General features: G+C 45.9%; 7 protein-coding genes and 1 long non-coding RNA gene across 8 annotated transcripts; 1 reads left to right on the forward strand and 7 right to left on the reverse strand.

Annotated features, from left to right (window-relative positions):
* Window positions 1–694: 694 nt before the first annotated feature.
* LOC135913078 (techylectin-5A-like) lies at window positions 695–50966 on the reverse strand. The gene is made up of 6 exons (XM_065445745.2): window positions 50789–50966; window positions 20750–20956; window positions 19257–19399; window positions 16004–16109; window positions 2768–2935; window positions 695–1053 (listed from the first exon to the last, which is right to left on the reverse strand). The coding sequence occupies exons 2-6, from the start codon at window positions 20931–20933 to the stop codon at window positions 743–745; spliced, it is 912 nt and encodes a 303-aa protein (XP_065301817.1). The 5' UTR covers window positions 20934–20956; window positions 50789–50966; the 3' UTR covers window positions 695–742.
* On the reverse strand, window positions 31750–43469 carry LOC139055721 (uncharacterized). The gene is made up of 2 exons (XM_070533256.1): window positions 42220–43469; window positions 31750–31876 (listed from the first exon to the last, which is right to left on the reverse strand). Exons 1-2 carry the CDS (start codon window positions 43467–43469, stop codon window positions 31750–31752), a joined length of 1377 nt encoding a protein of 458 aa, XP_070389357.1.
* An 80293-nt stretch (window positions 50967–131259) lies between the features above and the next one.
* On the reverse strand, window positions 131260–151545 carry LOC135913103 (techylectin-5A-like). Its single transcript, XM_065445764.2, has 6 exons — window positions 151481–151545; window positions 144176–144345; window positions 143306–143448; window positions 142254–142359; window positions 137655–137822; window positions 131260–133835 (listed from the first exon to the last, which is right to left on the reverse strand). The coding sequence occupies exons 2-6, from the start codon at window positions 144315–144317 to the stop codon at window positions 133768–133770; spliced, it is 627 nt and encodes a 208-aa protein (XP_065301836.1). The 5' UTR covers window positions 144318–144345; window positions 151481–151545; the 3' UTR covers window positions 131260–133767.
* A 22314-nt stretch (window positions 151546–173859) lies between these two features.
* Window positions 173860–188225, reverse strand: LOC135913102 (techylectin-5A-like). The gene is made up of 6 exons (XM_065445763.2): window positions 188026–188225; window positions 183867–184036; window positions 183086–183228; window positions 182013–182118; window positions 179290–179457; window positions 173860–176915 (listed from the first exon to the last, which is right to left on the reverse strand). Exons 2-6 carry the CDS (start codon window positions 184006–184008, stop codon window positions 176728–176730), a joined length of 747 nt encoding a protein of 248 aa, XP_065301835.1. The 5' UTR covers window positions 184009–184036; window positions 188026–188225; the 3' UTR covers window positions 173860–176727.
* A 15597-nt stretch (window positions 188226–203822) lies between these two features.
* LOC135913077 (techylectin-5A-like) lies at window positions 203823–215529 on the reverse strand. The gene is made up of 6 exons (XM_065445744.2): window positions 215267–215529; window positions 212508–212709; window positions 211691–211833; window positions 210898–211003; window positions 208935–209102; window positions 203823–204842 (listed from the first exon to the last, which is right to left on the reverse strand). Exons 2-6 carry the CDS (start codon window positions 212656–212658, stop codon window positions 204526–204528), a joined length of 885 nt encoding a protein of 294 aa, XP_065301816.1. The 5' UTR covers window positions 212659–212709; window positions 215267–215529; the 3' UTR covers window positions 203823–204525.
* A 14226-nt stretch (window positions 215530–229755) lies between these two features.
* LOC135913076 (mucin-5AC-like) lies at window positions 229756–266411 on the forward strand. The gene is made up of 9 exons (XM_070532934.1): window positions 229756–229863; window positions 233285–233337; window positions 237068–237188; window positions 238224–238279; window positions 243837–243929; window positions 246960–247053; window positions 259756–259811; window positions 263001–263090; window positions 264171–266411. Exons 1-9 carry the CDS (start codon window positions 229794–229796, stop codon window positions 265815–265817), a joined length of 2280 nt encoding a protein of 759 aa, XP_070389035.1. The 5' UTR covers window positions 229756–229793; the 3' UTR covers window positions 265818–266411.
* A 2554-nt stretch (window positions 266412–268965) lies between these two features.
* LOC135913075 (sodium-coupled monocarboxylate transporter 2-like) lies at window positions 268966–406537 on the reverse strand. The gene is made up of 17 exons (XM_070533257.1): window positions 406478–406537; window positions 398446–398590; window positions 373550–373810; window positions 373099–373164; window positions 371739–371790; window positions 351249–351316; window positions 327517–327674; window positions 325710–325850; window positions 325490–325619; window positions 323591–323679; window positions 322882–322991; window positions 295038–295105; window positions 294867–294953; window positions 287473–287654; window positions 284664–284764; window positions 270802–270896; window positions 268966–269358 (listed from the first exon to the last, which is right to left on the reverse strand). The coding sequence occupies exons 2-17, from the start codon at window positions 398554–398556 to the stop codon at window positions 269236–269238; spliced, it is 1842 nt and encodes a 613-aa protein (XP_070389358.1). The 5' UTR covers window positions 398557–398590; window positions 406478–406537; the 3' UTR covers window positions 268966–269235.
* Window positions 406538–421481: 14944 nt separating this feature from the next.
* On the reverse strand, window positions 421482–432139 carry LOC135918796 (uncharacterized). Its single transcript, XR_010569771.1, has 4 exons — window positions 432006–432139; window positions 423926–424037; window positions 423301–423395; window positions 421482–421780 (listed from the first exon to the last, which is right to left on the reverse strand). It is a non-coding gene; the product is annotated as an uncharacterized lncRNA (long non-coding RNA).
* Between the last annotated feature and the right edge of the window lie 144577 nt (window positions 432140–576716).

Here is a 576716-nt window from a genome sequence, read left to right on the forward strand (position 1 = left end):
CTATGGCTTCCTGTCATGGCAGTTTTGCCAAATTAAGCTACCAGCCCCTTTCTGACAATCAGCCTAATGAGCTACTCATAATATCTTACATGTGTGGGTTCACAAAATGCATGAGAATACAGAAAAGAGGAGTACTGTGGTAGCTGTTTCGCTAGGTTTATTGCAGGCAGCTTGTAGGCTCCGTGGAATAGCTGGGCTGTCAAAAATACCTGTAGCACACTGGCTTCTCTTACCTACAACAATATAGAATCTGAGTGAGTTGAAAAAGATTCATAATTTGAAATGTTAGGCCTAAATACAATGGACAAGGTGGCTTTTTTGCGTCCGTGTGTAAAACAGCTTAACGACTCAATTTAAATATTTCTTTACCGACTGGTGGTCTAATCAGAGCGTACTCGATCATGCGGCGCTACGCCACTCTTTCACAGAGAAAAAGGGATTGTTTAGTGTTAACGAAAGTATCGCTTTGCAGAATTGTTTTTTTTTTGTTGTAATCAGCGCTTTGATCGTGCAGCAGGTATATCACAAAAATTGTGTGTCCTTCAGCATGCAGCGCCCATTCCGAGAGGGCTTGTTTACATGGCTTACCTATAGGATTGCCTCTACATCCCAAAAGTGAACAATTTATCGCAACCTTTTGAAGAATCACAAGTTAAAGTACATTTCTCTATCTGCCGGAAGAATCGCGCGAACGAACCTTGGCCACATATTATTTTATTTTTTTTGCACTTTTTTTCCAACATTACGACGGTGGGAAAAATTGCAGCTCACTCTCCTTGCCCTGCATCAACCGAGCTGGCCTGATCATCATCACCATAGCGGGGAAGGAATAGTGGTATAAGCGGCCTTCGTGGTTTCGCACGCTCCAGTCGATGCCGTCGGCGTAGCTCTCGTGAAGTCCGTTGAGGTTGAGACCGTTCGGGTTGCACGCGTGGCAGTTGCCGTACCACCATCCTCCTCGGTATGCAGCCGCGCAGTTGTTGTTCCCCGCATCGTTGTCGCGGTCAAAGGTGGAGAATTTTTGACCATCGCTGTGCCTCATTGCGTCCCAACCTGTGATGAAATGATGCCTTTAGGAATTTTTAAAGGAATTCACCGCGCAATCACAGAAAATGTAATACGAAACAGGGCCATTAACATACAAGAGAACATTACCTGTTCCTGATTGAAACGTACAAATTGCAATCTTCTGCATTTACGAACGATAACTCGCATCTTGTACGTTACGCGCGGTTATTATTAAGCCCAAGCGTGGGCTGCCATTTCTTGTAAGTTTCTTGTGTACTTGTCTATGTCTATACACCAATTGCCCTGAGAGTGTTATATCAAATATTCTTTGGAGAAGTATAATGGTAACCGAAGGGATCGACCTTTTGCTTGTTAGAACGATGTGCGGAGAATGCCATGGAAAGCATAGCAGTAAATGTCAGCTGCTGAGTTTTTCTACTACGCGAAGCGTACGGACAAAACGGTGGTCGTCATATGAAGTCTTAGACATGTGGGGCACTGGCAAACACTACCCAGGCTATATTTGCGCAAATACGCAAATACCCGAGAGTGATGGTGGAAGGACGACGGCCGCATTGAGAAATTGCAGAGCAGCGCAGGCGTAATGCGGAAGATGTGAATTTGGCCTCCCAAGTGCCTCACATTATATTTGGTCCACTTTCACCCTTTTATTTCCGCAGTTCAATTATAACTATTTTCTACGTTTCTTTTTTACTTCATTGACTGATGAGTGCATATTGTTTTAAGAAAAGAAAATCGAGTCTTTCGCTTCCCGTTTTTATTCCTGCTAAACTGACAATACAGAAGTCGTCACATTACAGTTGATTGTCATGTGAAACTGCGTCACGGGAAGATCACGTGTTCCTGTCGGAAAACTATGTCCAGAAGTCAGTCACTACATTCATGATATTGACGTTGAAATGAAAACGCAGTAGCTGTTCCAGTATGGGGTAAATAGACAGTAGCAAGGCTTTTGTTTCTTTGTAGTTCCCCTTTTCATTTGGAGACATGTTCCTAATTGTAAAAATCAAACATCTGTTTTAGTCAGCGAACATAATAAAGGTAATAAAGCTGCTCTTGCCTCTTGTGTGGCCTGCTCTTGCACAATTATCACAGCATACACAGATAACTTCTACTTCCGTTCATATTGATTAACTGATAAACCTTTACATAGAAAAACAGTGGCTCAAAGGGCTTTGATTCATATCAGACTAGGCCTTTATTGAGAAACTTACTTCTGCGTGGCCACTACAGTTGTTTGTCTCTGAATCCCTGAATCCTACCTTGTTTTAATGAGATTTTTAATTACTTTAACGAAAGTTTTAATGATAGATCTGTTTTTTCATCATTTATTGAAAGAAAACGAACACATTCTTGTCCCCATTTGATATGGAGAGCATAGACACTGAAATGAATGTATCTGATGCGCGGTATTTATGTGTAATAAACATCTTAATAAATCTGTTCACCCAGAACTAATTTTTTATATCCGGGCATGCAGCGTCTAGTATTGCGACGCGACCATGGCCATTCTTACAAATCTCAAGTAATTTGGATCTCTTATATTCTATTTTACGCTTTCGTGATTACAACACTTCACTTTTTTTCTTCGAGTTATTGTGCACATCCTGCAATTTAGTAAATAGACAAGTGCGGGAGAGGTCAATCTTAGTCGGAACCACATTTTTCGGAGAATACAGGGCTTACACAGAAGTCTGAAGTAGAAATAGAAGAGGCAAATGCCACAATAAATACTAACCTAGTGGACCTATCAAGCCTCCCAGTTTTAGCATGAACAAATTCTCTTCATTCGCCACATGAAAATTGTTGTAGTAGATAAAGGCGCTGTCAGTTGTGGTGTTCTTCAGCACTATGCGAAGAGTCACGTTTTCTTCGCCGGACGTCAGGGCATGCAGGGCGTTGTTTCCTGGACAGAGATGGACGGGTGCAGTTCTGGTTATCTGTTGTAGTGGCTCCGGTGGTATATTCGAATACAAATATATGACGTCATCATTTGAAGCACTGCCAATAGAAATGAGTGCCCAAAGATGGCATAGAGCATGCAGTCCATGTTCTTGTACATAGATGAGTCCTTACCTGTTTGCTCGAGCGTGCTCGTTAATAGTATAAGCTGATTCGAAATTATTTCCAAAAAGCGATAAATGAGCACATTGATTTATCAATGAAACTACTTCAAAAACTAGAGCCTGAATATTCTAGTGCGCAATCAGGCTTGCTCCTGCTCCTCCAACATTTTCCCTGGCAGTATTTATGTTCTGTCCCATACGTAAGGTTTATATGTATAAATATTGGGCACCACGAAATTGGGGCATGGTAACTCAACTCACAGACATTTCTGTTTAAATCTCTCCGTAAGAAAGTTGTGTCTTTTCATCATTTGAAGATACTGTTCAACGAAGAAACACAGCTTTCAGATAGAGAAATGGCGGATATCGAATAAAATTGTTGCTCATTTGCAGTGTTTTCGTTCTTGATGTTGAGTGATATTGAAACCACCATCAGCAAAAAGAGAATGCTGAAGCGTAAATTTGCTATCCTGAGATAACAATTGGTGATGATCGCCTCTGAATTTGTTTGCACGTTTTATTTATACACCTGGTGTGCAAGGTAAATTCGCCTATGGAGCCGCCAAAAAAGGTACTCGGCTGATCCTTTTCTGACATTGTTGCGCTTTTTCAATCGGCTTCATGCTCAGTCAAGTATATCCGGTAGTTTTTTTCTGAAATGTGTTCCTTCGCGGGAATAACGTTGCATGAAGGAAAGTAATAGTCATCGGCAAGTCCCAGCCGTGAATAGAAAAAGAAATTATTAGCTTGTAACGAAAGGCGAAGAAGATTAGCAAGAGGTATGGGCAGCACCTTTGCGATGATAACATGCACAAGCTTTCACCTGCGCACCCTTCTTAGCCATAGCACAGAAAAATCAAGACTGGTATCCCAGTCTTACTACGAAACGATTTCTCTCTTTGGACCCGTCAACATTTCGGTGGCATTTCGCTCGTAGTAGAAAAACCATGCCCCGCCTTTGCATTACTGGTCAAACAGTGTCTCAGAAGTTATCATTTGAAGAATAACTTTAAGGACTTTTTCTGACCACTGTTAACAGATAAAAACGATAAGAAGTGCAATTATGTGCGCGGAATGCTATTTTGCTAAGCGGTGAATTTAACAAAACAGAGCAAGGTGTTCTATCACTCAACATTATTACCACCAAATAAGCTGGCGTTGATGGCATATCCAAGACATTCCCTGTCCGGTAGGGCGAATTGCTCTAATTTTTTGTGCACAAATATTAATAATATTTTATACTTATATGTGTTGCCCAATGAATCGAAATTTCGAAAGATTATTCGAATGCATACCGTAGGAGGCGCATAATTGCTTTATTCTTACAGACCCGTCTAAAGTTCTTGCCCGCATTAACGTTAAACATGTAACCACTTTTCTAGAGTCTCACGGTTTTCTAGACTCCAGGCCGCGCGGCAATCTCAAAGGACTTTCTCCCTCTATTTGAACATTAGAAGCTGTTCATGACTTTGCGGCGACTGTTTCGGGTGAGGAAGAGAAAGTAATATTATTTCTTAGATTTCGAGAAAGCGCTTGACGGCGTATTACGAACGAAACTACGATTAAAACAACAGTCTAACATAAAAAACAATTGTGTCCTATTTTAGAATCAATTATGCCTTTCTTCAAGAGAGCAAAATGCAAACATAGGTAATACATATTGACGCTCAAAACCAGCGGTATCTTGAATTTCTCAAGGATGTGTATGGGAACACTACATTTTCCTAATTTTTACAATATATTGGGCACGAAGAGCCAGTTGAAATAAATGTATTTACTTTGGACTGCGTTTTATATCAACAAATCCGTAGTACTGAGGACCTTTCGCTTTTAAATCTCTCTCTATCTACCAGTCCCCACGTTGGAGCGGCCCGCAGCTCTGCCCTAGGGCAAAGCTTCTCAGGACCTTGCCATTAAAGTTCTTTGTCTGTCTGTCTGTCTATCTACCGTGCACTCATGGTGCTGTGATAGGAAAAATGAAAATGAATGCGTGACTGTTGCAATGACCGTGACGAGCGAACGACATCGTTTGTATTATCAGTATTGAGTAGGTGGGCAAATTTTAGATTTGGTGGCAGGCTACAAGTCCTTGGGCGTAGTTACCAGGTCGGACCGAAAGTGGAACGAGCACCTGTCGTTCGTAGGAAAGAAAGCCATGCAGAAGTTTGGTCTCCTGAGGAGATGCTTGCGGAATTCACCGCGTCAGGCGAACGAGCAAACTTACTAAACTTTTGTCTGCCCTATTCTGATGTACGCATTGGTCGTTACGGACAAACGTAGATCATGTAAGAAGAAGAGTTTAGAAACAAATTCAAAGAAAGGCGATAAGATTTGTGCTTAATTCTTTTAGTCGGTAAGCATCACCGAGTGTGATGCTGGAAATAGCAGAATGACATACCCTACAGAAAAAAAAACAATATTAAGTACGAATAAAGTATGTGTATCCCATTTCATATAAAATGCTAGGCATAAATAAGAAAACCTACACTGAGCCTCTCACATGTCGATCTAGCTACTCCAGCCCTGCTAGACAGCTTACACAAAACCACTGCGAAACTGACGCATGTAGACAGTCACTCTTTCCTCGAGCTATTACGAAATCAAATCCGCTGCCAACCATGGCGGTTGCCTGTGCCATTTCAGATGTCCCCTTAACCACTTTAACCCGAGTATTAAATTCACTGCTAACCCCCACTCTTGTCAAATCAAATTCCTCAACAGGACGGTCTACATATAAAATGAGAAACTGAGAACGAAGCCTTATCGGAAGCCCACGGGCAGCTCGCAATATTTAGACTACAACAATCATCATCCGCGACAGTGCAAGAAAGGAATTTTTCTCGGATAAGCAAAACGAATACCGAAAATCTGAAGTGAGCACAACGATTATAGCCACCACCCGAATGGCCTTAAAGCAATGCTAGCACAAATAAACTATTCACGAGTTCTCGACACAGCTTATCACGTCTGAAGCTTTAAGCAACGTCAATCTGAAGCTGTAAGAAGCAGCACTTAATTATTTTCCTTCGGTTCCTTGGTGGTCTTTTCTTTCATACACTTTAGTTGCTATTAATTTATCGTTTCTGTATTTCATTTATTAAGCACAAGTAATTTCCCCTATGTTGTCCATGGTGTCAGTGTTTGTTGGCTTCTTATGATATGACTAATAAAAATCGGAACCCTCGGTTAACCCCCACTCTTCTCATTTCTCGTAATCTATGAAAGCCATAGAGAAAGGTATGCTGTACTTTGCACGTTTCTCGAGAACCTAATTAATGGCATGGATGTGATCCATTCTAGAGAATCCCTTCCTGTATTAAGCCTGCTCTCTTGGTTAAGTAAAGTGCAGTGTTGCCCTTATTCTATTGGATATTATTGCGTTAAGTATGTTAGGAAATACTGGGAGTAACCTAATGGGCCTATAATTTTATCATTCTTTAACGCCTCCCTTTTTGTGATTTATTATAACGTTTGCGTTGTTCCAGCTTTCCGGGACCCTTGCAGTCAATAGACACTTCGTATAAAGAGCCGCCAGTTTTCCAAGCCTTATGTGTCCTCCATCTTTGATCAATTCGAATGTTATTGCATCTTCTCCCGCGGCTCTTCCTCGTTTCATAACTTGCAAGGCCCATCTGTTCTCATCGCTAGTTATAGGAGTTTCTGTATCCTCTTCATTACTATTCCTAATTTAGGTATTCTGAATCCTCTGGGTACTCTATAGGTCAGTGTAGAATTCTTCCACCTAATTTACTATATCTTCGAGATTGCTGATGACATTACCCTGCCTATATTTCAGTGCATACATCTTGGCTTGTCCTATGCCAAGTTTTCTTGTCACTAACTTTAGGCTGCGTCCACTTTACCGGCTTCTTCAGTTTTTCTAACGTTATAATTTTGAATATCACTAATTTTTCCCTTAATGATCAGTTTTGACAGCTCCGTGTATTCTTTCTGATGTCTTGGGTTCGACAGTTACATTCTTTGTCGTTTCATTATTAGGTCCTTAGTTACTTGGGAGATCTGGTTGGACGAAGTGTGTTGTGTGGAACGCTGCTTTTCTGTCTCTGCTAATTTCAAGCTACCTTGTGGGAGACGCCGCTCCCTTCACTACGGCGATGGACGTGGAGTCACCTGGAGGGGTGCCGGGTCCTTCCACGTCAACAGCGGCACCTCCGAGAAAGCGGTCTAGTGGTCAGAGTGAAACCGACAGCGAGGACACTGTGATCTATTAAACGACCAGTGATGAAACCTCGGATGACAGTGACTTCGTGCCCGTAGCAAAACGCAAAGCAAAGAGGAGACTCGTCAGGACATCTCCTTCCACAAGTAAGACAACTGTGGTCCCGAGGCGAAAGTCATCGGACCACACAATTTTGTTCGTGCCTGTGGCTCCTAGCGACAATCTAAATCGGCTCAACCGCCAAGCTACGTCTGTATCGCTCGAGGCGCTTGTTCCGGGTCAGATCAAAGATATAAGGATCAACGCCCGAAAGAACATTCTCGCTATGGATGTCACAAACCGCAGCGCACTAGACGTTCTGAGTAACGTTGAGGTGCTGGATAGCGTCAACGTACGCTGCTACAAACAAGACGATCGTGACTCTACGGCCGGTGTGGTGTATGACGTCGACAATTCCATTAGCGATGCTGACCTGCATATACTCATTAAGCCAGCGACAGAGGGAATTGCCATATTGCAAGCCCGTCGCCTGGGGAGTTCGCACTGTGTGAAGCTAACATTTAAAGGAGACAGCCTACCGTTACATGTCAAGGTCGGGCACTTCAGACACGTAGTACGGCCTTTTATTCCAAAGCCGCTTCAGTGCCGGAAGTGTCAAAAGATAGGGCACGTTAGTGCTGTTTTCACAAATGGTGCCGTGTGCTCACGATGCTCTGGGTCGCACAGCTCTGATGCATGTCGTGCAGAAAACCAAAAGTGCGCCAATTGTCAAGGCTCTCGTGACGCATCTTCAAAGATTTGCCCACGCGTTAAAAAATGAGCTTAAAATCTTGAGGCAAATGGTCAGAGATGGCTCGTCGCACAGGGAGGCTGCCGCTAAAGTTCGACGTCGGCGTTCACATCGCCGGAGATCTAGGAAACCCACTGCTATTGCTAAGGATGCACCGCATCCACTGACAGTCCACAAACTTCCACATGAAACTAGCGATACTAGCAACGAGGTTCCTAAACAGAAAGTCCCGAACGACATTGCCTCATGCGAGGAGTGGCGGCCGTTGCCAAGGCTAGACAAACCAGCGGAGCAGCAAGATGTAGCACGCTCGCCGAATTATGCTTCAGCTTCTGGCAGCAGCCCAGATGACGACAAACAAGTCGTCACCATGATACGGGCCCTCATGAACACGCTACGAGTACAGCTGACTGCCATACATATTCCGGCGGCTCGAGGTGCACTTGAAATACTGAATGCTCTGAATCCGGTACTGCCCGGTCTTGAGAAGCACCATGGCTGCTCCTCAGCACTACTTCCTTAAAGAAGTCAAGGAAGCGTTCCTCTTCCAGTGGAATGCCAGAGGCCTTAAATCCCGCATTTCGGACTTTCGTCCGTTTGTTTTCAAGCACAAATTTCCAATCATTGTCATTTGTGAGCCAAACATTGAGAGCGCCTTCCGCCTATCAGGATATGAAGCTTTCATGTCTGCCAACTATACCGACCGTAGCAAAGTCATCGTCTACGTTAGATGCGATTTCACTTATCTTTTACACCCAGTGGCACCTGATGACGACAATCAGTACGTATGTTTGACTATGAATTCAAGAACGCTTCACTCACGCTGGTAGGTGCCTACATTTCACCTTCGAGTCAATTTGACAACGCAAGACTAAGTACAATTTTAGCAGCGACACCTGGACCATGGATTCTTACCGGCGATTTCAATGCGCATCACCCGCTATGGGGAAGCTTGAAGATGGATTGTCGAGTAAGACGTGTACTATCCTTCGCGTCGGACCATGAACTCTGCTGCCTAAATGATGGCAGTCCCACTTTTCTGCGGGAATTGACATACAGTAGCTGCCTGGACTTAACTTTTGTTTCAAGATGCCTCAGTGCCAATGTGAAATGGTTTCCGGACAACGAAACACATGGTAGTGACCCCGTTCCAGCGTCGCAAGTCGCACTCTACCACAGTTCTTCAACACATCGACTGGCCTAAATACAAGTTACTCATGGAGAAGAGTTGCCAAAATATCCAACAATGTCCACCTGGCAACATCGAGGAGCTCATTAACGACGCTGCTCGAGAAGCCACAAGAGTTTTTAGGCCTATTCCTAAATTTTCTGAATTCGAAGCAGAATTGGAGCGGCATCGAGCAATTCGCCGTCGCGCGGAACGGAGGTACAGGCGCACCAAGTCCATCTACGACCAAAGGGAGGCGAGACGCATACAGAAGAAGATTCAACGTCGGATCAACTCCCTGCAGTCTGTAAGATGGAAGAGATTTTGTGATTCCCTTGATCCACATAAACTCCCATCACATATATGGAGAACGGTGCGCGGTCTTCGAGCATCACCACAACAACGCCACCCCTTAAAATGCCTGGCTCTCAGTCAAGGTCGCCGAGAGATCGACGTAGCGGAGGATTTCTGTCTAAGGATTGCTTGTCTACCATCTTTGTTCCCCGTACATGACCCCCTTGACGTTCCAATCTCGCGGGATTCTCGTATGGACAATCTGTTTTCCATGGAAGAGTTACAAGCGGCGTTTGCAGCGTGTAGATGTTCCTCATCGCCTGGGCCTGACGGGGTGACTTACGCAGCTCTTGGCAACCTCGGTCAAGCAGCCCGGCATGCTCTTCTAGAGGTGTACAACAATTCATGGTGGGAAGGAGTGGTGCCAGCTGCATGGAAGTCCAGCCGCCTTGTGCCTCTGCTCAAACCAGGTAAATCACCCCTAGATGTGGCGTCTTACCGTCCTATTGCTCTGGTCAGTTGTCTAGGAAAAGTGATGGAGAGGATGGTGCTGACACGTCTAGAGTGGTATCTAGAACACTACATGATATACCCTGACGCTATGGCAGGCTTCCGACGCGGACGCTCTTCGGTAGACAACGTCATAGATCGTGTCTCGTCTGTTCAACACGAAAAAAGCCTAAGGAGACTGTCAGCGGCGATGTTCCTAGCCGTTAAAGGCGCTTATGACAACGTAAGACATCGAGCCATCCTGGACGCCTTGGGCGACGTCGGCCTAGGGGGACTTGTGTTTCGATGGATATTCAGCTACTTGACAGGCAGGTCATTCTTTGTGCAAACAGAGGATGGTGCGTCATCTCAGCATAACACCTACCGCGGAGTACCACAAGGCGGAGTCTTGAGTCCCACTCTATTTAACCTCGTGCTCATCGACCTGGTTCACACCGTTCCACCATCCATCCATGTGTCGATCTATGCAGACGATATATGCATTTGGTCATCAGGAGTGACGCGTCCACAGGTGCGCGCCAGACTGCAAAAAGCGGCCACATTAACATCCAGCTATCTTCGAGCACGAGGTTTGGAGGTGTCCTCCCAGAAGTGCTCTGTGGTCGCTTTCACACTCAAAGCAATGAGACAATACGTTGCTAGAATTAATGGACAGCCAATTGCCTACGAGAAGATGGACCGTTTTCTAGGAGTAATAATAGATCGAGACCTCTCCTTGGGTCATCACGTCTCTTACCTTAAGAGGAAACTAGTGATGATAACAGACGTGCTCAGATTTCTTGCAGGAAAGTCATGGGGTGCGTCTGTGAGTGCAATGCTCCAACTCTATAACGCACTGTTCATGGGCCTCCTACGCTACAGCTTACCTGTACTAGGTGGGACCAGTAAGACCAACCTCCGAGCCCTCCAATCTGTACAAGCTCAAGCTCTGAGAATTTGTCTTGACCTTCCGAGGTGTGCATCAACGGCAGCAACAATAGCCATCACGCATGACCACCCTATCAATACGTATATTCACGTCGACTCCTTACGGGTGCACATCAGGCACTTTGCGCGACTTCCATCGCATCATCTCGCCTCCCTTCCTGCCGCTCGACCTCGTTCAGCGTTTAGCAGAATTATTGCCGCCAACCACGGAGGTTTACCATCAAACTTCACACCTGCAGCACGGCCATCTCTACCGCTGTGGTGCCTGCATCCACTCCAGGCCCTTCTTGTTATTCCCAGCATCAAAAAGAAAACGTAAATGTCATCTATCGCCCTCAAACAAACCGTCCTTTCATTCTTACATGAAAAACACAACGACCGCACTCACGTTTACACGGACGGTTCTGTCTCCTGTAACAGTTCAGCTAGAGCAGTGGTACTTCCTGCTCAATCTGTCACTATCAAATTCAAGACGTCTCACGTTACATCATCGACAGCTGCAGAACTCGAAGCTATTTGTGCTGCTTTGGAGCTTATAGGTCCCAATTCACCACATTCCTAGTCCATCTTTTGTGATTCAAAGGCAGCTCTCCAGTGTCTGCTGTCCCCTTTCAACCACGGACCAAATGTACAATTAGTCGCAGACATCCGACTACTCCACCATTACGCAATCGACAAGGGACACAACATCATCTACCAGTGGATACCGGGTCACTGCGGAATTACGGGAAATGACAGTGTGGATGACGCTGCCCGGTCAGCCCATGATGGTGCCCGGATTGTGCCCATACCACTGTGAAGAACAGATGCAGCCGCAAGTCTTCGCTCCCTCGCATGCGAGCTTACGCTAACTCTGTGGAACACCAGCGAATTCACGAACACACGTCTTCACAGATTCGATCCAAGTTTGCAACTCCGTCTTCCACCAGGGTTGCCCCGAGCGGAAGCAACACTTCTGTGCCGCCTATGGCTTGGCGTGGCGTTCACAAACTCTTATTCCTTCCGCATTGGAATGGCCGACAGCCCTGCTTGCGACACTTGCGGCTGCGAAGAGACGATCGCGCACCACCTCTGTGATTGTCCACGTTACAATGTGCAAAGAAAAGTGCTCATGACCGTGCTCGAAAAACTGGACGATCGCCCCTTCACAGAAGAGAAAGTTCTAGGACACTGGTCCAGACGGGTTTCAGCACTCAAGGCCTAAAGGGCTTTGCTCAAGATCTTAAGGACATGTAAATTGTGCGAACGCCTTTGACTATTGTTGCGCACAACACCGCGTTACTGTGTGCATTTTTGTTTCTCTCTTTTTTTTCTTCTCTCTTCCTTCTCCTTTTATTCCCTTCACCTCTTTCCCCAGCACAGGGTAGCCAGCCGGTATTTACAGTGGCTAACCTCCCTGTCTTTCCTTCCCTTTTGTCTCTCTCTCTCTCTCTTGCCTAGTGGTTGCGTTGGCGCCTTGCCTCCCGGTTCAATTGCTGCCTCTGAACACAGTCTAGTTACGGTTTCATTCATTATATCTATGTGATTTTCATCTCTCTGTTCTAAGGCTGCACATTTGTTTCCAAGTACCAGCCTGAATTTGTCTTCATTTACGTTTACTGCCTCTAGGTTGACCTATTTCTTCTTGACCTATTTTACCCTTTTCCTCTTGAAATTGAGGTGAATATTGGCCCTCACTAACGTATGGTGACTGCCCTTTACCCTGCCTAACACTTCTAGTTCCTGCGCTATGCTGGGATCAGCAGAAATTATGAAATCAATTTCATTTCTCGTCTCACCATTAAGGCTTTTCCACGTCCACTATCGGTAGCTACGCTTCCTGGAAAAAGGTGTTCATTATTCGAAGTTTATTCCTTTCTGCGAATGCTACCAGCATCTCTCCTCTAGCGCTCCTAGAATCATAGCCGTAGTTGCCAACTGCTTGTTCACCAGCCTGCTTTTCCCCCACTTTCGCATTGATGTTGCCCATTACTACAGTATACTGAGTTGGTATTATTCTCATCACTAATTCAACATCTTCATAAAACTGATCTACTTCATAATCATCGTGAGTGGATGCGGGAGCGGGGCCTGTGCTATATTATATATATTCCTCGTATTAAGTTTGATTACGAACACTGCTACCCTCTGACTAATGGCGTAAAATTCGTGATTGTTGCCGGCTGGGTCCATATGGATTAGGAGTCCTGCCGCGTATTGCTACTTAACTGGGGGATCTCTATAGCAGAGGACATGTCCGTTATTCAGCAATGTATGAGCCTCACCAGTTATTCTAATCTAACTTAGACCGATGATCTTCCAAACAGTGTCTACTAGCTCCTGAAATAGCCCTCCTAAGCTAGCCTGTTCGTTGTTAAAGGTGGACAGGGTCAGTTTCCATAGCCGGTAGCACCCTCTTAGCACCCTCTGCTGCGTTACAGGTCTGACCGCCGTGTTGGTCGGGTGCTCCGCAGCTGCTGGGGACTGGGGGCCCTGGGTTAATTGCAGGAATCATTGCGGAGGTAATGGCCCAATAATGCACCAGGGAGGCTGATTCCTTTTCTGGTGAGGGACTGTCTTTGGTGAAGCTTAGTCATCATCATCATCATCATCATCATCATCATCAGCCTGGTTACGCCCACTGCAGGGCAAAGGCCTCTCCCATACTTCTCCAACAACCCCGGTCATGTACTAATTGTGGCATTGCCGTCCCTGCAAACTTCTTAATCTCATCCGCCCACCTAACTTTCTGCCGCCCCCTGCTACGCTTCCCTTCCCTTGGGATCCAGTCCGTAACCCTTAATGACCACCGGTTATCCTCCCTCCTCATTACATGTCCTGCCCATGCCCATTTCTTTTTCTTGATTTCAACTAAGATGTCATTAACTCGCGTTTGTTCCCTCACCCAATCTGCTCTTTTCTTATCCCTTACCGTTACACCTATCATTCTTCTTTCCATAGCTTGTTGCGTCGTCCTCAATTTGAGTAGAACCCTTTTCGTAAGCCTCCAGGTTTCTGCCCCGTAGGTGAGTACTGGTAAGACGCAGCTATTATACACTTCCCTCTTGAGGGATAGTGGCAACCTGCTGTTCATGATCTGAGAATGCCTGCCAAACGCACCCCAGCCCATTTTTATTCTTCTGATTATTTCTGGCTCATGATCCGGATCTGCCGTCACTACCTGCCCTGAGTAGATGTATTCCCTTACGACTTCCAGTGCCTCGCTGCCTATTGTAAATTGCTGTTTTCTTCCGAGACTGTTAAACATTACTTTAGTTTTCTGTAGATTAATTTTTAAACCCACTCTTCTGCTTTGCCTCTCCAGGTCAGTGAGCATGCATTGCAATTGGTCCCCTGAGTTACTAAGCAAGGCAATATCATCAGCGAATCGCAAGTTACTAAGGTATTCTCCATTAACTTTTATCCCCAATTCTTCCCAATCCAGGTCTCTGAATACCCCCTGTAAACACGCGGTGAATAGCATTACAGAGATCGTATCGTGTCTGACGCCTTTCTTTATTGGGATTTTGTAGCTTTCTTTATGGAGGACTACGGTGGCTGTGGAGCCGCTGTAGATATCTTTCAGTATTTTTACATACGGCTCGTCTACACCCTGATTCCGTAATGTCTCCATGACTGCTATGGTTTCGACAGAATCAAACGCTTTCTCGTAATCAATGAAAGCTATATATAAGGGTTAGTTATATTCCGCACATTTCTCTATCACCTGATCGATAGTGTGAATATGATCTATTGTTGAGTAGCCTTTACGGAATCCTGCCTGGTCCTTTACTTGACAGAAGTCCAAGGTGTTCCTGATTCTATTTGCGATTACCTTAGTGAATAGTTTGTAGGCAACGGACAGTAAGCTGATCGGTCTATAATTTTTCAAGCCTTTGGCGTCCCCTTTCTTATGGATTAGGATTATGTTAGCGTTCTTCCAAGATTCCGGTACGCTCGAGGTCATGAGGCATTGCGTATACAGGGTGGCCAGTTTCTCTAGAACAATCTGCCCACCATCCTTCAACAAATCTGCTGTTACCTGATCCTCCCCAGCTGCCTTCCCCCTTTGCATATCTCCTAAGGCTTTCTTTACTTCTTCCGGCGTTACCTTTGGGATTTCGAATTCCTCTAGACTATTTTCTCTTCCATTATCGTCGTGGGTGCCACTTAGTGGACCTTGCTAATTGCTTGTACCTGGACTAGTATAGCCCCACTCGCTCTCGGCATCTTTTCCGGCTGTCAGGCGTCACTCTAAGGCTGCAGATGTTCCGCCATATATGTGTGCGTGCGTGCGTCCGTGCGCGCGCGTGTGTGTGTTTGTGTGTGTGTGTGCGTGTGCGCGCGTGTGTGTGTGTGTGTGTGTGTGTGCGTGTGTGTGTGCGCGTATACAAAATCACAAACATACCTGACCAGAAACGGTCAACCCATCAGAAAAGAGCGAAGTGGCATGAAAAGCCCAATAAATTTAACAGAGCATAAATTATGATGGGACTGCCTAAGTTATAAATGTGTTTCTCTCATATAAGGTTCGTCCTTTTTGCTGATCATGTAAGTTCCCGTACCATGAATAGGGCAGTCGCTGAGGATGTGCGACATTAGCCCTGTAATATTTATTGTACCACTAATCGACCGCTATCAGTACAGCTTACCGTCAACGCCAGACATGATCTCGCACCCGTGGCTTTCATGAGATGGTTATTGCATGTTGTAATTTTGAAGATTTATAATACGAAAAAAAATCTTTTTTTCTTTTCTAGTAGGAGAGATAGCACCTGTATGAAATATTTTAAAAAAGCAGACAGTCGAAGGAGTAGGCACCACAACTGAAGGTAGCTGACCATAAATATCTTACATAAAACCTCAGCCCGGCTACGCCTCAAGAATAGATGGCGGTTGTCCTGGGGCAATAATGAAAATCTATGTCTTGGATATGGACAAGATAGTGAACATCGGCCTATGGTATTGGGGTTGCCATTTGGAAGTTCCGCCTTATACACAATTGTTGGTTCAAGAGTTCCTCATTTTGTTTTATTAGGACATGGGTACAGCCAACTCACCAATCCAGTACTCCTCACTAGCACTGCCGAAGCCTTGCGCGTATTCTGTCCAATTCCGGTAGAAATGGAAAACCCTGTTTCCGTACTGTCCGCGTGTTTGGATTACCTGTCAAAAAAAAAAATGACCGCACTGAAAAATAAATAACAGAATAAGTGTTGACTGTGCTGGTTTAGGGAAGCTTATACAAGGTACTTGGAGTTCTTTTCGAGTGCCGAATTCCCATAAAAAATGCGCGAGATGAAATCAAATGCAGAGAAGTTCTCGAAGAGCAGCGTCCTCAAATATAATGAAATTAATAATGAAATTATAATGAAGATTTAATGAAAACCACCATTATTTGATCCATTGAACCAATGTTTGTCTATTTTAAATCGTTTATGCTCTTTCTTGTCAGGTCTGCTGCCGATGCTTTCTGGCGATGTGGAAAGCGATCCAGGTCTTATGAGCAAGGCGGAGGCAGGTGGTTTTGCATCAACCATGGAAAAAATTTCTAAAGCTGAGGAGGGGCAGGATAATTTACTTGCCGAATTCACACTAAGCTAGGAAAGGTGTGCCACCGCCGAGAATGAAATTTAGCTCCTAAATGCCAGAATTGCAGCTTTGGAAATATGCAACATATCCGAACAGCAAACATCCGCTGCATTAACCTGCTGTTTTTTGGAATTGATGAAGCCGCTAATGAAGATTGGGCTGCATCCGAACAAAAACTAATGAAGTTCTGCTCAGAGAAGCTTCAAATTACTGTAACAAATAACCCATTTGAACGCGTTCACAGAATAGGCAGGCACAGCGACAATAAACGCAGGCCTATAATAGCAATATCAAGTTTTTTCAAGGACAAATAAAATACTCTGATGTCAGCACGTAAACTCATAGGATCGTCATTTGCTATCAGTGAGGACTTTTCCCCAGCTACACGGCAGGCGAGACGACAGCTCATTGCGTTCGTGAAGACAGAAAAAACAAGTCAAACTAACAGTTGACAAGCTGCGCATAGACAACAAAACATACATATTTTATATCGCTACTAACTCTGTTATTTATCCAATAGATGGCTCAGGGCTAGCACGTGTCCCAAGCGCTATAATCGGCCTAACTCTAATCATGCGTTTACTACGGTATCATTATCGTTCACTAACATTTCAAGCCATGTGGGTAAACGCGACCAGGTTTCCTCTTTCCTTGAAGATAGAAACTGTAACATACTAGAATTAACTGAAACTTGGATGTATCCGGATACACCTGATGAAATCTTTGAATGTGTTCGCGACTACAACTTTCACAGATATGACCGAAAAGATAAAAGAGGCCGCGGGGTATTTCTAGGAATGAGAAAACACTTCCATCTTATGTAATTAACTCATTCTCTAACCTAGAAAATATCTGGGCTGCATGCATGTTCTCATCCTCGCGAGTGCTTACAGGTGTACGTTACCAACCTCCAAATTCTACTAATTCATTTTTAATGATTTGCGCAGCTACATAGAACCAGTGGCGAAGCTTCACTCGTTTGATGCCATCTATCTACTAGGTGACTTCATGTTTCCTCTTGATCGACTGGGTTAACTTATCTTCATATTGTAATACTCCGACAGACTTTATCAATTTAACCTTAGATTTGACGCTGTTTCAGGTTGTTACACAGCCCATACATGGCAATAATATCTTAGATTTAATCCTCACAACAGCTTCTGAGACGGTTCATCACAATTTGCCGATTTATGGTTTTAGCGATCATTCCTTACTACAAGCAACTGTGAACGTACCTTGATCTTTTGCAGGTTTCGCTACTAAAAATACGCGGTTGTAACAAAGCCAATTTCAACGTTATGAATTCGGAATTAGATATAATATTTTCCCACATGCTGTTACTTTCATTGCACATTCTATCGGTGGAGGAGAATTGGATACTGTTCAGGAATAAGATTTCTGCCTTGGTTAACAAGTACGTCCCTCTCACTAAGATAACCAATCATATTTAAAACAGCGCCAAAAAACACGGACAAGCGAGGACACAGGACGGGCGCCAATGATAACCTATGATAACTCTAACCCATGCTTCAACAGATCCCTGCGCTTACTGCGAAACAGGAAGAAGTGCTATTACGAAAATGCTAAGCACTTGCGCTCGCAAGCAGCTTGGGACACGTAAAAGGAAAGCTTTAAAATCTACTGTTCTGTCCTGTGTTCATCTAAAGATAAATACTTCACTCATGACCTGCCATCTCCTTTAAAATTTAATCCCAGAAAGTTCTGGCACATTATAAGCCGAGATAAGGACAACACTCAAATTTATTTACACAGCAATAACACTCCCATTCCAGATAATCAGTGCGCTTCTGCTTTAAATACTCATTTTCGGTTATATACACCACAGAAGACCAGGCTTATCTGCAAGATGCATCGGAGCTGATCTACCAATAGATGTCCTAATTGAAATAACAGTTGAACATGTGATAAATAACCTCAAGCTAACCACATCCTGTGGCGTTGACGAGATTATTTCTAAAATTCTGAAAAACACCTTCATAGCATCTAGTAAAATTCTGTCTCACATCTTCAGGCAATCTTTAGAGACTGGACTGCTGCCTTCAGATTGGAAGATAGCAAAGGTCATACCCATATTTAAGTCAGGTAATAAACACATCAAATGTCTACAGTCACCTGGAAGCCAACAAATTTTTTTTCTAACCAACACAGATTTCGGAGGAACTTCTCTTGTGAAACGCAATTACTAGAATTGACAACTGACTTGCATACTAACATGGAAGAGGATCTCCAAACTGATTGTTCTTTTCTAGACTTCTCAAAAGCGTTTGACCCCGTAGCACATTGCCGTTTGATTTTGAAATTATCTGCTTTTAATTAGATTCTCTTACATTAACATCGATTCGCAATTTTTTTTCTAATCGTCAGCCATCCAACGCAGTTAATATGTATGCAGCTTAAACAACTTCACTGGTAATCCCTCCCCATACGAATGTTGTGGCCCCACAAATTTTTCACGGCACATATGTTATAAATTATTCCGTGCTGTCCGTATGCTGATATTATAAAGTGCAGCCAAGAACTAGCGGATGAGCCGAGGCAATGTGCCCTACCGCTTTCTTTTTGCTTATTTTACTTTCAGTGCGCCAATTCGCCACATAATACGCCAGAACTTTCCTCGCACTACTTCGGCAGTCCAGCGTTCAGTATATGACCTTTCAACGCTACACAAGAATAGCGCATAGCAATACAAAGTGTTCTCACCGTCCAGCCACCACCGTCAGTTGTGAGGTCACAGTAGACGTCCTGTCCTGATTCAGCAGCTGCCTTGTGGTATATTGTGTACACGCCATCATGTCGCTGACCAGCTTGCAAGAGATCGCTGCAATGTCGAGGGCGCCTTCTTTCTGCGAAAAAAATATATCTTTATTGTCTGCATTCTGCAGATCTCCCGAAGACTTGGAAGAAGTTATCAGTATAAGCAAATAGTAAGACACAAATTAGAATGCATGCGCCATAACGGTACCCCGCTTTGAGCTTGCATAATAAATAAGCGGCTGATCGTGTTTCAATCTAGCAATGCTGTACTTCGAAACAAAACATTTACCGACGATTACGATACTCCCCAATGCGAAATGCTAGCACCGCTCTGCACGTGTTTTCATATCGCGATATGTTGGCTGGCACGGACAAGCTGTCTCCTCATATACGTGTGGTACGACTACATCTCTTGTCAGGTGATCGCGAGATGCAGAGTATGGTTGACGCGTGGTTGCGATACACCGCAGCCGCCGCAGAGGTACCACCGTTCATGCAGCGCTGTTACGCGCCATTCTCTGGCGCCTTCTCGCACCCATGGTCACCGCAGAGCCCGTCTTGCACGGCACTTCGCTTATCGTCTCTCGCTTTCGCCGTACTCTCCTGCTACGCTTTCCGTCTCGTAGTTCCGCTGCACCCCCATCCTTCACTTCCCTTCTCGCGCTCTCTTAGCTATCGCCATATTTGATCACTAGCTGCACACTGCGCTCGCTCTTTCATTCTTTGCTGTGCTTGTTGTCTCGGTTACGAGGGACGCCGAGGCACGCCGATGAGCTAAGACGCTCGTCGCAGGAACCGGCGTCTCAGATCTGCGCTGTGAAAAGGAAAGAGTGCTCATTTCCTTTGGTAGAGCTCTGCCTTGCATTGAGTTCTTGCGAAGCTCACGAAAAAGAAACGATGACTTTAACTTTGGCACGCGGCGCAGCGGCACGCAAAAGTGCAGCAACATTGCTCAATGGTCGCATACCCGGCATCATTCATCGCGCGTTGCATTTCACTCGTGCGCTCCCGCATTGAACGCTGAATTGGGCATGTTTTATTGTGGCCATGTATTGATAATTGCTCAAGAAAAACTCTAATGGTTCTGATGTGAACGAAAAGTGATCCTGCTCTACGGACACTCCAGGCCTCGACCTTTTTCTACGAAAATAACATTTATATCAGTATATATATCGCAGCGAGCTTCACAAGGCATAGCTTAGATTGGAGGAAACACCTTAGAGCAAGATACATGTCAAAATTTTAACCCAAAGTTACTTGTATTTCAATATAAACTGCGGGAATGTGGCCGCTGCCGCGAGTAAGAATTGGATAACGCTAACGCAGCTCATCCACAAACGCCATTTTCATTAGCAGAGAGACCTAGAGCCAATAAAACCGGTAAAATAGATTTAAGATCTGCACATCTGAAGGCAGGTATACTGGAATACTACGCTCACCTCTAATATAATGTAGTAAATTCTCCAGCTCTCGTACTTTTTCCGTTGCCTCGACGATATGGTTCTCTGGCCCATCTAGGTTGGTGGGTGACGGAGGTTGGGGTGATACAGCCACTTCCTGAGGGTGCACGGCGACGACCCAGGTGGTTAGGATGACACAGAAAATGATAAATTGGCTTGCCATTTTAACGCCCCACCAACTTGACACTGAAAGAAAAGGCGCTGTTTGCATGCCGTTTTCACGAGGTCCATAACGGCATAATGTGACAATTTGTTCTATGAATATCAGTTTACCTGACGTGGAGGCTTCTTTCTGAGAACTGCCGCACTAGTCATGTTGTGCGGCACATTAGTTCTGCATGAGTATTTAAGTTGAAAGCTTGTATATAGACTGCTTGTCACGTTTAGTTTGTGGAGCTGATCGCAGATATTCATATATGCTGTTTCGAGGTTACGTCCAGTTGGGGTTTGGCATTCTCCGTGAGAGGTTTCCATGTGAAGCATTTACATCTCTATCCGACAGCATAAACCCTGGCTTTTAACAAAACATACTTAGGTAAAAACACAACCTCCCTGTTTCAGAACTCAGAAAGAACAGAAGGGCGTACGCAAGGACAAAACTTGCTTGTATTCGTTGTTGAGAGGCCTCGGCGGTGTGAACACTTTTCGCCGTTTAGTGCCAGATACTCTCATTCAAAAGCTAGGGCAGCAGTGTGCTTTTAAAAAAAGCTTAAGCCTGTATAATAGTATAGTTGTATGCTTCTGAGAGAACGGGCGAGTGGACTGAGAGAAGGTATGTGACCATTTTACGCGCTTGCAATGTTTATACATTTGCGCATATAACTTGCATTTGTTACATTTATGCCGAAGGAAAAAAATATGAATATACTCCACTGGATTTGTCTAAGTTTGTGAAAGCGTGCCGCCAATTTCGCTTCACCCAATTTTAAATTGAATTTGCCCCACCCCCAAATTTAGGTGGGGCCACACACAAGCTTCAGTTGGCTCACCCCAAAACCAAAATTGAGCACGTCCAAATGTTAGCTCGACCGCACCCTAACTTAATGTTGACCCTCCCCCAAGTTTCATCTGGCCCACCCCCAGATTTCAAGTTGGCCCACCCCCATATTTAATTTGGCCGACCCCCAAATTTCAAGAGGGTCATCCCCAAATGAAATTTCGGCCATCGTCAAGTTTTATGTAGCTTACCCCCAAATTTGAGTTGATCCACGCTAAAATTTCAGTTGGCCCACCACGAATATACAGTTCGGTCGAAATTTAGGTCGACACACGTTAGAATTTCAAGTAGGCTACCGGCGAACTTACCTTCGCCCGTGCCCAAATTTCAAGTTGGCTCACCCAACATTTCAAGTTGGCCCATCCCCAAATTTCAAGTCGGCTCACCCCCAAATATAAAGCTGGCTCACGCCCCAAATTTAGGCTCGGCCACCTCGAAATTTCAAGTCTACCTAAACAAAAATTTAATGGAACTACCCCAAATTCCAGTTGGCCAAATCGTAATATGAGCTTCTCCATGCATCCCATCTCTTGTGATCATAGGACGCAGGTTGCTTTTCAAGCTACACTTGCAGCTTTTCCTCCCTGTCTCGCCGAATCGTTTGGGAATAAATATATGTTCATATTGATATCTTCTATGGAGCCCTGTTCTCTTTTTAATTTATTCTTTTGGTTTAAATTGTTTTCGTCGCTTATAAGGCTACAATTATTCATTTACGCCATCATAACGACTAAATATCATAACTTTGCAAATTACACATTTTTGTTCGGAAACAAGGCATTGCACTACTCGCGAAACGGCGCTGTAGTACTCGCCAATAAATATTTGCACGTTGAGAAATCAAACGCCTATCACTGTAGGCCTCCTTGCATCGTAGAGAAGCTTAGGGTGCAGACATCGCAACACTGGCAAGGCTAGTATACATTCCAGTAAGGGCGCCATAAGCACGGTGCGCAAGAACTTGTAATCTCGCTCATGTCCGAGGTTTGCTACAAAGCACACACCACTGGATACAAAATACATTCCGGTAAAATTATTTTTACATAGTGCAATTGAACTACGGCTCAGGAAGCGAGAGAGGGCATGCAGAAACTTGTCACTATGCTTAACATTGAATCATTCCTTCAGTTGTTAACCTATTACTTCTGAATGTCGTCCTTATAGCAGTCGTTCGGGCTATTGCGCTGAAACAAGGCGTAGTTATGCATATGTACAATTTGCATCACGTGTACTTCCGTAAACCAAAATATGCGGTTCACAGGGTCCCCCCCAAAAAAGCTGGGTGCATTTGATTTACTTTCTTTTATTCCATTTATTTCATCTTCAATTACCGTATACATTAAATACTGGGGGACTAGTTGAGGAATTGAAATCGATTGTTATAACAAAAAAACGCAAAAATCGGAAACATACGGAGAACGAGAGAACAAGATTTTACAGTAAGGAAAAAGTCTTACGGTAGACATCAATTGTAAGATGAAAACAGTATAATTATGCAGTTGTAAACGCAATAAACTCCGCAAATAAACAGAATACGCTGTACGTGAGGTGTGCTCAATGCGCTAAGCACCTATGTTTAACGAGTGTTAGGGAGGTGATCTTTAAGCTTTGCTCGAAATTTTTTGCGGTGAGTGTATGAGAAATGGTGTCGGGTAGTTTCTTCCCGAGTACAATAGCCTAGGGGAAGAAAGCGAAAATAAACGCTTATAGGTGGCCATCAATGCTTGAAATGGCATGGCTATGACACACGCTTGAGGACGTCTGGTGCGGCGTTTTTAGGATTACGCGTCTTGATCTCAGGTGGTTGTAGAAGGAATGTAGAACAGCAATACACGATTTGGTGTCGCAAGACTTTAGGGTAGGGAGTGAGGGCGTCCATTTTAACTCGGTGACGTTGGTTTTTTGCGATTAGTCCGAGGCAATAAAGCAAGCGGTGCCATCTTGAACAGCTTATAAGCTTTAGGTAAATATGCCGGTAATGGATGTAAAATGCAGGAAGCATGCTCAAATTCCTGTCTCACGTACGTCTGATTGGACAGTCTTTAATTATCGAATGTATCGCGTCTTAAGGTGCGTTGCAAGCAGTCTAGTGCAAGTAACAATTATGCCTAAATAGCTTAAATCTCTGTGACCCAAGTAAGCTAGGGCGTGACATGCAGGCCAAGGTAATTTTATGAAGTGGTGTTGCTGATGAGTGATGGATCTATACCGTACACGTGGCTGATAGTGGTATGTTTTGTGGTGAGTGACATTAATTTCCATTTAATGAGACATAGAGGCTAATGCTGCTTTTTTCACCATGTTGCGATAGTGTTCATATCTTCTTGAAACGTGATAAAATCATGTGACGTGTGAATTGTCTTGTAACTGACGCTGTCATTTGCAAAAGCCATCAGCATGGTTTTCATGCTGATGGACATGTGCTTGATCTAGACTACGAATGAAAGAAGTGACAGGCTGGCACTTTGAGGGACACCTAAAATTACTCTGGTGAGAAAAGAATGCTGATTATTGGCCGCGGTAAACTGTATTCTTACTTTGAGGAAATGCTCACTCCAGTATGCCAATGCACCTGGAGATCCAAGTGATCTTGGTTTTAGAAGGAGGGGGTCAAGTTATAGGCGGTCGTGAAACTTCAAAAAATCGAGAAGCATGGCTTCACGGTGGAGATTTGCATCCCTGTAATGTAGCATCTTGTACGTGAATTCTGCAAGATTCCTTTCCCATAATAGATCTGTCCGAAATGCGTGTTGTTGAGCGTAAAAAGAGTCTTTGTTTGGAGATAGGTCACGACATTGGTTTATGTGATGGGTTATGAAAGTTTCGAAGGGATGCCTTTTAGTGGTATGAGACGACAGTTAGCTGCGACGGGCTTATTGCCCGCTTTGCATACGGGGGTAAGTTATGCTTCATCATGGTGCATCATCGGTTTCTCCTGATTGTTTGAAAACGAAACATAAGATTCAACTCGAAAGTGTTAGTGATCTTTTAGTTATTTTTAATAGATTGCCGGTGGCGTGGCCGCAACCAGCCGATGTTGATAATTCAAGAGAATCGTTTAGGTGAGTAATTTGCTCAGCATTGGCTTCGACATTGGGTGGTTTTGCTTGAGATACAATAGTCAAAAAGTCTGTATCTGGTGGTTTAAAAACTGTTGTGAAGTGATAATTCAGTGTTCTTGCGCATTCATCATCAAAACTTGGCCACCAAATGAGTCTAGCAGTTCCATTTGGTTAGGTGCATACCGTGTGGAGAAGATGCACCCAAATTTCTCGGGATTATATTTCAGTATTGTTAGTAAATAGAGAAATATATTCCTTTTCTGAGTAAGTGTCTTTACATAATCTATCACACTGAAGTCAAATTTTCTGAGTACTGTGGGGATGAATTGGTTCGTCATGCCAATTAAGCAGGTCTTCATTAGCTCCCAGTTTCTGTTTGCAGAGCGAAGGTGGTAAGAAGCATGGAAGTGTTCTAGAACGTCCACCAAGTTGTTGTTGTAAAGGTTAAGTCAGCTCTGGTATAGTAAATAATTCAGTTGTTGTTTAGGTAATCATTTATTTTCAGAGGCAACGCTGTGGCGGTATACATGTCGTCGTTAAAGCTGAGACCATGTAGGGGAATCACGGCTTTAATATCATCTGGACGGAACATAATAAGTATATGATGTTGTCGCCTGTTGTTGCGCACGTTATCAAACACTTATTTATATTTTGATTGAGCATACAAGGAAGAAATTCTTTAGATTTGTTAGATGGCAGCTCCAACGGTACCAAAGTCAGCTCTGGTATAGTAAATAATTCAGTTGTTGTTTAGGTAATCATTTATTTTCAGAGGCAAAGCTGTGGCGGTATACATGACGTCGTTAAAGCTGAGACCATGTAGGGGAATCACGGCTTTAATATCATCTGGACGGAACATAATAAGTATATGATGTTGTCGCCTGTTGCACACGTTATCAAACACTTATTTATATTTTGATTGAGCATACAAGGAAGAAATTCTTTAGATTTGTTAGATGGCAGCTCCAACGGTACCGTTAGTAGCGGCCGCTGTATATGCGGGTAATTAACATCTCTGATAAGGAACATAGGTGTATTAGACAATCTATATTCTATGGCACTTTTAGCATGGAACAAAATGTTAGAGAAGAGGGAGTTGTAATCGGGAGGCCTGCAACAGGTTCCCAAAACAGAATTCTTTGCAGTGTTGTGCACGGGAACCCACGTTAGCTCACTCAAGGTTTGCACCATGACCGACGAGTGAAGATAATAGCGTGTTCTTCACCGCGATAAGTACTCCTCCTCATCGTTGTTCAATACGGTCGCGGTGGTTAAGCTTGAAGCAAAGAGGAGAAATTTCAGTGTTTGTAATATCTACTTTTAGCCACGTTTCTGTAAGCAAGATGATGTCGGTGTTATCGTTAACACTCAGACTCTGAAGTTGATCACGTTTTGGAAATGTGCTACGCGCGACCACAAAGGTGATATTAAAAGGCTGATACTAATCTTGCGGGTGGGTTCACAGGAATTTGGTTATGCCTGACATACTGTCACTTATCACACCACCACACAGGATGTGTGGAGCTTTCGGATGATCCGGACATGCTTTCCATAAAATTTCAACATGGTTTCCCAGCGTCGCTATCAGCATCGTATTAACCGCATTTATTGCCCTTGTGGGCTTATCGATCAAAACCTGTACGCACATCGTCGCGGTCGTGCGAGCTGAGCACCCTTGACTACGTATTGCGCGTTGCAGAAGTAATATCATCGCTTCTCACGACAGCAGTATATTTGAGCTTAGGTTCCCATTTCAATGCGCTTTCCCTAATTTTGAAATTTGTGAATTTGATAACTATTGGTTATTTTTCGTTTCAAGCAAATCTCCACAGTGCGAGTGCAAACAATGCCGTCAGAATCTAGCCTTATGTCTATTGTTTAGCGGGATGATTGAGCGCTCGAATTCTTGCCACGATTCTGCTTCGGAATTCTGTATTTCTGGGAGCGAAAGCTTACTGCGGCGCATAGGGTTAATAATATTGATGGTCGCAGCCTGCAGAGCTGTGATCCCGTGTTTGATGGGTTCAGCCTCGGTTTGAACTTTACCACTTCGTTTAATTCATTCTTCATTCGTACTTGAAAATTGCAATTGGTGTGCGCACTGGTTAGTTTGCAAAGTCAAAATTCAAAGGCAGTCCTCCGTTTCAACGTAAACTGATAGGTGTGAAAAAAAATAGGATTTCTTGCGGTATAAGTCGCGCTTTTTGCGAATGTTTGTATTTGATTCAGTTGGGAAATTTTAATATTTATAAGCCCTAAAGTATTATTTATTTTTTATTTATTTATTTATTTAGAAATACTGTCAACTCTCAGTTGAGGGTCAAAACAGGGAGGGATGTTACATATACGTTCATACAAAACAGCCAGATACAAAAGAAATATGCACATACACTACAGTGTCCTACGCATACAATACAAGATACTATATACAGACTGTAAGGCATGTATTCAAATGTTCAACCAGCTGCCGCACGCACAAAAACAGAAAAAAAGGAAAAAGAGAAAAAAAAGAAAAGAAAAACACTTTACAATATCCACATACACTAATGGAAGATTTTTAACTTGATATTGGCAAGACTCCAACGAGACAGCCTTACAGAATCGTATGGGGCATAAATTAAGATGTTTGCAGCTAGGCAAATATGGTGTCTTTATTTTGGGGGGCTGCGCGAGAAAACTCGCATATTAAAAAAAGAATACCATGTGACTGCGCGCGTAAGCGCACAGAATACCCACGCTGTAAAACAATTTCAGAGGGAAAACAGGCTCTTCGTTTCAGGCTCGCCGCTCGAGCAGTACGCTTCAGAAGCGCAGCTCTTAATGGCCGACTGCAACGAAATATCACTTGAGCTAAATTGGCTACAAATGCCTAGTGTATGCTATCAAAGTAACCTTGGCAACGACGCAGTGTTGGCAATTGCGTAATTTCCTTTTCAGCAATTAATAAAGAGTGCATATTCAGATGACGCGTGCACATAGTGGCAAAGCGGTAGCAATGCGGATAAGGCGAATATTGAAGAACCGTACGCAACTACAGTTGCGTACGGTTCGTAATTCTCAGTTGCTCCATGTCACGCCTGTGCAGCCAGGCGCATTGCTCTGTCATGGTTTACGAGCTGACGGGTGCCTCTCTCAGCTTGCGCTCTCCCTATGGCGCTCGTGATTTGAGCAGAGAGGAAGGCCGAGCACATCCTGCCTGTCCCAGCTTTCGGAGCGAAAGCGTGCACCGAGGGGCAGCAGGCGAGTACGACGCGGATAAGCCAGCGCGCACAAAGCATGTAAACTGTAGTTGATGAAACTTCACAAGCTACATTTCAACAGCACAGTCACTTACCAACCAAGATTTCCTTGGCAAACGTCTTCTCGGGGCGACTATAAGTGCTACATGCCGCGATGGCATATGAAAGCCCAAAGGTAACGTTCAAAGGTAAGTTGTAATCAAGGGCGATATTCTCGAGCGATAATTTCCGGTAGTGCATCATCTTCAAGACATTTCGTGCGTGTCTGCATCGGACCCGTCGAAATAGGCGATCGAAATACTTTCTGACACAGCGCCAGAAACGAGCAGAACCGCATGCTGCGTTTGTCACGAAGGAGAACGCGACGCGGCAGCCATAGTATAGAGCGGCGGCAAGCCATGTGTGAATTCAAAGCCGCCAGAGCGAAATAGGCGAAGCGTTATCACAACCGCCGTTTAGCCTGTCTGGCTGTGAGCATGCCGTTAGTTTACACACCCTTAGCACCGAGCCCCTCTAGCGCGGCCTAGTGTCCCTGTATATGATCCCACAGGGAGCGTATACAGGAACACTAGCATGGCCATGCCAAGCCTGAGCTACGTATTATTCTGTAATACAGATGGCGGTAGTTTGATCAGTCTGATCTGTCGATGAGTTTGGTGCTTCCAGCATGCCAGGAAGCGGCCGGTGAAATCAGATAGGTCAAAGGATACTTCATGTCGGAGACTCTCAGATTGCCAAAATTTTACCCTGTGCTTTAAAACTGACCCGCAGCAGCTTTGTCGAAGGCGTAAACGCAACACACTCGGTTCAGTGAAACCGAACAGCATGCTGGGGTTCAGCCAAGCTAGTACATGATGCACCCTGTTCCATCTGGTCCGGCGTGTGATAGGACAGGTTTCATTCACACGTCGCACTCCAGCCACACTAGAGTGGAAAGCATCCAATTTTCTCCGACGTAGCATAACTGCGCAACGCGTGGATTGCGTCCGCGTTATGCCGCACTATACCGCACCTTTAGCTTGGCCACCGGAATGCGCTATTCTTTGAGCGGGCGCAGAACGCATCGAGGCCCTGCTTTTGAACGTAGACTAGAACTAGATAGAGAAAACCGGCTGGTCTACTTCAAATTAAAACAACATCGCGGGCGCGCAACAGCGCTGTCAGTACACACGAAGCAGCTGACAAGGTATACTAACTCTGTGGCGAGCAGACGTGCGGGACCTGTTGGCTGAGACAAGGGGACGGAATACCATAAAATAAAGAGCCAAGTTTAGAGAAGCAAAACTGTACCTTACGCAGTGGCACGAAAATATTCAGCTGCAGCGCATGGAACTTACCTAGGTGGACGCCAGATGGCGCCGATCAACCAGGAAGCGGAAGTGCATTTTTTTAGCAAAATCTAATATGGCCGTTTCTCACCGGTACCGTACGCTGATACTGGCCGTGCTTGCCCTGCCGGCTATGCAGCATGCCTCACTGTCTTGGCTGCCGCGTAGCCGGTAGGTTCTAATTGCCAGGAGACCATAGAGCCTCTACTGACACCCATACAAACGAGCCACAAGTGAGTGAACAGAACGTGCGACTTTATTGGCATAAGACACGCAGTGTACATTCTCCTGCAAGAGCGAAAATAAAATTTGCATGTCGAGATACACTGGAATCATTGACGCCAGCTCGTAAACAGCTCACCGTCGTTGTCGCAAATGACAGTCTGGTAACGAGCGACAACCAGCGGCGCAAGCAGATAGGACAGAGTGTCCCACCTGTTTGCAGCGACAGTCTCCGTTAAAGATGAAAAACTTGCATTGAAAAGGAATGGGGTGATGCAGGCATCTGCTGCCGCAGCCAACACAGCGACATGGACTACCTGGCATTTTAGCGTTAACTCCTTTCCCAATTGCACGTTTCTTTTCTCTCGGGGGCCGCTAATGTGTGGCTCACACTTGGTGTCCCACTTTGTCTCAATGCGAACAAGTCACTTTCGTGGGTATCACCTTCGGCTGCCACTTTTGCGGGCTTTCCACACACACGGCTATCAACTTCATGCACTTCGAACCGTGTGCGCACGTTTTCTGGTCTCCGTTCATGCCTAATCACCGCCCAGAAAGGCCACAGGCAAAATTTCCCATGGCTGCAGCAGGAAAGGGCAAATGGGGAGCACTAATCACGGTGTGCTTAAATTGGGAGTCTATGTCGCTGTGGAGACTGCAGGAGCAAATGCTTACTTCGAGAGACTGCTTCCCAATGCAAGTGAACAGGCCGCCACAACCGAGAAGCATAACACGGCGACTGTAGCGAAATTAAACAGTAATCAATCACCTGATAGGGCTCAGACAATACATTAAACATTGGCTACGAACCACATGGCAATATTGAGCATTCACATACACGGGTCTCTTACGATACATTCAGCCGACTTCTTACAGGCATAGCGCTTGCCTTCGTCGCACGTGGTTGTCTTGTAACGAGCAACAACCTGCAGTGCAAAAAAAGTGGACAGAGCTTCACACCTGTTTGAACCGACAGGTGCCATTGATGAGCAACTTACATTGTGAGGCACTGAGGTGACGCAGACATCTGCTGCCGCAACCAACACAGCGACATGGACACCCGGTATTTTAGCGTTAACTCCTTTCCAAGCTGCACGTTTCTTTTCTTTCTGGGGCCACTAACGTGGGGCCCCCGAAAAAATTAATTGGTTCCGTGGGCATCACCTTCAGCAGCCACTTTTGCGAGCCTTTGCACGCATGTGGCTAGCAACGTCATAAACTTCGGACCATGTAAGCACATATGCTGGTCTCCGTTCTCAGCAAATCCCGGCCGAGGAAGGCCACAAGCACAATTTGCCTATGGCTTCAGCAGGAAAGAACGAACAGGGAGCTCCAATTACGGTGCGTGTATACTGGGAGTCTATGTCTTTGTGCGAACTGCAGGAACAAATTCTTACGTCGAGAGACTGCTTACCAAGCAACTGACCAGGCCCCCACATCCGAGAAACGTAACACGGCGACCATAACCAAGTGGGGCAGCAAAACCAGATTGAGCTCACTTCAGTGTAGCTTGCTCGAAAACAGGGCTATCGAGGAAGAAGAGCAATCATTAACGAGACTAAGAATATAGAAAATGAGAAAGCTTGCATCCAAGAAGGACCACACTCTGCTCTGCAAGCATTGAGGCCTAAACACATCCAGAAAAGTAAAATGGTGCATAGTACACGCTGCGTAGGTTAAAGCAAGACAAATGCCGATGCTGCATCAGCTATTTTAGGAGAGGAAATGCGCATGACAACATACACTAGAACATACTGCTGCAGATATGTTACGCTACTATACAGTGACTCGTATTAAGTATCAGCGAAGAATCAGTTGAACTTTATGCTTGGGTGAGGATGAATTATCTTTAACGAGAATGGCCTATGAAAAAGCTTGCATTTATAGAAAAAAATACACTTTGCATAAATGGAATTGGCATGGCCAGGAAACTGATTAAGGGCAATCTGACAGAACTCTTTTGGCCAGCATCGTCCATGCTTGGTCAGAAGTTGCAGATTCGTCTGAAAACGAAGAATTTCTAGAAAGTCCTTTCTGAGTTGGCTGGATGAATCGACCAAATGTACGTGCTGGTGGAATGGTGGCTGATGCTCTTTTCAGTCTTGACACAATCCTCTGCAGATTTGATTTCTCATTTAAATTCTTCTGTATGCGCTTCTTTTGTCGTGATGTGAAAGCCTTGCAAATTCGGCTCAAGCCCCTTCCTGTTGGTGTAGATGGGAGCTCCTGTGATGACTAAGATGTGCTTGGCACAGGCCCTGTTGGGGCAGAGCAGTGACACATGAGATACAACACAGATTAGCCAAACTCATGTAGTGTTTTCTTTTATACTCGAACCAATTGTAGTGCACCATAAATATGAACAAAGATTCATATCTGTTGCGAACGAATTATATGTATCTCGAGACTAGCAATTCAATATAGCATATAGCAAGCATATTTATTTCTGAACCAGGTGTTGTTTACCTTGTAGTAGCAGCCAAAGTCCACACAATGGCCTTGTTGTAGCAAGCAGCAGCTTCTTTTTAGTGCATGGAGTGCGTTGCTCAGTACTGGTGCCGTCCTCATTATTGCATGTCTGGAACAAAAATTTTGACTGCATCAGAAATTGCAGAAGCACAATTTTGCAATATGAAATGCTAAAAGGTGGGACATATATATTTTATTTGTTCGCAACTACAGAACCCATGCAAATGTACACTGTCTGTTCTAGGGTGCTTAAGGCGCATGTTAAATATATATTGCTACGGTCCAAAAAATTGATGTCTGCCTAACTACAATGCATACCAGCAGCTTAAGTATTATTACGATCACAATTGAGAGCATTTCTGCGCTCATTTATACACTAGAAGCAATCACACTACTGGTTCCACAGGCGAATGCATGAAAATCATAAAGCTATTAGAACTGATGCATTATTTTTCTGCACGAACGTGATGCACCGTTGTACTACTGCGAATATAAATGCCCTACTGTAAAACAAACTGAACAGCAAGAATATTTGGCACCAGCAAGTAAGAAATATGGTGAATTATAATGCTTGCAGCTGTTTACTCAATTCAATTCGGCACAGTCACTTCATTTGAGTATGGTTATTCGGTTTTGTGGACGAAAGAAGTTGCCCGCGGACTCGAAAGTAAGTTATATATATATTTATATATATATATATACACCAGAAAAAAAGCAGTTCTGGGTCCGGGGAAATATTCATAGTGAAGTAGACGCGCGTATGAAGCGGTTTATTGACGTTTTGGCCGGGGTCCGGCCTTCATCAGAATGTTTCTGATGAAGGCCGGACCCCGGCCGAAACGTCAATAAACTGCTTCATACGCGCGTCTACTTCACTGTATATATATATATATATATATTGATAAGGCTACTCAGTCACCTATGGCCACGGTTACAATAAGATGACAAATGTGACGCGCGTTCTGATGTCGCTCGCTCTTTCTTTCATGATTGTATGTATAACGACGGCCTTGCAACTAAACGTTTATTTAAGAAACGGCAACAGAGGGTCATGACTGCCCATATGTAATGCAAGATCTACTTCGTTAACTTGTCTCCGCTTGTAAGGTACTGAAATCAATATTTTATAACAATTCAAGTAGCGGTGTTAAACGACTCACCATTATTGTCATTGTCAGCCGCAGCAGAATCCAGCTCACAGTTCCGATGCAGACGTGTTCCGTATGGCTCACGACCGAAACGTAGCCTTCGGGCTTAATGTCCGCTTGCAAACTGGTCACTTCACAAGTTTAACAAACGCGAGACATCGAAGCGCAATAAACTTATTTTAGCAACAGAAGAAACCAGCCTAAGTGTACGAACGAATGAATCCCTCCCGCGGTGCACTCGATAATCCTGGTAAAAATTTTAAGTTTAGGCCAGAGCTCATGTGGAAGATCAATGATGCTGAACACTATTAACGTTTATAATGAAAAAGAAGACCCAAAAGCTTACTAATAAATAATACAATATCAAATTAGAATAATAACTTTGCTTTCTTTAATGTAATAAAAATGCTTCGATAATTGAAGGAGAAAGGTTTTAAGTTAATATTGCGCTTATTACGGCACCTCTAGCGGCTGATATTGAAACTAACAAAGGCATTCCTAAGTGTTTCTAGTCTGCAGGTTTTATTAGAAGCTGCGCGTGGTTGACTTTTTCACCCTCTGTGGCCATTTCTTGAACTTGAGAGTGTGGTACCCGTGGGAATACAAGCAAGGACAGCAGACAGCGCTTGCTCTGATTCCCCACATTCTTCACTGTACGTCACTTTTTTTTCAGTTTCGGTATGAAAAACACAGATTTCTCGAGCTCTTTGTGATAGATGGGCCTCTATTTTAAGCGTAATATTTTCCGCAGTGGCTATTGCATGTCTAAATTATCTTAAACTAGGCTTATCACGCCGGCGAAAATTTTGTTGGAGTTCTCCTCTCCCGTTCCTTCGGCGAGCGTCTGCAGCGTCGGCGGCTTAACTGAGTGAACGAGCACAACAGTGAAAGATGAAAGAGCGAACGCAGAGCGGCAGATGCAAGACGCGAGCCGCGAACGGCGGAGACCAATGAGAGTCGTTCCTTCAGTTAGAGGCCCGCGGGAAACTGGTTTCATGCGGACACGCCCGACCACTCATTTCCTACTGTCTCCTCGCGTTAGCTCTTGCTCGCGCTTGTTTGGTTTGGTTGGTTCGGTCTCGTTCAGGCTTGCTTCGATTGTCTTTGTTTGCGACTGTTTTGTAATCTTATTGTATGCGCGGCTCGAATAGCGGAGTACTTTTTTGGAAGCTCAGAGGCACCGGCGATTATACTGGAACCTTCGATGAGTCATGTATAAAAGCCGACGCACTTGACCTCTGCTACATGTCTCCCTTGAATTCTTTGCCTCTATATATGTAAAATGAAAACGCGTATACAGCTGCGCTCATATTTAGCATTAGGGAGTATCGTGATTGCAGCAAAATTTTTTTCTTGATAATTATGCGCAATAATTGTCGTAGTGTACAAAGAACACGCCTGCTGTTATCGTTGCCACATGACTCAGCAAAAGAATAAAAAGTTGACTTTCCCACAGGCACTTTCTAAGGGCGCTATGGTGCTGTGCGCGAGGGTGCGCATTTACTTCCTACATAACGTATTTCGCTTGCTTTCTCTTTTCGGGTATTAGATCTCCACCCAGCCAAAAATATCTCATTATCAGGTCTCATTCAATTATCCACAACTCTCCTATTTACGTATTAAATCTACACAGAATCAATTAGCAAATTATGTCATATAACTTTTTTGATGTAAGCGACTAAAATTTTGATAGCGATTTTAAACTAGGCTCCGAAAAACAACCACGTAATTTTATTCGCCCATAATTATCCGCTTTTTTCTAACGCTGTGACAAGGGTACCTGAGACACCTTGTATATGAGTGGTGTAATTTGGGGCACAACTTCAAAAATTTCGGCTTTCTTGATAGGTTGTAGCTAAAGGATGCACAATTAAACTTTTTCACAAGTGCGTTGGACGGATCCGGCAGATTTCATGTTAATACGATAGCAATAAGTGTCTCAAAGTGCAAAAAAGTGCATGTGTGCGAAGTGTAGGAAAGCTGTCACGTGGTAGAGGTAGCCAGGGGTTGGGAGGGTTTAGGAGATCGCGTATGTGTATTTGTATATGTAGTTGCATATAGCAATGTATAGTGTGAGTGACGGTGGTCTGCTGCAGACCTCCGTAGGTTGCTCTTTGCTCTGAGGCAAGACACGTGTCGACTCAGTTCCTGAAAATCATTTTGGATTGCGGTTAACGCGATGTGTCTGATCTGGTACATCAAAGAATTGTAATGTAATGCTAGCGCATTTCTTTCGTAGTTACTGCTAAATCGCGATTAATTTTTTTTTTGCGGAAGTGCATTTGACGTATGTGTTGCTTCCCCATATTTTACTTTGGGACGCGTCATGCATAGGCACATGAAGCACCTAAAAGAACGCTTGTGTCGTGTCAACGCTCCTGCTTTGTAGGTTGCGGCGTGGCACTCCTAGTGAGCGAATATCGGCGTACTCATCAGTGCTGAAACAGCTACCACATCGAGTTTAAGAACGTTGATGCCATATTTCACAGAAAGTAAAATGGTCAAGGTCAAGGCCAGCCTGGCGACCATGCTTGCCAAGGAGAAGTAATCTAAATATTTAGTCTCTTTCAGTGATAGCATAAAACATGTATTTTAACAAATTCATCTATTGTATCGTGCAACAAAAACAGTTAATCATTGCTCGTGCATCTGTTTCCTTTTTTGCACGGCATGATTCAGCACTTTAATTCTGTCTGTTTATGCAATATATATGAGCGTACAGGTAGTTCAGGAGCATTATTTATCTACTAGCGTTAATGCATAAGTGCAGATGAAAAGCAACAAGTGCACATGCATAAATACATTTAATTTTTTTTGCTGCCGCATGTAAACAAAAATGTAAACTAACTTGGAGATAGCAGATAGCTATAAACTTATCGCCTTATACACGCTTTGTAGACTTGTCTGTAAAATATCTGTGTCTATACACTGTCTATATAGATCAATCAAAACTGATGTTTGTTGACAAATGTCTGCAGAATGTCATAGAAAAATAGTGCATAGGAATGTGTAGTTCAGTTTTTGTACACTGAAGTCTGTAGAATGTCTATAGACAAATAAATGTCTGTATGCAGTCTATATACATTTGCTTATAGACATTTTATGAACTTCAGTGTACAAAAACAGAACTGTATATAGTTCTATTTTTGTAGAATAAAGCCTATGGATTATCCATAGACAAATGTGTATAGACTATCTATAGACATTTGTCTATAGACATGCTGGAGACTTCAGTCTACAAATATGAACTGTATATCCCTATACACTTTTGTCTATAACATTCTGCGGGCATTTGTCTACAAACGTTAATTTTCATTAATCTATAGACAGTCTATAGACTCAGACTTTTTATAGACTAGTCTATAAAAAGTGTACGGCCAAAGTCTATAGACTCTCTATAGACTTGTCCATAGGAATAGTCTATAGATAGTCTATAGACATTCTATAAACTTCAGTCGACAAATGTAGAACTATAAGCCTATACACTTGTCTTAAGACATCCTGCAGACAATTGTCAAAACATCAATTTTCATTACTCTGAAGACAGTCTATAGCCTCAGCCTTTTGATAGACTAGTCTATGAAAAGTGTATGGCCATATGTCATAGACTGTCTATAGACTATTCTAAAGAAATGTCTATTGAGTCTACAGGCTTCATGGACAAATGTCTATAGAACGTCTATAGACTTTCTATAAATAATTTTGTAAGGGGTCATGCTAAGTCTTTATTAGGACAGTGCCACCAAATATTTAAGCTTAAGTTGTGCATCGCATGTTGAACCGTACGCATCATGCAGCCAGCTGGCAAAGTTTGAGTGCATTTGGCGCACTAAAGAAATGTATTTGAATTTTTAAGTTTTGTAATTTAACCGTAATTTACATTTTAAGTGTCGTAATTGAACTGTAAGGCGTCTGGCGACACTGAGTGGTAAGGATGTGAATAGGCGCCATTGAAAAGGCTTGCTCAGGTAATAGAAGCCATTATCAAAGGTTATGCTGCTTTGTACTGTTTGTACTGCAGTTTTGTACTGCTTTTCTTGCGCAAGTGAAGAAATTGCGGGAAAATTTAGCGGTGCCGCCCTTGCTACGCCATTATGACTAGAGCGTACAGAAATGTCTTATGTGTTATCGAACAGTTTGACAGCAGAAGACACGGAGGTGGCCCTTCCGTTCCTGACGTCACACAGCATTGCCAAATTGGCGGTCCGTGTCGGTGGGAGGAGTTAAGACGCAGTGATTTCGTAATGAATTTCCCGTTAAAATGTGCGTGGAGAGCGCTGATTTCTTTTTTGTTTAACAATATCTGGCACTCGATTTCGAATTACCAATACAAACTAAGAACCGTTAAACGACCGTGTCGTGGTCAGTTTAAACGTTCTCCAAATTGCCGCTGGTGATCTCCATAGCGGTACTATTAAAGCGTTCTTTTTGGATAAACGTAGAAAATTAATTTCTGGAAACTCTACAAGGGTCCCTAACGCCTCTTAGCAGATGAAAACTGAATGGGTTTTAAGTACCGGTCAACGGAGATAACTATTTTGTGAAGAGTTGCGATTCGCGGTTTCTGGTGAGCTAAAGTGTGCAACGCAACTTCGGCTTCACCAGGTTCGTAACTTAGACATGTGCGTAGATTACGGGAATCACAGGCGCACACGTCATCATGTTACCGCGTCGTGAGGCAACGAATGTAACGCGTATTCTTTTTCTGGGAATGCGTGCATCAGCTCCATAAAAGATGGTGTAGCGGTTGTTGAAGCATTGATGAGCTTGCCGATTCTCGCTCACTCAGACGTGCCCCACCACAGCACACAGCGCTGGAATGTTGATGCGAGAAAAGACCACAAAATCACGAGTAGAGAAATGACTGCAAGTTGCCCGTTCTTTGCCGCACGTTAAATGTCCGATTGTTACGTCAGAGGGTACGGGTCTGATTCAATACCAACTCACTAGATATTTTTGTTTGTTTCTTTATGTTTATTTTCTGCAGCAGTCTTCATGACACAGCGAAAATCTTTTGGTCCCTTACATCTCACAAGGGCAACATGACAGCAAGGAAGGCATCCGGGATGCTTTCTGTCAAGCAGTATGCGTCCATCGGGTCACACGTTCAAGGAAGCCTGTTTAGCTGTTTTTGCACGTGCATGTAAATTGAGGAATAAACATAATTTACCAACGCGGAATAAACGTGCTCAAACGAATTACCCGATTGCCCGGTACATGTAGCTCTGGAGTGGCAACGAGGACCCTGTGCTTGCGGTCACCATTCAGTTGTCCAATATTATTTTACCAATAAGGTTTTACGCACGGCAAAGTGTCGCAGGGCAAAGAAAAAAAAGAAAAAGAATAAAGAAAACAAAGAAAAGTGTCATGAAGGATTGAACCCAGTCACTCCGCGTAGAGACCGATATTGAAACCCAACCGCACCAGTGAGCTGCGCTTGGGCACTTCCGCGCTTGGAATCTTAGCAACTGAACGCAACGTTGAGACGTTTCTATCGCATAAATTAAGTTTATTTCTGCGTTTTCTAACATCAATTCTTCTGCACGTTACTAAGTTCTACTCTAATATTATCACTTATTTAGCGCCTACAGCCCTTTCTAGACACTTCTTCTATTTGAAAAGCCAGTGCTCAGCTGCGCTAACACTGATTGTCATTACCGTCCTCGGTGTACGCACAGGCAGAGGTGACCGTAATGACAACCAGTGTTAGCGGAGCTGAGCACTGAGCAGGGGAGGCCCGCAGGGGAGGGGAGGCCCCCACCAGCTTCGTCCTAACGCCTCTATTTTTATGTTCACTCAAATTAGTGACTACAAACTTGATGCGAAGCCTGATTGTGGCTTCATGGATGATATTTGTGAATGGTTATCATCAGAGTGTTGAACTTGCTTTCGCCTTTGCGCATCTCTCTTGCTATGTCATCATCATCCCTCATCACATCTTTATGTCCCCGTTCCCCCTCCCCCTGCGCAGAGTAGCAGGCTAGAGCACCTTAGCTCAGGCCGACCTCTCTGCCTTCTTTCAATTAAATTATCTCTCTCTCTATCTGATTGTCATCGAATTCAGCTACTTCACATAGGTTCTTCCCCTTGTACTCGTAAAATCGGAAGTAGCAGATGTGATGATGGCAACGTAAGTGTGTGTGTTGCACAGCTCGGTATGTATTGTAAACATTCCAGCATTGCAGAAAGAGTTACTCCTTATGCATCAACCATCACTTTTACTAATATGATATTGGGCAACAAAAAACGACATGGACGTAAGAGAAGACGACACACCAAGCGCAAATATTCTCTTCTCTTACGTCCCTGTCGTTTTTTGTTGCGCAATATCATTTGAGTAATGGATTACCAACTTTCCCGGAATGCTGCTCTCATTACGTCACTTGAGCATTGAATCAACTGGATAGGCCGCATGTACCTTTAGAAATGCTTTCAACACTTTGTTCTTGGTTAGCTACCATATTATTACGATTAAGGCGTGCAAGTAGGACGGAAAAAGTAACACAGAATTAGACAGAAACTATACACAAAAAGCTTGAAAGAGAGTGAGTGAGTGAGTGAAGTAACTTTTTTTTTGGTCCAGAGAAGACGCAGGGGAGACCTCGCGCCACCCGGCTAGTCCCACATAGGGACCGCCAGGCCGAGCTTGACGGCCCGATCGTGGGCACTCTGGACGGCCAGGGTTTGGTCGTTGAGTTCGGGGCTGCCCAAGAGCGCAGCCCACCTATCCTCGCTGAAGGAGGAGCCGATGGCTTCACGCCCCCACAACACATGGTCCAATGTTGCCCTTAGTCCACAGGCAGGGCAGTCCGCACTGGGGTATCTTTCGGGGTATATGGCATGAAAAACTGCGAGGTTAGGGTACGCACGGGCTTGTAAAAGTCGAAGGGTAACCGCCCGCGCCCTACATAAGGCGGGGTGCGGGAGGGGGAAGACCCGTCTTGACAGATAGTAGTGCGTGGTGATCTCATTAAACGTAAGCAAGGGTTCCCCGCGGGGCTGAGGGACTGCTGAGGCGGCGCGGTCAGTGAGTCCTCGCGCGGCCTCGTGTGCGCCCTCGTTAGGGTTAGAGGGAGAACCCTCAATCGACCCCAAGTGAGCGGGAAACCAAAATAAAGAATGCGGAGAGATACTTTTGGCGCTTTGGAGAATGCAGAGGGCCTGGGGGGAGGCCATACCGGTTTGGTAGGCCTTAATGGCTGCCTTGGAATCACTATATATTGACTCTCTGCGACCATCGAGCACAGCCAGCGTGATTGCCACCTGTTCGGCTACCACGGGCCTTGAAGTGCGTACCGTAGCGCAGCAAGTGAGCCTAGAATTGGAGTCTACGATGGAGACGGCGAATGCCTCTTGTTAGACATATGCCGCGGCATCCACGAAGCTTGCCTCAATGTGGTTATTGCTCGTTGAGTTATTGCTCGTTAATGTGGACATGCTCGAGTAGAACTCTACCCCTGGCCCGACGTCTGCCGACGTTGTTTGCGGGGTGCATATTGCGGGGCAGGGGCGCGATGTGCAGTTGAGACCTGATGTCGCTGGGAATCCGCATGGCGTCAGGGCACTGGTCGACAGGATTGAGGCCCATCTCGTCGAGTATCTTGCGGCCCGTCGGGGTGCCGGATAGCCTGAGCAGCTGTGAGTGCTCTTGTGCCTCGATAATCTCTTCGAACGTGTTGTGCACTCCGAGCTTCAACAGGTTTTCGGTTTGTGTGCTTGCGGGCAAGCCGAGGGCAAGCTTAAAAACCTTTCTGATGAGTGAATTGAGCTTGTTCCTCTCAGCCACATGCCAATTATGCATGGCCGCCGAGTATGAAAGGTGGCAGAGAACAAAAGCATGTATAATGCGGATGAGATTTTCTTCCTTCATTCCCCGGTGCCTGTTGGGGATCCTCCGAATGAGGCCGAGAGCACTCTCCGTCTTGGCGGTGATCTTTCTGAGTGCGGTTCCATTGGAACCGTTAGACTCGATATACATCCCCAATATTCGGAGTGAGTCCACTCTAGGCACCGGAGACCCGTCACCAGTGAAAAGCCGTATTTCGCTTTCGGACGCCGGTTTCCAATCACGATGGCCGCCACCTCTGGGTCTTTTCTTGTAGAGAAGTAGCACAGATTTTGATGGAGAACATCTGAGCCCAGTGGGGCGGAGGAAGTGCTCTGTCGCATCGATGGCGCTCTGCATGGCGGCTTCAACTTGGCCGTCGCTCCCGCCGACGCACCAGATGGTGATGTCATCTGCGTAGATAGTGTGGTTCATTCCTTGAATCTTCGCGAGCTCCTTAGAAAGCCCGATCATTGCGATGTTAAATAATGTTGGCGAGATGACTGAGCCCTGAGGCGTGCCGCATGAACCGAGGGTGATCTCTTGCGAAAGGTATCCTTCGATCTTGAGCTTGGCAGTTCTCTGGCTAAGGAAGGATCGGACGAAGTCGTAGGCCCTCTTCCCGAGCCCGAGGCCGGCAATAGACTGGAGAATGAACTAGTGTGAAATATTGTCGAATGCCTTCTGCAGGTCTAGTCCACGGATGGCTCTGGTATCTCCCGTGCTCCGGTCGATGATCAGATGCTTTATCAGCTTCATAGCGTCCTGTGTCGAGAGGCCGGCTCTGAAACCAATCATATTGTGGGTGTACATGTCATTGGCCTCGATGTGCACCTTGAGCCGGTTGAGCAGGGCATGCTCTGCAACCTTACCAACGCAGGACGTCAGGGAAATTGGTCTTAGATTCTCTATTCCTGGTGCTTTACCGGGTTTGGGGATGAGTACCGTGCAGGCCGCCTTCCACTGTGTGGGGACCTGTTCACTGCGCCAGACTTCATTAATCCTTTCAGTGAGGAAGTCGATCGACTCATCATCGAGATTCCTCAGCATCTTGTTAGTGACGCCATCTGGACCAGGGGCAGATTTGACGTTGAGTGAGAAGAGGACATCTCGGATCTCGGCCACGGTAAAGTCCTGGTCCAACTCCGGCACCGCACACCCCGCGTAGTCCGGGAACTGGGTAGGGGCAGAGCTATCCGCGACCGGCAGGTACTTGTCTATGAGCCTGTAGACAATCGACACGTCCGGGGTAGAGTCCGTAGCGAGGTGGATGGCTCGCGCGAGGGATCGTCTCTGGCTGGATCTGGTGCTGCCCTCATCGAGAAGGTGTTTGAGCAGACCCCAGCTCTTGCCTGATCTGAGCTGACCCTCGACGGATTCGCAGAGCTCAGCCCATTGTTGCTTACACAGGTTCTTGCAGTGATGTTCGATCTCCCTGTTAACTTCCGAAACCTTCTTGCGGAGTCGCCTGTTATGCCTCTGCCCCTTCCATCTCGTGAGGAGGGCTTGCTTGGCTTCCAGCAGGTGCGCCAATTTGCTATCCATCTTGTCAATGTCGAGCTCAGTGACGACCTCCTTCGTTGCCGCCGCGGCGTCATCCCTTATCCCTTTGCACCAACCTTCAAAATCTGTCTCCGCCATCGGTGCGCGCTCGGCTCTGATCTTGCGGAAAACGTCCCAGTCGATCAGCTTGAATTTCCTCGTGTTATAGCGGGCTATCGGGAGGGAGACTTCGATGACGTAGTGGTCACTTCCGAGGTCTAGAGCCGTGTTGACCCACTTGACCTCCCCTACGTTCTTGACAAAAGAGAGGTCTGGGGTAGTGTCCCGGCATGCGGAGTTGCCTCTCCTAGTGGGGAAGTCCTTATCGGTGATAAGGGTCAAGTCCAGTTCCATCGCAGTCTGCCACAGTTCGCGTCCCTTGGGCGTGTCATGGGTGTACCCCCACACCCTATGTGGAGCCTTGAAATCCCCGACGATGACAAGGGGGTGCGCACCGGCCAGGCTGACGGCCCTCTTGAGGAGAGAGTTCGCCCTCGCCCTGCGGTAGCTGGGGCTGCAGAATACGTTGAGGATATAAAGGCTGTTTCTTCTGAGGCCCTTTCTGGGTGGGTTCATGAGGATTTCAGTCATGGCGTACTCGATGCCATCACCAACTGGGCCGAGGTCGCGAGAGAGGCAATTGTACCTTTTGCTGACAAGGGTAGCAACTCCCCTGCCTCCTGAATGTGAGGATACTACCAGATAACCTGCGAGTTTGAGAGGAGTACTAGTTGCAACTTCCTGAATAGCGATGATTTGGGGCTTAACCGTGAGAGTTCTTAAATATTGCTGCAGAAGCGGCTTCTTGTTGGGAAACCCTCCGCAGTTCCATTGCCAATTACTAAAGTTCTGGTCCGCACTATCCATGGCTAGGCTGAGAGGAGGCTTGAACGGCCCTGAGAATCGCACCCTCCATCGGTGGTGCTAGTACATGACGTCGTGTTGCGACTTGCGAAGGAGCAGGGCTGGGTTCTCTCCTGGCATCGACCTCCTCTAATTTGCTTATCCGTTCACTGAGTGCACCTAAGCCCATTTTGGGTGCGATATAGCTTCCTGGACCTTAGCTAAGCTAGCCTGCATGCTGGTGAGAGCATTCTTGAGTTCTGAGAGCAATTTTATAGTCTCGTCTTCCTCTCTGTTCTCTACCGCTAGACGCTTGGGCGCGCGCGCCGCATGGGATGTCTCGGATGTATCCATGGCGACCGGCGCCAAAGGGGGTTGCGACGAGGAGGGTGAAAGCGCGAGTTTCCTAATCTCCGCCATATCCGCAGCTAGCCTGCACATTGCTTGTCTAACCTGCGCGTTTTCTTTCCTCAACTGCTCGTTAACTCGTCGCAACTCCTCGAGCTCGTGTGCGTGGTGCGAATCGCGAGGCGGGTCGTCACCTCTTGGACCCTCACGTCCCCCTCGAACCTTGTCGGCCCAGGAGAGCGTAAACTTGCTTCTAAGGGCGGTGGGCGTGCGGGAGCGGGACCTGGTCCGCCTCGACGTGTCGCGCCCCGGCCTGGAGCTGGAGCGAGGCCGAGAACCGGAGCGTGCCCGGGAACAGGCCCGTCCTCTGGACCCACGGCGGGAGCGGGAACGTGCCCTGGAGGCTGAGTGGCCCCTGGATACGGAACGGACTCTCGAGCGGCCCCTGGCACGGGAGCGTCCTCTGCGCTGAGCACCCGGAGTGGATGAAGCCTGGACGAGTTCCGCAGTGTCCGAGCGCTGATGAGGGGACTGTGACACGGCACCGGCCATCTTGGCGCGCTCACTGCGACGACGACGATGTATGGGATCTTGAATCTTTGAGCACAGTCCTTATTAGCCGTGAGATGCTGGCCACCACAGAGCTTACACTTGGGGGTGCACTGATGCTGCTCATCGGGACTAGGAGCACCACAGCCACGGCAAATAGCGTCAGCTGGATTGGGACACACGTCGGCGCGATGACCGAGGCGGCCGCACGTATAGCACACGTCGAGTTGCTTGCGGTAGAGTGAGCACTGCATGAGCAACGGTCCATACCTGACAAAGTTCGGTACACGATGCCCGTCGAACGCGACGATGACCGTGCCGGTTTGAGCTATTCTCTTCGCTGCAAAGGCGAGTGGATTATTGGTGTTGACAATCTTGGCATCGGTGATGTCAGGGCCGTCTTGAAGAGGGATGTTGCGGATCACTCGGAGTGATCGGAGTGACGGCCCCGCACGTGGAGTGCGGGGCCGTCTCGCAGGCACTGAGCTCATATACCTTGCCCGAGATGAGCATCTGCTTCATCCGGACGTAGCGGTTCGCATTCTCGCGCTTGGGAGTACTAGCAACAATAATATTTTGCTGTAGATTCGGGCATAGAGTATCTTGGCATAGATCTTCCTGACTGATGCCAGCGGCGGCGAGTATTGCGTCAGCCACCGTAACAACGCCAATCTTGGAGATATTGAGTCCACCTCGCGGCCTGATCACAGTCTTGATATCATCTCGAGGAAGTGAGGGCATTCGTCCCGCTCGTATCACTCTGGATTTTAGCGCAGCACCGCCTGATTTGCCACGTCGCGCTCCCGGCTGGGGCGATAGCGCATTAGTGTCAGCCGTGCGTGTTTTGGCGCCAACTCTTCTGGCCCCCACAGACTGCCAGCCTTGATCTTGGGTAACCTCTGCCGGGGAGATATCCTCCCCCGCCACTTGATACTCCATCTTGAGTATGAAGCGTACCCCGCCTTCAAAGGGCCAGCACGCGACAGGCAGATGATTCACGAAGCGAAAAGCTCGGTCTCAAAGCTCGGGCACGGGCAGGAGGCTCGTGGCCGAGGCGCGAGGCGCGTGGCCTCGGCGAGCAAAGCTTGGCAATCGTCCGTAGGCTTAGCTTGGCGGCCACCGCCTTGCTGCTGTCAAAGCCTGTAAATATGTGAAAAAGAAACTCACAGCGCTGCGGATGGTCTCTCTGAATGCTGCTTTTCGAGCTGCGTCGAATAATGCAGACGGTCTGGCGCTTCCGGGTTGCAGTCCGCAGGAAGTACGCGTTGAATCGGGAGCTCATGTGGAACAAGTCCGCTGAGTTGGCCCCCTTGCGGAGGAACCAGCTTGAAATAGAGGTCAAGAGTTAAAACGTTTGATGCCTTATCGCACGTGAACAAGAGCCTACGGCGCAAGCTTTGGGTTAATATGTCTGCTGAAAGAGATCAATATAATGAGCAAAAAAGCATCAGTTTCCGCACCTGTACTAAATTATGTGAACGAAGACTTCGAAGGGACATAATACTTACGACGACACATAGCAAGCACTGTCCGAAAATATGCCAACCTAAAAGCAAAATGTTCAGTGACTAAATTCTTTACCTAATCGACTAATCTGCCATCTAAACAGTCGACGTCGATTTCGTGGCGCTTCTTACACACGCTGTTCATTTTGTGACTGTTTCATCGTCATGCGGGTGGCTTTATCATGGCTCTTGACTGTATGCTCACGCTATCCAATATGGAAGCACAGACATCGCTGCGCTCAAGTAGCCTCCATATCGTCTAAAATGAGGTGGTGCAAGTTAACATAAGCTGGGTGCCTTGTGAAGACCGGGAAGCGCAGAGGGAAATTATATTAGAACAAAGACTGTAGAAAGTACATTGGATTACACTAATATTTATAGATCAAAAGTGTTGACGTCAAATGAAGAAAGTGGAGAAAACAGTTGGCAACCAAGTACACAGTAAGTGAAATTGGCAAAAAATAAGCTGTAGTCAATAAAAATAGAAAGACACAGATATGGTAGGTGGCATGCAAAGCTGAAAAGAAAAAAATGGTGCATAAATATGTTCAAAAATGGTAAGAAAATCTTAAGGGAAAAATTGTGCAACAACACAAAGCGCAGCATATTGATATTGTAAGCCCGAGTGGACAGCCCAAGGACGAAAACCTACAAGAAAATATATTCGCGACCGGATGGGGTATTTGTCTACCCAAGCAAATTACCGGGAACGTCTCACCGCATCGTAACGACAAGCAAGAAACTCAACAAAAACTACCCACAAGGAACTTATATCTTCCTGAAGCGGTGTGACATTCTGTGACTAGGTAATTCTGCAGCAAGTTTACTGGCACCAAATTATTTTTTAATTAAAGGCATAATAAAAACACAAAGCGATAAAACTGAAACTCACTGTTAGCCTTTTCTAATTTACATCATATAAAAAATTTTTCAGTTCGAAATTGCGGGGTCCTTCCCCTAAGATGAGCGAATAAAGGCTAGATTACGTTGCTTTGTAATTATTTACTTTATACAATGACGTGGTTGAACGAATAGTGTATTCGTATATTTACTGAGAGACTGAAGTGTTCATGAAGAGAAAATGTGGCAATTTTGGTAATTTGGCTTTATAGGACGCCATTATTTTACTTTTTATAATATAACCCTGTAAAGATAGTTTAAAGAGACTTCGGACCACTTTTTATCCCAGTGCAGAAAGGCATTTGAAATGAAAATAGGCTATTTCAGAAATGCCTTGCCGCAAAATGCACTTGAAGGCACTCAGCAAAAGCCGAGCCATTTGCAAACACGGCTTGCACTGTGCTCCCGTTCTTTCTTCAATCCCCTGCACTGTGAAGACAATAACGCAGTAGGGCGTGTCCACAACGCTCCACTTTCTAAATGTCAGCGTGGCGCGCAGTTCAAATGTTATTTCGGATGACCATGACTTGCGCCTTTGGTACCTACGACGCGCTAAACGTGCGCCAAACGCGGTTCTTCTCAGCGCACCGCAGTGCGCTTAGCCAATGGACTCACGGCGGCACCCCGCTGCTGCTGCGGTACCTGCGCCATCTAGCCGAGCGCTGCTTGATGTCAGCTATCGGCCAATAGCATCCGTCTAACGGAATGACTAAACAGTCTGTTCGATGACGAAACATCGCGTCTAGAAGAGAGTGAGAAGAGGGGCCTTCTGTTCAAAAGAGACCGTCTGAGATGAAGGTGACTTCGCGATCCGCTTGCGAGCTCCACGCACCGCGTGCGACAGCAAAACTTCGTTGAGCTTTCCAGACCAGCATGTGCTACCCGCGGACTGTGTTATTTCACAAAGCCTGAGGGGTGGTTCAGAGCACTTTTAAGAGTCATGTAAACTTAAAGCCATGCATTGCAATTGGTCCCCTGAGCTACTAAGATATTGCCTTGCTTAGCAACTAAGGGGACCAATTGCAATGCATGCTCACTGACCTGGAGAGGCAAAGCAGAAGAGTGGGTCTAAAAATTAATCTGCAGAAAACTAAAGTAATTTTTAACGGTCTCGGAAGAGAACAGCAATTTACAATAGGCAGCGACACACGGGAAGTAGTAAGGGAATACATCTACTTAGGGCAGGTAGTGACGGCGGATCCGGATCATGAGACGAAAATAATCAGAAGAAGAAGAATGGGCTGGGGTGCGTTTGGCAGGCATTCTCAGATCATGAACAGCAGGTTGCAATTATCCCTCAAGAGGAAAGTGTATAATAGCTGTGTCTTACCAGTACTCACCTACGGGGCAGAAACCTGGAGGCTTACGAAAAGGGTTCTACTCAAATTGAGGACAACGCAACGAGCTATGGAAAGAAGAATGATAGGTGTAACGTTAAGGGATAAGAAAAGAGCAGATTGAGTGAGGGAACAAACGCGAGGTAATGACATCTTAGATGAAATAAAGAAAAAGAAATGGGCATGGGCAGGACATGTAATGAGGAGGGAGGATAACCGATGGTCATTAAGGGTTACGGACTGGATCCCAAGGGAAGGGAAGCGTAGCAGGGGCCGGCAGAAAGTTAGGTGGGCGGATGCGATTAAGAAGTTTGCAGGGACGGCATGGCCGCAGTTAGTACACGACCAGGGTTGTTGGAGAAGTATGGGAGAGGCCTTTGCCCTGCAGTGGACGTAACCAGGCTGATGATGATGATGAAACTTAAAGGGACACTAAAGGTTAATATTTAGTCAACTTGGACTGTTGAAATACCATCTCAGAAACCTCGAAACGCTTGTTGCATACGAAGAAGAGACTTATTTTAAGAGACAATGCGTTCTGAAGCGTCCGAATAACTCTAGCGCAGTTCAAGTCGCCCGCCCTCCAGCCGAGGAGTGGTGACATCATGGTCTCATAGTGATGTGGTCGCCGTCGTTGAGTAAACGCTGAGTAAAAGGGCGCCCGCAGATGGTGCTACGGCTTTTCTGCGCAAAACGCAAACGCGCGGCCAGAAACAGAGCCAAGACAGAGCCGACAGCGACGCGAAAGCGGAACTATGATGGCTAGCGGAAGGGAAAGCGTGCGACGATATGCTGGTTCTTGATTTCATGATGCTAACGTTGACGCTCGTTGCAATGGATGACCCTGACAACGACACATTGACTCGCGATGCTGGGCTCGACTTCAGAGATTTAAGCACTAATGAACGTGACCTGCTGCTGAGGGCTCGCGCTGCCGGTGTCGTTGCGTACTACTACGACGGCAACTGTATGTCATGGCTCTACATATTAGCACATTTGTAGCTTTTCCTTCATGAAAACCAAATGTCGCACTTACCGCCCCGTCTTCCACCTGCAGTTGTTTTTGCGCATCCGAGAATGCTGACAAGACCGACGGAACAGCACTACGGGAAAGCATTGCTTCCAAAGGTACTCCACACGACTTCAGTAAGTCGGCGTTGAGCTCGTAATGCGCTGGACGAAAGTGCAGCGAGCATACTATGCGATTTTTCGGCTCTTTGCCAACGCGATGTGGCAGAGGTACGGCACTTCACCACTTCGAAGGGAGAGGTTCACTCGTTGGCACACAGTGATAAGTAACGTTGAATTCGCTGGTGCAACTGCCCTTGGGCAAGTTCCGCGGACCGTTCGCGCATCCCACGACCTCACATGGACGTGGCATTCTCGCTGCTTGTTCCACATTCTAGTTTCGCGAGCCAGCAGAACCAGCGCAGCACGACGCGATAACGAAGCAACTGAAACTTCAAAGCGCGCGCGGCGCAGAGTCGAGCGCGCAGAGTCGAGTGAAAACGCAACCTTTCGACCACCTACTGAACCTACCTACCTACCATACTACTCAAGGGTAAGGTCAAAATTTTATTCTTTCTTAAATCGAACAGAAGTAAAGTAGCATTTTCATCCGTCTTATATCCTAATGAAATTACTTTTTAATACGAGTAGCTGAGTACTAGTGAAATACATTGTGATCAGGGGTGCCTTCGTCATAAGGCTAGTACCGGAATGTCGCTGGGGGGTCTCAATCGTGTCATGCATTTACCTCAATTTCTCGCTTACTAAAGCTGATCGCGATTACACTGACGCCTTAGACGTTCTAGAGCATTGCTTCATCACTTTAACTTGACTTGATAGTAACGTTTGGTGTCCCTTAAAGGTACTCACAAGGGACAGCGAATATGCCACTCATTAAATAGGCTTGACTCGTGGATTGCTATATCTGACACAAATTTATGAGCAAAAGCTGTGCAATATAGACCATTCAATACGTCTTAAGATTATACACAGGAAGGAGCCTTCAATATTTTTGGATCAGAATTTGGAGAAGAATATGTCTTGGAAGCTCACACGACAAAAATACGTTCGCCCCGTTTGATTTCAAGCTTTGTAGCGGCTCATTGTCGGTGCATTTATATGTCAGTTTTAGTTGGTGTAATGTAAGAATTCATTTCGTTCGATTCTGTAGCTTCCTTATCATCCATCGTCCACGGCTGTCCTATCCCTTTCATAAGGTTCGTTGAGCGCCATTAGGTTAGCTGACGACGGGGAAAATTGAATATAATTAAAATGAAACGGTTACGTTGAGGATCAAATGGTACCCTATACCAGTGCTATTGAGACCAGCAAACACGTAAGCAAAATACGCGGTGCATTTCGCGTTTATATAGAAATAATATCGGCTCCTAAAGAAGTATAGCCAAGACCGATTGAGCCACTTTTAGAATGTCGGTATGAACAGAAGTGATTTCAATTTTATTATTTTGAGTTTGAACACATTAAACAAAACATTCATACATTCAGCTACTTGTAATTGTGAGTCTGTGTGCTCGCCTAGCGGCGTTGATTTAACACCAGAGTTGTTTGAAACAAGAGTTATCAGGTCATTGCTGCAACGACATACACTGTTTTTAAGACTGTATTTGCGTAATATTTTCTCGAACGGACGGAATGCACATAACGCTACGACTAAATAAGATGGAATTATTCTTACATTACGAAGATCGCTGTCTGCTTCCACTGAACTTGCTTTGGCCAATCCAAATGACTATCACGAAGTCGGCTTCAAGAGTGCTTCTATTCTATAACTTCGGATATATCTAACGCAGAAAGAATGTTTTGAGACAATAAACGAGCACCTGCACTAGGTATCCGTGCAGCGCGCTGCACTGATTGTCTCTACGCCACTGTCTTTTGTCTTTATTCAGGCCTGTACATGCCATGTACACTCGTACTAAATTCATATTTTTGTAGAGCGGCTTTGTGTTACAGTGTGACCTTGTTCCTACCTCTAGGATTGTATCTCTCAATTTCCGTAGCGTTACAGCAATCTTTATAATGTTATTTTAGTTCGGTTGAAAGTACCGTTGCTTCCATGTAAAAAAAGAACTCAAGTCTTGCTACGCGTATAGCAGCTGGGTTCGAAAAGAAAAATGCGCGGTACGCATAAGGAAAGACAGCCTTCAGCTTTAGACCTTACCGGAAAACAATACAGTGACGTATACATTTCCAGTGCCGGATTTCTAGTTGCATTGCATACAGTCCTGACCACGTGGAACTCAGCAGAACTAGCTCACTTACAACGTACCGATATCGGGTGTGAAGCACAGTTTTTCCCAATAATTTTGTTTGCGTGCAAATGTCATGTAGGTCTCAGGAAAGAAATAATTATTCGTTGTTCAGACATATCTAGTCTTTCATTAGGTAAGAGACGTTTTCCAAGCTAATGGTAGCTTACATATTATGACTCTTCAAGAACACTTGTCGTCTGCGATATCGCACTGACGTAGGCGCGATGATGTAATGGCGCCCAGCAAGTCTAGACACATCAATGCTGCATTTCCAAACCATTTGAAAAAAAAATAAACGTGAAACTGCAGCAGCTACTACTCTTCAGGTCACGAAATCCCCCCAAAAGGAACTTTTCTCACTTGGTATATAGGCGTCAGCAAATACATCACAAAAATGTAGAAGAAAGCCTGTATAGTTTTCAACATTACAGTTAATTTTGTTTCTCTTTTGTGGGTAACACGCCAGCACGCGTGAGTTCGATGTAGTAAAATCTGCAAATTTTAAAGCAGACAATTTTAATGCCGCGTGCGAACAGTCTGGCGTTTATTATCGCAGAAAGTATTTTTGTACTCTGGATCCTTCGAAGACAGCAATAAACAATATAGACGCTTTCGTTAGCGACAGGAAAAAGTAAGCACTTCATGTTCATTAATAAGATTGTTATTCGAGCCTATGTGCCCTTTACATCTATCGCCATCACAGTGAGAAAAGTCGTCTACCAGTTTGTGCCACTAGATATGTGCTCACAGTCGTTCTGTCGACGCCATCCCCTCTTTATTATCTCACTCTTGTCACCCCTACAGCGGCGACCCAGTTGGCCAAGTTGTCTCATAACTTCGACCATTAGATAAGTGCTCGCGGTCGTGATGCCAGTATCCTTGTTACATCCTTGACATTTCAGCATTTTCACAATTCTCGTTTTATGCCGTCGTCGTCACGCCTTCTGCGCCGATGCAGTGGGCCAAGTTGTTTATAAGCCTGTCCCACTATAGGTATGTGCTTGTGGTTGTGATAACGTCGTGTTTATTGTCACATCGCCATTCCAGCTTCGTCAATCACCTCTCGTAATGCAATCTTCATCACCCTATGGTCGTCATACAGGCTTCGTGGTGCAGTCGTCATTGCGCAATTGACATCCACTCGCCATCATCCGGTTGTCCAGATACTGTTGTAGTGCTATCGTTGTCACTGTGTCGTCGTCGTACCATGGTCGTGATGGCCTCACGGTCGTTCTATCTTCGTCATTCTTTCCTCGTCATCTTTCTCTCGGCATGCCGTCATCCTGTGGTAGGACGACGACACAGTCATCCTGTGGAAGACTGTGGTAGGACGACGACACACTCGTCGTCCTACCACAGTCTTCACGCTGTCGGTTTACCGTTGTCATCACTCGAGTAACGTCATCCCATTGTCGTCCTGCCCTTGTCGTCAGAATGCATCCGTCGTGCCAGTGGCGTCATTCATTCGTCATTCTATCGTAATCATGCAGTCGTCCTTCAGTCGAGATTATGCCACCGTTGGCATGCCATCGTCGTCATGGCGCTGTGTTCCGACAGTGACTATCGTGTACTCATTACCATACCGCCGTCACCGTGCCGTGCTTGCCATATCATCGTCGTCTTTTGAATTGCATCATCTGTTTGGCGTCATGTCGTCATCGTAACGCCAACGTCGCCAAACGCTAGTCACAACCCAATTGACTTTTTGCTGGCGTCCTCGTGTTTTCGTGGTTGTGCCAACGTCATCATTTAATAATTTTCAACGCATTGCAATCATGTCGTTGGTGTCATACCGCCTTTGTCGTTCCATCGGCTTGATTCCTTCTTTTTTTAATTTATGAGCATCGGTGCGTCGGTGTCATAGAGTCTTAGTCATGCCGCCATACTCGAGCGTCACAATGGAAAGCGAGTGTCGTAGCAAAATGAGAGCATGAGATTATGCCACATCAAAGCAAAGGAACGGAAGTGTCAGATTGACAACCACACCTTTTAAGCATATTCGACTTAAGAAATGCGCTCAATTGCTGATCACATCACTATCGGTAGCCATGGTGAGAAGATTTCTGCCATATCTTTAGAAGCATGATCTCAATCATAAAGGCATAAATAGTTGCTATGTTCGGAGAGCCGTCTTGCAAAGGGACAAGAAAGCAAATTATCACTTGGTAAACAATAAGGTGATCTTCGAATTGCTTCTAGAAGCCAGCATATTTCTACTCCCTAAAGTTCATTACAGAAAAAGTAGTATATTAGATACAAAAAAAAACGAAAAATGCATATCTGCTATTAAAAATGTCACTGATAAATTTTGTCACTGATGGCTCTCGTAAACATTTAGCCATTTTTACATTCGATCCCATGGGTTTACAAGACATACCTACTGCGACAAAATTCTCAGGGTGTCAGCAGCTCCGATATGCGCGTGCATATGTTGTCCTAACAAGGCATCGAAGTTGCAGGTAAATTTAGGCTTCATTTTCTCTGAAGGTTTGTTTTTAAATGCAATAGTGCTACGCGTGTGGGCGCCATCACTCGAGAAAAGAAAAAGAAGAACGAATTGGGCTCGCGCTGTGAATCTAACCGGTCAGCGCTAAAACCGCTCTTGTAGATATAACCTGCAAATAGTTGCTCGTCTTATTGACTCATCCGTCGCGTAACATTGTGGTGGAGGTGGAACGTTCCCGTCCTCACCACGGCGCTCCGAAGCGGCTGCATCGTCGTCTTCTCAGTCATGGCTTCCGATGCAACCACCCCGTCACCACCTACTCCTGCGGCGCCAACCACAACGTACGTTACGGTTGCTAGTATCCATGGTCCTGGGACTTTCTCTGCCCAAAATCACGTGGACGTCGGCGACTGGCTCAGCATGTATGAGCGTGTTAGCCAAAGCCACCACTGGAACCCTACCATAATGCTTGCCAATGTCATCTTTTATCTGGAGAGGACACCGCGTGTCGGGCTTCGCACCCATGAGATCGTGTTCTCCAGCTGGGACGTTTCCAAATAGCGGCGTCGCGACCTATTTGACAACCCGTCAGGTCGCCAACAGGCTGCGCGAAAAGAGCTTGGAGCTCGTGTCCAGTCGTCGACCGAATCGTTTGTCTCCAACATACAGGAAGTCCTTGCGCTTTGCTGAAAAATCGACGAGCACATGACCGAGGTTGACAAGGTGGGCCATGTCCTAAAAGGCATGGCGGACGACACCTTCAATGTGCTCGTCTATAACGACGTTTCTACCGTCGACGACATCGTCAAAAAATGCCGCCGCTTCCAGGTAGCCAAAAGCCACCGCGTCGTCCCACAGTTTTCCCGGTTCCCTAACACCCCTGCCACGTCCTCTTGCTCCGTTCTTACCGCCACACGACCATTTCAAGATAACGCAACACGTATCGTTCGCCGTGAGATTGAAGCGGCGAGTCCGGCCCCACTTCAACCACGACCACCTGACGGTACTTTTGAGCAAGTGGTCCCCACTATTTCTATTATTGAAGCAGTTGTGCGGCAAGAAATTGCAAAAACTTTGGCATCCCTACCGGCTGCTGTGTCTCCCGACCTGGGGCCGTATAACGCAAAGCTATTCCAATATGTTTTATTCCAATCTCCTGACGTCAAATTTGCGTAAGCGCCCACGCAAGCATGGGGCCGTCACCCGCAGGGTTGTCTGAACAAACCAATCAAATGCTCCCCTCGTTCATAGGAGGTCACTTTTGTTTGCTTGAAAAACGAATAACATTGCCTGCACTGTGCGACTTGTCTTATCTAACTGGCTCACAAAAGGCGAAGAGCATGCTCAAGTGGACAGGGATACGATGGGGTCGAGCCGCTGCACTGAATATCGATAACCAGATGAGGAGGCCGGTGCCGGCGTCTCTGATTAGTCCGCTTTCTCTTGTTTAGCTTGCGCTGGCTCGTCAAAAATCGCCGCGGCATGCAACGGAATCTTAAGAATGGCGCTAAAAGGGATCCTCAGTAAAGGAGGGTTGGCAGAACCAGGTCTTAAACGTGCCGAAACTAACTTCTCAAAAATGTTACACGGCCACGCAAAATGTTTTATTACACGCAAATAAACCCATGCTCTCCGGCAGGGACGAGTAGCCAGTGCCGGAGCTATCGCTGGCAGCCATGCTTTATTCCTTTTGGAACGGAGCAGCCTGCAGCTATTCAGAAGAAAATTCACGTTTGTTCGGCATATTAACGCATCTTTAACGCGTACGCGTGACATTGACGCGGTTAGATTTTGCGGTTTTGTGACGTCGTGTGAGAGGCAGGTGAAGAGGGTGCAGCCCGAAATCTTTTCACCAATAGCCGCGGGCTAATGGCGAAAAGGCGTCGAATCAGAAATAACTATTTTTGTTTTTTTTCGGTCAAGGTATGCCTAATCACTGTGTACATGTCATATCAGATGTTGAGCTATCGCGGTTTTCGTGACGTCACGTGACAGACAGGTGAAGTGGGGGGGTCAAAAACGTTTTTGACCAATCGCGATGGGCTGTTTCCAGAATTGGAATAGAAAAGTTTGGAATAGTTTTATGGTATAGCACCCCTGATTGGGCACCCATTCTCATGTCCACAACCTGTAATGACCAGTATTTCCCTCCCACACCACGCAATCCTGTTGAATGGCGAACCCCAGACTACAAACCGATCTGCTTTCGCTGCCACCGCGGTGGTCATGTATCTTGCCACGGCCGCACCACCTGGATACCGGGGTACTGGAGCTCATACTCTGCTCCTCGTCCATACGCCGACGCTCGCCGTTAGTCACCTCACCGTCTCTAACCTAGTCTGACGACCCTGACAGCCACTCCTCCGTGCGCTCGCCGTCGCCTCAACGCGGTCGCTCCCCGTCGCCCCAACCTCGCCACTTTTCCTCGCCAATCCGACGAATGGAAAACTAGGTCATGCAGCTCTTGGAGGTAATGCGGCATCACGTTCGTCCTGTCCAAATCCTCCGTTGACGCTTCTTACTAACACGAACCTATTTGAAGTAGACGCAGATGGTGTTCCGCTGACGGCATTAATTGATACTGGAACCCAAGTATCAATAACGAGCGCTAACCTATGTCGTCCATTCAAAAAAGTTCTTACGCCTGCCATCACTCGAGCCGTACGCGTCGCCAATGGCGCCACTGTTGCCGTCGAGAGTATGTGCATTGCTCGCATAGGAATTGCTGGCCGCCAGGTTCCAGTCCTGTTCACCGTGTTGACCAGTTTGCCCTCATGACCTAATCTTCAGGCTCGACTTTCTGACGACGCATTCTTCCCTCATCCACTGTTCTACCGGTACGCTGTGTCTCGAGCTTCCTCTTCTTTCAGACGTTCGCCCCGAACAACCGAACTCCCTCTGCACTACAGCATTTGTTTGCTTAACTCCAAAATCCCTAACTTTTGTCGAATTGGCCTCAACGGCAACCGTACCTGATGGCGACTATGTCGCCACACCTATTCGTGATGTCCTTCTGGCGCGCGACATCCCTGTGCCTCACTCCGTCGTAACTCTTGCCGCTAATCGGATGTGCCTCCCGTTATCAATTTTGGCTTGACGAAGCAAGTGTTACCTGAAGGCATACAGGTGACCACGCCCCGGTCAGGGACAGACAGCCACGTCACTGCTTTTGCAGCTGACGCGTCTCCAGATCCTCCTGATTATCTCTAGGATGCATTGAACCTCGATGGCCCATTACGTCCCATGGTCGCCGCGGACCTCGCACCTGACCGAGCAGCCGCCCTATATTGCCTTTTGTTTTCCTACCGTGACATATTTGACACAGACAAGCGACCACTTGGTAGACGTCCCTTGTTAAGCATCGGACACGCAATGGTGATGCTGTTCCCATTCACCGCCGACCACGGCAGAGCCGCAAGTTATTCAGCAGGAAGCAAACAAGATGCTCGCCGTAGGCATTGTTGAGCCCTCGTCAAGTCATTTGGCGTGGCTGGTCGTGCTCGTCGAAAAGAAAGATGGCACTTCTGCGTTCATTACCGCCACCTAAACATAATTACTAAATAGGATGTTTACCCTTTACCACGAACCGACGAAGCATTTGTCTTCACGGTGCCGAATACTTTTCGTTTATTGACATTCGATCTTCTTATTGGCAGATTTCCGTCGATGAGCAAGACCAAGAAAAGACCGCTTTCGTCACTCCACATGGCCTCTACCAATTCAAGGTTATGCCGTTTGGTTTATGCAATGCTTCCGCCACGTTCGAACAGATGATCGACTCTCTGCTTCAAGGTTTCAAGCGGTCAACTTGCCTTTGTTACTTAGACGACGTTCCTTGCGTTTGTTCCTCCATTTTAGACTCACCTTAAGCGCGTCGCAGCTATCCTTGACGTCTACCGCAAGGCTGGGCTGCAATTAAACTCATCGAAATGGCATTTCGGGCGCCGACAGATTACAGTGCTAGGCCATCTAAAGCGTGGCAGTTTGGGCGAGTTGGTATGTCATAACCACCGTAACCACCGCAGCAAGCATCGGGTGATCACCCTGCGTGTGACCACTTCACCCTGCTGCACTTCATCCAGGTCCATGTGACTTAGCCTGAGAAATTCGCAATGACATTTGCCGCACGTTCGCTGAATTTGTACGAAGTGGCATTAGCAGTTACGTACGCCAGAACAGTGGGAGAAATTTCGCGCGGCTTGGGCCATCTCGTCGATAATTCCGCAGTACAACCGGACCCGGGGAAGTTTCGAGCAGTAACGGCTTTTCCTGTGCCTCCTCAGTCTGTCAAAGACGTCTGGAGTTCTGTGGTGCTCTGTTCCTATTTACGACTGTTTGTGAAAGATTTCGCACCAATCGTTTGACCACTCACTGAACTTCTGAAGAAAGACGTGCCTTTTACGTGGGGTTCCCCTCAGGCTGCCGCATTTTCACGCCTTATCACGATGCTCACTAGTTCACCGGTCTTGGCCCACTTTGACCCGTCCCCACCTACAGAGATCCGAACCGATGCCAGTCGTTATGGGATCGGCGCCGACACAGAAACGAGCGCGTTATAGCCTACGCTAGCCGCCTCTTGCCAACTGCACAGCACAACTAATCGATTACCGAGTGCGAATGTCTTACTCTCGTCTAGGCTGTTTCAAAGTTCCGCCCATATTTATATGGCAAGACCTTCTCAGTAATCATAGATCATCATGCACTCTGCTGGCTTTCATCGTTCAAGGATCCTACTGCGCGGCTTGGTCGTTGAGCCCTCCGACTACAAGAATGTCCCTACACAGTCACTTACAAGTCGGGACGTCAACACCAGGACGCAGATTGTCTCTCTCACTACCCAGTCGTAGACGCGACTTCTGCGTCTGATACTGACTCCGACGCCTGTTTTCTCTCTCTTTTTCCAATGCTTCATGTCGCCGACGAACAGCGCCGTGACCCGTCCTTGCGTATCATCATTGAAATCCTGGAATCGTCACTTGCCGGCAGTTCTCTTCGCTTACCCACACTTCACACTGGAACTTGATGCAATGCCCACCAATCATAGCCTTGTGGTGAAGATAAGCAATGTCGAATGCTGCAGGTTTGTTATTACAACGCTTGTGCCTGTTCCACATTCTTTGTAGGGCTGCTTTTGAATCCGTAAAAATCACCCTTGTCTTAGGCGGCTGCTGTCGAAGTACATACACAAGGGCCTCCTTACGTAACACTGTTCCAAACTTTTCTATTCCAGTTCTGCAATCAGCCTTCCGCGATTGGTCAAAAATGTTTTTGTACCACCCTCACTTCACCTGTCTGTCACGCGTCGTCACGAAATCCACGATAGCTCCCCATATGATATGACCTGTATACACTCATTATGCATGATTTGACCGAACAAAAAAAAAAGTGGTTATTTCTGATTCGACGCCGTTTTGCCATTAGCCCTCGGGTACTGGTCAAAAGATTTCGGGCTGCACCCACATCACTTGCCTGTCAGGCAACTTCACGAAACCGCAAAAACTCACCGCGTCAAAGTGACGAGTACGCGTTAAAGATGCATTAACTTTTCCGAAGAAAACTTATTTTCCTCTTAATAGTAGCAGGCTGCCGCGTTCCGAAATGAATAAAAAATGGCTGCCGCCGATCGCTCAGGCACTGGCTACACTCATCTGCCAGGGAGCAATGCTTTATTTGCACATATGAAGTTTATTGCGTCGTTGTGTAACGTTTTCGAGCACTTTCGGCACGTTTTTGACCTCGTTCTGCTCACTCTTTTTTTGCTGAGCATCTGTTTTATCGCACTTCTTAAGCTTCCGTTGCATGCCACCGCGATTTTCGACAAGCCACCGAGAGCTAAGTAAAGGAAAGCGGACCTATCGGAGAAGCCAGCACCACCCTCTTCATCCGGTTATCAATTTTTAGTGAAGTCGCTCGGCCCCATAGAATCCCTCTCCACTTGAGCATGCTCCTCGCCTCTTGTCAGCCAATTAGATAAGACAAACCGCTCACTGCACGCAATGTTATTTGTTCTTCAAGCAAACAAATGTAACCTCCCATGAGCGATGAGTGCGTTTGATTGGTCCGTTCAGACAACCCTGCGGCTGACCGCGCGATGCTTGCGCAGGCGGTTACGCAAATCTCACGTCAGGAGATTAGAATAAAAACATAGCTAAATAGTTTTACGTTATAGGGCCCAATTTCAAGTACGCTTTGAAGCATTTATTAAAAGAATTTTTCCGAAAAGCTGCACATTATCCAGATCCATGTGACTTCGCCGTAGGAATTCGCAATGACATTTACGGCACGTTCGCTCAATTTGTACAAGTGGCATTAGCAGTTACGTACACCAGAACAGTGGGGGAAATTTCCTGCCGCTTCTGAAGCACTCATACAGTTCTCAAACACATGAATACATAATTTATTGCAAAGGCCGCAATTCGTCCACAAACTTCGAATAATGCGTACACAATAGCCATAATCTGCCTCTAAAATCACCACATATAAAAACGGAGCCTTCTTTACTTCACTGAGGAAGTCATGGAAACAAACGAAAAATATAGCATTAAACAAAAGATGAGAGATAATCAAGAGTTCAGTAGGTATAAGCAACGCTTGTACTTAATCTAAAAACGTGATAGTTTCGCCACACATTACATTTGCCGCCCCCCTATTTTACCGAAATTCGAAGCTCGCGTTTCCTACCGTTGTTTGAGGAGTCAGGGAAACAGCGCCAGTAACGACAGCACGACCCTCTGTAATGAGTGAAGGAGTAATTTCCTGCAAATGCTGTCATTTACCTACAACAGCAAGCGGTTATCGTTTGCCGCCAACTTGTTACCTGCTTTAATAAACAAGAAACAACCTAATTTGCATAGCTAACCCTGGAGACCGGGGTAGTGCAGCTACACACCTAGAACAACGCCAGAAAAAAATGGGAGCAGACTAGAATACCACAACTATTTTCAAAGCACATATCTTAACTAAACACTTTGAAATTTCATTGCACGTTCAACTTAGAGTGGCCTTCATTAGGTCTAAATATGAATTTTCTGCTGTCTGTAGTTCTCGCAGCGAGGAGGCGGAACTTTCTAGGCATTTTGGGACACCCGTCTAAACAGGCAAAAAGAAGGGTTTAGCAAAGTTCGTGGAGTTTTCAAATGATACATATGTTTTATTATTTTCTTACGTGATCTGCCTCACGTTCTCCGCCGTATTTCTCCAAATTGTACACGTCGTCATTAAGCTCGGCATTTCCAAAGAATCCCGAAAGCAGTTACATAAAATTTTTGGGTGCTTTATTGCGCATTGCCAGTTTCCCTATAGGGAACAAACTATTGGCTATAAGGGTTGCTTTCTAAAAGGATACACGCATGTGGAACTAAGGGAATATATTAGATCAAGTTAGGGTCAATATAACATTAATCTAGAAACCTATTATGGCTTTCTGTATGCTAGTATATGACTTCGTTTCTTGTAATATTACCGCTGAACGTTCAGCTTGTTCTCCTCGTAAACAGACGAGCTGAAGTACGCAATTCCCGGGTCACCTCCCTATCTGCCACTCTCTGTAAATCACCCAGTGCTGGCATAACATGGCAAGTGCCGTAGTCCAGAATAAGTTGCACTACTCTGAGGTTTCTTATCTTTTAATTCGACGGCAATTATATAAAGACTGCAGGCGCATTTCTGTCATAGGCGTGTCCGTCGTCGCGAGGTTCCGCTATAAGTCCAAGTTCAATAAAATCGTCAGCGTGCGCCGTATGTTGTATGTGCGAGTGAAAGCATGCGAGGGTGAGCCGGTGATCACGGCTCACTCTGGCGTAGGCAGGAGAGAAATGCCGGGAGGTAGCGTGCCGTCTTCAGTCGCGCCCAAGGCTCTGGGGGCAAGGTAAGGAGGTGAGGCTTTCATCGGACGCCCCGTCAGCTCATACGCGCCCACCTGCCCACCTGGGCCGCTGTACCTTGAAAGCCATCTGCAACGGGGGCAGAGTGCGCTGTGCACTGTGTTTCGCGGCATAGTTCGCGTTGAAGCGAGACGCAGCAAGGAGGCCAATTCTCTCACTGCTGCTGCCGTGCTTCCTCACTCCAGCGTTTCTACAGTGACTTTATGCCATCATTGAGTGATATTTGTTCAAGTTTCCTTGTGCGCGCGTGACACCACGCCTGTTAATTTATTTAGTATGGCTATGCTTACAAGTTTACAGGGCTGATAAAACTACTATCCTTACATCGTATACACTCTAAAAACTAAGAGAGTGCCGGGCACTCCCTTTGAGGGAGTAGCGGCTTGTCCCATATTTCACTCTCTTTTCGAGAGTAGATCGACCCTCTTTGAGAGAGAGTAGGTCAACTCCTGTTGACAGAGTTTTGTTACTCCGCCGCAAGGGATTGCTAGTACTCTTCTGCAGAGTGACAATACTCTTCCCACAGGGAGTGCTAGTACTCTTCCGCAGAGTGGTAATACTCTCACCGTAGGGGTAATGGCACTCCACCAGACCGAGTACTTCTACTCCCCCAAACAGAGTGCAACTACTCTTCCCAATACCCTCTTAGCGAAGTCCTGGCCACGCATGCAGGCGGGAAATCAGATCAAATTAGGGTCGCTGATACACCGTTCTCTAGGCGGCTCCTCAGACTCAGTGGCCCGATTCCAAGCGGCCTTCTGAATAGGCGTGAGCAATGTTATGCAGGATTTTAAAGTCATTTTTCCTGGCTATTTGCTGCCTACCATGAGTCGTGACGGCTCGTAATCGGCCTATGCGTACGTGTCCCGAACGCCACTGCGAAGAAAAAAAAGCTAATTCACATTTAATCCGCAAATATCTTCGCATATTTCTCAATCAGGAGACACATAATCTAATTAGAACACAATAGTCGAGGGAATCACACACTTATGGAGAACCACATTGCTCTATACATGACGTGGATTCGAACCCGCGTACACTCGCATCTATACAATTCAAAGCACACATCCTAACCATTACACCACAAAGCCACCACGCTCAGTCGTGTTGTTTTAGAGCTTATATACATACCAAATGTATTTGAGGAATCGGCTGCGGTGGTTGGAGTTTCTCTGCAGTGTGCTGTGCTGTTGTGTACTGGAATACGTTTGCGTTTGCATCATTTCCATTCCTTGCTACGACTAACGGAGGAATACAACGTAGACGACGACGTGAGAACTATTCACGGCTTGTCGTCACCTTAGGAAAATGACAAATGTGCCGTTCAGCTCACGATCGAGTGCTTTTCCAGTCCATGCATTATATGTTCTCCGAAAATACGCGGATACAAAGTATCGTGCCAACCATCCACGTATGTGAATTTAAGTCGCGCGTATACTGGTGAGCATTTCTGTTTATTTTTTCCGCCAGTTCCATTCGTATGTGGTCAACTGCGATGCCAGTACCAGGCATTTCGACGTGCCTCACGCTGCCGTGTAGGCGTTCTTTTCAAGTGCATTAGTTTAGAGTTTGGTTCAGTCCGCTGTGAGCTGTTGTCCTGCATTAGCAGCGGATCGTTAGCGTTTTGAAAAGCACGCATTCCAGCATTTGGAGACTGCTTATGCCGATAGCCGCGTCACATGCATTGGCACGCATGTTTAAATGAGTAATGTGTCCACTTGTTACGCGTGCACTGCTCGTATCCTGTGGCAGTGCTCGTTCTAAAAGCTTCGAAGACCATCTACATTCATACGTGTGTTCAATATATATGCACAGGATAGACTTGCCGGCTAGTTGGTTGAGCATTTTAGAAGAAACAGCGCAACACAAGGACGACGCAAAAACATGGACAACACCACGAAGCGCTGGTGTGGTCGATTCTTTTTTTCGTCCTGGTGTTAGCGCTGTTTCTTCTTCCACGATACACGCGCACCACAGGTACGCGAAAGTTTAGGAGTATAGGGCGTTAACTTTGTTTTCCCTGTTTCCTCTCAGTGTCAATGGCACAATGCGTTGCCCGAAATAGCGCACGCTTACCCCCATATTCAGAAATGCATCATAACTTGAAGCCCATGCTTGACTTGATCTAAATGACGCAAGTCGTGAACGCACCAAAAGAAAGGCAGTGAGCGTCTGGGGGACGTTCGCACCAGGCGTCGTTTATATAAAGTCAAGCATGGGCTTTGTATTAATATACATTTCTGAATACGGGGGTTAGTCATCTACTTCTCACAGAAAATGTCGAAGAAACGCCCACCAAAACCAGGCACATTCGTAAACCTAACTAGGCAATACGAAACTCCATAGAAAAAGAGTGGTATTAAAAGCTTTCAGTATTTTTCTTTACTCCAAAATGGTTGCGCTCTCGTGGTTTCAATGTACAGAGATGATGCAGCGTTAGCTAAAAAGCATGAATTTCCGAACTCCATGCCAAAATAAGCTTGTAAAATTATTTAGGTGCTAGAAACCAGGGTTTGTAGCGATCCTTGAAAACCCTTTATTTCTAAAATGCCATTTTCAAGGCATTGAAAAGCCTGGAATGTTTAGAAGTACTGGAAAGTCCTTAAATTTGTACACTTGGCTAGACATAGCAGACATTGACAAGTGTTTTTTTTTCCCTTCTGTGACATTCTTCGCATGTCACAGAGAATTGTCTGTGGAGGTAATAGAAGGAAAGCGACATCCTTAAAGTTCAAATTACAAAGGAGCTGCAAATACCAGTTTTAGGCACATGGAACCGGCGACAAATGTACTTGGAGGAGCAGAAGCAGGAAGCTCAACGGTTGAGGCATTCAAAGAAAAGCCGTGATGAGTAAATTGAGAGCTACAGACACAATAAAAGATCACCTTTCTCCGGTGCTGTGTTGTTCCGCGATCTTGAGCGCGCGCGCGCGCGGTGGAGAACTCCGAGTGAAAAAGTAGAGCGCTCGCTACGCATTCCTTTGAACTGCGGCGGCCTGTTCTCTTAGAAGCAAAACGATGTGTTCTTTGCTCAGCGTGTATGAATGATACATTGCCATATTCGAGGCCAGCCACCTACAGTTGAAGCAGAAGATCACGCTACGTTTTGTTCTCTATTGCCGCAAGAGTAGAACTACTCTCTCTCTCTGAAGGGGGAGAGTGAAAAGCACATTTCACTCTCTCCTTGGTGAGAGAGTGAACAATGCATTTCACTCTCCTCGACATTTTGCGAGAGTAAAACGACGCTTTGAAGAGTGAACCGGCCGCTTCACTCCTGCGATACCCTTCCTAGTTTTTAGAGTGTAGCTGTCCAATCATTTGTTATTGCATTAGATGGTTCGCCTTCCAGGCACAGCTGTGACTTCTTTCTTCATCGATTTCATTTGCTCGCTTAGAAAACCTCCGTGCTTACTACCAATGACAAATTGGTCATACAGAAATCCAGCTTTTCAATCTAGTTTTAACTAATCTGATCTTGCATGCCTCCAATGTTTGAGCTGAATATCTCAGCTGCATTAATGAGGTAGTTTAGCAAAATTTTTACTGTAGTTTGATGCGTCATGGAACTTCGACAAGCAAAAGAAGACATTATTTGATATAAAAATATACACTACGCGAGTTGAGTACTTCGTATTTGGAAACGTCAAAAGACATGCTTCAATATTCGAAGGGTGGAATGGGTTCCTAAATTCTGTCGTTCAGACTGGCTTAATAATAAACAGCTCCTATCGACTTTGCATCTATCATGGCAGCAGGTAAACTACGTAAGTGTTTTAGATGACATCTCTAAGCATAAAAAAAGTTCAAGGTTAGCAATTTTACCTTAACCCCTAATTCACCCATGCCGTCCAAAATATTTCCGCACTTTTGTTTCAACTTGCCGCTTATTCCTCCTAAATACCACCTCCTTCAGCTGTGTAGTTCTCCCTGCACGGTGTTAAAACCTGCATATAACATTTTAGACTACTTCTTGTAATGACTGTGTTGCTGTAAAAAAAAAATTGCACCCTTTACCCAAATATACAATCAGTAGTGGTTAAGCAGCATATGCTTGTCGTTTGAACGCATGGTTTGCAAGATTGAACGGCACAATCAATATTTGGGGGGTGCTGCAGACCAGATTTTTCAAAAATACTCTCCTTAGAAAGGGATTTCGCTAATAATTGGTGCTACGGGGAAAACTAATGAGATATTCAGTTGTGACTTTTGCGTTCACAGATAGACGTTGCTGTCATGGATTGCTGCTACTGGTACATACAAGGTGAGAATGGCTGCAGTGTTGACCACTTAGACAGGAAGTTCTGTCCTGTGAGTAAACCTGTATGTGACGCACAATGTTTAGCTTAAAGGAGCCCTGGAATGCTATTTGAACATACTAATAAAACGTTGCCGATCTGCCGTAGAGGCTGCTATGAGCTAAAAGAGAGTCGAATAACACTGCACTGCACGCGGCAGGAAATTGACAATATCAAGCTGGAAACGCAAAATAATCGCTTGCTTTCGCTTGCTTTCACTTGCTTTCTCTTCCTCAATGTCATCTTGCAGCGTCATCGCAAGCAGCTGGACCACCTCCTCTATTGGCTAACTTCGTGATCGGGAGGGCATTCTCAGTAACGCATTCTTGCTAATTTTGAGTTAAATAAAAGAAGAGCATGTAAATGTGTGATCTAAAAAAAAGAACAGATAAATCATGTTGTCGTTTCCCTGCCAGTATACAGACGGCAATTGCGCATTGGTGCATCTGCTGTGGGTGGTCTCCGGGATAGTGGCGTCCGGTTGCGCAGCCTAGTCTACCGCGGCCGTCAAAGGACGCCGCGACGAGTCCTTTCACCGCCACGACAATTAATATTTGGCCGAACTTTGCTATCTTGGCTTTTCCGCTGTGTAGATTCGAGCGCGCTAGCAGAGACAATCGCAAAGAGAAATCCTGCGTAACTGTGGTATAACTTCACCTATAGTTGAAGGAGTCGAAAAATGTTTGGTGGCATGAGATTGGTGAGTGGACGTAATTTAACAACGAGGCGATTCTATGATAACAAAACATTTCAGGGGCCGTACGAACCATACCCGAACCATACCGTCAGAAAAACATATTTCCCCTCGGAGCCAGTTTTGCGTGTTGGTGCTAAGCGCAATAACGTTATCACAACAGTAATAAGCATGGAACACAAAGAGAGCGCTTTTCTTTTGAAAGACCCTTTATTGTGCAAGTACTAATCATCGCTTGTATCATAAAGTGCTGTCTAATCCATGAAACATGGGGGCTTCTTCAACCTGGTCGTCCGGCACGGAATTTAGGTCGCAACTGCATCGAGGAGACCTGGGGAAAGTACATACAAAGAGACGCGAATAGGGTTGTATCTGATTAATACAAAAGATGAGAAAATTTCAAAACTAATAACTCCCTAGAATTTATTATGTGCAATGCAAAAAAGTTCACCGACTATTGCAACACTACCCAATGCAATATTTGAGCGCAGCTGTATGCGTATTTTATTTCGCGCTCTATTGGCTGGTGCGGGCGATCTGTCTGGTGCGGCACGTTGCGAACGGAGCGATCTGTGGGGCGGCGGAGTTGCTAATCGAGATATCGCGAGAGACGGCGTATGGGTGACGCATGGGTGCAATTGAAAGCAGCCGACACAGGTCGATTTCCACTCATGCACCGCTTTGTTTCCATACAGTAGACGCACGCTACTCTGGCGCCATCTCATAGCCAGTGTCGCCCCAAAGCCTGTCGCAAGCAGTACTACGGTTTTCTTATCACACTTTCACCATATCCTCTTCCTCCGCTTACCACGTGTGATGTGTGATGCCCGACATGGTGCGGCGATCGGGACGGTCAGGAGTAGACAAGGAGTGCGCGCGCCGAGGCAAATTCCGTGCTGGAAGGAGAAAAACGACAACGCCGAAGAGCGTCCGGCACGTGAGCGCGCCGCGCAAGAAAAACAACTTAAAGAAAAAAAGCAAACCAATTAGGAAAGACCACGGGGCGTCAGGCAGCCAATCGTAGAATGCCTAATCGGCCAGAGAGAAGAAAAAAATGGCTGTGGCTTAGCTAAGGTTAAGCCCAGGATACGAAGCATACTAGCCTTTATTTTAGTTGTTGAACCACTGTTTAACCTGGTGAACTACTGTTGCTTGGCAATATTTGGTTCGGCTAGACGAAGAAACAACTCATGCGTTACTCTGCTTCGCCTTCAAGAGTGGAACGCGACAGCGTTCCCGTCGACCCGCCAAGGGGTGTAAGACAATGGGCCACGGCACAGCGACTACGCGCCCCGCATTGGACGCGGTGAGCGTCGAGCAACGCAGCGTTCGGCGCAGCAACGAAATGTGCGCCTGAACAAGCGACGCACGCCTGAGCCTTAGAAACAGCTCGTTTCTAAGGCAGCACCGCATTCACTAGAGGCGCTTTTGTACCGCTTTGAAGCATCGTACTCGTGGCTCAGTGGTAGCGTCTCCATCTCACACTCCGGAGAGAGAGAGGTTCTTGTTTGGGAAGGAAATAATTGGGTTAATGTGCAGTGCAGTAACTGTCTCTCGGATGAGGACACCTCAACCGCACTGCACAAGAGGGATAGGGAATGGAAAGAAGGGTGAGATAGACGCGGCGGCGACTGCCCTGACAGCGCGCGGGCAGGTTGTTTGCATTCGCTTGTAAGGCGCGGTGACGCTCCTAGTCGCGGTGAAGCAGCAAAGCTTCCTGTGCCGCAATAGCCGCGTCGCACATCTGTCGGATGTTGCTGTCGATGGCTGGGCACTGGTCTAGTACGGCACGGAGTGCAGCCGCGAGGGCGGCTATGAGTGCGTCCCTGGGGTCGTTGCTTGGTGCGGTTTGAGGGCCGCGTGACGACTCGGGAGCGGCCGTCTGGGTGTTGCGGCCACGCAGGGCGTCACTGTAGGATCGGCCCTGCGGGGCGCGAGCATCCTTCGAAGGTGTGGCTAGATGCGGCTCGTGTGATGTGGCGCCGGCCAGCTGAAGCGCCTTCTTCCTCGAGAGGGGCCGCTCGGACGAAGACAACAGCACGGCCGCCTTCCTTTCGCGTTGCCACTCCGGACAGCTCGGCTCTGTCGAGGGATGTCGACCACCGCAATTCACGCAGCGTGCCTTCTCCGCGGGGCAGCCTCCTGTGGGATGCGACTCACCGCAGCGGAGGCAGCGGGCGTCGCGGATACAGGTGGCGCCGGCGTGTCCGAAAACGCCGCAGCGGTCGCACTGTAACGGTCGAGGAAGTCGGGCACGAACGGCACGCAGCTGCTTGAAAAGCCGCACGCTTGGAGGCACCACACTCCCGACGAAAGTGACGGTGACGCACGCGCCACTCCGCGAGCATGCCAGCACCGCGACGGGCGCTTCCAGGTTCTCGCGAACTGTGCGGGCGTCGAAGGAAGGGTCGACCCCATGGATGACACCCACACAGGAGTTGTTGTGGAGAGCCTTGGGGCGCACCGTCACGCCGCCGAGGTCGCACACGTCGAGGAGGGGCGCCAAGTCGGCGCCGCGCATCACGTCTGCAGCCACCACATTCCGGCGGAAGTTGACGCGAACGCGTCTCACGCCTGGCACACAGGAGAGCTGGGCAGCGATACCGTCCCGTGTGAGTGCGAGGAAACTCGCCTTGCGCCCGGTGGGACGGTAGAGTACCGTGACGTCGGTATCGCGGGCGACGCCATCGTCAACGGGTGGGGCGAGCGGCTCAAAGTCGACGAGCCGTCGGCGACGGCGTCTCCTTCGTGCGGCTTGTTTTTGCTGCGCCGCTGCCGGCTGGCAGGCTTGGGCATCCTCGGCGGCCGCAGGCAGCAGCGGAGGATTTTCCTGATTGAGCTCCCTTGATCCCCCGGCAGCTGGAGCAGGGGTGGGTGCACTCGGCCGGCTCTCGTTGGGCGAGGGGCCGTCAGCTGGTCTGTCGTCGTCGACGGGAGCAGCCACCGCCGCCACGCGCGAGCCCTCCCCCGCCGCAGGAGCGGTGGGCTCGATGTTGGAGAGTGGGGGCGACGCGCAGGCCGCCGGCGACGACAGTGATGGGGTATCCGGCCGGACAGGACTTGCCTCGGGCGAGGCCGTCGCGTCCATACAGGAGGACGAAGTGTCGGCACCAATCATACTTGCGGTTGGCAAGAAGAAGCTGCCGGCACTCTCGTCGGTGTCGCCCATCGACGCGCAGCTAGCACCGTCGTCGGTGGAGGCAGCCGAAGTGGGGGCCTCTGTGGTGGTATCCGTTGAGGCGGACGGTGCGGCGTCGTGGCCGCTGGGACTCGTCTTCTTCTGCACATCAAACGGAAAAGCGCGGAAGGGAGCGTCCGTGGATGATGGGGCGCGCGCGGTCGGCGTCCCACTCTCGCGCGAAGGCGGGCATGACGGCGAGGAGTCCGTCGAATCAGCCGACAGCGCACGCAGCGCGCGAGCCTTCAGCCCGCGCTTCCAACGTAACGCGGGAGGCGATGCGCCGGTGCGTGGTTGTTGTCCACGCGGCTGGTGCTGCCGGGCCCGTCGGTGCTCCGAGTCGTTGAGGCCAGGAGTTGTCTTGTTCGGCCTCTTCCGTTGCTGCTGCTTCGGAGCGTCACCCATGAGGTGGGGCCTCCGTGTAGCAGCGCGGCTCAGGTAATCGAGCCGGCTGCCGTGCGAGCCCTGAAAAGGGCTGCGCTCGTAAGCGCGGTCGAAGGAGGAGACGCACGCGCGCAAGTAGTGGCGGGCGAGCCGTAGTCGTCGGAGCGAGGGGCGATGCGACCGCTCGCTTCGAAGGTCCGGGAGCGTCCCACACTCCGGAGACCCTGGTTCGATTCCCACCCAGCCCATCTTGCGAGAGTTGAGCCAAAGCCACCTAGAAAATCAGTCTCTGTAGCACGCCGCACCCTTCGCTTCTCATTTCAACGAGCAGCTCTGTCTCCAGGAGGCATCTCACCTCGTGAGTGTCTAGCAGAGGCAAGCGCAGCTGCTTGTATTGGCGGCGAGGAGTCACGGAGTCGCCATCTAGCGGAAGCGCCTCGCTGGCGTAGTATGAGGGATCAGGCGGCGCGCTCCTCATAGGTTTTGCTGTCAGCGCTCACTGAAAACACCACGCGCGAGCTCTCCCGGACATTTCTGTAAGTACTTTCGAAACGAGAGAAGTTTTTTACTGTCTACATAATAATCTTGGGCAAACTGAAAGCACACAATCGTTTACAGACGCTATCTCTTTACCGAATACGTACAGTGAACGCCACTGCGCGCGGTCGCCGCGATGGAGTCTCCCGAACCGGCTTCTTGCGTGAAAGGTAGGTAAACGCTGTGAGAGCAAGCTATGTGAAATATGTTCTTATAGTGTTTTTATAACTAAATGGAGCGTAATAGAATGAAGCCTCAATGCAGCGATCGCAGATTCCCAGCGACCGGCGCGTCTAGATGCTTGTCCGCGCACTGTTTCGCTTTATCCGCGCGCGCGTTTGCGCACCGTGCCATGACCTTTATGCCGCACAATATGAGCATTTGACAGTATACAAGCAACCATTCTTGCGTGGGTGTTATCAGAGCTGTTTAAAAATAATTTCATTGTAGAGACTTCGACGCCTACGGGGACTGTGATGTGCCGTCGCGACGATTCAATCTTATTTATTTCTTCTAAATTCTTTGAGCCTTCAATATTATTTGTCGAGTTGCGTCGCACTGTATGTTTATCGGTGTTCTCTGCGTGCAATTTCCCGCTGCTCTTTTTTTGTAATCCACTGCATGCATTAATTCATAACACAAACATGACCATATGGCATGCTTTTTTTTAAATGTGCTTCTTACCGCTGCCTTTCCACTCCACTGAACTTGCCAGTATTTATACGATCGACAAGTTCATAGACCAAACCGTCATGACATTAGTCGGGCAGCGGACTCGGGCGAGCGTCTCCATGCGCGTTTTCAGTGCATCGCAGACCGGGCGCCGTAGCGGAAATCTTCCTCGCGTCTGTGCTTGCTGCATACCCGAGTCGTAGCCGATGTTTGCCGCTTTTATGTTTCGCGAGCCAAACTTCACGCAGCTTGTCCTGCGGCTACGTGTGAATAAGGCTGACTGCGGGCTCCGTTGCGCACATCCGGCATTGTGGCACCGAGTAGCAGCCTACCACGTTGCGCGCCTTCAAAGGCAGCCACTACCTATTGTAGTGCTTTTAAGCGTTGTAAAGGAGACACTCGAAGCGGGAAAATTTCGCCACTAAATAAGGACCGCAGCGTACGCGGGAATTGCAGCTCTGGTTTTCAGCTCGCTTCGGCGCTCCCGAAGCAGCCGACGCGGCCGCTATGTCCACGTGATCCTTCCTAGCACGTCACGCCGACGGTGGCGCCAACTTTTCCAGTGGTGGAGCTCGAGGCCACTACCGCCGCGACGCCGTGAGCGACGTTGCGAGTTGGAGCCCCGTTTCTCCTCTGTCGTGACGTCACGGTGTCACGTGGTATTGAAGGCGACACCGCTGCGCCTGAGGAGCTGGGTTGAGCTCTCGTAATATGCTTCGCATAAAAGCGTGGTGCGCTGGCAGAAGGGGGAGACGCCGGGAGGCGGTCAACCACAGGACCGGGATTTGAAGACGGACCACTGGGTTTCGGACCCGAGCCACCAGGACTTCACCCCACCGGGGCCTCCTGCCAGCTCGTTCCTGTGCGTCGTCCGTCTACCCGAGCGTACCGCCAGCTGCTCAAGGCCGGTGAGCGTCTGCGCCCGTGGGCAGGGCGAGACCAGTCGGGCTACGGGCCCGAGTCCTACGCCAGCTGCCCAGCCAGAACGCCGCCCCCGTCTGTCGTGCCGCCTGCCTCCCGAGGCCGGCGTTCGAGCTTCTGTGCCCGTGGGCAAGAGAAGGCAGTCGGGCTACGGGCCCGTGCTCTACACCCAGCTGCCCGGCCAGAACGCCGCCGCCGTCTGCTCGTGCCGCCAAGCCGCCTTCTTTACCTCTCCAAGCCAAAGCTGGCGCGCTCCGGTTGCCCGGTCAGCCAACTTACACCATGACCTTTGGTGAGACCGGCGCAACCCCTCTCGCCAACTTGTCGCCGCGTCTCCGCATCGAGACTGCTATGCGTCCCTGCCGTCGTGGCAAGCCCGGACTCGCGCACTAGTTAGCTTGACACTAGCCCCAAATGTGTCTTACCACCGTGATGTCTGTTTGAGTGTTTATTTTATTTTTTCTATTTCTTTCTATCATTTATTTAAAGCATTTTTAGTTCCATTAAAAGTTTGTGTGTGTGTTCGAAACCAACGGCTTTGTCCCCAATTGGGTTCTCGGAGGCTTCGCCTAAGAGAACCGTTCAAACCTTTGAGTGCACGAACCTTTGTCCATATTTGGGCATCACACTACGTCATAGTTCCTGCGCAGCCTCCTCCTGCGCTTTCCTCCGCGCGCTCTCTTCGATATCGACGTCTTCCATCTCGCGTTGCGCTCCGCGTTTTCTTTCATCCTTCGCTGTGTTCGGTTGCTTCATTACGAGGGACAACGCCAACGCTCGCTGCAGGAACCGCCCCTAAGAGGTGCGCTCTAAAAGTAAGATCAAATACACATGCACTGTAAGCAAAAGTTAGCCGACATAGGGGTTTTTGCGGCTCATGAGCTTTGAAGACTACGTTGCACCAGAAAATTACTCTGGCATGAGGCAGTAAAATGCGTCACATTACATCGTTTTACTACCATCTCTGAGAAACGTAGTAAAAGGATGTCATGAGCCGGCTTTACGACGTGCAGAGTTTTAGATCACGTGACCAAAAACCATCTATTGAGAGTTTAAAACCACGTGATCTGGAACCAACTTGAAGATCACGTGATTAAATACTACCACTTTACTCCCCAAGGTTGCAAGCTCCGCCCAATCCAGTTAAGCCTATACGCTCGGCGACAGGCACGGGCGCGGCAGGAATGGCAAAGATCGATGCCGTGGCGGTGCATCCACCAGCGGAACGGCAGAACGTTGGAAACTTGGAACGTATGTACTACATACGTCGCGTAAGAGGTGTCTCAAGTGGACGCGGCTTCCTGCCGGCGCGCCGCCCGTTGCACGACCGACGAGCCAATCGACTGCATTGCGTCAGTGCGAACACATCGAAAAATAATGTTCCGATTCCGCTCTGCACGGCGAACCGGCGTGGCCATGCTCGCATTCAGCGACAAAAATCGCCTCAAGAATCGTTCCTGGACCGATCCTTTCTACGGCAGGTAAATATCTTGCCGTTCGCGAGGGATACCGCCATCGGCCGGCAGCCTACAAACGGCGAGTTGTCGCGTCTGCTGCTCCGGCCGGAAGCAAGCCTGTCGGTCAAAGTTCATTGCCAAGCACAAGCCCACTTTTTCATGCTTCTACGAGCGATAAAACGATTGTCTCTTGTCCACTTTGAAGCTGTGAACGGAATCGTCACGACCCACTGTAGCACAAAATAAACGAAACGTTGGTTAGTTGTAGTGACAGTCAATGGAAAGCCTCACGCACTAGAAAAAGATGCGATCATGTCGAGCGGTCTCACCAATTCAAGGTGAGGGCACATAATCTCGTAAACACGACAGCTAGCGCTGTAGGAAGCTTGTATACGAGCGGTGATCATGAATTTGTGCTCAGTAAACGTCAAAGAAGCCCGTAGGCCATCCACCATTGCAAGCAGACGGAACTGCACGGACGGCGCGCTGATGGGCTCGTGTTCGCCGACTAAAGCGGGAGACACACGGTCCGATTCGGTGTCCGATCCGGCGTCCGACGCGCCTGAACGGCAGCCGGAATCGAGGTGTTTTGCCGTGCCGAAGCGCCGGATCGGACGTCCGCCGTGCGACAAACGGGGCAAATTTTCATCGTCCGATGTGACCGACAACCGCACTTTCCGCACCGTCGTTTGGCCGCAGCTGATGTGACGTTCTCTGACGTTCCCTCCACGGAGGCGGCGCTCGCAGGCCGGTTTCTCGCCGTCTTTTTTTTTTTTTCCCCCTTGCCTGCTGCAGTTTGTTGCTAACACGAAATAGTTACCAGTTCAATAAAGTTATCTCGAACATGTGCTTATTATGCAAAACAGCGCCTAGTATGTACACTAGCACTAAGCTACCGTCGAAATCGGGAGCCGCGACGCGAGGGCCTTTCCGCGAACAAACAGCACACACCGATCTCTATGCACCGACCATCCGAGCGAGGCTGCTCGCTTCGCTTGCACGTTTGCCCTTCGCAACGACTGCGTCGAGTAAACCACTTGTATTTGATTACGGGCTACCTAAGTGCACAGCGTTAATTGTTTTGGCAAAAATAAGCCCTCTTCATCGAGCTCGGGCTGAATCAAGTGCCGTCGGCCGCAGCGTCCGCCTAGCTATGCCTGCCGGCCGTATCGCTGGCTGTTACCGGAGCCGTCAGTGGACAACGCGCCGTCGTGAAGTGTTCTGTCACTTGCAGGGGCATAATTTTATTGACAGTGTTCACGTAAAGCGAAGCAGTGTTGTGCAGAGTTTTTATATTGCGTTTCTCGACGTGAATCTGAACTCAAGCTGGGGGCGGGGGGGAGGGGGCCTGGATCTGGGCGGAGCTTACGCACCGCTCGACCGTTCGGATACACGCACGTTGCATCGGACGCCGAATCGTACCGTGTGTCCCCTGCTTAAAGCTCGTTCATGGTTCGGCGTTAGTCCCTGTATATTCTTTATAAATAAGGAAGCCAACCTAGGCACTGTAAACCCAACAATTGGGGCCTAAATGCCTGCCCTCCTCCCAGCTACAGTTTCGTTTGACGACAAAGTCTGATTTCGAAGGCCGTGCTTTTGCATACTGCATGCGACTGAAGCGGTTGCGAATCTTGAAGGCGACATCCGCTTCGTTTTTTTTATACATATACAGTACATTTTCCTAAACTTCGTATAAAAAAGTGCATATTTATACAAAGTTACCACTTTTGGACCCAAGAAATTTGTTAAAGTGTCCCTACCGATTGTTGTTAGGAAAAAACACGCAATTTTCTCATTTACGACACATTTTTCTAAAAACCGCAGAGTGGCGCCACTGCAGTATTTGTTTGGTCGACATACCACGTTGGTCGTAGTAAATGCACAATGCAGTAAGGCGGTATTTGAGTTATATTTTAGAAGTGCCTAGAGAAAATGTGCTCCTCGTCGTGTGCAGTAACCATCGCAAACCCTCCGGACTCGTGTAACGCCGTTAGTTCGCCGTGTGTTTCGTGCGATCTACCAGTGTCGACAGTGAGTGTCTTACTACAGCGACCGTCCGAGCTGCCTTTGTTCTGCCGAGCTGCCTGCCCGCGCTCTCGTGAAAAGTCTGGTACTGGAACTTCGAATCGTAGTGTATGGAAGGCTGTTGAAGGTTGTGCTTTTGTGGAGCTGGAGTTCATCGGAAGTTCTACAGTGCTTGCGCCAGAAAGACGTCGGTGCCTCGGTACTTTTGAAACGAAGGAGCGTTGGTCAAGTCTTTTTGAAAGGTAAGTAAGTTTGGCCCTTGCGCGCATTCTTGAACTTATGATTTACGTAATGAACGTTGTGTAACTAGCTAGAGCAAAGCGCTTTCTGATCGTAGGTTAGCCGTCTTGCTGTGCACATTTAGCAAGCAATTTCACGAAGGCTTCCTCTGATGTTACAGCGTACTTGCATTCTGCTGTAAAATATATGCTACCCGCCTTGATTGCTATGCCTGAATGGGTACACAATTATGAAAACACTGAAAGCTGCTGTTCGTTCGGTAGTTTTCTGGCACGAAGTTATTCGTTATATATGCATTCCCGCAAGTACAGTACATGTGTAATGTATCCGTCGATGTATCATGGGCTTCGCGCGTTGGCACACGATTCCTATGTTTGACGCTTAAGCGGATAGAAGCTTGTATGAAGATTTTTGTATGTATACAGTTTGGTTTGGAGGACCACGTCGCGAGAACCTGTGTATTGTTTATGTTCTTGAGTGTCTTCGCGTATTTGTCTTCTATGTTGCAAACCCGACATAGGCCGATATTACAGTAACGAAGTTTATTTTTAATCCAGACATTTCAGACACCGGCCTTTAAGAAAGACATAGACCAACCAATTCTTACGAACGGGATGCCAGCTCTTGCAATCGTAGGTTATACGGCAGTGCGTAATAAAGTAAGGACTGCGATTTTGTAGCGATACTTACCCCTCGATTCTATACCAATATTGTCGCCCACCGCAAACGGCCGGCTGTTCGAGTACGTAGCACGGGCCGGGGCGGCGGTCAGACCACTAACGAATAACGAAAAGGAATAGCATCGCTACAAAATCGCGATCTAGCTTTCAGAATGCTTTTCATGTGCTCAATATTTTTGTTTAATCCAATGCGCCACGTTTTACTGCATATATGAGTTTTGTTTTTGATTGTCCTGGTAGCCTGTTGCTGATTTCGTTCCTTCCTGAAACTTCACTTGTTACAAAATATCAGTGTAACTTCCTTAGATATAACAAAGAGACATTTGTGCAACCAGGCGCAAATTCATGCAGCTGGCTGTGTGAGGCTCTCTTTGCAATTCCACATCACACTGGTAAATCACAAATTCCCAGGTTCACAGCACAATAAATTAAACATTTCTTACTTTTGAAGGCTATGCGGATTCTGGAGGCATCCCTGCATCGAGCAGGAACCTGCTGCACTGCTGGAAGCTGGACAGCACGACAATAAAGCACGTGATCTGTGCGCTTTCTCAAAGGTGCGTACAAAACTGGTGCTGCCTTTCGAGTTGTAGGATACATATGTGTTATGTGCAATCATTTTACTGTATTGCCATTTTCAGGATTTCTAGTGGCTGACCACGAATTTTATGTTTTGGTGGAGTGCCCTCAGTTTAATGAATTTACCTAAAGTAGCCTCCTCTGAGTTAAATATAATTGGGCACTTGAGTAATTATGCCTTATATACTCCATATAGACTATATTAATCTAGCCAAAATGCCTTTTTAAGAACCATGAATTCAGGTTTCGTGCCTTGAATAATGTGCTCTAGAGTGTCTAGAAAAATGCGTTGTACCACCTAAAGACATGGTTTACGCAAAAGTGCCTTAAGCAGTGCTTTCGCACAAAAGTTGTATCATCAAGAGTTTCAGAGAAGCCTGTGTGGCCGGTATGAAACATGACAAAGACAGACATAGACCAACCATATACAACATTAAAAGCAATACATTTTGGCTTCCATATGGAAGCCTTGTTCACAATAAGGCTAAAAAAAAGTGGAAGTGCATATTTAATTAGGTAAGTTTTAGCATAAGATGGGCATGGGCTCCTTGGTTTCACATAAACGTGTGTCCTGTTGATTGCATCTCCAGGGAATGCGGGTACAGGCATGGCTTCCAATTTCTTTCCTGGCCGATTATGCTAGACTCTATCCAGTCACTATTGTGTTTAGTCATTGCTGCATGCTCTGCCAAAGCATTTGATGCCACTCTTTTCTCATCCACATCGTTCTGATGTTGGCGTAGCCATTGCCTAAAGTTTCCCATTGCTCTATTGTAGATAGTATTCATATACACACGTTATGTTTCAAAGGTCAGAATTCATGTCAGTAAAATTTTTGATACGGTTTGTCACTGGGATTGCTCTCTTGTTTGTTAGCTTCCTGTCGGGTTCTTATGGATTTGATTTTGTGCACAATGAGATGTTACACACACACCTTGCATATACATGAAAAAAAGGTTTACAACAGAGATAACATATATGCATGGGCATATATATGTGTCAATAAAATACTCGAGCCTCATTTCGCCTACAGAAAAAGAAGTTATTTTTCCTAGAGGGCATGACTGCTTGCAATAATGAACCTCCAAGAAAAGGTTTTCTCTAATCCGTATTTTTGATATCTAAATGCTTATGTGGCATGTACAAACTGCTTGCATCAATCTCTCATTGGGATGAGTGGTCTAAATTTTAAATTTGAGTAATAATTGCAATAACTCATTTCACCTGTCTTCTAATGACTCTAAAATTCTATGCTTCTACCTTGCCAAACCTTTTATAAAATTAGTTTTATGAGGCCCAATATACAGGGCTTTCTAAATTGAAGGTATCAGTACCTATTAAAGACTGTGCTAACTAAGAAAATGCTGCTTGTGTATGTGGTTTATTCATTTCTCAGGCAAAAGCTTTACACCCAAGTGCAGTCAGTAAATCGAAAACAATTGCGTCTTGTTCAATAGTTCTCGAGCACTTGTGTGTCACTATATTCGGATACAAATTTAGAAAAAAGGGGAGGCCCCGCCCAGATGAATGAAGCGCGACGTCCGATCTCCTCCGCGACTAAAATAATCCCGCTAAAAAAATCGTGCTTAAGAAACGCGCAATTCTCAGTATAAATAAAGACTTTGATGTCTGGTTTAGTAGAGCTCTCATGTGCTACGGCACATGCCAGATCGCAACAGAAAAATAACCCCGTGCCTTCCACAACGCCGCCCGTCGTCTGCTCTTTAGCTTCATTGCAAGTGGCAAAAGTGGAAAGAGCAACTCTGCATGGCATTTGTGCTTGTTTACATGTACACGGCACATTTACTACTCCTGTTGCGAGCTTCAAATGAATCAGTTGCTACTGAACAAGTACTTATATAAAACAATGCATTTGTCACAACCATTACAAACCCAAGATGCTGAGTGTCAGCGAAAGCACCGTGTTAAAGGTGAGGAGGGAGGTCAAAGCTTCGCATATTTTGGGTGGCAAACTGTCGACGCCCTCACGAAAACGCCCACAAAATGTGAAGAAAAGAAGAAGCAGCACGAAGTAGGACACGTGTGCGCTGAGGTCGTGTGCACGATTTCTTTCACCACAACGAGATACCGACGATCGAGAAGATCACTAACGAGCTCTCGAAGCGTATATTGTGTTATATTTGTGCCCTGGGATTTGCCTGAAGGAAGGCCAGTGCTATGGTTTGTCGACCGTCGAGGCAGCATTCATCCCCGCATGGTGCCTGCCTGCTTCAGACACGACTACGTGCACGGCTCGAGTTTCCTCGCGGCTACACGGCGTCCACGATGGAAGCAGCCACCGGATCACGGGCTGCTATTCAGCCCCTCCCCGTCCCGGCAGCAATGCAACCCCCCACCCTCGTTTCTCCGGCGGCGCCCGCACCACAAACGACTCCCGCTGTGTTTGGGACAGTTTCCAAAGGAGGGCTGTGTTTCGACCCGGTGCCTTGCAGTTGGTTCCCTTTGTCCTATGTGGGCCATAAAACTTGCCCGGCGCACCATTCTGACCGACTGCCAAATCGTCCTGACGCCGCAGCGCGGTTCAAGGAAGCGCCGGCCACCGAGAGCGGCGTTAGGACCCCGGAGGCTGCCCGGACCCTCTCTCTCACGACCTTGTTTTGTCCTTGGGGACTGTCTGGGGGATCTTTGGACTGAGGGGTGTTATTTAAGCAGCTTGCAGCTGCTCTGTTGGTCTCTGTCATGATAACGACGACAGCATATAAACATTGTATGAAGAATTATTCGCAGAGAACTCTCCTCGTCTCCGACTCTGCGTGAAGCGAGGTCCAGACCTCCTGCCAGCCACACATACCTCGGCAAACGCAACAATGGATTTCCCATCACTCAAGTGGTGTACTGTGTGTCAAGCACAGCAGCCAAGCATTCTCCCGTGACCTCTCAAATAAATAAGCGGTTCATTTGATGACATATTCCTACTAATGGAAGCCCAATTCTGAAAATGCAACGTCCTGCACAGATCATGCTCAATATAAGCGTTGGCATGGAAACGTGCTGAAATGCCGGAAAATCTGAATGCAAATGCAGTTATTAACTCTGAATAACTATGTGGGGCCCGAAATGCTCATTCGGGCAGCCACTGTCCAGCTTCACACAAAAAAGCAGTAGTCAACGTGAATGAAATTGACAACCACTCTTAGCAGCCTGCACGCCAAAGCACATTGTGCTTTGCGTGCAGTTGTGCTGCCCCTACTGTTTTTTCCAGCCCGTTAAGATGAATAATGCCAATGTCAGAAGGCCCAAAATACTCTAGTGGGCAGCCACCTATGAGCATGACGGGCCCTGTGATGAAATAATAGTCATCATGGCACGCTTCAAAGGCACTTTTAGCAGTCTGCACGTCAAAGCCCAGTCAAGCCGTCACCACTGTTGTTGAAACGGCAACAATCAATGCGAGAATGACGGCCACTGTTGGCAGCTTGCATGCAAACACACATTCATGTGGTGGCATTGTTTATTTTGGTTACCTGGCCTAGGCAATTAATGCGAATAAGAGAACAATTATCAAACATCATTAGCTTAGTTAGGCCCAATATACTCAGTCGGGTAGCTATTAATAGCAGTAGACGAGGGCACGCTTGAAAGGCACCATTAGCAGTCTGCACGTCAAATCACAGTCATACCGCAGCCATTGTTGTATTTATTTATCTGACCGGGCAAGTAACACCAATGTAAGCACAATTATTCACCCTGAATAGCTCTGCTAGCATTGTGCTAAAAAATGCTGAGTGAAGTTGAATGTGTTTTATTGAGGCAATTATTTAATTTACAAGCCATCGGCATGTCGATCAACGGCCAGGTTCAGACAATGTCACTTGTGAAGTAATAAATGGTGAAAGTTGCAAAAGCTCTCAGTGCACTGCTTTGCTGGGCTCCATTCACTCAAGAATGTCTTTGCAACGGCGAAAGCGTCAGACAGAAATCACACACCGCTGCACATTGTTATTCGTGCTGAAAATTTTCGCCATCATATGTGATAGGCAGCGAAACCGTTTCTTTACTAAGACTGAATGCATGAAAAATGCAACAGCATAGCAAGGTGTTTCACAATATGCAGCCTTTCATGTGCACTTCTGGCTAGCTGCCACATGCACTGATGCATAAACATGAGCAGAGGTAAGAGGCAAAGTTACTGTGCAACCCACATGACGCTTTTAAGAAAATGTATCTCTAAACCTTTCTGTTTTGATAGGCGATCAAAATTTGTTTTGAGCAAGTTGGTTAATCACATTGCAGCAACAACACAAGAAACAAGGACAGAAAACGCAGCGAGTAGGCAGATTGAGAAGACAAGGTAGACCAGTGAGAAAGGTTTTAATGAGATGGAAGAGGCCAGTCCTGCAGTGTACAGGAGTTAGTGCTTTGAATGAGATTGGCTAATGAAAATGTGTAAGGACTTTGCTGAAAGAATACTATCAAAAACTAATGCTAATATAAAATAAAAGGACAAATATGAGTAAGTGCAAACACGCATGGAAGCAGGAACGCTGGCAACACAACTTATGCGTGACTGTGCCACAGCACGCATTCTACAGCTTGCGTGCGCGGTGAGCACTGGTGGAAAGAAATCAATCGACGGTGCTATACACAACGCTCGAACACCGCCATTAGACGCTCGGCTATCTCACTGTTGACAACGATCACTCACGCTAAGTTGACGGCGACAAATCTTTGCATTGGAGGCTTCTTTGTCAAATATTTTCTGTTGAGACACTCGTAGGTTTGTTTCACGCGCGCACGCGTTTCTAATTTCTCCTCAGAATGGTTTTGCTCCATCACTTTACCCCGTCCGACGAAAAATGCAGCGACACGGTACACGAACTCACCCGCCGCTGACAGTAGGCACGAGACTTTGGCAAACTTTTCTTGTCCTAACTTCACTCAGGAGCGAAATAAAAAAGACATGAAACAAACAGGCAGGATGTGTGTTTGCAGCAATCACCGAGGCATCCTATTTTCAGGCAAAGCGTAGCGCAGCATCAGCGATGCTCGCTGCAATGCCTCTTCGCCGGATCACGGCTTAGAATAAACACACGCGGCACAGATGCCGCATTGTAAGTTGCAGTAATATTTCCGGCATGATAGACAATGACAAACAGTTTGGGAATTCACTGTGACGAGGCATTGACACGCACAGCTGACGCGACTTGGCCCAGTTCGAAGCCCGGGCGGCCATCTTCGACGGCGGGCCACCGGCCGTCTGGCGCATGACGTCAGTCCAGAGTGCGCACCCATTAGTGGATGCTCATGTGCATCCGCCTCGGAGGAGTAAACGCCCCTGTTTTTCTAAAGTTGTATCCAACTATAATCGAGCACAGCTTGACCCTTGGCCTAATACTAAATCAGGCTTGAAGCTTTCAATGTGTGCTAACCGCTAGAACAGCACCAGATTTCATTCTGTGCCAAGGGGTGGAACGCATTTGCTTAGAGCTAGACAGATGAATGTCTTTCTTTTGCATTGAAGTTCCCAATACTTTCTAGTCTTAGGTGAAAGTACACAGCTCAGCACAACGCATGTATGGTATACGTAAGGGTACTTTGTTCTTTAAACCGTATCAAGAAGCAGCTACATCCAATTTTGCAAACCTTACCTTATTTCCTAACCTTTCCTTGATCAAAAGTGTAGAAAATTAATCTGTGCTTGTTCTGTTGTTTCACAGGTAGACATCGGCGACGGTGTATATATTGAAAAGGGCCTGCTGAAGAGGCTGCGCCTGGATGCTAACAACTCGGGCTTTCAGTTCGCGGGGGGCCTCCTTAAGGCTCCTTTTACAAAAGAAGAGGTTGAAGGGAGGCGCTACACATGGATGCGCAGCGATTGTTTGTGACAGCGTCACTGCTGGCAGGCCTGGCCTGCCTTTTCGCTTTGTTCTGGGTCTTCCACGTTATCTACTCGAAAAAGGCCCACAGGATTTTGACATTTATTGAGCACTGCTTTCTGGATTTTTGCTACACAATGCCACAGGTGAAAGCATTGGATTTAGTCAATTTTTACAAGAACTATTGCTAGGCAAAAAAATTTTGAGATGCATATCGTCAAGAACGTTCTCTGTCAAAATTATTTTGCCTAACAAAAGCACTTGTGGGTTCTGTGGCTGGCAGGTTGCCCAAGCCATGTGGCACAGTGCTTTCTTTAAAGGGACACGAAAAAGAAAATTTATTTCAGCTTTATTGAATCATTCTTCTACAACACCGAAAAAACAACTCCCACCATGAGAATTGGCTTGATAAACCAGATAACTTGCAAAAACGAAAACTGGTGTCGCCACCATCACCTTATAGTTCCTGCACCAGCTCGCTGTGATATGGAATTTGACGGTGTCTGTTCGGGTCTAGATAATGTTCTACTGGCCAATATTGATGAATTCTGTTGTAAAGGTGTCAAAGAATATACTGAGTTGAAGTATGACTCCACACTGATGTGCGGGCACTGCATAAAACTTGAAAAATGGAAGTTAAATCTTCATTTTCTCATCTATTAATCCGCTTATTGCCACAATGTTCATGAATACAGTTCTGAAAGATTGTTTTATCAGTCTAAAATGATTTACTGTTTCTCTTTAGTATCTCTGTAATGGACCTTCAGCAACAAAATGTGTGTTAGTATGCCACAGGTATTCTCAGCGGGGGCAAAAGCACCAGCAGCATGCTGAATGATTCTGTACCAACTGATAACTTGAAGGATGTCCTGTGCCACTAGGGTTAGGCCAGCGTGGCTCTGTGTTAATCACCACAAGTATATTATGCAAAACTTAATGGCCTAGAAATTGGTAATTCAGGGGGGAGTTGAATTAGCTATTTCTTTTCTTTATCATGGACTTCTCACATTACACTTTGTCACAACGCATTCACTTTAAAGTAACTGTGGAGGATAAGGTGGTTTGGTATTCAGACATGCCTTCTGTGTGTAAACAGTGTTAGATGAGCAATACAAAGATACACCATAGATGCTGACTGGCAACATGAAGAGGTTTGAGGGCAGCTACAAATATACATCCTTGTAGTCGTACCTATAGCACTATGTTCAATTTGTCACACAAGCATATGGCATCCATCACAACTGCATGCCTAGAAACGGACAAGGGCAACACACTCAATTCCCGTTTAGTCTATCTAAGAAGCACTACAATTTTTATGCAACAAAATTGAAATCTGGCTTGTACCCATAAGTACTGCAGTACAGTTGTGCAACATGTTCCTCTTGTGTGGAAAAAGGGCTGCATATGTTTTCTTTGAGCACAAGGGGGAGTGGTATCAGTTAGAGCCCCTCCATCCACGCGCCACTGCCGCTTTCTTAAGTATAGCGACAACCTTTGTTGTGCGCCGCCTTTTCCCCTCACACCAAATCCGGTTCCAGCATTTCCGGTTTAAAAGTTTCCTGTTCCGGCGTTACCGCTTCCTGGAGTTGTGCTGCGGGAATTTCCGCTTTGACTGCCGATGGTGAGACGCCCACGCGTGCTTAGCAGAGCTGTGAGAGTCACCATGAGAAGAATGCAAAGGCGACAAGCTGTTGTATTCCGCTGAAGTAGTAATTCGTGGTCGCTGTTTTCTAAATGCACGAAAAACGGCAGTGGTCTCCAAGCGCCCAGGCACTACATTCCACTGTACGCTGTCTCTCGTGGCACAACCCGTCGCAGGTTGACACGAAACAGCGAACACGATCAGATCGCTGATTGCAATAGGCGGTGGTACTTGGATGGAATCGCATTCACAGTTTAAACCGCAGCTGGTGCAATTAAAGCCTCTCCATCGACGCGAAAGTAAACAACGTTAAGAAAAACATAGCGTTACTTCCACTCGGAACAGGAAGCTGCAGCTACGGAAATTCCGCTTGACACCGGAAGCTAAGGGGGTGAGTGGCAGAGGAGCGTGGAGGAAGAGGGTAGGTTGGCGGTACTTAACCTGGTCGGCGGAAACGTGTATGGAGGGGCTTTAGTATCAGTTCATGGCTGTTCTCACATATATGTTTTGTCGTGTGTATTAGCAATCACCATTTTCCTTATCCGAGTGAGGTCATTTTTTAGAAAGTTTGAAAGTTTTTAGAACATGTTGCTCATGGTTGTTGCAGTTTTCTTCCTAACTATCCATTCATTGCACTGTGCACCCATGTCTTGGGCAACTAGCTGTTTGAAGGTCAGTATGCTATCGATGGGTCTAATGATAATCTCTAGTGCCCTCTCATTTGCTTGTTGCAATACTGAAGAGTTTTTTATATTGTGTCACTTGTTTATTTTCACTGTACTTTAGTTTCACTACATCTTGAATGTGTTGTGATAGTTTTTCTTTTGCCATGAAAGATATGGTGGACAGTTGCCAACACTAATGTGATAGTATGAATGCTTGCTGTGTTTATCATGATTGTTTCATTTCGCTGCGGCACTAATGGTCATTAGCAGCAGATGCTAGCTGCCCTTAAGTGCAATGTTTTTATGTTGCATAGTATTGTTCATGATCCATTGAATGCACTGCACGCGCATGTTGTGGACAACTGCCTGTTTGAAGAAATTGTCTGCATATTCAGTGGGTCTAATGTGAACATCTCTACTACTGACTTAGCTTCACTACATCTTGAATATGTTGTGATAGTTTTTATTTTGCCGTGACAGATGTGGTGGGCAGTTGCCGGCACTAATGTGATAGTACGAATGCTTGCTGTATTTACCACATGGTTGTTTCATTTCGTCTGAGGCACTAGTGGCCGTTAGCAGCAGATGTCATTTGGCCTTATGTGCAATATTTTTATGTTGCATAGTTTTGTCCATAATCATCCATTGAATGCACTGCAGACCTATGTTCTCGACAACTGCCTGTTTGAAGGGATGATCTGCATATTCAGTGTGTCTAATGTGAACATCTCTAGTACTGCCTCTGTATTTGTGAGTTAGATTTTGTATTGTGTCTCATTTTGTTTTCGCTGTGCTTTAGTTTCACTACATCGTGAATGCGTTGATAGTTTTCCTTTTGCAGTGAGAGATATGGTGGCCAGTGGCCGGCACTAATGTGATAGTACGAATGCTTGCTGTATTTACCACATGGTTGTTTCATTTTGTCTAGCGCAGTAATGGCCATTAGCAGCAGGTGCCATTTGGCCTTAAGTGCAATGTTTTTATGTTGCATAGTTATGTTCATACTAATCCATTGAATGCACTGCACACCCATGTTCTGGACAACTGCCTGTTTGAAGGAATGACCTGCATATTCAGTGGGTTTAATGTGAACGTCTCTAGTACTGACTGTATATTTATCAGTTAGATTTTATATTGTATGTTGCTTGTTTTCACTGTACTTTATTGGGATTGCACATTGAATGTGTTGTGATGTATTTTATTTTGCTATGAGAGATCTAATGGGCAGTTACCAGCCCCCAGTCCGTGTGTTAGTACAAATATTTATTATGCTTATCACAGCATTTTATAAGGCTATAGTTTTGTGATGATTAACTCATGCCTGACTTTTTTATGAGAAACATGTCAGAACTAATAAACAATCACTCATGCTTGGGATCCATGAAATCATCTTTGTAATCTTTCAATTGTCTTCGAAATATTTCCACATCAGGCCCAAGAAACTCCAGAACGGGCTTGAAAAATTACTCTCGGAAAGAACAGAGAAAACCTGATGAACGAGGTAAAAAATTACTCCGAGATCAGCTCCAACAAACCACAGAATGGGCTTGAAAAATTACTCTCAGGTAGAGCTACGAAACCTTGATAACGAGGTAAGAAATACCCCGACATCAGTACCAACAAACTCGAGAATAGGCCTAAAAATAACTCCCAGGAATAGCCTAGAAAACTGGATGAATGAGGTAAAAAAATACTCCCACATCAGACCCAAGAAACTCGCGAATGGGCTTGAAAAATAACTCTCAGGAATAGCCGCTAGAACTTCGTGATGGCAGTAAAAATATAGTCCCACTATCATCCCTAAAAACCTTCCCACAGATTAAAAAATTACTCTCGTTTCTACATACAAAAACCTTGGTCAGCATGGTAGTAAATTTTTACCTCGACTGGTACGTAGTAAAAAAAACCCAGAAACGGGAATGCGATACAGGACGAGCGGTTTACTCCCGTTTCGCGTTATTTTTGTTTAGTGTGTGGCAGGAACGGAAAACATCCCTTGTACATAAATGTAAAATCCAGAATGTGTCAACGATATATAGAGTATATGCAGTGCTACTCCAATTATTTCAAAAGCAGGGTTTGCAAGTACAAGAGCAAAATGTGAAAAACAAACAATAATTTCTCTCTAGCGTGTCATACACCCACCACGCAAAACACGAGCGCGAGCTTAGGAGTCATTTGTCTCTTAAATGCAAGTAAGAAATCTGGTGTGTCACTTTAGCAGGAACCATGCATCTTGCGCCAATGAAGAAAAAATGCTGAAAATCGACCGAAGTACCCTGCCAGCTGTGATGTCGTGCTGCTGGGCTCCATGTTGCGACGTCGTTCCCGGCATTGCTATAGAGGGGAAAAGGGAAAAAGAACTCTGGTACCGCACATTTGGTGCACGTTAAAGGGCCCCATGTGACTGAAATAACTTGGAAGCCACAATTTGGCGTACCTCATAAATAGAACGCGGTATTGTCCAGTAAAGCTCCCGAATTCATTTAATAAGAAAATGTGTTCTTTTACACACGCGTTTCCGTTATAGTCAATGCAGCGATTACACCCAGTCTTCAAATCAGCAGCCGACCTTGTCCTAATAGAAAAAAAATAGTCAGATAATTGTAGAGAGCAAGCACTCAATATTATAGCTTTATTAAAAACATGGGGAGCAACCTGATAGACCAGTTCTATTTAGCATAAAGTGATTTTATGTAAGATATCTTATAGACTCCTAGGTGTTGTTAGCGACATTCACGTTTTTTGAAGCACTAACCTTTGGTACTTCAAGAAGACGCTCGCGTCTATCACCCAGCTAGTAACGTTTGTCTCCAGCAAAGCGTGGGGCACATCAGTAACGTTTATTACTCAACTGTACTCAACGCTCTTCCTATGATACTTGCGCTAAAGCACACCAGTACCAAAACTAACAACCGCATCCTACAAATCACCCAAGGTCAAGCCATTCCAACCCGTCTGGGGCTACTTCAGTTTGTTTTAACTGTAGCAACGATCGCTATCTCCAGCGATCACCCATAACCACATATATGCCTGTCGGCGCACTCCGTGCCCATATTCGCCATAGATCTCGAGTCCCAGACCACCATCTTGCTCGCTTGACAGAGAGGAGAACCAAGAAAGCACATTCCAGAGCAGCTGCGACTAAGCAGCACTCTGTGTTATTGAAATCTCATCACCAACAAAAACGCCATCTTCTCCGTGGCGGCTTGCAAAGCACTGGGTATACTTTACAGTTCAAGGGATTGTAAAGAAAGCTAACTTACCCTCTGCAGCTCTCTAGCAGATCAATTTGGCACTTATACAGACTGTGTATAAAACCGAGCTACCTTAACACGAGTGAATCAGTTTCAGAAAGTTCGATGGGAACCTTTACTATCTCATCTCAATACGTCGTCAATGAGTTCAAGGCTTTACATTTCACGTCTACGTGTTCTACACTCGCCAATTTCATACCGCGGTTGAATATGTTGAGCATAAAAAGTACCGCAGTGCTAACGGGCCATATTCTGCTATATTGAAGCACCTCTTCAAAGTGTGCCACGTTTGAGACTTCAAGACGAAGGCCTCTTCCCTGCGATCGCCAATTAACGATGTCCTGCACCGATAGATTCCAAGTATCACCTGCAAATATCCTAATTTCCTCGCACCACCTAGTCTTCTGCCGTTCTCTACTGCGTTTCCCTTCTCTTGGTAACCATTCTCTAACCCTAATGGTACAACGGTTACCTAACATGATCTTCCCAGAGCTTTTTTTTTCTTAATAGAATATTGGCTATACCCGTCTGCTTTCTGATAAAAAAGGCTCTCTCTCTCTGCGTTAATGTAATGCCTATTATTCTTCATTCCATCGCTCTTTCAGGGCTCCTTAACTTGTTCTCAAGCTTCTTTGTAAGTCTGCAAGTTTCTGCCCCATGTATCAGTACCGCTAAAATGCACTGATTATACACCTTCCAGTTCAATGATAATGGTAAACTTCCAGGCGAGAGCTGACAATGTCTGCCGTATGCGATCCAACTCATTCTTTTTCCTCTAGGAGTTTCCTTCTAAAAGCCAGGGTTCGCTGCGAGAAAATGACCTAGGTAAACGTGCTCCTTCACAGACTCTAAAGGCTGACTGGCGATCCTGAACACTTGTTCACTTGCCCGGTTATTCATCATTAGCTTTGTCTTGTGCATATTATTCTTCAAGCCTACTCTTATACTCTGTCTGTTAAGGTCCTCAGTCATTTGTTGTAACTCGTCTGCAGTGTTTCTGAATAGAACAATGTCATCGGCAAACGGAAGGTTGCTGAGGTATTCGCCGTTGATTCTTACTCCTAAGCCTTCACAGTTTAACAGCTTGAACACTTTTTCCAAGCACGCAGTGAATAGCATCGCAGAGATTGTGCCACCTTGTGTGACGCCTTCCTTTATAAGCATCTGCCCATTTATCTTGTGTAGAATTAGGTTAGCTGTGGAATATCTGTAGATATTTTCAAAGATATTTACGTAAGCAATTTGTACTCCTTGATTACGTAATGATTCTATAACTGCTGGTATCGCTACTGAATCAAATACCTTTTCGTAATCTACGAAAGCCATATGAAGAGGCCGATCGTGCACTGCAGATTTCTCTATTACCTCATTGATGACATGGATGTGATCAATTGTAGAGTATCCCATCCGGAAACCTACCTGTTCCCTTGGTTGACTAAAGTCCAGTATTGCCGTGATTCTATTGTAGATTATCTTGGGTAATATTTTATGTGATACTGGGAGTAAGCTAATGGGCCTTTAATTTTTCTATTGTTTCGCGTTCTTCATTTTTTGTGTGAATTAGTGTAATGTTTGCATTCTTCCAGTTTTCTGGTACCCTTGCAGTCGTTAGGCACTTCGTATAGAGAGCCGCCAGTTTTCCAAACAATATGTCGCCTCCATCTTTGGTTAAACTGACTGTTTGTCCATCTTCTCCTACCGCTCTTCCCGCTCTCGCGTCTTGCAAGGCCCTTCTGACCTCATCGCTAGTTATAGAAGTTTCTGTATCCTTTTCATTATTGTTTCGAATGGAGTTGTCCTGAGTCCTCTGGGTACTGTACAAGTCGGTATAGAATTCTTCCGCTGTTTTAGTACACCTTCGAGATTGTTGATGGTATTCTTCTTCTTATCCTTGAGTGCATACATCTAGGTTTGTCCTATGTCAAGTTTCTTTCTCACTGATCTCAGGCTATGTGCATTTTTTGCGGCTTCTTCAGTCTTTGTCACGTTATAATTTCGAATATCATTTCTTTTCACCTTGTTGATCAGTTTCGACAGCTCCGCGAATTCTATCTCTTCAGTTGCACCTTTTCTTTCTTTGTCGTTTCTTTAACAAGTCCTTCGTCACTAGGGAGAGCTCCCCTACTGGTTGCCTTGGTGCCTTGCCTCCCACTTCAATTGCCGCCTCTGAAGCCAGCCTACTTAAGGTTTCATTCATTATCTCTGTGTCATCTTCATCTCTCTGTTCTAATGCTGCACATTTGTTCGCAAGTACTCGCATCAATTTTTCTGCTTTTACCCTACTGCCCCTAAGTTGGCCTCTTTCTTCTTGACCAATTTTACTCTTTATCTCGTCAAATTGTGATGACTCCTAGCCGTCACTAACTTATGATTACTGCACTTTACGCTACCTATCACTTCTACCTCCTGCACTATGCCGGAGTCGGCAGAAGGTACGAAATAAATTTCATTTCTTGTTTCACCGTTAGGGATTTTTCAGGTCTACTTTCTGTTGCTACGCTTCCTGAAGAAGGTGTTTGTTATCCTCAGATTATTTCTTTCTGCGAATTTTACCGGCATCTCTCCTTTAGCGTTCCTAGAATCGCCGCCGTAGTTGCCAATTGCTTGTTCACCAGCCAGCTCTTTCGCAAGTTTTGCACTGAAGTCGTCCATTGCTACAGCGTACCGAACGTGCACTTTTCTCATCGCTAATTGAACATCTTCATGAAACTGATCTGCTTTATCGTCATCGTGACTGTAACTTGCGCATGGGCTTCTCCTTCCTCTAATCTATGCCTCTTATTAAGCTTGATTACGACTACTGCTACCCTCTCATTATTGTTGTTGAATTCGTCAATATTGCCCGCTCTATCCGTATGAATTATGAATCTTACCTTTATCGCTTCTTACCTGGTAGGCCTTTATAGCAGAGGGCATGACCACTAGTCAGCACTGTGTAGGCCTCGCCAGTTTTAATCTCGCTGAGGTCAATGATATCCCAAACAATAGCCGATATTTCCTCAAAGAGTCCTGCCAAGCTGGCCTCACTAGACAGAATTCCGCTGGTAAGGTTGTCAGGGTCAGTTTCTATTGGCAAACTGACTGCGTGGAGAGATCCTTAGCACCCTCTGCTGCGCTACAGGTCTGGCCGCCGCCTTGCCCAGGTGCTTCGCCGCTGCTTGGGACTGAGGGTCATGGGATAATTGTAGGAATCATATGGGAGGGGTTGCCCGAATACCCGCTCATTGTCGAGTTTGCGTGTCTCTTCGCAGGGAGCTTCACGAGGCCCGCAGCCCCCCCTTACAGAATATTCGGCAACAGCATACATGTAAACACACACACACACACACACACACACACACACACACACACACACACACACACACATATATATATATATATATATATATATATATATATATATATATATATATATATATATATATACTCTCATGAACCCACATACTCGCATATGCACATACACACCCATATCCATACAGAGCCACGGGTCACTAAATCAAAAATACTTAGGGTAGCTTGTGTGGTTCTCGTGGTGAATACAAATGAAACATAAGACGCCGCTGACCATTAAATACACACATATATATATACACACACATTCATATACCCGCATATGCATACACACTCGTATGCATACCTACATATATACATACACATAACAGAAGCATATATACACACTACACGCCGAGAGGTATATATATATACATACATATATATATATATATATATATATATATATATATATATATACATATATATATATATATATATATATATATATATATATATATATATATATATATATATATATATATATATATATATAAAGTTCCTCCAGTGTGTTCATGTATGTACCTTCTTTTTTTGCGCCACATATTTTAGTCCTGTCCACTATAGAGTTAAGATAAGTTGCCGCATAAGCGATCGCGCTCCTTAAGCTGTGGAGCGAACCTAGGTCTTGTTCGAAAATTGTGCCACATCTTTCTCGTCAGCTCATCAAGTAGGAATATTATCAATATTCTGAACTCGAAACTTCAAATCTTTTGCATCTACATGTTTTTGGACAATAAGCTTTGCTGCCCCTACATTATCTGTATTTGCAATGCTCTCAAGCTAAGTTCGTCAAGTAGGGAAGCACCGGGTTACGAACGTTTAAGGTCTGCACTAGATGTTGGAAGCTCACAAGCAGAAAAGCACGCGCCCACAACCAACTCGTCTCATTGTTTCGGGGGTTACCATTTTACCGGGAACTTTACCCCTGGTAAAGATGGCCACGGAGTGTTGGATCCAGAACGTATAATGTGGAGAAGTAATGCACAGCGCAACATAAAAATCGTACATCCCCTTTTTCACTACCAGGGGCATATAGGCAAGCCATCTAAAGGGTCAGTCTGACTGCGCGGAAGGAACTATGGGCTTTACACATTAGGCGCACAAAAGTGTAAAATATAACAGAAATGCAGTTTGAGAGGCATTTTGTCGGCAGTGCTCGCCAAAAAAAAAGCGAAAGTTACAGGCATTTTTATAGCTGCAAAGGTATTAAATGCAGAGCATTGTTCATGTTTAGTTTGAAAGCATATATTTCAATATCCTTAACGAATATGACATTGAGTTCTATATGAACTAGGCTACCATGTAGCGATGCTTTTCGCTCGAAACTATGCCACTCTTATCATCTGCTGTTCCCTGTCACATGATCCCTTTTATAACGTGGGCCGAGCGTCTCTCTGACCACTGACGAAATGCGAAAAGGAATATAATCACCGAAATAGTTGTTGTAAATGTATGCCAGTGCTTACCTCCTCCTTGAAACACGCTAAAAACGGGATTTAAAGGTGGGAAGTTGGGAAGAAAGGTAAAGTTTTGAACGACCACATCTGTGTGATGAGACAGAATATTCTTATGTATATCGCGGTAGCGACTGTTTTACTGGGAAGAAAGCGAGGTTTAAAGATGCGATTAGGCAAAGCACGAGGTAGCAAGACGGCATCGAATATGCAAGCTGTTGACAAATCGAAAACTGTTCCGTCTGTCAATTGTTGGCATAATTCTATATAGATTTAATGTCAACTAAAAATTTGGAATGAGCAAATGCGTGTGCAATGTGGAACATTTAATACGTCTTAAGATTATACACAGGAAGGAGCCTTCAAGATTTGTGTGAACAAAATTAGGAAAAGAAGAATGTTTGTTGGAGGCTCGCACGACAAAAATCTGTTCGCAAAATGTCGCTGCATTCATGTGTAAGCTTGGAAGGGTGTAATGTAAGAATTCATTACGTTCGATTCTATAGCTTCCTTATCTCCATCGTTCACAGCTGGCATATCCCTGTGATAAGTTTGCTCGAGCACCAGTCGGTTAGCTGACGACGGGCGAAATTGAATATCATTAAAATTAAATGGTTACGTTGAGGATCAAACGGTGCCCAATACCAGTGCTATTGTGACGAGCAAGCACGTACAGCAACACATACGGTGCATTTAGCGTTTAAATAAAAATAATATCGGCTCTTAAAGAAGGATAGCCAAATTCGATTGAACCAATTTTAGGACATCAGTATGAACAGAAGTGGTTTCACATTTTACCAATTTGAATTTGAACACATTAAACAAAACATTCATGCATTCAGCTACTTATAATAGCAAGTACGTGTGCTCGCCTAGCAGCGTTGATTTAAGACCGCGCTTACCTAAAAAAATAATTATCAAGTTATTGCAGCAACGGCATACAGTGTTTTTATGGATGTATTTGCATAATAGTTTCTCGAGCGGAGGAATGCAGATAAGGCTATGACTAAATAGGACGGAATTATTCTTACATTACGAATATCGCTCAGTTTTCTTCAGTGAACTTGCATAGACCAAGCCAAAAGACTACCGTGAAGTCGACCAAAATAGTGCTTCTATATATTCGGATATATCTAACAAAGAAAGGACGATTTGGGACAATGAACGAGATCCTGCAACAAGCATCCGTGCAGCGCGCTAACTGATTGTCCCTATGCCGCTCTCTTTTTTCTTTATTCAGGCGTGAACATGTAGTGCACAGTCGCGCTAAATTCATGTTTTTGTTGAGTGACCTTGCCTCCAAGTACGACCTCGTTCCTACTTCTGACATTGTACCTCTCAATTTCCGCAGCATTACAGCAGTATTTCAATGTCATTTTGGTGCTGTTGAAAGCAGCGTTGCTTCTGTCTAAAAAAAGAACTCAAGGTGTTGTTACGCATATAGATTCCGGGTTCGAAACAAAATATGCGCGGCACATGTAAGAAAAGACAGCCTTCAGCTTTAGACTTTACTGGAAAAACATTAAGCGAACCGCACTTCTACGCGTATGGCACACAGTCCTAACCACTTGAAAGTCAGCAGAACGAGCTCACTTACATTGTACCCATATCAGCTTTGGTGCACCATCTTTGTCTGTGATTTTATTTACGTTCAAAAAATCACGTAGTTATTAGGAAAGGGATACTTTTTCATTGTTCGGACACGTCTAACTCATTTATTTAAATTTAAGAAACGTTTTTCAAGGTAATGGTAACTGACGTATTGTTACTCCTCAATAACACTTTCCGCCTGCGGAAGCGAACTGACATAGGCACAATTATGTAATTGCGCTCAGCAGGAATGGCCGCGTCAATGCTACATTTTCAAACCAACTTGAAAACAACAAACGCCAAACTGCAGTAGCTACTACTCTTCATGTCACCAAGTAGCCCAAAAAGGAACTGTTCTCACTTGCATTAGAGGCGTCAGCAAAGACATCAAAAGAATATTCAAGAAAGCCTGTATAGTTCTTAACAATAGAGTAAACCTGGTTCCTCTTTCGCGAATAACTCGCCAGCACGAGTGAGTTCTATGCAGCTGAAGTAAAATCTGCAAATTTCAAAACAGACACGTAGGGAATAGGTGCCGCATGCGTAGTGCCTGGTGTTTATAATCGCAGAAAGTACTTTCTTACACTGGATGCTTCGATGACAGCAATAAATAATATACAGGTTTTGTTAGCGACAGGGATACGAATAAGCACTTCATTATCATTATAGATAATGTCATTCGAGCCTGTGTACCATATACATCTATCGCCGGGCCAGTGGCAAAAGTTGTCTACCAGCTTCTGCCATTAGATGTGTGCTCACGGTCATGACGTCATACTCGTTCGGTTGTAATCATCCCATGTTTATCATCTGACACTCGTCACCCCTACTGCAGCGACCCAGAGGACAACTTGTCTCATGGCTTCGACCGTTAGATTAGTGCTCGCTGATCGTTGTCATTTTAGCTCTTTCACATGTCTCCCTTTATGCCGTCGTCGTGATACTTTCTACGACGCAGGGGGCCAAGTTGAGTGCAAGCTTGTGCCACAAAGTATGTGCTCGCGGAGGTGATACCGTCGTGTTCGTTGTCACATCGCCACTCCAGCTTCATCAATCACATCTAGTCATGCAGTGTTCATCACCCTATCCTCGTCGAGCCATCTTCGTTATACAGGCTTCGCGTTACAGTCGTCATTACGCTGTTGTCATACACTCGTCATCATCTAGTTGTCCAGATACTGTTGTAATGCTATCGTCGTCATTGTGTCGTCGTCATACAATGGCCGCGATGGCATCGCGTTCATTCTATCTTCGTCGTTGTATTTTCGTCATCCTACTCTCGACATGCCGTCATCGCCACACACTCGTCATCCTACCACAGCCATGGGAAACAGCCTCACCGTTGTCATCACTCGGGTAACGTTATCCCGTTGTGTCCAGCCCTCGTCGCCGTAATGCATTCGTCTTGTCATTGACGTCATTCCTTCGTCAATCCATCGTAACTATGCAGTCGTGATTCTTTCGACATTATGCCACCATTGGCATGCCGTCGTCGTCATGGCGCTGTGTTCCGACTGTCACTGTCATGTACTCGCTATACTGTCGTCGTCGTGCCGTCCTTGCCATACCATCCTGGTCTTTTCAGTTTCATCATCTGTTTGGCCTCATAATGTCATCGCCACGCCAACGTCACCAAACACTAGTCACAACCCAATTGTCATTATGCTGGCGTCGTCTTGTTTTCGTCGTCATGCCAACGTCATCATTTATGAATGGTCACCACATTGCAGTCGTGTCGTTGGCGTCATACCGCTTTTGTCGTACCAACTGCGTGATTCCTTCTGTACCATTTTATAAGCGACGGAGCGTCGGCGTCATATTCTTCGTCATGCCGCCATACTCAAGCGTTACTATGGAAAGCGAGTGCCATAGCAAAATGGAACGATGCCAGATTATGCCACATCAAACCAAAGGAACGGAAATGTCAGAATGACAACCACTTCCTTTAAACAAATTTGACCTAACAAATACGGTGTGTCGCTGCATTGCTCAAATGCTAACCGCGTCACCATCGATACTCATGATGAGATTATTTTTGTCATATTTTTAAAGCAAGACCTCAATCACAAAAACACAAACAGTTGCTATACATGGAGAGCCGTCATGCAAAAGGGCACCAAATGAAATTGTCACTTAGTATAAGCAATGAGGCGTTCATTGAATTGCTTCTAGCAGCCAGCAGATTTCTGCTCCCTGAAGTACATTCGATACAAAAATAAGAAAAATGCATATCAACTAAGAAAAATATTCACAGATAAATTGTTGATCTGGTTGCTCTAGTAAACATTGAGCAATTTACGCATTCGATCCCATGTGTTGGCAAGATACATATACCGGGCCAAAATTCTGAGGAAGGCAGCGGCTTCGATATGTCCATCCATATTGTCACGTGGTAATGACGTATAAAGAACACAGCAGCAATAATGTGAAAGATGAACCTAACTTTGTTGGGCGAACCTGTGCCCTTAAAAACAGCCTACGCTTAAAGAAGGGTGACAGCGGCGAACACAGTCGCCGATGGTCAAAATTTAATCAGCGGGTCACGCGCGTCGGCTTTTATACATCAGTCGCTGAATGTTGCAGAGTAATTGCTGGGACCCGCGTGCCTTCCAGAAAGTTCTACCGTATTTGCGTCGCGCACACATAAAATGAGATTACAGAAGGTTCGGTCACAGACAGCGGATGGAAGCATCGATAACATTCCAAGAAATTCAGATGCATGCAGGCGCTTCCTGCGCTGTGCGATAACATTTGTTAGGCGGTGAATCGTGGTCGCCCGTTAAAGATAAACAACATGACGTGTCATGTCGTGTCAACATGTTTATATGTTGAGCGTCGAAATGCATCGAAGGTCCTGGTAAATTTAGCCTTCATTTCCTCGGAAGCTGTGTTTTTAAATACCATATGCTAAGGGAGCAACAATAAATTTTACGGCAATTTCGATGGTGTGTTTCCCTACCTTGGTTCTACTTTCAAGCTTCGATCAAAGTGTGCGCGCGCTAAACGCTCACTAGCTTCAGTTCACCAATTTCCACATGTGCTCGTAATGTCAGTATATAAAAGAGGCAATAATTTACTCAATAATTTTATATTTCTTTCAATTTATCGTGCGAATTATGTCAATTTCCTCGATCAATATACCTATAGGAATAGAAAAGTGCGATCTATGACAGGCGACTCATAAGCATTTTTCGTAAGTTTAAAAAAAACGAACAAATTGATATAGGGCTCTGACGTAGGGCGATGCGAACACTTAACAATTAAAACGATAATTTGCTTGAATGTTAGCTGAGCACGCGGACATAAACCAAAAATAATATGCTGTGGTTTCTTAGCGGCTTTTCAGTTGCTCTGCTCAGCACAAGTCGAGGGCCCAATGCTTCCGCGGTGGCCAAATTTCGACGGGCGCGAAATGCAAGAATACCCATATGCCGTGCGTTAGGTACATGATAAAGAACGCCCGGAAAGGTCCAAAATAAATCGGCCACTACCATTTCGGCGTTCTTCAAAATGAGATTGTAGTTCTAGCAAATATAACCCCACAATTTATTCTGATGTACTGGTAAATAAAGCACTGTGAATACTCATTTCACACGACATCAATGGTTCAAACCGCGTTGAGTCAGAGACTTGATGATATGCATCGAACGTACAATATAAAGAAATGCACAGAAGAAAAGTCCCGCTGGAATGGTTCGAAGAAGCCTCGCAGGCAAACAAAAAAGCAACCGCATTAGTGTATTGTAGTGCAGGAAATAAATATAAAGCTTCCTTTTTTCAAGGAAAACGCCATAGCACAGTTCGTAACTATACACTGCTCAAAATATACTCTTCCGCGGCAAAAGAAACCGATAGAGGTAAAAAAAAAATCAAGCCACTTGGCTGAACAGACCAATCGTTACGTGAGCCTAGAAGAAATATTGGTGTAGTTGGAACCTAAACGGTGATTAGCATAACAATAATAACAATAAAAGACGTGCAAGTGAAACTCGGCTACATAAAGTTTTACTTGCCGTTATATAGTTTGCCTCGTTTTCGCCTTTGCCTCACAGTACTTGCCGTAAAACCAAAACAAAATTACTAAGTTCCCGTATGTACCTCATATAAGAATATGAAAATATGAACAGAATTTTCTGAGTGTCCCAGTTAACCAAGCTTCCTATGCGCTTTTAATTAATGTGAGTAATCTTCTCCTGTAACCTTCAGTGGATAAACTGAGGCTTCAAAACGGTCCCTTTGGGCAATTCCACGCATCGGAATTGATGACCGAGAAATGGGACGTCGCACTTATGCATATACGCGGAACAGGCATTCTGATCAGTTACATTCTTTTTCGCATTTCAGTTTGTGCTGTCAGTAGGCCACTAATAAAATTCGAGCACGTGTCCAAGAGCCATTTTCTCTCCTTAGGGCAAACGTTCTCGTGCTTCGCGTGCCAAAACTAGTAGTGTGATTATGATGGACACCATAGTGAACGACTCCGGTATAATTTTGACTACCTCGGGTTCCTTACCTTGCACCAACTGCTTGGTACCCGGGCGCTTTCTTTTTTCGAGTTTTCGCCGCACAAAAATCACGGCCTCTGTGTTGGCAACACGACCTCGTGTTTGGCAGAGGAACTATGCACGCTTTCCCTGTCTCCAGAGGGCCATAAGCCCTCAGTTGCCTTCATCCGTGCACGGCCGCGCGTTTCGTCTCTGCTCGAGTAGTACTACAAGGCCGCAAAGCAGAGTTGATCTCTGTGCGGGAAGGACGAGACAAGTAAAGGGTAGACAACTCAACGGCTAAGGAAGCAAGAATGTCCTCATGCCTAAGCGCCAAGCTGCCTCATAATGCCAAAGAAAAAAAAAAAACAAGTGCAATGCCATTTCCTGTGTGTGCGGCTTGTGCGAGCGTTTGGCCAGAGTGTTTACTGACTGCGGCGTTGGTTGGAACATGCCTTTTACAGCAGGTTACGGGGTTCACTTGTGCGCTTAAATAACCCATTGGAAAGATCGCACAAGCCTTTTGTTCTGTATGAAGTCCCATTTGAAGGATGTGGCGAAGCCTATGTTGGCGAATCAGGATATTTCAAAGGACACCCAAATCAGCATCAATATGACGTCGCCGAAGGCAAATTTGTTTCTAACGCGTTAACTGACTACAATGAGAAGACGACATTACATAGACGGGGACTTGCATACAATGTCCTTTATCGCCTCGTAGAAGCTATGGCCTTCGTGATTACAGTTACCATCACTACACATTCTGACGACCAACCAAGCGATTAACAAAACCCGCGGATAGCTGCCCAAAATATATTCACGAGCACTGCGCCATCTCCCCTAGAGTTAAACAACAATCATAGCTTTTGCTACCACTGTGAACAAGGGACCCTTACGGGCCCTCAAATGCCGTTTCTGTCTTTTTGTTATGCCCTTCTGGGTGTTTGCATTAGTTTCACCAGGCGCCACGTTACAACCACATAGCCACCTTAGCGGACTCTACTTGCAGTGAGCTATATATTTAACTAAGCGGTGCAATAACTCAACTCAAGCGCAGAAATGTTAGAAGGGATCAAACAGCAAACAAAGAATTGATCATATTTGTCTAGCTGGTTTATGTATGGTACCGTGAGCAACAATGGCGAATGTACAGGAACAAAAAACAGCGAACAAATACGCCGGCAATAAACTAATAAAAAGTCTATTTAAGTTGTCGATGACGATGTTCAAATCTTTCAAGCTCAAGCGTCGATCCCTCTGCGTTTTTGGATCTTCCACACTACAAGACAGAGTCCGCTAAAACTCCCGTCGTTGTCTTTCTCGCCTACATAGAGCGTAGGAGCAATATTAAGGAGATTCTTCAATTTAGTTTATTTTCTTTTAATGTGCGTGTGCGCCTTTTCATGGCCTATCCTCTAGAATCGGCATGTGCCACAGTAGGACACAAGGTACAGATTCCTGAAATGCTACTAAATATTTGTCCAACTCAATCAATCAACGAATCAATCAATTAATCGATCAATCGATCGATCGATCGATCGATTTTATTTTCAGCATGATTGGTGGGGGTCGCCCCTAGCTAATAGCGGCCAAATGCAGCTAGGTGTCTGGGGGCCCGTGCTCAAGGCAGCACACACAGAATATTATAGATAACATGCTTTAGGATAGCATACATAAACAAAAATGTTTAAACTGGTATAGAAAAAGTAATAACATAAAATAGCGATAAAGACAACCGGTACATACATTTAGGATGTGTGGGTATTACTAGAAATAACAAATTTAATAATAACGTCAGGTTAGAGAGTTTTAGACTAGGGGCCCCAAACAGCTTTGCGGGTTTTAGCGTTGAGGCATGCAGGACTGAAGAGATTTAGAATAGGGCTTTGCGTTTGCGGATAGCATTTAGCGCTTGCAGCGCCACTACAACGTGAAAAGTGTTACAAATAATTAAGCATAATATACCATTTCGCGATAACAAGATTGCTTTTGACGTTCGTGTTTCCTCGTTTAATCACTACTCAGAGGTTTTTCTATTAGCAGCAAACAATTAGTTGCGCTTAGTTTTGAGCGACCAACTTTACGTGCCGTCATCAGTTAAGCTAAGCCGTGGAAGGCCTAGGATCAACGAAATCGACGATCGTATTCGGAATCAGTGTTGACTAATGAATCAATCTTCATAACACACGCTAGCTCAGAGAAAGCCATAACCTCAGTCACTTCTCCTAGCTTGCGAACTTCATGTGTTACCACGAATCAAGCCCAGCTTGGTGCTAAGTTAGAAGCGCCACTCCAATGGGTGCCGCCATGTTTGTTGACGCAAAGCTTTTGGGGCAGTTTTTGGGGCTCTCGCTAAATCAGTGAAACAGGATGCCCAGTGAAAACCCAAACGCAGTTTGCTTCTCGCGCAAGCTCAGTGGCTTCGACTCTATTTCTTTGGCGCCCCAAACGTTTCTGGCCCCTATTCTAAAACTTTCTTTTGTTACACCAAAGTATATTGTATTAAAAACAAATAATAATAGTACTAATAAAGTCAAAAACACACATGGTACCTAAACATGACATTCAGGTACAACGAAATGCAATTGTAGGCTTAACGACACATGCGGAAGCTCAGTACTGTTCTGAAAGGAAGTATGCGCGCAACTGTTTTCCGTGCATGCACCTGCCATCACCATTGTTCTCTCGACGAGCATCATACGGCTTCGTGACATTGCTTCGTGGACATCTCCCATTGTGTACCCGCCGGATTTCAAGTTTGCATCTCCGCGTAGCTTGTTAGCGACGTATGCAGTAACAATTACATGATCGCAAAATCGTAGTCCTTGTGCGGAATAAACGCAAGCGTTGCCTCACATTAAAAGTTTTACAAGGTCGAAGTAAACGAAATTGGGCGCATCGGAGTTAGCTTAAAGCATTTAAATACCCACTTCACTAAAGCTTCACTTCACATAGATTCCAACATGTGGGTTTGAACCAGATAGCTTTTCTCGCCCCCACCCCTTTTTTTCATATAATTAAGTGATAACTAAGTGATAATTAAGTTGGTCGGTCGGTACATGTCCAAAAGAAAAGAAAAAATGACTAAGCCAGCGAAGAACGGGACGTGCATAATGCGGCAGACGAAGCGGTGGCTATCAACTGATATTTTATTGCGCACAAAGCAATATACATGGGAGCTTGAATAGGCGGGAGGGAGAGAACGTGCCAAAGTAGGAATACACCATCAGGACGATATCCATGATGGTAAATATAAATATACAACAGCTAGATGGTTGCCATCACCTAAGCAGAAGACGCGTGAGTTCCTTTGGTAAGGAGCAATATCGAAAGCGCACTAACGCACATATCAATTTTTTCGTAGATGCAGAGAGAGAGAGAGAGAAGTTTAATTATACGAAATGCCGAGAGGTCGGCCTGAGGTATATTCCTCTAGCCAGCTACTCGGCATTTGGGGAAGGGGAAGAGGGAAAGAAAGAGGGAAGAAAGAGGTGCATGATGAGTGACAATAACAACAGAAGGAAGATGTAGAACATATGGCAAGCAATTTGGCGTGCTCAAAGCATGCAATCCAGGTACGTAATTTTTAAAAAGTTCAGTAATGCCTGGATGGCCATGAAACTCGATTGAGCATCTGGCCAAGTGCCTGAAATAACGTCCTCCAAGAACGGCGTGCTGTCGAGACGCGTAAGGTAGTTGTCCAACCTTTCACGCTCTTCCACGTACTTAGGGCAGTCACAAAGCACATGACCTATAGTCTCAGTCACAGTGCACACCTTACAGTGCGGAGACTCGGTGCGTCGCATGATGTACACGTATTCGCGCGTAAACGCTAACCCCAGCCTTAGTATGTGTCGAAGACTGGCACGGCTGCGTTGAATTTTCGGTGGTAGCCTAAAATTCATGGTAGGGTCAAATCTCTGAAGTCGTCTGTGGCGATTATCCGGATTGTCCCAGTGCTTCGCTGTCAATTTTCGGATCACACTGGAGAGGAGACAGTTGGCGTCCGCTCTTGAAAAAGGAATTGAAAGCAGTGACTCTCGTTCCTCGAGTGCTTTCTTCGCTTCGGCGTTGGCCAGTTCGTATCCCTGTATACCACAGTGACTGGGAATCCACTGAAATGTGATGTGGTGGCCATTTTCTTGTGCTAAAGTGTAGAACTCGGCAGTTTGAAGAGCCAACACTCTGTAAGCGCTTTCTTTCAAAACTACTCTAAGTAGTTGAAGAGCCGATTTTGCGTCACTGAAGACTGCCCATATTTGAAGACGCTGTCGCTAAATATATTGAACACCCTCTGATTGCCACTAGTTCTGTTGATGTTGTAGTCGCCTTGTTATGCAGACGAAACCGTCGAATGCCTTGATGCGCACGCATGACGAAAACCGCACCAGACGCATACGACGAGACCGATCCGTCTGAATACACGCTCACCAAGGAGTCATATTCTTTCGACATACATTCAAGTGTTAAAGGCCGACGGTAGGTATTTGCGATTTATTAGAACTTCCGGGAATAGATAGATGTACTGGTATTTTGGACATTATCCATGGGGGCATACGTGGAAGGTCAGCCGGGGCAAGGTATGCTGGTATGGCAGATTCTTGGCATTTAACGACTCTTGAAAAAGTGAGTCCGGCCTTATATTAGGTAGTATCGATAAGGGATGGCGTCCATGATGGCACAGCAGTCGCAGGAACACTTGAAGAGGTTTGCATCGTAGATAGACAGGTAAAGGGGTGACGCGAGCCTCCTCAATTGTTCCGTGGGTTGAGGTGCAACGTGGAACACCTAGACATGTTTTGAGCATCTGTGCCTGGGGCCTTTCCAGCGTACGCAAACATGGCGGGCTCATACTTGGTAAAACTGGCAGGCTATAGCGAATGTATCCCACTGTAGAGAGCCTGGTACAGCCGGAGTAGCGAATGCTCAGAAGGACCCTACTTCATACCGGCCAGAAAGCGAACAACTTGAGCAAGCCCAGTTAATTTTTTCTTTAATATTGCCACATGTTTCGACCTTGAAACACCGCGGTCAATGACAACGCCGAGGTATTTGTGGTCGGTGACATATAGGATGGCATTTCCATTGATCATAATTGGATACCAACACATAAGCTTCCGTGTGAACGCTATCGGAGAGCACTTGTCTGGGGCCAGTTGCAGTCCTTGGCACTGCAGGTACTGAGACGTTAAAGAAACAGCTCGCTACAATCTGGCACGAATTTGCGGTCTCGTGACTGCGGATGCCCATACGCATAGGTCGTCTGCGTAGGTACTGATGCGTACTGTATCAGGAATTGTTTCTGCAAGGCCAATAAGGGCAACATTGAAAAGAGTCGGACTGAGAACTCCTCCTTGAGGCACTCCACGGATCACAGCGTGTCTTGTCATTTCCCAATCATTCGTGGACTTGAAGACTGTACGACCATCTAGGTAATTTTTAATCCACATCTAGAGACGGCCGCCGATGCCCAACTTACTGAGGGCATCAAGAATGGCTTCGTGCAGTACATTGTCATAAGCTCCTTTTATCTCTAAGAAAACTGCTCCTACAAGTCGGTGTCGCTTTTTTTCGTGTTCGGTCGTGGACACGAGATCAACGACCCCATCTATTACAGACCGGCCACGTCTAAATCCGGTCATCATTTCAGTATAAAGCTCATTCTTTTCCATGAACCATTCTAATGTAGTGAGCACCATCCATTCTATCACCTTACCGACACAGCTAGCTAGAGGTACAGGCCGGTAACATGACATTTCGTAAGGGGATTTTCCTCGCTTTAGGAGGGCCACCAAACGGCTGGTTTTCCACTGCTTCGGGACTGTACTGGATGACCACGTGACGTTATAGTATGACAGCAGGACTTTCCGACCTTCCATCCCAAGGTGGCACAGAGAAGTATATGAAATACCGTCAGGCCGAGGGGCAGTAGATCGTCTAGACGCAGCAAGTGCTTGGCTAGGTGGCTGCCAACACAACCTTTCATTAAATTCAAATATTCTCCAAGGCGCTCGTGTACAGAACCGCCATTTTGGTCGATGTGGCATTATCTGGAGCTATGCGCAGCCACCGACAACGGCTACAACACGGTTGCATGTACTATCGGGAGCAATATTACTTGTCAATCACGAGCTACGTGGAATTTTTAGTTCAGAGGGGCGGAGTTGAGGACACGGGACACGTTGACATGGAGCAACCCTGTTCTTCGAAGTTGAACCTCGCCGTACCGTGACCAAACTGACAGCGGCCTTGGGGCCGTTTCTATGGGGAAGGACAAAGGTGGCTGAAAGCAGCCGACTCAGGAGCTATGTCGTTAGTTAGGAGCTTATGCCACGATAAGGAATATAAAGAGTTCATTTTTTGTAAGTTCTGTTCTAAACGATCTCCGATTGTTTATGGTTTGCCTCAGAACTGCGTGAAATGCGTCTTCTTTGAGCCACGATAGAAATGAAATTCATCAAAACGTTAGTCACGCTACCATTTAAACTTTGTTTAGGGTCTGAAATAAAATTTCCTAATTAATTTGTTGATGTTTATTTTAGCAGTGCTTCTCTATGACTGCCCTTCTGGCGCTCGCTGGTTCTGACCTCGGGATTAATTAAGGGAGAGAGAGGATTACCTGGCATATCTCGGAGGGGGTTTGGGCACTTGATTTGTTGCTACTAGGGCACTGTGTGGACTTCGTCACCAAAATGATAGCTCCGAGCCTACTGCCTACAGCCAACGCTCCCTCCTAGATGGAAATCGCACATGATCATCCCTGCGAGCCCGGGACTTTGAGCCGGAGCTGAGCCTGCTAAGTGACCAAGGCTTTTTATAGGGGCACGGATGAGCTGACCCCTTGCGAGCCCTCTTCCTGGCGGTGGACGGGCTGTTGGGCTCGGCCGTTCACCCGGTGGCACCCCTCAGTTACGGCTCCCATGATTAAGGGGAACGGGCCGACAGTCTTCTCAAAATGGTTCTGGACACGGATGGATTATGACCAGCGCGGGAATACCTCCTTCAGGAGATGTTTCAGCAACTAGCGATGATACAGCTGCCACCTGTCAGCAGGACAAACTGGCGTGTCCAAGCCGGAGATGGGATCAGTGACAGGTGACCCGGCCACCACCTGTCAAAGTACGATCGGAGTCAGCGAAAAGGGCAACCTACCTCCGTATTGGTGGGACCTGATTTCATCGGTATCCTGACACCGGATTGCTGGGACCTGATGTCATCGGCCTCCTGACAGCGGATTGGGGGCAGTGAATAAACAGTGGTCACTCAAGGCATAAAGGAGCTACGGACGGCGGGATTGATCGGCGAATGATCGGCATTTTCTTCTACTTATGTGAAGGTTGTTACGAGGAGAAAGTATATGTATTTACAATATGTACAGTTATAAGGATGTAGCTCAGTAGTCAGGGAAACACCATCTACCAGTTGTCGAGACACTTCAGCCTTCTTTTCGCCTCCCGACGTCCTTTTCTCCACAGCGCCACAAACTCGTACGTGACAATAACATCCGGTGGCAGTTTTCGATGCTTCCTAGGGAGTCAAATCAGTAGGCAAATTATAGGGCTTTAGTCGCGAAACGTGCACGATATCAGTTAAGTCACAGGTGATATCTCATACGTGAGGCTGGTGACTTCGCGAAGAACGCGGTATATAAGGCCCGACGTATCGCGGCAACAGCTTTTCGCAAAGGTCGACGCGACGGCAGGGTAACCAAAGGAGGACAAATGACTCAGGGCTGAAATTATAGTCTCGACGACGACTGTCGTAACGGTGCTTTTGGATAGTCTGAGTCGCCAAAAGACGGTCACGGGCAATGCGACGTGCTGTGGCCGCGTGAACAATGGCGTCGTGACCATAGAACGTGGTAGTGGCGGCGGCAACGGAAGGGAGACGCGAGACAAGAGGCAGGAGTGGGTCACGGCCTCATTGTAGATAGAACGGAGAATAACCAGTAATTCCGTGACGCGACGAATTGTATGCAAACGTCGTGAAGGGTAAGGTGCAGTCCCAATTCCGGTGATCATCAGACACGTACATGGAGAGCATGTCAGTGAGTGTACGGTTTACACGCTCGGTAAGTCCGTTTGTCTATGGGTGGTAAGCCGCTGTGAACTTGTGGAACGTGGAGCAAGAGCGAAGAAGATCGCCGACAACCTAAGAACGAAAACAGTGGCCTCTATCAGTGAGTAGCTGACGTGGGGCACCATGAGGTAGGATCCCTTCATGAAGGAGAAAATCAGCCAAATCAGTTGCGCAGTTGGTAGCGTGGGCCCGGGTTATGGCATAACGCGTGGCATAGTCCATCGCAACGGCCACCCACTTGTTGCCCGAGGATGAAGTTGGAAATGGGCCAAGGAGGTCCAGGCCGACGCGGTAAAATGGCTCACTGGGGATATCTATAGGCTGAAGGTGCCCAACGGGAGACAATGGAGGCTTCTTGCGGCGTTGGCAATGTTCGAAGGCAGCGACATGACTTCGAACAGAGCGATATAACCTAGGACAAAAAATGGCCTGCGCACACGGTCGTATGCACGGGAGGCACCCAAATGAGCAGCGGTTGGCACATCGTGTAACTGCGAGGGAATTGTCGAGCGCAGATGCTAGGGAACAACGAGAAGCACTTCACTGCCATGTAGATTCATATTGAGGCGGCATAAGGTCCCGCCCTAAAGAACAAACATACGGAGGGAAACGTGATGTTGCTCCGAGGTAAGGCGTTCGATGATGGATTGCAAATATGGGTCACGAGGCTGCTCCTCTGCGGTGCGTGAGTAGTCAGAGATCGACAAAACATAGGTATCGCTGCTGATTTCGGTGCCATAGGGAGGGTGGACAGGAAAGCGGGAGAGGCAGTTGTCCTCCTTATGCAGCCGCCCGAATTTGTAGGATACGGAAAAGGTGTACTCTTGCAGGCGTAAAGCCCAGCGACCAAGACGGCCTGTTGGGTCTCTGAGTGAGGATAGCCAACATAAGGCGGGATGACCTGTCACGACGGTAAAATTCCGGCCGAAGAGGCAAGGGCGGAAGTTAGCAATGGAACAAACAAGGTGCAAGCATTCACGTTCTGTTATGGAGTGGTTGCGCTCTGGCACTTAAAGAAGAAGGCTAGCAAACGCGATCACGCGAATGGTGCCCCCCCCCCACTGTCTTTCGGACAAAATAGTGCCGATTCCATGGCGGCTGGCACAGTCCGAACTTCTGTGTTGGCATGCGGATCAAACTGAACCAACACGGCTGGATTGATAAGGCGACTAATAAGCGTTGAAAGTGCTGCAGCCTGGTCAGGTGCTCAACATAAAGTGGTGTCCTTGAGGTCTTTGAGAGGACGAGCGATTTCGGCAAAGTTCTGGATAAATCACTTAAAAAAGGGACACTGCCCTAGGAAACTTCGGACATCGGTAGAGGAAGGCGGAAGTGGAATCTCACCAACGGCACAAACTGTCAGGATCAATCTGGACGCCAGAAGCGTCAACCAAGTGACCAAGTACTCGTATTTGGTGGTGGCCGAAGTGGCATTTTCCAGAATTGAATTGTAGGCCAGTTTGGCGAAAAACAGCAAGGATAGCTGGCAGTCGATGGAGGTGGCCCTCAAACGTCGATGAAAAAAGAATGACGTCCTGAGGCATGCGGTCTATTTGAATCCGCGCGGATAAGAGTCAATCATGCGCTCGAATGTATCAGGGGCATTGCACAGTCCGAAAGGCATAAGTGTAAGTTGGTAGAGACCATCTCAAGTGACGAATGGGGTCTTTTCGCGATCTCGTTCATCCACTGCGATTTGCCAGTAGCCAGAACGCAAATCAAATGAGTAAAAATAACTGGCACCGTGTAAGCAGTCCAGCACTTCATCAATACGCGGAAGCGGATACACGTTATTTTTGGTAATCGCGTGGAGTTGACGTAATCGATAGAATATCTCCAGGTCTTGTCTTTCTTTTTAACCAGAACGACAGGTGACACCCATTCACTGCAGGAAGGCTCGATAATATCTTTGGAGAGCATTTTGTTCAGCTCCGTTTGGATCACCTGGCGTTCAGCCACAGACACACTGTAGGGCCGCCGGTGTATGAGGAGCGTCACCAGCGTGGACTGGATGGGTGACGATGCGGGTTCGACCTAGCGGGCGATCGCCATAATCAAAGTTGTCGGACAACAGAATGCGGCGAAGGGCGTCAGCATAAGCCGATCGTAAATCAGTAGCTATCATCGGTGTAAACTTGTCGTAGCCTGAAGTAGGAGGCGCAGAAGCTGCAGCAATTCCGAGCCGTGGTACGGGCGTAAGAGCAGCTGCTCCACAGTATTCGAGAGGGAAAGCACAGCGAGAAGCGTACACTCAGGAAGTACTTGCAGACACGAACCAGAGTTGAGAAGCGGAAGCCGCGCTTGATTGTTGACAAGAGTTACAATTGAGCTTTGTAGTGCTATTTGACGGGCTAGAAGGACGTGGGAAAGTGAGAAGACCACGTAAGGACCATATCGAAGTTGTAGAGAAGGCGGCATTAGGACGTCAGTCACGTCATCGTGTTGCAGTCGAACAATTTCAGTATCACGAAGTCGGGAATTGTGGTCGTCAGTCGGATCGGCAAAGTAATGGGGAGTTCAAGGCGAAGGATGCCTGATGCACGGTCAATAATTGCTGCATGGACAGTCAGAAAATAGATTCGAAGAATGACTCTGTGGGGACACTCGGCCAGTACAGTGAACAGGACTAACACTGGACGGCCGGCAGTGGTAACATGGAGGGCGAACATTCCCATCACGGCTGTTCTACTGCCATTAGATAGTTAGGCGGCAGGCAACTCGGCAGGTGTAAGGATTTTACGGAGACTGCCACAAAGATCTGATCGCATAACCGACACCTGAGCGCCAGTATCGATTAGGGCTTGAATGGGTAAATCAACAAAAATTTCAACAAGGTTCGGTCGATCAGCAGGGGTCAGCAGTTGTATTGCGGTCCGAGTCGTCAATCCAGCCTCACTTGCGGGGGCTGCATTGCTTAGTTTCCCGAGAAGCCGCCCGCGTAGGACGGGGACGAGGGACATCCAGGTGTAGGCAAACGGGACCGACGACGTTGCTGTGAGGGCGAGCGGCTAGTGGTGTTTCTTCGAGAAGGAAGGCCGGCATGGTATGGTTCAGAGAGGGGCGACAGAGGCCGAAGGTCTCGATCGAAGGGGCCATCAGCATATGGTGGAGGCGAGGAGCACCAGTGGCTACTACGGTAGCGGCAGGAGATGCGACCGACCCGGGAGCAAGCAAAGCAAATTGGCCTGCTATCCGGTGTTGGCGACTTAGAGGGGTTCCGATAGCGATTCGGGAAGGACTGTCGAGATGCAGCAGAGGCAGTGACAGGAATGGTAGGGGTGGGATGTGGGCAGATGGCAGACGCTGTTCATCTTTGCAATTTCTTGGCGGATAACAGCATGAATGAGCGAGATGGTCATGTTGTCATATGTATGGAGGCAGTGTAAAATTGAAGCCGTAGCATCAAGTTCGCGACGGATGAGCTGTTTCAAGCTTGGCGTTGTAGACGGATGTGAGGATGGATGGTCATTATGTGGCGCCGGAGAGTCGTTGCAGGAGGAAGTGGCAGCCGTATTCGGAAATCTGTCGAAGCATTGTACGATGTGTTTGCGCTTACCTTGCTCAAAATTCCGGCATTCCTTAATGATTGACCCACCCGTTGAGTAGTTCCTGCAAAGCAGGAGGTTTAACGCATCGTCCGCGATGCCCTACAAGATTGTGCCCAACCTTATCGGCCTCCAGCATGTCCACGTCCTCTTTACGGCAGAGACCCACAGCATCTTGAATGTACGAGACGCACGATTCAGTTCATGTCTGAGAACGAGACGCTAGCTCTTGCTTGGCCGTCCCACATGTCACAAGATGGCGTAGTTTTTCCTTGCAGGAGTCCCAACTTCTAACGTCGTCTTCATAAGCGTCTCGAACCATACCTTCACGGTTCCTCCCAAGTAAAAGATCACGTTGGCCAACGAAAGTGTGGCATCCCACTTATTGTGCTTACCGACGCGTTCATACGACGTCAGGCAGTCTTCGACGCTGACCTTGCCAGTGTCGATGAAGGTTCCTGGATGTCGTAGCTGGGTTAGCATTACTTACACTGGTGTCTGAGCTGTGGAGGCAGCATAAATAGCCGTAACAACGGAACCGATGTGACGCCCGCTGCGAAGATCCAGGGCCGGCTTGTGGCGAGGGTACCCCGCACGTCCACAAGAATGTTACAAGGAGAAAATATTGAAATACCACGGTTGGGACGACGCTTTATTCCAAGAAGGAAAAATGGCGCCGACGCAAAAACGAACACGAGCCGATGATTGGTGATGACTTTGTACAGATGAAGATGAAGTCCGCATAAATGCTTACACTAATTTCCCCCGTGGACGGAAGCGGCCAGCCTGGACGCACATTAGACAGTGGAACGGATATGAAAGGGCTTCAGGCGAGAAACGTGCACGATCTCTGTTCCGCGGCAGCGTCGGTCGGTTGGGGCCTCAACAGGTGTAACGGGATAGTTCACTGGCGAGGACTGCTCGATGACTGTGTAGGGGCCAAGATATCGAGGCTCAGCCTTCTCACATAAACCGGGTGTTCGCGCAGGTGTCCGTAGAAGCACATCGTCACCAGGGCGGTAGGAAACGGCGCGATGAGAGGCATCATACTGATGTTTGCGATCGTCTTGGCTGGCTGCAGTGTTCATAAGGGCGCGATGACGACATTGGGCAAGACGAGACACAAACTGGTCGCAAATTAATGGTGAAGCGTTGACGTGGCCAGAGAAGAAAGAAACGTCGAGTGATGAGGTTGGGTGGCGGCCGTATGCTAAGAAAAACGGAGAGTATCTGGTGGTCCGTTGAACAGACATGTTGTACGCAAATGTTACAAATGGGAGAATCGCATCCCAGTTACGATGATCAGGTTGAATATACATGGATAGCATGTCACACAGCGTGCGATGAAATCGCTCTGTTAGGCCATTGGTTTGAGGGTGGTAGCTAGACGTTGTCTTGTGCACGGTGTTGGACTCTTGCAGAACTTGATTAAAGTGCTTGAAAGAAATGTCTTGCCTCGGTCAGTCAAAAGCACGTGAGGCGCCCCATGACGTAAGTAGTCAGCCTGCAAGAAGAAGGCCGCTACTTCTGAGGCAGCTCCTGAGCGTATTGAGGCTGTTTCAGCGTACCGGGTCGAATGGTCAACAGCAGTGACGATCCATCGGTTGCCGTTTGGAGTAGGTGGGAGTGGCCCGAAAAGGTCAATGCCGACGACAGAGAAGGGTTGTGCTGGGCAAGGAAGTGGTTGTAGGGTCCCGACCGGAGCAGTAGTAGGTCGCTTACGGTGTTGGCAAAGCGTGCACGAGGCAACATATCTAGCTATGCTCGTGGAAAGGCCGGGCCAATAGAATCGGCTGCGTATGCGCTCGTGTGTTTTGGTGTAACCCAAGTGGCCTGACGTCGGGTCATCGTGTGAGGCCTGCAGAACTGCAGCGCGAAGAGAGCGCGGTAGAACGGGAACCCATCGATGGCCTTCTGGGTGAAAAATGTACCGGCCGCACGTCGTCTTCAAACTTGAACAGTTTGAGTTGTTTCCGTAGCCTGGCATTGGGTGGAGATGAAACACCACTAAGGCGATTCATGATACTATGGCAATAGGAATCGGCGCGCTGGTGAGTGGAAAGCACTGAAAGGCGGTTTGGTGAAGTCAAGGAAGAAATCGGTGTAAGAGACGAAGCGTCCTCCGTGCGGGCAATTTGACAAGGTGATGTGATGTGCTCCGATGATGGTGGTAATGGGCATCGTGAAAGAGCATCGGCATCTTGGTGCTTCCGTCCGGGCTTATATATGACACTGAAATCATATGCTTGCAATCGGAGTATCCAGCGGCCAAGGCGCCCGGACAAGTTTTTGATCGTTGACAACCAACATAGGGCATGGTGGTCGGTCACAACCGTGAAATGTCGACCGTGGAGGTATGGGCAAAATTTCTGAATGGACCAGACAACAGCCAAACACTCTTGTTCGGTTATCGAATTCTTCTTTTCCGCGGAAGTGAGAGTGCGGCTTGCATATGCAACAACCTTTTCGCAAAATTCGTGGTTGCGCTGCAGCAGTGCGGCACCAATACCGTGACCGCTGGCGTCAGTATGCACTAATGTGGGCGCCTTGTCATCAAAATGACAAAGAACAGTTGGGGATGTTAGTGCGCACTTGAGTTCTTGGAACGCGGCTTCACACTGATCGTTGCAATCGAAGGAACTGGAACTAGCAAGGAGCTTGTGGAGGGGCGAGGCAATGCTGGCAAAGTTCCGGATAAAACGTCGAAAGTATGAGGCGAGTCCAATGAAGCTGCGCAGTTCTTTTGCACGAAGTGGACGTGGAATGTTGAGCACCGCGGAAATTTTATCCGGATCGGGCTGGATGCCGTCTTTGCTAACGCGATGTCCCAGGACTTTAATCGCTGTGCTAGCGAAACGGCACTTCCTCGTGTTTAGTTGAAGTCCGGCATTAGAAAGGCATGTGAGCACTTCATCTAAGCGTTGCAGATGGTCAGTGAAAGTCGAGGAAAACACGACGATGTCGTCAAGGTAACATAGATAAGTTTTCCACTTGAGGCCGCGAAGAACCGTGTCGATCATTCTTTCAAATGTGGCGGGAGCATTGCATAGACCGAAAGGCATTACATTAAACTCATAAAGACCATCCGGAGTAGAAAAGGCGGTCTTTTCGTTGTCCGCTTCGTGCATTGGGATTTGCTAATATCCGGAGCGAAGATCAAGGCTGGAGAAATATTGCGCGCCTTGCGACGAATCAAGGGCGTCATCGATACGGGACATCGGATATACATCGTTACGGGAGAGCTTGTTTAGCGCACGGTAGTCAACACAAAATCGTACCGATCCATCCTTCTTCTGCACCAAAACGACGGGTGATGACCAAGCACTGGCGGAAGGACGTATGACGTTTCTTTTCAGCATATCGGGGACGTTCTCCTCGATGATTTTGCGTTCGGCCAAAGAGACTCGGTAGGGACGACGGCGTACAATAGTCTGGCCATCGGTGTGGATACGATGGAAGGAAACGGAAGTCTGTCCGAGGGACGAAGTATCCATATCGAAGGAGGCCTGGTGCTTCGTAAGCAATTTTAGCAATGCTTCATGTTGAACAGCAGCAAGGTCAGGGCTTATCACGGAAGTAAGGGCAGATGAAGCAGATTTGTCCTGTTGAGGAAGAGCTGCGAGGCGGCAAGAGGAAGCAGGGAGACAGCTTGGGTATCCACATAACAGGTCACTGCGGAGCCTTAAGGTAGGAGGATTGTCTCAGTGGTCGCATTTAAAGCGATGAATAATGCAGAGCTGTCTTTGAACCGCACCATGCAGGAAGCGAAGACAATCTCACGGGCAAGACAGCGACCGTAAGGAGTGATGAACACGTCGCCATTCGTGATGTCCGTAGAAGAGAGACTTATGACTTGCTCGTGGCCGGGAGGCAGTACAGAATCGGCAGCAGTGAGAAAACGCAGTCGTGGCTCATCGGTACTCCCGCCGCAATGAACTGTCTCGCTCATATGGACTACACGTTGACGGCAAGAGATTGAAGCGGACGCTGACGAGAGAAAGTCCCAACCGAAAATTAGTTCATGAGCGCACGGGAATAAAATCGCGAACTTAATGTGATGACAGATACCATCAATGAAGACGCGTGCTGTACATTGGGCTGATGGTCGAATGATTGCTCCATTAGCCCCAATATATGTATTTACTATATATACAGTTACAAGTTTGTAGCTCAGTAGCCAGGGTAACACCATCTACCAATCGTCAACACACTTCAACCTTCTCTTCGCCTCCCAACGTCATTTTTCCCACAGTGGCACAAACTCGTACGTGACAATATATACGCGTTTGTCCAACGCCCTGAATATCGGACCCAGCCTCACGTTCACTTACCACTCCACGTGGAAAGTGGATGCAACGTCTTCTAACCCCGACAAGCAACACCGTCAATCTCAAGTCCACAAAGCCAAGTTCTTTCAGAGAACAGACAAGGTGGCCCTAGCTGAACATTCTGGCATACCATTTGAAATCGTCTAGCTGTATGCAGAGCTCAACAAAATAGCTGCAGGAGTAAGCAAAACACAGCCTGTCGTAGGGGCAATAGATCAGTGCACTAGAGTAGTGGCTGCATGACCGCGAAGGGAACACGCAATTATTGTGATTGCCCTTTTGAGCCTGGAGATCTTTAAGAATACTAAAGCAGTAATAACAGAGAATGAACCATTAATTGTAAGCCAGCGTTCGCAAGACGCTGACATGGCTGAAACAATCATGAGACTTCAAACAGTTTATTTCCATATAACAAATTTCAAAGACGAATAAAGTGCTGCTAGGAGGCCGCTGTAGCTCATCGCAATTGGTCGCACACTGCGAGCATCGGCTGTAGCCAGCATTTCCCAGCATTTGTAAAGGCACCGGTGCTCTTATTGATCATCAGCGCGGTATTGCTGACCGCCTCAAATTGCGCCAGAAGTGGAAAACTGCCGAAGCATACCAGCGATAGTGCGAAGATATATAGAGATATTTCGACTGCCACCACAAAACAGGCATACCTCGCATGCAGCTGAACGATGTAGTACTCGTCATAAAAAGTATTCCGGGTACGAGGCAGGCGTAGATGGTACCGTATCGCGTGGTGCAAACTTCAGTGCAAAAAGGTGTTCTCAAGAGAGTTGGCTGCGTCAACGATGACGGTGTGCTCGAGTTTGCAGTCGTTGCGAACGTCTTTATGCGTCATCCCAGGAGTGATGAATCTTTAGATAAGGGGGAGTTTACGCAGACGTTGTGAAGAAGAACCTAGGGAGTGTCTGAATGAAGAAAACGACGTGCCAGGGCGTTCAGAATAAAGAAGATGGCGGACACCATAGCCTAGCCCTACTGTGTTTTCCTACATTTATTAAAATAAACACCATGCAAATTTGTCAACCTGGCGACTGACATAGGGCGTGCTGACACCAAGCCGTCTTAAAGTACCGCAGCGGGTATACGACACTGAGGTAGTGGCCACACATCGAATCAGAGCTTCCTTACCCGCCGCGGTAGCTTTGTGGTAAGTGAATTCCTCGAGGACAAAGGTTCGAACCTATGCGCAGCTGCCACATTTCGACGCGGACGAAATGCGAAAATGCTCGTGCACTCAGTTGCACGTTCAAGACACCCACGTGATCAAAATTAAAACGCAGTGCCTCACTGTCACGTGCCTTGTAATCAGATTGTCGGCTCAGCCCGTAAAGTCCCATGATTTAATTGAATTTTAACTCTTCTTCCAGGATGCATTACGCTTAGCGAGGCAATGGCAGTGCTAACCTACTCGAAAGTTAGTAACAATGACGCACGAAAATAATTGAAGCAATCCCATCACGCCATGCGATGTGTGTACTATACTACGTATGCAGACAAAAGTGGCTTACACCACTCGTGTTTAACATTCAGAGTTTAAGATAATCTCACCCCTTTAAAATTGCGCTAAACGCTGATGCCTTTAAAATTTGCCTTAACGATAACCGCCAATTATCATCAATCAACGTACACTGCACAAAAACTTCACTTCTATCGATTGCCACTGTGCTTGGGATCCGCATTTATTTTCTTTAAATTCTAGGCATGTTGTTCAGCACATAAATAAAAAATATTGCTAATGAAGTCTTGTCCTAAGTTTGCCATTCTTAAGTCATCATCATCATCATCAGCCTGGTTACGCCCACTGCAGGGCAAAGGCCTCTCCCATACTTCTCCAACTACCCCGGTCCTGTACTAATTGTGGCCATGTTGTTCCTGCAAACTTCTTAATCTCATCCACCCACCTAACTTTCTGCCGCCCTCTGCTACGCTTCCCTTCCCTTGGAATCCATACAGTAACTCTTAATGGCCATCGGTTGTCTTCCCTCCTCATTACGCGTCCTGCCCATGCGCATTTCTTTTTCTTGATTTCAACTAAGATATCATTAACTCGCGTTTGTTCCCTAACCCAATCAGCTCTTTTCTTATCACTTAACGTTACACCAATCATTCTTCTTTCCATAGCTCGTTGCGTCGTCCTCAATTTAAGTAGAACCCTTTTCGTAAGCCTCCAGGTTTCTGCCCCGGATGTGAGTACTGGTAAGACACAGCTGTTATAAACTTTTCTCTTAAGGGATAATGGCAACCTGCTGTTCATGATCTGAGAATGCCTGCCAAACGCACTCCAGCCCATTCTAACTCTTCTGATTATTTCAGTCTCATGATCCGGATCCGCAGGCACTACCTGTCCTAAGTAGATGTATTCCCTTACTACTTCCAGTGCATCATTACCTATCGTAAACTGCTGTTCTCTTCCGAGACTGGTAAACATAACTTTAGTTTTCTGCAAATTGATTTTTAGACCCACCCTTCGGCTTTGCCTCTCCAGGTCAGTGAGCATGCATTGCAGCTGGTCCCCTGAGTTACTAAGCAAGGCAATATCATCAGCAAATCTCAAGTTACTAAGGTATTCTCCATTAACTCTTATCCCCAATTCTTCCCAATCCAGGTCTCTGAATACCTCCTGTACACAGGCTGTGAATAGCATTGGAGAGATCGTATCTCCCTGCCTGACGCCTTTCTTTATTGGGATTTTTGTTGCTTTCCTTATGGATGACTACGGTGGCTGTGGAGCCAGTATAGATATCTTTCAGTATTCTTGAGTACGCGTTAATGGCCGATCATCATAATGTTTAAACATACACACCGTTCACCATCAAAATACGCAGGCATCGCGAGATGACGGAGAATTGAACGGTGGTTGAAGCCAAGATTTCGTCCTCGGGTGTTTTCTTCCGCTATTGGAAATGCAGGTGGCTCTTTTCAATGTCACAAATGCTAAGAATAGATAATTTTGCTGCTGCTCAGTTGGATACTTTCTTACCTCCAAAACTAAAATTCCAATGTCACCGTTTGCGCACAATAGAACAGCGGTGTGTGTTCATTCTCTTCGCAACTGTTTTATGCAATGAAAGCGCTGTCATGCAAACCGGCATGGCACAAGATAGCCCTTCCGGGAGCCTTTTCCAGCTCAGCTGTAGCAGTATTGAGAAATTCGCCTCATAAGACACGATATTTATTGTTAAAAATTTTTTTCGGAGGTGTTCCTTCAGTTATACAACCCCATGGCACCCACATTAGTGTGAGATTGTGTGGAGTATCTCACAGGGACGTAAATGCATTCCAGTAAAACGAATAAGTATTGGCGCTAAGGGAATCACATCACACTACTAAAAGAGCCGCTATATATTTTTATTTCACTCCAGGCCACGCTTATCGGATTAAGAAATGCGTGCAACTATTGTGGCTGAAAACTTTCTGTGCTTATCTGTCTAACATATTTAACAACGCATTACGCTTGCGTCCCTCGGCGTCTACGTACCTCGAGCGGCAAGTCGCGCAGCAATCTTGTGTATTCGCGGGCTTCTTTCACGCTGGGAGAAACACTTTCAAGTAGCACGTATTAAGCAACCCGAAAAGCTGTATCGGGAGTTTTTTGATGTTGCTCTGCGATTTTCCCATTGACACCTTTCCTATAAATTTATTTGAGAAGTTGAATAATTAAAATAAACTAGTTATGCGATTGGGCGGAAGGCAAGGAATACTTGGAGTATCTCCAAGTGACGGTAAACAACATTACCATGGTACTGTCCAGCTACGTGGCATTTGCATATTTTTAAATCTTAATGCATGACATTTGGGACATCTTCTATATTTGTAGGTCACATAGGCCCGTCTGCGCAGACCATTATTTTGATGATGTGTTGAGGATTTCCTTGGATCTGGGTGCTTGTTTTGCTGCCCGACTTGAAACTTTCGAGTGAGGCCGTCACCCGAGCATGAGGAGCCACTTCCTTCGCTAAGAGCGCGCGCTCCAGAATTGCAAAAGGATATCTATGGCACGAAGGTAGAGCACACGCAGAGAGCAGGTATATATGAACGCAGTACACAGATGGTATGACTCCTGGCCCCGCGCATACTCTATGCACTGTCTGCTATAATGTTTCTTCTTGGTTTGGACGTGTTCCTTCGCACATTTCAAGACTGCGTTAGCAAAAACCACATTGCCCGAATTCCCGATCTGCATTTCCTGAAGCAAATTCAAGGTTCATTTTATCGCTGGCCTTCGGACAAATTATTGCACCATTTGAGACAAAACAAAAAAAGATGACGTGCTTCTATAAAATGCAGATGTTTAAGTTTACAAACCTACAATTGTTCGTGAAACCAAGTTAAGCGCGCTTTTCGTGAAATACTTCAGTGATGCACACATGAGCCTAAGGGGAGTCAGTCGTTGGTGTGAAAATTCCAGCGCGTTGCTATTGCATACCTGCGTAACAGCGGCGAAAACGTCGAAACGTGTATAATCTGGGAAGCGCTTCGATCAACTTCTCGTTTGTCCACCTGAATGCACATGCATTTAAGTTTCGGTGCTTTCTTGGCTCCATACGCATAACATTTTTACCCAATTCCCTCAGTATTCTTTACTTACGACACACCGATTTATTTTTTGTAGCACTTCTCTGAAACAGAAGTAAAAGAAGTGCACACTACGTTTTGCTTTTTGAATAGCGATATTATAGCAGGCATCTTGATTAGGCAAGGTGATATGATGATATCTTCATTGCCAAACGTCACGACAGCCCTGCACAAATCTGAAATACACATGGCAAGAGTTGCCGAGCAAACCCGGCAAGGCTGCGTTGTGAACGCAGCGTGCGGCACTCACGATAGCGGACACCCGTCCCTTTTAGAGATAGCCGCAGATAGCAGTCGAGATAGGTCGCCCCGCGCCACTCCAGCAACCCGGTGACCCTCACCGTTACACACATTGCCATGGTGCGCTGTCAGCGAACCACTGAAGCACAATATTGGACTGAATAATACACTTTTTAGTGTGTTCGCTGTGGATGACCCGAACAAAGTGGTATTTGGCATACGGCAACGTCAATGTGTAAATGACTAGTCGAAAGCCTGTAAATCGTTTAGCTACTTACTCGCATCTTCGTCCAAAACTTGGGTCGCACACATTTTCGCGATATCCGTGGCATTAGTACAAGACCCATGTCTGAGTATCACGTAATGTTTTTTTTCTGTTTTTTTTTCACAGACGGAGCGCAATTTACGCCTATTATAACAATGTCAGACGTTACTGAACCTTGAGTAGATAACTACGCCGACATTTCTCGTATACTGTGAGCGGTTAAATGGAACCCTTATCTCGGGGTCCACTCTGCTTTCTCTATTCAAGAACATGTTATTTATGATGTGAGTGACTTGCAAAGTTGTGTAAAATATCAAAAATCCTGATGACTCACGTATCAAGCTTACAGCTGTTTATTTCGGGAATAAAAATAAGAAGTGATGCCACAATTCTGGAAACCGCATACATCTAAAGCAGCAATAACTGATGGGTTATACACTGCTTTGAAAAATACCAATAATGTTTAACATATTGGAAGAATTCTGTCACACGTGGTGACAAGTTAAATAAAAAAGCAAATTCCTAAATCAGATTGGTATTTACAGACCTACGATATGAATTTCAGTGCAGGCTTACGAATTTCTAAACTTAGGGCATCATTTTTGTTAATTTTACCAGTTTTACGGAAATGTAAAAAAATAACGATTCATGCCACAAATTATATTGCTGCTTACTTGAGTCACTAGTGTTGAGTCACCAGTAACCTTCGTTCTGAAATTCAGCATATTTCATTGAAATAGGTCAAGTGGCTTCTGTTTCTGTGTTTCAAATGACAGTATTCTTCTTCTTTTTGAAACGTAATTAAATATGAAATGCGGAGTTGGCCTGAGCTAAAGCTGCCCTACTAAAGGGCCTGAACAGGACCTTCGGTAGAGTGAAAATCACAATGCACGCATAGCATTGGCGGCTGTGAACAGCTCCGCCAAATTCTACAGACCTGCGTGCGCGGCACTTCTTTACAAGCAGAGCGCGAATCCGTCGTTTTCCCAAACGTTCTAATATCGCACCGATGTCCTTTTCTGGTCAGTTTCGATGACGTCAATGACTGCTATATTTAGCCATTTAAACTGTTTCCCTAGACAGCCGGTTTTGACCAATATGCGGCATCAATTAAGAAGGGTGTGTGAATTAGTTCGCTTCTTTCTGCTGTTACTATGTTTCTTTTTATTTAGTGATTTTATTTAGAAAGACCTCACAGGCTACCAAGAGGCATTGATAGGGTGACGGGGGCACATGGGACAATTTATCACAAGTACGGTGGGTAAGGGGATATCGATGCATAAAAGGATTTAAATCATGGTTCCAAAGGAAGAAATTTGGTATATTGAAGAAACTATAAAGGCGTTAAAAAAGAGAAAATGAAATCAAACAGATAACAATTGCTTTAGGATAGCCAGAAAAGCAATAAAAGCAAAACCGATTGCAATAATGAGCTAACTATTTCGCATTAGATTGGTATACATTGCGTAATGTTTAAAAAATAGCATCTCAAAACGCGTGAAAATGCATTCGAAACTTAAAACTTATGAGATTGACAAGCACCTATGTACTAACTCCACCCTACGTGCAGCGTCTTCTGATCGAAGCAATGCTATCCGGAATGCTGTTCCAGAGACGGATAGCGCGAGGCAGTGATAAGAAGTCAAGTGCTTGCGTCGTGACATATACGCGTGCATAGGTGGAACTATTTCGCAATCTGCGCGATGTGAAGGTGTGATGTTTCAAACGTGGTACGGATACTCCGTCAGAGTGAATGAATTTACGGTATATTGACAGCAGTGCAATATTACGGGGAGTACACAACGAATGAAACAATAGTTCGGCTTTGATCTGCGTTGTGCGAGACTGGGCTCTGTAATTATGAGTAATGAAACTACTTGCCCTGTTATGAATGACTTACAACGCTTCGATTACGTATTGCTGATGTTGAGGCCAATAGCAGACGCGCACTCAAGCTGGGGTCGCATGAACGTTAAGTATGCCACTTTACGCAAGGCAGATGGAACACTGCGCAAGTTCCGGCAAAAAAAACCCCTAACGATATAGATGCATTCACAGAGACACACGTAATGTGCTCAGAACATCATAGGTTTTGTGTAAGATGCATGCCTATACTTATAATGTGCAGTCGGGGATATAGTATTTTCGATAATACAATGGATCAACTGCGAAATAACAAATTTACGAGTGGAAGACATTGTTTTACACTTTGACACGTTTAGTGTCATCAGACACGTAGTACACCACTGGTTCACTATCTCTATGTCTCGTTGGAGCGCTATATGATCATCCCTGTTGATTATTGGATGGTAGATTATGCAATCATTGGCGAATATTCGAATGGAAGACGATATGTTGTTAGGCAGCTCATTTATACGGATTAAAGGCAACAGAGGCCTAAGGACGCTTCAGGGTGGTACACCAGAAGTAACGTTAGATTTGGGGAATTGAAGTCATCAACAGAGGGCAGCTGTTCTCGAGTGGACAGAAAGTTACGTAACCATGACAATGAACTGGGTTCTAATGTTAACGCGGGAGTTTTCGATATGAGGCGGCAATTCGCAACTCGATCAAACACTTTGGAAAAGTAAAGGAACAAGAAGTTGGGCTGTAAGCAGTGATTGATGTTACGGTTGATATCTGTTGTAAATTCGAGTAACAGTGCCTCGCACGAAAATCCTTTTCTGAAACCATCTTGTCTGCAGAAAAAGAAAGTGTTAAATTCCAAATGATTATGAATTATATGTTACCAAGCTATTTTACCACTATGTTAGCATGTGCAGGTTCCAGTGAGCCATGATCTCTGTTTCGAATTTCATTAATAATTACGCATTGCCGGAAGAAGCCGACTATCGTCTGCTCCCAGTCTGCCTTACTTGCCCACATAGGAAATAAACATTCACACACCGCTTATCGGGGCCGTAGCCATCGTGTCTCGCTATTTACGATCACTTGTGAAAACTGAATTAGCCTCGAACCACTCGAAACTGAAGTCAAGGCCGCACGTACGCTAACCCTGAAAAGGCTGTTAGCATCCCTAAAGGACGCGTACCCACGCGCGCTCACTCCCAGCTGAATGCTTTGGTGGATGTCATTTGGCATTGAGCTATAGACAGCGCTTCAAAATGCGCAATATGGATTTTGCTACTATGTCTGCAGGACAGCCTTTTTGTACCACGTGGCACCCCCAACTACAAGCACACGAGCGCGAGCACACAGTGCAGCTTTGTCGCGTACATAGGAAGCGTTGTGGAATGCAGTTGCGCGCAGCTGAGTCTGCTGCATAGCGTAGATGCCGCGTCCACCGCCGAGTGCCGCGAAGAGCCCTCTCGCCGTCGAGGCTGTCGGGAAACCTCGTGACGTGATTGGTCCGTGTGTTGGGCACGGCGCGGCGATGCGAACGACTCCGAGTGCCCACATGTGGCGGTAACAAATCCTTTGCTTCCGGAGCTGAACACCTGCTAGGTGCGATGCATTCATTGCCGCAGTTTGTTGCGTTAGGCATACTTTCGACGCGAGTCGGCTAAGGGTCCTCCATCATTGAGCCGACGTGCGCACTGATGACGTATTCGCACGAACGAGCTTAAACGCGACGTTTCATTTAACCTGTACACTGTGTGGTCACCAAAAAGATAAGTTTGAAAGGAAACGTGCCACCCATGCCTCTCCGTAAGAGAACATTTAGCCAGGCGCAGCCATATAGTACATTGTAGCAAAGGAAATCTATGAAACAAACGTTACTTGAGTAACAGAAGCTGGAATTATACGTGCCCACCGCGTCCGTCCATTCCCGCTGAAACAAGAAGGACGGTTAGGAAGAGCAGTAGTAGATTTTAATGAAAATAAAGGTGGTGGGGTCATCAAGGAGAGCGTGTCTCGAGCGTGCTACTCCCCACTGTGGTAAGGGGAAATGGGAGATACAGGAAAAGGCCTAGGTGGCAGGTGATTCTGTTATTGTATCGGTAGAATGAGCTACTACATACACATCGTGCAGTACACGAATGTGCTCTTTAGACACGCTCCACGCAGGAGTAATCATGTCCACGCAAAACGTCATCGTGCAATAATATTTCAGACTGTAGTCATATCATAGGTTCTATAGGGACGACCGTGTAAGCCAATCTCACGTAGAAAGTTCAAAACTGACGTTATGGTGCGTTGGTCATGGTGAACTCTTCCCGACGCGCCTAAAATTTTTTCTTCGGAAAAAGGGCGAGAATCCAGACAGTCAGCACTAAACGAGCTGAACGAAGAAACAAAACGTTGAAGCCAGGAGACGTAACGCCATAGGCGGTGCGCCGCTACGGGCGTCGCCACACTCCTTGGAAATGAGCAGCGTTGTAGACCGAGTATGAAAGTAAGTACTGCCCTCTTAGCGTCTGCACTCGTACTAGGTTTCTTTGAAAATTATTTTGGAGATATATTCCTGGGAGGCAGCAAACTTGTTCCAAAGCCTTTTGCACGTTTCAAAGATAGGTGGAAAAATAAAATTTACCTTGGGGACCACTCCAATTGCTCCTATCAGGGGTTATCCCAGGGCATAAGACGCTTCAGGAAGGCTATGCAGGACCGGCAGTCTGTACCGAAGGAGATAAAATGCTAAGTGTAGTAGCAGTAGAGACTCAGCGGACCATTATGGGTGACATTCCCAGAAGACTGTACGTATTGACGCGAAATAGGTTTGGACGTGTTGAAACGGGACCCTTAAGGCGAGAACGACGAAGTTCGTGGTTGCGCGCGGGCTCTCCGAGGACCAGCCATCGCTACAGGCAGACGTTTTTTTCCTAATATGTCGGTGCTAAACTGTTTTAGTTGTCATAGCTGGGTGACATTTCTGGTGGAGGTGCTGGGTACGGTCGATGTTAAGATCTCCGGAGCATACCCCAAACCTCAGCCCGGTGAGTAGTTCAACCGAGCTTACCCCTGTGCACGTACGTGCCAGCCGACGCCTCCAGGGACTCCAGCCACAGCACGGTCTGCTACCTGAACGAACAAGAATGACGACCCAACTACCTCCTGCCACTCCTGCAGCATCGCACGTTGTCGTCAATCACATCCGGACGCCGAATCTGTTCCACGGAAGTGCTTCAGCGGACGCCGATGACTGGCTTGACCATTTTGACCGGGTTGCCAACCTCAACGACCGGAACCACGAGCGTAAGCTACGTTACGTGTACTTGGCTCTTGAAGATTCCGCGAAAACATGGTTTGAGAACCACGAGGTGACACTGCCGTCATGGGAAGAATTTCGTAGGCAGTTCCTCAATGCCTTCGCCAGGGCGGACAGGAAGGAGAGAACGGAGTTAGCGTTGGAGGAAAGAATTCAAGGCCCGAATGAGCGAGTGACTGCGTACGTAGAAGACATGAATCGGCTTTTCAGACGTACGGACCCTTTGATGACTGAAACAACGAAGGTGCGCCATCTCATGCGCGGCGTCAAAGAGGAAATCTTTGCTGGCCTAATTCGAAATCCGCCGACGACACTTGCAGAGTTCCATGACGAAGCCAGTACTATGGAAAAGGCCCTTGAACAGCGGGCCAGGCAAAACAATCGCGACGCTGTCATTTCAAGGGAGCTCTCAGCCGTTACCCTCGCTAACGACGTTGGCGCCTTGCGAGAACTCATCAGGGCTGTCGTCAAGGAGGTACTGCAGAAGATGCAGACGACCACTGCCCCTGTGGGACAACTTTCCATTGCGGAAATGGTGCGCGCCGAGGTCCGACAGGCCCTCGGCGTTCCTGGACAGTACGAGGCACCACAGCAGGTACCGCACGCCGAAATGAGTTACGCTGAAGCAGTACGCCGTCCGCCACCCTCAAGTGCGAGCAGCATGGTACACCCCACTCAACAAATGGACGTAAGCTTCAGGCCGTCTCGCAGCCCACCGCACATCGCCGAAGCAAGGACTAGGAAGAGCGACGTCTGGCGCACCACGGACTACAAACCCCTTTGTTTCCATTGTGGCGAAGCCGGGAACATCAACAGAATGTGTCCTTATCGTCATCTGGGGCTTCGTGGATTCTCGCCGAATGCACCTCGTCCACGACCTGGTGAGCGGCCGCCGGAAATATAGAGTTTCGTCACAAATCGTCGCAATGATGATCAGCGATTGCCGGAGCACCGTTCGTCGTCTCCTGCTCGTTACAGGTCACCATCACCAAGCCAAGCTTTTACTCGCGGCGCTCTGAGACGCCGCTCGCCTAGCCCGGCGGCTCGGCAAAACTGAGTTCAGCGACCTCCGGAGGTGAGGCCGCTGACGACGACCGTACGCAATATCCTCCACTACGACGACAACGACGAAAACAGAACGACGCAGACGTACAGACGGAGTCGAACACCTTGCGAGAGGTAGTAACGTCGAACATTCCCGTCACCGTAGACGACGAAGAAATAACGGCGTTAATCGACACTGGAGTGGACACCTCAGTTATGAGCATGGACCTTGCCTGCAAGCTGAATAAAGTTTCTACCGAGTGGACAGGGTCGCAGATTCGAACTGCAGGAGGCCAGCTGCTAACCCCGGTAGAGAGATGCACAGCGCGAGTGAGCATTCGTGGTTTTACGTACCTCGGAGATTTTGTTATCCTCCCAAGCTGCTCGAGGGACCTAATTCTGGGAATGGACTTTCTGCAGGCTAATGGAGCTGTGATCAACTTACAAAAGTCGCGGGTAACGTTTTCGACGGCGCAGGCCTTAGCAGGTAGCAGCACTAACGACACGTATGTCAACGCCTTGAGGATTGTTGACGGGAACATCACGGTGCCACCAAGGAGCCGCGTATTGACCCTCGTCACCTGCGACGCATTCGACGGCTATGAGGGTATTGCCGAGGCAAATATCCCGCTGCTGCTTGAAAAACACATCTGCATCGTCCGGGGCCTTGTTCGAATACAGCATAAGTGCTCGCAAGTTTTGTTGACAAACTTCAGCCATGAGTATCAGCACGTCCCTCAAGGTACAGCTGTGGCATTCCTGAACGAAATTGCTGACTTCTCCGATATCAGCACGTTACAAGTGACTTCACCGGACGCAACAACTCACGCCAGCCTGAATACCCGCGTCCACATTAATGCTGACTTAGCAGATGTCCAGAAGGATCAGCTGCTGGGCCTACTGACTGAACTCTCCGGCTGTTTTTCCACGGAATCCAAAGTCCAGCGTACTTCCGTTATGCAACATCGGATAGTTACAGAGGAGTCGGCGCGGCCTGTTCATCAGCATCCGTATCGCGTGTCACCTATGGAGCGGGAGGCGATTAAGCGTCAAGTTCAAGAAATGCTAAAGGATGACGTCATCCAGCCGTCGACAAGTCCGTGGGCATCGCCTGTCGTACTAGTAAAAAAGAAAGACAACACACTCTGCTTCTACATTGACTACAGACGGCTTAACCGAGTCACCAAACGCGACGTTTATCCCCTGCCGCGGATCGATGACGCTTTGGACCGTCTGCGTCATGCTCAGTTCTTTACTTCGTTAGACCTAAAGTCAGGCTACTGGCAAATCGAAGTGGACGAGCGTGACCGTGAAAAAACCGCCTTCGTGACTCCCGATGGGCTGTACGAATTTAAAGTGCTGCCTTTCGGTCTCTGTTCCGCTCCTGCTACGTTCCAACGAATGATGGACACTGTACTCGTTGGACTAAAGTGGCAGACGTGTCTAGTGTACCTAGACGACGTTGTTGTGTTTTCCAGCACGTTCGATGAACATCTCACCCGGCTACGAAGTGTTCTTACCGCAATACGCAAGGCCAACCTCACCATCAAGCCTGAAAAATGTTACTTTGGCTTCCAGGAACTCAAGTTTCTAGGCCACGTGGTCAGCTCCCAAGGAGTACGACCAGACCCAGAAAAACTCGCGGCCGTTGCCGAGTTTCCTCGTCCTAAAGACAAAAAGTTTGTTCAGTGGTTCCTGGGCCTCTGCGCTTACTACCGTCGTTTCGTTGAAGGCTTCTCAAGGATTGCTGAACCGCTCACGAGACTGACGCGACAAGATGTGCCCTTTGCGTGGACGAATGAACAGAAGCAGGCCTTCGCCGAATTGCGTAAACGCCTTCAATCCGCTCCAGTGCTGGCGCATTTTGATGACACCGCCGCAACTGAAATACACACCGACGCCAGCAACGTAGGACTCGGGGCCATTCTGGTTCAATGGCAAGATGGCGCAGAACGTGTAATTGCGTATGCCAGTCGTAGTCTCACAAAAGCAGAAGCTAATTATTCAACGACCGAAAAAGAATGCTTAGCAGTCGTGTGGGCTATCAGCAAGTTCCGACCCTACTTATACGGCCGGCCATTTCGAGCGATCAGTGATCACCACTCGCTCTGCTGGCTTGCCAATCTACGAGACCCGTCAGGTCGCCTCGCTCGTTGGAGCCTCCGCCTCCAGGAATACGACATAACTGTTGTCTACAGATCCGGCCATAAGCATAGCGACGCTGACTGCTTGTCACGTTCTCTTATTCCTTTGACATCCTCCGAATTGGAGCTAGATTTGCCGTTTCTTGGTGTCGTCGACGTGGTGCGCATGGCTGACTATCAACGTGCAGACTCTGAGCTGCTTCCAGTCATCCGATATCTCGAGGGAGCTGACGTTGTTGTCCCACGCCCACTTTCACGAGGGTTGACGTCGTACTGCCTGCGAAACGATGTTTTGTATAAGAAAAATTTCGAGAACAGCCAGGAAACGTTCCTTCTCGTTGTTCCGGCGGCACTGCGCGAGGAAGTTTTACAGGCGTGTCACGACGATCCCTGTGCCGGCCACTTAGGCTTCGCGAGGACATTAGCGCGCATACGGCAAAAATACAATTGGCCACACCTATTTTCGTCGGTTCAGCGCTATGTGCGAACATGCCGTGACTGTCAGAGGCGTGAAGTTCCACCCGTCAAGCCTGCCGGCCTCCTTCAGCCTTTGGATCCGCCTCCGGCGCCGTTCCAGGACGTGGGAATGGACCTTCTTGGGCCGTTCCCCACGTCCTCCTGGCAAAATAAGTGGATAATCGTGGCAACTGACTATGTAACTCGCTATGCGGAGACGAAAGCTGTGCCGCGGGGAACTGCTGCTGAAGTCGCCAGCTTCTTCGTCCACAACATCGTGCTCCGCCACGGTGCACCCGCTGTACTCATTACTGACCGCGGTGCGGCGTTTACAGCGGAGTTATTGCAACACGTTGTCACACTGACGCACACCGACCACCGAAAGACCACAGCCTATCATCCCCAAACTAACGGCTTAACAGAGCGCCTAAGCAGAACATTAGTCCGACATGCTCTCCATGTACATTGATGTGGAACACAAAACATGGGATGAAATTTTGCCATACGTCACGTTTGCTTACAATACCGCTGTGCATGAAACCACCGAGTTTACACCATTCGAGCTTGTTTACGGACGTCGCGTTACAACTCCCTTAGACGCCATGCTCCCGGTAGACCACGGAACAACAAGGAATGGCAACACTGAAGATTTCGTCGAGAAAGCCGAGGAAGCTCGCCAGCTTGCTCGGAATCGCATCCGCACCCAGCAGAATACCGCCGCCTACCGTTACAACCAGACCCGACGGAATGTCCAGTACTTACCAGGCGACCGCGTGTGGGTGTGTACACCTATCCGACACCGCGGGCTCTCCGAGAAATTGTTGCGCCGCTACTTCGGCCCCTACGAAGTTGTACGCCGCCTCAGTTATGTGAACTACGAGGTGGTGCCTCAAACCTCTGATCCTGGCTCGAACCGACGCCGTCCCCGTGCTGAAGTCGTCCACGTAGTACGGATGAAGCCGTACTACGCACGCCAGGGCTAAGCAACCCTCACAAACTGCTTCAGCATTGTGCACATTCCTCTATGTTTTTTTTGTCTTTTCATGTTGGCACTCTTGCCCATAGTGCGCGCCCGCTGCCCTCGAAGCGACCGGGCCGGTCGCTTTTGAGAGCATAGCAATGACGCGAAATAGGTTTGCACGTGTTGAAACGGGACCCTGAAGGCCAGAACGACGAAGTTCGTGGTTGCGCGCGGGCTCTCCGAGGACCAGCCATCGCTACAGGCAGACGTTTTTTTCTTAACCTGTCGGTGCTAAACTGTTTTAGTTGTCATAGCTGGGTGACAGTATTACCTCCCGGAAACTTAGGAGCTGTGGCCGAAAATATGAGTGCCTGAAACCTTTAGCACTTACTGTGATACGTGGCCATCTACTATGGCAACCATAATTCCTGATTAAGCATGGTAAGAAAAGTACTAACCCAATTTAGCTATTTGGTGCCCTAGACATACGTAAGGACACTTGCGTCTCAGTTCATATGTTGAATTGGTTCAAATAAAGAAAGTACTTGTGTGTTTCATTATTGCCTTTGAGCTGTCAAGAGACAAAAAATATTGTTTAAATTAATTTTCCCGATCATGTTGTGTTCAATATAATAAGGTTTATTTCACCTTGTAGCTCACTTTGACGGGTGGTAAATCCTGAAAGCTACTGATTCAATATAAAAGGTGACCATTTCTACGTTTTCCGGAATGTTTAATTATTGCAGATGGCAGGCAGCATAATTCTTGTTCTTGAGCTGGATTATTCGAGGATGCAAGACATACCAGAACGACAAATGTAGCTTTGCGTTTATTATTGTCCTTCTCTCAGTCGCGCTGCATTTTTTTATACAAAAATGAACCAACTCCCCGTGTCAAAGTTTTACTGCCACATATTTACAGCACACATTTCAGCACACAATATTTGCAGCACATATTGCTATTTACGAGTTGTAGCCGGTGAACTTGCAAGACGTATACACTTGAAATTTATGTATGTACAGGATGGCATCAGTTTCGAGATATTATTTCCCAAAGCGTGGGCCGAAATACATGGATGTTGCAGTTACTTCTGTGCATCACTGCCTAAAATAGCTTTAAGAAAAACGTAAGTGGAACAACAGTACAATTATACTGCGAGTTTCGTGGCGCATATCTCTAAACTGGTGTCGTTCCGTAAATTCATCACAAATGGGATGCGCCTTGCATACTCACCATCTACATTTCTTAAATTGCAATAAGTGCTGTAAACTAATAATTAGGAAGGTAATCAGCGAATATGTTTTTATTTTCTTGGATATGTGTTTGGATTTCTCGTGCAAAGAATATCCGCCTTTCTCTTCCAGCCCAGGGTCAAGAATTCAATTATCTGCAACAGGAGGTTTTCTTTATTTCCGTAAGCATAAAAATGAAGACCCCGTGTAGCCCAGGCATGTGGCACCCATCAGCTTGTGCGAGTTGCGAACAGCGCACTAAATAAAATATCCACCTATCTCTTATGAATGTTGCAGCATAAAGGACACCCTTTAAGCAGCTACTTCGTATGTCGATCAGGTAGACCGACGCCTCATTTTTTTACTATTGAATTGCGAATGTCTGTGGTTCTGCAGAGATAGGAGTTATGGAGCTAGAATTGTTTTTGGGCAATGCAATTAGTCTGAACAACTTCCTTTGTGCGTTTACGAGCGTGAAATGAAAAAGTAACAAAATAAAGCACTCACTGGTCAGTATACTCTCCAGTAAAAATATTTGATTGCAGCGTAGCATGAATTCACTCATTTATTGCGATTATAAGTGCATCGGATACCGCCATAGAGAGATGGTAGGCCAACTAACACTGTCAAAATTTTTTCCGCCAAACATGAGTGCCATAAATTTTTGTCAAGACCAATATGCCAAGGCAGTTCAATCTTTCCTGTTATCGCAGGCATGTCAAGATCCCTCGAATACCGAAACAGCATGTATTAATTCTGACTTTTCCCAGCTTCCCGTTGTAATACTAAAGATAATATCATAACTGGCAGGAATATGCAAGGGAATTACGAAGCTTCGGAGCAAGTTCAAAACCATATTAACAAAGGATACTGGGTGAATTGGTAACTGAAGATGTTCCCAGTGGTGGGCAGCGCAGCTCGCACGAAGACAAAAGAAGCGGACGATACGAGGGCAGACTGATAACTGGTTGATTTATTTCAAACGAGGGATTAAATATACGCAGAATGGAATCATGGGATGCGTATCAGGGCTGGAATTGTGTCAGCCTATCTCAGTATCCAAAAAGTTGGTTTCTTCATCCAAACAATAAATACCGCGCAATCAGCGCTGAAACGAAAAAAAATCTTAGGAGTAACGTTGAGATACAGGAATAAAGCCGTGTGTAATAGAAACGAAAGGGGGTAGCAAATAGCATAGTTAAGTTTACCAGGAAGTAGCTTAGTTGCGCAGACAATATATTTTGCAGAACATACAACGAGATGACTTTATAGAGCATGAGAATTGGTAGCAAGGGATGGTAAATGGGTAGTGTGATCAGTGGCGTAGCTACGGGGTGGGCGGGGGCGGGGGGGGGGGGTGCAAGTCAGCGTCCACACCTTTCGACCTTCTCCTATAGTAGGCTTTAACGCTCTCTGATATCTTTTGCAAGCGTGTTATATCGCGGCTTAGGTTCGACGGCTGTTCATATTCATCTGACAAATTAACCTGACAGTCAATCCCCATCTGCTTCTTTACAAGTTGCCATTGGACCATAAAGCAACTTTGACGAACTAAAGACATTAAATTGATATGACAAACACTTTCGGTGTGCAGTTATGCACGATGGCACATTGCGTGAACCAACAAACTCACGTCAAGTCCATTCCCGCTAAGCTTACCTGCAGAACGTTTTCAAGAGCACCCTATTCAGTGTTGTGCCCAACACAGTGACAGTCGCACTGAAGCGTGTCGTAAGTAGTCGTCACGCTGTTTTAGGGACTGCTTACAACAGGTATGCAGGTGACTGAGTACAGCACAACGTCAGGCGTTTGTTCGCCGATCTGCGCCTTATAAATTTAAGATAACGGCATTGACAGCAGCTGGCGTGGGCGGTGAAGCAAGGACCCGTATGGCCGAATCATCATTTCAACAGCGGGATAAGAATAATAAATCAAATACACTGGTTCGCCTCTGAGGCTCCACTCGATACCGTCTCCGTAGCTGTCATGCGGTCCATTCAGGTTCAGCCCATTAAGGTTCGCCGTGTAGCAGTCGTTGTACCACCAACCTCCTCGGAACAAGGCCGCACAGTTGCGAGGACCAAAATCGTTGTCGCGGTCAAAGGTGGAGAAGTTGTGACCGTTGCCGTCCGCCATGGCATCCCAGCCAGGGAGGGAAGAAGAAGACTGGCGAATAAAACAGCTGGATTTCATGGCATGCTAACGAAAAGAAAGGTATATTTCGTTCCAAGCCATCATGGCCCCACGACCTATAATTGCCGCGAAATTATGCAGCGTAGGTGCAAGTTAAAGATGTTTAAGAACAGAGCTTTACTTCTGGGAAAAATGACGGCAACGCCATTCCGAGATTGATCTGTCCTGTAGCCAACCATCTTCCATTCCTATAAAGGACTTTACACATTGCTGTGATTTCGTGGATGGGTACAATTTCACTGGCAATATATGCTCAGCACCTTTAGGCACACTTGGTGCATTATTATAGTTTTATTTCTCTTGTTATCAGTTTTGTGTTGGCCTTTTCTCATAGAAACGCACAATGTTTGAAGTGCTAGCCTGCATATGCATGAATAATGATGGTTCTACCTTAAAATAATTTGCAGACGCTAATTTGAAAGGCTAAGGAAGTTTTCTTTAATTATGCTTAACATTGCAGCATGCGTTATGAACAGTATACCTTTTGCTCTTAGGCAGAAGTATTGACAAGTATTCTGAAGATACCGTGTATATTATGTTAATGTTGCAGAGTGTCCTGGCCAGAATGCATTGTTTACAGGGAAGGTGTTTATGTGTAGGATTCCGTATATTTTTTGTGCGCGTAAACGAAGAGCTATCATCACCACAGGCCCATACCTCTGTAAGCAATCAAGAATGCCATGGCTGATAACCCCGTAATACAGAGGCTTCCAGCAATCAGCAAAGTGAAGCGAACAGCGCTTACATTCTTTCTAGTCACGCATACAGAATACACATCATGTCGGACACTTTTATCATCAATGGCCCATAAGCGCGTAAGCAATGGCTCGTACACCTGCAAGGAATGGCTTATACCCCTGTGACACGGCCGCTGCGCCTCTGAGCAATGGATACCACCGCGCAACCTATTTCTTAGTGTTCCTGTATATGCTCCCGCAGGGAGCAGAGTTGCGCATAACTTTTCCGACGCCGCTCGCACCGCTATTGGCCGAGCGCGAAAAATGACGTCAAATGATCCGCGCCGCTGCGAAGCCAACTTTACGGGCGCATCGCCGACTCATACGAACTCGTCGTTTCCGTCAGTGTCACCGCCATTGCAATCAGAAGACCATCGATCGTGCGTTCAGAGGAGCAGCTGCGGGTTTCAGGTACGGTATTCGACGATGTGAAGTCAAGGACCTTGGTGAAGTGATACGAAACACATCGCACTGGCACTTGTATTCCAGTATGACGGGGTGCAGCGCACCATACTGCACAAACCGCACGGAAGGCGGTAAAGCGCTCTACGCGGTGCCAGTGGAACAAAACTTGTCGTCCAATTAAACATGCTGGAAATCTACGTTGTGCTTTGGTGAATGCTGTTTCCTGTGGGCGGGAGTGGAGTGAATGCACTGTTGAATGACGTAAAATTTCCTTGCCTCTGATGCGATAGGTCACACAGCTTTGTAACTGGGCTTTTTGGCCAAAGCCTGCTTCAGTGATTTCATTGACTTGATACAGTGCCTTCAACTACTGGCTCTTCTCTGAGTGGTGAGACATCAAGAAAAATGTGTTGTCATATTACAGTCTGCACTGTGTGAATAATTACTCTGCAAGTTTGCCATCTTGATGTGATTAGTGCAATAAAAATATCCTGTTGTTACTCTTAATAGCTTGTTGCCTTTCCAGTTTCTTTGAATTCTGCCCCCAAGGTTCCAAGAACCAGCACACTTGGCCTGCTGCCAGCAGCCGTTCATGCATTCCCTTCTATGAAATAAATTTGATCTAGAAGCTCTTGCATCTTGAATCTTTTTCTACTTGCAGATTTGCTGCTACTAAATAGCTGCTTAGTCTGTGTTATGAATTAATCGTAAAAGTAAGCTTTGCGAAAAATGTGCGCATGTGAACATTTGAAATGCGCTTAAATCTGTGTCTGCACCGCATGTATCGAAAACGTGCAGCTGTTCTGAACGATGGTTAGTGATAAATGACGCTCTGTTAACGGTCACTGACATAACTGCAGGCACGATAGCTCTCTTGGCGACGGTCATTTTTCGGCTGGTTTCGGCAGCCAAAATGCGCTACGTGTCCACCTTACATATATGAAGTTATCTTTAAGCACTGTTTAAAACATTTCTTGCCTTCTGACAATGATAAGGCAACTTCATGTGCATGCTGAAAGTCATTGCACCGCTTTTTGTAGCGACGTACTGCGCGTTTGCGAGCGAACTTTGGAGCTGTTCGAGCCACGGGAGTATATTATTTTGGGGAATCGAAGGCGGTCCTACCCCCTATTTGTACGTTCGTGCGTGTGTTTGTATATGCGTGTTTACATAGGTACATACAAAGTTTCGGTTGGTTGGAAGCCCACCCCCTCCGGCTGCACGAATGACTCGTTCAAGCGTAGCCTGTATGAAGAAGTGCCCTTTGCTAAGCGCCTGCGAACAATTGGCGCTTGTAGTTCGCGACCACTAGAGAAAAAGGCGGAACACCGCGCGGCATTTGGCTCCTGCGCGTGCGAGGAGTGGCTTCGCTGCAGAGCTGGAGCACGACGGCAGACCTATGCGCAACTCTGCTCCCTGTGGGAGCATATACAGGAACACTACTATTTCTATGCGCGCACTGCCCTCTCTTTGTACGCCCTCCCATCACGTTCATGATTAGTTTCTTACTGCTCCCCGAGGTGGCGGTGGTCGTCAGCGCTGAAGAACAAAATGTGATAAAACCGGCAGCTGCCGAGCTGTGCACTCCATTTGTTTTCTGCAGTAAGCGTAGGAGGGCCACGTGCAGTTAGGACTCTCGAAAAGCAACATCTTACGTGCCTTCGAGGAAGGACCAAGCACCAACGGGAATGCCAACGGCGCCGGCGGCCGGCAAACGCCACCCAAGATTGTGCAGAGAACGCCGAGCGTATGCGGCAAGGCACATAAGGCGATGCATGTCGCGAAGCTGAGAATGCGCAAGACTCAAGTATCATGCTACTACAATAAAAACTCCCAAAAGCAATAAATCTGTGTGCGTGCCTGTGTCACAGTAACCACCGAACAAGACAATGAATGTGATCGTGCAGTTCTTCAAAATTAAGTGTCATCTGTGTGTCGTGTGCTACAAGAGCTTCGCTGGTATCGTTACGGAGTTGAAAGGATCGGTATTTTTTTTTCTCCAAGCAAGACCTCCTTGCCGTTCTACTTCATGAATTCAGGCTTTTTTGTATGGAAAACTATGGCTATATACTGTACAACGCGTTTTTGTAATATAGCCATTGTTAAGAGTGAAAGCTGACCGTGCAATGAAAACACCTACTTCCAATTTAATTTCAGAGATTAAATTAGGGATAACAGACGCGCAGGGCGCGTATTGTTTTGATCAAAAGTACATAATCCGTAAGCTGTTAGGTTTATACCTCGAGTGCCAAGGAGAAATAAATGCTGTGGCGGGCTGAGTAGTATTTGGTGGGTTGAAATTGGCGGGCACTGAATGAAGTGCTTTGACGCAAGCAAGGGGTAATCGTAGATCTTCGCCAGTGGCCTTCGTCAGGCCGTGGAAAAGAATAGGCTGAATAAATAGATGACGAAAACATCGTGCGACTGCTGTATAAAAGTTGTGGCTGATATAGCAGTGTCTTTGCGGCGGGCCTCTGATAGCCCACCGAAGACAAACGTTTCTGAAAGCGATATAGTAAACGTTTAGGTAATATTCATCATCATTTATGCACCCTGGAGACTGCTGTCTGGCTCAATAATCCCAATAACCACCGCTACAAACACGGTCCGACTTATTGCTTGGAACAAGTGGTACATGACATCAACCTACCTTCTGGGCCTACCAGCTTTCCCAAGTGCAGCTTGTATAGGTCGTCTTCATTGCCGACGTGAATGCTTTCGTAGTCGGCAGAAACGCTGTATTCTGTGTTATTCTTCAGCACCACCCGAAGAGACATGTCTTCGTCGCCGGACGTCAGCGCGTGCAAAGCATTGTTTCCTGAAAACGAGACGTTTCGATATTCTGTGCGAAGGCCATCAAATCTCAGCGTGCACAAAATTTATAAGTAGAACAAAAATTTCGTTACTTGTCGTACAAAAAGGTGCGTATTATTGCAAATAATGCGTTTTTTTGTGTTTGCGAACTGGAACATGTATTTATAAGTACCTACATTAATTATTTTGGTATCTCTTTTTCTTTTGCCGTGAGAAGGCTACGCTATCAATTGCTATTTCACTCACACAACGCAAGCTATAGAGATATTTAATGTTAGCTATAAAGGAACAGAGCCAGAAACCACCTCTCTTGCGCTGACGACAGTGATTTTAGTGCGACAAAGATCAGCCATGTCTATAGCTATTGCCTGGCATTTTAGCGACTGCTGCATCTCGCCACTAGAAGGAAAGTAGTACTCATGATACCAGTGAAATTGAGACATGAGAGCGGTGTAGGTTAGCCAGCAGAATGTTTTTCTAGTTTACAAACATACCTTTCTTTCTTCCTGCTATGTCAAACATATACAATCTTCCACTCATGCTTTGATGGTTGCTTTCTCATCTGAGCAAGACAGAAACAAAAGAGCAATGGTTCCCAGTCAGGTAAGTTTATGCGCTAGCATTATGCATCTATAATTATCAATATATCAGTTCAAATTTACAGTGATTGAGGCTTAGGAAAAAAACAAAACATGATGTGCCTGTCAACGAAAACGAACTTCTCGCACTGAACTGTCGCACTGAACTGGCGTACTACGCGGGCCGATGAAGATTATTTGAACCACTAAAAACAAATGTCTTGCTTCGTTTGTTTCCATTAGAAAAAAATATCTAATATATTGATATTTCGCAATGAGGACATCTGCATTCGGCGTCAGCAACTTCGATTTATCATTTAGAGAAATGGATGCTGACTTACGCGGAAACAAAGCACGGTTTGAATGCGATTACCATTGGCGGGAAAACTCACTTTGTTTGCGGTATGTCAGTGACCGACTTGAGTCACTATCTGACACCAGGACTGGGACAGTGATCCTAGTTCACGCCTGCTTCGCTAATTGTTTTATGTGCCAATAGTTATGGGCCGCTATTAAATCATACCTACATCGTGCCAAGATGGGCGACTAGTTTTGTGCCACTCATCAAGGACGAAAAAGGATATCCCCTAAAATATCTGTTGCCGAGGGAAATCGAAAGTGCGTCATTTACATTGAGACACGCGTCAAGCGCAGCCTTACCGGCGACGCCGCTAGCTGACTTAGACAGTGCAGAGGGAAGTGCGAAAGAAAAATCAGGCAGCAGCAGACTCTCATACAAGAGGCCTTCCGGAGGAGACAAAACGGTATGTGTGGCTACATCCCTTAAAGGCTAATCACATTAACGGCGACTGTAATTTTGAGATTGTTTCTGCCGTAATTTCTTTTTTGCGGTGCCTGTATAAAATTGTGTCGTTTTCGCCAGCACACCTACAATAATTCCCATATATGACCACACTTCACAGTATGCTTGCACATTCCACTGCTTGGGCCATTTGGTTCAGGATGAGTTCCTCCCAGGACTTTCATCCACGCCGCTTTACTTTGAGCCTTTTTATTGGCACGAATACCACAAATGAATTTAACTTCGTTTACCGTCGTAAATGTGCACTCAACGCTGCGAATATTTCGGAAGGACCGCAGTTCGCTCCATCATCATGATTTCTTCATTGTGCGTAATCGTTTCGCTTAGACGCCCGGCTAGATCTGACACTGAGTTGACGTCACCGCGACTTGCACACCCAGAAATCTTGGACATTGCCCATGTGGCAATCGGGTGAGGAACTTCACCGCTACACGCCAATCTCACTCAATGGGCCGCACCTAAAAAAAATGGAATTTCAATATATTGGCCTCGTTTGAAAAGGTTTTCGGTACGCAATGTCGAAAGCGTACTTGCTTGCGGTTTGGCGATTCCATCCTGAGAGTCCATTCTCTGTCCATATGTCGTGCACGCTCATTAGTTAGAATACGTAGATAGAAATAAGTGCAGGAAATTAGCAATAAAGAAAAGCTTATGAGCGCAATAGTTTTAATTATTCAAATAAACTTTTTGACTTCTCGTAGAAGTAATGACCACCTCATCGAATAATTTAGATCAAGATTTTCAACTGTGCTGTTTGCCACAAGCCATTTTTTAAAAAAAAATGTAGGTAAATAAAAGCACTCAATATACGTAAAGAAGGTGTTGGTGAAAGGACGTTGTTTCAGAAAACATAAAGGTAATCACTAAAGCCACAGAATAATTAATCTTTATCTGGCTTAGTCCATGTTATGATGTAGTCCTATCTACATTTATGGGCACGCATTGCTTGCGAAGATTCTATTTTATATATGAAAACTGTAAAAGTTTCATTAGTACTATAGTACTATAGACCGTTCTGTCGGCGAGGAAAAACGTAGCCTCGAACCAGCGCGCCGGGCCGCTCTCCTCCTCGCACTGGTATGTGCGGATTCCGTTTTCTCCCAGCAGCAACTTGGATAGGTATAGCGGTTGAATCGCGAATCAGTGCGATTTTAACGCGTTCTCTCTGGGATTTCTGCTATACCAGATGACTCAAGGTCGATAAGCTACCACTCTGCTGTATTCGGTTGCAAAAATAACTTTCGGAAGCAAACGTGAAGCGCATCTTCAGCCGCGGCGACTTCGTGCACACCACCGCTGCGGTAGCAGAGAAGCGTCCGCTTTGTATTGCCAGCGTAAACAGAAAGGATTTGATGCCGTCGCGAGTATGTTCGGAAGGTTTTGTTCCCAGTGAGGGCTTGGCGACGAACTCGGAACTCGGCACCCATGATCAAACTGGAATATGAAAGAGAGGCGCGTATTCGAGTCAGTCAACTATTGCGAATGGATGAAGTTAACTACTTCTTCGTGCACCACAATAAACTTGTTCTGTTCAAACGTGTTCTAAGGTCATCATGCCTGGCAACCAATGTTCTGGAGCAAGTTGACCGAAGACGTATTATGAAAACAGTACTTGCCGGCGAAGAAATGCAAGTGTGTTGTTTTCCATTCTGCAAACAAAGCCATGCCTACCGTGTTGCCGGTCTGCCCTAGTTCACACGGGCTCTCCCATTCTTCCGAATCTCGCCGGCAGGCTGGCGACGCCACTCATCGCGGGCTGTATTACTGCAGAATATAAAGTTGCTTTTGCAAAGAGTATTTGTTCGTTTTCGGCTCACTCGAATAGACGGGTGCCCTTGCTTGGACAGGCACCATTCGAGACATAGGAGTGCGTATTATCTTTTAACGCGACGAGTGCGTCTGATTGATCGAGACATTTTCGTCACCATTATCATCAGCTCATTTTATTCATGTTAACAGCGGTTCTGATGGAGTTATTTTACAGTTCTTTATTTTGTAAAGTGTGATGCCCGGATGCCCGATAAACAGTGTTCAGAAAATCTTACAGCCATAAATTTTAGGAACACAAAAGCTAGCAAGACGTGTTTCCTCGGAGCTTCGCAGTTACATGGATGGGGATGTACGCTTATGCGGCACACCGCACGGCACATGGAGACACCTCTAACTGTTGTCAGCTGAATGATACCATAATAAAGTTCAAGGCTAGACGTACAATAGACAGTTTTAGTTACACGTACGTAGAGGCTTTGCGTACGTAGAGCTTCCACGTGTGAGCAGTGCGTATGCATACAACGTAGCGGGCGCGCGCGCGTCTCACGGACGTACGTTAGATTCAATTCTTTCCGTGCGTTTCTTGCGCACGTAGAAAGCTTCGCGCGGGAGTTCCGCAAGATCACGAACAAGCGATAGCGGCCTGCGCGCGCGCAGAAGGCTCGTTTCGAAACACGGCGACAGGATTGAATTGGCTACCGCCGTGTTCACATTTCCGGATAGATGGGGCTGCAGGGTCCCTCTTGGCGTGCGTCGCGTACGTGTAGCTAAAAGCGTTTCAGATGGCGTGCACGTAAGGTATGTAGGCTTTTCACGTTTGCGTACGTGAAGCCTCTACGTACGTGTAACTAAAACTGTCTAATAACAACACGTTCCATGTATACGTTCCGTATCGACTTGACTTGACCATCCTCCTATGTATATGGTGAGCAGAGTTGCGCGAGCGTCTCTAAGCCCGTCGCCATTCAATATTGCGACTATATCGAAGGTAAAAGCTTAGTGACGACACGCTAAGAAGTTTTAAAATATAAAGAGCTTGTTGACACCTCTCGGAAAAGCGCGAACTATTGCAACTCGGCATCAATAGCATGTTCGCCGTGCACCCTCCAGCGCGATCCCACATACCACCATGACCCCAGATGATAGACGGCGCTGTGGTCGCAAAATGGCGGTGCCCTCAATGAAACGGTCTATACAATGCCGTGATGACTGTTGTTAGAAGGTGAAGGTGAAATTTCCCAGGCGCTCAGGTGGGCCGACTTACCTATCCAGTACTCCTGAGCAGGATCACCGAAGCCATTGACATATTCTGTCCAGTTTCGATAGAAGTGGTAGGCGCTGTTTCCAAACTGTCCTCGCCTTTGGATCACCTGCGTTAAGACATTCCCTCATAGATGGGTGCAAGCTACATGCCACACCATAAACAATAGGTGATTCTCTCTTTATCATGTGCATTAAATTGAAAACAAATTCAAAGCAGCTAGTTGAACGAATTCATCAGAACCCCTTGCCATCTACATTACACGTCGACCTCAAATGGTGCACTTTTTAAAGAATTACGAATGGTTTTATACGAGCGATGTCTCATTCTAGCTTCATTACCAATAAGGCATTTAAATGAGAGTCGCCATACTTCCAGAGGACACATAACAACCAAATAGCGCTTGCCACGACGCCAGACGCAAGGAGATTGCGATAAAGCAGATAACACATTTGACGAGTGGCAGAATGAAATGTCTACAAGTGAATAGAAACAGCCACCGCTTTACCAATTGATATTTGCGGCGTAGCAAACAGAGTGTATGAATCGTTAGAGTGCAAAATATATCTTTGTATACCTTCTTGTTGTGAACGTTTGTGAGCGATTGTTATGTACACGTACTTGATTATGGGATATGGGATATATCCAATGGAGATATTTGCGAGGTGCACTTAATAATGTAATAAAATATCTGCGTGAAACACATGAAAACAGTAGGGAGGAACTTGCCATTGATAAGAGGAAAGCCAACTGTCTATATAATTCAAGGTGCGCAATTGCAAGAACTTCTCTTCACACATATTTATTGTAGAACCATCGAGTGCAATTTTCTTGTCGTGTGACACAGGGGTTTTCGTATTTGCACTTCCGTTGTAATATGCTATAATTTTCATATTGTATATCTGTATTGACACTGAAACACACTGCTTGCATAGCATGTGCAATGCGGGCTATATTTCCTTAAGACAAAAAAAAATAAAATAAAGAGACACTCCCTCAAGCTATGTAATTGGTATTGTGTGCGGAAAAATCTTATTAAGAGCAAGTGGCCTTACCGTCCAACCACCGCCGTCGGTTTTCATGTCACAGTAGACGCTTTGTCGCGACGGTCCCGCCGCCTGATGGAATATTGTGTAAACGCCACTGTTCCTCTGACCAGCACGCAAAAGATCGCTGCAATGCCGAGGCTCAATGGTATCTGAAGGAAACATATATTTTTGTCAATTACTTAGATAGAGAGAAACATTTTATTATGACTCACTATTTAAGGAGGAAAGTTGCTAAGTAGTACAGAAAATGAGAACTAGACGCAGTTGTTCCTAACAGTTTCGCAGATCGTCGGCTCAGTGTTGTTCGCCACACCAAATAAAGCAATCTAGTAATGAAACGACATGAAAACAGTTCTCTGGTGCTTGCCTAAAGCCCTGTGGAGTTGGACATTTTGGCTACCTAAGCTTTTTATTCTTTAGTGAGGAAATGAATTATTTTTTATATTCTTTTATGAAAGCACAGAAATGTTGCAGCTGCATTAAACTTAGCGGCACATTTAGTGTAAACAGTTCTGCCGGTTCACTCATAGTTACATGCGAGACCGCTGCCTTTAAATCTTGGCCCGTGTATTCAGGGTGGAGTCAAGTTTCGGTACATGCCCACTTTCTTCACATTTCTTGACTCTGTTTGTTTCCATAGCATGGCATAACACACTTGGTTGGCTTTGCCCAGGACGCGGACACGCAGCTACAATAAGTCAAGTCGCGGTGGTTTCCGTTTATTCGCTCTAGACGAAGTCAGCCAGCCTCATTAAATACACCTTAATAGTGATCACCTTTAGAGATAATGTGGCGATACAGTATAATTTCGCAGTCAACACCTCGATAATCTTCCACATTTGAGCGATGCTGCAAGAATAAAAAAATCACTCTTACTTTTAATGTCGTACAGGACCCGGCTGAGCTCCCATCCGGGTTCCTCCACTTGCTCGACGGTTAGCTTCACAAGTGCTGCTGACTGCACAGCGACGGCGGAAGCGGTGACAAGCACGAACAGAAAGGCAAAGTATCTTCCCATCTGGACTGATGCACGTGGCACTTTGAAACTGTCAAAGAAAGTATTGCAAGTATCAGGAGTTCACCAGTGTTACCCCCATTCAGGAAGCAACGGGTCAATGGATCTCCATGTGGTCTTTGTTTACGTAAATCTATCTTGGTTAGAAGAGACCAACTAACTAAAAAACAATGAATTTTAAGCGTATATTTTATTACCTACACACAAAATGAAAATATCATCTACCTTACCTACGAACAATTACATTAATTTCTTTGTTGCAGATGCAAGTGTGCTCATTCCACTAGCGCATTATGTGAAAGATTTAAAAGGCATTTTGAATGGTGAGATGTCATAGCATGGCAGAAGACGATGTAGGTAGCGCCGTGACATGCTGCCCGAGTTCAAGCCCGGGTTCGAGCTACCATCGGAGCATCTTTAGATCGGCGCACCGGGCTCATGGCCGCCTATATTCGGGCGACCACTCCAAAAATGTGTTGGAAAGATAGCACTTTACACTTTCCGACAAATGATGACCTCGGACGCTTCAATATAAGCAATGTCCCGAACCAAGCAACCCACAAGTGCCGACTTCCAGACGGCGAATGGCCACCCGACGCGTTCCTTCGCACGCTCTCCCCAGGCATTATCGGGCCTTCTTGTCGGCGGCAACCTCATCATGCCTCAAGGCCTACCCAGTCCTGAAAGACACAGAGACCGACCCCGACAGTTCCGCGATGCTGGACGCAACAGCAACCGAACTGTTCTCGCTGCTTTGAGGTTCCTAGGCTTCTGGCAGTTGGTTTCTAACTGTAGTTTCTCAGCGTCCAGCCGCTTTTCCGCCGACTCCGTCTGACGTAACAAACACCAAGATACGACCACCTCAACAACGCGCTGCATCTGCTGTCATTGCAACTGTTATGAATATTCTCCGCTCTCTGCCTGCATGGCCTTCATAAGCTGTAACTCGTACGCTGCACAACCGAGTCAGAACAGCATCGGTTTCAATAGCTGTTAACCGCGAATGAACTCGTTGACCGAAAACTAACGCATATCCGGCGTCGCATGATGCACGTAATCGGAGACTCTACTGTTTCCCTAGACACATCTATACCTTGCGGAATCTCCTGGCTGTCACTGCCGCAGCAGATGCGCATAATCCTGAGTGCGTCCTCCTCCGAATCCCTAGAGTAGTGAGATCAAATGGCCTACATTATCATGGACGTCAGTGCACTCATAGTCTCCGCCATCAAGTGACCATGTGAGTCTTCTTCATTCGTTTCACTGGAGCGCGGCGACCACTTGGAACGGCTCCTTGATACTAAAAAACTGATTACGCCCAAAGTCGACCAGCTGACCGCGGAGCGAAGCTCACTCAAAGCAGACGGACATGTACGCCATCACGACTTTAATATCACAGCCTCAGTCAACAAAGATCGGCACGTTTGTCTGGCGAAGTGTGCGAGTGCTACGACCGGTACGGTGAGCACGCTCAACAGTGCCTTCAGCGTTTTGCCCTTGCGGGAACCGCTCAGCTAATACACTGATAGCGGCCAGAGCCATAAACCCAACATGCGGCCGCCTTTCACAGGTCAAAGAATCCATGACCAAAGCCTTATACTTCATCAACACTGCTGCTGATACACGCGTCAACCTCCAACGTTAGATGCGTGCCCACTCCGGCACACCACGCCGCCTGCCAAGCTGCAGTCCGTGGTTTTGGCTGTGCCGTCTGCCGCATCGACGCTGAGGACATTCAACCGCATGCTGAAGGCGAGAGCGACACTTAGGCGAGAGCGACGGAGCTTCAGAAGCGTTCTCCGTCCCTCCCCTAGGATGCCAATCCTCTCCTTCAGTCGACTTGCCATCAAGCCCCTCTGGCGAGTGCATTGATAATTTGCGACTATCAACACCACTTACGCTGTACCTACAAAGAAGTTGGGCTGGCATCACAATCTCGAGACACAAGTTCTGATGGCCTCTCGCATCAGCCACATCCTTCGTGTCGCACCCCCATCAGAACTTCCAAGGTAGTATGAATCGATTGGGACGGCTACAACTTGCACCGCCTTTCAGGACTCCGCATCAGTGCCACAGAGGAGCGATGTCCGAAGACGCGTCACTCAGACTTTACTACCTCGCTGTCCCTAGCGCTACTCGCGTCATTGGGCCTTAATCATGGGACCACCGAAGCACCACACACTGCGCGTGAGACCCTCTTTTCGTCACACGTGCGATTTCACAAGCAGATGTCGGCAATTAACGACAGAGCTTTTACGGCGGACTAGATTTCTAATCAAGGGTGTGAACATGCCTCGTACATGAATTCTGACGCCCACACACAAAAGCGACGAACAAGCCTGACTCATGGCGTATCCACCGCAGGCGACTTCCTTACCTCCCTCTGTTCGCTGAACGTAAGGAACCTGGCACTTGCTTTCTCCCTGCTCTAAGCACAAAGAAACCATGCGCAACCAGACCGCGGCACTACTCCCAGCTTTCACCTTCCAAGCATCTTCAACAGTTCATTCTCTTCAACACACCCGGCACGGACTGCCTAAAGGTAAGACACACGATTGCCTCCCGATTTAAAATCGATGCACGAACAACAGGCATGTAAGCTTTTCCACAACAAAGTGGTCGCCTGCCCACTATATTTAGCGATAGCTTGTGCATCCTCTGGATTTCTCGGGAAAGAAGGGGCGCTATGGTGAGCACTGATATGTAAGTCAAAAGTGAGGAACCTGCGCCACGGCCTGCTCCCAGCACTCGAGCCAGGTGTCAGGCGAGGAGAACAACTAAGCACCCTGACATCAGTGAACCGGGCTCGCGTTCGCCTAGAATCGGGCCACCACCCATATAAAGATACTGGAGACAGATCAGATCACGACTTCCCACGCCGGGTTGTCCTAATTCATAAACAAAAACTTCCCCGTTTCCTTGGCCAACGAATATGCGCACCGTTCAACCCTGTCTTTATTGATCGTTAACTTAACGCATTACCTTGAAACATAAGAAAATTGATTTCTCTAGATATTTGCATTGCTAGAGCAATAAAGTATTACCCGCTAAAAAGGCTTTCCTATCGCATAAAATGCACATTTTCGTCGTGTAACATTTGCTACTGAAAATGGAAGGAATTTTGAAAGTTTACATGCTAAAACCACGATTTTATTATAAGACACACCGTAGTGGGGGACTCCGGATTGATCTTGACCGCCAGTGGGCCTTTAACGTTCCCCCAGCACACGGGACACTGGTGTTTTTACATTTAGACCCCATCGAAATGCGGCCGCTGCGGCCAGGATTTGATCCCGTGACCTGGTGCTTATATGCGCAACAGCACAGCATTTACGCCACCGCGGCACGTTCCTAGCGAAAAGTGATCGTACCTTGTGCACCATAACGATGACAGTTATGAAACAAAGAGCATGTCACAAGGTACACGTAATAGAGCGTTGTAATAAGTGCTGAGCAAAAGTTTGCCAGCGCGGTAAACCGTTTAAAGTGAACACAAATACGGTAAAATTGACCAAGTAATATATACCTAGCAATTGTACCCTACATAAAGTTAGACATGCTTTAGATATGCACAACCCGCCATGGTTTCTCAGTAGCAATGGCGTTGGGCTCCTGAGCATGAGGTCGCGGGATCGAATCCCGGCCATGGCGGCCGCATTTCGATGGGGGTGAAATGCGAAAACACCCGTGTACTTATATTTAGGCGGACGTTTAAGAACCCCAGGTGGTCGAAATTTCCGGAGTCCCCCACTACGCTGTGCCTCATAATAAGAAAGTGGTTTTGGCACATGAAACCTCGTAATCTAATCTAAGATATGCATATCTTAAAAGATATGCAGAAGTAAATTTTTCATCGCCACCTGTCAGGAACAGGCGCGCCCACATATTAGCGGCTTCACTGCAGTATGATTGTTAGGAAGAATCTCTTATCGCATCGGCCTTGCCCTTTGTACCCTGGATCAGCTATTATTACTTCTTGCATGGCTTTGTAACCTAGAAAACTTCTCTTCTTGCCTATACTTATCAAATGTCCGGGTTTTTTATCAGTTACATACAGTCTACAACTTTCCATAGTAAATTGTGGAATCTAATACAAATCAGAGAGTTTTTTTATTACATTTTTGAATGGTAAAGTGTCGTTTCATCATCATTATCGGCCTGGCTACGCCCACTGCAGGGCAAAGGCCTCTCCCATACTTCTCCTACTACCCCGGTAATGTGCTAATTATGGCAGTGTCGTCCCTGTAAACTTATTAATTTCATCCGCCCACCTAACTTTCTGCCGCCTCCTGCTTCGCAAGCCTGCCCTTGGAATCCAGTCCGTAACCCTCAATGACCATCGGTTATCTTCCCTCCTCAATACATGTCCTGCCCATGCCCATTTATTTTTCTTGATTTCAACGATGTGTTTACGTCGCGTTTGTTTCCTCACCCAATCTGCTCTTTTCATATCCCTTAACGTTACACCTATCATTCTTCTATCCATAGCTCGTTGCGTCGTCCTCAATTTAAGTGGAACCCTTTTCATAAACCTCCAGGTTTCTGCCCCGTATGTGAGTACTGGTAAGACACAGCTGTTATACACTTTTCTCTTCAAGGATAATGGCTACCTGCTGTTCATGATCTGCGAATGCCTGCCAAACGTACCCCAGCCAATATTTATTCTTCTGATTATTTCAGTCCCATGATACTGATCCGCGGTCACTACCTGTCCTAAGTAGAAGTAGATTACCACTTCCAGTGCCTCGCTACGTATTGTAAACCGATGTTCTATTCCGAGACTGTTAAATATAACTTTAGTTTTCTGCTGATTACTTTTTAAACCCACCCTTCTGCTTTGCCTCTCCAGGTCAGTGAGCATGCATTGCAATTGGTCGCTGGTGTAACTAAGCAAGGCAATATCATCAGCGAATCGCATGTTACTAAGGTATTCTCCATTAACTCTTATCCCATATTCTTGCCAATCCAGGTCTCTCAATACCTCTTTAAAGAAGCTGTGAATAGCATTAGAGACGTCGTATCTCCCTGCCTGACGCCTTTCTTATTATGATTTTATGGCTTTCTTTACTTCTTGCAGCGTTGCTTGTGGGACGCAAATTCCTCTAGACTATTCTCTCTTCCCTTATCGTCGTGGGCGCCACTGGAACTGTATAGGTCTCTGTAGAACTTCTCAGACACTTGAACTATTTCACCCATATTAGTAATGATATCGCCGGCTTTGTCTCTTAACGCATACATCTCATTGTTGCTTATTCCTAGTTTCTTCTTCACTGCTTTTAGGCTACCTCGGGTCCTGAGAGCACGCTCAATTCTATCCATATTATACTTCCTTATGTCAGCTGTTCTACGCTTGTTGATTACCTTGGAAAGTTGTGCCAGTTCTATTCTAGCTGTAGGGTTAGAGTCCTTCATACATTGGCGTTTCTTAATCAGATGTGTCGTCTATTTCGATAGCTTACCGGTATTCTGTCATACGAAGTTACCACCGATTTCTATTGCACACTCCTTAATGATGCCCATAAGATTGTCGTATTGCTTCCATATTAAGATCCTCTTCCTGAGTTAAAGCTGAATGCCTGTTCTGTAGCTTGATCCACAATTCCTCTATTTTCCCTCCTACTGCTAACTCATATATTTGCTTCTGATGTACCAGTTTCTTTCGTTCCCTCCTGAAGTCTCGGGTAATTGGAGTTCTGACCATCCTATGGCCACTGCAGTGCATCTTGCCGAGCACGTCCACATCTTGTATGATGCTAGTGTTTGCGCAGATTACGAGGTCTATTTCATTACTAGCCTCACAATTCGGGCTCCTCCACGTCCACTTTGGGCTATCCCGTTTGCGGAAGAATGTATTCATTATCTGCATATTATTCCGTTCTGCAAACTCTACGAATAACTGTCCCCTGCTATTCCTAGAACCTGTGCCATATTCTAGGTTCTATTCCTAGAACCTAGAACCACTGACTTGTCTCCAGCCTGCTTCGTGCCTAGTCGCGGGATCGAATCCCGGCCTCGGCGGCCGCATTTCGATGGGGGCGAAAAGCGAAAACACCCGTGTATTTAGATTTAGGTACACGTTGAAGAACCCCAGGTGGTCCAACTTTCCGGAGTCCCTCACTACGGCGTGCCTCATAATCAGAAAGTGGTTTTGGCACGTAAAACCCCATAATTTTTTGCTGCTTGCCTACCCTGGCATTGAAGCCGCCCATCAGAACAGCATATTTTGTTTTGAGTTTACCCATAACCGGTTCCTCGTCTACATAGAATCTTTCGACTTCCTCGTCATCATGACTGGATGAAGGGGCGTAGACTTGTTCGATCTTCATTTTGTATCTCTTATTATGTTTCACAACAAGACCTGCCACCCTCTGGTTAATGCTACAGAGTTCCTGCATGTTACCAGCTATATCCTTATGAATCAGGAATCCGACTTCTAGTACTCATCTCTCGTCAAGACGTCTCGTCAGGACGCGCCCGCTTTTTAGCACTCTATATGCTCCTTGTGTCCTCTTGACTTCACTGAGCCCTAATATATCCCATTTACTGCTCTCTAATTCCTCCAATGGCACTGCTAGGCTCGCCTCACTAGATAACGTTCTAGCGTTAAACGTTGTACGGTTCAGGTTCCAATGGCGGCCTGTCTGGACGCAGAGATTCTTAGCACCCTTTGCTGCGTCAGAGGTCTGACCGCTGCGGTGGTCAGTTGCTTCGCAGCTGCTAGGGACTTCGAGCGCGGGTTCGATCGTTGTATTCTTATAGGCGGTTGAGGCCAAGTACGACACCAAGGTGGCCAGGCGTCATTTACATCGCGTTATATCAGTATTTCATTGGGTCTGACTGTTTGAAGTTTCCGACACTGATCTGCAGCATCTTAGAACATTAGAACAGTAGAAATTTACCCATATATACTTCGTTTTTGACTGCTTAGGCTTGATGGGAAAGGGCCACTCAGTGCCAAATGATTACAAGCCAACTTATAGCAGCGTTGTAATCATAGAAATGTATCGCGTCAAGTTTACCTTTGTCCTATATGAGGAAAGCATTTTATCGCGACGTAAGAAAAAGAGTACCAGCGGGACAATTACCTAGAAGGACATGTGCTGGTTAAAATGCTCAAGCACATTTAGATTATGACAGCTAAGAAAGAGCAACTGCTATCTACTCACGGAATAATCTTCGCAATGTTGTACGAATCTGCTTTAACGTAGGGCGGCTGTCAGGCCAGCACCGCACAATTTAGCGCTGGAGAGGCGATGTGTGCTGATTTATATTCATGCGCACGTTGCTCCTAAGCATGGAAACATGAGAGTAGACCTGCGTGCGTTTCGCACTCCGCAGGAAAACACGAGTCTTCTCGTGTGTTAGGGAGCGACAATATAAACATTGCGCGTGCTTTCGGCAAGCAAAGAGAGACGAAAACGAGCACTGACAGCAAGTTGAAAGTGGATGCGGGAATGCGCGTTGCATGCCTGCGCCGCAACATTACGTTTCAAGTAACCGAGTTAAACAAGCCGAGTTAAACCTTGACAAGCAATATATGACTGCAGACGCTTGTCGGAAAAGTCCTGCCTCCTATATCTTTCCGCAACATTTTCTTGCTTCTTTTCGTTTCTTACACGCGCCGCACGATGGCAAATTGAGGTAGGCGCAACAGACAGACATGACATACTGGCAGTGCTCTTCACTCTTCTTGATTTCAGCTAGGCCAATCTCTAGAAGCTCGTGTTCATTGCTGACCATAGCATGTGGATTCTCGTTGCGTGATTTTGAACTCTCTAATCTTTGCGCAGATTTTGTGGTGCACCATTGGTGGGAAAACCACTCTTGGTTCGGATTCCAAAGGGTGTGTCAACCAAGGAGGTTTAAGAAAAACCGCTTTTTTTTTTAGCCTCCTTGGTGTCAACTCAGGTGACGTTTGGAGTGGTGCCACTGATATGTAAGGGCCGTTGGCCTAACGAGGAGGTTTTCTTCATGGAATATATTCATCGCATACACATTGTCTTATGCCATCACATGGTATCTCGGCGCCTGATGAATACAGAGAAATAGAGGGCGTTCTCACATTTTCATGGTCATTTGTGCTCATTTAACTCTTGTGTATCACGTTTATACCAAATTAACATGAATTTTCAATTGCTCTAAATGTTTGGCTACTGTAGCTCAGGTCGCCACTAATGCATGTACACTACATAGATTCGTATTTAATGGCTCATGGTTATCAAAAGGGACCGTTAATATGAATTCTCAATCTCCGTTCAGTTCACTTGAATTCCTTTTTGGGGGACTGCTGTGAAATGTGTATGTGGTGCCACCTAGCACATTGGAAAAAAAATGTGTGATGATCGTTTTCGCTTTATGTGCGTACAAAAAAAATGTCTTCAAGGAGCACTTTTTTTACTCATATCACTGCAGGTGAAGAATCAATACGGCGCCACATTTGCATTTCTCATAAGTTATACCTGTTCATGTACATTCGGGTGGTCATCCCTCCAATATCGGCGTGTTTGTGGTTTTGCGGTGCCTTCTGCAAAAATATTCACGCGCGACTTTCTACGTCATACCCAAAATCCGCAAGCGCCTAATGTCGGGGTCTAATCTCTCGAACAGGTAACCAAAGAACTGATTTTACATAAGAACTCTCGTGGTGCCGTGCGCAACAGCACCTTGGCATGGTTTTCAGCTACCGTGCTGGCGATGTAGCTCGCTGTGGGCAAGACGTAGTCTTCATGGAAAAGTTATTTGTTATCCTGATCAAGGCGATATAGATAGACTATTCGGTAGAAAAAGTTAATGATAATAGGGTTAGAGTTTCCCAAGAATCGCACTGCGACCACTCCATGAGTCCGATGTGCGAAAATCACCCCACTTTCTTTTTTGGTATCCGCAGATGGTTAGACTTTCTTATTTCGGTGGCAGTACTAGCGAGTGCTTAATTTTCTTCGGGCCATTTACGCCACACCTCGGAAGCGTTTCTTCAATGCGCTTAAGGGAAACAGGGGCGTTCAATCTACAAATCCAGCAGCATACATTAAGTCCGCTACAAATTTTCGAAAAGTGATCGTAGAAAATTGTGACGTAATGATGTAAGTCATAATTCACAACATGAAATATAAATCAAGTGTATTTCAATACGAACTACTGATTGATTTTCACGAAAACGTCGACGACATGGAAGCTCCCGGCTTTCCACATGAAAATGACGAGTAGGTGGCATTCCAGTGTGATAAGAAAAATAGTCTAGGTTGACATCGAAGTCTCCTTGGTGAACTTACCTTGTCCAATAATTACTAGGCCATAGTGAATTAGCCAACCAATATTTTTTTTAATCTGTGGTCCGCGTGAATGCTGCGTGAATAAACGTATTTGTGCCCTTTACGCTCGACATACCATTTAAATGGCATATGCCTTTCCACTCGCACCACTGCGCTGAGCAGTTCGCGAGAACCATTCGTTGTGTCAGCAAACCAAAGCACTATAGACTGCTTTCGATACAGTGACCGAACATCCCTTGAATGAACAGGACATTTTGTGCTGCGTTTTGGTTTATATCTGCACTATATGAGCATTCTATGAGAATTTCATTGCTTCACTTGCACTGCAGCGCGTTGAATTTGCTTCAGCAATTGAAGAATGCTGTATCTATAGCATTGAGTATTTACTATCTGCTTGTTCAGCTTTATGCAAAGTAGCAGCACCGTACGAGTACTGGGTGTTTATGGGAGCATGTGCGTATTTAGGACCTCTTCTTTCGAAGTAATATTTTGTCTTCGTGAAATCCCTGCATAGCGTATTGCCATTGCCTGATTTCACCTTAGTGGCCCAGGCTGAATGAGGATTTCACACGCTAAACTACCTCGGCGAAGAAAGGGCGAAGCAATCATGGCAAGAAAATATTGTAATCAATAGCGACCTTCTCGTGCAATAGAGTTGCTTAAGAAAAGGAAATAGTCAGGTGGCGGCCCAAAGTAAACAATTTACCTTTTTTTTCTGGTTAAAAAGTTCCAACTTTTTGACATCTCGATCATTATATTGCGCCCCCTGAAATTGTTGCGTGGGATAGAAAATCGAAGGTTTTTCTGGGACGAAAATAATGAACCACAGGACCCGTCCATCCCCCTGCAGTGCAAGGCGAATACTCTCTTTATTTGTATTTGTACAAGCACGGAGAAATTATTGAGAGAGAGAAACAATAACACACAGTAGGCAGCGTTTCGTTGACTTCCGTTCACAGCAGTTCAGCACACAACACATATCACCGCGATCGTGTTCACAGCTTAGAAACAGGGTAGTACCAAGTGTTTAAACACACCGGTATAGGGTCATCGACGTAGCGGCTCTTTATCTGAGCGTCTGCGTCATACCATGCGCAAGCACAAGCTAGGCGCCAATTCGACGATTCCGAGACACCCGACTCTCAACTGCGCGTCTGGTTGTGTTCAAGCGCAACAAATACACCTGATCTTCACGCAGCCTACATATTGTAGTTTTGTGAGACCGTACAAAGTCAGCGCTTACACTTCATGATGTTTTGTCGTTGTGCAGTAGCTCTCCGGAATATAAATATACACGTCTAACCTAAGTCTTATATCGAGAAAACTTGGGAAAACACGGGGAATGTGGGAGATGGAAATTCACGACAATGAACAAAACGTGAACAAGGTGAATGCATGAGCCAACGTTTCGACAAGTGGACTTGTCTTCTTCAAGTCTTGTCTGCTTTCACCTAGTTCACGTTTTGCTCATCATCGAGAGAACTGGTGTTTCCCAAATACTGTTCCCAACTGGTCAGCCTCGTATCCATTGTAGACAGGTAACATTGAGTGGCTCTGTTAGACGACGAGTTTCAAAGGAACGCGCCTCTTCCTGCTTAATAGATTTTTTTAGAAGTTCAACATCTCACAGCAAGTACCAACAGCATTAATTTGGAAAACATTGAAGCTTCCCAGTAGCCGCTAATTTATTTACTATTGTGGAGAAACATGACTGCGTGGCAGAGATGCCAGGAGTGCGCCTATTGTCTTCGGAAGCATCTGTTCTGAGTCCTGCGTAGCCTCATAAAATGTTTATTTTACCTGCGGCATCCGGCGGAATACCAGGGCCACTCGCGCGCTGAAAAAAACTTTGTGCTCTAGTAAACACTTACAAAATTGTTTATGAAGGAATCAAATAAACAGTAAATTGTGGCTTATACATGTGGAACACCTATGCTACGTATTCGGAAGGCTACTGCGGCTCTTCAAGAAGCGTATTCATAACGCCAAACTGACAGAGCAGCCTATATATATATATATATATATATATATATATATATATATATATATATATATATATATATATATATATATATATATATATATATATATATATATATATATATATATATACCAGAAAAAAAGCAGTTCTGGGTCCGGGTAAATATTCACAGTGAAGTAGACGCGCGTATGAAGCGGTTTATTCACGTTTCGGCCGGGGTCCGGCCTTCATCAGAATGCATTGCATGGTGTCAGTACAGTTAATATACATGTGCTTATCAACCAAATGAAGATACGTTAACATGAAAAACGAATAAAATGGGCGAACAAAATACAACCGAATCGTTCAAAGGATAGCTGACACGTGTATAGACCGATGGCGATTGCAAACATATAATCTAAGATACAAAGTATAAAAACGTACAGAAATGAATTGTAAAAACCAATCGCCACGTGACAACAAAACGTCGATATGCGCTCAATATGTGCTATGTTATCAAGCAAACACAGACACAGAAAAAAGGGAATAGCGACGTACTAGTAGAAGAAGGGACAAGTGACGGGCTACAAAGACAGGCAACTCAATTTTCCTACACATTCATTCATACCACACGCGACAGTATCAAACTTATAGATAAGGAAGGATTCGCGGACTTCTCTATCATAATTTGAGCGAAATCGAGATTCAAGCAACGTGACTTTCAGTTTATCAAATGAGTGGTCAGGAACATGTACGTGTTTTGAGATGGGCAGGTTGGGCAACGTGTTAGCGTGGGATTTATGATTGTTAAAGCGGAATCTGAAAGGCCCTTCTGTTTGTCCGATGTACCGTTTTTTGCCGAGCGTATATTCAAGCATATATATTACGTTTTTTGTGTCACAGTCGAAATCGCCGTTGATTTTTAAACAAAAGTTTGAAGACGTACTAGTAACCTGTTGCGATGTGGCCATGTAGGGACATACTTTACATCGCGGTTTTCGACAAGGATGGCATCCGATGGCCTCAGGGCAGTCAGTCTTAGATGATGATGCTAGTATATCTCGAATATTTCTAGCTTTACGGTATACTGCTTTAGGCGGATCAGAGAATATGTTTTTGAGGCGTTCACTTTGCATTAGAATATTGTGGTGTTTCTTTAATACATGCGAAACATTTGAGACTGACGCAGTGTGGGTTAGGACAAGATTTGCCTGGGGTGAGGGAGTCGGTTTGTTCTTAATGCAAAGAAGCGTCCTTCGGTCATGCACGTCTGCGCGTTTTATTGCATCGTCAATTAATTGTGGTGGGTAATTTTGTTTGGCTAAAGCGTTTTTTAGGGTACCACAATTCTTTTGAAACTCTGATTGCTCAGAACAAATTCTTTTAAAACGTAAGGGTTGGCTATAAGGAATGCTGGTCTTGCAATGTTTAACGTGACTGCTATCGAAGTGTAAATATTGACATCTATCTCTCGGCTTTTTGTATAAGGCAGTAGATAGTTTATCATTTAGCACTGAAACGCTGACGTCAAGCAAGTTAATAGTAGATGCAGAATACGTGTGAGAAAATGATATAGATGGATGGGCATTGTTAAAGTCAGATATGAAAGAAAGCAGTTCCTGTTCCCCATGAGGCCAAATCAGAAAAACATCGTCAATGTAACGTTTGTAGTAAAAAGGTTTTAAGGTCCTGGTTAGCAAAAATTTATCCTCTAGCTGACCCATAAATATATTGGCGTAGTTCGGGCCAATTCGCGTACCCATAGACGTCCCACTAATTTGCACATAGTGTTGTCCTTCAAATTCGAAGTTATTTAGTTCCAAAATAAGGGCTAGCAAACTTGCCAATGTGTCGCTGTCGATGAGTTTCTCGGTTGATACACATTCGTAGCAATTGACGACTGCCATGATGCCATCAGAATGTGGAATGTTAGTATACAAAGATGCTACATCAAGTGTGACCAAAAGAGAACCTTGAGGAATAATGAGATCGATTGTATCCGACAGGAAGTGGGTAGTGTCTCTTACGTAAGAGGAAAACGTAGCTGGGATATTACTAATCAGGGAATCTACGTAGCTGGACAAATTTTCTGTGACTGTACCTATACCAGAAATGATGGGACGACCTGGGTTGTTTATCTTATGTATCTTAGGTAAAAGGTAGAAACGACCAGCAACAGGACTTAGTGGACAGAATTAACCGCATTGTCAGGCACCTTTTTCTTCTTGACGAGATCTAGCACTGTGCTTTTGATCAGAGATTTATATTGCTCAGTGGGGTCATGATCAAGGCGTTTATAGAACGTCGCGTCTGCTAGCTGTCTGTGGGCCTCTGCGGCGTAATCGGACTTGTTCATTATGACAACGGCACCACCTTTGTCAGCAGGCTTAATGACGATGTCTTTGCGAGAGGAAAGGGTATCTAGTGCTTTCATTTCGCTGGCGGACAAATTACGGCGGAAGGGTGCTTGTTTTTGATACAATTGCAGAACGTCTCGTTGTACTGCTTTGATATACATGTCCAAAAATCTATCGCGCTGTGTGGGAGGGACCCAGTGCTTGCCAGAGGGTAACGCCTGTTTCGAATCGCTTGAATTGGAGCGGTCATGGAAGTATTCGCGCAAGCTTAAGTTACGGGCGAAATTATCCAAATCTTTCAGTAGTTTAAATTCATTATGTCCACCTGTTGCTGGACAAAAATGAAGACCACGACACAACGCCCATCCATCTATATCATTTACTCACACGTATTCTGCATCTACTATTAACTTCCTTGACGTCAGCGTTTCAGTGCTAAATGATAAACTATCTACTGCCTTATACAAAAAGCCGACAGATAGATGTCAATATTTACACTTCGATAGCAGTCACGTTAAACATTGCAAGACCAGCATTCCTTATAGCCAAGCCTTACGTTTTAAAAGAATTTGTTCTGAGCAATCAGAGTTTCAAAAGAATTGTGGTACCCTAAAAAACGCTTTAGCCAAACAAAATTACCCACCACAATTAATTGACGATGCAATAAAACGCGCAGACGTGCATGACCGAAGGACGCTTCTTTGCCTTAAGAACAAACCGACTCCCTCACCCCAGGCAAATCTTGTCCTAACCCACACTGCGTCAGTCTCAAATTTTTCGCATGTATTAAAGAAACACCACAATATTCTTATGCAAAGTGAACGCCTCAAAAACATATTCTCTGATCCGCCTAAAGCAGTATACCGTAAAGCTAGAAATATTCGAGATATACTAGCATCATCATCTAAGACTGACTGCCCTGAGGCCATCGGATGCCATCCTTGTCGAAAACCGCGATGTAAAGTATGTCCCTACATGGCCACATCGCAACAGGTTACTAGTACGTCTTCAAACTTTTGTTTAAAAATCAAAGGCGATTTCGACTGTGACACAAAAAACGTAATATATATGCTTGAATGTACGCTCTGCAAAAAACGGTACATCGGACAAACAGAAGGGCCTTTCAGATTCCGCTTTAACAATCATAAATCCCACGCTAACACGTTGCCCAACCTGCCCATCTCAAAACACGTACATGTTCCTGACCACTCATTTGATAAACTGAAAGTCACGTTGCTTGAATCTCGATTTCGCTCAAATTATGATAGAGAAGCCCGCGAATCCTTCCTTATCTATAAGTTTGATACTGTCGCGTGTGGTATGAATGAATGTGTAGGAAAATTGAGTTGCCTGTCTTTGTAGCCCGTCACTTGTCCCTTCTTCTACTAGTACGTCGCTATTCCCTTTTTTCTGTGTCTGTGTTTGCTTGATAACATAGCACATATTGAGCGCATATCGACGTTTTGTTGTCACGTGGCGATTGGTTTTTACAATTCATTTCTGTACGTTTTTATACTTTGTATCTTAGATTATATGTTTGCGATCGCCATCGGTCTATACACGTGTCAGCTATCCTTTGAACGATTCGGATGTATTTTGTACGCCCATTTTATTCGTTTTTCATGTTAACGTATCTTCATTTGGTTGATAAGCACATGTATATTAACTGTACTGACACCATGCAATGCATTCTGATGAAGGCCGGACCCCGGCCGAAACGTCAATAAACCGCTTCATACGCGCGTCTACTTCACTGTGATATATATATATATATATATATATATATATATATATATATATATATATATGTGTGTGTGTGTGTGTGTGTGTGTGTGTGTGTGTGTGTGTGTGTGTGTGTGTGTGTGTTGTGGGTGGGGGTGTGTCTATAACAAACTGGGAGCAATTACAGGCCAAGTGCGGTAGTTGGGAGCTCGGCTTGGTGGGGGCACGGAATACACGTTCTGAAATCTTGAGAACGGAGAGTTGACTGGCTTTATCCAAAGTAAAAGCAGGTGTGCCGAATAGCACTGCTGCCGCCCCAGTCGGGCAGCCGCTCTTCGGTTCTAAAAGAAGCCGGCGGCAATGGCCCCCATGGCGAGGACAGTGACGTGACGGACGGTGTCTAGAAGGATTAACCCCTCCCCCCCCCCCCCCTCCTAGAATGCCAAAGGATTAGGTATGAGTGGCGGAAAGAATTAATTGTTAAAGTTCAAGACAGGCTGGTTCTACGTTGACGCACGACACTGTCTCCTCTTCGTAGGGAACGACGACCTGCAAGGTTTTCTCTGAACGCGAAAGCACGTGAATGGGGCCTTCATAGGAAGGACTCAATGGTGGCTTGATAGGATCGCGCAGCAGAAATGCGCGAGTGGTTCTGTCCATTGTCAAGAAACTAAACACCGGCTGTATGTGGGCGATACGTGGGGGTGTAGGTCGAAGCTGGTCGAGCCAGGAATGTAGCCTAATTGCTGCGCGGCGGCTGAGGAAGTGCGTTTCTGGGTGCCGATAAACTGGCTAAGAACGCACATTGCTGAACCATAAAGCATCTCGGTAGCACTGACTACTAAGTCATCCTTGATTCTTGTTCGCAACCCCAGAAGTGCTAGAGGCCTTTCCACCCACTAATGTCTCTCGAGCGTGGTGGTCACAGACGTCTTCTGTTGTCGGCGAAGACGCTCGACCATACCTTTGCTTTGTGGGTGGTATGCCGCGGTGTTACGATGGCGCGTGCCGAGCAGTCTCGCCAGGGCAGGAAAAACGAGCTTTGGAGCTGTCGGCCTCACTCAGTAGCTATGCGCAAAGAGCAGCCGTACCGCCACACTCACGTAGCAACAAATGCTTTTTTTTATTTTTTATTTCGAATACTGTTACACCCTTTTCGAGCTGGTACAGGGTGAGAGGATTGACACATTTTGTCAACACATCAAGCAATGGAACAAAATAAATACTTCACCAGAGGTACATTTCCAGCTTCCATTCAAATGATTGACAGTCGTTCTGTCGTCAAAAATATGTACATCAAGGGCACTCCAGTCTTCAATTGTCTTAACAAGGGGAGAATATTGAAAAACACTAATTCTGGATTGTAAGGCATAAAAAACATAAGGGTGATTCACACGGGAAGAGACTCTGCCAGGACGTAAAAAATAGCGTGACTGATCTAAGCTAAATTTATTAGTAGAAATCTGGTACAAAAACTTCAGTCGTGCGAATTTTCTGCGTGTTGCCAGTGTCGATAAATTTGCCCTAGCGAGCAAAGTGGTTACGGATTGTGTTTTGCGAAACGCTGAAAATGTAAAGCGTACGGCAAGCCTCTGAATGCGTTCAAGTTGTTTCATCTGATATTGCTGGCGAGAATCCCATATAACACTGGCATATTCCAAAGAAGAGCGTGCAACGGCTGTATGCGCCTAAAGTTTACCTTTAGGCTTTGCATGCCTCAATTTTCTTATGAAAAATCCAACTTTTCGCTGAGCAGATCCAAATATGTTATTTACATCATCCTTCCAATTGAGGTTATTTGAGATGGTGACACCAAGATACTTTAGTTTTTTCATGTGGGCTAGTTGTTTGTTGCCTACAAAGTAATTAAAAGAGTGGCATTTTCTTGTTCGAGACAGTCATACACGCGGTCTTTTCAATGTAATTCCCATGTTCAATTTGGAGCACCAATGATGGATTCCTTCCAAGGATTTATTAAGTAATTTTTGATCATCTATTGATTTCCCTGGGCAATACAATGTACAATCGCGCGCAAATAAGCGAACCTCAACACTAGTAGCTATGTACCCGCCACATCAATAATATAAATCAAAAATAATATTGGCCCCAACACACACCCTTGCGGTACACCAGAAGAAATGGGTAAACTTTGGGAGTGTTTGTCATTATTTCAACAAATTGCAGCCCATTTTACAAGGACGCTTGAATCCAATTCATAATTTGTTGATTATAAAGCTTGCTCATCAGCTTGCTGTGACAGACCTCATCGAATGCCTTTGACATATCAATTGAAATTATGTCAACTTGCGCTTTCGAGTTGACTGCCTCAGCAAAGCTGTGGACAGTTTCATTAAGTTGGGTCACAGTTGATAGATTTCTTCGAAAGCCATGGTGCATAGTGTAGAAAAAATTATTATTTTCTATGTACTGAACTAACTCCTTAGCAATTATGTGTTCCAGGACCTTGCATATTGTGCACCAAATCGAAATCGGGCGATAATTCCCAATCGCAAGCTTGCTTCCAGATTTGACAATTGGTATTGCCCTTGTAATCAGCCAGTCAGTATGTATAATACCGCTATCACGTTATAACGAAGAAAAGATTTTCGAGAAAGCATGCCACCCACTCAGAATAACGTCTTAGAAAAGCGTTTGGAATCTTATCCGGGCCCGGTGACTTTTTGTCGCCTAGTTTTAGCAAGGCAGCAATTATGCCTTTTTTGATGATAACAATATCGTTGCTGGAAAGATTCATGTCCGAGTGTTTTACGACAGTACTATCATGATTTGAAGTGAATACAGAGCAGAAGTACTTGTTAAACGCTTCAGCAAGGAGGGAGGGTTCAGAACACGACATACCATCTACAAGAACGGCTTCGATTGTGTCTTTACTCTTTGACATGTACTTCCAAAATTTCTGCGGTGATTCTTGCATATATTTAGTCAACGTATTGGAAAGGAAAACGCTTTTAGCTTTTTTTATCTCGCTACGCATATGCGCACTGAGGTTACTGACAGCTGTCGCGTCTCTTTGAATTCTGTAACGTGCACAGCGCAGTCGCCGTTCAAGATGAATAATATCTCGTGTAATCCATGAGTTTGGCCTATCAGTCATTTTTGTTTTTTGGGAAACATGTTTGAGCAAGCAATCACTTCCGACTCCCAAGAAATGACGCCAGAGCCCACTTACGTCTTCATGATGTGGCATTTCATCGACACCGATTACCCTGCGGTCGAGAATTGATGTGTCGACGGCTCGAAAAAAATCAAATACTTTACTAGCCGATTTTTAATTAGGAGTTTATTGCTGAGTTAAGAGACACAATTACTGTTTTGTGGTCGGATATTCCTTCTTCCACATCAATTTCATAAGCGTACGTTCGCTCGGATAGAAACAATAAGTCCAACGTCGTCGAACTTGCCTCGCGTACTCGCGTTGGAGACGAGACCACCTGGATAAGACCAAGCTTACCCATTGTTTCTAACATACTCTCTGCATGAACCTATCAGTTGAACTTGGGATTCTTGCCTCCCAATCTACACCAGGCAAATTGACTTCACCAGTGTTTATTCTTCTCGCTTTCTTACTTAAATTTGTTAGGTAATTATCAAGGCTTCTAAAGAATCCCGCAGAGCTGCCAGGAGGCCTATAGATGACGCCCACTAACAATACGGTATTTCCAAGGAATAATCGACACGAAGCGTTTTCATGCCCTCTAAATGACGGTAAGGGCTCAGATTTTAGTGGTTTCTTTAACAATAGCGCAACGCCCCCGCCTCTAGTAAACCTGTCATTTGACAAGAAATTATAGGAAGACGGGAAAACTTCATCACTCGCGATATCAACTCTCAACTATGTTTCTGTAATAGCTATTATGTCAAGGTCATGCGTTAAAGCCAATCCCACAAGGAACTCAGTCTTATTCACAATGCTTTGGGCATTCAAATTCACGAGGCGTATGTCATGCTGCTTCTCTTGTCAATCACCGTTCAGCGAAGGGTTTCTTTTGCTTCCGCGAATCTTTACCCGCATGCCAGAATGTTTATCCCACTTGTAGGCTTCATCATCCACAAAACGTTTGTCATGCACGAGCTTAACTTTGGCTCATGAACTTTTGTCGCCCTTAGCCGTTTCCCAAAGGAGTGTTCGCTGTTTGAGTGTTTCCGGCGAGTAATCATCAGAAATGCTTATTTCTGAGCCTTTCAGTTTATGGCAATTCTTGAAAAGTGATACATTTTTGTTGAAGTTATGAAGCTTCATGTGACTGGCCGATCCCGTTCATCTTTCTTCTTCCCAATCCTGCGAATACGCTCTACTGACGACGCGTCAACCTCAAGGCGGTTCAAAAAAATGTCTTTTAACACTTTGCGTTCAGTATCGTCACCTGTTTCTTTCGAGTTTTCCTTGAAACCGTAAACTATGACGTTATTCCGCCTTGATCTGTCAGTTATCAGTTATCCTTTCAGTTATCCTTTCTTGTCGGTTTCTGATCCTCCGCTCAAGATCTCTAACCGTACTTACAAGTTCTTGTACCTTACTGCACACAACTTTGAGGCCATCGACCTTTTCTTCTAGGCTTATAAGCCTTGTTTTAGCCACTGTTTCGGCCATGATGTCTTGCAGAGGGAAAGTCTTGAGAGTCAGGTATTGAGAACGCCGGAGTCCCACCTTCAGTACCGATCAATAAACACACAAGGAGGTTCTCAAAACATTGGCAGGGCGGGAGATGCCCCACCAAGTCTAACTGCACGTTATCGAAACAGTCATCTGGTGGTAGAAACGGCTGCGCCGCAAAATGTCTGTACTGGGTCACTTTCGCGGCTTGACAGACTTGGAAGATTCTTGCCTAGGGACCCTATAACGTAAAACTATTCAATATGATTTTATTCCAATCTCCTGATGTCAAATGTTGCATCAACGCCGACGCAAGCATCGGGTGGTGACCCACAGGGTTGTCGGAAGAGACCAATGAAAAGCTCGCCTCTTTTACAGGAGGTCACTTTTGTTTAGTTTAAAAACAAGTAACATTGCCTACACTGAGCGGTTTGTAATATTTATTTGCTGAGAAGAGGCGAGGAGCGCGTTCAAGTGTAGAGGGGTTCGATGGGGGGAGCCAGGGCACCGAAAGTTGACAACCGGATAAAGAAGGTTGTGCCGGCATCTGCGATTGGTGTGCTTTCCCTTACTTAGCCTACGGTAAAGTAGCTGAATAATTTTAAATTGCGGAAAGGCTCTTTAATCCACCCGACAACGCCAGCGAAAGGCTGTTCGGTGACATGTGACCTTGCTCCGCCCTTTTGCTGCCAAGAAAGTCCCTGCGCGCAAGGTGAAGGGCGCGCGTTTCGCTTGTTGGGCTATGCACACTGCTGCGATAACTTCGTTACGGGAGGGCTGAAATGCCTTGTTGCTGTGCGGTTGGGTGACGAAACCGGACGGAGTTATTTTGAATCCCGCGCGGCAACCAGAACCTAGCCAGAAGAAAGGTATGGTTGCACAGAATTGGAGGGAAGGACTTTGAACCGTCAGTAACTGCACGACTATGCGAGGCAAGCAACGTAGAGCGTTACGAAGGTGCGATAGAAATTATACACGTGCGTGTGTCGAGCTGTGATAGTATTTCATCGGCGCGCATGCATGTTGATGGCCCAAGTTTGTGGAGATTATTTATTTTAGTTCATTATGAGCCCGCTGACTTAGCAAGTGCAGTATGTCCTATCATGCAAGTAAATAGCAGGGCAGAAGCGCATTAACTCGCTGACAAATATCGGCATTGCATTACGTGCAATAAAAAAATAGCAAATATCAGCAGCGAATTCTACCTTTACACTTACCTGGGTTTCTGCGCGCTTTGTTAACAGAGCGTTGCAATATGTCCACAGGGTCATTTCCTAGTCTTCATATGCTAATCGTATTTTGTGCATTGCAAATGGGAATTAACATATTCCTAAGTGCCTGCATTACTCTGCTTTTAAAAACAAATACTGCATAGCCACTGCTACTGGCCATCAAATAATAAAGTATAACACAATATATCCAAGTACGTTTCATACAGCTGCGAGCTCGTTTCTTCCAAGTTTCCCTTACACTAGGAAATGTTTCAGTAATCGGCGATGCCATTTTTCTGATGAAAAACACAGAACTGCAAATTAACATAAGAATAACGCCAGAAGCGATACGCGGATTGCGAGCAAAACACAGTGCAGTAATAGCTAGGCCAATGTGCGTGTGTTTTGTATAAGGGTCCCTAATTCTTAAGGGGCTTTAGCGGTGCACGGCGGGGAAAAGGCATAAAAACAACAATGCGCGTCATGATTCAAGTATACGTGGCAATGTCGCACGGTTCACGAGAACAGTCAACCGCATTCCCACTCGCGCACACTATACGCTCGATGTTGTTTTGCCGCTAGATTAGATCGCGCTGGCAGCCCGGACACGATCGAGGAGACTCACTGACACGATCCATAGTGCCAGTTTAGAATGTCACGACAGTTACTCTGACTCGTAGCACTGAACCACAAAACACAACAGTCGTCGTGCAATAGCTATACGACAGACGCACTCAGCGGCAAGAAGACTGTTGGCACACTCGTTTCCACACACACACAGGATGTTTTTTTAGTTACCGTGAGGGTCACATGTTCCAGCGACGTTATGTCGAAAGGTTTAGGTCCAAGCGACTGACATCCTTCTTTTTTACACGAATTCTTCGTTCAAAGTAACCGCTATGTGTACGCAGCACACTTCCAAGCAAAGAAATTAATTGAGCAAACGGAATTAAGCGCAAACAATCACCAAACCTCGCGTGCATAGACACGAAACACGTCTAGCGTTATCTTCGGCTCCGACTCCGTGTTGTTCACCCGTCAAGTGCTTGGACTCTATTGATGAAATGCAAGTAAATCAGCACTTCACGCTCTTCTTAATAATATGCCGATAATTTATGCTGTAAACACGTAATGTAATTTAATGCGAGCGCAAACGAACAAAATGTACGCATTCGGAATTGAGGCGATCAAGCACTCATTCCGCTCTCTTGAGCGTTTTTCTTTCAGCGCTCATTTGAAATTAAAGGACTAGTTTTAGCAGTTCCAGGCCCTTCTATCGTTTTCCACCAAAGTCAGGCACCAGTACGTTTTATTTCCGCGCGTGTTCAGATATGTTTCACCTCATGAATGCCGCCGCACTACGGCTTAACGTGAGTGCCGTCTGCTACAGGAAATGCCTAAGTGGATCGCGTGGCAGATGTCGCTACCTTCAAAATTATACGGGCACCTTAGCTTGCGGTGGTCGGTCGAAGATCGCGGCGGCGTGCAACGGAAGGTTAAGAATGCCGCTAAAACGAATCCTGAGCAAAGAAACATTGGCAGAGCGAGGTCGTAAACGTACCGAAAGCACACGAAAACGGTACATGGTCACGTAAAAAGCTTTATTGTGCGCAAATAAACCCATGCTCTCCGGCAGATGCGAGTAGCCAGTGCCTGAGCGATCGCTGGCCGCCATGTTTTATTCCTTTCGGAACGGGGCAGCCTGCGGCTATTTAGAAGAAAAAATTAGTTTATTTGGCATATTAATGCATCTTTAACGCATACGCTTCCCTCTGGCGCGGAGAGTTTTCTGCGGTTTTGTGACGTGGCGTCACAAAACCGCAGCGAGATACATTCCCAGGAAGTACTTTCAGACAGGAAGCAAAGTTCTGAAGAGGAAGCCACGCTTGATGTTTGAAAAGGGTTACAATTTAGCTTGGTAGTGCTATTTTACGGGCCAGGAGGACGTTGCGATATGGGGACACCACGTAAAGACAATCTCTAAGTGATGGAGAAGGGGACATGAGGACGTAAGTCACAGCATAATGTTGCAGTAGCACAAATTCAGTAGAACGAAGTCGGGACTTGTGGCCGTCGGTCGCGTCGGCAAAGTAATGGGGCAGTTCAAGGCGAAGGGGGCTGTTCCCACAGCCAATAAGTGCTCAATCTGCAGTTAGAAATTCAATTCCAAGAATGACTTCGTGGAGACGCTCGGCCAGTACACTGAACAGGACTAACAGTGGACGACCGGCAATGGTAACACGGGCGGCGCACAATGCCATCGCGGCTGTTGTACTGCCGTTAGCTACTCGGACGGCAGGTGACTCGGCAGGTTTCAGGACTTTACGGAAACGGCTAGGAAGATCTGATCACATAACCGATACCTGAGGGCCAGTATTGGTGAGGGCTTCAATGGGTACATCCTCGATACAAATTTCAACAAGGTTCCGTTGAGCAGCAGGGGTCAGCAGAGGTTTTGCGGTCCGATTTGTGAATGCAGCCTCTCCTCCGGGGGCTGCATTGCTTAGTTTCCCGAGAAGCGACCCACGTAGGACGGGGACAAGGGTTGTCGAGCTATAGGCAAACGGGACTGACGATGTTGCGGTGAGGGCGAGCGGCTAGTGGTGTTCCCCTAAGTGGGAAGGCCGACGTTGTATGATTGGGAGAGAGGTGACAGAGGCCGAGGGTCTCGGTCGAAGCGGCGATCAGCATATGGTCGAGGCGAGGAGTACAAGCGGCTAATACGGCCGGGAGCAAGGAAAACAATTTGGCCTGTCATCCGTGTTCGCCACTCAGAGGGGTTCCGATTGCGGTTCGGAACGACTGTCGAGGTTCTGCAGAGGAAATGACAGGAGCGATAGGGGTAGAACGTGGGCGGATGGCAGACGATGTTCATCTTCGCAATTTCTTGGCGGACAACAGCTTGAATGAGCGAGATGGTCATGCTGTGATGCGTATAGGGGCAGTGAGAACTTGGAGCCGTAGTCTCAACTTCACAGCGGATGACCTTTGTCAAGCTTGGCGTTGTAAGCGGATAACAGGCCGGGGGGTCGGTATGTGACGCCGGAGGGTCGCTGCAGGACGAAGTGGCAGCCGCATTCGGAAATTGGTCGAAGCGTTGTACGATGCGTTTGCGCTTCGCTTGCTCAAAATTCCAGCATTCCTTAATGATGGACTCAACCGTTGAGCCTTTCCTGCAAAGCAGGAGGTTTAACGCATCGTCCGCGATACCCTTCAAGATGTGTCCAGCCTTAGCGGTCTCCAGCATGTCCGCGTTCGCTTTATGGCAGAGAACCAGAACTTCTTGAATATATGCAGCGTACGATTCGGTTGATGTCTGCGCACGAGACGCTAGCTCCTGCTTGGCCTCCATTTGACGTTCCACAGGCCTTCCGAAGGGATTGCGTAGCTCTTCCTTGCAGGAGTCCCAGCTTCTAACGTCGGCTTCATACCTCTCGAACCATTCCTTCACGGTTCCTCCGAAGTAAAAGTTCACGTTGGCCAACAAAAGTGTGCCAGCGCACTTGTTGGGGTTATGGACGCCTTCATACGACGTCAGCCAGTATTCGACATCGAGCATGTCAGTGCCGGTTAAGATTCCCGGATGCCGTAGCTGGGTTTGCACTACCGCTGGTGTCTGAGCGGGGGAGGCAGCGTCAGCGGTTGAAGCAGCGTCAGTAGCCATAATAGCAAAACCGATGTGACGCCCGCTAAGAAGATCCAGGGGCGGCTTGTGGCGAAGGTACCCCGCACGTCCGCCAAAAGATAACGAGGAGAAAATATATGTATTTACAATATAATCAGTTACAACGTTGTAGCTCAGTAGACAGGGTAGCACATCTACCCATTTTCCTTTTGTCCTTTTGTCCACAGCGGCAGAAACTCGTCCGTGACAATATATGCTTTTTGTCCAACGTCCTGAATATTGGACCCAGCCTCACGTTCACTTACCCCTCCACGAGAAAAGTGAATACCACGTCTCCGAACCCCGAGTCGCCACACCATCAATGTCAAGTCCACAAATCCATGTACTTTCAGAGAACACACGAGATGGCCCTATCCTAACGTTCTGACATACCTTTTGAAATCGTCCAGGTATATTTTGCGGAGCTCAAGAAAAGGCTGCAGGAGTAACCAAAACACAGTGTTTCCTTGGGGTAATAGATCAGTGCACTAGCATAGTGGTTGCATGACCGGGAGGATGGACGGGTGGAAAACTTTATTTGGTCCTACATGTAGTGACAATTCACCACTAATAAGCGGGCCGCTCCAACGTTGGGACCGGAAGGCCAAGCCTCACGGCCACGTCGACAGCCTGCTGGACAGCCCAGAATTGTTCATCCATGTAGGGCTGCGAAGTGCAGTCCTTGGTCGGCAAGTCTTCAATTCTGCCCCAAAACCAGAGCAATCCACAAACCTGGCAATAAGGTTCTGTATATGTCTCAAGATAACACATGTTCAGCCTGCATGGGCAAGGATAAGAACCGGTATGTAATAAGCGTATAGTAAGTGCCTGAGCGCTGTTTAGTTTAGGATGCGGCAAACCGTAAACCCTGAGATTAAAAAGTTAGTATTTCGTGATCTCGTTTGATGGGGAAAGGGAGCCTTTGTTCTCGATGAGTACCGCCACTTCGTGGGAAGACGCAATGATTGTGTTTGCCCTTTTGAGCCAAGAAATGTTTAAGAATACTGAAGTAGTAATAACAGACAATGGACCAGAACTTGTAAGCCAGCGTTCGCATGAGTAGGCGAAAGAATGAGCAGTCGTCTTGCGGCGATGTGCACCCTACCATTCTTCAGGAAATGGCATAGCTGAAAGATTCATATGAGACTTGAAACAGTTTATTTCTAGATAACCAATTTCAAAGACGAATAGAAGTGCTGCTTGGAGGCCGCTGTAGCTCATCACAATCGGTCGCACACTGCGGCCATCGGCTGTTGCCTGTATTTCGCAGCGTCTGGAAAGGCACCGGTGCTCTTACTGATCAACAGCTCAGCATTGGTGACCGCCTGAAATTGCGCCAAAGCGGAAAACTGTTGAAGCATACCAGCGATATTGGGAAGATATCAAGATATATTTCGACCGCCACCACAACAAGCGGATACCTCGCGTGCAGCTGAACGATGTAGTACTCGCCAGAAAAAGTATTCCGTGTACGAAGTAGTCGTAGATGGGAACATATCGCGTGATGTACACTGTAGTGCAAAAAGATGTTCTCAATAAAGCTGGTTACGTCAACGATGACGGCGTGCTCGAGTTTGCTGCAATTGGAAACGTCTTTATGTGTAATTCCGGGAGCGATGAGTCTTCAAAGAAGGTGGAGTGTTCGCGGACGTTGTAAAGAAGATAGAGAGTTTCTGAACGAAGACAACGACGTGCCAGCAGGTTTAGAATAAATAAAATGACAGACGTCATAGCCTAGCCCTACTGTGTCTTACTAAATTTATGAAAAATAAACACCATGCAAATTCATCAACCGGGCGACTGACATAGAAGGTGCGGCTAAGCCGCATTTAGCTACCGTATTGTGTATATGACCCTAAGGGAGTGGCTGCACATGAAATCAGAGCTTGCGTACCCGCCACGGTAGCTTTGTGGCAAGTCAATACCTTGAGGTCACTGGTTCGATCGGCAACATTCGCCTTACATTCGGGAAACCTCGTGATGTTGCGTGATCCTGCAGATGGCGCGACAGTTACAGCGACTCGCAGCGCCCGCATCCGGCGGGAACAGGCCCTATGCTTCAGGAGTTGAACATCTTCGAAATGCGTCGCCGTCAGTGCCGAAACTCGTGTCGAAAGAATCCCTAAGGATTCTTTCGACACGAGTCGGCAAAGGGTCATTCATCGTTGAGCCGACGTGCCACTGATGACGTATTTGAACGAGCGAACTAACACAAAGGTGACGTTTCATTTTAGCCTGTACATTGTGTGGTTAACAAAGTGATAAGTTTGAAATGAAACGTGCCATCCATGCCTCTCGATAAGAGAAAATTTAGCCAGGCACAGCCATCTAGTACAGTGTAGCAAAGTACAGTGTAGCAAAGCAAAGCAATGAAACCAACGTTACTAGAGTAACAGCAGCTGGAATTATGCGTGGCCCACAGCGTCCGTCCATTCCGGCTGGAAGAAGAAGGAGGAGGAGGAAGAGGAGTAGTAGATTTAAGTGGAGAGAGGAAAAGACGGCCAGAAGAGCGTGTACCTAGCGTGCTAATCCCCATGCCATTAAGGGAAAGTAGGACATACAGGGATCGGTAGGTGGCAGGTGATTCTGTTATGGTATGGAATGAACTGCTACATACAGACTGTGCAATACACGGATGTGCGCTTTAGGCACACTACACGCAGGGGTAATCTTATCCACGCAAAACATCATTGCACAAAAATATTTCACACTGCATTCACGTCACAGGTTTCTTAGGGACGATCGTCTAAGGCAGTCTCACATAAAAAGTTCAAGAGTGATGTTAATGTGCGTTGGTGATGGTCAACTCTTCTCCACGTGCCTAAAATGTTTTCTTCAAAAGAAGGGTGAGAGTCCCAACGTACACGACTAAATTATCTGCATAAAGAAACACAACAGTGAAGCCAAGAAACGCAACGCCATAGGCGATGCGCCGCTACCGGCGTCGCCAGACTCCTTGGGAAAGAACAGCGTTGAGGACCGAATATGAAAGGTAATTAAATACTGCTGTCCTGGCGTCTACACTCGTACTAGGTCTTTTTGAAAATCCTTTTGTGATATATTCTTGGGAGGTACGAGACTTTTGCAAAGCCTTTTTGACGTTTCACAGATAGGCGGAAAAAGAAAACTTACCTTGAGGCCCACTTCAATTCCTCCTATGAGGGGTTATCCTAAGCTATAAGACGTTTCCTGAAGGCTATGCAGGACCGGCCACCTGTACCGAAGGAGATAAAACGCTAAGTGTAGCCGCAGTTGAGGCTCAGCGGAACATTATGTCCCTGTGTGACAAAGTACCAGAATTATGTTTGCAAAAGAATTGAACCCCTGCTTCAAGTGTAACGTCAGGGCGACGTTCCCAGCAGACGTGCTACCTCCCGGAAACTTGCGAGCTGTGACGCAAAATATGAGTGCCTGACATACATAACAGTGAGTGTGAGACGTCGTGTTTCACTAAGGTGATCATTATTCCTAATTAGGCATGGTAATAAAAAACATACACAATTTCTTTACTTGATAACCCAGACCTACGGAAGGACTCCTATCTCTCAGTTCGTAGGCTCATTTGGTTGAAATAAAGAACGCCCTTAAGTGCTTCATAATTGCCTTTGAGCTGTCAACAAACAAAAAATAATGTTGAAATAAATTTCCCCGATCATGCTGTGTTCAAAATAAGAAGGTTTATGTCAACTTGTGGCTTACTTCGACGGGAGATAAATCGTGAAAGCTACCGGTTCAACATACAAGGTAAACATTTCTAAGTTTTCGGGAACCTGTAATAACTGCGTGCGGCAGGTCGCATAATTCTGGTCCTTGAGCAGTATTATTCGAAACTAGATTGACAATCGTAGCTGTGCGTTTCTTCTTGTCCTTGTCTCAGTCGCGCTGCGTTCTTATGCAAGAATGCGCTATCTCCCTATGTCAAAGTTTTACGGCCACATATGTTCAGCTCATATTTCCACATTTGCGAATTCTAGCCGGTAAATTTGCAAGACGTACACACTTGAAATTTACCTACAGGTTGACACCAGTTTCGAGAAATTATTTCCCAAAGCGTGGGCCGAGAGACATGGGCGTTCCAGTTACTTCTGTGCATTAGTGCCTAAAATAGCATTAAGAAAAAAGTAAGTGGAACAATAGCACAATTTTGCTTTACTATGAGTTTACTGGCGTATGTCTCTAACCTGGTGTCATTTCGGAAATTCATTCAAAATAGGATACGCTTTGCATACTCACGGGCTACATTTCGTAAATTGCAATATGTGCTTTAAGCTAATTCAGAAAGTAATAGGAGGATATTTTTATCTACTAGAAGAGGTGTATTGATTTCTAGCGCAAAGAATATCCGTCTTTTTGGTTAATTCAGTTCAATGAGTACAAGAACAATTTCTCCATGGGTGGTTTTTAAAACTTCCTCAAAGCATAAACGTAAAGACCCCGTATAGCCCAGGCATGTGGTGCCAAGCAGCTAGTACCGATCGCAAAGAGCGCGCTAAAAGAAATCTCGGGCTGTCTCTTGTGGATGTTGCAGGATAGACACTCTACAGAGCAGTTGCATTTCGATCACGTAAACCGACGCCTGATTTTTTTTCACTCATGAATCGTGAAAGTATGTGCTTCTTGAGAGCTAGGCGTTACGGAGAGAGTTGTTTCTTAACAATGCAATTTGTCGGACCAAGTTACTTGTATGCGCTTACGAGCCTGAAATGTAGAAGTAACGGAAAAGAAAGCACTCACTACTTAGCAGTCGTCACTCCAAAAGTATTTATTTGCAGCGTACCTTCAATTCACAACTTTATTCAGGTTATAAATACATCGGATACCGCCATAGAAAGGTGGTAGGCCAAGTAACACTGTCCAAAATTTTTCAGGCGAAGATAAATACCCTAAACTTTAGTACGAAGTGCTACATACCGACGCAGTTCAATCTTTCTTGTTATTTCATGCATGTAAAGGTCCTTCGGATAGCGACGCACCATGTGTTAATTCTGATATTTCTCGGGTTCTCATAATCTTTGAAAGAAACGTGTACAAGCATAACATTCTAAAGTTAATATCCCAAGTGCCTGACATATGCAAGAGAATAAAGAAACTTCGGAGCAAGTTAAAAACATGAACAAAGCAAGCTGGGCGAATTGGTAGCTGCAGATGTTCCTACGGGCAGCGCAACTCGCGCGAACAAAGGAAGCGGACGATACGAGGGCAGACTGACAACTGGTTTATTTATTTCAATCAAGGGATCAAATATACGCGGAATGGAATCATGGGATGCGTATAAGTGGTGAAATGGTGTCAGCCTATCTCATCATCAGAAAACATGGTTACCTTATAGATAGAATTTTGGCTGAGATATGCGACTGGGTTCACAAATTGCAAATGGCATTGGACGCGCACCTAGGCCTGTTAACAATAGTGCATGTCTTGTATAACGAATTCTTAGCGAAAGCAACAACATCAACACCGTACATCATAGCTGTCTCTATTTAAACCTATTTGATGTACATAGGGAAAGAGCGAATACTTTCTTCCCGTTTCGATCTGCTGCTCGGCTGATCCCGCTTTTATATTTTCTTTACGATCGCTTCACAAATTGGCAAAACCTTGGGGTTTGGAAAGCCAGACTCCTTTAGAGTACTTAGCTGTTGCAAAACTTAAAAATCTCAGCTGAACATCTACTCATTGCGCGGCTCAAATATAGCCGCGCATTGCAGAATTGGCGCTTGAAGACCTTTGTTTCAAAAAACTGAAATACAGTAAAAAATAGAAACCAAATGAACCGGGAGATTGTAGAAGCTTGCTTTAGACATGTTAACTCCAGGCCCACGTGCCTGCCAGGCTTCAATCGCTCTGTATGATAAGGAAACCAAGTTTTTTGATGGCATGATAGGCTCTATATCCCCACTTGTACGCATCATATGATCGCCTTCTTTGTATACTTTAACAATAGTTTGAAAAAATAATTACCGCGCAATCTGCGGTGAAACAAAAAAATCTTAGGAGTAACGTTAACTTCCACGAATAGTGCCATGCCTATTAGAAAGCAAAAGGGGTAGCAGGTAGCATATTTAAGTTTAGAAGGAAGTACTGTAGTTGTGCAGACAATGTATTTCGGAGAACATACAACGAGATGATCTTTTAAATCGAGAGAAATGGTGACAAGGGATGGTAAATAGGTAGTGTGAATAAATTACAAATAATAATATCAGCGGAGCAAGCTGACCGAAGAGGGATTTAGTTGGAGATCACTTAGAGAGGCCTTCCTCGTATATGTATGTGCATACCTTAGGCTGATGATGTTGATGATCATGAGTGTGATTTGAAAGACAGTATAAATCGTAGTAATAAACGTAAAGAAATGAGCCCTGAAAACGAAGACAGGGAGCTCGTCAGTACGAGCTCTCCTCTTAATGTCTTTCTTGTCTTCTGGGCTTTTAATGGCTATTTTGTTTTTATTGATGAACATATGTTTCATCGCAATGGAAATTACAGGCTTTCTTACTAAGCAATAACACGCATTTAGCCGCATGATGGCTGTGTTGATATAGAAGACTGAGTAGCACAAAAAATCACTATGGCCTAGTGGGTGCTTCATCGCCTGAGAGCAGCGCACGCGTGACATACGCGACGCAGAAGTGCACTTGAGACAAACCTTGTCAGTTGGAACTTTATGCTTGTCCCTGTTGGACGCCCTTTGTCTTTCGTTGGATTTGTGTGCGTAAGTGATGTTTATTAATGAATACCAGTGCTCGTACGTGACAGGCCTTCCCTTCCTTGACAAATAAAGCTCGCTGTGGCTTAGCACCAGCATTGTCAAGGGTGGTATGAGAGATGTAGACGGCAAGAGGGCAACAAAGGCGACTTATATATCAGCGTTTTCATGCAAGCATGCTCGGGAGTTAAATGTAGTTCCAAGCAAGTGCATTGTGTCTTCCTTCACTGCATGGATAATTCTCGTGCGATAGGTTGCTCCATTACAAATTAACTACCCTATGGAAAGTGGAGCAAGTCAGCATCCACATGTTTCGACCTTGTCCTATAGTAGGTTTTATTGTTCTGTGATATCTTTGGAAGGGTGTTATATCATGGGTTACGTTCGATGTCTGTCCATATTTATCTGACAAACTAATCTCACAGTCATTGCCCATCTGCTGCAACATTGGTTGCAATTATGCCATAAAGCAACTTTCATGAACTAAAGACGGTAAAGTGTTATGAAGAACTTTTTCTGTGTGCAGTTATGCACAATGATACATCGCGTGAAAAAGAAAACTCACGTCAAGTGCATTCCCTTGAAGTTTACCTGCAGAACATATTCAGGAGCAACTTTAAGCTATTCAGTGCTGTGCCCATCACAGTGACAGTGGCCCTGACGCCGGTCGTAAGTATTCGTTACACTGTATCACGGACTGCTTATAACAGTTATACAGGTGACTGTGTCGGTGAGCTGCCGCACAACGTCAGGCGTTTGTTCGCCAATGTGCGCCATCTAAATTTAGGATAACGGGAGAGACAGGAGCTGGCTTCGGCGGTCAAGCAAGGACCCGGCAGGCCGAATCATGATTTCAACAGCGGGATAAGAATAATGGTACAGACGCCCTGGTTGGCCTCTCACGCTTTACTCGATTCCGTCTGCGTAGCTGTCATGCGGTCCATTCAGGTTGAGCCCGTTAAGGTTCGCCGCGTGGCACTGACTGTACCACCAACCACCTCGGTACATGACCGCACAGTTGGCAGGACCAGAATCGTTGTCGCGGTCAAAGGTGGAGAAGTGGTGACCGTTGGCGTGAACCATTGCGTCCCAGCCTGGGAGGGAGGAAGAAGATTGGTGAATAAAACAGTCAGATTTCAAGTCGTTCTAATGAAGCAAAAGATGTATTTCATTCCAAGCCATCATGACCGCCCGACCTATAATTGTGGCAAAATTATGCAGCGTACGAGCAAGAAAATATTTTTAAGAACATAGCTTTAGTACTGGGAAAATTGACGGCAACGTTATTCCAAGAATAATCGGTCCTGAAGTCATCTATCATGCATTCCTATAAGAAACAATACACATTGCTGTGATTTCGTAAATGGATACAATTTCACGGGCAGTGTATGCTCAGCACCTGGAGGCAGACTAAGTGCATTAATGAGGTTTTATTGCTGTTGGTATAGATTTTGGGTTGGCCTCGTTTGTCACAAAAGCGCGTTGTTTGAAGCGCTAACCTACATATTCATGAATACCGATGGTTCTACCTTAAAATATTTTGCAGACGCTAATTCGAAAGGCGGAGGAAGTTTTCTTTAATTATGCTTTAGCATTGCAGCATCTGTTATTAACAGTATGCTTTTTACTCAGAGGCATAAATAATAAGAAACATTCTACTGATTCCACGTATGCTGTGTTGATGTGGCGGATTGTCCTGAGGAGACTCCATTATTTACAGTGAAGCTGTATATGTTTAGGTTTCCGTATATTTTTTGTGTTCGTCAACAAAAAACCACCATCATCACTGACTCATACCCCTGTAAGCAATCAAAATTGAAACGCCAGATAAACACAGAGGCTACAAGCACTCAGCAAAGTGAAGCGCACAGTGCTTACATTCTTTCTAATCACGCATACAGCATACATAGGATCATGTCGGAAACTTTTATTATGAATGGCTCATATCCGCGCAAGCAATGGCTCATACATCTGTAAGCAATGGATACCGCCGCGGAGCGTATTTATTTTGTCTCCTGCAGTTGATATGGCAAGGCTACGCATAGCCAGACACCACATCTTCAGTTATTCCACACTATTACAATATAGTGGTGTAAGACTGGCCTCGGCCATGTCTAGGCGCGCACTGCCCTCTCTTTGTCCGCGCTCCCATCATGCTCATGACTAGTTCCCTCCTGTCAGTGGCGTAGCAACAGGGGGGGCCGGAGGGCCGTGGGCCCCGGGTGCAAGGGGCCAGCGGAGGGGGGGGGGGTGTCATATACGTCTGAAGACACCCCTCTTTCCGCCGGTTACACCCGGGGGGGGGGGGGGACAGAAGACCTATGGGCCCCGGGTGCCAGACGACCTAGCTACGCCACTGCCTCCTGCTCCCCGAGGTGGCCGTAGTCGTCAGCGCTGGAGAACAACATGTAATAAAACCGGCAGCTCCCGAGCAGTGCATTCCATTCGTTTTCCGCGGTAGGCTTTGGAGGGCGAGGATAGTTTGTACTCCCGAAGGGCAACGTCTTACGTGCCTTCGTGGAAGGACCACGAGGACAGCAATAGGATTGTCAACGGCGCCGGCAGCCGACAAACACCACCGAAGATTGTGGAGAAAACGCCGAGCGTATGCGGCACGCCATAGAAGACGACGCATTCCGAAGCTGAGAATGCGCAAGAACACTCGATTATCATGCTACTACAAGAGAAACCATTAAAGACAATGAAAGTGTTTGTACCTTTCTTCAACATTATGTGTCATCTCTGTCTTGTGTGCTAAAGAGCTTCGCTGGTAATCCTCTTTCATACAGCGGGATGGGTCAGTATTTTTTTTCTTGTGCAAGAACTTCTTGCTCTTCTACTTCAGCGCTCCTAGCTTTTTTTTTATTGAAAACTGTACCAATGTGCTGTAGAATGCTTTTCTGTAATATGGCCATTATTATGAGTGAAAGCTGACCGTGGGCTGAAAACACCTACTTTAAATTTAATTCCAGAGGTTAGAATAACGCTAACAGTCCCGCAGGGTGCGTAATGTGTTGATCAGAAGTATATAGTCCGTAAGCTGTGAGGCTTATACTGTGGGTTTCAAGGAGCAATAAATACTGTGGCGGGCCGAATTGTATTTGGCGGAATAAAATTGGCAGGCACTGAAGGAAGTGTTTTGACGCAAGCATGCGGTAATCGTAGATCTTCGCCAGTGGCCGCCGTCAAGCAGTGAGAAAGAATAGGCTAAGTAAATAGATGACGAAAACATGGAGCCACTGCTGTATAAAACTAATGGCTGATATAGCAGTGCCGTTGCGACGGGCCTTTGGCAGCCCACCAAAGACAAGGGTTTCTGAAAGGGGTAATGAAAATGTTTCGGTAATGTCTGTCATGGTTTATGCATCCTGGATACTCTGTGTATCTCGGTATTCCCAATAACCTCCGCTATTAGCATTTACGGTCCGACTTACAGCTTCGAACAAACGGCACATGAATTAGACCTACCTTCTGGGCCAAGCAGCTTTCCCATGTGCAGCCTGTATAGGTCGTCTTCATTGCCGACGCGAATGCTTTCGAAGTCGACGGAAACACTATCTTCTGTGTTATTCTTCAGCACCACCCGAAGAGACATGTCTTCATCGCCGGACGTCAACGCGTGCAAAGCATTGTTTCCTGCAAACACAACGTTTCGATGCTCTGTGCGAAGGCTATGAAATCTCAGGGTGCACAAAATTCAATAAACAGAACACAAATTTTGTGACTGGTTGTACAAATATATGTATATTACCGCAAATAATGCATTTTTGTGCGTTTGTGTTTGCGAACTGGAACATGTATCTATAAATATCTACATTGGTTCTTTAGGTATCACTGATTATTTTCTGAAATTTAACTAAAATTCTTGGCCTGGTAAAGCTACGCTGTCTACTGCAACTGCGCTCACGCAACACAAGCTAAAGACAAATTTTATGTTACCTATACAGGAATAGAGCCAGAAACCACTTCTTTTGCGCTGACGACAGCGATTTCCATGAGCCATAGATCATCCATAGCTATAGCCATTATATGGCATTTTGGTGACTACTGCATCTCAGCACGCAAAGGAAACTAATACTAAGGCAAGCTAAGAAATTGAGACATGAGGGCTTTGTAGGTTAACTGGCGGGATTATTTTCTAGTTTACAAATATACCTTTCTTTCTTTCTGCCATCTCCCGCAAAAGAATCTACATATACTCATGTTTTTATGGTTGCTTTCTCAGTTGAGCAAGACAAAAACAAAGGAACAAAGGTTGCTAGTCAGGTAAGTTTATTCTCAAGCGTTATGTGCACGCAGGTACATATATATCAGTTCATAATTGCCGTGATTAAGGCTTAGGGAACAAAAGATACAACCTGAGATGCCTGTTAACGAAAACGAACTTGTTGCGCTTTCTCTGCAGGTTGCAGGTGACCGGAGGCAGAAGAGTTGGCGTACTAAGCGTGCCGCTCAAGATCATTTGAAGCAATATAAACAATTATGTGGCTTCGGATATTTTCATTAAAAAGAAACGGTCTAATATATATATATATATATATATATATATATATATATATATATATGTATATATATATATATATATATTCTTTAATGAAGACATCTGCTTTCGGCGTCAGCAGCTTTGATTTCTCCTTTAGAGAAACGGAGGCTGACGTGCAGTTCAACCGAGCACGGCTTCAGTGCGATTACCACTGACTGGGAACCTCACTCAGTTTGCAGCATGTCAGTGACCCACAGAGGTCGCTGCATATCTGCCGCTGGGACTGTAAAAATAAGCCTGATTCACGCCCGATTCGGTAATTGTTTTATGATCCAATGTATATGGGCCACTATTAAATCATAATTATTTCGCGCCAAGATAGGTCATTGGTTATGTGCCGCTGATAAATCACAAAAAAAAGAATATTCCCCCAAATATATCTGTTGCTTAGCGAAATCGAAACTGCGTCGTTTAAATTGAGCCACGCATCAAACGCAGGCTTCCCGGTGGCGCCGCTAGTTGGCGCGGCCAGTGCAGAGGGAAGTGCGAAAAAAAAATCTGGCGGGAGTGCACTCTCATACAAGAGGCCTTTCGGAGGTGACAAAACGATGTGTGTGGTTACATCCCTTAAATGCTAATCGCATTAACCCCGAGAGTAATTTTGAGATTGTATATGCCGGATTTTTTTTTTGCTGTGCCTCTTTAAAATTGCGTCGTTTTCGTCAGCACACCTACAATTCATATATATGACATTTTATATATATGCCCGTTTGATTCGGGGTGAGTTCTTCCCAGTACATTCATCCGCGCCGCTTTGAGCTTTTTTTATGGCACGACTACTACAGTAAAATTTCGCTTCGTTTGCCACCCTAATTGCGCACTCTACTCTGCCAATATTTCGGAAGGAGCGCTGTTAGCTTTCTTACCATAAATTTATGACTGTGCGTAATCGTTTCGCTTAGACACCCGGCTAGATTTGACACTGAGGTGACGTCACCGCGACTTGCACACCCACAAACCTTGGAATTGCCCCTGCGGCTACCGGGTGATCAAGGGATCAACTTCACCGCAATATGCCAGCCTAACATAATGGGCTTCAGTTTAAAAAATTATGTTTCGGAAGAGTGACCTTGTTTGAAAAGGTTTTCGGTTTTAAAGATGACAGCGTACTTCCTCGTGTTTTGGCGGTTCCATCCTAAGAGTTCATTCTATGTCGATATGTCGTGCACGCTCACTAGCTGCAATACGCAGAGAAAAGTAAGTGCCGGGAAGTAGATATAAAAAAAGCTGATATGTGTGATTTGTTTATTTATTCTAACAAGCATTTCGATTACTCCTAATGAACTCCTCCTCGAGTAATTTAGTTCGAGATTTACACCTGTACTATTTGCCACAAGCAGTTGCTGAAAAATTGTTTTACGTAAAGAAAAGCACCCAATATACATAAAGTAGGTGTTGCTGAAAGCACATTGTTTCAGAAAGCCGAAAGGTAACCATTAAAGCTACAGAATAATTATTCTTTCTCTGTCTATGTGCAGGTTACAATGTAGTCCATAATAGCCCAGTTTATGAGGAAGCATCGCTTCAGGAGATGTTACTTTATATATGGAAACTGTAAAACATTTTCATCCTTACTACACAATACCGTGCTGAGTGATGTTAGGAAGTGAACGTCAGTTTTCCCAGGCGCTCATTTGGGCCGACTTACCTATCCAGTACTCCTGAGCAGGATCACCAAAGCCATTGGCATATTCTGTCCAGTTTCGATAGAAATGGTAGACGCTGTTTCCAAACTGTCCTCGCCTTTGTATCACCTGCGTTAAGAAATTCCCTCATAGATTGGCGCAAACTGCCACATTCCATGCCATGCCACACCATAAACGACAGGCGATTTTCTCTTTATGATGTGAGTTCAATTGAAAACAAATTCAAAGCTGCTGGTTGAACGAACTCATCAGGACCCTTTGCCATCTACATTACACGTCGACGTGAAATCGTGCACTTTTTAAAGAATTATGAATGGTTTTATACGTGCGATGTCTCATTCTAGCTCCATTACCAATAAGGCAGTTAAATAAGTGTCGTAATACTCCCACAGGACACGGAACCACCAAATAGCGCTTGCCACGACGCCAGCCGCACGGAGATTGCGAAAAAGCAGATGACACATTTGACGAGTTGTGGAACGAAATGTCTACAAGTGAATGGAAACAGCCAGCTCTTAACCAATTGATATTTGCGGCGTAGCAAACAGAGTATATGAATCGTTTGAGTGCGAAATATATCTTTGTATACCTTCTTGGTGTGAACGTTTGTGAGCGATTGTTATGTGCACGCACTTGGTTATGGGATACATTCAATGGAGATATTGCGAGGTGCACTAAACATTTTATTAAAATCCACGTCAGCATTTAGTTTTAGTAAACTAAATGCCTACGCATGACAAAAGTAGGGTGAAACTTGCCATGGGTAACAGTAACGCCAACTCTCTGTATAATTCAAGGTGCGCAGTTGCAGGGATTTCTCTTCACACATATTTATTGTATAATCAACGAGTGCAAGTTTCTTGTCGTGAGACACACGGGTTTTCGTATTTGCATTGGTGTTGTAATATGCGATAATTTTCATATTGTATACCAGTATTGACATTGAAACCCACTGCCTGCATAGCATATGTAGTGGGGCGTTATTTATTTAAGACAAAAAATAAAGAGACACACCCTCAAGCTGTGCAATTTGTATTTTGTGCGGAAAAACCCTATTAAGAGCAAGTCACCTCACCGTCCAACCACCGCCGTCTGTTTTCATTTCACAGTAGACGCTCTGCCCCGAAGGTCCCGCGGCCTTATGGAACACTGTGTAAACGCCACTCTTCGTTTGACCAGCATGCAAAAGATCGCTGCAATGCCGAGGCTGAATGGTATCTGAAGGAAAGATAAAATTTGTCAGAGACTTAGATAGAGAGAAACATTTTGTTATGACTAACTATTTAAGGAGGAAAGTTGCTAAGTAGTACAGAAAATGAGAACTAGATGCAATTATTCCAAACAGTTTCGCAGATCATCGGCTGAATTTTGTTCGCCACACACAAATAAAACAATCTAGTGATGAAACCACATGAAAACAGTTGTCTGCTGCTTTCTTAAAGTGCTGTGGAGTTGGACATGTTGCCCACTCAAGCTTTTTATTGTTTAGCGAAGAAATCAACAATTTTTTAAATTCTTTTATGAACGCAAGTAAATGTTGCACCTGCATTAAACTTAGCGGCACGTTTATCGTAACCACCGCTAACGGTGGTCTTAGAGTTGCATGCTAGACGACTGCGGTTTAATCTTGGCCCGTGTATTCAGGGTGTAGTGATGTTTCGGTACACAACTTTGTTCAGATTTCTTGTCTCTGTTCGTTTCCAAAGCATGGCAATATAGACTTGGTTGGCTGGGCCCAGGATGAGGACACGCAGAGATAATGGGGCGATACAGTACAATCTCATGATAAGGTCTTGATAGACTTCCATACGCGCAAATTTGAGCGATGCTGCAAGAAGGTAAAAAGTCATTCTTACTTTTAATGTCGTACAAGAGCCGGCTGAGCTCCTGTACGCGTTTCTCCGCTTGCTCGATGGATGGCTTCAGAACTTCTGCTGACTGCACGGTGACGGCGGAAGTGGTGACAAACACGAACAAAAAGGCAACGTATCTTTCCATCTTGACTGATGCACGTAGTACTTTGAAACTGTGAAAGAAAGTATTGCAAGTGTGAGGAGTTCACCAGTGTTACCACCATTCAGGAAGCAACAGGTCAACGGACCTCCATGCGGTATTTCTTTATGTACATCTATCTTGGTTAGACTAGACCAAAGAACTAAAAAACAGTGAATTTAAACTGTACATGTTATTACCTACACACACGATGAAACTATCATCTCCCTTAGCTAAAAATAATTACATTAATTTCTTTGTTGCAGATGCAAAGTTTACTCATTCTACTAACGCATTATGTGAAACATTTAAAAGGCATTCTGAAAGGGGAGCTGTCATAGCCAGGCAGAAGACGATGTAGCGGCGCCGTGACGTGCTTCCCTGTTATCAAGCGAGGTTAACAACGGTGCATCATAACATCGGCGAACCGGGTTCGCAGTGGGCTACATTCGGGCGACCACTCCAAAAATGCGTTGGAAAAATAGCACTTCACACTTTCCAACAAATGGTGAAGTCGGACGCTTCTATATATGCAACGTTCCGAACCAAGCACCCCACAAGTGCCGACTCCCAGACGCCGAATAGCAGCGCGCCGCGTTCCTGTGCGTGCTCACACCAGATATTCTCGGGTCTTCTGGTGGCCGGCAACCTGATCATGCATCGAGGCCTAAGCACTCCTGAAAACATGGAGACTGACACCGACAACGCTACAATGGAGGACGCCACAGCAACCGAGGCGGTCCTTGCTGCTCTTAAGTTACCAGTGTTCTGGCAGTCTGACTCTAACTGTAGTTTTACAGCGTCCAGCCGCTTTTCCGCCGACACCGTTTGATGTCAGAAACACCATGATACAACCACTTCATCGGCGAGCTGTCATCTGCTGTTATTGAAATTGTCAGGAATATTCTCCGCTCTCCGCCTGCATGGCCATCGTAAGCCGGAACGCATACACTGCACAACCGAAGTCATAACAGCGTCAGTTTCAGTAACTGTTAACCGCGAATGAAATCTGTGACTGAAAACCTATGGATCTTCTGCGTCGCATCATGGATCTAATCGGAGGCTCTACTGCTTCGCTGGACAGATCGATATCTTGCGAAATCTTCTTGCCGTCACTGCCGCAGCAGGTGAGCATGATCTTGAGTGTGTCCTCCTCCGAATCCTTAGACTCATGAGCGATTCGGAGCCTACATGATCATCGACGTCGGTGCGCTCATAGTGTCTGGTAATGCACTGAAGGTGGTCGGAGCCATAGATCCTGCGTCATGCCGCCTTTCGCACGTCGCGGACCGCATGACCAAGGAATGATACCTCCTCAACACTGGTGCCGAGGCACGGTCGACCTCCCAACACTAGATGAGTGCGTACTCCGGCACACCACGCCGCCTGCCAAGCTGCACTCCGCGGTTTGGGCTGTGCCGTCTGTCTCATGGACGCTGAGGGCATTCAAGTCCATGCCGCAGGCGAGAGCGACGGAGTTTCAGAAGCGTTCTCCGTTCCTTCCCTCGGCCTCCCATCCTCTCCTTCAGTCGACTTGCCATCAAGCCCCTCTGGCGACTGCATTTATAAATGCGATATTGGCGACTATCAACAGCACTCACGCTGTACCTGCAAAGAGATGGGCTGGCATCACAATCTCGAGGCACAAGTTTTGATAGTTTCTCGCATCAACCACGTTATCCTTCGTGTCGCACTCCCATCAGAGCTCACAGAGCAGCATGAATCGATTGCGATGGCTCCAACCTGCACCGCCTTTCAGAACCCCGTAGCAGTGCCACAGAGGAGCGATGTCCGAAGACGCATCACTCAGACTTTACTAACTCGCCGTCTGGAGCATTATTCGCGTCCATGGCATTTAATCATGGTAACACGAAAGCACCACTAAATGCGCATCAGCCCCTCTTTTCGTGACACGTGTGATGCCACACGCAAATGTCGGCAACTCATGGCAGTGCTTGCAAGGCAAACTAGAATTCTAATCAATAGTGTAAACATGCCTCATCCACGAAGGCTGATGCCGACACGCAAAAGCAACGAACAAGCCCGACTCATGGCGTATCCACCGCAGGTGACTTTCACACCTCCCTCTGTTCGCTTAACGTAACGAACCTGGTACAGACGTACTTGCTTTCTCCGTGCTCTTTGCGCAAAGAAGCCGTGCGCAACCAGAGCGCTACCCTACTCCCAGCTTTCACCTCCCGAGCATCTTTAACAGTTCATTCTCTTCAACAGACTCGACTCGGACTGCCTAAAGGTAACACACACGATTGCCCCCCGAATAAAATCGATGCACGAGCATGTCAGCTTTTCAAAAACAAAGTGCACACCTGCCCACTGCATCTAGCGATAGCTTGTGCACACTCCGGCTTTCTCGGGAAAGAAGGGGCCCTATGGCGAGTCGTCATATCCAGGCCCTAAAACGACGAACCCGCGCCGTGGCATGCTCTCAGCACTCTAGCCAGGTGTCAGGCAAAGAGAACAACTAAGCACCCTGACATCAGTGAGCCGGGCTCGCGTTCGCCTGGATTCGGCCCAACACCCCGATAAAGATACTGGAGACAGATCATGTCACGACTTCCCACACCTGGTTGTCCTAATTTACAAAGAAATATTTCCCAGTTTCCTCGGCCAACGAGTAAGCGCACCGTTCGACCCTGTCTTCATAGATTGTTAACATAACGCATTACCTTTAAAACAGAAGAAAACTTATTTCTCTAGACATGTGCGCTTTTAGAGCACAAAGGTCTTACCCGCTCAAAATATTTTGTTGACGCACAAATGTGCATTTCTGATCGTGTAACATTTGCTAATGAAAGTTGAAGAATTCTGAGGGTTTACATGCCAAAACTACGATTTCATTATGAGTCACGCCTTAGTGGGTAACTCCGGATTAACTTTGACGAGGTGTGGACCAATAATCTGCACCCAATAAACCGGACACTGCGTTTTTACATGTCGCCCCATCGAAATGCGGCCGCTGCAGCCGCGAGTTGATCCCGCGACCTCGTGATTAGCTGCGCAACACGACAGCCTTTACGCCACCGCGGCGTGTTGCTAATGAAAAGTTATTGTAGGTTGTTCACCATAACCATGACAGCCATGAAGCAAAGAGCATGTCCTCAGGTGCACCTAATAGAGCATTGTAATAAGTGCTGAGGAAAAGTTTACCTGCACGGTAAATCGTTGAAATTGAATACAAATATGGTAAAATTGACCAAGTAATACTTACCTGAAAATTGTAGGCCGCATAAAATGAAAGAGGCTTACTTAACGAGCGGGAAATATGATGCAGAAATAAATTTTTCTTCGCCATCTGCGATGAACTGGCGCGCCCGCACATTAGCGTCTTCACTGCAGTATAGCAGCGAAGAGGCTAATGTCTCTGCTCGCTTTGGTCTTGTCCTTTGTACACTGCATCAGCAATTCTTACTTCTTGCATGACCTTATAACATTGAAAACACATAGCAGATTTGTGATATACTTATCGAATGTCGGGATTTTTTATCATTTAGGATAGTCGACTACTTTCCATAATAAATCGTGGAATCAAATACAAGTCACACTCTCTTTCCATTTCATATATAGCGAAAAATTTTGGTATTCGCGCACACCCATATACGTTTTCAAATGGGAAAACCCGTTTTACATCACGTTATGTCAAATGTTAAAGTATTTCACTGGCTCGGACTGTTTGATGTTTCCGACACTGACCTGCAGCATCTTAGAACATTAGAACAGTAGAAATTTATCCATATATACTCCTTTCTTTTCATTGCTTAGGCTTGATGGGAAACGACCACTCAGCGCCAAACGATTATAAGGGAACTTATAGCAGAGTCATAGCCATATAAAGATTTCGCGTCGTTTATCTGTGCCCTATATTAGGAAAGCATTTTATCGCGACATAGGACGTTAACCAAACCGTGCGACCGCGAAAATGGCCTTAAAGTGCATATGCTGTTTGAAATTCTCAAGCACATTTCGGTTATGGCAATTGAAAAACAGCAAATGTTATCTACTCACGGATTAATCTTCCAAATGCTTAACGAATCCGCTATAACATAGGACGGCTGTCAGGGCAGCAACGCACACTTCTTTGCTGTGGGGGCAATGTGTGCAGATTTATCTTCATGCGCAGGTTGTTCCCAAGCTCGCAAATGCACCAATGAACCTGCGTATGTTTCGCAATCCGCAGGAAAACATGAGCCTTCTCGTGTGTCTGCCAACGACAAGAGAAACATTGCGCGTGCTTTCCGCAAGCAAAGAGAGACGGAAACGGACACTGAAAGCGCGTGGAAACTGGATGGAGGAAAGCACGTTGCACGCCTGCGCCGCAAGGTTACGTTTCAAGCCGGGTAAAACCTTCAGAAGCAAAAAATGACGGCAGACGCTGGTCATGCAAGTCCTGCCTCCTATCTTTCAGCCCCATTTTCTTGCTTATTTTCACTTCTTACACGCGCCGCACGTTGACGGATGGGTGTAGGCGCAACAGACAGACATGACGTACTGGCGGTGTTCTCCGCTCTTCTCCATTTCAGCTAGGCTATCTCTAGAAGCTCGTGTTCACTGCTGACGACAGCACGTGGATTCTCGTGGCGTGTCTTTGCACTCAGTAATCTTTGTGCACGTTTTGTTTTGGGCCGTTGCTGGGAAAGCCAGTCGTACTTCGGATGCCAACGTGTGTGTCAACTGAGGTCACGTTTGGCGTGCTGCCACTGATGTGTAAGGGGTGTTGGTCTAACGAGGCTGTCGTCTTTACGGGATCTATTCATCACGGACGCATTTGCTTATGCCATCGGATTGCTTTTCGGCGCCTAATGAATAAAAGGCGAATAGAGAGCGTTCGCACCTTGTCACGGTCATTTACGCTCATGTCACTCTTGTGTATAATGTTTATGCTGAATTAACATGAATTTTCAATTAGTCCAAATATTTGGTTAGTGTAGCTCAGGTCGTCATTAATGCATGCCGACTACATAGATTCGCATTTAATGGCTGATGGCCATCAAAAGGAACCGATAAACTGAATTTTCAATCTCCGTGCAGTTCACTTGAATTCCTTGGTCGGGGACTGCTGTGAAATTGAATCTGGTGTCATCCAGCACAGTGGAAAGAAATGTGCGATGATCGTTATCGTTTTATACACGGAAGAAAAAGTTGGTCTTGAAGGAGCACATTTTCTCTTACACAACTATACGTGAAGAAACGTCAAATTTGTATTTCCCATAAGCTATACTTGCTAATGTACATTCGGGTAGCCATCCCTCCAATAGCAGTGTGATTGTGGTTTGACGGTGTCTTCTGCAAAAAAGAAGCACGCGGGACTTTTTACGTCATGCCGAAAATCCGCATGCTCCTAATATAAGTGTCTAATCTCTCCAGTAGGTAACCAAAGAACTAATTTTACATAAGAACTCCCGTGATGCTGTTCTGAACTGCACCTTCGCATGGTTTTCAGCTACCGTGCTGGCGATTTACCTCGCTGTGGGCAAGGCGTAGTCTTTATGGAAAAATTATTCACAATAAGTGAATGATAGTATGGTTATTGTCTCCGAAGAATCGCGCTGCTAACACTCCATGAGTTATATGTGCGCAAGTCACCCTACTTTCTCTTTTGTTATCCGCAGATGAGAGACATTCTTATTTCGGCGGCTCTACAAGCGAGTGCCGAATTTCCTTCGGGACATTTTAGCTGAAGAAATCGCTATTGCACTAGTCGTGCTGGATAGCTCACGGGGTGTCATCTATAGTGATTCAAGGTCTGCGATCAGAGCATTTGAAAAAGGCACCATTTCCAAACAGGCCCTCATACCTCTTGGGGCCAAGGCAATCACGCACCACTTCATTTATTGGTTTCCCGCACATCGGGGTCATACCTCGAGTCAGGTCACAGGGCTGCGCGTGAACTTGCCCACGTCGCTACCCTCGACCAATCGGAAGCCGACTCCCCAGAGAACAGGGACACGCCCTCCACCTACAACGAGATTACTAAACACTACGATCTCAGCCGTAGAACCTACTTTGTTCCTCCTCTGCCGCTCAATAGAGCTCATGCATTAACGCTCCGTCAACTACAAACGAATACGTATCCGAATCCGTCGCTCTTATACATAAACTCTATCCGCACACTTACACTATGCTACCTGCCGCGATTGTGGAGAAATTGGCAAGTTAGACCACATGCTCTGGCGGTGTGGCCGGTTACGCTCTATCATCGATGAAAGCTCGGTCAGATAGGAGGCTGTTCTCCGCAGCGCTTTTCTGGCTGACCAACTCTCTGCTGCCGTGCAGGCCGACGATGCAGCCAAGAGGCTCGGCCTTCAGGTTCCCACGTGGGAGCGGCCCGCTTCATAAAGATTCACGATCTGCAGGACTTCATTAAAATTTTACCATACCATACTATACCATTTACGCCATGCCTCTGAAGCATTCCTTCAATGCACACAAAGGCAACGGGGGCTTTCAGTCTACAAATCCAGCAGCGCATTTTAAGTGCGCTACAAATTTCTGAAACGTGATTGTAGAAAATTTTGTTTTAATGATATAAGTGATGATTCACGATATGAATATAACTCTAGTGTACTTTTACAACAACTACTGATTGAATTTCATCAAAACGTCGATGACATAAAGTTACCTGCTTTCCACACGACAATGACGAGTAGGTGACATTTCAGTGCGATAAGTGAAATAGTGTAGGTGGACTTCAAAATCTCCTTAATGAGCTTACGTTGTCCAATAATAACTCCGCCATAGTGAATCTGCGAACCAGCATTTTTTAAATCTGTGCTTTTACACATGAAGTTTATATGCTTTGAGTGTTGCTGCTACGGGATTGAACACGTTTGTGCCCTTGTGGCTCGACATAACATTTAAATGGCATACGCCTTTCCACTCGTACGACTTCAATGAGCAGTTCGCGAGAACCCACAGAAATAGTTCGTGTGTACGTGCGTGTGTGTGCCTAGGTTTTTTTTTTCCTTTTTTTATCCTTCTTTCTTTCTCACCTATTGCATCCCCTTTCCCTTCCCCCAGAACAGGGTAGCCAACCGGAGATAATCTCTGGTTAACCTCTCTGTCTTTCCTTTGCCTTTCTCTCTCTCTCTCGCGAGAACCATTCCTTTTGTGAGCAAACAAAGCCATTATGGACTGCTTTAAATACATTGAATAAACACCCGTTGAAAGAGCTGGCAATTTTGTGCGGCGCTTTGGCTGATATCTGCACTAGATTATTCTATAAGCACTTCATTGCTTCACTTGTACTGTAGCGCGTTGAATTTGATTCAGCGATTGAATAATGCTGCATCTATAGCACTGTGTATTTACTATTCTGTTGGTTCAGCTTTTTGAAAAGTAGCAGCACCGCACGAGTACTGGGTGTTTATGGGAGCATGTGCGAATTTAGGACCTCTTTTTTCGAAGCAATATTTTGTCTTCGTGAAATCCCTGCATAGCGTATTGCCATTGCCTGCTTTCGCCTTAGTGGCCCAGGCTGAATGAGGATTTCACACGTTAAACTACATTGGCGCAAGAAGGGCGAAGCAATCATGGCAAGAAAATATTGTAATCAATAGCGACTTTCCTGTGCAGTAGAGTTGCTTAAGAAAAGGAAACAGTTAAGTTCCGCCCCAAGGTAAAGAACTTATATTTTCTTCTGGTTAGAAAGTTCTAAGTTTTTGACATGTTGGTCATTATATTGCGACACAGGAAGTTGTTGTGTAGGGTAGAAAATCGAGGTTTTCCTGTGACGGAAATAATGAACCACAAAAAAGGTCCGTCCCCCTTCAGCCGAAGACGAATTACCCTTACTTCTATTTCAGAAGCACGGAGAAATGAAGGAGAGAAATAATAACAAACAATAGGCAGCGTTTCATTTATTTCTGTTCACAGCAATTTAGCACATAACACGTATCAGCGCGATGGTCTTCACAGTTTGGGAGCAGGGTAGTACCGTGTGTAAACACACCAGTATAGTGTCATCGACATAGCGACTCTTCAACTGAGCGGCGGCGTCTTGCCGTGCGCCAGCAGAAGCTAGGCGGGATTTCGACGCTTGTGAGATACCCGACCCTCAATAGTGCGTCTGGTTGTGTTCAAGTACAATAACTATACCAGATCTTCACGCAGACTACATATTGAACTTTTGTGACAATGTGTAAACTCAGTGTTTATAGACTACATGATGCAGTAGTTCTTCTAAAAATGAATATACAAGTCTAAAATAAATGTTACATCGACCAAATTTGTGTTTCACAAATACTGTTCGCAATTGATCAGCCTCGTATTACATCGTAGACAGGTAACATTGAGAGGCTGCGTTAGATCAGGAGTTCCAGAGGAATGCGCTTTTTCCTGCTTTATAGATATTTTTAGGAAGTAAATGTTTCGAACCTTGTACCAGCAGCATTAAGCTGGGAAACATATTACCTTGCCAGTGGCCGCTTATTTTTTTACTATTGTGGAGAAACATGACTGTGTGGCAGAGACGCCAGGAGTGCGCCTGTCGTCCTCGGAAGCGTCTGTTCCGCGTCTTACGTAGCCTCATACAATGTTTATTTTACCTGCGCCCTCCGGTGGCATACTAGTGCCACTCGTGCTCTATCACATACTTACGAAATTGTTTTGAAATTGTTAAATAAATAAACATTAAATTGCGGCCTATACATTTTGAACACATATGCTACGTATTCGGAAGACGACTTTGACAATAAGCTTTCTTGAGTGAGAGCTAGAGTAAAACAAAAGCGCAACATTAATGGTGGCCAACAACCAATGCTTAAGTTTTCATTTTCTTCTCCTCGGGCGTCCGGGCCTTGCCTAATGTCTTTTCGTAGAATAGATCCCTACCAATTGCTTTGTTGTCTGCCATTCTAACCTTCTGTATTTAATGTGAACATGAGCTAACCTGCATCACATTCACGGTGCGGCAGAAATGGAAAATTTTCATGGTGAAATACAAAAGAAAGGTGGCTTTTTATAGTAACGGTAGCCTTCAAATTTATGCTTGGTGTTATGAATTGCTGAAATCTGACTAGTATATAATCTCGCGTGCTATATGTTCCTTCAAAACAAATTATGGTGTTTACGTGCCAGAACCGCGATTTTATTATGTGGAACGCTGCAGTGGGTAACTCCGAAACAATTTGGCCATCTAGGCTTCTTGAACGTGCACCTAATCCACGACAAGACGGCCTTTTTGCATTTAACCCCTGTCGAAACGCTATCACCGCGGCCGGGAGGATTTATTCCCGCACCCTCGACTTTAGAAGCCCAACGCCCAAGCAGCTACTCTACCACCGCGGGTAAACTTATCTTGAATATGGGATCAAGATTACTTGAGGAATTACCCCACTTTGTTGTCCACGTGAACAGTAGTTTACGGATTAAAATGGTGTTGCCATACGGTGGTAGCCATGCTAAACTGTAAAACATCGTAAGCAAACTGTCCAACAAATGTATTCATAACGCCCAGTTTACGAAGCAGCCAATATATACCCATTTATACCAGCTCATTGCATAGTATCTATGCAAAATCACTTAATTTATATTATTGTTTAAATAGATAGCGTGCCCAATTCGTTCCAATGGCCAAAAATGAAACAGGAAGCAATTATAGGCCGCGTGTGGTTGTTCGAAGCTTCTTTTGGTGGAGGCAAGGAGTACACGTTTTGAAACCTTGAGAAGAAAGAGTCCACTGGCTTTATTTAAAAGTAAAAGCACGTTTACAGAGTGGCAGTGCTGGCAACCCGGTCGGGCAGCCCCTCTTCGGTTGCAAGAGAAAGCAGGGGGAAATGACCTCCATGGCGGGGACAACGAAGTGACGGATGGTCGCTAGAAGGGCTACCCCCTCCCCCCCCCTCTGAGAATGCTGAAGGCTTAGCTAATAACGGCGGAAGTAATGAAGTGCTAATGTTAAGATAGGCTTTTATTACGTGGTAGCACTACACTGTCTCTCTTTGCAGCGAACGTCAATCTTCAAGGTTTTCGCTTGACGCCAAACCACACGAAAGCGGCCTTCATAGGAAGGAGTCAACGGTGGATTAGTGTCACGTAGCAGAAAGACGCGCGTGGTTGCATAAATTGTCGGCACACTAAACACAGGCTGCCCACGGGCGATACGTGGTGGTATAGCTCTAAGCTAGTCGAGCCAGTGCTTCGCGGCCGCTGGCGGAGTGCCTTGCTAGGTACCGAAAAACTGGCCTGGAACGCGGATTGCTGACACATAGAGCATCTCGCCTGTGGTGACTCCGAGGGCATCGTTGATTCTTGTTCGCAGCCCCAGAAGTACTATGTGTAGCCTTTCCTCCCAACGCTGTCTGTCGAGCGTTGGTCAATGACGTCTTGTGTTGTAAAAAGAGACACTCGACTAAGCCATTGCTCTGTGGGTGGTAAGCCGTGGTGTTATGAAGGCGCGTGCCGAGCAGTCTCACCAGGCAGAAAAAAAAAACGGGCTTTAGAACTGTCAGCCTCGGTCAGTAGTTATACGCAAAGGGCAACCGTACCGCCAAACCCAAGTAGCAAGAAATGCTTCCACCACTGTTTCGGCCGTGATGTCTTGTAGAGGCGCTGCATCGGGCCACCTTGAATACCGGTCGACACGCGTGAGGAGGTGCCTGAAACCTTGGCAGGGTGGGAGATGCCCCGCCAAGCCTAAATGTACGAGATCAAAACGCCCCTTTGGTGGTCGAAACGGCTGCATAGTTGAACACATTTGCCACAAACCGCTTCGTTTGGCCAGACGAAGCGGTTTGTGATGAGCCGCTGTGTCGCGCTGGTGCCGGGATGGCTGAAAGCTTGCACTCAATCCAATCTTGGCCGCTGAGAGTAATGGGGCATTAACGGGCGAGGAGCTGCCTGAGATCCTTCGTACACGACCAATGTTGCCGTGTAAACAGGTGGCACTCCCACAAACTGGAGCGACGACCGTTTCTGCCGCAATTGCTGCAGCTCGTGGTCGTTTTGCTGGGCGGTGGCTGGAGCTTTGAAGTCCACAGGGCCAGCAGGTACAGCACCTATCCGCGAAAGTGCGTCCGCTGTCTGTTTTTCGGTCCCAGAGATATGGCAGACGTCCGTTGAAAATTCGCAGATAAAGGAAAGTTGCCTAAGCTTATGTTTTGAGTAGCAGGGACTGTTCTTGAAAATGAAGTTTAGCGGCTTGTGGTCAGCCGGAATGTAAAAACTACAGCCTTCAAGAAAAAAAACAGAAATCCTTGACAGCGCACTAAATGGCCAACATCTATCTTCCTCCCAAAGGTTATGTAGCGAGCTTCTGTAGATTGTAGGCACTTTGAGAAGCCAAGCAGCCTTCAGTCTATGTCATCGTCCAGCTAGAGTACGGCACCCACTGCCGTGGTCGACGCGTCTACCATAAGGGGAGTCGGCGCGGCCACAACGGATGAATCTGCAACACCGCAGTCGCCAACCGCGTTTAGGCTTCCTGGAAGATGTGTTCGTGCTCCGAGGACCAATGGAGGGTAGGCGTTTGTTTTTCTTTTCTGTTGAGTCGCAGCACAGCAGGTCGGTAAGCAGCTGAAGAACTTGCGCACGTAATGGCATGAAGGGCCTGCGAAAATTTAGACGCCTCAGAAGCTCGCGCAACTTCCGCAAGGAGGTTGGAGAGAGGAAGTCCGAATTTCCGGAGCAAGGGGCAATGATCCTCATGGCGGGGACAAGGAAGTGACGGACGGTCGCAACATGGTCTTACCACAAAATTTTGATGTCGCTGCTTAGTCATTGCCCGACTTTTGTTAAGTTAAGCTGTAGCAGCCGGGAACAGAACTTAAAACTGAAAAAGCAAGGGTGGGCTTCCCTCCAATGTTGAGAACACTTCCCTTGTGTTGTAAACAGGAACATAACGGCGGTGTTTGCGTAGCGCATGAAAGTAGCAAAAGATGAACAGAAAGCCTGTACTTTCCAAACACGATACGAAAATCACCTTTGTACAATTTCAGAGCCTGGTTACTGATGTGCTTCCATCATCTGCTACGATTATTAAGTGCAGAAAGAAAAGTTTACCAGGCACTTGAAGCCTTGAATGACATCTAATTTCTTACTGCGCTTGACACAAAAAATGACAGCAAGCCCTATATGAATAGGTATAAAACACGTAACTTACCAGGTCTACAGTACAAAATGATTGTACACGAGATAGTATGTCTAATATACCGAACACCTTTAGCGATGCCTAGATAAAATGCAACTGAGGTCATGTTGGGCGGCACCACATAAATCACCTCCTTGTAACCCTCATACCCGATCCTTTATGCTGTATAGATATGTATAGAACTATATATATATATATATATATATATATATATATATATATATATATATATATATATATATATATATATATCCATAAAATTGTACAAATAGTACAAGATTCTTATTCCTAAGGAATTCCTAATTATTACATTGCACCCTTCGGTGCTTTGTTTTTTGTTTCATTAGAAAGGACGAATGACTGGAACCGCCTCCCTGCATCCATCACTGCCATTTCTGACACCACACACTTTAACAATATTGTTCACGAATCTCTTTGTAATAATCACTACTCCTATCTGTAATGCCCCCGGTCCTTGAAAGTATGACAATAACTAAACGCAAGGCACTGTTCAGCATCATCGACCACCAACGTCACCTCTGGCCTGGATTCAAATCTTTATATTAGCGTGCACTACAGGCGCGCATCTATTGCTTGGTGTTTAATTTGTGCTTAAACCAGTTTACTGTGCCTCGTTATCTCGCTTACTTTAACAAAAGCTGAAGTGATGTGCTCGTGAGCGGAGATATGTTTCGGCCGTCAACCGTGCAAAACACGCTTTCATCAAAATGGGCGCCAGTTTCTACTTTTTTTTTTCTGCTCGACAGCAATACCGGTGACTCGTTTGACATCGCTGCTTGAATCGTTGGATAACGTTTTTTAACAATGTTCGTCTCGTTGAATTTTTCTTGTTAACTTTAAGGCGGGGACACGCTGACGAACTAGATCCTGCTTTACACATGGACAGCCACGACCCTCCGTTGCTGTTTCCGAAATGAAGCTTTTGTTGAGACGCCATCCTAGTGCACATAATCACGAAATAGAGCTATATTGGAATGTGTAGCACACCTTCCATATCGTAGCTGTGGCCATGGGCGACTGAGTGACCTCGTCACTATATATAAACATGCTTTTCCGAGTCGGCCGCCAGCATTATTCCACAAAAACCGAATCAGCCTTTCGAAAATCACAGTAAAGGTACTTAATTAAATGTATTGATCAGTTGCACGCAAGGTGATTTACCCATATTTCTTGCTTGTTGGTTCCAAATGTTCTTGCTGTTCAGTTTAGTTATTAAGACATTTATTTTTCCAGTAGTGAAGTGGTGCATCACATTCCTGCAGAAAAAGAATGCATAATTTCTAAAAGCTTCGTCTCGTTTATGCATTTCCTTGTGGAAACGGCAGAGTGCTCTCTTCTAATGTATAAGTGAGCGCAAAAATGCCCTCATTTGTGAGCCTAATAATACCTAAGCTGTTGACAGTATTGTATAGTTAGGTCGACATGATTTTGATGGAAAGTTGCAATATTTATTTAATTAACAAGCTGCTTAAGCACCCTAGAACAAATACTGTAAACGTCTATGTGTTTTGCAATCACAAACCATTACAATATATATTTCACAGCTTTTTGCTTTATCACATTGCAAAATTGTACTTCTTTTCACTTTCTAATACAGTCAAAATTTCTGTTAAAGCAACACACACCGCACACTGAGCTACTGCCTGCTACAACAAACACATTCTGTGGATTTTTGCGGATCCAAGGTAAACAGCGAGTTCAGAAATAATTTTTCTTGATATATGCTGTGTTGCCTTGCTAGTCTTGAGATAAATGTCACTTATTTGCAGCAGACGATATGAATATTGTGTATATTTACGGCTCAGGGTAATTGGTTCAAACATAAAAGAAAATACCTAAAGAGTATGGCTATTCTGTGTAGTATCTCATGTGCTAGTGTTCTGCTCCAACAGGGTGTGCAACGAGCATATCTTGGTCCTCATCACAGGAGCCCCCATTTATAACAAATGGAAGGGGCTGGAGATGAATTCGCAAGACTTTGCACCACGAACACAGAAGCCGCTCCAGAAGTATTCGCATGAGATATCACGTCTACGGAGGACTGTCTCAAGATTGAAAAGAGCGCAGCCATCATTCCAGCCGCGCGAATATTTGCGAGTCATCGAGGTGCCTCAACTAAATAAATTTTTCATGTTCAGAAGCACCTGCAGCCTAAGAAGAAGCACGGACGACGCTGACTAAAATATTTCCGTCGGTTTGCCTCTCCATAATTAGCTTCCTGATCGTGTCAACGTCCATTTGTGCCGAGTATAAATTTTTCTATATGAGTGAAATATTTTTTCATTCCACATTCTTTTTAGGGATATTAAATTCATCTATCTCATCCAAACATAAAGGTCAATGAATTCGTTGCGCGTACTTTATACCGGTCACTGTCTAGCAGCGTAACATATGTGTATCAATATTTTCTTGTGTACGTTGCCATCTGCAATTCCTCTCCTGAAATAACTGATGCATCTGACATGTAACATGTGTGTTAAATTTACCATATTTGCACCGTGTGCTATGTAGCATTTGACTTTTCTTAATGTTTTTGGCCTTCATTGCTTGTAGAGTAGAGTGTTTTCTTTCTTGAGTGTAAGGTTCCTCATTCCCATATTTAATTTCTGGTCTGATTGAGGATTCCACTTCTTGCTCGATAGCCTGGGCTTCTGCGCAAGGTATACTGAAGTGACTGATTGCAGAATCTGGTTTTGCTGCTGTCGTATTTGGCTGTGATCGCCGCGTTACGCTGCTCGTATGTGGTGGCATGGTCTATTGCATTGGGCAACGGTCTCTCGAGGTAAGCACCTGCTCCTGCAGTCCGCACAGCGACATAAACTCCCTGTTTACACGCACCGTGATTAGTGCTCTGTGTTCGTGCTTTCTCGCTGTAGCCATGAGCAAAGTGTGCTTGTAGCCTTCCTCAGTCGTGACTTGGCGTGAACGGGGACCAGCATACAAGCTTACTGTCGAGACCGAAGTGTATGAAGTTGACAGCTACATGGGTGGTAAGGTCTGCAAAAGCGGCTGCGGAATGGTGATTCCGACAAAACCGACCACGTACATACATATTGAGAGCAAGTGGCCCACCAAGTGTGTGCGACACATTAGCAGCCCCAAAGGAACAAAAGGAAACGTGCAGGTTGGAATGGAGGTAATGCTAAAATGTTGGGTAGTCTATGTTTCTCTGTTGGGTGCGGCAGCAGATGCCGCGTCAACGCGTTGTTGCGCAATGCAAGTTCTCTTCAACGGCGACTGTTGGTGCAAACAGGCGAGACACTGTCCAATCTACTCGCGCCACTGGTTCTCGCTCGTTACCAAACCGCCGTGTGTAACGACGAAAGTGAGCAGTTTACGAGCTCGCGTAAATGGTTTCAGCGTATCGCAACATGCACATTTTATTTGTACTCTTGTACAAGAAGGTGCACTGCTTTTCTTCTGCCAATGCAGTCGCACGTCCTGTTCACTCACCTGTGGCATGTTTGTGTGGGCGTCAGAGTCTCTTTCGTCTCCTCGCAATTAGAACGCACATGCTACATGGCATCCAATGCCATGAGGCATGCCACACAGCCAGCAGGGCGAGCACAGCGCTCACCAGCGTACGCTACACCGGTAGAAAGCGTCCATTTTGGATATTACACAAAATTATACTTGCATTTCCGCTTCCTGTTTGAGCAGCACAATCTGTCGGGTACCCAGGTAAGTTTCATTTTCTTATTCTATGGTCCTACGCCGGCGCCGTATTTTTTGCGACACGGGACCCTTAACACTGTCGCGTTAAATAGCATCGCTGTGTATATATCAACAACCCCTGTCGTGCGTCCTATGAAGGGACCTGGAAGAAAAACAAATAAAAACAACACATTCCTGGTTTTCCCGTGTCAAAATAAAAAAAAATGGTTATGAGGCAAGCCGTAGTGGGGGACGCCAGATTAAATTCTACTACCTCAGTTTTTTTAACGAGCACCCAATGCACGGTACACAGGCGCTTTTGCTTTGCGCCCCAATCGTAATGCAGCCGCTGCGGCTGGGATTTGATCCGGCAGCCTGGGGCTTTACAGCGCAAAGCCACAGTCGCTAGGCCACCACGGCGGTACCAGGGAGATAGATTAGGTTTTGTACTTTCCCTCATCAGCGGGCCAACACTACTATGCAATGGTGTGTAGGATCTCAGTTATCTTAGTATACTTTGTTCTTTCGCACAGCAGTTGGGAACACTACATTACGAACTATAATGACTGTTTTAAAGAAACTGGCGCTACATTATGTCTAATGAGCCTGCCCACTTCTCTATAGTAGTTTGAAAATAGAGTAGCACTGGGATATGGCAGCTACTTGAAACCTGTTGGTTGACCTTCGTGTTGCAACTGTCCTTCACACGTCGGATTTCATCTCGTTTCGTTTAATTTGGCCTCGGCACAGTGAAGATACAAGTGAAACCACGGTCTCTTTCCGGCCTTTGCTTTACTGCCCTTTCACTTGGCTCCTTTCGTACAACATTATCATTGCATCGCTACAAATAATTTCAATTGTCAACATAACAAAACTACAACAGGCGCACACTGCTTCTAAGAGTGATGTTCAAGCAGAACGGTATCCATAATTTCGTTACTAATCAACCGTGAAATTGTGAATAGTTCTGATGCGAAACCGTCTAATGGTTCATTGAGCCAATAAGCCAGTGCCTGTAGGAGTGACACGGCACATAAATTCCCATTGGCTGCCATGCTACATCACGAGCGTGCTTCGAGAGAGTTCACTTTGCATCGAGGTAAAGAGAAAGGTAGGGGGGGGGGAGCATACCGCGGCGCGTTTAAAGACAACCTTTTGGCCCAACACCAGAGCGCACGCTAAACTGCGCGGTTGGTTTTAGTGCTCCCGCTATTCAAGCAGAACCATGGCAAGGGCAAGCGAACAAACGCGCACCGAATAAAAACTACTGGCATAGCTACTGGGAACCAAACGTCTCAGCAAATCTCGATGCTAGGGTGCTGTAACATAAAGCTATTCCGAACTTTTCTACTCAAAATCTGCAAACAACCCTCCACAACTGGTCAGGAAATGTTTGACCCACCCCAACTTTACTTCTCTGTCCCGCGACGTCACGAAAACCGCAGTAGCTCTCCATCTGATATGACGTGCGCACATTGATCAGGCATGAATGCACTGAACAGATGAGAAATAATTATTTCTGATTCGGCGCCTTTTCGCCATTAGCCCTCTGCTATTGGCCAAACCTCCCTGTTTTTCCGTTTGTTCCTGCTTCCTCCTCCTGCTATTGGAAGAAAGTATTCGGGCTGCGCCCACTTCGCCAGCTGTCACGCCACATCACAAAACCGCGAAATTTGAACGCCTAAAATAGGGTGTACGCATTAAAGATGCATAAATATGCCGAACAAAACTGATTTTCTTCCCCGAATATCCAAAGACTGCCCTGTTCTGAAGGGAATAGAAGATGGTTGCCGGTAGATTTATCAGGCACTGAATATTTGCACCTGCCGGATAGCATGGATTTATTTCTGCATAATAAAATGTTTTGAGTGGGAGTATAACGTAATCGGGCCAATTCCGCACGTATACTACACCACTATGTTAAATGTTCCTCGCTGAGAATCCATGTAAGCGGCATCTTTATCCTCTCATTGCAGGCCGCTGGGATTTTCCACCAGCCACCGCAATCTAAGTAAGGAAAAGCGGTCTGATTGCAGACGCCGGCACCGCCCTGCTCATCCGACTATTTATTTTCACTGCGCTGGCTCAGCCCCATCAAAACACCCTCCATTTCAGCGTGCTGCATGCCTCTTGTCAACCAGTTAGATAAGCAAAACCTTTCAATTTAGGCAATGTCATTCGTTTTGACAGCAAAAACAAGTGGCCTTCTATAAAAGAGGAGAGCGTTTGATAGAGCTGTTCAGACAACGCTTCGGGCCACCGCCCGATGTTCGCGTCAGCGGCTACGTATGTTTTACGCCAGAAAATTTGAATACAAACAGAATGGAATAGTTTTACATCATAGGGTCTGTTGTTCCGTGATCTCGACGCAAGCGTGTTGGGCCACAACTGTGTGTTCAGGGAACATTCGCTTGCCAAGACTGGCTGCATGAAGTAATGCTGCCTCCTATATTTGTCTTTCCTCCACGTCCAATTGGCTGAGGCACCACGGCACGAGGGTACCTCGATGAAACAGGGAGGAGGAAAGGGGGCACTTACTGCTGCAATAGCAAGCCAAGTGCTGCGTGACTGAATATCACATTGCCCTGAAGCCATGTCAACGTCACTCTCGAAAGCTTTGTTATCGGCACGTTCTTTGCCAGCGCAAGCTCTCGCTTACGCCCTAAATGCGCCTCGGCAAGGCCTAATCAGAACACGCCAAACGTCTCAACGGGCTCGCTTGCCCGCGAGGTGTATGTAACTCGAAGGACAACTCAGCGCCGTTCTATTGGACTATATACGATGCTTTCGCATTCACAACGTATAAGAAGGACTTGGTGTCCTCAGATTTTTTAAACGAAGCGTTCGCTCTCCGGTTCGCTTTTGACGCGTCATGCGTCGTAGCATTCTTAGAGCGCAGCAAATTGGCGCCCGTTCCTGCCTCTCGCATTGCCTTTGAGCCTCGCTGTCGGCCTCGCCGTAACCGCGGTCACGCGCTGTTGTAGCTGCTCGCGCTCCTGGTGCCATCTCTCGCGCGCGGTGCGAGCCTTGCTGCCTCGTTGTCCTCCAAAGCCAGATCACGTGTTCTCGCGTATCCTCTCGCCCCTTTCCTCAGCGCAGTGCCGTTGCGGTGACTCGCTGCTACCGTCCACTACGCCCTCGTCATCCCTTCACCCGCTGTCGCGGCGGCGAGCGCTCCTTGCCGCCTCGCGTATGACCCACGGCTCGCCGCTCCTCCATCTCCGCGTCGCGTGCTGCACGGCTGCACGGCTCTCACCTGTGTATCTCGCTTACCGCGTTTGCGGAGCGCATTCCTCAGTGGCATTTGTCGCCTCTGGCAGTGCTTGCGCCTGGCTATCCTTCTTCCACCTCCACTCTTGCCCTATGTCTCCTTTTACCTAGGCAGCGCCGTTGCGGTGACTCGAAAGACAGTTATAGCGTTACGTCCCCGTACTTCTACTTGCAACCCTAACCTTGTGCGGCCACATTGAGGCCTGTCTGTGAGTGAATGAGTGTGCGACCTCTAATCAATACCACTGTTCTCCACCAATTTCCTAATCCCACCCCAGAAGAAACATAAAATAATAATTGCTAATGTCCCTCCCCCCGCTCACCACCGCGGTGACCCACTATAAGATGACGCGATGGCGCGTCGCCGGAGCGCCGGCGCGATAGCGGGGGATCGCAGTGTGCGCTGCCCAAATCGAAACACAGAGCCGCCTCCGTTGGGCACTGCGTATTCTGCATGCGGTCGCCTGTTGTTGAAATGAGGCAGCAGCTGTGCTCAAAGATCGCATTACCAAGAAGCGTAATCGTCGGCCCATTTTGTTTCGCAGACGCACATTCTTCGGCAACAGCATAGTACCTGTGCAGACAAAGCCCGCACTGCAGCGCGAAGCCGAACGCTGCCCTCGCGCCCCAGTCGAGTCATTGTAGCTGAGTGTTACGGGGCGTCAGCTTGGTTTCCTTGTTGTTTTGCAACCAAGCTTACATTGCGCAGCTCCAGTTTCCGAGAAACAAAACGTGAAGCGAAGCTCGAGTCTGCGGTCACAGAAAACGTGAAAAAGAAGAAAATAAACTTTATTTATAAGAATGGACCGGCAGTTTTGTAGTCATACACACAGGTGGCGGCTCGAAGTCCTTAGTAAGACTTGATGAGGGCTAGTTGGTTCATACTTAGAACTGAGGTGAAACAGCACGAAAAAGACGATGACACAAGGAAACAAATACCATAGACAAGCGCTGTGTCTGTGGTATCAAACACCACAGACAAGTACCACAGACAAATACCACAGACAAGCGCTTATCAGCGCTTGTCTGTGGTATTTGCTTCCTGGAAGTCCTTAGACTCGGGCGGCATCTTCAGCTTGCCGGACGGCCTAGGGCTGCTCTTCCAGCTCTGAACTTTTGAGAGTCGCCTCCCAGCGGCGCCTAAATGAGCGCATTTATCTCTACCGCCGGATGGTGGTGGTGGTCAAAATTCTTTACTTTAGGAATGTTATCGCGCCTTCACAGAAGTCATACGGATGAAATGGAAAGGGGAAAGGGGCATAGGGGAACGGTAGATGAGGTAGGTGTCCGAGATAATTCTCCCGGGTATAGCTAGACATGCTGTCGAAAAACAGCATCAGTAGCACCTGATATGGCGAAGCCTAAGCGGAGTGGAGCGTAAACACTGCACAGCTATGTCGGTCTACTAGCTTGACGAGTCCAGCTGGCTGGCAGACGCGTCCGTGGGAATCCGCAATTTCTGCCAACAACACAGGCTAAACGTCTCCCTCATCTCTCTCAAGAACGTTGGTTCGCCTCTGTATTTGCGTTCCGGCGGGGCGTATCATCATCGTGACGCTCGGGTACGAGTAGTGGTAGAAATGACCGGGAGTTCCACGTAGACTCCACTCGATGCCATCGGCGAAGCTCTCGTGCCAGCCGTTCATGTTGAGCCCGTTCAGGTTGGCCGCGTGGCATTTGTTGTACCACCATGCGCCGCGGAATGTTTTGGCGCAGTTGTCCGGCGCGTTGTCGTGGTCCTGGTCGAAAGTGGTGAAAGCGCAGTTGTGGCCGTCCTTGAGAGAGTCCCAGCCTGCGTGTTGCAAAGTAAAGGTAGCAGTAAGCTGACGCGCTCAACTTGAGGGAAAGCTGCGTTACCAGTAAATGGTAACCTTGAGATTTAAGATTTTTCCAAAGCGTAGCTTTTTTTTTTCCAACCTTCTTGCAATTTCGCGTAGTTTTACCGCATGTCATACCCAAGAGCAATGCTCCAAGACAGCCAGTATAGTGAATCTAGCACACCTTCGTTGTGCATTTTAAAACAGTAAATCACTTAATAAACGTAGATATTATGCCAACACAAAAGCATCTGCAGATCACATGAACTTCATAATAAAATAGTGCATAAAATTCAGGTGTTTCTTTTATTTTTATAGCATTTCATGTTGCGTAGCATGAAAAATAAACACAATTGTATGAAATGCAATTAATTATATAGCATGCCGTATGTGGAGGTTACCTGCCGTTACAGTTTGTGGTTGGCCTAGTGGATAAGAAAGAAATGCATCACGTGGCGTTACATATTGCATAAAATAAAAGATAAATGAAAGCTCACTCATCGAAACATGTTATACGACACCTAGGGCCCTATAATGTAAAACTATTCCAATCTGTTTTTATTCTAATCTCCTGACGTCAAACTTACGTAACTGCCTGACGCAAGCACCGAGCAGTGACCCGCAGCTTTGTCTTACCAGCCCAATCAAACGCTGTCCTCTCTGTAGGAGGTCACTTGTGTTTGCTTTAAAAACGAATAACGTTGCTTGCATTGAGTGGTCTTTCTTTTTAATTGACTGACAAGAGGCGAAGACCCCGCTCAAGTGAAGAGGGTTTCTATGGGGCTCAAATCGCGGCGGCGTGCAGCGGACAGTTAAAAAATATCGCTAAAACAGATCCTCAGCAAAGAATAGTTGCAGAACGATGCCGCATACCTCCAGAAAGGGCATGATAACGTTACACGGCCACGCAAAAAGTTTTGTTATACGCAAATAAATCCAAGCTCTCAGGCAGGTGCGAGCAGCAGTGTCTGAGCGATCGGTGGGCATCTTCTATTCCGTTCGGAATGGGGCAGTCTCCGGCTATTCAGAAGAAAAATAATATTTGTTCGGCACAATAATGCATCTTTAATGCGTAGACGTCACTATGACGTGGTGAGTTTTTGCGGTTCTCTGACGTGCGTGATAGACAGACGAAGTGGGTGCTGCCCGATAACTTTTGATCAATAGCACTTGGCTAATGGCAAAAAAGCGTCAAATCAGAAATAATAATGTCTCTTTCGTTCGGCCTAACGAGGCGTAATCTTTGCACGTGTATCATTTTAGATGAGCATTTCCGCACTTTTCGGGACATCGCGTGACAGACAGGAGAAGTGGGGGTGGCCCAAAATTTTTTCCACCAATCATGAAGGGATGATTGCAGAATTGGAATAGCAAGGTTGGGAATGGCTTTAGGTTATAGCGGCCCTGCTTACTCCCTTAACCAAACTCAACTTGACATAGTTTGCAACTTGTGTGTTGAGTCTGCCTAATTGTACTTACTATACCGATAGTGTGCCTTCATCCTATCTTACTGCAGCGACAACAGGCAGCGGGAGATTTATGAAGCTGCTATGAAGCACCTCTTTTTGTTCATCCATGTATCGTGAGCTAGGGAATTGAAATCCAATTTAGAGCGCAGCCCAGTCAATTTATACTGTTGCCGTGCAATGATGCCATGTCTGTAGGGAGGGGGAAGGGAGAGGGGAAGGAAGAGGGAGCGTGCAGAATGGCCCAAGTACGCTGCATATTGGCATATTGTGGCAAAGCAAAGGCTACATAATCTAATTTTCCACAATTACATCCTCTACGATTCTCCATTAAATAATCAAGCTACAAAAATGTTGGAATAAAAGAAATATACAGAAAGTAGTGGCCATGATTGTCCTTGCAGGCGAATAGGCGAATGGCCTGAACGTTTGTGGAAAGTTACAGCGCTTACTAAAGCGATTACACGCTATAGGGAGAGTATTTGTTACATTAGGTATACCTGGGTGGCGCTTGCTGTTTCATTACGTAATTGCTAAGAAAACACTGCCGTTAACCAGCTCATCTCTCATGGCATTGGAGGTGGCTGTGCACATAGGGCCATTCCTCACATGTGTGTAGTATCCAGTGCTTATGGAGCGCCGCTGGCTACCTCCCGTGGTAGCAAACCCTGCTCGACTTTCTTGCAATCACAGTGCTTGGACAGCGTATATTGCTGGCCATAAAAAGGTGGAAATTGCATGCACCTATGCAGTTCTTGCAAATTAAGAGAAATGACCTCCCCCACACTGCGAACACAGATATGTTCAGTTGTAGTTAGTGTTTGACTCTTTTTTACAAGTGTGAAAAAATGTGTTTAATGCTTAATTAGCTTGGTTCACCACACAAAAAAAGAATGCCGCATCGTTAATATGATTCTAACGTACACTGTTTGCAACTTCAACGCCGCGAAACCGCGGTGCTGTGATATGTAAAATGCACTTCTCAGGTACGCACCAACTTCGTTCCAGGCCTCATATCAGCACGCCATTTTTTCAGAGCGTAGATTCGTTATGAAGGGTACTTTTTTTAATCATACAGAGTTTTTATACAAAGAAGTAGTAAGTACAGCGAACGTGTCGTTCTTGCAGTCGAGTTTCGCAACGAGAGATCTATACTTTGCCGCTAATAACGTGCGCTTCAGAAAAATAATAACGAACGCTAATTAATTAAGCTTTCACAAGTGCCTTGGGGGCAGATGTCAGACAGCAGATTTGGAGGCAGCGACATTTTCACGCACACCTATCTCGTGTAGCTTGAAAATCGCGCCTAATTCGAGATATTCGTCGTCAAATTGCAAAGCTGAAACCAGGCAATGTCAGCACCCCCCACTGCGCGTCAGACGTCAGCGCGCCGTAAGGAAGTGCGGCAGCAAAGTTTGAATGATAGCATGCCGCGGTGAGTCCTGACCCGACACGCAGCCGAACGTGCTTGGCAGGCAAAGCGTGCCGTAATCAGTAGCTGCCACGACTGATCCAGGCGCTCGGTTCGCAACTGCCACGCGCTTGCTGTCACTGGGCGGTGCAGTGTGATATGATAGCGGGGTCGAACTTATCGGCCCTCATGTGGCGCTCAGCTTTGATATCGCCTGGTTTTGTCGCTGAAATTCGATGATAAATATTTCGAATTTGGTGAGAATTTCAAGGTTTTGGAAAAAAAAGAGCATGCATTAAAATACGACTGCCATCGAGATCGTCTTTTAACTGCCCCTAAAGCACTAACAAAAATTTATGCGTTTTATTATTATTTTTTTAAGTAGCCCTCTGAAACAGGTGCAATGGGCGGCAAAGTATGTCCGCCTCACCTGGGAATACGTCTGCGAAAACGACATGTTCGACGTGCTGATAGCCTTTATACAGATAATCTGTATTTCATTTAAAAAAAAACACCCCGCATAGCCTATTGTTCGATCTCTGCAAGAGCACAATATTTCTGCCCTTGCTCCTGATATAATGATGCCTCACTTCTACATTCCTCAGAAATAAGGTCGTTACAGAGGTTAAGGGTGGAGCTTTCCCGTCATAGCAATAAATTGCTGGCTGCTAGTCTACAAGTTACATGCGCTGTCAGAATCTGGAGCGTTGGTTCTCAGAGGCTGTCATAACTCGTAGCCTTATAACTTTTGGGCTCAAATGTACCTGATCACAATAGTCATTCGTTGAAGCTCGCATATATATATATTTAAATAACAAGGAATGACTCTAAATCACGAAACACTTGTAACTTTCATTTATATATTCTCGGAATTTGATTAATTGGAACACCTGAAGAAGGTGGCAGCCCATAAGAAAGGTACCACTAGAAAGGCATATGTATAGGTTACTGAGTATATTTTGTTGGTATAAACGTTTCATGCATGACTTTAAATTGTGGTCATGATAATGAATTTATACATCAGCCTAATGGTCTTGTCCCTAAGCAGTTTTGAATATTTATCTAGGGGTGTTTAATGACAATTTCTATGGATAAGTTAAAAATAAGTTTTACACGTGTATACGGAACAACGCTACGCAACACTTTCCTTATACTAGAACTGTCTGCTCTACACAGAGTGTTATACATACCAGGTGGACCGAGGAGGTTTCCTAACTCCAGCTTGAAGTGCTCCTCCTCTGAACCGACCTGAAAACTGTCGTATTCGACCGAAACGCTTTCGCCCGTGTCGTTCCTCAGGACGACCCTCAATTCCATGTCGTCGCAATCGGCTGTCAGAGAGTGCAACGCCTTGTTACCTGTTAATGAGAATGTGGAAAATTGAAATGTTACTTCAATGCCTCTGTAAGCGATGTTGTCATCCCTGCAGAGAACATGGATCGTGACGTTGTTCTAGTAGCGTTTGTGAAAAATAATAAATCGAACAACAACAGGGAAGGTCAAACTGCAATACACACGAAAAAAGTGTGTTGCCTTTTTTATGGGTGTTACCAAAAGAAGGCTCTGGGCTTCATTTATAATACTGAAATACCCTGCGAAATTAATAGTGAGCGAAAGGTGGATGCAGTGGTTCAGCAAAGTGTGCTGCAAATTTTACGTACGGATAAAACATGTTTTAAGGAGACGTGCCATTGGATGAGTCGGTTCATGATGCCAAACAAATTAAAGTAGCGCGGACAAACCAGACAGGACAAAGAACAGCGCATGCGCTGACTATCAATGATTATTTTCCTTTCTCCTGAAACCCTGAAACCCAGTAGTTGGTCGCGACAGCTTTTGCTGTTCGCTCTCTTGTCCGTGGCTTTCACGCTCTCTTGCCTAATTATAAAAAAAAAACGTGTTTTCAAGGAATTTATTTTTCGTAATGCTTAACACGGTTTAACTCTTACTTTCATTTTCAGTCTTCAAGAATAGAAAATATGTTTACTTGCTGATACTGCAGTTATACTGACGAAGCACGATTCTACTTGTTTCGCTCTGCAGCTCCCACATTTGGCGACAGTGACTGTGCGCATCTTTTACGTCTACGTTTTTTTTTCATCCTTCCCTTATATATACTAATAAATAGCTGTTATCTGAGACTGGTGTATTGCGTGAATGTCGCTACTTAACCTATGTTTGTCAAGGAAGATCAGGTACATTTTTTTTTGCTTGCGTTCTTTACTCGTCATGAAGAGAATAAGTTGACCGAGAAGCGTCATGATGTTCATTCTGTAAACTTTCCTTTCCAACTGGATCATAATTTGTCCCCAAGACCATAACAATGTGTGTTTCTTGTTTCTCTAAATAGGGCCACATGCCTCCGCAGTGCCAACTAACTAATTTTTGGCCATGATTACCAGGGCCAATCCGTGAACATGGGCAGCAATCTTGGGAAAGACGATCAGAATAACGCTGGCAAACGTCCCGAATTTAGCCGGAGCGTACCGAAACTTGAGTGTATGTCCATTCTACCGATTTGACCTTGTCGAAAGGGGCAACCCTCCTGACGTTTGCTTTTTTTTTCGTCTGGATAACTTTATTTAAACCAGATTTCCTTTTTTTTGCAGTTATGAGAGCTCGTTCGCCCGTTCTTCTTTTTTGTGTTCTGTTACATTGTCAGAAACATATAGTGGTATGAATTTTCTTGTGGAACTGCTCGTGTTCTATACATCCGCAGTTCACTGTACTTCTATCCGTTTTGTTAGGAATGGTAGGGATACATATATATCTCTACATTTCTTATTGTAAATCACGACGCGGTTTCACTAAAAATACTCATATTTGTTGGGAGTACACGCTGGCGGCTCCTTGTTCTCAAAGGGTCGGTTGTCGCCAGCCCCCCTCCCCCTTCCCTCTACGTCACCGCGTTTTTATCCACTCGAGAGTTAGCAACTCTAGCTAAAACCCACCCCGTCAGCTTAAATTAAGCCATAATTAGATGTTTTATACCTAGAGCTCGAGATAAAGAAGAACATAGTAAATATTACGGATGGATGAGTTGTACACAAAGAAAGAGATATGGTAATAATAAGCAGAAATATACAATACAAAATAAAAAAAATCTAGCTATTTCCGACACATGTGGCGTAGTCAGCACTTGTGCGTCTTTACCGATCCAGTATTCTTTAGTTGGATCACCAAAGCCTGTGGCGTATTCCGTCCAGTTTCGATAGAAGTAGTAGGCGCCGTTTCCAAATTGCCCGCGCCGCTGTATCACCTGCGTAACGTGCAAAGTTAGCAAAAAATAGAAGTGCTGCTATAGTACAACTGGCCTATTTTTGCTTAATCACGGTATAATCTAAAAAAAATTGCTACTAACAGGAAGTGACGACTTTTTGAACATTGCTCAAGAAATGGAAAGAAGACATCAACCGAGATCTGTACGTTATCCTTGTTCGTTCAGTTTTACTCTCCCGCCAAATAGCAAAAATAAAAAAATAAAAAATATGCATCCTCAATAAAACCTCAAGCATACTTAGTTAATGGCTGACTATACCGATCTATTTCTACAGAGTCATAAACATGTGGAGCATGAAAATGACAGTATGATGAATGCGGTGCTTATTTTCTTCACGGTCCATAGGTTGGGACACGTAAGGGTACCTAATTGAAATCACTTGTGCATTTCCACTCTTTCGGCATGATGAACACTGCTTCACCCATATTGCTGCTGGAGGAGCGCGGATAGTCCTATTTCAGAGAAATTGTTACGATGGACAGAATAAGCAAAAGGCATAAACATTTGAGAGAAATTCAGGCACACGTGAAAATGTTAAAATGAACCACTTGACGGCTAAACATAGCCGAGGTATGCGGGATAAATTTAAAGAACAGCGTTCTGTTTTAATATTTTAACTTGAAGCAGCATTCTCCCACAAGAGAAAATAAATTGCCGTGCACACACCGTCCAACCACCTCCGTCTGTATCCATGTCACAGTAAACCACCTTCCCTGTGATGTCATCCGCACGAAGGAAGACGTTGTAGAGACCAGTCGTCGTCTGACCCCCGTGCAGGTGGTCGGCGCAATTCTGTGGCCGTATGCTTTCTGCGAAGAGAGTCAATATAGAAGCTGACAAACGAAGACGTGGCACGGAAGTTGTGGGCTGATGCCATAATTTGTCGTTTGTACCAAGTAAGCAGAGTTTCATATCGTTCCATATGAAATTCTCTTGTCGGATATTTCTGTCGGCTTAAGGCTGTCAGAATGATTGCATAGTTTTCAACTACGTCTTTTGCTATCGCAAGTCTGTTTAGAGCTCCGTTGTCGTCCTCTATAAATTTTTGTAAGGCGCTAACGGTAAGGGGGTTACAAGTGTGACAAGAAAACAAATTCAATTGTGTAAACATTTTTACAGTGTAGAGTTATTTAATGTTCACCCTGTGAATGGTAAACGAACGCTTTCGATTTCGCCGCCATCAAAATGTTTCACACTTACGGGTCGCGGTCCAAACTTTCGACCTCGTGCTTGCAAGCTCAATGTTAAAAGCCACTATAGCCAGAATGAAAGGTAAGGAAAAAAAACATAACCAGAACTGTTTGTTTCACTCATGGGAGATCCTGGAGCCTCAAGCCTATGTATCGCTTTGTCATGTACTTGTGCTGCACCACTGTGTGAGCGTTAAAGCTAGTGCATGAATTACGTTCGATGCTTCTCACATGAAGTTGGCGTCCATATTCGCAGAGTGTACCGTGCAAGACGAAATGAGCGCATTGCTTACTTTTGATGTCGGAGAGAATCTTGACGAGCTCGTTGACACGCTCCTCTGCTTGCACAATCGAAGACGGCAACGCAGCAGCGTCTGATGCACGCGTGGCGCATAAAACCACGTAGACGGAAGAGCAGGCAAGGCACAAAAATTTCCAGTTCATTCTTGCGGAACCTTTGCGTCCGAAAATCGGAAATCGTGAACTCGTTCGGCCCTGTAAAGCAGTGTAAATGACAATAACAATGTAAAGCCGACATAAGGAACATACAAATGAAGCTGGCAATCGTTCATTATAGCAGCTTACATATGCCTAGGCAATGCTAGAGAAGCGACACCGGCACTGCCCTAATGACAAAAATTTGGAATCGGCAATATCCTCGCCGATACAAATGTATCCACAACAAGTTCAGTAGCGGCTGCACCAACAATTCTGTGTACTATCACTTCGATAACAAGGTGGTGTGTATTGCGCATCGCAAGGAAAATTCTCAACCGCTGATGCTGCGTTTTATGAATGCTACAAGTAAATTCAAGCGTATGCCCGTGACTAAAAACAACAAACAATACTAGCGCATATTGAGTGGACTTAGCTGTTATTTCTCACGTGATAAAATAAATTTACTACGTGATGCAGCAAAGAAAATCAGACTTTCTGGAGCTGGCAACTCAGCACACAAAGTTAAGGTGGTGCTAAGCAACTTCAGAATCATCATCAACATAATTATCATCATGATTTATGTCCACGGTAGGATGAAGGTAACAGTAGCAATCTCCGATTAGCCCCGTCTTGTGTCTATCGGCTTCAAGTCATTCCTGCGAATTTCCTAATCTCATCAAACTACCTAAATCTTTGCCGTGAACTCCTCTGCGTGTCCCTTTCTTCTGGTGCCCATTCTCTTACGATAATCGATGAGAAACCAAGTTTACCTTATCTTTAGTGCATTTCCACAAGCTTGCTTGACAAGCTGTATAAAATGCCATATATACACATTAGAACCAGCGTACTGCATTTTCTCATTGCCATAATTTAAAATGTCTCTCAGTGAACATAATTTCATACGTAAAGAGCAAGTCCATATTTTTACACGCTTTTATTTTCTTCTGCCCTCTTTCTCTCTCTCTCTCCCTTTGCGCTTTGAATTCCTAATCCATTTTCCACACAGATTAGCATAGATACGAATATGTACACGCTGGAAGACTTATAAGTCTTTAATTAAATATATTTCCTTCTCTCTCTCTCTTTACTTTAAAAAACCAGAACATCCCACCCGAATACATGTCCCTCAACTCAATTCTCAACTCGAATATCAGCCGCACCCACTTTTCCCCGAATCTTAATACCTAAAATGAATGCTGTTTCTTAACATTTACATGGGATTTTTCTTTTACGGTCCTTATTTCCTGCTCATGTTTCTTTACACCCTTCCACTTTCCGCCCCTCAGGACAATCATAGTGGAAAGCACCGGCACGTGTCTGCAGGCACTTCGACATTATGATAATTAATTTTCGCTTGACCAGCGACCACCGCTTTCCGAGCCGAATACTGTGGGTTTGCCACACGTAATGTAGCCGCGTGACAATATAGTCACAAGAAAAAAGCAGCCCATAATCCGATACCGTTATCATATAGGATGAGACAAGAGTGGAAATCGAAATTTAAACACCTTTCCTGAAGCGCGTACGTTTATATGGGGCCAACGCACATAGCAGTCGTCGATCAAAAAAAAGAAATAAAGAATATTACGGTTTTCTTACTTATTTTCTGACATGCCGTATTACTGACAAAAAAAAACCAGGTGGACACTGCAAATTAACAACTTCAATATTTTTATTCACTAATCAATCGTGGTATTTCGCCTATTAAACAGTGAGAAATTGCCTCCGTTTTGTTAGCTCCAAAACGGAAAATATATTCGTGTACAGTATCTCGGAAGAGCTAACGTGATCTCCGCGATTGTTCTCAAGTTAAATTCATGTCTATGCAAGCATGCTTGCTAGCGATCACAGTTAGATAGTAGTGAGGCGCTCGAGATGCAGCTTCACATGAAGGACACACTTAGAGAAATGTTCTCGCAACTTGGTATGTGCTTTAATGTGTCATTTAGGCGAATTACTTGGTGCTCACAAGCTCCTATGACTGCTGTACTGGAGCACGTTAATTATAAATTTATTAGAAGCTGTTACGTGTTCTATTATTTGCGCTGTTATTTAAACAGTCTTTTCTTTCCTTTCACTTAATGTTACGTCTCTGCTCACAGATTTGTCTCAAATGATTTTAGTTTCCTAAGGAACCATGCCGCTTAGATAATGATCCTTGGTCTGAAGGCCAAGTTAAGAACGAATTGGCGTATAATATTGACAAGAGAGGTTTTTCAAGCCTTCCGCCGTGCACTTCCTTTCCTGCGGGACATTTCACTCCAGTTCAGTTTATTCTCCCTTCAATAACAATGAGTAAGTAACAGATAGTAGGAAGACGAGGGTACCAAAGTCAATGACTGCAACGGCACCCTCGGTTCTAAAAGGAAGAAAAATCTATGCAAAACGTGTAATAAAGCAGCAAAATAAAAAAAAGCTGCAGAAAGACAAATCAGCGCATTGGTAAGAGAAAACAAACGAAAAAGTAGATATATCAAAAAGTATATTTCTACAGAAGAACATGTTATAAGGCATGGAGAAATCAAATGCGCACTTAATATAAATAGTGCTCTTCTTCCGTCAGTTTTCTTGTTTTAGTAATTACTAGATCGCAATAAAAAACAGAAAGGCTTACCCGTGACAAATAGAAGAAGCTTGAGCCCGCGCCAGCACACCCGACTTGCAAATTGATGCTCCGAGGCCGCAGCAGACCGCTTCAGTCGCGAGCGTTATCCGGCACGTGTGAACGCCTTTCCCGCCAAAAGCGAGCGCTGCCCTTCGAAAGCGCGTGCAGTACTCTTGTCCAGCGCGAGGCGAGTTCGCGCATTCGCGGAAAACCCGCCCGCATCGGCACCGCCACTCACCGCAAGCCGACGCACACACGCATTCGCGTTGCGAAATTGAGGGGGAGAAGAGCAGGCAAAACACACACGCAGGCGTTCATACTCTCGCCGATCGCCCTGTTGACGCGCATCCGCACAACACGCGGGCATCGGCCGCCGGAGCGCGGCGCCCCCCGGGGGTTTCGCCGAGGGTTCGCAATGGCCGCGCAGACGTCGGACGACCGTGGAAAGGCCGGCAGATTGCGGGGTTACGTGGAAAGCAGAGGTCGTTAAGGCCGCAAGCGGAGTGTCCGTTGCAACCGTCTCTAGACAGAACGCAGCGGCGGAAGAGGGCGGCAGCAAATTTGAGCGGCTACGTGGCATATTGGCTGGTAAAGGAAGGAAACTTTTCGCAGAGTATACGCTTCAAGGAAATTCCACGGGAGACACAGATGGCTCATCATCAACAGATATTTTGTTTGAGTGAAAGTATACCGCGGTTGTCAGTAAGTACGAATTGCAAATATGTGAAATTTGAATGCAATCTTCGAAATAGATATACAAATAAAGGCACTCCGTCGTGTGTTTAAAGCTGTTTCTTGCACGGAAAGATGACAGACATAAGAATACGGACGAACGATGCCGCTAACTTCAACTGGACTGGCAAAATTATAGTAAGTACAGTGCCTTCGCTATGTCTGTTAGGTTATGGCCGCTAATATGACACAAGCATATGAACTTTTAAGAGCCATTTCTGTTTCAGTAGTCGCACTTCCGTGTGGTATGCTGACGAGGAGCCCGGGTCCGTGAAAATTTCGAAGCGCGTCTGCTTAACCTCCCTGCTTCTTGTGCAGCCCCCCTACTCGTTATCTCTTTCTTTCTATATCTCTGAAGTTCTAGTTTATCTTACCTGATACAGATATTAATTATGTAATTGGGAATTGAATACACATCGCCACCTCTACTAAATTCATCGTTTACTTTTGGAAGCTATTTTACGCAATATTCGTCCCATCTCGAACTGTATCGCTATTGGCTGTATGAAGGATACAACATCCCCCCTCGAATTCTAAAATAAAGACACATTGGTGCATTGAATACCATCTGCAATGACACTAATACCCTGTTAATAAAATAGCGGTTGTCATTTCGTGTCTTTAACATCAAATTTGCGAAACCAACAAGTGTAGAGTACTTTATTCTCTACTTAACCGAACAGATAATGATCGCACCGTGGACTTTCCCGCAAGGTCTCAACTGTGCAATACACAATATCCGCAATCAAGGAAAGTTATTTTTACTTCCCCAAATACCTTATCTTCAGTTCGTTTATCACCTCAACATAGAGATGGGACTTCTCATTTAATGCCTTGGCACGAAGCAAAGTGGCTTGCGTATACCCCAAATGCACCAATGCTTTCTTTAGAAACGTTGACTTCTTCGCCAGTTCGCGCATCATGTTGTGTAGGTAAGCATCTGTGCTGTCCACATTGTTTCTTTGTGCCCTTATTCCGCTCAACGACACAAGAGAACGCTTTTTTTGCCGTGAGACTACTGCACGGTGCACCAAACAAGTCGGAGATGAAGCAAACGCGTTTCTGATTGCGCATGACTGAAAGAGCTGTCGTAAAAGCGAGAATTCATGCAGGATGAAACGGTAGTGCAGTCCTCCGCAGACAATGCTTTAGTACTTAAGGTATTCAGCATTGTAAACTACTTCAACTACTTATTTAAAAAGCTAGGGAAGCTTCGCCCTCGCCGTGACCATACACACGCTTTCAATGGCACGTTGAGGAACTAGAGCTGGTCAAACAGAGTCCAGAGTCCCCCGGTACAGCGTGAAGTGTAATAAGGTCGTGGTTTTAGCAGGTAAAACAGCAGGATTGAATTGTATTGAGATATCTGTTTACGGCGATGACATTACTTAATTATTTATGTTCATAAATTGAACGACCTTTAAGGGTAGCTTTTCGTGCTGTATTTTCAATGAAAAGTACTTTCAAGATACGTTACAAAGAACCCAATAAAACAGAGAAATGGGGGAACGCAAGAAGGAAGCCATGTAGCAGGCAGCGCCGAATGGATCTCATTGCCATTAATGGGCATCAGCTTAACAGAAAAGCTATCGGAATGCTGCTTACGAAAAAAAAAAAACGAAATTGGTGTGGTAAGTAGACAGAAATGTCTGATCTTGCATTAATGATGTCATAATTATCTCGATGTGATTTTGAGGCGAATAACCAACGTCGCCCGGTGCGTCGTTTTGTAGCCTCGAAAATCGTTTCAAGTAGGTGTGCCTTGTGAACTCTTGGGTTGAAATTCGTGTATGCAAATATGTACTGTATGTATTGATCGCAAGTAGTTCCAAGGGTGATAAGTGGTTTCTTTTTGTAATTATTCGACTATGCATTCTGCTTTCTCGTGCATTAAACTCCGTCGCTTGGAGTTATCAAGCTCATTGACTAGGTTTATAATACTTGAAACAGTCCAGCATTAAAAATTCTGTAGTATTATGTAAAAGACTTAGGTCACAATCCCGGTCATAAATACATGTATATATATATATATATATATATATATATATATATATATATATATATATATATATATATATATATATATATATATATATATATCTGTGTGTGTGTGTGTAGATATCATAAACGTATTTTACATGAAAGTATAATTGTCGAGCTCTTCAAATCGGCGGTATCTGCCTGTAGCCGCGAAGCAAGCAAAAGAGATAGGCGCCTGGAGGTGAAGAAAACCGCGCATAGGGAAAGATACGGTAGACCGGGAGATACGCGCCGGATAAATAGCTCTGGCGGTTGCTGCAGGCATTGTTTTCAATACAAACGTACTGGGATAACATCGTCCTCGCTCGCCGTACGCTGTGTGGGCGAGTAAACGCAGGCGACGGTGAGCGGACGCTGGCGGCTCAATCTCGCGTGCGCAAGGGGAGAAGCGCGCCGTATTCCGTCGCGTTCATGGCAGCGGGGGAGGGAAGGGTGGCGGGGCGTTGTACCTCGACCGCGAGCGGTCACACGCGCTTTATCGTGAAAGCGGTATGCTTTGGGAACACAGTCTAGGTGGCTCGCAGGTTTAGGCGCGCAGTGTTTTTAAGCTTGCGTTGAAGTGTCACTTCGCTCGCGGTTGCTGCCGTGATTCCTTACGCACGCGTTTTGACAGCGAGTGTCCTTGGTCGCCGAGTTTTAAGTCTTCATGTTTGCCTGCGCGAGTTAAACCACGCTAGTTAATTTACTTAGTAAGTGAACCCTCACAAGGGGCCCGTCTACTCCAGCGGCTGCTGCGTATGGCACGGCCGCGCGACCCTATGTTCAATACGATCTGCGATGCGGGCAGTGGAGACGTTTAGGCGCACTGAGGGTCGATAATGTCGTGTGCGCTATAGCACTCATGTGACTGCGCGTCGCATGCGTTCAACAAGTGAAATTTCCCTGTAAATATTTTTGTCCACTGCAGGACGAAGGTCTCTCAAACCGATCTACAATTACCCTTGATTAAGCTAAATTATTCCAGCTCGCGCCTACGGTTTCTCTAATTTGAACACCCCACCTAATTTCCTACCGTCCTTGATTGTGCTTCCCTTCCCTTGACACCAATTCTGTAACTCTTATGGTCGACTGTTTATCTACCCTACGCGCTACACAGCCTGTCGAGCTCGATTTTTTTCTCTTAATGTCAGCTAGAATAATGGCTGTCGGCTTTTGCTGTCTGACTCACACTGTCCTATTCCTGTCTCTTAATATTACATCTACCATTTCTCGTTCCATCGCTCCTTGCGCGGCCCTGAACTTGTTCTCGAGCTTTATGTTAGCTTCTAAGTATCTGCCCCATACGCTTACAAGGATAGAATGCAATTATTGTCGCTTTTATTTTTAACGACAGCGATAAGATTGCAGTCAGGATTGTGTAATGCCGATCGTGTGCGCTCTAATCCATGTTCATTAGGCTCCAAATTTCCTTCTCATGCATATATATATATATATATATATATATATATATATATATATATATGTAAAGATACACACACTCATATACATATATATATATATATATATATATATATATATATATATATATAAATATATATATATATATATATGACTTGGAAAAGCATGACAAACAGTGATCGAAGCCTTCAGGCGCCACCAAGAACACTTGACTGAACACGGCCCCCCAACCTCAGCTAGTCTTCTCTGGCCGGAACTGAAGGATAAGGGCCCAGCAGCTATGGTCGCATCAAGAATGTGAATGCATGCTTCCCATTAAAATACATAAATACCTCAGTCCTCCTTAAAGCACATTACCGAGAATGTTAGTAGCTCTCTCTGCTCGGGTTAATGTCTTTGAAACAAATTTATATGTACCTGCATACGACGTCACAGAATAACGTATTTTTTCAGAAGGGTTACAGGGGTCAGGGGGGGGGGAGCCTTGGGCACACTGCTAAAAGGTGTCATGGAATGAAAAAGTTTGAGTAGCGCTGTCTTTATACAGTGAAATGGCCCTTTCGTATCTTTGATATAGCTCCAGAAAAGTGTGTGTTTTGTAGCGAAGCTGTGAAGGGGAGTTTCACAATCATTTACACGGTTTAAAATGCCATGTAATGAAGAGCCGGGAAAAAAGCCTGCATCGCAGGGCTTGATTTTCGCTTTGATTACTTATCAACAAATATGAAGTAAAAAGCTACATCTTGCATATACCACACCCGTATAGACAAATTTTATGCTTGGTTTCAATGGCAGGCAATCTGTGATTATTTCCTCATTTCCCATTTCATAGATCCCACGTTGGAGAGTCAGCTAGGAGTGTGGCTGTGGAAGTGAAAGACAGCGGGGTTCCTACTAAACGTCGACCATAGACCACCCAGCAAAGCAGCATGTGGGAGAAATACGAAGCGGCACTAGACCATTGCGTCAGTGAAAACGCGTACCCGGCGTCGGTGATTTTTTTTTATTGAAATGAAAATAAAAGAAACAGACTTAGTCACCTCATAATGGTGACGGCTACTCCTTTTCTCATAGCGGAAACAATCATATAAAAGATATCTAAGAAAATAAAAAGAAATCAATTCATCCGGTCAGAAATCCACGGCCCATAGTGCTATACAGCCATGGACATAACAATATAAAAGTCAAATACAAGTTGCATCACAATAAGTTCGTAAATAAAGTCACAAACACACACAAATGGCCTTGATGTAGACTGCAATGAGCATGCAAACAGCAGAGGAATGACATGGAATTAAAATAATGTACGCACAGAATGAAAAAAATCTATATATTTTAATATACAAGCACTAATAATTGCAAATAACAGAAGCAAGTTATACGAACATCGTGTGGCTACTCAGTGCAATATATGGTACTTGTTCGAGGTGGCTGTCTCTTCGTAAAAATGTTCAAGTGCGTTCAATGCTTTTCGCTGTGCTATTTTCGTAGACCATAGACCCAATCATCTTGCGAGTGAGAAAGGCCGGTGAGGATCAATGCAGTGTAGTTGTGGTTCTAGCTGCCGTCTTTGCATCACGTACATGGGGCATTCGAGGAGTAGATGGCGAACACCCTCATCATCGTGGCCACAGGAGTAAGCAGGGGAAGGAGCCCGTTTTATGCGATATAGAAAATGTTTGGTATATGCTGTCTCAAGGCGCAGTCGATGAATTAGTGTCTCGGTGCTTTTTGAAAGCTCTGCATCCAGCTGGTATTTGAGTTGAAGGTCCACTTCGTAAAGAATTGAGTCCTTAGTATTTTAATTAAATCAGGTTGACATACACATGTTCTTCTTTAGTACTCTCAATATGCGCTTCGTGTCCATTGGTAATAAAGGGGTGAGTGTAATTTCGGCTTCCTTATGAGCCGATTTGCCAACGAGTCCGCTAATTCGTTGCCTGCTATAAGCAGCATGTCCCGGAACCCACTGTAATATCACTTCATATTTTTTTTCTTTGGCCTGACTTAAACTGTTCAGTACTGCGTATGTTATTCGTGCGTGTGGTTGGCTGTCATCAACATTTTCAAGACATGCTAAAGCCAATAAGGAGGCCGTGCAAATTACCCACTTTGTTGGTGTCTCATATGTTTTGATAAATTAGGTGGCTTAGAAAATTGCCACTAATTCTACTATTTTTGGTGATGACGTGTGTCCAAGTCGACAAGCGTACTCTACATGTAAGAATGGTATGACATAAGCTGCACTCGCACTTTCTTTGATTACAGAACAATCTGTGCAGACGTGAATAAATTCGTGGTACTTGTCAAATAGGTGATGTAACGCTGATTGTTTTGCTGCTAATGTGGAAGTGTCGCTTTTGTTTTAAGCCCTTTGATTGACGTTTGTATTTTTGACGCCTTCTGAAGCCATGCTAGGTAGCAGAGGTCTGAGTGTCAAAAAGCTGTTCGCGGCAGTCGTGACGCATGCTCCTGAAACATGGCATGTATCTGTGCGCCCGGACTGTTCTCTATCAGAGGGATACGTGGGTGCGCAGAATGCTACGTAGAAATTCTGAAGAGATGTCGGCATGTTTCCAGGCTGCGAATCACGAAAAAATGCGGTTCCCGAGCTTCTGCAATAGTGAGGTGACAGGATGTAGCTTTCAGGACTCCTAGACACACTCATAAACTCCGAGCATGCAACAGCTGTAGCCGGTAGAGGGACGTCGCAGATAATTTGTGCAATACAGGGACAGAGTAAGCAATTTTCTGACGGTCAAGTGCTGAGTGGACGTAAAGCAGGAATACAGTTGTTCCACCCCACTTCATGCGTGTGATTCTGCGGAGAACGTTTATCCCACAACTAATTTGGTCCTCCAGGCCGGTCAAATGATGGGTCAATCGAAGCTGGTGGTCTAAAATCACGCCAAGGAAACAATATTTGAGAACCAGCTAAATCTCATGGTGGTCTCTTGCAATACCGACATTTCTAACCATTTCTCTTGTGAAAAGTAAGGCTGCTGATTTTGCATGAGATACCTGCGTGCCCCGTTGTCTTAAATAGTCACCTATTGCGTTCGAACCTTCCGGCAGGCGATGCTTGATAACTTCTAGAACTTGTTCGATGTCCGTATGCAAATGTCATAAGCATACAGAGATATGTTTGTGTCTGCTGGAAGTACTGCTGGTAAACCTGCTATTGCGTCATCGAAGAGGACCTAATACACTTCTTTGTGGAACTGCTTTGTTTATGGTGTATGCATCGCTTTGTCAGTCATTTGTATTTATATATATCTTTCTGCCTTTCAAAAAGTTAGCATCCATTTGAGAACCCGTCCATCCACTCTGAGAGTTGAGAGTCCAAGCAGAACGTGAAGGTGTCTGACCGAGTGAAAGGCCTTCTTAATATCAATAAACACAGCAACGGCAATGTTGCTGTGTCACCGTGGTGAAGGATCTGTCTTCGTTTTCATGTCCGCGGTTTCAACTATTGTGGCATCATTGTACGACTCATCATCGTCACTACGTGCCCTCTGGGGAGAGTTCGTCTCGAGGTCAGCATCCGTTGTCGCACTTGGGTTGAAGTGGTCACGGCCAGCCGGCTCCACAGCGGGCGCTTGTTCTGCAGTAGCATTCATCTCTACACTTGCATCAGGCAAGCGCTGGGAGGAGCGGAGTCCCTTTTTTGCCAGCTCCTTCGGTTGCCGTGGGAGCCGCTGGTACTGCTTGGAGGTCAAATAGTCCTCCCGCCTGGTGAGGCGGGAAGCCGTCAACTGAATTTTGGCTACTGAGTGATGTGGTAAAGCGAGGAAACTCGCAAATTAAGACGAAAAAGCGGGTCCCTGATGAGCTCACGTACGCTGGTGGCACACTTCGTCTGGCTTCGGTGACAATGAAGCTTCACTAAGCAAAAAGACCGCTAGTACTCCAGAATGGTACGTGTAGGTGTATTTTCGGTATCTGGCATGCACACGCGAAAAGTTTTATGCGAAACACTTTTTTGGCTGATTCCAGACACTTTGCCTCGGGTATGTTCCCGTCTCACATCGCATCAGACCCTTTAGAACGTGTGTGATGTTAGTATAGGACCTCGGCCACACAGCACAGCAGTGCTATATGCTGTAAACATTTGGACACACTCGAACTCACACACTTCTATCCTGCCTACTGAATACGACTAGCTATTTCAGACGGCTTGCGCACGCATCGCCTGGTGTAGTACGAACGAGACACCGCACACGCGCTTCAGTTTCCACGGGCCCACAAACTTAAAATTCTGGGATTTTACTTGCTAAACCATAGTTTGGTTATGAGGAACACCATAGTAAGAGACTCAGTATTTTTTTTCGGCCACCTGGGATTCTTTAGCGTGTGCGCAACGCACGGTACATGGCAGTTCTAGCATGTCGCCCCTATCGAAATGCAGCCGCCGCGGTCGGGCTTCCACCCCACGCCATCGGGCATAGCCGCGCAACAGCCAAGCCACTACGCCACCGCGGTGGGTGGGTGGGCCGCAGACTTAAAGCCAGGGCTTTGAGACGCTGTGCTTCATGCCATCGTTTTCGGGATTTCTCCATATTCCCCAGTATTTTTCTCGTAGCAGCTAACTATGTGGAAGCCCTATGCTATATTGTACCACCTTCGGCTTCAGCCAGGTTCGTAACGGAAGAGACCAAAATGTTCTATCGACAGTGTTAAAGAAAGACAGCCGTGTCGCGACGTCAAAATCACCACGGCTCACTCGGGAGCGGCCCCATTAGGTTCTATAGCAGTTGAGGAATCTAGCATGACGTCACGGATCGAAATGCACCGGCCTTGCGCTGTCTAGGAGGAGTTGGTGGAGCGTCTCAACCCGCTCGCTTGCTCGCGAGGAGTTCATAACTACAGGAACCACCCAGCGGCCTTAAACTTGACATTAATTTAGCATTCACAGCTCATAAGAAGTGCTCAGGTGTCCTCGAATTTTTCTTTGCGTTTCACGTAGCCAAAGTGAGCACATTCAACATGAAACTAATACTCTCATTACATCCGTTTCTAAGTGGCGGCTATTGCTTTCAGACTACTTGCGAGTGTGTCACGTCACACAACAATAGTTTACTCACAACACAAATACATCCCCGTTGCCATTTTGCTTCCCCCATGGCAGCTGGTACCGCTTGGAGAACCCATGCGGCAATGTATTATTTTCAGAGTCGGCCTTGTTTTACGTAGAATACCCTTCAGAATCGACACACGTTCTTGAACACGAGATAATGTCTCACTGCACTCGTCTGAGTGCAAAATGTCAGTCGTCGCGTAATTGTTGTCTTCATATTCGACATGGCATGTTCGTTGGCGTCGTCGTCCTGCCTTCTATTGGCGTTGGCATCACCCATGAGCTCACGTCACAGGAACAAATGAGATGTTATGCCCTATGGTAGCATTTTGCTCATCTAAAACGAGGCTAAACAGTCAGCTACCACCGAAGGGCATAACATTGATTGCTATAGTGAGTTGGATTTGCATAACGGATTTCTTGCTGATGCGATTTCGCAGCAGCTAGGGCCAACAAAACGAGGGACACGGCACCGCCAGTGATACGTAGTGATACGTAGGAGGCATAGATGAATGCCTGGACTAGGAAGAAGCATGGCGTAACATGAATGCGCACCAAGCGAGTAAGTCCAGCACGTGATCGCCACATCCCAGCGCGTAGTGAGTGCGTCTCAGTGCTACTAGTCTTCAGCCATGACCATGGCAGAGCAGTCGAACAAGTGTGCACCGTTCATCAATTACCGGAAAGTAAACATTATCGCCATATACGTTGAGTCTTAGAGGTCACGTGCTGGTCTGATCTTTGGAGCGCAAATGCGAAGGGAATGGTGTCACGGAGAGTTGGTTTGCCAGGTTTGGATCAGTCACGTGCACGAAACAGTAAACAACAGTAAAGCGTAAGGACTGCAGCACTGCGCTTGCACAGAATCAACGAAATCAATTTCGCCTCTATTGCACGTGAGGTACATACATGCAGCTCTTATTTGTGAACCAATAAAATTTAAAACTTCAAAATGCGGTTCTGTAACACTCATGTTGAAATACCATGCCGCCTGGGCCATTGCAGCATTCGTAACGTGTCATGGAGAAGTAGCGTGCTTGGCCTTGCTCGTAGGGGAGATATGTTTATCGGACACCTTTGTTGATTCCCACCAGTTATCTTCTTCTCCGAGAATGACTGACTTGGAGCTACCGTATCACCGACGGCATTGCAAGCTAGTACAGAATGTTCTTGCGGCGCATTGTTGTTGAAGTGAATTTGGGGGTTTTACGTGCGAAAACCACCATTTGAATATGAAGCACGTCGTAGTGGGAGACTCCGGAAAAATTTTTACCACCCGGGAATCTTTAACATGCCCTGAATCACATGGGATACGCGGGTTTTTGCGTCTGCAAATGCGGCAAATGCGGCTGCCGCGGCCGGAATTTGATCCTGTGACGTCGTGCTGAGCAGCGCAACACGGTATCCACTAAGCCACCGCGACGGGTATGCATGTTTTTAACAATTTAAAATCTTCCACTCGTTGTTAAGACGAAATAACGAATGATTGCAGCTGTAATATCAGGACAATTTCCATAAAGTTATAAGCTAGATTTAGTCGTAGTGCTAGTATGCGTCATCTTTTTGCTTGTGGGCCGTGTTCTGCAGATACAGTTAAATATAATAGGAAAAATATTGCTAAATATTTTCAATATTCAGAAGAGCGAATATGAAATATGAATACCCCAGGAATAAGCGGGTACAAGCGCCACATAGAAACTGACAGCAGAGAAAGAGAACTAAGTGCGTGAGAAGCTGAGATATGCAGCTATTCTTAATTCTAGGGCTTCGTCCGTGTGCCTTCCGTCCGGTGCACGGTCGCGGACTTCATGTGAAGCGTTCGATTATAGTTGCTTGCACTCCAGTATCTCTCTCGCGGAATTCCCACGCGGGCTTTCCCCTGCCGCAAGCAGGCGCGAGAACTAGGTTTTTCTTTTTTCTAATTCCTGGCTATAGCTGCTACGGACACCGGCCACCGGCGGTTAAGGCGGCGGTGGCCATCGCCAACCTAAACGGCTTTTGGAATGAGCTCACAACAGCTCACGCTGCAAAGCGCGCCCTTCCCGCGGGGACGCAACCTGGGGCAGCTAAGTGAGAGTCAGCGACTCTGCCACTGAGCCACGCCAGGGCTTGCTAACATGCAGCCAATAAATGGCCTTTAAATGCGTCCTAGCACGCGACTAGACACGTGATGTGACATGCACCCTGCGTAGGGTCGATACGTGCACCGTTTGCATTGCAGTTGCATATAAGTACATGTAGCAAATGCACAGATGACATTTAGAAGATGCACATCTATCGGTATAAGGCAGTTAAATGAGATTTGAGGAAGAAAAAGGAGTTTAAGGCGATGCAACCAAGGATTCCAGAAAAAAAAATACACGTTGTACACCTGAGTAAACTAAGCTGGCCAGTGACTTTGTCACCAGCGCGTATGAAAGTGGATGCCAATAAATCATCATGATTAGCATCTTACCTAGGCTTGTATGCAGATTCGCACCGCGTAATGTCTATGCTGGCGCCCTTTGCATTGCAGTTTCATATTATTACACCAGGTGGCACGTCATGTAGCAGCTGCATAATAATAATAATATTTGGGGTGTTACGTGCCAAAACCACTTTCTGATTATGAGGCACGCCGTAGTGGAGGACTCCGGAAATTTTGACCACCTGGCGTTCTTTAACGTGCACCTAAATCTAAGCACACGGGTGTTTTCGCATTTCGCCCCCATCGAAATGCGGCCGCCGTGGCCGGGATTCGATCCCGCGACCTCGTGCTCAGCAGCCCAACACCATAGCCACTGAGCAACCACGGCGGGTTAGCAGCTGCATAGGCAGCGGTGAAATGTATAAGAGAAGTCTTGAGAAGGAAAAGAAGGTAATGAAGATGTATAAATATTGATGTAATGTAAAACATGTATGGTATACCTGAATAATTGAAGCAGGCTAGGTGACTGTTTTTCACCGTCCCGTTTCAAATGGAACGCCATTAAATCATCATCGTCATCACCATCATTACCATCGTCTTGTGTCATTTGAAATGCGGTACGTACAAACTTTGCATTGCAGTTCCGTTATGTTTCACAAGGTGTGCCGTCATGTAGCAGGTGCATATAACAGTTGCATGCTGCATGTAGCTGACCTTGGATGCAGCAGGCTAGGCGACTATTTGCGATCAACCCGTTTCGAAGGAGGTGTCATCATTATAGTCACCATCAACAGCAAGGTACCGTGCCACGGGTCAAGAGATGTGACATGTGTGCCACGTATACTAGATACCTGTGCTTACTCTTCGGTATACGCCATGGCGTCTCCTTTGCAAGGGACGAACCTGCAGAAGCGATTCGTAGAGGTACGCGCGCGGCTGCAACCGGGCAGCATCGGGCTCAGCATACAGCTGTGCAGAGAGCCGGACAAGCCGTAGCTCGCCGTCTACGTTGGTCGGACAGTTTAGATCGTTCTCGTAAAAACGACGTGAAGACAGACACTTCGCCGCTAAGACCTGTAGTGGGTGCTGCCGAAAATGAAGCTCCTCTGTTGCCGCTTCTCCATCTTACGCTGTGACTGTGCTGCATCTGCCGCGCAGGTCTGTGACTGCTTGAGAGCCACGTGACCAATGGGTGTTGCGGGAAGAGCGGCATTGCATGTATCGGTGGAGTTTGGTGACTGGCTGTGTCTGCCTGAATTTGTCCTATACCCCAACAATTTTGCACCCTACACGTAAAGGGCGATACTTCACAATGCACCTTGTCTGAGAAAGGTGATCCGTTTAATACCTTGCGATGGCATTTTACCGCTTGGGCCAGTTCTTTGTAAATGAGCAGTTTGCGTTTCTTGTGGTAGTTTTATTCGCAAAGTGCCAAGTTCGTCATACAGCATGTTTCAACGAACACTTTCAAAAATTCTTAAAGGTTGCCTGTCGCAGATAGTACAATTCTCGTTCATGAGGTGGTAAACTCGAAACGGTGGACACTACTTGCACAAAAATTATCCAATTAAATTTTAAACGAATTATCTTGTGACCCATGTTTAATTTACACATTCTAGCTGTGTAGTTCGCAAGGCTCAGAGAATTCTCAGCATGACACCAGTTTCGAGATATTGGTTCCAGAACTTTGCCGAGAACTGGATTGCCGTTTAAGTTACTTTTGTGCTTGAATTCATAAAATGACGCTGTGTTAAGAAAGTAACTGAAACGCCAATATCCTTCTCCGCAAAGTTTGGGAATTAATATCTCGAAACTGGTTTATTCATGAGAATTCAGTACAAGTGGATCTGCGTTGCGAACTCTACGGCTATATTTTGTAAATTGCAATATGGGCCACAAGGTAACTGGCTCAAAAGTTAATTAGTGGACGTTTGTTAATGAGTCGATTATGCATTTCACTTTTTGTGCAAGTAGTGTCCGCCACTTCGAGCCGGCCATGGGAACAAGAGTTGAAGATCGCTAGTCAGCCTCTACAGTGTGTGAAGGAGTACGTGTATCTAGGTCCATTAATTGCAGCGAACCCTGATCATGAGAAGAAAATTCATAGAAAAAAAAAATGGGTTGGATCGCATACGGCAGACATTGTGAGTGCCTGACTGGATGCGTACCATTATAACTGAAAAAGAAGGTGCACAATCAGTGCATTTTACCAGTGCTGACATATGGGACAGAGACTTGGAGACTGACAATGAAGTTTGAGAACAAGGTAAGGACCACGCAAGGAGCGATGGACCAAAGATTGCTGGGCAAAATGTTAAAAGACATAAAGAGAGCGGTTTGGATCAGAGACCAAACGGCTACAGCCGATATTCTAATAGACATTAGGAGAAGCAAATGGAGCTGGGCAGGTCGTGTAATGCGCCGGTTAAATAACCGTTGGGCCATTAGGATTACAGAATGGGTACCAAGAGAAGAGAAACGAAGTTGAGCATGGCAGAAGACAAGGTCGAGCGATGAAATTTAGGAAATTCGCGGGCGCTGGTTAGAATCGGTTGGCGCAGGACAGGGGTAATTGAAGATCGCAGGGAGAGGCCTTCGTCCTGCATTATCCCCCATCGACCAGGATGCAATAAAGCGCTGAGTGTTTGCTCTCGCTTCCGCATATGGAAACTTATACACAGCAGATAACGCCGGTTAGTGGGTGTTATCAGCGCATAGATAATGGAGCGAAACTGTAAGCACATGTTGCCAGGGCAGCGCTTAATGACACTACATCCATAGCTTCGATCCGTTGAGACCTGAGATGCATAGTCGGAGACTGGGCTGTCTAAAGAGACTAGACAGTTGTAGCACAGCGCAGGCTGCATTGTTCCCCGGAGTTCATGCCCAACATGGCAGCAGCCAACACATTTCTCCTTCTAGCAACTGTTCAAGCGGTGGCCTTCGTCTCATGTAAGTAGTGCATCTTGAAAACAGGCTATGTTTACCATTTAGCAAACCCCAGCTACTACAGAAGCTTGAATATTCACCACATATACCAGAAATGATACTTCCTTTTTGATCTCGTTTTACGCTTCGACAGAGATGGATACGTTACTCGACCCGAACCCTAAACGCCTTCCTGTTGCCCCAATCCTTAGCGAAAATAACACTACGGGTCCCGGGAGGTGTTCACGTACAGTGTGATCAAAATAACACTACACCATTATGCCCATACCTATGAATGTTGTTGGCATGTATTTATGCTTTTTTAATGTGCTCATTTAACTTGTATTTCTGAAACTGTGTCGTGCTGATTTCCTCCATTTACTCTGATACGTTTGACATTATATGGTAGCGAGGTCTGTCGAGAGGCTCTGCGAAAGTGCATTTTTTGGTCGCTCCCACGTTCTCTTGTAACTGAAATAAAGAGTTTTATTCATTGATTTATTGATTGTATAACGTGATTACTGATTGACTGAAATGTGCGTTTTTTTATTTGAAGTTTGTTTTAAAGCTTGTATAGTTCGCAGTTCTCGTGTTCCCAGAGCTTTCATTACAAATAGGTGTATTTGCAACCATGAATTACGCAGATCTTATCTTCATGTCCATGGGTCTTGCTAATACCAAAGTGTAATAAGCGATTTCAGATTACTGTTCTATAATTAACGCTACTGTTTTCACAAAATGCAAGTTTTCAAAAAATACAAGCGAAAATTACGCAGACTTTTATTTTCATGGTCGTTGACCAACAGTCAGTGGTTCTTGCTAACAGACAGGAGAGATAAATGGCCCCATAATATTTGTTTCAAAATTTGTCCCGCTGTTTTCACAAAAGGCTTGTTAATTCAATTCGAGAAAGCAGTGGCAACAAGTGATTTCACTTAGCGCCACCCACGCACAAACACGGTCAACTTTTGTTGCGCAGTTCGCATTGCCCTAAAGCTTTGAAGAAAGGATCTGGTGCAATTAGTTATGTCCCGTTTAGTGCTGGACGCGTGATTTACAGCAGTGGGCAACAAAAATTTTATAGAATAGATGTGCTTCGCAATGCATTAGCTAAGTAGGTCTATGATCCGAATGGACGAAAACTTTATTTATGATTTCTTCCGAATAACAGCCTGTTTTGTTATAGCTGCTGTGGTTAATGTTATAGTTATGTGTACTTTTAAATTGAAAGGGAAAGAAATGTTATCCACTTGGGTGGACGCAAGTGCAATATTTATAACAATGTGTAGACTACTGCGAAGTCGTTAAGAGTAGGAAAGCCTAATAGGGTCTCTGCAGCGTTTCCAGATATAATTCTTGGCACAAATAAAAGGTTATGGTTAACACATTGTGAAAGAATGTTCCGGTATTTAGAAGAATTCATTCAGTTCTCTGTATTGTCGAAATTAGTGTGTATTGCATTCTTTTAGCCTGGCTGCACATAAATGTATTGTCGGGGCAGAAAAAAAAGCGATTTATCGGCTGCAAAATTTTCACTAAGCAGAAAGAACTAGCGTATGTCATGACTGATGCATATCATTCATCTACATTTTTAATAATGTGCTCAAGATGCGGAATTGGGCACAGTCATCAGTAACACAAGAAACACGGAAAGAACTTTCCAGAACTAACCACCGGAAATAGAATGGAACAGAACAACACTTTGGCGACGACTAAGTAAGGACACTGCACTTCTTGTACAGGGTTGTTCTTACTTCGCCTATATTAAAGCACCGTTCCATTTCTTTTTTAAGAATGCACCAACCAGCGCAGTTCCGCACAATATTGCTGCAAATATGCAGCCATAGTTTTTTTTTTTAATGATGACAAGAAAGCGGCCCGAGTTTTGGAAACATCGACACATGTGCCAGCCCTTCGTTACCTCGTCGGTAATTTCGCAAATAGCATTGTCTCGGATAAAGAAGAGTGGTCCCATTAACAAGAATCTGAAGACAAGTAATAGTTTCCCTGAGTTTGCATAAATTTAACAAGCCCTCTAACAAAATTTAGTTATGCGATGCTTATGAAACGTTATACTTAAGATTGTCGGCAAAAATATTGACTTGCGTTCCCAACGGAAATGTACATAACGGTTTCAGAATGATAGGAAGATTATGATGTCATGTCTTTCTTTTTCGTGAGGCCTAAACGTAGCGGAAGACAAACCGAAGAATATGTTATTCGACAGACATGAAAGCTGTGCACGGGCCTATCCTCCAAAAAAGGCAAGTGTCCGATATTTTCCAACAAGTTACTACACTTTATTTTTATGGGTACAGGAAGGTGCAACATACTAAAACAATAAATAAAACAGGTATATACCTATGAAATTTTTTATATCAAGAATTCCGAATATATATATTCCAGCTACACACCCTTGACGAGTTGGTCTGTTTAAATCGATGCAGCTTCAATAACGTGCAAGTCCACGGCAATGTCAATGTCGCCTGTGCTTCCCCACAGGAAGTACTATATTCCACCTGTAATTTCAGTACAATGTGGAAGCACATACTTATAAGAGTAATTGAGGAATGCAGCGCCAGACTGCAATTGCTGTTATTTACTTGTATTGCACGTTTGCTTGCTAGTGACGCAGACACATGACCTCGCATTTATAGATTAAGACCAGGAAAACAGTGATGATCCCACACGAAGAGAGGGCAGGAATAAACTGTCACCATTTTTCGTCCGGTTGTGTGCACCATTTGAATGACCAAGTAATAAACATCTGACCCACTGGTTTGTGTTGCTGGATCTTCCTATATGCGAAGCGTTTACTCAAAAATACAGAAAAAGAAAGAAAGAGGCGGACGTAAGCGGCATGGGAAGTAAGCAGATTGTTTACTCCAAAGGTAATTATACGGTTTGCCACCCTACACAAGGATAGGGGTGAGGTGGAAGGAAAGATAAAAGTGAATTGTGGATAAAGCTCTAACGCAACCGAATAACTTACCCAGAGCAGTGCTAATAATACTGCTTCTATGTATCCTCTAATTGTTTATGACCTAAATCATATCAAACGAAACAGTGCAATTAGCGCTAAGAAAAACATGAAGGCTGGACACCAGGACGAAAACAATACAATTAGTTGGCAGACTGGTACTAACCATAAAGAAGTACACAACACATTTTAAGTTCTGATTGGACTGGTATCAAGGGCGAGCTGTACCTGTAGGACTTAATAGGTAAGCATTGACGCTCGCTGCATTGGAGTTGCGTGCTGGTATTTATATATATGTTTTTTTACTTATCTCGTTTCTCTGCGCCTGGATAGTCACTGTTTTAAAGCCTAATCCTAGCGCCGGGAGCCAACTCACTAAAGCACTGCCTAAGCTCTTTGTGTGATTTATTTTCGTGTTTATTGTTGTAAGTAGCACTACTGACATCACCTGAATTTTTTTTTCAGACGAATGGAACGCTACTCTCATGCTGGTACTTGTGCAAAGGCTTACCAGTGAGGTACGATATAGAAGAAGATCGCTCTACCTGCTTTGTAAGTAAATTGGGCATATCTACGCACGCACACATGCACGCACAAACACTCGTGTATATCTATAACACAAAGTAATAGGCACGACGTACGTGAAAACGCTCTCTCTAAAAAAAAGAGACCGTGTTTTCACGTACGTCATGCTTATTCTTTGGTTCTGTACCAACGGAGCCATCGTGCTTGTTTTTGCCGCCACAACTATATATACATATATATAAGCACAACATACACCAATACACGTTACGCCACAACGTGTCTTCATTGAAGCATATTTAGCGACTAGAAAGAAGTAAAGCTTCGCCTATATATATATTTATCAATCGGGAGAAGACCACTTTTCTATCTACTTTCGCCAACCTTAAAAGGCGCCATGCAGACTGTAACACCTGCCACCAGCAGCAATGGCTTCAGCCCCATACGCGAACATATTGTCGAATACAAATGATCCGTCATTCACTTGCAAGCTTGCTGAACAATTTGGGTGGACAAAACATCAATGCTTATTAATTAGGTATCTCTGCTGTGCGTGCAAACTAAATGTTCAATTGATAAATACAGCCTTCCTGTGCTACCTTCTACTTGCCGTGGGGAACCTGATCTCGGTCAATAATTTTTCGTGTGTGCGTTTTCATATATTTTCTGAGCATGATCTCTGCAGAAACTATGATGGCAATATTGCTTGAGTGTATTTTTAAATATTTTTTACTCGTCTTTTAGCATACCTGGCTAATACACTTTTGTGTACTTGCTGGAGATGTCCCAATATCGGTCGTGTTTGTCGTTTTCTTCTTTAAGCTGAAATGCCTTCTGAGATTCTGGTTTGTTTCGGCCATTAGGACCAGTGAAGTAACCTTTTCTGGCGACATTAATTCTAACGCCATGAATCATGCACACTGTATTTAATAATAATATTCGTTCTTAAATTTACTTACGGTTCTCTCTACCTTTCTTTAATATATTCATTATTTTTTGTAAGCAAAACAGGATGTCGCTAATACAATTTATGCCATCACGCTGAATTTCCATAGTACGCGTGGTGCAGTAGCCCTCTGTGGTGGCTTTCAGTCATGCGTAAGCCGCGGCCATGTGATATCCAGGATTATGCGTTCGCAAAGTCAGAGGCAACTGGGGCTATACAGGGACGTGATGCGCATGCGAGTATTCAGTGAACCAAGTTCGGCCTTCTCGAAAAAAAAAAAAGTTGGCGACAGTACTGCAATTTTGTTGACCGTACGATTGAGCTTTTTTGGCTGAGGATCCTTTGCCTGCCTCCCCACCCCTTACGCACCCCACTTCCAAAAAAAAGAGAAAACGCAGTTACTGGCGACACCATCCGCACAGCAGCAGATGTCGTCCTTCTTGTCTACGTACGACATACTCTTAGATTCGGTCCAAAGGGTGCGGAAAGCCAGGTGCACTAATGAATTGGGATGCCAGTCATTGGCCTTGCTCCGGAGAGTGAGAAAGAACTATTGAGGTTGGCAGTGACATAGGCCCTTTTCGGGGAGCACTCTGCTCTAAACATTAGAGATGGCGCTTTGGGCGGCGCGCCTAGCTATGCCTCAAGTGAAAGCGAAACAATGCGAAACCACTACCCATTCTACCCTGCTACCGTGCGATCAGCTACCGGAAATGCAACCGCATGATCGCTAACAAATTGTGCTCCAATATTGCTGTATATTGAAGAACAACAGCAATATTACCTGTGATCTACGTAGTTTGCTGCGAATTTAGTTACTTTCATATTAACAAATGAGTTTTTTCTGCAAGGCCAAATTTGCGGGTTCTACTACGCAATCACATACTGTGTTGCCACTCCTTCGCTATGCTCGCCTTCACCCGAGAATAAAGAAAGTTTCACTCATGCGCCGACGTTGAATCGCTAAGCTCCTATGAAAGAATTTAAACTCTTGAACGTCGGCAAGAGTGGATACCGCATGTTAGTACAATTACTACAAATAGAGTAGCGCCGCTTCGCGGCATAGTATGTCTCTTGTAATATATCTGCATATATAAGTGTCATTAAATGTTACGCCCACTCTTTCACCCACGTATCAAGAACAAGTGAATGGAGGCACTCTTGAATTGATGCGCCGAGGCATGCGCCACCGGCTTTACCGAAAGAAGATGAATGATCGAAGCTGAATGTTTCGTGACGGTCCACATAGTAAGCGAATGACCAGCGGTAATGCGTCTTTCCTACAAGCAATTACAAAGTACAGAACATCTAAGTTCCAAGCCTTCTGGGCGACAATAACAAATCGTACGCAAGTTAGTGCACCCGCGATCAGGCCTAGTGATGAGATAATTAATGCACCGTGGAAAGTTACTGAGTGGGAAACATGATGAGCCTCATCTTAAAAGTGATTGGCAAATAACACAGGAAGAGCGAGAAGCATTGTTTCAGTTTATGTCAGAATTGGGGAGTTTGGGAATATTCGAATGCATTTCCATCGTTACCTCTATCACAATCTCGTACATTATACTGTGCACCCACTGTATTGACAAGTTTTAATGAGCTACGAACGCCCTTACATGTCTTCTGAAACCGCGTCGAAAGTATCTGTCGCACACCCAGTCACCTTACGATAACCACAAAATGGAGGTTTACTGAGCTACACAGGGGTTGATCATGTACAGGGTCGTTCAAAATATGTGCGAACATGGCGAAGCGTGGCCGCGCTCCGCGGAGCGTCAGCGCATCCGGAGCGGTCGTGCATCGAAACAATGTGGCGCAGGCGCACAGGAGTCTGCAGGCTGTGCTTCCTGTCGTCTGCTACAGCGCGGAAGCGCACCATGCTTGCTTTGCTGCGAAGCGCACCTGTGTGCTGGCAGCGCCCTGACATGCAGATGGCATTGTCGCATTTTACTGACTTCAGCGCGTTGTTGTTGGTTCCACATACGGCAACTCAGCAGCATGTGTTTGCAATGCAGCGTTCTCGGTTAAATGCAGGCGTTGTTTCAAATTTCTCAGCTCTAGTTTAGATCCGAGAATCATCCGAGAATCATTCGCTAGTACAGAGCAGTCGCTTAGCTTGGCACTTATTTGCAGCAGCTTATCAGCCGTGCCAGCGGATAAGAGATTGCCGTGCCCAAGCTAGCTCCCTCTGCCAGTTGATACCCTTGCATAGGACTGAACAACGCCCTGCAATCAGTAAAATGCGACAGTGCCATCTCGGCACCACGTCTGGACGCTGCCAGCGCAGAGTTAGGTGCGCTTCCCAGCAAAGCAAGCACGGTGCGCTTCCGCGCGGTAGCAGACGACACGAAGCACCGCCTCCAGTCTCCTGTGCGCCTGCGCCACATTGTTTCGATGCGCGACCGCGCCGGATGCGCTGACGCTCCGCGGAGCACGGCCACGCTTCGCCGCGTTCGCACATATTTTGAACGACCCTGTACATCCCTTTAAGCATGGGGCTACGGTGGCAGCTGAGGCTATCAATTAACGCGTCACCACGTGATGGAACAATGGCGGCTACGGGATAGCCATGAAATGCACATGTTATGCATATGCAATTGACTATGTAGTTATGAACTGTAATTACTATCAATGTTGAAGTACAGGAAGAGATAAGACGTTGGACATAGAAATTTAATAATTGTCGTGATGAAATCACAAGGAACACGAAAGCTATAGTCCAATTTCTGCTGTAGAGCGTGTTCGCCTTTTATAAGATGTTTAATTTGATGTTCTTCCAGACTGATTCATGGGAGATTGGTGAATGCAACTCCAGTAAATGCATCAAGACCCGGCCACTAACACTGACGTCGGTTGCAACAGAGACCACGATTACCAAGAGATCACTTCGGCCCAATAAAGGTAGCTTCGGCAATCGCTAATGAAACTGCACGAAGTCTGCATCCGAGCAACCAAACCCACTGCGCTGTTTGTGTGTTCAGAGTGCAGCAGTCAGGCGTCCATTCCAACATCGAGCGTCGGTGTGTTTCGGCATGTCTCGTAACGGAGCGAAGAAGCGCAGCGAATTATGAACGAGTAAACTCGGAGCGCCGCGGGGGACGAGAGGCAGTGATAGCGCAGAAAGCGCGAGGACGATAACGGAGGAGTAGGCTACAGCAAAAACATGAGGCGAAAAGAGGAGGAGGAGAATATGGTGAAAGGGTCAGAAGAGAGGCGTAGTGCCGCGCAAGACTGGCTCTGCGGCGACGTCGGCTACGAGATGGCGCCAGAGTAGCGTGCCGTCGTCTGTTCACCTATTGCATGCGGCGAGCACGTCAACCGATACCACGTATAGAAACAAAGCGCTGCGTGAGCGGAGGTCTCTCAGCGGCGGCTGCTGTGAATCGCGCCCACGTGTGACCATTGCGCTGCCTCTCGCGAACTCACGATTAGCGAGGCAGTCGCGTGACTCTCCGGTCCGCTTGAAATGTGCCGTACGAGACAGATTGTCAGCGCCAGCCAGTGTTTCGCTCAATGAAAAACACGTGTAGAGATGAGCTCTAATTTCGCATTAGGGAGTATCGTAGTCGTCGGTGATTTCGGAGCTACTCCCTTGCCCCATCCTTAGCGCTCTTTTTACTTAGGCTATGAAAGTTTGTTTGGCTATAGCAGACTGTAGAGGTGTCTGTTAAAGTAGATCTAGAATTATATAGCATAAAGGCTGAAATATCGTGCAAACGTGAGCATATCTGAAATCAATGTTAATCCTATATTTGACTCACTTCTGTGTTCTTCGTTTATTATTTTTGGAGTCCGAAATTACCACAATGCCCTCCAAACTTTTTCAGTACTTTTATTACAGGGAATTAATTAAATTTTTATTATATTTTGTCGCCTTTTCTTGATGGTTTGTACTGACAGATTTATTTACACGATGCCCATTTCTGTGGTTTCCAGGCCAGACTTCGCCCTCACGCGGTAGGAGAAAAGGAAAATGCACACGTGCCACCAAGGTATATTCGTAGATTTGCTGTAACATACTATTGTTCATTTATCATAAACAACCCGATTTTCCTTTTTATTTATTTATTTACTTATTTAGGTAGGTAGTACGAGCGTCAGGTTGGCATTATCGAAGGGAAGGTAGGGGATATCTACGAGTACAGGCAAAAATAGCCGATTAAACTTCATTGAATAGGGCACATATCATTTAGCCCACATACTCAATAAAGCACATAAAGCGTCAAACCCGCAGTAAAACACACTCGACAAAATTAAACCTTCACCAGAAGCTACAGGCAATAGAAAGAAAACTAAAACCAAGTATTATGTGCCATAAAAAAAGTGGAAAGTTGGGCGGGTTGGCCCGGTAACATATCTAATTTATAGCGCGAGGGACACAGACGAATTGTTTGTGTTGCCATAACCACTTGCTCCTCGAGCAAAAAGAAGATAAATTGTAGCATTACTAATTATATGCCACGTCACGCATGTGGAGCTAAATCAAGGCACGAACAAAGTCGTTTCTCAAAAGGTGTACGCAATCAAAAGCATGCTAATGTAACCACACATATCCTCATTCTTATCTCATAGCTCAAGTTCGTATGTTTAACGCATTCGTGACGCTCTAAAAAACCTAACGTTAGGAAACATTGAGGGTATGCTGCTGGTGAAGTTACGGAATTCCAGTGGTGGATAGCTTAAAAACTTAAGCTATGGCTAAAATTTCGGGCACTATAACCTAAACCTATTCCCAACTTTTCTATTCCAATTTTGCAGTCAACTCTCCGCCATTGGTCAAAAACTTTTTGAGCCATCTCACTTCGCGTGTCTATCACGTGACGTCACGAGAACCCCGATACCTCCCAGCCTGATATAACGCGTACATACTGATCATTCGTGATTGGACCGAACAATATAGTTATTTTTAATTCAATGCCTTTTCGCCATTAGCCCCGGATATTGCTCAAAAATACCCGCCGTGGTTGCTCAGTGGTTATGGTGTTGCGCTGCTGAGCGCGAGGTCGCGGGATCGAATCCCGGCCATGGCCGCCGCATTTCGATGGGGGCGAAATGCGGAAATATCCGTGTACTCAGATTTAGGCACACGTTAAAGAACCCCAGGTGGTCGAAATTTCCGGCGTCCTTCACTATGGCGTGCCTTATAATCAGAAAGTGGTTTTGGCACGTAGAAATCCATAATTTCTTATTGCTAAAAGTTTTCGTGCTGCAACCACTTCACCTGCCTGTCACGCGACATGACAAAACTATGGAAACTCATTACGACAAAGTGTCGTTTACGCGTTAAAGATGCATTAATGTTCAGAACAGAATTTTTTTCTTAATAGCCTCAGGCTGCCCCGTTCCGAAAGGAATAAAAATTGTCTACCGCCGGTCTCTCAGGCAGCGGCTACTCGCACCGGCAGGAAATCATGGGTTTATTTGCGTACAATAAAGCTTCTTACGTGGCCATGTAACTTTTTCGAGCACTTTCGGAACGTTTACGGGTTCGCTCTGTCAACCCTTCTCTGCTGAGGATCTGTTTTACCGGGATTCTTAACCTTCTGTTGCATGTTACCGTTATTTTTGACCGGCCACCTCAAGCTAAGTAAGGAAAAGCGGACCAATCGCAGACGCCAGCACCACCCTCTTTATGCGGTTATCTATTTTCAGTGTGCTGGCTCGGCCCCACCAAAACCCTCTCCACTTGAGCGTGCTCTTAACCTCTCGTCAGCCAATTAGATAAGACAAGCCGCTCAGTTTAGGCAATGTTATTCGTTTTGAAAGCGAACAAAAGTGACGTCCTATAAACGACGAAAGCGTTTGATTTGTCTGTTTAGACTACCCTGTGGGTCACCGCCTGATTCTTGCATGAGCGGTGACCCGCAGTTTGACGTCCGGATATAGGAATAAAACATATTGAAATAGTTCTACGTTATAGGGTTCTTGTAGCCCTACATTTTTTCTCATAATATTTGTGAATGGTAACACGCACACACATACATGAAGGACGAAATCAATGTACGTGACGCGAGTTTTCAACAAAGTTCAAACAAAGTGGAACAAATTCCTTATCCTCAGTCTATGACTTTAGGTTTCTTTTGTAGCAATTTGTTACGTTTAGGTGGATGTCTCATTGTCCCGTTAATAATTACTCTCTCCACCTTGCGGGTTTGCTCGGAACTATTACGTCAAACTCTTTCCTTTGCCTCGAGTTGATGAATTGGACTTCGCTCTGCCATCGACCAGCCGCCTGGTTAGCTCAGATGGTAGAGCGGTTGCCTCGGAAATGCGGTGGTCAGGGTCAGAGTCCCGAACCAAGACGAATTTTTCTGCAGCTGTGGGGTTTTTCTTTCGAGGAACAGTATGCGTTTCCTTTGTAGCAATTTGATACGTTGGGGTGTATGTCTAATTTTTCGTTTATGAACTACTTTCTACTTGCTTATTAACAACCCTGTGGAACAAAGTTTTACAAAGTGGGAGGGTTATGGTGTTAAAATTTATATTATGGTGTTAATCCTATTTAATAAACTGACATACTACGGAGTTCGTGGAGTGGCCCTGAAACTGATTCAAGATTACTTCACTACCAGACAGCAATACACGTCTTATAATTGGTTTTGTTCACACAAGAAAGAAATTGCACTCGGTGTCCCTCAAGGGTCAATTTTGGTTCCCTGTTCTTTATTCTATACGTAAACGATATTGTAAACATACCGCTTACTCCAGACATAGTCTTGTATGCTGACGACACAAGTTTGTTTTTCTCAGGTGACAGTCTACGAGTGCTAGAAATTACAGCTAATAATTGGTCAGATCAACTCTCAGTTTGGTTATCAGCAAACCACCTGCAGTTAAACGTCAATAAAACAAAACATATGGTTTTTAAGCCTAGAAATAGGCCTGATGACTGTGCTTTTTGTGTGAAGTTCAATAGTTGTGTAATCGAGCGGACTTCAGCTTTTAAATTTTTAGGTGTGCTTTTTGATGAGAACCTGAGTTTTACACCTCATGTAACGAGGATTCATTCTAGCCTTTGTAGGTCAGTAGGCATATTGTTTAAAATTAGATACCTTGTTCCTACTTGGTTGAAACGCCGTCTGTATTATGCTTTAATTCAGTCTCATCTTAGTTATTGCCTGTAGGTATGGAGGACTGCATTCCAATCACACTTGGATCGATTGATATGTCTCCAAAAACAAGCAGTTCGCTGCGTTGAGAACCTTGGACCCCGCGATCACACGGCACCTTTTTTTCATAAAGCATGCACTTTTAAAAATTAATCAACAGTGCGAACTTAAGCTCGCTATATACATACGAGGTGAACTCGTGAACAATTCACTCATTTTTTATCAAAATCGCCTCTCAAGTTACACCCATTACAATTTCAGACATGAACATATTAGAGTTCCACTGTGCAGGACGAACTACGGTAAAAAACAACTAGCACACTTAGTCCCATCCTTCATAAATGCACATCCTAACACGATCACTATCGCGCAAAATTTCAGATCATTAAACTGCTTTAAAAGTGCCATGAAAAAATATTTGCTTTCCTTTTCTGATTGACATTGTGCTAATTGGTTTTTTGTGTGTTTTATTCCAATTATTTTAAGTGCGTGGAATCTTGTGCTTGTATATATATATATATATATATATATATATATATATATATATATATATATATATATATATATATAAGTTTTTTTTTTCGTGTTCATATTACTCTGTTGACCCTAAACTGCTTCTACTTGCAAAGTTATATAGTGATTGTTGTATTTAATGCACGTATGTTTGCAATGTATGCTATGTACGTCTAATCCACGCCATTGATATGTGTGTGTACCATCTGTATGTTATATGCTACCGCACTGTTGCGCAATGTATGGGTGCCGGGGCATTAGTCAGGCAGACAATGTACTGCCTTTAGCCTTGCCATCCAAGACCTACACTGTGTCTAAGTCAATGCTGAATAAATAAAAAAAAATAAATAAAAATATAACAAATGTTATGCCCCAAGATACAATTTATTATATTGCGTCTTTTCATAATACCCACTTCAGGCGCTACGCCATTCCATTCGCAGAAATATTTTCTGTCACGAAGTTTCTTTCATCGCCAAAATACCTTAAAGAGACAGCCGCGGAACGAGTTGAGAATTTCCAAATATTCAGTGAATGTTGCGAACTTTAGAGAATGCGTGGACTTGGTAATAGACATCCACAGAAACTTCACTTTTGTGAAAACCAACTATTTTATCGTAACATTCGTGAAACGCACCTATAGCACCGAGAAAAAAAATGAAATAAATGAACTCGCCGCATAACGACATATTCACGCAGAAAGCGAACACCACGTCAACTACATCTTCCAACTCGTTTTGTTAAAACATTTTACACATAATATTCAAACTGGTAGATAAATTTTAAAAAATAATGGGTCCGAATGCACGAGACACATCTTAAATGCCCCTTTTTTCATCAGTTCTTTTGGTTTCGATTTACTATCATTCCGCGCATGATTGTCCAGATAGCCCTGGGCGGGGATGCATGACACCAATATGATAGCCCCTGTAGCTCTAAAGAGCGTTCTCTGTGTATCGTATCAAGCCATCCTGTTACCATCACATGTCACTTATCCTCCTGAAGTCATCATACTTCAGTTATCCACATTCTCTAACACCATGGTGGAAATTTTCTGAGTCATGTCGACAGTCCGTTTCCCAAAAAGCATCCTGCGTTCGACGGCAACTTGTGCCCGGGCATCCCCCATAGTTGCGCTTTACGCAAACAACCTGCAGTGTCTAATTGTATTACTTCGCGAAACGCTCGTGCTCACTGCCTTGAACATGAATTTTGTGCGGCGTCTTTTTTGAGGGAGCTTCGAGTGAGCGTAAAACGCTGTCCTCATGCTGTCGAGCCTTCGGGGCAAGCTTTCTGCAAGTGTAGGCGTTGTTCTGAGCACTGTTTCGCGAAGTCAACGATGACTCTACACATTATCTGTCCAACTCCTCAACTTTAACTGTTTAAGTCCTGTATAACTTCTCTGTTCCGCTAGTATAACTGGACGAATAGTGCTATTTGAAGAATTTGCCAATAAAGGAATCAATAAGTTATCTGAAATTCTTATTATCGCTGATGCGATGATTCTTTGGATATTCACAATGCCAAGTAACCTTTTTTCTGCAGGAGCAAGAAGCCATTTACTACGAATAATCGCTTCAATAAAAACACTATAGCGTCGTTCCCTGGCGCCCGCCGTTACGCAAAGTTACTTCATACGTCTTGGAAGAGCGTTTCAGCATCCAGAAACGTCTTGCCTTTAGCGTGACTTCTATAACACATTCTTTTTTTGTGACATGACCGAAAGAAAGTGAAGTATGCAACACCCAAGAACAATACAGGCAACTACTGCTTATAAGCTTAGTGCCCCTACATCGCTCTGGGCCATTGCCAGCGGTTAGAATTTTTTACTTTGAACAGCTTAGAAATATTAATTTATTTAAACTGGTGGGAAGCTACATACTTTACACATTTAGTATAGCGTTTATTTTTGGCATTTCATTCTCAGCGCACAGAGTCAGTCACAAGAAGCTGTCGCTACCGATGCCTCGGAAAACCACTGAAACTGGAGGTGGAACCAGACGGAACGCCCTGCCGACCTGTAAGTGAATGGCTTAAGTAATTTTCAAGATTACCTGCCACGGAAGATTCGTGGCCTTGCAGTGCGCTGCTGAGTACGAGGTCGCAGGCGTGATGCCGGCATCGGCGGCTCCATTCCAGTGCCGGTGGAACGCAAAAGCTGTTGCGCACCGTGTTTTGCGTTCACGTCAAGAACCACGCATGAAAATCTTTAAAAATTAGGCAGACGCCTTCACTTCGGCGTGCGTCATAATCTGACCGTGTTTTGACACGTCAACCCACAGAATTTGTTTCACATCGTTTTCAAGTTTTTTGTTTAAGTTTATTTCTGGTGATTTTAAAAGCGACAGGGAAACTGGTGCAACATAAAAACACCTGTGGCAAAACTGTAAAAAGTTGATCAGTTAAACACCTAAAGAAAAGGTTATCGAAAGTTATTTATTACCTGATAGAGTAGCTATTATTGGGCACAACGTGTCTTTTTTTCAGTTCTTGTTTACATGTATTGAAGATCCATTAACGCTAAGCGTGAAACTAGATCTGCATCAGGTATCATCATCATCATCATCAGCCTGGTTACGCCCACTGCAGGGCAAATGCCTCTCCCATATTTCTCCAACAACCCCGGTCATGTACTAATTGTGGCCATGCCGTCCCTGCAAACTTCTTAATCTCATCCACCCACCTAACTTTCTGCCGTCCCCTGCTACGCTTCCCTTCCATTGGAATCCAGTCCGTAACCCTTAATGACCATCGGTTATCTTCCCTCCTCATTACATGTCCTGCCCATGCCCATTTCTTCTTCTTCATTTCAACTAAGATGTCATCAACTCGCGTTTGTTCCCTCACCCAATCTGCTCTTTTCTTATCCCTTAACGTTACAGCTATCATTCTTCTTTCCATAGCTCATTGCGTCGTCCTCAATTTGAGTAGAACCCTTTTCGTAAGCCTCCAGGTTTCTGCCCCGTAGGTGAGTACAGGTAAGACACAGCTGTTATAAACTTTCCTCTTGAGGGATAATGGCAATCTGCTGTTCATGATCTGAGAATGCCTGCCAAACGCACCCCAGCCCATTCTTATTCTTCTGATTATTTCAGTCTCATGATCCGGATCCGCAGTCACTACCTGCCCTAAGTAGATGTATTCCCTTACCACTTCCAGTGCCTCACTACCTATCGTAAACTGCTGTTCTCTTCCGAGACTGTTAAACATTACTTTAGTTTTCTGCAGATTAATTTTTAGACCCACTCTTCTGCTTTGCCTTTCCAGGTCAGTGAGCATGCATTGCAGTTGGTCCCCTGAGTTACTAAGCAAGGCAATATCATCAGCGAATCGCAAGTTACTAAGGTATTCTCCCTTAACTCTTATCCCCATTTCTTCCCTATCCAGGTCTCTGAATACCTCCTGTAAACACGCTGTGAATAGCATTGGAGAGATCGTATCTCCCTGCCTGACGCCTTTCTTTATTGGGATTTTGTTGCTTTCTGTATGGAGGACTACGGTGGCTGTGGAGCCGCTATAGATATCTTTCAGTATTTTTACATACGGCTCGTGTACACCCTGATTCCGTAATACCTCCATGACTGCTGAGGTTTCGACAGAATCAAATGCTTTCTCGTAATCAATGAAAGCTATATATAAGGGTTGGTTATATTCCGCACATTTCTCTATCACCTGATTGATAGTGTGAATATGATCTATTGTTGAGTAGCCTTTACGGAATCCTGCCTGGTCCTTTATTTGACAGAAGTCTAAGGTGCTCCTGATTCTATTTGCGATTACCTTAGTAAATAGTTTCTAGGCAACGGACAGTAAGCTGATCGGTCTATAATTTTTCAAGTCTTTGGCGTCCCCTTTCTTATGGATTAGGATTATGTTAGCGTTCTTCCAAGATTCCGGTACGCTCGAGGTCAAAAGGCATTGCGTATACAAGGTGGCCAGTTTCTCTAGAACGATTTTCCACCATCCTTGAACAAATCTGCTGTTACCTGATCCTCCCCAGCTGCCTTTCCCCTTTGCATAGCTCCTAAGGCTTTCTTTACTTCTTCTGGCGTTACCTGCGGGATTTCGAATTCCTCTAGGCTATTCTCTCTTCCGCGATCGTCGTGGGTGCCACTGGTACTATACAGATCTCTGTAGAACTCCTCAGCCACTTGAACTATCTCATCCATGTTAGTAACGATATTGCCGGCTTTGTCTCTCAACGCACACATCTGATTCTTGCCTATTCCTAGTTTCTTCTTCACTGTTTTTAGGCTTCCTCTGTTCCTGAGAGCCTGTTCAATTCTATCCATATTATAGTTCCTGATGTCCGCTGTCTTACGCTTGTTGATTAACTTAGAAATTTCTGCCAGTTCTATTCTAGCTGTAGGGTTAGAGGCTTTCATACATTGGCGTTTCTTGATCAGATTTTTTGTCTCCTGCGATAGCTTACTGGTTTCCTGTCTAACGGCGTTACCACCGACTTCTATTGCGCACTCCTTAATGATGCCCATGAGATTGTCGTTCATTGCTTCAACACTAAGGTCCTGAGTTAAAGCTGATACCTGTTCTGTAGCTTGATCTGGAATTCCTCTATTTTCCCTCTTACCGCTAACTCATTGATCGGCTTCTTATGTATCTGTTTCTTCCGTTCCCTTCTCAGGTCTAGGCTAATTCTAGTTCTTACCATCATGTGGTCAGTGCAGCGCACCTTGCCGAGGACGTCCACATCTTTTATGATGCTAGTGTTAGCGCAGAGTATGAAGTCAATTTCATTTCTAGTCTCGCCGTTCGGGCTCCTCCATGTCCACTTTCGGCTATCCCGCTTGCGGAAGAAGGTATTCATGATCTTCATATTATTCTGTTCCGCAAACTCTACTAATAACTCCCCCCTGATATTCCTAGTGCCTGTGCCATAAGAATATCAGGGGGGAGTTATTTTGAAAATCAGGCAATACTGCGTTAAACGTTTGCCACTGCAATGCATCATGCTGTAAATGACTTACCGTGCGTCGTTTTACTGCCCCTGTATTTAGCATCGCTGTCTGATGATTTTCTTAATAACTTATAGTCGCCCAGGAGACGTGGTTTCTGCTTCCAAGGGCGCTGCCAAAAGAAGCACCCTGAAACTGAGACACCTGAGGAACCAAAGACCGTAACTCCTGGTAGGTGCGCATGTTTCGCCAAAGAAGCAGTGACAGATCACGCGTTTAAAAGAATTGAAGCTCTATCCCTTGCAATCAATCCCCAAGCTCACGCTCCTGAAGTTTAGCTGTCAACCGTTAGGGCAGTACTCACACTCGACCATTTCGAATTCGATTCCATTCACTGTCTGCAAACTTTCGGCACATGCATGGGAACACCATACGCTTCCACGTTTACTGACATTTTCGTGGGACTGCTTGAAACAGACCTGTTAAAATCCTGGCTTGTAATAGCCCACAGCTATCTGCGTTACACTGATGACATAATTGTAATATGGGAACACCGCAAAAGGCGTTAAACAACTTAATTAGCTCTTGCAATCGCTTTCACTCGAATATTAAATTCGCTGCTCACCACTCTCCTAGTCAAATCAAATTCCTCGACACGACAGTCTATATAGAAAAGGGAAAACTGAAAACGACACTTTAGCGGAATCCTACATATAGCCAGTAATATTTGGACTACAACAGCCATCACTCGTGGCACTGCAAGCAAGGCATTTTTGTTGGACAAGCGAAAGAATAAAACAAATCTGCAGTGAAGAAAAGGACTATGTCAACTACTTAAATGATCTTAAAGCAAAGCAAGCAGAAAGTACCTATCTACAAGTTGCTCTCGACAGAACATAGGACGTCGCGTCAAGATTAGAGAGGCAGTCGGAATTAGCTAAGAAACAGCCTACGCCAGAATATGACAGACCGCTAGCCTTATGACAAAATATTCTAATGCCCTCTTAAACAAACAACATTCTACGAAAATACCAAACAATCTTATCAATTAACGAGCGTCTGAGAAAATCGTTCCCGAATGTACCAAGGATTCCATATCGCCACAACAGAAAATTTAAAGACATGCTAGTGCACGCAGAAGTCAGGCCACATCATTCCCCCGTAATAAATACATGTTTCGCCTCAGTTTCAAAACCTACAAGCACTTTCAAGGTGAAAGATGAAATTGATATTAAAAGCAGCGTAAATAGTTAGACAGAGGACGTGAAAACTAGCTTTAGTTGTATAATTTCGGATGTGATTTATAAGCTTGAATGTTCCGTCTTTAAGAAACAACATACCGGTGAAACGGGACAACCAGTGAACGTCAGGTTAAACGGATATCGCGCGGACAGAGCTAAAAAGCTCCCCAGAGTCGTCGCCGAGTATTTCAACCCACCAGATCATAACTTTGATGAATATAAACTCTACATCTTACAGTTTGCAGAACGAGAAAGAAATACAGAGATTCATACCATATCCATAAGTTCAAGACATTGCAACCTATCGGCACACACGTTTCAAAGGGAGCTTTAGAATCTATTCACTATGTTAAATTTCAAGCTACAGAAAACTACACTCAGTTATTTGCATTTAGTTGCTTAGTGTTTTTCTCCTGCTTTTTTTTTTCATTTATATATTTATTCAATTGCAGTAATTTTTTTTCATGAGCACCGTTTTCTGCCACTCCTTTTATCATCTCTTTCAGAGACACGATAGTCGGTAGCCCTCCAATTGTTGTAGTGTGAACCTCTCTTCTTGTCCTTTGTGACTGGTCTTTTCCTTCAACACAGAGGTGCTGTGCACACGGTCGTTTACACACCGGCTGACGCACGACCGTGTCACCGACAGTGTGCATAGCACCCCTCTATTCTCAATTCTACACCCTCGTCGCTAACACACCTTCGGTGGTTGCTTCACCCACCCACCTTACCTCGTCTTCCCTTTAGAAGAACTCCGCCTATATATAGTGTGCTGAAGAAAGTATATGTAAGCTTTAAATATACAAGTCCACATGTCAAAACGTTGGCTCCCGCTTTTACCGTGTCCTCGTTTTGCCCATCATCTTGAATTTCCTTCTTTCGCATTCCCCATGACTTCCCTAGATTACGTGTATGCTATACACATGTGAGACCGAAATGCCGCTTTGTTTTGCATTCACTATTGGGCTCATAGAAAATGCAGTCGTTGTATGCGGAAAATAGAGTCAAAATGCATTTGTGCATATGACGAATGCATGTGCGAGAAATTTCTGTACCTGCTATGATGCCCTCAAAACGTGCATGGAAATATTTTTGACGTGTCTTGAGTTGTTTCCTGTAGTTTCAGGTTGTAAGAAAGGTTCAATGTTTATAAAACATCACGGGAATTTTTTATGTGTGTTACTTCAAGAAGTGCATTTTGTGTTGTTCTTTGTCCTTTCCCGACACCTTTCTATTCAAAAGCTGAGCAAATATTCTACGTGACATTTTTGGCGGACAAAGTTTCATAGTCCCCACGTGTGCTTTCTTCAGCGCGAGTCAAACCTAAAATATCGGCGCGTTTTGTGGTGTATACAGTGGCACGCGCTTGGAATGTAAGCTACTTGCCCTCAAGGAAAGCTATTTCGCTCCCGAATCTCGCGTCCATACTCTAAAACTATCTTTCACTGCATTGGAAAGCCCCAGACTTGTTTCATGCGCAAAAAAATACCGGTCGTAAGAAATCGAAGTTCCACTAGTAGTGCTGCTCGCCGAAAGTTATGTTCAAGCTACATGCACTATACTAGTGATTACTGCTGGGTCTCTATTCGCGTTAGATTCTCGATTCGAGTGTGCAAACTCATATTGTGTCAGTCAGGTCACACATGCAGGTCCTGTAGAAGCATAGGACAAACGTGATGGTCAAGACTACATTGCGCGCACTGCTTGTTTCCGTTCACCGCAGCACGCACCAAGCTTTGCATGGTAGGGACTTGCACTTGTTTTCGCTCACTCGCATTCTGTGCAGCGCTTAATTCTCGCACTGCTTTCCTGTCTGTAAGTTTAAAATTTCAGCATTCACAGATAGAGGTATTCTTGCTGCAAGCACGGAGCAATAACATGAGCAACCCTGCAATCCAGTGGCTAAGCTGACTGGCGCGGCGTCTCTATTCGAATGCCGCGAACAAAAAAGTACAAGCTGACAAGTATTAAAGTATGACAAACAAACGCAAATATCATTCCACAGCATACCGCACCATGAACCAGCAATAGCTTCTGTATAGAGCGCACGAGAATTGTCTTTTTTATAAATTTGGAGCACTTATGTGAAGAGGTGCAGTACGAATGCTACATTGCTCTGTAGCAAGTGAACCGTTGTAACCATTCCATGCTATTTTATGGAGTGGCCATACCTGCTTCGATGAAACTTGTTATCCTGTCCTGACTTCTAACTGAAGCAATTGCAGTAAGAAATATTTCAGTTACACGCCTATACTACCGGCAAATACCATTTTCTTTTTTAGGATACATTAAATTACAGCATTAGACAGCTTTTCGGAAACCTCACGTGGTGTTCTACGAAACTTTCTACATTCTTTTCGCTATGGAACGTATGTAGATCCAGACGTGACCTGCCACATTCCGCGAAATTAAACTTGATTTTGTCCTTGACGCGGTCCAACGGAAGCGGACGTTGGGAGATCAACTGCAACGCACACCCTATAATAGTATTCCATGCGAGCCATTTATTTATATGGCTCGCATGGAATACTAGTAATGCTATTATTAATGCTATTAATACTTAATGCTGTAGTTTCCGTCTGTTTATATGCTACTAACTGTATATAAATGTCAGGAAAGTTGGCTCATATATTCCGAAAAGAAGAGAGATAGGAGAAGGTTGTAGGACCAGCTTGCGCATGGTTGTCACGCAGAATTAAAGGAGCTGCAGTACAGACGACGGGCAGTTGCAGTAAAAGTAAAATATTGTTTACCTATCCAAAACAGATTTTAATGGAACAAGTCCACGAATCCACAGGCAATGTGCGCGCTCGATAAGGGTGTGTTGGTGAACACCTGAATGCGTGAGTTTTGTTTGGACCTGTGACCCATAATGAAATAATGCGAGAAACCCGCGCCTTTGTTTCCGGTCTGCAATGTGTAGCCTTTCCGTTCACCAATATTACGTTATTCTTGGTGCAGCCAATGATACTCTTCAGCTAATGCATTGCTGTAACGGCGCAACACGGTAACGGATTGGGTATCCGCTCTTTATTCATCTTCGAGAACTCCAGCATAAAATAGGTGCTTTCTTTTGAAGCCTGACCTGTAATTCAAAGAAAAAAAACTTTTATTGATACATCCTGTTACGTAAGCGTGACAAAACGCGGAAGCCATGGTGATATGCCATGTGTCTTCTAACATGGAAGATAACTATTCGTGCTGGCTGTAATGGAAGCCTGTGCAATATCCAACAAATTGCTTATGTTCTGCACCTACAGGAAGAAATGATCATGAACGTGCCATTACTCAGCTTATGTTGGCTTTTGGAGTTCATTAAGGTGCCTTTATGCACGACGGGGACTCGCAGAGAGTAAAAACAAAAACGCAATCAGCAGCTGGCCGCTACCACTGCTTCTTGAAGCACACGGCTGCACGTGAAATGCCGTGCTAAAGTTCATGTAGGCCCTTGTGCATACATTTATCATGAATGTTTGCAGCTCTACTACCCAGGATGCACAGATTTCTTCCGAATTCAAAGTCACAAAAATAATACCAGTGCATAAATTCTGTGACAAGACGATCCCATCAAACCACAGGCCCATTTCCTTGACGTGTAGCAGCTGTGAAATACTCGAGCATATTGTCCTCAAATTCATCACAAAGTTTGTCGAAGACAATAATCTGCTAGACCCCAACCGGCATGAATTTCGGAAAGACCTATCGACCGTAACCCAACTTGTCTAAATAATGCACGACCTGGCCCAAGGCATTACTGAACACTCCCAATTTACATAATTTTTATAGATTTCTCAAAGGTGTGTGATCGGGTTTCTCATCAAAAGATAGTTTTCCAGCTCGCCCGCAAACTTGGGGAATGGGCCAATGACTCGATGGATATAAAGCTATTTGTACGGGCGTCAAGAATTTGTACAATAGAATGAGCACGTTTCTGACACATTAAATTTCACATCTACACGGTGTGCTCCAGTGATCCGTCTTGGCAGATATTGTTTTTGTTGTTTATAAATGACCTGGCAGCCAACATTATTGCAAATATTAGGCTATTCGCAGACCATTGCATAGTGTATAAAGAGGATAAAAGCTACAGTGGCCGAATTGAGCTGAATATTGCCCTGAATGAAGTAGTAAGTTGTTGCTCTAACTAGCAAATGGGGATGAATTCAGACAAAGCAGTTGCTATGTCAGTAAAGAAAGAGAAAATAAGCTTAGAATTCCCTTATGGTTTTAATAACCTCACACACTGAAATGTAAGCCAGTACAAATATCTTGGTGTATTATTAACTTCTGCTCTCAGAGGGGCAGTTCACACTGAAGCTATAACCGCGAAAGCAATTAAAAAATTGTTTTTCTTTAAGCGGACGCAGTGGCACGCTGTCCGTGACACTAAGCTATTAGCGTACACCATACTTGTCCGACCAATTCTAGAAGACGCCAATATAATGTGGTTCCCCTTCACAAGTAGCAGTATCAATATGCTTGAAAAGGGGCAGCGCAAAGGGATTAGATTTATCTTAAACTGCTATCGACGCCTTGATTCTCCGACAGAATGGCTACGCCGTGCAGGTTTGACCTCACTCCAAAGTCGAGGTAAAATTCACTGCCTGAAGTTCCTATATATGCTACGGCAAAAATACTTTAAGATAGACCACACAAGATCCATTTAAACTAAACGAACCAGGCATATACGTCATACACATTATCTTACACTCCAACAATATTCGTGCAACAGCTATACATTCTTTATTCTCTTCTCCCTAGATGCATTCGGGGATGTAATTTCCTTGATGATTTCCTTGTGCTGTTACATAACTCACATAATACGTGCTCATCAGCCTGATGTCATAGTATGTGTTTGTATTCTCCATATGATTATACGTTTTTTTTCTATTGGCCTGCCAGTCAATACTCGCATTCATACTTACCGTTGTACGTATATATATATATATATATATATATATATATATATATATATTGCTACGGTGTAGTATTCCCCATGACGAAGAGCCGAGCAGGAAGAAGACGAAGACGACGATTGGAAGCTAGCGCGGGCTGTTGCCTCTTGGTCAACTGCGGCGTATTGCCTCGTAAATATACTTGTAAATAGCTTTTCGTCGGTGTCTTCTTACGTAACATATTTGGTGGAGGTGGACGTTCCCTGTACCTCGTCACGGAGCTTCGCAGTGGACGGTGCGTTGAGCCTACCTTCATGGCTCCCGGCGACGCCAACCCGACTCCACCGGCTCCGACACCTGCTGCCACTTCGACGACCTACATCACCCTCTCCGCTCCCCGTGATCCTGGCGTATTCTCGGCAAAAGATGGGGAAGACGTCGAGGACTGGATCAGCCTTTACGAACACGTCAGCCGCAATAACCGGTGGGACCCAACTATCATGCTCGCCAACGTCGTCTTTTACCTCGGTGGCACACCTCGAGTTTGGTATCGGACGCACGAAGATGAGCTGACCAGTTGGGATTCGCTTAAGCAAAAGCTTCGAGACTTGTTCGGCAACCCCTACGGTCACCAACTTGCCGCGCAGAAGGCGCTTTCCGGTCGTGTGCAGACGTCCACGGAGCCCTACGTCACGTACATTCAGGACGTCTTGGCTCTATGCCGCAAAGTTGACGCACACATGACTGAGTCCGACAAGGTCTCCCACATCCTCAAAGGCATTGCCGATAACGCCTTCAACTTGCTCGTATTTAACAACGTCGCGACGGTGGATGCAGTTCTAAAACAGTGCCGCCGCCTGGAATTCGCTAAAAGCCGACGTATCGACCAACAGTTTGCCCGTCTGCCCAACACCCCAGCGACATCTTCCTGTGCCGCCGCTCCTCGTCCCAACAACACTGGCGATGTTACCAGGATTGTCCGGCGTGAGATCGAGGCCGCCTATCCGGCTGCGTTCGACTCCAGCCCCTCCAATGCACCTGCAGTCACTGTTTCCCTGATCCAGGCAGTTGTCCGCCAGGAGTTCGCCAACATGGGTATTCACACCATCTGCTCGGCCCATCGCCCTGATCCCCACCCGGCATCTTCGATTCCACCCCGTCCCGCCCCTTCTTACCCACCACGTTTCCGCAACCCCTCTGAATGGCGCACTGCAGACGACAAGCCAATTTGTTTTCACTGCCATCGAATTGGGCACATTTCTCGGCACTGCCGCAGTCGCTGGAGTTCCCTGAACCAGTCTACATATGCTGCCTACTCTCGCCCCCCAGGTGGCCTTTCTCGTCCCTATGCTGGCCGCTCAGATAATGCCGCCACCGATTCTCCTGCGCCGAACCGCCCCTATTCTCGTTCGCCTTCGCCCCAACGGCGACAATCTCGCTCTCCCCAGCCCCGTCGTTCCTATTCGCCGACTCCCTTCGGACGCCGCTCCCAGCCGGAAAACTAGACGATGCAGCGTCTCGAGGTGACGCTGCATTGCTCCCTACGCCGCCAAATCCTCTCCTGACGTTGCCCACTCATCTGAACCTTCTTGACGTGCAAGTCGACGGTGTTCCTGTATCAGCTCTCATAGACACTGGGGCGCATTTGTCGGTAATGAGCGCAGATCTTCGTAACCGGCTGCGGAAAATAATCACGCCCGCCACGACGCCTGTTGTCCGTGTCGCCAATGGCGGAACAGCCCCCGTAATTGGTATGTGTGCCGCCCGCGTCTCCTTCGCCGATCGATCCACTACCGTGCTATTCACAGTCATCGCTCACTGTCCCCACGACATCATCCTCGGCCTCGACTTCCTCTCCGCACATTCTGCTCTCATCGATTGCTCCGCCAGTACTCTCCGCCTCGACCTGCCTGTACCGGATCCCGCTGAAGAACACCTTCCTCGCCTCAGTTCCGTCGACTTCGTTCGCTTGCCACCTTCGGCACTGACTTACGTTGACTTCGTGTCATCCCCACCAGTGCCCGACGGTCACTACATCGCGGCTCCTATGCAAGACGTCCTCCTTACCATCGCAGTCGGCAACTTGTACCATCGCCAACTTACAGAAAATGACTGCACCCGACATGCCGTCCGAGCACGCTCGTGCGCTCTACCGCGTTCTGATTTCCTACCAAGATATTTTTGACTTTAACGATCGTCCTTTGGCCCAAACAACAGCTGTTAAACATCGCATTAATACCGGAGATGCCCCTCCTATTCATCGCCGCCCGTATCGAGTATCACCGGCTGAGCGTCAAGTGATTCACGCCGAAGTTCGCAAAATGCTTGTCAAGAACATTATTGAACCGTCATGTAGTCCATGGGCGTCACCGGTTGTGCTGGTAAAAAAGAAGGATGGCTCATGGCGCTTTTGCGTGGATTATCGGCACCTTAACAGGGTTACCAAAAAGGACGTGTATCCCCTACCTCGGATTGATGACGCCCTTGACTGCCTCCACGGTGCTCGCTATTTCTCCTCTATCGACCTTCGCTCCGGCTATTGGCAGATTGCCGTGGACGATCTCGACCGCGAGAAGACTGCCTTTGTAACACCCGACGGTCTTTATCAATTCAAGGTCATGCCGTTCGGCCTATGTAACGCACCTGCCACTTTTGAACGCATGATGGACTCCCTTCTTCACGGTTTCAAATGGTCCACGTGCCTGTGCTACTTGGACGACGTTATAGTATTCTCCCCAACATTCGCTACGCACCTCGAGCGCCTCTCAGCAGTCCTGGACGTTTTTCGGCGAGCCGGTCTGCAACTCAACGCATCGTAGTGCCAATTGGGCCGTCGCCAGATTACCGTCCTTGGACATCTCGTTGACGCGGACGGAGTGCAACCGGACCCAGGCAAGATCCATGCTGTTACGCACTTCCCTGTTCCGAAGTGTGTCAAGGATGTGCGCAGCTTCATCGGCCTTTGCTCGTACTTCCGCCGTTTCGTCAAAAATTTCGCGGCCATAGCACGACCACTAACCGAGCTTTTGAAAAAAGACGCCCCTTTCCAGTGGGGCGATAACGAGGCCTCTGCATTCTCGCTTCTCATCGATCTTCTCACAACGCCTCCTGTACTGGCCCATTTCGATCCTTCTGCGCCTACCGAAGTCCGGACTGATGCCAGCGGTCACGGAATTGGCGCAGTACTGGCACAACGCCAGCGTGGCCACGACCGTGTTATCGCTTACGCCAGCAGGCTCCTCTCGCCCGCGGAGCGCAACTATTCCATCACTGAGCGTGAGTGTCTGGCCCTAGTTTGGGCGGTTGCGAAGTTCCGCCCATACTTATATGGCCGACCCTTTTCCGTTATCACAGATCATCACGCGCTTTGTTGGTTATGCTCATTGAAAGACCCTTCAGGAAGACTTGGTCGCTGGGCCTTACGCCTCCAAGAATATTCGTTCTCCGTCACCTACAAATCTGGCCGACTACACAAGGACGCTGACTGCCTGTCTCGCTACCCGGTAGACGAGCCTGACGACGCCGACAGTAGTACCGCCGACGGCATTTTCTCTGTGTCTGCCTTCGCTAACATCGCCGATGAGCAGTACCGAGACCTATCGCTGCGAGTACTCATCGAGCGTCTGCGCTCTACACCTACCGACGCATCCGTTCGCCGATATGTCCTCCAGGGCGGCATTCTGTACCGAAGGAGCTTCCTCCCTGATGGCCCTGATCTTCTTCTTGTCGTGCCAAAACATCTACGACAGACTGTGCTCTTTCAGATGCATGACGCACCCACTGCAGGAAATCTTGGCGTAACCCTCACGTACGACCGCGTCCGCCGCCGCTTCTATTGGCCTGGTCTTGCTCGCTCCGTCCGACGCTATGTTGCTGCCTGTGATCCCTGCCAGCGTCGGAAAACGCCTCAGGTGCTACCTTCCGGTCATCTCCAGCCGATCACCGTCCCTGTGGAACCGTTTTTTCGTGTTGGATTAGACCTCCTCGGTCCCTTTCCCACGTCATCCTCTGAGAACAAATGGGTAGCCGTCGCAACTGATTACGCCACCCGATACGCTATCACGCGGGCTCTACCTACCAGTTGCGCCACTGACGTCGCGGACTTTCTCTTGCGTGACATTATCTTAGTGCATGGCGCCCCGCGACAGCTGCTTACTGACCGTGGTCGTAACTTCCTCTCGAAAGTTATCGCCGACATTGTGCGTTCCTGCTCTATTCAACACAAGCTGACTACCTCTTACCATCCTCAAACCAATGGCCTGACAGAGCGCTTAAACCGTACTCTTACCGACATGCTGTCCAAGTACGTTTCGAAGGACCACCACGACTGGGACGTTGCCCTTCCTTACGTCACCTTTGCTTACAATTCTTCCCGGCACGACTCCGCCGGATTTTCTCCATTTTATCTACTCTACGGTCGCGAACCCACCTTGCCCCTTGACACGGTACTTCCTCCTGCTGCGACCTCAACAACCGAGTATGCGCGCGACGCCATCGCCCTCGCCGATCATGCACGCCAGCTTGCCCGTGCTCGACTGACGGACTCGCAAACCACGCAGCAGCGTCAGTACAACGCCCGCCACCGTGACGTACAGTTTTCGCCTGGTGCACTCGTGCTCCTGTGGTCGCCCTGTCGTCACGTTGGACTTTCCGAAAAGCTCCTTTCGCGATACACAGGGCCCTACCGCGTGCTGCGCCAGGTGACGCCTGTGACTTATGAAATTGCTCCTGTGAGCTCAACCGCGTCATCTACTCTGGCGTCTAGTGATGTCGTACACGTCAGTAGGCTCAAGAGCTACTACACTGCTTCAGAGTCCAGCCTTTAGTCGCTCCGGGACGGCGCTTTTGCCGCCGGGGGTAGTGCTACGGTGTAGTATTCCCCATGACGAAGAGCCGAGCAGGAAGAAGACGAAGACGACGATTGGAAGCTAGCGCGGGCTGTTGCCTCTTGGTCAACTGCGGCGTATTGCCTCGTAAATATACTTGTAAATAGCTTTTCGTCGGTGTCTTCTTACGTAACAATATATATTTCTTATTTGTACTGGTTTAGCATATCTGCCCCTGATAACAACTATTATTACTGCTTCTTTCCGTATTCCACTCCTGTAATAACCCTGTCAAAGGGCTGACAGTACGCTGAAATAAATAAATAAATAAGTAAACAAGTAAATGTAATCGTATCAAAAGTATCCAACAAGAAGCGACACCAAAGACAACATACGGGAATTTACTTTTACTTACTAATTGAAATAAAGAAATGAGAAATGAATGGGAATTCAGTGGATGAAAAAAACAACTTGCCAAAGGTGGAGAACACTCCCACGTGTTCGCATTACGCGTGGGTGTAATTCGAAGGCGCAACGACGGCATTTTCCCTACTACGTCGTGCGTCCTGATAAGATCGTAGTGTTGACATGTACAACAAAACAAAATAATCAACACGTCATTACACGTCCAACACGTTATACGTCCAAACTCATTAAACGCTGTGCGATTCTCCTCGTACTCTTTCTACACGAGGAGCGACGCGCGATAGAGGTTACGTGTGCAGTGACGCCGTCCCGTTGTAAACACCAACTCGCTCAGGAAGACTTTTGTCTTTCATTGACTTCAACTGATGGCGGAATCCCGTTCCTACTTTTTTCTTCTTTCGACATTATTGTAGCTCTCAGATAGGCTCCCCTCACGAACTAGTTGCTTAGTCCTCACTTTTCCTTGTTCCAAATCTTGGAGAGCATTCGTGCGCCAATGATGTGCCTGGTCAATCCCGTCAGTATTCGGGTTGGTGCCCATGTTTGAGAGAAAGCTCATTCCGGGGTAAATTTCTTTGTTTTCTCACCTGCCACCAAGTAACGTGCCTGGAATTCCGGCGATCAAGCAAAATCATTGTGCATCACCATGCAGACCAAATAATAAGCTAGAATTATGATTATGGAGCCGAGGTTAGGCATCTTTCACACCGATTCATATCGGGCCAGAAATACAAGTAGCGGGGCAGAAAATTCAGGGCATTTGCTCCTACCCCTTACTACAGCGAAGCTGTGTATGGCTCGGGTTCCGTATATTTTTGTTCCCCGTTAACGAAAACTATCATCATCAATTGCTTATACACCCGTAAGCAAGCCGAAAATGTAATAGCTCGTAGCCCCATAAGGCAGAGGCTACAAGCACTTAGCAAAGTGAAGCAAACAGTGCTTACATGTTTCTGGAAACAGGCGTACAACCGAAAGAACAGCATACGTTTATTTACATAATTTTTCCTCTCCCGTAATGGCCCTCAAGTGAGGGCTACAGTATTCCTAAATAAATAAATAAATAAATAAATAAATAAATAAATAAATAAATAAATAAATAAAAAAAAGCTGAAAAAGCACAAAAACACGTAAATAATGACAAGGCGCTCGTAATAGCAATGCGAAGTACGTAGAGCTTCCCGCAATCGTTTGGCGGTAAAGATTGCTGCTGCGCAAACTGCCGTGGCGACGCCAGCTTTCAATGGGGATTGTGACGTCTCTAGTCGTTCGCATATACAATAACCAGCCTAGCAACCGATTTTAATGTTGTTGCCGCATCGCTACAGGTGGCGGTGTGCTGTCATTTACTCTCATTTCTACCACTATTCTCACATAGCACTACTCCCGTTACTCTAAAGCCATAAAGCATTGCATACCATCCTCATCAGTCGTAGTGGTGCTTTTCAACAGCTTCACTGGTCATCCACCTTGACAAAGTGGAATGGCTCATTCATTTTGTTAAAAAAGTCTGATTTCGATAAAGTGAAACTTGTAATTTTTCAGATCAGCAACATTACCTGCGGCCTTTAAATTGTTCACACACCAAAAAGAAGACAACGGTGAGTCTCTCTATATTTCGTGTCCATCTTGCCTATCGTGTTTGTCCAGTTGAAATTAAATTTCGAATGGGTTACGCATTCACTGTTCACAACAGAGTAAAATGACAGTCAGGAGCAGACAAATAAATTAATTGACGAGAGCACCGAATGTTTCACGTTTCCCTTCCGTCTGAACTACGAAGACTCATTGTTCACTTTACTTCACTGCTGTGCAAACTGGGTAAATCTACCACGACTCCCTCTTTCAGGAATAGATAAAGTTTTAAGTAAATATAGCCGAGTTCAAAACTGTAGGTGGGCATCTGATTTTTCAATCTAATTTTGTTCCTATTGCAGTACGAAAGTATTCTATAAAAAATGAATGAAGTTTCTCTGGGTACCATGTTGCTAGCGTTATTTCTTGCTCCATTCAGATCTGGGAACTTGTCCTTATGACTCATTCCTAGGTCCGAGTTGACCTTATTGCCTCAGCCGTAGTTCGAAGCTAAGTGAGAAGCAATTTTTATTGTTAGCAGGTAGCAGGGAGGTGTTGCCTTATGAAGGCTCTCATTTTTTTGTCTCTTAAACAGCAATTTACGTTGGTAGACGGAACTAGTAGGCCATTCCAGTTTTGATATAGTAGGCATGTTTACAATATAGGCATATACGGTTCCTTCCGTAAAGGTAGCTTTTGTGTTGAGTATTCTTCAGCGTCACTCGCCTGACGTAGTGCCTTGACGCCATGTTTACGGCGAGGTTGCCTTTAAACATGAACGCACAAAACAGATATTTGCAGTAATGACAGCGTTACCTAATGAAAAAGAAAGTTTAGAATCTAGTTCGTGATTGTTAGTGTTAATATCTCGCAATCGCTATAATATTATTTGCATTTTAAAACGTTCTCCACGAAGGGATCTGGAGCAAATTCGCTGAGTATCTAAGACTATAAGGTACGACGTATAAGGTACGTATGAGGTACGTATAAGGTACGAAGTTTATAAGAGCTGTGTCTTCCCAGTACTCACGTATGGGGCAGAAACCTGTAGGCTTACGCAAAGGGTTCTACTTAAATTGAGGACGACGCAACTAGCTATGGAATGAAGAATGATAGGTGTAACGTTAAGGAATAAGAAAAGAGCAGATTGGGAGAGGGCACAAACGCGAGTTAATAATATCTTAGTTGAAATCAAGAAAAAGAAATGGCCATGGGCAGGACACGTAATGAGGAGGGAAGATAACTGATGGTCATTAAGAGTCACGGAATGGATTGCAAGGGAAGGGAAGCGTAGCAGAGGGTGGCAGAAAGTTAGGTGGGTGATGAGATTAAGAAGTTTGCAGGGACAACATGGTCACAATTAGTACTTGACCGAGGTAGTTGGAGAAGTATGGGAGAGGCCTTTGCCCTGCAGTGGGCGTAACCAGGCTGATGATGATCATGAATGAACAGGTTGATATACCTCATATTACCCATTTTCCTGAAAGAAATTCTGCAGGAGCCTTACATACTTTCTTTTACAATAATATTCCGTGCCAATCGAGAGACATTTCGATGAAGACGGGCACTGATGCCTTCACTGGTCTTCTAAAAAAAGGTTGTAAACATATAGCGGAAAAGAGTGTTTCATGTTTCCACTCGTTCGCTCTTTACAGATTGGTTAAACTGAACGAACGGTGCCCTTTTATTGTTTAATTATTATGTATCTCCGTAAATGAAAGCTAGGGTGCTACTCAAGAAAGGAATTAGAGAAGACGAACGTTTACTTTCCGAGTCCGAGAACCGACGATCAACCATCGATCTAACATCAAACAATTACCACCAAACAACCACAAAAAGGAATGAAAAAAAAAACGAATGATAGTTATTCGTCTTAAAACACCTGACCTTATGGTAATGCTTTGGTGTTATAACATCATTTCACTGTGACGGTATATGCAATGTTATATAATATACAAACTATGATGATAGCTTGAAACTATCGTTCTGCATGCTTATTCTGCCTCACTAATAAGTATAATGTAAGCATTGGAGCTTCCTCTACAAAAATCTTCAATGAACTGTTTAGTATAAATAGGTACGTTGCACAGATCATCCTTGCTTCTGGTCATATTCTAAAGCACATTGTCACTCTATGTGGCAGAGGGAAGTGATACTACCATTGTGTTATACGTGATTTGTGTCACAACGCGGAGCAAATACAACGTTCAATGGGGTCTGAATACCTTCGTTTTCTACCTTTAAATTACAGCGTTCTTATGCAGTGCAACACAACAAAAAATCTTTAAACGTTTTCAAACCCTAAAGGGTCACTCACATTTCTCTCCTTTATTGTATAGAGCACAAATAACATTCAAGTTGTGTATATTAGCGACATTATATGTTAGCCATAACTGTTTCGTAGAATCTCTAAAAAATAATCTGGAATTTTATTTCCCCGCGTCTTTATTTCGGTCATAAGTCACTCTACTATACGTTGGCCGGAAGGTGTCTTCAAGCTGTGTTTCAAAACAATAAAACTGCAATAATGCAGCGATATACTGCAGGATTTGTTATCAGTTACAACCTGGTGCCTCTTATTTGTGGCGGCGAATTTGGAAAAGCTAGGTTGTCTCGCATAGCAATAATATCGAACATATCTTTTCATTTCTTATGAAAATATTTATGCATAATGATGCAAATGCGCCTTATTGGCTACTGTTTACAGATTAGTATAAGGTAGTTAAATTGCATGAAAATGGGTAATCAATTTTGACGTGCTTGCTATAGAGAATATTTTGCTTCAGTCACGTTCGTTAGATTGGGCTGCATCTGTTCAATCTTTTTGTTTGATTTTAACAACTTCACTGCCGCAAAACCACACACAAGTAAATGCTAACAGATACTCAGGACGGGTGATTGAAAAGCAGAACTGCTGCTTTAGTAGTGGAACACATTGTGTCTGCTCTGCTTGCCGCGGTCGGCCACTACTTCTTGCGTGATATTTCAAAACTATGTAAGAATTCTTAAGGAGGAAAAAAGTACTTGATCAGGCCGTATCTGTGTAAAATAATCAAGGTCAATAGGTTACTCTTAAATGCTCTAAATAGTGACTGACTTGAAAATGCAAAAGTTTTATTTTCGCTCTCCTTGCGAATGATGGAGTTAACACAACAATGCTCACCATTCTGCAACTTGTTTGCTGACTGATTTGCTTATATCTTTTGCTATTTCAGAGTGACGGCGCTGTTAGAACATGTTCCTTCATATGCAAAACAGAAAAGGCCCGCTTCCTAGTCATCGAGGAAAAGGGGACGCCCTGTGTGGTAAGGCAACGCCTGTATGATTAAACTAGGTAATCTCTAAAAGATGACTGATCGTTCACTGCATGGAAGTTGTGCACGGCATCTATAATAGCATTATAAGACGATGGCCTAGCACTAAGAGTAGGGGAAGAGACTGTTCTTTCGCTTCATTGCACTACACACCTATCAAGAATCAAAGCTTTTTGTGCTAGAGAGTTTATATCCATAAAATGAAGACTCGATTTACTGACGTACTGCTTCTTTCAAAAGTAGTAAAAAATGATAGTTGTCCGCTTGGCAGCCTAAGCAGCTGTTGAGACCTAAATTGGCGAAGTTGTCGCTTTGGAAACGAACCAGAACATGGAAGGTCTGTTTAAAATGTACCTCGCCAGTACCGAAATATTTTTGTCGCTGTAGGGATATTTTTGTCATTCGGTGGAACTTGCAAGCTTCATCCTCAGGAAGCGCTTTAACGGTAGCAATGTTTTGGAGCTTTAATAACTGCGGACGTAAAAGCAAAAGAAATTGTGAAGCGATTGTGCGATGTGATTCCTAGACATATAAACATAAACCAGAGAACATTAACCATTACCTCGACCAGCATCCAAAGGGACGGTATGAGCCGTGGTTTTTCCATGTTGAAGCCAGAGGACCTGATCACGCTTATATCTTGAGCCCCGCTTCTATCACGTTCTTTTTCGGCTCTTCTGTGCGTTTCCAGTGGGAGCTTTTCATACTCTGGTTCCAGGGAAATTTCTGTGTTATTTGCATTGCTGTGGCTTTTTGAGCGGTACACGCTTGACCTCTTCCTTTTAAGGAGACCTGTGACGTCGGCATTGTTGGAAACGGGAGAGGCTGCAGTAGAGAATATTAGCACACGGGAAGAATTATTATTAATTTTAGGCCGCTTCGCTTCGGCTAGCTCCACTTTATAGAAGGCTGCCTTAATGACGTGATGCACCTACTTTCGCCCTGTTTTGAATCCGTTTGCACTCACTCTGTTTATGGAGCTTTCTAATCAGATTGCTCTGACTATTCGTCCATGCAGATTTCTGTATGCTGCCCCGTTGACAGAGGCTAATAGTATGTCTCTTTATGCAGGGCAGTCGGGGCAAACGAGGTGTTTGCATCGGCAGGATATGCCGAAGGCCACCACGGGTTACAACGTCGTCTGCAGCTCCGAGAAAAAGGAGCAAGACGCGCCAATCTCAGACAAAAACTACCCCAACGATCTTTTTAATTGCAAGTTCTTTGGCGCATAAGCCTAACGGTACGCCTTCCTTGTACGCCACGGAAGGGGGCAGTTCTGTCTATCGCAGCGGATACCCAACCAGGTTTGAAGGTAGTTCAGAAAGTCCCGCTGCATTAAGGAAAGTTAGCACTGACACCAAAACGCGCCTATATCCTACAGTCACTGCGAGCATATCTGCAGGTAGGTCATTCAACCCAGCTTCAGGGGTACATTTTACTACAAGAGAAAAGCTTTTCTTCGAACAGCAGGGCTCAGATACTAACGGTGGACATGCAGCAAGCTCTAAAAAATTCCCGCCTAAAATAGAGGCAAACAAAGAAGCATATTCACGCACGCAAGAACACGCAGAAAATACAACCATGGCACCAGCGACTAAGAATACTTCCCCACAAGGCACAATGAAATTTGAAGTCACATCGATAGAGCCTCACCTAGGTGAAGAATGGCTGATGGAGTCAAATGACTCATTCAAATCCATGCTTGGTACAATGCCTTCTATAAGGAAGCAGCCAGTGACGAAATCTGATACTGGAGACGAACAAGGAATAGATCAAAAAGCAGACCTTCGCTGTCATGAAACCAGCAGTGAAAACATTGTTCGGTCATTAACACCAAAAGGATATTACACGACTTCTACGGTCTGTCCTACCAGCGAATCGGCGAGTGCTTTATTCACTGTGTTATCAGAAGCCTCACAGTTTTCGAGAGCAGTCAATAACCACAGCAGCGCTACGGCTTCACGTCATATTGCGAAAGAAACTTCTGATGACGACATGGCTGGAACACTTACCACTGAAGTGTTAACTGTTCAGACCGCTTCTGTTGATGATCACGAGAAAACAAAAGCAGAGGAGCAGAAAACAACATCATCAGCTAGAAAAGCAGACGCTGTGATCAACTCAAAAGAAGGAAGTGATACCTTTATCGCGAAGTCCGCCACTCCAGTGTCGAGGACGGAAGAAAGGCATGAAATGTCGCCTGAAAATACCCTACTTATTAAGTCTACGTTAGCGTATCATACAGAAATCGTGTCTGCAGCGAGTACCCCAATGTTGATCACCCCACGCTTCGTTACGACATCGACTTCAGCATTTCGCGGAATTGACTTTGCACACAAGCATCGTGCTGAAACTGCGCATCAAAACGCTTCCCAAATTGCAGAGTGTGAACGCTTTCGCAGAATTTTGACTTTTCTTGTGGATCAAACACGGCCTATGGCGGATTTCAGAGCCACCACAGTCACCACAACGCTTGATGCTGAGGTCGATGCACCTTTCATACCAGACACCAAATTAGCTGCGACAGACATCTTCGTAGCGCCGTTTGCGCAGACAACCTCGGCCGATCGAAATCGCCTTGGTGCCTTAGAAGCACCCATGAAGGGCCGAGAACCCTTCATTGTTTTTACTGACTTTTTCCAGAAGTTCGCAACTCGATCAATGACTAATTCAACCACTCTGCCGACTCGGGATAACATACGTTCGCTCGGTAAGTGAGCTCCTGATTGGTTGATTGCAAATTGGTGGACGGCTTCATGGACAGCTGAATACACTATCGGATTCCACTTGTTCAGGGAACACGCATTAGAGGGCCAACGAGAGCAGCCTTAGCCTCGAGCCAATATTTCAAAATACGACCCTTTCTTCGTGTGAGCCCTTAGGCACAGGCGGTTGTAAAATGTTGTCTCGAAGCGGTTGCTTCCATTGATCGCCTACCGTTAATCGATTATCTTCCTGTGATGTCGTTGCCTTGTACGGTGTTGACAGATTTCGCATATCGAAAGAAAAAGAATATTGCATGAGGTTCTCGTCATGCCGATTGCATACGAAGCTGCAGATATCAACGAGTGGTGTATATTATCCGACAAAGTCATTGTAATAAAATATGCTCATATTTTTCAAAATTTTGTGACAGAAAGCAGTTCTTGTTCATCGTGACGCTTGTTTTAGCACGGCTAATTGTTATTACAGCACTATTTTAAGCAAAATTTTCCAGAAAAGGTGTGTCTTGTGCATCCGTCCATTCGTTTGTGCCATTAAACTAACGAAGACCTAATCAACGTGTTTTTGTTGTCGCCATGCCGCTTTGTCATCTCCATCTTCAGCATTGGCACAAGGCAACAGAAAGTAAATAAACATTTGTTCTCAGCCTGCACCACTTAGTTGGGAAGCGTCGTCATTAAACCAATGGGTATTATTTACTGTGGCGCCCTCACCAGCAAGTTATCGCGCAAGGTATGTTTTTATTATTGCATGTAGGACAAAAAATAATAATATTGTAGTGAAAACATGGCTACACAGTGACAAATGGCCGAGCAGAACATACAGATGCCTCCAACAAGTGCGTGAGCAGCTATCGAGTGGGAAGCTCGAGCGGCATTTAGAGTGTGGCCACTCATGTAGACAAGTAACGAGAAACAATCGCAGCATCCGAGATCAGCAGCGTATCCGAAACCAAGATATTGAAAGCCACGGTGCAGTCGCTAGTCTCAAAATGTTACTGCTGATGAATCTAGGCGGGTGCTTTGTAACGCTGTTTTATAAGCTTTCAACGCCCAGGGAATTACAGGACTATTTCAGGGAGGAGCTCTTTCGTGAGCTAGTGTGCTAGAAGGCTGCCTGTAATCTGTGCGAGTTGCCAATGCAGACTTGTCTGAGGACGTTACGTTCAGGGTTTCCTGTATGAACACTAGGTTGTCAGTTGGCTGGATGGTTATATAATGCGATTATATGTCGAGTGCGGCTTTGTAAGCACGCAGGTGAAAAAAAAAAAAGAAGCTATAGAAGTTCGAACAGGCGGATTTTATTATTTATTCTGCGTAATAAAAAACAGAGCGAACATATGGAAAACGAGGAGCAAGATGCATAACCAGAAGTCTTTTGTCTGTTCCTTTTCATACGCTCTCGCTTCTATGTGCAGTATTTCGCTCTATGCGTACATACACAACTAAGCAAGGTTCCCCGAAAAGTGATTCGTGCGTTTCCGTTCTGATTTCAGTCCATATGCGCTAATGCGCCTAAAGATGCTGGCGATTCAGATGGAAGTGTACGGGCACCTGTGTGGACGGACGGTAGTACTGTGTTTGTGCAAACGCCACCTTGAGGCTTCACATGGACTAAATGGACAAAAAATAGCTATTAAATATCAGGACCTAGCAAGTGCGCCAAAACTTAGGAATAAGGAGAGCGCTATACATCACGGGTGATAAAATAACGTAATATGGGGGCGCTACAGCGTAAAACTACTGCAAACTTTTCTGTTCGAATTCTGCAATCAGCCCTCCGCGATTGGTCAAAAACTTTTTTGAACCACCCCCACTTCACCTGTCTGTCACGCTACGTCACGAAAACCGCGATAGCTCCCTATCTGATGTGACATGTACACACTGATTATGCATAGTTTGACTGAACAAAAGAAAGGCAGTTATTTCTTATTCGACGCCTTTTCGCCATTAGCCTTCGGCTATTGGCCAGAAATTTTCGGGCTTCACCCACTTCACCTGCCTGTAACGCGATGTCACAAAACCGCAAAACCTTACCGCGGCAAAGTGGCGCGTATGCGTTAAAGATGCATTAATATGGCGAGAAAAACTGAATCTGAACAGCCGCAGGCTGCCTCGTTCCGAAAAAGAAAAAAATATGGCTGCCGCCGATCGCGCAGGCACTGGCTACTCGCACCTCCCGGCTAGCATGGGTTTATTTGCGTATATTAAATGCTTTTTCCGTCGCGCTGTAAAGTTTTCGAGCACTTTCGGCACGTTTGCGACCACGTTCTGCCAACTATTCCATGGTGAGGATAAGTTTTCGCATCATTCTTAAGCTTCCGTTGCACGCCGCCGCCATTCTTGGCCTGCCACCGCAAGCTAAGTAAGGAAAAGCGGACCAATCGCACATGCCAGCCCCACCCTCTTCATCCGGTTATCGATATTCAGTGCAGTGGCTAGGCCCCATCGAATCCCTCTCCACTTGAGCGTGCTCCTCTCCTCCCGTTAGCCAATTGGATAAGACAAGCTGCTAAGTGCCGGCAATGTTATTCGTTTTTCAAGCCAACAAAAGTTACTTCCTATGAACGAGGAGAGCGTTTTATTGGTCTGTTCAGACAGCCCTGCTGGTGGCCACCCGATGCTTGCGTTGGCAGTTACGCATGTCTCACGTCAGGAGATTTGAATAATAACTTATTGCAATAGTCTTACGTTATGGGGAACTAGGATCCGTAGTTTTTTCTGAGAAGGAAATGAATGCTAGCTCCCGAGGCAGGACCTACGGAATGTTTTTTGCCGCTATGCCAATAATATATGACGGAGCATATCTCTTTAATAAAAGAGAAAATTTTCCTTCACACTTCACAAAAGGTGATAATTTTTGTGGCGGTATGAACCAGCTCAAAATTATTCCCAGTTCACTTAAGTTGTTCAATACTTGCACTGTATCACATTATTTGCTTTTTTGGACTCTGCTGCTGAATGCATTATGAGCCCGAGGCTTTAACCTCATTGCACCAGAGAGTCACAATTGCAGCTTGTTAACCGCCATGCTCATGTAATCGCGTTTTTGTCGTTTCCGTTCGGCTGACAATGACGCAAATGCAAAGTTTCTTCAAAAATATTTTATTGATGCTGAAACCTGGAATCACTTGTTCTGTTCTCTGCCCTTGTTCTCAAAAAAGCGATTACACTAAAATTTTCATGGGTGAAAGTTTCAGCCAATGCTAATGCGGGACGTATCGCTAGCAAAGGCGGCACACCAATGGCAAAGTAGTCCTATGATTGAAAACTTTGTGCCTTTGGCCTCTGTTCCTTGGCCTTGCTCAGCAAAGTACAACAGCAGCGACGCTGAGTACACATGTTGTAAACAAAGTTGTCTTAGTTCTGTACGAGAAGAGAATCGTGGCTTTCACGCTGTTTAATCTGTATGTTTAACTTTTTTCTGTTGTTCTCCTTTCCTCTATTTTGAGAAGTTCGGTTTCAAACTCTACACAATCGTCTTCATCTTGATCACATGAGCTGAAGACGCCTGTCATCGGAACATTTTGGTCCAGCTGTTGAAAAAAGATAATGTTCGATACCAAAGTGTGAATCATGGGTAACAATACAGGCTTTCTTACGCGCGATATTAAGACTCGCTGCTGTGTCTGTAACGGCCGTGTTTTAATGCGGGATTATATTAAGCATACACGTTCCAGGCGTGATTATTTGATACTTTTCAAAGGTTACTTACACAGCTCCATACTTATGGTCTTAACTGCAACACTGAGCCTCTTGACAAGGGACATTATACTCAACGATACCCAGTAAGGCAGCATGAATGGCTCGTCCGGGGTGAGGCAGTTTAATGGCAAATATTCATTTGGCACAAGATTGTACATTGTTGTGTTGGTACACGTGGGATAGGCACACTTTTATTGCATAGAGCATAAAGCGTGTCAGTAATATCCTGAAATCTTGTTATCCACGATGACGGGTTTCAATATTTTATCGCGAATGAGACCTGAAGTGCTGGTAGATTTTGCTAAAGTAGGGTAGTACCAGCACAGATATGACAGAAAGGTCCATACTAGGCCAATGATTTTCTTGGTGGAAAAAGAGCGTTACAAGCGTGACTAGACTGCCTGGACAAGAGCAGGTGCGGAGAAAGTGGGATTACTTGGTAAGAACATTACACACGCTGAAGAAACTAAATCAATGCGCAAAAAAAGCAATGAAAAACTCTAGTGCGTCCTTACTAAAGGAAAGCTAAACAAGAGCGTGCTATGGCTAGGTCACCGAAATAGCCAATCAATTTGCTAGTCGAAGTGTCCTATGGTGAGCTTACATGCGAAGGTTTGTTACAATGCACAGTGAATTCCGCGTAAAATTTCCGAGTGCACATCTCGTGAACTTTTATGCACGCGCGGCACTGCTGGAACGTGCTTAAGGTACACACTGAAGGAAATACACTTCTAAAGATGTCTGTTACGAAGATGAGCTGAGATATACGCCAAAGTGTATATATAGCCTGCTGTTTCTGTCATTGTAAGCACTAAATCGTCACAGACAGGTAAGAACAACTTTTCTTTCAGCCCGTGGCATACAACAGCGACGACTCCCTTTTTTGTAGTTAGGGATAGCGCAGCTGTCTGCCTGAGGGAGATATCCTTGTTCGGCTGAAGAAACTACGTCACAGCATAACTTCAGATTACTTACGAGTAAACAACATGGCTCTATTTTCGTGCGCTAACACAGCCAAGAAAACGCATTTAAGCACCGTGACGCCGATCATATAAGGAAAGCGATGTAGTTCCTGAGAAAAACGCGACTTCTGAGCGCCATGTTTGAAGCGGACGTTCGTATTATGAATACGTGAGCCTGCAGTTGACTCCATATTCTGGTGGATGTCTCATGTCAATTTGTTTGTGTGTACGTGTGTGTGTGTGTAGGTCGCTTCTGCTTCATTGGTTGATAATATATAATTTTTCAGTAAAGGGGGGACGTAAAGTACTCACATTCAGCGCGCGCCGTATACATTTAAAGCGGCACCATATCTTCAAAAATACTGGGGAAGTGAGGTGGATATTTTTTTGTAGTTCAGTGTCTTTCCCTGCAAAAAAAAAAGAGACGGCATCATAATGACATAAAGACATACTATGGAAGGGAACACTTTGGACATAACAACAACGAAACAACAATTCCGCGCTGCGGCGGCAGTCAAGTTATGCAGGTTGTTTCGACGCCCGGAAAGAAATACCGGTCATTAATAGAACTAGCTAGATGATTAATCTTTTAAGAGAACGACATAATTACAAGGATACAGTGTAAGCCGTTTTGTACTGTTAAGGTTGGTCATTTGTCTCATCGCTAACACATTTACCCTTACGGCTGTAAAAGTGTTTTTGTACACAAATGTGAACTTAAAAACACCTGCGATGAAATGAACTTATTGAAAGTTTGTGTGACTTTTCTGAGCAGTTCGTGCGCACTGACATACATGAAACACGAGACGCCGAGCAATAGCTACTGCGATTTCAACACCTCGAATTGGGTGAGTTCATTCATCTTGACAGTCTTCTTATAACAGCACAAGAGAAGAAGACTAACTGCGCACACATGAGAGTATGGGCGGTGAAATTACCCCTTCGGTAGTTACAAGCGAGTGGCTATTTCAGCACACTGCGTCGGGCCTATAGAAGCATATATCAAGCAGAGGTGTGCATTATTTATTATATTCATGTGTCTACATACACCTGGAAGGAAACGACACCACTTTTTCATGTAGTGCCAAATGCAGCCACCATGCTTGTCACCTATTTTCCTTATACAAAACGCTTCGACTATTTCGCATCCTGTCTTACTTCTTTATCTTTGCATGAAAAAGCTTTTTGTTAGAAAACATAGATATGCGTGCATACTTTTCGTAGTGTTCACACAAATGGGTGTCATGTCCTCTTCCGACGTCATTATTGTGTTGTTCTGCCCTGTCGTTGAAGCTTTGACAGGTCTATCGAATATAAAAAACTCGTCCACAACTAAAGGTTCACAAAAACGCAGTACACTGTACTCACGTAGATATGGCGAATTTCGGGTTTGGTAATTAGTATCGAATTGCCGGAGTTTCGTGTTCTTCCCTGCGGTCCGCACTATTGATATATTATAAGGTGGAAAAAAAATCAATTTACACAGCGTCGGTTTGCGACATTTTTCAAAATATTGCGCGACCTTAAGGAGTGAAGGAATGAAATTCATAAGTTGTAAAAAACATAAAAGGTCCGCGTAATATGTAGCGTATAAGATAAATGTCTCTTTCATGATGTTTAAGAGAGTAGAATAATAGAAGTATTTTACAACGGATATCGAACATATGGCTAAATAGATTCACTATTAACGTGATAGCGTTAAGGGCCCCGTGTCGCAGAAAATCCGGCGTCGGACATTGTTTGGGCACAAATATTTTCGAGCTACCCATACCCAGGCCCTCCATGTGGCGCAAAGAAATAATGAACTAATTGAATTTATCAAGCTAAAATATGTAGAAAAATTGTAAAGTGCGACTTACACACAACCTATAGACATGATCGCGTTCGATTATAATTGGAATATACGACAAAACACAATTATGTTATGAAAAAACTCAAAGAAACACCTCTTCAAGCATTTCTAGCATACATTGACCGTCCACGGCGTCCGCCCCTTGCGCGAGCCGGCGGATGAGCATCTTGGAGGCCACGGACTAGCGTGCCCGGTTGCTTGGAATACCTCCAGATGGCGCTCGCCTCAACCTCCTCGCGACCCATGCAAGAGGCCGCGTTTCTACCAGAAAGCCCACCTTTGTGCATTGCGTTCGCAGCCAGTGTTTCCCGGTAAACATTGTCGTTACGCACGCTCCAGTTGCCGGGAAGCGTGAGAAGGAGTTAGGGATCTTTGAATGCTATGACGTTCCACTCTTAAAGGCGAAGCTTAGGCGTCCTTCATCTTTTTTAGCAAATATAACTGACTTCGGAATAATAATAAGACACATATAAAAAGCTGTACCAACCTACACCGGTTTACCCTGGTCTATGGATACCCATAGAAGGGCGCCTGCTCCAATTTTCACGAGAACAAATGTACATAAATAGAGCTTTTAAGCCAAGCTGTTAAGTGCTACTTTCCCCACCGTCGTGTCCGCGTGTAGAAAAAATGCCGAAGATAGTGAGCATGCCAGATCGGCCCGCGGCGGAGGTGACGCAGGCGTTAAGCACTCCTCGTACATGGGTCGCTCCACGGAATAGTACAACACCGGGCCGACTCCCGGTGACTCGCGGTGGAGGTGAAGCAGACGTTAAGCACTCCTCATACTTCGGCCGATCCCAAAGATAGTGAAATACCAGGTTGACCCGCGGTGGAAGTTTGGCAGTCGTTAAGTACTCTCCATGCGTGGACCGATCGCGGACGTAGCAAAATGCCGCGCCGACTCGCGGTGAGGGTACAGTTGGCTATAAACGGGCACACATGCACAGTTTCGCTCGTCATCCTTCTTCACAGAGTACAAGGGCACTGATTTATTGTCCTGAAACATTGTCAAACTAGAACACTCTATACGCCACTTGTATTCATAGAATTTCCTTTGTAACAGACATAACATAGTAGCAGACAGGACGAGCTTGAGGAGACGTCTTTGACATGAGTCAACCGCCACAGCCTACTAAGGGGAAGAGGTCAAGCTTCGCCTCGACGAGCAGACAGCGATTGCATCTTCCAGCATTTTATGTGACCAGCTAACTTTTAAGTGTAATCATGGCGGCAAACCGTAAGTGAATTAGAATCTGGCAGCTGAATTGTAGGGGATTCCAGCGCAACAGGAACGGACCTGGGTAGGGTTGACATCCTCTTAGCCACTATCTTGACGTGGAGAAGAAACGACTCAGAAAAATTTTAGTATCACAGATTGGGACCAGTTTTGCAAAATCAGGGAAGAGCGTAAGCAGTCCCGGGACCCGACCCCTACCCTGGTTCAATGGTCAGAGCAGTTGAAACGCGATGTCAGGGCGGCCGCCAAGTCGATTTGGACCGACCTCGAAGTCGACAGGATGGAGCATCGTGTGGCGCATCTTCTGGAAGCCAAGAAGATGCTCCTCGACAGACGGAAGGGATGCATGTTCAATCGCAAACTCTGTAATAAGATTGCAGAAGTGAATAGAACTATAGAAGAGAACTGTCAGGAGCTAGCTAAACAGCCGCGGGATGAAGTTTGCACTGAGGTGGATAGTCAAATGAGAGTAAGGGTAAGTGCAACCCACTCAAACACCTCTTAGATGACATGAACTCAAAATGTAATCAAAGGCAAGCGATTGAGAAGGTTCTCTACAAGGCGAGGCAATCGGAACCCGAAGATGCACACTTCAGATCGGCCGGCAAGCAGATATCTTCCGGTCGAAAACGCCAGTCCAATCGACCACCCTCCATACAAGGGCTAGCCAAATCCAAAGTTAGATGAAGTATTCATACCTAGTGAAGTTAAGGTGGTACTGCACAGTCTAAATGGCAAGTCTGTCCCTGATCCGACGGAATCTCTACTAGAGGTCTAAAGAACCACGACGATGACTCCCTGCATAGTGTAATCGGGTCTGGGAGCGGAGGTTGGTGCCCGAAATCTGGAAGTCGGCATCTGTTGTCCTCATTCCGAAGACGGGAAAGCACCCGGGCCTTGCAAATCTTCGGCTAATCTTTCTGAAGTCCTGCGTGGGTCAGATGGCCCAGGACGTCATTCACTATCGTATTTCGGAACACGTTGAGAAGCGCAATTTATTCCCATACAACATCAATGGCTTTCGTTCGGCTTTGTCCACACACGATGTGATGAAACTCATAAAATGCCAATTCACTGACAACGCAACCGGAGATGTGAAGGCTATCCTGGGTTTAGATCTAGAGAAGGCTTTCGGCAATGTGTCTCACCTTCAGATTCTCAATGCCATGTCGGAGCTCTATCTGGGTGCTGGCGTTCATATTTATATAAGCTCAAGACTCAAGGCGACGCTCAAGGCGACGCTCAAGACTGGTGATCTCAATACTGAGGCATTCCAGCTCGGATTTAGCGACACGCCCTAAGGGGCTGTGGTATCTTCACTTCTCTTCAACATAGCAAAGAGGGGTGTCAGAAAAGCTCTCTGTCATTAGTGAGGTCAGTCACACGCTTTATGCAGATGATATAACCATCTGGTGCACCAAAGGAAGCGGAGGGGAGTTTGAAACAGGCCTCCTCACGGCAGTAGATGACATCGAGTCAAATCTGGATAACACGGGACTGAGATGCTCGCCTAGTAAATCCGAGCTACTCCTTTACAGGCAAATCAGGAATGACCGCAAACCTAAGGGTTGGAAGCCGCTCTCGGATTTTAATATGAATCTAGTCACACGTGATGGAGGCCTCATTCGCAGACTGGACTCTATCCGTGTACTATGCATAGTTATTGAATCCAATGGGTCCCAAAACCTCACGTTGGCTCGAATCACCACGAAAACAGAAAATGTAATTAGGCTCAACAGAGTCTCAACAGAAGGGGAGGTTTGAAAGAAGACAATCTGCTCAGGTTTTCCGACGCCTTCCTTATGAGTCACATCATTTATGTAGCAGCTATGTCGAATCGGCATACTTCTCAGAAAAAGAAGTTGAAAATGCTCATTCGGAAAATCTTCAAAAGGGTTCCCGCCATCCCCAGGACTGCCAGTACAGAACGCCCCTATCAGCTGGGAGTACGCAATTTATTGGAGGAGATTATCGAGGCGTAGAAATCGGCCCAACTGGCTCGGATGTGCTGCTCTTCGGCGGGGAAAGGAATTCTGGACATCCTATGCCTTAACCCAGTACTTGCTGAAGAGAGAAGGCATCGAATCACTGATGAACAAAGAGCAAGCGTTTAATGCAAAAGGATAGAAAGATGGGCGAGTTACCGCTCGTCCTTTCCGCGTCTAGTCTCTGTCACTTCGTGTCACTTCGTGCTACAATCCAAGATTAAGCAAGCACTTACTTTGGGTCAATTCCTCGGAATGACACCAACAGCACAATGAGGGAAGGCGTAGGGCAAGGGCGATTACGATCCTGAAGAAGATCAAGGACGAACTGCAATCGGTCTGCTTTGTGGATGCAACTCAATATGGCCGCTCGTCTCACTTTGACATAGCCGCAATATATCACAGATGCCATGCTATTTCGACAGCCTTGGTGGCCGGGACCACTTCTTCTAAAGTGGAGCACTTTGGCTCTTTCGGACGACAACAGAACGCAAAAAGATCGGCTGTCAGGGCATTCGCCTCGTGCTCCATCACGAAAGAGGCCCATAGTATTCTCAGGAGCAGGTATATCCCTCCACATACGATTACTCGGTTTCCGGCACACTTGGGCCAAAATTTGGACTCTCTCACCAATCTCAATGACGTTGCTCGCTCCCAGCCGTGCGTACTATGTCTCCGCGCGTGAGGAGGAGGCTTGTCAGAATTCAGTGTCCAAGAGGTCCGGGACACTGTATTCACCTTTAATGAATTCCCAAAACATTTCTATCTGTGGAGAAGAATATTTCCTCCACCGCATAAAAATACCACAAGACCTTAACTATAACCCTTAGGATGCCTCATAATAGCTCTTATCCTAGTCCGGCCTTCATGCACTGTTTATAGCCAGACATTTTGAGCTCACAGTGCCCTAGCTGCGGATGACATGCATTTTAGATCACATGCTCTGGCAGGGTTCTTCATTACAAGAGGATAAGGACATCACCGAACAGAAGTGGAATGCGGCCGTCAAGAGCTCTCAAAAGCACCGTCAGCTTCGGGCTGTTCAGAGCGCCTGCAATGCGGCGGTTGGGTTAGGCCTAACTGCCCCCACGTGGGAGTGGCCCGCGGTGTGGCCCCAAGGGGCGGCGCTTCTCAGTATGCTTTTAATAAAGTTCTTCGTATCCGTATCTGTATGGCTGTGGGTTGCTTTTGACGACTTGGACTTGTTTCTCTTATAGCACATTCTGCATGGATCACACGATGGTTCACAATATTCGTAAAAGAAATTGGCAGTGACATTAGCATGCGCCAAAGATTGAGAAGGCAGAAAGCCTGTGTGCTCGAGACATTCACTAAATCACATGACCTTCACATTCGAATGCGTTGTTAGTCTTATTGTTTTCTCGCAACAAAAGTCGTGGGTACGAGCGCCGTAATTTACGCTACCTTAATTAACTTCGCCCTATTAACACCAAAGTTCGCGGGTGCCACTCTCGCTAATGGTCGTGGGTTCGAGTGCGTTATTTAGCTCCATAATTATTACCTGTGCCTCAATTAACTTCGCCTTACTACCAAAGGTCGTGGGTTCTACTTCCACATAAGCTCGAAGGTTCGACTCCCGCCGAAAGTCATGGGGTCGACTGCCCGAATTAACTCTATGTTAAATAACGCTGCCTTTTTTGGCATCAGGAGCGCTATCGAAGTCAGCTCTCGAAGTAGACGATGACGACGACGAACGCGAAAGCAGTGGCACGACCACGTGGCGTGGTATAGGAACGCTGGCATGATGACCGCCAACGGAGCTTGTTGTGGAAGAACGCGCGAGCAGTGGCACGAGCGCGTGTCTGCGCGAGGCGAGCTCACATGACTTTCTGTACCGCACGCAGCGTTTTGCAGATCATAGGGCGCACATGTGAGCCACTTATGCTTTCGCCTTAATAAGTAAATAAATAAATACAGCTGAAGGACGCCTAAGCTTCGACTAGAAGAGTGGAATTTGAAGATACGTGACTGCTTCTCACGCTTCCCGGTAATTGCAGCTTATTTAACCGTCATTTTTACCGGCAAATGCTGGCGGCGAACGCTATGCACGAAGGAAGGCCTTCTGGCATAAACGCGGCCTCTTGGATGGGCCGAGATGTGGCGGAGGCGAGCGCCATCTGGAGGTGTTGCAAGGAACCAGGCGATCCACTCCGTGGTTTCCAAGATATTCGCGCGCCGGCCCGTGCAAATAGTGGACGTCGTGACCAGTCTATAGATGATAGAAACGCTGGAAAAGGGGCTTGTTTGAGTTTTCACGTAACATAATTATGTTTTCTTGTACATTCAATTTACAGTCCGACGCTATTATGTCTGTTGGTTACGTGTAAATCGTATTTTACGCTTTTTTACGTATCTTAGCTAGAGAAATTCAATTATTTCAGTAACTTCGTTCCGCCACATGGACGTACTGCGCATGTGTACTTGGAAATTCCTTCGGTCGAAGTGACGTGCGACGCTAGACGGTGACCACCGGATTTTCTGCGACATGGGACACTTAGCGCAATCAGGCTAACAAATAAATAAATAAATGAATGAATAAATAAGTAAGTAGTAGAGTCCGCGCGCATTTCCATGTAATTGAGCACGTCAGAGTACGAAACGCGGAGGGAGGTGTTCCTTTCTCACGTTGTAGTTCAGTGATGTAGTGGTGTCACCGTCTTAGTTGTGTATTTTATCTCTGAAAGCAGTTTCAGCGCCCGAAGCTTCAATCGTAGAGCACGCATCAGATCATTTTCATTGATGAACTAAAATTTATCCCGATATAATGTTTATTTAGAGGAAGTGGTATTAATGAAGCTGTAATCAGAGGATATTCGAACTTAAGTATTTTGTGTAGTGCATTCTATTTGCTAAAGCGCCAGTAATACCGAATAGTTTAATGCTCCGATTGCCCGTTTTAGCTCACTCCTATAGACAAGGTGAAATTGACGTGGAGATAAGTATTTGCACAGAGACAAGCGAGGAAAAACATGTCAAATTTGTTGTACACAGGGTATCAAAATAAATAGCAGACACATAAAGAATTGGTAATGAGGCAGATGCACTAGTGGCCAAGTTATTACGTCTGGTGAGTACGTCTCAGGTCTCGCTTCGCGGCGCAATGGAATGGTCACCTGAGTCATTCTGCATTGTAATATTAAATGAAATGAAAACAATTTTAAAACTCTGAGCTTTGAGCGGCTGTTGCAACTCGGGTTAGCGTTTAGGCTAGGAATGCTTCACGCACAGGGATGAATACGTCCGGAAGTAAGACCGAGAGAAAAAGGGAATATTTTACATTAATTCACTGGCTCCAGTTACGGAAGTTCATTCCATATAAGAGTGCTTTAAATGTTGGAGCTCACTGCACGTCTAAGCACACATCAAGTATATCGCCCGCTGTATTATTTCAGTGCCAACGCAATCGCTCGCTTCATAATGGGAGCCGTTGGCGCGCGCATATAATTCAGTGAGTTGCCGTGACATGACGCTACCCAGATGGCACGAAGCGCGTGTCTGAGCGCCCGCCGCTGCCGTTCCGGTAGAGAAGCGGTAGATACTCCGTCCCTCTCAAATGTCACGCGTCTGTCAGGTTTCTTCCTCCGTACTCCTTTCTTTGTAGATCTCTGTCCATCCGCGGTGCGACGCTTTTAATGCGAAAGCATTATATGCCCCATTACTTGGATATATAGCGTTGTCGTAGGCGGTGTGGCTGAAAAAGGATCCCACAAACGCCCGACGGCTCGAAGAGTAAAAACACTTCAAGAAATGCTCGGATTGTCGTCAAATTTGTCAGACATGCTTCTGTAAACAAAGTAAGTTATTGCATTCAAAGAAAATGTAAATCTCGCTCTGGATGGGTACCGAACCCGGGCCCCTGGGGTGATAAACTTGCATGCTTTCCTGGCGCCATGGTGGCACCAAGGTGCTGGTTCACTAAATTTTTGGCTAGTACATTGGTCATTGGAAACGTCACGCTGCTGCCTCCCTCGCATCGTTTGCTATTCGGATTTCATCGGTACTGTGTATCGGTACTGCGTAGCATCTACAACAGCGGCAGTTGTGAAACGTGGTCGTCCACGGAAGCAAGACAGAGAAGATGAAGCGAGGACACACAAAGAGAAAACGACATAGTTACTAGAAACCTACAATCAGGCATGAAATAAAATTTATCGTTCTACAAAAAAAACGATCCGCCTGTTTCCTCCCTATGGCCAACGAAAACGCTAATACAGGCCCACACCTATTCAGCAGAAAGAACTTCAATGTATGTCTAAAAACACTCATCGAAAATATTTCACCTATGCGATTATAATGCTTCCGCATTCCCACACGTAAGCAGTCTGAAGTGTCCTTGCTCTCCCTATTTTGCGTTTGCAAAGTGCTGGAGAGATGCTTCGTGGATCCACAAATTAGGCGCTGGCATCGAGGCAATCTAGGACAGGTTTGTTCACTGTTCGCAGCGGTCGTTCTGCCTATTACTGGCTCTCCCTAGGCGTATAGACTGCTGTTAGTTGTCACGTTATGTATCGTGGCACCCGCTTTCATGAAAATCATTTTGCGCGCTTTAATGGTGTGGTCAGAGACACTGAAAAGCTGTCTTCGCTGCAGCAGTAAAACAGCATCGATTGTAACTGATATCTTTTTTCTTATATCTGGGCATTCTTGGCCTTCTTTATTAGAGTTACACCAAGATCTAGATTAAAGCAATTTGTTACTATAAGAAGTTCCTATAATCTGACATTTCGCATTCTTTCAACATACTTTCAGTGGCTCTCCCAAAGTGTTGCAATGTTGCGGCTAAGAGCCACTGCACGATTTGAATACGCCGCCATGGCATATCGATGCAATGCCACCGTGGCCGCAACGCACCCGTCTGACACATATTAAGGCCAGCGACTGCAGGAGCAGCAGCGTCACGGTGACGCATCCCTCTTGGCAGCGTACGTAGCGCCAAGGCGCTACGAACGGTGACTCCTCAGAAAGCACTGCGTCTGTTTGACAGCCAGCGTGACAACCAACAATGTGATCATGATGGATACAGAAAGCGGTCCTATGGATAAATTCACAACTTAACAAACAAAATTATTTCTTCTGACTTCCGTCGTCAGGCGCCACGCAGATAGTATTTTCCCCCACGACCGTAAAGCAGCCCAGGACGCTAGATGACGGAGGAGCGTAGGTGAGGACGATGGGATACTAGTGAATAGCTGGACCGGCTGCATCTGGCTGGTGTTAAATAAAATTGTGCAGGCGTTGTCAGCACACGTCAGGGCACACCACTGTACCAAAGGTGTTCACTTTTAAAGCTTTTCATTTCCCTAAATGACTAGACTAGGCAATATAATGACTGTGTTGTGGCCAATCTCAATCGCCGAATCGTTCGCAAAATCCCACATATCACGTCGCACCATTACGCAGGACTCCGCCTACTATGTTGCCACATCGACCTCGCATGCATCGTAACCACGTGGTATTCTGGAAAAACCGAAGTCAACGCAGCTCCCAATGTAGGTCTCGATGTTGACCTCTTTCATGAATTAGCGGGCTCTCCTTCACGGGTAGTTTGTCATAGCAACCAATTAGTGTGTGTGATTTTTTTAGTGCGCATGCTGTTGCTTTAAAATGCTCTACATATTCGATAATGTTTATTTGACAAATTATTTGTAGAATTTAGGACATCATTAGGATGCTTAGAGTGCTCATCAGGGATGTGCATTGCTTCATAAATTTGAAGATACTTGAATACAATGACAGTGGACACAGTTACTACAATTTTTTTCGGAGTAATTGAGTACCTGGTAACTTGTAGAATTGTGCATCCGTCTGAAATGTGCTACCAACCTTGTCGCTTACGGAGCTGAGCTGAGCTGAGCTGAGCTGAGACAGTCTGAGATCTTTGGTCTCAGACTGCCCTCATTTGAATTACCAAGACATAAAATTCAATTCAATTACCCCATTACCAGCAACTACCATATTACTTGTGCCATGCAGCAGCGCAACATAGTGGTACTGATCGTTCACTTGGGCCTTTCGTGATTTTTGAAAAGCTTGAGCCGCCCGCACAGATGAAACTACGAAATAAATTACAAAATAGTGCCTAGCCGGGCTTCTTCTTGCTGTGACGTATTATTGCGAACAGCGCGAGAAAAATGGGGCAAGATTCCATGCCACAACCTTAAGCACACGCGAGGTTGGATGCTTTTTCTCAGCGCTCTCAGAGCGGCAGCAGCGGTAACTTGGAAGTTCCATGGAAACCGGCGCTCACTGTTGCTAGCGGAGGGGGTGCACTTTTGTGTTAAACTGGAAACTGGTTCTTCTAGTTACTCTCACGGATTAGCAACGGGATGCATCGCCCCCTGGATGTGTCCGGCTCTGAGCACCAGGAGCAGCCACAAGTTCTGGCGCAGGACTTCGTGTTGCGGGACCAAGCTTGGCCAGGTGCAGGGAATGTTGGAGGATGTTGGCACGTGGGCTAATATGGGGTCAAGAGACGGCACGGGGGTATTCACTGTACACGTATACCGCGTTAGGATGCTACTCACAGACGTGACACTTTGAGTGCCCTGGCCTACGCTTAATGTGATGTATAATTGCGTCATAATTGGTGTGATTGCCGGGTGACAGATGCCTTTGCCAGTGTTAAGGAGGTATGAGGGAGTCGATAGGAGAATCCACGATTCGCAGGTGTTTTTGTGTAGAACGCGGCGTGGATTGTGGTGCTGAGCTAGATAAGGTTTCGGAGTATAGAATTCTTGGCATCGGATTGGGATGCTCGGTATCTTGCATTCTACGCACTGATGGCAAGGAATTCATTCTAAGAGGACCGGGAGGAATGGATGACAAAACAGGTGCTTGTTCCTGAGCAAGCACAGCAGGAACATAATTTATTCTCATTAATATCCTACAATGTATTAAGAATTTTTTTGTTTGAGGTAGCCCATTTCAGAACGAATGTCATGTCGCAATTCATTGTTTGAATAGGCGCCTCATTTTTGTGTTCCTTCGAAACAATACGTGGTGGTGTAGTAACAAAACTTTTTTCTTTAATGAACGCCATCTTCTATGGGAGCATCTGGTGGCATTCTGCTTCCCTGTTTTAGTGCTCTCTTTTTCACCTTGCACCAGATAACTGAAAGCCGTTGTCTCTGATTTGTGAGCTTCTCAGTTGTCCTGATGATCACTTGCGAGCAGCATCACACACGTCCCAAATAATGTATATTAGCCAATTTATTTACAAATTGGATTCCTCGCAAACTTGATGTTTCATAAGGATATTGTAAACAAATATTGTAATCATTTTCGTTCATGAATTTATGATCTCTTGTGTGAAATATATGTGTACGTTATATGTGTATTCATTTCTAATGATTTCATCCGCTGTTGTAACCGTGGGGTCTGGCCTCTGTCAGGCCTGCGTGCCTTTAGCCCCAGTCTCCCCTCGCTCGGACGAGAAATAAAGTACATATGACATAGCAAAACGGCTAAGTTGGCACTAATTCTTGTTTGAAGGGTAGTGCCAGGACCTTCAAAGGATTGAAGGAAGACCCAGGAGCCGGGAGTATGGGATAAGGGCGTCATCTTTGAAACAGATATGAATTGGAGAAAACAAATAGGTAGTGCATGTTCGTCACCTATTTTGAAAATTCTCGTAACTGATTTGGTCTTTATTTTGCTTTAGCTAACAGCCAGCTTAGCTACTGTACAGAAACTTGAGGTAGTACTTACAGGACGGATCTAGAACCCATTGTGCGCATGAAAACACGAGCAATTAGGATTGGTACGATCGCGAAGTACACTAAGTCAACACAGTCTTCATTCAAATCGCTGATATTACTACCCTTAAACTCTGTGCACATACTAAATACTGCAGCTGAAAACTGGTTCGTATATAGAAGTGTACATAGTAGTAGTGGTACATTGTAGTGTAGTGTTTAATGATCCACTTCCTGTAGACTTCTTCGGTCTACTTACTAGAACCACGAGGGCTGCAAACCGCTATAATTTCAACGTCCCACCATGTCATAACGCTTATGTGCAAACACTGATCATATAAGGGTGCCGAAATTTGGAAGGGAGCTACTAATGACATAAAAATTTAGAGCAATTTCGCAATTTCGTTTAGGCACTTCTGTTTCTCCAATAATCTGTTTAAATTGTTGATATTTTGTTCCTATCATATGTAACCTTTCCTATCATATATAATTTTGTCAACCATTGCTGTTCTGCCTGCTTATTCTTGTACCATATTCTGTATTTTGCACAACACTAACCTTCTGGCAATGGGTTTAAACAATTCTTGGGTTTTTTTTTACATTGTATGCATAATAAGATATAAAAAAAGAAATTAGCCTTTAGTTGAAAGTCCGAGCTTTGCCTGGTAGGTCGGTGTCTTTTTTCCGCAGTGTCTACGTTTTAGCAGTACACTGCCCATAAGATCCATGTTTCACTTTGTTTAACATTGAGAAAGCACTCTATATTCGATATATTATGCTGAGGTCACCTTACCCGAGTATTCATAGTCGCTTAAATTGAGAAATTTTAATGGTAGAACATTCCTAAAAAAGCGCAGGACAAATTTTAGCTGTGTAGTAAATAGAGTTCAGGATTTATTCGTGCTGTAACTTGTTGTTTAGCGCGTAACTTACGGACAAGATTGATAATAGCAAAGCAACAGTAGCTTTTTTTTTCGAAAAGTCTGTGGCAGAGAAATATAGTTCAGTCAGTATTGCAAACAGCACCCTGAATCCCATTGACTTTACGGCACATTGCCATGACACACGGCACAATATGACCAAAGACAAGTCCGCTGCCCTCTGGGATACCTTCAACTCTAGCAACAGAGTTCTTAGCGAATACTCAAAGAAGGAAACATTACACTATCTTTTGCCTTTGAAGTTGTCATCTTTTTTTAAGTGAGCGTATCTCCAAACTTAGGCTCACTTAAAGAAGAATGAGTATTTTTGCAGCCTGGGCTGAGTCATATTCAAATCATCAGAAAACTACTTTAGGATCTTTTCTCTGCTGCGTTTGTTTGAGCTTAGTGCCACAGCTATTGGCTTTGAGCAATACGAACAGAAGCGAACACTGTACGCACCTTTCGCAATGCTGAAGATGGTGCCGAGCAGCATTGTTAACAGAGCTCCGACAAAGGAAATCGGAAAGGACGAAAGCTGATACAGTGGGAAAACATTTGACCTGCACAATAAGACCATACATATAAGAGACTGAATATCACTTACCAAAGTCAAATACAGCAACCAACGACCCACGACGTACTTGACCAACTATGTACAAGTGCGAAGTAGTTTTTTTTTCTATGTTTAGTAGTGTGAGTGTTATTCTATATTAGCACTCAGGAAAATTGTAAAATTTGTCTAGAGGGAAATAACTATTCATGCTGTTGTCTTACAATATCAGAGGAGGTGAGAACAAATTGAATAACGAGGGAGAACAGAAGCCTTGCTCCACGTTTCATAGGGGAAAAAAGGGCGGGATAAAGGAAAGTACGAAAGCGACAGCTACCACGTGTTGTATTCCCGGCCAAAGCATGTTTACATACGGCCAAATGTAGGTCGCAGAAGAATGTTCGTGAAGATTGCAACTCAAGTATGATTACATGGAGAACTTGCCAAGACTTCAAAAAGGGAATAAGTACAAATGAGTCACAAATGCTCTGTCCAAGCCCCGTTGGTTTCACTGGTGATGATATAAGCAGTACTTCACGTTGTGCCCTACGCCCGTATTCGTCGATAGTCCAGAGGTCCTTACATATGCCTCTGAAGTGCGAGACCACATTTTAAAGGAAGAAATAATATTCCCCACACTATACACTACATAAAAAAAGAAACACTGTAACATAGAAATGCCAGAAAGGAAACAGTCAGCATGTCATTAGCGCAACAACGACACGTGGATGAAAGAAGAACACGGGACGAGTGCTAACTCCTCGACGTGGTGGATCCGTTCCTTACCAATGATTGTTCAGCCGTAATCTACTTCTTAAATGGAGCTGACTGCGTGTGCTTAACTGCATTCTCTGTCGCATATAGGATGCAAACCATATGAGGGCTTGCTGTCCAGCGTCGAGGCGGCAATAGATGAGCACGGCGCTGTCCTTTATTCTAACGCTTGTGGCCTTAGTGAGGCAAGGTTTTTAGAGCTTTTATCGTTTTATTTGAGGTCCACGTTTGTTGAATTTGACAACAACATTTACCTTCAAAAGCAGGGTGTTTGCGTAGGCTCATGCATAGCATTCAGATTAAGTGACCTGTTTCTAGCTCGATGTAACAAAGCTCATTCTGCGCCGTAGGGCGACATCGGCGTTGTAAAGGTTTTTAGATATGTAGATGATTTTTTTTGTATTTTTAGAAAGATGACTAGTTTTTGGGAGGCCAGTTCTTATGTAGATTGCTGTTTTGACTGTTCAAACTCTGCTGTTGATAGTATTCTTGCCACATTCATTGAGTGTTATAGGCCACATACGTTCACCATTGGATTCCCTGCGCAGGGCAATATCAGGTTTTTAGACTTCCGTTTGCATTTCATAGCTGAACACGTGTGTTGGGTATATAAGCCCAGAGCTAACAAGCCGCCCTTGAGTTACAGTTCTGCACACTCAAAACTCATAAAAAGAAGTATTGTACGCTCTTTCTTGTCATGCGCTCTCTCGAAGTCATGTCCTCACTTGCTGGATGAAGGCCTTAGTAAGCAGGTGGCTCGTCTGCAGGAAGCACCGAATTATCCGAGACATATCATTATCTCGGTTGCTGAAAGCCTGCATCGTCAAACGAAGGTAACTTCACGCCTGAGCGATGAGCAAAGAGCGGATGTGGAAACAAAGAAGAAAGAACAAAGGGGCAAACAAAAGGTGGCTGTAATTCCCTATTTTCATTAGGTTTCCCGCAACCTAAAAAGGGTAGGGCAATGGTCTGGTGTAAACGTTGTTTTTACAGCGCCCAACAAACTTTTGGGGTTGAGTGCGTTGAGCTGTCCCACGAGGAAACTTTTGTTACGTGCACTCGTAACATTGTGTATAAGACTCCACTTTCGTGCGCGAAGTACCACGTAGACCAGCCGGGCAGATGTATAAACGTGTGTCGGGCGGAGCGTAGTAATAAAATAGAAAGCCTCGCTATAGATGGGCACCTGGCTGCCCATTGTAGAAATGTGAAGTGAAGGCACCATGCTGCACTCGTTTCAAAAAAATGTTCTTATCTATCGCCACAGGAATACGGCAACGAGAGAAATCGTCGAAACAGCAGAGATGGCTAGAGCAGGTGACGATTGTGGTAGCATGCCGTCTGTCTTTTTATCTAAGAAAGACCTTGAATTTTTTGGCATAGTAGTCACATGGCCGCTTTTCCATTCTTCTTTCCCTTCCGTGTGTCTGTTGCAGTGGCTTCCCTGTGAGTATATATGTGCTTACCAGCTGCAATAAATCAATTGTTGAAAGTAACCGCTGGTCCGGTGTTCTTGATTCGTCCTTGTGTCGTTCTTGCGCTATGTATCCCAGTTTACGATTGAACTACCAACACGCCCAAACTTCTTCCCTGCTAAAGCTTTCATGTTTCTCGCATATAATTACGTATCCCTCCAACCCCACAAATTCGGTTTTTCTATTGCAACTTAGGTGGCAATGTCGCGTGAAGGGCAGAACTGTGCCTTCGGCACCTTTGCCGATGCAATCCCAAGCACTTGAGTTTGAGGCTGCGAGTTCTCTATAGGGTAATCATGACAATTTCTGCTTCGCTACGCAGACAGCCAAAGACAATGAAGTTTACTTCCTACCAATAGCGCCCTTACTAAAAAGTAGCCCACTCTGTTTACGATGCTTGCAGTGATTCAGATATTTCATCGACCAAATATTTTGTGTGTGTTCATCTGTATGCGCAGGGGACACAGACCTTTCATATGACAACGCGTTTGTCGAAGCGAGCTGGTAGGTTCCGTTAGTGGAATTTGTGGGAAATGGGCAACGATCCAGCGTTCCATATAGGATTGGTGGCGAAGAGATGCCTGACAGGCTCCTGCCAATGGCGTGCCATATCTGCAGGCCGCACACCAGCAGGCTTGCCCATGCTGCTGCCTGCAATAAAGGAGGAAGATAAATGAATGAGCACCAGTTGCACGATACCCATAACTACATTTTACCTGGCAGAGGGTCGCTCCTGTGTGCTTACACATTGATTTATGAACATTTGACTGGTAATGGAAACTACATGAATTCAGCAAATATTAATTTTATCAACTTGGTCTGTGCTCCTTCATGTGCTTAGCGTGTGAAAAGAAACAAAATGATGATGACCTAAACATATTATAGCGGTCAAGTAACTTGCAAAAAGATAAAAGCTTGCCTAAAAGCTAGTGAGAAAATAAGGCGCAAGATTCCTTCCAGTTTGTGGCCACATGGCTTCCTGGGAGAATGCTGCGGCATACCTCTCTGAAGAGAGGTAGTAACTGCAACAGTTATTTGACTACTGAAAGGAGGGAGAGATATGGTTTATTGATAGGAAACACAGGGTCGACCTGAGATAGTGCGCTCTAGTCTGCTATACTCTGCACAGAGGGAGAGGGAAGCGGAGAAGGAGGCGCAGGAAATAAAGAGCGAAGGCAGGGATGTTAACCAGAAAAGTGTTCAGTAGAGCCTATAAGATAAAATAAAGAAGGCATCCTAGAAGACTCGCAGCAGCGCGATAACTAGGGCTCATTGATAACCCCTCGCTGGCTCACACACCTTACGCGCAAGCGCGCTTCGCACGCTGAACCGAAGAAATTGAGCACTGACATTTTACTTTCGAAAACAACGAGTTGATTATGAAGCACACCATAGTGGGCGACTCCAGAATACTTTTGACAACCAGGGGATATCGTGCACCTAATGCGCGAGACAGACAGACAGACAGACAACGAACTTTATTTAGTCCTGAGGAGCTACTTTTGGGACCTCCTAACGGGAGGCCATTGTAGCCGCTGGCCGCGCCCACGTAAAGGACAGAACGCCGTGACGCTCCGCTCTTTCCTGGGCCCTCTGGATAGCCTGGGCTTGCTTTCGGAGTACCGTGCTTCTGATGGCCTCCTCCCACTCGGCTTCGCTGGAGAGGAAGTCGTTAGGCAACGCGGGACATCGCCAGAGCATGTGAGCCATTGAGCAAAAGGTTTCAGTGCAGTCAGGACAACTAGGGTCCACATCCGAGTAGATCCTACTGAGGAATCCCCGCGACGGGAAAGATCCCGTCTGCAGCATTCTAAGTGTAGCTGACTGACCTCTACTGAGCTTCGGGTGAGGCAGAGGATAAATTCTCCGACCAAGTTGGTAATGTTTAGTGATTTCATTAAATGTGAGGAGTGGATCGTTCTGCTGAGGCCCTTCCTGCCCCTCCGGAGCCTCCAGACCGTCGCGGCGCGTTAGTTCTCGCGCACGGTCGTGGGCAAGCTCGTTGAGGTTTGGGAATCCCTCGAGAACGTTCGTCCCCATGTGTGCGGGGAACCACGTGATATAATGAAAACCGGAGCAAGCCCTTTTCTCTAAAATGGAGGCCGCTTCTCGTGCGAGGTTACCCGACTCGAAAGCTCTGATTGCGTCTCTCGAGTCGGTGTAAATGTAGGTACGCTCTGGATCACACAAGGCCAGCGCAACCGCAATTTGCTCTGCTATACTCGCGGTGGCCGCTCTGACCGAGGCCGAGGACCGAAGCACCCCCCGCCCGTCTACAACCGACAGCGCGAACACTCTCCTGTTCCCGTACTGCGCCGCATCGACAAAGACCGCGGAGTCTCTGTCTTCCCTAACTTTCTTCAATATGGCTCGTGCACGGGCTTTACGTCTACCCTCGTTATGCTGCGGATGTACGTTCCGCGGGAAGGGCCTCACCAGGTATGTCGCCCGCGTTTCTCGTGTCAATGTTATACGCCGGTCCTCCATTATCCTAGGAGCCATGCCAACCTCGTCGAGAATTCGCCTGCCAGCTTGGGTCGACGATAGCCTAACCACCTGGGCAGTGACCTGTGCCTCTATGATCTCGTCTATGCTATTGTGCATACCGAGTTGATCTAGCCTGTCGGAGCTCGTGGCAATAGGCAAGCCTAGCACTTTCTTGATGCTCTTGCGCATGAGTGTATTTAATTTGGTCTTTTCCGTTTTTGTCCACACTAGAGCTGACGCCACATAGTTAATATGGCTCATGAGGAACGCGTTGTACATCCGAAGGAGGTTGTCTTCACCTAACCCCTTCTTTCGGTTGGACACCCTAGAAATTAGCCGCAACATATTCTCTGTTTTAGCTGTAACGTGGGTGATTGTTCTGGCATTACAGCCCCTCGCGTCTATGAGCAGGCCTAGGATCTTAACTGAGTCGACTCTGGGAATTTTCTGCCCATTATTCGCGTATAATGCCACGGGTAGCTGGTTGAGGGGTGTCAGACCCCGAACCCCTTGCCTTGCGGGTCTGTAAAGCAACAGCTCCGATTTACTCGTAGACAGCTTGAGACCCGTGTCCGCGAGGTAAGCCTCCGTCTCGTCCAAGGCCGCTTGTAGAGCTTGCTCCATTTCAGCGAGGGAGCCCCCTGGGCACCAGATCGTGATGTCATCTGCGTAAAGTGCGTGACCTATGCCCTGGAGGCCGCCCAGCCTATCTGATAGACCCTTCATGACGATATTGAAGAGCAGTGGCGAGATGACTGATCCCTGAGGGGTACCCCGAGCTCCCAATTCGTACACGCTCGACCGAATCTGCCCCACCTGAATAGTAGCAGTTCTATTCATGAGAAAGGACCTGACGAAGGCCTGGAATTTGACTCCCAGGCCTATCCCGGCCGTGGCTTGCAGAATGTATCTATGGAACACTGTGTCGAACGCCTTAGTGAGATCCAGGGCGAGAATCCCTCTCACGTCCCGGGTGCCGCTATCAAAGATTTGCTTCCTTAGCATTAGCATAACATCCTGCGTCGATAGGCCGGGCCGAAAACCAACCATATTATGTGGGAAGAGGTTTTGGCGCTCTATGTACCCGGAAACCCGGTTCAAGATCGCGTGCTCCGCTACCTTGCCTATGCACGAGGTTAGTGATATTGGCCTCATGTTGTCCAAATGAAGAGGTTTTCCTGGTTTAGGGATGAGTGTCACTATAGCCGACCTCCATCTGTCTGGCACCTGTCCTGTCTCCCATACCCTGTTGACCTCCTTAGTAAGTAGTTCCACTGCTTTATCGTCCAGGTTTCGTAATAGCCTGTTAGAAACTTTATCCGGACCCGGAGCCGATCTGCTGTTTAAATTGTAGATCACCGCCCTGACCTCTGATTCTGTGAAAGGCGCGTCCAGTTCCTCTACCGTCGCGCACTCGATCTGCGGATAATCCTCTTCCTGCGTCGGCCCTATAGGAAGGTATCTATCCGCGATCGCATTCAAAAGTGACTCTTCACTGCCGCCCTCCTGTTTGTGCCGGTGTATAACTTTACTAAGTGTTTGCCTTTGATTATCCTTTGTCTGCGCGTCACCCAGGAGGTGCTTGAGGAGGTTCCACTTCCCTCCTGAGCGCATGGACCCGTCTACTGCCGTGCAGACCTCGTCCCATTGTAGCCTATTGAGCTCCGCACAATATCTCTCAATCTCTCTATTAAGCTCCGCAACCTTTTTCCTCAGCCTACGATTTAACCTTTGTGTTTTCCACCTCATCAGAATTGACGATTTCGCCTCCAACAGATGCGCTAGGTGCGGATCCACTCTTGGGACCTCCGCTTCTGTTTGTACTACCTTAGTAGCCCTCTCGACGTCCTCTGTTAGCGATTCGATAGCCTCGTCAAACGAGGAAAATGTGCTCGTTCGCTCCTTCCTAAGTTTCCTGAATTCGTCCCAATCCGTGACCCGAAATACTCTGGCCGGTCGGGCTTCCACCGTCAATGTTACCGCTACTATGAAGTGGTCACTGCCCAGGTTCTCCTGCTTATTGGCCCACGTTACGTTACCTACGTTCCTTACACAGGCCAAATCAGGCGTTGTGTCTCGCGCGACTGACGTGCCCAGCCTAGTGGGGAACCCTGGGTCCGTTATTACCGAAAACGCAAGATCATCCAGGATCCTTGCCAGGTTCTCTCCTTTTACAGTCCGTCTGACGTAGCCCCATGCATTATGAGGGGCGTTAAAGTCCCCAGCAACTATCAGAGGAGAGTGTTTGGCTATCGAAGTCGCCTTCCTAAGCAGGGAGTTAAACGTCTGTCTCTGGTCCGACGGCGGGCTATAGACGTTAAGCACAAAGACGCTCTGCTTGAGACGCCCGTGCGGTATAACCTCCACGAAAAGGGCCTCCATCTTACCCCGTCCAGAGTGGATTGGATGTTCAATAAAGGCTAGATTTTTTTTAATCATCGTAGCTATTCCTCTGCCTCCCTCGTTCCTGACCGACACAGTGTTGAAGCCAGAAAGGGTAGGGTCGTCACATAGTGTTTCTTGTAATAACAAAATCTGCGGTTTTTCCACCTCATTCGCCAATAGTTGCCGTAGCGGAGCCTTGCGCCTTTGAAAACTAGCGCAGTTCCACTGCCATATTACCAGCTCTTTGTGATCGGCCGCCATGATGCTACAACACCATACCTTGCTCCACAGCCGGAGCAACCTCGGAGTGATTCACTGCCTTGCTTTGCGTTCGGACCTTGGCTTTGGCTTTAATCGCCGCCTTTTTTTCTAGTACGGTCACTCTTTGGACCAAAAGCTTTACGCTTTCCTGATTTTCTCTACTTATCCTAAGTAGTTCCTCCAACATCTTTCTTTGCTGGACCTCTCCCTCAGACGTTTCCGAGTCGCTCTCGTCGTTAGGAAGGGGGGCCTTACGTTTTGCTTTAGTGAGCCCTACGCGGGGTATATGTTCGACTACCTGTGGCGTCTGGTCGCACGCCTCTATTTCAAAGGACTCTGGGTTTGCCTTGGCGGCTTTGAGTCGGCGTACCTCCTCTCTAAGCTCCTTAACTTCCTTAAGTAATGCGTCCACGTGCGACCTACTACCATGCTCTGGCGAAGCCGACCGCGTTACCTCCGTGGGTCTCTGTAGCTCCTTCTTCTTCTTCCCTTTGACACGATCCGCCCAGGTAGGCTCCTCCTGGATCCGCACGCTGGACACCGAGCGCCCTCTTGATCTGGAGCGCTGCCTGATTGCACCGTGCTTCCGCGCAGCTGGCGTGCGAGAGCGGCTTCTTTCGGTGCTGCGCTCCTGCACAGCTGGCGTGCGCGAGCGGCTCCTGCCGCCCGCCGTGATGGCGTCGGTTCCCAGCTTCAGCTGCTCGGCGCGTCGACGCCGCTGCCGCCGTCTTCTTCTGACGATATATGGTACTTGAAATTTGTCCCTACACTCTTTGGCCGCTGTGGGGTGCGGGCCACCGCACAACGTGCATTGCGGATCACACTGGTGATCTTCCGCCGGCGATCGTTTGCCGCAGGTGCGACACCACTTGCTTCCAGGGTTGGGACACACGTCAGCCCGGTGTCCCAGTCCTCCGCAACCGTAGCAGACTTCCGTGTGGCGTCGGTAGAGTGTGCAGCGAAACATGCTCGCGCCGCATGCCACGTAGTTGGGCACCCTCATTCCCTCGAAAAGTACCACCACCGCTGTAGTGTTCTTGATCCGCCTGGCCTCCAAAGCACCCGGATTCCGATTATTTACAATTCTCGCTCTGAGTTGAGCCTCGCTGACTTCCACGTCGACTCCTCTTATGACTCCTCTACACGTATTCTCGGGTGGAGCCAGGTACGCCGCCACCCTAAACGTGCCTTCACCGAGCCTGATTTGCTGCACTCGAGCGTACGCGTCCGCGTTTTTCTCGTGAGGAGTACACACGACAAAAATGTTCTGAACTCCGTTGGGGCACATCGTGTCCTCTTCGATTGCGGCCGGAGCCAAGGATGCTGCCATGGCCAAGGCTTGCTCAAAGCGTATTTTACTGACCTTGTTGACATTCAGGCCGTCGCGTGGTCTGACAATAATGCGAAAAGTGTCCCTCGGCAGTCGAGGCAGCCTCGAAGCAGCGGTGACGCGTCGTATCGCGTCGCGTGGTGCGGCGGTGCGGCCGCCGTCCCTCCGTCTGCTACTTGTATTTGCACCGTCTTGACCCGAAGAATAATCTTCCCTGCGCCTGCCGGGCCGGCGGCCGTATGCCACCTTCCATCCCGCGTCGCATGCCTCTTGTGGAGTAATCTCTTCTCCGTCGACAACGTCCATCCTGGAATCAAAGTCCCACATGCGCGGGAGTAGGCCTAAGCCTACCCTCGCCGTGTTTCAAACACTCGCGGAACGGCAAAATGTCCTCCTACCGACGAAAATCCGGTATCGGCAGAGTCCTCTTGACGTGCCACGTCGATTAAAGCATAACTCGCCCGGTTTCGCAGGGAGACCCACTCGAAAACATTGATGAAAGCTGGAGCCGATGTCAAAGCGCCCGCACTAGTCGACTTCTTCTCTAATGCGCGAGAGACGGGCGTTTTCACATTTCGCCACCACCGAAATGCGGCCGCCGCGACCGGGATTTGATCTCGCGACCTCGTGCTTTGCGACGCAACACTACAGCCGCTAAGCCATCATGGTAGCTAAACCGAAGGATCCTACTTCATCATTTATGCTACACTCTCACCAGGATTTCATCAAGTTAGATGTGCAACAAGAGACCGATTTGAAATTGTGAGAGATGTAGTACTGCTGTGTGACACCGCATAGTGGTCAATCGTTCCGTTAAAACTCGGCATTATTTCGGTGTTCCCGACAATTTAGGCAAATAATCTATAGGTTAGTGGGCAAGCGTAAAAAGCTAAAGACGGAAATAAACTCGCCATTTTCATTGATCGCCGAACTAGGACTCGTGGTTTTACGGGTAGCACGAGCTGCAGTAAAGATTCGCTTCCTCAGTATAATAGCGCGGTGTCATGAGAGAATTCACATTCACACAAGGAGAATTATCTAGGTGACCACTAGAACTGGCGTTCGCAACACTGGCGTCAGAGAGTGCACCAGCAGGTGGGAGTGCGCGTGCTTGGGATGAAGCTAGCGTTCCGTGTTGCACAAGATGTACGATTTCAGTGTGCCGCATCTCCCAGGTGATGGGGCATAAACCCTGGAAGTTTGAGTCGCGAATATGCAATCGTATCAGGTACTTTACGGTGGCGCTGACATAGACGGCGGCAAGGCGACACGAATATCTCTATTAGCTGCTGTTGCTATACGGTGTTAGAACGGAGAAAGGCAACGAGCAAATGATGCGAATACGCTTCGCTGAATAGGTACAGTGACAGGCAGCTTGCCTCGCGCTGGCAGAAACTTACCTTTGCTTTGACCCACGGAGACGAGATGGCAAGGAGTACGAGCCCAGCGAATGGTCCCGAAGCGGACGAATAAAAGGCAACGAACAGCTGCGTCCAGATAAATGCTTATGAATAAACCACGATAAAGGAACACGCAAAAGAGCGGCGGGTATTACCAACAACTCTACGTACCCGTGTAGCCGATCCCATCATTGGCACGGCTATCGCAAAAAGCGTCATTATAACGCCGCTTGCAAACGCTGAAATAAAAAAAAAGAGAAATTTGAGTCTGCTGGGCATTTATAAGCGTAGAGACATTGTATTCCTCATAGACCAAGGCAGCACTCAATCACAACTGTAAGGTATATTCTCGTGACTGGAGCGTTTTTTCTGCTATTATGGTGCAACTAAAATTTCAGCAAAAAACAATATTAACCTTTGTTGGCTTCCTCTACAAAATGACTTAGTTTCTCTGCTGTGACTTTACTCCAAATTTAGACTCCGTAATGTTTTAGACGCTATCGTCACTCCGTTTTATCCTCTTATTAGGTATGTTTGCCATTCCACAGATAATTATGATTCCTTGAACGTGTACCAGAACTAGAAGATGCGCGAATCGGCCTCAAGAAGAAGCACGTGTTCGGGGTTTGTCGACTTTGTCGACATGCAGTGCATTGTCGAGCGCGCAAGATGCAAGTACAAATTGATAAGGTGGAAGCTTGGGCGAGTTGGCGATTCAATATCGACTTGATTGCACAGCGCAAGAGACGTGGACTGTAGGAAGAACAGCGACTGTGTTGTGTTCTTCTTTCAGTCCTCTTCTTTTGCGCTGTGCAAACAATCCAAGAAATAGAATTTTTTTTTACACCGCCAGAGGTCTGCGCGCATTGAAACTTGATTGGACCTTCCAAGGTGCTGGTGGGAGGTAAGCCTGGTCATACGAAGTCAATTGTGTATATATATATATATATATATATATATATATATATATATATATATATATATATATATATATATATATATATATACACAACTTGAGTGGTGCTACAAGGTAAACAGAAGTATTTGATTTCAACAGTTTCGATAGGTGGGCAGATCTTCATTACAATTACAAAAAAATGGGAGTTCGGCCCTGGTAGTGAAGACACCAGACCAGGTGCTCGGTCGTTCTCAGATACATCAAACCGAGAGGGACAGTTGTGAGTGATGGACTTTCAGCGCGGTGGCAGATTTACAGCTGCCGTCCGCATATATATATATATATATATATATATATATATATATATATATATATATATATATATATATATATATATATATATATATATATATATATATATATATATATATATATATATATATATATATATATATATGGTCATTGACCGGCGTGTATGAACTTGGCAAATCTCAGTTTTATACAGAACTCCCAAGCAATCCTGCCGAGAAATTTAGATGTAAAATAAAGGACGTCCACACCACTCTGCTCAAGGCAGGGAAGATAAGCGGTGAGACATTGAAAGCCTTTATACCGAGAAACTCTTGCCTCGGCCGTTTCTACTTATTGCCCAATATTCACACAATAAACAATCCCGGCCGGCCTATCGTTTCCAGAAATTGAACAGTGACTGAGCAAATATCCAGCTTTATTATTATTTTCATTAAGGACGTTCTATCTTCATTCCCCTCGTACATTAGAGACACAAATCACTTCCTTCCAGAGGTATCAAACGTGGCGGTACAGGCGGGGGGCTACTAGGTCACCATGGATGTCACATCTCTATACATCCAAAATACCTCACACCAAGGGCATAGCTTCCAGAGTTTCAGCCTACGTCGGCTCCAGCCAACCTAGGCAATTAGCGAAATATACAGTTCAGAGTCTTCTAAATCTAGTACTGAAATATAATCGCTTGGAGTTCGAAAAGAAACATAAGCAAATCAGCGGCAGCACCATGGGAACGACGATGGCGCCAAATTACGCAAATATCCTTATGGCATCGTTAGAACTCCCCTTCCTGGCAAATTCGCCCATAAAACCAATATTTTAGAAACGATTCCTGGACGTCATTTTCTTTGTGTGGGTCGACAGTGAACAAAGTGTCTTGGACTTCATTTTCAATTTCCCGCCAATCTGCTTTACTCACAACTTGTCCCAATAAAGTCGTCACTTCTTCGACGTCACTTTGTCACTGAAATATGGTGGCATTTCCACATTCCTGTACAAAAAGCCGACAGATCGTCAGCAATATCTACACTTTTATAGTAGCCATCCCTATAGTGAAAAACAAGCATCCCATTCTCCCAGGCCCACATATACAGAAGAATCTGTTCCGAATCTCCAGAATTTGAGCGACTCATGGAAAAACTGAAATCCGCTCTTATGCGGCAACAATATCTTCCCCAAAGAGCAGACAATGCCATTGAAGGCACCCGCAGCTAAGATCGAGCACATATAATGGAAGTTACTACCAATACCCAATGAGATCCGAACTTCGTCCTCACATACAATACCGGTGCTGCATGGGTCCATGCCATTATCAACCGCCATATCAACATCATGAAACAGACAATCCGACTCGCTACTATTTTCAAGCGGCCACCTCGAGTTGCATATAGAAGAAACAAACATTTAAGGGATTTGTTAGTCAGTGCGAGGGCACAGAAGCCAAACACGCCCAAGTGTTGTCGACTGTGTGGGAAACCTCGTTGCGAGGCATATCCTCACATGAAAACAGCAGACGCTGCTGTGGTATCGAACTTGTCATTCATATAATGAAAATCTTGACTATGATTCCAGTAACAATGCGAGGTGTGAAAGCAGGAATATATCGGACAAACAGATACCCATTTTCGCCTGCGGTTCAACAATCACCACGCGCATGTCAAAAGTCTCCCCAAGTTACCCTCTCCAGGCACATTTGACCACCAGATCCCTCCTTTGAACGCGTGAGCGTCGGGCTCTTGCAGTCTGTTTTCCAACACACCTGTGCGCGCGTGCAGAGAGAATCTTTTTTCATCCACAAATTTGGAACGTACCCTGAAGGAATTAATGCGAGTCCGGGGTGGTTGACGTGCTTCCGAAATTTGCGGTTCAGGGTATGGGGAGAGAAAATACAAACTCTCTACTCAAAAATTGACACGGTCGCTACTGCTTGCTGCTCCCTCCACGTGCGCCTTAAGGGGGCGAGCGAAAAACTAATCCAGCTTCCTCCACCCTGCAGCTCAAGTAGTGATTCTGAGTGACCCGTTGCCTATTCTGGCAATCCGCACGAGCTGACGTCAGTTGTCCGTTAAACGTTCGCGAGCTACACCATTCGGAGGATCCTTAACTCGGTTTCCTAAATCTAAGCCCAGGGGCATACTTGCTTTGCGAACTCCGCGTTTATTTAGAAAAAAAAAAGATTTCCGCACCTCAGCTGCCCCCCCCCCCCCCCAAAGTACCGGAACGGGCCACGCATTGTGTATGTGTACTGTGACACGTTGTTACTCGTAACATGTTGCCGCCTCTCCTGTCTTCCTTCAAGGTCTTTTCTCTATTCTGCCCCGCGCCGTCATATTCAACTTGCCCTCTCTCTCGCTACAACGGCGGCACGCTCACTGGTGCAGCGGAGCCACTGTTTTTTCCCTCCTTGCCTTGTGTCAGCTGGAACCTAGCTTCCACCCCTTCCACTCACCGAATTATGCCTCCCTCCTCCAGCTTTTCTTTCTCTTTTTTTTTCACTGACCTACTTGCCCTACATACATGGGACTCCGCCTTCCTTTCGCCCTGCATCGTTGCCAAATGCAGCTGTATATCTGCCAAAGCGCCGAGAGGAATTCAATCACTGTCACAACTGTCCTCTTCGAGTTGACGTATCTAAGAATGAACGCGCTCTCAGTCTGTTGTCTTCCCTATGAGCACGGAACTGCCATTTGCAAGGAAACCCAGATAAAGATAGGGCCTCCAGTCGGAAATATTTGTTGTGTTCACCTTGTAGCGCCGCCTAAGTTCCTGATATATATATATATATATATATATATATATATATATATATATATATATATATATATATATATATATATATATATATATATATATATATATATATATATATATATATATATATATATGCATTGCCCATGTGTTTGCGCGATGTAATTGCGCAAGCAGAAGTAACGAAATATCAGCGAACGGAACTTATATTGTATGAGAAACGTTGCGAGGCAAAAGCCGCAACAATTTCCGACGCTACTCGATGACCGTACTCAACTCTTATTCCAAGGTCCAAACTTGCCAAGCGCCGTCAGTCACGAGCACTGCCCGGGTTCGGCGTAAACACGGGGAAACGCGGCCGCTGCTGGCAGCAGTTGCTCCATCTTTCACTGCACTGCCTCGTTAACGCTGACATATATATATATATATATATATATATATATATATATATATATATATATATATATATATATATATATATATATATATATATATATATATATATCATCGTCATCATCAGCCTGGTTACGCCCACTGCAGGGCAAAGGCCTCTCCCATACTTCTCCAAGAACCCCGGTCATGTACTAATTGTGGCCATGCCGTGCCTGCAAACTTCTTAATCTCATCCGCCCACCTAACTTTCTGCCGCCCTCTGCTACGCTTCCCTTCCCGTGGAATCTATTCCGTAACCCTTAATGACCATCGGTTATCTTCCCTCCTCATTACATGTCCTGCCCATGCCAATTTCTTTTTCTTGATTTCAACTAAGATGTCATTAACTCGCGTTTGTTCCCTCACCCAATCTGCTCTTTTCTTATCCCTTAACGTTACACTTATCATTCTTCTTTCCATAGCTCGTTGCGTCGTCCTCAATTTGAGTAGAACCCTTTTCGTAAGCCTCCAGGTTTCTGCCCCGTAGGTGAGTACTGGTAAGACACAGCTATTATATACTTTTCTCTTAAGGGATATTGGCAACCTGCTGTTCATGATCTGAGAATGCCTGCCAAACGCACCCCAGCCCATTCTTATTCTTCTGATTATTTCCGTCTCATGATCCGGATCCGCCGTCACTACCTGCCCTAAGGAGATGTATTCCCTTACGACTTCCAAGGCCTCGCTGCCTATTGTGAATTGCTGTTCTCTTCCGAGACTGTTAATCATTACTTTAGTTTTCTGCAGATTAATTTTTAGACCCACTCTTCTGCTTTGCCTCTCCAGGTCAGTGAGCATGCATTGCAATTGGTCCCCCGAGTTACTAAGCAAGGCAATATCATCAGTGAATCGCAAGTTACTAAGGTACTCTCCATGAACTTTTATCCACAATTCTTCCCAATCCAGGTCTCTGAATACCTCCTGTAAACACGCTGTGAATAGCATTGGAGATATCGTATCTCCCTGCCTGACGCCTTTCTTTATTGGGATTTTGCTGCTTTCTTTATGGAGGACTACGGTGGCTGTGGAGCCACTATAAATATCTGTCAGTATATTTACATACGGCTCGTCTACACCCTGATTCCGTAATGCCTCCATGACTGCTGAAGTATATATATATATATATATATATATATATATATATATATATATATATATATATGCGTAGATGGGTGTTTTTATATATATTGTAGTGAAGAATATCATCACTATACGCAGAAGCACAGCGCGCTGCCTGCTCATTCAGGAAGCTGACGAGTGAGCAGTTTTACCTTTACGCTGTTCCCCTCCAGTGTCGGTTCACTTACTGCGACTGTCTCTATTTTATCAAAAGTGGTAATGATTCCAAACAACCCATTAAACTCGGTTGATTTTGCTGCCTTTCTAAAACGCTGTATCTCAGCAGCCTTAGCATGCCTCCTGTTCTTGTTATGACCATGGACCAAGAGCAGCCGGCTGCTTTCCTGCTTCTAACTGTGGTCTATTCAGGCACCGTTTCGCAACGGGATAGCGCTTTCTTCAATGGAGCCAACGACCATAGCGCAGAGGATTAGCTTGAGTCACAGGATGGGGTAAGCAAGCATACCAAATGGGCCGACGCGCATAAGCTCAACACCATCATATTTTAAGTGACTGGCATCTGACCAAAGTCTTGGAGGCATTCTGTCGTCCAGTTGTTGGCAATTAGTTCTGTGCTGGACAGCACTTGCAAGGACGAGCTCAACAATCTGGCGAGACCTACACAAGCTACATTGAAGATGTGGTCGGCTTTACAAGCGCGACAATCCATCGATGACAGAGGCCGACAAGATCAAACCCATATTGAAAGGTCGCAATGACGATGAAATTCAGATGCTTGTCGCCAAGAACCCGCAAATTTTAGCTGACGCCATTTAACTGCGTCCGAGCTCTCATTGGCTGCGGAAGCACCGCGACTCCACTCGTGGTGCCGACTTCTCCGAAGAAACCGCATCGGCCTTAAGAACTGCTGGTCTTACGGGTCACCAATCCGTGTTATTTAACAAGGTACAGCCGGCCGTACGCGAGGAGGTTTCGTGCCAGATGTCCATTGTACCTTGTAAACTCTGTGCTGCCCATCTACGCTGCCGCCCTCGATACAGTGCATCATTCAAGAGCAAGTTTCTGAGGCACTGCGCGCACCTCCTGCGCTACCGGTGACTGCTCCGGTCAACCACGCGGGATCCGTGGCCACGCCTCGGCCTCCCCGCGTGTGCTCCGAATCTGTGGTCACACCTCGGCCTGTACCCATTGCCAACTCCTACGTGCCAACAAACACATTTCTCGCGTCGCCTCAACATGTGCACCAGGCTGTCTGTCCTATATTACTACGCGCACCTCGTTTTCAAAACGCGTGGTGTGCCCCGGACAACAGCCCCATATGCTAATGCGGCATACCAGGCCAAGTAGCGCAATTGTGCCGCCGGCATGGATTTCCCTCTCGTGAGGACGCACCGCACAGTACGACAAGATAACTATGGTTTTGCATCAATACTTCAGAATCCTTCATGTCCCTATTGAAAAAAAAATGTGGACGTGAATGTACAAGAAATGTTGTACGCTATAACTGCTTCATAGAGTGTACGATTTCTCGTAGACTGAACGAGTTCTCGTCAACTGTACGATTTCTCCTTCACTGAATGATTTCTCATAGTCTGACCGATTTCTCCTAATACACGTGTGTATGGGTTTGTGTTCTTGCAAACGAATGAGATTCCCGTACATAGTGAGCTAAATTGTTTGTACGAGCTGAGTCCGTACACATCACACGCCGCCTCACACACCTGATACATTATCTAATTAGGTCTACGCACCACATCGCACACATGTCATACACGCTCTACTTATTCTCCTAGCATCGCTTGAGACCATATGATCGAGACGCGCGAAGCTGTCCAGTCTCTCAATCGCACATTCGCCATCTCTCAAGGATCGCCCGCAATCATTTAGCCTCCGCAGCAGCCGAGAGACCGCAAGCGACCTTTTCAAGAGCGATTAGCGCTCATCAAGAGTGCATACCATCATCTTATCCACCGGCGGTGAAGCCTTCATATCACCTGTGATGCCTGCGACAGCCTCAAGTGAATTTTTGCTATTCCAGAAATTACAAAGCAGGCAATTCACCCATCACCGGCTCTGAAGCAACTGACTGTCTTATTACTGCACCTGACGTATCACGGCCGCATACATGTATATACCAATGGTTCGACCTCACCTACAATGTCAACTGCTGCATTCGTCGTTCCAGCTAAGCAGGCTACAGTTACATTAATATTGTCAGACATGACTACATCTACGGCGGTCGAACGTGAAGCTGTCCATGCCACTGTGACGTACGTTACCGAAGTGCGTACAAACAAATGGGTCGTATTTTGTGACTCTAAGGCATCTTCTCACAGTAACAAGTATGTATTAGATCACAGAACATACAAGCAGGAGATATCTGACATCAGGAAAGTGAACCACGATGCTGTGTAAAGAGAGCGCAACATTATCTTTCAACGAATTTCAGGTCACTGTGTCATCGTCGGCAACAACCTTGCTGACAAAGCCGCCCGATCTGCCCACGAAGACATCCAGACGCTTCCAACACTTCTGGCGAGGTCGGACGTTGCCAGGATCGAACTTCGCCTACTTGAACGTAAAGTCACAAGATGAATGTAGTTCAAATGCCTTCAATTACCGATTGCATAAACGGGACCCCTTACTACGGTTACAACTGCCATCTTGTCTTTTCCCCGGCGAAACAAGCTTGCTGTACCACTTGTGGTTGGGAGTGGCGTTCACGAACGCCTACTCCTATCGTATAGGAATGCCAGAGAGCCCGGTGTGTGGCTCCTGTGGGTGCGAGGAAGCCATCGAACACCTATTGTCTGCCTGTCCTCGCTACGATGTACAACGTCGCTCTCTACGGGCAACCTTAAGCCGACTGGACTCAAGACAATTGTCCGAGCCAGAGGCACTCAGACCTTGGCAGGAAAAGCGATTCGTGCACTAGTAGAATACTTGAAGTGCATCGGCTTGAGAGACCATTTGCAGTGTGCCTGTGCATCCTCCGACATGAACTCAGTGCTTACTCTCTTCATTTTTTCCTCTTTCTATTCCCCTTTTCTTCCCCGTCATTGCAGGGTAGCAAGCCGGGTGCTCGTCTGGTTAACCTCCGTGCCTTTCCTGTCCTTGCTCTTCTCTTATAGCACATCGCATAAATCTTGTGCACTTGGTAAAAGTCTGCAGAACATATCATACAGATCTGGCACATTTTCCATGAGATCTCGTTCAATATGCATAGCATATCGATCACTTCTCGTCAATTGTCGGCTATATGTACACATCTCGTTCCTTTCTCATATAATTCTCATACAAATTTTTCAATAGGGGTAGTAGTCATGCTGACTCCTCTTCCAATACCGAAACGTCAACGCATGCCGGTCACCTTCACCATGTCGCCGTTCCCTATCACCAATGCTGGAACGCCTTAGCCTGTCCCTGAGGAAAAGTAGAAGCCGCAGTTCCGCGGGCACCAACTGCGCCGCTTTTGAACTTTTGACGACGTCGTTTGTACACTTCGAATGGTGTTGCCACCAGCATAGAAAGTGTGTCTGTTCTAGCCCTTGTTTACATGGGCGCAGCATTCTGTGAATGGCTGACAAACTGCCATGAACTCAGAAAAGTTATGACACCGCTTGCTGGCTTTACATTGAGCACTACCGGCTCGCAAAGAATCCGACCTTTCGCGGCGTACTCAGCATGCGTCATTATTCAAGGTGGCTTGTCCACCACCGAGCTTGATGTGCTTTCGAAACGCTCTCCTGGCTAAATATGGGGCAGAGAGTTACTTTCCGCTCATCACGCCGTCATCGACTGTGCTCGCGCTGAAGTCGAGTTTTCGTCTTTGTGTTACCTCGCATTCGTTGACTAGCCGTCTCTGCCTGCAAAAGTGTTTGTTGCCACTGACACTGCAATACACCCTTTCTCATCATCTCTGGTACCTCTTGGGAGGTCGCTACAGGCTCAACTATGCTTTTTACACCTCCTGAAACCACTGTCCGTCGCAAGTGCTTTCTCGTTCCTTTCCCAGCACTGACAATTGACGATATTCCACTCCTATGTGTTTTCGATCCGCTTCCCTGCTTCTCGACTTTACTGTGGGTTGAGCACCTTGGCAGTGTTGACGAACTTGGTATCTGTTGTACCGGTGTCCTTCCTGACGAATAGTCTTCTCTTCACACTGGTGCCATTGGCGTTTCTGCTCTACCCTCTCGACCAGCCTTTTCACCCTTTGCCGATGCGACGACGCTTATCTTAGGTAGCAACAACGAGCGCAGATCATGTCCTTGAAGGCTGCCGCGTAACCTTCGATTTCGTACAACATTCTTGGGGACGTATTACAGCCGTAGCTCAGAACACTGCGATTCAATCTTTTATGCGAAGCATATTACGAGAGCTCAACCCAGCTCCTCAGGCGCGGCGGTGTCGCCTTCAATACCACGTGACACCGTCACGTCACGACAGAGGAGAAGTGGCTTTGGCTCAACTCTTGCACGATGGGCTGGGTGGGAATCGAACCAGGGTCTCCGGAGTGTGAGACGGAGACGCTACCACTGAGCCACGAGTACGATGCTTCAAAGCGGTACAAAAGCGCCTCTAGTGAAGGCGGTGTTGCCTTAGAAACGAGCTGTTTCTAAGGCTCAGGCGTGCGTCGCTTGCTCAGGCGCACATTTCGTTGCCGCGCCGAACGCTGCGTTGCTCGACGCTCACCGCGTCCAATGCGGGGCGCGTAGTCGCTGCGCCGTAGCTCATTGTCTTACACCCCTTGGCGGGTCGACGGGAACGCTGTCGCGTTCCACTCTTGAAGGCGAAGCAGAGTAACGCATGAGTTGTTTCTTCGTCTAGCCGAACCAAATATAGCCAAGCAACAGCAGTTCACCAGGCTAAACAGTGGTTCAACAACTAAAATAAAGGCTAGTATGCTTCGCATTCTGGGCTTAACCTTACCTAAGCCACAGCCATTTTTTTTACGTCAGCGCCCATATCGTATGTCAAGCCCTGTGAGCCGTATCATCCCAGTAGAAGCTGATCACATGATTCTCCGTGTCATCATACATACCTTAAATATCCCAGGGGCCTCACCGGTTGTTCTCGTAACGAAAAAAGATGGCTCAGTGTGGTGCTCTGTTGACTACCACCGACTGAATAAGACCACGCGCAAGGACGTGTACTCGCTGCTTCGCATAGATGAGGCATTGGACTACTTACAAGAAGATGAATTCTTTGCTTCGTTTGAGGCACTCGGCCTTAGTGGCAAGATACGATGGCTAAGGCCTACTGCCCTAAAAGAGCCATTGTTAATACTGATTACTTGCATTTGAGCGAATGATCGATAACATCGTCTGCGGTCTCAAGTACCAGACGTGGCAGACGTGCCTGTGTAATCCGGACGATATTGTGATTTTTTTCGCATAATTTCGGGACGTATCTCGAACACCTAGAAACATTGCTCACTTGCCTAAGATCCTCTTGCCTAGAACTAAATTTAAAGAAATGTTGCTTTGGTGCCTGGAAGTTGCTTATTCTTGGCCAAGTCGTCTCCCGAGGTGGCGTTCTTCCGTTTCCAACAAACCTTTTGCTGTTTCCGACTTTCTTAAACCGGCATCAAATAATGAACTTCGCAGCTTCATTGACTTTTGTTCATATTTTCGTCGATTAGTTCGTAACTTTGCCTCAATCATAGCACCTATGACTATGGCACCTATGATGCGACGATGTATTCGCGACCCTGCGCCACCTACTTATGCCACTTCCAATCCTGCCATATTTGGACCCGATCGCCCCGCTGAAATCACAGCTGCTGGTGCGGTTGGCCTCGGCGGTGTACTTGGCCAGCGTAGACCTGGATTTGACGAATGCGTCCTTGCTTACGAAAGCCCAGCGCTCGCTAAAGCTGAAGCCGTTATAGTCAATGAGTGTCTACCTGTCATAGGGGCCATAGGAATTTTAGCCCTTACCTTTACCGACGCCCATTTGACGCGGGTACAGATCTACATGTGTTATGCTGGCTCTCCTCCTTGAAAGGTCCATCTGGTCGAGTCACCCGTTGGGCATTATCTGGCCGGGAGTACGACATTATCGTCATTTACCGATAGGGACGCAAACATTCTTATGCAGAAGGTCTGCCCGCGCACTTTTCCCATCTGGTGTTCTAACTCCGTCTGTCTCTACTTACCGACGTGACCTCCTTAGCTATCACCAACATGCTTCACGAGCAAGGAAAAGACCCCTGGCTTGTTTGCCTTAAACGCTTGTTGATTCAGCCTACGTCGCGCTAGTCTAGCGGGAAATACGCCGTCATTTTATTTCATCACTTTACTCTTGCGACGGGCTCCTATTGTACCGTCGACACTATCTTTTTGAAGGACGCAATTAGCTCTTGGTAATTCACCGCCATCTACGCTCCGACATATGCGGGACGTTCCACACTGACAGTACTTATGTCAACATGCCATTGAGCCGCTCCGTCAGTCAGGTTTGTCTGTGGGCGGTAGGCGGTGCACTTGTGCTCGGCAGAACAACAGCGAAGTAGGTCTCCAACTACTTGAGACAAGAAGGTGCGGCCTGATTAGTGAGAATTCGCCGGGGTTTGCCGTGATTGCTAGCTCAGTTGCACACCTTGTACGCAAAGCTTGCGTGTCCGCGTACCATGTGATGTAATCAGTCGCGACAACGACCCACTTATTTCCAGATTTCAAAGTCGAAAAATGGGCGATAAGATTGAGACCGAGGCGAAAGAATGGTTGTGAGGGCACGTCGATGGGGTGAAGGATTCCAGCGGGCAGCACAACATGTTTTTATGGTCCGCACAGAGCGCACAGGCTGCAACGTAGCGGTGCACAGAGCGGTAAAGGCCTGGCCAGTAGAAGCGGAGCCGTACACGGTCGTAAGTATGCGAAACGCCGAGCCGACCTGCAGTAGGAGGGTCATGAAGCTGCTCAGGAACTGATCTCTGGAGATGGCGTGGTACAACGAGTAAGATTTCTGGTCTTTCAAGGCGTAAGCTGTGACGGTAGAAAACGTCGTCATGGAGCACGAACATGGGCATAATGGTCTCCGAAGGCCCAGAATTCAAACGGTCGGTGAGAACACCTAAGCAGCCACCACATCGTAATTCAGTGTGGATGTAGTGCAGATCAGAGGATGCAAGAGTCGGTTTCAGGTGCATCATATTCAGGGTGGTCAATAGGATGACGGGAGAGGCAGTCGGCGTCCATGTGCAAATGCCCAGACTTCTGTAAACGGCAATGGATATTGTTGGAGCCGTAGCGCCCACCTACTCGATCATCCACAATGGTTTTTAGGCGAAGAAAACCAGTACAAGGCGTGGTGATCAGTAACCACGGAAAATGTGCTAGCGTACAAACAGGGGCGGAATTTGGCTGCAGCCCTAACTTACGCCAGGCACTCCCGCTCGGTAGCTGAGAAATTCCTCTCGGCGGGTGACAGGAGGCGGCTGGTGTATGCAATTGCACTCTCTGCGTTACCGTGTCATTGAATAAGTACAGCCAAAAGTGCATGGCCACTCGCATACGTGTGAAGAGGGCATGGTATTTGGCTGACAAGCATGGCGCCTAAAACGCCTCTACTGCTATTGCAGATGCTGCCGTGGTTTCTCATCGAAATGTCGGAGAGGGATGACGGATGCCTCTTTTTCGTCGTCAATGCGTAACTTTGTCGAAATGCAAGCTTGGAGTGCGCATTTTCCGGAATAGCTCCCACGGGTGCGACGTCACTAGTGCCCAGTGTACAAAAAAAACAAGGTGAGAACATCGGCTTCAGAGGGTATGGCACTTGGCTGACAAGCAGGATGCCTAAAACGCCGTTACTGCTATTATAGGTTAGTTACTGCTCTACGTATCGTAGTAGTAATAGATGATTGTTAGTCCTGCCATGCCCTCGTAATGTTGTGCTATTTGGGTGGATTGCTGGTAAATGCTGCTATTGCTGCTGATGGCCGGTGGTGTTGAGGATAATCCAGGCCCAAAAGATGCTGAAATCTTGCACGAAATTCTTGGAAATCAAAATGTATTGGATGGCAAGATAGATAATATCAGGAAAGAAATTGCAGAAGTGAATGCTAAAACTGATAAGATGCTAGTGTGCTAGTCACATTCGACGAAATAAAACATAGAATAGATAAATTGGATACCACCGTACGAAAAGTACCTGAAAAATTAATTGATTATAAGAATAGAAGCAAACGGTATACTCTGATGGTGTTTGGTCTTACTGAAAGCGCGAACGAGTCTGCACATGAGTTTAAAAATGCGTTGTAAGTGATATTTTTTCTAAAGTTATTGGCATAAAAGTCACTACAGTGGAAACAATTTAACGGATTGGCAAAATCCTGATAGATGAAGGTCTGTGTTCTTGAAGTTTTTGTCTACAAGGAAAAGGATACTGTCCACAAAAGCTGCGCGAAGCTAAAGGGAACCTCAATAAAGATAAGCAATGGCTATGCGAACGAAACAGTGCAGATACGAAAAAAGTTATGGGAAGGTGCTGTCATGGACAGGGATGCAGGCGCGAAAGTAGTTCTTGTGACGTCTTGGGCTAACGTCAAAGACTAGCGCTACTTGCATTCGGGCAAACTTAACACAGATCAAACGAAGCGAAGTGGGCGCGTTGTATCAACTAAGTCAAATGGATCTGATAGTTCATGCAGCTCATTTGGGACGCCAAAAATAGCTAAGATTCCTCACGTTTAATGCGTGCAGTATAGTAAATAAGACTACGCATCTTGAATATCTATTGCTTTTGCATGATCCTCACATAACCACTATACCCGAAACATGGTTGCATGAAAATGCACCCAAAGATTGCACTGTTACTCCCAGTTACAACATATCTAGAAAAGACAGAGACTCACGTGTAGTTGGGGTGTGTATAATATTTAAAAGTTTTCTGAATGCTTCTTTGATTGATTGTGAAGTACCCGAAACTCTCTCGTGCAAAATAACTAGTCAAAGTACTGTTTTCCTTATCGGAGTTGTATATCGGCCACCCTCAAGTTCCCCTGAGTTTCTCGAAAACCTGAACAAGTTTTTATATTCTCATGTAAATGGAAACACTGGGTTGGTAATGACTGGATATATTAAGCTGCATATCAAATAAATTAAATGATTACAATGTGACGGTAGAAAATGGTATATCGGGCCACAGTATGATCTGTGTCGATGTGCCTACCCGAGCAACTAGGCAAATGAAGAGCTATGTGCCAGGAAAAAATTAAAGACAATGCTAGGGCTGATAGCACTTCGATTCCTGATTTTTTGGAGATTCAATTTGATACCTTCAAGAGCACCGCTGGTCTAAAAGCAGTAGAAGAATTATGGCGAGAATTGAAATGTAATATAGGCAATTGCATAGACAAATATGTTACATCACGGGTTAAAAAAAACAAAGCAAACACGTCCTTGGATCACCAGAGATATAATTCATATGAAAAAAAAAATTAAGAGATGGCGTAAAAATAGCGTCGCCAGTGGTGTTGGCCAATCTAAAAACTGAACTGAAAGGTACTTTGGCTGAATCTAGAAAACATTGCTTTGAAAAAAACCTCTGTGATTTCTTGAGGTCCTCACCTAAAAATGTTTGGCAATATTTAAGCGACAGGAAAGTAATGATTGACGAAATTCATGATGGAAGCGACATTTTAAGAGAAAAGGATGAAATAGCAAAATATCTTAACAATTCCTTCCAATTTGTATTTAATCTCCCAGAAGTTACTGTGAGTTTTGAAGGAGCCTTACATATTCCCCCTACTGTTCCAATGGAAACACTTGAAATCACCCAGCAAGGAATATTGCAGCAACTACTCAAATTAGATACGAAAGCATCGAGTGCACCTGATAATATACCTGCAATATTTCTCAAACAATACGCAGGATGGATGTCACATTTTAGAACTATCATCTTTCGAGAATCTTATACAACTCGCTCACTGCCGCAAGACTGGCGTACCGCATTCGTGATACGTGTATTTAAAGGAGGCAATCGAAGACAGGCAACAAAGTACCGTTTAGTGTCACTTACTTCAGTTACTTGCAAAGTATTCGAACATATAATAGCAAAATACATACTCGGGTTTCTAGATTAGAACAATTTACTATATCCTTATCAACATGGTTTTAGGACTGGGTTATCAACTGCTACACAGATAATAGAAAGAATTCATGACTTTGCAGGTGCAGTAGACATAAGACAACTGGTTGATGTGGTTTGCGTGGATTTTGCGAAATGTCCAATTAATGTTCAAATTACGTAATGCAGAAATCGATCAATTTAAAATAAAATGGGTTGAAGCATATTTAACAAACCGTACGCAGGTAGTTAAATTGGATGGTTGTGTATCACACTCATAAGCTGTACTCTAGGGAGTGCGCCAAGGCTCAGTATTGAGACCACTATTGTTTCTCCTTTATATCAATGACATCAGTCGCGTGGCACAAGATGGTGTTCAGGTTAAGCTCTTAGCAGACGACTGCTTAATTCACACCCCAATTACTGAACTAGAAGACCAGCTTGAAGTTCTGAAATGTTCGCAAAATTTAGATGAATGGTGTAGGAAATGGAAAACGGAAATAAATTACCCAAATCTACATTGCACACATAAGCAAAAAGAAAACTATCTATTCTTGTTTTTTACAGCATTGGAGGACATTTATTGGAGAATGAGCTCCAGTTCAAATATCTAGGGGTAACAATAACACTAAATTTGACATGGAACCAATATCTAGATAACGTCTGCATGACTGCCTATCAAAAGATTTACTTCCTGAGGAAAAAAACTGGAAAATACATCGCTTAATGTAAAACTCATAGCATTCACCGCCTTCACTAAGACGATACTAGAAATATTCAGCCATTGTTTGGAGTCTCCATCAAGTGACGCTTAAGAAAAAATTGGAAAGGAGGCAGAGACGGGCTGCGGGTTTTATTTGTTCGACGTACCGAAGGAAGGAGTCGGTCACGCTTATGTTATAGCGTTGCAACTTGGACCTTCTTGAGATACGTAGAAAGAAATATAGGCTGAAGGTGCTTTATCAAATAATGCAGGATCAACTTAAGATTCATAAGTTCCAATATCTATACGCTCCAGAAAAAACAAACCGCAACCTAACTACGACTACGTCATAAAGCCGTACCGTACCAACAGTGACACATATCGATACTCATTTTTTCCGGATGCGATAGAAATGTTGAACCGATTGCCAAACACTATTGGTAGCCTAAAAAATGTCACCGACTTTAAAAATGCTGCTGAGGCGTATTTACGTCAGTTTTCAATTTAGTCTTGAGGCGCCAAGTGATATGCGCGACTTGATGTTCATTGTACGTGTTTTGATAAATATCAGAAGTGTGCTGAACGGCATTCAAGTGAACGTCTTATTCAATGCGAATTAATAAGTGATAAGCAACTTAACCTACATTGACATTGTCTATATTTGATGTTGGTAATAGTCCTCTCTGTTATGACCCTTTATGAGGGTTGACAGTATTAATAAATAAATAAAATAAAGAAAGGTCGGTGGCGGCAGATGCATCATATTGAGCCAGTAATCGGGGCGCTCTGAGCTAATGTACGAGAGCGGAGAAGGCTTTGGTTTTAGCAAGGCCGCCTGTGAAATCAACGTCCTACTTAAGTAGGTGAGTGGAGGAGTGGTTTCAGAAATACAAGGATGGCCCAACAAAGCTTCTTACATAAGCGGTCGAAGACACAACAGGAAAGTTCTGGACAGCACGAGTCTGCTCAGAATCCGGTTTAAAACCAGCGGCACGGACGAGGTTGTCAAGAACGGTTATTTGACGACGTCCAAAGTTGCACTTGGATGAGTCCAATTGCAGGCGGGCGCGTTGAAAAGGATCAAGGATTGCCGATAGATGCACTGAATTACTCGTGAAAGTTGATGAAAACACTGCGACATCGTCTAGATAACACGGACATATGGACCATTTATAGCCGAGAAGTGAGGAGTCCGTTACTCTTCCGAAAGGTTTGAAAATTTAAATTAATTAAATTATGGGGTTATACGCGCCAAAACTACGATCTGATATTGAGGCGCACCGTAGTGGGGGACACTGGAAATTCGGACCGCCTGCCGTTCTTTACCGTGCAGATAAATCTAAGTAATGGGGTGTTTTCGCATTTCGCATCCACCGAAATGCGTGCGCCATGGCCGGGATGTGATCCCGCCACCTGGTGCTTGGCAACCCGCCACCATAGACACTAAGCAACCACGGCGGGTCACTCGACAGTTGTCGAGGCATTACGAAGACTGAACGGCGTAACTTTGAATTGGTAGAGGCCATCTCCTAGTAAAAAGGCAGTTTTTTCACGGTCCATGCCATCTACCGAGATTTGCCAATAGATAGATCGGAGGTCTATCGAAGAAAAGTACTTGGCTCCATGCAAGCAGTCCAAGCGTCATCAATACGCGGCAAAGGGTAGACATCCTTGCTTGTGATTTTGTTGAGGAGTCTGTAATCCACGCAAAAGCGCGAACCGCTGTCTTTCTGCTCGACAAGGACTATAGGGGACGCCCACGGACTGCAATATGGCTCAATAACGCCTTCAGTCAACATCTTATCGACTTCTCCTTGTATTGTATCACTTGTCGTTCAGCATGCGAAGCATAATATGACCGCGAGGTATGGGATTGGCGTCTCCGGCGTAAATACGATAGGTGGCCGCCGATGTTTGGGCTAAAGAACGGTCATTAAGGTCAAAAATGTCGCGGTAAGTTTACAAGAGACTGCGGACGCCAGCAGCTTGGGCCGGAAGTAGATCAGGTACGATCATCCAGCTAAATTCATCTGTGAGAGTCGGTGAATCGAAGGTTCCTGTAGAGGGCAACAAAACGTCGGCGTGAAAAGCCGATATCTTGCAATCGGTCATAGGCGACAAGTAACCCAAGGGCATGCTTCGGGGACGAATTTGAGTATAGCAGTTAAAATTAAGGAGAGGGAGCGAAGTCTGATTGCCTGTAACTGTGAGCATGGTATGGGGAACGGCGAAATTTCCTTCAAGCAGTATGTCAGCGGTGGGACATAGTACACAGACTCCATCATGAAGAGATGGAAATGACAGTAGAGGGACGCACTATCGTGAAAATTATGTGTTGCCGTCAGGAACAGATGGTAATGACAGTGCAGGACGTACTATCGTGATCAATATGAGAAGGAAGACGTAAATAGCCTCGAAACGGAGTTATAACGGCAGGTGGATGGCGCAGTCGAAAACAGAGCGGAAAGGCGGGCGCTCTTCCTCTAACTATTGGCACTCCCACCATGCCTGGGTTTATCGCAAAAAGCAGCTTACGCCATATCACTGACTGCCAAGAGGCGATAACAAGGTTACGTGCGCAGTGGCTTACAGAGAGTAACTTTTTTGAGTCACGGTCTTTTTTTTTATAGCGCAGCTCTTAGGCGCCCCCTCCTGTGTTCAGCGCAATGGATATTCATATATACCCCTATACGACCTTATTTACGCCTTATGGAGCACATCGTGTCACGTGTTCCAGACAGACGGACAGATTTCCCAGGGAACTAGCTCTTGCTTTTTACGCTTTAAAACAGTGCTGCTATTGGCCACGCTTCGCTGCACGAAGAGGGGGCCGTGGAGTACCGACATCTCTCACATGGGCTCCCGCTTCTCGTGCTTCTCACCCCGGAACAAGGCCAGTGACGAACCAAATTTTTGCACCGGTGCGACCGGCAAGACGAGAGAAACCGGCGGACACTAGCCGCTTTCGGGTGAGTGCACCTTATCACAAGATATCAAGTGTTATTCCCGACGACCGCCCGCCCACCCGGTTAAGCCTAACACCAGAACCAGCTCCGCGCGCCGCGCGCCGCGTGAGCACGAGCACACGAGCGCTCGCCCACGCCGCGGCGAAGAGCCCCTGCGATGAGCCGAGAGGCAGCTGCTGCAAGCGAAATGGCAAACCAGAAAGAAGATGAAGCGAATGCAATGCAAACAGACAGGACGGAAGAAAACACCGGGGAAGGTACCTGGAACTATGATGCAGAAAGCGGCCGAACAATCGAAGCGGAAAGCGCCTGGATCACAAGAAACAAGAAAGCCAAGAAGGACAGCTCGAATTCAAGGACGCCGGCAAAAAAACCAACCGATGAGCAAACGCCCAATGCAGCACCTTCACAGCGACAACGCAGACCCAGGATGCCGCCCCTGCCACTTGACGACTTTAAGATCGTCTACCGCCCGCAAGCAGGTCTCGACCTCGCCAAATAGAATACCGTCGCAGTCGTGCACGCCATCGGTAGAGCGAGTGGACTATCACAGCAGGATTTCAATGACAAAGTACGCGTACAAGTACAGAGAATCGAAAATTTAATCATCGCAAGCACGGCCGACAAGGAAGACGCAAAGATGCTGGTCAGCATCAACAGAATACAGCTCGGAGGCACTTACCACAACGTCAAAGGCAACATACGAACTCCTGACGACGTCTCCCGAGGCGTCATCAATGGCCTCATACCAGGAACAAGCACCGCAGAACTTATGGCAGGAATCCGAGCACCGGCACGATACACCGTTCTTCACGCCCGAATGATGGGTCAGTCAACCGCGGCAGTCGTATTCTTCGAAGGACCGCACGTTCCCTACTACATCATCTTCCAGAGCGTAGACTTCCGCTGCAGACCATATCGCAAGTCAGTGCAGTACTGCCGCACCTGTGGCAACATGGGACACCGCCAAGACGTCTGTCCGAAACCGATCCCAGATTTTTGCTACAAATGCGGCAAGACTGGAGAAGCACAAGACCATGACTGCACACCGACCTGCAAGCTCTGCGGAGAAGCGCATGAAACTGCAAGTACAGAGTGCAAGAAGAGACTGAAGCCAAGTCCTCCACCCTACAATATACGGCAACAGCGGCTTAACAGACTACAAGAAAGAGACAACCGCTGGAGCTCCAGCAGTGAAGAGTTCTCGGAGCTGGGCACCTCGGCCACCAGCGCGAGCAGCTCCCCTAGACGCAGCAGCTCCAAGCCAATACTGCGAAGTGCTTCGCGCTCACGTTCCCGCTCTCGCTCCCGCTCAGTCAAGCGCGCGAGCTACGCCGACGCGGTAAGCGGCTCGGGTGGTACGAGCAGCTTGGATGCATCGGCCCAAGCCGCAGTCATACGGGTCCTAGAAAACAAAAAGCAGAACCAGCAGAGCAAACTGGAGAAGCAGCACAGCCAATTGCAAAGCCAGCAAAACCTCATAGACAAGCTACTCCGCAGTCAACAGAAACAGCAAGAGCTCACCGATAAACTGCTTCAAAAATGCAAAGAACAACAAGAACTCGCAGACAAGCTGCATCAAAAATGCCAGGAGCTCGAAAACAAAACAGAGCGTCGGGAACGACGTTGACCAAGGCCGACGTTGAAGCCATAGTAGATGCAAGGTGCCTGATATTTCAAGAAGCCTTTATGAAGAACATTGACGCCACAATGGAAGAAGTTGTACAATCAGCAGTCGAAAAAACAGCCGCTACCTTCGAGAACAAGATCGCCACGTTAAACGCCAAAATAGATGGTATCGCACCACAGCTCAACAATTTTAATCCGCATGTGAAGAACAACTACATCACCAAGGCACAGCTCGAAAATTCGTGCCCCACGAGTCGGAAGAAGGCACGGGCGAACAGCCACAGCGATTCCTGCTCGGTCTCGCCCACTCGCGATCGCCGACGCGAATTCGAATCCATCGACGATGGCGATCCCTAACCACAAGGCAAAGAACCAGCAGTCAACTATACGCATATGGCTATGGAACTGCCGATCATACCGCCCTCGACACGCCAATCTACAAGAATTCGACAAGCTGAACCAGCCGGATGTCATAGCACTACAGGAAACCAACACGCAGAACGTCCGACTGCAAGGATCCGCCACATATGCACAAACCCGACGAACTGCCATATTGGTGAAGAAAACTCTGACAGCCCAAAAACATGACATAGAGAACACCCAGACCGAACACACCTTAATCGAGGTTTTACCGGAACGAAAGACGCAGAAAAGCCTATTCGTGGCCAGCGTATACAGCCCGCCTCGCGACCAGCTACCGGCCTTCGATCACTTTGTACGAGAAATGAGGAAATCCACGAATGGAGACCAACTCGTCATAGTGGGAGACTTTAACGCCTCGCACACGGCATGGGGCTATCATACCACCACAAAGAAGGGTGCTAGAGTGCACGATGCCGCACAGCAACACAGACTCACCCTCTGGAATGATCCCCTCCAGACCACGAGAATTGGAAACAGCGTCTCCAGGGACACAAACCCCGATCTTACCTTTACTGCGGACGTCCCCTGGGCAGAGTGGAGTCGACTCCAGGAAACCTTAGGTAGCGATCATCATATTCTCCAATTAGATGTAGCACACACCCGTAAACAGACCAAGACCGGAATTGCACGGCTAACCGATTGGAAATCCTTCAGGGACAAGCTAGATTCCGGAGCAAGCATAACTGACATTGACGAATGCCTCAAAAATGTATTAGACACAGCAGAACGTCACACCAAGATCATACAACTCGATGCCGATACACCCGCGGTCGGCGCGCACCTCCTACATCTCTGGGAGGCAAGAAGTGGCCTCCTGAAGAGATGGAAGCGACAAAAGCTTAACAGAAAGCTAAAAACACGTATCGCTCTCCTGACCAAGCAGGCTCAAGACTATGCGGACCACCTCGTCAGGCAGAACTGGCACGCTTTCTGTGACAAGCTACAGGGGAATCTGAGCACGAAGAGGACCTGGCACCTCCGACGCGCACTCCTGGCCACTGAACCCACCAAAACGAAACAGAAGCAACATCTTCACAGTCTTATCCATAACCACGCCGGATCAGAAGAACACCTCCTGCGAGAACTACAAAAGAAACTATGCGGAGACGCACCCTCTACCACGTCAACTCGCAGCAAAGAATACTCTGGAAAACCGAACCCAGAACTCGACCGACCCTTCACGCAGGCCGAAATCCACGTAGCCCTATCCAAGCTGACTAGAAATACCAGCCCAGGTAAAGACAGGATCGTTAACAAACACCTACGCAACCTACCGCAGCAGGCCACCGAGGCTCTCCTCTGTTACTACAATGAGTGCTGGGAGAAAGGAGAACTACCTGCTGTGTGGAAACACTCGGACATCAACAAGGCCAACAAGGCCAACAAACCTCTCAGCTTGGAGAACCTACGCCCGATCTCCCTCACCTCGTGCGCGGGAAAGCTCTACGAACATATGGTGCACGACCGAATTACCCAGTACCTAGAAGACAACGACCACCTACCAGACACCATGTTCGGTTTCAGGCAGCACCTCTCAACGCAGGATGTACTCTTACAACTAAAGGAAGGCCTTCTAGATCACCTAAACAATCGAAGCAAATACTCCATAGTGGCAATAGACGTCAAGGGAGCCTTCGATAACGTTAGCCACGACGCGATCCTCAACAATCTCGAAGGAACCGGCTGCGGCACTAGGACCTACGCGTACGTCAGAAACTTTCTGATGGACCGCACTGCAACAGTCGGAATCTGCAACATCCGCAGTGAAAGCTTCCTACTTCCAAACAGAGGCACCCCGCAAGGGTCGGTCATTTCCCCGCTACTCTTTACCGTAGCTATGATCAAGCTACCCCCACTACTCCAGACCATACCAGATCTGCGTCACGCGATGTATGCTGATGACATCACGCTCTGGACCAGAGCTACGAACGTTGGAAGGCAAGAAAGTAACTTACAAGAAGCCGTCGACACCATCGAAAGCTATCTCCGAAACTGCGGCCTCCGCTGCGCCCCAGAGAAGTCTGAACACCTCATCCTGAAAGCAAGAACGAGAGGCCGACCACCCAACTACGAAGAGCCTGACCCCAGCATCACACTCAACGGGACAACAATCCCGAAAGTCGACACTATGCGAATACTTGGACTCCACATCCACAAAGACGGATCGGGAGCTGCCAGCCTACCGAGACTAGAACGCACCCTTTCGCAACTAATGCACCTCGTCAAACGGATCTCAAGCCAAAGAAGCGGGCTCAAGGAGCAAGACACTCTAAGAATAATACAGGCGCTCCTCACCAGCCGCATCACATACGGAACACCGTACCTGGCTTTAAAGAACGCTGAAGTAGAAAAGCTGAACATCATGATAAGGAAGGCAATCAAAGTCGCCCTGGGACTACCCGCCATGGCCTCTACATCACGTCTCCTTAAGATGGGCGTCCACAACACGTGGCAAGAGCTCGCCGAAGCGCACAAGAACAGCCAGCTGGAACGACTCAAGCTCATGCCCACAGGGAGATCAGTACTCCGACACCTAAACTACAGCGAGACTTATGTCGCAGACACGGACAAGAAAGAACGAATACCACCGGACGTTCGAGAGTGCATTTGCATCGCACGTGTCCCGCGCAACATGCATCCCATATATCACAAGAGCAGAAGACAGGCTAGAGCCAACGCCATCAAACGAAGTTTCAGGCATGACCCGAATGCCCGCTACACCGACGCGGCCAAGTATTCGCATCGAAACGCGTACGCTCTGAGCGTCGTAGACTCCCAAGGCTCCGAGCTAGCATCGGCAACCATCAAGGCACGCAAACCGGAAACGGCTGAAGAAGCGGCAATCGCTCTCGCCACCACCACATGCACAGACGCAGCAGTTATATTCAGCGACTCTCAGGCCGCCTGCAGAAACTTCTTGAGGGGCCGCATCTCGGCCGATGCACTCAAGATACTAAAAAGACGAAGCACTCCGCTCCCGTACACCTGCGTAACGTGGGTACCCGGACACGAGGGCCTAGAGGGGAACGAAGCGGCCCACGCCGCTGCCCGCGAGCACGTCAGCCGGGCTCCCCTCTCCCCACGCGCTCTCGGACCCGTGACAGAAGAGGCGGAGGCCGTATCCACCAACTATTCGGCCATATTGCAACATTACAGGCTCGAGCGTCGAGTGTACCCTCCACAGCACCCTAAACTCGACAGAGAAGAAAGCCTAATCCTTAGACGCCTGCAAAGTAATACGTACACGCACGGAACGATAATGCATCGCCTCTACCCGACGCTCCACGGCTACCTCTGCCCACTTTGCAACGTACCCGACACTCTGGTACACTTGCTCCTGGAATGCCCGTGGCAGGAAGGCAGCGAAATGCAACCAGAAACGCACGCAAAACGAGCAATAGAAGCAAACGACCTATTCGAAACGTGGGAGGCCAAGCTAACCCTCGGGGACCTGGAAGACCAGCGACAACTCGCCGCCAGGGCCAAGAGGGCAGTCGAAGCCAGAGGGTTCCTGGACTAAGGAGCCCTCCCACCTTAGGGTGATACCCGGCCTCGCTCGGGACACTGTTTCGTTTAATAAACGTTTCTCTCTCTCTCTCTCTCGCTGCACGAGGTTATCAGTATCCGTTATATGAAACACTTTTGTCAGTGTGCGCTGGTGATGCGATGTTCTGCACTTTGTATAAAAAAGGACACGTCTTGTGAGTGTGAGTAGGTATTAGACCAGCGTCCTCCTTTCCACTTTGTTTACGAAGGCGGCTGCCGCGTATTGCCTATAGCAGGGTACGAGGCTATCTGACACGTGCTCCTGTGTCATGCTCATGTGGCTCACGATAGCACGTAGTGGATTGAGGCGACAGGGGGATGTCTTCGGGAGAGCATACCCGGCGTTGTTTGACTGTTGGACCATAGCAGCCGTGGGGCAGTTCAAGCTAAAAGACACTAGATGGGCAGTGAAAGACGGCTGAATGGAATGATAAAAAATCTAAGCCGAGTATAAGGCCACAGGGGCATTATTCCAAAATGGCAAACAAAACAATCGTTACTCACCAAGTGACGTCCATGCGAGTGGTGCATATACCAAGCACGTTAGGCGTTCCTCCGTTTGCTAGGTGGAGGGTGCGTGATGCAGCGGGTTTAAGAACTTTGTTCAGGCTTCGGCGCAATTGGGCACTCATCATGGAGCGCGCCAGTGTCAATGACTGCTGGGACACTGACGCCATTCACTAAAATGTCTATGAAGTTTTGCTTGGTCAGCAAAGTGATCCGAGGGTTCTGCGGTAGAGTCGTCAGTGCGGCGTCACCTCCGGAAGCTGCATCGCTTAGTTTTCCCGAGACAGGCTTGGGGGCTGCATCGGGGACGGTGGGTGACGAGCTTGCGGCTATAGAACGATGTTCTACGAGCGGGTGGCGAACCGGACTGGTGACATCGGAATGACCATAAAGGACTGTTTTAAGGAGCAAGAGCATCGTAGTTTGGCTGCTGCGGTGCCAATGGAGGATCGTAACGACGCTCACTTTGTTCCGGGTGATAATAAATGGTGAATGACGGTCACAGAGGAGAGGAGACAGTACGGTTGCTACAATGGCGAGCAACGTGATTAATACGCCGGCAGGAAAAACAGATTCAAACAGAAGCAGTCAATGGACCTGGAGCGTGAGACAACTGTGAAACGGAAACAGCTCATACAGAATGAACTACAAGATTAACGAGATCTTCGCGGACTATTTCTGTAGGGTGCTGTAGGGAAGTTGTTTCGCTCACTGGAGCGGGAAAAAGGTATGCAAGAGCTAGGGCTTCAGGTTCTCGGCGCACTATCCCCGTTAGGTCATTTGATGATGATTGTGGCTGTATTCCTCGCCAGATGTGTGAATGGTGTTGCAGTGCGGTGGCTGCAACCACAGCGGTGGCTGTAAAGCGTTGACGGTCGTTTGTGATGTCGGGTACATTTTCCCAACGTTTGCACATGAGCAGGTTGAAAGCAGCATAAGCGATCCCCTAAGTACATATCCAACCTTGACTGACAAGCCATATCGCTGTCAGCCTTATGGCACAGAGCCAGCAGGTCCTGGATGTAACAGATCTATGTTTTTGTCGACGTCCGGGTGCGGGTCGCTAGTTCTGTCTTAGCGGTGCTTTTCTGCCAGGCAGGACAGCTGAACAAGCCTTTCAGCTTCTGTTTGCGCGTGTCCCAGTCGTTAAGCTCTTCCTCCTGGTTTTCAAACAACACCTTTGCCGTGCCTTGTAGGTAGAATAACAAGTTAGCTAGCATGATCATCGCATCCCATTTGTTGCGGAAATCTACACACTCATGCATAGCGATACAGTCTTCCACTGTATCGGTGACCGGTGACGGTGTATCGGTGGTCGGTGACGCAGAAATTTGTGGATTCCGCGGCTGAGCCAGCATCACCATCGGGGTTGTAAGAGTTGATGTGGGCCCTGCCATGATGGGTCCTGTTTCTTCCGTCATATTGTCCAGTCCGAGGTGAGGACCACAGTGGAGCTCCGTTTGAAAGCGAAGATGTATATGGCTCGGGTTCCGTGAACCAAAACTATCATCATCAATGGCTCATGACCCCGTTAGCATTCATGCTCCCGTAAGCAAGCAAACAATACCATGGCTCATAACCCCGGAATGCAGAGGCTACAAGCCTTGAGCAAAGTGAAGCGAAGCGTGCCTAAATTCTATCTAATGATGCATCAAACATACAGAACAGTATGTCGAAAACTGTCGTGATCAATGTCTCATACGCCCCTGAGCAATGGCTCATACCTACATAAGGAAGAAAAATATACAATGACTCATAGCCCTGTGAGGTTCAGGGCTACTCATTTAGCGTGAATTAGCATTTTGCGCGAATTAGAACCGAAAAGGCAGCGGTTCACGCGTTCCGTGTTTCAGACATATCTCTTGCGATGGCACACCGGTCCGGTCCAATCGACCACTCAGCGGCGTACGTGCATTTATTTGACAATATCAAAGCATTGTCATGGTAGTTGCGAGTGAAATAATGACCACCGATTAACACAATAAATGAGTGTGCGTACATTTTGTCACGATGGCCACCTATCAGGGCACTGAATGAGTTCATACCTTAATTCAAAATTATGTGTCACCTCCGTGTCATGTGCCAAAGAGCTTCGCTGGTCAACCACTTTCACAGGGTGGAATGACCTAGTTTTGAATTTCGTTTGTTTCTCGTGGGTACCCCGCACCTCCCTCTAATTTGATACATTGCGGAAGTCACATATAAATATGCATTTAGAATATTTACAAGAGAGATAACGATGCATAAACAAAATAGCTGTCGAGCCCGATTCCACCTGTACACAACGTCTTCTGTTCTGACTGGCGCCACTCTTGGTTCCTCCGTAACCAGAGTAAACCTCATAAGTTCGACGTTGCACACACACACACACACACACACACACACACACACACACACACACACACACACACACACACACACACACACACACACACACACACACACACACACACATATATATATATATATATATATATATATACCCACACAGATGCTTATTTATTCCTATGAAGTAGGAAAAAAGTAGTGTTATAATTGCGAGCTCGAAGTCAAATACGAAACGACAATCGCCCTCATCGTAGACTGCACACATCCGAAATACGCTCTGATGGGGCTGTTCGTAAACTTGCCTAAATAATCGCCTAATTAACACTTGCTTAAATGAAGCACTTGCTTAAGAAGATTCAAGGTGGTACGGCTCACCTAAAAGACGCATCATAACTACGGCGCTTCTCTTACTCAAGTCGAAGTACGGTGCGACAACGTCCGTGTAGATTGTAGCTGCATGTGAATTCACGACCGATGACACGGTGCTGCAAGCATGAAGAAGTGGAATATTGAGGAATTGAAATACCATTTTGGACATAAATTTTCGTACAATGAGCAAATCAGGAAGTCTTGGCCCTGACATAGGTATCTGATGCCTCGAGGCTTACGAGTTACTGTTAGGTGTCCTCAAATGACCAAAATAATTATTCAGCTTTATATGCCTGCAATTACTGAGTAAACAGGCAAAAACGAGTCTAGTTGTCGAGGATTCACAACTTTGAATATGAATTCTCCTAGAAAGAACATTTCTGGAAGTGTTGCGCACTATATAGGGCTCCGCCTTCTAGGGACACTGTGTTTCATTCACCGGATGTTCGAATTTGCGTTATGCACCTGTAATTACTCAGTAAAACGTTCCGATACATGTTGCACACTGATGTCAAGATTCATGAGAGGAAATCTAGACGCGGTGTTCTGGTTCTCTGGGCCTCAACCAATGAAAGTACGCTACATAAAAAGAGCGCAATAGCAGCGTTCGTGACTCAGTGCCTGCGCTTGCAATAGACAAACTGATCGAAGTCGGTCAGTTTACGCTTGTTAGCACAGCATAATGTATAAAAAGAAATTATTTTTAAAAACATACCTGGTTGACGCGCTAAGTAGTCCCGCCAAGAAGAAACCCCGTAGCGCTTTCACGCCGGATAGGGTCTCTCTCATGTAATACGGAAGGATCTGAAAGATAGTAAATGATAGAGCAGATAACGCATTAAAAGCAAGAGAACTAACTATCGTCCCGGATGCCTCGTGGCATTTGCTAAAATTCGCAACGTTTGCACATTAGGCTAACTTTCATTGAAACAAAAAATTTTTCGATCGAAGTGAGCTAAAAAATGCCCTTTGGCTGCAAAAGAAAAATCATTTTTTCTTTTGATAAGGATTGTTAAAAAAAACGCTGGAAAGAACAAAATAGAATTAGGGGGAAGTGGTGAAAGAAAAAACTATGAATAAAATAGATATGACCGCAATAGTTCCTGTTTTACAGAGCCTTAGGTTAAAATAGTTAAATACGCTTTGCCTGCCATGTCTAGGACACCTGATATTCTCAGGACGGGTTCCAGGTTGTTGAGATGCACTGCAAGCATCGCGCATGCAAAGCTCGTGTGGTCTTAGTTTCCTGTACTGGGCACTACAGCTATCTTCACCGCTTCTATATAAAATTTAAATTATGGGGTTTTACGTGCCAAAACCACTTTCTGATTATGAGGCACGCCGTCGTGGAGAACTCCGGAAAGTTCGACCACCTTGGGTTCTTTCACGTACACTTAAATCTAAGTACACGGGTGTTTTCGCATTTCGCCCCCATCGAAATGCGGCCACCGTGGCCGGGATTCGATCCCGCGACCTCGTACTCAGTAGCCTAACACAATAGCTACTCAGAAACCACGGCGGGTCCACTTCTATTGACTGCGTCGCTCAGGCTACATAAACAGAGTGCTCTTTTTATAGACAATACCGATCTTTTATAAAATTCTATGACCATGAGACACCTGTCGTCTTCACATACAAGCTCTACGATGACGTGGAAATGCTTTCTCGCTGCTTAAGTTACTCTGAAAACACTAAGGAACACATTGTGCTAATTCATCATTTAATCATTAACTTGAGGGCAGTCGTCTATATGAACTTGTATGGCGTCATGATTTATGGCATATGCTTTTGTTTAAACGAGAAAAATCGAACGTAGTTTGAGATATTCATCATCGACATCGAAGGCCAAATCCAGGCAAAATCGAGACTTATCGCGTCCCTCTGCACGCCGGACGGCAACGTTCCTTGAGAAGTGGGAGAGGGGCGAAGTTTGAATGATAGCATGCCGCGGCAAATGCTGACCCCACACAGTGGCACATGGTTGTCAGTCAAAATATCTGTAGCTGTTGTTATTGCCCGAGACGTGCAATTTCGTAGTTCCTTACACTTGTCGTGACGGGGCGATTGGGTCTGATATGTCAGCGGGGCCGTCTTTTCTGCATTCCCCCGGCGCTCGGTTTAGATATTGCCTAGATTTAGCGTTGAAGTACAACGGAAATATCTCGGGTAGGTAATATGTTCAAGTTCTTTAAAGTGTGAGGGTGCAATAAAACGTGACTTCCTTTCAATTCGTCATTTAGTCTAGTGCCCGTAAAGCAATAATAAAAAAGTAAAGTAATAAACTCTTCCCAAGCTCATGTTAGCGGTGGCATAGTATATCCTCGCCTAGGATCTCGTCTGCAAGATCTCCGTGTTCGTTACAGTTTTCGCCTTATTTAAAAAAAAATTGTATTCTTTAGAAACACCCTCTAATATCTATTTCTTAATATTGAATACAGACAAAAGTACGCTGTGTATGCATGTATTCTGCGTAATAGTTGGCCTTGGTAAGAAAAGAGATAGACAGATAAGCGCACCGATGTTCACTTGAATTGTGCTGATGCGTGTCGAAAAATCACCTTGTACACAGATTTTTTTCAACTGTAGCACAAGCAAACCTGAAAATTCCACTAACCTGATCGTAGTTAGAGATGGCTCCTGAGACCAAAGGGTCACAGTCCCTGTACCAGTAAATTACGGCTATGCCAGTGAATCCAACGAGTACAAAGAACAAGAGCATCATCAGCCCTCCACCGATGGCTATCCTGCAACAAAAGGTGCCCACTACAGTAAGTACATGCAGCCCACCTAGGTTTCGGTGCTAGTGGCGAACGATAAAGACTAGAGGCACACACCTTTTAGCCCCGCGGACGGTCCTGGCAGCCATAAACCTTTGGACAGCCATTTGATCATACCCCACGCGTACAAACGAGTAGGGTATGCATGCCACCAGTGAAGTCCACATATTCTCGTCAGTGGTGACGTCGAAGTCATGCCTGTGGAGCAGAACGCGTAGGAGCTTTACCAATGCATTGGTAATTTAGGTACTCCGCGTATTCTTCGTCAAGTTTCTCAGAGGTTGAGGGTCCTCGATAACATTATACATTCGGCATATATCGCTATGTCACGTTGGTTTCATCCAAGCGCGGTTATAAGAAACTGGTAAATGAGCTCGTACCGTTGTTATGACTTTACATTCGATAAATCGTTATGCTGTAATTCACTCACTGTTGCATGCAAAAGAAATACGGAATGCTTGAACAACAGCATTAGCGGGAGGCCACGTTGCCTGCTGAAGGCTGTCGAGCTGTTAAGTAGATTAGGTATGACAGAAATACATTCTCGTCGCTTCAAAAAGACTTCTAATCTGTATGTGCAAATTGCACTTAGGCACGTTTTTTTCAGCATCTTTGACAAAACCTAAACTTCATTTTGCTTAGAATTTCGCTGCCTGAACCTCCCATCTTTGCGTATTTATTCGCATAATACTCGTTTGCTCAGATTTGACCAAGGTAGATATCACATGCCTGGAAGGCACACGAATTTCTGCAGTTATGGTTGCCACTGGAGCATCTTGTTTTCTTTAACAGTTATATCTTTTTTTATAGTCTCATAGTGTTTGGGCTAATAATCAATCAAGAAATCAATTGTGAAGCACTGATCGGCGTGGTATCTCAATTAAAAACGCTCGTAAGCGAGTGCACTATTCCTGTTAGGTATTTAAGTTCTTGTATTTCAACGAGGGCCCGCCGTGGTGGCGTAAAACCTATGGTGTTGCGCTTCTAAGGCAGATTTTACGTCACGAAATCCCGGCCAGGGCGGCCGCATTTCGAATGAGGTGAAACGTAAAAAAAGCCCATGCATTAGATGCCTGCTGAGGAACTCCCGGTGGTCAACATTATTCCGCAGTCCGCCACTACAGCGTGCATCATAATCTGATTGTGGTTCTGGCACGTAAAACACTAAATTTTAAATTTGAAGGAACCGGCATGTCTAGTAACTATGATAAAGATAAATACATTGATGTTAATATAAACATCCATGTTGACGCGTGGCGTTGACACGCGCCACCAAGCTAAACCTGATACAGTTTCTGTTGCATTTAAATCTCGGAACATCTTTATACTGTAACATGCGTTAACCGTTGCTGAAAGTTCGCTTTGTTATTCGTTATCCATTTTTTTGTGCCATCAATCTTCCAGCTTCCTCTAAATAGTCTTCACAGCTCATTTTGTTTATGGTTATCCTCCGGGCTTTTAAATCCAAGACCTCGGTCAAACCTGCTGCTTCCACGTTTCTTGCTGGATGGATGCTCTCTATTCTAACAAGATTCAGTTACAATACCATTTTCATAAAAAATTTTTCCTTTCTGAACTTTTTATGCAGTTTCATATTGTTCTATAGAAGGCTTTCTCCTTATTGCTACGATGGAATACACAATACTCCATCTGAAGTTTGTGGGACCACCTTAGCTATTTTATCAATGAAAGAAGGGACGACACGTTGGGTTATCTATTGCGGTGAGATTTGCATGGTGCCTGCCAGTAACAATAGGCTCAAGGCTTGCTAGAGAATGGAAGAAAGAATCTCAACTTGCGTCAGAAAAGAAGTTCTGGAAAACTAGAAAACGAGTAAATATATTTAGCCGTAGCAGTTTCTTACCGTAAAATGTACTTTGTGACGTTGAAATCGCTAAGCGGCCTGAGCGGCTGGCTTACACGGTAAGAGTCGTAGAAAACCTTAGCGACGATTATGATTGGTGAGGCTAACATGACAACAGCCTGTATGCAATCTGCCCACACAACGCTTCGGAGTCCACCCTGTAAAAAGCAAGAAGGTGCATTTCAATAACTCAAATAACACTTGAACTACCCAGAGAAGTACTCAAACGTCCGACTTTACTGCTAGAGACATTTCGCCATAAGTATACTCTGGAAGTGAAGGTTTATATTTACGTCAATAAAAATAAGTTTATTGATATAATTCCTTGTGAATGAAATAGTTTTAATCTTTCATATCAATTACTTAAAACACAAGACCAAACAAGTTTATATATAGTTCATACGTGTTTGCTTGAGAAGAGCGCTTGAGTAGAACTTTTCTGCAGTGGGCTATAGGTCGTTGCTTTTCAATGCGGGCAAAGGACTAGTCACATGATATTTTTTATTTTTTTTTGTTTTTTATCAACAAAAATAAACCGGCCAAATGTACTCGGCTGTGGTAGGTTTCAATCAGCGTCACTATATGGCTTTCATAGATTACGAAAAGGCATTTGATTCTGTAGAGATACCAGTGGTCACAGGGGCACTACGTAATCAACGAGTACAGGACGCTTACGTTACTATCTTGGAAAATATCTGCAGAAATTGTACAGCTACCTCAATTTTCCACAGGAAAATTAGTAAGGTATCTCTAAAGAAAGGGGTAAGAGAAGGAGGTGTAGCCTATCCAATGTTATTCACGGCGTCCTAGGAAGATATATTCAAGCTATAAAGTGGGATGGCTAGGGGGTAAGGATCAACGGCGAATATCTCAGCAATCTCTGATTTGCAGAGGACATTGTCCTGTGCAGCAACACTGGGGATGACTTACAACAACTGATTGAGGACTTTAACAGAGACAGTGTAAGAAAGGGGCTGAAGATTTATAATCAGAAGACAAAAATAATGATCAATATCCGGTCAAGGGAACAAGAGTTCAGGATCGCCAGTAAGCCTCCAGAGTCGGTGAAGGAGTACGTTTACATAGGTCCATTACACACAAGAGACGCTGATAATGAGAAGGAAATTTACAGAACAATAAAATTGGGTTGGAGCGCAGACGGCAGGCATTGTCAGATCATGATTGGAAGCTTACCATTATCACTGAAAAAAGAACGTGTACAATAAGTGCATTGTAATGGTGCTAACATATGGGGCTGAAGCTGGGAGAATTACAAAGGAGCTCGAAAAGAAGTTAAGGAGCGCGCAAAGAGTTATGAACGAAAAATATTACGCACAACGTTAAGACACAGGAAGAGAGCGGTGTGGATCAGAGAGCAAATGGGGATAGCCGGTATTCTTATTGACATTAGAAAAAGCTCGAGCTGGGCAGCTCATGTAGTGCGTAAGTTATATAACCGTTCAACCATTAGGGTCATTAGGGTAAGCGAATCGCAGTATAGGACGGCATAAAACTAGGTGGGGTGATGAAATTGAGAAGTTCGCAGACGCTAGTTTGAATCGGTTGGTGCAGGGCAGGGGTAACTTGAGACCGCAGGGAGAGGTCTTGGTCCTGCAATGGACATAAAATAGGCTGATGATGATGGTAATGATGATGATGATGATGCCAGGTTTAAGCTTTTTTTCAATTTTCCACAGCTTCATCATTGACAACACACCACTTAAAACAATAACTAAACTTTGTAAACTTCAATTTATTATGCAATTGACTGGCATGAACAAAATAATTGCTGGGTGTTGCTAGTGTCGACTATGAACTCTGACTGTGCATAACCGATATGCGCTTGGCTGTCTTCAGACGGAACGGTTCGCTTTTATTCAAATACGCTATGCACGGTAGCTGGGACAACCTGTGTGCATATAAATGTACTACTATCGGGGGACACTAAAGATGAGGCACTGTTGCACAACTGTATGCAACAATATTTTCACGTAACAATATTTTCCCAGTATCTGCTTTACTTTCTTTGTTGTATTCTCAAAATTTGCACTTTTTGGCCTAATATTTCTTCTATTCATGTGTAGTTTTCGCACTGGTCTTTTGTGCTCTTTAGGCGTATGTGTCGGGTTCGGGTTGTCTTTTTCCGTGCCGGCTTAGGTTAATATCTCTTTCTTTCTATTTCTTTTACAGCAAGAGGTCTGGCGGGCACCTCCTGGAGATTGTGCAGACTCTGCTGCAATGTGGTTATTTTCGAATACAATGAGGACAATGGCGACTGTACCATTAATTTTACCAACTCTTTGACTCATCCTAGAGCGAAGCTCTTAAGCCTCTTTCGCATCTGCGACTGGAACGACGAAAATCAGCGCAGTCGCACGTGTCCCAATGGGATTTTTCGAGGGCTCATTTCACACGATGGCGATTTCAACAATACCACTTGTGTGACGCCCAGGGTTGCTTGCTGCAAGGTCTTGTGGCACAAGGCGCATAATTCTTTTAATATAACAAAAAAAACAGGTACCTTACAATATTATTGACCTGTTATTTTTTAGGTGCTAAATAATATGCGTCTTTTGTAATGTGTAAATGCTTTGAAGTTTACATTTGTTTTGGAGTGCGCTACGGTGGCTTCTGAAGTTCGGTGTGATGTGACAGGGCGAACGTAAGCAACCGCTATTCGCAGCTGGTTGTTCAGCGCTGTGAGTTGCCTCGTGTAGCTTTTATGTCCGCGTCGTTCTGTCTGCGCTCCTACAACCTGCAAGGTGACCTATAAAGAAGTTCATGTAGCTACCCTCACCGCATATGCAGTATTCGGAATTCGGCTGCTGCGAAGTCGCCGTGTCAGCCCAACAAGATCCTCACGCTACTCGTGCTCGGAATAAGCTTTTGGAGAAAACATGTCTGTATATTGCTCGTGACTGCGCAGAAGCGCCGTATTTCTCCTCGCCATATTCTTGCACCAACCCAAGCACCAGCCCAAAAGCCCGCGTCTGCCCTTGAAGGAAGCGGCAAATGTTCTGTGGGTGATTACTGAACGTAGAATGGAAATTGTGTTGTGAGATTCAACCTCGGCACTACCATAGTTTGTCCATCGCGGTGCGTGAGCTGGACATATGCAGAGGAGTCCTTTTTCAATATATCTAAAGGCGCAAATGCCGACACATCAAATTTTTGAGCTGCTACCACCACATGTATAGAAACCTGGCATCATAGAATTCTGAAAAACACGCTTATGGTCTCCTTTGTTGTCCTACGTCTCGTGTTTTCAGGATACGGTGAAACGCTAACAAGAAGACCATATCAATACGTGCAGTGCTTAATGCATAAACGTAGGTCCTTGGCAGGAGAACTTGCCGTAGGGTTTTCAGTTGTCTTATCAGCCTCGCACGCCACTCACGGTTAGCCTGTCCTGTGGAAATAATAATAATAATAATAATAATAATAATAATAATAATAATAATAATAATAATAATAATAATAATAATAATAATAATAATAATAATAATAATAATAATAAAGAATTATTATTATTATTATTATTATTATTATTATTATTATTATTATTATTATTATTATTATTATTATTATTATTATTATTATTATTATTATTATTATTATTATTATTATTATTATTATTATTATTATTATTATTATTATTATTATTATTATTATTATTATTATTTCCACAAGAGAGGCTAACCGTGAGTGGCGTGCGAGGCTGATAAGACAAGTGAAAACCCTACGGCAAGCTCTCCTGCCAAGGACCTACGTTTATGCATTATGCACTGCACGTATTGATATGGTCTTCCTTCAGTGTAATTTATAGAAATCATCCAGATTTCTTTTCCCAGTACTGAATTTAACCGTTGTTAGATCAATATTGTTACGACATGCTAATGGGAATTATTTCAAACTTGATTACTCACTCAAAGAAAGTACGAAGGAAAGCCACAATATTCATTCCTTTCCCATACAGGTTCTATTTGCGGAATTGTCTGCCTGCTTGAACTGCCTGCAACTTAAATCACAAAGCTGAAAAACTGATTCCATTTCTTGCTGTCGAAAGGCTGCTCCAATGTCGATAGCAACCTATAATTAGTCATTTCGAAAGTGTTAAGCAATGACTATATCTCCAAGCTTATCAATGCAATTTTGTTCCACGAACACAATCAGTTTTTCTTTCTCGCTCTCATTAACAGCCTTGGAATGAAACTGTTCGCTTTTATAAGTTCCAAGATCCAAAAATTCTGGAGCTCGTACCGTGCATTGGTCCGCATCCTATAGTGCACGCATTTGTATCAAGTTCTGCCACTGCCATCGCAGTGATGTACGCATTTTTGAAAACGTTGCAACAAAGTAATTTATTGAACATTGTTTTCATATCTACAAGATGTGGCCACACAGTAACGACCGCATTTATTATAAAAAAACTGCAAATTCAGTTCACACGTTGGAATCTATGCGAAGAGAAATACTTGTCATGTGGTAAGCTAAATGCTGGTAAACTAACTGCGATATATAGGGTTGTCCTTATTTTCAACAATCCATTGTGTCTTCTTTTGCAATGTTTGTTTATGCACCGCCTAGGTCATACATTTAATATCACGTAATATTTACGCACTACACTGCTCACCAACTATATCAAAATGCAAACGGTAGCTGATGTAGTTGCGCACTGTGAGACATCACTGCAGTGACGTTTTTTGATGGAGATATGGTGAAATGTATATGCAAAAAATGAATAACATGTGCCTGTGTTTTATTTATTTATTCACTTATATACCTCGGATGCCGCAAGATAGCCGTATTAGGTGAAGGGAAATAAAAAAAGTAATTCCAGAAGGAAGAAGGACCGAACCTAGCTTATGCAATACTCAACAAGCAATAACGAAAAAATAATAATAAACGCCCTTCTGCTAGATACCGAGATGATCATAACACGCACTAACAAATGAAAATTTATGGCACACGCTCAGTAAATGCTGGTTGACGAGTCATAAATCGATGTTACACAAAAAGGAGAAACAATAACTGATGTGTGTACATGTTCCGACAGGAAACGCATCCGCCTTTGAAAGCGTAACAGAGTCCGTGCTGACGCGCGATTCTCCCAGTGTTTTTAAATCTACAGCTTCCATAATTCCTCTAGATAGCCAATCTCGACAGAAAGCTAGCTTCTTCGATTACAATTCATGCTCAGATGTCTCCGACCGTGCATTGTACAGGAAGAAGCTACCATTCTGTGCAGATCTGATCAGCTCTCTAGACAAATTAGGGCAGTTGTAGATATAAAAAAGAAAACTGAGAAAATCTTGTGTCAGCATGTCCTCCATTAGAAATGATTGCATTTCCTGCCAAGAAACACGTTAATTCTTTACTTCTTCTTTTGCATATGTTCAGGTTCAGGTGACAGGTTTATTGCCTGTCAGCCAGCATTTACTCGTCATGTACATTAAACTTTCTGTTCTTAGATCATCTGGGTTTTCTTGTTCGTCCTATCTGTTCTCATGCCATACGCAGCCAGGATGTTCTTTATCTTATTAGACTGCAACAAGTCACTTTAATGTCCTTGTGATGCTTCTGTGTACCTCATGAAATCTTTTTTTGGGCAATGTTCCAAGAGTGTATAGTGTGAAGCAGTAAGAACCAGGGTACGCTAACTTCTAATTCAAAGATTTATCGTGAAAAAATGCAGTGATTAATATAGACTACAAGAAAGTAGTACAGCAAGAAGGTCTGATAAAAACTAGTGCTTGATCAAACCAAACATAATCAAAAACAGGAAATAGAGAAAATACAAATAAATATAATAGTGCAGGGGAAAACATTGTGATTACCAAGCACGCATGCGACCACGTTCCAAGGAACAAGTTTTTATTTTCAATTGAATGGAATGGCAAGAATGGGCTTGCAGAGGCAAGCTGTAAGTCTGTCTACTGGAAAAACAGCAGTATCTCTGAATGGTGCTGGAATGCACGTTTGGCAATGGTAATGATTAGTCTTTCTTTTCCTGCACTTGGAATTCTTATCCGTATTTTCTTTTCGTAACGTTTTTACTTATGTTTGGCTGCATCAAGCACCAGTTTTTAGCTGGCCTGCCTGCTTTCTTTTTTTTCTCGTAAACTGTACAAATTGCCTCATTTTCACAATAAACCTTAGTTGGAAGTTAGCCGTCGTGCCTCTATAACGTCTTCCTGTTGACACTGATTCATGCTATGCGCCCTTGCAACATATATGTATGTGTGTGCGTGCGTGTGTATGCATGCGTGCACATAGATTTGGATGTGAACTTGGCGCCTTTAATAGCGGCATTGTTCTTCTCCTGCACAGCATCACGAATTCATTAATTACAGTGCAACAGAAAGACAACCGACACTAACAAAGCGAACACGAGTGCTTCGATCTTGTCGATGGTCTATCTTTTGCGCTGTGATTAATATTGAATACATGCCAACTCGTCCAGTTCTCAGTTCCGATTTTGGGCTTATGAGCCAACTTTTATCCTGGAATATCTGCATGGCTATGTATCGTGTTTTTTTTAAAATTTCTTGGACATGTGTTTGCAAGTCGCGTGTCAATCTCCCGATTTTCCTGACAATATTATGTGATGTATAGGCCCTGACTGTTTCTGGTGAATCCATGCAGGCATGCAGGATGCTGCAGTCTGCAAATTTGCACTGCAATTGCTGCACTTCGGCTTTTCTGGCAGTATGTTTTTAGGTTTATGTGTTATTATACTACAATTACACTGTTATTTTCACATCAGTGTACCATATGTGCCTGATTGTTTGTGTTTTCATGATCAGCAACCTCTTCGGCGCGTTTGGCCGTCGCATATAGTCTCCTGATCTAATTGTTTACTCCCGCATTGCATGGTATGGGTCTATTGTGTTTCAAGTTCAAGTGTTCCTGAAGTTGTCTTTCTGAGATTTTGAGGTGAAGAATTTGGGGCGCAGGCTGCAACTCTACTAGGATGCCTGCATTCGATGAGCTGTCATGGTGGGCTGCTGGTAATTCATACCGTAGAATACCTTGGATACAAATCCAGCATCTGCGATTTTCCATAGTATCTGGTCGTCCACCCTCGTGATCTTCAGATTATTCTTTTCAGCAGGTGTAGAATTTGTATCCAGGCAAGGCATGATTGTTTCGCCCATGTGCTGGCTCTGCCATCTTGGTCTTACACTAGTTGAGGATTTGGGGATGTTGACTTGCGAATATATTTGTCCAACTATGGGAAACCTAATGTGCACTCTTGTGTATTTCTTGATTCTGGCCGCCTTTCCGACCTCGATGTAACCTGACTTATCAGAAAATGACTGGCTTAGAAAGTCTGCAATATTGTCGAGAGCTTGTTGCATCATTTTTATTTTTGTATAAGATAGCCTTTCCGTAGAGTGTAGTACTCCATAGACTGTAGTACTACTTGGTCACGGCGGCCGCGTTTCGATGGGGGCGAAATGCGAAACACCCATGTACTTAAATTTAGGTGCACGTTAAGGAACCCCAGGTGGTTAAAATTTCCAGAGTCCTCCACTACGGCGTGCCTCATAATCAGAAAGTAGTTTTGGCCTGTAAAACCCCATAATTTACCTTTTCTTGTAGTATGCCTGTGTTGTTGGTGTGGGTGGGGGAAATGTACCTCCAACTCTCACCTGGAAATTTCTGTCTTTCAAAAAGTTACAATATACCCTACGTGCTCTACCACCAATTTTTTTGCTTATCATTCCTCCTATTAGAGTTGCATGATGTGCTGTATTAAAAGCATCGTCCCTCTCTTCATTCCTCTATAAGGGGTATTACACAATGCTCTCTAATAAAGATTGGGTTGCTTATGGCCCACACATATGTGCCAGAAGGGACAACTCTTGGAAAAGGTTCTCTTTGTGCTGTGTGCATGATGTAGTACGAGTATTCATTTCTTGATATTTATACATTTGTAGAACCAGCTTCCTGTTAGAGTACTTGCTATGTCTGATCATGCTAATTTGTGCAGTGTTGTTGAACAATACACATTGACGCAATGAATGTTTACACATTTGAAACATCAAGAAAGGTGCTACTTTTACAATTGTGCTTTTTGTTTTCTATTGGTGTATGTATTGCTTATTATATTTTGCATATGTATGCCCCCCTTATGCAACAGTCTTGCAAAGTTTAGGGGTTCAATAAATGATGAACTAAATCGTAGCGTAAGAGCTATTTTTTTATAAATGGCTCCCATCGAAATGCGACTGCCATGGCTCGTAATTCAGCACCTCACCTTGTGTTAGCAGCAGAATGCTATAGCCGTAGTCGCCAGGAGAACAAATTGAAAAATTTCGTTCTCTACCGTATTTTTCCTTGCCTGTATGTAGGTAAAATTTTCAACAAATGTGTCATTGCTAAAAAGCAGTTTGTGGTTGTTTTTTGAATAAACTGCATATTGTGTATAGTAGAAATGCAGATATTTCTGTTAAAATCTTAGGGTGACATGTTCTTGCAAGTAGTGCCGTACTTCATTACTTATGAAGGTAGTAATCACAGAACATGTCGTTATATGTGTTTACACACTAATAAATCTGATCACACACTTGTTAGAAATTGTTATTATAAACATGTAATGTATGATTGCTTCTGCACACTTGATTAGCTGTGGATAGGCAGGAGCCCTTTATACATAAACGATTCAAAGATTCACAAGAAGGGATGCAACTGGGTGACATCACTGCATACTTTTGATTTACTTTTCTGTAAAGTGTTTCATCTACACAAGAACAGGCTGTTTGCCTGCTTTTCGCATTGTTGCCTGAATTTTACATCACGGTGCAGGAGGGTGCGTTGTCACTGTGCCACAATAGCAAGGCAACGATTTCCTAACTTCAGAGTTAATTACTGTTTAATGCTAATGGTAATACAGTTGCAGCAAGGACACAAATCCGCAAAATTCAAGCTTAATTGGTCTTTGCGCACGAAAAAAACTTCTCCAGAGAAGAGATGCAACTTAACGTGCATGAAATATTCGGCTACACTCGTTATTCAAGCCACGGATTTAATTCTATCGCAGATAGTTTATTACAAGAGCCTGCGCGTTTGGCATGTCAAATTTAGTAAGGAAGTGAGGTGAGATAACTTTTTAATATGCATCGGGAAATTCACGTTTTATAACCTACATAAAAGATGCAACGGAACGGTACCGCATTCAGCACAATGTTGAAACTTTAGATACTTTGGTGTCTTGTCATTTGCGCTTGTCGAGGTTGAAATTCTTTAAGCTACTCTGTCGCGCGATTTTCGTATACAGCTCGACAAAAGAAAATTGTGACGACCCCAAAAGAATATGTCTCGTTGGGATCGAAACCCTTGTGTAGGAAGCAAACGTGAAAACGCACCTCATTCGCAGCGCAGCGTCTAAACGAACCCTTAGAAATAGGCGAATGGAATGTGCGGTACACATTTTTATTATTCTTTGATCGCGCACGTACCGTATTCGTCAATCGAGGTCTCCGCGCATTGCACTTGCTAAACGAGATGCCCTTGCCCAAACTAAACCATGAAATAGCTCTTGGTGCAATTCCGACGAAAAATCGCAGTGATCGCTGCGACGGTATCATTTTGCGACTGTGCGACCAACCGGTTGGTCGCAGCCGGAAATCAGGGGGGGGGGGGGTCGGCACACCGACTGCAATTTTTGTCGCAGGCGACGGAAATCGCACTTCCGTTGCGATGAAATTGGCATCATTTACAACAGGCTTTTTGTGCCCGTTCCTGTGGCCAGCGGTGGCGGCCTAACCGATCACACCGATCGAACGATGTACCGAAAGATGAAAAAGCTAAGTCGGAGGGCAGCGGGGAATGAAAGACGCAAGGAGGAAAGCGGAGGAGGAGAGTGCAGCGGAACCATAAGGCAGATTGTGGAGAGGAGGACATGGCGAAAGAGTTAAAAGAAAACCATAATGCGGCGACGATGGTTACCAGATGGCGCCAGAGTAGCGCGCGTCGTCTGTGAGGTCTGTCGGCGCCGGCTGCTGTGACGCGCACCCACGCGTCACCCACGCGCTGGCTCCTGCGATCTCCAAATTAGTGAGGCACCCGCGCCACACTTCGCTACGTTTGCACCCTGCCGCTCGAGAAAGATTGTCCGCGCCAGCCAATATAATGCGAAACGAAACACGTATAGAGCTGCGCTCAAATTTCGCATTATGATGTATTGTAATTGTCGGTGAAAATGTTTCTCCTTGTCTCGTTGAGACCCATATATTGATACCTTTTGTGACTCGCTACTACTCTTTGCTGGCAGAAAAGGGCTATCTTTCGGCAAAGAGGGCAAATAGATACTAATATCCCGCGTGCGCCAGAACTGTGTGATGTCGCTGAATAGGATCTTCTATTAAAGAAAGGACTATGTGTAAACATTATTCACGTGCAGGACAATATAAAACGCCAAGGCCACACAGCTGGTATTTTTTATCAGTGCGTGCTTTGTGTCCATCTTAATTATTAAACATAATACCAATCACACACGCGATGGCCAATCTTTTTGGGCGAAAGCAGACTCGTCAATAAACCCACATTGATGGCTTCAGGTAGAATGTGTGGGTTTATTGACCAGTTCAAGTTGTTTTTTCATCCACTTTTTTCCATTGATTTATCGTTTCTTTATTTCATTTATTAGGCACAAATAATTTCCCCTATGTTGTCCTTGGCGTCCGTATCTGTTGGCTTCTTATGATATGACTAATAAAAATTGGGCCCCTCGGTTAACTCGTTTATTCTTCTCGGTTCTTCTCGTTTTCGGTTTACTCGGTTCTTCTCGTTTATTACATAACGATGGTCTCCAATCCGGTAACATTGATACCTTCAGGTAGCATTTGTGGGTGTACTGACCGTTGTCTTCACCCAAAAAGATCACGTTCTCGTGACGCCTGCGTCAAAAAGGACGTTCCACGTCCGCCGCCAAAGTCTGTGAGTGGTGGCGCTGGCTAACACTCCCAGGGTTCTACTAGGAAACATGAATAAATGCCTGCTTCAAAAAGGACGTTCCATGTCCGCCACCAAGGTCTAGAAGTGGTGGCGCTGGCTAACACTTCCAGGGTTATACTAGGAAACATAAATACCCAAGAAAAATGGATGGGGAAACGGCGCCGTGGTAGCTCAATTGGTAGAGCATCGCACGCGAAATGCTAAGGTTGTGCGTTCGGTTCCATCCCGCGGCAAGTTCTTTTTCATCCACTTTAATTTGCATTAATGTATCGTTTCGTTATTTTATTTATTAAGCGCAAGTATTTACCCCTATTTTGTCCTTGGTGTCAGTGTTTGTTAGCTAAGGGTATAGAAAGATACAGGAAAAAATAACCTACGCAAGAACTCAATGGCTGCGATGGCAATACGTTCCTAGGTGGAGCTGAAAAATTGCTTAGAATATACCCTGTGAAAATCTCCCGCAGCACGTAAAAAGAGGAAAGGAGCAGGCTGAGGTTACACCTGATCTGCTTTGCACAACCGCCTCCACGGGCGCCAAATGGATGGATGGATGGGTGCTATAAGCGTCCCTTAGAAACGGGGTGGTGTGTTGTGCCACCAAGCTATTTTTCTGATATGGATGGATGGATGGATGTTATGAGCGTCCCTTTCGAACGCGGCGGTGGGTTGCGCCACCAAGCTCTTGCTATTATACTGCCTAATGTCCTACCCAAGTTAAAAAAGAAAAGAAAACTCTATGAACTCTCACAACCACATTTTCTGACCTCTTAGGCGAACTTTGCTATTGTACGTCTCTGTACAAAGCCCTCGGCTAACAGCGCCACCTCGGGGCAATCGGGCGCGCGTGCCACGTTAAGCTTTTTTGCTGGGGAGCGTGCTTAATGGGACGTCGAGAGAAAAACCTGCCAGCGCGTGGAATCACGCAGGCCGAGCACATACGCGTCAGCGCACCGCCAGTGCCCCAGAGCGATGTATTGTAGCCGCGCCCCACTCTCGCGCTTCGCTTTAGAAGTGCTGTGCCAAATAGCGGCGTACCAAAGAAGTGTGCTTATAGCCATTCCTCTTTCTTTTGTGTGGCCTCAGAGATGCGTACGCGAACATTTCGTGCTAACGCTTACAATTACCCGCCGCGGTTGCTCAATGGCTATGGTGTTGGGCTGCTGAGCACAAGGTCGCGGGATCGAATCCCGGCCACGGCGGCCGCATTTCGATGGGGGCGCAATGCGAAAACACCCGTGTACTTAGATTTAGGTGCACGTTAAAGAACCCCAGGTGGTCGAAATTTCCGGAGTCCTCCGCTACCGCGTGCCTCATAATCAGAAAGTGGTTTTGGCACGTAAAACCCCACAATTAAATTAACGCTTAAAATTAATTCCTCGATATTCACGGGCATTCGTGGTGCAGCACGCGTCCTTCCAGACTGCATCCGTGGAACGCCAGTGTGCACGAGCAAAGATAAGTGCACCTGCTAGCGAAGCCTCCATAGAAGCCCATCAGGTCAAAACAACGCGGTTCATTGGTGGTTCATGGGGCTTAGCGCCATCTCTATTACGAGGAATAGACTTCCGGCGGAACACAAAGTGACGCTATATCTGTTAAGAGAGAAGCGACGCCAGTTAAACTGCCAAAGTCCCGACATTTGTTTTGGGGGCCTGCAATTAGGGCGGTATGTTCCAATGTACCACAATTGGTCACCATGGCCGTTCCGAGTTTTAGCGCGGAAAGAGCGATGCAGTGAAACTTTAGACGTACTGTATTCGTGATCACACCCATGAAAATATGGGTGTTGAATGCTGATCGTCTCATCGGACGCTACACCCGTGGGCCAGCGTAGCCGTTCGAAGGAAGCTATGCGAAAAAGTATGTCGCCATAGTAACTCGCTAGTGCTCATGGATCAAGTTCCTCACGATGACACATGCCGTGTAAGCACAACGCCATCAGAACTCGGACAAACGTTGACAAGCAAAAAAAAATCACAGCATCTGAAACGCTGTGTAGTGGCAGGTGAACTTTTACGAGCACGTCTCTCTCTATTCTGCGCGAGCTGCATTGTATTGCAATAAATAGCCAAGTGAGCACTTTTTCAAAGTGTTGAAATAAAAAAAAAACACTTTTGTAATTGTAATATTGAAGAATTATTTTGTTTCCTCAGCAAATGTCCATAACTTTCATTAGAAATGTCCTATTCGTAAAATATATTCAATCTGTGTCTTGTTTTCTGTTAAAAACAGTTTTTCTATAACAATGTTCCCTCCTCCCTAAGACGCGATTCAATCAATTTTCCGATAACCACCCTTGTTGTTTTGTGTGACAATTGGTTCTGGAGAGCTGTTCAGCAGAAACTTACGAGACATTTGAATTGGCCTCTTAAGAGCCGTGTACTACAGTCAAGATACTCTCCCGTACTTCTTACTGAACATGCTGCATGCTCTACCCGCGAAGTCCACACATTGTCTCCAGCTTTTAACAGACCCCCGAGATCGGGGGTATGCCGATGCGCCTTAACACTGGGAAGTTTTGATTGGCGACGAGCTGGTATTCGTGGCCCATCATTCATGTGTCGGCTGCCAGGCGTGTAGGACACTGGATTGATGAGCTCCCTTGGAGCGACCTCACCCGCCCTTCATGGTTGCGGAAACAGGATGAACTCAAGTGAGGACTCCAACTGCCAGGCTATTCCGATCGCAAACAGTGTTTTTGCGTGAGGACGTAAATGTGAGGCTCTCTAAGGTCAAACGTTTCCGAGGCGCAATCGATCAAGCTGGCGTGCTATATATCTGACATCCATGGTTAATCAGCGGCTGTGCCGGCATCTCTGGTCACATTTTTCTCTGATTGCTCGTTCCACTTCAGTTGTTTCCTGCACGGCATGTGTTCCGCACTTTTGGCGAGTTGCGAAAGGTTAACAATCTGACGCCAGAACATTTAGTGTGCAGGTATACTTCGGCCAGAGTAAACAGACCGTTGTGAGCGATTATAGGCGATCTGTATTCGTCACATTTTGAACTAGGCCTCGCCCGTGTGTACTTCGCTCAGTTGTGCGAACGTTATCGATTCGGTTTTTCACTGGATCAATGGCATCTTGCGCATGGGGGTTTGCATGCATGCGATTGATCGGATTGCGGGAGTGGAGTCATCTTTGCAGGCCAAACGCGGTGGAGCTTAGTGCCTCAGAAGACGCTGACTCCCGCAAGAAAAGCGGGAGGCAGCGTGGAGTGCCGCCGAGTCAGCCTCCCGTGTACGATCCACCCTGCCGGACACCCCGAGTGTCCGACACTGATGTAGAGGGTGAAAAGAATCAGAGAGGCGATGGGTGAGATATAAGCGCGAGACGGCAACGACAATGTGCGAGAGGGCTCGATACACATACCGAAATAATTAATTAAATGTGTGCACAAAATACAGTGCCTTCTTTCGCACTTGCCGCTCCAACATTTTCGTGTTGAGGCTCCGATTCCTTTTTCCGTTTTCAAATGTGAAGGTGAGTTGCATTTGCTATGTACCTTCTATGCTGTTTTTTGTGAAGCCCAATGTGTTGTCAATTTAGCTGCTCCCAAGAAAATCAGCAGCAACTGCAAATAGCGTTTGTTTCAGCTTTTGGAGTTTGAGACCCACATACGGCTGGGTCATGCGGTCTGCAGTATGTTCCCAAGCACTGGTCCTGTTTCGAACAATGTGTACTGCGAACTGGAACACGTGGTAGGTCATCGGATGCACGCGATCTTATCACAACAAAATTATGGGGATTTACGTGCCAAAAACACGATCTAATTATGAGGCATGCCGTAGTGGAGGCCTCCAGAATAATTTGGGCCACCCGGAGCTCTTCAACGTGCAGCTAAATCTAAGCACTCGGGTGCTTTCGCTTTTCGACCCCGTCGAAATGCGGCTGCCGTGTTGGGGATTCGATTTCGCGATATCGTGCTTAGTAGCCGAACATCATAGCCACTAAGCAACCACGGCGGTTAAAACTGTATTGGAGCGCAATATGATGCCTGGAAGTCAACCAGTGCGGATGTTCAGCACGCCCACTGCTTATCGCAATGCTCGTAATAAACTCGCTGCGTTTCTGAATAAAGTGCTTTTTGCTACCTGCTACTCGTTTGGCTTACATGGTGTCAGAAGGGGGCAGGGCAGAAGGTTCCTGCCCGTGCAGCAAGTTTTGCCACAGAATCACGGCTTAACAGCAGCAATACAGCAGTATTTATTCCCATGTAGGAGACAAGAGTTCATCCGGAGCGACAACCACGAGCCACGACGATGACTTCGACTCTGCTACCACCGCCCAAGCCGCTCAACGTTACTGGCGACATTTTTGCCAACTGGAACATCTGGAAAAGTCAGTTCGAACTTTCTGCAACAGTGGCAAGGCTGAGTCTACAGTCCAGGATGTTCAGACCACTACCTCTTTAATGACTATCGGTGAGGATACAAGGCGTGTTTACGGCATTTTAAACTTTGAAAACTGGAGCAGAATAATGATCAGAAAGTTTTAATGCAGAAGTTCTACGAGCAATAAAGGCCAGTTACAAATCTCACCTACAACGAGTTTCGGTTTGCTTCAAGGAACCAGCGCGAGGGCGAGTCATTTAACGAATGGGTCACAGAACTGAAGATCCTAGCTGCGTAGTGTGAATTTGGCGAGATTGAAGATAGACTTCTACGCAGTAGAATAATCCTTAGAATATGAGAAAAAGAACTGCAGCAGATACTTATTCCTGAAAATCCCAACTACGCAAGAACGGTTGAGATTGGCGGTGCTAAAGAACAGAGGAAAGAACAGGTCGCTGATATCCGAGGCAACCCAGGCGGCAGCACTTCTTTTGAATCGGGAAGGAACATTGACGCTGTAAAAGCAAAGACTGCCACCTGCCCGAAATGCGGCTTATAACATCAAAAAGCGGCGAGATGTCCAGCAATGTGGAGGTATTGCAAGAATTGTAATGGCCGGAACCATTCTGCTAGTGTATGCCGCGCACGAAGCTCGAAACCATGGCCAGAAAGATGGCACGTACGACAGATGGAATTGACTGGCGACGAAGATGGGGCTGGCGACGAGGCATACTTCCTTCAAGCGTTGGAGGTTCAAGCGGTCACGAGCGACGAGCACTAGGTGTCAGTGTTAAATGTGACTGGTGTGATGACCCAATGTAAGACAGACACAATGGCGAACTGTTGGGTTATGCCAGAAACGGTCTTTCAAAAGTTATCCGCGGCGCCGGCACAGAACTGTTACGCAACCTTGCGTGGGTTTTCGGCCACACAAAACAAGCAATCGGAAAGATAAACCTGCTAGTCTCTAATAAGACACGGAGCACCGATGTTACGTTTTTCGTTTTTGTCCAAGATGTACAAGTTACATTAGGTGGACACGTCACTGAGAAACTGCGCCTCATAAAACGCATAGATGCCGTCAACAACGTGTCCGAGATCCTCATATCTGACTTTGAAGACATCTTTTAGGGTCTAGCACAACATGAGGGCATCACATATCGCCTGCTGTTGAAGCCCGATGTATGACCAACCATAAAACCAGCGAGGAGGTCGCCCTTCAAGAACCTGTGAAAGCGAAGATCGACGAGATGTAACGCGATGGCGTCATTGCAAAGATCACACAGCCTTGCTCGTGGTCAAGCTATACGGTCGTAGTACTGAAAAAGGATAATGAACGCATATACTTGGACCCATCCGACTTAAACTAGGCAACTTTTCGGCAGAATTGCCATATGCCTACATTGGAAGACGTACTGCCGCAACTACAAGGAGCCAGATATATTCCAACCTTGATGCCGCATCAGGGTTCTTGCAAGTAACCCTCGGCGAAAAAAGTTCGCGCGTTTGGGCCGTGAGCACGCCGTTCGGAAGGCGCAGATTTTTGCGCATGTCATTCGGCATCACATCAGCACCAGGGGTTTTTCAACGCGTCATGCACAAGGTCGTTGGGAGCTTGGCTGGCGTAGCTGTCGTAATGGACGATATATTGGTCTGGGGAAAGACAAAGCAGAAGTACGACATGAACCTCACCTCCTTGCTTGAACGCTGTAGGGAACGTAATCTAAAGCTCAATAAAAAGAAGTGCCAATTCTTTCAGGCCAGTGTACGTTACATGGGCCACCACCTCACCGCCGAAGGACTGTCACTGGACCCAGACAGAGTTCAAGACGTCATGCAAGTGCCACCACCGAAGAACCGTAAGGAGCTGCAAGTGTTCCTCGGAATGATAAACTTTCTATCTCGGTTTATCCCAAACCTGTCTGTCGCATCTGCACCTATTCGGGAGCTACTAAAGAGCACGTCGCTTGGACGTGCACAAAAGTGCAGAAAAATAGTTTTCCGAAGTTACGAGGTAGTCTTGCCACAGCACCGTTCATAGCACACTTTGACCAATCCAAGCCAGTGAAAGTGTCCGTGGACGCGAGCCAGTACGGAGTCGGAGCAGTAATTTTGCAAGATGACCACCACATTGCCTATTCGCCCCGCTCCTTAATTGCCACACAATAGCGGTATGCACAAATTGAAAAGGAAATTGTACCCGTAGTTCATGGTTGCATGAAATTCAAGGACAATATACTCGGACAACCACTAGTCACGGTAGAATCCGACCACCGACCACTGGAATCGATTTTCAAGGAACGGTTTAGCGATTGCCCTCTTCGCGTTCAACGCATGTGCCTCACTCTTCAGATTCTCTATCAGCGTCATATACAAACCGGGAAAACAACTGTCTTTAGCCGATACACTTTCGCGCTTTCCTTGCAAAACAGTGCTGGTGGATAAAACAGAGCAATTTCAAGTCAATGTTGTTTCTTCATCACCTGTTACAGATCAACAGCTGCTCATTATCAGAACGGAGACTGATAAGGACACCCTCATGACCGAATTCTGCCGTTACGCAAGTACAGAGTGTCCCAAAAGCACGCAGCAGCTGCCGGCTGCCTTAAAGTCATACTGGAGTTACCGTGATGAGCTACATGTCGAGAGTGCGCTGTTTCTGAGAAGCACCAAGCTTGTAATTCCTCCATCAAAACGCAAGGAAATTCTCCGCGAGCTCCATGCTGCACATTGTGACGAAGACAAAATGAAGGCGAGAACAAGACAGGTAATGTACTGGCCAAACATGAACGCCAACATTTCTGATGTAGCGAAGTCCTGCGCTGTTTGCGACAAGTACAAAAAAAAGAAATGCAAGGCTGCCCATGCTGACCCACGAGCTACCGAGTTTGCCATGGCATGGTCGTGGTCGATCTTTTTCACCACGAAGACACTGATTACCTCATAATGGTAGATTCTTACTCGTTTTCTTCGAGGTTTGCAAGCTTAATCGGACTACCGCTGCTGCTGTAATCAACGCAAGGGCAGAAATCTTCGCGGCACATGGCATTCCCGCCAAACTGTGCAGTGACAACGGCCCTCCTTTCAACAGTGCAAATTTCGAAGCATTCAGAAGTCAATTTAATATCAGGCACACCACTACTAGCCCGGACCATCCTCGCGCCAACGGCTTGGCAGAGCGTGCCGTCCAGGACGCTAAACATCTGCTAAACAAGTGCCCGTTTTCCAACCTTGAATTTTACAGTGCTTTGTCGGAATGGAGGAACACTCCAAGGTACGAACAGTTGCAGTCGCCACTTCAAAGGCTCATGGGACGTCACACCAGAAGCGAACTCCCGGTTCTCAACTGTCACCTGGAGCCCAAGACGATACCCACGGAAGCAGTTCGTCAGCGACTACAAGAAATACGACATAAACAGTCTTCCTACTACAACAGAACGACACGGGCTTTGCCAGACCTTCATAGCGGAAACAGAAAGTCCGCATGCGACACACACAGCAGAACGTGGGCCCCGGCCGTGGTGTTTGGTCCTGCAGGGCCACCGCGATTCTACGTAGTGGCTACAGGCAGTGGACAGCAGTTACGCCGTACGAGAAAGCATCTCAGGGCCATAGATGCTGCTCAGACTGCTAACTCACCAGCAGAAACCCGAAGACAGGCTGCGCCGAGTACCCCAGCAGACGCAATTGAAGCCCCATTTCGAAGGAGGGAACGGGTACGCCAAGAGCCGCAACGTTATCCACTTCCAGAACGTAAATAGCAAAGCAATTCTTGTTTGCAAATGAAAATGTTCATCTATGTTTCTTCTTTTTCTTTTTTTTTCCAAAGAAGGGAAGACGTACTGGAGTGCAATATCAAGCCTGGAAACCAACCAGTTCGCATGTGCAACACGCCCAGTGCTTATAGCAATGCTCCTTATATACTCGGCTGCGGTTCTGAAGAAAGTGCTTTTTGTTGTCGCTACTCGTCTGGGTTACAGTATGCATACGATGTTATCACAAGAGATTATAGGGATTTACGCGCCAAAAACACGATCTCATTATGAGGAGGCACGCCGTAGTGGAGGGCTCCAGAATAATTTTGGCCACCTGGAGCTCTTCAACGAGCAGTCAAAATAAGTACACGGGCGCTTTCGCTTTTCGTCCCTGTCGAAATGCGGCCGCCGTGGTGGAGATTGGATGTCTCGATCTCGCGCTTAGTAGCCCAACACGATAGCCACTAAGCAACCACGGCGGTTAAAACTTGTAACATGTATCGGCGAATAAAAGAGAAAGGCGCACTCCAACTCCAACTAAACTTTGGTTTATCCCTCACGCGACAACTGACCAGTTTACAAAACAGTTTTTGCCTCCCTTTATAAATGAAGGATATGAGTGCTTAGCTCCTGAAATAACAAGAGACATTACTATGCAACTTACTTCAACAGGAACCGCATCGCACACTTACCATGAAATCAGTCAGCAGCATAGCAACGCCGCGTGCACCGTTCGGAGAGGCCTGCACCATTTTTCCTTCTTGAATTTACGACGCACTCGAGAGGTTTTCTTTCCGATGCGGTTCGACAAACAGACACGCGTAGCGCAACAACATGATTTGATACCCGAATGCAGGAACTTGAGCGCGGCATTAAGCGAAAGTGCCGCGCTGGTAGCCATGTTTTTGTTTATTTGAGGAGTTACAAGTGGTGTCGAATGTGTATAGGAAAAAGACACTCGACCGGGAGTACTAAAACCTAAAGCGCGCACTGTTTTCCCCACGTGCGGGGCTATCATACCTGCTTCAATTGCGTTGCGGCATGCTCCCTCCTATGACTTGTCTCCTACGTGACTGCGAGGCTAGGCACGCGAATGGCGGATGCCTACGCGTTGCTGGCGCTCGCGTGTCTTGAAAGCGATCTGCGACGTGCCCAAACTGCCATGCTGCGTGGGCCTCATATTCAAAGCGCTCTGCGGTATTTGTAGAGCTCGCTTAGTGCCAGTAGCTTGATATGCGCTGTGCTTTAGACGTTTCGTTCGCGTCTAAGCGAGAGATGCACAAAGGTAAATCCGTTTGCTGCTGCCGCGATTCCTCACTCGAGCATTTTTACAGCGAGTTTCCGCGCTCACCGAGTGAGATATGCTCATGTTTACCTGTGTGTGCTTGATAGCGTGCTTGTTAATTTAGTTAAAACACGTTGGCGGGCTACTTCGTTTGAATCCATGATAGCATGTGTAAGCGCGGCTAAACCAGGACGTAGTAACACGCAGACACACAAAAACAGTGCTGTATCTGTGTCTCTGTTCCTGCGACCTCGTTCAGTCATGCTTACACATTCTCTCACTGTTAATTTAATTAGGAATTGAATGTTTACAATTTTGTATCGCCGCTAAAACTACTATCCTTCTTTCGTACAGCTATCAACTAATGTGCTATCGCAATCGGTGCTTCCGCTTTCCGGTGAAACAGATATTTTCTGTTCTAATATGTGCTCCTCCCGGGTCCTGGTTACCAGAGCAGCGTCTACTTTCTAAGTCCTGGTTTTCTAGATTTTTATTAGTTGTTGAGTCAGCGCATGTGCTTTAACCTAGTTTTCTGTATATCTTTCAGGCAAGTGACGTGATGTTCTATCATCTCGATTGTTTGTTGTCACAACTGGTACACTGGGCCGCATGGTTCTGTCATGGCACATGGCTGTGATATGGCTCTTCCCTAGGGGAGGGGGGCTGTCATTGTACCCTTTAATATTTGACTACTTTATCTCGAACGTGATATCATGTGCTGGTTTCATGCGGTACTTATCATTATCACGTTTCTTCAAGAAACCTTACTCGTAACTAAGCGCCACTCCTGTTCGCTCGTCTCATCCTTGCTTCTTGCGTGGTTCTGTTTTCCTGCTCAGTTATGAGTCAAATCACCCAAGAAAATGTCTTACGTAGCGTATGTTTATCGAAAACAAAGATATCTGAGTTGTGTTAAAGGGAAAAAGCCGTGTAACGGTGTGTACTATACAGAATTTCCGCTCCCTTTGTACTGGTACGTGGTTAGACCCATTTACAGTGCTAGCCAAGGCCAAAATTTACTCAGCTGCCAATTAACACAAGTTCCATTAGGGATGAAATGTATTTTTTTTTCAAATCACACAGCGACAGTCTCAAAATACAATAAAAAAACACGTTCTTCTTTTTTGTTGCATGGGGAACAGATTCTCTAACCTGTAAACATGCCACCTGAGGCAGCAGATCAGGCTTCCTGTTATTGTTAGGAATGAGTGCATTTTTAGGACATATTATACGGAACCAAAAAAAAAAAGAATTCGCCCTGGATCCCCATGGCATCAGGCACCTAACGATCAAAAATTAAGATGGGTTTTCCCTTGATTTAAAAATTTTTGTTAGCCTTCACAGCCTCTCACGCTCCATAATCTCTGGTTTAACCACTGTGAGACATACGCATAACCTGTGCGAATTACTTCCGAGAAAGTATAAAAGCTTACGCGGAATTTCAAAGAGCCCGGGAATTTTCTCGGCAATGGTTGTCGAAATTGAGACCCTTGACAATGCTAAGATGATTTTGATGTGATTACAATCGGGCTAGTTGGCATATGTTAAGTGTCTTTTCACATGCTCAGTTACTCTACTGGTGTGTTGATAATGAGCGAACTTCCAGAGTAGGCAATAAGGAGACAGAAGAAAGCATTCGCGGCGTAGCATTACAGCATGTGCCTTCTTTTCTTAAGAAACCCGCGCGAGGCGGCATGGATTCCGTGCAGCACTGGACAAATTAAAATAAAGTTGGCTTTCGCCTTCTGTCTGGACAAACCATGAATTTCTTGAATTTTGAGTTTGAATTTATCCTACTTGAACAAATATAGAAGGAATGAGTAGAAGCGAAAGGTTACTAAGATAAGCTGGACGGAGTGGCTGCCCCTGTATAGAGCAGTGGCAGTTTACACACACTTTTCACACAAATGACAGCTTCTACACCCATGTATACAAAATCATTTCACATGGGAACATTAGCATTTCGCAAGATACCAAGAAAAGTCTCATGCAAAAAGTAAAAGAAAAAAGTTCATAAATGCAGCATAATTCACAAAAACTGATCTCGCATTGTTTTCTACAAGGTTGTGACACATCTACAGATTTGTTGGAAATATTATTTAGCAAAAGCTAGAAGGGTAAAAGGGACTGACTGATTCGCATACTTGTTTTAAGGAGTAGGTATATCAGAAATATTGGGGTGACGCGTCGTGCATACGGAAAATATTTCTCTTAATTCTGAAATCGCGATGTAACCTGGAGTGCTATTTTTCCTGTCCGAGCAGTATGACTGGAGTAAACGATAGTCGCAATAATCCATTCACATTTATAACCTTAAATTTCTTAAAGAGTTGCTGCGCGTGACAGTCATATGAGAGGTTTGCAATTATTCTAAATGTTTTTGAATTAAAAATGGTTGGTTCAGATTTCTTATTATTGTTATGCCCCATAAGTTGTAGCGCGCAGGTTAACTGAGAAAGGGCCACAGAGTTACATAGTGCGACTAGCGAATTATTTCCTTCGGCCGATCCCTATTATAGCGCAGTCAGTGTCAACGATAACAAACGCACGTCGATGTTGCACAAGCGCAACAACCGGTACCACAAATTATGCCGGAAGGCGGATGCAGAGGATACAGGAGAGAGCCACGATTTCTTCTTCCCTGGAGAGAGCCCAGCATAGCGCAGGTAGTATGGTGGTATTGGGAGCATTCTCGCCTTCTTTCACGTGAAAGCTGGCGTTTTGACTCCCTGCGCCTCTGCTCACAGCGTGCACTGCTGGATATAGAGGCTGCGCCGGGTTTCGAACTGGTCCTTGAAGAAGTCGCACTTAGTGTACCGGTCCACTTCCGCACACAGGTAAGGGACGGTGGTGAGCGCAACTCTACTCGTAGCTCTTACTGCGCCCCACTGCCAGAAATAAGCACTTGCCGAAGCATGCTAAACATAATCTTGGATAGCAACCGGGGTTGGCTCTTCAGAAACCCTTTTTTTCGCTTAGTTCAAGAGTGGCTTAAACAGACTAGACAGGCGCCAAGTGGATGATACAGGCTGGTAATCCTATTGGCATAAAAGTCGGGGCTAGCAAGTTCTTGCATAGTGACAGTAAATGGCACGTAAAAAAGAACAGAGCGCCGAAAAGCCACCTATAAATCTTTCCGTGCAGATGCACATATTCGCTTTCCTGTCAATCAATATCGTCAGTTTGAACTTAGCGCCTGGGCCATCTGGTTGCTTTCTCGGGCTGTTTACTTTCAGTACAAATTACCAACAAGTCCAGCTGGCCCCATTGATTTGGTCCATAGAATATATATAAAAGACGCACTTGTAGAACCAAGTGCGCAAATATTGAAAGCGGATGGTGAAGAAAAAAATATAGGAAACCGTTTTTACTTTGGTAAGTATCTATATGCTCTTACCAAGGCGGTGTACGTTGTTCCTGCTAAGCCGATGGCAACATCAGTGTAGATCAGGGGAACGGAAAGCACTGGAAACGGAACAAAGCAATCGTGCATGAAGCGGGTATTGGCACAGTTACATGCAGCACACGTTAGTAAGCATTTCATATTCATTAGTACAATGCAGATCTCTAATTCATACGTAATCATCAATGAAAATGTTCCGTGTGCATTCAGAGCAAAACCGTTTCAATAAGAAAATATTATTAGTTTTTATTTGCTATAGCAAAAAGAAGCAATGATAGTACAACGGCCAACTGTGGCCAAAGGGCAACGGCGCAACTATGCAGAAGTGGTACCTAGGGATAACTAAAATGAAAACATTGCCAATGCAATATCCCAATATGATTATTACATAGCCAGCGCTGTACACTGCATTCTTTGTCAAGTTGTGTTGTGCGAGGTTCATTGCGATGGGGCGCGAGGGAACGGGTAGCCATCACAGATGTACCAGGTAAATGAACATGGGGCTCTATAACGTAAAACTATTCGAATGTGTTTTTATTGCGTTCTCCTGACGTCAAATTTTTGTAACCGCTGACGCGAGCATCGGGCGGTGACTTGCATGGAGGGTTGTCAGAACAGACCAATCAAACGCTCTCCTCGTTCATAGGAGGTCACATTTCTTTATTTTAAAAACGAATACCCTCGCCTACACTAAGCAGCTTGTCTTATCTAATTGGCTGACAAAAGGAGAGGCGCACGCTCAAGTGGAGAGAGATTCAATGGGGTGAACCACTGCACTGAAAATCGATAACCGTGTAAAGAAGGTGGTGCCGTTGTCTGCAACTTGTATACTTTCCCTTAATTAGCTTGCGGAGTGTGGTCGAAGGTCGCAAGGGCATGCAACGGAAGCTTCAGAATGACTCTAAAACAGATTCTCAACAAAGAATAACTTGCAGAACCAGGTCGTAAACGTGCCGAAAGGGCTCGAAAATGTTACACAGTCACGCAAAAAGGTTTATTATATGCAAATCAACTCATGCTCTCCCAACGAAGCGAGTAACCAGTGCCTGAGCCATCGGTGGCAACCATCATTTATTCCTTTCGGAATGGGGCAGCCTGTGGCTATTCACAAGAAAATTTAGTTTTGTACGGCATATTAATGTATCTTTGACGCGTACACGTCACTTTGATGCGGTTATTTTTTGCGCTTTTGCGACGTCGCGTGACAGGCAGGTGGGTGCCGCCCGAAAACTTTTTACCAATAGCCGAGGGTTAATCGCGATAATGCGTCGAATCAGAAATAACTATTTTCGTTTTCTTCGGTGAAATCATGCATAATCAGTGTGTACACGTCATATCAGATGGGGAGCTATCGCGGTCTTCATGACGTTGCGTGACCGACAGGTGAAGTGGGGGTGTCCAAAAAGATTTTTTTTTACCAATAGCAGAGGGCTGATTGCAGAATTTGAAGAGAAAAGTTTGGAATAGCTTTACATTATAGCGCCCCTGGTAGCGAAGCTTCCATGGAGGCTCACAATGACATTTGTTGGGCGTGTTGGTAAAGTGACTTGAAAAGCACATTGTTACGATATCATCGATCGATGCTGAAGTGACGAGCCGCAGCGAGGACGACGATGAAGTTTCTCGGTGCCCTTGGCGCGAGCGTTTGTCGGCCTGGCTGCCCGGATCCAGTGTAAATAGCCTGTAAACAGCCTGTTTTATTTGTGTCTCTCCACACGTAACATGCTGGTGGGGGAGGTTAGTAATCCCCGTCCTCACCACGCAAGTCCGAAGTGGGCGCATCGAGCTTGTCACCATGTCTCCCGGTGACGAGCCTGCCTCTGCAACGGCTTCGGTTTCTCCGAGTGCTCCAATCCGGATGGCTGCCCCACATCGCGACCCAGATGTGTTCTCTGGCCTTGAGGGACAGGATGTTAAGGACTGGGTCATGCCGGACTGGATCAAGCCAATGTCATCTTTTTTCTCAGCCCCACCCCACGCGTGTGGCACCAAACTCATAACGACGAGATAACCAGTTGGGCCAGTTTCAAAGAAAATCTACGGGAACTATTCGGCGAAACCATTGGGTGCAAGGTTGCCGTGAGCAAGGCTCTTGCGTCTCGTGTTCGGTCATCTACACAGCCATACGTTTCCTACATCCTTGACGTCTTGCCTCTATGCCGCAAAGCTGACGATAATATGTCCGAAGCAGATAAAGTGGCAAATGTGCTGAAAGGCAACGCCGACGACGCTTTCAATTTGCTTGTTTTCGGCAACGTCTCGACTATCGACGCCATTATCAAAGAATGCCGTCGTCTTGAACAGGCTAAGAGGCACCGTATCTCACATCACACTACGCGGCTACTAAACACTGCTACTATGTCGACATGTGGGGGTCGACCGCATCAGACCACCACCTGTGACGACGTCACCCGTATTGTTCGCCGCGAACTCGAGGCCGCCTGTTCGCCAGCTTCCTCTACAATGCCTCCGGATCCACCAGCAATCCCCATTGCGATGATTCAAGCTATTGCCACACAGGAACTTGAGAACATGGGTTTGAACTCCGTGTGTTCCACGTCTCAACCCAGCGTCCCCCAGTTCTCTAGCGGCCCTGCTCGTCCACGGCAGTCCGTTTCCGCCACATCTCGCCGCAACCCGTACGAATGGCGTACCCCTGATGACAGGCCGATCTGCTCCACTGCTGTTTCATTGGCCACATCACTCGTAAATGCCGCAACCAATGGCCACCTCCTCTTCGGACTTGCGCCGCCGCTTATTCCCGCCCCTTTGGACCTTGTGTCCCCCATACGATCTGCCACGAACCCACTGCCGTTCCTTTCCTGCTCCGACACTTCGCTACAGCCACTCGCCCTCACCTCGACGCCATCAGTCTCGTTCGCCCCAACCCCGTCGCTTCCCTTGGCCACCTATCGCCTCCAGCATCCAACCGGAAAACTAGGCACTACAGCTTCTGGAGGTAAAGCTGCATGTCGACCCTGCCCTCAAACCCTCTGCTCACGTTACCTACGAACCGAAACCTTCTTGACGTTGAGGTTGATGGATATCCTGTCACGACACTCATCGATATAGGAGCACATCTTTCTACTATGAGTGCTGGTTTCCGACGACGACTGAACAAGATCCTCACCGCAGCGGCGGCACACGTCGTCCGCGTTGCGGATGGCGGTACTGTGCCTATCATCGGCATGTGTATCGCACGTGTGAGCATCGCCGGCCGCCATACTCCTGTCTTCTTCACCGTAATGGCTCATTGCCCCCACGACCTCATTCTCGGACTCGATTTCCTCACCGCGCATACGACTCTTACTGACTGCTCTTCCAGTACCTTTCGCCTTGAGTTCCCGATGCTCGCAGAACGTTCTGACGCACCCCACTGCCGCTTACGTTCCACCGGCTTTCTTCGCCTGCCGCCAAAGTCAACAGCCTGCATTCAACTGTTGTCTTTCCCTGCAGTTGCTGATGGCGAGTACCTCGTCACTCCTCTGCCCGAGATTCTAATACAGCATGACGTTCCCGTGCCTCAGAGTATATACTTACTACTACTGCCAACCGCACTGGCATGCCTGTCTGTAAATTTGGATTGGCAAAGCAAATTCTACCGCAAGGTATTTGCCTTGACACTGTTGATTGTCTCGGCGACCAATACGTGGCAGCGTTATCGACCGATGGTTCTCGCGAGCTTAGCATGCTCCTCGCGCCAGCCTCGGGTGCCGATCCCAACATGAAGAAAATGGTTGCTACGGATCGACCTGTCCTATGCGCAGGTTGAAGACCATTGCCAAATATTATCATCTTACCATAATTTTTTCGACTTCGACGATCGCCCTTTAGGCCAGACACTCGCGGTCAAGCATCGGATTCTTACTGGCGATGCTACGCCTATTCACCGACGGCCGTGTCGAATTTCTGCGTCGGAACGCCGAGTAATTCAGAATGAAGTGAATAAATTGCTAGATAAAACATTATTGATCCTTTGTCGAGTCCATGGGCTTCACCTGTGGTGTTGGTTAAGAAAAAGGACGGCACGTGGCGCTTCTGTGTAGACCATCGTCATCTGAACAACATCTCCCACGCGTAGACGACGCCCTTGACTGCCTGCACGGTTCCAGCTATTTTTCGTCTATTGATCTTCGTTCGGGATACTGGCGAATTGCTGTTGACGATATGAACAGAGAATAAACCGCGCTCATCACACCTGATGGCCTATGCCAATTTAAAGTAATACCGTTTGGATTATGCATGAATTAGGAAGGAACAGCGCGATCTAAGACGATCACAAGTGGGGAGAACGACACAGGAGACTACTTGTGATCAGCTTGCGATCGCGATTGTGACCCACTTGTGATCGTCTTAGTTGGCGCTGTTCCTTCCTAATTCAAGTATGCACCATACAGTCCAAAAGAATGTCGTCCTGAACTATGGATTAGGCAACGCCCTTTCCACCTTAGAGCGTTTGATGGACTCCTTGCTCCAAGGTTTCTAATGGTCAACATGCATCTGCAACCTCGACGACATCATCATCTTCTCGACAACGTTCAACACTCCTCTTGAGCGTCTAACAACTATACTTGATGCATTTCGAAAGGCGAAGCTATAACTTACCTAGTCCAAATGTCATTTTGGCCACCGACAAATTAATCTTCTGGGCCATCTCGCTGACGCTTCCGGAGTTCAGCCTGAGCCCGACAAAACTCGAGCTGTCCCAGTTTCCGGTTCCCAAGAGAGCCGCAGACGTTCGATGTTTTTTAGGCTTATGCCCGTACTTTTGTCGTTTTGTTCCAGATTTTGCAACAATTGCTGGACACCTGACTAACCTTTTGAAGAAAGGCGTACAATTCTCGTGGGGTACTCCACAAGCCGCCGCCATCTCTTGTTTCGCCACTCTTCCAACCTCACCACCCATTCTCGCCCACTTCGACCCTGATGCCCCTACAGAATCGCGTACAGATTCCAGTGGTCATGGCGTAGGTGCTGTCTTAGCCCAGCGTCAGTGTGCGCCAGGATCGCGTTATTGCTTATGCGAGCTGCCTCCTAGCACCATCGGAGTGCAACTGTTCCGTTACGGAATGAGAATGCCTTGCTGTTGTCTGGGCGGTTGAAAAGCTCCACCCTTACCTTTAGCGTCGCCTTTTTCCGTAGTCACTGACCATCATGCTCTGTACTGGCTCTCATCGCTAAAGGATCCAACAGGCCGGCTTGGTCGATGGGCTTTGAGACTACAAGCATTTTCATATTCTGTAGCCTACAAGTCTGGCCGTCTGCACCAAGACGCTGACAGCTCGTCGCGTTACCCTGGTGACAACTCTGACTCCTCCAATATTGTCAGTGATTTTAGCGTATTCTCTGTATCAGAACTGCTTTATTTCGCTGACAAGCAACGCCATGACGCCTACATCAGAGCACTCATCGACCGGTTTGCGCACTTTCCTGCCGATGCTGCTCTACGCCTCTTCGTACGCGACGGGACTCTGTACCGTCATGACCTTCATCCAGACGGTTCTGAATTTCTACTTGTAATACCTAAACACCTCCGCTTCCCCATTCTAGAAGAGCTCCACGACGCACCAATGGCAGGTCTCTTCGGCGCATCTCGAACCTATGACCGTGTACGTTGCCGCTTTTTTTGGCTGGGCCCTGTCTTTCCGTAACGTTACGTCGCCGCTTGTTCACTTTGCCAACGACGCAAGAAGCCTTTCCGGCTCCCCGTTGGTTACCTGCAGCCGCTTGACAACCCTGCCAAGCCCTTCCGTCATGTCGGCTTAGGCCTACTCGGCCCATTTAGGTATCTACATCAGGAAACAAGTGGGTTGCAGACGCAGCGGACTACGCGACCCGCTACGCCATAAACCGTGCTCTTCCGACCAGTTGGGCAACTAGTGTTGCGGACTTCCTCCTACATGGTATCATTTGGATTCCTGGTGCTCAGCGTCAATTGCTAACAGACCTGGCCGTAGTTTTTTGGCCAAAGTCATCGACGACATCATGCGTGCCAGCTCAGTACAGCATAAATTTACCACCTTCTACCACCCCCAAATGAACGGCCTCACTGAGCGCTTGAACCGCACCCTTACAGACATGCTATCCAAATACGTTTCAGAGCACCATCGTGACTGGGACCTGGTTCTACCTTACATTATCTTTGCGTACAACTCTTCCCGTCTCGAAACTGTTTGCTTTTCCCCGTTTTACTTCTTGTATGGCCGCGAATCGACGCTACCACTAGACACTGTACTTCCGTCCGCCACAGCTTCAACTAGCCATTATGACGGAGCAGCAATCGCCCACGCTGACCATGCTAGCCAACTTACACCCACTCGTCTACAAGTGTCTCAAGACCAACAGAAGCAACGCTACGACCTCCGTCAACGTGATGTCCATTTTGTGGCCGGCACCCTCGTGTTGCTTTGGTCACCATCGCGTAAAGTTGGTCTTTGTGAAAAACTGCTTTCCTGTTAGACAGGCCCATATCGCGTACTCCGCAAAGTGACCGATGTCACCTATGAAATCGTTCTAGCCACGCCCACTACGTCCTCCGCTGTGACAACCAGAGACATCGTCCATGTCGCCCGACTCAAGCCCTACAACTCTCGACGCGCCTTGGATACTTAACAGCACCGTGATGGCGATGTTGCCACCGGGGGAGCAGTATTACAATATCATCGAGCGATGCTCAAGAGAAGAGTCGCCACGAGAATGACGATGAAGTTGGTGTCGATGAAGCGAGTGTCGGCCTGGCTGCCTGGCTCCAGTATAAATAGCCTGTAAATAGCCTATTTTGTCTGTGTTTTTACACACGTGACAATATATAGCGACAGCGAGCAAGAACAGAAGGGAGACGACACCACAATGCGCTCACACGTTCAAAACATGGCGGTTCGTCGGCGATTCATAGGACTTAGTTCCGTCTGCGTGACGCGAGAACACTTCCGCCCGCAACATTTCGTTAGCTGCACCATACTACGACAGGAGGTAGCGTGGGCCTGGCGGTTTTGAAGCTTCATCAGCATAGAGGGGCCCAAGCGGAGACGAAATGCGATCCAGGCAACGAGTGAGAAAGGCTATTTATTACATCGTTACCGAACGGTAAGCTTTACAAGCTTCTTCGCGGAGAGCGACACACAGCCAAACATGCTCAAAAGCTGAAAGCTTCAGTAGGTTGGCTGGGCTTCTTTGAAAGAGTCTGGAAAGCCTCGCTCAGGAGCAGGTTTTCTCTCTGCTGAAACAGAACTTCTGACGCGCGCACACTGCCGGTCGCACGCACAAACCACCCGTGTCTCCCTCGCGAAGTAGGGGAAATAAGAGGGAATGCACACACAGAGCTTAACCGCAGACAGCACTGGCGAACCTATGCAGGCATCGGGGCGTCACGCCCCCCATGGCGAAAGTGGCTCTTTTCTCTTTAATCACCCTCCACATGAGAAGACGTCATCCAGGCGGCTTAAGAAGAAGTCACGACAAGAAGATTATAGTACGGCTTGATGGGCGTTTGTGACTAGGATGGCCAAGATCTGTCGACGGCGAATCGGCTCCGCATTATAAATAGCAGAGAACGTTTGCTCCAGAAAGTGGTAGGGGCCGTGGTATTTAACAAAAAAACTGGAGAGCCCGAGTATCGTGGCTGAACTCTAAGCCAAACCAATGAGATAGGGAGAAATGTGCATAGAGAATGGTCGTTAGGTAGACAGGGTTACTGCTGTCACTGGTCCTGGGTGGAAAACAAGCGGGTATGCTGGCGAAATTGCACGGTGTGTCGAGCACCTTCGGAAAGTGGTGTACTTTCCGATGCATCCGGCACCCAAGGAAGAACCGTGCCAGTGGTATTAGATGGTTCTCGTCACATAGAATTAAGAGGAAATCGTTGTAGTTGATTGTTGGCCAGTATAGTAGAGATAGGCTATGGAAGGAAAAACCCGGTCCCATTCGGATGGTCAGGCTTGGCGTACAGTATCGTCCACTCTTAGGGGGAACAGGGCTCACCGTGGCCGCACTCCGCGGGGCGCCAGTGCGTCCGGCGCGGCGGCGCACCGAAGCGAAGCGGCGCAGGCGCACACGGACCCAGGCGAGGTGCTTCGCGTCGTCCGCTACAGCGCTGGAGCGCGCCGCCTCTTGCTTTGCTGCACACTTCGCTAGACCCAGGTGACTGAGTGACCGAGGCGGCATTGCGGCAAGGCGTACTTCACTAATTGGAGCATTTTCCAGCTGGTTTCGTCTACCGCTTGTGAACAGCCTGCTCAATCAATAAACATAAACAGAAACAAGCTTCTCACCACATAAAACACTTAGCATGTTTTTTTACAAGTGATGAGGGTAAAAATACAGACATTTTTTTCGTGCTGTTTGTTAGGCTGGGGCCCTTTTACTTTACTCTCACAGCACTTGGTGTAGTGCATACCGAGAAACCTATTAGGCGCGCTCTTGGTTGGAGTCATCATGTCATGAGCCTAGCGCGCCGATTCGCTCGTGTCTTGATGCTAGAACGAATATGCTTATTTGACTTAAGAAAACGACCGAAACCCGCTATAAATTTCACAGACAGTTAGATAGCGATTGTTCAATCATGCATCATCATGTTTGCCATGGATTCTACCATTAAGGAGGGCAATACGTTTACTTCGACAGCAACTAAGAAGTGATATCCGCTGCTTCGCACTCTCTTAGTGACGCGTTAATGTCGCTGGTAGGAGACGATGGAGTGCTTTACGCGGATGTGGGAAAGTGCTCTCCCCGGCATAGCAACTGATTTGGCGACAATTTTACTCCCCCTTTTCATCTTTCTACATCCTATAAAAAAACTAAATTCAATTTTGTTGTCACAGTTTGGGTAAAATCACCGAAGCTGTGCCGGTCCTCTGACGGCTACCTGACGCTAGCAGTCGCATTCTCATTTAGAAGAATCGTCGGTAAATTATTTGATTACGTTGATTAGGTGAAGTAAAACACGTGGCACCGACGTATTTTTGGTTGTTTGTTTTTTTCTCCTTGGAGTCAATGCACGCCGCATATGCTGTTTCTGTCCGTTTTGAAGAGGTAATTGGAGTGGAAAATCTATAATCTACATGTCTGTTTTCTTGCTTAAATTACGTCTTGCCGGGTAATTAAGTCGTTATAGGCTTCTATTTCATCTCAGTACTTCCTCGGAATTGGCCACAAGCATATTCTCACCAGCTTATAAAATTTGTTAATTGTGAGGTATACGTCCCGAAGCGACACAAGGCCTCTGAGTTACGGCATAGAGGTGGGCATCCGATAAATTTGGAGATCAGGGGGAATTGATTCCGTTTATTTTTAAGGGGTAGGCGGGGATGGGCTGGGCTGAGTGGGTAAAACCCAAATATGAATACGGCACAGGAACCCTTGCCGCGGTAAAGCGATGCTGTTGCCGTCGTGGGGAAGTGGCCGGTCCGTGTGTTGGACGAACGTGGCCACAATATTTACACCGGCGGTCATGAGGCCGGCCCGGTGTCGTCTGCCCACACCATGTCGGTGGTCGGCAAACGGGCTCGCCATTTGTAAAAGCTAAGCCCGGCCCAAGCCAGACTGCTCTGGTCGGGCCAGTCTAAATTTTAACTGACCATGGGCGTCAGCCCCTCCCCCCCCCCCGCCCCTTCCCCTTTCTTTTTGTTAGGTCATGCTACCCCATCTTAGGTTAATATGATGATGCGGTGCAGCCAACGACTACTCAACTGAGTGACTGGCCGCTCAGGAGTTAAAAATTCTGGGATGACTCGCAAAATCGAAAGACACCAGAGATGCTTCCATTAAAAGCATTTTCGTCGACTTGGATGATGAATTGCATTTGCCTCGGTTGCTGGTTGCCATGGCAGTTCGGCGATAAAAACGCTGTAACAGTGCAGGATAATTTAATTTCCCCGGTGCACTTTGGAAACTAGCAATGTCGCGGGTACTGGATAAAGAGAGACGACGCATTGTAAATCTGTGTCTACAAAATTATTCTCAACGCGTTATATCGGAGATGACAAAAAGGCCACTGAAAACTGTAAATAGAATCGTCCAGGCTTACAAGAAGGATGGAAGAATTGCGGATGCTCCCCGTAAAGTCCGGCAATGAGTGGCCATTGTTGCGGCGGCTGCTACAAACCAGACCCCCACCGTTCGAGAAATTAAAAACAGCCTCAGGCTGGGTGACGTCCGTGAAACGACTATCAAGCGTCGCGTCTAGGCCCCAGCCTATTAAAGAGCGCGAAAAAAATGACTGTATTTTTACCCTCATGACTTATAAAAAAGATGCTAAGTGATTTATGTGGTGAGAAGTGTGTTTCTGTTTATGTATATTGATTAAGCAGGCTGTTCACAAGCTGTAGACGAAACCAGCTGGAAAATGCTCCAGTTAGTGAAGTACGCCTTCCCGCAATGCCGCCTCGGTCACTCAGTCACCTAAGTCTAGCGAAGTGTACTTTACAGCAAAGCAAGAGGCGGCGCGCTCCAGCGCTGTAGCGTGGCTGTAGCAGACGACGCGAACCACCACCCTCGGGTCCGTGTGCGCCTGCGCCGCTTCGCTTCGATGCGCCGCCGCGCTGGACGCACTGGCGCCCCGCAGAGCGCGGCTACGGTGAGCCGTGTTCCCCCAAAGAGTGGAGGATACTGTACATAGCTAGCATATCGCGAAGGCTGCGGCCGAAGCGGTATGCCATGTCATTAGTTTCCGGATTATATACTGTAGGGGTACAGCGGATGATTCGGCCTTAATCTCGTTAGGCCCGGAAAGCATCGAGAAGGAAGGCGCGGCTCTATCACTCAGGAGTTCGCTAGGGGCGTTGTGGCGGAGAATGAAATGACGCAATATGAAAAATGCAATATGACGGCTAATGGCAGATGGTGGAGCGGCTGTTTTCGCATAGTACGTCAAATGATCCACAGTGACGACAATCCAGCCTTTACTAGCTGAATAAATTGAAGTGGTGCGTATGTGTCCAATGCAGCACGATGAGACTAGGGAAAAGAAGGCGTCATGACGGGTAAACTTGTTCAGCAGGTGATTCCCGGCGTTTTCGGTGGGTACATGAGCTAATGAACTTGCGCACACCATTAAACACGCCCCGCCATTATAATTGCCGGGACAGACAAGGTAGGTCACGAAGAGGCCAGCATGTGCGCACTGCGGGTAGGCGTGAAAAGTTGCGCATGTATTGACTTTTTTTCTTTATTACTGACATGGCAACATATAAAACAATACATTTTAACCATACACAAGTGTAATGACTTGGATCTCTGTCATTGGTTGGTGGTCACGGAGCTAAAAACGCTTGAAGTTCGCAAGCTCAGTCATCACACTGTGCTATGTTGGTTTTTCTTTTTGCAGATCATACATTTCTTTATATAACAAATGCTTTCAATGCACTATTCTCTAACAACCCGGGCGTTTATTTCGGTATATCTCACGGCCATTCTAGTTTCCCATCAACTGTGGAACGACACCAACATGAACATGTCATACGGTACTTTGTCTTAATTTAAAGTAGAAGAGAAACGAATCTCATATGGTGTAATCGGCAAGTCCTGCTTTAACGTTCTCTGTGAAATGTCGCAGTAGAACACAGCATCCCAGCAGTCAAGAAATGTGTGTTCAACTGTTTCGCGTTTCCGCCATAGTAAACAGTTGACGCTCCAAGTGACAGAAAGTCCTTTTTCCTCTAGCCACAATTTCAAAGGTAGAGTATTAGTGTTGAGCTGGAACAAAATGACTTTACCGACAAGGGTATTGGCATTCGTTTTGCTATTTTTAGAACGTCCTTTTCAGGTCCAATGCAGATATCGAGCGATACAATGGCACCGTCAACATTCTGTATACCAGGTTCTTACATAAGCGCTTTCCCGGTACCCTATTCTCAAGCATTTCATAGAAAACCGAACCTTTAACAGCTGAAAAGCCCAGACTACTTCTTTTAGGAAACCACGCACTCTGCCTTGACTGCACCTACGTGACGATATGGCATAGCAAAAGGCATAGCTTTGCTCAGCCTTTTTTTTTTTTGGAACATAGTAAACAATAATGGGTGACTTTGATCCCATAAGTAAATACCGTATTTACTCGATTCTAACCACCCCCTTTTTTTCACGATCGCGATGCCCAAAGATTCGAAATATCTAGAAAGACACCCCCTCCCTCTTTTCGCTTCCACGTCACGAGGAGATGGGTGCGCGAAACAACATTTTAATTTGCAAACATTAAAAAAAATCGGTGCAGACAGTAAACCCACCGCTTGTGTAGGATGCTCAGTTACTATCACTGCCACTCGAGTTCATCGCACCGCTTGAACCACTGCTCTTAGTATCCCACAGCAGGTCATCTTCCGATCCGTCGAAGTTCTTTGTGATCGAGCACTTCTTAAATGATTTGACCACAACGTCCACTTGGACCCTCTTCGACGCGTCCGAAATCCACTTTGCTATGGTTGATGGGGACGCTTTCTGCAGCTTTCCTGTCAGCGTCTTCTTCCGGTCAGGGTTTCGCGCCCACTCTTCGTACTGCTGTCGGAGATTGGCTTTGAAGGCCTTGTTGACTGAAACGTCGAGGGGTTGCAGCACTGGCGTCATGTCACCCGGAATGCCAACCACGTCGCTACTGATGTTCCGAAGCTTTGTCTTTACCTCCGGGGTCAGATGGCCGCGAAACGCGTCCAACAGAAGCATCGACCATGTGCCTGCAGGTCCGCCCAGCAATGATTCCAGAGTGTGCAAGCGCGTTGGGCGGCCTTGGCTACGCGCTCTTCCTAACAAATAGGGGGGTGCTTAGATTCGTATGCAAACTTTTTTCCTAACTCTCTCGCGAAAATAGAGGGAGGGGGGGTGCTTAGAATCGGGGGGTGCTTAGAATCGCGAAAATACGGTAAACCTCGACACCACCTGCATAATGAACAAATGTGCCAGACCTAATCCTCCACGTTTAACGGAACCAAAGAGATTAGTGCGACTGGTGCCCTCCCCGCTTGAACCCCATGCAAACATTGCGAGCGTAAACGTTGTAGGTTAGCCATTGACATTCACAACGCTCGAAGCACGTAAGAAATTTTGGCAACAGCAAACAGGTTGCACACCGTTGCATGAACAAACATTGAGAAATTGCGGCCTCCCCATTTAAGTGTACACTCACGAACCCTTTCAGCTTCAGCATTCCAGTAACCAACGGTATCACGGTTGTGCTCAAGCGGCACCCCTAGGTACTTTGCCGGCGTGACTGTCCAGCGGATATTGTCACGTGGTAGTGACGGTGAAGAAAGAAGCAATACGGTGGAATACAAAACGAGCTTTTATTGGGCGAACCTGTGCCCACAAAAACAGGCTACACTTATAGCACAACGATAGCGGCGAACACGGTCGGCGATCGTCGGAAAACTGATCAGCGGGTCAAGTGCGTCGGCTTTTATAGAGCAGTCGTCGAACGTTCCAGACTAATCGTTCGGACCCGTGCGCTTTCCACAAAGTTCTACACCATTCGCGTTATGGGATGAAATCAGATAACACAAGGTTCGGCGACAACAGACAGCCAGGTAGAAGCATCGATAACTTTCCAGAAACATCGGATACATTCAGGCGCGTCCCTCGCTGTGCGATTACAGTTGTTAAGCGGCGAAACGTGGTCGCCCGATAAAGATAAGTACACGTGTCAATACCCCCCTCTTAAAAAGCATCGACCCGATGCTACATACAAGCGAAATAAAAACACCCATAGCAAAGAAAACAACAACAAAAAATAAGGAATTTCGTCAGCGTCCGTAAAAGGGTTTAAGGCGCACCACGTGGACCACTTCAGATCGTGCGCGGCGCCGCTGTGAATGCGAAATGCCGTCTGGCACGACCTCATAGTCCAGAGCGCCAATACGTCGGATGACCTTGTAGGGTCCGAAATAGCGTCGGAGTAGTTTCTCACTGAGTCCTCGTCGGCGTATCGGTGTCCAAACCCAAACACGGTCGCCTGGCTGGTACTCAACAAAGCGTCGTCGGAGGTTGTAGCATCGGCTGTCAGTCCTCTGTTGGTTCTTGATCCGTAGGCGGGCGAGCTGTCGGGCTTCTTCGGCGCGCTGGAGATAGCTAGCGACGTCAACATTCTCTTCGTCAGTGACGTGGGGCAGCATGGCGTCGAGCGTCGTCGTCGGGTTCCTGCCGTAAACCAGCTTAAACGGCGTGAACTGTGTTGTTTCTTGCACCGCCGTGTTGTAAGCAAATGTTACGTACGGCAGGACGACATCCCAGGTCTTGTGTTCGACGTCGACGTACATCGCTAGCATGTCGGCGAGGGTCTTATTCAGCCGCTCCGTAAGGCCATTCGTCTGCGGGTGGTAGGCCGTGGTCCTCCTGTGCCTTGTCTGACTGTATTTCAGAATGGCTTGGGTGAGCTCCGCTGTAAAGGCCGTTCCTCTGTCGGTGATGAGGACTTCTGGGGCGCCATGTCGAAGCAGGATGTTTTCGACAAAAAATTTCGCCACTTCGGCTGCGCTACCTTTCGGCAGTGCTTTAGTTTCAGCGAAGCGGGTGAGGTAGTCTGTCGCCACGACAATCCACTTGTTTCCGGTTGTTGACGTCGGAAAGGGTCCCAGCAAGTCCATGCCGATCTGCTGGAATGGTCGGCAAGGAGGCTCGATTGGGTGTAGTAATCCGGCTGGCCTTGTCGGCGGTGTCTTACGTCGCTGACAGTCTCGGCATGTTCTGACATAATGGGCGACGTCGGCGGTCAGGCGCGGCCAATAATACTTTTCTTGTATCCTCGATAGTGTCCGGGAAAAACCGAGGTGTCCAGCGGTCGGATCGTCATGTAGGGCATGCAGTACTTCTGGACGAAGTCCTGACGGGACAACAAGAAGGTAGTTGGCGCGGACTGGTGAAAAGTTCTTCTTCACGAGGAGAGTGTTTTGAAGCGTGAAGGAAGATAATCCGCGCTTAAATGCCCTGGGGACAACGTCGGTGTGCCCTTCCAAGTATTCCACCAGGCCTTTTAGCTCCGGGTCTGCCCGTTGCTGTTCAGCGAAGTCTTCGGCGCTTATCATGCCAAGGAAGGCGTCGTCACCTTCATCTTGCGGCGGCGGGTCAATGGGGGCGCGTGATAGGCAATCGGCATCGGAGTGTTTTCGTCCGGACTTATAGGTTACAGTGATGTCGTATTCTTGTAGTCTGAGGCTCCATCGTGCCAGTCGTCCTGAAGGATCCTTTATATTCGCTAGCCAACACAACGCGTGATGGTCACTGACGACTTTGAATGGCCTGCCATAAAGATAAGGGCGAAATTTAGCTGTAGCCCAAACGATGGCGAGGCATTCTTTTTCGGTCATAGAATAGTTGCCTTCCGCTTTTGACAGTGACCGGCTAGCGTAAGATATCACCTGTTCGACTCCGTTTTTCCTCTGGACTAGAACGGCACCGAGGCCTAGGCTACTGGCGTCAGTATGGATTTCTGTATCGGCGTACTCGTCGAAGTGCGCAAGTAACGGCGGCGACTGCATGCGTCGTTTGAGTTCTTCAAATGCGTCGGCCTGCGGCGTTTCCCACTTGAACTCAACATCACATTTAGTTAGATGTGTCAACGGCTCGGCGATGCGTGAAAAGTCCTTGACAAAGCGCCTGTAGTAGGCACACATGCCAAGGAATCTACGCACTGCCTTCTTGTCGGTGGGCTGCGGGAACTTTGCGATGGCAGCTGTTTTCTGGGGGTCGGGGCTTACTCCGGATTTACTGATGACGTGGCCTAGGAACAGAAGCTCGTCGTAAGCGAAGCGGCATTTTTCTGGCTTCAGAGTTAGCCCTGATGACTTGATGGCCTCTAGTACTGTGGCAAGCCGCCTAAGGTGATCGTCGAAATTTCCGGCGAATACAACGACGTCATCCAAGTAAACGAGACAGGTCTGCCATTTAAATCCCGCTAAAACCGTGTCCATCACGCGCTGGAACGTTGCAGGCGCCGAGCACAGTCCAAATGGCATAACCTTGAACTCGTAGAGGCCATCTGGGGTGATGAAGGCGGTCTTTTCGCGGTCTCTTTCGTCGACTTCTATTTGCCAATAGCCAGACTTGAGGTCCATCGAGGAGAAGTACTTAGCGTTGCAGAGCCGATCCAATGCGTCGTCTATCCGTGGAAGGGGGTATACGTCCTTCTTCGTGATCTTGTTCAGACGACGATAATCGACGCAGAAACGTAGGGTTCCGTCCTTTTTCTTCACCAGGACAACAGGGGATGCCAACGGGCTTTTCGACGGCTGGATGATGTCGTCGCGCAGCATTTCGTCGACTTGTTCTCTTATAGCTTCGCGTTCTCGCGTCGAAACTCGGTAAGGGCTCTGGCGGAGTGGTCGAGCGCACTCTTCGGTTATTATGCGATGCTTTGCGACTGGGGTTTGTCGAATCCTCGATGACGTCGAAAAGCAGTCTTTGTAGCGTCGAAGGAGACTTCTGAGCTGTTGCTTCTTAATCACGGGGAGACTTGGATTTATGTCGAAGTCTGGCTCGGGAACTACGGTCGTCGGGGTAGATGCAACAGAATCCGAGAGGACAAACGCATCGCTGGTTTCCTGAAATTCCTCGATGTATGCGATCGTCGTGCCCTTGTTGATGTGCTTGAACTCCGGGCTGAAGTTTGTCAGCAACACTTCAGTTTTCCCTCCATGCAGTCGAGCGATCCCTCTTGCGACGCAAATTTCACGGTCTATCAGGAGGCGTTGGTCGCCTTCGATGACACCTTCTACGTCAGCGGGTGTTTCGGTGCTGACCGAAAGAACAATGCTGCAGCGAGGCGGGATGCTCACTTGATCTTCAAGCACACTCAAGGCGTGGTGACTACGAGGGCTCTCCGGCGGTATCGCTTTATCTTCCGACAGCGTTATTGACTTCGACGTCAGGTCGATGACTGCGCCGTGTTGGTTCAGGAAGTCCATACCGAGAATGACATCTCGTGAACACTGTTGGAGGATAACGAAGGTGGCAGGGTAAGTCCGGTCATGAACGGTTATTCTTGCCGTGCAGATTCCAGTCGGCGTAATGAGGTGTCCTCCAGCGGTCCGAATTTGGGGGCCATCCCATGCAGTTTTAACTTTCTTCAAATGGGCGGCGATATGTCCACTCATTACGGAGTAATCAGCCCCTGTGTCCACTAAGGCGGTAACTGCGTGGCCGTCGAGAAGCACGTCGAGGTCTGTGGTTCTTTGTCTGGCGTTGCAGTTAGGTCGTGGCGTCGGATCACGGCTGCGTCGTGTTGAACTGAAGTTAGAACGTCGCGTCGTCAAGTCGTCGTTCGTCGGTGTAGTCTTGCTTTCTTGACTTCGTCGTGACGGCGGCGTGTCGTTATGTCGTCGAGATCGTTTCGTCGTCGTCTTCGTCGGCGCCGGAGGATCTTCGTCAGTTCGACGAACAGCAACCGCACCTCCATCGGTTGCTGCTTTTAGTTTTCCGGATATGGGCTTGCTGACCGGCCCCGGGCTGGGCCAGTGTATGGTCGGCGCTGCGGCGACAGGTAGCGGCCTGGTGACGGCGAACGGGAAGCACGTCGATGGCTCCACCGAGTGGCGGTGAGGTAGTCGGCGATATCGCGAGGTCGTTCGCCAATCTGTGGCCGCGGCGCGTTAACGGCGAAACCTCGCAGTTCCATCTCCCGGTATGGGCATCGGCGGTACACATGGCCGGCTTCCCCGCAGTGGTAGCAAAGCGGGCGGTGGTCAGGAGCGCGCCAAACGTCTGTCTTCCTCGGGTAGGTGCGCTGGGCGACGGGTGGTCGTGCTGGCGGCGGTGGCGGCGGCGCACGACGAAACTGCGGCGTGACCGGGCCCTGGCGCGGTCGTGGAGGGGGGCCTTGACGGCGTGCGACGGCGGCGTAGGTCATTGCTTGCGGCTTGGGCTGCGGCGATTCAGGGGCTACTCCAAGTTGCTGTTGGAGTTCCTCACGCACGGCATCGGCAATCGAAGCCACTTGAGGCTGTGATGATGGGAACAGTTTTTGTAGCTCCTCCCGCACGACAGCTCGGATAGTCTCGCGTAGGTCGTCGGTGGCCAGTGACTGAAGTCCGGCGTAGTTTGTCGCGTTCGTGCGGCGGTCGAATTGCCGGTTTCGCATCTCGAGTGTCTTCTCGATGCTGGTGGCCTCGCGAAGAAACTCGTCGACGGTCTTCGGTGGGCTTCGTACCATCCCGGCAAAAAGTTCCTCCTTCACACCACGCATGAGTAGGCGAACTTTCTTTTCCTCGGGCATTTCAGGGTCGGCGTGGCGGAAGAGACGGCTCATTTCTTCCGTGTAGATCGCGGTCGTCTCATTAGGTAGCTGCACCCGGGTTTCTAGTAACGCTTGGGCTCGTTCTCGGCGTACGACGCTTGCGAATGTCTTCAGGAAGCCGCTTCGGAAAAGTTCCCAGGTTGTTAAGGTGGCTTCTCGGTTTTCGAACCACGTCCTGGCCGCGTCTTCCAAAGCGAAGAACACATATCGCAATTTGTCGTCGATGTTCCAGTTGTTAAAGGTAGCGACTCTTTCGTACGTCTCAAGCCAGCTTTCCGGGTCCTCGAAAGTTGAACCACGGAACGTCGGAGGCTCCCTGGGCTGCTGCAGCACGACGGGTGACGCTGGTGCTGCCATTGGGGTGGACTTGGTGGCCATCCTTCTAGTCGTCTCGGGCAAAAGTCCGTGCTCCGGGGGCAGTCCTTGCAGCCTGCGGCTACCTCGCTGGTTCTTATCGACGTTGGTGTCTTCCGAGTGAGGGCTTGGGTCACGGCTTTGTGGGGGCGTCCGGTGCATGAACGCAAAGCACCTCCACCAGATGTCACGTGGTAGTGACGGTGAAGAAAGAAGCAATACGGTGGAATACAAAACGAGCTTTTATTGGGCGAACCTGTGCCCACAAAAACAGGCTACACTTATAGCACAACGATAGCGGCGAACACGGTCGGCGATCGTCGGAAAACTGATCAGCGGGTCAAGTGCGTCGGCTTTTATAGAGCAGTCGTCGAACGTTCCAGACTAATCGTTCGGACCCGTGCGCCTTCCACAAAGTTCTACACCATTCGCGTTATGGGATGAAATCAGATAACACAAGGTTCGGCGACAACAGACAGCCAGGTAGAAGCATCGATAACTTTCCAGAAACATCGGATACATTCAGGCGCGTCCCTCGCTGTGCGATTACAGTTGTTAAGCGGCGAAACGTGGTCGCCCGATAAAGATAAGTACACGTGTCAATATTTGCAAACCTACTCGGATGGTCTTTCCGATTGCCGATCCATGCCCCTGGGAATTTATCGAAGTTGATAGCATTGGCGGTCATTCTGCAGTATGATAACGCTTCTGTGACCGCGATTTCGACGCTTTCTTTATCCCGACAAAAGAATGCGATGTCGTCCGCGTATGCGAGCACTTTCACTTCCGCGGACTTCACTCTGAAATCGGATATTCTATTGCCGTTCTAGATTTTCCTACAAAGCGGCTCTAGGTACATTGCGAATAAAAGAGGGGACAAACCACAACCCTGGCGAACAGAAGACCGAGCACTAAAGCTTCTGTTAACTTCCTTGTTTATAATGAGGCTGGCGTTACAGTCCTGATAGCACATCTTTACCCCATCTAAGATCAAATACCCTATATATATATGTTCTAGAATACTGAAAAGAATTTTATGGGCTACACGGTCGAAAGCCTTCTGCATATCTAACTGTAATATGGCACAGTGTCTACCTAGGTCGTTACAGTATTCTAAACTGCTTCTGACAGTATGAATATTTGTGCAGATAGACTTTCCTTTAATGGCGCATGTTGGATGCGACCCTACCATGCTGGTCAAAACTTCCTGTAATCGCTTTCCGAGCAATCTTGTACATATATTACAGTCTGCATTCATTAGTGGTATCGGGCGGTAAGCGTCGAAAGCTAAGAATATTTCTGGGTCCTCTGAATTGAGTATCAACTACTGTAATTAATGTCATTTCTGTACTTGCCATTTTTGTCCTTATCTTTCTTGGCACTTTCGAGTGAAATGTGAGCGTTCACAGACTAGGTTATCTTTTTTCTGCTACTGGAGTATGCTGTGTAGGAAAATGGTCTACTTAAGTGTAACTACAAAATAAACTCGCGCAATTGTCTCTTTCTTTAATGTTCAGAACTCTACGAGCTCCGATAATGATGGAAATTTCAACTGAGAGTGCTTTGGCACACACAGTTCATCTTACCTTGGAGATCTTGAGTGAAAGACGAAATAGTGAGAACGTTCGTAACTGTTCTCGGTAGTTATTTATTATTTAATGCCTATGTAAGTAGATGTTTCTGATTATTTGCTTGATAATATAAAGAAGGCTCAGATCTGCGTTAGACAGCTTCTGTAGTAAAATTGCTTGATTCCCGTGGAGGGCATTATTTATGGTTGTTTCTTTTTTGGGGCTTAGGAAGGGTAGGTACGAGAGGTGGTAAATCCGTCAGAAGATCTTTTTAAGAGTATAATATTACAAGCTTTTTATCCCATTGCGTTTTACTTGGACACGAAACGTGTAATAGTGCATACATACTTGTCGAGATCGCAATGGCAGCGCTGTAAATACCGATGGCTCCAAGGGTTTGCTGAAGCAGGTTACATGTAAAAACAGAGGGCACATATCAAACGAATGCATTAAAGGAAAGTTAGATATAGGTTACAGCAAATCTAACCCTCATGATTGCAACCTGAAGCGTTGAAAGGAAAGTTAGGAATTTAAAAGTTATTGGAAACAAAACCTACTGGGACAAAATATTCATGGCGAATGTTATAACAATATTGCGACTATAGCTTATAATAAACCAAGGCCTCCCGGAATGAAATATATATGGCGGAAGCCACTTTTAGTTAGAAACACATTTACATAGCTTTTCTTACGTAACTGCTGTTAGCTAGTGACTATCACTGTGACGATTGCGTCATTTGTTATCTCCACTATAGTAGCAACCAGTGACGATCTCATGCACTATTGTGTCAGAGGACGCATTTTAACCAATCCGGACGCACATGATGTGTAATTGTATATCAATACGTGGCTTCCGGGCAATTTCGTTACGGTTCATACGGAATGTGTGTCACTGGCCGACTGCATTTTATAAAAATTTGCGGGATATAGCAATTAACATGTGCTTGTTCTAATGAGTGACACCGCAGCGTACCAATTGGTGATCATTTCCAAGTGTGTAGACTAAGGTTCGTTTCGTAACTACGTGCACAGCAGAAGTTAGGCTGCATTAGCAAGTAAGAATGTTTTTTTTTTTTTTCATAATGATGCTCCTTCTTTTAGGACTATATATACCAAGCGACGTTATTCACGACCATTTTTCATTTAGTAGCGATGCATAATTAGCAAGCGTCCGCCACCAATATTGTAATCGTTAGCAGCGTTGGCCTAAGGCTATTTGCATAAATTGCTGCGGCGCACACATTTTATTCAGAGTGGTGACCCAGGGACCATTTTCACAACACAGTTTCTGCTCTAATTGTCAAATTCTCGGAGAATTGGTGCTGGAGTTTGAATGTGGTAGCAACGAAAAGAGCCCTGTTGCGCCAAAAACTGTACAACACAGTTGGCAGTTTCAGATGGACAGGCGACTTATTGGCGAGGACGGTGAGCAAGGTGTAATGAGTTGTGCTACATAAAATGTTTGTTAATTAGAGCGTAGCCTACAGAACTTCAGATCACCTAGGACAGGAAGTTCGAGTTGAGGAAGTGTGCGAAAGCAATCATGTTCTGGAGTAATTATATTGCGCATTGGTCCGGCTTTTTCTAGTTTTATGCATCAATCAACACAATCTTAATTATGAGTGAGATCATGCTGCGCATGCGGAAGGTTCTTCGTGCATTAAGTGTCTTCCAGCAGCCGTGAAAAAATGATATTCAACTTCCTTACACTTATTAAGAAGTAGATGATACAAGCAGTGATGCCGACCTTGTTGTCGAATCGCATTCGTAGGTACTGAAAATAAATCGCATTGTAAGCATCAATACACACCAGGAGCAAATAAATCGTGATCTTTGATATTCTGCGTCACCAGCATTATACTTATTTAGTGTTAGAAATTATTGAGAAACTTGGTAGATGTGATAGTGAACAGAAACTTCATAAATAAACTAATATTACGCATCATAATTACTTATTTTTTTATAAGCGCATTAACGACAAAAGCGAGTGCAATATAACACCACATGACAAGGGCAGTAACAAATGACATATTTATGCATTTTGTGATGTTTGTATAATCCGTTTAAAGCCACGAGTCTGTTAGGCTACCATATTTGTGCCTTTTACTTGAAATTTAAGCCTCTCGTATCGTCTATCAGAGCCTGTACCGAGACACTACCTGAAATATGGTTGAAACCCGTAGGCTGTAGAGCAGCGGCACCACAGTTACCGCCACGAAAGTGGCGCTAATGGGAATCCAGGCCACGGTCCAGATAAGGTGGAAGCCGTACGCGTAGTAGTGTCCCACGATAGGCACCACGTTCATGCCGTTCACTGCTGAAGCGAGAACAGAAACGGCCAGTGCTATGGAGGGAAGGCTGCGACCTCCTAAGAACGCCTCCAGCTCCGGATTCACCAGGCCACCCTCGCCCGACGCCACCTGTTGCGCACACGTATGAAATCGTTTCTACAAAAAAAGCACATACGACAATAAAAGTGGAAAGTAGCAGACATGTACAAAGGCAATAATAGGTGTAGTATAATGGCGGCGCGTTAGAATCAATTATTGTTTTGGGGGATGTCAATATGAGATTAGTCGCTACAGCAACAGGACCTCACTGTGCAAGTATATACGGAGCAGATATTGCGCGTGGTAACCAATATGCTCTTGCGAGATGCAAATGGGGCAATCGAGGCAGCATCATGGTAATGAAAACCTTAAGCAAAAATGGTTTTTTGGGCGTCATGACACAGGAAAACCTCATTCTGGAAAGAAAAAAAAAGATCGGCGTCGTCAGCCTCTGAGATATCGCTCATAAACCTAAGTTGTGGGCGAAGTTGCGTTGGGACGCCGTAGCCCCACTGGCTCGCATGCGCGACCACTAGTGGTGAGCTCGCCTTTTGTGCCTGACATTCGCGTTGATCGCACGCAAGTTGCTTGCTATATCGCGGCCCATGAAGCTGTGGGAACCTCTACACTTTCAGTGTTTATTTTGTTTTGTGCTTGTGGCGGGCCATTGACCACTCGCATAACACTCACATGCTTATCCACATCAGTACTCAAGAAGCTTATACTGAATACCAAAGCGAACAGGGGGACTACACTCATACAAAGAAACATACAAGCATGCCGCACCACTGCAGCTCAACTACATAATTCCGATCCATTTTAACCCTGTCTTATGTCTTTACGTCAACTAAATGGCTTATATACAACCTCGCCTTATTAGATGAACGCCACCATGATGCAGTAACTTAAAAGAAAAAAGTACGCGTCAAATGTTTATTTTCAAATTTGTCCGCGTGTTTGACACAGGCGCGTTGAATACCCAAGTGCTGACATTGTTTAAATTGATTACCAGCAGCAGCTGGGAAATTTGGGTAATTATTGCTACGGAACTATACTTGCTCTACACCTAGCTTACGTTCAGGTGTTTTTAAGAGCTGCAACACCTTATTTCAAGCATAAATTCGCACATTTTCCAAGACATTAAACGTAAATAAGTGGGTACGGGCGCAACGCATGGGCGATGTGGTGACTAGTTTCTGCTTTGCCAACAGGCGCTTTTCATCTGCGCTTGCTCTCATGGGAGTGCACAGAGCATGTAGCTGACGGATCCGGCTGCTGCTGCTGCGGCTGCTTCTGCCGAATTGGAACCTCGTCCATGGATTATCGACAATCTCGACACCAGGAAATATAGTGGAACAACGCCATGGGGGGAAGACCGTATACAGCAAGCACCCTTGCCGACAGCATCCAATTGGCATGGCGGCAACACATGGGCGATGTGCTTAACACTTTCGTGACCGCACCTATTCCCGTCGACAGTATGTTCTCGATGGTACAAGTTCGAATTTTGGTGCCTCTCCGAGCGCTTAGGACAGCTAGCGCCATCAAACAGGTTAAAGAGAGACTATTTTATCAGGTTCAGATTTGTGTTTCTCGTTTCCACCGTGTAGGGATTTTTAAAGCGCCTGCATGGTCGGGGTGACGAGCGCTCGTTGTTTTCGAGATGGCATTTACGTCGTGCGCATCCGCTGCATGGAAACGGTGGGTTTCGACGGATCCCGACGCATCTGGGCTCGAATTTGTGAATGATAACAGCACCACAAACTCGTAAGACGACTTCGATTCGTCGGACTTCAGTACGGACGACGACAGTGCAGCAAACTGCCGTGGAACATTGACAGGTATCCGCCAGGGAGTTTTGCTTTCATCCCGGACTATGTTATCGCATCGTAAGGATTTCCGCCGTGTTCTAAGGGTTACAGTTCCTATCTGCAGGGTGTCAATGTCATTCAGACAGCACCACTTGCCTGCGGCCACGCAGAGAGTGGAGTTTTGTATATGAAGACCGCCGGGAGTGGACCTTGGAATCGCGCTCCGGAGTGCTGCGCGGCGGTTTGTAAGAGATGTCAATTTCTTGTTGTTTTTCGCCGCCGGAATCATCAGGGATATATGCAACAAGACAAATAAGTATGCGTGGATGCATATTTTCGAGAAGCCCACGTACAGCGAGAGATAGATCGCGGAAGGAAGTCACTCATGAGGAGATGCTCAAGTTCATCGGACATCTCGTATACATGGGAATCGTGCAAGTCCCATGCTTGCATTGTTATTGGAGCACATGCAGATTATTCTCCGGGCTTCTTCTGCCTACAGTGATGCCAACGAAATGGTTCAAGGCGTTGCTTGCCTTCCTGAGGGTGTCTGATCCAGGGAAGACGACCGTCGCATCCCACGGCAAGCTTCACCGCATATCCTCTCTGCTTCAGCACATCAACGATTCTTCCACGTTATTTTTTCAACCGCGTCGGAACCTTTCCGTCGGGGAGAAAATGGTAAAATCAAAAGGTCGGTCTGAATTCGCCATTGCATGAGGGATAAAGTGTTACAAATTATGGGTTTTGGCAGATTCAGAAACGGGGTACACTCTTCAGTTCAGCGTATACACGGGAAAGCGCGAAGAGCCTAGCGTGCAAGGTTTGGCATTCGATGTTGTGACGCGACTGTGCAAAAATTATCTTGATCAGGGTTGCATCATTTCTTTGGCCAATTCCTACACTTCCACATCTTTGTTTGTTCATTTACCGGAGCGCAAGACACTTCCATGTGGGATAATGTGGAAAGATCGGCGTGGCTTTCTAAGTGAACTCAAAGGCACACAGTGGGAAAAGAAGGCGAAAATCGAAAAGAGAAGGCAGAGTTCGATGGCTGCGGGAGCAGGATGTTTTGTACTTGCAATGGAAAGACAGGCGGGTTGTGAATATGTCTACCGCGCAGACAGCGAATAAACTCGTCTTTACAAAGCGAAGAAAGAAAGTTGGGAATATGAGGACAGAATTGTCCGTGAAGAAGCCGGCGCTGATCAAGAAATACAATGTGGGCATGCTTGGAGGGGATAAATCTGACCAGCCCATCGGATCCTACAACATTCTTATGAAGTCCGTGCGTTGGTGGAAGACAGTTTTTCCACTGCATCGATATAGCTGTAGTAAATAGCTTTATGATGTTTGACGATCATCATCAGCAGCATCCAGAAGTCCCAGAATTATCACGAAGTTCGCACTTCAACCAGTTTGCCTTCAGGTTAGAACTAATCGACCAGCTACTGGGATATGATGAGCCACATTTTGCGGACCCCCCAGTTGCGCCTGTTGTTGCCTCTCGGAGCGCACCTTAGGTTCAACAGCATCAAATACAAAAAAATTGAAAGATATAGAAAGTGTAAATTGTGCTATGAAGAAAGAAAAGTTGCGCAGAAAAAAATCTGCAAAACGTGCAGCTAACCTCTCTTTCACTTCATCGAGAAACTGCTTCGCACGGTGGCACGATAGACGACACTAGGTCTAATGTTTTCTTGTGTACCGGAAGAACTTTTGTAGATACAGAGCTAATATTTGCAGGCTGATTTTATATGGCCCTCTTGTTGAAAATGTATATTTCGATTTTTTAAATATTTTTATTTGTGCAAAGCAGCATTGATGTTTTTATGGATCTTTCTCATTTTTGTTGCAATGTTTTCGTTTTGCTTAATTTTTTCGTACTATTATTAATAAAAATGTTGTTTGAAATTAATACCGTTGGAAAGATAATTTCTTCTTCTACAATTTGATATCATACACTTCAACATGAATCATTTCCTGTGGCAGGAAAAAAAATAATTACCAGACTACCCTAAAACTACCGATTTTCCCGCAGTCACGAAAGTGTTAAAGAAGTGTTAGCTTTTTGGACAGGTTAGTTCATAGTCATGCTATAAGAGTCACAATCTGCAGTGCCCACTGTTGCTGCAGTGCCCACTGCTATTGTTTTCTGCTATTGCGTCACTATGCCTGCTGTCGTCGGGTGAAGTTGAGACGAATCCTGGACCGGATATAAAAGTACTTGCGCAAGGGTTGTGTGAACACCAAAAGGCAATTCAGGACAGCCTAAGCGAGATACTTGAATACGTGGAAGCCATTGTACAGCTTTACAGTGACCACGCGGCAGGGCGTGCTGAGCTAAAACAGACAACCGAGACGCTGCATTCAGCGTTGGAGAAACATCAGGAAAAACTTGTTTATTTAGAATATAGAATGCGGCGAAACAAACTAATCGTGTTTGGAATATCGTAGAGTGACAATGAAACTTCAGAAGAACCTGGAAAAAAAGTAGTTCTAGAAATAACAAAGAAAAAGTTCGGTCTTAACTTGTAAATAATAGAGCCTATGTACAAAATCGGAAAGCCGCACGAGAACAAATACGCAAACGAAACTATTGAGGCCTCATGTAGTAATATTGGAGCTTTATGATTATAGGGAAAATGAAAACGTTTTTCAAAACTGCGCGAAACTGAAAGGATGTGGTATTTCTGCTGGCAATGACTATTAAAAAAACGATGAAAAAGCGCGGGCTAATCTGGAAGTCTGCTTTGAATGAAAAAGAAGGCTCGCACATGCGCCTGAACCGTGACAGGCTTGTTGTAGATAAGAATGTCTACGTATGGTATTATTCCAAAAATAGCCATGTCAGGATACGGCAATTCCCGAAAACCAATTTGACGCAATCAAAGACTACACCAACAGCTGGGACCCCTGAACCAATACCGTCTTCCAGGAAACAGACTTTCGACTTATAAACCATAATGATCGCAGCCTCGCAAATAAATTTGGCGATATAGAACGTGTGCTAGCAAGTCATGATCCCCAGGTTCTTATAGTTATTGTTAGCGAAACATTGCTGCGGCCATAAATGCAGACTGCGAGTTGTTACCTCCAGGTTTAATATAATACGTGATAATAAAGAAAATAAAGAAGGAGAAGTTGTATTCATAATACAGGAAAATACTGAATCTGTAGAGAGGAACGGTATCCCTAATCATACAAGCAACCAGTCTGATCGTTTATTAGTAATTTCAGGCGTCCCCCTAGGGTCTGTACTTAGACCGGTACTATTTCTCGTTTATATTAAGGATAATTATTCTGATACTAATGAAAATGGTACTGTACCACTGTTCGCGGAGTACTATTTAATTTATCGAGAAGTATGTTACTACAATGATAAAAATTTTACTGACGACGCCCTGGCGCCTACTGAAAAAAATGGTCGAAAAGTTGGAAAGCGCATGTAAATAAAGAAAAAAATTCGTTTTGATTATTAGCTAAGTCTCACTGTACTAGCCATTGGTAATAAATGTAAATACTTAGGAATAGCAATATCTGAAGGCCTCAACTGAACTGAACGTATCACTAGTACTTGTTATACCAGTGCAAAGAAGTTATGGTTCTTACGTCGCAAATTAAAACTCGCTCCAGTCCCCGTAAATTTAGCACCGTATTTAGCTGTAGGAAGGACTACACTGGAATACACAAGCATCATATGGTACCTTTACGAAAAAGGATTAATTAATAAAATTGAATGGGTGCAAAGAAGGGCGGCTACATTTATTGCCTAAAGATATTCCCGCACTGATTCCGTGACAACGACGCCGCAAGAACTAAATTTATGCCCCCTCTTGGAATGCCGTCGCATAACCAGACTGTAAATCTTGTTTCTGCTTTCTTATAATGTATTTTACTTTGTTGCAGTGCAGTACACATTTCCGCGACAAGTCCAGAGCCTACGAAGTGATCACCACAGAAACTTTCTAGAACATCAATCTCGTGCGAACACATATGCACACTCTTTTTTCCTTAAAGCCATAACATACTGGAATGATTTACTGGATGCTATATGTGATTCTCAAACGGTAGAGCACATTCAAACCAACGTTACAAAATATTTTCTAAGTGAATCCTCGTGATCTAACATCTCATGTATATTTTAGAATGTAGTATTGTGATGTACAATTTTCTGGTTTATGTGATATCAGATGTATCATCTAGGTTGTAGGATGTTGTATCGTGATGTATTTTTTGGCTATAAGTTGCTGCTTTATGGTTGACATGGCGACTGCTATGTGAAATTGTGTATTGTAGTTATCTATAATGGCACATTGCTACTTTACGTAAGCATCGATGGGTTTTGTATCATGCTATTCCACTCCTGTAACGGCCCGATCGGTCAGCAGTAGCTGCAAATAATATAGTAAAAATAAAATGACTTCTAAGCGAAATTCTCATTTTATTGCAATATCAACATATTTATTGCAACTATATAGACACTCCAAGCAAATTTTCAGCGTCGACGCCCTGAGGTTTCGCATATCCTGGCATATGTATATTACATGTTATGCCAAGGTCGGTGATATTGTGTATATTCGCGTTATATTGCCACTCCATTCTATCACTAAGCTTTCTGATCCAGGTCTTATATCCTTGACAAAATTATTCCTCAGAAAGTTGATAATAATAGCGCAAAAACAGATGTCATGAAAGATAACGCTGACAGCACATGCCTTTTATGTTAAAGCTTCTCAGGAGATTAAATAATAAATGTGTGAAGAAATATCAAGGTTAAACCTAAAAGTAATGTAATTTTACTAGCGTGGCAAGCTGCGCTATCTTATGGATAAACCCAGGAAGAGGCTGAAAATAGTCAATGCGCAAAGTGGTGGTGAAGACACTCAGAAAAACGTTGTGTTTTATTAATAAGTATAAAAAATAAATTAACCAACGGAAACATTCAAATAGATGACCCCGAGCACAACAGCTCTATCCTCTAACCATTATGCTACGGGCGCATACCTCAGTAAACGGAATATAACATCAATCAGTACATGGTCCTGCATATTTCGCTTGCTGTGTTAGAAGAAAAGAAATTGAATTTCTCCTCTCCTGTTCCTGCTGGATTGTCGCCGAAGGATCGCATTGAGGAGTCGACGTCTTTCACCGTAACACATGCCACAATTAATTGCCTGTTGTGTAAGAGGAGAGTGTTGAAGTTTAACATACTCACTGGTGCAAAATTTGAGCACAGCCCAATACGTGTCTTCGTTTCGCGACATAGTTAGGCGAATAATTTCAGACCGAAATCACCCCACCGATTTGTAGTGCGTCAGTGCTGTCAATGACTCCGCAGAGGCAGGGGCTGTGTGGGAACGCGGCACGATCAGCTGCATAGGAGCCAGCTGTGGAAGAAGACGACACTGAAGCGTCAAGCACGCCGAGGAACACCAATGCTCAACCCAGGAAGAGCTGCTGAGAGCTGAGCTCTAAAATATGCAAGTTTTCCTTTGCTTCTGTAGATGCAAGCTACTGCTTCGATGACACAAGAATAAACATGTGTCGCCGCCTGCCAGCAGGTACAGAAAGCAGCTCGTCAGGGAGCGTTGCCGCCTTTTGCTCACTCCTGGAACAAGCGGCAGCCCTCCCCTGAAATGCTTCTTTCTGCAGCTACCGGCAGGCGGCAACGCAAGCTTATGCTTGTGCCGTCGCGGCTGCAGCTCGCATCCCCATAAGCAAAGGAAAATTTAGACTGCTTTTTTTTTGAAATCTAGGCAATTAGGTGTTGCACCTGTTTCATTAGGCGACATAGACTCCAAAGTGGGATACTCTGCAAAATTTCAGCAGGAAAAATGTAGCGGTAAGCGCAAAATATTTTAATGTGTAAGCATTATGCGAAAGCACTTCTTTCGAGGAACTCGTATGGGTTTCCTTTGCAGCAATTGCTACGAACGGGTGGACGTCTCATTCTCCCTTAAATAATTACCTCTCTCCACCTTAACCGGATTATTTCCGTCAAACTCTTGCCTTTGCTTCCAGTTGTTGGAAAATTCGACTTAAACCTGCCATCTGCTAGCTGCCTGGTTAGCTAAGATGGTAGAGTGGACGCCCTGGAAAGGCTGTGGCCCCGGGTTCGGGTCCTTGAGCAGGACGAATATTTCTGCAACTCCTAGGCTCTTCATTCGAGGAAGCCGTAGGGGTTTCCTTTGCAGCAATTGATACGAACGGGTGGAATATGTCTCATTTTCCTTTATTAATTACCACTCTCCACCTTGCGGGTTTCCGCAGAACTGTTTTCTCCGAAACCATTAATACAGCACTACGGGAAAATCCGGCATTGTAGTTGGCGGCATGTACGAATGATGGTATCAAACATTACCGACGACAAAGAGGAAAACCATTCTCATAATGATTTTCACCACTGGATACACAAGGTCAAAAAGGGAGAGCTGGAAAACAGGCCGAAATTTATTCGGCTTGACAAAGTTCCGGTCTCCCAGACAGGCACGGTAGCGGTTAGTGTATGGATAGAATCACGCATAAAATGTGGATCTGAGTATTTTAAAACCAAGTACATGTAGATACTTTTATGTTATTACATACAAACTAGTTATAATACAGTTGTGGAACGTAACTCCCAGTATACAATTATAATCTGTTATCTTGCATATTATTATTTGACACAGACTCCATCGCGTATATCATAGGACTGCAAAAGCAATATATCTACATGTATGTATGTATATGTGTACATATATATATATATATATATATATATATATATATATATATATATATATATATATATATATCACCTATGTTTATCGGACACTTCTGTGAAATTTGATACATATATATATATATATATATATATATATATATATATATATATATATATATATATATATATATATGTATATCAAATCTCACGGTAGTGTCCCATTAACATAGGTTACCATCAGGAAACGTTCATGTTTAAAAAATTGCTGTAGATACTTGCAAATTTTTATGTGCATCTATGTTAAGAAAAGTAGAAACAGAAAACATGCATATATGCTGCTGCTTTCGCTACAGACACCTCGGCAACGTAGCCCAGTGCGTCGTCACATCCTCGAAGTTTAGAAACGAGAAGCCGCCCTTTGCAGCGTCACGTTCACAACGCAAACCTGGCCGCGCGGCCCCGGCACAATCACTGCAGCGGAAACCTGGATTTTAGAAATAGTAGTTACAAGTGTGAACGTATAAATACAACGAGAGTACATCATTAGTCTTGCCGAACTGTTAGAGCAGTTAACAGTACACATCTATACGAACAAATCCAATACTTTAGTTTTGTTCAGTGATAATACATCAGCACTTTGTTGGACGAAATTGTTAAGCAGGGATGGTAGCGTATGTTTAGCGAGTTGACACCCATAATTTGTACGTGAGAAAGGGACCTGTCATTGTGCCTGGCGACGATATGAATACGTACTTATCTTTTCTTGTAAAGTTGCCAGGGTTAGGAATGAACCGATTTTCCCAGCATAGCTTTTCTATAGCTTAGTAATGTTTCAAATTTGTGTATGTCACAAGCTCTGAATATACTGTTTTGTAGGAAATGCTCTATTTGGGTTCGAAAAAAGAAACGTTCGCTATCGCCCGAATCGCTTTCTTTTGAAGTATTTCCAACATTTCAATATTTTGCGCTTTAGTGCTACCTCATATAAGTGAACAGTAACTGAAGTGTGAATGGAAAAGAGCATGATAAATGGACGCTTAACTTGAAAAGGTAACGCACTTCAATTCGGTTTACCACACCAACAATTTCTCGTACCTTCGAGCAAACATGACTAATGTGTTCATTCCAGGGCATCTGCGCTGTGAATATTACGCCTGGGGTTTTGTTGGATGACGTAATGTTAATTTTATACGGACCCCAAACAATATTATCTGGCAATGTAGTAAAACTTCCCGGAGCAGAAAAATAACGAACTTTGTTTTTGGTTTCATTGGGGATGAGGCCATTCGCCTTCGACCATACTCTAAGTCTATAACAAACAGAGCTTGCTTTAGGCGTTATTTCGTTTAAATCGTTACCTGCAAAGTTACCAGAGCAGTCATCTGCATACGCGAGAAATTGACACATGTCACTTACTTGTACAAAATCATTAATGTATAACAGGAAAAGTATCGAGCCAAGGATGCAACCTTGGGGCACACCCGCTGTCAAAGGTTCTATCTACCAATTGTTCTCATTAACCTTAACAAACTGATGTCGGTTTTCTAAATAAGATTGGATAAGTTGAAGTGTTAGTCCTCGGAAGCCGTATTTTTTCACCTTTATCAGCAGCAATGTATGGTTGATGCCATCAAATGCTTTGTTCAAGTCTAAGTATAACCCTAAAGTTACAAGTTTTTTTACTATGTTCTCAAGAATAAGGTCCTTCCGTATACTTAAGGCTATTTCCGGTGACCGATTTTTCTTAAATCCGTGTTAACAGTCAGTTAGCAAGCTGTTTTTGCGAAAAATTATTAATACGAAAGTTAAAAATTTTTTGAGTACCTTTGATAGCATAGGACATATAGAAACTGGTTGATAATTGTCAAGATTATTTTTGTCACATCCATTGTGAATAACGATTAATCTCGCTAGCTGCATGTTACGCAGGAAAACTCCAGTTGAGATAGAAATATTAAAAATGTGCATTACAGCAGTTGCAAGTAAGTCTATTACGTACTTAATTGGCCTAATTTCTGAATCACCTACGCCTTTACTGTGGCTATTTTTCAAGCATGAAAATGTTGTAATCACCTCATAGATGCTAGTAGGCTTTAGGAATAAAGATTATCTTAATGAAGCTGCATGAATTGTATCTTGAATGTTGTGATCTACGCATCCTACTTTGACAAAGAAATTGTTAAAATGGTTCGAAAGTTCTGTACCACCTACAAAAGTGATATCAATGTTCAACGCATCTGTTCGCGTATCGACTGGCTTCCGATTTAGTGCATTGTTAAGTGTACGGCTGCAGTAGTCAGTTCTGGCGTTTTCTTTCTCTTGGCTCAATTTATTCGTGAACTGTTTACATTCTTTCTACTTTGACAAGTCCTTCGACTTAATAAAAGACTGATAAAGCTTATTTTTTTGTTGATTTTCCTATAAGTTCTTTCGAAGTCCACGGCTTGCGCGACTGTCTTCGACTTCAATAGCTTTCCAAGCGGAAATGACTAGAAGAATAGCATTTTGAGTTTGCCCATAAACTTATCATATGACTCATTGGCATCTTCAATGACAAAAATATCGCTCCAGTTTATTTCGTGAACGGTTTCTCTGAATTTATCTAGCGTTTGAGCCAATATCTTCCGGTACGTTGTCTTTTCAGAGCGCGCACATTTAACGGTGCCTTTACGTTCTAGAAAAAGTTATATAGGCATATGGTTTCTGATATCACAGCTTATAACTCCCGATGTCATGCAATCGATTGTCGAGTTTATTTTAAAAGTGTCTAGTAATAATGATGTCGTGACAGTTACAGACGTCGGTGATCTGATTATACTGCAGAAGTCATTGCACTCTAAGATAGATACAAACTGCACAATAGATGCTTAATTAGTCATAATGTCAATGTTGCAGTCCCCGCCCAGTGTAAGCAGATAGCCGATTTTATTTACCTATGACAGAAGCTTATCGAAACACTCAAAAAAGCAGAGTGGCTGGCATTAGGGGGTCGATACAAAACCACAACTACTGTTTTTCTTTCTTGATGCATAAGACTTCATAATTTTATGTAGATGTGCTATATTCTCTAAGAATATCATACCCTGTTAGAGATGTTGGCATTGCGACGACGCCACCTCTGCTTCCCTTGCAGTTCACGAAGAAATGCTCGTATCCTTGAAGTACATAATGTTCCGAGTCATCATTGTACCAAGTTTCGGTATACATCATTACGACAAATTTTAGCTTACATAATTCCATTAGCACAGTGACTTCATCCTTTTTGTTCAACACGGACCTTGCGCACAGGTGCATGAATGTTAGCAGCTTTGCGTCGCTGGTAATTTTCTCTATCTTAATGATTTCCTCCGGAATCACACAGCCTGAAGGCGCCATCTTTACTTCAGGTACGAATGTGTCAAAGTTTCTGTTTCTTAAACGCTTGCGATTTTGCCTAGGTCACTTTCACGCCTGATGCGAACGACAGGTGAAGTCTCTGTGTGACTTGCACGAATAATGCCATTCTTCGTCCACGGAAATTTCCGGCTGTGTTCCCATTTGCTTGCCATTGTCATCCTGACATTTTCTTCACTTCGAGACAAATGTGTTCATTTGCAAACACAGGAGATTCAGTGGGCAAGGCGGCGGATGCATTCGTTAGCCTTTTCTTTCATGACTTCCGAAGCACTTTATCTCCTTTGCCATGGCGTTGAAACTGAACAAGCATATTTGTCTGATTTTCCTTTTTTGGATGAACTCTGTGACAGATGCATATGTTCCCGCGTGCTATAGACTCGCCAACCACCTCACCAATTTTCTTTAGCACTTCAACCAGATTTTCGTTTGGTTTCTCGACTATACCTGTAATTTCAAGATTTAGATTACGCGAGTACTGCTCGGACTCCAAGAGGCCCAACTCGCAATCTGCCAAATTCTTCTCCAGCGTAGAAATGTTGTGTTGTAGCAGTTCGTTTTCTTTCTTCAATTCAATATTTTCACTTAACGCTGCCATCAATTTTTCATTTGTATCATCAAGGATCTTGCTGAAGAAATATCTGATTTTTTTCATTTCATCAATTTCAGTGCGCAGATTTCTCTCTTCGGATCGGATGCTTCGCTATAGCGCTTCTTTCATTTGTTTCCACTCAATTCTCATTTCATTTTGAAATCATGTACCATTCATGACACTTCCTTGTTCATATTACACACTAGTTGTAACACACAGACCACCTACACTCAAGATCGGGCGGCAGTGGCGGCTATCTAAAACCACAAGTTGTATTCTGAAACGGGATGTACCACTAACTTTCAAAACATAGAATAAATGGTTCAGCTTGTGCCTAGGAAGCGGCCACTTCTGCCGTATGCGATCCCCGGTAATGTGACGGGATTTACATGTCTAGATGGCCATTTATAAGCACTTCAAAAAGTACTCGAATTGACGTGAAAGCTCTCTGGGAAGTTCTTGTAAACGAAGTAAATTGATGCCGTTGAGAAGAAAATTAGTTAATTTCGTTCTCGGTGGTAATTGAGCCCTGGCCTTCCCGGTGCTAGGCGAGCATGCTTGCCCCGACGCCATGGCGACTCCGCGGTCCTGGTTCACTAAATGCGTGCCTAGCGCATGTGTTATTGCGCGCGCAGGTCGCATAAATGTAGCTGACTAAAAGTGAGGCATACTTTGTGCATCGCTGGACACGTGACGGCGCAGCCAATGGTATAGAGGAGGTGCCGCATCATGAGTGTGTAAAATGAGTGTTCGAAATAAAAAAATGATGTCGAACTGAATGCTGCTAAGCGGTCGTTCGAGGTATGAACACTTGGCGGGCAAGCAATCGCGATGTGATGTTTGACGCATTGTAATTTGGCAATAACAAGCCGCACTTGAAACGCAGGCAAGGGCTTGCCGAGGTGTGGAACGCGCAAAAAAACCTTCACCAAGCGGCTATATTGTTTTCGCATTCCCACACGTCAGAAGTCTTCAGTGTCTCTGCCGAATCTTTTTTGGAGCAGGTTAGGCGCAATATGCAGGACCCTGTACCTCCCGCGTGAAAACGAGTGCGAAGAGACGCTCGTCGCGTTTTTGAACACACAACACGGGTTTTCACAGTCATCAATAATTACACATGAAGAACTGATTCCTTTAGTTTCATTATATTTTTTCAATAACGTTGTAGCGTTTCTAACTAGAACTACACTAGAAAAGACAATCTCAGGGAGACGAGTGTCGTACGCCATTTTATTCTAGCTCCTTCGTCCTCGCTTCTCCCCTAACCCACTTCTTCGTCTTCTTTCATGCATCCAGCACAGACCGCTTCACACGTCCGGACTTTTTCGATTACATCTGTTGAGGTAATACTTCAATATATTTCCAACAGAGGTGCCCTTTGTCTCCCCCGAGACTCGGGTGTCCCAGGCGTTCTTCAATAGTCCATACTTTGATGCAGTCTTAGTTACTCGAAATGGTGCTTAAAAGTTGAAGTTTGAATTTACAGCTGCTTTTTTTTACAATGACATAGTCTCCAGGTTGTATGTCCAGTATCTCGCTAGTGTGCTTTTTATCAACGTTTCTCTACATGCGGCGCGTGTAGACCTCCTGTTTTTACAGTTTCTCTTACTTCAGCGAGTTCGAGGTTCTCTAGGAGGCCTAGCTCATGAGCGGCTGGAAGTATGGGCTCTGTATCCGAAGTGGCAAAATGAGGACTGCAGCCTAAACCAATGGTGTACGATCGGTTGCGATGTTTTACTGCGGCCTCCAGACAGCACTTCCAGCCACTGGCTGTTTGGTGCTGGGTGGTATGGATCAATTTGAATACTTGATCGATTTCTCGTGCTCCTGTGCTCAATTTGATAACTTCGTACTCCGGAAAGCCGCAGACAAACGTCTTTCTGTGCTTTAAATATTAAGCCTCGAGCAGACCTATTACGCTGTCCTCTTTGCTAGCTTTACGCGCAATCATCCTTGTGCCCTCATCTATGGAGAGCAAGAAAGCTTGCATTCGCTTGACTCCTTCCCCCTTCTTTATGAGCTCCGCGAGGTCCAAATGAATCCGAACTGGATGCTTGAATATTCAGGGTTTGTCACAACGTCTGTACATTGCTTGAATTGAACTTTGTCCATTTGGCAGAGGTGGCATGTGTGGATCTAATAGCTGATGTTATTTTTCATGCCCGGCCAATTGAATCTCATGAACAATTTCTTATAAGTGCGCCAGAAGCCATCATGTCGGCCTATTCCAGGAGTGTCGTGGTACAGATGAAGAATCCTCAGAACCATAGTTGGTGGTACGTGATACTTCTAATTGATAAACTGGAGCTCTTCTGTACCTTCGCTCAGATTGATATGACTGATTGTCTCTTGATTCTTGCTTGATTCGTGTAGAAGTAATCTTGATAGTGCGTCAGCATCAATGAAGAGCGGGCAAGGATTGTGCGAAATTACGAAATGAAATTCTTGTAGATAGTTCACACATCTAGCAATGCGGCTTCTTATCTGGGCCATGCTCCGAAGTTGAGTCGGTGCTTGGTGGTGAGCGAAAAGTATGATTTTGGCACGTTCCAGGTAAGTACGAAAGAATTGTACAACTTTTCAGACGGCCACAGGTTCCTTTTCTTCGGTAGAGTAATTCACTTCAGCGGGTTTCAGGGTAGAGCAATAATACCCAAAAACGTGGCACTTGGTTTGATGAGCTTGTTTGGAGGGTTACTGTTTTAAAACTGCACCGGTAGCATAGTGTGATGCGTCCGTGTTCAGCCCCAAAGGCAGAGAAAGATATGGTACTCGCAAGGTGAGGTCCGACGATATTAGCTTTACGAGCTTACAATAGACAGCTTCGTAGTTTTCGTCCAATTGAAATGGCACGTCTTTCTGAATTAAACGTGTGAGGCACTTTGTTCTCAGTGTATAGCATTTGATAAACGCCATGAAGACTCCTGCTAGGCCATGAAAAACGCGCAGCAAGTGCACGTCATAAGGCTTTACCAGTTTGGAGATTCTCTGTTCCGATTCTTGGTTAGTACTTTTAGTGTGTCGATCATGCACCCTGCCAAGAAATACTACTGTATCTTGTAAGAACGGACTTTTCTTGAAGTTGACTTTGAGTTGTGCAAAACTAAGAGGGCGAATAGCTTTTGATAGATTGCTACGGTGATCTTCCTTTGTCCGTCAGTAGGTGGTGATGTCGTCGATGTACACACTGCAAAATGTGCCCAAGTAATGTTTCAGAATACCGCTCATAACCTTCTGAAATCACGCAGGGGAGTTTTTCCAACCAAATTGTAGGCGGTTGTACTCAAACAAGTCAAATGGGGTCATGAACGCGGTGTACTATTTCGTTTCTTCACTTAGTGAAATCTCCAAAAATACCTTGCAGAGATCTATTCGTGAAAGACAATGGCAACCAACAGCTCCGTCAATGATGTCATCGATTCTCGTCAATGGATAAAGTATCAATTAAGTTTAGCGTTTGAGAGGCTGGTAGTGTCTGCAGAAGCGGAATGTCCCGTCTTCTTTTGGTGCAATAGTTATGGAAGAAGCAATTGGGGATACAGAAGGCTGGATGATACCTGCGTCCAACATATCTTGCAACTCCTTCTTCAGCCACACAAATTTAGCTCTGGATATGGAGTTTTGTGTACTTGCAGTTGAACTTGCTGACCCACTACAAACGTGTGAGCAAGTACAACGGCTGGAACACCACGGCTCAGCTCGAGAATGTCGTTTTGTTCCTCGCAGACACTGTGCTAGTGTGGTTCAAGAACCATGAAGATACCTTCACAACGTGGGACAGCTTCGTTACTGACCTCACTGAGTGCTTTAGCGATTCCACCATGAAAAGGAAGTGGGCGGAGCATACATAGCTTCAGCGCGCTCAAGTCCCAGGTGAGACCTGTACTACGTACATAGAGGCGATGCTGAAGCTTTGAAAAAACGGTCAGTCCTCCAATGTCCAAAGAGGACAAAGTTGGACACCTCAAAGGCAGAGCCGGGGATGTTTACAATTATTTATTCGGAAAGCATTGCTGCACATTTGAGGCCTTGAAGCTGCGCCGTATCACGCCAAAGTTCGGCAGGTTAGCGAATGTCACAACGTTGGCAAGCGTTGACGATAACGACAACTACAGTTTTCAATTTGACATTGCGGCAAGTATGAGGCAAATTGTCCCCAAAGAACTTGAACGATACACCAAAAGGGCGGATGTCGAACAGCTCGCTTGCGCTTCCAACCAAACTGAAGAACATTCATCTGCTGTGTCCGCATTGTCTGCCATGCCAGGCGTTGCAGACTGTCGAGTCGATCAGCTGCGACAGCACCGACGTTCCTTTCCCTACGACATGACGCACCATCAACGCATTCGTCGAGCTACCTCGACGAATCGTAGTTCGGAAGATCACGTTTATTATTTGCAGCGTCCCAGGGTTGACACTGAGGCTTACAACGTCGGTCGCGCATCGCCTGCGTGTTACAACTGGGGCGCCTCAGGACACATTGCTCGTTTTTGTCGCCGGCGCCGACCGACAACACCATATGACCCACCACAAGCTTGGCTTAATTTTGAACGTGACAGTTATGACGACCGCTGGCCGACAGACCCTGATACTTCAAACACCAAAGGCGCGCCCACCCCGGAATAACTTCCTTCGATATAGTAGGAGTAGCTCGCCGGGCTCATGCCGTAGCAATATGTGATCTCGAAAGGAACATGTTATTTCATCGCTGCATGATACCACCCATGTATGTAATCTCTCGGTACTTTGTCTTGATGTCTTCCTGGGGAAAAGCAGCCTTGGTACACTAGCTTCTTGACCAGAATCTTCTGTTCTTATGGTGTCTTCGGCCATTGCTTTGTCGTCGCAATAGAGGTCCGTCTTAAGCTTGTTTCATTTCTGGGTGGGACGAAAGAAAATAATAGGTGACATTGGGAATTGCCAATACGCCACCGGTAATAGAATGTCCTTGGAATTCAACAGCCACGGTTACCCTTTCAATATGTATGCCCACTGACCGATCGTAGGCTTGGCCAAACAATGTCCTACCAGCGTGCACACGACCGGAATCCGCTCGAGTCTTGTTGATAATTCATACCGAAGCCCTATTGTCCACGAGAGCCTTCAAATGCCACCTGCCTTATTGGGGGCATACGATAAGTTTGGCAACACCGAATATACTGTCTTACTGAAGCTTTTTCGGGGGCTTGTGATCCACGGCAGTCATATTACGTGGAAATAGGTTGTCATTAACGGCGGTAATTGGTTCGTTACCATCCTCATAGTGATGATTGACGCTTCCCAGGAGTTTGTTGACATTCAGATTACGCCAACCACTCAAGATGTTCACTCAGCTTACGAAAATCAAGCAGCTATGTTCTACCACCTGGCTGTCTTCTCAATGCAATTCTTGGTAGTGAGGCCTGTAGAAAGTTCAGAAGGTCATCAAATGTTCTTGGACCTTTGAGCTGGACATGGTTTCGGATCTTGATACGCAACCATTGCGTTATCAAAGCTAACACACAGTTTCGGATCTGCAAAATACAAGAGGCAATGCTTCTGAAGACAGTACTCAAGCAGAGAGCCAACTGTATATCTTAAGAGTAGTGCAGCATCCCATCTGGGGTAACCCCTGGACCTATTTTAGTGAACTTTGTTGCATCTGAGAGATAAAGTTGAATTCTAGTGACTGTTGGAAGCAGAATTTCGATTTAAGGCTTCAATATTGTTACAAACATTTTCAAATATTCGACCGCTCGAAAAAAAAAATGGAAACACGAAGTTTACAAATTCATAGCTCTGCACCAAAAACAGATATCGTGGTTATGTAAACGGCATTGATTAGATCATTCAAAGCGTATAAATTCAATATGTCATTTAAATCTTACGTGAATTTGTTACTTTGGTTACAAGGGTTCTGCAGAAAGTGCACTTGCGTATCACAAACTTTTTTTTCATGTTCATGTGTAACATATTATTTTGTCCGCTTTAGATGCACTATTAGGCGCAATTCGCAGGATTGTATTATCATTTCCCGTTGTTGAGCTACAGAGTTGCAAACAAGAGTTTTCCCTAATATTATTAAAATATTGACGAGCTAACTCAAAAATTCGCTACCAACAGTCTCTAGATTTTAAGTTTTTCTTTTAAGTTCAACAACGCTCGTCAAGTTTTGTGCAGTGGTTGCAGAGAAAAGCGAATTTTCCTTTTACATGTATTTAGATAGGAGCACCCGAGCTAAAGCTTCTAAAGGGTTGATGTCTGCCGAAGTTTACCAGCGTACCCGTTCGAATTTTGCGCGCATACACACATCCTGAATAAAATTATGCAAGAAAAGTAATAATTGTGCGCTTTAGCTAATTTTTTTAAAATTCATAAACGTTCTTCCAGCGAAGTAAACATATTGATACAAGGCAGAAGCATTTAAACAACGCGCGCAGGTTCGTTCAACCCCTCAAGACGACAACGGCGTATTGTAGGAAAAGACGAAGAAATAATAGCACGCGTTTTCGCCGCACGCACTCGCATCGCAGGTGGCCGCTGTGGCCGCAGGTGGCCGCTCCAGCTCCCCAAGGCGACGCCCCCAAAGGCCACGTCGGGAAAAGTAATACCGGCGACCTGTGGAGGTGAGGCCTCTGTCGACGCATGAACGGAGCCTCCAGCGCTGATTCTGAAATATAACGACGGACGCGAGAACAGTTGCGAAAAGAGTGACGTAGCTTCTGATTTATGTGTGTTTATAGACGGCTGCGAAATTACTGCTTTAGTACACACAGGCGCAGACTATTCCGTTATGAGCAAAGTACTTGCCAGAAGACTGAAAAAAGTGCTGACTCCTTGGAGAGGACCGCAAATTCGAACCACCGGTGGACACCTTATCAACCCGGTGGGCAGGTGCACTTCAAGAATCGGAATACGCGGCTTTACATACGTCGCCAGTTTCTTACTCTATCACAGTGCTCAAGGGATTTAATTATTGGAATGGACTTTTTGCAGGCGAACGGTGCAGTTATCAACTTGCAGGAATCTCGTGTGTCGTTCTCAACGAAGCACGCCATCGCGACGTTCGAGTGTGAAGAACAATTCTATGCGCTTCAGATTATAGACGACGACGTCACGATACCCCCAAGATCCAGCATAGATGTCGCCGTAAGAAGCAGCGTATTCAGCGACTATGCAGGAATAGCTGACAGCAACACTGGGCTATTACTCGAAAAAGGGATCTGTATGGCAAGGGGCCTTGTTCGGCTGCGTGACGGGTGTTCAAATGTCTTCCTGACTAATTTTGGAAATGAAGTCCAGCATGTTGCGAAGGGAACCGTCATTGCCCGCCTTAACGATTATGAACAGATTACGGATTTGAGTTCTTCCGATGCTGCACTACTGGAGTTTGACAATGTAGACTCCATACTCGCATCCGTCAACATCGAAGCAGCACTATCACAGAGCCAGAAGCAGCAAATAGAGAACCTTGTACGACCATTCGCCTCGTGTTTCTCAACGACATCGAAAGTCCAGAGAACATCCATCGCCAAACACCGTATCATTGTCGACGAAGCTGTGAGACCTTTTGCCAGCATCCCTACCGAGTGTCACCGAAGGAGAGAGAGGTCATCAGCAAACAAGTCGAAGAAATGCTTAGAGACGACGTAATTCAACCATCGACCAGCCCATGGGCTTCGCCTGTGGCGCTGCTAAAGAAAAAGGAACAGACCTTGCGCTTCTGCGTTGATTATCGGAAGCGAAACGTCGTCACAAAGCGAGATGTCTATCCACTTCCGAGGATCGATGACGCCCTCGATAGACTACGGGATGCGCGATTCTTTTCCTCTCGCGACCTCAAAAGCGGATACTGGCAAATAGAAGGGGACGAACGGGATCGTGAGAAGACAGCATTCGTGACACCAGACGGACTATACGAATTCAAGGTACTTCCGTTCGGCCTCTGTTCCGCACCTGCCACCTTTCAGCGGATGATGGACACTGTGCTCTCCGGGTTAAAGTGGCAGTCCTGTCTGGTTTATCTTGACGATGTCGTGATTTTTTCTACCACCTTTGCTCAGCATGTGGAACGACTAAGGACTGCGCTCAAAGCTATTAGTTAAGCAGGGCTGACGATAAAGCCACAAAAATGTCACCTCGGCTTCCATGAGCTGCTTTTTCTCGGCCATGTGATTAGCTCCGAAGGCATCCGTCCTGACCCTGAGAAGACCGCAGCAGTAGAAAAGTTTCCTAGACCAACCGACAAAAAGGCCGCTGGGCGATTCCTAGGACTTTGTGCCTACTACAGGCGTTTCGTCAGAAATTTTTCGAAGATTGCCGAGCCGTTAACGCAAATAACGAAAGAAGATATGCCTTTCGTATGGAACAGTGAACAAGAAGATGCATTCAATGAGCTGCGACAGCGACTTCAAAACCACCCGGTCCTTGCGCACTTTGATGAGGAAGCGGAAACAGACATCCACACAGACGCCAGCAATTTAGGACCCGGTGCCGTCCTCGTTCAATGGCAAAACGGAGAGGAAAGAGTGATCGCATAGGCTAGCCGCACTCTTTCGAGGGCTGAAACCAACTATTCAGCCACAGAAAAAGAATGCCTCGCAGTAATATGGGCCATAGGAAAATTCCGACCATACTTATACAGTAGACCGTTCCGAGCAATCAGTGACGATCACTCATTTTGCTGGCTTGCAAACCTGAAAGATCCTTCTGGACGACTTGCTAGATGGAGTCTGAGGCTGCAGGAATACGACATAACGGTCGTGTACAAGTCAGGTTGCAAGCACAGTGACGCTGATTGTTTATCACGTGCTCCGGTCGAATCTGCTCCTGTGAAAGATGGACACGAATTTCCGTTTCTTGGAGCCGTGACCACATCTGAGATGGCCAAACACCAGCAGTCTGACGCCGCGTTGCTTCTACTCATCAGGCACCTCGAGGGACACCCCGTCCATGTTCCGCGAGTTTTCTGCCGGGGATTGTCATCGTATGTGATGAGAAATGGCGTCCTGTACAAAAGAAATTTTGAGCACAGCACAGAAAAATTTCTACTCGTCGTTCCTTCAGCTTTGCGATCGGAAATCTTAGAAGCCTGTCAAGATGACCCATCAGCAGGACATCTCGGAGTTAAGCACTACTGGCCAAAGCTATTGAATTCAGTACAGCATTACGTACGAACATGTCGGTATTGCCAAAGACGCAAAACGCCTCCATTAAAACCCGCAAGCCTTCTTCAACCAATAGAACCCCCAGGAGGCCCGTTCGAACAAGTAGGAATGGACTTGCTTGGTCCCTTCCCGACATCGTCATCAGGGAAACGATGGATTGTTGTACCGACCGCTTACCTAACCCGATATGCCAAGACATCCTCTCTAATAAGTGCAACGGCCGTTCAAGTGGCTGAATTCTTTGTCACCCAGATTGCATTACGGCACGGTGCCCCTGCAATTATTATCACTGACCGAGGAACTTCGTTCACAGCCGATTTGACGGAATCCATCATGAAATTGACTCATACCAGCCACAGAAAAACAACTGCCTATCACCCTCAAACAAATGGGTTAACCGAGCGATTGAACAGGACGCTGACTGATATGCTGTCAATTTACGTAGACTTAGAGCACCGTACATGGGACAAGATCCTACCCTATGCGACATTCGCCTACAACACCGCATTGCAAGAGACCGCTCAAGTAACGCCATTCCAACTTGTTTTGGGTCGAACAGTTACCACACCCTTGGATGCAATGCTGCCTGTCAGCGACAGTACAGAACAGAACCCTGACATCAGTGACTTTACCCAGAGGGCCGAAGAAGCACGTCAGCTGGAGCGACACCGCATTCAACAAAGGCAGCGCATCGACGCGGACCGTTACAACCTGCGGCGAAGGGAAGTCGAGTATGCACCAGGCGACAGAGTATGGGTGTGGACCCCAGTGCGGACGCGCGGCCTGTGCGAAAAGCTTTTGCGCCGTTATTTCGGCCCTTACCGAGTACTTCGCCGCATCAGTCCCCTGAACTACGAAGTCACGCCAGAAGGACAAGTGAGCTCATCACGATGCCGGCGTCGCACAGAAACTGTACATTTGGTCATACTGAAGCCATATTATGACAGGCAGTGAATATTCGACCAAACATCTTTTCTGTGCCATATACCACTTTAGTATGGACAACTGCTTGTGAAGAATATCGTCGCTTTACGCATCGGGACGATGCTTTTTGGAGGGGGGATAACGATACAAGGCAGAAACATTGAAACAACGCGCGCAGGTTCGTTCGCCCCCTCAAGACGACAATGGCGTACTGCAGGAAAAGACGAAGAAATAATGGCACGTGTTTTCGCCGCACGCACTCGCATCGCAGGTGGCCGTTGTCGGCGTCTACAAGAATAAGACGAGGTGAAGCGACGCTCGGGAGAGAAGAAGAAGGCCTTCCTGATCTTCCGTTTAGAACGCGGCAGTGCTTTTTATTTACCGCCAGGGCACAAGTTCGCCCACAATAAATAGTTTTATCTGAATTCCCTTCACTGTCCGTTACAATATCATAAAGAATACGAGCTCTTTTCGACATGTCCAACAGGCTCTATATTTAGGTAACTTATTTCGTATAAATATAGACTGCAACATAAGCGCCCCTTGCTGACAAGACGTGGGTGCCACTTTGAAGTTTCATACAAATGGATGTTATGATAGGCATGTTCCTGTGTTCATAATTGAATGCCAGACCCCACTCCTCTTGACGCCAGTAATTTTAAGTCACACTCATCATGCGTTGTCTGAATCCATCCTATACAACCACATATCCTGATTACGTCACTCCATCTAAGTTCTTTTCAATTGACGCAAATGATAATTCTCTAGAGGGTAATCATTTGTCTGTTGCGTTCCTTATTGAACTTGCTTCACAATTGAACTTGTTTTTATGATGTGACGAAGAGAATATAAACTGCATGCGCTTGCTTTTTTAATTTAATGTTCGAGTATGTCACAAAATCGAATGGGGTAACTACCCGACGAACATGGCAAAATCAGTTGAACGTTGCCTGAATCTTTGTTTTCTTTTGTATATATTTTTTTTTCCTTTTTCGCATTTCACTTGTGTCGCTCAGGCCATGACTCAACATTGAACCTAGCTGGCCCAAGAAGAAGCTCTTTTAAATGACTTGAACGATTTCACATCATTAATGTGCACGTAACAAGGAGACACCTTTCTTAATGCGATGTTATTATGGGAGCTACCACAAAAATAACAAAGTTTCAAGTAACTTAATGATCATGCTAGCGCGATGACACTCCCTGTGACACATTGCTTGCTTATACTACTTACTGTTTTTGATTCAACAAAAGAATGTGGTGCTTAGGAGCGGTGAGGTTGAGCGCACTTTAACAGTTAACTACATGATCGGCTAGACCTTATTACCCAGTGCAAGATCAGCAGTTAATGGTGTTTTATTTTAATTGTGCGACTTCTATGCCAACCGAGTAAGCAAAAGAAGCGGAACACGATCAAAAAGCACAAAAGAAGCGTCGAAAGAAACCTCGTGTCGACCTGTTCGCCTGTTTTTAAATTGTACCTTCAGGTTTTCTCACGCAGCATAAGAGCATTCTGGTCGCTTCGAACAAAAATACGAGACAGGAGGGCAGTACATTATCAGTTCACCGCAGCGAGAGAGTATTAGAAGCTGCATACAATCGTTGGCTGAAATCAGCAGCAGCGAAACCTCTAAGTCAACATTTCAGTGCTGGCCGCCAACCACATACAATCACTAACGCGGGGACGATGCTCCCACCCACATTTGGATCTCGTGGCCAGTATGCTGATGTTTAGCACATCATTTCTTTTTTTTTCAGAAAAAGAATGTTAAAGTTACGTGGTATGATGAAAGCGAACAGGAAAGGGTCTTCCATGCAAGCTACTTTTCACGCGAGTACTTCATGGAAAAATGCTGTTCACGCAAACTCTCATTTTTTTTGTCATCCTGAATGGGAAATGAGCTCGAACCCATCTAAACGCCATTGTGCGTACGTTTCACTGGCTCATGCCTATTACCAGCATTGCCCAATTTTTACTTCAAAGAACTATTTTGGCTTTATTTGCACTGAGCAATCAAATACAGCTGTGTAGCTGGCGCAGGGTCCAGATATCAGCAGTACTACTGCCGCATTGCCACCTGAAGGGCTGATTAAGTGGTACCAGCAACAATAAAGAAGGCATTGGCATTCAATAAATGTAATCTTCTACTTACCTGTTTCCGTCGACGGGCAAAGGAAAAGTAAAGGCCCACGATATAACCAAGAGCAGTCAGCACGCCGAAAACAGCACAGTCTGTAGCATCCAGCTTCGTCGTGCTTGACATGGCGCCTTTAGTCTTTCCGCCGCTGTCTTGCTCTCTGAAATTATTTTACATAGAATAACTGACACACGGCTTTTCGTTCACTAGCACTTTTGGTATTGTGTTTTCTTTATATGCACTGAAGATCCTGCGTTTTATTTTTAATATTGCGAAACTTGGTAGGTTCAGCTCGCTTCCGTAGTTCTTATTATTGAACCAAAACATGCAGAAATATGCAAATATTACCAGAAAACAAATTATTTCTACGTTTGCAAAACTTCTATGACCTTCATATGACTCTCGGCGTGAACCTATGCTTGCGACAACGCAAGATTCTAAAACCTTTGTCTGACGTAGACACTCCAAACTCTCGAGGAACCGAATAGGAAAACTAAGTCAAGGTTTAGTTAAAGCTTTCCCCTAAGTGAGTGAATAGTCGGCTGAAAACACATGCCACGATGCCCCGTCCGGCTAAGTCTGTCAACATCACGTCAAAATTTAGTTGAAACCGGCAGGTGAATGTGGTGTTGCAGGACTACGCACGCAATGAACGTTACAGCAGAACGACGATGGCTTCTTCGTGTCCTTCCGACGAGTAGCGAGTCACACACTAGAGAATGATTAAGCAAACTTTAAAAATTACTCTGATACTTGATAATTTGCAGCCACTAATAGTGCGCAGGCAAGTTCTCAAATAATCCTATGGCCCTTACCTTGGGCTTGCAATAAAATAAGATTGGGTGTCCTAAATCTTAACAGTGATGGTAAGGTGTTTCTTCTTACTGCGCTCATACAGGACTATTCCGCTTAAAAACACGGCAAAGAATGAAACGTATTCCGGATGCCAGCTTTTTGCAAATTGTCTCTGCGTCCTTGCATGGGTCGCACGTCCGCTTTTCTGCTTTCAACAGAAAACTACTCTCTACCACCGTCAGCGCTGCAGCATATGAACACCTGTCGTTGGCAGGAACGTGCGATCGAAAAAGCAGCTTCAGACGCCCAAGGTACTTCAGACGACCAAGCTGATTTTAGGTCTCTGTAGGTGCGTGATAAATACGGTTGTGTTAGTAGACCGCATCTACCATTCGACCTGCTAGATGCAGCGTTCGCTCTGGTCTACGAGCTTTCAGAGAAGAAACCAAACTGGGGCCATGACTAGACCATAATGCATGTACACGGCCCTAAGAGCACTCCTATGCTTTTTTTAAACGTCTGAGCACTGTGACCTGCTTTAATGGCGATATGAACGCTGTAGCGTGTGCGTGCATATCAGGTTTTATTGCTTTCCTTTTTTCCTTTTCTGCTCGTTTCCCGCCTCCTCCAGTGTAGGACAGCAAACCGGGTGCTAGTACGTGAACCTTCCTGTCTTCTTTAAGGCGAAAGCAGTGTATGTACCATGAGGTACAAAATTCGGCGTGTTCAAGCGATGGGCCGAAAAATGCCCGACAGCACAGAGAGTAATAAGCACGTCAACAAATAGTCCGATTGTCGTCAAATTTTTCTTAAAGGTTCCTGAAATAAAATATAGGGATGACATCGAAAATAAGATTTTGTACATTTGGGTCATGGTGGGAGTCCAGCCCGGGCCTCCGTGGTGCGAGACCAGCACGCTTACCCGATGCCACGGCGACTCTACAGTTGTGACAGACTAAAGGTGTTCCTAGGGGTGTGCTTGCACACGTCACCTTGAAGCCATATGGCTGCGACGTTGGAGCGGCTTAGGTTGGAACAATGCTGGTGCAAATTACAGTAATGTGGAATAAAAGGGGCTAAGGTAAAGTTTCTAAGGACCAGTTACAATTCATGACGTGTCATATAGTGGTCACGTGATAATTGCAAGTGAAGTTGGTGCCGAGATACTCATGTATGACGTCGCGTCACGTTTACGGCATCATGTCACTTCATGCTACCTCGCACCATGCGCTACCATTGGTCCACTTGTCCTGTCATACGATGCAACCTGTTCACACATGTACTGTGCAAATTATGGAAAAGGGTAGCAGCAGAGAAGAAAAAACACCGCTACGGTGCATAAATGGCGCGGCACGCGACTTCTGCGGTCTGCAGCATTAAGGTTGGCACAAATTCAACCATGCTGAATTAAGGAGAATTACAAAAAGATTAAGGGAGGCACAAATTAGAGCAAGAAAATTTAAGGTTGATTAAAATGTAATAAGTTGGGTTAAGGTTGGTACAAATTAAAGCAATTTGGATTAAATAATGTGGTGAAGGACACGTGACAATCTATGATGTCACGTATCATGAACGTAACCATTTAATTAGAGAAGGGAAAAGGCTTTTGCATTCAAAGCACGGAAGGATTGGTGAATGTAATTTGTTTGTTTATCTTTCTGATCGGTGCTTCCAATGGCGAATAATGGAAGGGTGATTGGGTTTGTTTAATCTTGTGAGTCTTTCTGTAAGTTTTGCGTGACATAAAGTGACATAGCTAAGATCAGAATTACACGGCTTGCCGTCCCATCTACCATGGCTGGCGCGTCGCGTTCTCCTTCCTGACAAATGCAGCATGCGGTTGCTACTCGTTTCTGGCGTTTTGTCAGAAAGGATTTCATTCCTCTACTTTGACGCGTCCAATGTAGAGACGTACGAAATATCTTGAAGATGATGCACTGTCGGAAATCATCGCTCGAGAATATCGCCCTTGAGTACAACTTACCTTTGAATGTTACCTTCGGGTTTTCATGCGTCATCGCGGCATATAGTATTCATAGTCAGCTCGAGAAAGCCTTTGTCAAGCAGATGTTGGTGGGTAAGTGACCGTGCTGGGGAAATGTAGCTTGTGCAGCTGCGTCAACAGCGGTTTAAACGTTTTGCGCAGGTCAGATGGTCTGCGTCGCAGTTGCCTGCAGTGCCGCGGTGCACGCTTTCGCTGTGAAAGCTGGCACAGGAAAAAATGTGTTCGACCTTCCTCTACCCAACGCTCTGTACTGCACAACTATTGCGCGTGTTCGAGTACCTATTCGAGCACCCGACGGGCACGCAAGAAATCGGCATACTTGCAAAGCTGAAATCGCGACCACAGTAGGGAGAACTCACGCTGCAAAAGACGCCCGTCAACTTTCAAATGATGAGCCAGCAATGCGCCTGATAGTTCAGGCGCAGTGTACTTTGGACTCAACGTACTTTGTACTCAATGTACTTTGGAGTACGTTGCTGCTATTTCTGAAAAATAAGCGCCATGCAAATGGCGCCTATTTGTATATATGTCAAGCGGGCAACCTACTCAAGGCGTGTAGAAGCAAAGCCGCATTAATTAAAGCGCACCGCAAGGTTCAGGAGACAATACGGAAACGGTTGACCGTCAAAATAACACTTCTGTGCCCGCCGCGTTAGCTTAGGGGATATGGCATTGCTAGAGGTCGTGCTTTTGATCCCAATAGTGGCAGCCACATTTCGACCGGGGCTAAATAAAAAAAAAGCGCACGTGCACTTAGATTTTGGGACCCGCCAAAGAAAATCACAATGTCAAAATTAATCCGGACTCCGCCACTGCGGCTTGCCCCATAATCCGAGTGTGGTTTTGGCACGTGCAGCTCCGTTATCCAAGTTTAATACTTCTGCCACAATTCGATGTGGCATGTGAGTAAACGACAATGCTCAATCCTCTCAGAGATTATAAAATATGGTGCACAACAACGCCTCAAGCAAACACCTCTCCTTGTGTGTTCTGTGTACTAGGCCGGCAAAGTGCAGCGGTGCAACACTCACCACTCTCGTGTTAGCCTAAAGGTTGAAGAAATTAAGCTTTAGCCGTCAACCTCACCGCTAAATATCGTCAATCAGAGCATTCAGCACGGATAGCTTCGATTACATCGATTCCCACAGTGCGTGGGATCTGCATAATTTTCTTCCTTTTTTTCACACACGTTTTAGGCCTGTTCAAGTTCCCCAAAAATATTTAGTGCACGCTGGTGCGTTCATGGCCGGATGCGTGCATGAATTTCCGGAACCACAATGTTAGGACCACCGAGAATTGAGAGTGTATTGTGCAGCATGTGGCGGATAAATCAAGGGATCTCTTAGGCATGAAAGATTTACGAGAAGCCCTTAGACATACCCTACTAACATAGCTTGCACATAATTTCTAGTGACGAGATTAGGAATTGTAACGCATACAAGTTCCTGACATCTGTACATGCCGCGATAACGATGTAAAAAAATGGACACAATTTTGCCTTTGTAAGTCTACATACATAGAAACTTGCTTATACAGATCTTGCAAACGTATTCGGGGAATATAATGCGTGAATAGATGTTAGCACTGTACACTCCATAACACTACAAATGTTCAAGAATTTATCCGCAATAACATATGAGGCACCCTGCAGAAATGGGCTTTCCTTGATGATGCAAAATTTCCGCACAATTGAACAGAGAAAAGTGGCCAGAAGGGTTTACAGAATTTACGCAAGCCATAAGGAGAAAGGACGTAGCGACACCACATGTAAAGTTAACGCACATATTTTCATGACGTCAGAGCAGTCGTATTTGCGTCCAGTCCGTTCGTATACATTTGCACGTATTCGTTCTTGCGTATTTCCATTTGTGTTCTCGGGAATCTTGCGAGCGCGACGGAACAGGATGATCATTTACTTCCAAGCGGGGAGTGTACAAACCACGTCTGACTGATCGCAGATGGCATTGCTGTAGCTTAAATGAGGCATAGAATTCCTGACTTGTTGACTGTCTGACTGTCCGACTGTCTGAAGCGCTTCCGGCAAGCTAAGGTGCCCGTTGCCCCATTTTTTCGCATTCGCTCTGCTTTAAGCGATGTCCAAACATGTAGAACATGTGAAGGTCATTGGGCTCCCGCGCAGCTCAGAAACATATTGTTCTGGCCTTGCCACTCAGTATTTACTTCGGAGCGAAAGCTTCAGTATATATGCAAACGACGGCCAGCGGCAGGCAGACGCTACAATGAGTGAACGGATGCGTTCCCGCGTATACGCGGCTCGGGGATTTTCAGTAAGCGCTGAAACCTTTTTTCCTGTTCTCTGCCGTTTTTTTGCACACGCATTTTAAGTGCTGTTCAAATTCGGCGAAAATATATTGACACAACTGTATTTGGCAGAACCATAATGCAGCGGGTATGCGCCAGTGGGGACGACGAAGGTTGAACCGGCGATTAAGGGTCGGGCCGTGCATTTCCCGACAGGTGTCATCAACTGACCTCCGGTGGTTCTTATGTTGGGCCCGTGCCCGTGCAGCACCATCCTTAGTTTCTCAGTAACCTGTAAGCTTAGGAGTGAAAAATGGGAGCCAGTGTCAACCAAAGCGGCTATTTCGTGACCGTCAATACAAACGATGAGCTCGGCGCTGACAATGTCAGTTACATCTTTCGTACTTCTAACCGTCGGATTCGTCGTTGTGCTGGCCGTCTTTTTCGTTAATGTAGTCTTCACGTCGTCGTTTGTCGATAACGGGGTATGTGGAGCGGCTCGAGTATTGGCAACCTCAACCCCGGAGGTCGCTGCGGCTAGGTTCCCCGTCGAGGGCTAGGCGATCTGCCCCTAGTGACGTCGGCAAAACTGCGACGAGTCGGCGAATTGTAGCGCGCCGGAGATGGAGAAGGAGAACGTGGTCGGGGCTTCGTCGCATTTTATGGCTGACTGTTCCCAGGAGCGTCGTTGTAAGCGCGTCGACCCTCATACGGAGAATAAGCATAGTTGCCAGGAAAGCTTGGGTGTTGAGCGGCGGAATAGTTGTTCCATTTGTGGCAAACACTATAGACGTGTCCAGCTACACCACAATCGACGGTGCGCGACGGTCAAGAGTTGCTCAAACGCCACTTAACAAACACCGCATTATTACTGATGTCGACGCCAGACCCATCCGACAAAGCCCTTACCGTGTGGCCCCAAAGGAACGCAAAACAATACAAAAACAAGTGAAGATGGTGGAAGATGGCGTTATGCGACCATCTAATAGTCCTTGGGCATCACCTGTAGTTTTAGTGCAGAAGAAGGACGGTGGCCTGCACTTCTGCGTCGACTATCGGGAGCTCAATCAGGGTACAAAGAAAGACGTTTATCCACCGCCACGTATTGATGATTCCTTGGATAGGTTGCGAAACGCGTGCTACTTTTCCTCAATGAACTTGAAAAGCGGTTATTGGCAGATCGAAGTGGATGAGAGAGACCATGAGAAAACAGCCTTTGTGACGCCTGACAGACTTTATGAATTTCAGGTACTCCCTTTCGGTTTGTGTTCGGCGCCAGCAACATTTCAGCGTCTAATGGACACTGCGCTCTCCGGACTCAAATGGCAAACATGCGTGGTGTACTTGGATGACGTGATTGTCTTTTCCGCAACGTTCGACGAACACTTACGAAGGCTGAAAACTGTTTTTGAAGTGATATGCTCTGCCGGTCTCATTTTGAAGCCTGAGAAGTGCCATTTTGGTTTTCATGAGCTACAGTTCCTAGGTCACGTCGTCAGTAGCTAAGGAGTCCTACCTGATCCGGATAAAATTGCCGCCGTCGATAATTTCCCGATTCCATCAGACAGAAAAACCGTGCAACGTTTTCTGGGACTCTATGCATATTACCGGCGATTTATTGCGAATTTCTCGCGTATCGCATGGCCGTTAGCACAGCTCACTCGAGACGATATGCCTTTTACTTGGGGCGAAGACCAGCAGCGGGCATTGCACGAGCTCCGGCAACGCATGCAATCGCCTCCCGTATTAGCACACTTCGATGAGGAAGCTCCGACGATATTCCACACAGACGCTAGTAATGTCGGTCTAGGGGCGGTGCTAGTACAATGGCAGGGCGCAGCGAAAAAATGATTGCTTACGCCAGGAGAACACTATCCCGAGCCGAAGCTAACTACTCCACCACTGAAAAAGAATGCCTCGCAATGGTATGGACAGTTCTGAAATTTCGAACGTATTTGTATGGTCGGTCATTCACAGTCGTTAGTGATCACCGTTTCCGCTGCTGGCTGACTAATTTGAAAGATCTTTCGGGCCGGCTCGCACGCTGGAGTCTTCGACTCCAAGAGTTCGACTTTGCTGTTACATACAAGTCGGAAAAACGGCACGCAGACGCCGACTGCCTTTCTCGGTCTCCTGTTGAGCCGGCAGCACAAGACGATGACGACACGGTTTTTTTGGGACTCGTGGATACTGCCGATCTTTCACGCCAGCAACGGGATGACATTGAATTGCTGCCGCTTATTGATTACCTCGAAGGACGAACCAACAGCGTGCCGAGGCTCTTTGCAAGAGGGGTGGCATCGTACTGCTTGCGTCGCAACGTCCTCTACAAGAAGAACTTCTCACCTTGCGGCAGCAACTACTTACTTGTTGTTCCATCACCGCTTCGACGTGAAATCTTACACGCCTGCCACAACGAGCCGACTGCTGGGCACTTGGGCTATACTCGCACATTGGCACGGATTCGGCAGAATTACTACTGGCCGAGACTTACTGCGGTCGTTAAACGTTACGTTCAGACATGTCTGGATTGCCAACGTCATCAACCGCCATCCGTCAAACCAGCCGGCTTACTGCACCCTGTTGACGTACCGGCCACACCATTCGCACAAGTAGGCATGGACTTTCTGGGCCCCTTCCCAACGTCTACTACTGGTAATAGGTGGATAATTGTTGCCACGGATTATCTCACTAGATATGCCGAGACAAGTGCTCTGCAACGGGCAACAGCAAATGAAGCGGCACGATTTTTTCTGGAATCCATCGTTTTAAGACATGGCGCTCCCGCAGTAGTCGTCAGGGACAGAGGTACTGCGTTCATGGCCCAGTTTTTAGATATCGTTCAGCGTCTAAGTGGTACCGCCCACCAGAAGACAACAGCGTATTACCCTCAAACGAAAGGACTGACAGAACGACTCAATAGGATATTGGCAGATATAAGCATGTACGTAGATGTAGAGCATAGGAACTGGGACGAGGTTTTACCTTATGTCACCTTCGCGTACAATACGGCTTGTCAAGGGACCACTCGCAAAACGCCCTTCAGTCTCGTATACGGCCGTGAGGTTACAACAACATTAGACGCAATGCTCGCTCATGAATTTGACGACAACGAGACGGGTGCTGAAGAGATAATAAACCGAGCAGAGGCAGCTAGGCAACTTGCGCGTCTGCGAATCCACGAATAACAGGACTGTGACGCCAGACGCTACAATCTTCGCCGCAAGAGCCGCGGTGGCGGCGGAGCCAGACGTCCACGGTGGTTCTCGGACGAGGGTGACGAGAGCCAGCAGAGGGGGCGGAGCCGTAGCCGGAGCCGTAGCCGGAGCCGAGACCGGGACGGGTCCTGGCCACCCCTACCTCCGAAGGGCCAGCAGCCAAAGAAGCAGCAGCAACAGCAGAAAGGAGGAGTTAAGGTAAGCTGGGGAGCTGGCCCTCCCATCACGCTTTTTCCAGATGCTCCGCACTCAAACCCAAACACAGAAAATACCAAGGACAAAATAATAGAGGACCTAAAGAAAGAAAACCAACAATTAAGGAGACAACTTAATTACATAATTAAAGAACTACAAAAGATTAGACGGCTAGGTTTCGTCTCGCCGCCCTCGTACTACTCGCCTATTAGGGTAGATTCGCCACCGAAGACCCCTAGCTCCGTTCAACAGGTGACCGGGGAAGTAAGCTTTAATGATAAGCTAGATAGCTGTATGCAAAGTATGCAGCAAATGCAACAGGAAACACAGAAACAGATGAAGTATATGCAGAAGGAACTGCAGAATACCCAACAAAAGATGGCCCTCCAGGAGCAGAGATTCCGAAACTACATTAAGAACCAGCACACTCAAAAGTTACTAGACTCTAGAGAAAGACTCTTTAACGAGCGCCGTTTTGGCGGTAGCACAGAAACCCTAGGAGCGACTAACCCATCGACCTTAACAACATGGCAGGAAACAACCAGAGATTTGGCACTGGAACTGCAGGGGCTACAAGCGCAAGCAAGGGCTCCTGCAGCAACTCATTTATCACAGAGGAACCGTGCCAGACTTGATACTACTACAGGAAATCTTTAGCACTCCGGCCCTTAGGGGCTACACGTGTCTGGAGAAAGGGAATACCGCGACACTCATAAGTAACAAAATCGTCACCATAGCTCACGACGAGATTAAGGATACAAAAATCGAGCACGTGATAACGGAGATTATTCATAAAAAGAAAAGGAAATCGAAGGGCACTTTCGTAATTAACGTATCCAGCTCGCCCAAACAAAGGGACGGGGACTTTCTAAAACTTTTTGCCGAAGCCAAGAGGCTAGCGGGACAAAACAGCCTAGTGATAGCGGGAGATTTCAACGCTAAGAGCCCCCTGTGGGGTTGCGCCAAAGAGGATAAGAAAGGGAGAGAGATTAGCACGGCCGCGGAAAATGCGGGATGCGAGCTCCTAACTGACGAGACCCAGCCTACCAGAATGGGTAACAGCATCAGTGTAGACACGTGCCCCGACCTCACGTTTGTCAAGAACGCCAAGAACGCGAAATGGGAGAACCTGCTGGAAAACCTGGGCAGAGACCACCACGTCCTCCGCCTAGTACTCGAGGCGGAAAACACGAAGAGAAAGATCGGCTCGACCAGACTGACGGACTGGGACGCCTTCAGAAGACACTGCAGAGAACTGGGCGGCGACATCACTTCTCCGGAAGAATGGAGCCAACAGTTGAAGCAAATCCAGGAGCTCTACACGCGCGAGGTGCACAGAACAGAACGGGCACCGGAAGTGGACAAGAGGCTGCTAGGGCTATGGGAAGCACGCCGCGGCCTTACCAATCGCTGGAAGAAGCAGAGAATGAACAAGAAGCTAAAGAAGAAGGTTGCGGAGATCACCAAGAAGGCCAAGGAGTACGCGACGCAACTGGCCAGACAGGGGTGGCAGCAATTCACCGACTCGCTAAACGGCACCCTCAGCACGGCGAGGACGTGGCAGATACTCCGAAGCCTACTGGACCCCAGCAAGAGCAAGCGAGAGAGCAGCAACTCGATCCTAAGGCTGATCCACCAATACCAAGGCACCGACGAGCAGCTGCTCGAGGAGGTCCGCAAGAAATGCTACGGAACGGGAGAGCCGGAGGGATACCGCGGCGAGTACCGAGGCGAAGACAACCCGTACATGGACCGACCCATCTCGAGGGAGGAGGTCGTCGAGGTCATCAGATCGGCTACCAAGAACACGGCGGCGGGAGCGGACAGAGTCCGGAACTCGCTCATACGCAACCTAAATACCTAAACACGCTGTGACAAGAAGGGAAAGTGCCGGCGGAGTGGAAGCATGCCGTCGTCGCAATCATCCCTAAGCCCGGAAAGAATATCCAGATTGAGAACCTGAGGCCCATCTCGCTGACGTCGTGCCTAGGAAAACTCTACGAGAAAATTGTCACCAAGCGCATCCAGCGGCACCTAGAAAACGGAAGATACTATCCAAACTCGATGTTTGGGTTCAGGGACAACCTCTCGGCGCAAGACGTTCCGCTGCAGCTCGAGAAGGAAGTCCTGACTACAATGCCGAGAAAGGGCGAAAACGTCGTCATGGCCCTCGACGTCAAAGGGGCCTTTGACAACGTCAGCCACGAGGCCATCATGGAGGGCCTCAACAATACAAACTGCGGCAGGAAGACCAACGACTAGGTCATGAACTTCCTCTCGGGCAGAACGGCGACGGTCGGCCTGGGCGAACTGAGGAGCGGTATCTATGCAACGCCTAGCTGAGGTACGCACCAAGGCTCGGTAATCTCGCCCGTACTGTTTAACGTGGCAATGATGGTCCTAGCGAAGAGACTCGAAAAGATCCAGGGAATCCGGCACGCGATGTATGCGGACGACATCACGGTCTGGACCACCTGCGGAACCTTGGAAGAAAAGCGAGCGGCGCTGCAAGATGCGGCCAAGTGCGTCGAAGACTACGTGAAGGAGAGGGACCTCAGGTGCTCCACCGAAAAGTCCGAACTGCTAAGAGTCGGCAGACATCCCACCAAGGCGAAACTGGAGGTCAGCCTCGAAGGACAACTCATACCCGAACGCAAGATGATACGCGTCCTCGGCATGTGGCTGCAAAGCAGCAGAAAGTGCAACCACACCATCGGCCTCCTGAAGAAGTCGACCGAGAACGTGAGTAGAATGATAAACAGGGTCTCCCAGAAGAGGCACGGCATGAGAGAAGACGACACTATCAAGCTCGTCAACAGCCTGATCATCAGCAGAGTCATGTACTCGCTACTCTACCAAGTGAGGACTAAAACGACCTACGAAGAGATTGAAGTCGTCCTGAGGAAAGCCTACAAGACGGCGCTACACCTGCCGAGAAACACCTCCAACGAAAAGCTGATGCAACTAGGGGTGAGCAACACCTTCGTCGAAATGGCGGAAGCACAGCGGAAGGCGCAAATGAAAAGACTAACGGGGACCTACACGGGGCGAAACCTGATCGGTAGGCTGGGCTTCGAAATAGGAGACGTCGACCGGTACGAGGACGTACCGGCGGGAATTAGGAAAACTTTTAACGTAAAGCCTATACCGAAGAACATGGATCCCAGGCTCCACGAAGGTTAGAAGGAAAGCTAGGGCCGAATACATAGAAAAGACAGTGGCTAGAGAAGAGAAGACTCTCTTCACGGACGCGAGCATAAGTGTAATAGGAAGCGAGTCAAAGGCCATCGCGGTAGTAATGAACAAGGAGGAAAAGCTTGTCTCGTGCGTCTCGGCCGAGACATGGAGCGTAGCTGAAGCCGAGGAAATCGCCGTGGCGCTGGCGGCGATGCAAGGATATAGGGCGAATAAATCGCTAAATATTCTCACAGACTCGAAAGAGACCTGTCGCAACTACATGAGGGGCAGAATATGCAAAACTGCCCTTGGGATCCTCAGAGGGAGTAACCCCTCGGAGGAGGTGGGAATCAAACACAATCTGATCTGCATACCTGGACACGAGGACATAAGGGGTAACGAGGTGGCGGACGGTCTAGCTCGAGCTAATAGATTCCGAGCTGGGCAGCAGTAGGAGTACCGCGCTAGTTACGCCGGGATCCTCAGTGACAGTTATTCGGAATTACTGCAACACTACAGGGGGACTACACTCAAGTACCCACCGCCCCATAAAGCGCTGACGAAGGAGGAAGCAACGGGCTGGCGTAGGCTCCAGACAAACACCTTCCCCAACCTTTTCATATTCAACAAGATGTTCCCAACGCAGTATAGGTACACCTGCCCGTGGTGCGGAGCTACACCCACACTCTATCATATAACTTGGGAGTATGAACGAAACGACGCATTCCGCGATCAGAACCCCCGAGTTTGGAGCATTGGGAGAGCCGGCTCGTCAGCTGCGAGCTCGCCGTCCAAAGAAGGATGGTGGAGCACGCTAGTGACGCGGCCAAACTCAGTGGAGCCCTGGACTGAGGGACCACCCATGCTGAAGAGGCTTCCCTTCGACGAGAAGACAGCGTGAAGAAGAGAAGACCTCGATCCGCGACAATTCCATTTTATGATTAAAAAATGTTTTTCTCTCTCTCTCTCTCTCGGCACAAAGCCGTAACATACAACATCGGCGACTAAGTATGGGTCTGGACACCTATTTGACAGCGTGGGCTCTCTGAAAAGCTCCTACACCAATACTTGGGGCCCTACATAGTTCACCGACGCATCAGTGACATCAACTACGAAGTCATTCCAGACAGCTCGCACTGTTCAAAGCGCCCACGGCATTTACCTGAGGTCGTTCACGTGCTTTCCATGAAGCCGTACTATGAGGACTAACAAGACTGCGCCGTTCTTTACCGCTGCTTTCCAAGCCTCTATCATCGGGGCGATGATCTATTCTAAAGGGGGAGCAAATGACACAACTATATTTGGCAGAACCATAATGCAGCGGGTATGCGCCAGGGGGGACGACGCTGAAGTAGCGCAGGTTTTTAGGTGAAGCGGGGAAAACGAAGAAGACGTTGTTGCTGTTCCCTTGGACGGCTGATAAAGTTCGTTTCTTGGCGGTGCTGCTACGCATACTCGTCGATCCCACTTCGTTACAATATCGTGTACCAAGGCGCGTTCATGGCCGCCTGAGTGCATGAGTTTCCAGAACCATGATGTTAGGACAACTGAGAATTGACGCTATATTATGCAACATATGGCGATCAGCAAAACCCACCGATGGCGGATAAATCAAGGGATTTCTTAGGCATGAAAAATTTACGAAAATCGCTTAGATATACACTATTAACATCCTTGCGCAGAAATTCTAGTGACAACGGATAAATCAAGCAATCTCTTAGGCAGGTAAGGCCCTCTGGGCCGGACTTCTGCTCGATAAGGTAGCCTGGCCACCTGCGGGATTATCTGACTGATATATGTTGGATTCTCGGCTCCAATAGTCGGAAGTTCCAATCCTCATATGAAAAAAATATTTTTTTTTAGGATGGTGAGCTCGACTTTCACTTCCTCTAGGGCACTACACCTCCTGGCTTGGAGTGGCGCCTGTCACCTGCAAAAGATGCCGAGAGGGAGTGGGGCTATACTGATCCAGGCACAACCAAATTAGGAATGCTCGCTAAGCTTCAACACAGACACTACTTCAGCACAACAGGAATTGGCACCTCTTGTGCAGTATTCGGCCACTATCTCTCTCATTTATTCCTAAAGTAACCGATTACCTTTCGTCCCAGTAGCTGCGGAGCATCTGACCAACGTGGCGGTCAGTCGTGTAACACAGCAGAGAGTGCTAGAATCTCAGGGCCCCGACAGGCTGCCAATGGAAACTGACCCTGTCAACCTTTAACACCCGAGCTCTGTCGAGTAAGGATAGCCTAGCAGGACTCTTTGAGGAACTATCAAACATTGTTTGCGATGTCATGGGCCTTAGGGAGATTACAAGAACTGGAGAGGCTTATACAGTGCTGACTAACAGCCTTGTCCTCTGCTGTAGAGGTCTCCCGTTCTCCCGGATGAGTAGCAAGCGGGGTAAGATTCCTAATCCTTGAGGACCTAGCGGTCAACATGGACGAATTGTACAGCGTTAGTGAAAGGGTAGCAGTAGTCGTAATACAACCTAATAAGACGTCTATAATAAATGTAGTACAAGTCTACGCTTCAACTTCCACTCACGATGACGATGAACTAGATCAGTTTTATGAAGATGTTGAATTACCGATGAGAAAAGTGCAAACTCAGTATACTGTAGTCATGGGTGACATACATTAATGGAAAAGTGGGGAAAAAGGGGCCTGGTGAACAAGCAATTCGCAACTACGGCGTCGATTCTAAGAATGTTAGAGGAGAGATCCTGCTAGAATTCGCAGAAAGGAATGAGCTACTAATAATAAACGCCTTCCTCAGGAAGCGTAGAAAGAGAAAGTGGACCTGGAAAAGCCCTAATGTTTACACAAGAAATGAAATATATTTCATACTTTCTGCCAGTCCCAGCATAGTGCAGGATGTAGAAGTGTTAGGTAGGGTAAAGTGCAGTGATCATTGGTTAGCTAAGGCTAGGATTAACCACATTTGGAGAGAGAAAGAGCAAAATTTGTCTTGTAGGAACAGGCTAACCTAGACGCAGTAAGGGTACAAGCAGACAAATTCACGCTGGTACTTGCAAATACATATGCAGCCTTAGAACAGAGAGATGAAGATGGCATGTAGGCAATTAATGAAACCGCAACTAGACTAGCTTCAGAGGCAGTAATTGAAGTGGGAGGCAAGGCACCAAGGCAACCAATAGACAAGCTCTCCCAAGTAACAAAGGGGCTAATACGGAATTGACAAAAAATGAAAGTGTTGAACTGAAGAAATAAAATAGAATTCGCGGAATAGTCAAAACTGATCAACAAGCCGAGAATACGCAATATTCGAAATTATAACGTGAGAAAGGCTCAGGAAGCCGTAAAAAAAGAACGCAGCATAAGGTCATTGAGAAGAAAAGATGGCCTAGGCCAAAGTAAGATGTATGAGCTGAAAAATAAGGAGGGTAATATCATCAGCAATCGCGAAGGTATAGTAAAAGCAGCGCAAGAATTGTAGAGTGACATGTAGGGTAACCCAGAGCAGCCATGATATGTTCATTAGAAACAGTAATGAGCAGGTTGCAGAAACTCCTCCTACAATGAGCCATGATGTCAGAGGGGCCTCGCAAGACAGGAAACGTGGAATAGCGACAGGAGAAGATGGAATAAAGTTGATTTAGTCAAAGATGGAGGTGACATAATGCTTGGAAAACTGGCAGCTCTCTATACGAAGTGTCTAGCGACCGAAGTGTCTATCGACTGTCTATCGACCTTATTCCTAAAGATATAAAGAAAAGAAAATAGGAGGAATCTGTTGAAGATAATTGTCAATGTAAGCGAAAAGGCCGAACGAACGAACGACAGAGATAGCTAGCAAAATTAGAGAAGACGAACGTTTCCCTTTCCGAGTCCGACAACCGACGATCAACCATCGATCTAACTACAAACAATTACCCCCAAACAACCGCAAAAAGAAATGACAAAAAAACGAATGATAGTTATTCGTTTCAAAACACCTGATCCTATGGTAATGCTTTGGTGTTATAACATCATTTCACTGCGACGGTATATGCAATGGCGGTATACGTGACGGTTTATGCGATGGTATATAATATACAAACTATGGTGATAGCTTGAAACTACCCTTCTGCATGCTTATTCTGCCTTACTAATAAGTATAATATAAGCATTGGAGCTTCCTCTACAAAAATCTTCAATGAACTATTTGGTATAAATAAGTACGTTGCACAGATCATCCTTGCTTCTGGTCATATTTTAAAGTACATTGTCACTCTGTGTGGCAGAGGGAAGTGATGCTACCATAGTGTTATACGTGATTTTTGTCATAACGCGGAGCAAATACAACGTTCAATGGGGTCAGAATACCTTCGTTTTCTACCTTTAAATTGCAGCGTTCTTATGCAGTGCAACACAACAAAAAGTCTTTAAAAGTTTTCAAACCCTAAAGGGTCACTCACATTTCTCTCCTTTATTGTATATAGCACAAATAACATTCAAGTTGTGTGTATTAGCGACATTATATATTAGCCATAACTGTTTCGTAGAATCTCTAAAAACTATCTGGAATTTTATTTCCCTGTGTCTTTCTTTCGGTCATAAGGCACACTACTATACGTTAGCCGAAAAGTTTCTTCAAGCTGTGTTTCAAAACAATAACACTGCAATAATGCAGCGATATACTGCAGGAACTGTTATCAGTTTCAACCTGGTGCCTCTTATTTGTGGCGGCGAATTTGGAAAGGCTAGGTTGTCTCGCATAGCAATAATATCGAACATATCTCTTCATTTCTTATGACAATATTTATGCATAATGATGCAAATGCGCCTTATTGGCTACTGTTTACATCCTATGACCAGATTAGTATAAGGTAGTTAAATTGCATGAAAATGGGTCATCAATTTCGACGTGCTTGCTATAGAGAATAGTTTGCTTCAGTCACCTTTGTTAAATTAGGCTGCATCTCTTTAATCTTTTCGTTTAATTTTAACAACTTCAGTGCCGCAAAACCACACGCAAGTAAATTCTGGCAGATACTCAGGAGGGGTGATGGAAAAACATAACTGCTACATTAGTAGTGGAACACGTTGAGTGTGCTCTGCTTGCCGCTGTCTGCCACTACGTTTGGCGTGATCTCAAAACTATGTAAGAATTATTAAGGAGGAAGAAAGTACTTGATCATGCCGTATCTATGGAAAATAATGTCAATTCGTCACTCTTAGATGCCCTAATTAGTGAGGACGTTGTAAATGCAAACGTTTTATTTTCGCTCTCCTTGCGAATGATGGAGTGAACACTGCAATGCTGACCATTCGGCAACTTGTTCGCTGACTGGTTTGCTTATATCTTTTGCTATTTCAGAGTGACGACGCTGTTAGAACATGTTCTTTCATATGCAAAACAGAAAAGGCCCACTTCGTAGTCGTCGAGGAAAATGGGACGTCCTGTGTGGTAAAGCAACGCCTATATGATTAAACGAGGTAATCTCTCAAAGATGACTGATCGATCACTGCATGGAAGTTGTGCACGGCGTCTATAACAGCATTTTAAGACGATGGCCTAGCACTAAGTGTAAGGGAAGAGACTGTTCGTTTTCTTGAAATGAAAGCTTTTAGTGCTGGCGAGCTTATATCCATAAAATGGAGACTCGATTTGCTGACGTGCTCCTTCTTTAAAAAGTAGTAAAAAAATGATAATTGTCCGCTTGGAAGCCTAAGCAGCTATTGATACGTAAATTGGCGAAGTTGTCGCTTTGGAAACGAACCAGAACATGGAAGGTCTGTTTAAAATGTACCTCGCCAGTACCGAAATATTGTTGTCGCAGAAGGGATAGTTTTGTCATTCGGTGGAACTTGCAAGCTTCCTCCTCAGAAAGCGCATTACAGTAAGCATTGTTTTGGAGCGTTATTAACTGCGGAGGTAAAAGCAAATGAAATTGTGAATCGATTGTGTGAAGTGATTCCTAGACGTATAAACATAAACAAGAGAACATTTACCATTACCTCGACCAGCATCCACAAGGGACAGTATGATCCGTGCTTTTTCCATGTTGAAGCCAGAGGACCTTTTAGTTCTTGAGCCCCGCTTCTTTGACTTTCTTTTTCGGCTCTTCTGTGCGTTTCCAGTGGCAGCTTTTCATACTCTGGTTCCAGGGAAATCTCTGTATTATTTGCATTGCTGTGGCTTTTTGAGAGGTTCACGCGTGACCTCCTCCTTTTAAGGAGACCTGGGACGTCGGCATTGTTGGAAATAGTAGGGGCTGCCGTAGAGAATAATAGCACACGGGAAGAATTATTAATAATTTTAGGCCGCTTTGCTTTGGCTAGCTCCACTTTAGAGAAGGCTTCCTTAATTAAATGATGCACCTACTTTTGTCATGTTTTGAATCCATTTGCACTCACTCTTTTTATGGAGCATTCTAATCACATTGCTCTGACTATTCGTCCATGCAGATTTCTGTATGCTGCTCCGTTGACAGAGACTAATAATATGTTTCCTTACGCAGGGCAGTCGGGGCAAACAAGGTGTTTGCATCGGCAGGATATGCCGAAGGCTACCATCGGTTACAACGTCGTCTGCAGCTTCGAGAAAGGGGAGTAAGACGCGCCAATCTCAGACAAAAACGACCCCAACGATCTTTTTAATTGCAAGGTCTTTGGTGCATAAGCATAACGGTACGCCTTCCTTGTACGTCACGGATGGGGGCAGTTCTGTCTATCGTAGCGGATAGGCATCTCGGTTTGAAGGTAGTTCACAAAGTCGCCCTGCATTAAGGAAAGTTATCCCTTACACCAAAATGCGCCTATATTCTACAGTCACTGCGAGCGTATCTGCAGGTAGGTCATTCAGTCCAGCTTCAAGGGGTACATTTTACTACAAGAGAAAAGCTTTTCTTCGAACAGCAGGGCTCAGATACTAACGGTGGACATGCAGCAAGCTCTAAAAAATTCCCGCCTAAAATAGAGCCAAACAAAGAAGCATATTCACGCACGCAAGAATACGCAGAAAATACAACCATGGCACCAGCGACTAAGGATACTTCCCCACGAGGTACAATTAAATTCGAAGTTAAAGCCACATCGATAGAGCCTCACCTAGGTGAAGAATGGCTCATGGATGAAAATGACTCATTCGAATCTATGCTTGGTACAATGCCTTCTATAAGGAGGCAGCCAGCGACGAAATCTGATATTGGAGACGAACAAGGAATAGATCAAAAAGCAGACCTTCGCTGTCATGAAACCAGCAGTGAAAACTTTGTTCGGTCATTAACACCCAAAGGATATTACACGACTTCTATGGTCTGTGCTACCAGCGAATTGGCGAGCACTTTATTCAGTGTATTATCAAAGCCTCACAGTTTTCGAGAGCAGTCAATAACCACAGCAGCGCTGCGGTTTCACGTGATATTGCGAAAGAAACCTCTGATGACGACATGGCTGGAGCACTTACTAGTGAATTGTTAACTGTTCAGACCGCTTCTGTTGATGATCAGGAGAAAACAAAAGCAGGGGAGCAGCAAACAACATCAGCAGCTAGAAAAGTAGACGCTGTGATCAATTCAAAAGAAGGAAGTGATACCTTTATCGCGATGTCCGCCACACCAGTATCGAGGGCGGAAGAAAGACATGAAATGTCGCCTGAAAATCCCCTACTTATTAAGTCTACCTTAGCGTATCATACAGAAATCGTGTCTGCAGCAGGTACCCCAATGTTGATCACCCCACGCTTCGTTACGACATCGACTGCAGCATTTCATGCAATTGACTTTCCACAAAAACATCGGGCTGAAAGCACGCATAAAAAACGCTTCCCAAATTGCAGAGCGTGAACGCTTTCGCAGAATTTTGACATTTCTTGTGGATCAAACACGGCCTATGGAAAACTTCAGAGCCGCCCCAGTCACCAGAACAGTTGCTGCGGAGGTCGATGCACCTTTCATACCAGACACCAAATTAGCTGCGACAGACATCTTTGTAGCGCCGTTGGCGCAGACAACCTCAGCCGATCGAAATCGCCTTGGTGCCTTCGAAGCAACCATGAAGGGCCGAGAACCCTTCGTTGTTTTTACTGACTTTTTCCAGAAGTCCGCAACTCGATCAATGACTAATTCAACCACTCCGCCGACTCGGGATAACACACATTCGCTCGGTAGGTGAGCTCCTGATTGGTTTATGGCAAATTGGTGGACGGCTTCATGGACTGCTGAAGACGCCATTAGATTCCACCAGCAGTTTCCTCACTTGTTTCCTCAAAGAGGGCAGCCTTAGCCTAGAGCCAATATTTGAAAGCGCGACCCTTTCTTCGTGTGAGCCCTTAGGCACAGGCGATTGAGAAACGTCTCGAAGTGGTTGCTTCCATTGATCGCTCACCATTAATCGATTATCTTCCTCTGATGTGGCGCCTTGTACGATGTTGACAGATTTAACATATGAAATGAAAGGGAATATTACATGAGGTTCACGTCATGCTGATTGCATACAAAGCAGCTGATACCTACGAGTGATGTATATTATGCGACAATATCTTTGTAATAAAATATTTTCATATTATTCAAAATGTTGTGACAAGAAGCAGTTCTTGTTCATCGCCAGAACCCTTGTTTTAGTACGGCTAATTGCTACTACAGCAATGTTTTAGAAAAATTCTCGAGAAAAAATTTGCCTTTGCATCCGTCCGTCCGTTTGTCCCATTACACTAACGAAGTCCATTGTCATAATGAACTTGTTTTTGCAGTAGCCATGCCTCTTTGTCATCTCCATCTTCAGCATCGCCACAGGGAAAAAAAAAACATTTGTTTTCAGCCGGTACCAGTTAGTTGGGCACCGTCGTCATTAAACCAATGGGAATTTTGTACTTAGGTGCCCTGACCAGCAAGTTATCGCGCAAGGTCACTTTTTATTGTTACATGTAGAAGTAAACGATAATTTTGTAGTAAAAACATGGCTACACATTCAATAATGGCCGAGCTGAACATATATATGCCTCCAACAAGTGCGTGAGCAGCTATCGAGTGGGAAGCTCGAGTTGCACTTAGAGTGTAGCCACCCGTCTAGACAAGTAACGAAAAACTATCGCAGCATCCGAGATCAGCAGCGTATCCGAATTGAAGATATCGAAAGCCGCGGTGCAAAGTCGATAGTCTCAAGATGTTACTGCAGATGAATCCAGACTTGTGCACTGTAACGCAGTTTTATATGGTCTCAACGCACAGGGCATTACAGGACTATTTAAATGAGGAGCTCTTAGACTAGTGGGCCAAATGGCTGCCTGTAATCTGTGCGACTTGATAATGCAGACTTGTCTGATGACGTTACTTTCGGGGTTTCCTGTATGGACACTAGGCTGTCACTTGCCTGGATTATTATAATACGATCATATGTCGAGTGTGGCTTTGAAAGCATGCAGGTGCAAAAAAAGAAGCTAGTCAATTTCAAACAGGGTGATTTTGTTATGTAAACTGCGTAATAAAAAACAGAGCGAACAATAGAAGGAAAATGAAGACGAAGATGCAGGACCAGCAGCCTTTTGCCTGTTCCTCTTCACAAGCTCTCGCTTGTATGCGCAGTTTTTCACTCTATGCGTACACACACAGCTAAGCAAGATTATCCGAAACGTGGTAGTTATAATTCCTGCGTTTTCGTTCTGATTTCAGTCTACAGGCTCTAGTGCGTCTAATGGTGCTGGCTATTCAGAAGGAAGTATACGGACGGATGGTAGTACTGTGTCTGTGCAAACGCCACCTTAAAGCTTCACATGGACTAAATGGACAGAAATAGCTATGAAATATCATGAACTAGCGAGTGTGCCAAGACTAAGGACTAGGGAGAGTGCTATGTAACACGGGTGTCTAAATTAATGTAATATGGGGTGGTCTATCGTAAAACTATTCCAAACTTTTCTATTCCAATTCTGCAACCAGCCCTACGCGATTGGTAAAAAATTTTTCGTACTAACCCCACATCACCTGCCTGTCACGAGACTTCACGAAAACCGTGATAGCACACCATATGATATGACGTGTACGCAATGATTATGCATAATTTGACTGAAGAAAAGAAAAACAGTTATTTCTTATTTGACGCCTTTTCGGCATTAGCCTTCAGCTATGGGTCAAACGTTTTCGGGCTGCGCCCACTTCACCTGCCTGTGACACGACGTCACAAAACCGCAAAAACTCACCGCGTCAAAGTGACACGTACGCGTTGAAGATGTATTAATATGCCGAGAAAAACTGAATTTTCGTCTGAATAGCCGCAGGCTGCCCCGTTCCGAAAGGAATAAAAGATGGCTGCCGCTATTCGCGCACGCACTGGCTACTCGCGCCTTCCGAATAGCATGGGTTTAGTTGCGCGTAATAAAACTTTTTGCGTGCCCGTGTATCGTTTTCGAGAATTTTCGGCACGTTTGCGACTTCGTTCTGCCAACTATTATTTCTTAGGATCCGTTTTAGCGTCATTCTTAAGCTTCCGTTGCACACCGCCACGATTCTTGACCAGCCAAAGCAAGCTATGTAAGGAAAAGCAGAACAATCGCAGACGCCGGCACCACCCTCTTCATCCGGTAATCGATTTTCAGTGCAGTGGCTTGGCCCATAGAATCCCTCTCCAATTGAGCGTGCTGCTCACCTCCTGTCAGCCAATTAAATAAGACAAGCCGCTCAGTGTAGGCAAGGTTAAGGTCAAGCCAACAAAAGTTACCTCCTATGAACGAGGAGAGCGTTTCATTGGTCTGTTCATACAACCCTGCCGGTGTCTGCCCGATGCTTACGTCGCCGGTTACGCATATTGGTCGTCAGGAGATAGGAATAAAACCATACTCGAATAGTTTTAGGTTATAGGGTCCTCGGACCCGTAGTTTTTTCAGAGAAGGTAATAGATACCAGTTCTCGAGGCAGGACCGACGGCTTGCTCTTTGCCAATATGCCAACAATATATGACGGAGCATGTCTCTGTAATAAACGACAGAAGATTTTCCTTCATACTGCACACGCTTTTCTTACTTTGCCTGGAATGCAGATAAATAATTTTTGTGGCGATATGAGCGAACTCAATATTATTCCCAGTTCACTTAAGTTGCTGATTACTTACGCTGCATTAGACTACATCTATTAGACTACTACTACTACTGCATTAGACTACTACATCTGCTGCTGCTGAAGGCAATATGAATCCTACGCTTCAACCTCATTATAGCAGAGACTCAGCATTGCAGCTTCCTGACCAGCATGCGTGTGTAATCGTGCTTGTGGAGTTTCCGTTCGGCTGACAATGACGCAAATGCAAAGTTTTTTTCAACAATATTTTATTGATGTTGAAAACAGGAATCACTTGTTCTGTTCTCTGCCCCTGTTCGGAAAAGAAGACGATTACACTAAAATTTTGATGGCAGAAAGTTTCAGCCAATCCTAATGCTGGACGTATCGGTAGTAAAGGCGGCTCACCAATGGCAAAGAAGTCCTATGATTGAAAACTTTGTGCATTTGGCCTGGGTTCCTTGGCTTTGTTCAGCCATGTACAACAGCAGGGACACTGAGTGCACATGTAAACAAAGCTGTCTTAGTTCTGTACGAGATGAAAATCGTGTCTTTTACACTGTTTAATCTGTATCTTCAATTTTTTTCTTCTGTTCCTTTTTCCTCTGTTTTGAGAAGTTCGGTTTCAAACTCTACGCAATCGTCTTCATCTTGATCACATGAGCTGAAGACGCCTGTCATCGGAACATTTTGGTCCAGCTGTTGAAAAAAGTTAATGTTCAATAACAAAGTGTGAATCATGGGCAACAAAACATAGGCTTTCTTACACGCGATATTAAGACTCGCTGCTGTGTCTGTAACGGCCGTGTCTTAAATGCGGGACTGTATTAAGCACAAACGTTCCAGGCGTGATTATTTGGTATTTTTCAAAGCTTTCTTACAGAGCTCCATGCTCATGGTCTTAACTGTAGCTCTGATCATTTTAAGAAGGGACATTATGCTCAACGATATCCAGTAAGGCAGCATGAACGGCTCGTCCAGAGTGAGGCAGCGTAATGTCAAATATTCATTCCACACACGATTGCACATTGTTGTGTTGGTACATGCGGGATAGGCGCACTTTTATTGTATAGAGTATAAAGCGTGTCACTAATATCCGTAAATCTTATCTACGATGACGCGTTTCAATATTTTATCACGAATGAGGCCCAATGTCCTGGTAGTTTTTCATAAAGCGGGGTAGTACCAGCACAGTTATGACAGAAAGGTCCATACAAGGTCGATAATATTCTTGGTGGAAAAGAGCGTTACAAGCATGACTAGATTGCCAGGACAAGACCAGGTGCGGACAAAGTTGTTTTACTTGATAAGCACAATACACACGCTGAAGAAAGTTAAAGAAAGCGCAAATAAAAATCAATAAAAAAGCCTAGTGCGTCCTTACTAAAGGAAAGCTAAACCAGAGCGTGCAATGGCTATGTCACGGAAATAGCCAATCAATTTGCTAGTCGAAGTGTCCGATGGTGAGCTTACATGCAAAGGTTTGTTGCAATGCACAGTGAATTCCGCGTAAAATTTCGGAGTGAACATCATGTGAAATTTTCTGCAGGCACGATACTACTGGAACGTGCTTAAGGTACACATTGATGGAAATGCACCTTTAAAGACGTCTGTTACGAAGATGAGCTGAGATATACGTCACGGTGTGTATATAGCCTGTCGTTTCCGTCATTTTAAGCACTAAATCGTCACATACACGTAAGAACAACTTTTCTTTTAGGACGTTGCATACAACAGCAAAGACTCGCTTTTCTGTAGTTAGGGATAGCACAGCTGAGGGAGATACCCTTGTTCGACTGAAAAAACTGTGTCACAGCTTAACTTTAGATGACTTACGACTTTGCACATTTTCTCGTAAGCTGAGAACTTCACCTACGAGAACACGGTTTAAAAGAACCTGGCTGTATTTTCTGGCGCCACCACAGCCAAGAAAACGCATTTTAGCACCATGATGCCAACCCTATATGGAAAGTGAAGTAGTTCATGACTACCTTTCTCTTTAACAGGAATATTAGTTCCTGAGAAAAACGCGACTTCTGAGCGCCATGTTTGAACCGGACGTTCGTATTATGAATACTTGAGCCTGCAGTTGCCTGCTTATTCTGGTGGATGTCTCATGTCAATTTGTTTGTGTGTACGTGTGTGTGCGTAGGTCGCTTCTGCTTCATTGGTTGATAATATATAATTTTCCAGTGAAGCGGGGCACGTAAAGTACTCACATTCAGCGCGCGCCGTATACATTTAAAGCGGCACCATATCTTCAAAAATACTGGGGAAGTGAGGTAGATATTTTTTTGTAGTTCAGTGTCTGTCCCTGAATAAAAAAAAGAGGCGACATCATAATCACATAAAGACATACTATCGAAGTGGACACTTTGGACAAACCAACAACGAAACAACAATTCTGCGCTGCGGCGGCAGTCGAGTTATGCAAGTTGCTTCGACGCCCGGAGAGAAATGCCGGTCACTAATCAAACTAGCTACATGATTAATGTCTTAAGGGAACAATATAATTACAAGGATACAGTGTAAACCTTTTTGTACTCTTAAGGTTAGTCATTCCTCTAATCGCTAACACATATAACCTTACGGCTGTAAAAGTGTTTTTAGTACAAAAATGTGAACTTAAACAACCCCTGCGATGAAGGAAATGTATTGAAACTTTGTGTGAATTTTCTGAGCAGTTTGTGCGCACTGAGATACATGAAACACGAGACGGTGAGGAATACCTACTCCCATTTCAACACCTCGAATTGGGTGAGTTCATTCGTCTTGACAGTCTTATAAAAGCACTAGAGATGAAGACTAAATGTGCACACACGACAGCATGGGCGCTGAACTTACCACTTCGTTAATTCCAAGCGAGTGGCTATTTCTGCACACTGCGTCGGGCCTTTAAAAGCATATATCAAGCAGAGGTGTGCATTATTTATTCTATTCATGTGTCTACATAAACCTGGAAGAAAACAACACCACTTTTTCATGCAGTGCCAAAGACGGGCAGCTACCATGCTTGTCGCCTACTTTCCTTATACAAAACGCTTCAACTATTTCGCATTCGGTCTTAGTTTTTTATCTTTCCATGAAAAATGTTTTTGTTAGAAAACATAGATATGCATGCACACTTTTCGCAGTGTTCACACAAATGGGTGCCATGTCCTTTTCCGACGTCATTATTGTGCTGTCCTGCCCTGTCGTTGAAGCTTTGACAGGTCTATCGAATATAATAAACTCGTCCGCAGCTTAAGGTCCACAACAACACAGTGCAGTGTATTTCTCTTAGATATGGTGAATTCCGAGCATGGTAATTAGTATCGAATTTCTGGAGTACCGTGTTCTTAAGTATTGTCCACACTATTGATAAGTTATAAGGTGGAAAAAAAATTCATTTACACTGCGTCAGTTTGCGATTTTTTCTAGATATTGCGCGACCTTATGGAGTGAGGCAATGAAATACACAAGTTGTAAAAACGTAAAAGGTCCGCCTAATATGTAACACATAAGATAAGCATCTCTTTCATGATGTTTAAGAGAGTAGAATAATAGTCGAAGAATTTTACAACGTAGATCAAACATATGGCTTAATAGATCCACTATTAACGTGATAGCGTTAAGGGCCCCGTGTCGCAGAAAATCCGGCGTCGGACATTGTTTGGGCAAAAATATATTCGAACTACCCATACCCAGCCCCTCCATGTGGCGCAAGGAAGCTAATGAACTAGTTAGATTTCTCAAGCTAAAATATGTAGAAAAATTACTCACAGACGACCTATAGACATCAAAGCATCGGATTATAATTTGACTATACGGGGAAACATCACTATGTTACGACAAAAACTCAAACAAACACCTTTTGAAGCGTTTCTACCATACATTGACCAGCCACGACGTCCGCCACTTGCGCGCGCCGGCGCGTGAACATTTTGGAGGCCATGAAGCGGCGCGCCCGGTTCCTTCCAATACCTCCAGATGGCGCTCGCCTCCTCCTCGCGGCCTACGCAAGAGGCCGCGTTTCTACCAGCTAGCCCACCTTTGTGCATTGCGTTCGCAGCCAGTGTTTCCCGGTAAACATTACCGTTAGATAAGCTCCAGTTGCCGGGAAGCGTAAGAAGCAATCAGGGATCTTTGCATGCTATGACGTTCCACTTTAAAAGTTAAGCTTAGGCATCCTTCATCTTTTTTAGGAAAAATAATTGTCCTCGTAATAATAATAAGGTACATGTAAAAAACTGCACCAACCCACACCAGCTTACCCTGGTGTATGGATACCCATAGAAGGGCGCTTTTTCGAATTTTCGCAAGAACAAACGCCCATAGATAGAGTTTTTAGGCGAAGTTGTTAAGTGCTATTTCCCCACTGTCATGTCCGCGTGTAGACGAAATGCCGAAGATAGTGCAATGCCCGGCGGCCCGCGGTGGAGGTTATGCAGGCGCTAAGGACTCCCCGTACGCGGGCCGCTCCACAGAATAGTTCAACACCGGGCCGACTCGCGGTTACTCGCGGTGGAAGTAAAGCAGACGTTAAGCACTCCCCATATTTCGGCCGATCTCGAACATAGTGCAATACCAGGTTGACCCGCGGTGGAGGTGATGCAGTCGTTAAGTACTCTCCCTGCATACGCGGACCGATCGCGAAGGTAGCGAAATGCCGCGCCGACCCGCGGTGAAGATACAGTTCGCCATTAAGGGGCCCACATGCACATATTCGCTCGTCATCCTTCTTCACAGAGTAGAAGGGTACTGATTTATTGTCCTGAAGCACTGACAAACTGGAACGCCATGTACGCCAGTGTTATTCCTGTAATGAACTTTGTACGAAAATAGAACCCCTGTATTGCGGAAGGTATTAATGTCTTTATATTGCTTGCTTTTACTGCACCGTTCTATACAGCTTGAGACGACGTCTTTGACATGAGTCAACCGCCATCGCCTACTAGGGGGAAGAAGTCAAGCTTTGCCTCGACCGAGCAGACAGCGATTGCATCTAGCAGCATCTGATATGATCAACTAACTTCCAAGTGTAATCATGGCGGCGAACGGTAAGCGAATTAGAATCTGGTAATGAAACTGTAGGGGACTCCAGCGCAAGAGGAACGAACGGACTTGGGTAGCGATGACATCCTCTTAGGATGTCATCGCTGCCCATCGCTACTCTTAGGATGTCATCGCATTGACGTGGAGAAGAAACGACTCAGAAATGTTAGCATCACAGATTGCGACCTGCTTTGTAAAATCAGGGAAGAACGTAAGCAGTCCCCGGACCCGACCCCTGGACAAAAAAATCGTTAGAGCAGTTCAAACGAGATATCAGGGCGGCCGCCAAGTCGATCCGGACCGACCTCGAAGTCGACAGGATGGCGTGTCGTCTGGCGCATCTTCTGGAAGCCAAGAATATGGTCCTCGACAGATGGAAGGGATGCATGTTCAATCGCAAATTCCGTAATAAGATTGCAGAAGGAAATAGAACTGTAGAAGAGAATTGTCAGGAGCTAGCCAAACAGCAGCCGGATAAATTCGCACTAAGGTGGATAGTCAAATAGAGTAAGGGGTAAGTGCAACCCACTCAAACATCTCTTAAATGACATGAACTCCAAGTCTAATCAAAGGCAAGCGATTGAGAAGGTTCTCCATAAGGTGAGCCAATCAGAACCCAAAGATGCTACTTCAGATTGGCTGGTAAGCAGATATCTTGCGGTCGAAAACTCCAGTCCAATGGACCACCCGGCATACAAGGGCAAGCCAAATCCAAAGCTAGACGAGCCATTCAGCACTAGTAAGGTTAGGGCGGTACTGCACAGACTACTAAATGGCAAATGTGCAGCTGAACCAGACGGAATCTCTAATAGAGCTCTAAAGAACCTGGACGATGACTCCCTGAAGAGATTAATCGGCTCTGGGAGCGGGGATTGGTGCCGGAAGCCTGGATGTGGCATCGGTTGTCCTCATTCCGAAGCCGGGAAGGCCCTCAAGCTTTGCCAATCTTCAGCTCATCTCTCTGACGTCCTGCGTGGGTCAGGTGGCCGAGCACGTCATTCACAATCGTATTCACGAATTCACATTCACGTTGAGAAGCCTATTCTTCCCATGCATCATGAATGGCTTTCGTTCGGCTTTGTTCACACAGGATGCAATGAAACTCATAAAATACCAAGTAACTTAGAACGCAACCGGAGATGTCAGGATCCTAGGTTTAGACCTAGAGAACGCTTTTTACAATGTGTCTCACGTTCAGATTCTGAATGCCGTATCGGAGCTCAATCTGGGTGCTGCCTTTCATAGGTATACAGTCAAACCTCGATATAACGAACGCGCATATAACGAATTATTGAATATATCGAACTCTTCCGAAATATTTTTGTCAAACACATGTATTTTTAACTTCCTATAGCGAACGCAATTTGGCATAAAACGGATATAACGAACTTCGCGACGCCAAGCCCTACCTCACTTTAATAGTAGGCGGCAGGCTTCGTTGCACTACAGGTGTGTTGTGCGGCGCAGCAAACGTTCAGGACTACCTCGCAGGCGCTGACAGCTCCACAGATGCCACGTCATCATCGAGAGTTGACAGCCAAAGAAATCGTCCGCATCTCACAGCCGCTGACAGCGCCGCTTCAGCAGCGGCGTGATCGAATGTTGCTTTTGCGTTTTAGTGTTAGCAGTGGCGTGGCCGTCGTAGCGTTGTGTGGAGGCTCTTTCGGTGGTCGTGTCGAGTGCGGTGCGCGAGTGTGCGTAGTGCTGTGATGGCGATGAATGTGAAAAAAAGAGTGGCACTGACGTTAAAGACCATGCTCGAGATTATTCAACGTGCAGTGCTATTGAGGGCAGTGGGTTTGCCCTTGTTGAGTGTTTGCAAACTGTGGAACAGGGCGTGATACGGTATGCGATCAACACCAAGAAGCAGGCCGCGATAACGCAGTTTTTTGTGCGTAAATGAATGAACGTGACCCAAGTAAGCATCGTTCGAGTTGCTGTGCCTTCTCTGATTGAATTTTGCTCCTCTTGCATGTATTTTTTACGAAATTTTATATTACGAATTATGGATATAGCGAACTAATTTCCGAATTTTTAACTGTTCGTTATAACGAGGTTTCACTGTATAACTCCTTTCTCAAGGGGAGGCAGGCGACGCTCAAGACTGATGATCTCAAGACTGAGGCATTCGAACTAGGATTTGCGAACACGCCCTAAGGGGCGGTGGTATTTCCCCTTCTCTTCAACATAGCAATGAGGGGCCTCAGAAAACTCTAGGCAGTCACACGCTTTATGCAGATGATATAACCATCTGGTGCACCAAAGGAAGCGGAGGGGAGGCTGAAACAGGCCTCCAGACGGCAGTAGATGAGGTTGAGTCAAATCTGGAAAGCATGGGACTGAGATGCTCGCCTAGTAAATCCGAGCTACTCCTTTACAATCCAATCAGGAAGGACCCCAAGCCTGAGGTTGGAAGCCGCTCTCGGACGTTTATATCAATCTAGTCACACGTGAGGGAGGCCTCATTCCCAGTGTCGACTCTATCCATGTAATATGCATAGTTATTGAATCCAATGGGTCCAACAACCTCACGTTGGCTAGAATCACCACGAAAACGAAAATGTAATTAGGCTCTAACAGAAGGGGAGGCTTGAAGGAGGACAATCTGCTCAGGCTTTCCCACGCCTTCCTTATAAGTCACATCATTTATGTACCTGCTATGCCAAATCGGCATACTTCGCAGAAAAAGAAGTAGAATATCCTCATATTGAAATTCATCAAAAGGGTTCTCGGCATCCCCAGGACCGCTAGTACAGAATGCCTCTATATACTGGGAGTACACAATTTATTGGAGGAGATTATCGAGATGTAGGATTCGGACGAACTGGCTCGGCTGTCCTGCTCTTCGGCGGGCAAAAGAATTCTGGCCATACTAGGCCTTAATCCAGTACTTGCTCAAGAGAGGGCATCGAATCACTGACGAACAAAGAGCAAGCATTTAATGCAAAAGGATAGAAAGTTGGGTGAGTTAGCGCTCGTCCTGTCTGCTTCTAGCCTCTGTCAGTGTCACCACATGCTACAATGCAAGGTTAAGCAAGCACTTACTTTGCGTCAGTTCCTCGGAATGACACCCACAGTACAATGAGGGAAGGTGTAGGGCAAGGGCGATTACAATCCTGAAGAAGATCAAGGACAAACTGCAATCGGTAGGCTTTGTGGATGCAGCTCAATATGGCCGCTCGTCTTACTTTGCCATAGCGGCAATATATCACAGATGCCATACTGTTTCAACAGCCTTGGTGGCTGCGACCACTTGATCTAAAGTGGATCACTTTGGCTCATTTGGAGGACAACAGAACACAAATATAAACAGGCTCAAGATCGGCTGCCAGGGCATTCGCCTCGGGCTCCATCACGAAAGAGGCCCGTGGTATTCTCAGCAACAGGTAAATCCCTCCACATACGATTACGCGGTTTCCCGCACACTTGGGCCAAAATCTGAACTCTCTCAACAATCTCAATGACTTTGCCCACTCCCAGACGCGCGTACTAAGTTTCCGCGCGTGAGGAGGAGGCTTGTCAGAATACAATGTGCAAGAGTTCCGGGACACTGTGTTTACCTTTATTGAATTCACAAAACATTTCTATCTGTAGAGAAGAATCTTTCCGCCACCACATAAAAAGATTGCAAAACCTGAAACTATAGGCCGTAGGATGCTTCATACTAGCTCTTATCCTAGTTCGGCCTTCATGCACTGTTTATAGCCGGACGTTTTGAGCTCACAGTGTCCTAGCTGCGGATGACATGCAATTTAGATCACATGCTCTGGCAGCGTTCCTCGTTACAAGAGGTAGACGTAGTCGAAAATTAACGCGCTTAGATTCGATCGTTTTCGCTAGCGCATTGTTATGTAGGATGTTTGTATTGACAACGTCAGTCAAATAGTAATCAGGACACAATTTAGTGAAGTTGGGGCAGCGAGGCGCGTATAAGCTCGCAACAGAAAATGGTTCGTTCATCTAGAAACTACTGCACCCGAGATGCTTATACTAAGCAAGGTGTCCCACAAGTTTCAAATTTAGGTCCGTTATTATTTCTAATTTACGTGAGTGATACTACAGATTTACCAGGCTTCCAAAAGACGGCGATGTATGCAGATGGTACAAATGTGTTCTTTACAGCCGATAACAGAACAGAATTGCAGCAGTGTGTAAGGTAATATACATTTGTTATCTGAATGCTTGATGACAAACTCCGGCTGAACGCAAATAAAGCGACGTATATTATATTTAGGGCACCGAATAAAAGAGCTGATTGCAGAATACAAATAAAATTGAGCAACCTCTTTATCAAACAGGTCAAACAACAAACATTTTTGAGAATACATTGCAGAGAATAGTTAGCGGTGAATACACATGTAAATTTAATTTGCCGTGCATTATTGAAAAAAATAGATGTAACCTATAGAATTGCACATCTGATCCTTCTATGGCTGAAACAACAACTGTATAATACACTTATTCACTCAAAACGTTGCTAGAAATTATAGGCATTGGGTGCGACCACCAGAACAAATTACACGAAAGTGATAACTTTATAAAAAAGAGTTGTTTGCCTATAAACAAATACTATGGCTGTTTTTCCCAACTAAGAACAGCGCCATTATTTTAAAAAATATAGCATTCTCCGTGCGGATACAATATACTGTATGCAACTTCTAGCAATTCGGACGAAAAACCGAAGCGCACAATGTATTCGACGTAACCTTTACGGATACTCCTTGGGGAACAGCACACAGCACAAATCGAAAACAAAAAATGTATTTTTTGCCACACGACAGGGGCAGTTCATACACGATATTTTTCATACATACAGTTCATACACGACATCGGCCAAACGGTGAGGTGCGGTGAACAGGTTGACAGGTTCTTAAACATGTAAATAATGTGCTAACTGGAGGATTGGGGCATCTGGCTTTCCACTGCGGAAAGCATGGGCGCAGTCCCATTTATAAACAGTGCGCGGTAATAGGAAGAAGCACAGCGCAAATAACACGTGAGATTATTGAAGCGGCGAACATCGGCGAACATCGCTAGTTTGGGGAGCGCTTGTGCTGCCGCTACTTCAAGCGATCTTTCAAAAAAAATCGATAATAAAGACATGACACAGAGGGTGGCCTGATGGAGATGACATTTTAGTCTTGCAATTAGAAAAAAAAATTTTTGACTATGCATGGTCGTTCTTTGATCTTTTACACCATCTTAACTTTCCATTACACATGTCTCGTTGCTTCTCATTCAATTAGAAATCAGTACATAAGCGCATACGTATGGTGGTGTGTGTTACCCCTAAATATGTGTACCGCTTCGTGGAATAAAACAAATTTTGCAAGTTTGCGCCGTGTCCGCGTCTTGCCATTGTCTTTGGTCTCTTTTCGTGCGCTAAAAAACCTCACTTATGGAATACCAGCACGCCCTAACCTGCGCACTTTCAAAAATTAAGAGCAATTTTGGTATTTAATTTTAGACACTTCTGCTTTTCCACTAATCTATTCAAATGGTTTATACATTGTTCCTAACATATATAACCTTTCCTATCATATTTAATTTTGTCAACCAATGCTGTTCTGCCTGCTCACCCCTATACCATAGTCGGTATTTACCCGACACTAGCCTTCTGGCAATGCATTTAGGCCATTCTTGTGTATTTTTTACATTGTATGCTAATAAGAAAGAAAAAAAAAGGCTGTGGCTTAGCTAAGGTTAAGCCCAGGATGCGAAGCATACTAGCCTTTATTTTAGTTGTTGAACCACTGTTTAGCCTGGTGAACTGCTGTTGCTTGGCTATATTTGGTTCGGCTAGACGAAGAAAAAACTCATGCGTTAGTCTGCTTATTCGCTCCGAGCGAGTAGAAGTACTCCCAGATACACTTGCAACTTCATCCTTTACCTCGGGCTCTGTGGAGGAACGCTGCTGTTTAGCCGCGTACTGTGCACGTCGCTTCTCGCCGAACTTCTCGTTCTTCGGCCGTTTCCGTGGCTCTTTGTAACTTGCGCTTTGCGGTCTGACGAGCGGCCCTTTCATTTCCCGCCATCGCGCTATACAACTGGCCTCGACGAGAGCGCGCCGCTCTTTTATACAGCTGTGATGACGCCAGTGCCCTACTGGGAGGAACGGGAGTTAGGCCGCAGCACCGGCTGTGCGACCGCAGGCGAGCGCACGAGTTCAGCCTCCGCTTTTGCAGCTGTTATGACGTCATATGGTAGCTACGCGGCCGCGCGCGGGGCAGCAAGCAAGAGCGTGGTTGTGCGGCTAGTATGCTTCGCATAAAAAGAAATGGGCATTTAGTTAAAAGTCCGAGCTTAGTCTAGTCGCTCGGTGTCTGCCTTCACAGAATCTAGGTTTTAGCGGTACACTGCCCGTAAGATTATTGTTTCATTTTGTTTAAAATTGAGAAAGCCCTCGATATTTGATTTATTATGCTGAGGTCATTTTACTCGAACATTCATAATCGCCGCGATTTCGAAATTTCAGTCCTAAAACATTCCTAAAAAAGCGGAGGATAAGCATTAGCTGCTTAGTCAATAAAGTTATAGATTTATTCATGCAGTCACTTGTTCTTTAGCGGGTCACTTACGGACACAGTTATTCATCGAAAGCTGTAGTAGCTTTTTTTTCTTTAAGTCTGCGGCAGAGAAAGATAATTCAGTCAGTATTCCAAACAGCACCCTGAAGTCCATTAACATTGCGCCCATTGCATGACACATGACACAATGATGGCAAAAATTTGGTCCGCTGCCCCCTGCAATACTTTAGACGTTAGCAACATAGCTTCCAGCCAATACTCAAAGAAGGAAACATTGCACTATCCTTTGCCTTTGCAGTTTTCATCCTTGTTTACTTGAGCGTATTTCCACATTTAGTCTCACTTGATGAACAATGAGCACACTTGCAGCCTGGGCGAAGTCATATTGAGATTATCAGACAACTACTTCAGGAACCGTTCTGTCCTTCGATTGTCTGAGATTAGCGCCACAGCTATTTGCTTTGAGCAATACGAACAGAAGCGAGCACTGTACGTACCTCTTGCAATGCTGAAGACGGTGCCGAGCAGCATTGTTAACAGGGCTCCAACAAAGGAAATGGAAAAGGAAGAAAGCTGATAGAGGGGGAAGATGTTTGACCTGCGAAAGAAGAGCATACATATTAGGCACTAAATATCACTTGCCAACGTCAAACAAATACAGGAACGCAAATATAAGTAGGCATAAACCTACGAAGTGCTCGACCTACTTATGGACAAAGGAGAAGCAGTTTTATTTTTCTAAATTTAGGAGTTTGAGTTTTATTCTAATTGTAGCACTAATTAATATTGCGAAAGTTGTCTACAGGGAAATAAATATTCGTGCAGTTGTGTTAAAATATCGGAATAGGCGACGACAACTTGAATAACGAGGCATTGCAGTAGCCTTGCTACCCATTTCTCAGGTAAAAAAATGGAGGGACAAGGGAAAGTGCGAAAACGATAACTACCAAGTGTTCTATTCACGGCGAGATCATCTTTATACATGGTCAAAGCCAGGTCGCATAAGAATGTTCGTGAGTATTACAACTCGAGGATGATTATGTTAAGAACTTGCCAACACTAGAAAAACAGAATAAATACGCATGAGCTCCAAATGCTCTGTCAAGCCCCGCTGGTTGCACTGGTGACGAAATAAGCAGTACTTGACGTTGTCCCCTACTTCCATATCCGTCGATACTCCGTATATTTTTTGCATGCGTCTATGAAATGCGAGTCCACATTGTAAAAGCAGAAATAACATTCCCCACAGCTTACACTAAATAGAAAATAATAATAATAATAATAATATGTGGGGTTTTACGTGCCAAAACCACTTTCTGATTATGAGGCACGCCGTAGTGGAGGACTCCGGAAATTTTGACCACCTGGGGTTCTTTAACGTGCACCTAAATCTAAGTACACGGGTGTTTTCGCATTTCGCCCCCATCGAAATGCAGCCGCCGTGGCAGGGATTCGATCCCGCGACCTCGTGCACAGCAGCCCAACACCATAGCCACTGAGCAACCACGGCGGGTACTATAGAAAAAAAAAAAGAAACACTGTAACACATGAATTAAAAAACACAGTCAGCATGCCATTTTTCCACGACAAATCTGTTTTTCTCACATATAATCGCGTATTCTCCACCTTCACAAATGCGATTTTTCGATTGCGAGGTAGCTAGCAATGTCGCGTGAAGCGCAGAACCATGTAATGGGCTCCTTTGACAAAGCAGGCCCAAGCACTTCAGTATGAGGCTGCGATTTCTCTAGAGGGTCCCGTAATGTCAAATTCTGATTCTCTGCACAGGCAGAAAAAGACAATGAAGTTTACTTCCTGCCGGCAGTGCCGTTAGAAAAATAGCCTACTCTATTTACACTGCTTGCAGTGATTCTCCTATTTTATCGAGCGAATTTTTTTGCGTGTGTTTGTCCGCATGCGCGCGTGGCACAGACCTTTCATGTGACAACGCGCTTGTCAAAACCGGCGTGTTCGTTCCGTCAGTGGAATTTGTGGGCAATGGGCAACGATCCAGCGTTCCGTAAAGGATTGGTGGCGTCGATATGCCTGACAGGCTCCTGCCAATGGCGTGCCATAGCTGCAGGCCGCACACCAGCAGGCTTGCCCATGCTGCTGCCTGAAATGAAGGACGAAGTGAATGAGTACCGATTATGTGATACACATCAGTGCAGTTTATCTCGCAGGGTGTTCGCTGCTGAATGCTTTCACATTGATTTATGAGCATGTGACTTGTAAATGAAACTGCATGCATTATGCAAATATCAATTTTATCAACTTGGTTTGTAATCCTTCATGTATGGATCGTATGAAGCGAATGAAAATGATGATGACCTAAAAATATTACCGCGCTGAAGTAAGTTGCAAGAAGATAACAGCTTGCCGAAAAGCTATACAGGGAGAATAAGGCCTACGATTATTTCCAGTTTGAGGCCACAAGGCTTCTGGTACAACGCCGCGAGCATCTTTCTTAGGCAGTAACTGTAGCCATTATTTGACTTCTTAATGGATGGAGAGATGCGTTTTATTGGTAGGAAAAAGAGGGCCGACCTGAGACAGTGCGCTCTAGTCTGCTAGCTACTCTGCACAGGGGAAGAGGGAAGGGGAGAAGTAGGAGGGGGAAATGAAGAGAGGAGGCAAGGATGTTAACCAGAAAAGTATTTAGCATAGCCTATAAGTTAAAATAAAGAAAGCAGCTTAGAAGACTCACATCAGCACAATAATTAGGGCTGATTGATAACCCCTCGGGGGATCACACACCTTACACGCACACGCTCTCAGCCCGAGGAACCGAATGTATTGAGGAGGAGGAGGAAATAACTTTATTGAGTCCTGAGGAACCTCTCCCCATCCACTCTTGAGTTAGTGGCCACCAGGGGTCGCGGGCCGCAGCCGCATTGGGACGGGTAGCCCGTGAGCCTTCGCCTTTTCGTGAGCCCTCTGGACGGCCCTGAGCTGGGTCTGGTGGTCGTAGCTTCGGAGGCTGAGCACCCAGTCTTCTCCTTTACTCAACATGGTGCCGATTAACGCGGAGCATTGCCAGAGCATGTGCGCTAGCGAGCAGTACGATTTGCCACAATCTGGACAATGCGGCTCTACCTCTGGGGATTAAAGGTTCAGTCTGCCTCTAGAGGGGAACGACCCTGTATGAGGCATTCTTTATATGGATGACTGTGGTCTATTGAGCGGGAAGGTCCAACTCGACAGCTGATAGTGCGTTGTTATTTCGTTGAAGGTGAGCAGCGGGTCTCGGTGCTCCCCTCCCTCCCTGCCACCTCGCTCGCCACGATTGCCGCGGTGCGTGAGTCCTCGGGCGCGGCCATGCGCCACCTCGTTGGCGTTGGGAAAATCGGGGTGCACGTCGGCCACCAAGTGGGCCGGAAACCATCTGACGATGTGTTTACCCGCGGTTCCCATGTTGCCGAGGACGGCCGCCGCTTCCCGCGATATCGTGCCCGAGGTGAATGCTCTGGCCGCCGATCGCGAATCTGAGTACACGTAAGGTCCCTCATTGCCATGGCTATTGCCACCTATTCGGCCACTTCGGACGTTACCCCATTGAGCGATGCCGCGTTAATGATCGTCCCATTCCAGCATATCGAGACGGGCACGTACCGGTCGCTGCGCCCGTACTGGGCCACGTCTACAAATGCCGCCAGTCCAGGGCAGTTGGCAGTCGATTTCAGCAGTGCTCGGGCCTTCGCCTTTCGCCGCCCCTCATTGAATTGCGGGTGGACGGTGATCGGAAGTGGTTCTACCTTGAAACGCCCCTGACCGCCGCGCTGATAGCGACCTTGCATGCGTTACACTCTGCCTCGGCATTTATGCCGGCTTTTTCTAGGATGCGTCTGCCGGCCCTAGTGGTTGACAGCCGCACGACCTGCGCCTTGATCTGTGCTTCGATGATTTCTGCAAGCGAATTGTCGACCCGTAACCGATCAAGCTGATCCATGCTTGTAGTGATCGGAAGACCTAGCACCATTTTGATGCTCTTGCGCATCAGTGTCTATAACTTGGCCGCGTCTCTCTTGGTCCATTTTAGCGCTGACGCTACGTAATTTACGTGAGTCATGAGGAAGGCGTGATAAAGTATGATGAGATTGCTCTCGCTGAACCCTCCCTCCCCTGTGGTTGGTCACCCTGAGGATCAGCCGGAGGATGTTCTCCGTTTTAGACGTGAGTTTCATGACCGTTTGCTTGTTACCGCCTTTAGCCTCAATCAGCAGCCCCAGGATTCTCATATTGGGGATCGGCTGGCCTTCGCACGTGTGCAATTTCAGCTTTATTTTATCGATCGGCGTCAAATTCCTCATGCCTTGTTTCGAGGGCCTGTACAGCAACAGTTCCGATTTGCTGGGTGACAGACGGAGTCCCGTTTCCTTCAGGTACTCTTCCGTTGTGTCCAGCGCCTCTTGAAGATCCCGCTCGACTTCTGCGTCGGACCCTCCCGGGCACCACACCGTAATGTCGTCTGCGTACAGGGCGTGACTGACGTTGCTCACTGTCGTCAGCCGGTCCGAGAGCCATTTCATTGCTACATTAAGTAATAGCTGGGAGCTCACCGCCCCTTGGGGTGTGCCCCTCGCGCCACGCGTGTGGCAGTCGGACGTGGCCTGTCCTATTTTGATCGTGGCCTTCCTGTCTCTGAGGAAGGAGCCTATGTAAGAGTGGAATTTCCGGCCGAACCCCATCACCGAGATATTTTCCATCAGAAATCTGTGTTTGACCGCGTCGAACGCTTTCGTTAGATCCAAGGCCAGTATACCTCTGGTGTCTTTGGTCATGCCTTCGATGATATGCTTCTTAAGTAGTAAATTCCGTCCTGTGTGGAGAGGCCCGGTTTGAAGCTAACCATGTTTTGTGGGAACAGGCCCTCTCTCTCTGTGTACCGCGATACTCTGTTATGTATGGCATGTTCCGCCGTCTTGCCTACGTACGAGGTTAGCGATATCGGCCGCATGTTCTCCGCCGCAAATGGTTTACCGGGTTTCGGTATTAGTATGAGCGAGACCTCTTTCCAGACCTCTGGTACTAGTCCCGTTTCTCACGCTCTGTTGATTTCTTCGCTGAGCTTCTCGACCGACTTTCCGTCTAGGTTTGTCAACAGTTTGTTCGAGACCCCGTCAGGGCCCGTCTCTGAGCGTTCGTTGAGGCCCTGTAAGGCAACCCAAATTCCCGATTCCGTGAAGGGCGCGTCGAGTTCTTCGACCTCTCCGCCGGCGCATTGTGGGTAGTCGCATCGCCTGACGGGCACAGTGGCAGATACGTCTCCGCCACCTCCTTTAGGAGCTCGGTCTCCATTTTGCCCTGCTCCTTTTACTTGTGTAAAATCCTATCGACTGCCAATCTCTGACTGCCTTTCGATTGACTGTCGTCTAACAGTTTCTTCAGGAGGTTCCATTTGTTTCCGCCTCTCATTTGTCCGCCTACCGATGCGCACATCTCGTCCCACTTTTGCTTGAAAATCTCGATTGAGTCCGCTTCGATTTCCCGGTTTAGTGCCGCTAGTTTCTTTCACAGTCTTCGATTTAGTATTTGTGTTTTCCAACTGGCCGTGATGGAATTCTTTGCCTCTAATATGTGTGCCAATATCGCTTCCATCCTTTCAATGTTCCGTTCGGTTTGGACGAACCTTGTCGCTGTGCTAAGGTCTTCTTTGAGCCTTCTGAAGAGGCTGTATAGGTCCGCGTATTTGCTTGTGTCTTCCTTCCTTATTTTGCGGAAGGCGTCCCAGTCGGTGACCTTAAATTCTCTCGTTGGAGCCGCCCTGGTGGGGATCGTCACCGCCACTATGCAGTGGTCGCTGCCGAGGTTCTCGTGCAGGTTGCGCCACTCGGCCCCTAGCACGTTTTCGACTAAGAGCAGGCCGGGCGTCGTTTCCCAGGCCGCCGACGTGCCCTGTCGAGTCGGATAGCGCGGGTCCGTCACCAGCTCTAGCTAGCACTTAGTGATTGCTTTCAGTAGCATTCAATAGGCATTGCCCCTGCGTAACCGCAGACTTCGTGGGGCGCATTTAAAATCTCCCGCCACTATTACCGGGCCCCCACTGCCCATTGAGGGCGCCTTCCTTATAATCGATGCGAACGACTGCCTCTGGTCAGAGGGCGGGCTGTACACGTTCACTACGAATACGCTGTGTTTAAGCCAACCGTTCAGTATGATTTCAATTGCGGTTAGCTCCGCTTTCCCGTTCCCTAATTTCAAATCTCGTTCCTGGAAAGAGCAGTTGTTCGCGACGAGGGTCGCCACTCCGCGCTTACCCTGTTCGAATTTCGACGAGGCGACCCGGGCAGGGTCGCCTGGCTACCCAAAGTTTATTGTAATATTGTGACGTGCGGTTTGTACGCCTGTGAGGCAACGAACTGTAGCAGCGGAGCCTTGCGCCTTTTGAAGCTAGCGCAATTCCACTGCCCCACGAGCAGCTCTATAGTTGAGTTGTTCGCCATGATTCATACCTTGGATTTCTTTAGCACCTGCACGCGCCATGTGTGCTTCCATACGCGTCACTCTTGCCGCGAGCGCTACCATGCTTTTCGCTCGTTGCTTGACTATTAGCTGCAAAGAGCTAATGCTCTTTGCAGCTAATTCTAATTCTGATTCGATTGCTGAATTCCCAATAGGATGCTACTGGACGCGGGTTCCACCAGGTTTCCCTCCTCCGTCAGGGGAGGGGCCCTGCGCTTGTCCGAGTGAACCGAACTGCTTCCCTTGTGGGGTAGGCGTACTTTGCGGCATCTGCTGCTACTGTTGTGCGACAAGCTGGGAAGTCGAGCCTTGTTTGCGAAATGATTCGAAATCCGCCCTCATTTGCGGAATCTTTGCCTTGAGACGCGCATTTTCTTCGGCTAGCTCAGCTATTCTAGGGTCTTCCTTGTTTTGTTTTGGCAATGCTACCTGCGTTATCTTCGATTGTGGTTTCGACTTTGGCTTAGCCCGGTCCGCCCAGATTGGCACCTCTTGAATGTGCACTTGGCAGTGGGAGCGGCCTCTTCATTGGGTGCGCTGTCGTCGTGTCGGCGTTGTGGAACGTCCTTGTCTGGGGACGCTTGCCACGCTGGAATCGCCTGGTCTACTCTCCAGCTGTTGCGGCTGGCTTTGCGGCTGGGATTTCTTCACGTTTCCGTGTCGGCGCCGCCTGCGCCGCACGACGTAAGGGATTTGGTATTGTTGCTTGCACTTGCCGTCCGCCGTCGAATGTGGGCCCCCGCAGAGAGCACAGTTGGGCGAGCACTAGTGGTCTTCCGCCGGTTTGTTGACTCCGCAGCCGCGGCACCTCTTCTTGTCAGGATTTGGACAGACGTCGACTGTGTGGCCCAAGCCACCGCATCCCAAGCACACGTAGTTCTACCGCCTGTATAGCGTGCAGCGTATTAGGCTCATGCCACACGCCACACATGACATAGTTCGGTACTTTCATGCCGTCGAAGAGCACTACGACAGTTGAGGTGTTTTTGATCCGCTTGGCTTCCGAGGCCTTGGGATTTCTTCGGTTCACGTTGATGGCCCAAAGCTGGGCCTCGCTACTTTCGGGGTACACTCCTCTGATGACCCCTTGCACGTGTTGTCCGGTGCCGCAATATATGCGGCCACTTTGAAAGCACCTTCTCTTAGGTGAAGCCTGTGAACTCCGGCGTATGCGTTCCCGTTCTTCTCGGTTGGCGTGGACACGATTAGAATGCTCTGGGTTGCGTTCGGCCAAACGATGTCTTCCTCGGTCTCGTTGGGCGTGATCCAGGCTGCCATTGCTAGCGCTAGCGCCAGGCGAATTTGACTGCCTTTTTTCACGTCGTGGCCGTCTCTCGGCCTTACTATGATGCGAATGTGGTCCCTCGGTAACCGGGCGAGCCCTGATGCGGTGACGAGGTGCTTGACCGTGATCTGCGGGCCGGCCGTGCTGCGGCCACCCTTCGTCTCTGCTCGTTCCTCGTTGCCGCGGTCCGGAATGGTCGGTCCCGGTTTGGCTTTCTGGTTTCTGCCCATGGTTGTCGTCCATCCTGGACGATTCACTTCTTCCCGGGAGAGGTGCTCTCCCTCCACGACTGTCACCATAGCGCGCATGTTGCCGCGCACACGTACGAGCGAGGCCTGGGCTTGCTCACTCCTCGCCACCGCCGATAAGCTTAGTCGGGTAGGGCTAGCTGTGCCACGGCGTAAACTGAATTAAAAGTCTCGAAAATTAAAAAAAAAGGTTCACTGACCGAGAAATATCGGACATCAGCGTGTTGCTTAGAAGAAACTGCGTCGAATAGGGCACAGTTTGTTGCTAGGAATCGCAAAAATCGCTCCCGAAACGTGTACAGACGCGCGAGCCAGAATTCCACATCAGCAGGTATTCTACATGTATTGAGCTCTCGCGTTTTACTTGCCAAAACAAGGAGCTGATTATGAGGCACGCCATAGTGGGGGACTCGAAAATAATTTTGACCGCCAGGGAATCCTTAGCGTCCCCCGAATGCACGGGACACGGGCACTTTAGCATTTCGTCACCGCCGAAATGCGGCCGCTACGGCCGGGATTTGATCCAGAGAGGGCTGCGACCTCGTGCTTTGCAGCTCAACACCATAGCTGCTAAGCTAAGCCGGCGCGTGAACCAAAGAGAGAGAGAGCGAGATACTCCTTATTAGAAAACTCAGTTTTGGCGGCGCGTATACAACAGCTGCCATACTACTCTGCATAGTCATGGCGAATGGGAATAAAAGATTCCTCAGGAGGGGGGGGGGGGGGAGAAAAAGGGAATTAAAATAATATGAACTGCGCTAGTGCACCTGATATTAATATATACAGGTGACATGAGGCGTAAATTTAGGATTCTGTATATGAAACGTTCAATCCTTAAAGCTTTTCTATTAGACGAACTATTGACAGGCATTTGAACAATAAATCCAAAACCCACCGCTGTTTAGAAGAACCTGGAATTCGACCTAAGATGCTGTGTAAAGTTAACGGATTGTGGCAAATTATTTCCATCTGTTGCTCAAAAAATAGTCTCTTTTCGCGGTAAGCGGGGCATTCTAGTAATATATGCTCCCTTGTCTCAAGTTGCCACAATTATCACAGCAGGGGTTATTGGCAAGCCCTATGCGGTGCAGATAATTGTTAGTGAATGCCATATTCAGTCGAAGACGATAGTACAATGTCTCTAACTGTCGAGGATGTGGTCGTGGTATTTTCAGTGCCATTTCTTGGTCAACATAAAGCAGGAAGTTACCTTGGTGAAGCGGAAGATTCTAGATGCGGTCTTGTTCTTGATAGGCATATTTTTTGTCATGTTTAAAGCGCCGGCATTTGTAAAAAAATTCTTTGGAAATTGTGGAATTGGAGTTCATTTCCGGTTGCTTTATCCGCGTTTTCATTTCCCGAAATACCGGCATGGACAGGTATCCACTGGAACTTGACGCAATGCCCAGCAATCTTAGCCTTGTGATGAATATAAGCAATGTCAAATGCTGCAGGTTTATTATTACAACGCTTGTGCACGTTCCACATACTTTGTAGGGCTGCTTTTGAATCCGTGAGAATTACCCATGTCTTTGGCGGCTGCTGTCGAAGTATATACACAAGGGCCTCCTTGTAGCCATATCTGCTGAAGTAGATGATGTCACTCGCTCAAGACGAAACGCCAATCGTTGCCTTGGTGAGGGAACCAAAAGTCCGCACGATGAGCGATGCGGAGCCATCTGTGAAAGTGTGCGTTGAGGCTGCATATTCTTTGTGCATATGTTCCATAGCTATCTGATAAGTCGCTGATTGAGGCACTTTCCTTTTAGCAATGATTCTGGGGATATATGGTGCCATTTCGAATGGGGGCAGTGTCCATGGTGAAATGTTTCGTGGCATAAATTGCGACACCTGAGCAGGCATAGAAATAGATATGCTTCCGATGGCCGGTCCAAAGCTGGATGCAGCACGGGTTCTTGAAATACCCTTTCAAAAGTAGGTATTCGTATTAATGACGTGTCGGAGGTGACTTCGAAGTACCTCCAGCGAAGATAGCACTTCAAGATGCTTCATCTAGCTTCTGCTACAGTTCTTGAGCGGGATGACCCCTTCGGAAGGCCAAGACATACGCGAAGGCACTTGTTCCGTGCAGCCTCACGTTTTCTGTTACTTATCGGAGACATTCTCTGCAGGATCGGGAGGCAATACCGTAGTGTTCCGTCGACGTAGGCCTTATGGAGGAGCACCATTTATCGACAGTTGCTGCCCCCCTGTAATCCGGGTAAAAATCGGAATACATGATACGCCGAGGAAATCTTGTCACTCAGTTTTCTTTACCTTGAAGCGACCATGTGATGTTCCTATCGATAGTCACTCCAAGAAACCTTTGCGTATTGACGTATGGCAGTGTACGACCACCTAACACCAGTGGGTATTTTTCTATACACCTCAGCGTGAAAGCCATAGCAACGCTTTTGACAGGGGACAATTTCAGACCTCTTGGATTTAGATAGGCCGATATCTTTGCCAGCGCTCTCTGGAGACGTTGTTGGGTGCTACTGCGGGAACGCGCCGCGCTCCAAATGAAGATATCGTCCGCATACAGTGTGATTGACGCTACGGCGCAGATTTCTTGTCAGATGGATGTGCACTAAATTAAGTAATACCGGGCTTAACAAAGGTCCTTGTGGCACTCCCTTTTTGAAGGAATAAAACGCCATGGGGCCATTCGGGGAATAGATGAAACGTTGGCGTCCGTGAAAATAGACTTCAATCTATGCGTAAAGCCGTCCTCCAAGACCAACTGTTTCTAAAGCGTCACGTATTGCTGTATGATAGACCGAATCATATGCTGTCTTAATGTCCAAAAATAATGTAGTAGGTGTGTTTCCACACACTTATTTCTCTTCAATTGATGAGACCAAGGCAATGACATCATCAATTGCGGACCTATGTTGCCGGAAGCCATCTGTTTCCACCGGGTAAACTTTTGTAGTTTCCAGGAACCAATTTAGTCGTTTGTGAATCATTTATTCACATAGCTTCCATACGCAGCTAAGCAGAGATATGGGAATTAAGGAGGCGTAATTTGTGGGCTGCTTCCCTGGATTCAACATAGGAATAACTTTCGCAAGCTTCCATTCCTTAGGAACTTCCCCAGTTATCCATGAGGCGTTGTAGTACAACAGAAGGCGTAGGCGAGATGTGTGGCATAGATTTGCGAGCGCTTCATAACTCACACCGTCATGGTCAGGCGATGATCGCTTCTTTGCGGCACCGATTGCTGCTGTGAGGTATTCAATTGTAAATTGTAATTCTAAGTCAGGAAGCGTCGCTCGAAGTGGACTAGGCTGATGACTTGCAATTTGACGAGAAGGTTGTGCCCCGCTGGAAAGGAGCCTGCATTACTGCTCTGCAACGTCTTTCAGGGATGCGCGCTCATGTAATGAGAGGGCGATAAAAGAACAAAGCTGTTGCCGCTCTTTGCGAATGCCTCTGACGACTCGCCCGAATTTGCTCAGCAGTTGTTGTATATCCAGTGTCCCACAAAAGTCCCTCCACATTTTTCGGTCAAAATTGGAAAACTTGTTGACAAGCACTCCATCTCCACACACTATTCGTGGCAATTTTAACGCACATAACGAGATCCGTGAACCGAAAGATCCTATTTCTTCATTTATGTTACAGGCCTATCAGGACTTCGTCACGTCAGATATGCCACAAGAGATCAATTTAAAATTATGACAGCTGTGGCACTCTCACGTGACACTCGCTAGTGGTAAATGGTTCCGTGAAAGATTGACAGTGTTTCCATGTTCCCAATAATTTAGAGAAATAATTTATAACAAAACATTCCGTGAGCGAAAAGCGCTGGTCCTTGTGTTGCTCCTTTTCTTTGTTTCTGGTAGTTTTCCGCAAACATTTCTCAAAAATGAATGTGTTCCAGCTAGACCGACTCGCATTTATAATTTATAGGTTAGTGGCCATGAGTAAGAGGCTAAAGAAGGAAATAAACTCGCAATTTTCAGCCATGGCCGAACTAAGGCCAGTAGTTTTACGGGTAGGACAGGCTGCAGTAAAGATTCGCTTTCTGAGTATAATAGCGCGGTGTCATGATGCGACCAAGAGCGCACATAAAGAGAATTCTCTAGGTGACCGCGAGAACTCGCGTTCGCAACACTGACGTGAACGAGTGCAGCAGCAGGTGCGAGTGCGCGTGCTTCTGGTGAAGCTACCGATCCGTGTTGCCACAACATCTACGATTTCAGTGTGCCGCATCTCCCAGATAACGCGGCCTGAAACCCTGGGTGCTCAAGCCGCGATTGTGCCGTCGCGTCAGGTACCGTTCGGTGGTGCTCACATAGACGGCGGCAACGCAACACGAATATCTGTATGACTGTTGACGCCATAATACTTCATGGCCCAATGAGGTGATGTCGCTATATAGTTTTAGAAGGAGCCAACGCAACGAGCGAATGATGCAAATGTACTTCGCTGAACAGGTACAGGAAGAGGCAGCCTGCCCGGACGCTGGCAGAAACTTACCTTGGCTTTGACCCACGGAGACGAGATGGCAAGGAGAACGAGCCCAGCGAATGGTCCTGAAGCGGACGAGTAAAAGGCGATGAACAGCTGCGACGAGATAAATTCTTATGAATAAACCACGAGAAATGAACACGCGAAAGAGCCGCGGGTTGTGCCAACAACACTACGTACCCGAGTAGCCGATCCCATCATTGGCACGGCTATCGCAAAAAGCGTCATTTTAACGCCGCTTGCAAACGCTGAAATAAAGAAAAGGAGATATTTGAGAACGCTGGGTATTTTGGAGCGCAGAGACATTGTGTTCCACTTAGATCAAGGCAGCGTCAGTCACAACAATATAGGATATTTTCATGACTGGAGCGTTCTTCTGCTCTCCCAGTGGAGGTAAAATTCCAGCAACAAAGAAGATTAATTGTTAACGAATTAAATATTAGTTGTTGGCTTTCGCTAAAAAACAACTTAGTTTCTCTGTTGTAAATTTACTCCAAATTTAGACTCCGTGATGTTTTCGACGCTATCCTCACTTCGTTTTGCTCACAGAGAAAATATTCTTGCGATTGCGCAGGTAATTATCATTCCTTGAACGCGCACAAGAATTAGAAGATGTGCGATTGGGGTTTAAGGCGAACTGCGTGTTCGGAGTTTTTAGGCGATACTTTGTCGCCATGCAATGCTCTGTCGAGCGTGCGAGATCCGAGTATAATACATTTTTTTCCAACAACCAAAGACTCCGCTCACTGGAACTTAAAAAATCAAATTATTTGGTTTTATGTGCCAAAACCACTTTCTTTTAATGAGGCAAGCCGTAGTGGAGGACTCCGGAAATCTCTACCACCTGGGGTTCTTTACCGTGCACCTGAATCTAAGCACACAGTTGTCGCATTTCGCCCCCATCGATATGCGGCCGCCGTCGCCGGGATTCGATCCCGTGACCTCGTGCTCAGCAGCTCAACACCATAGCCACTGAGCAACCACGGCGGTTCATTGAAACTTGATCGCAGCTTTAAATGTGGCAGTAAGAGGTAAGTCTGCTCGTACGAAGTCGCATGGAAAGTTACAAGATACGCATGTACGCACACACACACACACACACACACACACACACACACACACATATATATATATATATATATATATATATATATATATATATATATATATATATATATATATATATATATATGCGTATTTGGGTTTGTTAATAGCTATTGTAGTGAAGAATATTATCGCTATATGGACAAGCACAGCGCGCTGCGTGCTCATGCAGGATGGAGAAGCTGGAGGTGTACGCTGTTGCCTGCCATTGTAAATTTGCTTACTGCGACTGTCTTTGTTTCATCAGAAGTACCTATTGCAAATGTCCCATTATATTTCGTTGATGTTTCTGGTTTCTCACAACCGTGTATCTCGGCAGCCGTACCAGGCCTCGTTTTCTTGTGATGGCAATGAATCAACAGCAGCAGGTTGCTTTCCTGCCTAAGCCTGTGGTCGCTTCCGGCACCGTTTCGAAACGGGAAACCGCTTATTTCAGCGGAGCCAACGACCACAACGTAGAGGATTAGCTCGAATTATAGTTCCGGATAAGCCGGCACTACAAATGAGCCGACGCGCATAAGCTTAACACTGTCATATTTTAAGTGATTGACATCACCAATCAGTTCTCCCGCATCCCCGAGATTGACCTTAGCACCTGGCTAATCTTCGGGATGAAACTTTTGGAGCTATCCTGTCGTCCAGCTCTTGGCAAGTTCTATGCCGGACAGCACTTGCAAGGATTAGCTCAACTATGGGGAGATACCTACACAAGCTACATTGAAAATGTAGTCGGCCTTTATAAGCGTGAGAATCCATCGATGACAGAGGTAGACAAGATGAAACACATATTGAAAGGTAGCAGTGACCATTAATTTCAGATGCTTGTCACCAAGAACCCGCGTCGGTAGCTGACGGCATTCAACTCTGTCATAGCTTTGACGAGCTGCGAAAGCAACGTGACTCCTCTTGTGGTGCATGGCTTGCTCGAAGAAACCATATCGGCCTTGACAACTGCTGATTTTACGGATTACCACTCCATGTTATTTAAAGAGGTTAAGCAGGTAGTACGCGAGGAGCTGGCGTGCCAGCTGTCCATTGTACCTTGTACACTCTGTGCTGCTCATATACGCTGCCACCCTCGATACAGCGCATCATTGAACAACAAGTTTCTGAGGCGCTGCCTGCAGCTCCTGCGCTACCGGTGACTGCACCGCTCAACATCGCGGGATCCGAGGTCACGCCTCTGCTTCCACGCACGTACTCAGAATCTGTGGTCACACCTCAGACTGTACCATCACCCCCCCTCCAACTCCTACGTGCTAACACACACATTTCTTGCGTCGTCTCCACATGTGCACCAGGCTGTCCATCCTATACCACTACGTGCAACTCGTTTTCATAACGCGTGGTGCACTCCTGACAACAGTCTCCTATACTAATAATGCGGCATGACAGGCCACTTAGCGCGATATCGCCGCCGGCATGTATTTCCCTCTCGTGAGGATGAACGGTACGACAAGACACCTATGGTTTTGCATCAATACCTCAGAATTCCTCATGTACCTATTGAAAAAAATGTGGACGAAAATGCACGAGAAATGTTGTATTCTTTTATTCCTCCATAGACTGTACGATTTCTCATAGACTGAAAGAGTTGTCGTCAACTGCATGATTTCTCATAGACTGTACAAGTTCTCCGTAGACTAAACGATTTCGCGTACTGTACTTGTGTATGCGCTTGCGTTCTTGCGAATGAACGAGATTCCCGTAGATCATGAGCGAGTTTGTTTGTACGAACTGAGTGCATACAAGGTGAATGAGCTTGCGTGACCTGCAACAGTATAAACCCTAAGAAATATTGAAACATCCTTTACATATCTACTATAATAATGCAAATACAATTCTTGTATGTGATACTACATGCATGATCACTTGTGCTGACCTTGCTGCAGTGTTGTCTTGCTGTAATGGTTTGTTCACAATTCTATGGTAAAGAGTAATATTGAGGTGAAAATGCCAGGTGAAGTTGTGGCTTGTATTTGTCAATAAAAAAGCGCACATTACACAGGTTTTTTTGGACAGTCCTTCAAGTTTTCATCATTAGTGATGTCCTCTAAATTTAAGCAACAGCACGCCATACGTCTCACAAACGTTGTTTATTGGGCCTTCTAATGGTACTTTGATACTCCCAGTCTGCTTAGAGGCGACAACACGTGTAGTGTGTTGCTTGAGTGAGAGCTTGCAAGGGCACCTGAAAAAGTAAAAAGCCAACAATTCCTTTTCACTTAGGCAATAAGGTACTGCATAAGCAAAATCAGTTTTGCCTACATTCACACAAATGAGAATGAAAAACTTTCTTGTCACAAAGAAGGTATACCGGATAAGAGTGCTCCAGCGTTCAGGACATAGGAGATACTGATCAAAATTTATTAGAAATAATTGGTTTCTTGCAATGCTTATGGCTCCTAAAGGAGCATGCGTTACTGTTGTAGAAGCACTACAAATGGATTTCGACACTACTACAAAAGGATACAAATAGACACTACAACTGGATTTTGACACTACCTTTCACATTAGCAGGCCACTGAAACACGTGTTATCACAGTGAAAAAAGAAAGACGAACACACAATTTGATCAACCGTAATTACTACCTTAGAAACGACACAAGCAACAAGCCTTAAATATAATTTAAGAAACCAGCAAAATTAGTTCGAGAGAACTAAATTGCTTGGAAACTACCCTCTGTCAGCAACCTCAAAACGGTGGTGGCGTAGTGGCTTTGACATTGCACTGCGATCTAAATGGCGGAGGATAAAATCCCTTCCACAACGCTTGCATTTCGATGGTGACAAACTGCAATAACATTAGGTGCATTGGGCGCACATTAGAGAACACCGGGTGCCCAAAATTGATCTGGAGCCCCCCCCCCCCCCCCCCTGCTTAAGCTTCCCTCATAATCATATCGCAGTTTTGGCAGATGAAAACTCCGAATTCACTTTATTTAGCAAAATAGGATATGCATAAGGGCAAATGCTTATATAAGATCATCTGCCAGCAGCTACCATTTAACAAAATTTCATACTTTCTAACATAAGAAACGGTCAGATGATTTGAGGAAATATCTATTTATGCCTAAAGTAATGCCAGTATTTTACACGATCCATTCAGCCTTGCTTTCTTTTCGAGTAAATTATATGCGCAGTGCAGGTTCTCACTACACCTAAAAACATTGGCACCCCTCTGTAAAGTGCATGGTATTGCTTCAAGCGACAGCACAAGTTTGCTTTACGGTCGTTAACCTTTCCAAAAGATTTTCACACTTCATGACGTCACGGGTTGCTGGGCAGGATCAATTGTCATACTGTGCCCCATTTCAACTGTTGTTGTCCAGAAATGCTGCCCATGAAGACATTGTCCAGAGTTTGTAATTGTTGATGCATTCTGTTTCACAATGATGAATTTAGGATCACTGACCCAAGTCAAGCCAACAGAGCTCCTGTTCTGGCATGTTAAGTTGCTGGTCCTGCATCAGAGAGAGCTTACTGTTGGCACGTTCTATGGTGCAGGTCACCCTTATTAGCGTTAGGTGAATCGCCACAGTATCGGTTCGTTTTTGCAGAATGGCAGTTGCAGGTTTAGTGAGTTTATGGGAAGACAACCTCAATATAACTTTGTGGCTTCAATGGGCTCTTTTGGGTTTATTACATCAAGTTTTCTTGAGACTGTCTGCATAGGTGGTCCTTTAGTGTCGCCGTAAGGATGCCAATTGGCTGTATGTCCCAGAAGACACAAATAATGATCTTCTAGTTTTCTCCTTGGAAAGAACGCTCGAGTGTCCAAGCCCTTGATTTTTTATCAGCACTGAGCTCTTGCTGGCAGTAATTTCTTCCCAGCTAGGCGAATTATCTTGAGGCACCACGCTCACATTACTGATGCCTTCAAATGCAGACTTTTTGTATTAGGGTTCTTTGCTTTGCAAGTCTCTTTGAAGGAAAGGTGGCCCTTGCAGATTTGTATTCTGGATGCGAGTGAGACCGACCAGTAAGGCTCGGTTACAATGTTCTGTCAATAAGTTCGGTAGAAGATGTCAAGTGTTCTACGAAAGTTAATTTAGTCCGGTGACGTGATTTGTGTAGTGGCGCTCCCTGACCAAGTAAGTGGTTATCGTCACGTTAGAGACTAGACAAATTTTGGTCAAGTCTTTACCTCCTACACAACTAAACACAAGATGTAACCAAGATTCGCGAGTTTGTTTCACTGACATCTAGAATAGGCACCTGTGAGTGGCACTTTGTCTTCAACCACACTTGCAAAGAGAAAAGTCTTATCCTGAAAAGTCTGCATTTGAAAACATCCGTAGCGTCAGCGTGGCGCCTCAAGATAATTCAGCAAGCTGAGAAGAAGCGACTGAGAACACAGGTATGGCAACAGAAAATGAAGGGCATCAAACTGATCTATTCTTCGCAATGTGCCAAACAAAGGGTAATTGTTCACGACTTTCCGGATGTACAACTTCATGGCAACTTTATGTCGATGCTAAGGAAGCACTAGTGCGGACAACTGCAAGAAAAGCTTGATTCCATAAGACAAATGCGCCAACTCCAACCACAGAAATTATGCTTAATATCTCTTCGTACCACTACATTAAACCTAAGCCTGTTGTACTCGGCAAGAAGACAAACATCCACACTGGTGCCCTGGCTTACTCAACGAGAGTTGTGTGCCCCGTGAATGGTGCCTTTAGGGCACTTTCTTTCGAATATGAGGACCACACCTGCACTTTAAGTGGGCTGTACAAATTGTAGAAGCACATTCCACAAGCTTGTCTGCCTGAGTGTGAGAAAAGAAGCCATATGGGGCTTCAAAAATCATCAAACCAATGAACGCGCAAACCCAAACCGAGAAATCTAGCTTGTTCAGTGCTGGAAAAAGTGGCCTAACATCGGATTTTCCTACAATACTTTCTCTGCTTGGCAGGGGCTTGCTTTGCTGTGTAGGCGAGTAAATAATGAAGAGGAATGCATCACTAGGTGGGAAAAAAGCATGCAAAAAAGAGTAGGCAGCGCAAAGAAGTGTTGGTGGATATTAAATACCACTCTCGTCTGGAAAACAGCACAATGTATGAATGACTAGATATCTAACCACGCTAACGTGATTCTCAGGTCATTTGGTGGTTACTTGGTAGTGCACAGCTCACTTGCATTATTTTGTTTGAAAACGGCGCGACTGTAGCAATGTATAAGGACCGTAGGGCTGGCGAGATTTGTGAGGCTCTTCTTGTATGTGTAACCGGGAATCTGTGAGCTGGCTGCGCTCAGATAGCCAGACTACTTATTTATCACTGAAAAGCCGGTGTCATAGTAGCCGTGCCATGTGTGCTTTTCACAGTTGACGAGCAAAATTCATCGCAAATGTATCTGTTCTCCACCTTTCGCCTCTCGCTTTGTATTGATGTGCAAGCAGTAAAATTGGATGGTTGTTAGAGTGCGCTAGGTCCTGTCATCTCCTTACTTTTCTTAAAGGTTGTGCATTAAATAAGGCTTTCTTGGTGAAAGAGTGCTACTTTAAGGCATGAACAAGCTCGATGGCAGTTTGCAATTAAGGAGTGTAAGCTCTGAAAACATGTCCGTGAGGAACACTGCAAAAAGAGCACTTTAAAAAAGAACGTCACTGTATTTATCACCAAGGCCAGTCCTTCTGTCTTCTTAGCATATTTCTCAAAACTGAAACTGAAGTGCAAGGTGTCCATATCATATCACAGTGGTGCCTGGATGTTGTGGAACCAACTCAGACGTAGGGATCAGCACTGATCAGCAACGCAGCAGTCTGCTTACACTTTTTCTGCAGGCCCAGCCACACATGCATTAAAACAACTGAGCTTAGTGTCACGAGATTATAATATAAAATGTGGCATTGTGAACAAAGCAATTCATCTAAGGTATAAACAGGAATGAAATGCTGATATTCGCCCATAGAAATTTTGAGTAACAAAGCCTCCAAGATAAGGAACATGCAACGTATGAGCCATATGTACAAAAACATTAATGAAAGGTCCGTTTCTGCCTCCATCCTCCTCTGCCTCCTTGTGCATAGTGGCAGCCAGGTTAAGCAATCTGAACCAAACTGCCAGTAGTGTAAGGTAATGTGGACACTTCGTGGGCCAATTATGATACCATAGCACACCACGCATGCTTACAGTCGTTTTATTGTGTTTTGCAATGCTAGCCATGCTGTAGGCTGTACAGTGTCAAAGCACCCGTAAGCCTAACAGCATTACGCAGTAGGGCTAACCAATAAGCGTACACAGCAGCACAACTCAGCATAAATGATCAGAAGGTATTCATTACACTTTTACAACTCTCCTCCTGTGGCATTACCTAATTTTTGTAGAGAGAATACAAGCTTGAAGGATCTGCACAAGCTAAATTCACCAGGGCACCATAATAATATCACAATAGCTTTTTACCCAATTACACGTTTGATATAACACTGGCAAGTTCAGTATCATGTGTAAAACAAACCAAATTGTTCTGGAATCAAGTAATCCTCTCATTTTCATACATACATTTATCACCAGCACTACTACTGACATATGGGCATTTTGTGTGCAAAAACACTTAAAAAATAAGCCACAAAGAGAAAGGGATAAAACGCTGTACTCCATACCACACTGCATGCCACTTATTGGATTTTGCACGCTGCACATTCCACCATCTGCCTGTCCCTTCCCTCTTTAGTACGTGTGCACTGTGAATATCGTAGATAGGAACACTGAGACCATATCATGCTACAAGGAATACAAAGCGTAGGATGCATGCCCTCCGACACGGCCCAACTTTAAGCGACTTAATTTTTGACTGACATCCTAAGCTTGCGACTGTGCTGAAGAAAGCTTAATCAAGTTGCTGTGCAAGACAGCAGTTTGGGTTTAGGGAAATTATAGTTACGTTTATTCCTTTATTTCGGCAAACTGGTGGATCTGCAGTATCCTGATAAGGTGGTATCGTCGAAAACCAGCGTATTTTTTACTAATAAATAAACATACGGTCAGCTACAAGGATCAGGCTCGATATAAATGTGGAACAGTCAACACGGTAAATCAATCTTTCCATGATTGTTGAGGCAAAAAAGACTCCCCAACACATTCCTGACACATTCTAAATGCTTTGAAGGAAACGTAACTTTGCTGCTGCAGTCATCTACCAGAGCTCCAGCAAACACAGTATGATATAATTTACTGCAGGACATTTGAGATAGATGCCCTTCATGGCTTTTTAGTGACTTCGGAAATGAAGAGCTAGTGCAGTGACATCTCTTAGCACCTCAAGACAGTACTGGTGATTACATGGCAACAAAAACCCCCGACATGCAAAATAATTTTCGGGCAGCATTGCCTCATGCCACAACATTAAGGCAAATCGTTAAGGGGACACTGACGAGAAGAATAATTATCTGAGCTGCATTATTACATTACTATTTTGCTACACCAGAAGAAGACTGCAGTTACCAAAAATGCAGGCTTGGTAAGCCAGAAAAGACAAGCAATATAAAAGTGGTGAAACCACAATTAGGTTTCGGAACTTGCTCAGCGTCTGCTAAAGACTAAATTAGTGTTTTTGTCGAATGTTGACTATCATCATCGTCATCAGCCTGGTCACACCCACTGCAGGGCAAATGCTTCTCCCATACTTCTCTAACTGCCCCGGTCATGTACTACTTGTGGCCATATTGTCCCGGCAACTTCTTAATCTCATCTGCCCACCTAACTTTCGCCGCTCTCTGCTACGCATCGCTTCTCTTAGAACCCAGTCCGTAACCCGTAATGACCATCGGTTATCTTCCCTCCTTATTACATGTCCTACCCATGCCTATTTCTTTTTCTTGATTTCAACTAAGATATCATTAACTTGCGTTTCTTCCCTCACCCAATCTGCTCTTTTCATATACCTTAATGCTACACCTATCATTCTTCTTTCCATAGATCGTTGTGTCGTTCTCACTTTGAGTAGAACCCTTTTCGTAAGCCTCCAGGTTTCTGCCCCGTACGTGAGTAGTGATAAGGCACAGCTGTTATATACTTTTCTTTTGAGGGATAATGGCAACCTGCTGTTCATGACCTGAGAATGCCTGCCAAACGCACCCCACCCCATTCTTATTCTTCTGATTATTTCAGTCTCATGATGCGGATCCGCAGTCACTACCTGTCCTAATTAGATGTATTGCCTTTCCACTTACAGTGCGTCGCTACCTATCGTAAACTGCTCTTCTCTTCCGACACTATTAAAGATTACTTTAGTTTTCTGCAGATTAATTTTTAGACCCACCCTTCGGCTTTGCCTCTCCAGGTCAGTGAGCATGCATTGCAGTTGGTCCCCTGCGTTACTAAGCAAGGCAGTATAATCAGCGAGTCGCAAGTTACTAAGGTATTCTCCATTAACTCTTATCCCCAATTCTTCCCAATCCAGGTCTCTGAATACCTCCTGTAAACACGATATGAATAGCGTTGGAGAGATTGTATCTCCCTGCCTGGCGCCTTTCTTTATTGGGATTTTGTTGGATTTAGTGGTAAGGGAATACATCTACTTAGGGCAGGTAGAGACCACGGATCCGGATCATGAGACTGAAATAACCAGAAGAATAAGAATGGGCTGGGATGCGTTTGGCAGGCATTCTGAAATCATGAACAGCAGGTTGCCACTATCCCTCAAAAGGAAAGTGTATAACAGCTGTGTGTTACCAGTATTCACATATGGGACAGAAACCTGGAGGCTTACGAAAAGGGTTCTGCTGAAATTGAGGAGGACGCAACGAGCTATGGAAAGAAGAATGATCGGTGTAACGTTAAGGGATAAGAAAAGAGCAGATTGGGTGAGGCAACAAACGCGGGTAAATGACATCTTAGTTGAAATCAAGAAAAAGAAATGGGCATGGGCCAGACATGTAATGAGGAGGGAAGATAACCGATGGTCATTAAGGGTTACAGACTGGATTCCAAGGGAAGGGAAGCGTAGCAGAGGGCGGCAGAAAGTTAGGTGGGCGGATGACATTAAGACGTTTGCAGGGACAACATGGCCACAATTAGTACATGACCGGGGTAGTTGGAGAAGTATGGGAGAGGCCTTTGCCCTGCAGTAGGCGTAACTAGGCTTATGATGATGGTTGCTGTGGAGCCGCTGTAGATATCTTTCAGTATTTTTACATACGGCTCGTCTACACCATGATTCCGCAATGCCTCCATGAGTGCTGATGTTTCGTTGACTATATGGCCTTCTAACATAGCCAAATACTGCACTGAGCAATTTTTGCGCAAATGTACTGAGCCGCAGCAGTCAAGATACAGTAGTATACACTGGAATGTATAATGTCCCCCTGGCATACCTGCAGTGACGTTTTGGTGCAAAATTTTGCAGGAAAAAAGCTTTCACCTTCACACACTGTTCTATAGATACCCTCCCATGAGAAAATTAGCGCAATGAGAAAGAAAGCTTGATGCCTCTGAACTAATTTAGTATTTCCCTTTAGTGTTTTTTAAGGCCTAATCCATAAGTTTATTCAGTGAGATATGTGTCCCAACTCATATTATACACATTCAAACCCCTTATGTGTGGCCTTCCTTTAAGTAAATTTGTATGCCAAGAAATATGAAACTAATTACTAGAGTCACTGTAAAGAGAGAAATGAATGGGATTCCCCTTGTTTGAAGCAACTGCACAGACGAAAGAGAAAAGTGGCTTCATGGCCTAAATGAAAAAAAAACGAAATTAAGCTTTGGGTGGGGACCCATGATATGGTACTCCCTCAATATCTCAACACGTGCTTATTCGGTCTGTACTTATTCTAAAAGCTTGTTAATGACATTAGACAGCCTTCACACTAATTCTGTCCATGCTAGAGGGAGCTAAGGCTAAACCTCAGGTAGCCACAACATTTTAACCGCGAAATTGAAGTTCTTTATGACCTTCGTTTGCCGCTTTCAATAGTGTGCAGGTGTTGACATAGCAGCTGTGATATAATTCTTTTAGGACAGCACGGCTTGAGCATGGCGTAAATAAAACACTTTTGTTCAGTGAGAAAATAGTTTCTGGTGCTCTTTCGGGAAGCAGCCTATAGGCGGCTCTCCAAAACAGTACCACACATCAGGATTAACGCATATATGCATTATACGCAACAAAGCATTGTTTCTCTGAGAATGCTACAGCCAGTTACATAATTCAAATGGACCGTATTAAAATGCATGCAAAGTGGAGCATGGCTTTGGGGGTGCCACAAGGAATTGAAATTCATATCAGCCAAGTTCAGCAGTTAACACCACAATCAAGTCTAGAATTTGTGCATATTAGCAAGTTGACGGAGCAATAATAAGGATAGGGTGAGAGAGATGGTGCCGCTGTAATAAAAGCTCTATCCACGTCATGGGCAGAAGGGCAAATTCTACCCAGCTTTCCAGTATACTCTCGCCTGCCAACACTGCACCAGGCTGACTGACATGCGTAACCAGCAATTTGTGATACCACATTATTGCAACCTGCAACTGATGTGACATCAGTGATCAGCATCAAGCTTGACACTGAGCTCTAGTAGGGAAAGATTGTGAACTGGCTACATTAAAATCTAAAGCAAAAGTGCCGTACATATTGTGCCAAACCTGCAAGCCTGTGAAATTTATATTTTTCAGAAATCCTAGACAGAAATCCTGTGTTGAAAAGACAGAACGTACTTTCCTAGAGCTTTCTCTCAGCACCTACATGTCTCTATGCATGAACTCTTAACCATTATTTACTTTGACACGCAGCACACAAGCAGCGCACTTGAAACAGCAGAAACTGAAAACATGGTTTTAGATCAGTAAGTTATCGTCAGTGCTTGTGTTGCTGCCAATTTAGACTGCCTAAGGAACGCATGTTAATAAGCTTGCCTAAAGCAAGTGTCCCTCTGGTATTTTTGTTAGGGATTTTTCATTGCTAACAATTTATAAAGCCGCACAAGTGCCCGGACAATTTATTTTTTACATGCATTTTGAGGATCTCGTGCCATCATTTCTCTCAACAGCTTTAATTCATCTTCGCCAATAGAAATTCATTCTCATGATTTATTGTTACTTTAGTAAAATTGTAGAATTACCTCAAATTTGTAAATTGCATGATAGATTCAGGAAAATTGACAGGGACAAAGTACACTAGCAGAACCAAGAACTCATAAGTGGCCATGACTGTATTGTACGCACCGTGTCATGCCATCAAATTGGATGCTTTGTCGTGGTGCTCAGGCTGCATTGGTGCTGCAGGCTCCTACGTGGTGCAAAGGTGCCTCTGTCTGAGGAAATTGTGACATGCCTAAACAATAAGAAATGTGCAGCTTGTTGCAATCACTGGTGAAGCTCCAAGCTTCTGATTTCACATGACGCTAAATTCTGAATAAGCTCTCCCATAGCCAGCTACATGAAGCTGCTTCCGCTTGAACTAATATCTCATTCTTAGGTCAGAGGCGGTTATTTAACGTGTGAAATGCACCAAAAACACAAAAGACACTAAACACAACAAATACAGGTTTCCTTGGCGACAATCTATAAGCAGAAACATTTGCATACAAGTTAAATCTTCTCACGAGTCCATCGCAGCATTCGGATGGCTTCGCGCGTTGACGTTAGCTGTGAAAACAACACATCAACGTACTTCTAGAAATGGCTATGCGATTTCTGGCGGAGAAATTGCGTACAGAAGCAATGCCATTCCCTAATTGGATATTTGTGCCCATTCAGACAAAGCGATCCCCGGCGCTAGCATATTTCTTAACAGAAAGCAAATAAACAATATATAAAGCCCTTAGCAACATCAATACGTCGCAGGGTAATTCTCGTAAAACGTTTCGCTAAATGTGCACTACGACAGGAAGAACGAACGTTAGGAGAGCACTTTTATTGTTTGGGCAGCTGCAGCAATCGTATTTTGCTCCGATTAACAAGCCGCACTACATGAACCGTAAGAATGCGCCAAGCGCAGCGCTTACCTATTGAGGCGTACCAGGCAAACGCTTCTTCCTCTCAGTTCACGCCACATTGACTGAACCAATGGTACTTCCTGCGTAAACACTTTAATTGTGGATGAACTGCAGCACGCGATAGCACAACTTTCAACACACTTTTCAGTGCACTGTGATCCGATGCCATAGGGGTGAGAGTACGGAGGTTCTCATGAGCCGGGAATAAACAAAGCGCGAATGGACCGAACTACAATGATCAACAATGGTGCACCGTACGAAACATGCAGTGAGTTAATGGCGTTGCACCAGCCGAGGGGTTTAGTGATCGTTAATGCTCACAAAGAAGGAGCACATTTCTCTCGGCACAGTGTATGAATGAACAGAATTTATTGATAGGAAAGACAGAGAGGTCGACCTGAGCTGGTGCGCTCTAGTCTGCTGCTCTGTACTGGGGAAGAGGGAAGGGGAGTGAAAGTATTGGGATGGATGATGATGATAAGAGAAGTGGTGAGTGCTTATGTACTTGAGACGGTTGCGTCGCTAGAGCCGCTCGTCGAGCTTAGTGTCCTGCAGGAACTTCAACAATACTTTTGTTGCACGCATTGAAATTGCAGTGTCAGGCCATGGGCCGAGGATAGCTTCCTCCGACAGTAGTTGTCTGCCAACGCTGGCTAGGAAACTGTCTAACGTCCTTCGCTCCAGCATATATGCTGGGCAGTCGCACTGTACGTGTTGCCGTGTTTCGGGCATCTGGCAGTGTACACAATCAGGGCTGTTCGATTGGCCGATGAGGTGTGCGTAGCGACGGGTGAAAGCAACGCCGAGCCGAATCCTGTGTAGCAATGATGTTTTGCTCCGTTTAAGCTTCGGGGGCAAACAGAATTTACCGTCTGGGTCAATCATACGTAGACGTCTGTAAATGTTATCAGAGTGGGCTCTGTAAGCCTTTGTAAGGTCCTGCATGAGTGCCTTGATCATGGAGTTGGTGTCAGGTCGCGAGTAGGCAATCCGTTCTTCATCAGGGGAAGAGGAGGCCGATCTTGCCTCACTGTCAGCGAGTTCATTACCAAAAACACCACAATGGCTAGGCACCCATTGAAAGGTGATTATGTGGCCACTAACTCGGCACTGTGATAAAGTTCAACGATTTCCAGCACGAGCAGATAGTATGGTCCTTTGTTTAAAAAGTGTTTTAGCGCCTGTAGCGCTGATTTGGCATCGCACAATATTGTCCATTTATGGGGTGTCTGCGTTCTCATAAAACGGACAGCCTCCCGTATTCCCGCAAGTTCCGCAGCCGTAGATGTCGATTTGTGGTCTGATAGAAATCGTTGAGTAATTGCAAGTTGTGGGATGACAAGTGCGGCCGTTGTGGTAGATGGCGTGACCGAACCATCGGTATATACTTCTACAGTCCAACTATATAAAGTAAATATATGGGACAGGGTGAGCTGCTTCAAACCAATGGAGGAAACGTGAGATTTCTTCCTAATTCCGGGTATCTGAAGCCTCACTAGTGGTCTTGGCAATGTCCGTGGAGGTGTCGCGGGGATGTCGGTTGCCTGGAATCTTGCAGGTACAATGCTTGCGTGACATGCAATAGCTTTAGAAAAAGCACAGTCAAGGTTGATGCTTGGAAGCGTTGACAGTGGATGGCATGAGTGTCTAGTTAGCAGGCGAAGATAGGTTCGCACAGGTTCACAAGACCTGTATATGTCGATAGGACAAGCCCGTGCTTCCGCTATTGTGCCCTTAGTTGACGTGCAGCGTGGCAAGCCAAGACATATCCGTAGTGCTTGAGCTTGAAGGCTCTCCAGCGTGCGTATACAAGATGACCCCATATTAGATAACACAGGCATGCTGTAGCGTATGTAGCCCACAAAGAGCGCCTGGTACACTTGGAGCAAACTTCGCTCAGAGGGGCCCCATCTCAGTCCTGATATTACACTAAGAACGTGTACCAAGTTGGTCAGTTTAGCCCTAAGCGCAGTAACATGTTTGGTCCAAGAAAGACTGCGGTCTATTATCACGCCAAGAAATCTGTGGTGGGTGATTAAAGGGAGCGCCGTTCCGTCGACAACGATTGGATAATTTGACATCGATTTGCGCGTAAATGCCATGACTGCACACTTAGTTGCTGAGAGTTGCAGGCCTCTACGGCGCAAGTACTTCGCCGTTATGGTAACCGCACGTTGAAGCCTTGCACGCACTTGTGGACGTGTGACCCCAGATGACCAAATACAGATATCATCCGCGTACGTACTGATACGCGCTGTTTCAGGTAGCTCGTCTGCAAGGCCCACCAGTATCATATCGAACAATACTGGTCTAAGGACACCACCCTACGGAACACCCCTGCGAACTTCATGTCTATCAGTCTCGCCATCAGAAGTGGACATGAAAATGGTGCGGCCACTGTGGTAACTCTGCAGCCATGCATACATCCGGCCACCAACACCAATATCCTCAAGGGCCTGAAGAATCGAATGGTGGAAGACGTTGTCGTAGGCACTTTTGATGTCCAGAAATATTGCGCATACCAGACGACGGCGTCTCTTTTCCTGTTGAACAGAAGATACTAGGTCGATCACACCGTCAATGGATGATCGGCCTCTTCTGAATCCATTGATGAAATCAGGAAGTCCACCACTTTTCTCGAGTAGCCATTCCAGTCTGATCAGTACCACTCGCTCCATCACTTTACCGACACAGCTTGCCAAGGCTATTGGCCGATAATGTGAGAGATCCTGCGGGCATTTCCCAGGTTTTAGCAAAGCCACAAGACGACTGCACTTCCAGTGATTAGGCACAGTTGCTGTGTCCCACGTAGAGTTGTAGAGCGCCAGGAGAATTTCTCGAGCTTCTACTCCAAGACCACAAATCGCGGAGTATGCAATTCCGTCTGGTCCTGGACAAGTTGATCGGCGGGAAGAAGATATCGCAGCGTCGAGCTCGTGCATAGTAATAGGCGCGTCCAGACGGTGATCACTAGATAACGGGAAAGTCAGTCGTGAATGGGTTGGTATACCGTAAGACGAGCTCACGAGTAATTTGCAAAAGTCATCGGCGACCTCAACTTCACTCCGGCCTTGCCGTATGGCCACAGCGCTGAACGGGTGAAGCTGTTGTGGAGGCGAGCGAAGGCTTCGTACAATTTGCCAAATTCTAGAGAGAGGTTTTCTCGGATCCAGAGAGCCACAGAATGATCTCCAGCGTTGTTTGTCAAGCTTGTCAAGGTGGCGCAGGACATGACGCTGAGGCCGGCGTGATGCAGTGACGTCTAATGGCGATTTGGTCCTTCTGTATTTCCGTTCTGCTCGACGCCGTATCGCGCGAAGTCGCTCGTACTGGTCATCAATAGATGATCTAAGTGAAGGTGCACTGAGGTGTTTTGTTTTGTCAGGTAAAGTTGCCGCGATGACATCTTCAATATTGGATGGTGCTTGGATGGCTTGACATGCGGTGGTCACAGATTCTCGAAATGTTGGCCAATCGATAGAACGCACAGTGTGCGGAGCTGGGGGATGTAACCATTTCAACTGAACATATGTTGGTAGATGGGCACTTCCATGGGTGTCGAGATCAGTACACCATCGTGTAGCAGACAGCAGGCTTTTTGAAACGAACGCAATGTCAAGACAACTGCTAAAGTAAGAGCCTCGCAGGTATGTTGGCGAGGCATCATTGATCACCATCAAGCCTTGACTAAGCATGAAGTCAGCCAAGTCTCTACCGCGGGTGTTCGTCGAAGCAGAGCCCCACATGGGATGGTGGGCATTAAAGTCACCGAGTAAATATTGCCACATCCTATATGGTCGCCGGAGGGTATGTGCCAGGCGATGAGAATGACGCTGAGTAGCGTGCGAGTGGAAAAACAGAGACGACAATGACGTCGCGTTGACTGCTCTGATAAAGTGCTTCCATACGTCCTCTATGCCGGCTTTCCTGTCTTCGACTAGGCTGCGACACTGGCGGAGGTGCTGGGTAGGATTGCGTCATGCTCGGCACCCCTTCGCGGAGCCATACCTCGAAAATGGATTCACCTTCGTTAGTCGAAACTCCTGTTCACCGGTACAGTCACCGCCTGCTAGGCCTGACGTCCGACTTTAACCCTTTGCAGGACCCTGCTGGAACGCGTCTACCTACTTCCGCCATGGCTACTGCAACTCCATCACAGGTGACGCTGCAGAATCCTAAGATACCAGAAAGTTTCCATAGCGACGCTTTTGAAGATGTCCAAGATTGGCTGGACCAAATTGAGCGTGTCGCCAGTTATAATGACTGCGGCTCGCAGCAAAAGTTGTCTAATGTCTATTTCGTGCTTCAAGACAGTGCGCGGACGTGGTTTGTGAACCGGGAGAGAAGTTTGACCACATGGGATGCCTTCCGCACCCAGCTGCTAGACACGTTCACTAGTACCGACAGAAGAGACACTGCGCAGCGCCTACTCGAATCCCGTGTTCAAAAACCAAACGAGAGCGCGGCCATGTATGCAAAAGATATGACCCGCCTTTTCCGAAGGGCAGACCCTGAGATGGCCGAAGAAATGAAGTTACGCTATCTCTTGCGCGGAGTGAAGGAGGAACTGCTTGCCGGACTCGTGAGGAACCCACCGACGACAGTGGTCGAATTCACCAAGGAGGCTACCACTATAGAACGGGCACTAAAGCAACGGTACCGCCAATATGATCTCGCGAATCGGCACGTCTCTGCGTGAAGTCATCCGGGAGATTGTGCGAGAGGAGATCCGGGAGCTCGGGATTTCTCCTATGGCACCAGCGGTGGCTTCTGTCGCTGATATCGTTCGGGAGTAAGTTCGACAGGCCTTTTCGTCCCCCGACCGGCAGGTGGTGCCGCGACGACTAACCTACGCGGAAGCTGTCTGTCGTCCACCTCCCGCGACTTCGATGCTGCTGACACCATCGACCACTACGACGCAGCCAGCACCGCCACACCCGGCGCCATATTTTCGCCAGTCACAGACGCCGCCAGCTGTGCCGTATCACCGCCAGCCGATCGCTACGCCTCGATCGTGCGGCGAATCCCCTGTGGGCTACCCGCTTCGAAAGACAGATTTGTGGCGCACCGCTGACCGCCAGCCGCTGTGCTTTCAGTGCGGCGAAGCAGGATATGTTTACCGCACGTGCCACTACCGCGCAGCCAGGTATCGAAGGTTTCCCAACTGCAATTACCCTGTGTTTGATGCTGCACGTACCTGCGACGAAAATTCTACAAACTTTCGGCCGGAAGGTTCAGCGACGCCTCGATCACGTTCCCCTTCTCCGGCTCGTTATACCCCACCGACCCATCGGGGTTTTTTTGACGCCTCTAGGGGCAGGTCCCCTAGCCCGCGCCAGGGAAAATAGAAGCAGCAACCTCCGGGGTGAGGTTGCAAACCGTCTAGCTTTCCAAGAGCCCCCATCACCGACGACCGACTACTCTAAAACTCCGACGTCTCCAACCACACCCCCTGTAACCGACGCCATCAGCGCCGATCTTGTCGTTTTCATTGACGGCCACCAAGTGGCCGCGCTCGTCGATACTAGTTCGCATTTTTTGATTATAAGTCAAAAGCTGGCCGACAGGTTGAGAAAAGTGAAGACGCCGTGGACCGGGCCCAACATCAGAACTGCCGGTGGCCAGTTGCACAGCCAGGATAGTAATCGCCGGTAAAACCTTCGTCGACACCCTCGTCATTCTCTTTGAGTGCTGCAAGGAACTTATATTGGGTATGGATTTCTTGAGAGAGTACGGTGCAGTGAATAACGTCCGTGACCTCGTCGTGACACTTTCTACGAGCTCAGACGACGTAGACCCCGCGGAGCACCAGTGACCCCGCTTAAGTATCGCCGACGACGACGTCACGCATCCGCCGCGAAGCTGTGCCCTCGTACCTGTTATCTGCGCAAACTTGAACACCGGGACTGGTGTCGCTGAACACATCGACGCACTGGTACTGAGTCAAGGCGTTTCCATCGCCCAGGGCCATAATTAACGTGCATGACGGACGTGCTGAACTCCTGCTGACGAATTTTACCAGGGAACGTCGACACATTGTTAGAGGCACGGCTGTTGCTTACTTCGACGAATTTACCTCAATACAAGACTGCATCTCAGTGAGCACGCGACGGCCACCGTGGCCATGCCTGCCCCTGTGGTTGATATCAGTCCCACCTTGTCACCCCTTCGAACGTAACAGCCTTCTTGAGCTCATCGATGATTTTAAGAGCTGCTTTTCATCTACGTCACGAGTCAGCCAGACGCCGCTCGCTAAGCACCGTATTGTCACCGAAGCCGGCGCCAGACCAATTCGGCAGAATCCTTATCGTGTGGCACCGAAAGAGCGTAAGGCGATACAAACGCAAGTGAAGACGATGCTTGAGGACGGGGTTATTCGGCCATGTAAGAGTCTTTGGGCATCGCCTGTCGTGTTGGTGAAAAAGAAGGACTGTAGCCTGCGCGTCTGCGTCGACTATCGAAAACTCAACCAGATCACAAAGAAAGACGTTTATCCGCTGCCGCGTATCGATGATTCACTGGACAGGCTACGAAATGCACGTTACTTTTCGTCGATGGACTTGAAAAGCGGCTACTGGCAAATAGAAGTTGATGGGAGAGACCGTGAGAACACCGCTTTTGTGACGCCCGACGGACTTTATGAATTTCAGGTGCTCCCCTTCGCTTTGTGTTCTGCGCCAGCAACGTTTCAGCGGCTAATGGACACGGTACTCTCAGGCCTCAAATGGCAAACCTGTCTGGTGTACCTCGACGGCGTGACAGTTTTCTCCTTCACGTTCGAGGAACACTTACGGAGACTAAAGACGGTCTTTGAAGCAATACGCTCAGCTGGTCTAACTTTGAAACCTGAAATGTGCCATTTTGGCTTTGAAGAGCTTCAATTTCTCGGTCACGTTGTCAGTCGTGAAGGTGTCCGACCTGACCGTGATAAAATCTCTGCCGTTGCTAATTTCCCAACGTCATCAGATAAAAAGGCCGTGCGACGTTTTCTGGGCCTTTGCGCCTACTACCGACGCTTTATTGCGGACTTTTCGCGCATCGCATGGCCTATAACGCATCTAACCAGAGATGTCCCCTTCGTATGGGGTGAAGACCAGCAACGGGCATATCACGACCTATGGCAACGGCTGCTGACGGCTCCCGTGCTCGCACACTTTGATGACGACGCTGCTACGATACTTCATACCGACGGTAGTAATGTCGGCCTCGGCGCAGTGCTTGTACAGCGGCAGGACGGCGCCGAAAGATTGATTGCTTACGCCAACAGGATGCTATCAAGGACGGAGGCAAACTACTCCACTCCACTAGCGGTGTAACATTTCCATGTTGCGCATGTTACGCGGCCTGTTTCAATTACGTATCTGACATTGCTTCCAACAGCGAGGACAGCAATCTGCGGAGCATTTAGTATCAATCGGTCAAGGCCGAGAAATCTGTTAGAAATTTGCAGCATATAGTGGTTTGGTTTGTGAATGTTACAAAGTGTTTATGTTTCTCAGCGGCGTAAACTATGACGGATTTGGTGTCGAGTGGTGTCATCGATGCACTTTGTTTCGGCTTGTTGTGCGCCGCTCTACGGATGTGTACTTTTCATCAGTGGTGCCGTTTGTGCATAGGGCAATGATGCCACGTTGTATAGATTTGTTTTCTTGCAAGATCCTCCGTATCGTCTTTCGGGAGTGCTTTCGGAAACTGCTCGCATTCTGTCTGTGTCTGGGCGTGCGTTTGGCCCGCGTCGTTATTGTGCCAGCGCTTTGTAAACGTGTTTTTCACTTGGTGTCTGCGTGCGCGAATGCTAGGATGTACTACATGTTCGTCTTTTAAAGACCCTCCTTCAATGAAGGGGCCCTGACATTTGGTTGTTTCGAAGTCAGCTTTCAACGCATGGCATGGTATTGCCTTGTCCTTAACCATCATTGGCCGACGAATTAATTTGTCATTTCTGCTTTAATTGCAAATTCAGTTTTGTGTAGTGTGTAGGCAGATAATGGCCCCTAAGTTGCGACGGTAATCTCGTTTTTTGCCACTGCTGGGCACATATGAAGATTTTTCACTAAGTGAAGCTCTCTCAGCAAGTTTTGAAAAACTTAGTGAAAATAATTTTTCATAGCACGGTGCGGGAGAACCAATTGGCCCTTCTCGACCAAGCCTGGCATGCCGCGATCGCCAGGGGGGCCCTGGACTGAGGAACCCATCCACTGAACCTGAATGTGATTTTTTAAAATAAAAGTTTATACTACTACTAGCAGTACTTGTGCATCGACCGTATGACATTTTTGATAATTGATGGTCGTCTAACTAAATTATTTTTTTATTTATTTGTGAAACTGCGGTGGATTCTTACTGCTATTTCGCCTATTTATTGACCGAGTTAATTACAATGCGTTTTGCGGTTCTACTTTTTCACTTAGCTGTTTGGAAAATATGGAGCTTCAAGTTTGCCCATTACCACACTCTCAAAAAAGTTTACACCCTTTGTGGTGTATATCTGCCACACAACAACAATCGTCATCAGCCTTACTTGCGTTTCCTTTCTTCAAAACGCCGCGTCCGCTGCTTTCCTTTCCGCAATGTTATGTCACACTGATAACGCGCATGCCGTTAGTTACTGAGAAGTACTGGGCTCGCAGCGTTAAAGAAAGGAAATGCGGACAAGACAGATGTCGTTCATTGTTGTGTGGCAAGATACGACTCAAAGGGTGTAAACTTTTCTTAGTGTGTATCTCTGACATCTCTGATGCAAGTAATGTTATTAAGATGTGACAAAGTGCATGCATCTTTTGTCACTGATCAAACTGCATGCAACAAACTCCTTTGCCCACTCATTCTTGCTCGGTGTGTTTCCATTGCCCTGCAATCGCAACGTCAGATTCTTTTATTGTGCGCACAAAGAAATGTATAGCATTGTATAGTGAAACATTGAAGGTACCCAACTCCTATATTGCATAAAAAATCTTAGGCTCATCTACTATGAAAAAGGGATGTATTCTCTGACAATAGCTTTCGACGATATCATTGCGCTATCCAGTGCTTATTGGCTGGTCGAAGAATGCGTCATGCAGAGGCAGTAATATTGCCCTAAATGTTCATACGACAATACGTCACCAGGTCAAAATCACTGCATCAATAGTACCGACACAAGCTTTCATGGAGAGGTATGTGTTCATTGCATGAAATTCCAGAGGTTGAACTGTGGACCTCTCATTTGCTCTGTAACTTATGCTGGTATGTGTATCACAATGGTTCAATGACATCATACAGCACATAGACCATTCTCTTGCGTCTACTACAAACAACTCATCATAAATCTAACTATCAATAATGAACTTTTGTATGCACTACGACATAAATGCATATACTTTGTATGCAGCTCATAGTCATGCTCATAGATCACGTTGCTCATACGACTACAGTCCGTACAAATTACAAGCCACCTCACACACCTCATACATAACCTGGTTAGGTCTACGCAGCACATCGCGCACATCTCATACACGCTCTACTTTTTCTCATAGCATCGCGTGAAACCATATGATCGAGACCCACGTAGCTGTCGACTCTCTCAATCGCAAATTCGCCATCTCAAGGATTTGGGGCTATTATTTAGGCTCCCTACCAACCGAGAGGCCGCAAGCGACCATTCAAGAGGGATTAGCGCCCATCAAGAGTGCATAGCCTCATCATATCCACCGGCGGTGAAGCCTCCATCTTCCCTGGGGGGCCTGCGACATCCTCACGTGAATATTGCTATGCCCGAAATTACGACGCAGGCATATCATCAATCGCCAGCTCTGAAGCAACTGACCCTCCGATTACTGCGCCACACGTATCACGACCGCATACATATATATGCCGGTGGTTAGACCTCACCTACCAGTTCAACTGCTGCATTCGTCGTTCCAGCTAAGCACGCTACAGTTAGATTAAAATTGTCACACATGATTACATCTACGACGGCAGAACTTGCAGCTCTCTATGCCGCTATGACGTACGTCAACGAAGTGCCGACAGGGAAATCGGTCGTATTTTGAGACTGTAACAGAAGCTCCTCACATTATCAAGTCTGCATTACATCACAGAATATACGAGCAGGTGATATCTGACGCCAGGGAAGTGCACTTCCATGCTGTGGAAAGAGCACATACCATTACCTTTCAATGAATTCCAGTTCACTGTGGCATCGTCGGCGACAACCTTGCTGTCAATGCTACCCGATCTGCCCACGAAGACACCCAGACGCGTCCAACACCTTTGGCGAGGTCGGACGTTGTCAGGTAACTTCGCCTACTCGAACGGAAAAGTAACAAGATCTCAAGAGTTCGAGTGCCTTCAATTGCCGATTGCATAAACTGGACCGCACACTACGGCTACAACTGCCATCTAGCCTTTCCCGCGGCGAAACAACCTTGCTATGCCGCTTGTGGTTGGCAGTGGCGTTCACGAACGCATACTCATACCATATGGGAATGGCCGAAAGCCCGGTGTGTGACTCCTGTGGGTGCGAGGAAACCATAGAGTACAGATTGTGTACCTCTCCTCGCTACGATGTACAACGTCTCTCTCTGCGGGCAACCTTAAACCGACTCGACTGAAGACGGTTCTTGTAGTCAAAGATACTCGGACCGTGACCACACTCGTCACTGGCACGAAAAACGATTCGTGCACTAGTAGAATACTTGAAGTGCAGCGGCCTAAAAGACCGTTTACTGTGCATCCCTCTGCATCCTCCAACACGCACTCAGTGGTTACTTTCTCCATTTCTTCATCATTTATTCTCATTTCTCCCGCCCCCACTTTAGGGTAGCCAACCGGGTGCTCGTCTGGTTGACCTCCCTGCCTTTCCTGGCCTTGCTCTGTCTCTCTCATAGCGCATCGCATAAATCTTGTGCACTTCGTAAAAGTCTGCGTAGCACATCATAGAGATCTCGCACATTTTCTACAAAATCTCGTTCAATATGCATAGCATATCGTTCACTTCTCGCAATATGCATACAGCTCGTTCATTTCTCATAGAATTTTCATGCGAATTTTTCAATAGGGGTGGTAGTCATGCTGACTCCTTCTCTTACACTCGCCGGAACTTCAACGCATGCCGGCAACCTTCATCATGTCGCCGTTCCCTATCAACCAATGATAGGGAACTGTCCCTGAGGAAAACTAGAAGCCGCAGTTCTGTGGGCAAGAACTGCGCAGCATTCGAACTTTTCAAGACCTCGTTTATACTATTCCAATGTTGTTCCCGCCAGTGTAGAAAGTGTGCCTGTGCTAGCCCTTGTTCACATGGGCGCAGCATAGTCTGTAATGACTAACAAACTTTGCCGTGAACTCTGGAAAATAATGACACCGCTTGCTGACTTTACATCGAGCACTGCCTGCTCGCAACGAATTCGAACTTTCGTGGCGGGCACAGCACGCGTCGTTATTTAAGGTGTTTTGTGCAGCGTTGAGCTTGTTGTGCTTTCGAAACGCTCCCACGACGAAGTACGGGACAGAGTTGTTTTCTTCTGATCGCGCCGTCATCGTCCGTGCTGGCGCCGAAGTCGAATTTTCGTCGTTTTGTGACCTCACTTTCGTCGGCTAGCCGTCTCTGCCTGCAAAAGTGTTCGTTGCCGCTGCCCCTGCAATACCCCCTTTCTCATCCTCTCTGGTACCTCTTTTTTGTGGCACCCCAATGGGCTAAACTATGCTTTTTACACATTCTGAAACCGCTGTCCGTCGCAAACTCTTTCTGGTTCCTTTCGTCGTACTGACAATTAACGACATTCCACTGCTATCTGTGTTTCCGATCCGCTTCCCTGCCCCCCAATTTACTGCGGGTTGAGTGGCTTGGCAGTCCTGAAGAACTTGGCTTCTGTTCTACATGTATCCTTCCTGATCAACCGTCTTCTCTTCACATTGGTGCCATTCGCGCTTCTGCACTACCCTCTCGACCGTCCTTTTCACCCTTTGTCGATGCGTCGACGCTTATTTTACGTAGCAGCAACGTGCAAAGCTAATCTCCTTGAAGGCTTCCGCGCCACCTTCGATTTCCTACAACCTTCTTTGAGACGTATTACAGCTGTAGCTCACCACATCAACACTCGTCTTCATGCTCCTTTACGTCAGCGCCCATATCGTATGTCAGCCCCTGTGCGCCGCATCATCCCAGTACAGGTTGGTGGCGTCATACAAACCTCAATATCCCAGGGGCCTCACCGGCTGTTCTCGCAATCAAAAAACATGGCTCAGTAAGGTCCTGTGTTGACTACCGCGGACTGAGCAAGACCACGCGCAAGGACGTCTATCCTCTGCTTCGCATAGAAGATGCCTTGGACTCCTTACAAGGAACAGAATTCTGTTCTTCGTTAGACCTGCGTTCCGGCTAGTGGCAAGATACGATGGCCAAAGCCGACCGCCCTAAAAGAGCGGTTGTTAGTGCTGATTTCTTATATGAATTCAGTGTTACGCCATTCGGGCTCTGCAACGCGGCTGCCACTTTTGAGCGCAAGATCGATAGCATCCTCTGCGGCCTCAAGTGGCAGACGTGCCTGCGTAACCCTGACGTTATTGCGATCTTTTCATACAACTGCGGGACGTATCTCGAACACCTAAAGACTTTGCTCATTTGCCTCAGTTTCTCTGGCCTAGAACGAGATTAAAAAAAATATCTTTTGGTTCCCGGAAGCTGCTTATTTTTGGACAAGTAGTCTCCCGAGATGGCATCCTTCCGGATCCAACAAAACTGGTTCCCGTTTTCGAGTTTCTCAAACCGGCATGAATGAATGAACTTCGCAGCTTCATCGGCTTTTGTTGGTACTTTCGTCGAATAGTTCGTAACTTTGCCTCAATCATAGGACATTTGACTGAACTTCTCCGCAGAAGCTGCGACCTTTGGATATGGTCACCAGCATGCGACGATGCATTCGCTGACATTTCGACTACATGGCCCCGCTGAAATCCACACATACGCTAGCGGGATTGGCCTCGGTGCTGTGCTTTCCCAGCCTAGACCTGGATTTCACGAGTACGTCGTTGCTTACGCCAGCTGAGCGCTCACTAAAGCTGAAGCCCTTACGCAGAATCAGTCTCTAGCCGTCACAGGGGCCATAGCAAAGTTTCGCCTTTACCTTCACCGACGTCCATTCAATTCGGGTACAGATCACAATGTGTTATGTTGGCTCTCATCCTTGAAAGATAAATCTTGTCGAGCCACCCGTTCGCCATCACCTCTTCCGGAGTACAACGTTCTCGTCATTTACCAATAGGGACGCAAACATTCTGATGCAGATGGTCTGCCCGCTTACTTTCCCACCTGTTGTTTCGACGCCGTCTGTGTCTACTTACGACGTGTCTTCCTTAGCCATCGCCATCTCTTATGCGGTTGTCGATTCAACCGACGTTGCACTAGTCTCACGGCTAATACGCCGTCATTTCATTTAATCACTTTATTCTCGCGACGGGCTCCTGTTGTACTGTCGACACTATTTTCCCCAAAGATGCAATTAGGTCTTGGTAATTCGCCGCCACCTACGCTGTCACATATTCGGGACCTTCCACACTGGCAGTACTTATGTCAACGTGCCATTGAGCTGCTCCGTCACTTCATTTGTCAGTGCACACTAAGAAAAAAAAGAGTATCCCTTACTCATTTCGAAGAGACTGGACTCGTCACGTATATGACACACTTTGTGGGAGACACCCGAACTCTCTTTTGGCAAAGAGTCCCACGACTATCTGTGCTCGATACAAGGTGCTTACATGACTCCGCACACAATAGTCATGCATACTCTGGTGTAGTAGTCGCCTATACCCTCTCAAAAGCGTCACAAGACTACTGCTGAGGGAGTCCGTTAAAAATTCTAGATGAGTCAGATGACTCAAGATAAAGTGTCTCATGAACATAGCAAGAATGATTCAGGTAACTATTCTAGATGAGTCTGATGACTCCAGCAGTATGTGTCAAGTTACCCTGAGTGCGTGGTGCCGGTCTCTTGTAAATAAAGTAACTAATTCATGTAAGTCGTTTCACTCTTGGATGGCAGTGTCGAGTCGCTTTTCAATATGTGTCAACAACTCTTGCTGTAATTACACACAACTACAGCTAGTTCTCAAGAAGACTACTGTGAAAAGACAACATAGAATAACAAAGAATCCACAGTAAACGTCCCCGAAAGGAGATGGCAGGTTAGCAAGAAAAAGCTAATATTGGTCAATCTTTGTTATTGTCTTCTGGAAAATTTTAATGTATCAGTCAGCACAGAATCACTATGAAAGCAAGACAGTTCTCATTACTATTAAACTGGAATCAATAGCCAACCAAGCAAAAAAGCAGTCCTAAATATCCAATACATAGCCTGCAGCTGCGTATGCATGACACTGCAATGCCACTCGGAACCATAATGAGACCCCAAAATATTATGTAACTCATGTAGAAGTTCAATTCACCACCTGACAAGTCTCTCATAACATGTCAAAAGATTATAAGTTCCACCTATTTCCCTGTTCTAAAAGACTTACGACTTAACATTCTAAGCAAGTCAGCTACCCATAACAAGAAATGCTGCATTTATGTACAAAGGAGACCCAGATAATGAAGTGCAATAAAAACAATATTCCAACTTACATTACATAATCTATGCATTATACTATGCTTGCTGAAAACAACTGGTTGACAATTGATAATCCAATCTAACAGTAAAATCAGCTGTCTTACCTTATAGTACTGTTGTTGGCACTATTTCCCACACAATTTCTGTTTGTTAGCGTGAGATGAAAATTGATCTGAAAAACACCACATTAAAACGTTGTGCATCAATTTTATTCTGTCATACAACATGCAATAGCGTATAAAAACTTCAGAACTGACAAAATTACAAAAATAAATACAGCAACACTTATACTGATCATTTATTTATGTTGAGAAACATACTTTTGCAAGACTATGTAGAGTAGCTCACACAGACAATTTCACAGGTAAAAATAACTGCTAACACAAGACTTTTTATAATGCAAACACGCTGACAAAATAAGTAGCCCAGGTAGCTGTATTTTGTTACGGCAAAGACAGCGCATGAATAATGAGGACAAGGGAGGAAGCAGAACACATAAACAAACTATACCCAGCTGCATGCATGCAGCTGTAACATACACATAGGATCCAAAAGAAACAAAGAGGAAGATGTGAGGAAGGCTTTTACTCATCACAAGTCATCCTGTAAGAGCACATTATGCACTGGCTGTAATCTATCCTTAGTCCATACATGAATAAGTTACATTAGGTGCCACATTTACAAATCACTCATACAATGTTCTTGTGATTTCCCTTATTCTGATCTTTAACATAGCAAGCATGACTGAGTTACGTAATGCCTCCCTACGGCTTGGCACATATACAGAAAGAAGTGTTTCTATAAACACTGAAGGTCACGGACGGATGACTGACACATACCTCTTGTAATTCTTTTGTCTTTGTCATTATGATTATCTACCACAGTAGTCTTTTCTATAGTGAAACACATCCAGATAATACACTGTGGTCAACCAAGTGTGAATACTTGTTCACGATTTCTACCTTGCTCTGGTGTCCTGCTAAGGTAACACTAGCGCAAAGGATTGTCTTCCTAATGTATGCGTTCCCACAGAACAGGAGCAGATGATAAGCCACATTAATGGTTCGTGAAATAAAACATCTGTGCTTAACTTTCCACTGCCGCTCCAATCTGGAGTGATCTTTTTTTTTGCTTTGTTGTGTACACTAGCACAGGTGCTACGTAGTCCCCTTGGTGCCCAAAGCAACTCTCACACCACAGCAGGATGTCAATGTTTTTTTTTAAATTCTAAGCGAAACTGGTTATGGGGGACAATTGCAAACTTATATTTTTCCTTTGTATCTTAATTATGTTGCTGACCTTTAACTTTAGCCACTTTACTAGTTTTCTGCAGGTGCTCACAGGCCATTGCACCAATGCTAGGTTTTGAAAACACCAGAGCAGGGCAGAAAGCAAGAACAGACATCTATAATTTGGGTGCCCTGTGCATTGCGTGATATGTTTCAATGAACGATAAAACTACTTCGTAGATATACATATGTAAGATAACAAAATTAAGCTCGAAGCCTACCATATCTGTAACTGGGAATTTCGTGATCTTTGGGATTTCGTGATTCTCAGTGATGAAGAAGCAGTTTTGAAGTTATGTGCGAAGGCGACCAAGTCACTCATGCTCACAAAGGAAAAAAAAAACAAGCAAGATTACAAGAACTTCGAACTTGCAACCTAAAGTAAGACACCTGGCATGACTGATTTATGTATTTACTCAGCATAAATTACACCTAGCGCTTTTCTGCTTGTACAAGATGACAAACAGTGAGTTACTGTTGCTTTCTCTCTGGGGCATTTGGCTCTTCTGAACACATGCACATTGTATGGCACAGCTGCGTGGATGTAGCTGGGCATAGTTGCATAGTTGCAATAGAACAAATGCTGAAGACAAAGTCTACACTGACCAGTACCTTTATTATTAAATGACATGTACTAGCTCTTTCTGCAATGAATACCTCCATTTCCGAAAATTGTAGTCTGAAAGATAATTGGAAAATATCTACAAAAGTGACAGAGACTAGAACTGCATTATAATTGCAAATTTCTTCTTAAACAAGATCACAATAATTGAAGTTTTAATAATTTCAGCAAAATGGCTGATTTCTCATTGAGGCTAGTTAGTGCTCAAGGTATTGTTAGTTTGTAGGAGTCCTCGGAATGACAGATCTGAAATATTTATCGCCATACTTGGTGGAACATGCTTTATTACTTTGCCACAAAACATTTTGCAAGCCTTGTGGGACAATTCTGTGTCGATGATAAACCTATTTGATCATGTCTTTTGGGGTTGTGTTTCTCGGGACTGGGGCTAGTCTGAGTTCTTACTAACTAGACTTATTGAGTACTGTAATTATAATGCCTCTCACTGCTATAAATTTCTGATAGCGAAAATTGTGGCATTGTCATGAAGCAGTTATGTTCAATTTTTAGCAGAAGTCACTGCTGAAACACTCAGTACAAAACATAAAACAAAAATATGCAGTTAAAATGCAAATGTCGAACAACGTTATAGTCGATTCTGCATTTTACGGAACTGTTTTTTTTTCTGTTCACATTCACAAACATTTTAGTATTGCACTGCTGGCAAATGCAGGAAATTTCAGTGTTTAACAGAAGCCCCTGGGAAGACAGCCCAGAGTCGCTTCGACAAAAGGACTTGCCTTCAATTTGCGTCGCTATGTTGTAGGTCACTATAGCAAGGGGCATGTTTTGCTGATTGAATATTACTCGGAAGTTTTATTACTTGTACTAGATGTTTGAAAAGAGGGCAAATTGTAGAGTTCTTCATGCAGATTTCATATATGTCATGAGTATTTTTTTAGCTGCTTCTTGAGTTATGTCCTATACAATGGGAAAATAGTGATCTTTGTGGGCACTTTCTTGTTTACTAAATTTTAACAAAAAGCAGTGCGCTGTAGCTAAGCTCTTTGTGGACTGCAAAGTGCCAGTATCTATTCAAACAGCATGTAAAGTTACTAGAAGTATGCAAGATTAGTAGGCAGGCCTGTCTGCCTGCCTACTAATCTTGCATACTTCTCAAGCTATTGTGAAAAAAAAATTATTGAATATACTTCAGAAACTTTTTCTCGCAATAGGATGAGAATAACCTTAAGCACTTATAATTGTCCTATACTAACGAAATTTGGCATACGTACTCTTCAAGATATGCAGAATGCTGATATCTAATTGAAATTGCAATCTGTAAAATTATTTAAAGTGGCCTAATATTTTTTGCATAGTTCCAGTAATTGTACAAGCCGTTTGGATAGGTATCACCACTTTGCAGTATACAACTAGCTAAATAAGATAGAGCATGAAGCTATTTCTGAAAATTTTATACACAAAAAAGTGCCCACAAAAATAATTTGCCACTGTGTAGGACATAAGTAAACAGCTGCTACACAAAAATTAATGACAATTCAAATCTAATAAAACAATTCATGAACGACAGTATATTCAAATCTCCAGTAGAAATATATAAAAAAGTTGTTTCGAGGAGTATTTCCTCTTAATAAGTGGGTGTCAGTGTATTCTACCAATGCGTTAGAAAATGCCTTCAGGCATACCATGGGGAGCCTTATATATAGCACAAGCACGCATCTGCCTAAAAAGCCCCATGGCCTGCTTGCATTCCTTAGTGATTTTTGCATTCTGCTGTATATGAACATTTGCATCCCTAAACATTGAGTGCGCAAAACCAAAAACAGCCTATTACTGTATTTACTCGCATAATGATCGCACTCGCGTAATGATCGCACCCCTACATTTAGTCACGAAAATTCGATTTTTTTATTTCCCGTGTAATGATTGCACCCCGAACTTGCCGAAGCGATATGTCATGTGTCAAGTCTAGCTACTAATGATCGCGCTTAGCATCTGTCGACTGCTATGCGAACGACTCTTCAAGACAAACCAAGCGGTCTGCACGCACCAAACATTCTTAAGCAGATGCACGATTTCATTCCTTTCACCACTTTCCGCACTTCTATGACAAAAAAAGAGCTGCAACCAAACTTGCCTTTATTATGTGTAGGGTTTATAATTGTTGTGGTCAACAAAAACAACAAAAAGCCTACTTTTGATTCTTCTTGCCTGCACTCCTGGGCACGCAACAAATCGCGAGTGGCAATGATAGCAGCCACGTTTACACTGACACACTAGAAGTGTACCCTATTTATTCGCCGAAGTTTGTAACGCAGCTAAGATATTCGCCCACCCTTAGCGGAAACGTGTCATATTAGGATAGTGGTGAAGAGAAATGCCACAGTTTCTGCGGAATGCCCGCCATGTGTTCCTATGTCACTGGCAGCTAAGCGCCCCCATCTGTTTCTGTCCCCTCAAAGTACACATGGCTATGTTATTGCCGCAAACTTGCCGATATTATTGATTACTGATACGGAAGAAACTGTTCGAAACTGTTCGAAAAAATCGCGTGCGGTGCATTCGGCTTGTTCTGCCGGCCACCATTTTTTTTTTGTGTCCCGCACTACATAAAGCGGCAGCCGCCTATTTGTTGACCTGTTGTCATTCCGTAGCAAATGCCAGATGAATTTTTTTTCTTTGTATGGGAAATATAACCTGAGTAATGATCGCACCCTTGAATTTGAGTCAATTTTTTTACAAAAAAGTGCAATCATTATGCCAATAAATAGGCCAACACTGAATTTTTGCCTGTAAAGGGGTTGTATACAAATGAGGGCAGCCAACTCTAGTGTGACAATAAACAAATATTTGTCCTCACAATAATGAAACCAGCCATAAAATATATCCTCACAAATTTGGAAATGAATGCCAAAAGAACCTTGCTGATTGTCACATTAGTGTCCTAAACAATATCTTTTGATGTTTATAATTCCTAGTTTAATTCGCTTTCTCTAGTTAATAAGCTCTGACCTAGACTACTCAGTGTAGGAGACTAACCCAGACCTGGAAGCCAATATTTAAATCTGAAATAAAAACTATCATCCAATGACCATATCACTGCTATGTCATCAGAAGCGTGCATCCATGGACGTACAGTGTGTAAAATAATTTTTACATGATCTGTACTGTTACTCTTGCACTAATAAATTAGAAAAGATATTTGCTATTTAAAGCACTGCTGTAAACCTTTGTGTTCGAGAAATGCAATACTAAAGAGTGTAACAGAACCAATGTGTGCATGAAACCTACGATGCCTTTGACATTCGTCAGTGTGGCAAATAGGCACTGAGAAATACTAAGGGCATCATAGCTTTCATGTCTTAAACCTTGTATACGAGTATTACTGGTATCTTTGCAGTGAAAGGAAGTCACATTATTATCAGACTTATGAGGGGAACTCATGTTTCTCTAGTTTAATATTTTCTTTTTTGTGCTCCTATATTCTTGACTTTTCCAAAAATAATGGGTGTTTGAAATAAGTACCCTATATTGCTCTTAAATTTTTCCTGCACCAAAGCCCACGTTAGGTTACATTTCTTGAACACTTTGCAGCGCTGTAGATTATCAAAATGAAGAAAAAATGCCATAAGTTTGCATTTTAGCCTTCTCTATACCAATTATGAACCTATCAATTACATATAAAAGTACAAAAGAACTACGAAAAACTAGGCATAAAGACAGACATACATTATAATAGCAGGAATCGATGGTGAGAATTCTAATAGAAAGGAACCATTAAAATCTAGGTACTAAAGACACTCATGAATTATAATAACAAAAGTATTTGCTAAGAAGTCGAAGAGACACATAGAATGTCTCTTCAAATCACTCCACCCCAACATTCACCCATGGTTCGATGAGTGACCACAGCTGCTGATGCTGTTGGGATAGGTGGGAGCTGAGGTACAGCTGTGAAATAGGTGGAAAATGTAGAGGGGTCACCAAAGGTTGCACGCTGCTTGTACAGCAGGTTGTCTTGATCTCTGGACTCACTCGACACTCATCCTAACGACGTATAACCATGCCTAACGCATGAGCGTTAGGCATGGTTATACGTCGTTAGCAAGAGGCCTGGCCAGTGTGTGTGGCACGGCTCGGGTAAAATTTCGAGGCAACCTGAAAAACACAGATTCATATCTATAAGCAACAAAATATTCTTCACCATAGGGCAAACCTGAAGTTTATCATCGGCACATAGCAGATCATGAAAACAGACACATGTCATCAGACTTGAGGTATACAAATGTGAAACACTGTAAATGAATGTGAAGAGCTGCTTATAGGATGGAATGTTTCATTTTGTCTTTTGTAGATCAATAATAGTATCCTAACATAAAGTCAAGTGTACTTTGCCCTCCCTAAAAAAATTTATATTATGGGGTTTTACGTGCCAAAACCACTGATTATGAGGCACGCCGCAGTGGAGGGTTCTAAAGAACCACGTGGGGTTCTTTAATGTGCACCTAAATTTAAGTACATGGGTGTCTCCGCATTTCGCCCCCAATTAAATGTGGCCGCCGTGGCCAGGGTTCGATCCCTCGACCTCGTGCTCAGCAGCCCAACACCACAGCCAATGAGCAACCACGGCGGGTATAGCCCTCCCTATTTGTGTAAGTAGGCTATTCCATGCGAGCTGTCCCGACCTTGCACACGACCACTTGAATTTTTTTTGAAAAACTGGAGGCCCTTCAATATAGGAGAAATGTTAATTTCAAGAAATACTTAACTTAAAAAGTTTTTTTACTGACGCAAGCACTCGGTGAGATTTTGTGTAATGCACCAAACTATGCATCATAAAAGGCATATCTAAAGAATTGGTTCCTTCATTAAGGGGGCCAAATTTTTCAAGACAATAAAGAGAGGCCTTACACCAAAAATTGAACTGCTTATTAGCCACTGCTTGGGTCGTTAAAATGGACATATGGGTCGTTAACGACCCATATGGGACATATGGGTCGTTAAAATGGACAGAATGGCCTATTAACTTTATTTTCATAGAACCGGCTTACAGCAAAAGCTGCAAATTTAAGTAATCCACATACTTAGGACTTGTGCTGCATGCAAAAACTGGTTTCAGGAAGGTAAATCATGCAGCAGTGCACAGAGATGAGAATTAACTAGCAAAAAAAGTCAGTTTTGGTGCAAGTTTATTAGCATATTTACTATTGAGGCAGTCTAAACTATTTACTATTGAGGCAGTCTACTATTGAGGCAATTGCTAAACCTTTATCAAAGCAGTCCTGTGCTAAGCAAGACAAAAAATTGTACAAGTGGTCTCCTACTAGTTTCAAAATTTGCATCGCGTTTCGTCTAATCCACATAGCCTCTTGGCGGCTAAGGCAAAATGCATGGACTTAAGCATTCCTGCACCGATAGCAGGGAGTCTAAACTTTTTTGAAGTTAATTCTTTCATTGCTGAGTGGCTGCAAGCCAGTTCACTCAAAAAGTTGCCACTTAATTACATGTATTTACCTTAATCTTTGTCGGCTTCCAGCCTGTTTGGCGTCATCACGAAGGCTGCCAACTCCCTAGTGGAAGCAGTCAGGACACGGTGGCGGCAGGACGCAGTGGCAGGAGCCGCCAAAGGCTTCGAGCTCCCTAGTGGACGTAGTCAGGACACGGTGTTGGTAGGATGCAGGGGCGGCAGCCACCTGAGTGTACCTGCAGCAGATTTGCACAAATGCTCTTAGTCCTACCATATCATAATTTACAAGAAAAATTCAGTTGTCTGTGTAACATGGATGCCATTACAAATAAATGTAAACAGTTAGGTCCTACAACACAAGTAGAACGTCGACAAAGAAGAAATGGTACTTATGTTTATGAAAATCCAAGCAATGACAAAAAAGAATATGCATCCGGTTTGTGCATGGAAGCTCGGTCGAAACCTGAGTGATCTGCTAGTCAACTGCAAGCCTCTTAAAATGTCATTGTTTATTTTTTACACGCACTATGTTAAGCTGCATTAAAACAAGTTCAACATCTCTAAACATAAGTAAGTCACGAAGCAATTCAATTAATGAATTCCAGTGGTCGTTAATGCAACAAAGTGCCAGCTCTGAATGAAGCTGGCTAAACTGGTTAGTGAAAAATAAGAATGTGGTTCTCTACACCTTGTTGTTCTGGCTTTCGCTGTAGCATTAGAATACACAAGAAATTTCACATTCCTGACATTTCACCCTGTTAATTTTTATTCCATAATGCATAATACTTCAGCAAGAACACTCATGCTGTCTTTTAATCGTAAATAGTGACTTTGGCTTCAAACATTGGCTTCAGTGATGCTCCTTGTTCTACGGCTCTTCATCATTTCAAGTCTCTCTTCCTGTGTACCTCTGTACTTTCAATGTTGTATCAATGAAAGTGTAATAACGGAGAATTAGTAAATGTAGCTGATGAAGAACTTGGGTTTGTTGGTAGATAACGACAGAGTAACTGCGCAACATAGACATACGCACAAAGGAGGCTTATGTGTGTCGTCTCCTCCAGCCATGTATCTCGTTTGGACAATTACTCTATCTCTATGTAAAAGTATTACCCTTTGCACAATAATGCTGAAATGAATAAAAGCCAGGAAAGTGGACACAAAAATTACAACAAATAGCATCATAAGCTAATGAGATATGAAAAAGTGCCTGCTATGATCTGTCTCACCCATAACGTGCTGGATAAGATGGCGTCTTCTTCTGGATGTTGCCATTTCTTGAATACCTAAAATAAAGTAAATTTAAATATTACAAAAATACATAGAACAGCAGCAGTAGCAGAGAAGATAACGCATGGTGTAGTAAAAGAAAGTAAACTAATCTCTGATACACCGCAGACGAAATTTACTTTATTACATTAGTAGAAGAATACACCACACTTCATTTCATTCAATGCTGAGAGCGTTTCTTGGTACAAGAAAGAAAGGTATTTCTGCATGAAAACAGTAGAATAATCATAGCCTTGTACTTTTACAAAATACGCTACAGCGACTAAGCCAACTACAGCTGTATATACATAAAATTGTTATACGCACATTACAATAGCCAAGACAGGATAAACTTGGGTTCATGTGCAGCTCACCGGGAGATACAACTTTGCAATCAACTCATTTCTGCTTGCCAAATATCTGCACTGACATAAGACTACAAATAAAAGGACCCGCTTTTTCATAAAACACCGGACTCAAAACAGAAAATCCAGTAGGAATACCACAAGCTCTCTACATAACACAGCCAGGTTTTGTAAGCCTAGTAGGATTTACTATATAAAGGTTGCAGAAAATCCATGCTTTTAAATATTTACCACCGTGAAAATAAACAATACATAAAGAATAATAACATTATACATCGGCTTATATTGTGAGCTAATGTGTTTCCGACTTGCAGCCAAATGCACATTAAATTTGTTTGAGCGCTTTTAAAGCGTTGTGTCTGTTCGCTCGTGCATGCAGACGCCTTACCGCTACGAAAATATCCGTGCTGCCACATCTTCTGACACTGCCATACAGCGTTGTAGCGTTTTCATTATTCGCGGCAATATACCTAAAGCGCTAGTAAATCTTCAGAATGCACAAGCTGTTTTTTCGACAACCTGTCTTCGCCAGCGAAAGTCACACTGGTGCTAGTATTGTATCTACACTTCAACTTACGCAATACTTGGTATTCTACTGATTTTGGATTTTGGAGTCATTGGAGTCGCTAAGAACGGGGTTTATCTATGGCAGTACAGCTTTGCTATAATTTCAGATGCTTTCCTGAGGCTTCCGTCTGCCAGTAGTATTTTCGCATACATACGCGCACGCATGCCTATGAAACGTCTGTGAACGGCCAAGAGAAACATGGCGCAAAATGTAGCAGTACCGGAACAGCCGAGTACGCGCCGTTTGTAAACTCGGAACAAAAGCTGGTATGCTTACCTGAGAGGTTAAGAGATATATGGCACAGGTCACTCTCGGCTGGTAGTCCTTCGTATGCATCAGGTCGTCTCTGCGTTGCGATCTCCCATATCACAAGGAAAACGCAGTGCAAAACGCAACACTTCCGGCGCTTGTGACGGTCCGGTAAGCTGCACTTGCTCGATGCCGGCAAAGACGAAATCGGCGACACGCCGCTGCTGGTGGCGGTCCTCCCCGTCGCAATCACACAGCACGGACAGACGTTCCTACCGTAACTTGCCGCAACGCCTGGTTGCAGTCGCCCCTAACGCAGCGCTTTCAGAACCACCCCATAGAATAAAGAACCACCACTCGCCGACAACGTACACACGCGAGATGCAACGCAACTGGAAAATGGCGTCATGCTACTGACGGCTTCGGCTTTGGATCCGCAGAACTGAGCAAAACAGTTGCGCTAGTTTCGGTTTTTTTTCCTAGCGTTGAAATGAAAACTGTTTTGCTCACTGATAATTTTACGTCACGTAAGTATTGTTCACGAATGAAACAGCCATGAATTTAACACGCGTCTTAAAATACCTGCTACGTTCACTTCGCAGAAGCAAAATTTGCTCTTCCGAGTGTGGTTACGTTTGAAATATCTATCGTTGGGCTGTCGGAGCGTGCTCGAAGTGGGAAGACGCGGCGTAATTGTGCTTAATTTGCTTAGCTATAACGGTGCGGCTGCCCTTGATCTCTGTCGAGTGCAGTTTGCTCTGATGTAAGGTAGAACTACAAAGCCGCCGGTGTTACTGAATAATCTAGGGCACCTGAAGCTGCCAGAACTCCGGTATTTCCTCCACAATTTCTTGCGACTGCGTTCCGATGTCACCAAATGCGAGCGTAGTCATTTGGCGAGAGATTTAGCAACGCATTTTCCAGAAATATTGTTCGCTGCTCTATCATGACGTGGAGAAGCAGCGCTGTTGGTCCTTAGTAAAATTTTCTGTTTATTGCGAATTTTGCGATAGCCGTTATATGGACACAACCGTCGAAATATATCTGTCGGTGTTACCGTGAGCTTACGTATAAAGTGAAGTGCGATAAGATCCTATCCCGCGCCGGTGGCTGTGCGCGTTAAAGGAAGTGTTGGAGGCTGAGCCGGGCTGGATGGGCGACCCAAGTCAAGTATCTATAGGAGGTCACGTGATAAAACGCGCACAAGGCGGGAGAGGGATGCGCTAGTTTAGCGCACTTCTCCTCCTCTAGCCGTTGCTCTAGGCCGGTCTTGCGCCACCCTCGCTCTGTTTTGGAGATAATTTCCGATGAATGCAAAGCTGGGGGGCGCTCAGATAGCGCAATTTTTCGGAGACGCTTTGGAGGAAGAGGCAGCAGAAGCGTTTGGTCCGCTCTGTTCGCGCCCTTCATCACGCTAACGCTGTGACAGCGAGTGCTCGCGTTCATTGAGTGAGATCTGTCGTTGTTTGCACGTGCGCACGTGACCCAGTGCTTGCTAATTTAAGAGTAAGTGAATGTTTACTGCAGTTTATTCAGCGGATGAAACTACGAACCTTGGTTCGTGCAATAGTTCGTGCAATGGTTCATGCAGCATTAGGGTGAAACTGCTATATTTTTGTTCTTATATTTCTAGGGGGTTCCAAAGCAGTGTTGCGCACGCTAATATGTGTTTCTGGTCGCGGAACGCAACGCACTGCGGTAGCCCAGTGCCTTTGGTCTTGCGCTACTGAGCTCGAGGTGACTGGTCTAATCACAACCGCGGCAGTCGCATTCCAACGGGGTCAGGATGCGAAAACGCGCGTACACCGTACATTCCGTACACGTTAAACAACCCGAGCTTCTGAAAATAAATTTGCAGCTTCCCATTACCGTGCGCCGCATAACAAGGTATTGATCTTGAAACTTCAATCTTCAAAATATAATTTTAAGTGGCGGAATTACATTTACAATCGACACTGTTGAGTGCGCCTACTGAACTTGTTATCTCGTTGCTGTGCTCTTTAGTAGCCAATACTTTTTTTTAGATTTACTTATGGTCAGAATCCAACGTGACAAATCCAGGTCTTCCTTAGCATAGGAAACCAGCTATCGCTTAAGCGTGGGAGGTACCAACAAACATGGTCAAGAAAAATCAATATATAGAGTTCGAAGTTCTTGCAGAACATGACAAGATTGAAAGAATAATACACTGCATTACAACCAGGGCAGGAACCCGAGGGCCTGCCTAAAACAGAAGAGGATATCTGGTATTTCTTCTCCTGCATTAAAATCTTTCTCTCGCCAGACTCATCTCGAATGTCAGAGGAATCGCGATCTTGCACGATGACTCTTCGCGTACTATTGAGAGTCAAACGACCCATGCGCAAATGTTGACTCCTGTTTTCTGACTCTACTCGCGCAAAAGTGGGTCTTCGGAAGAAAAAAGAGAGTCAAGTTGCCGTGACTCACTTTTTACTCTCTTTTTTCTTAGAGTGGGTGGTAGGCGGTGGAAAGCTTGTGCTCGGCAGAACAGCTGCGGAGTAAAAGAAGGTGCGGCCGGATCAGTGAGAATTCACCGGGGTGCGCCGTGATGGAGGATGACGTCATGTAAAATAAAATATACCACCTCAGTTGCACAGTTTGTGCGCAAAGCTCGAGTGACCGCGTACCGGGTCATGTAATCAGTCGCGACAACGACCCGCTTATTGCCAGGTTTCGACGTCGGAAAATGGCCGACAAGACCAAGGCCGGCCCTACAGGATGGTTCTGAGACCACATCGAGGGGGTGAAGGCGTCCAGCGGGAGGCACAGTATGTTTTTATGGTGCTGACAGAGCGCACAGGTTGCAACGTAGAGATGCAAAGAGCGGTACAGGCCTGGCCAGTAGAAGCGGTGCTATACGCCGTCGGAAGTACGCAAAACGCCGATGCAATCTGTAGTAGGAGGGTCATGCAACTGCTCAGGAACTGATGTCTGGGGATGGCGTTGTACAACGAGTAAAAATTCTTGTCCTTCAGGTCGTAAGCTGTAATGGTAGTGAACATCGTGGCGGAGCACGAATGTGCGCAGTATGGTCTCCGAATGTCCAGAATTGAGGCGGTCGATGACAACACGTAAGCAGTCATCACACTGTCATTCAGTGTGAACGCCGTGCAGATCAGAAATGGCCAAGATGCAAGAGCCGATGTCATGCGCATCATATTCAGGGTGGTCGATAGGATGACGGGAGAGGCAGTCGGCGTCCTTGCGAAAACGGCCTGACTTCTAGAAAACAGCAAATGGATATTCTTGGAGCCGTAGCGCCCACCTACTCAATCACCCACAAGGATATTTAAGCGAGGAAAGCCAGTACAAGGCGTGGGGATCGGTAACCACGGAAAATGTGCGGCCGTACAAGTAGGGACGGAATTTGGCACCTACCCTAACCACTGCCAGGCACTACAGTTCGGTAACTGAGAAATTTCTATCGGCGGGTGACAGGAGGTGGCTGGCGTATGCAAATACGCAATCCGCGTTACCGTGTTATTGAACAAGTACCACCCCAATTTCATGGCCACTGGCATACGTGTGAAGTTCAGTGGCGGCAGATGGATGATAATGAGCCAGCAATGGGTGAGCTGTAAGCAAGCCTGCGAGTGCGGAGAAGGCTTTTGTTTGAGGAAGGCCTCATGTGAAATCAATGTCCTACTTCAGGAGGTGAGTGGGTGAGCAGTTTCGGAAATGCAAGGATAGCCCAACATAGCTTCTTGCGTAAGCGGTGGAAGACGGAACAGGAAAGCCTTGGGCAGCGCTAATGTTCTCAGGGTCCATTTTCAAACCAGCGGGACTGACGAGATGGTCAAGAACGGTAATTTGACGACGTCCAAAGTAGCACTTTTTTCGAGTGCTGTGCCCAACTATCACACTATTAAACAGGTGATAGAGAAATGTGCGGAATATAACCAAACCTTATATATAGCATACATTGATTACGAGAAAGCGTTTGATTTAGTCGAAACCTTAGCAGCCATGGAGGCATTACGGAATCAGGGTGTAGACGAGCCGTATGTAAAAATACTGAAAGATATTTATAGCGGCTCCACAGCCACCGTTGTTCTCTATAAAGAAAGCAACAAAATCCCCAAAAAGAAAGGCGTCAGGCAGGGAGATGCGATCTCTCCAATGCCATTCACAGCCTGTTTCCAGGAGGTATTCAGATACCTAGATTGGGAATAATTGGGCATAGGAGTTATAGGAGAATACCTCAGTAACTTGCGATTCGCTGATGATATTGCCCTGCTTAGTAACTCGGGCCACCAATTTCAATGAATGCTCACTGACCAGGAGAGGCAAAGCAGTAGGGCGGATCTAAAAATTTATCTGCAGAAAACTAAAGTAATGTTTAACAGTCTTGGAAGAGAACAGCAGTTTACGATAGGTAGCGAGGCACTGGAAGTGGTAAGGGAATACATCGACTTAGAGCAGGTAGTCACCGCGGATCCGGATCATGACACTGAAATAATCAGAAGAATACCAGTGGGTTGGGGTGCGTTTGGCAGGCATTCCCAGATCATGAACAGCAGGTTGCCATTATCCCTGAAGAGAAAAGTGCATTACAACGGTGTCTTACCAGTACTCACGTACTGGGCAGAAACCTGGAGGCTTAGGAAAAGGGTTTACTTAAATTGAGGACGACGCAACGAGCTATGGAAAGAAGAAAGATAGGTGTAACGTTAAGGGATAAGAGTAGAGCAGATTGGGTGAGGAAAGAAACGCGAGTGAATGGCATCTTAGTTGAAATCAAGAAAAAGAAATGGGCATGGGCAGGACATGAATGAAGAGGGAAGATAACCGATGGTGTTTAAGGGTAACGGAATAGATTCCAAGGAAGGGAAGCGTAGCAGGGTGCTGCAGAAAGTTAGGTGGGTGATGGAGATTAGGTTTGCAAGGACAACATGGCCACAATTAGTACATTACCGGGGTATTTCATGGGGAAGTATGGGAGAGGCCTTTGCCCTGCAGTGGACGAAACCACGCTGATGATAATGATGATGATGCACTTGGATGAGTCCAATTGCAGGCCGACGCGTCGCAAAACAGCAAGAATAGCCGATATGCGCGTTAGATGACTGGTGAAAGTTCGTGAAAACACATCGTCTAGATAATACAGACATGTGGACCATTTATAGCCGCAAGAAATAGTCCATCATTGTTTCAAAAGTTATGAAAATTAATATCCTATAAATTATGTGGTTTTACGCGCCCAAAGCCTGATCTGATTATGAGGCACGCCGTAGGGTGGACACTCTAGAAATTTTATCACCTGCGGTTCTTTAAAGCACACCGAAATCTAAGTACAGGGGTGTTTTCGCATTTCGCCTCTGTTGAAACGTGGCCACCGTGGCCAGGATTCCATTACGCGACGTCGTGCTTAGCAGCCCAACACTATAGACACTAAGCAACCATGTCGGGTCACTCGAAAGTTGTCGGGGCATTACAAAGGCTGAACGGGGTAACCTTCAATTAGTAGAGGCTATCTCGTGAAATGAAGGCAGTTTTCTCACGATCCATGTCATCCACCGAGATTTGCCAATAGATTTTTCGGAAGGCTAAGAAAAAAGGTACTTAGCTCCATGCAACCAGTCCCAAGCGTCGTCAGTACGCAGCTAAGGGTTGACATCCTTGCTTGTGATTTTGTTGAGGTTTCTGTAATCCACACAAAAGCGCCAACTGCCGTCCTTCTTGACCAGGATGACAGGGGACGCCCACGTACTGCAAGATGGCTCCATAACACCTTCAGTGAACTTCTTAACGACTTCTCGTTGTATAACTTGTCTTTCAGCATGTGAAACGCGATACGGCCCAGGGGTATCCTAGTGATGTCTCCGGTGTCACTACAATGGGTGAACCCGATGTCTGGGCTAAAGAACAGTCGTCAAGGTCAGAAATGTCGCGGTAATTTTACAAAAGACGGCGGACGCGAGCAGCTTGAGCAGTACATCAGCTGCAATCATCTGGCTTAATTCTTCTGTGAGAGTCGGTGACTGGAACGATGGAACGTCGGCGTCAAAAGCCGATATCTTGCAATCGTTCACAAGCGAGATGTCGCCCAAAGACATGCTTCTGCGAAGAATTTGAGACGAGCAGTGAAAATTAAGAGCGTGCAAAGTCAGATTTACTGTAACAGTGAGCATGGTATGGGGAATGGCCCAATTTCTTTCAAGCAATATGTCAGCGGTGGGACATAGCACATAGACGCTATCAGTTAAGAAGTGGGAATGACAGTACAGGGACGTAGTATCGTAAACGTTATGTGTTGCCGTCAGGAACAGATGGGAAGGACAGTACGTGGACATACTATAGGGATATATGAGAGCCGGAACACGTAAATTGCCTCGAAACGGAGTTATAACGATAGGCGGCTGGCGATGTAGAAAGCAGAGGGAAAAAGGCCGCGCTCTTCCGCTAACTATTGGCACTCCCACTGTTGCTGCGTTTGTAGAAAAGAGCAGCTTACGGCATTTCACTGGCGGCCAATAGGCGATAACACGGTTACGTGTGCGGGGACTTACAGCGAGTAATTTTTTTCAGTGATACCTTTTTTTATGGCGCAGCTCTTAGGCGCGCGTTCCTGCGTTTAGCATAAGGTATCTTCATATATACTCTCGTAGGACCTCATGTATACATTATGGAGCGCAACGGGTCACGTGTTCCAGACAGATGGACAGATTTGCAAGCGAAGTATCTCTCGGTTGCTTACGCTTTAAAACAGTGCTGCTATTGGTCACACTTCGGTGCACGAAGTTATCAGTATCCGCGATATGGAACACCTTTATCAATGTGCGCTGGTGATGTGATGTTCCGCACTTAGTATAAAGAGACGGGTCTTGTGAGTGCTTCTAATTAGAACAGCGTCCTCTTTTCCACTTTGTTTGCGAAGACTGCCGCCAGGTATTGCCCACTGCAGGGTTCGAGGCTATGTGACACGCGCCCATGTGTTCCCACTCACGTGGCTCACGGTTCTACGTAGTGGCTTGAGGCGACAGGTGGATGTCTTCCGGAGAGCATAACCATGGTTGTGTGACTGTTGGACTATAGCAGCCGTGGAGCAATTCAAGCTGAAAGGCACTAGACGCGCATTCAAAGATAGCTGAATGGGACGATAAAAAGTCTAAGCCGAGTATAACGTCGAAGGGGCAGTGTTCCAAAACGGCAAATAAGAGAGTCGTTACGCGCCCCGCGATTTCAATGTGAACGGTGCATATACGAACCACCATAGGCATTCCTTCATCGGCGAAGTGCAGGTTGCATGATGCAGCTGGTGTAAGAACTTCGCTCAGGCGTCGGCGCAATTGGGCACTCATCACAGAGACCTGCGTGCCAGTGTCAGTGAGTGCTGAGACACTCAAGCCATCGAAGTAAACGTTCATCAAGTTCTGCTTAGTCGACAAAGTGATCATAGGGTTCTCCTGTCGAGTCGTCAATGCGGCGTCACCTCCGGGAGCTTGATCGCTTAGATTTTCCGAGACGGGCTTGGGGCTGGCTGCATCATGGACGGTGGGCGACGAGCTTGCGGCGATAGAACGATGTTCAACGGGCTGCTGGTGAACGGGACTGGTGACGTCGAAATGACGACGAAGGACTGTTTCAACGAGAAGGAGTGTCATTGTTTGGCTGCTGCGGTGTCAACGGAGGCTTGTAACTACACTCACTCTGTTCGGGGCGATAATAACGGGTGAATGGTGGTCGCGGAGGGGAGGAAACAGTACGGTTGTTACAATGGCGAGCAACGAGACCTACGCGCCGGCAGGCAAAACAGATTGGCCGATCATCTGTGGTTCGACACTCGGCTGGATTTCGGTAGCGTGCAGGATACCGCGAAGCAATCGATGGACTTGGAGCTTGAGACAACTGTGAAGCGGAAATGGCACATACAAAATAAACTCCAAGATAACCAAATTCTTCCCGGACTATTTCTTCCACAATTGGAGCTGCAGCCAAGTTGTTCCGCTCACTAGGCGGAAAGAGGGGCTGCATGAGCCATGCAAGTTCTCGGCGCGCTAACCGCGTCAGGTCATCTGATGATGACGGTGGCTACACTTCTCGCATGTCATCACATAAGAATGCTGCAGTGTTCGGTAGATGTGCGAAAAGCGTTGACGTTATTTTCTGATGTCCTGTACTGTTTCACAATTTTTGCACATGAGCAGGTTGAAAGCATCGTCAGGGATCACCTTAAGTACATGCCCATCCCAGTCGGAGTCAGCCATATCGCTGCCGGTCTTACGTCACAGAGCCAGCACAGCCTGAATGTAGGAGGCGTATGATTCTGTGGACGTCTGGGCGCAGGTCGCTAGCTCTTTCTTAGCAGCGCTTTTCCTCCCAGTGGAACGACTGAACAAGCTTCGCAGCTTGTTTGCACGTTCTCCGTGAACCAAAACTATCATCATCAATCGCTCATAGCCCAGTAAAAAAAATGAAATAGCTCATAGCCCCGTAAGGCAGTATCTACAAGCACTGAGCAAAGAGAAGCGAACAGTGCTTAAATTCTTTCCAATCAGGCATACAACATACCGAACAGCATGTCGAAAACTTTCATCATCAATAGCCCATACCACGTGAAGAATGGATCATACCTTCGTAAGTAAGCAAAAATGCAATGACTCATAGTCCGGTAAGCTTGATGACTAACAATTTTGCGTGAATTAGCTGCGATGACACTACCACTGTTTTCGTTGTCGTTTACTTCAGTGTGGATGTGTCGGTGCCGAAAAGGGAACGGTTTACGCGTTCCGTGTTGCAGACATACGCCTTGCAACGCTACAGCGATCTGGCCCAACCGACCACTAATAGGCGTACGTGCATCAATTTGACATTATCAAGAAATTGTGATTGTAGTTACGAGTGAAATAATGACCACATATCAAGACAATAAATGAGTGTTCGTAACTTTTGTCATAACGACCACTTATCGAGACAATAAATGAGTACGTAACTTAGTTCATAATTATGTGTCACCTCCGTGTCATGCGCTAAACAGCTTCGCTAGTCAACCACCTTCACAGAGAGGAATGGACTATTTTACAATTTTGTTTGTTTCTCGTGGTTACCCCGCACCTCTCCCCAATTTAGCACGTTGCGGAAGTCACGTGTAAAGATGCATTTACAATATTTACAAGAGAGACAACGATGCATGGATAAAATGGCTGTAGAGACCGGTTCCACCTCTACATGACAAATCGTCGTCTACTGACTGGCGCCACTCTTGGTTGCTCTGTAATAATATTATGGCTGTTGGAAGAAGCAAAGTGCGCTGCTCATGCAAGAAGATGACGATTAGAAGCTCAAAGTTGAAGGTTCCCTGCCAATGTCGGTCGCTTACTGCCGCTTACTGCAACTGTCTGTTTTATAAAAGGAGTGTTGATTCTAAACGCCCCATTATAATACGTGTATATCGCCCGCATTGTAGAGCGCGCGCATCCGACATGCGATTTGATGGGGATGTTCGTGAACTTGCCTAAAATATTGCTTCAATAAAACTTGCCTAAATGAAGCACTTGCTTAAGAAGATTGAAGGTGGTGCTGCTCACCTAAAAGACGCATCAGAACTACGGCGCTTCTCTTACTCAAGTCGAAGTGTGGTGCGACAACGTCCATGTAGATTGTGGCTGCATGTGAATTCACGACCGATGACACGGTGCTGCAAGCATAAAGAAGTGGAATATTGAGGAATGTAAGGACCGTTTTGGACATCAATTTTCTTACAATGAGCAAATCAGGAAGTCCTGCCCCTGACATGGCGATCTGATGCCTCAAGGCTTGCGAGTTAATGTTTGGTAAAAATGACGTACAGCGCGAAGGACAATGACTGCGAGAGACGAAATACACTGCGCTGACTTCCAACAATATTTTATTGCGTTGTTACGTCATGTGTATATATACAAGAGGAGGCATGTGCAGAAAATGAACGGCAGTCCCAAGGAATGTTCTAACAGCAAGTCATTTTAGTAAGAACAACGTCACTTGAAAAAGACGAACATTACTATTTCCATATGTTGAGATACATGACTTCACTAGGGGTCAGAGCGATAGAGTGGCACTAACGCACACACCACCCAGTTTTCTGATGAAATCAGCTTCTATAATTTCCCTTGTGAGCTGCGAGCTGTGTCTCGCTAAAAGTTCTGTATCTTCAAAGAGGGGCACGTAGCCGCAGTTCCGGCAAAGGATGCTTAAGTGGCCTTGAATAGTGTTATGGACGTTGTTACGGTGCTCTCTGAAACGATCGTTAAAGCTCCTGTCAGTCTGTCCAACAGATTTAGCGCCGCAAAGCAGGGTAATCTGGTAAACTACATTCTTAGCGCATGTCACAAAACGTTTTCCGACAGAGCCACAACTCTGACGTGATATAGGGGTTTTCATATGTTTACAGAGCATTGCCAGCTTTTGCGGGGCTGAGAAACGACTGTGATTCCAGTCCGATGCCCAATCTTCTTTAGCCTATGGGAGACATCATGCGCATGCGGTAGCACTGCAAACCTGCGTCCTTCAACCGGCTGGTTCCTTGACTGAGCGGGCTCATTACGTTTTGTACACCTCAGAAACTGAATTTGGCCAAAGGGTAGCCAGCGCATGAAAGTCGGTCAACCTGTGACGCAAGACTCTGTTGCATCTCGTGTGAGCAACATTTATTGAGGCTGTTAACGAAGCATAATATTATAATACCTCGTTTCACGAGCTTTGAGTGTGCCGAGTTATATGACGAGAGTGGCTTCTTACTTCACGGTTCTAAGCACCAGCACACATGTTTCTTAGCAAGGCACAGCCTGAGATCTAGAAAGCGCAAGGATTTATCAATGGGGACCTCATGCGTAAGTTCTCGAGGCTGCAACTCTTCCTTAAGTATGTTTGGTGTTCTCTAATGACCAAAATATTTATTTCGCTTGATATGCCTGTAATTACTGAGTAAACAGGCACAAAGAAGTCAAGTAGCCGGGAATGCACGACAACATTACAGGTGAAGTTTCCTGGAAAGAACATTTCTGAAGTGTTGCCCACTACTTAGGGCTCCGCCTTCTAGATGCAATGTTTGATGTTTTCTACTCACCAAATGTTCGAATTTACGTTATATACCTGTAATTACTGAGTGAAACCTTCTAATACTTCTTGCACACTGATGTCAAGTTTCATGAGGGGAAGTCTAGACGCAGTGTTCTGGTTCTACGGGCATCGACCAATAAATGTACAGTGCACAAAAATAGCACAATACCAGCGTACATGACTGCGTGCCTGCGCTTCCAATAGACAAAGTGGGCGAAAGTGGTTAGTTTACGCATGTTAGCACAGCATATTGTATAAAAACAAAATCTGTTTTAAAACAAACCTTGTTGATGCGCTCAGTATTCCCGCCAAGAACAAACCCCGTAGCGTTTTCACGTCTGATAGGCTCTCTCTTATGTAATGCGGAATGATCTCAAAGGTCATAGAGCATGAAAGAACAGCATAGATAATGAAAAACCGTAGAGCAGATAACTCTATAAAAGCAAGTGAACCATAATATTGTCCTAATTCGCAACGTTGACAGCTTAGGTTAACGTTTATTGAAATAAGGACTTTCACATTGAAGTGAGTTTGAAGATGCCCTTTTCCTGCAAAGAAAGGGCTATTTTTCCTTCGATAACAATTGTTAAAAACAACGCTGGAAAGAACAAGGTAAAATTAGGTGGTAGTAGTGAATGAAAAGATACGAATAAAATACGTACGACCGCAACCGTTCCTATTTCACAGCGCCGTGGGTTAAAATAATTAAATACTCTCTGCCTGGCATGTCTGGGACACTGGATACTTTCGGCTAGGGTTCCAGGTTGTGGAGATTTGCTCAAAATGAGCCGCATCTAAAGCTCGTTTGGTGTAAATTTTCTGTACGTGGCACTAGCGCTACCTTCACCACTTCTATTGACTGCGTAGCTTAGGAGGTATATACAGAGTGTTCGTCTTTTGCACAATACCGATCTTTTATAAAATCCTATGACCCTTGGGACACCTGTCGTCTTCACGTACAAGCTCTATGATAAGGTGAAAATGCTTTCTTGATGCTTAGGTTATTGTTAAAACACTAAGTAACACAATGTGCTAATTACCCAAAAATTTGTTCACTTTAGGGCAGTAGTTTGTATGAAGAACTTGCATGGCGTTATGAACTATGGCATATGCTTTTTTTTAACGAAAAAATGGAACGTAGTTTGAGATAGTCATCATCGACATCGAAGCACAAATCCAGACAAAACCGAGACTTACCGTGTCCCGCTGCACGTCAGTCGGCAACGCCCCGTAAGAGCGGGGAGGGGGGGGTAGCAAAGTTTAAATTCAGATAGCATGCCGCGGCAAATGCTGACCAGACACGGTGGCACATGGTTGTCAGTCAAGACGTGCCGTATTTGTAGCTGCTGGTACTGCCGGAGGGGTGCAGTTTCCTACTTTCTCACGCTTGTCCTCATGGGTCGATAGGGTCTCGGTTTCGATATTGCCTAGATTTAGCATAGAAATACGACGGAAATATATCGAGTTATTCAATATGTTTAAGATGTTTATAGTATGAGGGCGCAATGAAACGTGTCTTTCCATTCGTCATGTAAACTAGTGCCCCTAAAGCACTAATAAAACAGTAAAGTAATAAAGCCTTCTGAAGCTCACATTAACGGCGGCATAGTATATCCTGGCCTAGGATGTCGTCCGCAAAATTTCCACGTTTTTTACCCATATCGCCGTATAATAAAAATATACTTAAAAAGAAACCCTGTATATTATCTATGACATAACATTGAATACAAACAAAAGAACAGTATGTATTCATGTATTCTGCGTGACAGTTGGCCTTGGTAAGACAAGACACAGCCAGATAAGCGCACCGATGTTGATTTCAATTGCGCTACATGACGCATGTAAAAAAACATTATACACAGATTTTTTTTCGATTGTTACACGGTACGCAAACCTAAAGATTTCCCTAACCTGATCGTAGTTAGAGATGGCACCAGACAGCAAAGGGTCACAGTCCCTGTACCAGTAAATAACGGCTATGCCGGTGAATCCAACGAGTACAAAGAACAGGAGCATCATTAGCCCTCCACCGATGGCTATCCTGCAACAAAGCGTATCCACAACCGTAAGTGCATGCAACGCACCTATCTTTCGGTGCTAGCGGCGAGCGATAAAGTCTAAAGGCACACACCTTTTAGCCGCACGGGCGGTCCTGGCAGCCATGAACCTTTGGACAGCCATTTGGTCATACGCCACGCGTACAAACGAGTAGGGTATGCATGCCACTAGTGAAGTCCACACATTCTCGTCAGTGGTGACGTCGAAGTCATCCCTGCCGAGCAGAACGCGTGTGAGCTTAACCAATGGATTGATAATTGAGGTACTTCACATGTCCTTCGGCAAGTTTCTCAGATGTTGAGGTCCCCGAAAACACTTTTCATTCTGAATATATGACGCCTGGCGCGTTCATTTCATCCAAGCGTGGTTACAAGAAAGTAGTAAATTAACTCCTCCCGTTGCTATGTCTGTCTATGCGATAAATCGCTATGCTGCAATTTCCTCACTGTACCATACAAAAGAATTCCGGAATACTGGAACAGGAACAGGAACAGGAGCGCGTGGCAGCGTTGCGTGCTGTAGAATGTCACGCTGTTAAGCAGATCAGGTACGAGAGGAGTAAAATTTCGTCACTTCAAAAAGGCTTCTAAATAGTTTATCCAAATGGCACTTATGCAAGTTTTTTCAGCATCTGTTCCAAAACATAAACTTCAGTTTGCTTTGAATTTCGCCTGCCTGAACCTCCCATCTCTCCGGATTTACTCACATAATACTCATTTGTGCCGTGTTAACCATGGTAGAAATCACATGCCTGGAAGGTACAAAAATCTTTGGAGTTACGGTTGCCAACGACACATATTCAAGAATTCTATCCTTTATCGTCTCACATTATTTGCACGGATAATCTATCATGTAATCAATTCTAAAGCCCTGATTGGCATGGTATTTGAATTCAAAACGCTCGTAAGCACGCACATTATTCCTGTAAGGAACTATGGTTCCTTTATTTAAACGAGGACCCGCCGTTGCGGCATAGTGGCTATGGCGTTGCGCTTCTAAGGCAGATTTTACGTCATCAAATCACGGCCAGGGCTGCCGCATCCCGAATTAGGTGAAATGTAAAAAATCCTGTGCATTAGGTGCATGCTTAGGAACTCCAGTGGTCAAAATTTTTCCACAGTCTGCCACAACGGCGTGCCTGATAATCAGATTCTGGTTCTGGCAGGCAAAAGACTAAAATTCTAAATTTGAAAGAAGCTGCATGTCTGGTAATTATGATAAAGAAATTGACGATAATATAAACATCAATGTTGACGCATTCTGTTGGCACATGCCATCAAGCTAAACCAAGTACAGTTGCTGTTGCATATAAATTTCGAAATATCTTTATATAGTCATATGCGTCAACCAATGCAGAAAGTTCGCTTTATTGCTCGTTATCCTTTTTTTGTGCAACAAATATTCTAGCTTCCTTTAAGTAATCTTCATAGCTGATGTTATTTATGTTTATCTTCCCGGCTTTCAAACCTAAAGCCTCGGCGGTACCTGCTGCTTCCACATTTTTCGCTGGATGGGTGCTCTTTATTCTAACAACATTCAGTTACAATACTATTTTCATAAAAATTGTTTCTTTCTGAGATTTTTATGCCGTTTGATATTGTTCCATAGAGTGCTTTCTCTTTATTTCTCCGATAGAAAACACTATACTCCATCTCAATTTTGTGACAACAACGCAGCTATTTTATCAAAGAAAAAAGGGATGACACGTTGGGATATCTGTTACAGCGAGATTTGCATTTTGCCGATCAGTAACAATAGGCTCAAGGCTTACTAGAGCATGGACGAAAGAATGTGAACTTTCGTCATAAAAGAAAATCTGTAAAGCCAGGAAATGAGTAAATACATTGAGGAATAGCAGCTTCTCACAGTAAAATGTACTTTCTGACGTTGAAGTCGCTAAGCGGTCTTAGCGGCTGGCTGACATGGTAAGAGTCGTAGAAGACCTTGGCGATGATTATGATTGGTGAGGCTAACATGACAACAGCCTCTATGCAATCCGCCCACACAACGCTTCGGAGTCCACCCTGTAAAAACCAAAAAGGTACATTTGAATAACTAAAAGAACACATGAACTAAGCAGAGAAGTACTCAAACGCAGGACTTTACAACTAAGGACACTTTGCCATAAATATATTCTGGTAATAAATGTTTATACTTACATGAAGATAATTTTAAGTGTATTGATACAATTTTTGTGTACGAACTTGCTATAAATTTTCATATCAATTTCTTTAAAAGCAACACCAAAGACGTTTATATGTACGTCACACATGTTTGCTTCATTAGAATGCTTGAATAGAAGTCTTCTGGAGTGGGCGTGAGGTCATTGATTTTCGATGCGGCAAGACGGTTAGTCACGTGATATTTTATTTTAATTTTTGTGCGCTTTCCTTATCACCGAAAAAATAAACGGGCCAAATGTAGTTGGCTGAAAATATGTGAGTTTTCAATCAGCCTCAGTATATTGCTTTTATAGATTACAAAAAGGCATTTGACTCAGTAGAGATACCTGCAGTCATAGAGGCATTACGTAATAAACGAGTACAGGACGCTTACGTAAATATCTTGGAAAAGTTCTACAGAGTTTCCACACCTACGTTAATTCTCCACAAGAAAACTTGCAAGATACTTATAAAGAAAGGGGTCGGACAAGGTGGCGCAATCTCTCCAATGCTATTCACTGTGTGCTTAGAAGAAGTATTCAAGCTCTTAAAGTGGGAAGGCTTAGAAGTAAGGATCAAGGGCAAATATCTCAGCAACCTTCAATTTGCAGATGAAATTGTCCTGTTCAGCAACACTGGGTATGAGCTGCAACGAATGATTCAAGGGAAAACACGGGAAAGGCAGGAGATGGAAATGCAAGACGATGAGCAAACGAGAACAAGGTTAAAGCAGGAGCCAACATTTCGCCGAGTGGACTTGTCTTCTTCAAGGCCTTGAAGAAGACAAGTCCACTTGTCGAAACGTTGGCCTCTGCTTTCACCTTGTTCTCCTTTTGTTCATCGTTACAAATGACTAAGGACTTTCTCAGCGAGAGTGTAAGAGTGGGGTTGAAGATTTATGTGCAGAAGACAAAAATAATGATCAATAGCTGGGCAATGGAACAAGAGTTGAGGATCGCCAGCCAGCCTGTAGATTCTGTGAAGGAGTACGTTTACATGGGTCAATTACAGGGGACCCTGATCATGAGAAGGAGATTCACAGAAGAATTAAAATGGGTTGGAGCGCATACGGCACACATTGTCCCGATCCTGACTCGAAGCGTACCATTATCATTGAAAAGGAAGGTGTACAATCAATGCATTCTACAGGTGCTAACATATGGGGCTGAAAATTGGAGACTAACAAAGAAGCTTGAGAACAAGTTAAGGACCATGCAAAGAGCTATGGAAGGAAGAACTTGAGGCGTAACAATAAGAGTCAGGGAGACTATGGTGTAGATCAGAGAGCAAACGCGGATGGCCGATATTCTAATTCACATTAAGTAAAAAATGGAGCAAGCCAGGTCATGTAACGCCTAGGTTATATAACCGTTGGACCATTGTGATACAGAATGAGTGCCAAGAGAAGGGAAGCGCAATCCAAGACGGCACAAGACTAGGTGAGGCAATGGATTTAAGAAATTCGCAGATGCTTGCTGGAATTGGTTTGTGCAGGATAGGGATATATCGATATCTCAGGGAAAGGCCTTCGTCCTGGAGTGGACATAAAATAGGCTAATGCTGCTGCTGATGATGATATTAGTGTAAGTTTTGGGTTTCTTTCAATTTTCCACAAAATATTCATCGACAACACGCCACTTAGAAAAGTAACTAGCAAATTTGCGAATTGCAATTAATAATTAAATAATTGCTGGATCTTGCTATACTCGAATAAGAACGCTGACTGCGCACAACCATTATGTACTTGGTTACCTTCACACGGAACTGTCCGTCTTCCTAAAGTACGCAATGCATGATAGCTGGGACAACCTCTACGCATTTAAATGTAGTAAAATCTGGCAACAATAAAGACGATGTACAGTGGCCTAATTGTGTGCAACAATATTTTCGTGTAACGATATTTTCGCAGTATCTGCCTTACTTTTTTGTTCCATTGGCAGACTTGTAATTTTTTCTGGCCTGCTATTTGTTTTATTCATGCGGAGTTAGTTTGCTCATTCGTTTTTTCCTGTATTTAGGCATATGTATCAGATCCGGGTTGTTTTCTGTGTAGACTTTGGTTGATGCCCCTTCCTTTCTATTTCTTTTCCACCAAGAGGCCAGGCCTGCCCATCCTGGAGATCGTGCAGTCTATGCTGCAATGTGGTTCTTTTCGAATGCAATAATGGCAATCGCGACCACACTGTTAATTTTTCCAACTGTATGACTCATTCTAGATTGCAGCTCTTAGAGCTGTTTCACATGCTGCGACTGCAACGACGAGAATCGGCGTGGTCGCACGCGTCGCAATGAGATTTTTAGAGGGCCGATTCCAGATGCTTGCGATTTTAACAGTGCGACTGGTGCAATGCTGGGTTTTGTTGCGCAAGCCGCATAATTATTTTAGTAAAATAAAGAAAACAGATACATTACAGTATAATTGACCTGGGTTTTTAGGAGGTAAATAAAAGCAGCCTCTTGTCATTTAAAAACGCTTTGAAGTTTACATCTGTTTTGGAGTGCGCAACGGCGGTTTCAGAAGTTCGGTGCGATGTGACACGGCGCACGTAAACAACAGCTTTTCGCAGCTGGTTGTTCAGTCCTGTGTGTTGCGTCGTGTAGCTTTTATGCCCGTGTCGTTATGCCTGCGCTACAACAACCTGCAAGATGACCTATCAACAAGTTCACATAGCTATCCTGACCGCATATGCATTATTCAGAATTCGGCTGCAGCGAAATCGTCGTGTCAGCCCAATGAGATCCTCGTGCTGCCCGCGCTCGGTATCAGCTTATGGAGAAATGATGTGTGTATCTTGCTCGTGATCGCGCATAAGCGGTTCTTGCTCCTAGTCCCATTCTTGCACTAACCCAAGCACCAGCAAGAAAGCCCGCGTCGGCCCCTAAACGAAACCGCAAATGATCTGTGTGTGATTACTGAACGTGGAATGGAAATCATACTCTGAGATTAAACTTTAGCGCTACCCATGTTTGTCCATAGTGGTGCGCGAGCTGTACATATGTATAGGAGTCCTTTCTAGGATATTTCTAAAGCCGCGAAAGCCTACTCATCAAATCTTCTGTGCAGCTACCGTCACTTGTGTAGAAACCTGTAGGTGGCATCATAGCATTCTGAAGAACACGTCTAGCTTTTACTTTGATATCTTGTGTCTCGTGTTGTTAGTTTACAGTGAATCTATCAAGAAGACGATATGAATACGTTCTGTGCATAACACATTAATGTAACTCCATGGCAGGGGAACTTGCTATATGTTTTTTCACTTTACTGCTCAGCCTTGCACGCCGCTCACGGTGAGCCTGTTTTGTGGAAATAATAATAATAATAATAATAATAATAATAATAATAATAATAATAATAATAATAATAATAATAATAATAATAATAATGTTATAGTACCTTCAATGTAATTTTTTTTAAATAATCCATATTTCTTAACCTAGTCATCTATTTTACGGGTATTAGATCAATATTCAAATTTCATTACTCAGTCAAAGAAAGTACGAAGGAAGGCCTCAATATCCATTCCTATCTGGTATTTCTAAACAGGTTCTATTTGCAGAATTGTCTGTCTGCTTGAATCGCCTGCAATTCATATCTCATAGCTGGAAAAACTTATTCCTTTTCTTGCTGTCGAAAGGCTGTTTTCGATAGCATGTCGATAGCAAGCTAGAATTATTCATTTCGAAATTGTTAAGCAGTAACTATATCTCTAAGCTTATCGATGGCGATTTTCTTCCATGAACACAATTAGGTATCCTTTCTCCCTCTCATTAGCAGCCATGGAATGAAACTGTTCGCTTTTTTAAGTTCCATGATCCAAAAATTCTGGAGTTTGTATCGAGCATTTGTCCGCATCCTATAGTGCGCGCGTTTGTATCAACTTCTGGTACTGCCATCGCAGTGATGCACGCATTTTTGCAAAAGTTGCAACCAAGTAATTTATTGAACTTTGTATTAAAATCTACAAGATATGGCCGCATAGTAAGGACCACATTTGTGTTAAACAGTGCAGATTAAGTGCACATACCAGAATATATGCGAGGTGAAGTATTTTTCAACTGGTCAGCTAAATGCTATGAATGTAACTGTGGTATTCACCATCGTCCTTATTTTAAACAATCCAACGTATCTTCTTTTGCAAGGTTTGTTTGTACACCGCATGGGTCATAACGTTAATATCAAGTAATGTCTATACACGACATTGTTCACAAACTATATCAAAATGCATACGATAGTTAATGTGGATGCGCACTGCTAGACATCAACACAGTCACGTTTTTTGATGGAGGTAGGTGAAATGTATATGCAGAAAAATGAATAACATGTGCCTAATTTTTATGTATTTATTCCTTTATGTACCTCGCTTAAAATTTTAGGGTGATATGTTTTAGCAAGTAGTATGATACTTCATTACTCATAAAGGTAGTAATCACAGAGGATATCGCTATGTGCTTACACACTAATTAATGTGGTTACACTCCTTTTAGAAACTATTATAAGAAACATGTAAGGCGCATGCTTCTGCACAATTGATTAGCTGTGGACGTGCAAGAATCGTTGGTAAATAAAAGATCCAAAGATTCACAGGAAGAATGCAACTGGCTCACTTCACTGCGCAGTTTTCATTTACCTTTCTTTGAAGTGTTTCGTCTACACAAGAACAAGATGTTTGCCTGCTTTTCGCATTGTTGCCTGCATTTCAGATCGAGGTGCAGGAGGGTGCGTTGTCACTGTGCCACTATAGGAAGCGAACAATTTACTAGCTGGTGAGTTATTTACAGTTCAAAGGAAACGTTCATACAGGTGCAGTAAGGTTACAAAGTCGGCAAAATATTCAAGGTTGATTGGTCCCTGTGCAGGAAGAATAATTATCCAGAGAAGAGATGCAACTTAACGTGCATGAAATATTCGAAAACAAACTGGCGACACTGTTTATTCAAGCCACGGAGTTAACTCTGTCGTACAAAATGAAATACAGTAGCCTGAGGTTTGGCTTATCACATTTAACGAGTAAGTGAGCTAAAATGACTTTTGAAGATGCATCGCGAAATTCATGCTTGAAAACCGACAAAAAAATTCAACTGAACAACACCGCGTCCAGCACAATGTTGAAACTTCGGGTACTATTATCTCTTGTCATTTGCCCTTGCCGAGGTTGAAATTCTTTAAGCTACTCTGTACGCGTGATTATTGCATGCTACTCGACAAAAGAAAATTGTGGCAACCCCAAAAGGACATGTCTTTTGGGGATCGAACCCCTCGTGCGCGAAGCAAAAATGAAAATGCGCCTCATTTGCATCTCAGCGTGTCAACGAACGTATTGAAATGGCAGAATAGAATGTGCGATATAATTTTTTTTAATTTTCCTTTCATGTACGTTCAGAACTCGGCATCTCCGTGCATTGCACTTGCTCATCGAAATACCCTTTTCAAAAACAAACCACGAAATAGCTCTTGGCTCAATTTCAACGGAAAAATAGCGATGATCGCTGTGACGGTGCGACCAATCGGTTGTTCGCAGCCGGAAAACGTGGGGTGGGGTCAGCACTGTGACTGGGATTTTCATCGCAAGCGACGAAAATCACACTTCCGGTGCGATGAAATTCGCATCATGTGAAACAGGGTTTAGGCGCCCGTTCGTGCGACCAGCGGCGGCGGCGTGACCAATCGAATGATGCAGCGAAAGATGAAAAAGCGAACTCGGAGTGCAGCGGAGAATGAACGATGAAAGGAGGAAAGTGGAGGAGGAGAGTGCAGTGGAACCATAAGCCAGATAGTGGAGCAGGTGGATATGGCGAAAGAGTTAGAAAAAAACTGTAGTGTGGCGACGATGGTTACGAGATGGCACCAGTGTAGCGCGTGTCGTCTGGGAGGTCTGTCCGCGTGGGCTGCTCGTGAGCCGCGCCCACGCGTCACCCACGCGCAGGCTCTCGCCATCTCCAAATTAGCCAGGCACTCGCGCCACACTTCGCTAAGTTTGCACCGTGGCGCTCGAGACAGATTATCCGCGCCAGCCAATATACTGCGAAATGAAACACGTATAAAGCTGCGCTCAAGTTTCGCGTTATGGTGCTTTGTAATCGTCGGTGAACACGTTTCTCCTTGCTTCGTTGAGACCTATACATTGGCAACTCGCTATAAATTGCGACTCGCTACTGCTCTTTTCTGGCACCAAAGGGCTATTTTTCGGCCAAGAGGGCAGATAGATATTATTATCCCACGTGCGCCATAAATGTGTGAAGTCGCCAACGCCAAAGAGGACTTTGTCCTAAAAAAGGAAAACGCTTCGTAAACATTATTCGCGTGCAGGATAATATAACACGCTAATGCCACACACATGGTGTTTTTGATCAGCGGGTATTTTGTCACCATTTACTAATTACATATATAAGAAGTATCACACACCTGATGACCAACAAGTAGATTTAGGTCTCAAAAGTGTGATAAAAACACATTATACCCTTACTTTTGTGCCGTTTCGAACCATTAAAACAAACCACATCAAGTTCCCTGTATCTATATTTTGCGTCAAACGTGAATGTAAGAAAAAACAAATATGCAGATCCCGCTTGCTGTAGGAATTGATGTAAGCGAAGCTTTCCGTGCTGGATGCTTCGATTGACCATAATCAAGTGTGATGCAGGCGTGTGAAGCTTAATTTCTTCAACGTTTGCACGAGAGTGGTGAGTTGATGTTAAACGTTACTTTTGCGTGCACCACTGCTTTTGGTCTGCGTAGTACACAGAACACACAGGGAGAGGTGTTTCCTTGAGGCTTCGTTGTCTGCCATATTTCACACACTCTGAAAGGGTTGAGCATTGCCACTGACTCGCGTGGCACACCCCACCGTGGCAGAAATATTAACTTGGATTATGGGCCTGTACGTGTGAAAACCACGGTCGCATTATGAGGCACGCCGTAGTGGCAAACTCCACAATAATTTTGACGTCGTGAGGTTCTTTACCGCGTCCGAAAATCTAAGTGAACGTGCGTTTTCTATTTCGCCCCCATCTAAATGCGGCTGGCGTGGTTGGGATCAACTCCGCGACCTCTAGCAATGCCATAGCCGCAAAGCTACCGCGGCGGGCACGGAACTGCTGATTTGATGGTGGACACTTTCCGTGGTGTCGCCTGGACCCTGCGCTGCGCTTTAGTTAATTTAGCTCTGCTTCGGCACGCCTAGCGTAGTTTATCCGCTTGACATATTCTAACGTTGATTGAAGACGAAGTCTTACAAAATAGACGCTTCTGTTTAATGGGGGGCACAGAGAAGAACGTGCAGCTCACGCGCTTCATCGTCTTTCATGGCGCCGAGCTTTCCGCGCGCCGTCCCGCGGTGCGGGAGCCCCACATCATTGTGTCAATTGCCCCCCCCCCCCCGCCCATGCGAAAAGCGACCGTCTTGGTCATGTCAAAAAGTTCATTCGGCGACAAGAAATGGAGCTCCTCAGGTGCATCTCGGCATTCACGTACGCGCATAGTAGGGTTTCATGCGCACTACATGAACAACTTTAGCGCGAGGAGGACGACGGATCGAACCGGGGTCAGAACTGCATGGGATGACTTCGTAGGTCACGTCACTGAGGCGGCGTGTAACCTTGTTGGGACCAAAATGCCGGTGGAGCAGCTTTTCCGAGAGTCGACAGCGACGGATGAGCATCCAGACCCACACGAAGGCGCCGGTATTGTAGTGCACGTCGCGCCGACCCTGGTTGTAGCGAAGGGTGTCGGTATGCTGTTGGCCCCGGATCCGATACTGAGCAAGTCGGCGTACTTCTTCGGCTCTTTGTACGAATTCTTCCGCGTGTTCGCTGGGCGGGCTATTATCAAACAGAGGTAGCATGGCGTCAAGTGTTGACGCGACGTGGCACCCGTATGCAAGTCCGAACGGCGTAAGCTGTGCACGTGTAGTCTCCTGTACAGCACTGTTATACGCGAAGGTTACATAGGGTAAAATCTCATCCCACATCTTGTGCTCTACGTCGATATGCATGGAGAGCATATCAGCCAGCGTTCTGTTCAAACGTTCAGTTTATCCATTAGTTTGAGGGTGATACGCAGTGCTCTTGCGGTGAGAGCAATGCGTCAGCTGGAGAACGTCCTCCATATGGTCGGCTGTAAATGCTGCACCGCGGTCGGTGATGAGAACAGACGGTGGACCATGTCGTAAAACGATGTGGCGTACAAAGAACTTGGCCACTTCATACGAGTTTGCTTGCGGAATAGCTTCGGTTTCGGCGTACCAGGTTAAGTATTCGGTAGCGACGAATATCCATTTGTTGCGCGAAGAGGTCACTGAGAATAGCCCAAGTATATCCATGCCTACTTGTTGGAACGGTGCTTGAGGAGGGTCCGCAGGTTGGAGAAAGCCAGCTGGTTTAACTGGTGGTTTCTTGCGGCGCTCACAATCCCGGCACGTCTTGACGTACCGTTGCACAGAAGAAAAAAGCCGGGGCACGTAATACATCTGGCGTATCCTTGCTAATGTCTTAGCGAATCCCAGGTGCCCCGCACATGGCTCATCATGAGGCACCAGCGGCACGCCAATGAGGTACGTATTTGGACCGCTTCCGCAGTTTTTCCTGTAAAGGACGTTGATGTGCAAAGAGTACGATGATAAGCCGCGCACGAGCGACCGAGGTAAGACACCTTCAGCTCCTTGAAGGCACTCGATCAGCGGCAGCAGCTTAGGGCCAGCGCACTGGTGCACAGCCATCTTTATGGTGTCGATCACGCCGACAAATGGAAAATCATGGTCAGAGTCCGAGGACGTCGTTGGGAGTGGTGCGCGTGACAAGCAGTCGGCGTCGCTGTGCTTCCTTCCAGATCGGTAGACAACGGTAATGGCGGACTCTTGTAAGCGCAGGCTCCAATGGGCTAGTCTGCCTGAAGGATATTTGAGGTTGGCAAGCCAGCATAGGGCATGGTGATCGCTGACAGCCTTAAAGGGTCTACCATACAAGTAGGGTCGGAATTTACCAATTGCCCACACAACCGCTAAGCATTCTTTTTCAGTGGTTTAGTAGTTTTTCTCAGCCTTGGCGAGACTGCGGCTTGCATAAGCAATGGGGCGTTGCGCACCAGCTTGCCACTAAACATGAACTGCGCTGACACCCGTATTGCTGGCGTGAGTAGAATTTCAGTGTCAGCATCTTCGTTGAAATGAGCAAGTACTAGGGCCGCTTGCAAGCGCTTGCGCAATTCATTGAACGACTGCTGCTGCTAGTCCGATCAAAAGAAAGGCACATCTTCGCGTGTGAGCCATGTAAGAGGTTTAGCAATTCTCGAGAGTCCCTCGACGAAGCGCCAATAATACGCGCACATACCAACGAAGCGTGGACAACCTTCTTGTGTGTGGGTGACAAAAACTCGGCGACGGCAGTTATTTTTGTCGGGGTCTGGTCGGGCGTCTTTAGGACCAACGACATGGCCAAGAAATTTGAGCTGTTGGAACCCGAAGTAGCCTTTTTCAGGCTTGATAGTGAGGCTGGCAGTACGGATCGCTGCGAGGACACTCTCGAGTCGTGCGAGATGTTCGTTACGCGTGCTCGAGAACAAGATGACGTCGTCCGAGTATACGAGGCAGGTTTGCCATTGGAGTTTAGCAAACACGGTATCCATCATCTGCTGAAAGGTGGCAGGTGCTGAACAGAGACCGAAGGGGAGAACTTTGAACTCATAAAGCCCGTCAGGTGTCACAAACGCTGTTTTTTCTGGATCCTGTTCATCAACTTCGATTTGACAATACACTGATTTAAAATCCACTGAAGAAAAGAAATTGGCATGTTGTAGACTATCGAATGCATCGTCGATGCGTGGCCATGGATAAACATCGCGCTTGGTGACACGGTTCAACTTTCTATAATCTACACAGAAGCGTAGTGTGTCGTCTTTCTTTCTGACTAACCCTACAGGGGAGGCCCACGGGCTTGCGGACGGCTGGATCACGTCGTCTTGGAACATCTCTTTCACCTGATGCTTGATCGCTTCCTTTCCACTGGAGACACTCTGTAAGGATGCTGATGAACAGGACGTGCTGACTCGTCCTTTATAATGCGGTTCTTTGTGATGGACGTGGCCCTAATTTGGACGGCGTTGAACAACAGTCCGCAAATTGATTCACGAGACTTAGTAGACGGTATTGCTAATGATTTGGCAGAGCAACGTTAACGTAAATCTGTTCTTTTAGGCTGGGTAAATCGTATTGCTGACACAAATACTTGTTTCAATCGCTCGGTTGCAGCGATTTAAATGCACGTTAATGAGCCTTGAGACGTTAAAACTATTCAGGAGACCTCTTCTACGGCATTTCTCATAATCACGTCGTGTTTTTGATAAGTTTGCCCCAGAGGTTTTATATTTTTCGAATTATGAATATGTTGCGTTATTTATATACTCAATAAATATGCCAGTTCTAAGGGCAATATTCAAGGTGAAGTGTCACTGCAATGTCCAAACGCACGAACAGTGTTTCAGATAAGCTGCAAGCATCTTTAAACAAATATTTTTTTTCCTTGTTAAGAAAAATTCACTGCTTCGGTAGCGTCAGTTTCCGTGCCCTTATCTTCTGATGGCTGTAGTCACACGGCTGAATGGCGCAAGAATGTATGTGACAAGTGTGAAATGATAAATCATGTAATAATTTACTCTTTTATTACTGTATGCAGTTGCCATGCAAGCTGGTTTTACCATAACTATAAAGGGCAGCAATCAAGTCGTTAATCACATCCAACATATATACATAAAAGTCGCATTGCCGCAGGTATGCTTAAGTCATGCTTATTTTTTAAATATATTTATTTGTGACTACAATGAGTGGCCTTGGGGAAGACAGTGGGTAAGGGGGAGTACGGTTACATCAAAGTAAAACAACCGTAATTCAACAAGGCGAAAAAGAGAAAGTCTCATGTAAGAAAAAATATTCGTACCATATAATAGCCTGCAAGATCCAACTAAATATAAGAATGAAATACTCACGATGATTTACCAGTGAATATTACAAGATCATAATTGCACTACAGAATAGGGGTACTCACGCTAAAATTGCCGTGTCAGTTGATAAATCATGCAACATAATGTGAAAGAAAAACTAGGCACGCAACAATTAAACTCTCTCACGTACGATAAACTACCAGTTCAGACAATTAATGGTGCGCGAACCCATCATCAAAACTTAATCATAAACATAACTGAGTAGAGAAGATAAATATGCTAGAAACAAATAGCTAAGAGTATAGAAAGATACAGGAAAAAATGAGGTACGAAAGAACTGAACGGCTGCGACGGCAATACGTTCCGAGATGGAGTTGAAAAATTGGTTAGGATATAATCTCTGAAAGTCTCCTGCAGCACATAAAAGGCGAAGAATGGAGCACATTGAGATCTCACCTAATCTGCCTTGCACAGCCACCTCCAGGGGCGCCAGATGGATGGATGGATGGATAGAAGGAAGGAAGGAAGGAAGGATTGATGGATGGATGGATGGATGGATGGGTGGATGGATGGATGGATGGATGGATGGATGGATGGATGGATGGATGGATGGATGGATGGATGGATGGATGGATGGATGGATGGATGGATGGATGGATGGATGGATGGATGGATGGATGGATGGATGGATGGATGGATGCTATAAGCGTCCCCTTGAATCGGGGCGCTGGTTTGTGCCACCAAGCTATTTTCAGATGGCCCTCATCTAAGAGCGCTACCTCGCGGAAGCCGGGCGCGCGCGCCACAATGAGCTTTTTTGTGGGGAGCGTGCTTAATTGGACGGCCGGAGCAAAACCTGCTAGCGCGCGCAATCACGCTCGCCGTGCACATACGCATCAGCGCACCGCCAGTGCCCAGGAGCCATGTATTGTAGTCGCGATCCTCTCTCGCGTTTCCCTTTAAACGTGCTGTGCCAAATAGTGGTGTAGCAAAGAAGTGTGCCTAAAACCATTCCTCCCTCTTTTCTGTGGCCTCAGAGATGTGTGGGCCAACGGTTCGTGCTAACGCTGAAACTTAATTCCTCGATATTCACCCGCATTTCTGGAGCAGCACGCGTCCTTTCAGATTGCGCCCGTGGAACGCCAGTGTGTACATACATGCTAGCAAAGCCTCCTTAGAAGCCCCGAAGGTAAAAATGGCTGTGGCTTAGGTAAGGTTAAGCCCAGGATGCGAAGCATACTAGCTTTTATTTTAGTTGTTGAACCACTGTTTAGCCTGGTGAACTGCTGTTTCTTGGCTATATTTGGTTCGGCTAGACGAAGAAACAACTCATGCGTTACTCTGCTTCGTCTTGGACGCCCCGCATTGGACGCGGTGAGCGTCGAGCAACGCAGCGTTCGGCGCGGCAACGAAATGTGCGCCTGAGCAAGCGACGCACGCCTGAGCCTTAGAAACAGCTCGTTTCTAAGGCAACACCGCATTCACTAGAGGCGCTTTTGTACCGCTTTGAAGCTTCGTACTCGTGGCTCAGTGGTGGCGTCTCCGTCTCACACTCCGGAGACCCTGGTTCGATTCCCACCCAGCCCATCTTGCAAGAGTTGAGCCAAAGCCACTTCTCCTCTGTCGTGACGTCATGGTGTCACGTGGTATTCAAGGCGACACCGCCGCGCCTGAGGAGCTGGGTTGAGCTCTCGTAATATGCTTCGCATAAAAACATAGCGTTTCACCGGTGGTTCTGGGGGCTTAGCGCCATCTCTATTACGAGGGAACGACTTCAGGCGGAAGAGCAAGTCAAGTGACGCTATATCCGCTAAAAGAGAAGCGAAGCCATTTACACTGCCAAAGTCCCGACATTCATTTTTGTGGCCTGCCATTAGGGCGCTATTTTCACATGTACCACAGTTGGACACCATGGCAGTTTGGAGAATTTAGCGTGGAAAAAGATGCAGTGAAACTTCAGACGTACGGTTGTCGCGATCGCACCCATGAAAATATGGGTGTTGAATGCTGGTCGCCTCATCGGATGCCAAGCCCGTGGGCAAGCGTAGCCGTTCGAAGCAAGCTACGCGAAAAAGTATGTCGCCATACTAAATCGCTAGTGCAAACGGATGAAGTTTCTCACGATTACAGATGTCTTGTAAGCACAACGCCATCAGAATTCGGACAAACGCTGACAAGTAAAAAAAAGCACAGCATCTGAAAAGACGTGTAGTGCCAGGCGAACTCTTACGAGCACGTCTCTCTCTATTCTATACGAGCTGCATTGCAATGCAATAAATAGCCACGTGAAAACTTTTATGCGAAGCATATTACGAGAGCTCAACCCAGCTCCTCAGGCGCGGCGGTGTCGCCTTGAATACCACGTGACACCGTGACGTCACGACAGAGGAGAAGTGGCTTTGGCTCAACTCTTGCAAGATGGGCTGGGTGGGAATCGAACCAGGGTCTCCGGAGTGTGAGACGGAGACGCTACCACTGAGCCACGAGTACGATGCTTCAAAGCGGTACAAAAGCGCCTCTAGTGAATGCGGTGTTGCCTTAGAAACGAGCTGTTTCTAAGGCTCAGGCGTGCGTCGCTTGCTCAGGCGCACATTTCGTTGCCGCGCCGAATGCTGCGTTGCTCGACGCTCACCGCGTCCAATGCGGGGCGTCCAAGGCGAAGCAGAGTAACGCATGAGTTGTTCCTTCGTCTAGCCGAACCAAATATAGCCAAGCAACAGCAGTTCACCAAGCTAAACAGTGGTTCAACAACTAAAACAAAGGCTAGTATGCTTCGCATCCTGGGCTTAACCTTACCTAAGCCACAGCCATTTTTTAAGGGGTGGGGAAAAAACACCTTTTAATACAAATATTGAAGAAATATTTTGTTTCCTCAGCGCATCTCTATCACTTTTATTAGAAATGTCATTTTCGTAAAATATATTCAATCTGTGTCTTGTTTTTCGTTAAAAATAGTTTTTCTATTACAATGTTTGTTCCGTCCTCTCTCAGTCGCGCTTCAATCACTTTTCGAATAACTACCCTTCTTGTTTTGTGTGAAAATTGGTTCTGGAACGCTTTTTCAGCGGAAGCTTACGACACATTTAAATTGGCCTCTTATGAGCCGTGTACTACACAGTCAAGATCCTCTCCCTGAACATGCTGCATACTCTACGCCCGAAGTCCACTCATTGTCTCCATCTTTTACGTGGCCCCCGAGATAGGGGGTATGCCGATGCGTCTTTACAGAAGTTTTGACTGGCGACGAGCTGGTATTCGTGGCCCATCATGCATGTGTCGGCTGCCCGGCGCGTCAGACACTGGAATAACGATCTCCCTTGGAGCGACGTCAGCGGCTCTTGCTGGTCGCGGAAACAGGATATACGCAAGTGATGACAGTAACTACTCGGCTATTCTGATCGCAAACAGTGTGCTCTTGCGGGAGGATGTAAAAGTGAGGCTCTCTAAGGTCAAACGTTTCCGGGGCGCAAGCGATCAAGCTGGCGTGCTATATACTTGACATCCATAGTTCCTCAGCGGCTGTGCCTGTATCTCTGGTCACATTTTTCTCTGAATGCTTGTGCACTGCAGTTTATTCCTGCAAGGCATGCTTTCCGCACTTTGGGCTTGTTGCGAGATGTTCACAATCCGACGTCAGCGCATTTAGTCTGTAGGTATACTTCGGCCGGAGTGAACAGACCGTTGTGAGCGACAATAAGCGATATGTATTCGTCAAATTTTGACCGAGTCCTCACCCGTGTGTACTTCGCCCGCTTATGCGCGCATTATTAATTCGCATTGTCAATGGAGCTGTGGCATCTTACGCACGGGGGCTTGCATGCATGCGATTGATCGAATTGCGGGAGCGGAGTCATCCTTGCAGGCCAAACGCGATGGAGCTTAGTGCCGCCTTAGTGACTCCCGCAAGAAACGCGGGAGGCTGCGTGGAGTGCCGCCGAGTTGGCCTGCCGTGTACGAGCCACCCTGCCGGACACCTCGAGTGTCCGACAATCAGGGAGAGGGTGGAAAGAATCAGAGAGGCGGCACGGGGGCCGCGAGGAGGGGAGGGGCGAGGTAGAGGCGCGAGACGGCAATGACAATGTGCGAGAGGGCTAGATACACATATCGAAATAAAGAATTAAATGTGTGCACAAAATACAATACCGTCTTTCGCACTTGCCGCTCCAACATTTTCGTGTTGGGGCTTCAATTCCTTTTTCGGTTTTCAAATGTGAAGGTGAGTTGCATTTGCTATGTACAGTCAACTGCAAAAGTTTACGGGACGCAAGATCTGCTAAGAAGCTGAATTCTCGCGAAGCATGGTCACACAGCCTCGAATTAAGTGTTCCAGCATGTAGTAGCCTTCGCCACCTACACAGTAATTCATTAAATACGAAGTGTATTGCCTTAACAATGCAAGAATTCACATTTGAAGGGGAAACCGCATCCCGTAAACTTTTGCTGCTGACTGTACGTTCTATGCGGTTTTCTCGTGAAGCGTGGTGCGTTGTCAATTTATCTGCTCCCAACAGAATCAATAGCAACTGCAAATAGCGATTGTTCCAGATTCTGTAGTTTTAGACCCATATACGGCCGGGTCATGCGGTCTGCGTTGTTTCCAAGCACTGGTCCTGCTTACACACTGTGCACTGGCAACTGGAACAAGTGGTACGTTATCGGATGCATACGATCTTATCACAAAAAATTATCGGCATTTAGGTGCCACAAACACGATCTCATTATGAGGCACGCCGTAATGGAGGGCTCCAGCATAATTTGGACCAGCCGGAGCTCTTCAACGTGCAGTTAAATCTAAGTACACAGGTGCTTTCGGTTTTCGCCCCCGTCGAAATGCAGCCACCGTGGTGGGGATTTCATCTGGCGATCTCGTGCTGAGCAGCTCAACACCGTAGCCACTAAGCAACCACGTCAGTTAGAACTTATAACATGTATCGGTAAACGAAAGAGAAAGGTGCACTCCAACTCCAACTAAACTTTGCTTTATCCCCCACGCGAGAACTGACCAGTTTACAAAACAGTTTGTGCCCCCTTTATAAGCGAAGGATATAAGTGCTTAGCTCCTGAAATAACAAGATACATTAATATGCAATTTACTGCTACATGAACCAAGGAAGCAGTCAGCAGTGTAAGCAAGGCTAGAGATAGAGAGCAAGAGGCCTGCAACATTTGCCTTCTTAAATTTCCGACACGCTTGAGAGGTTTTCTTTCTGATGCGTCTTACCGAACGGACATGCGTAGCGCAACATCATGATTCGATGCCACAATGCAGAAACGTGAGCGGGGCATTAAGCGAAAGTGCCGCGCTGGTAGCCATGTCCTTGTTTATTTGAAGATTTCCAAATTGTTTCGAATGTGTATCGGAAAAAAAAGACAATCGACCGGGAGACTAAAACCTAAAGCGCGCACTGATGTTTTCCTCACGTGTAGGGCCACCAAATCGGCTTCAATCGCGTTGAAGCATGCTCCCTCCTATGACGCTTCCTCCGTGACTGCGGCGCTGTGGATGCGAATGGCGGATGCCGTAGTAGGCGCCTTTGGGGGACGCCTACGCGTTGCTAGCGCTTGTGTGTCTTGAAATCGATCTGCGTCATGCGCAAACTGCTTGCCCGCGCGGGCATCGTCTTCAAAGCGATCTGCGGTATTTGCAGAGCTCGCTTAGGGCCAGAAGCTTGATATGCGCTGTGCTTTCGACGTTTCGTTGGCGTCAAAGCGAGAGATGCACAAAGGCAAATCCGTTTGCTGCTGCCGCGAATCCTCTCGCGAGAATTTTTACAGCGAGTTTCCGCGCTCATCGAGTAAGATACGCTCACGTTTACCTGTGTGTGCTTGACAGCGTGCTTGTTAATTTAGTTAAAACACGTTGGCGGGCTACTTCATTTGAATCCATGAAAGAATGTGTAAGAGCGGCTGAACCAGGACGTAGGAACACGCAGACACACAAAGAGAGTGCTGTATCTGTGTGTCTATTTGTTCCCGCGTCCTTGCTCAGTCATGCTGACACATTTTCTCATTGTTATTTTACTTAGGAAGCGAATGTTTAGAATTTCGCACGGCTGCTAAAACTACTAGCCTTCTTTCGTACAGTTATGCACTAATTTGCTATCGCAATCGGTGCTTCCCCTTTTCGGTGAAACAGATCTTTTCTGTTCTGTTATGTGGTCCTCCCGGATCCTGGCTATCGCAGCAGCATCTCCTTTTTAAGCCCTGGTTTTCTAGATTTGTATTCGTTGGGGAGTAGCGCATGTCGTTTAACCTATTTTTGTGTGTTTCTTAGAGGCAAGTGACGGGCTGTGCTATCATCTCGATTATGTGTTGCGACATATGGTATACTGGACTGCATGGTTCTGTCATCGCACATGGCTGTGATATGGCTCTTCCCTAGGGGAGGAAAGGTGTCATTATGATCTTTTAATATTTGACTGTTTTATCTCGAATGTGATATCCCGTGCTAATTTTGTGCGTTACTTATAATTATCACGTTTCTTCAAGAAACCTCACTCGGAAGTAAGCGCCAGTCCTGTGCACTTGTCTCTTCCTTGATTCTTGCGTGCTTCTGCTTTCCTGCTCAATTATGAGTCATATCCCCTAAGAAAATGTCTTACATAGCATATGTTTATCGAAAAAAAAAAGGATATCTCAGTTGTATTAAAAGGAAAAAGCCGTATAAGGGTGTGTGCGATACGGAATTTCCGGTCTCTTTGTGCTTGTACGTGGTTAGATGTCTTTAGAATGGCAGCCAAGGCCAAAATTTACTGATTTGCAAATCAATGCAAGTTCCACCAAAGATAAAATGTATTGTTTAAATCACACAGCAAACATCTCAAAAATACAATGAAAAAAAAAACACGTTCTTCTTATTTCTTGCATGGGGAACAGATTCTTTAACCTGTAAACATGCAACTTGAGGCAACAGATCAGGTTTCCTCTCATTGTTAGGAATCATTGCATTCTTAGGACTTATTATACAAAACGGGAAAAAAGAATTCCCGCTAGATCCTCATGGAATCGGGTACCTAGCGATCAAAAATTAAGATGTGCTTTCCCTTGATCTAACAGTTTTCGCTAACCTTCAAAGCCTCTCACGCTCCGGAATCGCTGGTTTGACTAGAGTGAGCCAGACGCACAACCTGTGGGAATTACTTCTGAGAAAGTATAAAAGCTTACCTGGAAGTGCAAAGAGCCCACTAATTTCCTCGGCAATGGTTGTCGAAATTGGGACCCTTGACAATGCTACGATAATATTGATAAACTTACAATCGGGCTAGTTGGTATATGTTAAGTATGTCGTTGCCCGTGCTTGTTTCCTCTACTGATGTGTTGATAATGAGCGAACTTGCAGAGAAGGCAATAAGGATACAAAAGAAAGCATTTGCGCCCCAGAACGATAGCATCTGCCTCCTTTTCTTAAGAAACCCACGTGAGATGGCATCGATTCCATCGAGCACTGCATAAATTAAAACGGTGTTTCGCTTTCTGTGAGGACTAACCATGAATTTCTTGAATTTTGAGTTTGAATTTATCCTACTTGAACAAATATACAAGGAATGAGTAGACACAAAAGGCTACTAAGATAAGCTGGACGGAGTGGCTGCCTCTTTAGAGAGCAGCGTCAGTTTACACACACTTTTCACACAAATGACCGCTTCTACACACACGTACACAAAGTTATTTCCCATGGGAGCATAAGAATTTTGCAAAATACGAAGGAATGTTTCATGAAGCAAGTGCAAGAAAATAAATGCATAAATGCAACATAATTCGCAGAAACTAATGTCTCATTATTTTTCTAGAAGGCTTTGACACATGTCCAGATTTGTTGGAAATATTATTTAGCAAAAGCTGGAAGGGTAACAGTGACTTACGTTTCGGATACTTATTTTAAGGAGTACGTATATGACATATATTGGGGCGACGCGTCGTGCCTACGGCGACATTTTCTCTTAATTCTGAAATCTCGATGTAACATGGAGTGCAACTTTTTTGGCCGAGCAGTATGACTGGAGTAAACGATAAACGCAACAATTAATCGCATTTATAACCTTAAATTTCTTAAAGTGTTGCTGCGTGTGACTGTCATATCGGACATTTGCAACTATTCTCATAGACATCTTTTGAATTAAGAACGGTAGGTTTAGATTTGTTATTATTGTTGTGCCCCATAACTAGGTGCGCGTAGGTTAGCTGAGAAAGGGCTACATAGTTACATAGGGTGACTAGCAAATTGTTTCCTATGGCCGATCCCGATTATAGCGCAGTCATTGACAGTGATAATAAACGAATGGCGATGTTTCACCAGTACAGATGTACCACGAGTTATGCTGGAAGAGGGGTGCAAAGATTGCATAGAGGACAGAGTCAGGATTTCCTTTTTCCTAGAGAGAGCTCGGCTTAGCGCCGGTACTTAGGTGGTAATGGTAGTATTCACGCGTTCTTTGTAGTGAAATCTGGCATTTTGACGCCCTGCGCCTCTGTTCGCAGGGTGCAGTGCTGGATGCCGAGGCTGTGTAGGGTTATAAACATGTACATGAAGATGTGGCACTCAAAGTACCGGCCCGCTCCCGCGTACAGGTAAGGCGCGTTTGTAAGCGGAACACTACCTCTAACACTTAGTGCGCCACAGCGCCACAAATAACCTCTTACCGAAGCAGGCTAAGCATAATCTAGGATAGCGACGGGTGTTGGCTATTCAGAATCCCGTTTCTTTACTTAGTTCAAAAGCGGCTTAAAAGACTGGACAGTCGCTAAGTGGACGATAGAGGCTGATAATCCTATTGGCATAAAAATCGGGGCTAGGAAGTTGTTGCATAGGGACAGTAAACAGCGCAAAAAAAAAGAACACAGCGCCGAAAAGCCACCATTGAATCTTTTAATGCAGGTGCGCATACTCGCATTCCTGTCAATAAATATTGTCAGTTTAAAGTTAGCGCCAGTGCCGTCTGGTTGCGTTTTCGTGCTCTTTACTTTCAGTACAAATCTCCAACAAGCCCAGCTGGCCCCATTGCTTTGTTCCATAGAATATGTATAAAAAACGCACTTGTACAACCAGGTGCGTCAATATTGAAAGCGGATAGTAATGAAAAATATAGGAAACCATTTTTACTTTGGTAAGTATCTATATGCTCTTACCAAGGCGGTGTACGTTGTTCCTGCTAAGCCGATGGCAATATCAGTGTAGATCAGGGGAACGGAAAGCATTGGAAAGGCAACATAGCAATCGCGCATGAAGCGGGTATTGGCACATCTACATGAAGCACACGTCAGTATTGCATATTTACTTGCATAATTCAGCGCTCTAAGTCATACGTAATCATCTATGAAAATGAACCGTGTGCAATCATAGCGAAACCGCTAAAATAAGAAAATCATATTAGTTTTATTTGCTATAGCAGAAAGAAGCAAGAATAGTACAACGCAAACGCTCGCAAAAGGGCAACGGCATAACTATGCAGAAGTGGTACCCAAGGATAACAAAAATAAAACAGAACGGCCAATGCAATATCGCAATAAAATTATTATTTACCCATGCATTGCACGCTGTACTCTTTTTCAAAGTTGTGTTGTGCGAGGTTCATAGCGATGTGGACGCGAGCGAACGGGTAGCCGTCAGGCATGTTCCATGGTAAATGCAGCTGGGGCCCTGTAACCTAAAAGTGTTCCAATGTGTTTTCCCTCCACTCTCCTGATGTCAAATTTCTGTAACCGCCGACGAAAGCATTGGGCAGTCACCCGCACGCAGGGTTGTCTGAACAGACATATCAAACGCCCTCCTCATTCATAGGAGGTCATGTTTGTTTGCTTGAAAAACGAATAACATTGCTTACACTGAGAGCTTGTCTTTATTATTTGGCTGACAAAATGAGAAGAGCACGCTCAAGCGGAGAGGAATTCAATGGGACCGAGCCACTGCACTTAACATAGATAACCGGATGAAGAGACTGGTGCCGGTGTCTGCGACTGGTCTGCTTTCCCTCACTTATCTTGCAATGGCTGGTCGAGAATCGCGGCGGCATGCAATGGAAGCTTGAGAATGACGCTAAAACGGATCCTTAGCAAATAGTAATTGGCAGAACGAGGTCGTAAATGTGCCGAAAGTGCTAGAAAACGTTACACGGCCACGCAAGAAGGTTTATTATACGCAAATAAACCCATGCACTCTGGTAGGTGCGAGTAGCCAGTGCCTGAGCCATCGGCGGCAGTCATCTTTTATTCCTTCCTTTCGGAACGGGGCAGCCTGAAGCTATTCAGAAAAATATTCAGTTATGTTCGGCATATTAATGCATATTTAACGCGTAGACTTCACTTTGATGCGGTGAGTTTTTGTGGTTTTGTGACGTCGCGTGACGGGCAGGTGAAATGGGTGCTGCCCGAAAACGTTTGACCTATATCTGAGGGCTAATGTCGAAAAGGCGCCCTGTCAGAAATAACTAATTCTGTTTTCTTCGGTCAAATGGTGCATAATCAGTGTGTACATGTCATATCAGATGGGGAGCTATCGCGGTCTTCACGTCGTCGCGTGACCGACAGGTGAATTGGGGTGGTCCAAAACGTTTTTTGCCAACAGCAGAGGCCTGATTGCAGAATTGCAATTCAAAAGTTTGGAATTGCTTATAGCGCCCTTTGTAGTGAAGCCTCCATGAACGCTCACACTGCCATTTGTTGGGCGTGTTGATAAATTGACATCGAAAAACGTATTTAGAGCGAGCGAACAAGGACACAAGGGAGACGACACCACAATGCGCTCAAACGTTCAAAAAATGGTGGTTCGTCGGCGATTCATGGGACTTAGTTCAGTCTGCGTGAAGAGAGATCACTTTCGGCACAAAAAAAAAATAAAGTGCAGTCATATCCGCTAGAAAAAAAAATCGAGGTCACTTTGGTGTCAAAGGCGCGAAATTTCGATAGTTGCACGATGCTACGACAGGAGGTAGCGTTGGCCTTGCGGTTTTGAAACTTCACCAGCATGGAGAGGCCCAAGCAGATACGAAAGGCGACCCACGTAAAGAGTTAGAAAGACTATTACATCGTTACGCAAAGGTCAGGTTTACAAACTACTTCGCGGAGAGCGACACACAGTCAAACTTACACAAAATATGAAGGCTTAAGCACGTTGGCGAGGCGTCTGTGAAAGAGTCTGTAAAGCCTCGCTCGGAGAAGGTTTTCCTTCTCCTGAGAGAAAACCTCTGACGCGCGCACACGGCCGGTGTCACGCACACACCACCCGTGGCTCTCTCGTCAAGGAGAAGAAATAAGACTGAATGCACACACGGAGCTTAACCGTCCAGCCCGCGGAGCGGAGACAACACTGCCGGTCCTACGCAAACATCAGGGTATCAGTCGAGGTAGGCCTCGAAGAGGTCGGTATGTGCGCACTGCGTGTAGTTGGGAAAAGTGGCGCATGTATTGACACGAAGGTGGCGGGTTAGGACAAGTATCAACTTGCGAACATCGGAGAAGAAGTTTCGAAGATAAAGATGGCCATCAGGAATGGCAAAGTGGGTAACATTGCGAAGTTCATAGGATAGTGAAGCCGTGTAGGGGTGAGAAAGAACAGGAATTAGGGAGCTAACCGAAGGATATCTCTGCTGTTCCAATACCAAGTTGTACAGTGCAGGTGACGAAATCATGCGCCGAAATGCGCAAAGGCTAGCACTGTTATCTAATACAGGTGATCGTGAAAAGGCGCCGTCATACTGATGCTTGCAGCCGGACCTGTTAAGAACACCAATTTCGTAATCTTGAAGCTTAAGCACCCATCGGGAGTGGTATCCAGGTGAATATTTGCAGTTAGCCAGCCTACAAAGAAGGTGGTGGTCAGTGATGACGTCAAAGGAACGGCTATCAAAATAAGGGAGAAATTGTGCAATAGCCCAGATGATGGCCAAAGACCCTTTCTCACTAACGAAGCAATTAAACTCGGCTTTTGGGAGAGTGCAGCTTGCGTATTGATAACATATTTCTATGAACATGATTTCTGTCCCGCGAGTAGAGCGCCGAGTTTGACACCGCTTGCATATGGGGTAGACATATATGGAGGGTTACGGGATCGAAGTGCCGGTGTATGGGTGCTGAAGTAAGAAGGCAGCGTGATGTCATGAACGCCTCGTCGCAGTCTGGAGACCACCCCCAAAGCTCTTTTTCACCTTGAAAGAGGCCTGTCAGTGATGCACTTAAGGAGGCAAAGTTTCTACTACAAGGGTGGAACTACGAGCACAAACCGACAATATATCGGAATCGGTTTGATGTCTTCGGTTTTCAAAATTAAGCCACTGTGCGGGGATTGGCTGCATCACGAAGAACGCCTTCTGGAAACACAAAATGGCCAAGAATGGTGACTTGTCAGGGGCCAAAAGAACATTTCGTGAAGTGGATTTGGAGTCCTTCATCAGTGAGCATTCGCTGAGCTCGATGGCTCCGATGTGTGAGGACATCAGCGGAAAAACAACTAAACAGTCCACCTAACTGAGGCACGTGTTACATTTGAGACACCATGAAATAGATAATATAACGTGGCTGGCGTATTGCATAGGCCCATTGACATCACGGTAAATCTGTAAAATACGTTGGGAGTGACACAGGCCTTGTTAGGTACCTCAGATGGTGCCAAAGGGACTTGCCCGTATATGGAGCGTAAGCCCAATAAAGAAAAGAACTTCGCTCCATTCAAACAGACGAGGGCATCGCCCATGCGTGGCAACGAGTAAATATCGTAATATGCGAGCTAGTGCAGACTGGTGATAGTCGATGCAGAAGTGCATGGAGCCATTTTTTCGCAACGAGAAGGAGCAGTGACGCCCAGGAACTATTTGATCGTCACGCATGATCATCTCAGCTATCTGGTCGTCAGTAATATGGCGATGAGATAACACAGCGACGATTTTAGGAAGAGACACGATAAGGATTTGGGGTAGAGGTACATGGCATCACGTGTACCTCTGGCGAGAAAGAGTTCATGTCTGACATAAAGTAAAACCAAGGCTGTCAATGCAAGAGCAAAATTTTAAAGTAGAGAATTACCTGTGCTCCGTTCCACAGAAAACACTTGGTGCATTTTAAATAAAGCTATTCCAAATTTTTTTCTATTTTCTTTCTGCAATCTGCCTTCCACTATTATTCAACTTTTTTTCGAGCCAGCCTCCCTTGCAACGTCTGTCAAGCGATGTCAGGAAAGATTCGAAAACTCTTCACTTGCTATGGCATGTTCACAACAAAATTCGCCGACGATTAGGATAATCGTTCTGCCAAATTTCTTCGCAGCTTTTTGCGTGTTTTTATTTCGCGATATGTCCGCTGCCGTAGGTAACGTGTCTCCCGCGACATGTTGGAAAACGAGAAAAATATCACGCGATGACCTCGCTAATCTAGAGATCGCAGGAAACAGCGTGTAGGTGATGCTAGGGCGCAATTCACCGCTACCGTCGCAGAGAGACCTCCAAGACGAACCACGATACTCTGGCGCCATCTCGCAGCTATCGTCCCCGCTCAGCGCTTTCCTTCTCACGGTTTCGCCATACACTCCTCCTCAGCTTTCGGCCTCGTGTTTTTCATCGCGCGCTGCGCTGCACATTTGCTCTTTCATCGGTCGCTGCACTCGTTTGCTCGGATACTTCGACTCTCGCTACAGGAACGGGCGCCTATGACTAGCGCTCTAAGAATAGTTCGCGAGTCACTGAACACGACGCCCCTTGTTGGCTGTCTACCCTCAAATATTCATTTGCATCTTTGAGGGCAACCAGGCATGCTACCCACACATGCTACTTGAAGGCACCAATGTTACCGGATTCGAGACCCTCGTTATGCAATAGACGAGTAGAAAGGCCCGAGGGGCCCAATTTCTATTAGTCATGTCATAAGAAGCCAACAAAGATTGACGCGAAGGACTACATAGGGGAGATTAGTTGTGCTTAGTAATTGAAATGAACTGATAAATTATTGTAAAATGAGAACGGGGGAAAAGACAACTTGCCGCAAGTGGAGAATGATCCCACGCCTTCGCATTACGCGTGCGATGGTCTACGAATTGAGCTACTGCAGCGGCGTTTTCTTATCTACTTTCTTGGGTATGTATGTTTCCTACTAGATCCATGGAGTGTTAGTCAGCGCCATCGCTCACCTACCTTCGCGCTGATCTGGAACATCCTTTCATCTGCAGGCGATCACGAGAACGTGATTTTTTGGGGTAAAGGCATCATCATCATCATCATCATCATCATCATCAGCCTGGTTACGCCCACTGCAGGGCAAAGGCCTCTCCCATACTTTCCCAACTACCCCGGTCATGTACTAATTGTGGCCATGTTTGTTGTCCCTGCAAACTTCTTATTCTCCTCCGCCCAGCTAACTTTCTGCCGCCCTCTGCTACGCTTCCCTTCCCTTGGAACCTTCCCTCCTCATTACACGTCCTGCCCATGCCCATTTTTTTTTCTTAATTTCAACTAAGGTATTATTAACTCGTGTTTGTTCCCTCACCCAATCTGCTGTTTCCTTATCCCTTAACGTTACACCTATCATTCGTCTTTCCATAGCTTGTTGCGTCGTCCTCATTTTAAGCAGAACCCTTTTCTTAAGCCTCCAGGTTTCTGCCCCCTACGTGAGTTCTGATAAGACACACCTGTTATAAACTTTTCTCTTGAGGGATAATGGCAACCTGCTTTTCATTATCTGAGAATGCCTGCCAAATGCACCCCAGCCCATTCAAGTTCTTCTGATTATTTCAGTCTCATGTTCCGGATCCGCCGTCACTACCTTTGCTAAGTATTCCCTTACCACTTCCAGTGCCTCACTACCCATCGTAAGTTGCCGTTTTCTTCCGAGACCATTAAACATTACTTCGTTTTCTGCAGATTATTTTTAGACCCACACTTCTGCTTTGCCTCTGCAGGGCAGTGAGCATGCATTGCAATTGGTTACCTGAGTTACTAAGCAAGTCAATATCATCAGCGAATCAAAAGTTAGTAAGGTATTCTCCCTTTACTCTTATCCCCATTTCTTCCCAATCAAGGTCTCTGAATACCTCCTGTAAACACGCTCTGAAAACCATTGGAGATATCGTATCTCCCTGTATGACGCCTTTCTTTATTGGGATTTTGTTGCTTTCTTTATGGAGGACTATGGTGGCTCCAGAGCCGCTATAGATATCTTTCAGTATTTTTACGTACGGCTTGTCTACACCCTGATTCTGCAATGCCTCCATGACGGCTGAGGTTTCGACAGAATCAAACGCGTTCTCATAATCAATGAAAGCTATGTATAAGGGTTGGTTACATTCCGCACATTTCTCCATCACTTGATTGATAGTGTGAATATGGTCTGTTGTAGAGTAGCCTTTACGGAATCCTGCCTGGTCCTTTGGGTGACGGAAGTCGAAGGTGTTCCTGATTCTATTTGCAAAACCTTCTTAAATACATTGTAGGCAACGGACAGTAAGCTGATCGGTCTATAATTTTTCAAGTCTTTGGCGTCCCCTTTCTTATGCATTAGTATTATGGTAGCGTTCTTCCATGATTCCGGTACGCTCGAAGTCATGAGGCATTGCGTAAAGGGTAAAGGGCATTGGGTAAAGGCAATTTATTAATGAACCCACACATGCTACCTGAAGGCATAAATGGTGCCGGATTGGAGACGCTTGTTGTGCAATAAACGAGAAGGAAGTGGGTTAACCCAGGTGCCCCATTTAGGCGTGAACATTTAGTGGCTTATATATATATATATATATATATATATATATATATATATATATATATATATATATATATATATATATATATATATATATATATATATAAAGAATCTGTAGCTATTATTATAGTCGTTTTTGGACTTGCTTTTTTTTGTCCTTATCTCATTTCGCGCTTTCCGTGAAGTGTGAGCGCTAAGCAACTAGCTTATTTTTTTCTGCTGCTGGAGTATGCTGGTTCAAAACGATGGTCGATTTAAGCGCATCTACGGAGTAAACTCGCAAATTTCCTCCTTTATTAGTTTTCGAAAGTCCGTGAGCTCTGATAGTGATGGAAATTTCAACTCAGGACGATTTGACAGACACAGTTCATCTTACCTTGGAGATCTTGAATGAAAGACCAAGTAGTGAGAACGTTCGTAGCCATTCTCGATAATTACTTATAATTTACCGCTAATGTAAGTAGGTGTTTCTGATTATTCGCTTGATGATATAAAAAAGAAACTCAGATCTGCGATGGACAGCCCCTGGACTGTACATAGCTTGTTTCCCGCGCTGGACACTATTATGGCGGCAGGTACGACAGTTGGTAACTCCATCAGAAGTCATTTTTAAGTGTGTAATATTGCAGACTTTTTATCCTGTTGCTTTTTATTTGGAAATGAAGCGTGTTATAGTGCATACATACTTGTCGAGATCGCAAGGGCAGCGCTGTAGATTCCGATGGCACCGAGGGTTTGCTGAAGCAGGTTTCATGTAAAGAAATGGGGGGACATCAAATGAATGCATTAAAGGAAAGTTAAATTTAGGTTACAGCAAATCTAACCGTCGTCATTGCAACTTGAACCGTTCAACGGAAACTTAGGAATTTAAAAATTATTGCGAACAAGTCGATGCGGATAGCCATAGAGGCTTGTTGGTACGGCACAAAAACCCACTGCGACAAAATATTCATGGCAAAACTTATCAAAATATTACGATTTAAGCTTATAATAAACGCAGGCCTCCATGAATGAAACATACATCGCGAAAACCATTTTCAGTTAAAATCAAATTTACGTAGCATTTCTTACGTAACTTTTGTTAGTCATCGACCATCACTGTGACGATTCCTTCGTTTTTATCTACACTATAGTGGCAACCAATGCATATCTCATGCGGCAAATTAATATGGTGGCACTTCTGCGTCCGAGGATGAATTTTAACCAATGCTGAGCACACATGACATGTAATTGTATATAAATACGTGGCGGCCGGCCAATTTCGTTATGGTTCATACAGAATGTGGCTCACTGGCCGGCTGAATTTTATAAAAATTTGCGAGATATCACAATAAACATGTGCTGGTTCTAACGAGTGAGACCACACCGTATCAATTCCTGATCATTTCCGAGTGCGTAGACTATGGTGCGTTGCGTAACTGCGTGTGTGGCAGAAGGGAGTCTGCGGTAGCAACTAACGATGTTTGTTGTTTCGTAAGGATGCAGGATGCTTCTTCTTGTAGGACTGTACATATATATATATATATATATATAGTCATATAATGAGAAGCCAACAAACACTGACACCAAGTACAACATAGGGGAAATGAAATAAAGTAATGATAAATTAATGGCAAATTAAAGTGGATGAAAAAACAACTTGCCGCAGGTGGGAACCGCAGGTGCCGCAGTGGGTGGCAACTTTAATTTTCCGTAAATATTTCATTACTGTATTTCATTCATTAAGCACATGCAATTTCCCCTATGTTGTACTTGGTGTCAGTGTTGGTTGGCTTCTCATTATATGACTAATAATTATCGGGTCCCTCGGTTAACCCCCTTTCTTCTCGTTTATATATATATATATATATATATATATATATATATATATATACATATATATATATATATATATATATATATATATACATATATATATATATATATATATATATATATATATATATATATATATATATATATATATATATATATATGTTGCTTACGTGCATTTATTTAATTCACGGAGATCAAGGGCCGTTATTCACACACATTTTTCAAATAGTAACGATGCATAAACAGCAATCCGCCGTCAACGCATTGTAATATTGATAGCACTGGTGACCTATGGCTGCTTGCATCAATGGCTGCGGCTTACATGTTTTATTCACAGTAGTGACCCAGGGACCAACTTCGCAACACAGTTTTTGCTGGTAGTGAGAAATGCTCGAAGAACTGGTGCTGGAGGAGGTTGAATGTGGTAGTAACCAAAACAGCGCTGATGCGCCAAGGACGGTAGAACACAGTTGGCATGTTCACATGGACAGGTGACAATGTTAGCGAAGATGGCTAGGAAACTGTAATGAGTTGTGCTACTTGAAATGTTTGTTAATTATAACAGCCTACAGAGCTTACAATTCCGTACGGCAAGAAGCTCAAGTTTAGCAATTGCGCGAAAGCAGTCATGTCCTGGAGTAATTGTGTTGCGCATTGCTCTGGAGTTTTCTAGTTTTATGCACCAATCAACGCAATCGTAATTATGAGTGAGATCATGCTGCGCATGCGGAAGGTTCTTCGTGAATAAAGTGTCTTCCAGCCGCCGCAAAAGATGATATTCAACTTCCTTACACTTAGTAAAAAGTAGATGATACAAGCAGTGATGCCGACCTTGTTGTCGAAGCGCATTCGTAGATACTGAAAATAAATCACATTGTAAGCATCAATACATACGAGGTACAAGTAAATCGTCATCTTCGATATTTTGAATCACCAGCATTACACTTATTTAGTGTGAGATAGTATAGAGAAACTTTGTGGAAGTGATTCTGAACGGAGTGGTAGTGAAGAAAAACTTCAGAAGTACACTAATATTAGGCTTCTTAAATATTTTTTTCTTTATAAGAAAATTAGCGATAATGGGAAATTACAAATAACACCACATGACATGGGCAGGTATAAATGACCTTTTTTATGCATGTTTGTGATGTTCGTGATCGGTTTACAGCCACCCGTATATTAGGCTGCCATATTTGTTCCTTTTACTTGAAATTTAAGCTTCTCGTATTGTCTGTCAGAAAATGTACCGAGACACTACCTGAAATATGGTTGAAACGCGTAGGCTGTAGAATAGCGACACGAGAGTTACTGCCGCGAAAGTGGCGGTAAAGGGAATCCAGGCCACGGTGCAGATAAGGTGGAAGCCGTACGCGTAATAGTGTCCTACGATAGCCACCACGTTCATGCCATTCACTGCTGAAGCCAGAACGGACATGGCCAGTGCTATGGACGGAAGGCTGCGACCTCCTAAGAACGCCTCCAGCTCTGCAGCCACCAGGCCACCCTCGGCGGACACCACCTGTTGCGGACACGTATGAAAATTGTTTCTACAAAAAAAAAACACACACACACATACGACAATACAGATGGAAAGTAGTAGACATGTACAAAGGCAATAATAGATGTGGTATAATAGCGGCGCGTTAGTATCAATTATTGTTTTGGGGGATGCAAATATGAGATTAGTCGCTAAAGCAACAGGACCTGACTGTGCAAGCACATACAGAGCAGATATTGCGCGTGGTAACCAATGTGCTCTTGTGAGATGCAAACGGGGCAATCGAGGCAGCATCAAGGTAATGAAAACCTTAAGAGGAAGCTTTAGCTCGGGCCCAACTCCAACGCGGCCTATTCAAATACATGTAGAAACGCAAAAACATTTTTCTGAGATAACCCCTGGACCGATTTTAGTGAAATTTGTTGCATTTGAGAGATAAAGTTAAATTCTAGTGACTGTTGGAAGCGGAATTCTGATTTAGGGCTTGAATACTGTTAAAAAGATTTTCAAGAATTCAGAAGTTGGAAAAAAATAGAAGCACTAAGTTTACAAGCTAATAGCTCAGCATCAAGCAGAGATATCATGGCTGTGTGAACGTTATCCATTAGGTCATTCGAAGCGGACAAATTTCATATGTCATTTTACATCTTAGGTGAATTTGTTACGTTGTTTACAAGGGTTCTGCAAAAAGTTGTAATTACATAAAATTTTTTTTTTAGATTCATGTAAGAGTTGAAATTTGTCCGCTTTAGATGTGCTATTAGGCACAATTCACGGAATTGCGATATGATTTTTCCTTGCTGAGTTACGGAGTTGTAAACTTAATAGTTTCGTTTTCTGAAAATTTGCAATTTTTGCCAATCTTTAATAAAAATTGAAGCCGTAAATTGAAAATTCGAAACCAACAGTCACTAGATTTTAAGCTTTTTTTTTAATGCAACAAACCTCGTCAAATTTGGTGCAGTAGTTGCCGAGAAAAACGAATTCTCCTTTTACATGTATTTAGATAGGAGCACCGGAGCTAAAGCTTCCTCTTAAGCACAAATTGTTTTTGGGGGGTCATGACACAGGAAAACGTCATTCTGGAAAGAAAAAGAAACAGAGTGATGATCGGCGTCGTCAGCCTCTGAGAAATCGCTCGTCAGCGTAAGTTGTGGGTGAAGTTGCATTGGGACGCCGTGGCCCCACTGGCTCGCATGCGTGACCACTAGCGGTGAGCTCGCCTTTTGTGCCTAAGGCTCGCGTTGATCGCACGCAAGTTGCTTGCTACATCGCGGCCCATTAAGCTGTGGGAACCTGTACACTTTCGGTGCTTATTTTGTTTTGTGCTTTTGGCAGGCCATTGACCACTAGCATAACACTCACATGCTTATCCACATCAGTACTCAGGAAGCTTATATTGAATACCAGAGCGAACAGGGGGACTAAACTCATACAAAGGGACATACAAGCATGCCGTACCACTGCAGACATAATTCCGATCCATTTTAACCCTGTCTTATGTCTTTACGTCAACGAAATGGCTTATATACTACCTCGCCTTATTAGATGCACGCCACCATGATGCAGTAACTCACAAGAAAAAACTAGGCGTCAAATCTTTATTTTCAAATTTGTCCACGTGTTTGACACAGGTGCTGTAAATACCCAAGTGCTGACATTGTTTAGATTGATTACCAGCACCAGCTGGGAAATTTGACTAATTATTGTTACGGGGCTATATTTGCTCTACACCTAGCTTACGTTCAGGTGTTTTGAAGAGCTGCAACACCTTATTTCAAGCATAAATTCGCACAATCTCCAAGATATTGAACGTAAATTAGTGGGTACGGGCGCAACGCATGGGCGATGTGGTTACTAGTTTCTGCCTTGCCAACAGGCGCTTTTCATCAGCGCTTGCTTTCATGGGAGTGCACAGAGATGTGGCTGACGGATCCGGCTGCTGCTGCTGCGGCTGCTTCTGCCGAATGGGAACCTCGTCCGTGGATCATCCACAATCTCGACACCAGGAAATATGGTGGAACAACGCCATGGGGGGGGGGGGGGAGACCATATACAGCAAGCACCCTTGCCGGCAGCATCCAATTGGCATGGCGGCAACACATGGGCGATGTGCTTAAACAAGTGTTAGCTGTTTGGACAGGTTAGTTCATACTCGTGCAATAACAGTCACAATCCCTTTCTTGTAGTGCTGCAGTGCCCACTGTCATTGTTTTCTGCTTTGGCGTCCCTATGCCTGCTGTCGTCGGGTGAAGTTGAGACAAATCCTGGACCAGATTTAAAAGTACTTGTGCAAGGGTTGTGTGAACACCAAAAGGCAATTCAGGGCAACCTAAGCGAGATACTTGAAGCCTTGGAAACCATTGTACAGCTTTACAGTGACCAAGCGGCAGGGCTTGCTGAACTAAAACAGACAACCGAGACGCTGCATTCAGCTTTGGAGAAACATCAGGAAAAACTTGTTCTTTTAGAATATAGAATGCGGCGAAACAAACTAATCGTGTTTGGAATAATGTAGAGTGACAAAGAAACTTCAGAAGAACCTGAAAAAAAAGTAGTTGTAGAAATACCAAAGAAAAAGTACGGTCTTAACTTCTAAATAATAGAGCGTATGTACAGAATCGGAAAGCCGCATAAGACCAAACACGCAAAAGAAACCTTAAGGCCTCGTCTAGTAATACTGAAGCTTTATGATTATAGGGAAAAAGAAAACGTTTTTCAAAACTGCGTGAAACTGAAAGGATGTGGTATTTCTGCTGGCAATGACTATTAAAAAAACAATGAAAAAGCGTGGGCTAATCTGGTAGTCTGCCTTGAAAGAAAAAGAAGGCTCGCGCGTGCGCCTGAACCGTGACAGGCTTGCTGTAGATAAAAATGTCTACGTTTAGGATTATTCCAAATATAGCCGTGTTAGGATACGGCAGTTCCCGAAAACCAATTTGACGCAATCGAAGACTACACCAACAGTTAGGGACCCCTGAACGAAAACCGTCTTCCAGAAAGCAGACTTTCGACTTATAAACCATAATGATCGCAGCCTCGGAAATAAATTTGGCGATATAGAACGTGTGCTAGCAAGTCATGATCCCCAGGTTCTTATAGTTATTCTTAGCGAAACATGGCTGCGGCCATAAATGCAGACTGCGAGTTGTTACCTCCAGGTTTAAAATAATACGTGATAATAATACGTGATAAATAATACATGACAACTAAAGTAGGGGAAGTTGTAATCATAATACAGGAAAATACTGAATCTGTAGAGAGGCACGGTATCCCTAATCACACAAGCGGTTTGCGGCAAATCGAATTCGCAACTGCCTTAGTCGTAAGAGGACCAAGCTGTAGATCTCCTAACGCACCGATCGAATATTTAGACGCCATCGAACACTTCTTAGAATAACAGAAGGCAGGAAACCAGTGGTTAATAATAGCTGGGGATTTCAATTTACCGTGGGTTGACAGGAAGTCAATTACCATAGAGTCACGGGAACGAGGTTAGTGCGAAGTGCTGCTCGACATTGTTTCCCCTCAGGATTTAACACAGGTGGTACAGGAAAGCACTCGAAAAATGGAAACAATGCAGTCCATGTTGGACTAGGTATTTGTTGATGGACGTTTGAAAATTATCAGGTAGCTGTTGAAGAAGGCATATCAGACCATCAACCTGTATTCGCACCAATAAAAATCAACATTCCTGCAACAAATGTTAAATAATGCACAGCTCACGTGTCCTATTTTGCTAAAGCTGCCAACACGAGCATCACTAATCGTTTGTACTTTCTTCTAGAGAGTCTGAGCTCTGACGATGATGTCAATGAGGTGTGCGCAAGATTCAAAATCATTTCCTTGCACCGTGTAAATTAATTCGTACCATTAGGCAAAAAGAAAGGAATAAGTGTGATCCCTGGCTAACACGAGAGACTGTTTGTCTGAAGCGAAAAATGGCAACACAAAGGCAATCAAACAAAATTAGAAAAGAGACCTAGCCTGTCTGCACAGCGGAGAATAAAACGTAGGCAAGCTAAAAAGAAATATTACGAGGAAATGTTTAGGAACTTCATGGTATCTTCAAGGCAAACGTTTTGGCGTCACTTGTCGCATACCACTCACACCCAATCAACTGTTGTTGTTAACGACGAAATAATAAGCGACTGTTCAAAAACTGCATCTTACCATAACAAGTTCTTCCAGTCTGTAGAGCTGCGTTTCCAGCTCTACTGCTGCAACTACAGTAACATCATTTTCACACGTGTAACGGATGCAAGCAGTGCGAATTAACTATGAAAGAATACTGTCGCTACTGCTGAGCTATAAAGAACAAAAGTCTGTGCGTCCGGATGAAATTGCAAAAGGCTTTTTGCGAAGATACGTAGAATGGGTTGTTCGTCACATGTTAATTATCTTTAATGCATACTTGAAACAAGAACAGGTCCTAGATGACTTGCTTCTTGCAAAAGTTATGCGGATACACAAAACTGAAGAAAAGCAGAAAATTGAAAATTATCGACTAATCTTTTTAACCTGCGTCTCCTGCAAACTCCTCAACATATAATATCATGAGCAATGTATAAGTACCTAGAAAATACATCCGAACCAACGTGGCTTCTGACAAAAACTGTCAAATGTCACGCAGCTCATTGAAACTATCCACGACTTTTCAAAGGCAATAGATAAAGAAAAACAGGTTGTCGCAATGTACCTTGATTTCCCAAAAGCTTTTGATAGGATTTTTTCAGAACAAATAATTGTGGAAGTGAAACAGCTTGGAATAAATAACCACATAGTGGAGTGCATAAGCTCATATCTCTCACGTAGGACGCAGTAGGTGGGCAGAAACAGCAACCAGTCTGATCGTTTATTAGTAATTTCTGGCGTCCTCTAGGGTCTGTACTTACATCTATACTATTTCTCGTTTATATTAAAGATAATTATTCTGATAATAATGAAAACGGTACTGTACCACTCTTCGCGGAGTACAATTTAGTTTATCGAGAAATATGTTACTACAATGATAAAAAAATTACCGACGACGCCTTGGCGTCTACTGAAAGAATGGTGAAAAAGTTGGAAAGCACGTGTAAATAAAGAAAAAAACTCGTTTTGAATATTAACTAAGTCCCACTGTACTAGCCATCGGTAATAAATGTAAATACTTAGGAGTAATAATATCTTAAGGCCTCAACTGAACTGAACGTATCACTAGTACTTGTTCTACCAGTGCAAAGAAGTTATGGTTCTTACGTCACAAATTAAAACTCCCTCCAGTCCCCGTAAATTTACCAACGCATTTAACAATAGGAAGACCTACACTGGAATACACAAGCATCATATGGTACCCTTAGGAAAAAGGATTAATTATTAAAATTGAATGGGTGCAAAGAAGGGCGGCTAGATTTATTCTCTAAAGATATTCCCGTACTGATTCTGTGACAAAGACGCCGCAAGAACTAAATTTATGCCCCCTCTTGGAATGCCGTTGCGTAACCAGATTGGAATTCTTGTTTCTGCTTTCTCATAATGTATTTTACTTTGCTGCAGTGCAGTACATCTTTCCGCGACAAGTCCAGAGCCCACGAAGTGATCACCGCAGAAACTTTCTAGTACATCAATCTGGTATGAACACATATGCACACTCTTTCTTCCTTAGAGCCATAACATACTGGAATGATTTACCGGATGCTATATGTGATTCTCAAACGGTAGAGCATTTTGAAACCAACGTTACAATATATTTTCTAAGTGAATCCACATGATCTAACATCTCATGTATATTTTAGAATGTAGTATTGTGATGTACAATTTTATGATTTATGTGATGTAAGATGTATCATCTAGGTTGTAGGATGTTGTATCGTCATGTATTTTTTGGCTATACGTTGCTGCTTTATGGTTGACATGGTGACTACTATGTGAAATTGTGCATTGTAGTTATGTATAATGGCACATTGCTACTTTACGTAAGCATCGATAAGTTTTGTATCATGTTATTCCGCTCCTGTAATGGCCCGATCGGTCAGCAGTAGCTGCAAATGAAATAGTAAAAATAAAATGAATCTAAGCGACATTTTCATTTTATTGCAATATAAACATATTTTATTGCAACTATATAGACACTCCAAGCAAATTTTCACCGTTGACGCCCTGAGGTTTCGCATATATCCTGGCATATGTATATTACATGTTATGCCAAGGTCTGTGACATTGTGTATATTCACGGTATATTGCCACACCATTCTGTCACTAAGCTTGCTGATACCAGGTCTTATTTCCTTGACCAAATTATTCCTCAGAAAGCTAACTAATAATAGCGCAAAAACAGATGTCATGAAAGATAACGCTGACAGCACATGCCTTTTATCTTAAAGCTTCTCAGGAGATTAAATAATAAATGTGCGAAGAAACATCAAGGTTAAACCTAAAAGTTCTGTAATTTCACTAGCGCGGCAGGCTGCGCTATCTCATGGATCAACCCAGGAAGAGGTTGCAGATAGTCAATGCATAACGTGGTGGTGAAGACACTCAGAAAAACGTTGTCTTTAATTAATAAATAGAAATTAAATTGCCCAACGGAAACATTCAAATAGACGACCCCGAGCACAACAGCTCTACCCTCTAACCATTATACTACGGGCGCGTACCACAGTAAACGGAATATAACATCATTCAGTACATGGTCCTGCATATTTCGCTTGGCGTGTTCGAAAAAAAACAAATTGAATTTCCCCTCCCCTGTTCTTGCTGGATTGTTGCCGAAGGATCGCTTTGAGGAGTCGACGTCGTTCAGTGTAACACTTGCCACAATTAATTGCCTGTTGTGTAAGAGGAGACTGTTGGCGATTAACATACTCACTGGTGCAAAATTTGAGCACAGTCCAATACGTGTCTTCGTTTCGCGATATAGTGAGGCCAAGAATTTCAGATCGAAATCACCCCACCGTTTTGTAGTGTGCCAGTGCTGTCAGCGACTTCGCAGAGGCAGGGGCTGTGGGGTAACGCGGGTACGATCAGTGCATAGGAGCCAGCTGTGGAAGAAGACGACACCGAAGGGTCGAGCAGTGGCACGAGCGCATTCACGTGGTCGCGCCGAGGATCACCAACAGTCAACCCAGGAAGAGCTGCTCAGAGCTGAGCTCTAAAATGGGCTAATTTTCCTTTCCTTCTCGGGATGCGAGCTACTGCTGCGATGACGCAAGGATAAACATGTGTCGCCGCCTGCCAGCATGTACAAAACGCAGCTGATCAGGGAGCGTTGCCGCCTTTTTCTCGCTCCTGGAACAAGCGGCAGCCCTCCCCTGAAATGCTCCTTCCTGCAGCTACCGGCTGGCGGCGACACAAGCTTATGCTTGTGCCGTCGTGGGTGCAGCACGCATCCCCATAAGCAAAGGAAAATTTACACCTGTTTTTTTAATCTAGGCAATTAAGTGTTGCACCTGTTTCACAAAGCGACATAGACTTCAAAGTGTGATACTTCTGCAAAATTTCAGCAGGAACAATGTAGCGGTAAGCGCAAAATATTTTAATGCGAAAGCATTATGCGAAAGCACTTCTTTCGAGGAACCCGTATGGGTTTCCTTTGAAGCACTTGCTACGAACGGGGTGGATGTCTCATTTTCCCTTTAATAATTACCTCTCTCCACCTTGTGGGTTTCCGCAGAATATTTCCGTCAAACTCTTGCCTTTGCTTCCAGTTGTTGACAAATTCAACTTCACCCTGCCATCTGCTAGCCGCCTGGTTAGCTCAGATGGTAGAGCGGACGCCCTGTAAAGGCGTTGGTCGTGGATTCGGGTTCCTGAGCAGGACGAATATTTCTGCAATTCCTAGGCTTTTCTTTCGAGGAACCCGTATGGGTTTCCTTTGTAGCAATTGATACGAACGGGTGGATGTCTCATTTTCCTTTATTAATCACCTCTCTCCACCTTGCGGGTTTCAGCAGAACTGTTTTCTCCAGAAGCAATAAATACAGCATTACGGAAAAATCCGGCGTTGTAGTTGGCGGCATGTACGAATGATGGTATCAAAAATAACCGATGGCAAAGAGGGAAACCATTCTCATCATAATTTTCACCACTGGATACACAAGGTGAAAAAGGGAGAGCTGGTGGTGGTGGTGGTGGTGAAAACGTTTATTTCCTCTGAAAAGAGGGAGTTACATGGAGGGTGCTCTGGAGTCAGGCTTAGTGCCTTTCCCCTCACAAACACTAGGTGGAGTCCCTAGTACGGGACCCCAGTGGCTTCCGCTGCCGCCATAGCTCGTTCGACCATCGCCTTTTGGGCTTTCAGGTCGCAACAGGCGAGTAGGGTCGCCTCCCAGTCCTCCCGGGTGGGGTTTGGGTGTGGGGTAAAAGCAGGGTTTGAGGGGCACGCCCACACCATGTGGTAGAGGTCCGAGGACCTCTCCCCACAGTGCGGGCACTCCCCGGAGAAGACAGGGTCAAAGTGCTTTAGCGAGGCCGGGCACGTCATGGTGTTCGTGACAAGGCGGAGGAACAGGCGTTCCTCCGCTCTCGTTAATCCTTTACACGGGTAGGGGTACAGTTTATGTCTATCTTTGTATAATTGTGTTATTTCCTTGTAAGTGTAGGTCGGCGTGGCTTCCGCTGCTTCTTCAGAGGTGGCGGGGGACGAGGTTGCCCGGTTAGAGAGTGCGCGGGCGGCTGCATCTGCTGCCTCGTTTCCTCCTAGCCCCGAGTGGGCCGGAGCCCAGACTATGAAGCGGTGGGATGGACCTCCTACGTACGAGCTATTTTGCAGTAGCCGGTAGGCCAGGTACGGGACCCAGCCCTGTTGGACGTTCCGACACACCCCTCGCGAGTCGGTTATGATTGTCTTGGAATCGGAGTGTGTTGCCGCTAAAGCGATGGCGACTTCCTCTGCTTGAGTGACGCTTCTGGCTTTGAAGGTGAGCCCGTTCACCGTTTTGGACTCGTGGATCACTGCCGCCGTGTACCACCCGCCATGGTGCGGGCCGGATGCGTCCACGTAGTATACCCCGGGTTTCCTTCCGTAGTGGTGAGCTAAGGCCTCTGCCCTGGCCCTGCGTCTACCCTCGTGGTCGTCCCTGGACATCTTAATTGGGAGTGGTCTTACGTGCAGGGCGTAACGCCATTCCTGAGAGAGTCTTACTCTCTCCTCGGTTAGAGTCGTGTGTTCTATGTGCAGACGGGCCAAAAGGCGGCGTCCTGACGGCGTCTGCGATAATCGCGTGTATTGACCTGTGAGGTGGGCTTCTCTAAGTTCATCGAAGGAGTTCGTCATACCCAGACCTTGGAGTCTCAGGTTAGACGTGGTTATCGGGAGGTCGAGGGCCTTCTTCGCCATTTTGCGTATTATCACCTCGATGATGTTCTGGTCGTGTTTGTTGAGGCGGAGATAGGGGGTCGAGTACAGGATTCTGCTTGTTACAAAGGCATTGGCCAGACGCAAGGCGTCTTTGCTTCGCAGTCCCCCTTTCTTGTTCGAGACTCTGCGGACCATTCGGCCCACCTGATCTCCCACCTTCTTTAGTTTGTCGAGCGTGGTCGTCGCCAGCCGACGCTGGTGGATGAAAAGACCTAGGACTCTAATTTCTTTTCTTTCGGGTATCGGTTCCGATCCAAGTCTCAATTCTATCTTGTTTGTGCATTTTTTGTTGGGGCGAATGTGCACGAATTCGGATTTTTGAGGGGAGCAATGAAGGCCACATCTATTCGCGTACTCGTTCGCCGCGGTGGCCGCCTCCTGCAGGCTGGCCTCCATTTCACCGAGAGAGCCCTGCGTGGCCCAAATGGAGATGTCGTCCGCGTACAGCGCGTGTTGCACGCCCGGGACTTTCTCCAAGTGGACCGGCAGGTTCTTCATTGCCAAGTTGAAAAGCAAGGGGGATAGCACCGCTCCCTGTGGCGTCCCTCTCGTGCCTAATAGAAAGGGGCCGTGTTCCGCGTTCTGGATCCTCACGTAGGCCTGTCTGTCCGTGAGGAAGCGTTTTATATACTCGAAAGCGTTCCTGCCGCATCCCGTCTCTGATAGGTGTGTGAGGATCGCCTCGTGTGTCACATTATCGAAGGCTCCCTTTAGATCTAGGGCCAGCACTATCTTATCCCCGTTCGGATGTTCGATCGGGTTTAGTACCTCCCTGCTGAGCTGCAGCAGGATGTCCTGAGCCGATTTATTTGGCCTGAAGCCGTACATCGAGTCGGCGAAGATTCGCTTGTTTTCTAGGTACTCAGATAGTCTGTCTCTGACCATAGCTTCCATCAGTTTGCCTACGCACGAGGTGAGAGAAATAGGTCTTAGGTTATCCGTATCTATGGCCTTGCCCGCCTTGGGGATGAAAGTTATCAGCGCCGTCTTCCACTCCGTGGGAAATGGAGCTTCGCCCACCCAAATCGAATTAAAGTGTTCTAGGAGGGATTCGTATGCGCGGTCCGGCAGATTGGCTAGGAGTTTTACCGAGATCCCGTCCCTTCCTGGCGCGGTCCCGCGTTTCATCCTCGCTAGAGCGGCCTTGAGTTCGTATATTTTGAAAGGTTCGTCCAGCTCAGCATTTTGGGCTCCATTGTATCTGTAAGCGTCTCCCCTTGGATCTTGGGTTGTGGTCAGGTACTGGTCCCGAAGCTTCAGTGCAAGCTGGGCCGTATTTCCTTGAAATGCATGTACCGCTCTCTGCAGGTGCTTGTGCGTCTCGGTGCGCGTCTGGTTGGGATCTATGAGTGCCCGGAAGAGGCGCCATGTGTTCTTGCTAGACATCTGCCCAGCGGCCGCGTTGCACCTATCTACCCAGTTCGCGTCCGCGAGTTGCGCCGCGTACTCCGCCGCTTCTTTAGTGATTGCCGCGATCCGAGCTCTTAGCTTTCGGTTATGCTTTTGTCTACGCCATCTTTTGACCATGCTGCGTCTGGCTGCCCAGAGGTGGAGGAGGTGGGTGTCCACGTCCGTCACCGCCTCTGAGAGCTTTACCTGCGTTTCCGTCGAACGCAGGTTGATCAGCAGCTGTTTTGTCCAGGCTTGATATCCCTGCTCCTGGATGGAGCTTACCTCATATTCCTTTCTAAATTTCGTCCAGTCCGGCAGCATAGTGTGCCCCGTAGGCCTGGTAAGGGGTTTCGTACGGATCGTTATGGTGATCAGGCAGTGGTCACTACCGAGAGTTTCCTCCGTATTCGTCCACTCCACATGCCTCGCGTTTTTCGTGAAGGTTAAGTCGGGACACGTGTCCCTCTGCACCGAGTTCCCTATCCGCGTGGGGCACGCCGGGTCAGTGTGTAGGGTTAGACCTAACGCGGACGCCGCCTCCGCTAGCTTCCGTCCTCGTATGTCTTCTCGATGATAGCCCCATGAGGGACTCTGCGCGTTGAAATCTCCCATTACTAGTAACGGGTCTCGTCCTGCTTCCCTGATAGCTCTGCTCAGGAGTGTGGAGAAGGTTACGTTTTTTGCTTTAGGTGGGCAGTACACGTTCAGGATGTGTAGCGGCGAATCCTCCTTTTTCAGTGGCAGAAGAGTCACCATCACGTGCGAAAAGCTGGTTTGTAATTCCAGATCTACCAAATTTGCAGTGTAGTTTTTGTGCACAAAGATGCACGTTAGGGGGTCGAGTTGGAACGTTTTGTAGTTTGTGAGGCTCACGTTCCCGCCAGGTTCCTGTACGGCCACCACTGCCGGAGTATGCTCGTACGTAGACAGGTGCATCGTAAGATCCGCTCTCTTAGTCCTCGATTTCAAGCCTCGACTATTCCACTGCGTTAATGTTATGGGACTCTTTTTAGTTTGTCTCGCCATGTTGTATCTGGAGATTGTTGTTATTCTGGAGGGGAAATTGCTCCTGGTGGTCTTCCTCCTCGTCCTCGCTTATCACCCTACGCATCCTGTAGGCTCGGGGAGTCTGGAGTCTCCTCGTGTTAGCGTATTTGCGAACCGTCATCGCTTTCGCTATCTGTTGTGAGACTATGGTGGGAATGGATTCCTGGACCCTTCTCATCATAGCTTCTAGTTTATTTTCAAGACTAGGTTCTGTGTCGCTTTCCATCGCCTCCTCTTGCTGAGGTGGCTGGGGTTTAGCTAGCGCACTTTCTAGTTTGCTCGTTAGCACCGCGATCTGCGCTTTTAGGGCTGCTATCTGGTTTCGTAACTCGGTTTCTACTGGGTTGGGTGTGGGTGGAGAGGAAGGTTTGGGAGGAGGAGGAGGAGAGGCGGTCCCACTCACCTGCCGCATCCCGTTCTGGACTATGCTGGCCCAGGTCTTCTTTTGCTTGGGTTGATCAGAAGTCGACTCCCTGCTAGGTGGAGGGGGCGGGAGATTCCCGCTTCCTCCCTTCTTCTTCTTCTTGTTTTTTTTCTTCTTTTTCCTCCTCCTTTTCTCCTGATTGCTGGGTTGTTGCTGCGCGTTCGTGCGAAATTTCGCCGTGCAGTCTCTGGAGTTCGTGGCGTGTTCGCCGCCACACACCGCACATTTTGGGTTGCACAGGTGAGGGGACCGCACTCCCTCTACAAACGGGGCTAGCGTTCCGCAGAGTCCGCAGTTTTCTTGTCTCGGTGTCGGGCAGGTATCTGGCCTATGCCCCACTGTGCCGCACAAGTTACACGCTGGTATGGTGCGGCGGTACCTTGCTACCGGTATGACTTGCGCGTTGTACAGTACAGCTCTGGGCTTGTACTTGCCTTCGAAGGTGATTCTGGCTTTGTTAGAAGTTCCGAACTTTCGGATCTCCAGGATGGTGCTTTCTCCGTGAAAGCTTTTCACCTTCCCTCGCAGGGACTCGGTGGTTTCCAGATTGGCCACTGTGATGACTCCGTGAATCACGTTGTCTTCGCTCTGTTTTACGTGCCCGTGCAAATGGAGGTCTGCTCCTTCTTGGATTTTTATCGCAAAGTCCCCGACCAGTTTGTCTGCCGCGTGGATGCTCGACGTGCCCACGATGATCAGGTTTTGGTCCGGGGATATTGTGAAGTAAAAGTTGTCCGCTTCGGCCTCCCCGACTCGCTGTCGTAGGGCTAGGCCTAGCTCACCGTGTTGTAAGTTCTTCAAGCTTGTCGCCGTTAATGGTTTGATGATTAGCACCACATCGTCTGGTCTAAATCTGCAGAGAAACTTGGGTTTCCATGCAGCTTTGACTTGCCTTGGGCCTCCGGCTGCGCGCTCATCGGGTGCCTTGTCGGGTTGCGCATGGTGGCCTCCTGAGCTGACGTGGCCTTCCCTTGTGCGCAGGCTTGGAGTTTCTGGGCTCTTGTTTCAAAGGCCCGGATCACATTAGCGTTGCAGGCTTGGTCCCTACTGGTCTGCGGCACAGTTGTCCATGCCATGCCTTCCGGGTCGTAGCCGCGTTGCTCGTTTGCGCTTGCCATGTTGGCTTGGAGCGGCCTCCCCGCCGCCGAACGCCGGCGTTCAGTCTTGAGGCTGCGTCGCGGCGCTATGGCGGATGGGAGGAAAAACGCTTAAAAAGGTCAACAAATCGGCCCACCGGATTGGGAGCGGTCTCCCTGCGTGCCGGCTGACTTGCTGGTCCTGTCAAGTCCAAAATTGTCGGGATCAAACGCGTTGGGCCGCCGCCACGGTCGAAAATCGCCGGAGCCGATGTCCCATGCGTCCGCTCGCTACGCGCGCTGGTAGCGTCCCCCGGGAGAGCTGGAAAAAAGGCCGAAATTTATTCGGCTTGACAAGGCTCTGGTCTGCCAGACAGGCACGGTAGCGGCTAGTGTGTCAATACAATCACGCATAAAATGTGGATCTGAGTATTTTAAACACAAGTACATGTAGATACTTTCATGTTAATACACAGAAACTAGTTATAATACATTAGTGTAACACAACTCCTAGTATACCATTACAATCTGTTATCTTGCATATTCTTATTTGACACAGACTCAAGCGCGTATACCAAGTATATATATATATATATATATATATATATATATATATATATATATATATATATATATATATCAAATTTCACAGAAGTGTACCATAAACATATGTTACCCTCTGGAAACGTTCTCTTTTAAGATATTGTTTTACATACTTGCAAATATATATGTGAATTTATGTTAAGAGAAGTAGAAAAAGAGAATATGCATATCGGCTGCTGCTTTCGCTACAGACACCGCGGCAACGTAGCCCAGTGCGTCGTCACATCCTCGAAGTTTAGAAACTAGAAGACGCCCTTTGTAGCATCGCATTCACAACACTAACCCGGTCGCGCGGCCCCGGCACAATCACTGCAGCGGAAACCTGGATTTTAGGAATAATAGTTACAAGTGTGAACGTATAAATACAACGAGAGTACATCATAAGTCTTGCGGAACTATTAGCGCAGTTAACAGTACACATCTATACGAAAAAATCCAATATTTTAGTTTTGTTTAGAGATAAAAAATCAACATTTTGTTGGTCGAAATTGTTAAGCAGGGACGGTAGTGTAGGTTTAAGGCGTTGACAGCTATAATTTGTACGTAAGAAAGGGATCTGTCATGGTGCCTGGCGACGATATGAATATGTACTTCTATTTTCTTGTAAAGTTGCCAGGGTTAGGAATGAATCGACTTTTCCCAGCATAGCATTTCTGTAGCTTAGTAATGTTTCGAATTTGTGTATGTCATGAGCTGTGATTATACCGTTTTGTTGGAAATGCTCTATTTGGGTTCGAAAAAAGAAACGTTCGCTATCGCCCGAATCGCTTTCTTTTGAAGTATTTCCAATATTCAAATATTTTGCGCTTTAGTGCTACCTCATATAAGTGAACAGTAACTGAGGTGTGAATGGAAAAGAGCATGATAAATGAAACGCTTAACTTTAAAAGGTAACGCACTTCAATTTGGTTTACCGCACCAACAACTTCTCGCACCTTCGAGCAAACATTACTAATGTGCTCATTCCAGGGCATCTGCGCTCTGAATATTACGCCTAGGGCTTTTTTTGGATGACGTAATGTTAATTTTATACTGACCCAAAACAATATTATCTGGCAATGTAGTAAAGCTTCCCGGAGCATGGAAAATAACTAACTTTGTTTTTGGTTTCATTGGGGATGAGGCCGTTTGCCTTCGACAATACTCTAAGTCTATAACAAACAGAGCTTGCTTTAGGCGTTATTTCTTTTAAATCTTTACCTGCAAAGCTACCAGAGCAGTTCTCTGAATACGCGAGAAATTTGCGCATATCACTTACTTGTACAAAATCATTAATGTAATACAGGAACAGTACCGAGCCAAGGATGCTACCTCGGGGCACACCCGCTATCAAAGGATCTATCTTCCAATTGTTCTCATTAACTTTAACTAACTGATGTCGGTTTTCTAAATAAGATCGGATAAGTTCAAGTGTTATTCCTCGGAAGCCGTATTTTTTCACCTTTATCAGCAGCAATTTATGGTTGACTCCATCAAATGCTTTGCTGAAGTCTAAGCATAACCCTAAAGTCAGAAGTTTTTTTCTATGCTCTCTAGAATAAGGTCCTTCCGTGTACTTAAAGCTGTTTCCGTAGACCACTTCTTCTTAAACTCGTGTTGACACTCGGTTAGCAAGCTATGTTTTTGCGAAAAATTATTATTACGAAAGGTAAAAAGTTTTTGAGTACCTGTGATAGCACAGGACATATAGAGACTGGTTGATAATTGTCAAGATTATTTTGTCACCTCCTTTGTGAATAACTATTAATCTCGCTAGCTGACTGTTACGCAGGAGAACTCCAGTTGAAAGGGAAATATTAAAAATGTGCATTATTGCAAATGCAAATAAGTCTATGACGTGCTTAATTGGCCTAATTTCTAAATCATCTATGTCTTGACTGTGGCTATTTTTCAAGGATGAAAATGTTGTAATCACCTCATGGATGCTAGTAGGCTTTAGGAATAAAGATTCCCTAATGAAGTTGCATGCTTTGTATTTTGAATGTCGTGATCTACCCATCCTACTTTGACAAAGAAATAGTTAAAATGGTTCGAAAGTTCTGTACCACCTACAAAAGTGCCATCAATGTTCAACGTATCTGTTCGCGTATCGACTAGCTTCCGATTTAGTGCATTGTTAAATATAAGGCTGTAGTAGTCATTTTTGGCATTTTCTTTCTCTTTGTTCAATTTATTCCTGAACTGTCTACTTAATAAAAGACTGATAAAGCCTATTTTTTGTTGATTTGCCTAATAAGTTCCTTCGAAGTCCCCGGCTTGCGCGACTGCCTTCGACTCCGATAGTTTTCCAAGCGTAAATGATTTGAAGAATAGCGTTTTGAGTTTGCTCATACACTTATCATAGGACTCATTGGCATCTTCAATGACAAAATTATCGCTCCAGTTTATTTCGCGAACGGCTTCGCTGAATTTATTGAGCATTTGAGCCGATACCTCCCAGGAGCTTGTCTTTTCAGTGCGCGCACATTTAGCGGTGCCTTTACGTTCTAGAAAAGGTACATAGGCGTATGATTTCTAATATAACACCTTATGACTCCCAATGTCGTGCAATCGATTGTCGAGTTTATTATAAAAGTGTCTAGTAATGATGATGTCGTAACGATTACAGACGTCGGTGATCTGATGATGTTGCAAAAGTCATTGCACTCTAAGATAGATACAAACTGCACAATAGGTGCTTAATTAGTCATAATGTCAATGTTGAAGTCCCCGCCCAGGGTAAGCAGATAGCCGCTTTGATTTACGCATGACAGAAGCTTATCTAAACACAAAAAAGCAGAGTGGCTGGCATTAGGGGGTCGATACAAAACCGCAAATACTGTTTTTCTTTCTTGATGCCTAAGACTTCATAATTTTCTGTAGATGTGCTATATTCTCTAAGAATATCGTACCCTGTTAGAGAAGTTAGCATTGCAACGACGCCACCTCTGCTTCCCTTGCAGTTCACGAAGAAATGCTCGTATCCTTGAAGTACATAATGTTCCGAGTCATCATTGTACCAAGTTTCGGTACACATCATTACGACAAATTTTAGCTTACATAATTCTATTAGCACGGTGACTTCATCCTTTTTGTTCAACATGGACCTTGCGTACAGATGCATGAATTTTAGCAGCTTTGCGTCGCTGCTAATTATCTCTCTCTTAATGATTTCCTCCAGAATCACACAGCGTGAAGGTGCCATCTCTACTTCAGGTACGATTGTGTCAATGTTTCTGTTTCTTAAACGCTTGCAATTTTGCCCAGGTTGCTTTCACGCCTGATGCGAACGACAGGTGAAGTCTTTGTGCGACTTGCATGAATAATGCCATTCTTCGTCCACGGAAATTTCCGGCTGTGTTCCCATTTGCTTGCCATTGCCATCCTAACATTTTCTTCACTTCGAGGCAAATGTGTTCATTTACAAACACAGGAGATTCAGTGGGCAAGCCGACGGATACACTCGTTAGCCTTTTCTTTCGGGACTTCCGAAGCACTTCACCTCCTTTGTCATGGCGTTGAAACTGAACAATCATATTTGTCTGATCTTCCGTTTTTGACGAACTCTGTGACAAATGCATATGTCCCCGCGTGCTATAGACTCGCCAACCACCTCACCAATTTTATTTAGCACTTCAACCAGATTTTCGTTTGGTTTCTCGACTATACCTGTAATTTCAAGATTTCGATTACGCGAGTACTGCTCGCACTGCAAGAGGCCCAACTGGCAATCTGCCAAATTCTTCTCCAGCGTAGAAATGTTGTGTTGTAGCAGTTTGTTTTCTTTCTTCAGCTCAATATTTTCACTTAACGTTGCCATCAATTTTTCATTTGTATCATCAAGGCTCTTGCTGAAGAAACCTATGATTTTCTTCATTTCATCAATTTCAGTGCGCAAATTTCTCCCTTCGGATCGGATGCTTCGCTATAGCGCTTCTTTCATTTGTTTCCACTCATTTCCCATTTCATTTTGAAATCATGTACCATTCTTGAAACTTCCTTGTTCATATTACACACTAGTTCTAACACACAGACCACCTACACTCAAGATCGGGTGGCAGTGGCGGCTATCTAAACCTACAAGTTGTATTCTGAAGCGTGATGCACCACTAACTTTCAAAACACAGAAGAAATGGTTCAGCTTGTGCCTAGGAAGCCGCCACTCCTGCCGTATGCGATCCCCGGTGAGGTGGCAGGCTTCACACGTCTAGATGGCCATATATAAGCACTTCAAAAAGTACTCGAATTGACGTGAAAGCTCTCTGGGAAGTTCCTGTAAACGAAGTAAATTGATGCCGTTGAGAAGAAAATTAGTTAATTTCGTTCTCGGTGGTAAACGAGCCCGGGCCTTCTCGGTGCTAGGCGAGCATGCTTCCCCCGACGCCATGGTGACTCCGCGGTTCTGGTTCACAAAATGCATGCCTAGCGCATGCGTTATTGCGCACGCAGGTCGCATAAATGTGGCTGACTAAAAGTGAGGCATACTTTGTGCATCGCTGGACACGTGACGCCGCAGCCAATGGTATAAAGGAGGTGCCACATCATGAGTGTGTAAAATGAGTGTTTGAAATTAAAAAAAATGATGTCGAACTGAATGCTGCTAAGCGGTCGTTCGAGTTATGAACACTTGGTGGGCAAGCAATCGCGATGTGATGTTTGACGCATTTTAATTTGGCAATGACAAGGCGCATTTGAAACGCAGGCAAGAGCTTGCCGGGGTAAGGAACGCGCAAAAAAAACCTTCACCAAGCGGCTATATTGTTTTCGCATTCGCACACGTCAGAAGTCTTCAGTGTCTCTGCCGAATCTTTTTTCGAGCAGGTTAGGCGCAATATGCAGGACCCTGTACTTCCCGTGTGAAAGCCAGTGCGAAGAGACGCTCGTCGCGTTTTTGAACACACAACACGGGCTTTCACAGTCATCAATAATTACACATGAAGAACTGATTCCTCTGGTTTTATTATATTTTTTCAATAACACTGTAGCGTTCCTAACTAGAACGACACTAGAAAAGACAATCTCAGCGAGACGGGTGTCGTCCGCCTATTTATTCTAGCTCCTTCGTCCTCGCTTCTCCCCTAACCCACTTCTTCGTGTTCTTTCATGCATCCAGCGCAGACCGCTTCACACGTCCGGACTTCTTTTGATTACATCTCTTGAGGTAAGACTTGAATATATTTCGAACAGAGGTGCACTTTGTTTCCCCCGAGACTCGGGTGTTCCAGGCATTCTTCAATATTCCATGCTTTGATGCAGTGTTAGTTACTTGAAATGGTGCTTAAAAGTTGAAGTTTGAAGGTTCAGCTGCTTTTTTTACAATGGCATAGTCTCCAGGCTGTATGTCCAGTATCTCGCTAGTGTGCTTTTTTTCAAAGTTTCTCTTCGTGCGGCGCATGCAGACCTCCTGTTTTTGACAGTTTCTCTTACTTCAGTGAGTTCGAGGCTCTCTAGGAGGCCTAGCTCATGAGCGGCTGGAAGTATGAGCTCTGTACCCGAAGTGGCAAAATGAGGACTGCAGCCTAAACCAATGGTGTACGATCGGTTGTGATGTTTTACTGCGGCCTCCAGACAGCACTTCCAGCCACTGGCTGTTTGGTGCTGGGTGGTATGGATCAATTTGAATACTTGATCGATTTCTCGTGCTCCTGTGCTCAATTTGATAACTTCGTACTCCGGAAAGCCGCAGACAAACGTCTTTCTGTGCTTTAAATATTAAGCCTCGAGCAGACCTATTACGCTGTCCTCTTTGCTAGCTTTACGCGCAATCATCCTTGTGCCCTCATCTATGGAGAGCAAGAAAGCTTGCATTCGCTTGACTCCTTCCCCCTTCTTTATGAGCTCCGCGAGGTCCAAATGAATCCGAACTGGATGCTTGAATATTCAGGGTTTGTCACAACGTCTGTACATTGCTTGAATTGAACTTTGTCCATTTGGCAGAGGTGGCATGTGTGGATCTAATAGCTGATGTTATTTTTCATGCCCGGCCAATTGAATCTCATGAACAATTTCTTATAAGTGCGCCAGAAGCCATCATGTCGGCCTATTCCAGGAGTGTCGTGGTACAGATGAAGAATCCTCAGAACCATAGTTGGTGGTACGTGATACTTCTAATTGATAAACTGGAGCTCTTCTGTACCTTCGCTCAGATTGATATGACTGATTGTATCTTGATTCTTGCTTGATTCGTGTACAAGTAATCTTGATAGTGCGTCAGCATCAATGAAGAGCGGGCAAGGATTGTGCGAAATTACGAAATGAAATTCTTGTAGGTACTTCACCCATCTAGCAATGCGGCTTCTTATCTGGGCCATGCTCCGAAGTTGACTCGGTGCATGATGGTCAGCGAAAAGTATGAATTTGGCACCTTCCAGGTAAGTACGAAAGAATTGTACAACTTTTCAGATGGCCACAGGTTCCTTTACTTCGGTAGAGTAATTGACTTCAGCGGGTTTCAGGGTAGAGCAATAATACCGGAAAACGTGGCACTTGGTTTGATCAGCTTGTTTGGAGGGTTACTGTTTTAAAACTGCACCGGTAGCATAGTGTGATGCGTCCGTGTTCAGCCCCAAAGGCTGAGAAAGATACGCTACTCGCAAGGTGAGGTCCGACGATATTAGCTTTACAAGCTTACAATAGACAGCTTCGTACTTTTCGTCCAATTGAAATTGCACGTCTTTCTGAAATAAACGTGTGAGGCACTTTGTTCTCAGAGTATAGCATTTGATAAACGCCATGTAGACTCCTGCTAGGCCATGAAAAACGTGCAGCAAGTGCACGTCATAAGGCTTTACCAGCTTGGAGATTCTCTGTACCGATTCTTGGTTAGTGCTTTTAGCTTGTCAATCATGCACCCTGCCAAGAAATACTACTGTATCTTGTAAGAATGGACTTTTCTTGAAGTTGACTTTGAGTTGGGCAAAACTAAGAGCGCCAATAGCTATTGATAGACTGCTACGGTGCTCTTCCTTCGTCTGTCAGTAGGTGATGATGTCGAAATGAAATGAAATGTGAAGCCCAAGTAAAAATGAAATGAAATGAAATGAAAATGTGCCCAAGTAATGTTTCAGATTGCCGCTTATAACCTTCTGAAATCACGCAGGGGAGTTTTTGTAACCAATTTGTAGGCGGTTGTACCCAAACAAGTCAAATGGGGTCATGAACGCGGTGTACTTTTTCGTTTCTTCACTTAGTGGAATCTCCCAAAAGGAAAGGAAGTATTTTAATGATTGGAAAATGTAGAGAGGTCGGCCGGATAATGGAGCATCTGGCCTGCTACTCTACGTAAGGGGGGGGGGAAGAGGGGAAGAAAAGGGGTCACAATGATGGATGATAATGGGAGGAACGAGGTGAATGACACATTACACAACTGGTATCACAGGCGTGAGTCCAGGCCAGTGTCACCTAGGAAACGTGAAAGTGCTGGCATTGTCTCTGTCGTCTGCCAACTCTGTGGCCACGCGCCTAGCAAGAGGTCCTGAATCTCCCAAAATCTCTTGCAGAGATCTATTCGTGAAAGACAATGGCAACCAACAGCTCCGTCAATGATGTCATCGATTCTCGTCAATGGATAAAGTACCAATTCAGCTTAGCGTTTGAGAGGCTGGTAGTGTCTGCAGAGGCGGAATTTCCCGTCTTCTTTTGGTGCAATAGTTATGGAAGAAGCAATTAGGGATACAGAAGGCCGTGTGATACCTGCGTCCAACATTTCTTGCAACTCCTTCTTCAGCCACACAATTTTATCCCTGGATGTGGAGTTCTATGTACTTGCCGTTGTACTTGCTGACCGACTACAAACGTGTGAGCAAGTACAACAGCTGGAACGCCACGGCTCAGCTCGACAATGTCGTTCTGTTCCTCACAGACACTGTGCTAGTGTGGTTCGAGAACCATGAAGAGACCTTCACAACGTAGGACAGCTTCGTTACTGACCTCACTGAGTGCTTTGGCGATTCCACCACGAAAAGGAAGTGAGGGGAGCATACATAGCTTCAGCGCGCTCAAGTCCCAGGTGAGACCTGTACTACTTACATAGAGGCGATCCTGAAGCTTTGAAAAACGGTCAGTCCTCCAATGTCCGAAGAGGACAAAGTTGGACACCTCAAAGGCAGAGCCGGGGATGTTTACAATTATTTATTCGGAAAGCATTGCTGCACATTTGAGGCCTTGAAGTTGCGCCGTATCACGCCAAAGTTCGGCAGGTTAGCGAATGTCGCAACGGTGGCAAGCGTTGACGATAACAACTACAGTTTTCAATTTGACATTGCGGCAAGTATGAGGCAAATTGTCCCCAAAACCTTGAACGATACACTAAAGGGGCAAATGTCGAACAGCTCGGTTGCGCTTCCAACCAACCTGAAGAACATACATCTGCTGTGTCCGCATTGTATGCCATGCCAGGCGTTGCAGAATTTCGAGTCGATCAGCTCCGACAGCACCGACGTTCCTTTCCCTACGACATGACGCACCATCAACGCATTCGTCGAGCTACCTCGACGAATCGTAATTCGGAAGATCAGGTTTATTATTTGCAGCGTCGCAGGGTCGACACTGAGGCTTACAACGTCGGTCGCGCATCGCCTGCGTGTTACAACTGGGGCGCCTCAGGACAGACTGCTCGTTTTTGTCGCCGGCGCCGACCGACAACAACATATGACCCTCCACAAGCTTGGCTTAATTTTGACCGTGTCAGTTATGACGACCAATGGCCGACAGACCCTGATACTGCAAACACCACAGGCGTGCCCACCCCTGAATAACTTCCTTCGATATAGTAGGAGTAGCTCGCCGGGCTCAGGCCGTAGCCATATTACAGGGGGCTCTACGAACCACTGTTTTATCTGTGATCTCGAAGGGAACATGTGATTTCATCGCTGGATGATAGCACCTATGTATGTAATCTCTCGGTACTTTGTCTTGATGTCTTCCTGGGGAAAATCAGCCTTGGTACACTAGCTTCTTGACAAGAATCTTCTGTTCTTATGGTGTCTTCGGCCATTGCTTTGTCGTGGCAATAGAGGTCCGTCTTAAACTTGTTTCATTTCTAGGTGGGACGAAAGGAAATAATAGGTGACATTAGGAATTGCCAATACGTCACCGGTAATAGAATGTGCTTGGAATTCAACAGCCACGGTTACCCTTTCAATATGTATGCCCACTGACCGACCGTAGGCATGGCCAAATAATGTTCTACCAGCGTGCAGACGACCGGAATCCGCTCGAGTCTTGTTGATAATTCATACCGAAGCCCTATCGTCCACGAGAGCCTTCCCTTCAATGTCATCTGTCTTATTGGGGGCATATGATAAGTTTGGCAACACCAAATATCCTGTCTCACTGAAGCTTTTTCGGGGGCTTGTGATCCACGGCAGTCATATTACGTGGAAGTAGGTTGTCGTTAACGGCGGTAATTGGTTCATCACCATCCGCATAGTGATGATTGACGCTTCCCAGGGGTTTGTTTATGAAGCTATCTTGACATTCAGATTACGCCAACCACTCAAGATGTTCACTCAGCTTACGAAAATCAAGCAGCTATGTTCTACCACTTGGCTGTCTTCTCAATGCAATTCTTGGTACTGAGGTCTGTAGAAAGTTCAGAAGGTCATCAAATGTTCTTGGACCTTTGAGCTGCACATGGTTTCGGATCTTGATACGCAACCCTTGCGTTATCAAAGTTAGCTCACAGTTTCGGTTCTGCAAAATACAAGAGGCAATGCTTCTGAAGACAGTACTCAAGCAGAGAGCCAACTGTATATCTCAAGTGTAGTGCAGCATCCCATCTGGGGTAACCCCTCGACCGATTTTAATGAACTATGTTGCATTTGAGAGAAAAAGTTAAATTCTAGTGACTGTTGAAAGCAGAATTTCGATTTAGGGCTTCAATATTGTTACAAAAATTTTCAAATATTCGACCGCTCGAAAAAAATAGAAACACGAAGTTTACAAATTCATAGCTCTGCATCGTGGTTATGTAAACGGCATTGATTAGATCATTCAAAGCGTATGAACTCGATATGTCATTTTACATCTTACGTGAATTTGTTCCTTTGGTTACAAGGGTTCTGGAGAAAGTGTACTTGCGTATCACAAGCTTTTTTTTATACATTCATGTGTAACATATCAATTTTGGCCGCTTTAGATGCACTATTAGATGCAATTCACAGAATTGTATTATCATTTCCCGTTGTTGAGTCACATAGCTGCAAACGAGAGTTTTCGCTAATATTAATTAACTATTGACGACCTAACTCAAAAATTCGCAACGAACAGTCTCTATATTTTAAGTTTTTCTTTTAAATTCAACAACCCTAGTCAAGTTTGGTGCAGTGGTTGCCGAGAAAAACGAATTCTCCTTTTACATCTATTTAGATGGGAGCACCCGAGCTAAAGCTTCTTCTAAAGGGTTGATGTCTGCCGAAGTTTACCAGCGTACCCGTTCGAATTTTGTGCGCATACACACATCCTGAATAAAATTATGCCAGAAAAGTAATAATTGTCCGCTTTAGAAATTTTTTTTTATTCAGAAACGTTCTTCCAGCGAAGTATACATATCATAAAGAATACGAGCCCTTTTCGACATGTCCAATGGGCTCTATATTTAGGTAACTTATTTCACATAAATATAGACTGCAACATAAGCGCACCTTGCTGACAAGACGTGGGTGCCACTTTGAAGTTTCATACAAATGGATGTAATGATAGGCATGTTCCTGTGTTCATAATTGAATGCCAGACCCCACTCCTCTTGACGCCAGTCGTTTTAAGTCACCTTGATCATGCGTTGTCTGAATCCATCCTATACTACCACATATCCTGATTACGTCACTCCATCTAAGTTCTTTTCAATTGACGCAAATGATATTTCTCTAGAGGGTCATAATTTGTCTGTTGCGTTCCTTATTGAACTTGCTTCACAACTGAACTTGTTTTGATGATGCGACGAAGAGAATATAAACTGCTTGCGCTTGCTTTTTTTAATTTAATGATCGAGTATGCCACAAAATCGAGTGGGGTAACTGCCCGACGAACATGGCAAAATCAGCTGAACGTTGGCTGAATCTTTGTTTTCTCCTGTATATATTTTTTGTCCTTTTCCCCCTTTCACTTGTGTCGCTCAGGCCATGGCTCAACATTGAATCTAGCTGGCCCAAGAAGAAGCTCTTTTAAATAACTTGAACGATTTCACATCATTAATGTGCACGTAACCAGAAGACACCTTTTTTAATGCGATGTTATTATGGGAGCTACCACAAAAATAACGGAGTTTCAAGTAACTTAGCGATCATGCTAGCGCGATGACACTCCCTGTGACACATAGCTTGCTTATACCACTTACTGTTTTTGATTCAACAAAATAATGTGGTGCTTAGGAGCGGCGAAGTTGAGCGCACTTTAACAGTTAACTACTTGATCGGCTAGACCTTATTACCCAGTGCAAGATCAGCAGTTAATGGTGTTTTATTTTAATTGTGCGACTTCCATGCCGACCGAGTAGGCAAAAGAAGCGGAACGCGATCAAAAAGCACAAAAGAAGCGTCGAAAGAAACCTCGTGCCTGCCTGTTCGCTGGTTTTTAAATTGTACCTTCAGGTTTTCTCACGCAGCATAAGAGAATTCTGGTCGCTTCGAACAAAAATATGGAACAGGAGGGCAGTATATTATCAGTTCACCGCAGCGAGAGCGTGTTAGAAGCTGCACACAATCGTTGGCTGAAATCACCAGCACCGAAACCTCTAAGTCAGCATTTCAATGCTGGCCGCCAACCGCATACAATCACTAACGCGGCGACGATGCTCCCACCCACATTTGGATCTCGTGGCCAGTATGCTGATGTTTAGCATACCATTTCTTTTTTTCAGAAAAAGAATGTTAAAGTTACGTGGTATAATAAAAACATACAGGAAAGGGCCCTCCATGCAAACTACTTTTCACGCAAGTACTTCATGCAAAAATGCTCTTCACGCAAACTCTGTCATTTTTTTGTGTCATCCTGAATGGGAAATGAGCTCGAACCCATCTAAACGCGATTGTACGTACGTTTCAGTGGCTCATGCCTATTACCAGCATTGCCCAATTTTTACTTCAAAGAACTATTTAGGCTTTATTTGCACTAAACAACAAAATGCAGCTGTGTAGCTGGTGCAGGGTCCAGATATCAGCAGTAATAATGCCGTATTGCCACCTGAAGGGCTGAATAAGTGGTACCAGCAGCAATAAAGAAGGAACTGGCATTCGATAAATGTAATGTTCTACTTACCTGTTTCCGTGGACGGGCAAATGAAAAGTAAATGCCCACGAGATAACCAAGAGCAGTCAGCACGCCGAAAACAGCACAGTCCGTAGCATCTAGCTTCTTCGTGCTTGACATGGCGCCTTCAATCTTTCCGCCGCTGTCTCGCTCTCTGAAATTATTTTACAGAGAATAACTAACACGCGGCTTTTCGTTCACTAGCACATTTGGTATTGTGTTTTCTTTATATGCACTGAAGATCATGAGTTTCATTTTTAGTATTGCGTAACTTGGTAGGTTCAGCTGGCTTCCGTAGTTCGTATTGTTAAACCAAAACATACAGAAATCTGCAAATATTACCAGAAAACAAATTATTTCTACGTTTGCAAAACATCTATGACCTTCATATGACTGTCGGGGTAAACTTATGCTTGCGACAACGCAAGATTCTAAAAGCATTGTCTGACGTAGACACTCCAAATTCTCTAGGAAGTGAATAGGAAAACTCAGTCAAGGTTTAGTTAAAGCTTTCAGCTAAGTGAGTGAATAGTCGGCTGAAAACACAGGCCACAATGCCCCGTCCGGCTAAGTCTGTCAACATCAAGTCAAAATTTAGGTGAAACCGGCAGGTGAATGCGGTGTTGCAGGAGTACACACGCAATGAAAGTTACAGCAGGACGACGACGGCTACTTCGTGTCCTTCCGACAAGTAGCGAGTCACACACTAGAGAATGATTAAGCAAACGTTAAAAATTGCTGTGCTACTTGATAATTTGCATCTACTAATAGCTCGCAGGCAAGTTCTCAAATAATCACTATGGCCCTCACCTTGGGCTTGCAATAAAAGAAGATTGGGTGTCCCAAAACTTAACAGTGATGGTACAGTGTTTGCTCTTACTGCGCTCATACAGGACTATTCCGCTTAAAAACAAGGCAAAGAATGAAACGTGTTCCGGATGCCAGCTTTTTGCACATCATCTCTGCGTCCTTGCATGGGTCGCGCGTCCGCTTTCCTGCTTTCAACAGAAAACTTCTCTCTACCACCTTCAGCGCTGCAGCATATGAACACCTGTCGTTGGCAGGAACGTGCGATCGAAAAAGCAGCTCTCTTAGCAATATCGCTGGTACTTCAGACGCCCAAGCTGATTTTAGGTCTTTGTAGGTGCGTGATAAATACGGTTGTGTTAGTAGACCGCATCTGCCATTCAACCTGTTAGATGCAGCGTTCGCTCTGGTCTATGAGCTTTCAGAGAAGAAACCAAATTGGGGCCATGACTAGACCATAATGCATGTACACGGTCCTAAAAGCACTCTTGTGCTTTTTTTAAACGTCTGAGTACTGTGACTTGCTTTAATGGCGATATGAACGCTGTAGCATGTGCGTGCATATCAGGTTTTATTGCTTTCTTTTTTCCTTTTCTGCCCGCTTCCCGCACCTCCAGTGTAGGGCAGCAAACCGGGTGCTAGTACGTCAACCTTCCTGTCTTCTTTAAGGCGAAAGCAGTGTATGTACCATGAGGCACAAAGTTCGGCGTGATCAAGCGATGGTCCGAAAAATGCCTGATGGCACAGAGAGTAATAAGCACGTCAAAAAATACTCCGATTGTCGCCACATTTCTCATGAAGGTTCCTGAGATCCAATATAGTAATGAGATCGAAAATAAAATTTTCTACATTTTGGTCACGGTGGGAGTCTAGCCCGGGCCTCCGGGGTGCGAGACCAGCACGCTTACCCGATGCCGCGGCGAATCTACGGTTGTGACAGACTAAAGGTGTGCCTAGGGGTGTGCTTGCACACGTCACCTTGAAACCATTTGGCTGCGACGTTAGAGCGGCTTAAGTTGGAACAATGCTGGTGCGAATTACAGCAATGTGGAATAAAAGGGGCTAAGGTAAAGTTTCTAAGGACAAGTGACAATTCATGGCGTGCCATATAGTGGTCACGTGATAACTGGAAGTGAAGTTGGTTCCGAGATGCTCATGTATGACGTCACGTCACGTTTACGTCATCATGCCACATCACGCCATCTCGCACCATGCGCTACCATTGGTCCACTTGTCCTGTCATACGATGCAACCTGTTCACACATGTACTGTGCAAATTATGGGAAAGGGTAGCAGTGGAGAGGAAAAAACAGCGCTATTGTGCATAAATAGCGCGGCACGCGGCTTCTGCGGTCTGCAGCATTAAGGTTGGCACAAATTCAACCATGCTGAATTAAGGAGAATTATAAAAAGATTAAGGGTGGCACAAATTAGAGCAAGAAAAATTAAGGTTGAATAATGTGTAATAAGTTGGGTTAAAATTGATACAAATTAAAGCAAGTTGGATTAAAGAACGTGGTGAAGGACACGTGACAATCTATGATGTCATGTATCATGAACGTAACCAATTAATTAGAGAACGGAAAATGCTTTTGCATTCAAAGCACCGAAGGATTGGTGAATGTAATTTGTTTGTTTCTCTTTCTGATCGGTGCTTCCACTGGCGAATAATGGAAGGGTGATTGGGTTTGTTTAATCTTGTCAGTCTTTCTGTAAGTTTTGCATGACATAAAGTGATATAGCTAAGAGCAGAATTGCACGGCTTGCCATCCCATCTACCATGGCTGGCGCGTCGCGTTCTCCTCCCTGACAAATGCAGCATGCGGTTGCTACTCTTTTCTGGCGTTTTGTCAGAAAGGATTTCGTTCGCCTACTTTGACGCGTCAATGTAGAGACGCACGAATTATCTTCAAGATGATGCACTGTCGGAAATGATCGCTCGAGAATATCACCCTTGAATACAACTTACCTTTGAATGTTACCTTTGGGTTTTCATGCGCCATCGCGGCATATAGTACTCATAGTCAGCTCGAGAAAGCATTTGTCAAGCAGATATTAGGAGAGGCCTTTGCCCTGCAGTGGGTTTAACGAGGCTGATGATGATGATGATGATGATGATGATGATGATGTTTATGTCGCTCATTTCTGTAAGTGGGGCACCCAAGGAAGAGGTTCTCTAGAGATTCTACGGCACCACAGTTGACACAACATGCACTTCTGTCCTGGCCATTGCGGAAAAGAAGGTTGTTCGTGCATGCAACGTTCAGCCGAGGCCGGTGATAGATGGTCTCCAAATGCCGTGGTAGACAATATCGTAGCCTTGATTGGAGTTCTTGGTCTATCTTAAAAAAAAGCCTGTAATTGCCTGAAGGTAAGAACATCTTCCACGCTGTTCACTGAGCACATATCAATTCGCCAAAGATCCAGCTTCACTTTCAGTGAAGAACACTTTTAAAAATTGTGTGCCATCATGTCGTTTGGGGGCTGTATTGCGCCGTTTCATTACATATTGTACCACAACGTCCTGGAAGCCACATAAACGCTATCGCATGTCCAGCGTTAGATGCTAGGAGGTGTTGGTTTGCCATGTTCTGTAGCAAAATGTAATTCATTCACTTAGTGCTTTTCGTGGAAAGGCTTTGCAATGCTGCTTTTAATGAAATGATTTCCCGATATTGCAGGCTACCTTTATACTATCTGTATCTGGCTTGTTTGTGTATCATTTAATCACTCTTTTGAAATTCCTTAACAGACGGATTGATTATGAATTTCTGGACTAGAGATTACTCTCATACCAACCACACTAGGCTTGCGCATAATTACAACATTTTACTATCTAAAGTTGACACCAACTACGGAAAAATGGCATCCTCGTTTTCAGCCTTAAGAAAACAGAATGACCTACCACATTCAGTTAAACTAATGTCATGTTTACGTGCATTCAAATATGAGTTCGATCGCTTTATCTTTTGTAAGTAGTTTCATGCCCTATAGCATGTTGTTCCTAACGGATATGTTTTTGAATATATGTAATTCATTATTTTCTGGTAACAATTTATTGCATTTGCCACGTTCATTTGTTTTCCTTGTACTTTCTGAATTTCTCTCCTTTAACCCACGTTTTCTATATATTTTTAATCCTTTTTAAAACCGAGGGTCCCGTCGCAGCCATTCACTTGGGACCCTCGTCTGCATACGATCTGTTACGTATTCATTGCTATTGAATGGAAAATAAACATTAGGCTGAACTGAAACTGAACTGAAACAAGTAGGTGCTGATGACGCTTGTCATGCAGATTACCGCAATTTGCCAAAGCATTTCGCACAAAGCAGAAGAGAAGACTTTTGCAACATTTCTTTTGATATCTCAGGCAAAACACTGAAGGTAAAGATAACACGCGGTCCGCATCTTTCGTGCGTGTCTTCCAAAGCCCTGTGTGGAAACCATTTGAACCACTCATCTGTATAATCAGAGGTACACTCCTTACCTTCCCTATATTGTATTTGTTGCAGAGAATGCCGGGGGCGAGAGTCAAGTGCACATTTGTCTGCAAAGGATCTCCTGTGCGGATAGGTTATGAATCGGAAGGAACGTTTTGCACGGTATGTGGCATATCCTACGGTATGTGCGACTTCCACTGAAAAAAGCATCAGAACTTTCCTCGCTCAAGTATTTGAACAGGATGTTTATTATAGGCGCACAAACAAAAGTAAGAAACTTTCATTTTTCAATTTACCTGCAGCTGATTCATTTCATAGATATGCCTGTCTTGTAATCGGTACGTTGTGAATATTAAGAAACATTTTTCTTTATGCGCTCAAGAACGATCACCTACGGCGATCAATGAATTAGTTTTTTACCAATAAAGTAGCTGTCATGATATATGGTACGCGGGAGTGCGAAGCCTAAACATATGAAGACAGTGCGCCGTGCGGTGGCGAAGAGGACCATCATCATCATCGACACCAATTTGGCAGCGCCGGCAGTGGCGCCTCAAAAAGCGTGGCGCGAGAGTGTGGCCCGTGGCCTGTGGCGTGAGCAGTGCGCGAGGTTCGGCGGTCGCCGAAAAGCAGCTTCCTCGCTGGGCGTCTGGCCCATAGGAGCTATCGCCGACCACGCCAATTCGCCACACCTGAAGCAACACTGTCGCCCGCTGGGAGGCTACCTCGCCCCGCTCTTCCGCTGGGCACTGGTCCAGGAGGGCTGGCGGTCCGGAACCAGGGCACTCGAGCGTTCGGGTGAGCGGCCACAGGGCTACCCCGCCAGCTGTGGACGCGACCCAGTGACTGCGGCCGGCTACCTGAGCGCCGCGAGGCGGTCCGACCCGGCCGTCCAACCCGGCCATCCGACCCGGCCGACCGTCCCGGCCGTCCGACCCAGCTGTCCGACCCGGCCGTCCAACCCGGCTGTCCGACCCAGCCGACCGTCCCGGCCGTCCGACCCAGCTGTCCGACCCGGCCGTCCTACACTGTTGTCCGACCCCGCTGGCCGGCATCGGTTCAACGAGGTCTAAGACACGGCGACACAAGCTGCCGCCGGAACTGTAGGCCGATCGTAATCCACCGATACATATAGTGCATGTCGCCTATGAGGCATTTTGGGACATTGTGACGCGTGTGTGCCATTATCCGTGTTATGTATGTAAATACATGTCTGATGTGTGTTTTTGCTTTGGCGTGCTGCTTCTCCCTTTTTCTGGAGTGATCCGGCCCAAATAACATCACAAACTGGCGAGCCTGCCAGGATCCACTCGTAAATACAGTGAAAGGGGGCAGTTTCGCTTGAGCGCAGACACACATTAGTAGACGGCACCATGGACTTAGAGAAAATCACGGCTATAGGACTCCAAATAGGATTGTCAGGCGCAGAACTTCGCAGATGGATTGAGGCCGAACAGGCAAAACAAAGGGACGAGAGAGCTGCGGAGCGAGAGGCAGCGAAAGAAGCTGCTGAATTAGCGCGCTTAGCTGACGAGAGGCAGCGTGAGATCCTCCAGCTAAAGCTACAGCTTCAGGAAGGAGCTCGCAATGTGCCGGCAGCTGCTTCTGAAATTCTGACTGCGCCCAGCACCTCCTCGTCATCCCTCAATCCACAGAAGTTACTTCCTTTGTTCGACGAGAAACGCGATGACTTACACGCGTATATACAGCGGTTTGAGCGCGTAGCAACAGGGCAGGACTGGCCACAAGAAAAATGGGCTCTTGCTTTGAGCATGTGTCTGACTGGGGAAGCGTTAACTGTGATTGGTCGGATGACTGCCACCGATTCATTAGATTACCCGAAGGTAAAGAAAGCGTTGCTACAGAGATTTCAATTCACGGCTCAAGGCTACCAAGAGAAGTTTCGTAAAGCACGAGCAGTAGAGGGCGAAACTGGAAGACAGTTAGCAGCAAGAATTTCAGCCTATTTTGACCATTGGATTGAGATGGCTAATGTGCCTAAAACATATGAAGATCTACGAAATCACATGATCTCTGAACAGTTTCTGCGTTGTTGTGAGCCAAAGCTAGTCATTTTCTTGAAGGAGCGAGAGTGCAAATCCCTTGACGAACTTGCTAGCTTGACGCATCGCTTTCTTGAAGCGCAGAACTGGACAAACCTAGGAAAGGGTCCCGATAACGCAAAGGATTCTGGTGGAAAGAACATTGAAGCTCCGAGGAAACCACAACTTATGTGCACCCTTTGTCATCGGTTTGGACATTTGGCTCCTGACTGCCGTGCCCCACCTAAGCGTATGCTGAAGTGTGAGTTGTGCGACAGAACGGGACACACAGCTGAAAATTGCCGAACTGGGTACGGGGCCAACAAACCAAGTTCAGCGTGTGCCCTCGCCAAATCTCAACCAGTCCGAACTCGTCCAGTGAATGAATCAAAGCGTCCAGGAAAGAAGACTCGCCAATCAAGTGACAGCGACGGCAAGAACCCTGGGACTGCAGGAACTTTCCCCATCGACGGGATGCCAGTGGTTGAAGGCCGGCTGCTGGGAAGAAGTGTTCGTGTATTACGAGACACAGGGTGTAATACTGCAATTGTCAGACGGGAACTCGTTCCAGAGGTATATATGACGGGAAGAAAGAGGAACGTTGTTCTTCTGGATGGCTCAACAAGCTACCTGCCTGAAGCTGTCATGCCAGTGAACACGCCGTATTTTACAGGCAAGTTAACAGTGGCATGTATGGACGAGCCGCTCTACGACCTTGTTCTGGGAAATCTTCCAGGTGTCAGAGGACCATACGATCCGGACTCTGACTGGAAGCACCCCGCTGCTCCCTACGCTGAGTCGTCGCCGATAGAAATGAAGCTGAATAAGGCGCCTAGGAAGCATCAGCATGTATCGAGCGTGGCTGAAGCCAGAACTGAAGAACAAGGCAAGATTCGTCCCTTGTGCGTTCCGACAATCGTCTTACGTGACGTAACAAAAGGACAACTCATGGAAGAACAGCGGAAAGACCCGACGCTGAAACATATTTTTGCGAAAGTAAGCAAGTCGTTTAACTCGGGAAAGGGCCACAGCTACGAGTTCGTGGAAGAAAAAGGATTGGTGTATCGCCTTTACCACCGGGCCACTGGCAGAACCTTTAAGCAGGTGGTCATACCAAAAGCATTTAGATCTGGCATATTAGAAGGGGCACATGGAAACATCATAGAAGGGCATAAAGGTATCAGGAGAACAACCAATCGTATCCTACAAGAATATTATTGGCCAGATGTACACAAAGACGTAAAACGCTTTGTGAAGTCGTGCGACAAGTGCCAAAGGACAACAGCTAAAGGGAAAGTACAGGCCGCTCCACTTCCTCGTCAATGTGTGCTTGTGTGTGCGTGCAAGAATGCGACAAGTTCGTTCGGTCCTGAAGTTTTAAAAACGCCGACACAAAGGCCGCCGAAGTTGAAAAAGCACCGGAGACCAGGCCAGCGAAACCAAGCCCACAGAGGAGCACGCCAAGAACGTCAGCAACAGAGTGTTGCGTTGGAGTCTCCTTTTGCAGGAGTCTTCTTTTACTATTGACTATATAAAAGATTGTGACAATGCGACCACTCAAGCGCTTAGTGTTTAGTACAGACTTGTGTGTTAGTACTTTAACTGGGCGCAACGCCCTGTGAACAGTGTGTTGTGAGCTCATATGAGCAATCGGACAAAAGTGCATGACAATTTTCCTTTTTCTTTCTTTTTTCATCCCGCGTCCATGTGTTAGAATAGTTGTAAACAACTTTCTCGAAAAGGGGGGTATTGTCATGATATATGGTACGCGGGAGTGCGAAGCCTAAACATATGAAGACAGTGCGCCGTGCGGTGGCGAAGAGGACCATCATCATCATCGACACCAATTTGGCAGCGCCGGCAGTGGCGCCTCAAAAAGCGTGGCGCGAGAGTGTGGCCCGTGGCCTGTGGCGTGAGCAGTGCGCGAGGTTCGGCGGTCGCCGAAAAGCAGCTTCCTCGCTGGGCGTCTGGCCCATAGGAGCTATCGCCGACCACGCCAATTCGCCACACCTGAAGCAACACTGTCGCCCGCTGGGAGGCTACCTCGCCCCGCTCTTCCGCTGGGCACTGGTCCAGGAGGGCTGGCGGTCCGGAACCAGGGCACTCGAGCGTTCGGGTGAGCGGCCACAGGGCTACCCCGCCAGCTGTGGACGCGACCCAGTGACTGCGGCCGGCTACCTGAGCGCCGCGAGGCGGTCCGACCCGGCCGTCCAACCCGGCCATCCGACCCGGCCGACCGTCCCGGCCGTCCGACCCAGCTGTCCGACCCGGCCGTCCAACCCGGCTGTCCGACCCAGCCGACCGTCCCGGCCGTCCGACCCAGCTGTCCGACCCGGCCGTCCTACACTGTTGTCCGACCCCGCTGGCCGGCATCGGTTCAACGAGGTCTAAGACACGGCGACACAAGCTGCCGCCGGAACTGTAGGCCGATCGTAATCCACCGATACATATAGTGCATGTCGCCTATGAGGCATTTTGGGACATTGTGACGCGTGTGTGCCATTATCCGTGTTATGTATGTAAATACATGTCTGATGTGTGTTTTTGCTTTGGCGTGCTGCTTCTCCCTTTTTCTGGAGTGATCCGGCCCAAATAACATCACAGTAGCATCCATGCCAGGAAAAACTTTACCATCCTTCTCCATGCTTTCATCGTTCCATCTTACTGTGTCGGGACTGCAGTTGTGCCTCCCGACAAGGCATTGTGCTTCATTATTACACCAGGCTGATGCGATCTGCGCATTATGCGTACTAGTATTCATTTTGTTTTCTGTACGCAAGCTATAATAACAGCTACCGCTTGCAGCCTACGCCATGTTTGTTAACTACAAATCCTTAGAAGTGGAAACAGAGTTTCGCTGAAAGAAACGCTGAAAGAAATGGTTGACGTCTCTTTTCTGAAGGAAGATACGATGGTAGAAAAAGGACAAAGGCATTTTTTTTTCAGGTATAAGCTATTTACTGAACTGAATAGCTATTTTTATAATTCGTTGAACAATGTACAGCTGACACTTCCCCCCATATGTAAAAACACCCGTGTAGCCTTTGTATTGAGTTTCCTGTGCTTCAGTATGCATTTCGAAGGATCATCGTGAGCGTAGCATGTATGATACTGACACGTGTACTTAACTTTATCGGGCGACCACGTTTCGCCGCTTAACAACTGTAATCGCACAGCGAGGGACGCACCTGAATGTATCCGATGTTTCTGGAAAGTTATCGATGCTTCTACCCGGCTGTCTGTTGTCGCCGAACCTTGTGTTATCTGATTTCATCGCGTAACGCGACTGGTGTAGAACTTTGTGGAAGGCACACGGGTCCGAACGATTAGTCTGGAACATTCGACAACTGCTCTATAAAAGCCGACGCGCTTGACCCGCTGATCAGATTTTCGACGATCGCCGACTGTGTTCGCCGCTATCGTTGTGCTTTAAGTGTAGCCTGTTTTGTGGGCACAGGTTCGCCCAATAAAAGCTAGTTTTGCCGTCCATCCTGGTCGCCGTCGTAATCAGGTTTGCCTCCTATATCTTACACCAAAATCCTATAAAGGCATCGGGTTCGTCTGGAAAATGGCCACAGATGCATCCAAGCAGTAGATTCAACGATAACAAAAGATATCGACTACCCCCGAAAATTTAGTGCAGTTATGCCAGTTTTCGGCGCCGGCATAGGCAGTGGGTGGTGTTAACGCATGACTGCGTGCAATTGACGAACCTAGTTTCCAGACTCTTAGTTGTATCGTGTGCCTGAGATTACAGGAAATGTGCTATGTGATTGCCATCAGTGCGTGGAAGAGCGATAGAAGCTGAGCGATAATCTTACACGTCTCCTTAGCGAACAGTTGTGAGAGGACGTTATATTGTGGTATATATAGTTATAACACTATTCAAGTATTGCTTACCTTATTGCAAACACGGAATCCGGACACTAGGCTTTGAGTGGACTTCCATGTAATGTCTGTGGCGTCCTAATGTGGGAGAACCTATATATATATATATATATATATATATATATATATATTCTCCCACATCATTTCAGCCAAAGCTTTAATAACGGAAGACAGTCCGGACGCGAGTTGAACCCCATGCATAAAGTTTGCGCTGGCCTAGAATTACTCAGGCTGTTTTTATGCGAAGCATATTACGAGAGCTCAACCCAGCTCCTCAGGCGCGGCGGTGTCGCCTTGAAACCACGTGACACCGTGACGTCACGACAGAGGAGAAGTGGCTTTGGCTCAACTCTTGCAAGACGGGCTGGGTGGGAATCGAACCAGGGTCTCCGGAGTGTGGGACGGAGACGCTACCACTGAGCCACGAGTACGATGCTTCAAAGCGGTACAAAAGCGCCTCTAGTGAATGCGGTGTTGCCTTAGAAACGAGCTGTTTCTAAGGCGTGCGTCTCTTGCTCAGGCGCACATTTCGTTGCCGCGCCGAACGCTGCTTTGCTCGACGCTCACCGCGTCCAATGCGGGGCGCGTAGTCGCTGCCCTGTAGCCCATTGTCTTACACCCCTTGGCGGGTCGACGGGAACGCTGTCGCGTTCCACTCTTGAAGGCGAAGCAGTAATGCATGAGTTGTTTCTTCGTCTAGCCGAGCCAAATATAGCCAAGCAACAGCAGTTCACCAGGCTAAACAGTGGTTCAACAACTAAAATAAAGGCTAGTATGCTTCGCATCCTGGGCTTAACCTTACCTAAGCCACAGCCATTTTTTAATTTGCCCTTAACTGACGGATTATTTATCTTTAAATGAAAATAAATTATGGGGTTTTACGTGCCACAACTACTTTCTGATTATGAGGCACGCCGTATTGGAGGACTCCGGAAATTTTGACCACCTGGAATTCTCTAACGTGCACCTAAATCTAAGTACACGGGTGTTTTCGCATTTCGCCCCATCGAAATGTGGCCGCCGTGGCCGGAATTCGATCCCGCGAAGTCGTGCTCAGCAGCCCAGCATGATATCCACGGGGCAACCGCGGCGGGTGATTAGCTATGTTTAAATAATCAACTTTATGAGTATTGGCTGGAGACCCCAAGTGTTACACGCAATGTTCTAGAGCAGCTTGAGAACCCTCACAATAAATTGTTTCCAACATGATATATCTCACGTGGTCCTTTCTTCCGCGTTGCAAATAAAGCCCGTGAAATATAAAAAAAAATTACCATGTGACGGGGGGAGCTGCCACAGTTATTGTGCTTCCCTCAAGCGTGGGATGCATGAAAAAGGTCGGCTGCAGCGAGACTGGCCCCCGAGAGGGCGTTATTACTGGTGTAGGTTGAATGGGAAGGGATGAGGATCGAGGAGCAAGTTGATATCAAGAAGGGACTGAGGCAGGGGTGCCCTTCATCCCCACTGCTGTTTATGATGTACATGATGAGGACGGAGAGGGCGCTATAAGGAAGTAATATCGGTTTTAATGTCTCATACAAACATGTGGGTACAGTAGTACAGCAGCAGCTTCCAGGTTTATTTTATTTAGACGTTAATGTGCTGCCAGCTAACAAACAAAGTGATTTGCAACGTCTGGCTAATATCTGTGGACAGGAAGGCAACCATTTAGGTTTGAAATTTAGTGTTAGAAAATCAGGTGTTATGGTATTCAATGAAAACAGGGAACAGCCAGTGGCGATACAGGGCCAGGAAATACCTCGGGTAACATAATCTAAATACCTTGGTATATGGATAAACGAAGGCAATAGATATATGGAAACACAGGAAAAAAGAATAACAGTGAAGGGCAAGAGAAATGCAGCCATAATGAAGCACGGAGTGATCTGGGGATACAATAGGTACGAGGGGCACCGAGGTATTGGGAAAAGTATAATAGTTCCAGGACTTACTTTTGGAAATGTGTTTGTTTGCTTTACATCGGGGGTACAATGAGGACTCGAAGTGAACCAAAGGCCAGTGGGTCGTCTCGCATTGGGCGCTCACGGGAATTCTACAAATGACGCTGTGCAGGGTGACATGGGCTGGACTACTTTTGAAGTGAGGGAATCTCGCAGTAAAATTTTGTCTGAAGAATGACTGAGGAATACGGAAGAAACTAAATGGGCTGGGAGAGTGTTGAGGTCCCTGTACAGGAAAAACATTGATTCACAGTGGAGAAAAAGAATTAGGAAGCTTACCAGCAAGTATGCGGCTTGTTGGGTGGGTAACAAAGCAACAAAGAACGTCAAGCGGTAAGTCAGAGAGGCCGAAATATTCTCATGGGCGGCAGCAATGGAAAAGAAGCCCGCCATGAGTAATTACTTAGGAGGAAAAAATGAAAACAGAAAAGAAATAATTTATGATAACTCAATGGGAAGCTCATTACTATTCGAAGCGAGACCTGGATGCCTTAGAATACGCACCTATAAAGCGACATATAAGAAGGAAGAAGAGGCATGTGCTTGCTGCGGTAAAGCTAGGGAAACTATGGAGCATGGTTTATTAGAATGTGAAGACGTCTACCCAGCAGTTGATTTAGGCACCACTGGCCTCCTTGAAGCCCTTGGGTTCAGCGAGAGCAGTGGGAAAGTAAGCATGTCCGTGGTAGGGATTAGTAAAAGGCAATTGGAGGATTGGTGGAATAAAAGTAAGGAAACGACAAGAACGCAGACGTACAAAAGCACTGTTCGCAATAGGAGATCAGAAAATTTGGTTGTGGGAGTCCATAGGGTTTCTTTTTTCCTTTTTTTATTGTTTAACCTAGGTAGGACATTAGGCAGTACAATAGTAAGAGCTTGATGGAGCAACACACCACCCCGTTCCAAAGGAGACGGTCATACAATCCATCCATCCACCCGTATCTGGGCATGCGGCTTCTATTGCACGACGGCGCAACTGCTTGCTGCTGGCGGAGCGGTGCTGAAGCGATAAAGCCTCTAAGGAGACGAAAGAGAATGACAACGCAGGTTTATTTTTTGACGCTAGAAAGGGGCACAGGTGGCAGCCTGACGACGGGCTTTAATGGGGTTGTGTAGGGAGGCGGCTTTAGGGCCGGAAGGATTCTCCAGTGACCTTCAATTCAAGAAGCACCCTTTGATTATAATGCATGTTCGAAGAGGTCACCAACTGCGGCAATGTACATTTGGCCTCTCAGAGGCATATTTTCCGAAGCGTTCTTGATCATGGTATCAGAGATAGAGTTTCAGACTTATCCTATTGTTTTCTTTTAGGTTCTCTGAAGTTGTGGTTGCTGTCCAGTATACTTGATCCTTGACGTAGCTCCAGAGAAATAAATCAAGGGAAGTTAAATCTGGTGACCGTGTCAGCCAAGCAATGGACCTATGCCGTCCAATACACTGCTGCAGAAATACTTTATGCAGCAATTTTCAAGCTTTGGTGCCACCGTGCGCGGGAGCACTATCATGCTGATACGAAATATCCTTGGTCCTAGCCAAGGGAACTTCGCAAAAAAATCCTCAAGCGCCCCACCAAGGATGTCATTCACGTATCTTTCGCCTGTAAGCATGTTATCAAAAACCACGGGGCCAATGACAATTTCATACAACATGTTTACCGAGCACTGATATTAGTGATGTGTCTTCAAGCCCAGTGAGGGTTTTCATCGCTCTAATAGTGAGCGTTGTGGATGTTCACATGGGCATTACGTGAGAAGTATTTTGTTGGGCATCACGGCACATGGGCATTACGTGAGAAGTACAGTATTTTGTTGACAAAGCCTGGGTCGTCTTCCGTCTTGAATATATTACAGTTTGGAAAGTCCTTTCGTTTTTGTGAGAGTGAGTGAGTAAAGACTTTATTTGAAAACAAGGTATTGACGGATGACCTTTTGTAAATCGCGGGGCTGCAATATATGGCGCAGCTGCACGTGTTACGGATGAGTCGCCTCTCCTTAAGTACTCTCCACACTGAAGACTTCACACTCCACGCTATGAAAACCCGCATGTGAGTCTGAGGAAAAGGTCCGTGGGTTCAGATTTATGTCGTTTTTTTTGTAAATGTGCAAGGTTGGCTCGCACGAACATTTAATACTGAAAATACTAAAGAATTTAAGAAAGCGTTCTTGAATGTTCCATAGACAATTCCTAGTCCGCACAAGAACGCGTTCTTAAATTCGTTATTTTTTCCGATATTAAATGTTCGTGCAGGCCGCCCCAGGTCTGTGTCAGCGTTTTATGCACGCACAATCGTCATTGAGCTGGGACGCGTACCTGGATGCCAGCGCTGAAATAGCTCAACTCCGTGCCTTCGATCTACATCGGCAAGTTGGAACAGCCTGCACGCGCACTCAGGGACTGACGCGTCGTTCACGGTGCACAAGTGTGAAGCCAGACATGGCCAGCCGATACTGCGACTACGAAGCAATGTGCACGTGCGAGGTGCGAGATGAAAAAGAACGTGTGGTAGACCTTAAGTGTGAGACAGATAGCAGACGGGGCCAGTGCGAAAAGTTTCATCGTCTGAGGAAGACAGACCTAATCATCCTTGAATATAGCCAACGTTATTTTTTTACCATTAGTTTGTTTAGTCCACGTGTGATTTATCCGCTGTTATTCGAGCCCCAAGGTTTAAACTCACCATCATTCAATTTGAAATCTACTACATGGTCATTTCTGTACAAAGGCAAAATTGTAGCAGCCGGCACCGCCCTCCATCGCTCCAACGCACTTCGTCCTTTCCGCCTTTCAAGCACAATAAGAATGCTATTTTCGTCTTTTCTTTTTAGGGGCCTTGGACGCTTTATCGCATCGGCAACGCTCGGCCTGCAGCATACATCCGCACCGTCATGCGATAAGAGTCGAGCGCCCAGATACCTACACCTGCATAACACCCTGTCGCGGGCCAGTCTCGTTCATCCATCGCACGCAGCACAGTAACAGTGCGCAAGGGCCCCGTCATGGGGTATTTTTTTCATATTTCGCAGGCTTTCTTTGGAATGCGGAGAAAGGAGCACGTCAGATATATCGTATTGGAAGCAATTTATTGAGAGGTTTCTGAAGGTGTTCTACAATTTCGCGTATCACGCTTGGGGTCGGCAGCCAATACTTCCAAATTCTATTAATTAAATCTAAATAATCCGTTAATTAAGGGAAAAATAAAAAAAAATTGCCTGGGTAACTCAATGTGAGTGCCTACGTTATGCATTCAGATCAGTTAGCGTCCGCAATGCCTTTCATTTTTAAAACTGTTGCTCAAGTTATGTGGGACAACATGTGTATATATGCACTTGTGTGGGCCTGTGTGTTTGTTTGTGTTTGTTTATATAGGTTTGTGTTTGTGCGCGGTGGGCATTGTGTATGCTTGCATGTTTACGCTTTCCTGGAGCGCCATGGTAAGAAACGAGCTTCGGGTGTATGCAAGGACGGTAAGTGCGTCAAACCTGATAACTCAACCATATAACCTCTTCTCGATCCGCCAAGTCGGACTACGGCAATTCCTGCGTCCTTAAAGTTAACCCACGTAGCAAGACTTTGCTGTAATAAAATAAAACATGCGAACTGTTAACAAGCCTATTTTATATGATTCATTTTCTCGTTTCCTACCTGTGTACATAGAAGGAAGGGCTGATAAGCACGGATTCGTACTTAGAAAAATGTTTAGCTACCTATTCGCAATGCAACGCCATTATAGGTATTCCCACAAGGAGTGAATTTACATTCTTCCGGTATCTGCCCTGCAAAAGCATTCTTCCGTGCGTTGGTCCAACCACTCGTTGGCAGCTACAGTTGCCTCGAGAACACTGTGCTTTCTTTTTTTTCTTCTGATTGGCGAAATGTTGATAGCGAAAACGAGCAATGTCAGGCGAATAGGGCATATGATACATCGCGTAAAAGCCGAAAGTGGTCAGCTTTGACATTCTTTCACATCCTATCTCTCATAAAGCATTCACATGCAACATTATCACACCTTTAGAATGTTTTCCACTACGTTTTTCCTCCATGTTTTACCTTACCTTTGTGCGCAAAGCGTAGTAGTAGTTTGAACTGATGGTTGCATCATGTTACAGGTAGCCCACCAACGAAAATTATTTAATAGAATCTGTTGCCATAGGCTTCATCACCGAACTTTGCGAATATAAGTTATCTGGCTAGGATGAACCATTGTACCTCCAATCCTTTAGCTTATACTTCGTAATGAGATCATAACACTAGATCCGTCTATCATCTCCTACCAGTTTGTAGTTTGTCTAGAAAAAGGGACCAATATCATCGCAAAATATTACAAAGTAGCCACAATTCCACCACACGCTTCCGCTTCGTCAGGTGGCCAAAGTTTTGAATTGACTTGCTGCAACATTTCCTATTGCTAAGTCATCGTGGATTATGGCAGCAACTCTCTCACGTGATATTCCCAGATACTCACGTCTAAATACTCTTGCCTGCTTTTTCGTTGTCCTACTCTATGAACATATCAAACAGCGGTTTCACATTTGTAGGCACAGGCACAGAGACATGCGTTTTACTGGGTTTCTCACTTTTAATAGTGAATAGGCATGTTTGAAAATGGCCAACACAGCCCCAATTAGTCTTATGTGAAGGGTCACTATCTCTGCGAATTGGCACAGTTTCAATATCAATCCGCCTGGCAATTTCGCCTTTGAGAAATAGGAAGCTAATTATGGCACCATGGGTTTCTAGAATAAACTTTACTGGATGTGCTGCTACTTTTACATTCATCATCATCATCATCATCATCATCATCATCCTAGTTACGCCCACTGCAGGGCAAAGGCCTCTCCCATACTTCTCCAACTACCCCGGTCATGTACTAATTGTGGCCATGTTGTCCCTGCAAGCGTCTTAATGTCATCCGCCCACCTAACTTTCTTCCGCCCCCTGCTGCGCTTCCCTTCCCTTGGAATCCAGTCCGTAACCCTTAATGACCATCGGTTATCTTCCCTCCTCATTACATGTCCGGCCCATGCCCATTTCTTTTTCTTGATTTCAACTAAGATGTCATTTACCCGCGTTTGTTGCCTCACCCAATCTGCTCTTTTCTTATCCCTTAACGTTACACCGATCATTCCTCTTTCCATAGATCGTTGCGTCGTCCTCAATTTCAGCAGAACCCTTTTCGTAAGCCTCCAGGTTTCTGCCCCATATGTGAGTACTGCTAACACACAGCTGTTATACACTTTCCTTTTGAGGGATAGTTGCAACCTGCTGTTCATTTTCAAAACAAGCTCAAAATATAGCTATTTGATTTTTGCTTCCTGGATTATAGATAAATTGGATAATAAACTCGACAAGGGGCACTGTACCTAACCTAATTTCCTGTTGGTAAGGCTCAACAGATGTCACCAGACTATCGTATCATGCTTGGATTCACATGCACTTCTCGCGAATTGGGACTTACAAAAATATATTACCGTTTTCGATCATGTTTGAGCTCGTGCGTTATCATAATATCTGTGTAGAACGAAGCAGGAATTATTAAGTGCGTGATAATTATCGTGCTAGTTAAGCGGACTGGCTCGAGTAGTCTATGAATATGTTCATAGCGTCGCACCGATAATTGTAATCCCTCTAAAAAAATACGAGGAGTGAGAAAAAATTCATTCACAGTGTATAATAGACACCCTATGGTGTTTTATGATGCGCGAAACGAGGTCCTGAAGCCGCAAATGGATGAACGTATGTTCTATCCTAGAAATGCAGTTGCGATACATTATTGCCAGTTGGCTGGCTGGGCCACTTGGCAACAAACAATGAGGACGAACCGAGCAGAAGGCCACACGAGAAAGGAAAAGCCACCGCATTTTGCTTTCCTTTTGCGCCTTTTACGCTCACATATTTGCCGCTATAACAACGCCCGTGAAAAAAAAATCACACGCAAAAGAAAACAATAATGAGGGCGGCACTGTTGCTACGGGCGGTGGGCTCTGTCGTCGTGATACTTAGCATTCGACTCTCTGCTTTCCAGTGCTTCATTTTAGCGGGAATTGTGTCTCAGAGATGGTACCGACTATTCGAAGAACAAACAAGTTCCTCTCAAGTTTTGTGCATGCGTTTTATTGTGTGCGATATGTTTCTCCCACGTCGCCGTATGTTTTCATACGTTAAACTAGTGCACATTTCGCGGAGCATTTGGAATAATAGTTAACGACATATTGTACGTACCGCAGTTTACTCATAGTTGTGCGAAACTGCATAACCTTGGTTACGCCTATAAACTGTCAAAATGCATCGTTCAAATGGCTCAGACCTTGAATGCTGAGCCTGTCAAGCAAAGAGTCATAAACCGCTTTATAAGAAGCAAGCTTATTATAATTCGCTCATGTTGAATTTTTTAATATGGATAATTTATTTAGGCATTTCTTTGTTGCTTGTTTTACTTTACTGTAAGTCTCGTATGCGAATCTAGCGATAGCAGCCCTGGGTGAAAAATATGATGTAATGCAGATGGACTATGAGCCCTTACAAAAACTTATGATGTACAAAAATCGAGCTTTAGAATGACAATAAAGCTTACTTAGCAAAACCTATAGAACTATCCTAAGCTTGAATTGCTAACATCGGCAAAATACAGTCAATTCATGCTCAAATAATTGAAGGAAGTAGCCACATTGCGAGTTGTCAGAAACAGTCATTTCACCAGCGACAACAAATGGTCAGTCATTCACTTTTTTGAAGGTACTTATGCGATACCAGGTGAGAAAGTGTGTTTTCTGACTTCTGACATTCTCGCCAAGCCGAGGTGAACGAGTCAGACACGTCGCGTTAGTCATTTCCCTATGGAAAATTGAATCGAGCATGCCGATTGGAGCAGGCTGAACGTGGTTAGAGCGTCGAAAGAAAGACGTAGTTAAGGCACAGACTAAAATAAAGAAAACCGTATGGTAAGTGGACTTTATCTAAAATGAAAGGCGAAGAAAACAGGACATGAAAAGAAGCATATGCTCAAATATAGGCCTGGTACCTTGCGTATGATATTGTGTCCGTAAGAAGCGGTGTTTCGTCTCTGGTAGCTTTAGCACCTTAAGGCAGCATACGAGAGTTTACTTGTCGGATGCCTGCTCCTATATTTTACCTACGGCGTCATGCCGTCGCTCAAAAGGAAGTAAAATATCCACCAGCATGACAATGACTGGCGCTGGTTAACACACCCCGGGGATTGCCTTGTGCACAAATATAAATACACAAAAATGGAGATGTGGGCACAACCACCACCCCTCTAGCTCGATTGTTAAAGCAAGGTACGCATACTGCAATAGTGGGGGGGGGAGGTAGAGATATGGTTCGCATTGACGGCAAGTTGCTTTTTAACTGACTTTCACCTCCGCTGACGTTATCGTTTCAGTCCTTCTAATAAAAAACAATTGACAATTTTTGCCTGTACCTTTCTTGACTTTATTGTAACAAACAAAATTCAGTTCAACTGAAATTCCGATTGGCTTCATATCTTTGCAACTAACAAAAGTCAGGGCTTTCGAGTTCACCTCTTTTCGTTCATTGCTAGGATGACGCACGCAAAACGGGACACACATAAACGGGGACAAGGGCGCCAATGCGTCATTTTTTTATGCGAAAGGATCACGTAGCCCATTGAGCGAAACAGCCGGCGTCTGCCGCCTGGGCAAGCGGAAAGCGTCACCTAAATTCCCATCGGCTGCGATGCCACGTCACGAGCGCGCATCGGTGCAGCAGTACGGGCGAAGGGAATCGCCCGATGGCGGAGGGGTATTCTTGGTTTGTGGGAGGGGAAACGTTGGGTGCGATGTGCAGCGCGGTAAACGTCTCTCTGAGGAGGACACCTCAGCCTCATCCTGCTAGCGTGCTAGCGCACTATATTTCGTTTTGCAAGCTGTTTGCAGCGGTGTGCAATCGTCATCAGCCTGGCTACGCCCAATGCAGGGCAAAGGCCTCTCCCATACTACTCCGACTACCCCGATCATTTGCTAATTGTGGCCATGTTGTCCCTGCAAACTTCTTAATCTCATCCGCCCACGTAAATTCTACCACCCCCAGCTGCGCTTCCCTTCTCTTGGGATTCAGTCCATAACCCTTCATGACAATTCGTTATCTTCCGTTCTCATTACACACCCTGCCCATGCCCATTTCTTTTTCTTGATTTCAACTAAAATGTCATTAACTTGCCTTTGTTCCCTCAGCCAATCTGCTGTCTTCTTATCCCTTAACGTTACACCCATCATTTTTCTTTCCATACCTAGTTGCGTCGTCCTCAATTTAAGTAGAACCCTTTTCGTAAGCCTCCAGGTTCCTTCCCGTAGGTGAGTACTGGTAAGACAGCTCCCGCTGCCGGTACCTGCGCCAGATAGCGCAGCTGCGGCGCCAGGGTAGACCCTTCTAATGGGATAACTTGTACTATTTCTTGTGTGAGAGCAGCGAAAATGAGAAGGAGAACGACTCCAACGAACTATGGCAGACGCCGTAGTGGAGGGCTTCGGTTTAATTTTGGCTGCCTTTGTGTAAGAAAAGAAATGGGGCAGTACCTTAAGAATGGGCGTCGCCCGTACAAAAATAAAAAAAGAAAAAAAGATCAGCAAGACACCAGCACCACCTGCTGCGAAAATAAGCGAGCTAACTATTACCACACTATTTTAACATAGATGGAGCCACCTGTCATTATTATCGCGGAGCGACGGGCGCGTAGGAGCACAACTTCCTCATGTGCACCATCTTGATTGGCTAAGCGGCCCTTCCTTCCAAAGCTCTGCATACAGCTTGTGAAACGAAGTGTAGGCGTTGGGGTTGGTGAGAGGGCGTCGCCGCGGGACTACGTCACCCTTACTCTCGGAAGCCTGTGTTTTTCTGCGCGTACTTTGACCGCGCAAGCTCTCACCTGCGTTCGAACTGCGCATCGGTAAGGCCAAATGGAAACGTGCCAAGCCTGGCCAAGCGCGCCAACGCGCTCGCTTGCCCACGAGCAGGTCATAACTGGTAGGACCTTTCAGAGGCGTTCAATGGAAAATGAACGCTTTCGCAATCACAACTCCTAAGTGATTACATGTCCAGGAATTCTGGACATTCTCATTTGGAGCTTCACAGCAATGCTCAAATGTAACTCAATGTGTTTTTTTTTTCAAATGTATATTTGAAGATATCGGGCGAGCGTCAAAAAGTTTCAAGAGGCTGCAACAAGAGGGTAGTCCCTTCTAACAACATATACATTTTAGCACTTAGTTTGGACGCTGGTGGTGCGTTATAGCAGTTAAAGCAGGCCAGACAGGGGCGGTGAATTCCCACGACAGGAGCAAATCGTTTCGCACTCTCCCGCCAGAGGGCACATTGACTTGAAGAAGCGCCAAATTTCAACCACAAATGGATTTATGACAGTTGTCATTGAGATGGTAATGGTAGAGGGAGCAGTGTTATGAAGTCTGTTAGCACGCGCAGGTTGTTTAGAGGGAGCCGAGATGGTATAGAGTGGTTATGCGTGTGCATATCTTGAGCGTGCCTGGGTATGGTTGTATGCACGTGGGCGCTCTGTGTATGCGTTTGCGGGTGTGTGCCTCGGTATTTGCGCTTGCATGCGCGCCAGTGCGTTATGCGTGTGTGAGCGTTCGCGGCGTGTGTGCGTGCCTGCGTGTGCCTGCGTGTGCGCGCTCGCTTGCAGTGCATGCGTGGGCGCGTGTGAACGTGTACGCATGCTAACGTGCGTTTTCGAGTTTCAGCATGCACGCATGCGAACAAATCTGTGGTTGTTTTGTGCTCATTATGTGTGTGCGTGCGCGCGCGCGTGTACGACGGATAGAGAGAGAGAGTACGTGCCTGTGAGGGAGAGTGCGTTTGTGTGCGAGGGAGAGAGAACCTGTGTAAGCGCGAGGCAGAGATAAAGCGCGTGCGCGCGCGCGCGCGCGCGCGTGTGTGTGTGTGTGTGTGTGTGTGTGTGTGTGTGTGTGTGTGTGTGTGTGTGTGTGTGTGTGTGTGTGTGTGTGTGTGTGTGTGTGTGTGTGTGTGTGTGTGTGTGTGTGCTAGTGCCTCCGTATTTGCATACGCTTGCGCGCAATTGCCTGTAAGCGTGTGTGAGCGCTCGCAGGCGTGTCTGCATGCCTGTATCTGGGCGTGCGTGAGAGTGTGCGCGCGGGTTAATGCATGTGCGTGCGCGTTTGCGCGCTTGCGATACATGCATTGCGGTGTGGGAATGTGCACGCGTGCGACCGTGCGTGTTGGTATGTAAAGCGGCCCTGAACCACTTTTTATCGAAGTGGAGAATGGCATTTGAAGTGAAGATAGGCTATTTCAGAGCCACTTTACCGCAAAAAGTACTTCAATGCGTTAAGCAGAACCGGAGTTATTGGCAATCAAACACGGTCTCAGCTGTGCTCCCCTTCCTCCTCCAATGCCTTGCGCTGCAAAGGCTACGGCGGAGACGTCACCGTGGCACGCAAGTCAAATTTCCGATGTGGTGCCTATGCCGCGCTAAATGTAAGCAAAACGCGGCTGTCGTCAGAGAGACGCAGTGCGCTTAGCCACTGGACTCGTGGCGGCACCTCGCGGCGGCCGCGGTGTAGCCGAGCGCAGCGACCAATAGCAGCCGCGTATTGGACTTTGCTTTATGACGAAACAAAGCACACAGAAAAGAGCGAGAATCATGGTATTTCAAACGAGAGGTTTTGAGAAAAAGGTAACTTCGCGCCCTGCTTGCGAGCTCCACGGACCGCGCAGGATAGCAGAACTT

The sequence above is a fragment of the Dermacentor albipictus genome, chromosome 2 (genome assembly GCF_038994185.2).
Source record: "Dermacentor albipictus isolate Rhodes 1998 colony chromosome 2, USDA_Dalb.pri_finalv2, whole genome shotgun sequence".
In the NCBI taxonomy this organism is placed as follows: domain Eukaryota; kingdom Metazoa; phylum Arthropoda; class Arachnida; order Ixodida; family Ixodidae; genus Dermacentor; species Dermacentor albipictus.

Bases quoted from the DNA above. Each gene is read 5' to 3' on its own strand.
- LOC135913078 (XM_065445745.2), bottom strand. From the start codon at position 20,933: ATGGCAAGCCAATTTATCATTTTCTGTGTCATCCTAACCACCTGGGTC. The intron at 19,400-20,749 runs GTGAGCGTAGTA...TTTTTTTCGCAG, and splicing joins TTTACTACATTATATTAGAG to AAAGAAGGCGCCCTCGACAT. The intron at 1,054-2,767 runs GTTAGTATTTAT...ATTTCATCACAG, and splicing joins AGGCTTGATAGGTCCACTAG to GTTGGGACGCAATGAGGCAC.
- LOC139055721 (XM_070533256.1), bottom strand. From the start codon at position 43,469: ATGGATAGTGCGGACCAGAACTTTAGTAATTGGCAATGGAACTGCGGA. The intron at 31,877-42,219 runs GTGTGCGGTGCC...CTGCCCCAACAG, and splicing joins CAGTTCCCGGACTACGCGGG to GGCCTGTGCCAAGCACATCT.
- LOC135913103 (XM_065445764.2), bottom strand. From the start codon at position 144,317: ATGGGAAGATACTTTGCCTTTCTGTTCGTGCTTGTCACCGCTTCCGCC. The intron at 143,449-144,175 runs GTAAGAGTGATT...TGTTTCCTTCAG, and splicing joins GGTCCTGTACGACATTAAAA to ATACCATTGAGCCTCGGCAT. The intron at 133,836-137,654 runs GTAGGTTGATGT...TTTATTCGCCAG, and splicing joins AAAGCTGGTAGGCCCAGAAG to TCTTCTTCTTCCCTCCCTGG.
- LOC135913102 (XM_065445763.2), bottom strand. From the start codon at position 184,008: ATGGAAAGATACGTTGCCTTTTTGTTCGTGTTTGTCACCACTTCCGCC. The intron at 183,229-183,866 runs GTAAGAATGACT...TCTTTCCTTCAG, and splicing joins GCTCTTGTACGACATTAAAA to ATACCATTCAGCCTCGGCAT. The intron at 179,458-182,012 runs GTAAGTCGGCCC...TTGTGTTTGCAG, and splicing joins TGCTCAGGAGTACTGGATAG to GAAACAATGCTTTGCACGCG.
- LOC135913077 (XM_065445744.2), bottom strand. From the start codon at position 212,658: ATGAACTGGAAATTTTTGTGCCTTGCCTGCTCTTCCGTCTACGTGGTT. The intron at 211,834-212,507 runs GTAAGCAATGCG...CTCTCTTCGCAG, and splicing joins GATTCTCTCCGACATCAAAA to AAAGCATACGGCCACAGAAT. The intron at 209,103-210,897 runs GTAAAGACGCAC...TCTCATTAACAG, and splicing joins AACTAAAGAATACTGGATCG to GTAACAAGGCGTTGCACTCT.
- LOC135913076 (XM_070532934.1), top strand. From the start codon at position 229,794: ATGCCCAACATGGCAGCAGCCAACACATTTCTCCTTCTAGCAACTGTT. The intron at 229,864-233,284 runs GTAAGTAGTGCA...TTTTTTTTTCAG, and splicing joins AGCGGTGGCCTTCGTCTCAT to ACGAATGGAACGCTACTCTC. The intron at 237,189-238,223 runs GTAGCTTCGGCA...TGTGGTTTCCAG, and splicing joins ATCACTTCGGCCCAATAAAG to GCCAGACTTCGCCCTCACGC.
- LOC135913075 (XM_070533257.1), bottom strand. From the start codon at position 398,556: ATGTCAAGCACGACGAAGCTGGATGCTACAGACTGTGCTGTTTTCGGC. The intron at 373,811-398,445 runs GTAAGTAGAAGA...TGTGCGCAACAG, and splicing joins TTGCCCGTCGACGGAAACAG to GTGGCGTCGGGCGAGGGTGG. The intron at 325,851-327,516 runs GTAAGAAACTGC...TCTGCTCCACAG, and splicing joins GTCACAAAGTACATTTTACG to GCATGACTTCGACGTCACCA.